The sequence below is a fragment of the Channa argus genome, chromosome 11, assembly GCF_033026475.1.
Source record: "Channa argus isolate prfri chromosome 11, Channa argus male v1.0, whole genome shotgun sequence".
In the NCBI taxonomy this organism is placed as follows: Eukaryota; Metazoa; Chordata; class Actinopteri; order Anabantiformes; family Channidae; genus Channa; species Channa argus.
In genome coordinates, this window is record NC_090207.1 from 1,241,973 (window position 1) to 1,815,950 (window position 573,978).

Consider the following 573,978-nt stretch of genomic DNA (forward strand, 5'->3'; position numbering starts at 1 on the left):
GTCACTTCCTTTTCTCAGTCTTTGGTGATGCTCAGTGGCTTTAAGTCGAGGCTGAGATGCTACAATCATCACATTAACCTGGATTTTACTGTAAGTTCTGTTTTCTGTGCAAAGAAACAGGCTGAGATGATGTTAATCACTTAAACACAAATAACACATTTTATACTAAAAGGCTTTGGTAGGTATCTGTTTTAACTCAGACTACAGATGTATAATGTGGGATCAGTGTGTTGTGGTTGAATCACTGAAAACCAGGAAGATGCAGCTGGAGACTGACAGCTTCCTTCAGCAGGTCTTTACTCTCCTCCACACTTCAGACTCTTCACTTCCTCGTTACATTCTCTCACATGACCTGTAGAAACCAGTCGGGAACTAGAATCACTTAGTCTGAGCTGGATGCAATTTAGAAACACAGAAGTAGATTGAGTTAAATATAAAAACTCTAAAGTGGCTAAATTTTTTAGACTTGTAAATAAATAATTACATTATTTTTACAGTTTTACATCAAAACTGTAAATATTTTAAGCAAATTAGCTTTGTAAATTAACAAATTCCCAATTGAGCATTTTATGTCACATTAACAACAAGTGTTTTTCTCATTTTCATTAAAACAAACAAACAAAATAAACAAAACAACAAAAAGTGCTCCAGTCACAATACCAGAGTATAGTTAACTGTATAATTAGGACCCAAAGGAGGAGACGGCAACAAGGTTGAATGTTTGAGGGTTTATTAACTAAAAAGCCAAACAAGTGAAAATCACTGCTTGAGGACGGCAGGAAAACACAGTAAGAAATAAACAAAGAAAAACAGAACATGAACTTCAACACGCTGGAGGGAGAAGATCAACTAAATTATAACTGTGCTGGGGAAGCGAGTGAACTAAGTAACTAGGGGGAGCAAACAGGGGAAACAACCCAACAAACTAAATATAAGACGCAGACTGACAGATGGGCAAATAACTAAGCCAACATGCAGGAATTACTAAGGAACCCAAAACACTGAAACAGCCTCCTGCCTGGCAGCTCCAACCTCAGCATCCTTCTACTGATATATTCACAGTTTCTCCTCTGAACATGTCCAAACCACCTCAATCTATCCAACAGTTTATAACTGTTGAACAAAATAAATAAACAAAAGTTTTATTGACTTGATTTTTTATTTTTGTTGCTCAAAAGCCAAAGAAAAACAAAAAGGAAAAATGTACAGTGATGATTAATGGCTTGTATTGAAACAAGTTGTAAGTGTAGAGAACGGTAAAGGGAAGTCAATGGTAGCGAACTCTTCTGTTAATGTAATAACTGAGGAGTAAGACAGTGGTTTGTTTGTTTTCTCTCTCAAAAGAACCTTCAGTCTAAACCGCACTGAAAACTGTTTGACACAGAAACGTGTAGAGAGAGATTATTTTCTTTTTATCTTCATGTGTGGATGAGGCCAAAGTCCCATTTCTTTAGTTTGGTGTCCTGACACACCTGGTCTCGTCTCTGCTTTCACTGTGTTTTTACTGTGGAGTTTGTTGGAGGGAAATGAAGCAAAGCTTGCGGTAAGTAAACTTTACCAGAGAAATAAAAAAATACACAATACAACAGATCTGTGTAGCAGGTCTGGATCTTTACTAACTGCTGAGTTTTAGAACTTGTGGTGGTCGTTGTTTGAAAGTATCAGAACCTCTCTGACGTTAATTAAATCTCAAAACATATTTTTTCCTCAATCCTCAGATGCGTCGACAATAACTGAAAAAAAAGCTGCTCTTGATTCACATAAGTAACAAACATATAAGAACTATGACGGAACGAAGGTCAAAGAGAAGAGCGGAAAGCTCAGGTGAGTGAACGGCCACTTAAATATTCTGTCATTTTACTTTTAACACTTTGTAGATGAGCAATAATAGAAATAATAATAAAATAACTAATTGTCACAAAGTTTAAAGATGCTGAACCAGAATATGAACAATTCATTTTAGTTCTAAATGCCACACACACACACACACACACACACACACACACACACACACACACACACACACACACACACACACCATTTAAGGTGCTCATCTGACCCCTAAGGAGAAAATTGACCTTCAGTTACAACCAAACTCATTTCTTTTTCAAATTATTCCTCCAAAGCTTCTGACCAGTTGCTTTAAGTACAACAGTGAACCTCATGTCGGAGCCGAACGGTCTCCAGAGGATTTCACTTCTATTAGACAGTTTGAATGTTTTACTGCATTACTGATTAACAGTTCATGTTTTACTGCAATAAAACTAACTGACAGGTTAAAGGTCTGATTTATTGAATTATGACTGTGTCACAGGCAGATTTAGTCACATTACATCTGAAGTTTCTTCTCTCAGGTTTTTCTCCAATATTGTGAAGAATTTCAGGGTTTAGCTCTGTCATCAGAATTGCAATTGCAAACTCTTGTCACCAACAATTTCTTTTTAGAAATACAGCATTTGATGCTCAGGTTAACTGTTTGAAAAAAGAAAGACAGTGTCTATAAAAACTGTCCTCCCACCCCCTTTTAAGTTTCATTTTGCCTGGAGACTGAGCCATGTGGAAGCTGGTCCCACTGTACATATGTCAGAACAAGCCCCTAAAAATGATTTTAAATAGTGAGGCCAGAACATTAGAACCACCTCTTCTCCATAATGCACAGAGAGAATTGTCACCCTCCTGAATGTTTCCACTTAAAAACAGAGACATTATAACATCACTTTGCTGATAAAGCTTCTCACTTTATGCCTTTAATTGGTTTTTGTGCCCTTTCAGTGTTGGCTGATGCACAGCCCAGGAAACGTAGGAGCAGTTTTGGATTCCTGCCACCTAGCAGTGAGTTAACTAAACCACATCAGTTTTTTTTCCCTCACACAAATCTAGATCTTCTGTATTTCATGGGTGATGTTCCACACAAACTTAATAAAACAACTAACAAGTGATTAAGCTTTTCATTAGGTGCTTTTTCCACTTACCCATATCAGGAATTTAGGAGAACTATGAAATGTCATCTGTCTCTCAATGATATTAGGTAAATGGAATTTTGTTTGTGCTACTCATGGAATCACTTTCTAATTTAGTTTTTAATTTCAGTGTCTGAGCTGAGGGTTGTTCTGCTGGGGAACAGCTGGTCTGAGAGGAGCTCAGTGGGGAACTTCATCCTGGGAGAAAGTAAGTTCAACTCTGAGGAAGAACCAGAGTTTCTGACAGTCAGAGGACAAATAAAGGAGAAAGAAATTGTTCTCATCAACACCCCAGATCTGCTGCATCCCACTATTTCTAAACGCAGACTAAAAATTCATGTAGAAAACTGTGTGAGACTCTCTGCTCCTGGACCTCATGTGTTCCTGCTGGTTCTACAACCTGAAGTCTTCACTGCGGAACAAAAACTGAAGCTCTGCAGCATCCTTCAGCTCTTTGGTGACCAGTCATTTGATCGTTCACTGGTTCTGCTGTCAAAACCCAGAAGGAAGGGTTCAGGTTCCATTGATAAGTATATTCAACATCCACCTTTAAAAGACCTGATCAGAAATTGCAGATACAGATACTTAAAGAAAGAAAACCTCGAACGTGGAGAACTGTTAACACAATTGGGTCAAACTGCAGATGAGAACAGTGGACAACATCTCAGCACCCCAACAATAAACCTGGTTCTGTGTGGGAGGAAAAGAGCACGGAAGACCTCAGCAGCCAAGGCCATTTTAGGTCAGACAGAGCTTCATTCAGCCTCCAACTCATCAGAGTGTGTTAAAAATCAGGGAGAGGTGTGTGGACGTTGGGTTTCCCTGGTGGAGCTGCCTGCCTTGTATGGAAAACCTCAGGAGACAGTGATGGAGGAATCATTCAGGTGTATCTCCCTCTGTGATCCTGAGGGGGTCCATGCCTTCATCCTGGTCTTACCTGTGGGTCCCCTCACTGATGAAGACAAGGGAGAGTTACAGACCATCCAGAACACATTCAGCTCTCGAGTCAATGACTTCACCATGATTCTGTTCACTGTGGATTCAGATCCTACAGCTCCAGCTGTTGTTAACTTTCTACAGAGAAACACGGAGATCCAGGAGCTCTGTCAGAGCTATGGAGGAAGATCTGTTGTTCTCAACATCAGGGACAAGAAGCAGGTCTCCGAGGTGTTGGACACTTTGGAAAAGATCAAAGTTGAAGGATCCAGATGCTTCACTAAGGACATGTTCACCACGGCTCAGATGGAGGAGGTCACAAGACTGAAAGCTGAACTAAAGGATCTAAAAGATGGGATAGCTTGTCTCAGGATGGTGCTGATTGGACGAACTGGCAGTGGGAAGAGTGCAACTGGTAACACAATTCTGGGCAAACAACATTTTACCTCTAAAGCCTCCTCAAAGTCTGTGACCAGGATTTGTGAAAAAGCTTCAAGAGAAGTTGATGGTCAGACTGTTGTTGTTGTCGACACCCCTGGTTTGTTTGACACGACTCTGTCCAATGATGATGTTCAACAGGAGCTTGTGAAATGCATCAGCTTGTTGTCTCCTGGTCCTCATGTGATCTTGCTGGTTCTGCAGATTGGTAGATTTACACCCGAAGAAAAAGAGACTGTGGAACTGATCAAGAAATACTTTGGTAAGAACTCAGGAGACTTCATCATCATCGTCTTCACCAGAGGAGATGATCTCACCCAGTCCATTGAAAGTTACATAGAAAACAGTGATGATGTTCTGAGAGAACTGATAAATGATTGTGGAGGAAGATACCAGGTTTTCAATAATAAGAATAAAACAGATCACAGACAAGTCAGAGACTTGCTGACAAAGTCTAATAGAATGGTGAAGGAAAATGGAGGCAGCTGCTACACCAGCAAGATGTTCCAAGAGGCTGAGGCAGCGATAGAAAAGGAAGTGGAGAAGATCCTGAAAGAGAAGGAAGAAGAGATGAGGAGGAAGGAGGAAGATTTAAAAAGAAAATATGAGGGTGAAATGGAAGCAATGAAAAGAGAAATAACAGAACAGAGAGCAGAAATTGAACAGAAGAGGAAACAAGAGGAGAACAACAGAAAACAATTGGAGAAAAAGTATATGAAAAACCTGAACAACATAAAAAAGAAATATGAGAAGCAAGTCAGAAAACAAGCTGAAGAGTTTAACGACTTCAGAGAGAAATACACTAAAGACTTTGCAGCACTGGTAGAGAAACACATGGAGGAAATGCGGGACATGAAGCAACAACACAAAAGACAAATGCAGGAGAAACACAGCCCAAAGAATGAAGAAAAACGTCACACAGACAAACACCTCAAAGAAGAAATTGATCAGTTGAGAAAAAGGCATGATGAAGAAATCAACGATTTAAAAAAGAAATACAATAGCAGTTGTATCATCTGCTGATGTCCCCACTGACTGAACGTCTGTGCAGTTCGAATGTTTGAAGCAAGTTTCACCGACTCTGAACACATTTGACATGTGATCAGTCCCCAAAGAGACGACAGCTGCTGCACTGAGACTTGGACAGACCACCAGGAAGTGAAGTTTATCTTTGGAGAAAGACTGACACTGGCTAAATCTAAATAATGAGAATTATTAATTTATTTTTTTAAAATTCATTTTAAACCGTTTTTTATTGTAAATAGAACAAAGACACATCAAATGGCCTCATCTCATAAAGCTCCAAATGTTTTTAGTTAAAGAACCGGACTCTTTTACTGCTGAGCCAGGCCGTGGTAATATGTGCAAAATGTGCTTTGACATTGTGTTGCTGACCTTCCCTTCCCGCTTTTGAACTGCACGCCAACATAAATCAGATGATCCTTCTCCTCTTTAGCACGGAGGATGATTCATTGATCTAAAGAGTTTACAGCATTTGACAGAGTGATGAACCTTATCCCATCCATCTATATTTAGTCACTTTGATCCAAAGCGACTTACATGTGTCGTACAAAGCGAGTGAAAAAATCCAAGTCGAGGATAAAACATTAAAAGTAAAGTGATTTGAGAGCAAATACAGAATGAGGTGTAAGTGCAACAGGTACTGTAGACCTGGATCAGGGAGCTCAGGTAAGGGGGGGCTGCTGGGTTGATCACTCTGTAGGTGAAAACTTGAGTATTTGTTGTTGTACAATAGAAAACTTCCTGAAATTAATAAAATATTGTTTGACATATTTCACTGTGGGCTGTTTGGTGATTTCTTAAGGTATTGAAAGATTTTCTTTCTACCAGCTTAAGCTGTAAATGACATCAGACCTGTACAGGAACCAAACTCTGCCTCAGCTACAGTAGCATCATTGGTTTAGCTCCACCTTGAGGACACACGTTACATTTACACGTTACAAACTTGAATTCACAAAGCTTAGTACTGGACCTGACCTATTACCTGCAGTAACCCGGAAATCAAATTTGCAAGTAACCTGTCTCATTAATGTAAACCGTGTGATCTGACCCACACCCAAGCCATATGCTAACTTTAAACACTTTTACAGTGTTGTAATTTCTCCGTTTTTAGGGTGAAACTGTCAGAAAGGTGACAATTCTACTATGTGTTTAATAATGAGGTCACAGTGGGTGGTGGAGTCGTACTTTAGTGCATTATAAGAAGAGGTGGTTCTAAAGTTTTGGCCACCACAACAGGAGGTTTCACAGCAGTAGGCTGTTGTTAATTTTAGAATTTGCATTGCAGACTGGTGAGGAGCAGGACAGATTGTTGGAAGTGTACGTTAAAGACATTATGATGAAGTTTTAATACAAGCACAGCTGTAAACATGGTGTCTTCCTGTTACTAAGCTTAAAGAAAACAGCGTGTCTGTGCTGAAGCTACGTTAACGGCCCCTCAGCTACATTTGAAAACAAAAATGCCTCAGTTATTAGACAATTTCAACAACAGGATACAAATCCAGTTTACGGATCATTTCAATTGTTGCATTGCTCCACCTTTAGTGGCTGTGGCTCATGTAGCTGCAGCTGTAGCACATCAGAACATGCATTATTGTGGATTATTAAATATCAGATCTCTCTCTTCTAAATCTCTGTTAGTAAATGACTTGATAAATGATCATCAAATTGATTTATTTTGTCTCACTGAAACCTGGTTGCAGCAGGAAGAATATGTCAGTTTAAATGAGTCATATTAATGATCATGTTCCTAGAAGCACAGGCCGAGGTGGAGGAGTTGCAGCAATCTTCCCTTCTAGCTTATCAATAATTCCTAGACCTAAACATAGTTATAACTCATTTGAAAGTCTTACTCTTAGCCTTTCACACCCAAACTGGAAAACTCAAAAACCACTATTATTTGTTATCGTGTACCGTCCTCCAGTCCCTTACTCAGAGTTTTTGATTGAATTTTCTGATTTTCTATCTGATTTAGTGCTTAGTACAGATAAAGTCATTATAGTGGGTGACTTTAACATTCATGTAGATGCTGACAGTAACTGCCTGAGCACTGTGTTTAATTCATTATTAGATTCAATTGGTTTTTCCCAAAATGTAAATAAACCCACTCACTGTTTTAGTCACACGTTAGACCTTGTCCTTACGTATGGAATTGAAGCGGATAATTTAACCATATTTCCTCACAACTCTCTTCTGTCTGACCATTTTTTAATAACATTTGAATTTACAATAACGGACTATACAGCAGTTAGGGACAAATTCCACTATAGCAGATGCTTAAGTGAAAAAGCTGTCAACAAATTTAAAGAAATTATTTCTTCATCATTTGCTTCACCATATGTTAATACAATGGAAAGTAGTCTCCTTAATGTTTCTCCTGCACAAGTAGATTATCTTGTTGACAATTCTGCAGCCTCACTACGTACAATACTCGATAGTGTTGCCCCTCTAAAAAAGAAGGCAGTAAACCAGAAGAGGTGATCTCCATGGTATAGTTCACAAACACGCAACTTAAAACAGGAAACACGAAAGTTAGAAAGGAAGTGGTGTTCCAGAAAGTTAGAAGAATCTCATTTAGCCTGGAAAAATAGTTTAAAAACGTACAAAAAAGCTCCGTGATGCCAGAACAGCATATTATTCATCATTAATAGAAGAAAACAAGAACAACTCCCGGTTTCTGTTCAGCACTGTAGCCAGGCTGACTAAGAGCCATAGTTCTGTTGAGCCTACTATTCCCTTAACTCTGAGCAGCAATGACTTCATGACTTTCTTTATGAATAAAATTGTAACTATTAGAGAAATAAGGAATGAAGCTTTACCCTTAATAGATACGTTCGTATTAGATATCATTAATCTATCTTTAGAAGCAGGCTATGTACCACAGGCCTATGAGGTAGCTGTAATTAAACCACTACTTAAAAAACCCTGTCTTGACCGAGGTGTTTTAGCCAATTACAGACCAATATCTAATCTCCCATTAGAGTGGGAGCAGCTGAAAGAAAAATATGAACCAAAAGAAAATTGAAGATCAAATCAGAAAAGAACGGTTGGAGAGAGGAAGAGTTAGAGGAAAAACACAAGGCTCAAATGAAGGAGATAAAGAAGAAGTATGAAGAGGAGGCTAGAAAGGAAGCCGAAGAAATCAGTGAGTTCAGACAGAAATACATCAGGAACTTTGCAGGTCTGATGGAGGTGCTGCAAACTGCTGGATGAGCTCTCAAATGACAAAGACACAAATTTAAAAGAAGAGCTCAAACAAAAAGACGAGCAATTTAGAGAAATGAAGGAGTTAAAAAAAGCACAGGAGCAGGAAGTCGTTGATTTAAGAGCGAAATACAACAATAAATGTTTCATCCTCTGAAAAAGCTGCCATCATTATTTCTAACAAACCACAACACTGACAGATGTGTGTTTTCTTCACATGCAAATAATAATTCAAAAATAATACTAATCATTTTAATGATCTTATTGGTTATGCAACTTGACAAACAATGAAATGTGTTTGTAGTTTCTGTCTGTGTCATTTGTTCTTTTTTATTTACCTTCTAGAACCTTCTAGAGCAGCAGCACTGGGTCATGTTGTTGTAACTTTACATTTACATCCAGGAAACTTTATCGATTCGAACTTTGTACCCAGGGGAGAAAACTGCAGACATCATAAGAAAGATGTAAATAGACTGAATTGTATTTGTTAATTGAACAGAAGATAACTGCAGCATGTTGGACCAACACAACATGTCAAATTTAACCACAGTGGCAGGATCATCAAACTCATCGATCACAAGAACAATTAAAGACATTTGGTGTTGTTAATAGCTGGATGAACCAGGAGGGTTAGAGGTAGTTTAATCCCGCAGACCTCTCAAATGTCTGTTTCTACCTGTCCAGTCATTTTGAACCTTCACCTGGAGACAGCACAGGCACCTGCAGCTAAACAGGTGAGTAAACCGTTTGGTGTAACTGACTGCTGACTGCAGTGTGAGCAGCTCCACTGTGTGATTTACAGGATTGAGCTTCTTGCATTGTTGTTTTGACCAAACCATCAGGTGGTAAAGTTGAGGTGGCTGACTGTCGTCTGCTGCCCTGATAACATCGTGTGACATAACTTCACTGGTTTGACTCAGCTTCCCCGTCCTGCCCTTGAAGGTGGGGGTCTCCAGCAGCTTGTGATGAGTGATGAGTCAGCATTGCCACAGTAACACAGAGTAGCCAGCTGTGGTCTTGAAGGACAGTGAAGATAAAATAGAAGTGTAAATAGTAGCAGAGCACATGGACCATGTTCACAGGTCACAGGTAATGAATCAAATTTACCTCCACAGCATTAAAAAGCTTCTCCAGCTTGTAAAGTCATGAAATGCTAAAAAGCAGACAGAAAATGTGTATTAGGAGCCACAGTGTTAATGATGAGTCCTTAATATTTCAATAACTGAATGAAAAGGTGTTAATACTGATCTTATAGGATATTAGTTATAAATGGCTGAGGCTTCCTCCGGGGATCAGCTTTCTTCTCATACACTCCACTCCACCTAAGATGGTGATGCAGGAATAGTAACAGCAGCTCTCCCCGTCCTGGACTGAGGATCAGTGTTACATGTGCGATAACTCCACTGAGTTACGTACAACTAAAGTACAACTAAATTAACTTAGACCTCAATAATAAACACACAGAATTATCACCTTCCTGACAGTTTCAGCCTAAACACTGAGAAAATAGAACATTGTAAAAGTAGAATTGAAGGCAGAGCTGCTGTATGAGATTGTATTAGACTGTACAGGTGTACCTAATAAAGTGGTCAGTGAGTGTATATTGTTATTGTGCTAAACTTAAAATGCATTTGTATGTTGTAAAGTTAACTAATTAGTATTTACAGTGTGTCGTACAGTTTACAGAGAAATGAATGAAGAGTTTTTAGTGTCAGTCTAACAGAACCATGCAGCCTATGACTTTCTGTGGAGGTGGCAGAAATATCAAACTCAGTGATCAAGTAAAAGTATTTCCCTGAAAGAGTATTCTACTACTAGAAGGTCTAAATCATGTATTTCCATGAATTATTCAAAAGTTTGATCCAGATTTGCTACATGTGTCTCATAAATAATGTTTCTGTAGAAATCACATGTTCAGGTTTTGTTATGTTTAGTTCTTGTAAAGTTTGAAGGAGAGCACCACTTCAAAAACCTGATTTTTAAAAATTAGTTGCTGTAAAAAAATAAAATCAGTAATATTCATGCTTCTCTCCACCAGGAGGCAGAAAGAAGGTTCTGCTTCATCTATTAATTGGAGTTTTTCCTGTTCATCATCGTCTCAGTGCTGCTCAGTTGGATTTGTGAAGTGTTCTCTATAATTCTTGGCCTCAGTTTGTAAAGGGCCTTGAAATGAAGTTATTTAAATGGCACCAAATCACAGCAAAATAATTTTAATTTCAGCTGATTTGAACCACTGTATCTACTAAGACCTGCTTCCTCCCCAATAACAGATCAGCAGTTAGTACTTCATTAGATTCTCTTATAACTCTGCAAAGTTACTAAAGGGTCAGAAACAAGAAGTGGAGAGAAAGTACAATACACTGCCCCTGTAGTGCGTTGTATTAAAATAAGAAAATAATGGAAATATTCCAGTAGGGTTGTTAACAAGTACCACAAAAAAGCTAAGTACAGTAGACAACTGGAGATGTCCACAAGACCCCAATGTCACTAAACAAGAAAACCTCATAGAAACTTGTTGGGGGTTTAATCAACTGTGGTTCACAGTATAAAATATGACAGTGAGTATTTAAACATTAAATGAATAGTTGTAAAGTTCAGTGGATTCTTTTACTCTAATTCTCTATAGGCCTGTTTAAAGCTCTGTTATAGGACATATATCACATTATCTACTACTGAACAAACTATTTTCAGACACAAGTTGAGCTGCTGATAACATCAGTCGACACCAGGGCAGAATGAAATGTTGATAGTTTGGATTCTTTAGTTCTTCACGGGCTCTTTTCCTTATTCATTTTAAACTTTACTCCACCGATGACAAGAGGAGAAATATCAGAGGAACTTCAGCTGAACTGAGGGTAAAAAATAAAAAACTATATAAAGCTGAATAATCTGTGAGTGTTGTAGATCAGTAAAAATGTAACAGGGTGAGACTGATGTAAAAGAAAAAAGTAATTATCATGTTATCATCTTTAACAAGGTGTTAAGTTGTAAGTTTTACAGAGGTAACGTGTCACCAGGCAGCATAACTTTACCTCCTTCACCTTCTGTCATGTCTTTTTGGTCTCGTGTTTCCAGCAAAGTGACAGGATGGCGACTGCAGCATCAGGTGAGTCCACTCACATTTTACTACGATAAAAAGATCATTTGTGTTCACTTTTTGTTACTATGTGCTTCAGCAGCATAGGAACTGTTGAATCAGTTTTACAGCTCTGCTATTTTACTGCACAGTCTTGTTCTCATGTTTGTGCAGAACATTTACAGTTTTCATATTTCTATGACCTGATTGTACTGTTTAACCTGACTCGTGTCCTAGAAACACTTTAAGATTGTTTGTCGTTTGCTTGTGTTGGATTCTGAAAAGTTTTTCCAGGTCACTTTCAGGTGTGATTTTAAAAATAGCTGCATGAGACATTGGAATGAGGACAGAGTTACTGTTGTTGTTTGTCCTTCCTGGTTCCTTCATTGTGATTTCTTGTAACTGCTAACCGGAAAGTTCAGAGAGTTGACACTACAGTTGTTCAAATTCATTTTTTTCTCATTAATATACACTCAGTCCCACATAATGACAAAGAGAAAACAGAATTTTATAAATGTCTGTAAATTTATAAAAAAGGAAAAAACTTAATAAAAAATAAAAATGAATTTAAGTGATTGTAGTATCAGGCTGAAACATAAGAGAATTGAAAAAAGAAGAGGGTCTGAAGACTTCCTGAATGCACCGTAGCTGCACAGTAAAGGCAGCTCCACTTTAAACTGTATAAAAGTAAGTAAAATAAATATGTTTTTTTGTGCATATTTCTGTTTTACAGATGATCCAGAGGTGCGAAGACAAAGCAGCAGCTTTCATTTACTGCCACCTTGCAGTGAGTCAACGTGAACTCTAAGATTATTATTAATATAATAATAAAATTAGTAGTATTAGCATTATTATTATTATTATTATTATTATTATTTTGTTATTTCATTAAAAACTAAACTAAGTACAGAACAGACATTTTGAAGTTAAATGTTAATGAAATTCTAAGTTAATTAATGTACATTTACATTAAGTCTGTTTCTAAATCTTTAATCTTGTCAGTGTCTGAGCTGAGGGTTGTTCTGCTGGGGAACAGCTGGTCTGAGAGGAGCTCAGTGGGGAACTTCATCCTGGGACAGACTGTGTTTGACCCAGAGGACAAAACAGTCTGTTATGTCAAAGTCAGAGGACAGTTAAAGGGGAGAGACATTGTTCTTATCAACACCCCAGATGTGCTGCTTCCTGAAATTTCTGAAGATAGACTGACACAATATGTAGAAACCTGTTTGAGACTCTCTGCTCCTGGACCACATGTGTTCCTGTTGGTTCTACAGCCTGAAGACTTCAATGAAGAACAAAAACTAAAGCTCTGCAGACTCCTTCAACTCTTCAGCAATCGATCGATTGATCGTTTACTGGTTCTGATTTCAACACCCCGAGAGGACGAGAAGCAACATCCACCCGTACAAGACCTGATCAAAAGGTGCAATTACAGATACTTGAGGCAGAAGAACCTTGAACCTGAAGAGCTGTTATGGCACTTGAGTCAAACTGTACTGAACTGTGAAGAATATGCAGAGCTGTCAATGTTGCATCAGACTGCAAAAGATAACAGACAACATCTGATCTGTGATCAGAAACCAGGTCTAAGCACAGCACTGAAGTCTGAACCCATCAAACCAGCAGTAAACATGGTTCTGTGTGGCAGGAGAGGAGCAGTGAAAACCTCAGCAGCCAAAGCCATTTTAGGTCAGACAGAGCTTCATTCAGCCTCCAACTCATCAGAGTGTGTTAAAAATCAGGGAGAGGTGTGTGGACGTTGGGTTTCCCTGGTGGAGCTGCCTGCCTTGTATGGAAAACCTCAGGAGACAGTGATGGAGGAATCATTCAGGTGTATCTCCCTCTGTGATCCTGAGGGGGTCCATGCCTTCATCCTGGTCCTACCTGTGGGTCCCCTCACTGATGAAGACAAGGGAGAGTTACAGACCATCCAGAACACATTCAGCTCTCGAGTCAATGACTTCACCATGATTCTGTTCACTGTGGACTCAGATCCTACAGCTCCAGCTGTTGTTAACTTTCTACAGGGAAACAAGGAGATCCAGGAGCTCTGTCAGAGCTGTGGAGGAAGATCTGTTGTTCTCAACGTCAGGGACAAACAGCAGGTCTCTGAAGTGTTAGACACTGTGGAAAAGATCAGAGTTGAAGGATCCAGATGCTTCACTAAGGACACGTTCACCAAGGCTCAGATGGAGGAGGTCACAAGACTGAAAGCTGAACTAAGGGATTTAACATGTCTCAGGATGGTGCTGATGGGACGAACTGGTTGTGGGAAAAGTGCCACAGGAAACACAATTCTTGGTAAAGAACATTTCAAGTCTAAAGTCAGCCCAAAGTCTGTGACTACGATGTGTCACAAAGCAACAGGAGAAGTTGATGGTCAGACTGTTGTTGTTGTCGACACTCCTGGTTTATTTGACACAAAACTGTCCAACGATGAAGTTCAACAGGAGCTTGTTAAATGCATCAGCTTGTTGTCTCCTGGTCCTCACGTGTTCTTACTGGTTCTGCAGATCGGTCGATTTACACAAGAAGAAAAAGAGACTGTGGAACTGATCAAGAAATACTTTGGTAAGAACTCAGGAGACTTCATCATCATCGTCTTCACCAGAGGAGATGATCTACAAGATCAAACGTTTCAGAGTTACATAGAAGATGACAGGGACGAGGTTTTGGAAAAACTGATAAATGACTGTGGAGGAAGATGCCAGCTCTTCAATAATAATAATAAGACAGATCGAACACAAGTCAGAGAGTTACTGTCAAAAACCAAGAAAATGTTAAAGGAAAATGGAGGAAACTGCTTCACCAGCAAGATGTTCCAACAGACTGAGGCAGTTATAGAGAAGGAAGTGGAGAAGATCCTGAAAGAGAAGGATGAAGAGAAGGATGAAAAGATGAGGAGGAGGATGGAGGAAGAGCTTCAGATAAAACACGTGAAAGAAATAGCACCAATGAAAGAAAGAATAGAGGAGGAGACAGTCAAACTACTGAAAGACAATGAAGAAAACATCAGCAAAAAGGAGAAATTGAGGAAGAAATTCAGCAAAAAGAGTGGAATAAAAATGTTGCGGAAGTTACGTCAGAATAAGATGAAAAACAAACAAAAAGGAGAAAAATGTAAAAATCTCTTTTACGCACTCAGAAAAAAGCACAGAAACATTGAGAACCTGAGGAAAAAGCATCAAGAAGAAAAACAAAATCTAATTAAAACGCAGAAAAACAGATGTATCATCCTCTGAACTGAGTAATGTTGATAAATTGAACACAGTCCACCTGTCTAACACTGGTAATCATTAAAACTGGGTGTCTAAGTTTTTCCATATCAGATCCTTCTCTGCAGCCAGGAGCCTGGATCTTTACAGACTGATGACTGGGTGACTCATGTTCATTCGTGTCCAGTTCGGCAAAGAAATTTCACTGACAGTGTTTTCTCACAACACAAAATCATCCATTTGACCATTTTTTCACGATGCAGGATTTTTCTGGACAGTGATCACAGTACAACTCCAATATATGCCTGAAATGAGAAGCAGCTTGGAGAAAGATTTTGCGAAAACACCAGTTCTAATGTTTTGACTTGTCATTCACATTTATGGTGCACAAATGTGTACATGTACACGTACAATGCTGTAAATGTACAAAGATTTCTGTTGTACTAAGTGATACTGGTTCAGGGAGTCTGAAATAATGTATGACTGCTGTTGCTGTTATTGTCATTTTTCAAAGTAAAAATGAGGTGTGCTGCTGGATTTTGGATCATTGTGCAAGTTAGTAGCCCTGTTAACAGGGCATTGCTGTAATCGAGATGAGATATGACCAGCACAATGTCTTGGGTTCCATAATCAGAAAGGTAGCGTCTGATCTTTCTGGACACATATTGTTTATTGTTTGTTTAACTCCAGTGTAACAGTGTAAAGTTCATATTCTACAAATTCTCCTTTTTGGCATATTTGATTTACTGGTTTGGGTTGGCAAGGAAAGGCTTGTTAGGGAGTGGTGTAATCTGGGCCTGCATGACTGAGGGCTGGGATTAGTGTGGTTGCAGGTCGTTGAAGAAGAGTGGAGAGGATAAGGTCCAGAGAACAGGTGGTAGGATAGTTGGGGAGGAGGAGTGTGGATGCGTCGTCCTCGGTCAAAGTAGAAAATGAGGAGAGTGATGCCCTTAGATGAAGTTACCAGGATATCTCCATTTGGAGGAGAGGTTTGGGAGCTGATGGTTCCACCTTGTTAACAAAGAAGCTGGTATAGTCATTGGCAGTGAGAGAGGTGGGCAAGGGAGGTGGAGCGGGTAGAAGAATCCTGTGAAAGTGAAGAACAGCTTCCTGGTGTCAGTTTGTACTGGTAGTATTCAAAGTTTGCCTGCGTGAAGCTGTAGGTCAGTAAGAGCAGATGGAGTCTTGGATTTGCTTCTCAGCACTCCTGAGCATGGTGCATTGCTCATGGATCTGGTCAGTGAGCCAGGTGATTAGGAGCTGAGGGACAAGCTGTGTGGGAAGGCTCCTTCTGAAAGTCTTTAGTACGTTCAGCTCCAAGTTGTTTTAACTGCACCACAGGGCCAGCGGATCAACCTCCCATCAGTATGCAGCCTCGTCATCAACTCAGATGATAACAGCTGCATTGTCTGTAACTTTTAGGCCTTAGACAGTCAAGTCACTGGAGGTGCAGTAGTTTGTGTAGAGGACACATTCTTAAGAAGGACCAGTACTCATTTACCATGTACAGGATGTAACTTTTCCTGCTGTGTCCTGTTGGTGAGGAAGCTGGTGATGTACTGACAGGATTTCTGGAATGACAGTGTTGAATGCAGAGCTAAAATCTACAAGTAAAAGCCATTAAATGTCCCACGGCTGTCAGGGATGTGATGCAGTCTCCCCTTGCAGTTTCCCTGTTGGCAAACTGCAAGGGGACCTTTCAGATGCAAGGGGGCTGGAGACTTCCCTTCTATTTTTGTCCTTCTGTGGAAGAGCTGACTTCCCAGAAAGGGCCATAATACATTTCTGCGCGTATTGGCTAGTGTTCGGTAGAATGCTTTAGATCAGCATCTTTAAACTAGGGACACAACAAAGATGAGCAAAGACAGTCAAAGACTGGACAGTTCACACATAAAAACTGCTTCCACCAACTATCACAGATTTCTAATCTGAAAGAGGCCAACATCTGACAACCGGTCGGGAACGACTGGACGTCATGAAGATACACACTCCCTCCAAATCCTTTCTTGCGTGTTTTTGTGCAAAAAACAAATATGGTGACAACCAGAAACTTTGACTTTTTAACGTAACAATGTGTAAAAAGACCAAAAGATGTCATCAGTCACCAATAATGCTTGCATATGTTAAAAATGTTAAAAAGAATCTTTGTGAGAACAACTGACAGAGACTGGGTCTGTCTGCTGACTGTCGGGGCCGACTAGGCCAGACTGGCACTGACCAGGACCAACTAGGTCTAAACAGTCCTCACGTCCAAATCACATTCACGATCGGCCAAACAGTCGTCAAGCGTGTGGCCCAACATGGCCCAGAAGAATGAGGTAAATAGTGGGTTCTGGGGCTGCAAGTCACAAATACATTTATTGCTTCACAAATTGCATGAACATAGAACCTAAAATGGAAAAAGAATAGATGTCAAAGTTAGTAAAGATGGTAAATATTAATCCTGCAGTTTAGCACCTTAACTGTCATTGTGAGCATGTTAACAAAAACACTGACTAAGACAAACTTTGTTCTAAAAAAAGTTTTACTCCATTTACACAAAGCTTTGATTATTATACACCTGCATTACATAACCAGCTGCCTATTTATTAGTTTTTTGTTTTTATTTTTGTGCACTGTCAGAAGCTGGTGAGAAACATCATTTCAGCCTGTGAATTTTATAAATACCATTTGTGTGAAATGACAAACAATCTTGAATCTTGAAGTTGCTGTCAGAGTACAAAACATCTGTGCCAAGTTCCGGCTGGAAGTCCCAAAGTCAAATTTGGACACACCTCCAAAACGTGGTTAAGAATGATGAGGCTAAGATCCTGTGGGACCTCCAGATACAGCCTGACAAACTGGTACTGTCCTACCAACCAACCAGCGACAGAGTATTCGTTATTTTTGTCATGTGAATGGAAAAACAGGAGGAAAAGGGGAAAAAATCCTCAAGAATCCTGCAAGTTTTGCAGCTAAATAAGCCACAGAATTCGGAATATATTCAATGCCACGAAGTTGGAGACGTCTGTTAACGGAGAAATCATCTCCAGGTGAGTGTTTCAGATCCAGCACTTTATTATAATAGTATTCACTAACTCACTAACTCACATTAACACAGATTGGTGTCAGAGACTGAGACATGTAACAACACAATAAAAATTATGACTTTTAATATTTGAATTCTGTTGTCAAGTGCAGATTAATCTCAAAAGATATTTTTTCGTCACTTTATAAAATTGTTTTTTATATCAACGTATATTTTTTATATCAAAGTTTTATAGCCTCCTAATGTAGATATGTGAAAAACAACAAAGGCTAAGAATTACATATAAGCCATATCATAACCATATATTTACCTTTAGAGATAATGTGTCTCATAGATACAGATACTCTGTTTATTCAATCCTGAGAAACAAGCACCTGGGGAGTTTGCATCAGTAAACCTGCACAGGTAAAAACCAGGGCTTGTTGTGTATGAAAATGAAATACATGTTTGCATGTGAATAAGTAAAATAAGTTCATTATTAAACATATTCTACTCTAATTGTTCTTACTTTAGGTTCCCAGAATGCAGCAGTTGGGGTTTAGTTGAATTGGAGAGAAATTTCCAGCAGTGCGACATTATGGCCTTGTATTATATACTTACTAATATACATTATTAAATTCGAATCTTCTAAAATTTTAAAAATCATAGTGTTTTTACAGATTTTTCTAGTCAGGTCATTGTCAGTGTTGGGTTATACTTTACTCCTCCATTACTTATTATATTACTTTTCTGAAGCATCAGGGCTTGAAAGAGAGTCAGAGAAATATAACATCACATATGCAGTTATAGGCTTCATTAAGTCTTTGTTGCAGCTGCTATCGATGATTAAAATCCAGTTTTAGTTGTTTCTCCATTGAATGGCTGCAGCCAGTCTCCACGGCCACAGAGACTCATCTCTGTTGGGCTGCATCTCCACAAGCTTTGGTCAGATTTAAAATCAGTCTTTGCTGTGGTGACAAAAATGTTTAGGTAGGTGTAACTGTTACTTGTTAATATTACTGAAATTGAATTTGTAACACCAGAAAGTTTTTTTCCCACATTATTACTGGAAATTGTCCACAGCAATTCACTTTTCTTTCCAGCTACAAGCAAATTTAGCCTTAGCTGTCAGCATTTCATCTAATGGTTCTGGAGATGATGCTTCCAATCAACAATCTCACCTCTTTCACACTATTGCAGTTATTATCCAGAGGCTTCACAGGACAAGTTGATGACCAGCTTCGTAGTCGGGTTATGGGAAAGTTGTGTTCAGTGAAACCAGATAACCCCAAATTCAACTTGCTTATGAAGCCGTCCACACTTCAAATGACTATTTTTATGTGGGTTCTTTATTTCTTAAAGGTGCTACATTTTCTTCCCCCTGATGGACAGTGACCAACGTTGAACAAATTAGCAACCCCCCCCCCCCCCCCTCCCCCCCTCCCCCCCCAAAAAAACACCAAATACACAACAGAAGCGCAGCAAAACAGCAGGATGACAACCCTCAAAAAAAGAATGACACAAATTGACTTTGCCCTCTGCTGTTAAAACTCAGCAACTGCACCAAAACCACCACCCACAAAATCAAGTTGACAGGATATAGGTGATTTTCACCACTTGGTTACAGTTATTTAGCCAATACTAACTGGTAAATAAATAGAATATGATAGAAAATGATAGAAAAAAATAGAAAGTAATAGAAAATATGGTTTACATTTCTGTATCTTTATAATTACAGATAATCAGCTGCCACTGAAATGCACCAACAGCTTTGACTTCCTGCCACCTTCTACTGAGTCATACTGAGCTGTGAGTTCACTATATTTGAAAAGATAAAAGGGAACACAAATTACTTTGTCTCTAACTCTGAAATTCTATTTGAGTTAAACAATAAATGGAAAATTGCACGTTGGTACTGAGTCACACTTTCAATTTCCTTTCTTTTTACTTCCTGCTAAACACCTGAATATCTTCCACTAAAGACTCCTGTATTAATAAAACAAAGCTTGTCTAACAGTACATGTTAATCCTCCTCGCAGAGGACATTTCTATACTGCACATGGAGGTGTCAGGACACATATTTCATGGGAATAGTAACAAACACCTTGTGTCATATTGTTCACGTCTTTGCTCCTTGCATGTATTTCTGAAACAATCTCAATACAAGTTACAACTAGTCAGTCTCTGAATCCCACAGACCAAAAGTACTTATTTAGTTAACTCCTCTGACAAGAGCTAACACGGAGGTTTTAGGTCAAAGTTTCAGGGGGTCCACATGATGGTGCCGACCTTACAAAACAAAACCAGCCATTTAAGCCTCTGTAATATGCTGTTAAAGGACATTCCAGTAATTTAAAATCATCTCATATTAAGCTTTACTCCACCGATGACAAGAGATGGAATATCAGAGGACCTTCAGCTGAACTGAGGGTAAATAATAAGAAACTATATAAAGCTGAATAATCTGTGAGTGTTGTAGGTCAGTAAAAATGTAACAGGGTGAGACTGATGTAAAAGAAAAAGTAATTATTGAGGTCAGTGTCAGATTAGTAACCTGCAGCAAGAAAAAAAAAACTCATGTTGACCATTTTGTCTATTTTTCAGTTTAATCTGATTAAACCATCAGAAAAAGTTTTGTGTTTATATCAATATTTAATTTGACATTTTAGATTCCAGTAGTTAAACTGAAAACCCAGTCAGGGATTAGTAACCAATCAGATGCTCACAGAGGTAACGTGTCACCAGGCAGCATAACTTTACCTCCTTCACCTTCTGTCATGTCTTTTTGGTCTCGTGTTTCCAGCAAAGTGACAGGATGGCGACTGCAGCATCAGGTGAGTCCACTCACATTTTACTACGATAAAAAGATCATTTGTGTTCACTTTTTGTTACTATGTGCTTCAGCAGCATAGGAACTGTTGAATCAGTTTTACAGCTCTGCTATTTTACTGCACAGTCTTGTTCTCATGTTTGTGCAGAAACATAATTTCTGTTTAGCATTAGAGACTGATTTTAACTAGAGCAGTGGTTTGCCAGCGTCTTCTCTCATAGGTCAAAATGATTCTTGAGCAAGACAGTGAACCCAGAGTTAGATGCTCCCAGTGGATCATGACACATATGATTATATGTGTGAATATCTGTATAAGTGCAGAACATTTACAGTTTTCATATTTCTATGACCTGATTGTACTGTTTAACCTGACTCGGGTCCTAGAAACACTTTAAGATTGTTTGTCGTTTGCTTGTGTTGGATTCTGAAAAGTTTTTCCAGGTCACTTTCAGGTGTGATTTTAAAAATAGCTGCATGAGACATTGGAATGAGGACAGAGTTACTGTTGTTGTTTGTCCTTCCTGGTTCCTTCATTGTGATTTCTTGTAACTGCAAACCGGAAAGTTCAGAGAGTTGACACTACAGTTGTTCAAATTCATTTTTTTCTCATTAATATACACTCAGTCCCACATAATGACAAAGAGAAAATGGAATTTTATAAATGTCTGTAAATTTATAAAAAAGGAAAAAAACTGACAGTATTCAGACCCTTTGCAACAACACTTGACATTTAGCTCAGGTCCCCCCCCCATTTCTCTTGGTCATTGCGGAGATGTTTCTTCTTCATCTTCCAACATGACAACAATGGAAAGCACACAGGGGTCTGACAACTTCCTGAATGCACTGTAGATGATGTGCAATGAGCACATTAATAAACACATGCTGTGCATATTTCTGTTTTACAGATGATCTGGAGGTGCAACAACACAGCAGCAGCTTTCATTTACTGCCACCTTTCAGTGAGTCAATGTGATTATACTGCAGTTTAAAAGATTTAAGATAGTTTTTATTATTATTATTATTATTATAGTATTTCATTAAAAACTAAACTAAGTACAGAACAGACATTTTGAAGTTAAATGTTAATGAAATTCTAAGTTAATTAATGTACATTTACATTAAGTCTGTTTCTAAATCTTTAATCTTGTCAGTGTCTGAGCTGAGGGTTGTTCTGCTGGGGAACAGCTGGTCTGAGAGGAGCTCAGTGGGGAACTTCATCCTGGGACAGACTGTGTTCGACCCAGAGGACAAAACAGTCTGTTATGTCAAAGTCAGAGGACAGTTAAAGGGCAAAGACATTGTTCTTATCAACACCCCAGATGTGCTGCTTCCTGAAATTTCTGAAGATAGACTGACACAATATGTAGAAACCTGTTTGAGACTCTCTGCTCCTGGACCACATGTGTTCCTGTGGGTTGTACAGCCTGAAGACTTCAGTGAAGAACAAAAACTAAAGCTCTATAGACTCCTTCAACTCTTCAGCAATCGATCGATTGATCGTTTACTGGTTCTGATTTCAACACCCAAAGAGGACGAGAAGCAACATCCACCGGTACAAGACCTGATCAAAAGGTGCAATTACAGATACTTAAGGCAGAAGAACCTTGAACCTGAAGAGCTGTTATGGCACTTGAGTCAAACTGTACTGAACTGTGAAGAATATGCAGAGCTGTCAATGTTGCATCAGACTGCAAAAGATAACAGACAACATCTGATCTGTGATCAGAAACCAGGTCTAAGCACAGCACTGAAGTCTGAACCCATCAAACCAGCCTTAAACATGGTTCTGTGTGGGAGGAGAGGAGCAGTCAAGACTTCAATAGTCAACATCATTCTAGGACAAACAAAGGTTGGTCATCCAGCCAACTCATCAGAGTGTGTTAAAAATCAGGGAGAGGTGTGTGGACGTTGGGTTTCCCTGGTGGAGCTGCCTGCCTTGTATGGAAAACCTCAGGAGACAGTGATGGAGGAATCATTCAGGTGTATCTCCCTCTGTGATCCTGAGGGGGTCCATGCCTTCATCCTGGTCCTACCTGTGGGTCCCCTCACTGATGAAGACAAGGGAGAGTTACAGACCATCCAGAACACATTCGGCTCTCGAGTCAATGACTTCACCACGATTCTGTTCACTGTGGACTCAGATCCCACAGCTCCAGCTGTTGTTAACTTTCTACAGGGAAACAAGGAGATCCAGGATCTCTGTCAGAGCTGTGGAGGAAGATCTGTTGTTCTCAACGTCAGGGACAAGCTGCAGGTCTTGGACACTGTGGAAAAGTTCAGAGTTGAAGGATCCAGATGCTTCACTAAGGACATGTTTACCAAGGCTCAGATGGAGACAGTAAAAAAACTTACTGCTGAACTGGAGACAGTGAATCAGAAAAATCAGCTTGGAGGTGATGATGAAAACCAAAGCAGAGACTGTCTCAGGATGGTGCTAATTGGACGAACTGGTTGTGGGAAAAGTGCAACTGGAAACACAATTCTTGGTAAAGAACATTTCAAGTCTAAAGTCAGCCCAAAGTCTGTGACTACGATGTGCCACAAAGCAACAGGAGAAGTTGATGGTCAGACTGTTGTTGTTGTCGACACTCCTGGTTTATTTGACACAAAACTGTCCAACGATGAAGTTCAACAGGAGCTTGTGAAATGCATCAGCTTGTTGTCTCCTGGTCCTCACGTGTTCTTACTGGTTCTGCAGATCGGTCGATTTACACAAGAAGAAAAAGAGACTGTGGAACTGATCAAGAAATACTTTGGTAAGAACTCAGGAGACTTCATCATCATCGTCTTCACCAGAGGAGATGATCTACAAGATCACACGTTTCAGAGTTACATAGAAGATGACAGCGACGAGGTTTTGAAAAAACTAATAAATGACTGTGGAGGAAGATACCAGCTCTTCAATAATAATAATAAGACAGATCGAAAACAAGTCAGAGAGTTACTGTCAAAAACCAAGAAAATGTTAAAGGAAAATGGAGGAAACTGCTTCACCAGCAAGATGTTCCAACAGTCTGAGGCAGTGATAGAGAAGGAAGTGGAGAAGATCCTGAAGGAGAAGGATGAAGAGATGAGGAGGATGGAAGAAGAGCTTCAGATAAAACACATGAAAGAAATAGAAGCAATGAAAGAAACAATCGCGGAGACAGTCAAACAACTGAAAGACAATGATGAAAACAAAGAGCATAAGCAGGAACAGGAAAAGAAAAGAGAGGATGATGAAAAGAGGAAAAAGCAGGAAGACATTCAGCTACAGAGGTGGGATTATAAAGTTGGAGATCTGGAGACAGAAATGAAATCAGAATCTGATGAAAAACTAGCAAACGACAGAAAGCTGCAGCAGAGTAGTGATGAGATGAGAAAGGAACGAGGGAAGAATTTCTCCAAGCGCAAAGAAAGATGTCCACCAGAAACAATGGAGATCATGAAGAGAAGGCACGAAGAAGAAACAAATGAATTTAAAGGAAAACACAGAAACAAATGCATCATCCTCTGACCTCCACTGACAGTCCACCTGAAATTATGAAATGAACGGCCCTCATTCACTAACAGGGTTTAGTTACAGTACAGCTGCAGCTTATGCTTAAAATGAAAAGCAGCTGGGAGAAAGATTTTCCAAAATCATCAGCAGTTCTAATGTTTTTGTTTTCCAGCTGCACAGGAACAGCTAAGATACTGCACAGGACCCTCAAAAAGCCCCCACAGAAGGGCATAGTGGCGAATTTATATATATATATCTACATACACACGTACACTGTTATAACTGCTCTTCCTGTTATTGTCATTTTTAGTCCTCTTAAATATTTTAGCACATTTATTGCTGCAATGTGGTTGTAACACACACACACACACACACACACACACACACACTAACTTTGACTCTGAAGCTGTAGTTTCTGTCCTGTCTTCAACCTGAATAAACATTTTAATAAAAACCTGACTCCTGTGTTGTGACACTGTACAGAAACAGCCACAGTCACACTTGAAACACAAAGTTAATTGACACTGAAAACAGAACAATAATTTTACCATGAAGTTTGTTTAGCAGCTGAAGTACTTGACCTTTGCCAGCAGATGGAGTTTCCCCATGCCGTTCACTGTAAATAGCAGGTGGTACAATTATCAGAATGAAAAAAAAAAAAAAATCTGTCAATGACCTATTCTATCCAATTACTTCCACCAGCTTAACATGAAATAATTAGAAGTAGTAGAGCAAGAAGAGCATTTTATTACACACAACAACTAGAACGTTTTAACTTTCTGTGTCACTGTGATGTTGACAGAATCTGAATCTGATTTATTGGCCAAGTGTGTTTACTGCTGGTCGTTGGCGGCTCATAAGGACATGTTCAATAGCAGCCAAATACTCCTGAAGTCCACTGTCCTCACAGTCCTGAGCACGTTCAGCTTCATGAGGTCTTGGATGCACCACCTGATTAACCTCCTGTCGTCGCGTCAGCTTAGATGAGGCAACTTTTTCTTTGGCAAGAAAAAGTTTGGACACACCCACATCGCATTTCTGTTTTCTTTTGGTGGTTATATTCAATCCAATATTTGTAAATATTTGGATGCATCACAAAACATGAACAATTAATTTTTTAAGCACATTTGATCACAGAATAATGCTCAAATCAAACTCTCATGTTAAACTTTACTTTCACCCTTTTGAGCAAAAACTTCCTGATGAATCTGTGACTTTCCACTGAGCAGTTTCTGCAGCTATTCAGGTTTGATTTCCTCGCAGTTCTTCTGCAGAACCTCCCAAAGCTCTGCTCTGCTGGTTGGGGAGTGTTCCTAAAGTCTTCGGTCCATGAGGTTCAGATCTGAGGATTGAGCTGCCAACACAAAGAGTTTTCCAGCAGCTACTTTCTTCTACTGATCATTTTTACACAACCACGAAGAACGACTGAGGTCTTCGTCCTCCTGGAAAAATTCCCAGTCAGTCACTGCCCAGGGTTTGTTCTTGGCACCTCTGCCCACGAGGCTGAATTCCAATTCAGGAGGACACTCATGAGGACTTGTCTCCTGGGACAGATGTGCATCTTCTGTCCTATTTGGATCCAGTTGCAGCATCTCTGGAGACTTATTTCTTTAAAAGATGCACACTATCATTTCTTGGCTTTATCTCATGGAGAATAATGTACAGACTGATGAGTTTCTGAGAAAAGCTGAAAAGGGCTTTTTGGGGCATTTTAGTTTTAATTTACACTAAAAATGACAGGTCATTGGTTTACTGGACATGAAGTTATTTTAAGGAGTTTTGACACCTGGGAGGAACATGCATGAATAATTTAGGAGCATCCACACTCAAATTTCTTTAACACTGATTTATTTAACATGCAAACTTGATTTGACCATTATTTCTTCTCAATTATGCTTAAACGTCAACTGTTCCCAAACCTTTTCTTGTCAGTGAGTGAATATATCACAGTGACAATGAATATTATAAGTAGCCTCTTTAAAATAACTGATTAGCAGTTTAAAAAAAAAAAAAAAGTCAAAGAAACAAGACGTCAGCACGGACTTGAACATGGCCAAAAGTTGCAGCTCTGTAGTTTAACATTTACAGAAGTTAATTTACTGATTTGGCTCAAAATTATTTTTGTGTTCACTTCGAAACTCTGCTGCTCAAAACAAACCAAAAGTTTATCCACCGGCTTAGAAACATGTTTTACATTTTCTGACAGAAGTTTTTTCCATCTTGAATTCATTAATTATGGCTCATGACGGTTAAATTCGATGTTCAGAGGGCAGAGATGAGCAGGGAGAAAGCTGCATTAATCCTCCTCATTTCCTGCCTCATTTATCTCTGCATTCCTGAAACAAACCAAAATGTAACTGTGACACGATGTCGACTGTCATCTCCGTGCTGCAGGTTTCAAGTCCGTGCACGTTGATTTCCATGACAAAGATGTAGAGACACGGAGGATTCCCACAGACTCTGGTCTCCACCCAGTCAGGACGTTCCTCCTGTTCCTCACCTTTTTTGGTCTTTGTGCTGCTGCATGTTAACCAGTTTCAGAGTGAGCCTGTGGTTTTGGCAGACACTCCTCCGGCTCCGTGAACAGGCCTGAACCAGCCAGAGAATGTGGACAATGTCGGCTGTGCCTGACTGCAGGGCGACGGTCACGGGTCAGAACGCCGAGGAAAACCGGCTGCTCTGAATCCAAAAACAAATAAAAACCATGGACTGATGTGAAAATTATTTACACTGTAAATCTAATTTTCCTGCAAATCATTGAACAGTTTTCAAACTCTTCACTTTAAATAGTGTGTGTGTGTGTGTGTGTGTGTGTGTGTGTTACCCTGATCCTTCACTAAAGTACAAACACTGCATTTAAAAGCAAAATACTCAATAAAGGTTCAGAATAAATGTCACTGTGCAGACTTGGATATGATTTTATTTTATTGAGGTATTTTATCACTGTAGCTGGTCGAGGTGGAGTCTACTACTACTACTACTACTACACTTTACACGTTGTTGGTCTGCACAGTCTCTGGTTCCTACATTCGAGGAAATGCAGCTGCAGTTACATCCATATAAGGACAGAAGCAGAACATTCACACACAGACAATGTGCTCAGAGATTCACTTTTGCAAGGAAATTTAAATATGTAAAGTCATTTCTGAGCCGCATTTTGATTTAATGCACTTTTCTCTGGTCTGATTAAATGCAGAGCTTCTAAATCTCTGTCCCACTTCAGCTGCTTGTAGCAAAATCTGTCTCCTGCATCCTTCAGCTTAATGTAAAGACAGTAAAACCTGCAGCAGAGCAGGACGTCAGTGGCTCCAACTTCCTCCTCTGCTGCAGGTTTGTCCATTGGTGGAATCTCAGCTGCAGTGGAGTCCATACAAGGACAGAAGGGAAGACACTTCAGTCTGACACACAGAGGGCGTAGTCGCACCTGGTGAGCAACGCCTCCACAAACCTGACGAAGACGCTCTGTCCTGACATCCGTCCTGCCTAATGATTGGTCGCATGGCAAAGGAAAAAAGTTAAAAAGGTGTAAACTTCCCACAACCAAAAAAAAAATAAAAATACTTTTTAGTGCAACACAAGTTGAGAAAGACCTAAAATAAATTCTAAACACATTTGTGCAGGTTCAGGTTGTGAACACAATAACAGGAACAATCACATGCATCAGTTCACATTCTGTTAAGCAACAATTGTTTTGGTGTGTGTGTGTGTGTGTGTGTGTGTGTGTGTGTGTGTGTGTGTGCTAATGTACAAACTGACAACATTACTATATAGTGTAAAACACACAAGCAACACTGAAGAACAGATAACTTTATATTCATCGTCCTTTATAGCTCGATTAGAGGAATACACACACACACACACACACACACACACACACGGTGTGTTTAGTGATCTTTGTCCAGCTTCGTTATCAGTTTCCTTATTATGTCACAATGTGTCAACACGCTGAGAGACAACAGAGACAAAAGTTGAGTCTGAGGAAACGTGTCCTATCAGCAGGAAAGAAACCAGTCAAGGGACAGATGTCCAACACAGGTCTAACAAATTATCTGTGCTTGAGGGTGATGAGGAGAACAGGTTCAGAGGGTAAAGATGATGAAGATCCAGTCACCAGACCACAACACAAGAGCTGCTCAGACTCAACACAAAATCTCTGCTAAAGACGGCAGGTTAACGTTGCACTGATCTGCACGACGATAAAGACTGAAACCTTTTTCGATTTTAGAACAGCTTCACGAAACACCTTGTCCTCAGCATCAAGCCTTTACAGGAGTGAGCAAATATTTAATGGCTTCAACTTTGCTCGTGCAAACTGACACCGTCGGTCTGGATTTGCAGGATTTACCAGCAGCTTGAAACCAGCACCAAACCACAAACATTAACTTTCAACACACAACATTCACTGCTGACAGCAACAAGAACCAATTTACATTTAAATTGTCTCCCACACAAACTCAGTGACATTTCTGCCGAACATTTGTGAAGAAAAAGCAGAAAATGAGAGAAAAACAAATTAGGAACAAGTTTGATGACAGATGCAAAATGAGACTTGTGATCTCATGAATAAAGAGATTTTTTTTGTGGTAACCTTGTGTTGTTCATGTGAATCTTTGGCAGTAAAGACGAGCATGTAGCCAATGAGAAGCAAAAATGTAATTTACACGAAAAAAGGAAGAAACAACATCGGTCAGTTTGATGTGATGCCACAGGCAGAGACAGCAACTTCCACCTCCCGGCAGAATTTGAATCAGCTTGAAATGAGGGAAGTGAGCGTTTGGCCGACACATCCACGCTTCACTGCACCGTTACCCACGGCAGAGCACAGACAGACCTTTAAATCTGGAGGATTTTTAAAAACTGATCCTGACTCACTGCTCAAACAATTAAAAGTTAAAAATCCTGGTGAGTCACTCTCTCAGTTTGTCTTCACTGATTATTATTGTTTTTATTGCCTTGAAGTCTTCACAGGGGAGGAACAATCAGTGTGTCGACATTAAACTGATTTTTTTAAAGTCAGTTCGGTTAATTCAGTTAAATCTCTAAAGTGCAGCACAGCAAACACCTGGAGCATCACGGGCTGTGGTTGGAGGACAGGAAGGGACGTCTCCTTACCTTCACTCTCAGTGGGCAGCTGAACACATGGAGACGCTGAAGCTCCAGCAACTGCTTCAGTCTGAAGGAAAAAACAGAGAAATGTGGTTTAGTTAGGTCCATGTTTAAGTCTTTGGTCTGTGACAGATCCATGAAATGTTCATCAAAACGTGCTTCAAATGTTAAAAATATTTACTGTCAAACAGAGAAAAGCTGGAAACACAAATATCAGATGGTTTTTATTCATTTTCTGTTCAAATACTTTATAATTCACATTGTCCTGAAAGCTGAGACCATTACTGCACAAACTGGGTCCTAATAAAACGTTTGGCCTCAGTTTCTTCTTTCTTCACTGTAAACTGCTCATGATGCACTAAATGTAGAATGAATCTGTCTGTGATATTCTCACTGGTATTTAACATTTTACGCCAAAAAAAAAACGTTTAGAACAATAAGAACAAAAGCCGGGTAAATGCTGCAAATCTTTAACGCATGAAGGAACAAAGCTGCAAGAGTTTTGATCCAAATACATAATACAATAACAGCATTAGAAGTTTTCTTTTTTGTCCTTTCAGCTTTATCCCATGAGTTCAGAGTCGCCACAGTGGATCATTGTCCGCATGTGGGACAGTTTTTACACCGGATGCTCTTCCTGACACACCCCTCCCCAATTTCTACAGGACTTGGACCAGGATGGCGATGGGAAAGGGCAGTTGGAGGTTCGGTGTCTTTCTTGCCCAGTCACACTGAGACACATGGCCAGGACCAGGGATTGAGCCACTGACCCTGTGGTCGGTGGACGACTGCCTTACCAACTGAAAAAGTTTAAATTAAAATGTCATTTTTTTAAGAGACACAATAGAGAAATTAACTTAAAGTCAACACACCTGGTCATGAATCCATAGACGTGGAAATAAAGTCAATAGGACTAAAAGTGAGGACATTTTGATTCACCTGAATGTGACACCAAGTTTCAGCTGTTTAAATTTATTGTAGATGTAGAGGCAAACGTACTCGTTGGTGGTCCAACAATTATTCACTCTAGAGGTCTAATAATTCCACAAACAGTGAGAAACCATGTAGCTCCACAGCTACACACTGGTAGCTCTCAGAAAAACTCCCCACAACCAACATCGTAATAATGACCAAACCTTCTAAGACACAGCAACCACAGAAAACCCAGAAGCACAACAAACACAGAGCAAACAGCCAATACACTAGATTTATTCATAATTGAGCTAATTTGGATCAATGTTGTGAAACTGAGATCAAAACGAACAAACCTACCAACATTCAGAAGCTGCTCTCACAACCAACATGAGCTTTATTTTATAAGAACTCAGGCTTTTAGTTTGAGAGAACGTAACCTCCAATGGCGCCATTTTAACCTGTACTCACCTTCCGGTTTGACGGACCAATCACAGCTCCCGCTTCTCAGGGAATCTGTGATTTCAATAAAAACGCTGCGGGGCTGTTTCTCCTTGCTCCCGCTCCCCCTCCCTGACGGATGCCTGCTCCGGCCAATCAGGAGGCGAGCTGCGACGACCTGCCGGCTCCTGCTCCCCTGCACCAATCAGAGCGCGCGCTCAGAGAACCTTACCTTTTATGGGCAACGCGAGGAGCCGCGGAGCGCGAATAAAACCGGCGCTTTGACCTGTCATGTTGCATTGATCAAGCTCAGCTGGGACATAGCCACACCTGCAAGACTTCAGCTCCGGACACGCGTAACTCACCTGAACAGGTAAGAGATGCTCTGCTCTTTTTGGCTGTTTTGTGTTAAATAGCTCGTGTCAGTATTTAAACTGTGATTTACTGTGTTTCACACCGAGTCCAGCAGCTGATGGCAGCAGGTTTAAAGGTTTTCCCTGTTAGATGTTGATGTGTCAGGTGGAAAACTTCCTTTTAAAATGTAGAAACAAAAAGAGACAAACTGTCATGTGAAGGTTTTCAGTGTTTTTAGGCAGAACTTTAACATTTTTAGCTGTTGGGAGAAATTTGTCAGGCACAAAGACAAACTCTAATCAGATTTGAGATCAGTTGGGGAAAAGACAGTTTTAGTCAGATCAAAGCTGTAAAAGTCCAATATTGGAACAGAAATGTCTCCACAAAGCAACTAATGACTTAAAATCCTCTAATTCTGAAGAAACTGTAAGAAGTTTCATCAGTAAACAGACTTTATTAAAGTGTTAATTAAATGTGGTAACTATATAGTTTGAAGCTGATTTAGTGTTTGAGTGAGTTGTGTCAGAGTGTGAAGGGCTGGTCCGTTCTGCATCAGACACTTCCTGTTTGTTCCCTCAACAAATAAAACCTCCAGTTTTTATACTTGAGTAAATTTGTCCCTCATTGGCCTGTGGCTGCAGTTCTATTGGCTCATCCTGCATGAGGCTGTTTTGAAGGGTGCAGTAGATGAAACATCGGGGGGGGGGGGGGGGGGGACTAGGGGAACCAGAGGCATGTTAATCCAGCAGAGTCTCCAGTTGTTAAACAGGAGTGGTTTCTGTCCTGTCTCAGCTTGTCTGAAGCCTTGAGGTCACAAGTAAAGTTGATCTGGTTGGACGACTTGAAGTGACACACCCAACAGAGAAACCAGGTTCTATCAAAACCAGAAAGAACGAAACTTTCTGCTTCACATTTTAAAATGACTAAACTCCCAACAGGGGGCGTGTTGGACAAACTGTTGGTGTGAAAATCAGTACAGATTAAAGTTTTCATTAACTTTATGGATAATGCACAATGTGAACTCCCCTTTAAAAAAAAGAGTGAGAAGAAAATCTTGGTAAACTTAGAGACTTTGGTTCTGATGGACCATAACACATCTCAAAACAATTGTTTCCTTTCAGACATGGATGATGAAATCGCTGCCCTCGTTGTTGACAACGGCTCCGGCATGTGCAAGGCTGGTTTCGCCGGAGACGATGCTCCCCGTGCCGTCTTCCCGTCCATCGTCGGCCGACCCAGACACCAGGTACCAATGTGACCCGTCTGTGTTAGAACCTCTGCTGTGTGGCAGATACATGCAGTGCTGTGACTGTACAGGTTTCTGTGTGCAGGGTGTGATGGTGGGAATGGGACAGAAGGACAGCTACGTGGGAGATGAAGCCCAGAGCAAGAGAGGCATCCTGACCCTGAAGTACCCCATCGAGCACGGTATCGTCACCAACTGGGACGATATGGAGAAGGTGAGTAAGGGGCCGTAAAGGGATTTTAAGTGTTAGACCCTTAAAGATGCAGTTTAATCACTGACCACATGCAGAAATGAGAAATTCAGCCTTAAACAATCAGAGTAATGGTGAATTTAATGAGTCACTTGGCGACTGTTAAACCAACATTTCTCCTGTCCTGCAGATCTGGCACCACACCTTCTACAATGAGCTCCGTGTGGCCCCTGAGGAGCACCCAGTGCTGCTGACTGAGGCTCCACTCAACCCCAAAGCCAACAGGGAGAAGATGACACAGGTGAGTTGGAACAAGTCATTCAAGCTGCATCAGTGAATCCTGTGAGCAGGGAAACTCAAAGGCACAGACACATGCAGCCTACTCTAACATATGAGACAGTTTTGAACCTCCTTTAAAGCTGATGCATCAGTTTATTTCTCCCAGTGGTCTTTTGATGCAAATTTCTTTAACAGATGGTTCCCTGAAGTACAAACCCTTTGTAAAACAGGTTTTAGGAACTGGTTGTCGTTATGGCCTTTGTGGCTCCACAGTGACCCATGTTCTGTCTTTGGTCTAGATCATGTTTGAGACCTTCAATACTCCGGCCATGTACGTTGCCATCCAGGCCGTCCTGTCACTGTACGCCTCCGGTCGTACCACAGGTGAGAACATGAATCTGCCTAAGATGTTAATACACTGAATTTATCACTAGTTGTCTTTTAGAGGCTGATTTTTAAATCTGAATCTATTCTATGTAGTGTTCACTAGAGAAACATCAGCCAAACACTTGTCTTCATGTTGAAACTGCTGCTCATCAAGTGTCTTTGCTGACCTGGATTTGTCCTGCAGGGATTGTGATGGACTCTGGTGACGGTGTGAGCCACACTGTGCCCATCTATGAGGGCTACGCTCTGCCTCACGCCATCCTCCGTCTGGACCTGGCTGGTAGAGACCTGACAGACTACCTGATGAAGATCCTCACGGAGAGAGGCTACAGCTTCACCACCACTGGTAATTCCCCCACTGACTTATTAATTGACTTAGTTTTAGGCTTTTAAACAAACTTCTGAACCTGTGAGTAAACTCCTGAAAGTTTGGCTTTAATTATTTTCTAAAACCTTTGAACACTGACCTCCAGCTGAGCGTGAGATCGTGCGTGACATCAAGGAGAAGCTCTGCTACGTGGCTCTGGACTTTGAGCAGGAGATGCACACTGCATCTTCCTCCTCCACCCTGGAGAAGAGCTACGAGCTTCCTGATGGACAAGTCATCACCATTGGCAACGAGAGGTTCCGCTGCCCCGAGGCGCTCTTCCAGCCCTCATACCTCGGTTTGTTACCTGAAATGTCAAGTTGTGGTTCTGCTCTTGGTTTTGCATAAGTCCATGTTAAAGTTGTATCTGACACTGAAATATCTCGCTGGCGCGCAGGAATGGAGTCGGCCGGAATCCACGAGACTACATATAACAGCATCATGAAGTGTGACGTCGACATCCGTAAAGACCTGTATGCCAACACTGTGCTGTCTGGTGGTACCACCATGTACCCAGGCATCGCTGACCGCATGCAGAAGGAGATCACATCCCTGGCCCCACCCACCATGAAAATCAAGGTACAGATGAAGCCCTGTAGATCTTTGAGTAAACAGTGTTTATCTGACTGGGTTTGATCAGACTTTACTGCCTCAGTGCACAAACTGAAAGTGATTTGGGTTTTGGTTTTAAAAAAAAAAACAAAACTGGCCCAGTTGCTTCTGTACATACAGACTCTCAGAATAAACTCTCAGGGAAAAATAATAAACTACTCCCTCTCTCCACCTGCAGATCATTGCTCCCCCAGAGAGGAAGTACTCTGTCTGGATCGGCGGCTCCATCCTGGCCTCCCTCTCCACCTTCCAGCAGATGTGGATCAGCAAACAGGAGTACGATGAGTCCGGCCCTGCCATCGTCCACCGCAAGTGCTTCTAAAATCGCCACCTCACCTTCTTCCCCTGCCCCGCTGGAGAAACTGTTCCATCCACTAGAAAGATCTGGTTTGTCGAACAGACTAGAAGATGTGAGATCCACAAACGAGTCAACCAACTGTTTCAGCTGAGCAGATCCTCAGCCACTTCCTGAACCTCCTATGAACATTTCTGAATGTTAGTATAACACTGCTCACAGCTTTTTATTTTATTTTTTCTCCTTCTGGTGATAAACTACTGACCCGGGCAAACAAACAGTATTATCACTACTCCTGTCTCCCTCTGTAACAGTCCAGTGCAACAAAGTGCACATTTTGATTTCACTGTCAGTCGAGCTGCATCAGTCTTCAGGAGTGTTTGTACATGTCAATAAAATGCCAACATTTGTTTACAGCTGCTGTGACGTCTCCTTTTACTAACTGCTTACTTCATATTTGTCTAATGTTTCAGCCTCCTTTTCTGCATTATGAAGAATCTTTCATTGCAGTTGTGTCCCCAGTTTGACAAAGACAAAATGTGTATAAACAGTCCTTGAAGCTGGATCTAAAGCTACTGTACATAACTTGAGGTATATATCTACTAAACACTTAACTGTGTAAAACTGCCGTCAAAGCTTCTGACCTGTTTGGCAACATTGCGGAGAAGTTAAATTCTAAAGCTGTGCACGTCACACTATGAGCTCCAAGAAACTAAAATGCTGTTCATGACACTTGACTAATGCAGAAAAGACGTTCAACAGCTTTTATGATGTACAATAGATGAATGGAGCAAGAACTTTAACAGGTGGACCTGGAGAAACTGTCCACAACTTGGACAGTACAGTGTGATCTGCAGTTTTGTCAGGTCTAATTTCTGAATGCACAGAAAAGCTGCTCAGTTACTGCTGCCACACACTGATCTCTACATGGAATTATACTCTAACCAGTCACAACATTAGAGCTGGTGGTCTGGGTGTTTCAAGGTATTTGAGTCATTACTGTATATAATGGTAAAACATTTAATGTAAAAACTAAGGGTCAAAGGTCACTGTTGGTAAAGGTGGAGCAGGTTTTTATACACTTTGTGCTGACAGCTGGTTAATGATACATCAGCATTTATTAGTTCATATTTACAGGTTAAAACCACCAGGTGGTATTAATGTTGTGGCTGATGAGTGTGTGATAACAGCACAAATACTGACTGAACTTTTTACTGCAGCTGCACAGTTAAAGTTAGTAAGTCATGAAACACTGGATGTCAGTTTCTGCAGAAGCAGCTCAGCTGGATGTGACCTGGTTTTTAAAATTGATGAATCCATCAGACACTGACCTGCTCTTCAAACACTATCATCCCTAAATTTCTAGTCCAAAACCTCTACAAACTGCATAAAAATCACTGAGCTCCATCATTAATCTTCACAGGAGACAAACCGTATTTTTAAGTGTGAGAAACTCTGATGCCTCCTGCTTTTTTCCTTCACCTCCTGTCTGCAGACACCAAATCAGACGGAGTTTTACTCCCTCTGATGTTTAAATATCAAACAGGAGCAGGAGTCATTGGACATGCACGTTCATTTCTAATCATGTTTTATCGAGTGTCAGCATAATGAAGATGTTGAACGGCTGTGGTTGTGCAGGTAAAGCTCACAGTGACCACATGCAACACAATCACCTCCTGATGGGATCATTCAACTTTGAGGACAATATTTGGTGAAGAGCAAACATGATTCTCACAGCAATGATCACTGACATCAGAATATAAGGAAGAATCTTTGTTCCAATGCTGCTGACAGCAGCTCTCAGGTCTTTACTGTCATCTCTTTACCTGCATCACTCACGTAAAGTTTGTAGCCGCTGTACATTACAGTACTGTACTGTACTGTAGCAAAATACTGCCTACTAGTAAAAGTGAGCAGCAGTAATAGTACTTGTACAAAGATGTAGTAAATCCTTAAGCCTCACAGTATATAAACATCAATGAGTTTTTCTTCTGATCACTGAGAAACAAACTCAATAAAAATTGTGCTCAAACCTAAAACAACTGAGAAACTTCAGATATTCTTATGGTTCTATGCTTAAAAGCATTTTTTTATTAAAATCGCAGATTAGTTTGGCTTTACATTTACTTCTCAGCAGTTACTTCTAATAAAAGCAGTTTTTTTTAGACATGTTCCTCGACCTTCGTGTAAACAGACTCTGCTGGTTAAATGTGAAAGCTTTAAACAAGACATGTGCACCAATATTAAATTAATCACTAATTTTTACAATGTGTCATGGTGTCATACAGCAGAAATAGAAAAGGTTCATTAAAGCCCAAATAACATGTAGTGTTTATCACATAAAGTAAACAAAAAACAACAAATAAACATTAACCACCAGAAAAAAAAAACAATTTCTCTATGAAATAAAACATCTTAAATGTTTGTTCTAGCTGACAACCTTTAAAATATAATTTCCTTATTTCTACAGATCATATCAAAGCACAATAATCCACAGGACTTTAATCAGCACAATCATAAAATCAGCAAACTGTGCATCACTTTATGAGACAATGCATCAATGTTTTTAGTTTTACTTATTTATAGTCCAGACTGTACAAGCTGAAATTATGAAAATGTGTATGAATAAATGTTTATGCAATTAAAACATCTTCCTGTGGTATAAGGAAAAAGGCACAAATCCTCTCTGTACACATTTGCTTACATGCAGCCTGGGAAATGTTGCATGTTCCAACATTACATTAACTGCAGTATTACAGTTTTACTGTTAGAGGGAAAGAAAAATCTCTGAATTTAAACTGCAAATTAATGCGCCTCAAAGAAAAATCAATTACAATTAAATCAAACTTGTCAAAGACATAATAGTTGACAGTGGTTTAGACAAACCCCACTCATTCAAAGACTGTTATTATAGTGATGTTAGCTTAGCTTAGCACAAAGACTGGAGCTGAAGGGAAAATTTTAGCCTAGTTTCATCAAAGTTGCAGGCACCTCACACATTTTATTTACTGCTGCAGCTGCATATCAATATGCTGCATATTTCGGTCTCTGTTACTCAGATTCATAACTTGGAACAAATAATTATGCATAAAAAGGTTTCTGACTTTTGATGAAAGTTCTGCAGATTTAAACGTGTAAAGAAAATGAGTTAGCACCCGGCCCACGCGTTACTTTTATACGCTGACTTTGTATTATATGCTCCTTTTATTAATAATAAATGCAGCTTGTTTACCAATCAAAATTCCATTATTGTTGTCCAAGGGCAGCTTTTTTACACGGTATTTACATCTAGATACATTAAAGCTTTTATATCACATCGCCCTAATTAAACTTTTGGTTGCAATAACTGCACAAATTCTGTGACTCAATGACACCAACTTATTGTTTTTTGTGCAGCCTCTCTGCTCTGTGGAGGATGTTGGTTTGTCTTCACAGTTCTCACGATGTTTCCATCATCACCTGCTGTTGATTCCCTCAGCTCATGTTGGTTTACATTTTGTAAACATTTAAAGTTCTCACAGAAAGTAAAAGCTCATATTCGGAGCCGTCCTTCATTTCCACCTTTGAATCTCAAACACAAACGTCTCCAGTGAACAGCAAACATAAATCCATTGGCCCTAATGTTCCAATACTTTTAACTATTTAGGCCAAGAGTGTAAAGTGCAGATGTAGAAATTCACCTGGAAAGTCTTTAAAGACAAAACTAAATAAAGTACAAGTCTTTGTCTTTACAATCCTCTGTAGTTTTCAGCGTAGACATAACTCATAATGAAGTGATATGATAGAAATAAGAGAAACAACAGCCCAAACAGAAAATACATCCACCTCCTCCTCTTCCTGTTGTAATCCTCCTGAATCTTTTGCTTACTGCTCTTCTCCTCCTCCAGGTTGCGTTTTAGCTCCTGATGGATTCGTTCCCATGTGTCCTTCTTTTCTTTATCCCAGGCCTCTCGATCTTTCTTCATCTCTTTTCTGTACAGCTCCAGCTTCTTCTCAGCATTTTGTCTTTGCTCTCTTTCTGACTGAACTATTTTCTCAGAAGCTTCTAGTTTCCTTCTCCAATCCTGTCGCAGAGTTTCTTCTACTTTTTTCCGTCTCTTTTCCGCTTCCTCTCGTTCTTTCTTTCTCTCCTCTCGCTCCTTGTTGATGGTTTCATCTTTTTCCTTCAGCTGTTTTTCTCTCTGTTTTCTCTCTCGTTCAGTTTCTGCTTCCAGTGTTTTCAAATCTTTCTCATATTTTCTCCTCAGGTCGTCCTCTTTTCTCTTCATCTCTTCTTCCTTTTCTTTCACAATCCTCTCTGCTCGTATTCGTACTGACTCCTCTGTGTTAGCAAACATGTCATAGTTGTAGAAGTTGCCTCCATTGTCCTTCACCATGCTCTCAATCTTTGTCAGCAGCTCATGGACTTGTGTGGACTTGTCTCTGTTATTGAAGACCTGATATCTTCCTCCACAGTCCTTTATCAGCTGTTTGACGAAGCCACCACAGTCTTCGATGTAACTCTCAAACGTCTGATCTTCCAGTTCATCTCCTCTGGTGAAGATAATGATGATGAAATCTTGAGATTTCTTTCCAAAGTGTTTTTTGATCAGTTCCACAGCGTCTTTATCCTCTTGTGTAAAGTTTCTGATCTGCAGCACCAGTAAGAAGACATGAGGTCCAGGAGACGACAAGCTGATGCAATTTTTAATCTCGTGTTCCAATTCATCCTCAGACAGAGTTGAATCAAACAACGAAGGAGTGTTGACCACAACAACAGGTCGTCCATCGATCTGTCCTGTTGCTCTCTCACAAGACCTGACTGGAGGCTTTGGGGTGATTCTGGGATTGAAATGCTTTGCACCTAAAATCGTGTTTCCTGTTGAATTCTTCCCACTGCCCGTCTTACCAATCAACACCATTCTGAGAGGTTCTCTGCTCAGATCTTCATCACCTCCCATCTTACTTTGCTGTTTCAGATCCTGCAGCTCAGCTTTAAGTCCTGCATTAGTGTTTTCATGCTCTAAAATCTTCTCCATCTGGGCCTTGGTGAAAATGTCCTTAGTGAAGCATCTGGATCCTTTAGGTCTGATCTTTTCCACAGTGTTCAACACCCCAGAGACCTGCAGCTCGTCCCTGATGCTGAGAACAACAGATCTTCCTCCACAGCTCTGACAGAGATCCTGGATCTCCTTGTTTCCCTGTAGAAAGTTAACAACAGCTGGAGCTGTAGGATCTGAGTCTACAGTGAACAGAATCATGGTGAAGTCATTGACTCGAGAGCTGAATGTGTTCTGGATGGTCTCTAACTCTGCCTTGTCTTCATCAGTGAGGGGACCCACAGGTAGGACCAGGATGAAGGCATGGACCCCCTCAGGATCACAGAGGGAGATACACCTGAATGATTCCTCCATCACCGTCTCCTGAGGTTTTCCATACAAGGCAGGCAGCTCCACCAGGGAAACCCAACGTCCACACACCTCTCCCTGATTTTTAACACACTCTGATGAGTTGGAGGCTGAATGAAGCTCTGTCTGACCTAAAATGGCCTTGGCTGCTGAGATCTTCATTTCTTCATCTCTCCCACACAGAACCAGGTTTAAAGTTGGTTTGATGGGTTCAGGCTTTGGTCTCATGATTAATCCTAAATCACCATCGTCAAACACATCACAGCTCTGATATTCTGTAAAGTTCTCTTTCAAAATTTGACTCAAGTGTGAGAACAGTTCCCGAAGTTCAAGGTTCTTCTTCTTCAAGTATTTGTATCTGCACAATTTAATCAGGTCTTGTAATGGTTGATGGTTCATATAGTTTTCACCTGAACTCTCCTCTCTGGGTGCTGATATCAGAACCAGTGACCGATCAAATGATTGATCACTAAAGAGCTGAAGGACTCTGCAGAGTCTCAGCTTTTGTTCCTCAGTGAATTCCTCAGGCTGTAGAACCAGCAGGAACAAATGAGGTCCAGAGTCAGATAGTCTCACACATTTTTCTACATGTTTTCTGAGTTTCTCATCAGAAATATCAGGAAGCAGCAGATCTGAGGTGTTGATGAGAATGATTTCTTTGTCCTTTAATGGTCTTCTGACACTCTGATGGTGGTCTGGTTCTTCCTTAATGTTAAACTCGGTTTCTCCCAGTATGAAGTTCCCCACTGAGCTCCTCTCAGACCAGCTGTTCCCCAGCAGAACAACTGTCAGCTCAGACACTGAAATGAGAGAAGAACCAGAACTAGAGAGATAATAATGAAACAGAACTACTTGGTGAACCTGGAGAAAAGCTGTCAGCCTTCTGGGACTTCAGCTCTTTCTTGGCAGCACAGCATTAGCAGTGCAGATTAGCAGCAGTAAGCACTAGATGAAATAATCAAAATGAAGTGAAAAAAAAATTATTACTGATGTGCTTATGTTTCCACGCACTTGTACCTCTGTGCTGTTTATGTTTTTCTAATACCACTGGAATTTAGTTAATAAATGTTTTTTTATTATATACCATGGGGAACTTGTATTTCTAGTTCGATTCTCTAAATAAAATGAAAGAAGTTCTTATATTTGGACAGCAGCTCACCTGTGGACAGATTCCAGCTGCACCTTTTTTAGCTTTAATTTATTTAAGCTCAGTGCTCAGACAACCTGTCCAAACATACTTAAAGCTAGTTTGGAAGAATTTGTACCAAACACCTAAATGCAGTCAAATCAGTAGAACTCACTGTTTGGGGGAAGCCATGTGTTGCTGCTGCTGTGGCGCAGAGGTCTCTGTTTGTTCTCGTCTGGAAGGAAACAGAAACGTAATCATGGAGTCAACTCAACATTTTAGATTCTTATATACTATTGAAACTTTTCTCAGTAGAGAAATAAGTCAAAAAATGATCAAGGACCAAAATAAAGTAGTAAACAATGGATGGTCCATTAACAGCAGGAATGGGTTGGACCTCTATAGCAAGAATAAGTCTAAAATAAATCTGCTTCAGAGAGATATCGCCACAATACCAAATGCTGTGGTTTTTGATTTGACTGCTGTAAATCTGACTCTACTTACCAGGTACGGAAGTAGCTGCCATGATGTTGCTGCACTGAATCCACCACAAGAAGCTCTGCCAGAACCCGGTAAGTCTCTAAAGGTCTACAAACAAGAGCAAAATGGTTCAAAATGTGTCTCCGGGAGACGTTTAAGAACCAGGAGCTGCTTTTGTGTCTGTTGTCGTCTCAGATAAGGACATGTTTCTTCAGACTGTCTGTGGTGCGTTTGAGCTTTAGGGTCCAACACCACTTGTTGTTCCATACATTCATTGTAGATTCAGATGTGATGCAGAAGCTGACTCTCATCAGGCTGCAACACTAATCGTGACTTGACTTTGTGCATGTTGTTTCCATGTCCAAGAGCTTCAGATGAACAGACATCTGAAGCTCTGCTGTCACAGTTTACCATGTGTAGACTAGTTGTGTGTGTAGTATGTTTGGTCCTGTGACTAGAGGGTGAAGTGATGAGTTCAATGAAATTAGGGTTATGCAGAAATTACATTTAGATTTTATCTGAGCAGTCAGTTATAAGATCTGATTTGATTCTTTGAGTTTTTTGTATGATTCGAGTGTTTCAGGACAGAGGGTCCTAATGAGACACAGCGGTGACTGATTTGATTTGATGATTGAATTGTTTTTGTCTTCATTTGTAGAAATGTAGGTTACTGCATTTTTGTAAACTGTGCTCAGGTTTGGCTTTCGGCAAAAGGAAGTTGATCTCCAAGAGTTTTCATATTGAAGAAAACAAATTAAGCACCAATATGTGGAGGAGTGATCATGACTCCAATCGGAATTAAAGCAACATTACAATAATAAGAAACATTTCAGAAAGCGTAAGCAGGTGACGGATCATGTTGAGACAGTAGGAAAGACTCAAACATTTTGTGTTTGTCATTCTCCAATTCTCTCTGTCTGTCACACATTCACAGACACACACACACACACACACACCTAAAGAGCAGCTTGTTGAGCCTGAGGTTTTCTCAATTTCTCATAATTCCAAAGTTTGGTTTTCACCTGTTTAAAATCATTAGCTTAGTAGTAAGAATTGTAGTAGCAGTAACAATACTGTCATCAGCAGTAACAGCAGCAGTACTATTTGCACACAAGAATAGTACTAGTAGTAGTAATTTGCTCTCAGCTGTTTACTTGCTGCTTCTCTCGGCAGTGAAACTCAGTTTAAATCTTAAAAGACTAAAGAGAGCATTGATCATTCTGCGCTTTATTTTCTGTTGGGAGGTTTCAAACTGTTGCACCCGCAGTGAAGAGGAGGCCTCCGTACTCTTTAAAGACCGTGAAGCCGGTTTGAATACGTCTGTGGACTCCTGACCCTATAATAACGGTTCTGATCATCTTCTCTGGGTTTAATCCACAGTTTGTATAAAGTTCAGTAAAGTTTACTCACCAGCTCATTTTTTTTCTGCGTCACAAATGCAAGAGAAACGGAGAAAGTGAAAGTAAAAAGTTTTAGCGTCGTTTGTGCAGCAGGTACAAAAAAAAAATACCTGCATTAGTATGAGTTTGAAAATATAAAATAGATATATTTTAAAAATAAAATCAAAATTAGACAACGACACGAACGTTTACGTGTTGTAAAAACGAAGCGTAATCTCAGAATAAAAGTTTCCGTCTTCTCTTCTTCTTCTGTGACGGTCGGTAACTTTTAGGCTCATTACCGCCACCTGCCGGACTGTGACGAGCGCATCAGGACAGAGGCAGGCAAAGAGAAGGACTTTCTCTGAAGTCTCTGTCCGATTTAAGGATTTAGTTCAAACACCAAATACAAGTTTTTCTTCTTCTTTCAGGGATACCAGTAAATTATGTTTAAAATTATTATTACACACAAACTGATACATGTCATACAAAAGTTCTTGTTGCTTGCAGTGTGTGTACAGTCCAGGTGTGTACCTGCCTATTGTGTGGAGTTTATGATTAAGATGTATGTGTCCTGTCCTCAGGTGAGTCCAGAGTCCTGCCCTGTATTCCACTAATACCAACCTGTCTTTGCCTCCTGAGACATCTTCCTGTGTTACATCATACTTAGTAATACTCACTGGACTTTATGCATACTGTATATTCATTGATGATAGTTTTGACTTCATCCGTACTGAAGAGAATTTAATAATTGCTTTGGCAATACGTCTACCTCTTTATTACCTTCAACACCTGCATGTGTAGGAGCCCAGAAGAAACACTTTGACTTCTATTATCTAGTCTACATATTAAACAAATGATTTCAAATACAACATAGTGTCTACATGAAGACTTTCCACACGTTATACTTTCATATGCTGAAGCAATTATGAGCCTTTGTTGTTGATTGACTTCTACTCACTGTAGTGTTAATGAAGTTCCTAGTAATTTGACTGAAAGATGATCTGTTCTGTCTGTGACTGTGCATTGTTTTAGTACCTGTTCGAATAACCTCAGAAATATTTATTTACAAAGCAAATAACTAGCATGACTAGCAATGGGCGGATTAAATCCTCATTTATGTGTCCAGTCTTCCAGTTTAACACTTTTATATTTTCTATATTACTTCACCTTATCCAGAGTGACCCATCATTAGCAAAATGACTTTACTTTCAACCTGCTCAAAAATATTCATCATGATGTCAAACACTGGACTGCAAACACTGCTCTGTGAGGTTCATACATATCTGTATTGTTCTGTCAAATAAATTATTAAAGCACACCACGTCTTTTTTACATAAAAAACACAACTTCTTTGTTGCTTTCTGACTCTAAACACAGTATTGAATCCATTCAGTTTCTTCCTTTACAGAATCCACTTTGATTAAATAAGAGGGGTTTTTTTTTGAGCCTGTGTCACCATCTGCTCCATCCTCTTCCTCAATTGAGATGTTAAAGCAACAGGTCTGAACAGTCTTTGCGTGGCTTAAATCGTTGTACATGAGGAGAAAACATGCCCCTCTCTAATGAAACATTTGATTTTTTTCTTTCTGAAAAACATGATCGACCTGTAGTTAAAACAGACTTTATGAGTTGATGTTAAAGCTTCACCTGCTGGACTCATAATGAAAACCTGCTTCAGATGCCACCTGCATCTTTCAGAGATGCAGACTGTGCTCAGTGGGTCTTTTGGAGGCTGTGGTTTGTCGTATTGTGAAGTAAACATCCTGCTGGGTGTCTGAATGTGTTGGTGAAGCTCTGTGGTCAGTGATAACTCTTTTCTAATGTAGGTTTATGTGTGTTTGTGCAAATCTGTTACATAAAACCACAAACACATTCTCACCAATGAAAATGATGTTTCCTGAACTCTCTATACACTATGTTTTAAAGACAATAATAATCTTTCTAATGATAAACATGATTTTTCCATCTGTAGCTTCAAACGCATATAAAAATATAGCAATTAAACAGTGAAAGCAGCTTTTAAATTAAAACAATAAAAATGTTTATAGTCCAGTTTGCTCCAGACTGTTGCAGACTTCAGTTCAATTACAAGTCTGTTGTGTGTTTTATCTGATCCCTGTAGTTTGTTATTAACTCAATACACAGATTATTGCTATACAGATCACACAGACCTACTTTGAATGGTTTTTCACAGGTGTTCACATTTTTTCTGAAAAACATTTTTAAGTACTATATATAAGTATATATACATACTGTATATATGTACATATATACATACACATATATACACACATATAAATACATATATAAAAATGCAGAGGCAATGGAAATAATCAATAATAATGAATAATTCATTACAGCCTATATACTCAATGAGTTTAGTTAGAGTTTATTTTTAACTTTCCACATGAACAAGATGGAATTCCAGATCGTTCATTAAGTAAAAGAACAAAAAACACCAACAACTTGCAAAAGCTGTTACTTAAAAAAAGAAAACAAAGAAAAAAAGATTAAAAGTAAATCAAGACCTGTACAGGGTGTAACCCACCACTAGGCCAAACTCAATTGAGACTGGCTTCAGGACCTTGATGACTTTAGGATCCGTGGGCATCAAGATTCAACTATTATAATTAATCTCTAGCAACATTTACATGTTGTGAATATACCATTTGGATGAATAAAGTATCTATCTAACCCGTGTATAAAACCAAAAATACTAAAAATGTCAAATAGTGAATGAATATGCATATAAAACTCATTTGTTACCTAATGGGTAAAACAATATTTGTTAAGGAAATCGATCCATAGCATTATCTTCTTTGCAGAAAAAAATACAAAATGCACATCACATGCACATTATGATGACCACACACACACACACACACACACACACACACAAATGTGATTCCAGATCAACTTTCCAGAAGCTGTGAATCCTGAGAGTCTGGTTGCATCACAAACTGAGCACACACTGAATAAACAGAGAGAAATGGCCGAAAAGGCTTTGGAGATCATGTGACTTCCCACAGCAGCAGCTCCACCACCATCCTACATCTATGTAGAAGATTTCTGTGAAAGCTGGTAGGTGTCCAGCGCTGTTGATCGTGTTTTGGTTCTTTGACAGGTCATTTGTTTCCTCTCTATTTGTGTCCCAGATCCGAACCTCTGCTGTTCGTAGCTGTGATTCTGACTAGTCAGCACAAATTGAGCAAAGTCTGGTAATGTCAACAGGATATGAATGATGCATGAGCCCTTTTTAGACGCTGTTACAGCGATGGCTTTCTGTTGTTGAGACAGTGGTGACGTTTGCCTTAATGTTCCTCATGGCTTCATTTAGGGACATCGCCTCAAGATTATTGTCATTTGTTTTAGTTTTAGTTGACAAAAGTTCTTAATAATCATCTACAGTTTAAGTACATTCAACATTCACATCTAACGTCATTGCTTTTATAGCACAACTATTGACTTATTGTATGTGTACGTAGGATCCAAACATTGTTAAAGGAAGTGAAAAGCATGAAAAAGATGGAGAAAAGCTGTACTCTGCTAGTTTATAAGTGACAAAGGTATAAACATAAAATCTCATTATGTCATAATTTTTCTGAAGCCTTTTGACTGCTATCAAGGATCCAGAGTGACTGATATGTAGTTTAAGTCAGAGAGAGTGGCTTTTCTTTAACAGTCCTGTGGATGAATCCAGACACAATACGTTACCGTTACAGCTGTTAGTTTCACATTAACCCTGGGTAACTCACACGTGTGCTTGCTAATGCTCGAACTTTCTGCCCCCCACAGTAAATGTCAAACTCCACCTATGGGCAAAAGCGCAGACCAACCATATTTATTCTGACCACAGAGAAACAGTCAGAAATGTGTGTTTAAGATTTGGCTGTTGATCAGAATAACAAAGGTTTACAGCATCCTTCTCATTCTGAATGAAAACTCCCTCCAGTTGGTCCAGACTGGATCAGCTGCCACATTTACATGACGCACTTTTATTCTAATTTAACGGGGCTTTGTTTCCCACTACTGCTCCAAGTAAATGCAGCTATTGATACCAGACTAGTGATATGACCGGAGTTCAAGTGCAGCATTAGACTGAATTCTTTGAAAGGTTGACTCTAATCCACTTGGTACTTAGTCTCAATGATCAAACTGATGAGAGTTTTACCATTTTTATTGATTGGTGACGTGACCTCACGCCGTCCTCTCATCTCTTCGGCAGCAGGCGTTTCCCTCCGTGTTCTCCTTCTCCCTCTTCATCTATTTCCCTTCAACTGTGACGTTAAGAGTTAACTTTATGATTGGTGCCTTGTGTTGTGTTGAAACTGTCACACAAATGTTAGTGCCTTCACAACTTTTATGAAAAAGTTGCCACGGTGGTCGTTCAGACATGAAGCCCCCATGTTCAGTTAGTAGAAAGCAGTGCATGTCTGAAAGGGGCTGCGGTAACCGTGGTAACTCTGCACAGTACATCGAGGCCAGAGACGTGGCTCTTCGTGCTTAGTGCGTAGAAATAAAAAAGCTCATGCGATGCTGCAGGATTTCTGCTCATCTGGGATCAAAAGTTTCTCTTTCATCTCATTGATTTCTTTTTCATGTTTTCACTGCAGCTCATCCAGTTCTTCCCTGTCAAGGTCTGTTTCTTGGGTCAGTTGCTGTTTAAACTCATTTCTCTCCTGTTTATGTTTCTTCTGTAGTTCATTTATTTTTCTCTCTGGCTTATTTTATTTTCTTCCACAAGGTTTCATTTGAACTCATTCAGTTTTTGTGGCTGTTGCTTCTGTAATTTATCCAACTCTTCCTTCTCATTTTGTTTCTCTTGGATCAAAAGCTTCATTTCTAATTCAAAAATTTCTTGTTGGTGTTTGATGGACAGATCGTTCCTCCTGATGGTCAGTTTTTCTTTGTCTGGGGTCAACGTTTCATTGTCCAAGCGTTTCATTTCTTGTTTGTGTTTTGTCTTTAAGTTCTCTCATTCTTCCTTTGCTTTTCTTAATGTCAGCCATTTCTTTTTGATGTGTTTCGGTTATTTTCCTTATTTTCCTCTTGTTTTCTTTCTTTTGGCTCAGAAGTAACACAATCAAATCGGCCATTTCCAGTTTATGTTTGTCCATAACTTGTTTCAGATTATTTTCTACGTGCGTTGACAGATTAGTAAACATCTTATATTCTTCCTCTTTGTCCTTCAATTCCTTCTCATGCTGTTGTTTCAGGCCCTTCACTCCCTCCATGTGTTTTTCTATCAGAGCTGCAAAGTCTTCCTCTGTTTTCTCTCTGAATCCATTGAACTCTTCAGCTTGTTTTCTGGCCTCCTCTTCATACTTCTTTTCCATGCTCTCTAGTTTTGTCAGGAAGATTTCCTCTAACTCTTTCCGCTCATTTTCTTGCTGTTCCTTTCTGATTTGATCGTCTTTTATCTGGTTTTCCTACTTTTCTCTTTTCTGATCATATTCCTGTTGCAATCTCCTAAGTCTTCTTTGCCCCTGTTCATCGTTGTTGTTCCATTTGTCCCACAGTTCTTTCTTACCTTCTCCCAGGCCTCCTGTTGCTGCCTCATCTCTTCTCTACTCTCCTCCAGCTCTCTGTGAGTGGTTTCCTTAGATTCTGACTCAGATCTTATTTTTTCCTCCAAAGCTTTAATTTTTTGCATCCATTCCTGGCACTGATTTTCTTCATGTTTCTTCCTATTTCTCTCATTTCCTGTTCCCTGTTTCTCTGCTCACGCTCCCTCTTTATATTTTCTTGCAGTTCCTCAAGTTGTTTTGCTCTCCCTTTACTCTCCTGTTCAATTTCTGCTGTCTGTTCTTCCATTTTTCTTTTCATGGCCTACATTGATTTTTTGTGTTCCCTTTTAAACTCCTCTCTCTCTTCATCTCTTCTTCTTTCTCCTTCAGGATTCTCTCCACTTCCTTCTGAATCGCTTCTTCAGCCTCTTGCAGCATCTCATTAGTGAAGGAGCTGCCTCCATTATTCTTCACCACGTCATCGATCTTTGTTATCAGATCAGTGACCTGTTTGCAGTTTTGTTTATCCCGGTTATTAAACACATGGTATCTTCCCCCACAGTCAGAGATCAGCTTCTTAAAGGAATCATCACATTTCTCTTTGATGTATTCTTCAACTGACAGTTCATCCTCTTCCAATGAATCTCCTCCAGTTAAAAGAACGATGCTGACGTTATCAGAATTCTTTCCAAAACCTTTCGTGATTAAGTTTAACGTGTCCTTCTCCTCTGGTGTAAATCTGCCAGTTTTCACCACCAACAGAAAGACATGTGGTCTTGGAGCCAGAAGACTGATCACAACTACAGGACGACCGTCAACTTCACTCTGTGCTTTCTGGGAGCGTTTGGTAACTGACTTCTGACTTGATTCAGCGTTAAACTCTCTTCTTCCTAGAATGGTGTTTCCTGAAGAAGTCTTTCAACTGCCAGTTTTCCCTATCAGCACAATCCTCAGACACTCTGCAGTCTTCTTCTCTTCATCACCTGTAAAACATCAACACTTGCAGTTATTCCCAGACACAGTGAAAAAGTCCCGTTTTGTATCTTGATACATGTCAAAAACAGTTTTTAGTGTTTTATATTGAAATTCTTTGTTAGAAGTATTTTCAGGATTGTGTAGGCCACAAACACATTCAGTTTGAGCTCTCCAGTCCAATACTTCCCATCACCGAGTGTGTACTGTTGAAGAAACGTGATTATATTATCATTTAAAACAACTTTACTATCCAACCACCATATATATGTACGATTATGGAAGCACTTATGGGAGGCCCTTTGATATCACTTCAGCATGTGAAAAAAAAATCCAATGCGTGGTTACAGATAGTAATCCATGAATGAACAACCACTGTTTGGTGGATGGAGTTTAACAAATGGTCTGTTTATTATTGTCATCCTCATCCTTTTCCCCTTGATGTAACACAGTAAATGAGGGTGAACTTACCGGTCTACTATACAGGTGACCCACAGTCTGCCTCCATTGCAGCATTACACACACCGATCAGCCACAATATTAAAGGACCTGGTGGTTTTAATATGAAGATGCTTTACTATGTGACCCATACACATACACAGTAAAATACACAGGTGGTAGAAGTGCACAAACTCTACATTTTAGACACTGATCTTCATCTCTAACTACAGAAACAGAGACATGTACACATTCATTAATTATTTCTTCTTCCTGCTTTGGACACTAGGAATTGCATCTTTCTGTATAATGTATAATGACAGAGAACCTCAAACACCAGTGTACATTTAAAATGTTCCTATAGACTGACAATTCATTTCCTGTACACGAACGTGACAAAATGAGTAATGGTCTTCCCAATTTGAACCTGGGTTTGGACAAAACCTCAGATTCAGATTATGTATATTAGTGCAAAATGATTCAGGCCTCGACACCACACTTTTATGAAGATGACAGTGTGTTAACCGGGTAAATTTGAAATGAACTTACCTGGTGCTGTAGTCACCACTCTGTGCTCTGCTGAAAACATCTGAGACTAATTCAACTGGAAGAAGCAATAAAACAAATTTGGATTTAATTCGTCATTTTAAGACACAGTTGCCAAAGTGTAGGGATTCAAAATAATGAAAGATAAATATGAAGAGGCACAAATCGATCCTATAAAATACTTTACAGCCTTCTTCAACCCACAGATGTCAGCAGACACTTAATCTCTTCTCTGGTGATGCGTTTACTGCTGCAGCCCCTGTGTGTTTTTGTTTCTCATTGCTTTAGTCTGGTTTTCAGATTGAGAGGTTTTATTCAGCCACATGATGATATTCCACCTAAAAGTCTCTGTTGTTGTCCTGCATGCTCAAGGATGAAATGTTGTCTTGTGAGGTTTGATTCCTTTTCGTCAATGAACACACAGAATGCTCCTAAGAACTTCTGTGATCATCTTGTTGCTTCTGTCAGTGGTAAAAGTAGAAGTTAAAAGAAAAAACATTTTCTATTTGCAAACTGCAGCCTGGCCTGTTTTTCGAGGTTTGCATCTTGAGCTGAAACTTCTGAGGCTGTGCTCACGAAGTCTTGTCTTGGTCTTGTCTTTCTTTACTTGCTGTGCAGTGATAGAAGTTTTACCTTTTTATCCTCCTTGGTTTACTAAGCTCAGAATAATGTAGTATTCAGGGTTTTTTGTTACATTTAATCGAACCTGTAGTGTTTTTGAAATTGCTACAACTTCTTCTAAAATATTGCCCACAACTGTGTGAAATAAATCTATTGAAACTTATTGTCAGAGTCACACAGAATCAATTTGATAAAACACTCAAACTGTATGATGTGACTTGTCAAACAACCATTTTGACTGCTGCCCATGTTTATGTTTAATATTTGCCCAATATTCAGCCAGAAGTCACTGTACATTTCCTTTATGTAAAAAGTTGCCAGATTTAGAACTTCTGCCATCAGCCAAACATGTTAGAACAAAAAGTTACATCATGAAAAGGATGTGGACACAATGACTGATGATCATTTTTATTCTGAAGTCACTTCACACACAGCTCCTGATTTATTACCATGACTGAAAAACTACATTTGGTCACTTTTATTTGCTCTTTTGTTTCCTAAACTACTCGACTGCTGAGTTTCTCACTGTGCCGTCTACAACAGTGAAAGTGAAAAAAAAAAAGATCAGCTGTGAATTTAGTCTGACAGCTTTTACAAATTAAAGAAAAGAAAACAGCAAAATGCATTTTATAGTGATTCTATGAGTGATATGGTTTTAATGCTTCAATTCCTTTAATGTTTGCTGCAATTTTATTTTAGTCATTGTGATATTATCATACATCACTTTTCTTTTCTTTTTTTTTGTCCTTTCGGTTTATCCTGTGAGTTCAGGGTCGCCACAGTGGAGCATTTGTTAATTTGACACAGTTTTTATGCCGGATGCTGTTCCTGACAAATCCCTCCCCAGTTTCTACTGGGCTTGGGACCGGCACTTCGACATGTGGTCAGGAAGAGGGGGGCGCGAACCTCCGACCTTATGGTCAGTAGATCACTGTATATGTAAAAATGAAATGAAATCTTTTATGACAAAGAATAATCATAAGAAGAAAACTGAGAAAAATAAAAGTAATAGAACAAGTGATGATGCACTGAGAATTTTGTCTCATCACTGCACATTTGAACACAGACTTCATCCTAATAACAGGAATTTATTTTAATTTTAGAACCAGGCAGAACCCAATTGAGGGAGCAAACCACATTTCCAGTGGCTTCTTGAATTTAACGTATTAAACTTGGTTTAAACACAACCTCCAACACTTCAAAGGAAACCTGCAGGTTTTATAGCTACAGATTTTTACCTGCTAAAGCTTGTTTTACTGATCACACACACGTCAGTGGCTGATGTCATACTATCACCTGCTGGACACAGATCATAAGTCAATGGCTCCATGTCCACAGCCTCTTCAGGACAACATGTGGATTGTTGCTGGCATTTAGTTCCCAGATCAGCATGGATGGTTTAACCTGTTCTGTTTGGAGCTAATAGAAACCAACAGGCAGGTAATGAATCAGGAGTGGCAGGATGTAATAGGTGAGTGGAGGAGAGTGCAGCCATGAAGATGAGGTGGCAGAGAAAGGTTGAATAAGTGGGGACGCTGGGAAGAGAAACCTAAGAACTGTCCATACACAAAGACAGGGACAGAAGACAGGCAGGATTCAGTGGAAACTGAGGTCAGGAAGAGGTTACGATTAAACAAAGGTTTAATCCATAATCACAAACTCTTAATCCAAAAGTCCCAAATTGATAATCCACAATCCAAGCGCAGTATCAAAGTCTACGATTACTTAGATTCAATTGAGGGACGGTCAGGTTTAGACGGAGGCCTTGGTCAGAGCAGAAATGGGTCAGAATCTTTAGAGGAAGGTCACAGGCTGGAGAGCTGAGTGCAGACGGCAACAGGCAGGTTGAATAGAGCACAGAACAGTTTGTGGTGAAATCTACTTCTCTTTAAATGTCACTTAATTATTTACTTTGTTCCTTTCAACTATTTAACTTTTGTTATTTCAACTTTTACTGCAACAGTTTTTTTCTTTCCTACTTTTTGTCATCTTGGTTCTTTCTCTTTTTGTCCATATTTATTTCTCATTGTCCTCTGCATTTGTTCAACGTTTTGCTGTTTGCTGCCACATTTGCAGCTTTGAATATGCAAACTTGTCCACACGCTTCTGAGTGATCTCCATCTTTCATGGAGCTTAACAGCTCTCCCACATAATTTCCTTAGAAATTGCCTTTTTTACTTTTCTTCTGGTGTTTGACTTAAAATTTGCAGTGAGCTATTACTTTTCTACAGGTTCCAGTTTTTTGTTTTGCTACTATTTAAGGTTTTAATTTACTCATTTAATTTTCTGTAACACCAACAGGAAGACATGTGGTCCTGGAGCCAGAAGACTGATACATTTTACCATCTCCTCATTAACCTGTTCATTAGACAATTTGTATCAAAGAAACCAGGAGGACGACCGTCAAATTCACTCTTTGCTTTCTGACAAAATTGGTGACTGATGTTTGACTGGATTCAGCTTTAAACTCTTTTTTTCCTAGAATGCTGTTTCCTGAAGAACTCTTTCCACAGCCAGTTTTCCCTGTCAGGACAAGAACTACAAAGCAAAGATTTTGAGCCAACTGAAAATGTGTAAACCTTCCGATACTCAAAGTTTCTGAGGAGAAAAAGGAAACTAAATGTACCGTAATTGTTCTGCCCACTAGAGGGCAAAGTGCATCATCCTGTAGGTACTTTTGAACTTTGTTTGCTTTTTGAGTTTGTCCCTTAATCATCCCAGTATAGAAAAACATGATACAGGTGATTCGATGTATGATTTTTATAGCTACACAGAAACTACATATGTGGGACACATTCAGATTTATCCCGCTGACCCGGGAATTGTAGAGAATGAGAGATAACAGTGAGACAATTAAATATAGAGATCAATTTTAACACTTCAAATGTGGAAGCTTACATAGAAAGAACATAGTATGGAGATAATCAACAAAGAGTGGCAGCAGTACTGGGATCAGGAAAAGAAGAGTAGACAATTGTACTCCATCCAAAACAGTGTTAGATCCACAAGGAGCAGGGGAGGAAAGAGAAAAGAGAAGGTGGCAAAGACCAAGATAGGAATAGGGCAAAGTAATAGAAATAGTGCTCTTCACTTAATAGGGAACCATCAGACTGGGCTTTGTGAAGAATGTCAGGAGTTAAAACGGTGGAGCAGGTAAACCTGAGCAAACCAAACCTGAGTTTAAAGCTGCAGCGGAAACAAACAACAACCAGAAAACACAGTGAACCTGTAGCAGTGTTGTCTGTGGGACAAACACATCATCTCATAAAATGCTACAGGAAAAGTTTTCTGCTGTGTGTTTTGGCTCTTGGGATCCTTTTAAATCTATGACTTCATTCAGAAGTTGCTGTATCAAGTCACTTATTTCTCGTTCTTGTTCTTTTAGCAACTTTTCCTTTTGATGGTTTCCCGTAGTCTTTATTAGATTTTCCTGTTCGGTCAGTAAATCTTTGATTTTTGTCAGATTTTCTCTCTTTTCAGTGACACATTTCACTAGGTCAGCGATTTCTTCTTTGTGTTTTTCTCTCATTTGGTTTTCATTGTGGGCTTTTAGCGCCTTCAAGATGTCGTACTCCTTGTCTTTGTCTTTCATTTGATTCTCGTGCTCTGTTTTCTGAGCAGCTAATTTCTTGGTGTGTTTCTCTCTGAATTCATTAAACTCTTCTGCTTGTTTTCTGGCCTCCTCTTCATGTGTCTTCTTCAGTTTCTCCAGTTCTTTCTCATATTTTTCCTTCATCTCTTTTCTCTCTTTTTCCTCTTGTTCTCGTCTGATACGATCTTCTTCTTTTCTTTTCTTTTCATAACGTTCTCTCTCCTTCTCATATTCTTCTTGGAGTCTTTTCAGTTTTGTTTTCTCCTCCTCTCGTCTCTCTTCATCTTCTTGATCTCGTTTTTTCCACCACTCTTTTTGTGTTTTCTCCCAGTTCTCTTGTTCTTTTCTCATATCTTCTCTACTCTGCACCAGCTTTTTATCAATTGTTTCCTTTTCTTCTGATTCTGATTTGATCTTTTCCTCCAAAGTTGCAAGTTTATTTTCCCACTTCTTTCGCTGATTTTCTTCCTGCTTTTTCCTGACTTTGTCTTCTTCTTCTCTCTCTTCCTGTTCTCTCTTTCTCTGTTCACGCTCCTTCTTTATCTTTTCCTCCTTTTCCTGAAGTTGTTTGTCTCTCAGTTTTCTCTCTGCTTCAATTTCTCTTGTCTGTTCTTCCATTCTTCTTTTCATCGCTTCCTTTTCTTCCTCATGTTTTTTCTCAAGTTCCTCCTTCTCTTTCTTCATCTCTTCTTCTTTCTCCTTCAGGATTCTCTCCACTTCTTTCTTTATTGCTGCTTCAGCCTCTTGCAGCATCTCATTAGTGTAACAGTTGCCTCCATTTTGCTTCACCATGGTGTCGATCTTTGTTATCAGCTCAGTCACTTGTGTGTGATTGTCATCATCATAGTTATTAAACACATGGTATCTGTCTCCACAGTCAGAGATCAGCTTCTTAAAAGAATCATCACAGTCCTCTTTAATATAATCCTCAATTGACCGTTTCTCACGTTTAAGTTTATCTCCTCCAGTTAAAAGAATGATGGTGAATTTTTCTGAATTCTTCCCAAAACCATCTTTAATGAGTTTTAACGTCTCCTTCTCCTCTGGTGTGAGTCGACCAATCTGTAACACCAACAGGAAGACATGTGGTCCTGGAGCCAGAAGACTGATACATTTAACCATCTCCTCATGAACCTCTTTAGGAGACAAAGTTGTATCAAATAAACCAGGAGTATCGACCACAGCAACAGGACGACTGTCAACTTCACTCTTTGCTTTCTGACAACGTTTGGTGACTGATGTTTGACTTGATTTGGCTTTAAATTCATCTCTTCCTAGAATGGTGTTTCCTGAAGAACTCTTTCCACAGCCAGTTTTCCCTATCAGCACAATCCTCAGACACTCTGGACTCTGCTTCTGTTCATCACCTGAAACATCAAGAGAAAGATTGTTGTTGCTGTGTAGCCTTTCACAGTAAAATGTACTGTGGGACATACAGTAGTTATAGAAAAGAATTAGCATCTTTCAAAACAGTCCCATTTTGTTGTGTAATGGCCTGAAATGGGAAAGAAAATCAGTTTTATTTCCTCAATTTAGGTTACAACAAACAGGTGAAAAACAAAAAATAGCAGCAAAAATTGATAGAAAATAAAAAACTGGAATTACTTGATTTGGTTAAGGATCACCCCCACATCCCCACTCCCAGAGGAGCACAGCTAATCTCAGGTAGGTGAACAGTAAGTCAGAAAACTGAAGATGGGACAGTATCAAATATTCACACATGAGAACACAAATGTCTTAGTGAAACACTACAGAGATTCCCAGAGTTTATCCTGCGACCCCCCAGTACAAAGTTCAGATTATGTGCGTCGAGCATCTGCTCTGTCCCAAATTATCAGGATTTATATATCAGGCATTTTTTTATGCTTCTGACATGGACCATCTCCCACTGTGTGTTACATGTGTGAAATGACAGCACCAGCCAAAGTCCAGATCTGATTTTCTAAATACTGTCCTATTGAAAATGAGGCCTGAAGGCTGGAGTCCACCAGTGCTCACAATCCAGTATTACCGAGCTTGAACAGTTCATTGAGGAAGAGTGTGCAAACTTTGTTTAGTCTAGATGTTCAAAGATGGTAGAACAGTACGCAAAAAGACTCAAGACTGTAATTAAAGCTGTGTAAATCTGCAAATCGGCTGCAGCTTTTTGTGTTTAGCAAATTCTCCACATGGTTCCTTAGTAATTTTCTTCCAATTCCAATTCAAACTGTGTCAACAAAATTTTGCTTTATAAGATGCTGCTGCATCTCTGATTAGTTTTTTTGTGTCATGTCTGTAGTTTTTCTTTGCTGCCAGTTGCATCTGCCATTCATTTGCCTCTAATCAGTTAAGAAAGTTAGTGCCACTTCAGGAAGCCGAAATACTGAAAAGACTGCTTCACTTTGGATTTGTTGTATGAGGAAAAGACAGATGCTTATCAGCAGCACATCTCACAGACAAATCATGACATCAACATCTCAATTTTTGTCCCACCTCTAAAACCCACTGCAACTATTGTAGAAAAATGAAATACTTACAAGTGATCATGCTTTTCTTTTTCAGACCTTCCAGTTCAGCCTGTTGTTGTATGATCTTCTCTATTTGGACATGTGCAAATGTTTCTGTTGTGTAGCTGCAGGGTTTGTCTTTCTGAAGTCTCATTTCAGCTACTGTGTCCAACACTTCAGGGACCTGCTTCTTGTCCCTGATGCTGAGAACAACAGATCTTCCTCCACAGCTCTGACAGAGATCCTGGATCTCCTTGTTTCTCTGTAGAAAGTTAACAACAGCTGGAGCTGTAGGATCTGAGTCCACAGTGAACAGAATCATGGTGAAGTCATTGACTCGAGAGCTGAATGTGTTCTGGATGGTCTGTAACTCTCCCTTGTCTTCATCAGTGAGGGGACCCACAGGTAGGACCAGGATGAAGGCATGGACCCCCTCAGGATCACAGAGGGAGATACACCTGAATGATTCCTCCATCACTGTCTCCTGAGGTTTTCCATACAAGGCAGGCAGCTCCACCAGGGAAACCCAACGTCCAAACACCTCTCCCTGATTTTTAACACACTCTGATGAGTTGGAGGCTGAATGAAGCTCTGTCTGACCTGAAATGGCCTTGGCTGCTGAGGTCTTTCCTGATCCTCTCCTCCCACACAGAACCAGGTTTAAAGCTGCTTTGGATCCTGTCACAGGATCAGTTTCTTGGTCTATTGTCAGATATCCTCCTCTGTTATCACTCACTGTATCTTCCATTTTTTGCATCAAGTCTTGCAGGTCAGTTTTTGAAAGATTCTTTTTATCAAGACTGATTCTGTGTTGCCTTTGTTTGCAGTCTTCCATGAGTTTTTTCACTGACTTATTCTCTCTCTCTTTGTCATGTGTGATGACCACTGAGTATTTAAAAGCATCTTCATTAAACAAACTCAGGATGAACTTCAGAGTTTTTCTGTTCTCCTCAGTAAATTCAGGTTTCACTATTAGCAGTAGAACATTTGGACCAGGAGGACAAAGAGAGACACCGTTCTTCATCACTTGTCCAATAGCTTCCACAGACAGACTGAAGACATCTGGAGTTTTAACTACTTTTAATGGTTTTCCTCTCCACTCTCCACTGGCAGCCTGACATTGTTTGCATGCAAAGACTTTAGGGACAGAAAACTCTTTTTTCCTCATGATGAAGTTCCCTAGTGCTGTTTTTTTGTCCTCACTTTTTCCAACCAGCACAATCCTGAGTCCATGTGCTGTAATTAGAGTTTGAAAATGGACTTTTGAAACTGTAATGATCATATTTTCTATTCATTCAACATGTTCCATTACATATGATTTTAGAAGAATCAATGGCAGTGATCAGAGAAGACTTTCATTGCCTTAGGTTGTTAAAAAATAATCCTTCAGGTCAATTTGAACCACACTGTTAGCTACAGACAGATCTGTTTAAACTGGTGCTTTGACATTTATTTGACCATTTACAAATTGATGACCACTGAATATTTAAAAACCTCTTTACAAATTTCAGAGAATTTTTGTTTGTCCCTGTTCCTCAGTGAAACCTTCTGATTGCGGTGCAGTACCACTAAATATTTAACAGCCTCTTCATGAAACAGTCTGGTAGAATTTTAGTGGTTTTTTCTGCTCCTCAGTGAACCAGAAAGTTCAACAACAAATCATATACAAATCACTCTCACTTGAGCTTTTGATAATGAATAAATTGCTCTCATCACTTTCCAAAAACTGTTTTTGTACTTACCAGCTGGATCCCAGCTCACATGATCTCCATTGTTCTCCTTCACTATTTTGTCCATGACTGATAACAACTGTTGATGTTCAAGGTTCTTGTGCCAGAACAACCTGTGTCTACATTTTCTGACTATGTCTCCTAATGGTGGATCAGTGGATCCTGAACTCTCCTCTCTGGGTGTTGATATCAGGACTAGTGAATGATCAAATGATCGATCACTAAAGTTTTTAAGAATTGACTGAAGCTTCTTAGTTTGTTCCTCAGTGAAGTCTTCAGGCTGTAGAACCAGCAGACACACATGAGGTCCAGGAGCAGATAAACTTGCACAGTTTTCTACATGTTTTGTCAGGTTGTGTAGGAACATGTCAGGATGCAGCAGATCTGGGGTGTTGATGAGAACAATGTGTTTGTCCTTCAACCGTCCTCTGACTCTCACACAGTCGTGTGGTTCTTCATCAGTGTTGAACTTAGCTTCTCCCAGGATGAAGTTCCCCACTGAGCTCCTCTCAGACCAGCTGTTCCCCAGCAGAACAACCCTCAGCTCAGACACTGGAATGATAATTATTTAAAATTATTTAATTCACAACAAAGTCATCTCAAGGCACTTTACAGAATAAAGTCAAGACTATTTCCTTAATGCCACCTTAATGTTGGTGGCTACTTTCCAATGTATTAACATATGATGAAGCAAATGATGAAAGAATCCTTTTAAATCAGCATCTGCTGTAGTGGAATTTTTCCCTAAATGCTGTTTATTCCTCCAAAACACAACACAATGTCAACTTGCCTAGATAAGCTCCAAAGTTACTGGAGTCACAGTTATTCCTTTTAGTATTGACTGGTGAAGAAAAAGGTGCTTTGGGTCACACAAGTAAAACATGACAAAGTCTGGGAGAAACCTTTGAAGAAGGTTTTTCACTGAGGTCAAAAACCATCCAAATCCAGCTTATGCACAAACATCAAGCACAAAGATCAGTGTTTGACCCTGTTCTCTTCCTACTCAGCAAGTTCCAGCTTTTACTCTGAGTTACAGAATCTCCAAGTACAGACTGAATGGCTACAAACACTCTTTTATTCCGATAATTTAATGTTTTTATACTTTTGTCAGAATCTGTTTTATAGCCAAGTAAACACACATACAAAGATTTGATCCACAAATCCAGAGCAGAAAAATACATGAAGCATAATAAATAAGTTGGACATAGTCTCTCTAAAGACTGTCCAGCTGTAAAAATCCTGATGAGGGAAGACAGTGGTTGATGAAAACATTGAAATGATCGTTTGAGTCACTTTCACTTTTGTCGTTGCAGCGATTGATCTGAATCTGTGAGTGTGTTTTGTTCTTTCTTTGCTCTGGGTTTTGGGTTTTTCTCAGGAATGAATCCTTTCTGAAGTCCACCCACCTTCCATGGATGTTTTCAGAAATAGACAATTATAAAATGTGTTTGACATTAACATAGAATGTACATCAAAGTTAATGCAGTAAAGCCCAGTCCTACAACATTATTTATAATGTAATAAAACATCAGGTCTCTATTAAATAAAAGTTATAAACTAATTCAAACTTAGTTATTGACTTAGTTATTTTTACTCACTGTGAGGTGGCAGGATTTCATAACTGCTGCTGCGTTGTAGAGGTTCATCATCTGTAACAATAAGCAAACAGAAATATACACAGTCATCCATTCTTTTATTTAATATTCATTTTTATCTGCCTGCTTGGGACATGAGAATATTAAGACCAGTGACATTTCAGTCAGAGGTCCTGGATGGTGTTTCAACACTAACAGAGACAAAACTCACAGCGTTCCATGAATCGAGTGATTTTAACCTATTTGTCTTTATGTTGTCAGCAATGTGTCCCATTCATATTGGTGAAAGCTCCTTAGTAGTTTTTTTATCTTTATATGCTTCTGATAGTTTTGCTGTCACATGCATATTTACACCTGAAAAATGTACTAATGCAGAACTATTCCTATAAAACACAGAAGTAAATCCAGAACTAAATACGTGTCCTTTTAACGTCACTTAGTTCATCTGTGTGATGTAAAGTGACTGTGGTGCAGCTGAAAAGCCTCTGCTTTGTTCTGGGTTCCAATTTTTCTGACATTTTGGCTCATTTTCATTTACAGACCTGATTAAAAGTACGAGGACTGAACTCACTTGATGCTGCAGACGCCATGATGTCACTGCTGGAAGCACCACAGACTAGTTCAGCTGGGGGAAAAGGAAAAGTAAAAAATGTTGTTCATCTATCATTCATACACAGACTCAGGTAAAACGTAGAAATTATTTAACTTTGTTAGTTTGATAGATTTCATTTGAGTTATTGAATATCTTAAATTGGACTTTTTTATTTGGACAGCAGATATTTAACACTTTATAGAAATATTATGTGAAACAGTGATAATGTAGTTTTAGAATTACAAAAATTATATTTTAAAAAAGTCTGACATTTATGACATCAAATACATTATTACAAGTTATTTTTACCTGGTTTTTACAGATATGTTATAGGAACATTGCTAAATTTTCTGTAAAATTAGGATTTTTATCACATTAAGTTACAATAATTTTATATTTAATATAAATGATCATAAATCTTTTAGGGAATTTTCTGTTATTTGCCTGGTTACAGTAACGTTAGACCACATGTCCTCTGTCTCTAACATGTCCTCTAAAAAACTAATCACCGCTGATTTTAACACCGATCTGAAATAAAACACTTTATGAGTGTGGAACCGAAACAACTGCGACTTTTTACCGTTTTCATTTCTGTTTAACCAGTTTACGTTTATTTGTAGTTTTCCTACATGTGAGCAGCTGTTTCTTTGCTCCTGAAATGTTCCGCGTTTCCTCCGTAACTTTCAGCTGAGTTGGTGAAGTTTGGCTGTACGATGTCACCAAATGAACCCGAACACCGACCTGAAGACAGAGACACCGAGGTCCCTCCGTTTATTTCATGTTTCTATGAGGGAAACAGCTGAGATTGTGTCTGCGCCATTAGTCCTGGACGAAAGTGCAAGTCAGAGAAAACGTGGTGGATCAAGTTACAGATTCCGAAACGATAAAGTCTTTTAATACATGTTTTAACTCTTTGTGTATTTTCATTCGTTCTGTGAAACTAAAATGACTTGTAGTTTTTTATTCTCCACTGGTCCTTGATTTGGTGAAGCTCTCTGCAATTTCTAACGGTACATGTCCAATGATCAACTCGGACATTGCAATGAGGCCACACACCAGCAAAGCAGAGACGTTAGTTCCTAAGACTTGGGAGTACGGACGTAACGTGCGCGGAGTAGTCGCTGGTTGGTCATGTGACATGACGTCGCGACTTCCATACTCTCAAGTCTTAGGAACTAACATCTACCAAATGGCTCAAATGGCTTCACTCATTTGTAAACTTGTATGAACATATTTCCAACCTTCTGATTACATGGTCTCTATATCACATTGAGTTTTAAATTAAACAAAATGTACTGAAACAGTTTCAACAAAAATACATGAATTTTTTATTTTTTTTGTCCTTTCAGTTTATCCCGTGAGTTCAGTGTCGCCACAGTGGATCAATGTCCGCATGTTGATTTGGCACAGTTTTTACGCTGGATGCCCTTCCTGACGCAACCCTCCCCAATTTCTACCGGGCTTGGACCAGCACTGCACAGCTAGGGAGGGGGATGGGCTGTTAGGGGTTCAGTGTCTTGCCCAGGGACACTTCGACATATAGCCAGGGCCGGGGATCGAACCACTCACCTTGTAGTCCGTGGAGAACTGCCTTTACCAACAAAAACACATGAAATAAAATAATAAAAATAGTCTTCTTCTTTTCCTTTTGGCTGTTGCCTTTCGGTGGTCTTCACAGCGAATCATCTGCCTCCAACTAAAATGTCCTCTGCATACTCTTCTCTCACACCAACTAACTTCATGTCCTCCCTCACTACATCCATAAATCTCCTCTTTGCTCTTCCTCTAGACCTCCTGCCTGGCAGCTCCAACCTCAGCATCCTTCTACTGATATATTCACAGTTTCTCCTCTGAACATGTCCAAACCACCTCAATCTGTCCTCTCTGACTTTATCTCCAAAACATCTAACATGAGCTGTCCCTCTGATGTCCTCATTCCTGATCCTGTCCATCCTCGTCCCTCCTAAAGAGAACCTCAACATCTTAAGCTCTGCTACCTCCAGTTCTGCCTCCTGTCTTTTCTTCAGTGCAACAGTCTCTAAGCCGAACAACATTGCTGGTCTCACCACCGTCTTCAACATCTTTCCTTTCATTCTCGCTGATTCTCTTTTATCACACAACACACCTGACACTCAGACGGGCTCAGAGCTGATCCTTGATGCAGACCCACCTCCACCTTGAACTCCTCTGTCACACCTACAGCACCTCACCACTGTCTTACAGCTCTCACACATGTCCTGCACCACTCTAACATACTTCTCTGCCACTCCAGACGTCCTCATACAATACCACAGCTCCTCTCTCGGCACCCTGTCATACGCTTTCTCTAAATCTACAAAGACACAATGCAACTCCCTCTGACCTTCTCTGTACTTCTCCATCAGCATCCTCAAAGCAAATACTGCATCTGTTGGACTCTTTGTAGGCATGAAACCATATTGCTGCTCACTATACAGACTGAATGAATATTGATAGGTGGACAAATATTTTAGACAACAGCATGAAGAATAATAACCATTAACTGGAACAATCAATGTGCCATCTTGTGTCCCGGCCCAACAGCAAATGTTGCCCAGTTCTTACTTTCAGTCTCAATTTCTTTCTGTTTTTCTGACAGATAATTCACTTCACTGCAGTTGTTTCCTGCATCAGTGGATTTGATGTAGCAGACACAGGCCTCGTTCTCATATTTATTAATCTGCTCGAGCTCTGAGGCATCATCCTTAACAAAGATGAAAAACAGGAAAAGGGTTTTGCTGCTTTTCTCAAACACTGGACAGGGGTTCATAGGACGGTCTCCATGATCGGCCTTTTTCAGCAGTTCTCTTTCTGGCTCCTACAAAAGATGAAATAATTAAAAATTGCATAGATGAAAATGAAAATAATACATTTACAAGTAACATAGTAATTAAACATTTGCATAGGATCATTACCTCAAATGTCACCGTTTTATCCTCGTTCACTGTTCCTCTCTTCATGACCAGAGCCAATGTGTGGGCATCATCTTTTGTTCTTCGCTTCTCTGCAAAGGCCAAAAGGATTTTTTCATCTCTGTCATAGACAAGAGCAGGAATCCTGTAGACATGCTTGTCTATGGGAATGAAGACAACTCTCTTTTCCAGTTCAGAATCAGATGAAGGTTTGTTGGACATAGTTGCTGTCTGTGTTTCAAATGATCAAGCAGTTGATCAGAAGGGAGAACAGGGAGTGAGATGGTGGCCCAAAGAAGGGGTGGTAGACCTGCTTTGTCCTGAGGTTGTGACATCTTCGTCCTTTCAGCTTATCTTATAAGTTCAGGGCTAACACAGTGGATCATTTTGTACAAATGTTAATTTGTCACAATTTTTACTTCCTGACAGATCCCTCCCCCATTTCTCCATCGCTATTATAAATGGGATTGGCAGCAGCTCACTGCCATTTTCAGTCTCCTCACTTGCTGCCTTTCCATTGCTGATCTACCCACCAAACCAGCGAACACTCGGGGAGGAGCCTATGCAGGTGGGGAGGCCTAGGTTCTTTGCCAGTGAACGGCAGCGCTGTCTTGACATGGGGTTGGATTACCTGATGTCTAGCTAATAGTTTACACGATCTTAGTTTTTGTTCTACAGACGCTAGTGACAGACCTAAAGAGCCTATTGATTTAACTAACAGTCCCAGCTGTTATCATGATCTGGCAGAGGTTTTCAGCAAGGCACGGACATTTACATTACATTACATTTAGTCATTTAGCAGACGCTTTTATCCAAAGCGACTTACAAGTGAGGTACAAGGCAGCAAAAATCTAAGTCAAGGAGAAGACACCAAAGCAAAGTCCTTTCAGAAAAGTGTTCACAGTTCACGAGATGCAAGTGCGAGAAAGAGCAGAAAGGGTTTTTTTTTTTTTTTGTAAGAGATTTAAGTGCATAGGAAGACGCGGAAGTGTTGTGTTTTCAGCAGTTTTTTGAATATTGGGAGAGAATCAGCTGAGCGTGCAGAGTTTGGTAGCTCGTTCTACCATCGTGGGATCATTGCGCTAAACAACTTCACTACCTCCCCACAGGCCATACGACTGTGCAATTGACTGCCTGCAGGTAGCACAATGCCCAGTGTCACCTCTACTGTCTCTGAAACCTTGTATTGACTATAGAGGTGTAAACACCATCACAGTTAAAAATAGGTGCCTGGATGACATCTTAATCTATTCTAGGAACTTCCTACAACAATTACAACGATTACCGGAATAACGATTCCTAGGGTTTGCTAACTTTGACCTCCGATTCATTCAGAACTGTAGCAAGGTGGAAGCCCCTTTGCATGCTTTCACCTCTCGCAACAGACATTTATCTGTCCAGAGGAGGCAGAGAGAGTATTTGGTCATCTCAAACAGCTCTTTACCACTGCCCCCATCCTGACTACCTGACACCAGGTAGTCAGGATGTCTGGTTTGCACTCTATCTGCCTTGTGCTGCTTTATTTTACTTCATTTTTATTTTTATTACTCTTTTACATGCCCTTATTGTATAGTTGTATTTTATATTGTATATTTGATCTGTATGCACGTTGGGTCTGAGAGTAACACAATTTTAATTCTCTGTGTATGTATGTACTGTACATGTGGAAGAACTGACAATAAAGCAGACTTGACCTGACCAAGAGGCAGTTAATTGTGGAGGTTGACGCCTCCAAGGTGAACTCCTGCACATTCTTCTCACGCTGTCTGACAGAGTTCAAGGAAGAGGAGAAACACATCCTCAACTACATCCTGTTCCTCATTAGAGAAGATCCTACTACCTGTCGTGCTAAGGTGGGGCCTGAGCAACGTTGGTGACAGATTGTGGTTTTCCACCAAGGACCGTCAGCTAAGAGTGGAGAACAAAAAACTGGCTCATCGGTTCATTGGCCAGCGTAAGATCAGCAAGGTGATCAACCCAGTTGTTGTCAAGTTGAGGTTGTTGGGCAGTATGTGGGTCCACCTGGTATTCCATGTTTGTCGTGTGAAGCCAGTAAGGAATCGCTGCTCCTCCTCCTGTTGAGTGACTCTTTGTTGATAGTGTTAACTTCCTCTTTGAGAATGAATTTTACTTATGGTAGTGTTTTCCTCCTACCTTCTGTTATGTTTTTAGTTAGGATTTGTATTATTTGTCCCCGGCACAGGTGCTGTGAGCCAGTTCTATTAAACTTTTGTCAATAAAACATTCTTGTTGTAACACTCTCGACACATGTTGGCTCCTGCTCTTGGGTCAGTTTTTATCAGCAATGTCAGTGCTTGTGTGGGTACTAGTGAAAAAACGCTCTGTTAAATTAACAGTCACACTCTGGCAGAAAGTCTCCATCATCAGCAGACAGAGGAAGACAGGGATCAGTGATGGGGACTGATTTCATGTTCATTCTTCCTAAACTTCAGCCAGTTCCATAAGATTAAAGAGACATCACTGAATCTATGTTGGTACTTTGCTGTTGTAGATATGATGAGTCCGTCTAATCCAACAGTAAATCCTCCTTCATGAAGGTGATAATGTTCAGTTTTTGTTCAGACTCAGAGGAGTTTATTCAGTTTTAAAGGCTGTTTGTTTGCTGTAAAACTGTAGTGCAGACAGGAGATGTTGTTATGTAGCCAGTCCTCACTCATGTACTTAATGTGGTGGACAAACTAATAGAAAAAACTGTTTCATAACATGCAGTTACCGCCAATACATCCTGTCAGTTTAGGTGGATGACCATTGTTATGCCCCTGGTCTAGGGGAACCTAGACATAACACGATGTGCGCCACCACTGCTTTCATTCCCAATCAAAACCAGACCAAGTTTTGTAATTTGTAGCTATTTTATTCACTTCGGACATGAGCAAGGCCCAAAACAACAAACAAAAACTCTAACACCATCTCTGTCTGACCTAAACAACCAAATAAATACAAACCAAATGACAGGGTGTCTAACCTGAACTCCTCACCCAAAACAGGAGAAAAGGTAGTAACAAAAAGGGCTTTTACTCCTACTGTGGCTACTTGATGCTCAATAATTTACAGTGAGTTCTATTTACAATTTTTACAGAAAATTCCAAATTACAAAAACAAAGTGCGGAGCTCCCTGTAAGTCCAGTAGTCGCGTACAAAATGCTGGGTTGGTTAGAAGTGGCAGATGTCGGGGCGCTGGGCTGCTGTCATCGGTTATAAATGGAGAAGGAACCTCCATCCTGTCCAATTAGGTGGCGACATGGAGTTTGAATGGACCAATGGACCACGTGTGGCTCAACCCCACCCCCTCAGACACACCCACATAAAAACACAGGAGGAGGAGAAAAAGACAACATAACAATAACACACGTAATGACTTGGGTCATAACATCCCCCCCCCCAAAAAAAAAAAAATCAAACATTTTCCCACAAGTAAATGTTTTATTCCGCATAGCACCGAGACAGAGCATCAGCCAATATATTGTCTGGACCCCTTTTATAATGAATTACAATATTGAAATCCTGGAGCAACAGAGACCAGCGCATGATACGGTTGTTGTTGTTCCGCATCTGAGTCAAAAACACGAGAGGGTTGTGGTCAGAGTAAACAATGGCGGGTATGGAACTGGAACCTAAATACACTTCAAAATGTTTTAGTGCCAGTAACAAAGCTAATGCCTCTTTTTCAATAGTGCTTTAATGGAGCTGGTGTTTTTTAAACTTTTTAGAAAAGTAGCAAATTGGATGGTCTATACCAGCATCATCCTCCTGCAGGAGCACTGCACCTGCGCCAAGAGCACTGGCATCCACCTGCAACTTAAACGGATGCGTAAAGTTTGGGGCGGCCAGCACAAGGGCCCTGCAGAGGAGAGCTTTGGCGGCTTGAAAAGCAGACTGACATTTCTCTGACCACTGGTACGGGGTTTTGGGGCTTACCAGGCTAGTCAATGGAGCAGCAACATCTGAAAAGTTTTTACAGAAGGCTCGGTAATATCCAGCCATCCCGAGGAAGCGGCGAAGCTCACGGCGCATCTCGGGAGCTGGGAAGTCAAGAATGGCCTGAACTTTAGCAGCGACAGGGGACACTTGGCCCTGTACTACTTGTTTGCCCAAATAGGTAACGACCGCTTTCCCAAACTCACATTTGGCCATTTTAAGAGTGAGGGAAGCAGCACGCAAGCGACTAAAAATTTCACTAAGGGTTTTCACGTGCTCAGATCAGGTTGCCGAATAGGCCACTATGTCATCTAAGTACACTTCACATGTGTTCACACCTGAAAGCACTGTATTCATCAGCCGCTCAAAAGTGTCTGGGGCATTTCTCAATCCAAATGGCAAAACTGTGTACTGGAGGAAATGTCTGGGGTGACAAAGGCACTAATTTCAGAGGCCCGTGGTGTTAACGGGACCTGCCAGTACCCTTTTAGGAGGTCCAGTTTGGGGACATATTTGGCAGAACCAACACGGTCAGTCATCCATACGTGGAAGCAGAAACGAGTCTCGTGATAGCGTTTACTTTGCGTTAATCATTACCAGGGTGTCTGGTCGGGTTTGGGAACAAGAAGAGAAGGTGAACTCCATGGACTATTACTGGGGACAGCAAAGCCAGGGTCAAGGAGGTATTTAACTTCTTGTTGCATCACTGTTCGTTTGGTGGGATGGACACAATACGCATGCTGTTTAATAGGTTGGTGTTCACCTACATCAATGTCATGGCTAATCACATGAGTTTGAGAGGGAATATCGTGGAATAAACCAGATTATTTTCGATTAGTTTTCTGATGTCAGATCTGGCTGGTTCGGGTAGGTGTGCCAAATATACCTTAAGGTTACTCAGGATTTCTGTGTTTGGAAGGCGTGCACAGGAAGCTGAGCTATGTCTGTCATTTAAGCCATCATCTCTAGGATTGTATGGTGCTTGTGGGACAGACAAAGCGGAGACAGAGACAACAGGAACTATGGCAAAAGAAATTACACCTTCCCGTTCAACATACTTTTTAATCATGTTAATATGGCACACTCGAGTTTTTTTCTCGCGGTCATGGGTTTGAATTACGTTATCTTTTTCTTTTCCTTTGGGCTGTTCCCTTTCAGGAGTCGCCACAGCGAATCATGTGCCTCCATCTAACTCTGTCCTCTGCATCCTCTTCTCTCACACCAACTAACTTCATGTCCTCTCTCACTACATCCATAAATCTCCTCTTTGCTCTTCCTCTAGACCTCCTGCCTGGCAGCTCCAACCTCAGCATCCTTCTACTGATATATTCACAGTTTCTCCTCTGAACATGTCCAAACCACCTCAATCTGGTCTCTCTGACTTTATGTCCAACACATCTAACATGATCTGTCCCTCTGATGTACTCATTCCTGATCCTGTCCATCCTCTTCCCTCCCAAAGAGAACCTCAACATCTTAAGCTCTGCTACCTCCAGCTCTGTCTCCTGTCTTTTCTTCAGTGCCACTGTCTCTAAGCCGAACAACATCTCTGGTCTCACCACCGTCTTGAACATCTTTCCTTTCATTCTCGCTGATTCTCTTTTATCACACAACACACCAGACACTTTTCTCCACCCATTCCAACCTGCCTGCACTCGCCTCTCCACCTCTTTTCCACACTCACCGTTGCTCTGAACCATTGACCCTAAGTACTTAAAGTCCTGCACCTTCTTCACCTCTGCTCCCTGTAACCTCACCATTCCACCTGGGTCCCTCTCATTGACACACATGTATTCTGTCTTGCTGCGGTTAAGCTTCATTCCTCTGTTTTCCAGAGCAGACCTCCACCTCTAGATTTTCCTCCAACTGCTCCCTGCTCTCACTAAAGATCACAATTTCATCTGCAAACACCATAGTCGATGGAGATTCCTGTCTAACCTCATCTGTCAGCCTGTCCATCACCAGAGCAAACAAGAAGGGGCTCAGAGCTGATCCTTGATGCAGACCCACCTGCACCTTGAACTCCTCTGTCACACCTACAGCACACCTCACCACTGTCTTACAGCTCTCATACATGTCCTGCACCACTCTAACATACTTCTCTGCCACTCCAGACGTCCTCATACAATACCACAGCTCCTCTCTCGGCACCCTGTCATACACTTTCTCTAAATCTACAAAGACACAATGCAACTCCCTCTGACCTTCTCTGTACTTCTCCATCAGCATCCTCAAAGCAAATACTGCATCTGTTGTTCTCTTTCTAGGCATGAAACCATATTGCTGCTCACAAATGCTCACCTCTGTCCTTAGCCGAGCTTCCACTACTCTTTCCCACAACTTCATTGTGTGACTCATCAGCTTTAATCCTCTGTAGTTGCCACAGCTCTGCTCATCTCCCTTGTTCTTAACAATGGGCACCAGTACACTTCTCCTCCAGTCCTCAGCATCCTCTCACTCTCCAAGATCTTGTTAAACAAACTAGTGAGAAACTCTACTGCCACCTCTCCTAGACACTTCCATACCTCTACAGGTTTGTCATCAGGACCAACTGCCTTTCCACTCTTCATCCTCTTCAACGTCCTCCTCACTTCACTCTTACTAATCTTTGCTACTTCCTGCTCCACACCTGTCACCTCTTCTACTCTTCGTTCCCTTTCATTTTCCTCGTTCATCAACTCTTCAAAGTTCTCCTTCCATCTTCCCATCACACTCCTGGCACCTGTCAATACATTTCCATCCTTATCTTTAATCACACTAACCTGCTGCACATCCTTTCCATCTCTATCTCTTTAGTGTCCAACCTAGAATACAAGTCCTTATATGCTCCTGTCCTCTTCATCTTCCTCACCACCAGAGTCATTTTACACACCACCATCCTGTATCGTCTGACTACAATCTCCCCTACCAACACTTTACAGTCACTGATCTCTTTCAGATTACAACGTCTACACAACATGTCTTCCACCTGAGTGTTTCTACCTCCGCTCTTGTACGTCACCCTATGTTCCTGCCTCTTCTGGAAGAAAATGTTCACTACAGCCATTTCCATCCTCTTTGCAAAGTCTGCCACCATCTGTCCTTCTGTGTTCCTGTCCTGAAGACCAAACCTGCCCATAACAGTCTCATCACCTCTGTTCCCTTCACAAACATTATGCTCTGCATCACTTCATCTAACTCACTCCAGAATTTCTCCTTCTCTTCTAACTCACATCCTACCTGTGGGGCATAACCACTCACAACGTTGAACATCACCCCTTCAACTTCCAGCTTCAGACTCATCAACCTGTCTGACACTCTTTTCACCTCTAGAACATTCCTCACCAACTCTTCCTTCAGTATAACTCCTACTCCATTTCTCTTCCTATCTGAGCCATGGTAGAACAACTTGAACCCTGCTCCTAAGCTTCTAGCTTCTCTCTCTGCCTACGAACACACCTTCCTCCTCTTCTTCTTCGTCTTCGACCAACAGTAGTCCAATTTCCACCGGTACCCTGTAGGTCAACAGCACCGGTCGCGGTCGTTGTTAACCCGGCCCCGACCGATACGGTATGGAAGTCTTTGTCACGATTCGCATGTTTGATTTGGCATGTGTTTTACATCGGATGCCCTTCCTGCCACAACCCTCTGCATTTATCCAGACTTGGGACTGGCACAAGAAGACACTGGCTTGTGCCCCCTTGCGGTTGCATTATGTTTGAATTACATTATCTGTTTCACTAAGTTTACGGTCAATCACATAGGGACCAGAAAACTTAGCCTGAAAGCCAGAACCAGCAATGGGCAGTAGAACTAACACACGGTCACCTGGGTGAAAAACCTGCGCAAATTTGCCTTCATCTTGGTCTGAGCAGCTGAAACCGATTCACGAGCTACATCACAGGCCTGATGTAGTCTCTCTCTAAACAAACTAACATAATCCAGAATGTTCGTTTCTGGACTTGGCTTCTCTGAGAACCATTTCTCACAGAACAAACGCAATGGGCCGCGCACAGTATGGCCAAAAACTAAATCGGATGGGCTAAAACCCAAAGACTCCTGAGGAGTTTCCCGCACAGCGAATAGCAGCAGCGGTAGCCCCTCATCCCACTCACGGTTAGACTCAGTCCAGAACTTCCGAATCATGCTTTTCAACGTTTGGTGAAATCTTTCTAATGCGCCCTGACTCTCTGGATGATACGCGCTGGATTTTTGGTGCTTAATATTGAGCTCGGTCATAGCTTGTGCAAATACTTTAGACATGAAGTTTGATCCTTGGTCACTCTGAATATGCTTTGGGAGGCCGAATGTTGAGAAAAACTTGACCAGAGCTCTCACGATAGGACGAGCTTTCAACGAGCGTAGTGGCACAGCCTCAGGAAAACGCGTCGCCGCACACATTATTGTCAGGATGTATTGATTGCCGGATTTTGTTTTTGGTAATGGACCAACACAATCTACAATGACATGTTCAAATGGTTCTCCAAGAACAGGGATCGGTCGTAACGGAGCGGCAGGGATTAACTGATTGGGTTTACCAGCCATTTGGCAGGTGTGGCAAGAACGGCAGAATTTCACAACATCGGATTTAAGTCCAGGCCAGAAAAAGTAACGAAGGACACGATTATAAGTTTTTTTATGCCTAAGTGGCCGGACATGTTATGATCATGTGCTAGACTCAGAACTTGGAGACGAAAAGGCTGAGGGACAACAATTTGACACACGGAGTCATGTGTGGAACCAGAGCTCGGAAACCAGCGGCGCATTAGAAAACCATCATCTAACAAGTAACACACAAACTTTTCACATGTGACATTTTTGATTTGGGACACACAGTGAGACAACGTTGGATCCGATTGCTGCGCTCTAATTAACTGATCTGTGTCTACTGAGAGAGACAGCATCTTATCATCAGGCTGTAAATCAATGCAAACAGATTCATTGGAGTTTTTACACGCTGATGACAAACTTGTAGGATCAGAGTTGCTCATGAACGAGTCACTGAGATCCACCAAGTTTCCAAACTTTCGTGCTTGCGCACGGGTTACAGCGCACACGGGAAACACAGGGGGCGAGTTTAGCGCAGTAGGATCAGACTCTCACACATCAGTGCTCGGAATTTCAGTAACTTCCAGAGATGGAAAAACTTTTCCACCCGCCAAATCATTTCCGAGTATAAGATCTATTCCTGCAATCGGTAACTGATCTCGCACAGCAATTTTACACGTGCCCTTCACGAAATCGGAAGACAGCTGAACAAAATGCAAAGGCGCACGCATTACTGACATTTTCACTCCCCGCGCCAAAAATATCTGACCCGCAGTAAGACTGAGCTGAGAAGGGCAACACATCCCCACGAATCAGGGACTGTTTTGCACCGGTATCTCTCAAATAGTGATGTGCACTTGACTTTTCTCTCCCACCAGAGAAACAAAACCATGAGAGACAAAAGGTTCAAAATCTTCATCAATGTTGTTATTTCTCGGCTCCACTGAAGGTGTGGAGAGCGGCCTGCTTTATATTAGCGCTATGGGGGATGGAGATTTGGAAATTTTGGAGTCTGAAGCATCTATGCGGGAACGATGAACGCTTGTCTGAGATTTTATTTTTCTTTCAGAATAAGCCAAATCACGACCAACTGGGGAAGTGAAAACATTTTTATGGGTTAACGCAAACTCGTCTGCTAAGACAGCAGCCGCAGAAAGAGAATGCTGGATTGCGTACAGAATGTTGGGTTGGTTAGAAGTGGCAGAGGTCGGGGCGCTGGACTGCTGCCATCTGTTATAAATGGAGAAGGGACCTCCATCCTGTCCAATCAGGTGGCGACATTGAGTTTGAATGGACCAATGGACCACGTGTGGCTCAACCCCACCCCCCTCAGACACACCCACACAAAAACACACCCACACAAAAACACACCCACACAAAACACGCCCACACAAAAACACAGGAGGAGGAGAAAAAGACAACATAACAATAACACACATAGTGGTATCAGAGTAAAGGGGGCTGAATACAAATACACAACACACTTTTCAGATATTAATTTGATAAAACCATTGATCATTTTCCTTTCACTTTGTGTTGGTCTATAACATAAAATCCCAATAAAATACATTTACATTTGTGGTTGTAACTTGACACAATGTGGAAAATGTTAAGGGGTATAAATACTTTCACTGTAAAAATGGAGAGAGACCACCACCAAACAGTTCACTCTGGTGCAGACAGCCACTAAGTTTCATCCTGTGAAGCCCTAAAAGCAAACAGTAATGTGAGACACATCTGACTGCATGTTCAGGGGAAAATCAGAGTTTACTTAATATGTGACAATAAAGTTTTAGCAACTACGAGCAGAAAACAAAGCTTTAACATTATGCTGCTATTTAAACTGAGACTCTCTTCTTGCTGTAAAACTTGACTAAAGTCGTAGGAGCTGTAGACCTGAATGTTTCGTTATCTGCTGAGCTACTTCTGCTAGATGCACAACTGAAGCATTTACATTTGAACTTACTGTGTTAAGTCATCAGCAGTCTGCACTGCTGCCTCACTATTTAAGGTAGTGCAACTTTTTTGTAACTAAGAAATAAATTACTTAAGGTGAAAATTCAAAATACAATTTATTTCAAGGGTTTCTGCTGTTAAATTATGTGAAAAAAGCCAGAGGAAGAATGCAGTTCCATGTGAGTACTATGAAGTGACAGAAAGGGATTCTGGGACTCTGCAGCAGAAAGACACTGTGGATAATGTTGTGAGCAGACTTACAGGGAAGAGTGCAGAACCAGACAGGCAAGTGCTGCCCTCTACTGGAGAGAACTGGTAACAAATGGAAATGGTTGCCAGGGAAGGTGGAGGACCAGATAAAACAGGGAGGTGAACAGGTGGAGCATCTCAGAGGTCCAGGACTACAGGTGAGTCATAGATTTGGCAGAATACAGAAGAGCCAAACCCAGAGGACTGGGTCTGCTGTCACCTGGATCTGTGCGTTGTCCAGACCACTTGAAGTTTAATATCTTTTGTGTACTTGTCTGTTTCTATCTAAGACATTTGTCACATTAAGAGCATTAAATAAGTCCAGAGTGGCAATAATTAGGTAGAACACAGAGGCTTAGCCCCAGGTAATGTCCAAAGCTGTGTAAAGTGAGTCCACAAAGGTCCAATTAGGACACAGAGACTGGATTCAGAGTGACAGTGTCAGAGATACAAACAAAAGACAAGAAAATCTATTACAAATATAAATAGACAAAGAAATAATTTACCAAATTTAGTGAAGAGCAAAAATCACAGCACCACTTACATTTACTCCTGTAGAGTTTGATTAACTCCACTCATCCATCATTCAGAGGGAATCACACTGCTGACTAAAGGAAAATTGGGCGTAGGGCTGAAGGAGGTAAATGAAAGATGCTTGTTGTTGTTTAGCACCAGATCCTCCTGATGTCATCACCAAACTTTTAAACATCTCACAAACTACTACTGCTCATTTTAAGGAATCAGAGACTCTGGCTGGTCTGCAGTGGTTTAGCTACATAGACATTTCGAGCCATCGGGTGCAAATGCTGCTTCTTCTGTTTTGCAGACTGTGGGACACACAAAGAAGAAAACGGAGTAAAATCTGCTGGGAGCAACAAAGGTCCTGACTTGGTTCCGGAACCGTATTAATTCCCTTCACAGTACGATACTGATGACAGTGATCACAGGAAGACGCCTGTTTGCCAGGAATCTGTGACTTTGCTAGTTCACTTATTTCTTTTCAGGATAAAACTGAATAAAGACTCTTGTTACAACAAACATCTGTGCTTCAGTCTTCAGACTGCACTGATGCTCTGTGTGACTGTTGGTCTGCAGGTTTCTCTGCTAAGAAATAAACTACAAAAAACACTGATCTCTTATTGGGTTTTATTTCAACTCTCACCACAGATAAAATGCATCTTTTACATTACAAAACATGTGATGATCATCACTTAGCATCAAACAGGATTTTTAAGCCACATGTGAAGTTAACATCTCACATCCGACAGTTTGTTCACATCCCATAACACTCAATGCTACACCTGCATGTTTGTAGGCCATAAGGTTCAAGAGTTAAATTATTTCCTGTGGAGAAAAGTGGAATTCATGTCCAAAGTCAAAGCCAAGATGACTGTAATGGCAGTAAACACAGCAGCTTGGAGCTGTGAATCCACTGGCTCAATCAAATCCTCCACAAAAGTCCAGTTACAGTCCAACAGTTCACTGAGTGATTTTCTGTTAAGGGAAACATTTCCATTTATCTGAAAGCTGAAGATATTTTGGGACCATGTGGAGGCATATATCATCTACTCCTCTGGACTTCATTGATATCAAAACTTACTTGGTTACTGCACATTACAATAAAAACACACAGTCACAAAAAACATAAAAACATGTAAATAATAAGCAACATTTCAGGAAGAGAGTGGACTTTCCAAATCAACCATATATGTAAAATGAAGAAGAACAAAACTGTTCACTCTGATTAAAAACAGCAAAAAGAGGATGATCACAGACTCAAAGATTGTCTGTGATCAACTTTCCACAGAAACAGTCTCTATTGAATCAGGACTCAGTCTAATCAGTGTGAAACAGAGCTCATGTTAAAAACACTACAAGAGATGAAAGAGATTTAAAAATGTCTGAAAACTGATCTGAAATGAAAAGAACAAGTTTTTTCAGTAGAAACAAACTTAAAGCTACATGAACATTTTCTGCCCAGTTTATTTCAGATTAATATGACTATGATTAATATGAACTCCCTAAGAATCCAAACCACCACATCACCAAATTACACCTGTCAGTCAATGGAATTATGTTTTAACATGATTCACTTTTGGAATCATTTAGAAAATAATCCCTTCAAAGTTTCCCAAACACCTCTGTGTTCTTTTGGAAGGTTTTGCATCAATTCACTCATTTCTGTTTCATGCGTTTCCTCCAGTTGTTTTCTCTCCTCCTCATTTTTCATGTTCTTCATTTCCTCTTCCTGTTTTTCCAATAAAGCACAGATTTGTTTCAGATTTTCACTCTTTGTAGACACAGATTTATAGAAGCTCATCGTACGTTCTTTCATTGCCTTTAAGATGTTGTACTGCTCATCTTTGTCTTTCATCTGTTTCTCGTGCTCTGTTTTCTGAGCTGCAAATTCTTCTGTGAGTTTTTGTTTGAATTCATTAAACTCTTCAGCTTGTTTTCTGGCCTCCTCTTCATGTGTCTTCTTCAGTTTCTCCAGTTCTTTCTCATATTTTTCTTTCATGTCTTTTCTCTCTTTTTCCTCTTGTTGTCGTCTGATACAATCTTCTTCTTTTCTTTTCTTTTCATAACTTTCTCTCTCCTTCTCATATTCTTCTTGGAGTCTTTTCAGTTTTGTTTTCTCCTCCGCTTGTCTCTTTTCATCTTCTTGATCTCGTTTTTTCCACCACTCTTTTTGTGTTTTCTCCCAGTTCTCTCGGTCTTTTCTCATATCTTCTCTACTCTGCACCAGCTTTTTATCAATCGTTTCCTTTTCCTCTGATTCTGATTTGATCTTTTCCTCCAAAGCTGCAAGTTTATTTTCCCACTCCTGTCGCTGATTTTCTTCCTGCTTTTTCCTGACTTTGTCTTCTTCTTCTCTCTCTTCCTGTTCTCTCTTTCTCTGTTCACGCTCCTTCTTTATCTTTTCCTCCTTTTCCTGAAGTTGTTGTTCTCTCAGTTTTCTCTCTGCTTCAATTAACTTTGTCTGTTCTTCCATTCTTCTTTTCATCGCTTCCTTTTCTTCCTCATGTTTTTTCTCAAGTTCCTCCTTCTCTTTCTTCATCTCTTCTTCTTTCTCCTTCAGGATTCTCTCCACTTCTTTGTTTATTGCTGCTTCAGCCTCTTGCAACATCTCATTCGTGTAACAGTTGCCTCCATTTTCCTTCACCATAGTGTCGATCTTTGTTATCAGCTCAGTCACTTGTGTGTGATTGTCTTCATCATAGTTATTAAACACATGGTATCTGTCTCCACAGTCAGAGATCAGCTTCTTAAAAGAATCATCACAGTCCTCTTTGATATAATCCTCAATCGACCGGTTCTCATGTTTCAGTGTATCTCCTCTTGTAAAAAGAATGATGGTGAATTTTTCTGAATTCTTCCCAAAACCATCTTTAATGAGTTTTAACGTCTCCTTCTCCTCTTGTGTGAATCTTCCAATCTGTAACACCAACAGGAAGACATGTGGTCCTGGAGCCAGAAGACTGATACATTTCACCATCTCCTCATTAACTTCTTCCTGAGACAATTCTGTATCAAACAAACCAGGAGTATCGACCACAACAACAGGACAAGAGTTAACTTCACTCTTTGCTTTCTGACAACGTTTGGTGACTGATGTTTGACTTGATTTGGCCATAAACTCTCTTCTTCCTAGAATGGTGTTTCCTGAAGAACTCTTTCCACAGCCAGTTTTCCCTATCATCACAATCCTCAGACACTCTGGACTCTGTTCATCACCTGAAACATAAAGAGAAAGATGTTGTTGCTGTGTAGCCTTAACAGTAAAATGTACAGTGGGACATACAGTGAGTATAGAAAATAATCATTAATTTTGTTGTTTCATGGCCTGAAATGAAAAAAAAAATCCAGCTTTATTTTCTCAATTTAGGTTACAACAAACAAGTGAAAAACAAAAAAATAGTACTAAAAATTGATAGAAAAAAAAACTGGAATTACTTGATTTGGTTAAGGATCAACCCCACATCCCCACTCCCAGAGGAGCACAGCTAATCTCAAGCAGGTGAACAGTAACTCATTCAACTCTTCTGGATCATCTGTGATCAGGTGTGATGATTTAGTTCAGAAAAAAGAAGCTATTTCCAGTAAAGTGTCATATGTGAGAATGAAAGAAAAGACCAGAAATGTTGTTCGGCTTAGAGACAGTGGGACTGAAGAGGCAGAGCTGGAGGTAGCAGAGCTTAAGATGTTGAGGTTCTCTTTGGGAGAGACGAGGATGGACAGGATCAGGAATGAGGACATCAGAGGGACAGATCATGTTAGATGTTTTGGAGATAAAGTCAGAGAGGCCAGATTGAGGTGGTTTGGACATGTTCAGAGGAAAAACTGTGAATATATCGGTAGAAGGATGCTGAGGTTGGAGCTGCCAGGCAGGAGGACAGTTTAAGACTTGATTCAACTTTGCCAAAGGGCACCTGGAAGATTCTGAGGCTAAATGGAAAACAGTGCTATGGTCATATGAGAAAATTGATCTCTTTGGCCTCAATGTCGAATGGTACATGTGAACAGAAGTTACCATCCAAAGAACTCCATACCTACAGTAATGCATTGAGGTGGTAGCAGGAAAACCTGCTGCCCTCTGTCAGAAAGCTGAAGATGGGACAGTATCAAATATTCACACACAAGAACACAAATGTCTTAGTGAAACACTCCAGAGATTCCCAGAGTTTATCCTGCGAGCCTCCAGTACAAAGTCCAGATTATGTGCGTGGAGCATCTGCTCTGTCCCAAATTATCAGGACGATTTAAAGTAGAGCAAATGGGAACGTTGAAAACTTGTTTCTCAGTTGACTGCCACTGCATCATGACAGAGGGGATGATCCTTTTCTAAATCAAGTTATTCCAGTTTTTTTTTTTCATTAACTTTCAAAAATGTTGCTTTTTCCCCACTTTCACTTGTATGTTTTACATTGATTTATATAATAGACATGTACAGCATGATGGTTGCAATGGTTAATGCTGCCAGCTCACAGCTACAAGATGCCGTGTTGAAATCTGCAAACCAGCTGCAGCCTTTTGTGTGGACTTTGCAGGCTCTATACTGAAAAGACTGTTACACGTTGGATTTGTTGTATGATTAGGAAAAGACAGATGCTTAGCGGCAGCACATCTTACAGACAAATCATGACATCAACATCTCAATTTTCGTCAGGACAAGCACCAAGCTAGGACAGGAGTTATACTCAACTAGTAAGTACTGTTTGAAATTTGTTCGTTGGTTTCAGAGGTAGCTGAGTTTCTGTCATTTTTCTTGAGTCTGCTGATTTAGTCTGGTTGTTTGTAATAGTTAAGAACTGTAGGTAGAAAGTTTTGCTCTTCTGGTGAAGTGGATATTTGGTCTGTTGTTGGTGGTAGTTTCAGCTTAGTAATCACAGAGCGTTCACACCTTTGACCTAACAAAGGCACAAATTAGGTTGGTTTCAACGAGGGGGCGGATTCAGCTTTTATTAAGACCATATATAAGGAACCTGTTGGGCTGGAGCGTCAGCGTAAGTGTCAGCCTTTGTTCAGCCCTCCTTGTGTAGACCAACGGTGTAAAGACAAGCGAGTCTACCTGCGCGAGTCCACCGAGGGAGGACACTACGTAGTTCATTTCAAACTTCTTCTACTTCTATTTCTCTACTTTGCTTCACATTAACCCTTTCTACTCCGAAAAGCCTTTTCTTTGTTTTACTATGTGTTTTCAGCAGATCCCTGTTCTCCGCCGCAGACGTAGGACATGGCGCCCTACTAGGGGACGACATGTTTCTCACCTGCGCACTCTCACCCAGACCACTTTGCCACCAGCCTCTTTTTCTCTTGCCCTGTGGAACTGCCAGTCTGCAGTGAACAAGGCCGACTTCATTCCAGCTTTTGCTACACAGTCAGCTGTTCACCTGCCTGGGGGTCGGGACTGGACTTCTCATCAATGACACCTGGAAGTTTTCCTCGACAGCACCATTCAGCAATTTGTCTTCTCTGGATTATCATGCCGTTAGGATCACAGCACCGATTATAGTCCAGGTGATTGTGATATATCGACCACCGGGCCAGCTGGGGAACTTCTGCGATGAACTGGACATGTTGCTGTCCCACTTCCCGGAAGATCGCACTCCTCTCATCATCATGGGAGACCTGAACATTCACCTGGACAAACCACAGGCGGCTGATGTGTTCCCACAAAGCTGGCAACAACCTCGACGTCATCCTCATCCGGAACTGCACCACAGACAACATCTTGGTCACTCCTCTGCATGTATCAGATCATTTCTTCATTCAACTCACAGTCTTTATCAGTAGACCTTCGCAGTCTCCCACCACACTTGTAACATTCCGACGGAACGTCAGGTCTCACAACCCGGATCGATTCTCCTCGCTGGTCTCTGCAACTCTGCCCCCAACACAGGACCTCTGCATCTGCAATGCAGATGCAGCCACAGACAGTCTTTGCAATACAATTTCCTCATGTCTGGATTGTCTCTGTCCCATGTCTTCGAGACTCGCCAGTCTCTCACCTTCTAATCCGTGGCTCACTGACGGGATCCGTGAACAACGCACCACGCTCAGGAGTGCTGAGAGGAAGTGGCGCAAATCCAAGACTCCATCTTCCCTTGCTGAGTATCAGAATCTCCTTGGACCTTTTTCTCACAGTGTCACCGGGGCAAAGATCAATTACTACCAGGAGAAGCTCAGCAACACCATGGACACCAGAAAGCTGTTCTCCACTTTCAAATCACTCATCTACCCACCTTCACCTCCTCCATCTACCTCTCTCACTGCTGACAACTTTGCCGACTTTTTTACCAACAAGGTGGCAGCCATCAGCCATCAGCCACAGATGACATCCATCTAACCTCTTCCATCACTGCATTGCTCTCATCATTTGCAATTCTGACTGAGGGTGACGCGTCCACCCTCCTCCTCTCTAATCATCCGACCACCTGCACTCTGGATCCAATCCCTTCCACTCTTCTTCGAGCAGTTGCACCTGCACTAATGCCAGCTATTACAAAAGTCATCAACACATCTCTCAAAACAGGGACTTTTCCAACCTCTTTCAACCAGGCCTTGATTACCCCACTGCTCAAGAAGCCTTCTCTTGATCCCTCTGTAGTGGAGAATTACAGACCTGTCTCCCTCCTTCCTTTTCTGGCCAAGACTATGGAACGATCAGTCTTCAACCAACTGTCAGACTTCCTTTCCAAGAACAACCTCCTCGATGTCAACCAGTCTGGCTTCAACAGGGATCACTCCACAGAAACAACACTCCTGACTGTTGTGGAATATCTTCGAGCTGCAAAAGCCAAAGGTCAATCATCTGTCTTAATTCTACTTGATCTATCATCAGCCTTTGACACTGTGAACCATCAGATACTCTACTCCACACTCTCTGACTTGGGCATCTCTGGATCAGCTCTAGACTGTCTTTGTTCTTACCTAACGGAACGAACCTTCAAGGTATCCTGGCGGGGGCATCTTTCTAACTCTCATAGCCTCTGTACCGGTGTGCCGCAGGGCTCAATTCTTGGTCCTCTCCTCTTTTCTATCTATATTTCATCCCTAGGTGACATCATTCACTCACATGGTCTTTCCTATCACTGCTACGCTGATGACAGATAGCTCTTCCTGTCCTTTCTACCGGACGCCTCCACTGTCTCATCACGCATTTCTGACTGTCTCTCAGACATCTCAGCCTGGATGGGTGAGAGACACCTTCAACTCAACCTCTCCAAGACCGAAGTCCTTGTCTTCCCAGCCAGACCTTCGACACAACACAACATCAGCATCAACATTGGATCTACAGTGATTGTCCCCACTAATTCGGCCAAAAATCTGTGGGTCATCATCGACAACCAACTGAGCTTTAAGGACCACATCTCCTCAGTCTCTAGGGCAGCAGATTTGCTCTTTACAACATCAGGAAGATCAGACCCTACATCACGGAATATACAACCCAACTCATTGTACAGGCGCTGGTCACATTTCATCTTGATTACTGCAACGCTTTGTTGATGTGTTACCAGTATCCACCATCAAACCCTTACAGATGATCCAAAATGCAGCAGCTCGCCTCATTTTTAATCAGCCAAAAAAGACCCATGTCACACCACTTTTTAGATCTCTACACTGGCTTCATGTAGCTGCTCGCATCAGGTTCAAAGTTCTGTCTCTTGCTCACAGGGTGGTTAACTCGACAGCTCCCGCTTCCCTCAACTCACTCATTCAAGTCTACAATCCTTCTCGCCCGCTGCGGTCTGCCAACGAACAACGTCTGGTGGTCCCAGCACCGCATAGAAGACACCAAGCAAAACTGTTTAGCGCAATGATCCCACGATGGTGGAACGAGCTACCAAACGCTGCACGCTCAGCTGACTCTCTCCCAATATTCAAAAAAACTGCTGAAAAATGAATTCTTCCGCATCTTCCTATGCACTTAAATCTCTTTAAAAAAAAAAAAACTTTCGGCTCTCTGGCACTTGTATCTCGTAAACTGTGAACACTGTGAATGTTTTCTCCTTGACTTAGATTTTTGCTGCCTTGTACCTCACTTGTAAGTCGCTTTGGATAAAAGCGTCTGCTAAATTACTAAATGTAAATGTAAATGTAAATGTCCCACCTCTAAAACCCACTGCAACTGCTGAAACAAAAATGATTTACTTACCATGGATCATGCTTTTCTTTTTCAGACCTTCCAGTTCAGCCTGTTGTTGTAAGATTTTCTGTATTTGGACATGTGCAAATGTTTCTGTTGTAAAGCCGGTTGGTTTACTCTCACATGTTGTCATGTTTTCAGCAACCTGCAACACCTCAGAGACCTGCTTCTTGTCCCTGATGTCGAGAACAACAGATCTTCCTCCACAGCTCTGACAGAGATCCTGGATCTCCTTGTTTCTCTGTAAAAAGTTAACAACACCTGGAGCTGTAGGATCTGAGTCCACAGTGAACAGAATCATGGTGAAGTCATTGACTCGAGAGCTGAATGTGTTCTGGATGGTCTGTAACTCTCCCTTGTCTTCATCAGTGAGGGGACCCACAGGTAGGACCAGGATGAAGGCATGGACCCCCTCAGGATCACAGAGGGAGATACACCTGAATGATTCCTCCATCACTGTCTCCTGAGGTTTTCCATACAAGGCAGGCAGCTCCACCAGGGAAACCCAACGTCCACACACCTCTCCCTGATTTTTAACACACTCTGATGAGTTGGAGGCTGAATGAAGCTCTGTCTGACCTAAAATGGCCTTGGCTGCTGAGGTCTTCATTTCTTCATCTCTCCCACACAGAACCAGGTTTAAAGCTGGTTTGGATCCTGTCAAAGGATCAGTTTCTTGGTCTATTGTCAGATATCCTCCTCTGTTGTCACTCACTGTATCTTCCATTTTTTGCATCAAGTCTTGCAGGTCAGTTTTTGAAAGGTCCTTTTTATCAAGACTGATTCTGTGTTGCCTTTGTTTGCAGTCTTCAATGAGTTTTTTCACTGACTTATTCTCTCTCTCTTCGTCATGTGTGATGACCACTGAGTATTTAAAAGCATCTTGATCAAACAAACTCAGGATGATCTTCAGAGTGTTTCTGTTTTTTTCAGTAAAATCAGAAGGTTTCACTATCAGCAGCAGAACATTTGGTCCAGGAGGACAAAGAGAGACACAGTTCTTCATCTCTTCTCGCACTGCTTCCACAGACAGACTGAAGACATCTGGAGTTTTCACTACTGTTAATGGTTTTCCTCTCCACTCTCCACTGGCAGCCTGACATTGTTTCCATGCAAAGACTTTAGGGACAGAAAACTCTTTTTTCCTCATGATGAAGTTCCCTAGTGCTGTTTTTTTGTCCTCACTTTTTCCAACCAGCACAATCCTGAGTCCGTGTGCTGTAATTAAAAAATAAATAAATACATAGATGAGTTTGAAAATGGACTTTTGAAACTGTAATGATCATATTTTCTATTCATTCAACATGTTCCATTACATATGATTTTAGAAGAATCAATGGCAGTGATCAGAGAAGACTTTCATTGCCTCAGGTTGTTAAAAAATCATCCTTCAGGTCAATTTGAACCACACTGTTAGCTACAGACAGATCTGTTTAAACTGGTGCTTTGACATTTATTTGACCATTTACAAATTGTTGAGTCTCTTTCTTTACCACACATGATATCAATTTACTTATCTAACATCATTTTATTTTACCAGGTTAAAGTTTTGTGAATCATCTTTAGACAATAAAAATGCTATTTACTGTTTCTACCGAAACACATTCATCTGCCATTTACTGTAATATTGCAGTATTAGTAATTATCTGCTTCATTTTGATGGCATTTATCAATTGTCCATTTCTAGGTTTTGCAGTGGTTCTTTTTTTATTTTATTCACCTAAAAGCACAGTTGGGAAGTTACAAACTACAAGTATTTCATGATTGTACTTCATACAACTTTATAACAGAAATTTCTGTCCTTTCTGTTCCTTACATTTTTGAAACAGGCTTGTTCCTTTACTTTTAATGCACTTGAGGGAAAATGTTTTGTTTAAATCACTGTGCAGCTGTAATGACTAGAAGCATTGTAAGTTTAGCTTAGCTATCCTCACATGTTACATGTTTGTAACTTATTTAAAGAGTTGGATCTCTGTGATTGACAGCATCCTGCAGCCCTCTCACATAGTTTCCCTACAATGACTTGATGCAGCATGTGGATCCTGGGTTCGTGTGTTTGCGCCTGCCTCTGCATGCGTACAGACAAAGGCTGTTTTAGGGGTGGCCAGGGGGGCCCATTAAAGTCTTCGTCCTTTGTGACGATGACCACTCAGTATTTAAAAACCTCTTGACAAAAGATACTCTGGAGGAATTTCAGAGGATTTTGTTTGTCTCTGTTCCTCAGTGAAACCTTCTGATTTCACTATCAGCAGCAGACCATTTAGTCCAAGAGGACAAAGACACACACTACAACATATTTTAGCTGGTCAGTTTGCTGAAGCAGCTCCTGAAATAATACAGTTTTTAAATAATTTCAATTATTTTTAAAAATGTATCCCTGTATTCCGTCCAAAAATTGGTTTAAACTGAAAAACCTTTTTAAAAAGGATAATGAAATCTCCTATAGTTTATCTGGAAAAAGGATAAATCAAAGCCTTCCCCGGGTGGGTGGTAGTGGTGCTGGTGCAGTACTACTGAACATTTAACAGCCTCTTGATGAAACACACTCTGGTAGAATTTCAGTGGTTTTCTCTGCTCCTCAGTGAACCAGAAAGTTCAACTACAAATCATATACAAATCACTCTCACTGCAGCTTTTCTACACAATGACACTTGGATTAGAACTAAATATTCAGTGTTGATAATGATTAAATTGCTCTCATCACTTTCCAAAAACTATTTCTGTACTTACCAGCTGGATCCAAGTTGAACTCTCTTACTTGACCAACAGGTGAAACAGAAGCTGCATCTTCAAAGACTTCCCAGCTCACATGATCTCCATTGTTCTCTTTCACTATTTTGTCTATGACCGATAACAAGTGTTGATGTTCAAGGTTCTTGTGCCAAAACAACCTGTGTCTACATTTTCTGACTATGTCTCCTAATGGTGGATCAGTGGATCCTGAACTCTCCTCTCTGGGTGTTGATATCAGGACTGTTGAATGATCAAATGATCGATCACTAAAGTTTTCAAGAATTGACTGAAGCTTCTTAGTTTTTTCCTCAGTGAAGTCTTCAGGCTGTAGAACCAGCAGAAACACATGAGGTCCAGGAGCAGAGAGATGTTTAATGTTTTCTACATGTTCTGTCAGGCCGTGTAGGGACATGTCAGGATGCAGCAAATCTGGGGTGTTGATGAGAAGGATTTCTTTCTCCTTTAACCCTCCTCTGACTCTCACACAGTCGTGTGGTTCTTCATCAGTGTTGAACTTAGCTTCTCCCAGTATGAAGTTCCCCACTGAGCTCCTCTCAGACCAGCTGTTCCCCAGCAGAACAACCCTCAGCTCAGACACTGTAATGATAATTATTTAAATAGTAATTGAAATAGCAATAGCAGCTGTTTCTGTGCAGTTTACTATCAATTAACTTTTGTCCCATGTAAAAATCCCTTTTCCATAATAAATCAATCCACTGTACTTTAGACAAAAAACATTTGTTTGTATTCAATTCAATGTAACTTTATTTATATAGCACCAATTCACAACAAAGTCATCTCAAGGCACTTTACAGAATAAAGTCAAGACTATTTACCTTAATTCTGATTAGCAATGACTTCATGACCTTCTTTATGAATAAAATTGTAGCTATTGGAGAAAAAAATTCACCAGATCCTCCCCCCAAATATTACAGATAGATCTTCATGTATGATATACATATTAATACTAAAAGGAATAACTGACTTCAGTAACTTTGGAGCTTATCTAGGCAAGTTGACATTGTGTTGTGTTTTGGAGGAATTTACAATAACGGACTAAACAGCAGTTAGGGGAAAAATTCCACTACAGCAGATGCTTAAGTTAAACGGGGCAACTGTAGCTCAGTTGGCAAGTCGTCCTCAGACCACAGGGTGAGTTTTTGTCATCATTTGCTTCACCATATAGTAGTCATGAAATCATTTCTTTAACTTTGTTTTGCTTTTGTTTTGTTTGTTTTTTTAGTTTATGTTTAGTTTATGTTTTTTTTTATGTTTTTTTTTTAGTTTATCTCAAGAGTTCAGTGTCACCACAGCAGATCAATGTCTGCATGTTGATTTCGCAGAGTTTTTACACCGGATGTCTTTCCTGACACAACCTTCCCCAATTTCTACTGGGCTCGGACCGGCACTGCACAGCTGGGGAGGGGTTGCTGTTAGGGGTTCAGCGTCTTAAACAAGGACGCTTGGACATATAGCCGGGTCCGGGGATCGAACCCCTCAAGGTGGAATTTTTCCACTAACTGCTCTTTAGGCCGTTATTGTAAATTCCTCCAAAACACAACACAATGTCAACTTGCCTAGATAAGCTCCAAAGTTACTGGAGTCACAGTTATTCCTTTTAGTATTGACCAGTGAAGAAAAAGGTGCTTTGGGTCACACAAGTGAAACATTAGTTATGACAAAGTCTGGGAGAAACCTTTTGAAGAAGGTTTTTCACTGAGGTCAAAAACCATCCAAATCCAGCTTATGCACAAACATCAAGCACAAAGATCAGTGTTTGACCCTGTTCTCTTCCTACTCAGCAAGTTCCAGCTTTTACTCTGAGTTACAGAATCTCCAAGTACAGACTGAATGGCTACAAACACTCTTTTATTCCGTCCTGCATCAGCATCAATGACATCATCTAATGTGAAATACCATTGGCCACAGGTCCTTGAAAAGGTCCCAACCCACTCAGCCTTCATGTATTTTATTGCTGTGCTGCCAGTGTAGCTGATGTGCAGTCTGCAGTTTGATGTTCTGTGTAATATACTATACTATGATTAGGACTATACTTTTATTTATCTAGTAGTGCTGCTATTTCAGCTGTGGGTTTGTAACTGCTCTGCTGTTAATGCAGCATTGTTATTTTCACCATCTGTACTGTCTGTTATGTTGCTGAGCCCACAACAAATTTCACTAAGGAGACAAATAAAGTACATCACTATCACTTATTTTCACTGGAATGATAATTTAATGTTTTTATACTTTTGTCAGAATCTGTTTTATAGCCAAGTAAACACACATACAAAGATTTGATCCACAAATCCAGAGCAGAAAAATACATGAAGCATAATAAATAAGTTGGACATAGTCTCTCTAAAGACTGTCCAGCTGTAAAAATCCTGATGAGGGAAGACAGTGGTTGATGAAAACATTGACATGATCATTTGAGTCACTTTCACTTTTGTCGTTGCAGCGATTGATCTGAATCTGTGAGTGTGTTTTGTTCTTTTTTTGCTCTGGGTTTCTGGTTTTCCTCAAGAATGAATCCTTTCTGAAGTCCACCCACCTTCCATGGATGTTTTCAGAAATAGACAATTATAAAATGTGTTTGACATTAACATAGAATGTACATCAAAGTTAATGCAGTAAAGCTCAGTCATACAACATTATTTATAATGTAATAAAACATCAGGTCCCTATTAAATAAAATAATGACTTAGAAACTAATTCAAACTTAGTTATTGACTTAGTTATTTTTACTCACTGTAAGGTGGCAGGAATTCATTACTGCTGCTGCGTTGTAGAGGTTCATCATCTGTAACAATAGGCAAACAGAAATATACACAGTCATCCATTCTTTTATTTAATATTCATTTTTATTCCACAGCCAGTTTTCCCTATCAGCACAATCCTCAGACACTCTGGACTCTGCTTCTGTTCATCACCTGAAACATCAAGAGAAAGATTGTTGTTGCTGTGTAGCCTTTCACAGTAAAATGTACTGTGGGACATACAGTAGTTATAGAAAAGAATTAGCATCTTTCAAAACAGTCCCATTTTGTTGTGTAATGGCCTGAAATGGGAAAGAAAATCAGTTTTATTTCCTCAATTTAGGTTACAACAAACAGGTGAAAAACAAAAAATAGCAGCAAAAATTGATAGAAAATAAAAAACTGGAATTACTTGATTTGGTTAAGGATCACCCCCACATCCCCACTCCCAGAGGAGCACAGCTAATCTCAGGTAGGTGAACAGTAAGTCAGAAAACTGAAGATGGGACAGTATCAAATATTCACACATGAGAACACAAATGTCTTAGTGAAACACTACAGAGATTCCCAGAGTTTATCCTGCGACCCCCCAGTACAAAGTTCAGATTATGTGCGTCGAGCATCTGCTCTGTCCCAAATTATCAGGATTTATATATCAGGCATTTTTTTATGCTTCTGACATGGACCATCTCCCACTGTGTGTTACATGTGTGAAATGACAGCACCAGCCAAAGTCCAGATCTGATTTTCTAAATACTGTCCTATTGAAAATGAGGCCTGAAGGCTGGAGTCCACCAGTGCTCACAATCCAGTATTACCGAGCTTGAACAGTTCATTGAGGAAGAGTGTGCAAACTTTGTTTAGTCTAGATGTTCAAAGATGGTAGAACAGTACGCAAAAAGACTCAAGACTGTAATTAAAGCTGTGTAAATCTGCAAATCGGCTGCAGCTTTTTGTGTTTAGCAAATTCTCCACATGGTTCCTTAGTAATTTTCTTCCAATTCTAATTCAAACTGTGTCCACAAACTTTTGCTTTATAAGATGCTGCTGCATCTCTGATTAGTTTTTTGTGCCATGTCTGTAGTTTTTCTTTGCTGCCAGTTGCATCTGCCATTCATTTGCCTCTAATCAGTTAAGAAAGTTAGTGCCACTTCAGGAAGCCGAAATACTGAAAAGACTGCTTCACTTTGGATTTGTTGTATGAGGAAAAGACAGATGCTTATCAGCAGCACATCTCACAGACAAATCATGACATCAACATCTCAATTTTTGTCCCACCTCTAAAACCCACTGCATCTACTGAAAGAAAAAGGATTTACTTACAAGTGATCGCGCTTTTCTTTTTCAGACCTTCCAGTTCAGCCTGTTGTTGTAAGATTTTCTGTATTTGGACATGTGCAAATGTTTCTGTTGTAAAGCCGGTTGGTTTACTCTCACATGTTGTCATGTTTTCAGCAACCTGCAACACCTCAGAGACCTGCTTCTTGTCCCTGATGCTGAGAACAACAGATCTTCCTCCACAGCTCTGACAGAGATCCTGGATCTCCTTGTTTCTCTGTAGAAAGTTAACAACAGCTGGAGCTGTAGGATCTGAGTCCACAGTGAACAGAATCATGGTGAAGTCATTGACTCGAGAGCTGAATGTGTTCTGGATGGTCTGTAACTCTCCCTTGTCTTCATCAGTGAGGGGACCCACAGGTAGGACCAGGATGAAGGCATGGACCCCCTCAGGATCACAGAGGGAGATACACCTGAATGATTCCTCCATCACTGTCTCCTGAGGTTTTCCATACAAGGCAGGCAGCTCCACCAGGGAAACCCAACGTCCACACACCTCTCCCTGATTTTTAACACACTCTGATGAGTTGGAGGCTGAATGAAGCTCTGTCTGACCTAAAATGGCTTTGGCAGCTGAGATCTTCACTGATCCTCTCCTCCCACACAGAACCAGGTTTAAAGCTGGTTTGGAGCCTGTAACAGGATCAGTTTCTTGGTCTATTGTCAGATATCCTCCTCTGTTATCACTCACTGTATCTTCCATTTTTTGCATCAAGTCTTGCAGGTCAGTTTTTGAAAGATCCTTTTTATCAAGATTGATTCTGTGTTGCCTTTGTTTGCAGTCTTCAATGATTTTTCTCACTGACTTATTCTCTCTCTCTTCGTCATGTGTGATGACCACTGAGCATTTAAAAGCATCTTGATCAAACAAACTCAGGATGAACTTCAGAGTGTTTCTGTTCTGCTCAGTGAAATCAGAAGGTTTCACTAACAGCAGCAGAACATTTGGTCCAGGAGGACAAAGAGAGACACAGTTCTTCATCACTTGTCCAATAGCCTCCTCAGACAGACTGAAGACATCTGGAGTTTTCACTACTGTTAATGGTTTTCCTCTCCACTCTCCACTGGCAGCCTGACATTGTTTGCATGCAAAGACTTTAGGGACAGAAAACTCTTTTTTCCTCATGATGAAGTTCCCTAGTGCTGTTTTTTTGTCCTCACTTTTTCCAACCAGCACAATCCTGAGTCCATGTGCTGTAATTAAAAAATAAATAAATAGATGAGGTTTGAAAATGGACTTTTGAAACTATAATGATCATATTGTCTATTCATTCAACATGTTCCATAACATATGATTTTAGAAGAATCAATGGCAGTGATCAGAGAAGACTTTCATTGCCTCAGGTTGTTAAAAAATCATCCTTCAGGTCAATTTGAACCACACTGTTAGCTACAGACAGATCTGTTTAAACTGGTGCTTTGACATTTATTTGACCATTTACAAATTGTTGAGTCTCTTTCTTTACTACTCATGATATCAATTTACATTATCATCTAAAGTCTTACTATTAAAGTCTTCGTCCTTTGTGACGATGACCACTGAATATTTAACAGCCTCTTGACAAAAGATACTCTGGAGGAATTTCAGAGGATTTTGTTTGTCTCTGTTCCTCAGTGAAACCTTCTGATTTCAGTATCAGCAGCAGACCATTTGGTCCAAGAGGACAAAGACACACACTACAACATATTTTAGCTGGTCAGTTTGCTGAAGCAGCTCCTGAAATAATACAGTTTTTAAATAATTTCAATTATTTTTAAAAATGTATCCCTGTATTCCGTCCAAAAATTGGTTTAAACTGAAAAACCTTTTTAAAAAGGATAATGAAATCTCCTATAGTTTATCTGGAAAAAGGATAAATCAAAGCCTTCCCCGGGTGGGTGGTAGTGGTGCTGGTGCAGTACTACTGAACATTTAACAGCCTCTTGATGAAACACACTCTGGTAGAATTTCAGTGGTTTTCTCTGCTCCTCAGTGAACCAGAAAGTTCAACTACAAATCATATACAAATCACTCTCACTGCAGCTTTTCTACACAATGACACTTGGATTAGAACTAAATATTCAGTGTTGATAATGATTAAATTGCTCTCATCACTTTCCAAAAACTGTTTCTGTACTTACCAGCAGGTGAAACAGAAGCTGCATCTTCAAAGACTTCACAGCTCACATGATCTCCATTGTTCTCCTTCAGTATTTTGTCTATGACCGATAACAAGTGTTGATGTTCAAGGTTCTTGTGCCAAAACAACCTGTGTCTACATTTTCTGACTATGTCTCCTAATGGTGGATCAGTGGATCCTGAACTCTCCTCTCTGGGTGTTGATATCAGGACTGTTGAATGATCAAATGATCGATCACTAAAGTTTTCAAGAATTGACTGAAGCTTCTTAGTTTTTTCCTCAGTGAAGTCTTCAGGCTGTAGAACCAGCAGAAACACATGAGGTCCAGGAGCAGAGAGATGTTTAATGTTTTCTACATGTTCTGTCAGGCCGTGTAGGGACATGTCAGGATGCAGCAAATCTGGGGTGTTGATGAGAAGGATTTCTTTCTCCTTTAACCCTCCTCTGACTCTCACACAGTCGTGTGGTTCTTCATCAGTGTTGAACTTAGCTTCTCCCAGTATGAAGTTCCCCACTGAGCTCCTCTCAGACCAGCTGTTCCCCAGCAGAACAACCCTCAGCTCAGACACTGTAATGATAATTATTTAAATAGTAATTGAAATGGCATAAATAGTATAATAAAATTTCTGTACAGTTTACTATCAATTAACTTTTGTCCCAATGACTTCATGACTTTCTTTATGAATAAAAATGAAGATGAATTGAATTGAAGAATTCACCAGATCCTCCCCCCAAATATTACAGATAGATCTTCATGTATGATATACATATTAACATCTGTTAATATCTGTGCCACAGTGATGTGACAACAAGCTGAGGCTGCTTTGTTCACATTTGATATATCCACAGTCACAGGTCTCACACTTTCTCTCTCTCATACAAACACACATCATAGCAGCTTTGTGCTGGTTGCCTCTGTCTTTGCTGTGTGTTCTAGCAGCAGACAAATCTTACAGTACATGGACCAACACAACAGTTGGTGTTTGTCAGTACTAGTTCACCAGCTTGGTGTGTCATGGTCCTTATATGAGACAGGTGCAGGTTTGTTAAAGTGAAGCACAAACTGAATGCTAAACAACATTCCTACAGTATGTGCAGGGTTTCTGTTTAAATATTAACAAGCAACAGGAACTTTAGGAAGATTTAGAAGGATCTGGTGAATTCGTTCTCTAATAGCTACAATTTTATTTATAAAGAAAGTCATGAAGTCAGTGCTGCTCAGAGTTAAGGGAAAACTAGGCTCAACAGAACTATGGCTCTTAGTCAGCCTGGCTACAGTGCTGAACAGAAACCGGGGGTTGTTCTTGTTTTCTTCTATTAATGAGGAATAATATGTTGTTCTGGCATCACTGAGAGCTTTTTTGTACATTTTTAAACTATTTTTCCAGGCTAAATGAGATTCTTCTAAATTTCTGAAACGCCACTTCCTTTCTAACTTTCGTGTTTCCTGTTTTAAGTTGCGTGTTTGTGAACTATACCATGGAGATCAGCTCTTCTGGTTTACTGCCTTCTTTTTCAGAGGGGCAACACTATCGAGTATTGTACGTAGTGAGGCTGCAGAATTATCAACAAGATAATCTACTTGTGCAGGAGAAACATTGAGGAGACTACTTTCCATTGTATTAACATATGGTGAAGCAAATGATGAAAAAATAATTTCTTTAAATTTGTTCACAGCATTTTCAGATAAGCAACTGCTGTAGTGGAATTTTTCCCTAAATGCTGTTTAGTCTGTTATTGTAAATTCCTCCAAAACACAACACAATGTCAACTTGCCTAGATAAGCTCCAAAGTTACTGAAGTCAGTCAGCTGTGGGTTTGTAACTGCTCTGTCTGTTAATGCTGCTGCCTGTTTCTTATGATGTTGCATTGTTATTTTCACCATCTGTACTGTCTGTTATGTTGATGAGCCCACAACAAATTTCACTAAGGAGACAAATAAAGTACATCACTATCACTTATTTTCACTGGAATGATAATTTAATGTTTTTATACTTTTGTCAGAATCTGTTTTATAGCCAAGTAAACACACATACAAAGATTTGATCCACAAATCCAGAGCAGAAAAATACATGAAGCATAATAAATAAGTTGGACATAGTCTTTCTAAAGACTGTCCAGCTGTAAAAATCCTGATGAGGGAAGACAGTGGTTGATGAAAACATTGAAATGATCGTTTGAGTCACTTTCACTTTTGTCGTTGCAGCGATTGATCTGAATCTGTGAGTGTGTTTTGTTCTTTCTTTGCTCTGGGTTTTGGGTTTTTCTCAGGAATGAATCCTTTCTGAAGTCCACCCACCTTCCATGGATGTTTTCAGAAATAGACAATTATAAAATGTGTTTGACATTATCATAGAATGTACATCAAAGTTAATGCAGTAAAGCCCAGTCCTACAACATTATTTATAATGTAATAAAACATCAGGTCTCTATTAAATAAAAGTTATAAACTAATTCAAACTTAGTTATTGACTTAGTTATTTTTACTCACTGTGAGGTGGCAGGATTTCATAACTGCTGCTGCGTTGTAGAGGTTCATCATCTGTAACAATAAGCAAACAGAAATATACACAGTCATCCATTCTTTTATTTAATATTCATTTTTATCTGCCTGCTTGGGACATGAGAATATTAAGACCAGTGACATTTCAGTCAGAGGTCCTGGATGGTGTTTGAAAGCTGAAAAGCCTCTGCTTTGTTCTGGGTTCCAATTTTTCTGACATTTTGGCTCATTTTCATTTACAGACCTGATTAAAAGTACGAGGACTGAACTCACTTGATGCTGCAGACGCCATGATGTCACTGCTGGAAGCACCACAGACTAGTTCAGCTGGGGGAAAAGGAAAAGTAAAAAATGTTGTTCATCTATCATTCATACACAGACTCAGGTAAAACGTAGAAATTATTTAACTTTGTTAGTTTGATAGATTTCATTTGAGTTATTGAATATCTTAAATTGGACTTTTTTATTTGGACAGCAGATATTTAACACTTTATAGAAATATTATGTGAAACAGTGATAATGTAGTTTTAGAATTACAAAAATTTTATTTTAAAAAAGTCTGACATTTATGACATCAAATACATTATTATAAGTTATTTTTACCTGGTTTTTACAGATATGTTATAGGAACATTGCTAAATTTTATGTAAAATTAGGATTTTTATCACATTAAGTTACAATAATTTTATATTTAATATAAATGATCATAAATCTTTTAGGGAATTTTCTGTTATTTGCCTGGTTACAGTAACGTTAGACCACATGTCCTCTGTCTCTAACATGTCCTCTAAAAAACTAATCACCGCTGATTTTAACACCGATCTGAAATAAAACACTTTATGAGTGTGGAACCGAAACAACCTGCGACTTTTTACCGTTTTCATTTCTGTTTAACCAGTTTAAGTTTATTTATAGTTTTCCTACATGTGAGCAGCTGTTTCTTTGCTCCTGAAATGTTCCGCGTTTCCTCCGTAACTTTCAGCTGAGTTGGTGAAGTTTGGCTGTACGATGTCACCAAATGAACCCGAACACCGACCTGAAGACAGAGACACCGAGGTCCCTCCGTTTATTTCATGTTTCTATGAGGGAAACAGCTGAGATTGTGTCTGCGCCATTAGTCCTGGACGAAAGTGCAAGTCAGAGAAAACGTGGTGGATCAAGTTACAGATTCCGAAACGATAAAGTCTTTTAATACATGTTTTAACTCTTTGTGTATTTTCATTCGTTCTGTGAAACTAAAATGACTTGTAGTTTTTTATTCTCCACTGGTCCTTGATTTGGTGAAGCTCTCTGCAATTTCTAACGGTACATGTCCAATGATCAACTCGGACATTGCAATGACGCCACACACCAGCAAAGCAGAGACGTTAGTTCCTAAGACTTGGGAGTACGGACGTAACGTGCGCGGAGTAGTCGCTGGTTGGTCATGTGATATGACGTCGCGACTTCCATACTCTCAAGTCTTAGGAACTAACATCTACCAAATGGCTCAAATGGCTTCACTCAGACATAAACTTGTATGAACATATTTCCAACATTCTGATTACATGGTCTCTATATCACATTGAGTTTTAAATTAAACAAAATGTACCGAAACAGTTTCAACAAATATACATGAAATAAAATGGTAAAAATAGTCTTCTTCTTTTCCTTTGGGCTCCATCTAACTCTGTCCTCTGCATCCTCTTCTCTCACACCAACTAACTTCATGTCCTCTCTCACTACATCCATAAATCTCCTCTTTGCTCTTCCTCTAGACCTCCTGCCTGGCAGTTCTCTTCTCTGTACTTCTCCATCAGCATCCTCAAAGCAAATACTGCATCTGTTGCTCTCTTTCTAGGCATGAAACCATATTGCTGCTCACAAATGTTCACCTCTGTCCTTAGCCGAGCTTCCACTACTCTTTCCCACAACTTCATTGTGTGACTCATCAGCTTTATTCCTCTGTAGTTGCCACAAGATCTTGTTAAACAAACTAGTCAGAAACTCTACTGCCACCTCTCCTAGACACTTCCATACCTCCACAGGTTTGTCATCAGGACCAACTGCCTTTCCACTCTTCATCCTCTTCAACGTCCTCCTCACTTCACTCTTACTAATCTTTGCTACTTCCTGCTCCACACCAGTCACCTCTTCTACTCTTCGTTCCCTTTCATTTTCCTCGTTCATCAAATCTTCAAAGTTCTCATTCCATCTTCCCATCACACTCCTGGCACCTGTCAATACATTTCCATCTTTATCTTTAATCACACTAACCTGCTGCACATCTTTCAATCTCTACCTCTTTGTCTGGCCAACCTGTACAAGTCCACCTCCCTCTTTAGTGTCCAACCTAACATACAAGTCCTTATATGCTCCTTTCCTCTTCATCTTCCTCACCACCAGCATCATTTTACACATCACCATCCTGTGTTGTCTGGCTACACTCTCCCGTACCAATACTTTACAGTCACTGATCTATTTCAGATTACAACGTCTACACAAGGTGTCGTCCACCTGAGTGCTTCTACCTCCGCTCTTATACGTCACCATATGTTCCTGCCTCTTCTGGAAGAAAGTGTTCACTACAGCCATTTCCATCCTCTTTGCAAAGTCAACCACCATCTGACCTTCTGTGTTTCTGTCCTGAAGACCAAACCTGCCCATAACAGTCTCATCACCTCTGTTCCCTTCACAAACATTATGCTCTGCATCACTTCATCTAACTCACTCCAGAATTTCTCCTTCTTTTCTAACTCACATCCTACCTGTGGCGCAAAACCACTAAGAACATTGAACATCACACCTTCAATTTCCATCTTCAGACTCATCAACCTGGCGGATCAATACCAAAAAATCGATATTTCGATTTTGACCGCCAATTTTTAAATATCGATCCTCAAGTTAAAAGATCGATAATTTTCTGTTTATTTATTAATATTTTCTCTGCAGTCATATCCGAATGTTTTCTGCTCCTTCTACATCAATTTGTATATTATTTGTGATGCACCGCATAGGAACTACTTTTCCTTCCGCCGATCCGCCCCATGATCCACAATCTTGAACTAAACTTCTTCGACACTTGCTCGGCCGGCTGGTGGCTCCGCCTCCAAACACAGGCAGCATTTCGGACCGAAATGTATCATTTGTATTCACGGACTATTTCGCTGTGAACGTTCTGTTTCGACAGAGTTTTAGAACTAGGCAAAGTGTGTCTAATCCATAATTGGTTTTAAACAAAGGGAAGGAAATACAGATGGGTATATAAGACATACGTGTAGATGAGGGCGAGTCATGGATATCAAGTGACATAAACTGTTCACCTGATAAAGAAAGTGTCATGCTGTTGTCATGGAGATAAGTCAGAACGTTTTATTTGAAATAATGAAAATGTTAAAAATGCCAATAGGTTGAACAATGATTTTGTTGTCGTTTTAATGTTTTTAATTATTCCCTGTAAGGGCTCACGTGATTGTGTTTCATCGTAATCAGATGACAGAACACTCTGGATATCGGATCGGATCGATATCGCGATACTAGCCAAGGTATTACTTGGTATCAGATCGAATCTGAAATCACTGGTATCGCCCATCACTACTGTCTGATACTCTAATCACCTCTAGAACGTTCCTCACAAACTCCTCTTTCAGTATAACTCCTACTCCATTTCTCTTCCTATCTGACCCATGGTAGAACAACTTGAACCCTGCTCCTAAGCTTCTAGCCTTGTTACCTTTCCACCTGGTCTCCTGGACACACAGTATGTCCACCTTCCTTCTCTGCATCCTGTCAATCAGCTCACTAGCCTTCACTGTCAAAGTCCCAACACTCAAAGTCCCTACTGTTAGTCCTACAGTCTTGGTTATCTTCTTCTCTCTGCCTACAAACACACCTTCCTCCTCTCCTCATTCGACCAACAGTAGTCCAATTTCCACTGGTACCCTGTAGGTCATTGTTAACCCGGGCCCTGACCGATCTGGTATGGAAGTCATTGTCATGATTCGCATTTTTAATTTGGCATGTGTTTTACGTCAGATGCCCGTCCTGATACAACCCTCTGCATTTATCCAGACTTTCGACTGTCACAAGAAGACACTGGCCTCTGCCCCCTTGTGGTTGCATTAGCAACAGAACAGAACAAACTAATATAAAAAGGGAAAATGTATTATTTGTTAGGCTATGATATTAAAACAGTTCATTAGTTAGTGTAATAGGTTTAAGCATTAGGACTCAGAAGCACAGACACAAGGGAAAGGTTAAGAAAGTTTATTCATAATAGAAATAGAACAATGGTGATGGAGAATGGCTGGGGAGTCTGATTGCAGGTTGCATTAAACTGAGTGAGGAGGGGAGTCTGAGCAGTGAGAACAAAAGATTCTGCTGATTATAATAGATTTCTTCAGAGGGGCAAAATGCAGATGGTCAAAAAGGGGCTTAGTTGTAGCCGGAGAGAGCAGGAGAAGCACATATGGTGCAGTTGGAGGAACAAGTGAGTGGTAGCGAGCCAGATGAAATGGGGGAAGCCAGAGGAAGGTTAAATGTAGATGAGCAGATTAGTAGAGAAGAGAAGGATGATGGCTTACCAGGGATGAGAGGCAGGCAGACAAACACGCCTAAAACCCAGTAGTCAAATATTCCAAGGTTTAAACAACAATCCAGAGTTAGTAAATAGTAGGGAACTTACTATACTGAGTAGTTGGGGAAGGAATCTGGAAGGATGGATAACAGACAGGCAGACAAACTATCAGAGAGGATGAACACGCTTTGGTAGATTTGGAGCAGTGCAAATAAGTTACAATAGCAATTCCCTCCATGGCACGACCCACACTTTTGCAATTAACTTCACTTTAGCAACACACACACACATTAAGCAGACACAATAAAATACATGTCCCGAGGTTTTATTCTGCTCCTGCCGGTATAAGCTCACACCAATGAATGTGAGGGTTTATTCCCAGAGTTCCTTGCTCCTTGCAGCTGAAGAGCAGGTATATTCAGATTTTATCCTACCGCTCAAGCAGGATTTCCTCAGTTCACTGTCCATCCAAGGCAAGTCAAATGCTGTCCACCTCAGTGTTCATCACTAGAGATCCATCTTTAAATGAAGTCCTCACAAAAATCATACATCAAAAAAACCTGACCTGCATAGCAGTCAGAAAGAATCATTGATGCATCTTAAAATTAAACTGTGCATTTCTTTTCCGTATAATTAATTTCCACGAGAGAAACAAATAAATAATTTAAAAAATAAATCCAGAAAAAATGTAGTTCTCTTACCAAAAGAACCAAGATAAGAACTCATCTGAAGCCTCACAATGGCAGCAACATGGCACCAAGGACCAGCTACAGCCAAAGAACTGATATGAGTGCATTGATCCTTTCACCAATCATGGCATGTGCATACACAGAATAATGCTCAAATCATATTCACATATAGCAGCATTCCGGTGAGACAGTTACATGGTTTCTTGTAGACCAGGGGAAAATCAAAACTGTTGCTCTAGCTTAATGGTGTCTGCCATTAACCTTCAGCTACCATGAATTTGCTTCCAAACAAGCCATCACTCACCTAGAAGAGTCCCAGCACAGCCACCACCTTTTCTCGTCACGATATGAGAAGCTTGGCCACGTTTTCACAGCCAAAAACAAATAATACAATTCTCTCCACATTTTAAATTAAAGTACACAAAATGTTACAGTTAAGACACTGAACTAAAGCTGATCTCTAAAGTTTTTATTAGAAGTACAATTAGTAGTAAGTGTAATCTGACCAACATTTCAATAGTAATGAAATAATTAAGGACATTTTGGAAGTGTGCTCTTGTAAAATGGACACTGTAAGGTACTAGTTTTGGGGTTGGACCCAATTGACAAGTCTACTCAGTTTAAATAAGGTTTATTATAAAATATAATAGTTAAAACAGGATGGAGATGTAGCAAGTCCTCTGACTCGCTAGATGTTGCTGAACTCCAGTCTATGAGAGGACACGAAGATGAGCATCTTGACAGGGACTTGTGGGACATGGTGTCTGAACATGAAAACAAAGACTTGCTAGAGTCAGTGGGGAGACGAGCGGAGTCTAGAGCAGAAGCAAGGTTCTTGTAGGGAAGAGTGGAGTCTGGTCCTGGCAGAGTAGATACACTAGAGATGCGGTGAGGTTGAGTAACTTGAAGATAGGGTAGGGAAATGGTGGGAGGAGGAACCACTGTGGAAGATGTAGTGGATCCATAACAGAAGCAGGCCTGGTAGTGAGCGTGTGGAACGTAGCCGTGGTGAATCTCCAATCCCTGATAGTGAAGAGAACTCCAAAATCCCTTTAGTGGTAAAGTGCAACAGTCTCATAGCTCTGGATTCCAGAAATGTCTTACATGACACAAACATCGTTCTTAACATGACAATTCTTACTGTGGATATTTAGGTGAAGTCCTTGATACAGGTAACTTGAACATATGATGGATTCTTGTCTGAGTTCCGTATTAGCGTAGTAGTAGATAATCACATAACTTGGTAAAAACGTAACATGGCAGGATCAAAACGTAGACATGAGGTGGTAAATCTTCACCTTATAATCATGTGGTTACAGGGGCTTGTGAAAAACTTGATCCCTCGTGGGCAGATAACAGTTCTCATAATCCTGGTCATTCATTAGGTTCATCAGGAGTGTTACTCACATAAGGTCAAAACCGTGACAGCAAAGCTGATTTAGATAAACGCTGGAAAGCTGCGGTGAGAAAGCAGATGATCTGGCAGCTTGGTGAGGAAACTGAGAAGGTGTATAAACAGAGAGGTGAGAGTAGGTGAAACTAATGACCGGTGATTAGTTAAGTGGAGAAAAACATGATGGGACCAGGAACAGGAAGTGGCTGCAAAATAAAAGTCTTGAAGGGGGAAGTTAAGTTGGTGAACCCTGACAGACACATCATTATAAAATATAAAATTTACATAAAACCACCTTAAAATGTTTTTGTTTCAAGGAAACAAATATTCACAGAAATGCAGATAAATTAATAGTAGAGAAGCTCTAAGTCAGACTTCACCTCTTTGTATAATGTTCGAGACCCAACTGCTGAATGGAGCAGAAAACAGTGAAAACACTTTATTAATGTGGTTCACTGGTAAAGAAACAGTACACACCATTAAAGATTCATGAGAGTTATGACTGAATTTGATGTCTCTAGTTATAAACCCTTTGACATGTAATAAACTTTATTCAATTCTAACAACATTAGCTCATGTCTCCCCAGACACTGTTTATGCTCCACAGATTTGTTAATTGCTATGATCCCATAATTATATTTTAAGAGTAGTTCTTTTTCTTCATCTATCCGTGTCTGCACAGCCTCCTTGGTTCTTCCTCGTGCACTGGGTTGAAGAGGACAACACATTACAATGAAATCCAACATAACACATATTCATTTGAACTTCCATAGAATCAACTGTAATAATGACACAGTCACAGTCCATATTTCCTTAATGATTAAACTTAATCAAACATTTCTTTAATCAATATGTCAAAGTCAACCTCCATCAAATATTAAAAATGAGTCAGTGTTTATATCCACATGTTGTATTATTGCACAACTTACAGTAGAAAATCATAGAACAAATAAACCGAATCTATAACTCGTGAGCACCTGTCTTCTCCTAAACTCTGCAGATCACACACTAATCTAATAAATCAGTGATGAGTTCTGTTTGCTGAATAACTGTAGAAAGACACTGACTGATGTGAACCTGCCTTTACCAATGTCTCAAAGCTTCAGAGAAGAATTTACTATCCCAGCAGAAAACATTCCTGGGTGCTGAAGAAAAAACTTCATATGTCCATGTGGAGAAACCAAATAGCTAAGGAAAGACCTCATGTTACTGGCAGAGACTTGCAGGACACAGTGAAGACAAGAACAACAGAATCAGCAAAGACTGTACAATAAATCACACAAGTGACTTCATGCTGTAAAACTTTGCTGCACTTTATTGCTGAGCAGGAAGCACAGATTGACCTGAAACATACAGCCCACAAGTTTATTCTTTGTCTTTTCTGAACAAGTCCAGTTTTCTAACACTTGTACATCAACTACTGTACCGTCGTGTTTAATCACTGCTGAGCTAAGCTGCTGCTGTCTCCATTGTAAATACTTGTCCCGTACTTGACTCCAGATTTCAAGTCTGAACTCCCAAGTTTGAAAGTGTGGACTTGCTGTACTCTGTACTGAGAAATGTCTTCAGTGAGCAGGATTTAGTACTTTGGGCACATTTGTGTCCCTCTACATTTAATGAGTGGGATTCACAGTTTGAGCACTTCTCCATCACACACACACAATAATTCATCAGTCAAATAGTCAAAGTGTGTCAGTGTGTGTCCTCGTCGACAAGTGAAGATGAACTCTGCTTCATCCAGCTGTGTTTTATTACTACAAAACTTTGTTCCTCCTCAGATGACAACAGCAGCTTCTCATAACTCTAGGGTTTGACAAAGCTGTGGACAACATTCAGTGTCTGTGCGACACCGTCCATTAGCTTGTCTCTGTGGGGGAATATTGGTGATTTCAGTAAAAGGAGGCTTTGACAGCAGCATTTAGATGGAAAAATACTGATGGAGCTCAAGGAGCCATCTCCAAAGTTAGAAGAAGAATTTTCTGATCCAGCAGAAAACAGTTCTGGGTGTGGAAGCAAAAGCTCAATTTGTCCAAGGAGGAAATCACATCTGGCAAAAGCAAAATAGCTAAAGAAAGACCTCATGTTACTGGCAGAGACTTGCGGGAGGACGTCGTTTCAGACATTCTAAAGACCTGAATTCTGAGATTTTCCTCACAAGTGAGGGGCAATAATCCCATTTCTGAGCTGAGGAAAAGAGGACAAAACATGAGACACTAGAACCCAGGTGATGGAAAGCTCCAGGTTAAAGGGGGGTGAGGTCCTGTGCTGCAGGTCATTTTGACTGTGGGACACTGTGACGCACTGTGTGCTCACGTTGTGTCTTCATATTAATGTCAAAACTTTAGATACAAATATGAACCTGATGGGGACAGGAGACAAAACATGAGACAACTAGGAATTTTGGTGATGATAAAGTTGGATGTCCTGCACATGTACCAGGAAAGGTCTGACCCTGTCCCTCATGTCCGTCCCTCACAAGCTCTGTCTTCCTAATAACACGACTCTGTCGTTAGTCACCACTGTTCAATTCCTGAGAAAGCTCAGTCAGCAGGAACTGTTGTTCTTCTCTGTTTTCACTCACATTTCCTCTGATTTCTTCTAACTGGGGGGGACGTCCACGTATTCACACGGCACAGATCATTGTGGGTCTTATATGCGACAGAAGTGCAAACAGCTTGTCAGCAACACTGATGGAAAGAGCTGCAGCAGATAAACTGAACAATCTCTTTTGTGTAGTAAAAGTAAAGAAATGCATTCTCCAAAATACACACAAATACTGCAGTAAAGTCCAAATACCTCAGAATTGCACTCAAGTACAGTTTAGTACAGTTCAGTGGGACTTTTGGACTGTTTGGGGAAACAGACTGGAACACAGTGAAACACAGTGAAACACAGTAACTGTTCATTTGAGTTGAGTTTTATTTTTGCTTCATGATGATTTGATGTTTAAAAAGATGAAGCTCCACTTGTCAGTGCAGGTCAGAACAGCTTCACTTCACACAAACTTCATTCAGCTTATTGTTGTAGGTTTTTTCCTGCTGCCTGTGTTGGTGGCAGAATTCTTTGTTAATATTGGAAAAGTTCAGGTGGAAAATCTCTTTCATTATTTACTCTGTGTCATCGTAGCAGCATTCAAACATACAAACAGAAAAAAAGGAGTAAAAACCAAAGTGACACATCTGGGCTTTAAATCAGAGATGAAAAATCTCCACTTTTATTAATAAACACTTGATTATTATACAAATCACATTGAGATAATTCTACAAGAAAACTACTGACAGTCAACATGGTTTCTCATAACCATGAATACAGTCAATTTCTAAATGAGTTTTTACAGTGATTACAGTAAAATTATTGAGTGTAAATGCTGTTAAAGTACATATCAGATGTTAGTACAGTAAATGTTCAAATTTGATTATAAACATCTGTAGATTAAATGTATTTGTACTTGGTTATTAATTATAATGGATAGAACTATAAATGATGAATCATTAGTATTAAACCGCACATTATTTTACTTTAAAGTATCATGAGGACGATAACACAAACAAAAACATCACATCCAGTGAAGATGATGTAGATTTACTCTTTAATATGTTTCTTAATGTCGTTGTAGCTGAAAACCTTCACAGCTATCTGCTCTATTTCACTCTTCTCTCCACACTCCATCAAACAAGCAAACCAGCCATCATCCATGTAGACCAGGTCTGAGTAACCACTGGGTCCACGGTTGATGATCCAGGGTTTGCTCCATGTAGTTGAATCATGTGGGGATTCATTCAGATAAACTCCTAAATCTTTCCTGCACGTATCAGTTGGGTGACTGTAGAGCAGCCACTTTGGCTTTTGGTCCTGACCTTCATCTGGAGGTGGAAAGGAAACCACACTTCCCTGACAACCTGTGCATGTTTCCACCAGTTTTTTAGCAGAAAGGGGCTTAAACTCATTTCCACCATCCTGACTGACAGCTTCAACTCGATAACCTCCTGCAGTACGAGCGTTGCAGTAGATAACACTTTTGTCTCCATCATCAAAAAACTCTGCCATCTCACATTCACCTGAGTTTGTCTGAAGCTTTCTACCAAACTTCCATGTGTTTCCCTGATCCTCACTATACAGACTGAGTGCATACTGAGTGGGGCTACAACATTTACTGTAACACCACGAGTCACAGCAAGAATAACCATGAACTGGAACAATCAACGTACCATCGTGTGCTTGAAGACCATGTCCGGGTCCAACAGCAAATGTGGCCCAGGTCTTCATTTGTTTCTGGATTTCTTCCTGATTTTCAGACAGATGAATCACTTCACTCCAGCTTTTCCCTGCATCAGTGGACTTGATGTAGCAGAGACGAGCCTTGTTGTCGTAGTGTCTTATCTGCCTGTGCTCTGAGACGTCACCTTCAACAAAGATGAAAAACAGGAAAAGGGTTTTGCTGCTTTTCTCAAACACTGGACAGGGGTTCATAGGACGGTCTCCATGATCGGCCTTTTTCAGCAGTTCTATTTCTGGCTCCTAGAAAAGATGAAATAATTAAAAATTGCATGGATGAAAATGAAAATAATACATTTACGAGTAACATAGTAATTAAACATTTGCATAGGATCATTACCTCAAATGTCACCGTTTTATCCTCGTTCACTGTTCCTCTCTTCATGACCAGAGCCAATGTGTGGGCATCATCTTTTGTTCTTCGCTTCTCTGCAAAGGCCAAAAGGATTTTTTCATCTCTGTCGTAGACAAGAGCAGGAATCCTGTAGACATGCTTGTCTATGGGAATGAAGACAACTCTCTTTTCCAGTTCAGAATCAGATGAAGGTTTGTTGGACATAGTTGCTGTCTGTGTTTCAAATGATCAAGCAGTTGATAAGAAGGGAGAACAGACAGGTTCCTCATCAACGATGCTTAAATGTTGCCTCCTGGGGTTTTTATAGAGCCAGACTGGTTGTGAGGGAGGAGGAGTTAATGCACAAAGCAAAAATGATCTAATGTTTGGAGATAAACCTCTTTACAGTTCCTGAGAAACTTCCTGATATCCTGCCACCTGAAAAGCCATCTGTTTGTGATAACAGCTGGACTTACAGATGCTCTCTGCCTTGGAATTTGGATGTGTGCTAGTAGTTACATGTACATTGCAAATTATAATAAAGGTGAATAAGTACTGTAAACCATCATTTCTGTATGTTTCTCTAAATTAACTGTTTCAGAAGCCTTTGCACATTTAAAACCTTTGGTTACTGCTTTTACTGCTCACACAAACAACAAATGATGGTTTACTGGAGAAAAGCAGTGAAGAAGAGTGGGGCATCAAGGGGTGAGATGGTGGCCCAAAGGAGGGGTGGTAGACCTGCTCTGTTCTGAGGTTGTGACATGTTCGTATAGGTTCTTGGCTTCAGTTTCTTGTATGTCAAATAGCGGGTGCTGGTAACCATAGACAGTCTGGAAGCGGATCAACCCTGTGGCCTAGGATGAAAGGGAGTTATGGGCCTACTCAATCCAGACCACATTAATGGCCCACAGGGTCCTGGGAGCAGAGGAGGCATAGCCCTCTCTCTAGATCCTGATGTTATCTCTCTCACTGAGCTTTAGACTGTGGGTGGAAACTTGAGGACAAATTAATGGAGATGCTGAGCAAAATTAGGCTTTAAACTGGGAATTGGGATCTGAGACGATGCTGATTAGACAAGCAGGTGGAGCTGGGATTTTAAGGTTTAAAAAGTAGACAAGCTCTAAATCAGACTTCAGTTAATTAGATAATGTTAGAATCCACCTGCTGGATAGAACAGGAAAACTCTGAAAATACACACATTTACATTTAGTCATTTAGCATTTAGAGGCTTTTTTCCAAAGCGACACACAAGTGAGATACAAGGCAGCAAAACTCTAAGTCAAGGAGAAAACATCAAATCAAAGAGCTATGACAAAAGTCTTACATATTAAGATATTTCTGATTTACCAGTTGCAGGAAAAACATTTTAACTCACGTTACAAAAATATTTTCCTTCAAACAAAATAAATCCTCCATCTCTATGTAACCAGGTCTCTTATTATTTTTGTTGTAATTACACAAAGAGTCTTATGAGTCATTTCTGAAGGTCACGACCTCCAAGTGTTTGTAATTCTTCTTCTATTGTGCCCCTTATAAGTTCTGGAGACCCCTTCACTTCTCCTATTTTGGTTTAATCCCCCTGAGGAAATGGTGAATGTCAGTGGGAGGGAGACTGAAACTAACTCAGCTGAGTTACAATAATCCACTGCCACATTAGTCCCATGGCAGGACAGCACTGATTTATTTTAGCCAACGTTAATGAAGCAAACTCTAAAGCTGCTAACTCACATTTATCTGATCCTAGCTGAGCTAGCAGCAGGACAAACAAGAAACTTGCTAAAAACTCATCCACCCTGTATCACACACAGATGTCTTACCTTCATCCTGCCAATTCAATTCAACAATTCCCCCTGAACAAGCCCTAGGCACCAGTGGAGAGGAAATACCCCCTTAAAACCTCCTGTTAACCTCCAGCAGAACCAGGCTCAGGGTGGGCGGCCTCTGCCTTGACCGGTTGGGATGAGTGGAAAGTGAAGAGAGAAAAGAGCAACAACAAGACATCGTGCAGGTTGGTAGGAGCAGTGTCACGTTCTAAAGGTTTTTAAAGGAAAGTATCAACTGAAAATATGCAGAGAGAAGGAGACTCAAACCCTGACTCCTACAAAATCCCCTTCTTAAATAATAATCCACTACGTTCTGATCTGCATGCAGAGAGGACAAAGATCACTTTCTGGGTTGGGAGAAAAATAGACGGGCGTCCTCGGAAACACAGCTGCTGGGGAGAGAAGTAACAAAGTAACAAACAGAAACTCAGAGAAAAAACTCAAAATCACAGCAAACAGACGACTCGAACTAGAATTTACTTCACAGATTTTTAGGCCAGAGAGACGCGAAAGACGGTCTGGCAGAGAGGGACAGGTGAAGGGAGCATATAAAGGGGACGCAACAGGTGGATGGAGTGAGGCTGATTGGGGACCAGGAGACAGAGAAGAGAACAGAGTAGAGAGGAGAGAGAGCTGATCACCAGGGCAACAAGAATCAGCCTCACAGCTGTGACAACCAGTGTTTCCAGGTCTGTCCATCATGTCTGACGATCAAAAAACAGTGTTTTACATTAGGTAATGATTAGTTTAGACATTATATGGTAATGGTGCAGGAAGGGAGAGCGGTCGTCCACCAATGTTGCAGTTGTTGGTTTGATCCCAGCTCCTCCAGTAACATGTCAAAGTGTCCTTGAGCAAGAGACTGAACCCAACTTAGTTGCTCCCGGTGAGCGTTGGCCAGCTGCATAGCAGCTCCCCCATCAGTGTGTGTGTGTGTGTGTGTGTAACTGCTGTTAGAAGCAGGTATAATGTTTAAGTTTATATAATTGTTTTAGGTACGATTACATATAATTTGTACGGAAAAGGAGAAATTTATATGATTAAGAATATTTGTTTTCGTTCTTAAGTCATTTGTATAGTGTTTCCCAAGCGGAACCAATGTTCGCCAGTCCAGGTAAAGACAGGTTATTATTGAGTGCGACATCATTATGTTACACGTGTGATGCCGAGTTGTCGTGTTCAGCTGAAGATAATGTTTTAAGTTACGTTGCTGTAAAATGTTTCCAAGGTCTAAGACAGAGCAAGACTTGTTAAGCTGAAGTTATATTCTCCCCGTATGTTAATGCGGCCAATGAGGTACGTGAATCTTGTCATTGTTTATATTGTACCGACTGTTACCAACTTGGTTTAATTAGCGATACGACATGTAAAGGAACGTAACAACTGTTATTTACCTATATTTATTTAAGAATAATCCTTATAAAGTGATATTGTACAGTTTGAAATAAGTTTATTAAGCTATTTGTGTTGTATTTTATTTTCTGTTTATGTCAAAGAAAGATTGTAATTTATATGTGTGTTTTATTTATATTTGAACTTTATTTAGTTCTCACGGCATAATGAACATCTTTGGAAATAAATGCCAGTGAAAAGAGATCGCCTTGTGTCCGTGATTAACTGGATGGGAGTAACAGTGTGTGTGTGTGTGTGTGTGTGTGTGAATAAGAAGCAGTGTAAAGCGTTTTGAGAGTCAATAGGTAGAAAAGTGCTAATTGCAGAACATTTACCATTCACACCTCTTGCTCCACAGTCGCCACTAACAACCCAAATATTCACTTCTGATTGTTGTCAGTTATCATTCTGACAGTTTTACAGGTGTTGTGATCAGCTCATGGCATAAAGCTGATACCTACATATCTATAACTTTATTCAATCCTAACAACATTAGCTCATGTCTCCACATACACTGGTCGTGCATTACAGATTTGTTCATTGCTATGATCCCATAGTTATATTTTTATAAGACTAGGACTTAACTTCTGCTTAAATGTGGGACAGAAAGTTCCTTGTTGATGTGGGAAACAACAACACAAAATATCTCAGTCAGGCTCCATGAGACAGACATATTGTTACAGGCCGACTTGATGTGTTCAATTAATGGAATGATATTACTGCAGCTTTTATTAATAGTAATACTACTAATAATTTCACTTCAAAAACACTACAGTTGTTTATTCTATATTGTTATTATTTGCTGACATTACTGACTTTCATGTTCCATGTTCTAGAGAAGCTGTGTTTACAAGTTTGTCTTCCTGATAATTAGACCCTCAGTCACTTCTCTCATTACTGCTGTAGAGTTTCCTAGATCACACAGATGGACAGCAGATTTCTGTGGGGACCAGTCCACGTATTTACATGGTGCAGATGATTTTGGATCTTATCTTTTATATAACAAAATGGAAGGTACTTCAAACTATTTCATTACATTTTCATACAGTTTGTTTCATCATTAAATCCTGATTTTATATTTTAACGTGTCTTTTGGCAGATTTGTCTTCCTCTTTATCCAACTTCATTCCAGTTAATGTTGAGGGGGCGGCTGTAGCTCAGTTGGTAAGGGCAGTCATCCACGGACCACAAGGTGAGTAGTTCGATTCCCGGCCCCTGGCTATATGTCAAAGTGTCTCTGGGCAAGACACTGAACCCCTAACAGCCCATTCCCCTCCCCAGCTGTGCAGTGCTGGTCCAAGCCCGGTAGAAATTTGGGAGGGTTGCGTCAAGAAGGGCATGCGGTGTAAAAACTGTGCCAAATCAACATGTGGATAATGATTCGCTGTGGCGACACTGAACTCACGGGATAAACCGAAAGGACAAAAAAAAAAAAATTCCAGTTAATGTTGAATTTCCACAGAACACACATGTTTCCTGCTTCTGGGAGATTTGTAATTTGTTATTGGAACATTCTGGACTGAGTTCATTCACTTTAAACATTCATGTTGTTTAAAGTGGCTCATTACATACAGAGAGTCTGTGTTTAATGATGATCAACGCTTGAGCACAAACGCTGAGCGGGTCAGAACCGAACCAGCAGCAATGTGGAAGGACAGAGGGGAAGAAGAGCTCAGCACAGCACAGCTCTGTGTTTCCCTTTCACTCCATCTAATATCTTATTCTGAGTCCCAGGTTTCGGCCTCTGTATCGTCACCTGAGATGAGTGATGAGTTCTGTTTGCTGAATAACTGTAGAAACACACTGACTGATGTGAACCTGCCTTTATGTCTCAAAGCTTCAGAGAAGAATTTACTATCCCAGCAGAAAACATTCCTGGGTGCTGAAGAAAAAACTTCATATGTCCATGTGAAGAAACCAAATAGCTAAAGACTTGTGGGAGGACGTCATTCCAGACATTCTAAAGACCTGAATTCTGAGATTTTCCTCACAAGTGAGGGGCAATAATCCCATTTCTGAGCTGAGGAAAAGAGGACAAAACATGAGACACTAGAACCCAGGTGATGGAAAGCTCCAGGTTAAAGGTGGGTGAGGTCCTGTGCTGCAGGTCATTCTGACTGTGGGACACTGTGACACAGTGTGTGCTCACGTTGTGTCTTCATATTAATGTCAAAACTTTAGATACAAATATGAACGTGATGGGGACAGGAGACAAAACATGAGACAACTACGACAACAATCCTGGTCATTCATTAGGTTCATCAGGAGTGTTACTCACATAAGGTCAAAACCGTGACAGCAAAGCTGATTTAGATAAACGCTGGAAAGCTGCGGTGAGAAAGCAGATGATCTGGCAGCTTGGTGAGGAAACTGAGAAGGTGTATAAACAGAGAGGTGAGAGTAGGTGAAACTAATGACCGGTGATTAGTTAAGTGGAGAAAAACATGATGGGACCAGGAACAGGAAGTGGCTGCAAAATAAAAGTCTTGAAGGGGGAAGTTAAGTTGGTGAACCCTGACAGACACATCATCATAAAATATAAAATTTACATAAAACCACCTTAAAATGTTTTTGTTTCAAGGAAACAAATATTCACAGAAATGCAGATAAATTAATAGTAGAGAAGCTCTAAGTCAGACTTCACCTCTTTGTATAATGTTCGAGACCCAACTGCTGAATGGAGCAGAAAACAGTGAAAACACTTTATTAATGTGGTTCACTGGTAAAGAAACAGTACACACCATTAAAGATTCATGAGAGTTATGACTGAATTTGATGTCTCTAGTTATAAACCCTTTGACATGTAATAAACTTTATTCAATTCTAACAACATTAGCTCATGTCTCCCCAGACACTGTTTATGCTCCACAGATTTGTTAATTGCTATGATCCCATAATTATATTTTAAGAGTAGTTCTTTTTCTTCATCTATCCGTGTCTGCACAGCCTCCTTGGTTCTTCCTCGTGCACTGGGTTGAAGAGGACAACACATTACAATGAAATCCAACATAACACATATTCATTTGAACTTCCATAGAATCAACTGTAATAATGACACAGTCACAGTCCATATTTCCTTAATGATTAAACTTAATCAAACATTTCTTTAATCAATATGTCAAAGTCAACCTCCATCAAATATTAAAAATGAGTCAGTGTTTATATCCACATGTTGTATTATTGCACAACTTACAGTAGAAAATCATAGAACAAATAAACCGAATCTATAACTCGTGAGCACCTGTCTTCTCCTAAACTCTGCAGATCACACACTAATCTAATAAATCAGTGATGAGTTCTGTTTGCTGAATAACTGTAGAAAGACACTGACTGATGTGAACCTGCCTTTACCAATGTCTCAAAGCTTCAGAGAAGAATTTACTATCCCAGCAGAAAACATTCCTGGGTGCTGAAGAAAAAACTTCATATGTCCATGTGGAGAAACCAAATAGCTAAGGAAAGACCTCATGTTACTGGCAGAGACTTGCAGGACACAGTGAAGACAAGAACAACAGAATCAGCAAAGACTGTACAATAAATCACACAAGTGACTTCATGCTGTAAAACTTTGCTGCACTTTATTGCTGAGCAGGAAGCACAGATTGACCTGAAACATACAGCCCACAAGTTTATTCTTTGTCTTTTCTGAACAAGTCCAGTTTTCTAACACTTGTACATCAACTACTGTACCGTCGTGTTTAATCACTGCTGAGCTAAGCTGCTGCTGTCTCCATTGTAAATACTTGTCCCGTACTTGACTCCAGATTTCAAGTCTGAACTCCCAAGTTTGAAAGTGTGGACTTGCTGTACTCTGTACTGAGAAATGTCTTCAGTGAGCAGGATTTAGTACTTTGGGCACATTTGTGTCCCTCTACATTTAATGAGTGGGATTCACAGTTTGAGCACTTCTCCATCACACACACACAATAATTCATCAGTCAAATAGTCAAAGTGTGTCAGTGTGTGTCCTCGTCGACAAGTGAAGATGAACTCTGCTTCATCCAGCTGTGTTTTATTACTACAAAACTTTGTTCCTCCTCAGATGACAACAGCAGCTTCTCATAACTCTAGGGTTTGACAAAGCTGTGGACAACATTCAGTGTCTGTGCGACACCGTCCATTAGCTTGTCTCTGTGGGGGAATATTGGTGATTTCAGTAAAAGGAGGCTTTGACAGCAGCATTTAGATGGAAAAATACTGATGGAGCTCAAGGAGCCATCTCCAAAGTTAGAAGAAGAATTTTCTGATCCAGCAGAAAACAGTTCTGGGTGTGGAAGCAAAAGCTCAATTTGTCCAAGGAGGAAATCACATCTGGCAAAAGCAAAATAGCTAAAGAAAGACCTCATGTTACTGGCAGAGACTTGCGGGAGGACGTCGTTTCAGACATTCTAAAGACCTGAATTCTGAGATTTTCCTCACAAGTGAGGGGCAATAATCCCATTTCTGAGCTGAGGAAAAGAGGCCAAAACATGAGACACTAGAACCCAGGTGATGGAAAGCTCCAGGTTAAAGGGGGGTGAGGTCCTGTGCTGCAGGTCATTTTGACTGTGGGACACTGTGACGCACTGTGTGCTCACGTTGTGTCTTCATATTAATGTCAAAACTTTAGATACAAATATGAACCTGATGGGGACAGGAGACAAAACATGAGACAACTAGGAATTTTGGTGATGATAAAGTTGGATGTCCTGCACATGTACCAGGAAAGGTCTGACCCTGTCCCTCATGTCCGTCCCTCACAAGCTCTGTCTTCCTAATAACACGACTCTGTCGTTAGTCACCACTGTTCAATTCCTGAGAAAGCTCAGTCAGCAGGAACTGTTGTTCTTCTCTGTTTTCACTCACATTTCCTCTGATTTCTTCTAACTGGGGGGGACGTCCACGTATTCACACGGCACAGATCATTGTGGGTCTTATATGCGACAGAAGTGCAAACAGCTTGTCAGCAACACTGATGGAAAGAGCTGCAGCAGATAAACTGAACAATCTCTTTTGTGTAGTAAAAGTAAAGAAATGCATTCTCCAAAATACACACAAATACTGCAGTAAAGTCCAAATACCTCAGAATTGCACTCAAGTACAGTTTAGTACAGTTCAGTGGGACTTTTGGACTGTTTGGGGAAACAGACTGGAACACAGTGAAACACAGTGAAACACAGTAACTGTTCATTTGAGTTGAGTTTTATTTTTGCTTCATGATGATTTGATGTTTAAAAAGATGAAGCTCCACTTGTCAGTGCAGGTCAGAACAGCTTCACTTCACACAAACTTCATTCAGCTTATTGTTGTAGGTTTTTTCCTGCTGCCTGTGTTGGTGGCAGAATTCTTTGTTAATATTGGAAAAGTTCAGGTGGAAAATCTCTTTCATTATTTACTCTGTGTCATCGTAGCAGCATTCAAACATACAAACAGAAAAAAAGGAGTAAAAACCAAAGTGACACATCTGGGCTTTAAATCAGAGATGAAAAATCTCCACTTTTATTAATAAACACTTGATTATTATACAAATCACATTGAGATAATTCTACAAGAAAACTACTGACAGTCAACATGGTTTCTCATAACCATGAATACAGTCAATTTCTAAATGAGTTTTTACAGTGATTACAGTAAAATTATTGAGTGTAAATGCTGTTAAAGTACATATCAGATGTTAGTACAGTAAATGTTCAAATTTGATTATAAACATCTGTAGATTAAATGTATTTGTACTTGGTTATTAATTATAATGGATAGAACTATAAATGATGAATCATTAGTATTAAACCGCACATTATTTTACTTTAAAGTATCATGAGGACGATAACACAAACAAAAACATCACATCCAGTGAAGATGATGTAGATTTACTCTTTAATATGTTTCTTAATGTCGTTGTAGCTGAAAACCTTCACAGCTATCTGCTCTATTTCACTCTTCTCTCCACACTCCATCAAACAAGCAAACCAGCCATCATCCATGTAGACCAGGTCTGAGTAACCACTGGGTCCACGGTTGATGATCCAGGGTTTGCTCCATGTAGTTGAATCATGTGGGGATTCATTCAGATAAACTCCTAAATCTTTCCTGCACGTATCAGTTGGGTGACTGTAGAGCAGCCACTTTGGCTTTTGGTCCTGACCTTCATCTGGAGGTGGAAAGGAAACCACACTTCCCTGACAACCTGTGCATGTTTCCACCAGTTTTTTAGCAGAAAGGGGCTTAAACTCATTTCCACCATCCTGACTGACAGCTTCAACTCGATAACCTCCTGCAGTACGAGCGTTGCAGTAGATAACACTTTTGTCTCCATCATCAAAAAACTCTGCCATCTCACATTCACCTGAGTTTGTCTGAAGCTTTCTACCAAACTTCCATGTGTTTCCCTGATCCTCACTATACAGACTGAGTGCATACTGAGTGGGGCTACAACATTTACTGTAACACCACGAGTCACAGCAAGAATAACCATGAACTGGAACAATCAACGTACCATCGTGTGCTTGAAGACCATGTCCGGGTCCAACAGCAAATGTGGCCCAGGTCTTCATTTGTTTCTGGATTTCTTCCTGATTTTCAGACAGATGAATCACTTCACTCCAGCTTTTCCCTGCATCAGTGGACTTGATGTAGCAGAGACGAGCCTTGTTGTCGTAGTGTCTTATCTGCCTGTGCTCTGAGACGTCACCTTCAACAAAGATGAAAAACAGGAAAAGGGTTTTGCTGCTTTTCTCAAACACTGGACAGGGGTTCATAGGACGGTCTCCATGATCGGCCTTTTTCAGCAGTTCTATTTCTGGCTCCTAGAAAAGATGAAATAATTAAAAATTGCATGGATGAAAATGAAAATAATACATTTACGAGTAACATAGTAATTAAACATTTGCATAGGATCATTACCTCAAATGTCACCGTTTTATCCTCGTTCACTGTTCCTCTCTTCATGACCAGAGCCAATGTGTGGGCATCATCTTTTGTTCTTCGCTTCTCTGCAAAGGCCAAAAGGATTTTTTCATCTCTGTCGTAGACAAGAGCAGGAATCCTGTAGACATGCTTGTCTATGGGAATGAAGACAACTCTCTTTTCCAGTTCAGAATCAGATGAAGGTTTGTTGGACATAGTTGCTGTCTGTGTTTCAAATGATCAAGCAGTTGATAAGAAGGGAGAACAGACAGGTTCCTCATCAACGATGCTTAAATGTTGCCTCCTGGGGTTTTTATAGAGCCAGACTGGTTGTGAGGGAGGAGGAGTTAATGCACAAAGCAAAAATGATCTAATGTTTGGAGATAAACCTCTTTACAGTTCCTGAGAAACTTCCTGATATCCTGCCACCTGAAAAGCCATCTGTTTGTGATAACAGCTGGACTTACAGATGCTCTCTGCCTTGGAATTTGGATGTGTGCTAGTAGTTACATGTACATTGCAAATTATAATAAAGGTGAATAAGTACTGTAAACCATCATTTCTGTATGTTTCTCTAAATTAACTGTTTCAGAAGCCTTTGCACATTTAAAACCTTTGGTTACTGCTTTTACTGCTCACACAAACAACAAATGATGGTTTACTGGAGAAAAGCAGTGAAGAAGAGTGGGGCATCAAGGGGTGAGATGGTGGCCCAAAGGAGGGGTGGTAGACCTGCTCTGTTCTGAGGTTGTGACATGTTCGTATAGGTTCTTGGCTTCAGTTTCTTGTATGTCAAATAGCGGGTGCTGGTAACCATAGACAGTCTGGAAGCGGATCAACCCTGTGGCCTAGGATGAAAGGGAGTTATGGGCCTACTCAATCCAGACCACATTAATGGCCCACAGGGTCCTGGGAGCAGAGGAGGCATAGCCCTCTCTCTAGATCCTGATGTTATCTCTCTCACTGAGCTTTAGACTGTGGGTGGAAACTTGAGGACAAATTAATGGAGATGCTGAGCAAAATTAGGCTTTAAACTGGGAATTGGGATCTGAGACGATGCTGATTAGACAAGCAGGTGGAGCTGGGATTTTAAGGTTTAAAAAGTAGACAAGCTCTAAATCAGACTTCAGTTAATTAGATAATGTTAGAATCCACCTGCTGGATAGAACAGGAAAACTCTGAAAATACACACATTTACATTTAGTCATTTAGCATTTAGAGGCTTTTTTCCAAAGCGACACACAAGTGAGATACAAGGCAGCAAAACTCTAAGTCAAGGAGAAAACATCAAATCAAAGAGCTATGACAAAAGTCTTACATATTAAGATATTTCTGATTTACCAGTTGCAGGAAAAACATTTTAACTCACGTTACAAAAATATTTTCCTTCAAACAAAATAAATCCTCCATCTCTATGTAACCAGGTCTCTTATTATTTTTGTTGTAATTACACAAAGAGTCTTATGAGTCATTTCTGAAGGTCACGACCTCCAAGTGTTTGTAATTCTTCTTCTATTGTGCCCCTTATAAGTTCTGGAGACCCCTTCACTTCTCCTATTTTGGTTTAATCCCCCTGAGGAAATGGTGAATGTCAGTGGGAGGGAGACTGAAACTAACTCAGCTGAGTTACAATAATCCACTGCCACATTAGTCCCATGGCAGGACAGCACTGATTTATTTTAGCCAACGTTAATGAAGCAAACTCTAAAGCTGCTAACTCACATTTATCTGATCCTAGCTGAGCTAGCAGCAGGACAAACAAGAAACTTGCTAAAAACTCATCCACCCTGTATCACACACAGATGTCTTACCTTCATCCTGCCAATTCAATTCAACAATTCCCCCTGAACAAGCCCTAGGCACCAGTGGAGAGGAAATACCCCCTTAAAACCTCCTGTTAACCTCCAGCAGAACCAGGCTCAGGGTGGGCGGCCTCTGCCTTGACCGGTTGGGATGAGTGGAAAGTGAAGAGAGAAAAGAGCAACAACAAGACATCGTGCAGGTTGGTAGGAGCAGTGTCACGTTCTAAAGGTTTTTAAAGGAAAGTATCAACTGAAAATATGCAGAGAGAAGGAGACTCAAACCCTGACTCCTACAAAATCCCCTTCTTAAATAATAATCCACTACGTTCTGATCTGCATGCAGAGAGGACAAAGATCACTTTCTGGGTTGGGAGAAAAATAGACGGGCGTCCTCGGAAACACAGCTGCTGGGGAGAGAAGTAACAAAGTAACAAACAGAAACTCAGAGAAAAAACTCAAAATCACAGCAAACAGACGACTCGAACTAGAATTTACTTCACAGATTTTTAGGCCAGAGAGACGCGAAAGACGGTCTGGCAGAGAGGGACAGGTGAAGGGAGCATATAAAGGGGACGCAACAGGTGGATGGAGTGAGGCTGATTGGGGACCAGGAGACAGAGAAGAGAACAGAGTAGAGAGGAGAGAGAGCTGATCACCAGGGCAACAAGAATCAGCCTCACAGCTGTGACAACCAGTGTTTCCAGGTCTGTCCATCATGTCTGACGATCAAAAAACAGTGTTTTACATTAGGTAATGATTAGTTTAGACATTATATGGTAATGGTGCAGGAAGGGAGAGCGGTCGTCCACCAATGTTGCAGTTGTTGGTTTGATCCCAGCTCCTCCAGTAACATGTCAAAGTGTCCTTGAGCAAGAGACTGAACCCAACTTAGTTGCTCCCGGTGAGCGTTGGCCAGCTGCATAGCAGCTCCCCCATCAGTGTGTGTGTGTGTGTGTGTGTAACTGCTGTTAGAAGCAGGTATAATGTTTAAGTTTATATAATTGTTTTAGGTACGATTACATATAATTTGTACGGAAAAGGAGAAATTTATATGATTAAGAATATTTGTTTTCGTTCTTAAGTCATTTGTATAGTGTTTCCCAAGCGGAACCAATGTTCGCCAGTCCAGGTAAAGACAGGTTATTATTGAGTGCGACATCATTATGTTACACGTGTGATGCCGAGTTGTCGTGTTCAGCTGAAGATAATGTTTTAAGTTACGTTGCTGTAAAATGTTTCCAAGGTCTAAGACAGAGCAAGACTTGTTAAGCTGAAGTTATATTCTCCCCGTATGTTAATGCGGCCAATGAGGTACGTGAATCTTGTCATTGTTTATATTGTACCGACTGTTACCAACTTGGTTTAATTAGCGATACGACATGTAAAGGAACGTAACAACTGTTATTTACCTATATTTATTTAAGAATAATCCTTATAAAGTGATATTGTACAGTTTGAAATAAGTTTATTAAGCTATTTGTGTTGTATTTTATTTTCTGTTTATGTCAAAGAAAGATTGTAATTTATATGTGTGTTTTATTTATATTTGAACTTTATTTAGTTCTCACGGCATAATGAACATCTTTGGAAATAAATGCCAGTGAAAAGAGATCGCCTTGTGTCCGTGATTAACTGGATGGGAGTAACAGTGTGTGTGTGTGTGTGTGTGTGTGTGAATAAGAAGCAGTGTAAAGCGTTTTGAGAGTCAATAGGTAGAAAAGTGCTAATTGCAGAACATTTACCATTCACACCTCTTGCTCCACAGTCGCCACTAACAACCCAAATATTCACTTCTGATTGTTGTCAGTTATCATTCTGACAGTTTTACAGGTGTTGTGATCAGCTCATGGCATAAAGCTGATACCTACATATCTATAACTTTATTCAATCCTAACAACATTAGCTCATGTCTCCACATACACTGGTCGTGCATTACAGATTTGTTCATTGCTATGATCCCATAGTTATATTTTTATAAGACTAGGACTTAACTTCTGCTTAAATGTGGGACAGAAAGTTCCTTGTTGATGTGGGAAACAACAACACAAAATATCTCAGTCAGGCTCCATGAGACAGACATATTGTTACAGGCCGACTTGATGTGTTCAATTAATGGAATGATATTACTGCAGCTTTTATTAATAGTAATACTACTAATAATTTCACTTCAAAAACACTACAGTTGTTTATTCTATATTGTTATTATTTGCTGACATTACTGACTTTCATGTTCCATGTTCTAGAGAAGCTGTGTTTACAAGTTTGTCTTCCTGATAATTAGACCCTCAGTCACTTCTCTCATTACTGCTGTAGAGTTTCCTAGATCACACAGATGGACAGCAGATTTCTGTGGGGACCAGTCCACGTATTTACATGGTGCAGATGATTTTGGATCTTATCTTTTATATAACAAAATGGAAGGTACTTCAAACTATTTCATTACATTTTCATACAGTTTGTTTCATCATTAAATCCTGATTTTATATTTTAACGTGTCTTTTGGCAGATTTGTCTTCCTCTTTATCCAACTTCATTCCAGTTAATGTTGAGGGGGCGGCTGTAGCTCAGTTGGTAAGGGCAGTCATCCACGGACCACAAGGTGAGTAGTTCGATTCCCGGCCCCTGGCTATATGTCAAAGTGTCTCTGGGCAAGACACTGAACCCCTAACAGCCCATTCCCCTCCCCAGCTGTGCAGTGCTGGTCCAAGCCCGGTAGAAATTTGGGAGGGTTGCGTCAAGAAGGGCATGCGGTGTAAAAACTGTGCCAAATCAACATGTGGATAATGATTCGCTGTGGCGACACTGAACTCACGGGATAAACCGAAAGGACAAAAAAAAAAAAATTCCAGTTAATGTTGAATTTCCACAGAACACACATGTTTCCTGCTTCTGGGAGATTTGTAATTTGTTATTGGAACATTCTGGACTGAGTTCATTCACTTTAAACATTCATGTTGTTTAAAGTGGCTCATTACATACAGAGAGTCTGTGTTTAATGATGATCAACGCTTGAGCACAAACGCTGAGCGGGTCAGAACCGAACCAGCAGCAATGTGGAAGGACAGAGGGGAAGAAGAGCTCAGCACAGCACAGCTCTGTGTTTCCCTTTCACTCCATCTAATATCTTATTCTGAGTCCCAGGTTTCGGCCTCTGTATCGTCACCTGAGATGAGTGATGAGTTCTGTTTGCTGAATAACTGTAGAAACACACTGACTGATGTGAACCTGCCTTTATGTCTCAAAGCTTCAGAGAAGAATTTACTATCCCAGCAGAAAACATTCCTGGGTGCTGAAGAAAAAACTTCATATGTCCATGTGAAGAAACCAAATAGCTAAAGACTTGTGGGAGGACGTCATTCCAGACATTCTAAAGACCTGAATTCTGAGATTTTCCTCACAAGTGAGGGGCAATAATCCCATTTCTGAGCTGAGGAAAAGAGGACAAAACATGAGACACTAGAACCCAGGTGATGGAAAGCTCCAGGTTAAAGGTGGGTGAGGTCCTGTGCTGCAGGTCATTCTGACTGTGGGACACTGTGACACAGTGTGTGCTCACGTTGTGTCTTCATATTAATGTCAAAACTTTAGATACAAATATGAACGTGATGGGGACAGGAGACAAAACATGAGACAACTACGACAACAATCCTGGTCATTCATTAGGTTCATCAGGAGTGTTACTCACATAAGGTCAAAACCGTGACAGCAAAGCTGATTTAGATAAACGCTGGAAAGCTGCGGTGAGAAAGCAGATGATCTGGCAGCTTGGTGAGGAAACTGAGAAGGTGTATAAACAGAGAGGTGAGAGTAGGTGAAACTAATGACCGGTGATTAGTTAAGTGGAGAAAAACATGATGGGACCAGGAACAGGAAGTGGCTGCAAAATAAAAGTCTTGAAGGGGGAAGTTAAGTTGGTGAACCCTGACAGACACATCATTATAAAATATAAAATTTACATAAAACCACCTTAAAATGTTTTTGTTTCAAGGAAACAAATATTCACAGAAATGCAGATAAATTAATAGTAGAGAAGCTCTAAGTCAGACTTCACCTCTTTGTATAATGTTCGAGACCCAACTGCTGAATGGAGCAGAAAACAGTGAAAACACTTTATTAATGTGGTTCACTGGTAAAGAAACAGTACACACCATTAAAGATTCATGAGAGTTATGACTGAATTTGATGTCTCTAGTTATAAACCCTTTGACATGTAATAAACTTTATTCAATTCTAACAACATTAGCTCATGTCTCCCCAGACACTGTTTATGCTCCACAGATTTGTTAATTGCTATGATCCCATAATTATATTTTAAGAGTAGTTCTTTTTCTTCATCTATCCGTGTCTGCACAGCCTCCTTGGTTCTTCCTCGTGCACTGGGTTGAAGAGGACAACACATTACAATGAAATCCAACATAACACATATTCATTTGAACTTCCATAGAATCAACTGTAATAATGACACAGTCACAGTCCATATTTCCTTAATGATTAAACTTAATCAAACATTTCTTTAATCAATATGTCAAAGTCAACCTCCATCAAATATTAAAAATGAGTCAGTGTTTATATCCACATGTTGTATTATTGCACAACTTACAGTAGAAAATCATAGAACAAATAAACCGAATCTATAACTCGTGAGCACCTGTCTTCTCCTAAACTCTGCAGATCACACACTAATCTAATAAATCAGTGATGAGTTCTGTTTGCTGAATAACTGTAGAAAGACACTGACTGATGTGAACCTGCCTTTACCAATGTCTCAAAGCTTCAGAGAAGAATTTACTATCCCAGCAGAAAACATTCCTGGGTGCTGAAGAAAAAACTTCATATGTCCATGTGGAGAAACCAAATAGCTAAGGAAAGACCTCATGTTACTGGCAGAGACTTGCAGGACACAGTGAAGACAAGAACAACAGAATCAGCAAAGACTGTACAATAAATCACACAAGTGACTTCATGCTGTAAAACTTTGCTGCACTTTATTGCTGAGCAGGAAGCACAGATTGACCTGAAACATACAGCCCACAAGTTTATTCTTTGTCTTTTCTGAACAAGTCCAGTTTTCTAACACTTGTACATCAACTACTGTACCGTCGTGTTTAATCACTGCTGAGCTAAGCTGCTGCTGTCTCCATTGTAAATACTTGTCCCGTACTTGACTCCAGATTTCAAGTCTGAACTCCCAAGTTTGAAAGTGTGGACTTGCTGTACTCTGTACTGAGAAATGTCTTCAGTGAGCAGGATTTAGTACTTTGGGCACATTTGTGTCCCTCTACATTTAATGAGTGGGATTCACAGTTTGAGCACTTCTCCATCACACACACACAATAATTCATCAGTCAAATAGTCAAAGTGTGTCAGTGTGTGTCCTCGTCGACAAGTGAAGATGAACTCTGCTTCATCCAGCTGTGTTTTATTACTACAAAACTTTGTTCCTCCTCAGATGACAACAGCAGCTTCTCATAACTCTAGGGTTTGACAAAGCTGTGGACAACATTCAGTGTCTGTGCGACACCGTCCATTAGCTTGTCTCTGTGGGGGAATATTGGTGATTTCAGTAAAAGGAGGCTTTGACAGCAGCATTTAGATGGAAAAATACTGATGGAGCTCAAGGAGCCATCTCCAAAGTTAGAAGAAGAATTTTCTGATCCAGCAGAAAACAGTTCTGGGTGTGGAAGCAAAAGCTCAATTTGTCCAAGGAGGAAATCACATCTGGCAAAAGCAAAATAGCTAAAGAAAGACCTCATGTTACTGGCAGAGACTTGCGGGAGGACGTCGTTTCAGACATTCTAAAGACCTGAATTCTGAGATTTTCCTCACAAGTGAGGGGCAATAATCCCATTTCTGAGCTGAGGAAAAGAGGACAAAACATGAGACACTAGAACCCAGGTGATGGAAAGCTCCAGGTTAAAGGGGGGTGAGGTCCTGTGCTGCAGGTCATTTTGACTGTGGGACACTGTGACGCACTGTGTGCTCACGTTGTGTCTTCATATTAATGTCAAAACTTTAGATACAAATATGAACCTGATGGGGACAGGAGACAAAACATGAGACAACTAGGAATTTTGGTGATGATAAAGTTGGATGTCCTGCACATGTACCAGGAAAGGTCTGACCCTGTCCCTCATGTCCGTCCCTCACAAGCTCTGTCTTCCTAATAACACGACTCTGTCGTTAGTCACCACTGTTCAATTCCTGAGAAAGCTCAGTCAGCAGGAACTGTTGTTCTTCTCTGTTTTCACTCACATTTCCTCTGATTTCTTCTAACTGGGGGGGACGTCCACGTATTCACACGGCACAGATCATTGTGGGTCTTATATGCGACAGAAGTGCAAACAGCTTGTCAGCAACACTGATGGAAAGAGCTGCAGCAGATAAACTGAACAATCTCTTTTGTGTAGTAAAAGTAAAGAAATGCATTCTCCAAAATACACACAAATACTGCAGTAAAGTCCAAATACCTCAGAATTGCACTCAAGTACAGTTTAGTACAGTTCAGTGGGACTTTTGGACTGTTTGGGGAAACAGACTGGAACACAGTGAAACACAGTGAAACACAGTAACTGTTCATTTGAGTTGAGTTTTATTTTTGCTTCATGATGATTTGATGTTTAAAAAGATGAAGCTCCACTTGTCAGTGCAGGTCAGAACAGCTTCACTTCACACAAACTTCATTCAGCTTATTGTTGTAGGTTTTTTCCTGCTGCCTGTGTTGGTGGCAGAATTCTTTGTTAATATTGGAAAAGTTCAGGTGGAAAATCTCTTTCATTATTTACTCTGTGTCATCGTAGCAGCATTCAAACATACAAACAGAAAAAAAGGAGTAAAAACCAAAGTGACACATCTGGGCTTTAAATCAGAGATGAAAAATCTCCACTTTTATTAATAAACACTTGATTATTATACAAATCACATTGAGATAATTCTACAAGAAAACTACTGACAGTCAACATGGTTTCTCATAACCATGAATACAGTCAATTTCTAAATGAGTTTTTACAGTGATTACAGTAAAATTATTGAGTGTAAATGCTGTTAAAGTACATATCAGATGTTAGTACAGTAAATGTTCAAATTTGATTATAAACATCTGTAGATTAAATGTATTTGTACTTGGTTATTAATTATAATGGATAGAACTATAAATGATGAATCATTAGTATTAAACCGCACATTATTTTACTTTAAAGTATCATGAGGACGATAACACAAACAAAAACATCACATCCAGTGAAGATGCTGTAGATTTACTCTTTAATATGTTTCTTAATGTCGTTGTAGCTGAAAACCTTCACAGCTATCTGCTCTATTTCACTCTTCTCTCCACACTCCATCAAACAAGCAAACCAGCCATCATCCATGTAGACCAGGTCTGAGTAACCACTGGGTCCACGGTTGATGATCCAGGGTTTGCTCCATGTAGTTGAATCATGTGGGGATTCATTCAGATAAACTCCTAAATCTTTCCTGCACGTATCAGTTGGGTGACTGTAGAGCAGCCACTTTGGCTTTTGGTCCTGACCTTCATCTGGAGGTGGAAAGGAAACCACACTTCCCTGACAACCTGTGCATGTTTCCACCAGTTTTTTAGCAGAAAGGGGCTTAAACTCATTTCCACCATCCTGACTGACAGCTTCAACTCGATAACCTCCTGCAGTACGAGCGTTGCAGTAGATAACACTTTTGTCTCCATCATCAAAAAACTCTGCCATCTCACATTCACCTGAGTTTGTCTGAAGCTTTCTACCAAACTTCCATGTGTTTCCCTGATCCTCACTATACAGACTGAGTGCATACTGAGTGGGGCTACAACATTTACTGTAACACCACGAGTCACAGCAAGAATAACCATGAACTGGAACAATCAACGTACCATCGTGTGCTTGAAGACCATGTCCGGGTCCAACAGCAAATGTGGCCCAGGTCTTCATTTGTTTCTGGATTTCTTCCTGATTTTCAGACAGATGAATCACTTCACTCCAGCTTTTCCCTGCATCAGTGGACTTGATGTAGCAGAGACGAGCCTTGTTGTCGTAGTGTCTTATCTGCCTGTGCTCTGAGACGTCACCTTCAACAAAGATGAAAAACAGGAAAAGGGTTTTGCTGCTTTTCTCAAACACTGGACAGGGGTTCATAGGACGGTCTCCATGATCGGCCTTTTTCAGCAGTTCTATTTCTGGCTCCTAGAAAAGATGAAATAATTAAAAATTGCATGGATGAAAATGAAAATAATACATTTACGAGTAACATAGTAATTAAACATTTGCATAGGATCATTACCTCAAATGTCACCGTTTTATCCTCGTTCACTGTTCCTCTCTTCATGACCAGAGCCAATGTGTGGGCATCATCTTTTGTTCTTCGCTTCTCTGCAAAGGCCAAAAGGATTTTTTCATCTCTGTCGTAGACAAGAGCAGGAATCCTGTAGACATGCTTGTCTATGGGAATGAAGACAACTCTCTTTTCCAGTTCAGAATCAGATGAAGGTTTGTTGGACATAGTTGCTGTCTGTGTTTCAAATGATCAAGCAGTTGATAAGAAGGGAGAACAGACAGGTTCCTCATCAACGATGCTTAAATGTTGCCTCCTGGGGTTTTTATAGAGCCAGACTGGTTGTGAGGGAGGAGGAGTTAATGCACAAAGCAAAAATGATCTAATGTTTGGAGATAAACCTCTTTACAGTTCCTGAGAAACTTCCTGATATCCTGCCACCTGAAAAGCCATCTGTTTGTGATAACAGCTGGACTTACAGATGCTCTCTGCCTTGGAATTTGGATGTGTGCTAGTAGTTACATGTACATTGCAAATTATAATAAAGGTGAATAAGTACTGTAAACCATCATTTCTGTATGTTTCTCTAAATTAACTGTTTCAGAAGCCTTTGCACATTTAAAACCTTTGGTTACTGCTTTTACTGCTCACACAAACAACAAATGATGGTTTACTGGAGAAAAGCAGTGAAGAAGAGTGGGGCATCAAGGGGTGAGATGGTGGCCCAAAGGAGGGGTGGTAGACCTGCTCTGTTCTGAGGTTGTGACATGTTCGTATAGGTTCTTGGCTTCAGTTTCTTGTATGTCAAATAGCGGGTGCTGGTAACCATAGACAGTCTGGAAGCGGATCAACCCTGTGGCCTAGGATGAAAGGGAGTTATGGGCCTACTCAATCCAGACCACATTAATGGCCCACAGGGTCCTGGGAGCAGAGGAGGCATAGCCCTCTCTCTAGATCCTGATGTTATCTCTCTCACTGAGCTTTAGACTGTGGGTGGAAACTTGAGGACAAATTAATGGAGATGCTGAGCAAAATTAGGCTTTAAACTGGGAATTGGGATCTGAGACGATGCTGATTAGACAAGCAGGTGGAGCTGGGATTTTAAGGTTTAAAAAGTAGACAAGCTCTAAATCAGACTTCAGTTAATTAGATAATGTTAGAATCCACCTGCTGGATAGAACAGGAAAACTCTGAAAATACACACATTTACATTTAGTCATTTAGCATTTAGAGGCTTTTTTCCAAAGCGACACACAAGTGAGATACAAGGCAGCAAAACTCTAAGTCAAGGAGAAAACATCAAATCAAAGAGCTATGACAAAAGTCTTACATATTAAGATATTTCTGATTTACCAGTTGCAGGAAAAACATTTTAACTCACGTTACAAAAATATTTTCCTTCAAACAAAATAAATCCTCCATCTCTATGTAACCAGGTCTCTTATTATTTTTGTTGTAATTACACAAAGAGTCTTATGAGTCATTTCTGAAGGTCACGACCTCCAAGTGTTTGTAATTCTTCTTCTATTGTGCCCCTTATAAGTTCTGGAGACCCCTTCACTTCTCCTATTTTGGTTTAATCCCCCTGAGGAAATGGTGAATGTCAGTGGGAGGGAGACTGAAACTAACTCAGCTGAGTTACAATAATCCACTGCCACATTAGTCCCATGGCAGGACAGCACTGATTTATTTTAGCCAACGTTAATGAAGCAAACTCTAAAGCTGCTAACTCACATTTATCTGATCCTAGCTGAGCTAGCAGCAGGACAAACAAGAAACTTGCTAAAAACTCATCCACCCTGTATCACACACAGATGTCTTACCTTCATCCTGCCAATTCAATTCAACAATTCCCCCTGAACAAGCCCTAGGCACCAGTGGAGAGGAAATACCCCCTTAAAACCTCCTGTTAACCTCCAGCAGAACCAGGCTCAGGGTGGGCGGCCTCTGCCTTGACCGGTTGGGATGAGTGGAAAGTGAAGAGAGAAAAGAGCAACAACAAGACATCGTGCAGGTTGGTAGGAGCAGTGTCACGTTCTAAAGGTTTTTAAAGGAAAGTATCAACTGAAAATATGCAGAGAGAAGGAGACTCAAACCCTGACTCCTACAAAATCCCCTTCTTAAATAATAATCCACTACGTTCTGATCTGCATGCAGAGAGGACAAAGATCACTTTCTGGGTTGGGAGAAAAATAGACGGGCGTCCTCGGAAACACAGCTGCTGGGGAGAGAAGTAACAAAGTAACAAACAGAAACTCAGAGAAAAAACTCAAAATCACAGCAAACAGACGACTCGAACTAGAATTTACTTCACAGATTTTTAGGCCAGAGAGACGCGAAAGACGGTCTGGCAGAGAGGGACAGGTGAACGGAGCATATAAAGGGGACGCAACAGGTGGATGGAGTGAGGCTGATTGGGGACCAGGAGACAGAGAAGAGAACAGAGTAGAGAGGAGAGAGAGCTGATCACCAGGGCAACAAGAATCAGCCTCACAGCTGTGACAACCAGTGTTTCCAGGTCTGTTTATCATGTCTGACGATCAAAAAACAGTGTTTTACATTAGGTAATGATTAGTTTAGACATTATATGGTAATGGTGCAGGAAGGGAGAGCGGTCGTCCACCAATGTTGCAGTTGTTGGTTTGATCCCAGCTCCTCCAGTAACATGTCAAAGTGTCCTTGAGCAAGAGACTGAACCCAACTTAGTTGCTCCCGGTGAGTGTTGGCCAGCTGCATAGCAGCTCCTACATCAGTGTGTGTGTGTGTGTGTGTGTGTGTGTGTGTGTGTGTGGGTGAATAAGAAGCAGTGTAAAGCGTTTTAAGAGTCAATAGGTAGAAAAGTGCTAAGTGCAGAACAATTACCATTCACACCTCTTGCTCCACAGTCGCCACTAACAACCCAAATATTCACTTCTGATTGTTGTCAGTTATCATTCTGACAGTTTTACAGGTGTTGTGATCAGCTCATGGCATAAAGCTGATACCTACATATCTATAACTTTATTCAATCCTAACAACATTAGCTCATGTCTCCACATACACTGGTCGTGCATTACAGATTTGTTCATTGCTATGATCCCATAGTTATATTTTTATAAGACTAGGACTTAACTTCTGCTTAAATGTGGGACAGAAAGTTCCTTGTTGATGTGGGAAACAACAACACAAAATATCTCAGTCAGGCTCCATGAGACAGACATATTGTTACAGGCCGACTTGATGTGTTAAATTAATGGAATGATATTACTGCAGCTTTTATTAATAGTAATACTACTAATAATTTCACTTCAAAAACACTACAGTTGTTTATTCTATATTGTTATTATTTGCTGACATTACTGACTTTCATGTTCCATGTTCTAGAGAAGCTGTGTTTACAAGTTTGTCTTCCTGATAATTAGACCCTCAGTCACTTCTCTCATTACTGCTGTAGAGTTTCCTAGATCACACAGATGGACAGCAGATGTCTGTGGGGACCAGTCCACGTATTTACATGGTGCAGATGATTTTGGATCTTATCTTTTATATAACAAAATGGAAAGTACTTCAAACTATTTCATTACATTTTCATACAGTTTGTTTCATCATTAAATCCTGACTTTATATTTTAACGTGTCTTTTGGCAGATTTGTCTTCCTCTTTATCCAACTTCATTCCAGTTAATGTTGAGGGGGCGGCTGTAGCTCAGTTGGTAAGGGCAGTCATCCACGGACCACAAGGTGAGTAGTTCGATTCCCGGCCCCTGGCTATATGTCAAAGTGTCTCTGGGCAAGACACTGAACCCCTAACAGCCCATTCCCCTCCCCAGCTGTGCAGTGCTGGTCCAAGCCCGGTAGAAATTTGGGAGGGTTGCGTCAAGAAGGGCATGCGGTGTAAAAACTGTGCCAAATCAACATGTGGATAATGATTCGCTGTGGCGACACTGAACTCACGGGACAAACCGAAAGGACAAAAAAAAAAAAAATTCCAGTTAATGTTGAATTTCCACAGAACACACATGTTTCCTGCTTCTGGGAGATTTGTAATTTGTTATTGGAACATTCTGGACTGAGTTCATTCACTTTAAACATTCATGTTGTTTAAAGTGGCTCATTACATACAGAGAGTCTGTGTTTAATGATGATCAACGCTTGAGCACAAACGCTGAGCGGGTCAGAACCGAACCAGCAGCAATGTGGAAGGACAGAGGGGAAGAAGAGCTCAGCACAGCACAGCTCTGTGTTTCCCTTTCACTCCATCTAATATCTTATTCTGAGTCCCAGGTTTGGGCCTCTGTATCGTCACCTGAGATGAGTGATGAGTTCTGTTTGCTGAATAACTGTAGAAACACACTGACTGATGTGAACCTGCCTTTATGTCTCAAAGATTCAGAGAAGAATTTACTATCCCAGCAGAAAACATTCCTGGGTGCTGAAGAAAAAGCTTCATATGTCCATGTGAAGAAACCAAATAGCTAAAGAAAGACCTCATGTTACTGGCAGAGACTTGCGGGAGGACGTCATTCCAGACATTCTAAAGACCTGAATTCTGAGATTTTCCTCACAAGTGAGGGGCAATAATCCCATTTCTGAGCTGAGGAAAAGAGGACAAAACATGAGACACTAGAACCCAGGTGATGGAAAGCTCCAGGTTAAAGGGGGGTGAGGTCCTGTGCTGCAGGTCATTCTGACTGTGGGACACTGTGACGCACTGTGTGCTCACGTTGTGTCTTCATATTAATGTCAAAACTTTAGATACAAATATGAACCTGATGGGGACAGGAGACAAAACATGAGACAACTACGAATTTTGGTGATGATAAAGTTGGATGTCCTGCACATGTACCAGGAAAGGTCTGACCCTGTCCCTCAGTTCCGTCTTTCACAAGCTCTGTCTTCCTAATAACACGACTCTGTCGTTAGTCACCAGTGTTCAATTCCTGAGAAAGCTCAGTCAGCAGGAACTGTTGTTCTTCTCTGTTTTCACTCACATTTCCTCTGATTTCTTCTAACTGGGGGGGACGTCCACGTATTCACACGGCACAGATCATTGTGGGTCTTATATGCGACAGAAGTGCAAACAGCTTGTCAGCAACACTGATGGAAAGAGCTGCAGCAGATAAACTGAACAATCTCTTTTGTGTAGTAAAAGTAAAGAAATGCATTCTCCAAAATACACACAAATACTGCAGTAAAGTCCAAATACCTCAGAATTGCACTCAAGTACAGTTTAGTACAGTTCAGTGGGACTTTTGGACTGTTTGGGGAAACAGACTGGAACACAGTGAAACACAGTAACTGTTCATTTGAGTTGAGTTTTATTTTTGCTTCATGATGATTTGATGTTTAAAAAGATGAAGCTCCACTTGTCAGTGCAGGTCAGAACAGCTTCACTTCACACAAACTTCATTCAGCTTATTGTTGTAGGTTTTTTCCTGCTGCCTGTGTTGGTGGCAGAATTCTTTGTTAATATTGGAAAAGTTCAGGTGGAAAATCTCTTTCATTATTTACTCTGTGTCATCGTAGCAGCATTCAAACATACAAACAGAAAAAAAGGAGTAAAAACCAAAGTGACACATCTGGGCTTTAAGTCAGAGATGAAAAATCTCCACTTTATTAATAAACACTTGATTATTGTACAAATCACATTGAGATGATTCTACAAGAAAACTACTGACAGTCAACATGGTTTCTCATAATCATGAATACAGTCAATTTCTAAATGAGTTTTTACAGTGATTACAGTAAAATTATTGAGTGTAAATGCTGTTAAAGTACATATCAGATGTTAGTACAGTAAAAGTTGACATTTAATTATAAACATCTGTAGATTAAATGTATTTGTACTTGGTTATTAATTATATGGATAGAACTATAAATGATGAATCATTAGTATTAAACAGCAGATTATTTTACTTTAAAGTATCATGAGGACGATAACACAAACAAAAACATCACATCCAGTGAAGATGCTGTAGATTTACTCCTTAATATGTTTCTTAATGTCGTTGTAGCTGAAAACCTTCACAGCTATCTGCTCTATTTCACTCTTCTCTCCACACTCCATCAGACAAGCAAACCAACCATCATCCATGTAGACCAGGTCTGAGTAACCACTGGGTCCACGGTTGATGATCCAGGGTTTGCTCCATGTAGTTGAATCATGTGGGGATTCATTCAGATAAACTCCTAAATCTTTCCTGCACGTATCAGTTGGGTGACTGTAGAGCAGCCACTTTGGCTTTTGGTCCTGACCTTCATCTGGAGGTGGAAAGGAAACCACACTTCCCTGACAACCTCCTCTTGTTTCCACCAGTTTTTTAGCAGAAACAAGGGGCTTGAATTCATTTCCACCATCCTGACTGACAGCTTCAACTCGATAACCTCCTGCAGTACGAGCGTTGCAGTAGATAACACTTTTGTCTCCATCATCAAAAAACTCTGCCATCTCACATTCACCTGAGTTTGTCTGAAGCTTTCTACCAAACTTCCATGTGTTTCCCTGATCCTCACTATACAGACTGAGTGCATACTGAGTGGGGCTACAACATTCACTGCAACACCACGAGCAACAATTTTTCAGACTGAAACATAGAGATGTGAAAAAACAACACCAACTCCGACAACAGCATGAAGAATAATAACCATTAACTGGAACAATCAATTTTTCACCATCATGTGTTTGAAGACCATGTCCCGGCCCAACAGCAAATGTTGCCCAGTTCTTACTTTCAGTCTCAATTTCTTTCTGTTTTTCTGACAGATGAGTCACACCACTCCAGCTTTTGCCTGCATCAGTGGATTTGATGTAGCAGATACAGGCCTTGTTCTCGTATTTATTAATCTGCTCGAGCTCTGAGGCATCATCCTTAACAAAGATGAAAAACAGGAAAAGGGCGTTGCTGCTCTTCTCAAACACCGGACAGGGGTTCATAGGACGTGGTCCACAATGCGCCTTTTTCACCACTTCTATTTCTGGCTCCTAGAAAAGTTGTTATTCATAGGTGTGTTCAGAATTGATAACAAAGACTATATAGATGAAGAAGGAAATAATATATTCACAGGTTTAAGATGAAATAATAAAAAACTGCTTGATAAAAATGAAAATATACAGTATTTAGAAGTAACATATTAATTTAAAAATTGCATAGGATCATTACCTCAAATGTCACCGTTTTATCCTCGTTCACTGTTCCTCTCTTCATGACCAGAGCAAATGTGTGGGCATCATCTTTTGTTCTTCGCTTCTCTGCAAAGACCAAAAGGATTTTTTCATTTCTGTCGTAGAAAAGAGCAGGAATCCTGTAGACAGGTTTCTCCTCCATAATGAAGACAGTTGTCCTTTTTCTCTTCAGTTCAAGCTCAGATGAAGGATTTGTGGCCATAGTTACTCTCTGTGTGTAAAATGATCAGTTTATAGGAACAGAGAACAGACAGATTCTTCATCCAAGATCCTCGAAGTTTGTCTGCAGAAGTTTTTATAGATCCAAACTGTGTAAGAGGGAGGAGGAGGAGTTATTGCACAAAGTGAAACTCAGTTTGAGAGCTGAGAACACTTCTTTTTTTCTTTTTTCTATTTTCCTTTTCATAAGACACAGATAATCCAAGAAATCAAAAAGATTCACGTCCACTTCTAATAGGAACAGAGTTTAATGCACAGTACTATTAATAGCAGTAGTACTTGATGGTATTACTTTTTGTACTTTATTTGAAAACAAACTCCAGTTACCACAGTCCAGAAAAAAAGGTTTGGTCAAAACCCTGACTTGAGTTCAGAAATTGGTCACAGTAACTTGGTGGGTGAAGCCGAATCTGCTCAGCAGATTTGGTTCAATAAACCCTGTGTAGGCGTTTGGCAAGCTGCAAACATATGTCTTGTGATGCTTAAATGCTATGATGAAACTGAGGGGGAATCAGTGTACATACTCTAACTCACATATACAATTGTTTGCAACATGCAAGGAGTGAACCTTTTTCACAGTGTTAAATCCAAGGCAGATCTTTTCCCATGGCAGTGAATAAATGCCCTAAGCCTGCTGGAACCTGTGTGTCCTACTCGGATCAGCAACAGGTGCTCTGTTGTTGTTGGAATATTCTGGACTGAGTTTCATATAAAACATTCATGTTGTTTAAAGTGGGTCATAGTCTGTGTTTAATGATGATCAACACTTGAGCACAAACGCTGAGCAGGTCAGAACCGAACCAGCAGCAATGTGGAAGGACAGAGGGGAAGAAGAGCTCAGCACAGCACAGCTCTGTGTTTCCCTTTCACTCCATCTAATATCTTATTCTGAGTCCCAGGTTTCGGTCCAGAGACACATGTGGGGGCTGCTCTGCAGGATACTGCTCACTGTGGAGGGGCAGAGGTTGATGCCATCAGACAAAACTCTGTTCCATAACAAGAGCATTTGTGAAGTCAGAGGACAAAAAGGGGACAGACGTCTGAGCAGCACCTGGTTTCTATCTGTGCACAAAGCCCATAGATTCCTACTGACGATCGATGTGGATTATTAGAACGTGAACACACTCATTTTAACTACTTTGAAACTGTGTACAGATCAAACATGAACCAGGTTCTGTTGCATTTTAGTGATGTGCAGTTGATGAATAACAGCTACTTTTATTATTTGATTTGATTTTTCTTGTTACTAGTTTCAGAGGAGGCTCTGTTGTATTTGTTAAAAACTGAAGTTATTTTTGAAGCATAAATTTCCAAACAACAAAGCAGCTCTAACAATTCCTTTAATTTGTCACAAACCTGGTTTTATTCACACGGTGTAAATACTGCATCTTTTCATTCTTACATTACAAAGTACAATATCAGATGTTAGTACAGTAAATGTTTAAAATTGTTAGAGCAAAAACCAAAATGAAATTGTAAACATCTGTAAATGAAATGTATTTAAACTTGGCTATTAATTATAATGGATGGAACTTAGTATAGCTGACTATAAATCATGAATCATTGGTATTAACAGGTTATTTTACTGTAAAGTCTCATATGAGGACAAAAAAACAGAAAGAAACAACAGCCACAGACAAATACTTCAAATCCAGGGTGTAACTTAAGAAAAACAAAATGTTTTTTTATGTAAAACTGGGTGGAGGCAATTTCTCAGAAGATGGATCATGGACAACATGATGTCACCTCCTCCTTCTCTATACCTTGCTTGACTTCATGGTAGCTGAAAACCTTCACAGCTATCTGCTCTATTTCACTCTTCTCTCCACACTCCATCAGACAAGCAAACCAGCGATCATCCATGTAGACCAGGTCTGAGTAAACACTGGGTCCACGGTTGATGATCCAGGGTTTGCTCCATGTAGTTGAATCATGTGGGGATTCATTCAGATAAACTCCTAAATCTTTCCTGCACGTATCAGTTGGGTGACTGTAGAGCAGCCACTTTGGCTTTTGGTCCTGACCTTCATCTGGAGGTGGAAAGGAAACCACACTTCCCTGACAACCTCCTCTGGTTTCCACCAGTTTTTCAGCAGAAACAAGGGGCTTGAATTCATTTCCACCATCCTGACTGACAGCTTCAACTCGATAACCTCCTGCAGTACGAGCGTTGCAGTAGATAACACTTTTGTCTCCATCATCAAAAAACTCTGCCATCTCACATTCACCTGAGTTTGTCTGAAGCTTTCTACCAAACTTCCATGTGTTTCCCTGATCCTCACTATACAGACTGAGTGCATACTGAGTGGGGCTACAACATTTACTGTAACACCACGAGTCACAGCAAGAATAACCATGAACTGGAACAATCAACGTACCATCGTGTGCTTGAAGACCATGTCCGGGTCCAACAGCAAATGTGGCCCAGGTCTTCATTTGTTTCTGGATTTCTTCCTGATTTTCAGACAGATGAATCACTTCACTCCAGCTTTTCCCTGCATCAGTGGACTTGATGTAGCAGAGACGAGCCTTGTTGTCGTAGTGTCTTATCTGCCTGTGCTCTGAGACGTCACCTTCAACAAAGATGAAAAACAGGAAAAGGGTTTTGCTGCTTTTCTCAAACACTGGACAGGGGTTCATAGGACGGTCTCCATGATCGGCCTTTTTCAGCAGTTCTATTTCTGGCTCCTAGAAAAGATGAAATAATTAAAAATTGCATGGATGAAAATGAAAATAATATATTTACAAGTAACATAGTAATTAAACATTTGCATAGGATCATTACCTCAAATGTCACTGTTTTATCCTCGTTCACTGTTCCTCTCTTCATGACCAGAGCCAATGTGTGGGCATCATCTTTTGTTCTTCGCTTCTCTGCAAAGGCCAAAAGGATTTTTTCATCTCTGTCGTAGACAAGAGCAGGAATCCTGTAGACATGCTTGTCTATGGGAATGAAGACAACTCTCTTTTCCAGTTCAGAATCAGATGAAGGTTTGTTGGACATAGTTGCTGTCTGTGTTTCAAATGATCAAGCAGTTGATAAGAAGGGAGAACAGACAGGTTCCTCATCAACGATGCTTAAATGTTGCCTCCTGGGTTTTTTATAGAGCCAGACTGGTTGTGAGGGAGGAGGAGTTAATGCACAAAATAAAACTAATCTAATGTTTGGAGATAAACCTCTTTACAGTTCCTGAGAAACTTCCTGATATCCTGCCACCTGAAAAGCCATCTGTTTGTGATAACAGCTGGACTTACAGATGCTCTCTGCCTTGGAATTTGGATGTGTGCTAGTAGTTACATGTACATTGCAAATTATAATCAAGGTGAATAAGTACTGTAAACCATCATCTCTGTATGTTTCTCTAAATTAACTGTTTTGAAGCCTTTGCACATTTAAAACCTTTGGTTACTGCTTTTACTGCTCACACACACAACAAATGATGGTTTACTGGAGAAAAGCAGTGAAGAAGAGTGGGGCATGAAGGGGTGAGATGGTGGCCCAAAGGAGGGGTGGTAGACCTGCTCTGTCCTGAGGTTGTGACATGTTCGTATAGGTGCTTGGCTTCAGTTTCTTGTATGTCAAATAGCGGGTGCTGGTAACCATAGACAGTCTGGAAGCGGATCAACCCTGTGGCATAGGATGAAAGGGAGTTATGGGCCTACTCAATCCAGACCACATTAATGGCCCACAGGGTCCTGGGAGCAGAGGAGGCATAGCCCTCTCTCTAGATTCTGATTTTATCTCTCACACTGAGCTTTAGACTGTGGGTGGAAACTTGAGGACAAATTAATGGAGATGCTGAGCAAAATTAGGCTTTAAACTGGGAATTGGGATCTGAGACGATGCTGATTAGACAAGCAGGTGGAGCTGGGATTTTAAGGTTTAAAAAGTAGACAAGCTCTAAATCAGACTTCAGTTAATTAGATAATGTTAGAATCCACCTGCTGGATAGAACAGGAAAACTCTGAAAATACACACATTTACATTTAGTCATTTAGCATTTAGAGGCTTTTTTCCAAAGCGACACACAAGTGAGATACAAGGCAGCAAAACTCTAAGTCAAGGAGAAAACATCAAAGCAAAGAGCTATGACAAAAGTCTTACATATTAAGATATTTCTGATTTACCAGTTGCAGGAAAAACATTTTAACTTATGTTACAAAAATATTTTCCTTCAAACAAAATAAATCCTCCATCTCTATGTAACCAGGTCTTGTTGTAATTACACAAAGAGTCTTATGAGTCATTTCTGAAGGTCAGGACCTCCAAGTGTTTGTAATTCTTCTTCTATTGTGCCCCTTATAAGTTCTGGAGACCCCTTCAATTCAATTCAATTCAATTCAACTTTATTTATATAGCGCCAATTTACAACAAAGTCATCTCAAGGCACTTTACAGAATAAAGTCCAGACTACACAAGTATGTAGAAGCAACCCAACAAATCCCCCTTGAACAAGCCCTAGGCAACAGTGGAGAGGAAAAACTCCCTTTAATGGGAGAAACCTCCAGCAGAACCAGGCTCAGGGTGGGCGGCCATCTGCCTTGACCGGTTGGGGTGAGTGGAAAGTGGAGAAAGAAAAGAAAAGAGCAACGAAAAGCAACAACAAAACAAAAAGCAACAACAAAACAACAAGAAAAGCAACAACAAAACAACAAAAAAGCAACAACAAAACAACAAGAAAAGCAACAACAAAACAACAAAAAAGCAACAACAAAGCATCGTACAGGTTGTAGGATATAGAATTAATGGTATACAGTGGTGACAAGTAAATGTATAGAGAAAAGCTAGTTCAGGTTGAGTGAGCAGTTTAACTATAAGCTTTATCAAAAAGGAAGGTTTTAAGCCTAGTCTTAAAAGTAGAGAGGGTGTCTGCTCCCCGCATTTTGGATTGGAAGCTGGTTCCACAGGAGAGGAGCTTGATAGCTAAAGGCTCTGCCTCCCATTCTACTTTTGCAAACTCTGGGGACCACAAGTAGGCCTGTATTTTGGGATCGAAGTGGTCTAATCGGGCGATACAGAACTATGAGATCTTTTAAATATGATGGAGCTTGACCATTAAGAGCTTTGTATGTAAGGAGGAGGGTTTTGAACTCTATTCTAGATTTTATGGGACGCCAATGAAGAGAAGCTAGTGAAGGTGAAATATGATCTCTCTTTCCTAATCCAGTCAGCACTCTTGCTGCAGCATTTTGGATTAATTGAAGGCTTTTTAGGGAGTTACTAGGACACCCCAGAAGTAGGGAATTACAGTAGTCCAACCTAGAAGTAACAAATGCATGGACCAGTTTTTCGGCATCACTTTGAGACAGGATGCTTCTAATTTTAGCAATGTTCCGTAGGTGGAAGAAGGCTGTTCTAGAGATTTGTCTTATATGTGACGTAAATGCCAAATCCTGGTCAAAAACTTCTCCTCTTTTGGTTTAATCCCCCTGAGGAAATGGTGAATGTCAGTGGGAGGGAGACTGAAACTAACTCAGCTGAGTTACAATAATCCACTGCCACATTAGTCCCATGGCAGGACAGCACTGATTTATTTTAGCCAACGTTAATGAAGCAAACTCTAAAGCTGCTAACTCACATGTATCTGATGCTAGCTGAACTAGCAGAAGGACAAACAAGAAACTTGCTAAAAACTCATCCACCCTGTATCACACACAGATGTCTTAACTTTATCCTGTCAATTCAATTTAACAATTCCCCCTGAACAAGCCCTAGGCACCAGTGGAGAGGAAAAACTCCCTTAAAACCTCCTTTTAACCTCCAGCAGAACCAGGCTCAGGGTGGGCGGCCTCTGCCTTGACCGGTTGGGATGAGTGGAAAGTGAAGAGAGAAAAGAGCAACAACAAGACATCGTGCAGGTTGATAGGAGCAGTGTCACGTTCTAAAGGTTTTTAAAGGAAAGTATCAACTGAAAATATGCAGAGAGAAGGAGACTCAAACCCTGACTCCTACAAAATCCCCTTCTTAAATAATAATCCACTACGTTCTGATTTGCATGCAGAGAGGACAAAGATCACTTTCTGGGTTGGGAGAAAAATAGACGGGCGTCCTCAGAAACACAGCTGCTGGGGAGAGAAGTAACAAAGTAACAAACAGAAACTCAGAGAAAAAACTCAAAATCACAGAAAACAGACGACTCGAACTAGAATTTACTTCACAGATTTTTAGGCCAGAGAGACGCGAAAGACGATCGGGCAGAGAGGGACAGGTGAAGGGAGCATATTAGAATCAGAATCAGAATGAACTTTATTGCCAGGCATGTTTACACATACTAGGAATTTGTTTTGATGACAAAGCTTCACAGTGCAACAGAATGACAGTGACAATACAAGAACAAATACAATACAATACAATACAATACAATAATATAATATAATATAATATAATATATAATATACAATATAAAGATAAATGCAAAAAGCTAAACAAAATGTAAAATTGACAAATGTGAACACAGTAGTAATGTGTGCAACTTGAAAAGTAAATGAGTGTGAATTTTAATTAGCTTATGTGCAATAGTGTTATGTGTTCTGTGATGGTTAAGTGTTCATGAGGGTGATTGCCTGAGGGAAGAAACTGTTCCTGTGTCTGGTCGTTCTGGTACTCAGGGCTCTGTAGCGTCAACCAGAAGGCAACAGTTCAAACAGAGAGTGTGCTGGATGTGAGGGGTCCAGAGTGATCTTCTTTGCCCTTTTCCTCACTCTGGATAAGTACAGTTCTTGGAGACTGGGGAGGGCTATACCAATGATTCGCTCAGCAGTCCGGACTACCCTCCGTAGTCTTCTGAGATCAGACTGGGTAGCTGAGCTGAACCAGACAGATATAGCAGTGCAGAGGACGGACTCTATGATTGCAGAGTAAAACTGTTTCAGCAGCTCCTGTGGAAGGTTGAACTTCTTCAGCTGGCGAAGAAAGTACAACCTCTGCTGGGCCTTTTTCACAATGGAGTCAATGTGAATGTCCCACTTCAGGTCCTGGGAGATTGTGGTGCCCAGGAACCTGAATGACTCCACTGCAGTCACAGTGCTGTCCATGATGGTGAGTGGGGGGAGAGCAGGGGGGGTTCTCCTGAAGTCTACGATCATCTCCACTGTCTTGAGCGTGTTGAGCTCCAGGTTGTTAAGGCCGCACCAGACGGCCAGCTGTTCCACCTCCAGTCTGTAAGCCGACTCGTCACCGTCCTGGATGAGGCCGATCAGTGTGGTGTCGTCCGCAAACTTCAGGAGCTTGACAGAGGGGTGTTTAGAGGTGCAGTCGTTGGTGTACAGGGAGAAGAGCAGTGGGGAGAGAACACAGCCTTGAGGGGTGCCGGTGCTGATGGTGCGAGTGCTGGATGAGAGTTTACCCAGCCTCACTAGCTGCTGTCTGTCTGTCAGGAAGCTGGTGATCCACTGACAGACAGAGGAGGGCACGGAGAGCTGAGTAAGTTTGAGCTGGAGGAGTGATGGGATAATGGTGTTAAAAGCAGAGCTGAAGTCCACAAACAGGATCCTCACATAAGTCCCTGATCTGTCCAGATGCTGTAGAACATAATGTAGTCCCATGTTCACCGCATCGTTCACAGACCGATTTGCTCGGTAAGCAAACTGCAGGGGGTCCAGTAAGGGTCCAGTGATGTCCTTCAGATAAGCCAAAACCAGTCTTTCAAATGACTTCATGACCACAGACGTCAGAGCCACGGGTCTGTAGTCATTAAATCCAGTGATTTTGGGTTTCTTTGGGGCCGGAAAAATGGTGGAGCGTTTAAAGCAAGCTGGGACTTCACACAGCTCCATTGATCTATTGAAAATCCGTGTGAAGATGGGGGTCAGCTGTTCAGAACAGGTTTTCAGACAGGCTGATGACACACCGTCTGGGCCTGGTGCTTTACTTCTTTTGTTCTTTCTGAAGACCTGACGCACATCATCTTCACTGAACTGAATTTCAGGTGTGGGGGGGACGGGGGTTACCGGAGGTGTGAATGATGATCTTTCAAACCTGCAGTAGAACTCGTTCAGATCGTCTGCCAGTTGTTGATTCTCCACAGAATCAACAACTGTCTGTCCAGACGGAGGATGAGTTGCTAGAGGAGAACTGTTTCCGAAGTTTATCAGAATAATTCCTTTTCGCTACTCTGATCTCCTTTTCCAGTGTGTATTTGGCCTGTTTGTACAAGACCCTGTCCCCATTTCTGCGAGCATCTTCTTTGGCCTGACGGAGCTGGCTGAGTTTTGCAGTGAACCATGGCTTGTTGTTGCCCGTTGGACAGAGTGATATGCATCTTTTATTGCAGTGTAACAGTGATCCAATGTGTTACTGTCTCTGGTGGGACATGTGACATGCTGTCTGTATTTTGGCAGTTCACGTGAGAGAATTGCTTTATTAAAGTCCCCGGGAATGATTAAAACAGAGTCCGGGTGTTGTTGCTCGCTCTCTGTGATCATATCAGCGAGTAACTGTAAAGCAGAACTCACGTGCGCTTGCGGAGGGATATAAACACTGACTAGAATGAACGAGCAGAACTCCCGCGGTGAATAGAACGGCTTACAGTTAATGAAGAGTGTTTCAAGATCGGAACAGCACATCTTCTTTAACACAGTCACATCTGAACACCACCTGTCGTTAATGTAGAAGCACGTCCCACCGCCGCGCGATTTCCCAGTTGATTCAGCGTCGCGATCAGATCTTAACAGCTGAAAGCCCGGCAGACTTAACACGCTGTCCGGAATGGCGTCGTTCAGCCAGGTCTCCGTGAAGCACAAAACAGCCGAGTTGAAGAAGTCCTTATTTGTCCGGGAGAGCAGAAGAAGTTCGTCGGTTTTGTTGGGAAGAGAGCGAAGATTCGCCAGGTGGATGCTAGGCAGTGGCGTTCTCAGTCCGCGCTGTCGGAGCTTCACGAGAGCGCCAGCGCGCTTCCCCCGTCTGCGCGTCCTGGAGCGCCTATACAGCGCAGCCGCTCCACCGACCACAACATTGAGCAAAACGTCTGAATACTCGAAATCTGGTAAAAGATTTTGTGGAGTGTGCTGCCTGATGATCAGCAGTTCGTCCTTGGTAAAACTGATCATGTTAGAGTAGCAAAAAACAGGAAAAACAAAACAAAACAAAAACAGTACAAACACTGGAGAGCTAAGCACCGTAGCTGCCATTCGCGGCGCCATCTCAATACTTATCATCAGGTGGATGGAGTGAGGGTGATTGGGGACCAGGAGACAGAGAAGAGAACAGAGTAGAGAGGAGAGAGAGCTGATCACCAGGGCAACAAGAATCAGCCTCACAGCTGTGACAACCAGTGTTTCCAGGTCTGTCCATCATGTCTGACGATCAAAAAACAGTGTTTTACATTAGGTAATGATTAGTTTAGACATTATGTGGTAATGGTGCAGGAAGGTAGAGCGGTCGTCCACCAATGTTGCAGTTGTTGGTTTGATCCCAGCTCCTCCAGTAACATGTCAAAGTGTCCTTGAGCAAGAGACTGAACCCAACTTAGTTGCTCCCGGTGAGCGTTGGCCAGCTGCATAGCAGCTCCTACATCTGTGTGTGTGTGTGTGTGTGTGTGTGTGTGTGTGTGTGTGTGTGTGTGTGTGGGTGAATAAGAAGCAGTGTAAAGCGTTTTGAGTGTCAATAGGTAGAAAAGTGCTAAGTGCAGAACATTTACCATTCACACCTCTTGCTCCACAGTCGCCACTAACATCCAAAATATTCACTTCTGATTGTTGTCAGTTATCATTCAGACAGTTTTACAGGTGTTGTGATCAGCTCATGGCATAAAGCTGATACCTACATATCTATAACTTTATTCAATCCTAACAACATTAGCTCATGTCTCCACATACACTGGTCGTGCATTACAGATTTGTTCATTGCTATGATCCCATAGTTATATTTTTATAAGACTAGGACTTAACTTCTGCTTAAATGTGGGACAGAAAGTTCCTTGTTGATGTGGGAAACAGCAACACAAAATATCTCAGTCAGGCTCCATGAGACAGACATATTGTTACAGGCCGACTTGATGTGTTAAATTAATGGAATGATATTACTGCAGCTTTTATTAATAGTAATACTACTAATAATTTCACTTCAAAAACACTACAGTTGTTTATTCTATATTGTTATTATTTGCTGACATTACTGACTTTCATGTTCCATGTTCTAGAGAAGCTGTGTTTACAAGTTTGTCTTCCTGATAATTAGACCCTCAGTCACTTCTCTCATTACTGCTGTAGAGTTTCCTAGATCACACAGATGGACAGCAGATGTCTGTGGGGACCAGTCCACGTATTTACATGGTGCAGATGATTTTGGATCTTATCTTTTATATAACAAAATGGAAAGTACTTCAAACTATTTCATTACATTTTCATACAGTTTGTTTCATCATTAAATCCTGATTTTATATTTTAACGTGTTTTTTGGCAGATTTGTCTTCCTCTTTATCCAACTTCATTCCAGTTAATGTTGAGGGGGCCGCTGTAGCTCAGTTGGTAAGGGCAGTCATCCACGGACCACAAGGTGAGTAGTTCGATTCCCGGCCCCTGGCTATATGTCAAAGTGTCTCTGGGCAAGACACTGAACCCCTAACAGCCCATTCCCCTCCCCAGCTGTGCAGTGCTGGTCCAAGCCTGGTAGAAATTTGGGAGGGTTGCGTCAGGAAGGGCATCCGGTGTAAAAACTGTGCCAAATCAACATGTGGATAATGATCCGCTGTGGCAACACTGAACTCACAGGATAAGCCGAAAGGACAAAAAAAAAAAAAAAATTCCAGTTAATGTTGAATTTCCACAGAACACACATGTTTCCTGCTTCTGGGAGATTTGTAATTTGTTATTGGAACATTCTGGACTGAGTTCATTCACTTTAAACATTCATGTTGTTTAAAGTGGCTCATTACATACAGAGAGTCTGTGTTTAATGATGATCAACGCTTGAGCACAAACGCTGAGCAGGTCAGAACCGAACCAGCAGCAATGTGGAAGGACAGAGGGGAAGAAGAGCTCAGCACAGCACAGCTCTGTGTTTCCCTTTCACTCCATCTAATATCTTATTATGAGTCCCAGGTTTCGGTCCAGAGACACATGTGGGGGCTGCTCTGCAGGATACTGCTCACTGTGGAGGGGCAGAGGTTGATGCCATCAGACAAAACTCTGTTCCATAACAAGAGCATTTGTGAAGTCAGAGGACAAAAAGGGGACAGACGTCTGAGCAGCACCTGGTTTCTATCTGTGCACAAAGCCCATAGATTCCTACTGACGCTCTATGTGGATTATTAGAACGTGAACACACTCATTTTAACTACTTTGAAACTGTGTGCAGATCAAACATGAACCAGGTTTTGTTGCATTTTAGTGATGTGCAGTTGATGAATAACAGCTACTTTTATTATTTGATTTGATTTTTCTTGTTACTAGTTTCAGAGGAGGCTCTGTTGTATTTGTTAAAAACTAAAGTTATTTTTGAAGCATAAATTTCCAAACAACAAAGCAGCTCTAACAATTCCTTTAATTTGTCACAAACCTGGTTTTATTCACACGGTGTAAATACTGCATCTTTTCATTCTTACATTACAAAGTACAATATCAGATGTTAGTACAGTAAATGTTTAAAATTGTTAGAGCAAAAACCAAAATGAAATTGTAAACATCTGTAAATGAAATGTATTTAAACTTGGCTATTAATTATAATGGATGGAACTTAGTATAGCTGACTATAAATCATGAATCATTGGTATTAACAGGTTATTTTACTGTAAAGTCTCATATGAGGACAAAAAAACAGAAAGAAACAACAGCCACAGACAAATACTTCAAATCCAGGGTGTAACTTAAGAAAAACAAAATGTTTTTTTATGTAAAACTGGGTGGAGGCAATTTCTCAGAAGATGGATCATGGACAACATGATGTCACCTCCTCCTTCTCTATACCTTGCTTGACTTCATGGTAGCTGAAAACCTTCACAGCTATCTGCTCTATTTCACTCTTCTCTCCACACTCCATCAGACAAGCAAACCAGCCATCATCCATGTAGACCAGGTCTGAGTAACCACTGGGTCCACGGTTGATGATCCAGGGTTTGCTCCATGTAGTTGAATCATGTGGGGATTCATTCAGATAAACTCCTAAATCTTTCCTGCACGTATCAGTTGGGTGACTGTAGAGCAGCCACTTTGGCTTTTGGTCCTGACCTTCATCTGGAGGTGGAAAGGAAACCACACTTCCCTGACAACCTGTGCATGTTTCCACCAGTTTATCAGCAGAAACAAGGGGCTTAAACTCATTTCCACCATCCTGACTGACAGCTTCAACTCGATAACTTCCTACAGTACGAGCGTTGCAGTAGATAACACTTTTGTCTCCATCATCAAAAAACTCTGCCATCTGACATTCACCTGAGTTTGTCTGAAGCATTTTGCCAAACTTCCATATTTTTCCCTGATCCTTACTATACAGACTGAATGCATATTGATAGGTGAAATAACAACACCAACTCCGACAACAGCATGAAGAATAATAACCATGAACTGGAACAATCAACGTACCATCGTGTGCTTGAAGACCATGTCCGGGTCCAACAGCAAATGTGGCCCAGGTCTTACTTTCAGTCTCAATTTCTTTCTGTTTTTCTGACAGATAATTCACTTCACTCCAGCTGTTTCCTGCATCAGTGGACTCGATGTAGCAGAGACGAGCCTTGTTGTCGTAGTTTTTTATCTGCTTTTTCTCTGAGACGTCGCCTTCAACAAAGATGAAAAACAGTAAAAGGCTTTTGCTGTTTTTCTCAAACACTGGACAGGGGTTCATAGGACGGTCTCCATGATCGGCCTTTTTCACCAGTTCTCTTTCTGGCTCCTAGAAAAGATGAAATAATAAAAAATTGGATGGATGAAAATGAAAATAATATATTTACAAGTAACATAGTAATTAAACATTTGCATAGGATCATTACCTCAAATTCCCATACTTTCTCCTTGTTCTCTTTTCCTCTCTTCATGACCAGAGCAAATGTGTGGGCATCATCTTTTGTTTTTCGCTTCTCAGCAAAGGCCAAAAGGATTTTTTTTTCTCTGTGGTAGAAAAGAGCAGGAATCCTGTAGACACGACCCTCTTTCTCATTGGATTCAAAGATAGTCTTCAGTTCAGGATCAGATGGTTTGTTGGCCATAGTTGCTGTCTGTGTGTCAAACAGACAGGTTCGTCATCAACGACGCTTAAATGTTGCCTGCTGGGGTTTTTATAGTGCCAGACTGGGTGTGAGGGAGGAGAAGTTAATGCACAAAATAAAACTAATCTAATGTTTGGAGATAAACCTCTTTACAAGTGAGCCATTGATGCACAGCTGAAATATGCAAAACCATGTTGGAAGATGTGAGAAAATGAAAGGAAAGAGAATAGGAGGAGAAACTTCCTGATATCCTGCCACCTGAAAGGACTTCCGTTTGTGATAACAGCTGGACTTACAGATGCTCTCTGCCTTAGAATTTGGATCTGTGCTGATAGTGACATGTACATTGCAAATTATAATAAAGGTGCATAAGTACTGTAAACCATCATCTCTGTATGTTTCCCTTAAATGAACTGTTTCAGAAGCCTTTGCACATTTAAAACCTTTGGAATCAACAGATCCACGAAACCACACTTTTTAACATTACTGCTCACACACACAACAAATGATGGTTTACTGGAGAAAAGCAGTGAAGAAGAGTGGGGCATGAAGGGGTGAGATGGTGGCCCAAAGGAGGGGTGGTAGACCTGCTCTGTCCTGAGGTTGTGACATGTTCGTATAGGTGCTTGGCTTCAGTTTCTTGTATGTCAAATAGCGGGTGCTGGTAACCATAGACAGTCTGGAAGGGGATCAACCCTGTGGCATAGGATGAAAGGGCGTTATGGGCCTACTCAATCCAGACCACATTAATGGCCCACAGGGTCCTGGGAGCAGAGGAGGCATAGCCCTCTCTCTAGATCCTGATGTTATCTCTCTCACTGAGCTTTAGACTGTGGGTGGAAACTTGAGGACAAATTAATGGAGATGCTGAGCAACTTGCAGAATTCTGCCCAAAATTAGGCTTTAAGCTGGGGATGGGATCTGAGACGATGTTGCAGGGGAGGCTGTGAAGGCTGAAAAATGTGCTGGATCATGTTCTTGGCATTTTGTTTGACGGTGGGAAGGTTGGGGACTGGAAGCAACTGTGCTATCTGGGAAAACCTGTGTTTCCTGAGGGAGGAGGTAAACCTGTCACAAAGCCTAGACAGAGATTTGACCAGGGTGTCTAGAGAGTGGGCAAAGGATGAAGGAGTCCACGCAGAGGTTTCTGGAGGGGGGGGTTGCTTCAGAACAAGTTGGGCAAGCACACAAGTGTCTGATTTCATAAGCCACCGGAAGCATTGTTCAACCACAAATAGACTGCAGTAGATACCAGGATGACAGGACAAGTGATAGCTATGGCACCATTGCAGGACCCTGATGAAAAGATGATCTGGAAACTATAGATTAGACAAGCAGGTGGAGCTGGGGTTTTGCCTGGAGAACTTCCTCCTCAATGTCGATTCCTATCACATGTAGGAGGCAAGATCATTTCTGGAGTCTCCTCTTCTTCAGGGAGATGAAAATTATGCACCAAGGCATCAGACTTGCTATTGTTGGAGTGGGAACAGTAGGACAGGAAGATGTAAAAGAGTTAAAAACAAAAGGCCCATCAGGCCTCTCTCTCTAGGCCTGTTTCTTATGAATGGACCAGTCTCTCACCTCTACCTTGACTGGATCCATCTTGATGAAATAAACCACTATGTTTAAAGTGGTTTGTATATCGATATGTACAATATGTAGCATATGGGAGAAAACATGTGGACTATAGAAACTAACTCCCATTCAGAAGATAAAGGTTCAGCTAGGACGCAATGATACCAATAACACAAAACACTCAGGTAAAGTTTGTGTTTCCATAAACTATTAAGCTCAAATACATAAACAAAAACTTTTCAGATTTTTTTCTTCGTTAGATCTCAGACATTCCGATAAATCCAACAATTTTACTTACGTTTATTTTAATCTAAATTCTGGAGGACAGACGGTTTCACGTCACTTAAAGACTGATTCAGATGAAGGTTTGAGGTCGCTTGCTATCAAAGGTCTGGAGGCTTGAGCCAGTCCAGGTAGACCCAAAAAAACACCCCCTGACCTATAGAGGTCACAATTGTTTCCTCTGGCCACCCTCCCTTGTAATATGTGAGGAAATGAAAGGAGAGAGGACACGAGGAGTCACTTTGCAAGGGAAATGAGACGTCTGTCCTTTGGACCTGTCATTTGAAAGGACTTCTGTAATAACAGCTGGACCTACAGGTAATCTCTGCCTAACAATTTGGATGTGTACATTACAAATTATGATAAAGGTGCAAAGTTACTGCAAACCATCATCTGCATGTTTCCCTTCAATGAACTGAAGCCTTTGCACATTTAAAACCATTGAGATTAATATTGTCAACAGATCCATGAAACCACAGTTTGTAACGTTACTGCTCAGTTACTACTGTTACAGTTTTGTAACTGCAAGGTTTCTATTTAGATTGTTTTAAACATATCTTCCTCCATAGCTCTAAGTAGATCCTGGATGTCTCTGTCTCTCCTAATATACTCAACAATAGTCGGAGCTGTAGGATCTGAGTCCACAGTGAACAGAATCATGGTGAATTCAGTGACTTGAGAGCTGAATGTGTTCTGGAAGGTCTCTAACTCTCCCTTGTCTTCATCAGTGAGGGGACCCACAGGTAGGACCAGGATGAAGGCATGGACCCCCTCAGGATCACAGAGGGAGATACACCTGAATGATTCCTCCATCACTGTCTCCTGAGGTTTTCCATACAAGGCAGGCAGCTCCACCAGGGAAACCCAACGTCCACACACCTCTCCCTGATTTTTAACACACTCTGATGAGTTGGAGGCTGAATGAAGCTCTGTCTGACCTAAAATGGCCTTGGCTGCTGAGGTCTTTAGTAATCCTCTATGTAACCCACTCGAGTAATACACCTCCTTCTAAGTTTGAAAGGAGCCAAGCGTCAGTGCAACAATCACCAAACATGAGACATCAATGAATTTGCCAACTGGAACTCTAGTTTAACTTATATACATATACAACAATACAATGACAAAATATATTTACAGAAAATAAAATTGGGCCCTTTAACCAAAAAACAATAGTCCTTAATAGTGTTTTTTCAATTAGTGATCACTTTGTTAAATTTAGAATGTTTTCCTTTTGGAGGTTTTCCAAAGTAGTCTTCTACTAAAATCAAGTCAAAGTCTGTGAATTAGTCTGTTGGTAGATTTCAGTATAAAGTCTGACCTGTCAGTTCTGATGGATCACTCTTTTCTGGGTTGCACCCTGGTGGGGTGTTCAACTGTGTATTGCTCCACTGACTGGAACAATCCCACCATACGCAGACCACTCATCCAACTATGCAGCGGCCGTGAGGATGCTGGGTTCCTGAAGATCCAATGGGAGGCTCATCTATGGAATCTCTAGGTCTTCTTTGCTGGAATTTCCAGATGGTTCTCACTCCAATAAAAAAAACTTGACCGAGACAAAAGAAGTTTTCGTTAACCCGATGACAACGGGGCTCCTGACATTCAGCAGCTTCTAAATGAAAACTCCCCTCTTTCCGTTTCCTTTTTTAGGATTTTCGGACTCCAATTGTTCCCTTTATATAAATATCATTAACACTTCCCCAACTCAACAAAGTACGTGAGCCATGCTCGCTTCTCTCTCTCGTGCCTGCGCTTTCTCTCGTGTGTGCCCTCTCTCGGACGGAAACTGCACTGTAAAACTTCCGGTCATAAAAATAAATTAACTTGCCTATATAAATTTTGATGGTAACATAAACTAAGAACAAACATCAACATGAAGTTGATTTTTGAATGAACATTTTGTTCTACCTATTTATATTTTAACCCTACCTGTGCAACCGGGTTACACCTACTCCCACACAGAACCAGGTTTAAAGCTGGTTTGATGGGTTCAGGATTTGGTCTCATGATTAATCCTAAATCACCATCGTCAAACACATCACAGCTCTGATATTCTGTAAAGTTCTCTTTCACAATTTAACTCAAGTGTGATAACAGCTCTCGAAGTTCAAGGTTCTTCCTCTTCAAGTATTTGTATCTGCACATTTTCATCAGGTCTTGTAATGGTTGATGGTTCATGTAGTTTTCACCTGAAGTCTCCTCTCTGGGTGTTGATACCAGAACCAGTGAACGATCAAATGATCGATGACTAAAGAGCTAAAGGACTCTGCAGAATCTCAGTTTGCTCCAACTAGACAGCTGCTTTCTGGTTGATCAGCTGCAAGTGTGTCACTTCCTTTTCTCAGTCTTTGGTGATGCTCAGTGGCTTTAAGTCGAGGCTGAGATGCTACAATCATCACATTAACCTGGATTTTACTGTAAGTTCTGTTTTCTGTGCAAAGAAACAGGCTGAGATGATGTTAATCACTTAAACACAAATAACACATTTTATACTAAAAGGCTTTGGTAGGTATCTGTTTTAACTCAGACTACAGATGTATAATGTGGGATCAGTGTGTTGTGGTTGAATCACTGAAAACCAGGAAGATGCAGCTGGAGACTGACAGCTTCCTTCAGCAGGTCTTTACTCTCTTCCACACTTCAGACTCTTCACTTCCTCGTTACATTCTCTCACATGACCTGTAGAAACCAGTTGGGAACTAGAATCACTTAGTCTGAGCTGGATGCAATTAAGAAACACAGAAGTAGATTGAGTTAAATATAAAAACTCTAAAGTGGCTAATTTGTTAGACTTGTAAATATGTAAATATATAAACAGTGTAACTGTTTATATATTTACATTATAATTATATTTTGTTTTTATCAAATAAGGTTTTTTGTAAATTAATGCAACCGTGCAACCATGACTTTCACACAGAATCTGACTTCCATACCGGATCATTCGGTGCCCAAGTTAACAACCACCGCCACCGGTGCTGTTGACCTATAGGATACTGGTGGAAATTTGACTACTGTTAGTCGAAGACGAAGAAGGAGAGGAGGAAGGTGTGTTCGTAGGCAGAGAGAGGAAAGCTAAGAATGTAGGAATGACAGTAGAGACTTTGAGTGTTGGGACTATGACAGGGAAGGATAGAGAGTTGATTGACATGATGCAGAGAAGGAAGGTGGACATGTTTGTGAAGAACGTTCTAGAGGTGAAAAGAGTATCAGACAGGTTGATGAGTCTGAAGCTGGAAATTGAAGGCGTAATGTTCAGTGTTGTTAGTGGTTATGCCCCACAGGTAGGATGTTAGTTAGAAGAGAAGGAGAAATGATGCTGAGGTTGGAGCTGCCAGGCAGGAGGTCTAGAGGAAGAGCAAAGAGGAGATTTATGGATGTAGTGAGAGAGGACATGAAGTTAGTTGGTGTGAGACAAGAGGATGCAGAGGACAGAGTTAGATGGAGGCACATGATTCACTGTGGAGACCCCTGATAGGGAACAGCCCAAAGGAAAAGTAGAAGTATCAGCATTTATTGTTTTAAAGTTAATAACTGTATTTAAAATAGAATACGTGGAAGAATTCTGAATTGCTAGTCTATTTAAAAATATGTCACTAAATTATTATCATAAGTTATTTAAAAAAACACTCAATGCAGAAAAATGTCTGCAGTTCACATTTTAATATTGTATCATTATTATCTGTACTTTAATGCAAAAAGCAAGGTTTTACTTTTGTAGTTGGCTGATGGAGCTCCCTGATTTTTATTCAACTATCACTAATAATTATTTTCATTATAGCTCTTGTACCAATTCTATTTACAGTAGCTGATGATTTCTTACTTGCCAAACAAACATTTAACCGAGCAACATTTATTAATGATGATGCCTGTACTTTCAGCAATAAGTCTGTTTGCTGGCACATAGTGACCAGATTGTCAAAAACCACCCACTACTACTGTGCTGTAATTTCCAGGTGTGTTAATATTCTTGGCTAAGCTGTGACACAGATCAAGCCAGTCCGGTTTTCCTGTAATTGATTTAAGTAGAAATATAACAGATTAGGAAAGATAAGTTTACAAGATATGGATTGAATATTGGGAAATATTAATATCAAAATCAAATATTGGAAAACAAAAACATTGATATTGTTGTATTAAAAAACAAACAAAATAACTAGGTAACATCATTCTGTAGTTTTGGTCTTTTAGTACCAGTTAGGAACCATCCATCACTTATCCCATTTGCGTCACAGGGGGCTGGAGCTTATCTCAACTTTCATCGGGCGAGAGGCAGGGTCCATCCTGGGCAGGTCGCCAGTCTCTCTCAGGGCCACAGAGACATATGCATACAGACAACCATGGACACTCACATTCACCCCTACGGGCAATTTTAGATTCAACAGTTAATCTAACATGCATGACTTTAAACTGTGGGAGGAAACCTACGCAAGTACGGGGAGATCATGCAAACTCCACACAGAAAGGCTACAACCATTAGGCAATCAGGAACCATTCCAATCATATTGTGATCAACTCCATCATTTTTGTATGAGAAATGTATTTATAACTACCTGGCATCAAGGGTGGAGGGGATAAAATATCTCAGTTGAACACAGTGGGTAATTCTGTCTTTAATTCCATCAGACTTAAACCAGCAGGGTAAAAGTCTGATGGTCAGCATTGTTGACACCTTACGCCTGATTTAATCTCCAGGTAATTGTTTTTAGACACAGTGCAAAAATCTACCTAAAATAATAAACTTTAAAAACAATGAATACAACACATGATAAGAACAAAATGTGACAATTAAATCCCATTGTATCACCTCCTGCTGGTAGGATGACTTTAGGAGAATCATAGATTTACTGTCTAAAGTAGTTTTATAGCAATTAAGAGTGAAACAAGTGTTCATTTTGCAAAAAACAAACACAAAACATCTGAATACATGGAAATGCAGTAATTAATAAACACTAAATTATAAACAACTGCAAACAAAGCAATACTTCTAAAATTACATGACAAACGCAAATCTACTGTAGCTGAATTTATGCCATTGGTACGGTGTAATTACCTGCCAGAAATATCTTTTGTAAAATGTATTTGCTCATGAAAAAAGGCAACCGAGCAATTACAATTAGTTACATATTTAGGTAGGGATCTACTATCAGTCCTGTCGTTTTAAAATGTTCAATAGCAGATATATTTTGGTTGTTAGCATTTAATTAACCCCAGAACTAGATGCTGTATTATGTGAACCAATAAGAGGCTTATTCTGTTATATTAATATATTTGTATGCAAATGATAAAAGATAGTTACAATTAAAGGGGCTAACCATTACTAAAGAATACAAACAGTAGATCAGACTGGGTTTTCAGGCCAATATCTTATGCGATTGAACAAAACCCTTCCTCCTCTGGTGTCAAAAGTTTTTCTTTCAGATCTTTCATTTCTTTGTTGTGTTTTTTCCGTAGTTCATCTATTTCTTCCTTCTGCTCGACCTCATCTTGTTTCATCAGTAAGTCCTTCATCTCTTTATCATGTTCCTTCTGTAATTCGTCTATTTTTTCTTTCTGTATTTTGTTATTTCGTTTTAAAATTTTCTGTCTGAGTTCATCCATTTGTTGTTTCTGATGATTCTGTAATTTGTCAATTTGTTCCTTACAATTTTTTTTATACTGTTTCACAACATTTTGTTTTAAATTATTAATTTCTGTGTTTTGTCTGATTTCTAACTCAGACCCTTTTATTTGCTGCTCGAGGGTCAGATCTTCCTTCTCAAAGTTTTTCTTTTCTTGACTGTGTTTTTGTTTTAATTTATCCATTTGTTCCTTCTCTTCTTTTTTGTTTTGGGTTACAAGATCTTTTTCAAGATTAACCATCTCTATTTTATGTCTTTCCTTCAGTGCTGTCATTTCCTTCCTATATTCTTTCTTTTGGGAAAGAAGTAGCAGTACCAAGTCAGTCAGTTCTCCTTTATGTTTGTCCTGCAGTTCGTCTATTTCCTGTTTTAGATTTTTTTCTGTGTGTGCTGACAGATCAGTTAACCTTTCGTATTCCTTCTGCTTCTCCTGCATGTTTTCGTCATGCTGTTCCTTCAGACTCCTCACTTCTCCCATGTGTTTTTCAATCAGAGCTGCGTAGTCCTTTTCTGATTTATTTTTGAAGTCATTGTATTTTTCAGCTTGCTTTCTGGCCTCTTCTTCATATTTATTTGTTATCTCTTCCAAATGAGTCTTATAATTTTCCTCTAATGCTTTTCGCTCAGTCTCCTCTTTCTCAATTCTATCTCTGTGTTCCTTTCCTTTTTTTTCATATTTTTCCTTTGCTTGCTCGTAATCATCTTGAAGTTTTCTAAGTATTGACTGTTCCTCGAGTCGTCTCTGTTCAGCCACTTTAAGTTGCTCTTCCCATGACTTGCTTTTTTCCCTCTCCCAGGCCTCTTTTTGCTTCATGGTTTCTTTAATCTGCACCAACTGGTTGTCAATTGTTTCCTTTGACTCTGACTCAAATTTTATTTGAGCCTCCAAATCTTTGATTTTTTGTTTCCACTCTTCACGTTCAATTTCTTCCTCTTGTTTCTTTCTCCTAACTTCATCATCTCTAATTTTCTGTTCTCTCTTTCTCTGTTCACGCTCCTTCTTTATATTTTCCTCCTTTTCCTGAAGCTGGGTTACTCTCAGTTTTCTCTCCTGTTCAAGTTTTGCTTCCTGCTCTTCAATTTTTCTATTACTTTTTTGTATTTCTTCTTCATGTTTATTTTTTAGTTCCTCCCTCTCTCTCTTCATCTCTTCCTCCTTCTCCATCAGGATTCTCTTCATTTCTTTCTTTATTGCAGCTTCAGCCTCTTGCAGCATCTCATTGGTGAAGTAGCCGCCTCCATTTTTCCTCATCATTGTATCGATCTTTGATATCAGCTCAGGGACTTGTGTGCGATTGTGTTTATCTTTGTTATTAAACACATGGTATCTTCCTCCACAGTCAGTGATCAGCTTCTTAAAGGAATCATCACATTTCGTTTTAATGTATTCTTCCATTGACAAATTAGCATCCTCCACATCATCTCCTCCAGTTAAAAGAATAATGGTGAACTTTTCAGAATTTTTCCCAAACGTTTTTTTGATTAAGTTCAACGTCTCCTTCTCCTCTGGAGTGAATCTGCCAATTTTTACCACCAATAGAAAGACATGTGGTCCTGGAGCCAGAAGACTGATACATTTCACCATTTCTTCATTAACCTCTTCATGGGACAAAGTTGAATCAAAAAGACCAGGGGTATCAACCACAACAACGGGACGACCATCAACCTTGCCAGTTGCTTTGCAACAACATCTGGTGACTGACGTTTGGCTTGGTTCAGCTTTAAAATCCTTTGCTCCTAGAATAGTGTTTCCTGAAGAACTCTTTCCATTTCCAGTCTTGCCTATCAAAACAATCCTCAGACACTTTGAGCTTTGTTCTTCATCATTACCTGTGGAATAACAACAACTTAAGTTACCTCAAATGGAATGGAATACGTAGTAAGACAGTGCCCAGTGACTGTTTTATAACAGAAATTTTTTTAAATATTATTTAATTTATATTCCACAATAAGAATTTAAAGTACTTACAGAAACCAATTTGGTTTGTTTTCATGTCATTAAGTTCAGCCTGTAGTTTGATTATTTGTTTATCTCGTTCTGTGATCTTTTCAACTTGAGCATGTACAAACATTCCAATTGTGAAGCACCACAGTTTTTCTTTGTAGATTCTCAGTATCGTATCCAACATCTTTGGGACCTCTTGTCTTTCCCTGATGTTGAGAACAACAGATCTTCCTCCACAGCTCTGACAGAGATCCTGGATCTCCTTGTTTCCCTGTAGAAAGTTAACAACAGCTGGAGCTGTAGGATCTGAGTCCACAGTGAACAGAATCACGGTGAAGTCATTGACTCGAGAGCTGAATGTGTTCTGGAAGGTCTTTAACTCTCCCTTGTCTTCATGAGTGAGGGGACCCACAGGTAGGACCAGGATGAAGGCATGGACCCCCTCAGGATCACAGAGGGAGATACACCTGAATGATTCCTCCATCACTGTCTCCTGAGGTTTTCCATACAAGGCAGGCAGCTCCACCAGGGAAACCCAACGTCCACACACCTCTCCCTGATTTTTAACACACTCTGATGAGTTGGAGGCTGAATGAAGCTCTGTCTGACCTAAAATGGCCTTGGCTGCTGAGGTCTTCACTGATCCTCTCCTCCCACACAGAACCAGGTTTAAAGCTGGTTTGATGGGTTCAGGATTTGGTCTCAGGGTGTCTTCAGTGAAGGTGAGGAAGGTTCCTTTGTTTCCATGTACAATGTACTCAATCTTCTCCATTAACTGCTCATGGTGACTGTCAGACATGTTGTAGTTTCTTCCTCCACATTCTTCAAGCAGCTGATTCACAGTGGAATCTGCTTTCTTATCGTCTGTCATTATGATCATTGAGTATTTAAAGGCATCTTGACCAAACAAACTCAGGATAAACTGCAGTTTTTGTTTGTCCTCTCTATTAAACTCAGATGGTTTCACTAACAGCAGCAGGACATTTGGTCCTGGTGGACAAAGATTCATGCATGTTTCCACCTCTTGTCTCAGGGTCTCCTCAGACAGACGGAACATGTCTGGGGTTTTTACCACTGTTAGAAGTTTCCCTCTCCACTCTGAACAGTGTTTGACTGATTTCATACTGTCTTTTCTTGATGAATGAAAAACTTTTTGTCCAATGATGAAGTTACCAAGTTTTATCTTTTTGTCTTCACTTTTCCCCAACAGCACAATCCTGAGTGCAGAGACTACAACACAAAAACAGAGAAAAAACCATTATTACTATTTGTGGATGGTGACTACAAGTTATTTATGTCACTGATCATGTGACAGAGTAAAACACACAGAATTTAAACATATGGTAAAGATAATTTTCCATTGTTCAAATAGTTTACAAATACTTTAACCCTATTAGAAGACAAAAACATTAATTACAGAGCTGCACATCTGTCATGGTGTTTTACTGCATGAGATAATAATGTGTAAGTTTTCTCACAGTTAAAACCAGTTCTTGGAGAATCAATTTTCAGACTTTGCAGACCTGTAAAACATAAGAATGAACCAAAGTAATTTTTAACTCTTCTTCAAACTTCCTTAAACATCATTGTTTTCACAAACATAATTTTAAACCTACCAACATATCTAACATGATCCAAGTTGACATTAACTGCTCTTTCTTGTTTCAGCTTTCCATCACCACTGGGTAAATCAGATTTTGGGGCCTTAAATTCTTCACAGTCCACATGATCTCCATCATTCTCCTTCACAATTAGACCCATGAATGTTATCAATTGTTGAGGCTCAAGGTTCTTCTGCCACAACAACTTGTGTTTACATTTTCTCAGAAAGTTTCCTAACTGTGGATTCTCATTAGATTTGTGTATAAAAGCTGAACTCTCCTCTTCCTCTTTGGAAGCTGTTATCAGTAACAGTGAATGATTAAATGATGGATCACCAAAGAGTTCAAGAACTGATTGTAGCCTCTTAGCGTGTTCATCAGTAAAGTCTTCAGGCTGTAGAACCAGCAGGAACACATGAGGTCCAGGAGAAGAGAGTCTCACACAGTTTTCTATATGTTTTGACTGTTGGTGTTCATCAATGTCAGGATGCAGCAGATCTGGGGTGTTGATAAGAACAATGTGTTTGTCCTTCCGCTGTCCACAGACTCTCAGACAGCAGACTGGTTCTTCCTCAGTGATGAACTTAGTCTGTCCTAGTATCAAGTTCCCCACTGAGCTCCTCTCAGACCAGCTGTTTCCCAGCAGCACAACCCTCAGCTCAGACACTGAAAAAAAAATATTGATATGCTTAATGCTAAATACATATACAAGATATCATTTTTAAAAATAGTTTTAACCTAAATATTATATTTTGTGAATTCCTTCTACCTTACAAAAAAATTATTTCAGATCAACTAAATAATTCTGTTCAGTTTGACTCACTGTCAGGTGGAAGTATTTCATGGTTGCTGCTGTGTTTTTTGGGTTGTTGTTGTTCTGTGACTGTAAGAACACAAACAGAATTACATTGATTTCTTAGGACACCAGTAATTACATCAATCAGCTGTGCAAAAATGACTGGTGTCTTTACAAATAACTATAATTTGATGAACTTTAATAATAACTTTCTGAAGATGATACTGATTCAGAAAGCTCTGAAATGACTAGAACTCAAATTATATCACAAATGTATTACAGTTTTGAACAGGTTCACTCTGAAGTCACATTTTTAACACACAGGCTGCAACAGACACATTGTGTTTTTAAAATGTTCTTTTGGAAACATTAAAAACATGCAAAAAACGCTCAAAACTTTTATACTTGTTAGACAGCAGACAAAATATATATCTCAATATCTCATGGTTCTAGAGAGAACAACCATGCTGTTCTGCATTTCTTTCAGATGACCTGTTGAAATACTGTAAAAAACTTTTCTTGATTCATTCCTGTGTGCAGGTTTTTCTGCATCCAACTGTCTTTGACATGCAGGACAGTGAACATCTAGAAACATGCAGAAACAGACACCTGGAGAAAAAGGGAATTAACTTGAATAAAATGGAATCATGGGATCATAGTAATTAACAAATACGCAACCACAAGGCGACATAAACCAGTCTTTTTGTGCCAGTCCCAAGTTTGGAGGGTTTTGTCAGGAAGGTCATCAGATATAAAACATACCAAATTACTTCCATACTGGATCGGTCAGAGACCACCACCGGTGCTGTTGACAGGATGCCGGTGGAAACTGAGCAAGTGTTGTTCGATGAAGGAGAGGAGGAAGGTGTGTTCATAGGCAGAGAGAGAAGAGGAAAGCTAAGAATGTAGGACTGACAGTAGGGACTTCGAATGTTAGAAAGTTGACTTACATGATGCACAGAAGGAAGGTGGACATACTGTGTGTCCAGGAGACCAGGTGGAAAGGTAGCAAGGCTAGAAGCTTAGGAGCAGCGTTCAAGTTTTTTTAACAATGGGTCAGATAGGAAGAGAAAGGGAGTAGGAGTTATCCTGAAAGAGGAGTTTGTGAGGAATGTTCTCAATGTTGTTTGATGTTTTGAGGTGAAAGAGAGAGTGCTGATTGGAGCAGATCTTAATGGACATGTAAGTGAACAGAGGTGATGAGACTGTGATGGGCAGGTTTGGTCTTCAGGACAGGAACGCAGAAGGACAGATGGTGGTTGACTTTGCAAAGTGGATGGAAATGGCTGTAGTGAACACTTTCTTCCAGAAGAGGCAGGAACATAGGGTGACGTACAAGAGCGGAGGTAGAAGCACTCAGGTGGACGACATCTTGTGTAGAAGACGTAATCTGAAAGAGATCAGTGACTCTAAAGTATTGGTGGTTTGGAGGTGCTTCCAGATGACTGGCCAACTACAACTAATGTGATCAGGGAGACAGGTAGGAGGGGACTCGGTGTGTCATCTGGAAAGAGGAAAGTGGAAAAGGAGACTTGGTGGTGGAACGAGGAAGTTCAGGAGTGTATACAGAGAAAGAAGTTAGCTAAGAAGAAGTGGGACACTGAGAACTGAAAAGAGTAGACAGGAGTACAGGGAGATACAGCGTAAGGTGAAGGTAGAGGTGGCAAAGGTCACACACAGAGCATATGAGGACTTGTATGTTAGGTTGGACACTAAAGAGGGAGAGGTGGATTTGTACAGGTTGGTGAGACAAAGAGATAGAGATGGGAAGGATGTGCAGCAGGTTAGTGTGATTAAAGATAAGGATGGAAATGTATTGACAGGTGCCAGGAGTGTGATGGGAAGATGGAAGGAGAACTTTGAAGAGTTGATGAACGAGGAAAATGAAAGGGAACGAAGAGTAGAAGAGGTGACTGGTGTGGAGCAGGAAGTAGCAAAGATTAGTAAGAGTGAAGTGAGGAGGACGTTGAAGAGGATGAAGAGTGGAAAGGCAGATAGTCCTGATGACAAACCTGTGGAGGTATGGAAGTGTCTAGGAGAGGTGGCAGTAGAGTTTCTGACTAGTTTGTTTAACAAGATCTTGGAGAGTGAGAGGATGCTGAGGCGTGGAGGAGAAGTGTACTTATGCCAATTTTTAAGAACAAGGGAGATGTGCAGAGCTGTGGCAACTACAGAGGAATAAAGCTGATGAGCCAAACAATGAAGTTGTGGGAAAGAGTAGTGCAAGCTCGGCTAAGGGCAGAGGTGAGCATTTGTGAGCAGCAATATGGTTTCATGCCTAGAAAGAGTCCAACAGATGCAGTATTTGCTTTGAGGATGCTGATGGAGAAGTACAGAGAAGGTCAGAGGGAGTTGCATTGTGTCTTCGTAGATTTAGAGAAAGCGTATGACAGGGTGCAGAGAGAGGAGCTGTGGTATTGTATGAGGACGTCTGGAGCGGCAGAGAAGTATGTTAGAGTGGTGCAGGACATGTATGAGAGCTGTAAGGCAGTGGTGAGGTGTGCTGTAGGTGTGACAGAGGAGTTCAAGGTGGAGGTGGGTCTGCATCAAGGATCAGCTTTGAGCCCCTTCTTGTTTGCTCTGGTGATGGACAGACTGACAGATGAGGTTAGACAAGAATCTCCCTGGACTATGATGTTTGCAGATGACATTGTTATTTGTAGTGAGAGCAGGGAGCAGGTGGAGGAAAATCTAGAGAGGTGGAGGTCTGCTCTGGAAAACAGAGGAATGAAGCTTAGCCGCAGTAAGACAGAATACATGTGTGTCAATGAGAGGGACCCAGGTGGAACGATGAGGTTACAGGGAGCAGAGGTGAAGAAGGTGCAGGACTTTAAGTACTTAGGGTCAACGGTTCAGAGCAACGGAGAATGTGGAAAAGAGGTGAAGAGGCGAGTGCAAGCAGGTTGGAACGGGTGGAGAAAAGTGTCAGGTGTGTTGTGTGATAAAAGATTATGAGCAAGAATGAAAGGAAAGATGTTCAAGACGGTGGTGAGACCAGAGATGTTGTTCGGCTTAGAGACAGTGGCACTGAAGAAAAGACAGGAGGCAGAGCTGGAGGTAGCAGAGCTTAAGATGTTGAGGTTCTCTTTGGGAGTGACGAGGATGGACAGGATCAGGAATGAGGACATCAGAGGGACAGCTCATGTTAGATGTTTTGGAGATAAAGTCAGAGAGGACAGATTGAGGTGGTTTGGACATGTTCAGAGGAGAAACTGTGAATATATTGATAGAAGGATGATGAGGTTGGAGCTGCCAGGCAGGAGGTCTAGAGGAAGAACAAAGAGGAGATTTATGGATGTAGTGAGGGAGGACATGAAGTTAGTTGGTGTGAGAGAAGAGGATGCAGAGGACAGAGTTAGATGGAGGAAAATGATTCACTGTGGAGACACATGAAAGGGAACAACTGAAAGGAAAAGTGTAATAGAGTAGTTACCAAATCTGTGGTGGATAAACAGTGTATTTGTATTTGTATTTGGAGAGATTTGAGCTAATGTTTTTAGGATTGAATAAAGTTATAGATGCTGATGGATAATAATATGATCTGTAATGCTGAGGCTGTATGGTACAGTAACTGATCACATGGTGGATGTGCATATTTGGAGTGTAAAAGTGTGAAGTAAGCATTACCTATTGTAGGACATTTAGTAAGAAGAGTAAAAAACTCAGACATGCTTCCTTCTACTGCACGGAGATACTGTGTTGGTCTGCATCAAGAATTTCACCCAGAAGAGCTCTGTGCCAGCAGGCAATGCAGCCAGCTGCTTGGGACCCGAGGCCAGTAGGGGTCCTTGATGTCTGACAAAAGTTACTGATTGTGTACAAAGTTTCTAGTTTCAAACTTCTAGTCACAGACCTCCCTAAGACTCAGACTGTCACTCATTGCAAGTAGTGCTGTTGTAAACACACATGTCTAATGAAGCAATGAAAACCATCTGGTGAAAATGAAGAGGAGTCATTTTTCTGGGAGAGAAAAAAAGAAGAACAAAAGAAAGAGAGTAGGATAGCGATAAGTGGATCAGTGGAGATCTTAACAATTAAACATAATAAAATAAACAGCATTATCTAATTGCTGCTAGTGTAGCTGTAATTGTGGTGAAGAGACAGTGAACAGAACTTCTACTGGTGTCACATTGTTTCTTTTGTTTAATGTGATATTTAACATGAGTTAACTCAGCTAACTAAGTTAGCAGAGCAGCTTTAAGCTATGAATGCTAAGTTATAAAATTTAGATGTAAAGAAATTTGTATTGTACTGTATTATAAATCACTACAGTATATTACTGTAAGTAATACTATGTGGAGTGTGGTAACCTTAAGCATAGTGGTTTTAGGTTGCATACATTTTTTCCTAGGACCCCAACAGACTCTAGGATCCACACTGCTGAGACCAACAAAAGATCCCAGAATCGACAGATGAGACTCTTTCAACAGCCAATTTTTAGATTTTGCAACCAGCCTCATTCTCCAAACACTTAGTAGAATAATAGACAAGTTAAGGCAAGAATAGTGATATCTGACTGATTGTTGTATCTTTTAAATACTTTTGTTTGCTGTTAGCTTTTGCATCTGCTAAATAAAGTACAACTGCAGTTAAAGTGAAAGTTTACATGTTTTAATTAGGAACTAAGAGTTTTAAGGGTCATAGCCTCTACAATTAGTGGAAAAGTGGGTGATGTTGGCTCTACTCTCCTAAGCAGTAAAAGTATATTTACAGCTTAAAAATATTCCAGCAACAACAACAACTGTTACTGTCAGGAAGAAGCTCAGTTAACCAGTGTGACTCATTAGTATCTGTAGTTTCAGGCTCATGCAGGCGACAGTCAAAAGGCAGCAGAGAAACATTAGGATGAAGGCCGTGAACAGCTGGATGAATATTCCCACCTCAGCCTAAACAGAAACTTGTTGTGTTTGATCTCGGGCAGGCTGCTGTAGACCACTTTATATAATATTTGATAGTGAAGCACCATAAGAACCATAGCTAGAAAGTTTTGGTTTCTGGTGAATGTGATTTGTTGTTTCAGCTTAGGAATCACTGAGCATTTAAAGCTCTGAACTAACAAAGGCACAAATATTAGTTTGCTTTTAACAAGGCGGCGACTTCAGCTGCACTGAGTTAATAAGTTACTTAAAGAAGCTAATGTGCTGAAGCATCAGTGTCAGTGTCAGTGCTTGTCTTCAGCTCTCCTGGACCTGAGAGTCTACCAACACTAAAAATACATTCATTAATAAATGTTTGACAATCTGGCACTTGTATATCATGGAAATAAAATATTTCTTTTCTTAATATTTTGCTTTAATGTCTTTTCTGCTTTTTGATGCTTTGTACTTCACCTGTAAGTCACTTTGGATAAAAGCCTCAACCAAATTAAATCTGAAAACAAACAAAGCAACATTTTTTTACGTGGACCACTGTTATTTATGGTCCTGCATTCAATTTACAATTAATCTCTGACTCTCTGACCACGATCAAAACAGTCAGTTTAAAATTCATGTGTGTTAAAATTAGAACTGAGCATTAAAACCCTGTAATATGAATCTCATCTTACTGATCTGCACTTACCAACAGCTTCTGTAGGATCCAGTTGAAAACTGCATCCTTCCGCTTTTTTCAGACTTTCCTCATCACCAGCTGCTGCATCTTCAAACACATCACAGATCACATGTCCATTGTTCTCTTTAACAATTTGACCCATGCACGTTAACAGCTCTCGATATTCAAGGTTTTTCCTTTTCAGGCGTCTGTATCCACACATTGTGATCATGTGTTTTAAGGGTTGGACGGGTTCATCTCTTTTCTTAACGACTGAACTCTCCTCTCTGAGTGCTGATATCAGAACCAGTGAATGATCAAATGATCGATCACTAAAGAGTTGAAGGAGTCTGCAGAGTCTCAGTTTGTGTTCATCAGTGAAGTCTTCAGGCTGTAGAACCAGCAGGAACACATGAGGTCCAGGAGCAGAGAGACTCACACACTTTTCTATATGTTTTGACTGCTGGTGTTCAACAATGTCAGGATGCAGCAGATCTGGGGTGTTGATGAGAACAATGTGTTTGTCCTTCAGCTGTCCACTGACTCTCAGACAGTCCTCTGGTTCTTTCTCAGTGTCAAACACAGTCTCTCCCAGTATGAAGTTCCTCACTGAGCTCCTCTCAGACCAGCTGTTCCCCAGCAGAACAACCCTCAGCTCAGACACTGAAATCAAAACAATGAATTAAAAAAAAAACTTTTTTAATGTTTAGAAGTAAACATAATGATATTTTTGTGTATAAAGCCAATGAGGAAGTCACAGTTTTTAGGGTCAGTTTATCAGCCGTTATCATCTTGAAATTTCACCAGTTAGTTTCCACAGATTGACTTCATACCATCCACATATAAACACTGAGATTCTAGATGTTAAAATACAGAAAACTTCATCTGGTTTAACTCACAATCAGGTGGCAGATGGGGAAAGCTGCTGCTGTGCTTCAGTGGTTGTGTATCAACTGTCTCTGTGACGATAAAGAACAGTGATTCATTCATTCATATGAAATCTTTAATATAAAAAAAACAGTTTCTGGAAGATAATGATGCTGTTGAGTATTCTGTATTTTTAAAGTATCAAGAAAAAGTGATGTAATGAAAACTCTAGATTTCTGACATCATTTAACATCAAATGGGATCAAATGAGGATGGACGTGTGGTTTAGAACTACCCTGATTTATAAAACAGTGGAGTGTTTGCTGCTCTTCATAGAGGGGTGATGATGGCAGGACACCATGAAGGAAGTTTGCCAAAGACCAAACACCACCATGACAGTCGACAACACTACTGGGAAAATCTACTTTTCCATTAACATCATGAGTGTTCAGGTAATCAACTGTTATTGCGTTGATTATTTAACCTCAAAAAATAATTTGAATGTGTAGAGAGACGGACCTGACAGCTTTAATAAACCACTGATTCTGGTGTTTACCACCAACATTAACATACACTATCAGAACATGCTAATTTGTGATCATTCAAATGGTTCAAGGAGACGCTGTGTTACAGGAGCCAGACTATTAAACTCAGATTTCACTCACCTGGTTCTGCAGTCGCCATAATGTGTCTCTACTGGAGACCAACAGCTGGTCCAAGAGAAAAGTGCAAAATATTATTTATTGCCTTAATGTGACACCAGGATGATTCTTAACACAGAGACAGAACCAGTGTAGTAAATGCAATTTGTTTTACATCATGATCATCATCATAAACATAACATAGCAGCACTTTGATTTATTTTTACAACAATTACAATTTGTTTAGTCCTTGTTTGACCTGTACGTCTTCTGTAACTTGCTGTACATTTTTATTTAGAGCCTTAATTAAAGTCCCAATACAGAACTTAGGTGGCAAGTAACTGGGTCGTGTCACTAAAAACTGTTCACCTGGCAAAAAGGTTCCAACAGTTCTCACATCTGAGGATCCCAGGGTCTGAGAGACAAAGTCATCAAGTCATCACTGCAGAAAAAAAGAACTACCTGATAAAAGCTTTATTTTAGTGTAGTCAGTTTTTTTGTTTTGCTAAATGCACATTTTGACATAACGCAGCCTTTTTTTAACAGATGAGAATGTTGGTTAGTAAAAAACATGCAACATGCAAACTGCACACAGAAAAGCTGTAACTGGCCTGGGATTTGAACCAGGGACCTTCTAGCTGTGAGACTGCAGAGCTAAGCACTTCACCACACTGCTGCCTTGGACAATGTCTCACATAGTTAAAAACTTTACACAGACTCTTATTCTAGGGAATTGTCCTTCTGTCCCGTATTGACTCACAATGAGTTATACTCATATTGGAAAAGCATATTATTGTTTCTCCAAAGATTTGAGAAGATGAACCTAATCCGCTCATATCCATCGTTGGAGTAACAAGCCCTTTATCATCAGGGTGAACACTAACGGCTCCTGTCACTTGTCCTGAGGACAGATTTGTTCACATTGGCAGTATGAGAAACAGTTATTAGGATTTACTGAACCAGATACTGAGATAAGATCACACTGACTCTTTACATGGACATAAGTCACCAGGTTACTCAGAGAAACCAGCTTTCTCAGATCATTTTACATGCAGGTAATGAACTGTTATGGATTTCTCCTCCACCTCGGACTGATGTTGGAAGCACAACAGGTGCTGTGTGTGTCAGTGCAGAGAGAGACAGCAGAGCTACACAGTGAGAATTGTATAAATAATACAGTTCTTAGTTATGTAGGCTTCTGCAGACCACACGTGTTAGTGTCAGTCAGACCTTGGGGGGATTTAAAAACGAGGCAGCATCACTCCTGTTCTAATGACTTCTCCTTTCATTCACCACTACAACCCACTGCTCTGTATTTTGTCCTGCTGACTTGAAACTGGCTTCATCAGATTCAAATCTCTGACTGTCACCTACAGAGTAGTTGACTCAACAGCACCTTCCTACCTGGACTTTCTCATCCAGGTCCACAGTCCCTGTCTCCCTCTGACTGTCTGATGGTCCCCCCAATTAATCGTTTAATTCAAAATAGACATTGACAGACCCTCTGTGTTACCTGCCAACACCTACTTTCAGAGAATTAGGCCTTAACATTGACTGACTGCAATTCCGGATCCCACCACACATCTGGTTTTATTTTAGCAATGAACAAAAGTTACTGAGTAGAAAACGCAGAAGTGTTGGAAAAAACACAAAGTCGTTTCCTAACAAATTGTTACAGGATCAGATTCCTACTTAAAGAAAATACTGTATTTCTCTGACTTTTGTCACCGGAAACCACCAAACGTAACGTTACACTGTCACAGACAAATCGGTGAACTCACTACTGAAATCACTGAATAAACTGAGGCTGATCGCGATGAGTTTTCATTTACTGTGCAGTTAAACAGTTAACTTACCAAAGCCACCGATGAACTGATAGTTTAATCAGTTTTTTTCGTCTTTAACTAGTTTTGTTCGCGTTAAATCACCGGCTGAATTTCTAGCTGCGTCACAGAGCAACGATCAAAGTGAAAGTGTTTAAGAAGAAACTTCTAGATGCGGAAGCCCGCAGCGATCAGAACAGAACAAAGTCTCATAACTCTCATACTATAAACACGGAAAACTGAAGGTAGATTTAATATTTGAGCCTTTGTTAATGTAAAAAAAAACTGTTCTGTACTTGTTACAGTAATTGTGTTACCAAAAAATTAAATAAAAACATTTATTAAATATTTCACATTTTTACCTTAATTCTTCCTCAGAAATGAAAGTACACATGCAATTTTACAGCTGAAACACTGAAGCAAAGCTTTATTATTAAAAGTGAAATGAATGAATTAATAAAGCTAACTTTAGATGTGCATTTACATCAAATATCAAATGAGACAAGTATTAACAGAGATGAAAATGAATAAAAAAATAAAACAAAGCAAATTTGAAGTAGAGAAGCTCTATTAATCCAAAGATACAGAAAAAACATTTTCATCGATGATAGTCAAAGTCCTTCTGAGTGGAGCAGATTGTATTTCTACATTTATATATTGTACTTTCTTTGTACAGCAGAGTACTTGTAAAGATATAAATAAGACCTTAATCAATTTTGTTTGGAAAAATAAAAGGCATCGCCTGAAAAAGGCAATTATTTTATATTATAACTAGAAATTACAACAAATGCTTAACTTATTTTCATATCCAGAAGTCAAAGTTTTCAAAAGCCTTCACATCCTTTGAATCATTTATTAAAATTGATCACATATTAACCATTAGACTGATGCAAAATAAAACAATCTCACCAAACAATTACAAAATCTTAACTTGATCTTTCTACAACACGACTGATCCCCTCAATGTATTCAGTTCTTTGTTTCTCTTTGTACTTTTTATTTTGTCTCTAGATATGTAGACATGTACAATGCTTGTAATTAAGTTTCATAGATGTCTATCTTTTGTTTACCAAATTGTTTTAAGGTTTAAAAAGTAGACAAGCTCTAAATCAGACTTCAGTTAATTAGAACCTACCTGCTGGACAGAACAGGAAAACTGTGAAAATACACAAGAGGTTCAGTAGTTTGAGATGTGAACCACTTCCTCATACAGAGTCTGGTCTGCAGCTAGAAACAAGCTGTGAGCTCTGTTGTGTTTGTTCAGTTTCTAACATTTAACAAGATTCCACAGTGAAACACTTTATTAATGTGGTTCACTGGTAAAGAAACAGAACAGACCATTAAAGATTCATCAGTTATGACTTAACTGATGAATTACAAATTTTATTTAACATGTAATAAAACAAAGACACATCACAACATTCATTTTTATTATTTATTCATTTAGCTGATGAATAATTGAAATTATATTAATGTTTCGGTGATGAGATATCACTGAGATATTTGGGATTTATCAGTTGCAAGAAAAACATTTTGCTTCAAACTAAATAAATCCTCCATCTCTATGTAACCAGGTCACTGATTTATTTTAGCCAACGTAACGAAGCAAACTTTAAAGCTGCTAACTCACATGTATCTGATCCTAGCTGAACTAGTAGCAGGACAAACAAGAAACTTGCTAAAAACTCATCCACCCTGTATCACACACAGATGTCTTAACTTTATCCTTTCAATTCAATTCAACAATTCCCCCTGAACAAGTCCTAGGCACCAGTGGAGAGGAAAAACTCCCTTAAAACCTCCTTTTAACCTCCAGCAGAACCAGGCTCAGGGTGGGCAGCCTCTGTGATTCAGGACGGAAGAGGGAGGTGGAGGTGGGAGGGAAGCATTAGGAAGCTCTGAGGAGGAAAACAGACAGAGGAGAATAATAATCAATGCACGGGGAGATTTGAGCGGATTAGATCTTACAAGTTTTGGAAGAGAGGTGGCGATGCTGCGGTGTAGGTGACGGAGAGCAGGGGAGCCAGCAGACCGGTGGGGAGGAGTGCAACTGAAAGCCGGCTGGAAAAAACCAAGAAGACAATAAGGACAAAAGCCCCGAACAAAGTACAACTAAAGGACAAAGCAACAAATAAAGGAAAGTATCAACTGAAAATATGCAGAGAGAAGGAGACTCAAACCCTGACTCCTACAAAATCCCCTTCTTAAATAATAATCCCCTACGTTCTGATCTGCATGCAGAGAGGACAAAGATCACTTTCTGGGTTGGGAGAAAAATAGACGGGCGTCCTCGGAAACACAGCTGCTGGGGAGAGAAGTAACAAAGTAACAAACAGAAAAGTAACAAAAAAAAACTCAAAATCACAGAAAACAGACGACTCAAACTAGAATTGACTTCACAGATTTTTAGGCCAGAGAGACGCGAAAGACGATCGGGCAGAGACATTAGGTAATGATTAGTTTAGACATTATATGGTAATGGTGCAGGAAGGTAGAGCGGTCGTCCACCAATGTTGCAGTTGTTGGTTTGATCCCTGGCTCCTCCGGTCACATGTCAAAGTGTCCTTGAGCAAGAGACTGAACCCAACTTAGTTGCTCCCGGTGAGCGTTGGCCAGCTGCATAGCAGCTCCCCCATCAGTGTGTGTGTGTGTGTGTGTGTGTGTGTGTGTGTGTGTGGGTGGGTGAATAAGAAGCATTGTAAAGCGTTTTGAGAGTCAATAGGTAGAAAAGTGCTAAGTGCAGAACATTTACCATTAACACCTCTTGCTCCACAGTCGCCACTAACACCCCAAATATTCACTTCTGATTGTTGTCAGTTATCATTCAGACAGTTTTACAGGTGTTGTGATCAGCTCATGGCATAAAGCTGATACCTACATATCTATAACTTTATTCAATCCTAACAACATTAGCTCATGTCTCCACATACACTGGTCGTGCATTACAGATTTGTTCATTGCTATGATCCCATAGTTATATTTTTATAAGACTAGGACTTAACTTCTGCTTAAATGTGGGACAGAAAGTTCCTTGTTGATGTAGGAAACAACAACACAAAATATCTCAGTCAGGCTCCATGAGACAGACATATTGTTACAGGCCGACTTGATGTGTTAAATTAATGGAATGATATTACTGCAGCTTTTATTAATAGTAATACTACTAATAATTTCACTTCAAAAACACTACAGTTGTTTATTCTATATTGTTATTATTTGCTGACATTACTGACTTTCATGTTCCATGTTCTAGAGAAGCTGTGTTTGCAACTTTGTCTTCCTGATAATTAGACCCTCAGTCACTTCTCTCATTACTGCTGTAGAGTTTCCTAGATCACACAGATGGACAGCAGATGTCTGTGGGGACCAGTCCACGTATTTACATGGTGCAGATGATTTTGGATCTTATTTTTTCAGAGATGAGCAAACAGCTTATTTGCAGCAATGATGAAGTGAACTGCACCAAATAAAGAATGTGTGAGTATTCGAATGTGAAACCTCAAAAGCAGAAGTTCTGTCAGAGACGAAGCCAGAGACGACCTGCACAAACACTGTGAAGATGATAATTCCTAGAACTTAAAAAAACTTGTCCAAGAACGAATTCACTTTCTATTGATGAATGACTGTATCACTGTTTCAGAACTTTTTATTCAATAAACACTTTGCTTAAAAAGAACAATATGTAGAATCAACCTCCTCTATTGGTTTAATCAAATGATATTTTAAGTATATTGGTCAATTTTCAGATCACAGATGTGCTTGGTGTATTTTCACATGAACTTAATTTGTTTTGTAGTTTATACTTTCATATATTTTTCTTCTCTAGTTCTAGTTTCCTTTATCCTTTTTGCTATGTGCATTAGTTTGCAAGTTTTTTGTTTTATTGGCTTCATTTAGTGTGATTTCATATCAACTTCTCAATCATCTATAAAGCACTTTGAATTACATTAACTTGTATCAAAAGTTGCAGTATAAATAAACCTGATTACACAAAGTAAATTCATCTAATTTTATGCTGTTAAACACAGAAATAAACAAGTTTATTCCAGATTTGTTCTGTAAATGTTTAAAGGTGAAAATTATGGCAAATGGAGCTGTCGATGCTGCCAAGTGGTTAATACATCATAATTTATTAGCTGATGATATTTTTAAAAAAAATCTACATCTGCAGAAATAACTAGTAACAGAAGCTGAAAAATACATTTAGTGCAGTAAAAGTAACAAAATGGAAAGAACTTTAAACTATTTAATTAAATTTTCATACAGTTTGTTTCATCATTAAATCCTATATTTTATATTTTAACGTGTTACTTGTCTTCCTCTTTAACCAACTTCATTCCAGTTGAATTTCCACAGAAAACAGGAAGAAAATGTTTCCTGCTTCCATTGTTCTGGGAGATTTCTAACTCTGTTGTTGTTGGAACATTCTGGACTAAGTTTGATATAAAACATTCATGTTGTTTAAATTGGCTCATTACATACAGAGAGTCTGTGTTTAATGATGATCAACGCTTGAGCACAAACGCTGAGCGGGTCAGAACCGAACCAGCAGCAATGTGAAAGGACAGAGGGGAAGAAGAGCTCAGCACAGCACAGCTCTGTGTTTCCCTTTCACTCCATCTAATATCTTATTCTGAGTCCCAGGTTTGGGCCTCAGTATCGTCACCTTTCTGTCCCCAACAAACACTCATTTCCACCATTACTCACACAGCAGATTAAAACAAATAATATTTTCTTAAAACTGTTTGCAGATCAAACATGAACCAGGTTTTGTTGCTTTTTAGTGATGTGCAGTTGATGAATAACAGCTACTTTTATTATTTGATTTGATTTTTCTTGTTACTAGTTTCAGAGGAGGCTCTGTTGTATTTGTTAAAAACTGAAGTTATTTTTGAAGCATAAATTTCCAAACAACAAAGCAGCTCTAACAATTCCTTTAATTTGTCACAAACCTGGTTTTATTCACACGGTGTAAATACTGCATCTTTTCATTCTTACATTACAAAGTACAATATCAGATGTTAGTACAGTAAATGTTTAAAATTGTTAGAGCAAAAACCAAAATGAAATTGTAAACATCTGTAAATTAAATGTATTTAAACTTGGTTATTAATTGTAATGGATGGAACTTAGTATAGCTGACTATAAATCATGAATCATTGGTATTAACAGGTTATTTTACTATAAAGTCTCATATGAGCACAAAAAAACAGAAAGAAACAACAGCCACAGACAAATACTTCAAATCCAGAGTGTAACTTAAGAAAAACAAAATGTTTTTTTATGTAAAACTGGGTGGAGGCAATTTCACAGGTGAATCCTCCAGTCTGAGCATAAAAAGTAGATCCTTTAGGTTTGTGTGCAGGGTCCCTGTGGACCTGCCATGGCAACACTTTCCAGAGTCATGACAGATAGAGAGGGGGAGATTCTCACAAGATGGTGCATGATGGACAACATGATGTCACCTCCTCCTTCTCTATACCTTGCTTGACTTCATGGTAGCTGAAAACCTTCACAGCTATCTGCTCTATTTCACTCTTCTCTCCACACTCCATCAGACAAGCAAACCAACCATCATCCATGTAGACCAGGTCTGAGTAACCACTGGGTCCACGGTTGATGATCCTGTGTTCACTCCATGTAGTTGAATCCTGTGGGGATTCATTCAGATAAACTCCTAAATCTTTCCTGGAATCTGGATCAGTTGGGTGACTGTAGAGCAGCCACTTCGGCTTTTGGTCCTGACCTTCATCTGGAGGTGGAAAGGAAACCACACTTCCCTGGCAACCTCCTCTTGTTTCCACCAGTTTTTTAGCAGAAAGGGGCTTAAACTCATTTCCACCATCCTGACTGACAGCTTCAACTCGATAACCTCCTGCAGTACGAGCGTTGCAGTAGATAACACTGTTGTCTTTATCATCAAAAAACTCTGCCATCTCACATTCACCTGAGTTTGTCTGAAGCTTTCTACCAAACTTCCATGTGTTTCCCTGATCCTCACTATACAGACTGAGTGCATACTGAGTGGGGCTACAACATTTACTGTAACAACACGAGTGACAATTTTCCAGGCAGCGTGCACATCGACAGGTGAAAAAACGACACCGATACCGACAACGGCATGAAGAATAAAAACCATGAACGGGAACAATCAATTTGCCACCATGTGTTTGACGAACATGTGTTTGAAGACCATGTCCCGGCCCAACAGCAAATGTGGCCCAGTCCTTCATTTTATCCAGATACTCAGACACATGAATCACTTCACTCCAGCTTTTTCCTGCATCAGGGGATTTGATGTAGCAGAGATGAGCCTTGTTGTTGTAGTGTTCTACCTGCCACTGTTCCCTGACTAAATCTTTAACAAAGATGAAAAACAGGAAAAGAGTTTTGCTTATTTTGTCATAGACTGGACAAGGGTTCATAGGACGTGGTCCACAATTTGCCTTTTTCACCAGTTCTCTTTCTGGATCCTAGAAAAGATGAAATAATAAAAACTTAACTCACAGTAACATACTAGTAACATACTAATTAAACATTTGCATAGGATCATTACCTCAAATGTCACCGTTTTATCCTCGTTCACTGTTCCTCTCTTCATGACCAGAGCCAATGTGTGGGCATCATCTTTTGTTCTTCGCTTCTCAGCAAAAGCCAAAAGGATTTTTTTTTCTCTGTCGTAGAAAAGAGCAGGAATCCTGTAGACACGATCCTCTTTCTCATTGGATTCAAAGATAGTCGTCCTTTTCCTCATCAGTTCAGTATCACATGAAGGTTTGTTGGCCATAGTTGCTGTGTGTGTGTCAAACAGGCAGGTTTCTTATCAAAGATCCTCCAATGTTGCCTTCTGGGTTTTTATAGAGCCAGACTGGGTGTGAGGGAGGAGTTTGAGGATAAACCTCCCTACAAATGAGTCCGTGGTGCACAACTGAAATATGCAAAATCATGCTGAAAGATTTGAGGAAGATGAGGAAAAGATGTGAGGAAATGAAGTGAGACGTCCTTCCCTTGGACCTGTCACCTGAAAGAACTTCTGTTTGTGATAACAGCAGGACCTACAGGTGATCTCTGCCTTAGAATTTAGATGTGAACTGATGTGTAAACTGCAATTTATAATAAAGGTGAACAGTTACTGCAAACAATCATCACTGTATGTTTCCCTGTTTCAGAAGCCTTTGCACATTTAAAACCTTTGTCACCAGATCCATCAGACCACAGTTTGATGGATCATGTTACTGCTCAGACACACAATAAATGACGGCTCTGCAGCATTAGAGAATAGGACGTCTTTTGTCCAGTTGTGTCGGTGAGAAGATTACTAGAGAAAAGTAGGCAGCAGGAGTGGGGGGTGAGGAGTTGAGATGGTGGTCAGAAGGAGCAATGGAAAAGTAGTCTGTCATTAGGGTCCTCTGAATGCAGTGTTCAAAGGTGAAAATCTATATTTGTAATTAATAAAGAACAAGGTCAAAGATGAAGCTGTGTTTCCTTGTGACTTGCTGTGGAACAACGATGGCTAATGTGCTAAAGGTGGAGCTGCTAATACATCATAATTTATTAGCTGATGATATTTTTAAAAAGAATCGTAAAAGTAACAAAATGGAAAGAACTTTAAACTATTTAATTAAATTTTCATACAGTTTGTTTCATCATTAAATCCTATATTTTATATTTTAACGTGTTACTTGTCTTCCTCTTTAACCAACTTCATTCCAGTTAATGTTGAATCTCCACAGAAAACAGGAAGAAAATGTTTCCTGCTTCCTTTGTTCTGGGAGATTTCTAACTCTGTTGTTGTTGGAATATTCTGGACTGAGTTTCATATAAAACATTCATGTTGTTTAAAGTGGGTCATTACATACAGAGAGTCTGTGTTTAACGATGATCAACACTTGAGCACAAACGCTGAGCGGGTCAGAACCGAACCAGCAGCAATGTGAAAGGACAGAGGGGAAGAAGAGCTCAGCACAGCACAGCTCTGTGTTTCCCTTTCACTCCATCTAATATCTTATTCTGAGTCCCAGGTTTCGGGGCAGAGACACATGTGGGGGCTGCTCTGCAGGACACTGCTCACTGTGGAGGGGCAGAGGTTGATGCCATCAGACAAAACTCTGTTCCATAACAAGAGCATTTGTGAAGTCAGAGGACAAAAAGGGGACAGACGTCTGAGCAGCACCTGGTTTCTATCTGTGCACAAAGCCCATAGATTCCTACTGACGCTCTATGTGGATTATTAGAACGTGAACACACTCATTTCCACTACTTTGAAACTGTGTGCAGATCAAACATGAACCAGGTTTTGTTGCATTTTAGTGATGTGCAGTTGATGAATAACAGCTACTTTTATTATTTGATTTGATTTTTCTTATTAGTATTTTCAGAGGAGGCTCTGTTGTATTTGATAAAAAAATATTTCAGATAAATTCCTATGTTCCAAAAACACATATCAGGCAAATCAGGGATCCTGTCACTAATCTAATAACACAGTGATAAGTTCTGTTTGCTCAATAACTGTAGAAAGACACTGACTGATGTGAACCTGCCTTTACCAATGTCTCAAAGCTTCAGAGAAGAATTTACTATCCCAGCAGAAAACATTCCTGGGTGCTGAAGAAAAAACTTCATATGTCCATGTGGAGAAACCAAATAGCTAAGGAAAGACCTCATGTTACTGGCAGAGACTTGCAGGACACAGTGAAGACAAGAACAACAGAATCAGCAAAGACTGTACAATAAATCACACAAGTGACTTCATGCTGTAAAACTTTGCTGCACTTTATTGCTGAGCAGGAAGCACAGATTGACCTGAAACAGTCAAAGACAGAGGACAGGCCCTTTTAATAAGTTTACTGAGGACACTTTGGTGACTTGTGTGGACTTATGGTAGCCAGGTATCCAGCCAGTGATCTTAGCAGAGAGTTTGAGCCAAGCTCAGAGCTGGTTACAGTTCCTCCTCGTTCTGCTGTTGCACCACTTTATCGAGTGGTGTCCAGTTTGTCCAAATCCTTTCTGTTTGTAAATGTGACCGTGAGGACCGTTCATTCATATCAGCAGGCTGCAGCCCAGCTTCTGAGAGGATCTGAGGAATAACGTCCACCATCATCCCAGGGGACAACAGTGCTGAGCTAAGCTGCTGCTGTCTCCATTGTAAATACTTGTCCCGTCCTTGAGTCCAGATTTCAATTCTGAACTCCCAAGTTTGAAAGTGTGGACTTGCTGTACTCTGTACTGAGAAATGTCTTCAGTGAGCAGGATTTAGTACTTTGGGCACATTTGTGTCCCTCTACACTTAATGAGTGGGATTCACAGTTTGAGCATTTCTCCATCACACACACACACAGTAATCCATCAGTCAAGTAGTCAAAGTGTGTCAGTGTGTGTCCTCGTCGACAAGTGAAGATGAACTCTGCTTCATCCAGCTGTGTTTTATTACTACACAACTTTGTTCCTCCTCAGATGACAACAGCAGCTTCTCATAACTCTGGGTTTGACAAAGCTGTGGACAACATTCAGTGTCTGTGCCACACCGTCCATTAGCTTGTCTCTGTGGGGGAATATTGGTGATTTCAGTAAAAGGAGGCTTTGACAGCAGCATTTAGATGGAAAAATACTGATGGAGCTCAAGGAACCATCTCCAAAGTTAGAAGAAGAATTTTCTGATCCAGCAGAAAACAGTTCTGGGTGTGGAAGCAAAAGCTCAATTTGTCCAAGAAGGAAATCACATGTGCCAAAAGCAAAATAGTTAAAGAAAGACCTCATGTTACTGGCAGAGACTTGTGGGAGGACGTCGTTCCAGACATTCTAAAGACCTGAATTCTGAGATTTTCCTCACAAGTGAGGGGCAATAATCCCATTTCTGAGCTGAGGAAAAGAGGCCAAAACATGAGACACTAGAACCCAGGTGATGGAAAGCTCCAGGTTAAAGGGGGGTGAGGTCCTGTGCTGCAGGTCATTCTGACTGTGGGACACTGTGACGCAGTGTGTGCTCACGTTGTGTCTTCATATTAATGTCAAAACTTTAGAAACAAATATGAACCTGATGGGGACAGGAGACAAAACATGAGACAACTAGGAATTTTGGTGATGATAAAGTTGGATGTCCTGCACATGTACCAGGAAAGGTCTGACCCTGTCCCCCATGTCCGTCTTTCACAAGCTCTGTCTTCCTAATAACACGACCCTGTCGTTAGTCGCCACTGTTCAATTCCTGAGAAAGCTCAGTCAGCAGGAACTGTTGTTCTTCTCTGTTTTCACTCACATTTCCTCTGATTTCTTCTAACTGGGGGGGACGTCCACGTATTCACACGGCACAGATCATTGTGGGTCTTATATGCGACAGAAGTGCAAACAGCTTGTCAGCAACACTGATGGAAAGAGCTGCAGCAGATAAACTGAACAATCTCTTTTGTGTAGTAAAAGTAAAGAAATGCATTCTCCAAAATACACACAAATACATCAGTAAAGTCCAAATACCTCAGAATTGCACTCAAGTACAGTTTAGTACAGTTCAGTGGGACTTTTGGACTGTTTGGGGAAACAGACTGGAACACAGTGAAACACAGTAACTGTTCATTTGAGTTGAGTTTTATTTTTGCTTCATGATGATTTGATGTTTAAAAAGATGAAGCTCCACTTGTCAGTGCAGGTCAGAACAGCTTCACTTCACACAAACTTCATTCAGCTTATTGTTGTAGGTTTTTTCCTGCTGCCTGTGTTGGTGGCAGAATTCTTTGTTAATATTGGAAAAGTTCAGGTGGAAAATCTCTTTCATTATTTACTCTGTGTCATCGTAGCAGCATTCAAACATACAAACAGAAAAAAAGGAGTAAAAACCAAAGTGACACATCTGGGCTTTAAGTCAGAGATGAAAAATCTCCACTTTATTAATAAACACTTGATTATTGTACAAATCACATTGAGATGATTCTACAAGAAAACTACTGACAGTCAACATGGTTTCTCATAACCATGAATACAGTCAATTTCTAAATGAGTTTTTATAGTGATTACAGTAAAATTATTGAGTGTAAATGCTGTTAAAGTACATATCAGATGTTAGTACAGTAAATGTTCAAATTTGATTATAAACATCTGTAGATTAAATGTATTTTTACTTGGTTATTAATTATAATGGATAGAACTATAAATGATGAATAATTAGTATTAAACAGCAGATTATTTTACTTTAAAGTATCATGAGGACGATAACACAAACAAAAACATCACATCCAGTGAAGATGCTGTAGATTTACTCTTTAATATGTTTCTTAATGTCGTTGTAGCTGAAAACCTTCACAGCTATCTGCTCTATTTCACTCTTCTCTCCACACTCCATCAGACAAGCAAACCAACCATCATCCATGTAGACCAGGTCTGAGTAACCACTGGGTCCACGGTTGATGATCCAGGGTTTGCTCCATGTAGTTGAATCATGTGGGGATTCATTCAGATAAACTCCTAAATCTTTCCTGCACGTATCAGTTGGGTGACTGTAGAGCAGCCACTTTGGCTTTTGGTCCTGACCTTCATCTGGAGGTGGAAAGGAAACCACACTTCCCTGACAACCTGTGCATGTTTCCACCAGTTTTTTAGCAGAAAGGGGCTTGAATTCATTTCCACCATCCTGACTGACAGCTTCAACTCGATAACCTCCTGCAGTACGAGCGTTGCAGTAGATAACACTTTTGTCTCCATCATCAAAAAACTCTGCCATCTCACATTCACCTGAGTTTGTCTGAAGCTTTCTACCAAACTTCCATGTGTTTCCCTGATCCTCACTATACAGACTGAGTGCATACTGAGTGGGGCTACAACATTTACTGTAACACCACGAGTCACAGCAAGAATAACCATGAACTGGAACAATCAACGTACCATCGTGTGCTTGAAGACCATGTCCGGGTCCAACAGCAAATGTGGCCCAGGTCTTCATTTGTTTCTGGATTTCTTCCTGATTTTCAGACAGATGAATCACTTCACTCCAGCTTTTCCCTGCATCAGTGGACTTGATGTAGCAGAGACGAGCCTTGTTGTCGTAGTGTCTTATCTGCCTGTGCTCTGAGACGTCACCTTCAACAAAGATGAAAAACAGGAAAAGGGTTTTGCTGCTTTTCTCAAACACTGGACAGGGGTTCATAGGACGGTCTCCATGATCGGCCTTTTTCAGCAGTTCTATTTCTGGCTCCTAGAAAAGATGAAATAATTAAAAATTGCATGGATGAAAATGAAAATAATATATTTACAAGTAACATAGTAATTAAACATTTGCATAGGATCATTACCTCAAATGTCACTGTTTTATCCTCGTTCACTGTTCCTCTCTTCATGACCAGAGCCAATGTGTGGGCATCATCTTTTGTTCTTCGCTTCTCTGCAAAGGCCAAAAGGATTTTTTCATCTCTGTCGTAGACAAGAGCAGGAATCCTGTAGACATGCTTGTCTATGGGAATGAAGACAACTCTCTTTTCCAGTTCAGAATCAGATGAAGGTTTGTTGGACATAGTTGCTGTCTGTGTTTCAAATGATCAAGCAGTTGATCAGAAGGGAGAACAGACAGGTTCCTCATCAACGACGCTTAAATGTTGCCTGCTGGGGTTTTTATAGAGCCAGACTGGGTGTGAGGGAGGAGGAGTTAATGCACAAAATAAAACTAATCTAATGTTTGGAGATAAACCTCTTTAAAATTGACCCTTTGATGCACAGCTGAAATATGCAAAATCATGTTGAAAGATGTGAGAAAATGAAAGGACAGAGAGAAAAGGAGGAGAAACTTTGTAAGGGAAATGAGACATCCTGCCACCTGAAAGGACTTCAGTTTGTGATAACAGCTGGACTTACAGATGCTCTCTGCATTAGAATTTGGATGTGTGCTGATAGTGACATGTACATTGCAAATTATAATAAAGGTGCATAAGTATTGTAAACCATCATGTCTGTATGTTTCCCTTAAATGAACTGTTTCAGAACATAGGGCCCATCAGGCCTCTCTCTCTAGGCCTCTTTCTTATGAATGCACCAGTCTCTCACCTCTACCTTGACTGGATCCATCTTGATGAAATAAACCACTATGTTTAAAGTGGTTTGTATATCGATATGTACAATATGTAGCATATGGGACAAAACATGGAAAATATTGATTTAGATGAGATACGTGTGGACTATAGAAACTAACTCCCATTCAGAAGATAAAGGTTCAGCTAGGACGCAATGATACCAATAACACAAAACACTCAGGTAAAGTTTGTGTTTCCATAAACTATTAAGCTCAAATACATAAACAAAAACTTTTCAGATTTTTTTCTTCGTTAGATCTCAGACATTCCGATAAATCCAACAATTTTACTTACGTTTATTTTAATCTAAATTCTGGAGGACAGACGGTTTCACGTCACTTAAAGACTGATTCAGATGAAGGTTTGAGGTCGCTTGCTATCAAAGGTCTGGAGGCTTGAGCCAGTCCAGGTAGACCCAAAAAAACACCCCCTGACCTATAGAGGTCACAATTGTTTCCTCTGGCCACCCTCCCTTGTAATATGTGAGGAAATGAAAGGAGAGAGGACACGAGGAGTCACTTTGCAAGGGAAATGAGACGTCTGTCCTTTGGACCTGTCATTTGAAAGGACTTCTGTAATAACAGCTGGACCTACAGGTAATCTCTGCCTTACAATTTGGATGTGTACATTAAAAATTATGATAAAGGTGCAAAGTTACTGCAAACCATCATCTGCATGTTTCCCTTCAATGAACTGCAGCCTTTGCACATTTAAAACCATTGAGATTAATATTGTCAACAGATCCATGAAACCACAGATTGTAACGTTACTGCTCAGTCACAGAAACAAGGACGACATCTGGACACAAGGCTTTATATTGTATATTACATATGTTATTATATTAGAATCTGCATTTATTGACAATGATGAATGCAGTGAACTACAGGGAAACACTTGATTTATCTGGTGCAGCGATGAAGAAACAGAACAGACCATCACACATTCATCTAGGTTATGTTGTAAGTTAATGTTATCAGGTGTAAAACATCAAACAAATCTATTCTAAAAATTCAATTTCTCTAACATTATTTTTATCATTTTGATTTTTCTCAGACGTTCGAAGGCTTTGTGCATTTTAAATGTTCTATATGTTGCAATATTTACACTTAACATGTAAATGACCAAGATGTTCTGACTAGTGAAGCCGAAAAAAAGCCCTAAAGAACATAGACCTGACTTTCTAAACAGGATATTGTAGAGTCAGAGAGAGATTTAGTGATTAAAACACTAATTTATCACTGGCTGGAAACAACTGAAAAACTTGTTCTGTTAGATCTCTAATGGTCTGTAACTCTCCCTTGTCTTCATCAGTGAGGGGACCCACAGGTAGGACCAGGATGAAGGCATGGACCCCCTCAGGATCACAGAGGGAGATACACCTGAATGATTCCTCCATCACTGTCTCCTGAGGTTTTCCATACAAGGCAGGCAGCTCCACCAGGGAAACCCAACGTCCACACACCTCTCCCTGATTTTTAACACACTCTGATGAGTTGGAGGCTGAATGAAGCTCTGTCTGACCTAAAATGGTCCTGGCTGCTGAAGACTTTGCAGTTCCCCTTCTCCCAAATAGAACCAGGTTTAAAGCTGGTTTCATTCAGGCTTTGGTTTTAGTGGAGGTGAGGAAGGTTTCATTTATTTGTATGTAGAATATTCTCAGTCTGCTCCATTAGCACTTTACGATCATTGTTAAAAACCCTGAACTTTGTCCTTTCACAGTCTTTAGTCACATGAGTCACAGTAGAACATTTTCCCTCAGTGTTTTTATGACCATTAAGTATTTAAAAGCCCCTTGAGCGAAAAAAATCAGGATGAACTTCAGTCTTCTTCTATTCTCTTCAGTAGAATCTGAAGATTTTACTAACAAAAGCAGAACATTTGGTCGTAGTGAAAAAAGGTCTACACAGCTCTTCATCTGTGTCTGGAGTTGTAATTTCCTCTCCACTCTCCACAGGTGGCCACACATTGTGTGATTGAAGTGGGTTTGTTGAAATCAAGACGTTGATCTCCAGTAATAAAATCTTAAGCTTTGTCTTTTGGTCTTCACCTTTTCCTACCAGCACAAACCTGAGTGCAAACACTGTATGTAACACAAGAGAAACATTGTTTGTCACTTCAGTTCTACAAGTTCCAAATGTAAAACAGATAAAATCATTATTTGAATGTTAAAGTAACTTTCTAAGCAACAATATCTGAGATTTGGGAACCAAGCTAGTTGTAGCATGAGACCCAAAATCAATCCACCTGGGGTCGTCTCATAGATACATGCTGGCTGTTATTCTTCTATGTCAGCATGTAATGTATAACATTTGGTTTGACTCTGAAATCACCCACACTGCTAGTTTTGGAATCAAGAGGAACTAACACATAACGGTATTAAAACCTCATATTTTGGCTACTTACCCTGACGTCAACTGTTGTCCTTGTTTCTTGTAGTTTGTTTACTCACCAAACTCACCTGTTTGTAGGTGGTGCGTTCAGGAACCTTTTCCTTTAGTATTAAATTACAATCCGGCCAAACATGGACCCAAGAAATCCAGGCAGCTTTGTAATGAAGTTGAGGGTCCAGGCCGACGAATTACATGAACAAAAACTTTAGGAACTGACTGCCCAGTTACAGTGTCTGTCACTCCAGAACATTCTTTCCCCGTCACATCAGTGCTGCCACTCTGACTCCATTTTCCTCAGAGCCCAGTTTGCCACCATCATGTTTTGCCTCCTTACACAATGTTATTTCATTTTTGCATTGACACTGAGCAGATCTGAATGACAAACATCATCTCACGGCTAAAAACAAGTGTCCTCTTCATCTTATTTCATCTTCTTTTAAACTACTACAAGAAGCTAAGCATATGTAATATGAACTACTTTTAACACGTTTTATTGCCCCCAGTGGCCATTATGTGTATCTTCAGTCCTGTCTAAAGTCCTGGTTCCATGCTGACTCTGTGCCCTCCTGGGGTTCATAGTCTCTGCAGATATTGTTTCCATCAACCCAGAAAAGACCTAAACTCTCCTAGAATGACAAAGCCCAGACGTCCACAAACATCTCCAAAGCTTCATGGGATTCACCAACATCTGCCGGTGCTTCATCAGGGGATACAGCTCTGTGGCAGCACCTCTAGAGCAATATGTTTTCCAGCTGAACTCAAAAGGTTGGTTTTGCTTTCCTGAAACTCAAGCAAGGTTTCATTACAGCACCAATCCTCACCACCCTGGACTCCATGCAGCAGTTTGTGATTGAAGCGGATGCTTTGGAGTCTTGGGTAGATGCCATATTTTCACAAAGCTCTGATAATAACCAACTAGACCCCTGTGCTTTCTTTTCTTGTACTGGCAATGAAGTTGGCATTGGAGGAATGTGGCACTGGATGCAGGGGAGTAAACAACCCTTTACAATCTGTAAATGGTAACTGTCCTATGAATCTGGAAGGGGCCACTCCTCTCAGCTTCCCTGCTACCCAGGAGTCATTTGGACTTTGGCCATAGAAAAGCAAAGGTTCCGTTGGGCCACTCTGGTGGTGGATGATCAGGTGTCGCAGTAACGTCCTTATATGTGCACAACACAACCCCCCTCACCATGCTCCTTCTGGTAATGTGCTTATTCTGCCAGTTATCATCACAGTAGTAGATTGATCATCCAAATTAGCCAGTTTAACCTCTCAGTCTAAACTACTGACAAAGCAGACAATCAAAACTTGGCTCCAGCATGTTTGTGATATTCATATTCATATCCACCTATAGGTGTTTCTGATAGAGGTTAGTCAGTCTGTCCTCAGCCATAATCCGCTGGACAGACACAGCACATTAACGACGAGTTAGAGGAAACACTGCACTGCATTGTACATAGTATGTGCCCACAATACTCTACCAAGGCTTAAACCATCCATTTACCCTTTATCTTAACCTCTTTTCCCTTTCAGGAAGGGGACTGGAGCCTACCCCAGCTGACATGGACGAGACATGGGTCCAGTCTGGACAGGTCTCCAGTCTGTCAGGTCAACAAAATGACTTCAGGTTAGTGCTGCTAAAGGTGGATCTGACCATCAACATTTTTGATCCATGTTCTACAAACTCAAAAGATGTGGTCTAAAGCAGCAGCTCAATGTCTTTTAGTTTCAAAATTACAAATCAATAAACATCACAAGCACATGATTTTTGCAGACTTAAAAAAATCTCACTGTAATCATTCTATGATGGAGACAAAAAAAAAAAACTAACTATATGCACACATTAAATACATAAACATATATCTGAGAGGTGCAGTGGCTCCCAGCTCAGCTAAAACGTGGCAGTAGAAGCAATGTGGAAGCAGATGAATAGAATGGATTTCTCCTGGTGAGACAACTGCTGTCCACATGGTCCTGGAATGATTAACTTGTAATAAAAAACATCACGACACCTGCGTGATAACGTTGAGTCCAACCTAAGGAAGAGCGGATGATGGTGATCGTAAATTCTTCATTTCATACATGAGATGGTGCCTTTCAAACTGCATTAGTACATCAACACTGCAGTTCACCCTTCTTAAACATGTGGAGCTGTGGTCACATCACAGAGCAGTTACATACATGACCAAGATCATAGATGTGTGGATTCTGCAGATCAGTTTCCCTGAGATGTGATGTTCTAGACAGATTCCTAATGCTGTTATTATTGCAATATATTAAGCTGTAAAATCCTTGTATGACATGATTGTAGTTCATTATTTCGTTGTATTTTAGGAACCTGCTCCATTTGATTGTGCACAGTAACAACCACATGTAATCGTGTTTCAAACATACAAATAAAACCTTCTTTAAATGACAAACAAAAGCTGTTGTGAATGTTTTATAGTGACGTCGATTTGATGATGAAACACATCATTAACACACTGAAAGCTGCAGGTAATAATTTAAGGAGTCTGTTATTTTCCACTGAAAACAAAAGTAGTATTGCAGTACCAGTAGTAATGTTTAAATGTCTACTATCTGCTAATTCAAAAAACAAAGCAGCTGTTATTTGTTGTAAAACTGTGTTTTATTCTTTGAATCTTGCAAACAGCGTAAATGCTGCATCTTTGAAATCCCACATTAGGACAGTGTGAAAGGTGAGAACATGAAAATACAAAATGCTCATGGACTTTACAGCGGAAACCAAAATGAAATAAAAATCAAAACAGTGGGAAACTAGAAGCATCTGTAGATTAAATGTATTTGTACTTGGTTATTAATTATAATGGATAGAACTATAAATGATGAATCATTAGTATTAAACAGCAGATTATTTTACTTAAAAGTATCATGAGGACGATAACAAACAAAAACATCACATCCAGTGAAGATGATGTAGATTTACTCTTTAATATGTTTCTTGATTTCATCACAGCTGAAAACCTTCAGGGTTATCTGCTCATATAACTTCTTCTCTCCACACTCCATCAGACAAGCAAACCAGCCATCATCCATGTAGACCAGGTCTGAGTAACCACTGGGTCCACGGTTGATGATCCAGGGTTTGCTCCATGTAGTTGAATCATGTGGGGATTCATTCAGATAAACTCCTAAATCTTTCCTGCACGTATCAGTTGGGTGACTGTAGAGCAGCCACTTTGGCTTTTGGTCCTGACCTTCATCTGGAGGTGGAAAGGAAACCACACTTCCCTGACAACCTGTGCATGTTTCCACCAGTTTTTTAGCAGAAAGGGGCTTAAACTCATTTCCACCATCCTGACTGACAGCTTCAACTCGATAACCTCCTGCAGTACGAGCGTTGCAGTAGATAACACTTTTGTCTCCATCATCAAAAAACTCTGCCATCTCACATTCACCTGAGTTTGTCTGAAGCTTTCTACCAAACTTCCATGTGTTTCCCTGATCCTCACTATACAGACTGAGTGCATACTGAGTGGGGCTACAACATTTACTGTAACACCACGAGTCACAGCAAGAATAACCATGAACTGGAACAATCAACGTACCATCGTGTGCTTGAAGACCATGTCCGGGTCCAACAGCAAATGTGGCCCAGGTCTTCATTTGTTTCTGGATTTCTTCCTGATTTTCAGACAGATGAATCACTTCACTCCAGCTTTTCCCTGCATCAGTGGACTTGATGTAGCAGAGACGAGCCTTGTTGTCGTAGTGTCTTATCTGCCTGTGCTCTGAGACGTCACCTTCAACAAAGATGAAAAACAGGAAAAGGGTTTTGCTGCTTTTCTCAAACACTGGACAGGGGTTCATAGGACGGTCTCCATGATCGGCCTTTTTCAGCAGTTCTATTTCTGGCTCCTAGAAAAGATGTTATTCAGAGGTTAGTCAGTGAAATAATAACATTACAGATAAAGGTGAAAACCTACATTTGTTGGATAATTACCTCAAATGTGACATTTACACTGGTTCCATCCTTGTTCACTGTTCCTCTCTTCATGACCAGAGCCAGTGAGTGAGCATCATCTTCTGTCTTTCTCTTCTCTGCAAAGGCCAAAAGGATTTTTTCATCTCTGTCGTAGACAAGAGCAGGAATCCTGTAGACACACTTCTTTTCCTCGTTGGAAGTAAAGACAGTCGTCTTTTCCATCTCCAGTTTAAGGTCACGTGGAGGATCGTTGTCCATAGTTATGGTCTGTGTGTAAAATAATCAGAACAAACAGGTTCCTCTAAGATTATAAAAGTTTAATGCTGGAGTTTTTATAGAGGGAGGAGTTAAACTCTGAATGCTGAAGAACTGAAAGGTTCCTTGAAATAATATTAAAATCAAATAAAAGCTAAAGATGCCTAAATGATTCAGTGTTGTATCTGTATTTTTGTTGATTGAGAAGCCAGAAATACCAGGTTTTACAGTAAAATCAGAGGATTAGATGAACAGAAAGAAAATGTAAATCTGACACATATAACTGACTTTATACCTTATATTTAACAAGCTGATTGATTCAAATACTGAAACAATTTGATTAAAGATTCATATTTTTCGCAGCTTAAAACATTGACATGACATACATGACACATAATGCATAATAAAATACAGGCAGTTGTTGTTAATAAGTAATAATAATAATAAAGTAACCGGGGTAACAGTCTCTGCCGGGAGGAGCCGTTAACAGCTGCACAGTGTAAATGTAACTCACCGCTGGTTCAAAGTCCGAGTCACAGTTTAGTTCATCAGACGAAGACGCTCAGAGTCACGGAGTCTTCTTCTGCTTTTCTTCCTCGTCGCTGTTCTTCTTCTTTTCTGTTTTTTTAAGACGGCAACAAAGAAAAACTGTGCACAGCGCCGCCTACTGGATCTGTGTGTAGATCATCACACAACGGTGGTTTATTTTTCCCTGTTTGCTCTTTATTACATTTTAATATAAACGTGCATGCAGATGTGTTCTTAAATACAAAGAGCAAAAACAGAAATAAAAACCAAATAAATAAGCAAATAAACATGGAGAATCATATTGTTAAAATCTAAAATGTTGCCCATGTAGCTGTTTAGCCTTTAGGTTTTTATATTAATAAGTGTTGACTTAACCAGAAACATGGTGAATATTGGCTTAGATGTTAAGAATTTATATTAATGAATACAAAACGAGCCAGTAAAATGAAAGACTGACAATAAGAGAAGTGTCATTATAACTTGTGTCAGAGAATGTTTTGTTTTTTAAATTCATATTTGAGGCAGTTTTTTTAGATCAGTCCAACTTTTCTAAAATAAGTGAAAGAATTACAAAAAACACACTAATCCACCCGCTTTCCTCTAGTTTGTGTTACACGACCAACAGTTTCTTTCTACTCACCATCACTCAGATGATCGATTCAGTGTTGTGGATTATCATCAGACAGTACAGTAACTGCTCAGCTGATGTATGAGAATTACTGCCTCACATTTAGAGTCAGAAGCTTCACTTTTACTTCATAAGTCACTTTTTCTTATAATTTTCAGGATGTAAAAATGTTCTTCAGTTGAACTCACAGAAAGTTGAAAATTCAGCTGCCACCAGTGAAAAACAAAGAAAAAGACTTCAAATTCTTTTTGGTTTGATAAGTAATGTTGAGTACGGAGTCAATCACAATAAAAACAGTGGTGGTCTTCAGGACCCACAACAGGTAAAGACAAAATATCAGCTTTGACTGTAACAAACAGTCAAAGGACCTAAATACTTTTTTACATTCATTCAGCTCAGTGCTCTGAAAAAACACATAATGGAACATTTTAAAAGAAGTAACTTTTACTTTAACTAGTATGAAGGTATGAAACTTTATTCAGCAGATGCAACGGATCTTATCTTAAAACTGTCACGAGTATTGAAAGGTTCCAATTGCTGCTTCCAATTTGAGTTTAGTTCTAAGTTGTAAAAAGTACCAAGATGTGTAAAACTAAAAGTGTAAAATAAACCTTTGAATAAGTTTGAGTGACCTTCAGTTGTTGTCTTATTATATATTAGAACTGTCCAAAGTTGTAATATTTATAAAATATCACATTTGTGAGAAGATATTAACAATGAGTTCTTTGCTTAAACGTGTTACCACTGCTAAGAGGTGGCTGCAGCTCCGTTGGTGGAGCACTTGCCCATAAAACACTGGTTAGGAGGTTTGATTCCTGGTCCCTTGTGGCTACATATTAACGTGTCCTTGGACGAGACACTGAAGCCCACCTCTCTGGCCTGGTACTGTACGTTTGTGCTTGGACTCGTGGATTCATAAAGATCTTTTGTGGTTTCACCCATAACATGAAACTAGTGACTGTGGGCGACGGTTCGGTTGCATTGAGGGGTAGCGGAGTCTGTTCTCTCTGAAATATTTAATATATTTGATTTGTATGAGTGAGAACTTCAAGAAGTTACAAACACAATCGAATCATCCAAGAGGCATTTGATCTCTGACGTCGTTGAAAACACAGAAATGCTGTATTTGTAAAAATAAAATGAGAAATGAGTGTGTGTGTGTTTTAAATACTAATGGGTACAAAGAGTGAACTACACTAGGTAAAAAGCAACGTATGTATTGATTTTTTTGTTATAATGATGTGAAAAAAAGAAAAGAGGCTCATACAAGAGATTTATGCGATAGCGACTGAAATATCATTATGATCAATAACTCAATATGACTGTATGTATATGTCACCGAATAAGAAATAAAAAGAGATGGTAAAAGATTATTGGTATATTTGTTTTTTTCTGAAGCGAATGGAACATTTCTACACCTTTTGGTTTTTAGTTTAAATGATGACTAACAGTCTTTGTTAAAACCCATCACTGGACCTTACAATCCCTGTTCAGTCTTAAAATACTTAAAAACAGTATTTAAACATCATAAAATACTATATAATTTTTAACCTTGCACTATGTTTTAAAACCCAACAGCATCTGGTGAGTCCATGCAGCTTCATCACACAGAGATGAATTATTTACTTTCACACTGTTGAGGTTTGTTATGATGTTTAGTTTTCCAGTCTGGTTAACAGCAAGTTAATGTGAAAGGCAATGTGCTGAATTAGAAAGGAATTAATTATTCAACAAGCATTAAATCATCCATCTATTATCTGTAACTATCCTGTGCAGCATCAGGGACTTTGCTGTCATAGGGAGAGAGGTGGGGTCCACCCTGGACAGGTCTCAAGTCTGTCTGAAGACCAACACAGAGAGACACACAAACAGACAAACATTCATACTAATATTTACACCTAAAATCACCAGTGAACCTAACATGCATGTTTTTGGACTGTTCAATTCAATTCAACTCAACTTTATTTATATAGCACCAATTCACAACAAAGTCATCTCAAGGCACTTTACAGCATAAAGTCAAGATTATAAAGATGTATAAACAGAACCCAACAATTCCCCCTTGAACAAGCACTAGGCAACAGTGGAGAGGAAAAACTCCCTTTAACAAAATAAAAACCTCCAGCAGAACCAGGCTCAGGGTGGACGACCATCTGCCTTGACCAGTTGGAGTGAGTGGAAAGTGGAGGGAGAAAAGAACAGAGCAACAAAAGCAACAGCTGGTTCCAAAGAAGAGGAGCTTGATAGCTAAAGGCTCTGCCTCCATTCTACTTTCTACTTCACTTAGACATAAACTTGTATGAACATATTCCCAAGCGCCAGGAAACAAATATTCTGATTACATGGTCTTTATATCACATTGAGTTTTAAATTAAACAAACTTACTGAAAGAGTTTCAACAAAAACACATCAAATAAAATGATAAGAACCCTGTTTATCACGGAAATGACTTATTGTTTGACTAAATTAAGGAGGAAAAAAGACCTGTAGTGAGTTCAAATCCCTGAGCTTTGGTGGGTTTCCTAATGTTACGCAGGTTGATAACGCTGACGCCGGTGGTACCGCTGATGTAATGATGGACTAAAACACATGCCTGTTAAACATGGACGGCATATCTTAGACACAGTGTCTCATGGACTGGACAGGGGGAGCTTGTTGTTGACAGGGAGCTTTTGAAGGGGTCGCACATATACGATGTGGTAAAAAGCGTCACACAGCCTCAGGGTGTGTCTGATGACAAAACACCTCTGAGGTGGGATTAGTTTTTACAGGTCATGGTTGCTCTCAACGTGCCTTTCTCATGGATCCATTTTTAATTACCTGAAGATATTTTTATTGATTGATTTATTTGTATACATGTATATATATATATGTTTGGGACAAAATATTGTAATTTATTATTTCTTATCTACTAGTGTTTGTACAGAATTTATTGATTTGTTTGTATTTTTACAAATTTGTCTCTTTTTTTTTACCACATTGTTTATTATGAACTAATCCTAACATACTAGTATTTTAATTTATTATTTCTCACCTAATAGTGTTTATTTACAGAATTTTTATGTTATCTGATATATGTACTTTGTATTTATTCTGATTTTAGACCTGTAACTATTGTGTCATAACATTTTGTATAAATGTATAATGTTTGAATTAAAGAGTCTGTATTTACACATCATATTTGTGTTTACTTTATTATCACCAAAATTCTACAGTTTCAATCAAACTAATGTAACAATAACAAGGTTGGATACTAAACATTGTTATTATGACATAAAACTGGTGATAACAGAGTAAACAGACATAATCCTATTGATGACAAACACCAAGCTGTATTTTGTTGACAAATTTACAAACCACGGCATCATCACAACTCAGATTCGACCCATATTTGTCCTTTTTTAGTAAAACAGACTCCAGGCCAGTGTTGTCTGGATATTTCAGAAGGATGGATACTAACAACCAACATGGCAGGTAACCTGCATATTTATTCCCACTTAAGTGGTTGGATGGAAAGAAAACCAAGAAATCAGTCTGTCTCCTATTCGTTTAAAAATACTCGTCAGCTCTACATTATTCATGATGTCTAATAGAGTCCATCAAAATCTGTCTTCATTCAGACACTTCCAGAATTGAGTCGTACACAGAATATGACAAAATGGTAAATGTGCGAGGCAGCGTCTGTGTATAACGATCTTCCAGTCTGATATTTCCACTTGACCTGTGCATCCCTCATCTGGATCCATGTTAAAAGATTAAAAACCATGACGTGATGTCACCAGAGATCGGTCTTTTAGGTGTCTCCCTGTTGTCTGTATTAGCTGATAGTACTCCCAAACGCACTGACCCCTATGAAACAGCAGCTAAAAAGGTTTGGGGGTGTGTGGCATCCCCTCGGCACAAAGACTCAGAAATTCCACATCACAATGTAGAAAATGAATTCATTGTATTAGCTCCCTGTGAAAGCTTTGTTGTCAACAAATGCAACTATGTCAAATTTAGGTGTTGGACCTTTGTATTTTCTTGGTTACTCAGTTCTAAGTTCTAAAGTTCTAACTTACACTCTCTTATTACTGGCTGTGAATCAGCGCCAGTGTATATATTTCAGAAGATGTCGTAACCTTTCGGCCCAGATCCTGTTGGGTAACCTGCCTTTTTTTCAGCCAACGTTCTTCTCAGCAGTCTTTGCTGCTTTACTAGAGTTTTCACAGGTTTTGGCTTAATTTTAAATAAGTGTGTGGTCATCTGTTTCCATATTGTGCACTGCTGCCCATAAATCCGTGTAACTCTCCACCTGCTTGATTTAGATATCTCCCATTGTCTTGAGTGTATGGATTATACACCATGTCAACTCTCTTATCTAATCAGTGTATAATTCAGAAATATCGCATTTTGACAGTCGAAAGTGGAGTTTAACGATTACTTTCCCGTACGTAAACGATATATGATATTTGATTCTGATCTTTTTTCAAAGAAATTTCGTTAACATCAAACATGTGGCCAATCATAACTCAGAGTGGGCGTCCTACGAGTGTCCTCACATATGTTTATACTCCTTAGGAGGAGGACATGACTGTCTCCTACTAACTGATAATCTGCGATATCGCTGTAAATAAATATGTTATATTCACCTCGTGGATGTCTGAGGGCTGAGGAGCTGCTTGAATCCTGGTTTGAACCCTAATATCTGTGCTAGTTTTCCTTTGAATATGAACGTTAGACCATCTACTCCACAAAGTAGACATGATTTGTAATAATGTTATACAGCATAAACATTCTGGCTGTAGAAGGCTTCTTAATAACGTGGGCCTTCAATTCCTACAGTATTTTGAGGATGGTCTTGTTTTTATATCCCTGTCTCATTGTCGTAGATATTTAGAACTGCATCCCTATGTGAAACACTGTTCCAAACCCTAGGAAACTGTACCTCAGTGAGCCCCACCTAGTGGACTATGGGTCTAGTGAGCTTTGTCCTGTAATTCCATATTTTATGGTTTGAGTATATTTGTGACGAGACGTTGCTAAATAAAGAGCAAAGTCCTTACAGTGTCTCCTACTCTGTACTTAAAATAGATACAGCTCTGGGACATCGTTTTGTTTCACAGACATCAGATTCATTACTCTTATTAACATTTACGGTCAATGATCAATCTGTGGTGACAATGGTTATAGGACTTGAAAAGATCCTGGATAACATCTACATATCACTGTGGATTAACAGAAGAAAAATATCTTTGAAAAATGAGGAATATTAAAAGACTTTTATTCTGGAATGCATTTGTTACAGAAAGCTTTGATTTATCCTTATTAATACATGTCAGCAGAAACCTCATGTCCGTTTCCTCAGAAAAAGCAGCCATGTCGACCAAATGTGCTTGAAACTGTTTGTCTGTCCCACTAACCAAAATCCCATTTCTTGGAAAACGTTTGGCTGCCTTGGCTGTGCAGAGTGTAAACATCCCATTTCAATAAATACTTTTTCATTTCTGAGAGCAATGATTGCACCTCTTTGATTGTTCTCGCAGCATTATACAGTTTATATATACTCCCAAGGCCTCCGGAGTGGGACGGGTCATAATAGATTTTTTGCAGTGAGCTTTCCATGATGGCTTCAGGAACACAAATGACCCCTTACTCCTTTTTTTTATTTTACATCTGCTTTATTTATTAGCACAGTGCATATTCAGACATTCTGATGTGAGCAGAGCCCACAACAACAAAAATCAAAAAGAAAAACGTTACCTAACCAAACCAAATACACAAAGTAAAAGACAGAACGCATAACCTGAACCCAACGTAGCCTAAATTCATCTACCAAAATAAAAGAGCTTCTCACTCTTACTGTGGCTACCTGCTACCTGGTGCTCAACATTTACAGTCAATTATATGCAAACTTATTTACACACTTAACAACATTAAATCACAGTCTTTCTCACAGAGTCCAGCACTGACTGCTGGGTTGGTTGGAAGTGGCAGAGGTGGAGAGAGACAGCTGCTGTCATCTGGGGTCTATGAAACTCTGTGGTGCCGTCTTGTCCAATCAGGTGGTGGCATTAATCCAAAGGGCCCAAACCATGGACACCACCTGTGGCCCATCCGTCACACACAGCCACACAAAACACACAATACGAACAATGTAGAGAGCAGCTGACAGTTAATAAGAACAGAAACTATCCTGCTGTCAGTGTTACATGATGAGTTGGGATCATTACATGATGATGACCAAGATTTCAGACAGCGAATCCTAATCAGAGAATCAAACATTGGCTCTTGCAATGTTTCAAATCTCTTTTTTGCTGTTTATGCTGTTTATTCAACTCTTCTGCTTCTTTTCTCGCTTGGTTCTCATATGACTTCTTCAAATTCCTAATGTCTGTCTTATATTTTTCCTTCATGTCTTTTCTCTCTTTTTCCTCTTGTTCTCGTCTGATACGATCTTCTAATTTTTTTTTCTTTTCATAACTTTCTCTCTCCTTCTCATATTCTTCTTGGAGTCTTTTCAGTTTTGTTTTCTCCTCCTCTCGTCTCTCTTCATCTTCTTGATCTCGTTTTTTCCACCACTCTTTTTGTGTTTTCTTCCAGTTCTCTCTGTCTTTTATCATATCTTCTCTACTCTGCACCAGCTTTTTATCAATCGTTTCCTTTTCCTCTGATTCTGATTTGATCTTTTCCTCCAAAGCTGCAAGTTTATTTTCCCACTCCTGTCGCTGATTTTCTTCCTGCTTTTTCCTGACTTTGTCTTCTTCTTCTCTCTCTTCCTGTTCTCTCTTTCTCTGTTCACGCTCCTTCTTTATCTTTTCCTCCTTTTCCTGAAGTTTTTTGTCTGTCAGTTTTCTCTCTGCTTTAATTAACCTTGTCTGTTCTTCCATTCTTCTTTTCATTGCTTGTATTTGTTCTTCATGTTTTCTTTCAATCTCTTTTCTCTCTCTCTTCATCTCTTCTTCTTTCTCCTTCAGGATTCTCTTGACTTGTTTCTTTATTGCTGCTTCAGCCTCTTGCAGCATCTCATTAGTGTAAAAGTTGCCTCCATTTTGCTTCACCATGGTGTCGATCTTTGTTATCAGCTCAGTCACTTGTGTGTGATTGTGTTTATCATAGTTATTAAACACATGGTATCTGTCTCCACAGTCAGAAATCAGCTTCTTAAAGGAATCATCACATTTTCTTTGGATGTATTCTTCAACTGACAGTTCATCATGCTCGAGTGAATCTCCTCTTGTAAAAAGAATGATGGTGAATCTTTCAGAATTTTTCCCAAAGCTTTTCTTGATTAAGTTTAACGTCTCCTTCTCCTCTGGTGTGAATCTTCCAATCTGTAACACCAACAGGAAGACATGTGGTCCTGGAGCCAGAAGACTGATACATTTCACCATCTCCTCATTAACTTCTTCATGGGACAAAGTTGAGTCAAACAAACCAGGAGTATCGACCACAGCAACAGGACGACCTTCAACTTCACTCTTTGCTTTCTGACAAAATTTGGTGACTGATGTTTGACTTGATTCAGCTGTAAACTCTTTTCTTCCTAGAATGGTGTTTCCTGAAGAACTCTTTCCACAGCCAGTTTTCCCTATCAGCACAATCCTCAGACACTCTGGACTCTGCTTCTGTTCATCATCTGAAACAACAAAGGAAATTAAGTTACCACAAATAATCTAATTGGTGTTTCTTTGCAGGTGTTTCTTGCATTATTGCTGTACTCACCCACAATTGTGTTCTTCTTTTTTAATTCATCTAATTCAGCCTGTAACCGGGTAATGTCTTTCTCAAGTTCAAATATCTTATTGTTTTGTGCATGTACAAAGGTTTCTTTGGTATAGCAATGAGGTATACACTCAAAGGATTGTATTTTTTCCACAGTGTCCAACACCTCAGAAACCTGCTTCTTGTCCCTGATGCTGAGAACAACAGATCTTCCTCCACAGCTCTGACAGAGATCCTGGATCTCCGTGTTTCCCTGTAGAAAGTTAACAACAGCTGGAGCTGTAGGATCTGAGTCCACAGTGAACAGAATCATGGTGAAGTCATTGACTCGAGAGCTGAATGTGTTCTGGATGGTTTCTAACTCTCCCTTGTCTTCATCAGTGAGGGGACCCACAGGTAGGACCAGGATGAAGGCATGGACCCCCTCAGGATCACAGAGGGAGATACACCTGAATGATTCCTCCATCACTGTCTCCTGAGGTTTTCCATACAAGGCAGGCAGCTCCACCAGGGAAACCCAACGTCCACACACCTCTCCCTGATTTTTAACACACTCTGATGAGTTGGAGGCTGAATGAAGCTCTGTCTGACCTAAAATGGCCTTGGCTGCTGAGGTCTTTCCTGATCCTCTCCTCCCACACAGAACCAGGTTCAGAGGAGGTTTCACTCTCAGAGGATCACCCTCTTCTTTAAGTGTTAAATATCCTCCTCTGTTGTCACTCACTAAAATTTCCATTGTTTGCATCAAGTCTTGTAGGTCAGTTTTTGAAAGATCCTTTTTATCAAGACTGATTCTGTGTTGCCTTTGTTTGCAGTCTTCAATGAGTTTTCTCACTGACTTATTCTCTCTCTCTTCATCATGTGTGATGACCACTGAGTATTTAAAAGCATCTTGATCAAACAAACTCAGGATGAACTTCAAAGTTTTTCTGTTTTTTTCAGTAAAATCAGAAGGTTTCACTATCAGCAGCAGAACATTTGGTCCAGGAGGACAAAGAAAGACACAGTTCTTCATCTCTTCTCTCACTGCTTCCACAGACAGACTGAAGACATCTGGAGATTTCACTACTGTTAATGCTTTTCCTCCACATTCTCCACTGGCAGCTGGACATTGTTTTGATCCAGACGATCTTGAATTATAAGTCTCTCTTTTTCCTGTCAAGAAGTTTCCCATTGCTGTGTTGTCATTGCTTTTTCCAAAGAGCACAATCCTGAGCTGGTGAGCTGTGATAAAGAAATAAATAAAGATTTGAAAATTAACTTAATAACTGAATTGCATTATATTTTTTATGTTGTATGTTCCATGTTCCATCAGATATTTTTTTACAAGAATTAATAGCATTTTGAACTTTACCTAACAGCAGAGGTACAAATATTATACTTCAGGTATCTGTATCTCACTTGACTTTTTATTCTGTCTGTCTGAGATTCTGCAACTTGAGTTACTTTTCTCACCGTGTTTCCCCATAATGACTCAATGCATTACGTTTTGTGTGTGTGTGTGTGTGTCCACATTTGTGTGAATACGGTGAATGGAAGTTCTAGAAGGTGGCCAAAGGGGCTTATTACAGTCGGCCTCCCCCAAGTTTCCTTTATGATAATGATCACTGAATATTTAAAAGCCTCTTGATGAAACAGACAGGAAAAATAAAATGTTTGTATTTGGTTGGTCACTTTGCTGCAGCAGAATTAATACACTTTATAAATAATTCAAATAATTTTTTAAAGGGATAATGAGGGGTCGTTAAGTTTCTCTGGACAAAGGATAAATCAAAGTCTTCCCAGGTTGGGTGGTTGTGTTGCAGACACTGAAAACTGATTTACACATTGGAGCCAAAGTTAATGTTACACGGTTTAATAATATTTGAATTGTATCATGATATGAGGTCTTTGCACAGAAACAGCTGATAGAAATGTTCTTTTTACTTACTGCTACTAGCAACTTTTGGTACATCTGCTCAAATGTAATGTGATATTGTTGTATACAAATCACTCTCACTGCAGATTTGTGACACAATGACACTTGGATTAGAACTAAATATTCAGTGTTGATAATGTATAAATTGCTCTCATCACTTTCCAAAAAACTGTTTCTGTACTTACCAGCAGGTGAAAGAAAAGCTTCCCAGCTCACATGATCTCCATTGTTCCCCTTCACTATTTTGTCCATGACTGATAACAAATGTTGATGTTCAAGGTTCTTGTGCCACAATAACCTGTGTCTACATCTTCTGACTATGTCTCCTAATGGTGGATGCTCCAAATATTTGTTAGTGGATCCTGAACTCTCCTCTCTGGGTGTTGATATCAGGACTAGTGAATGATCAAATGATCGATCACTAAAGTTTTCAAGAATTGACTGAAGCTTCTTAGTTTGTTCCTCAGTGAAGTCTTCAGGCTGTAGAACCAGCAGAAACACATGAGGTCCAGGATCAGAGAGATGTTTAATGTTTTCTACATGTTCTGTCAGGTCGTGTAGGGACATGTCAGGATGCAGCAGATCTGGGGTGTTGATAAGAAGGATTTCTTTCTCCTTCAACCCTCCTTCCTCTCTAGGACAGTGATCTGGTTCTTCTTCAGTGTTGAACTTAGTCTCTCCCAGTATGAAGTTCCCCACTGAGCTCCTCTCAGACCAGCTGTTCCCCATCAGAACAACCCTCAGCTCAGACACTGTAAAGATAATTATTTAAATAGTTATTTGACAGTGAATCTAATTTCAGTTAGTAAATTGTACAGTAACTTTATTCTACTATCAATTAACTCTTGTCCCAGTCTAAAGTGATCATGTAAAAATCTCTGTTCCATGATAAATTATTTAACTGTACTTTTGACAAAAACACAAAAGACAACACATTGCCAAAGCTCCCCAGTTACAGGAGCCACAGTCACCCCTTTCAATACAGACTGCTGAAAAACTGTGAAAGTAACTTAGGTTTTATGGCACTGAGAACTCATTATTTCTGTGGCTCATTATTTCTGTGCATTCTGATTTTATTTCTTCCCATTTATCAGTGGTCCACGTTTTCTTTTTTAATGCCCTATGGTACAAATAGTGCACAATGTGATGAACATGAGTAGATAGAAAACAGAAAAAGCTCACAGCCTAACCAGCTTGAATAAGTGTGAAACACATAAGCTTCAACATTCAATTTATGTCTATGAGTTGTTATTACCACCTATACTCATCAATGTTAATATAGAGGAGGAGAACATTTCTGACTTAGTTGAGTGTAATTACACTGATTACATTTACATTTAGTCATTTAGCAGACGCTTTTATCCAAAGTGACTTACAAGTGACGTACAAGGCAGCAAAAATCTAAGTCAAGGAGAAAACATCAAAGCAAAGTCCTGTCAGAAAAGTGTTCACAGTTCACGAGATGCAAGTGTGAGAAAGAACAGAAAGGTTGTTTTTTTTTTTAAATAGATTTAAGTGCATAGGAAGATGAGGAAGAGTTCTGTTTTCAGCAGTTTATTGAATATTGGGAGTGAGTTTGCTGAGTGTGCAGAGTTTGGTAGCTCGTTCCACCGATGTGGGATCGTTGCGCTAAAAAGTTTTGCTTGGTGTCTTCTGTGTGGTGCTGGGACCACCAGACGTTGTTCATTGGCAGACCGCAGCGGGCGGGAAGGATTGTATGAATGAGTGAATGAATGAGTGAGTTGAGGTAAGCAGGAGCTCTCGAGTTAACCACCCTGTGAGCAAGAGACAGAGGTTTGAACCTGATGCGAGCAGCTACAGGAAGCCAGTGTAGAGATCTAAAAAGTGGTGTGACATGAGTCCTTTTTGCCTGATTAAAAATGAGGCGAGCTGCTGCGTTTTGGATCATCTGCAAGGGTTTGATTGTGGATACTGGTAACCCCATCAACAAAGCGTTGCAGTAATCAAGACGAGATGTGACCAGCGCCTGTACAATGAGTTGGGTTGTATATTCCGTGATGTAGGGTCTGATCTTCCTGATGTTGTAGAGAGCAAATCTGCTGCCCTAGAGACTGAGGAGTTGTGGTCCCTAAAGCTCAGTTGGTCGTCGATGATGACCCCCAGATTTTTGGCCGATTTAATGGAGACAATCACTGTAGATCCAATGTTGATGCTGATGTTGTGTTGTGTCGAAGGTCTCGCTGGAAAGAAAAGGACTTCGGTCTTGGAGAGGTTGAGCTGAAAGTGCCTCTCACCCATCCAGGCTGAGATGTCTGAGAGACAGGCAGAAATGTGCGATGAGACAGTGGAGTCGTCTGGTGGAAAGGACAGGAAGAGCTGTGTGTCATCAGCGTAGCAGTGATAGGAAAGACCATGTGAGTGAATGATGGCACCCAGGGATGAAGTATAGATAGAAAAGAGGAGAGGACCAAGAACTGAGCCCTGCGGCACACCGGTACAGAGGCTATGAGAGTGAGAAAGATGCCCTCCGAACGTTGAAGGTTCGTCCAGTTAGGTAAGAACAAAGCCAGTCTAGAGCTGATCCAGAGATGCCCAAGTCAGAGAGTGTGGACAAGAGGATCTGATGGTTCACAGTGTCAAAGGCTGACGATAGATCAAGTAGAATTAAGACAGAAGACTGACCTGCGGCTTTTGCAGCTCGAAGATATTCCACAACAGTCAGGAGTGTTGTTTCTGTGGAGTGACCCCTCTTGAAGCCAGACTGGTTGACATCGAGGAGGTTGTTCTTGGAAAGGAAGTCTGAGAGTTGGTTGAAGACTGCTCGTTCCATAGTCTTGGCCAGAAAAGGAAGGAGGGAGACAGGTCTGTACTTCTCCACTACAGAGGGATCAAGAGAAGGCTTCTTGAGCAGTGGGGTAATCAAGGCCTGCTTGAAAGAGGTTGGAAAAGTCCCTGTTTTGAGAGATGTGTTGATGACTTGTGTAATAGCTGGCATTAGTGCAGGTGCAACTGCCTGAAGAAGAGTGGAAGGGATTGGATCAAGAGAGCAGGTGGTCGGATGGTTAGAGAGGAGCGCCACTTCCTCTCAGCACTCTTGAGCGTGGTGCGTTGTTCACGGATCCAGTCGGTGAGCCACGGATTAGAAGCAGAGGGACGAGCGGGTCTTGAAGACATGGGACAGAGACAATCCAGACACGATGAAAGTGTATTCCAGAGGCTGTCTGTGGCTGCATCTGCATCGAGGATGGAGAGGTCCTGTGTTGGGGGCAGAGTTGCGGAGAATCGATCCGGGTTGTGAGACCTGAGGTTACGCCGGAATGTTACAAGTGTGGTGGGAGACTGCGAAGGTCTACGGATAAAGACTGTTAGCTGAATGAAGAAATGATCCGATACATGCAGAGGAGTGACCAAGATGTTGTCTGTGGTGCAGTTCCGGGTGAGGATGAGGTCGAGGTTGTTGCCAGCTTTGTGGGTCGGAGGAGTGGAGACCAGACTCAGGTCAAAAGTGTTTAGAAGAGCAAACACGTCAGCCGCCTGTTGTTTTTCCAGGTGGATGTTCAGGTCTCCCATGACGACAAGAGGAGTGCCATCTTCCGGTAAGTGGGACAGTTCCTCAGCTGACCGGTGGTTGATATATCACAATCACCTGGACTATAATCGGTGCTGTGATTCTAACGGCATGATATTCCAGAGATGACAGATTGTTAAATTGTGCTGTTGGGGAAAACTTCCAGGTATCATTGATGAGAAGTCCAGTCCCACCCCCCCGACCTGATGAGCGAGGAATGTGAGAGAAGGAAAAATTGGTGGAGAGTGCAGCCGGGGTGGTCGTGTTCTGTGGCATGATCCAGGTTTCTGTAAGTGCAAGCAGGTGAACAGCTGAGTGTGTAGCAGAAGCTGGAATGAAGTCGGCCTTGTTCACTGCAGACTGGCAGTTCTACAGGGCAAGAGAAAAAGAGGCTGGTGACAAAGTGGTCTGTGTGAGACTGCGCAGGTGAGAAATAGGTCGTCTTCTAGTAGGACGCCATGTCCTGTGTCTGCGGAGGAGAACAGGGATCTGCTGAAAACACATGGTAAAACAAAGAAAAAAGGCTTTCAGGAGTAGAAAGGGTTAATGTGAAGCAAAGTAGAGAAACAGAAGAAGTTAAAGAAGTTAGATGGTGTCTCCTCCAAGATCCATAGACAGCCATTAATCCCCGAACCAAGATATAAAAAAACTGGATGGATGAAGACTGGTGAAAAATGATATGTAATAGATTGTGTGATATTAAGCAGGTCATCTCTGGTGTAACTGGGTTATAGTGACCCAATACACAGAAAATACAGAAAAACAGACAAAGTGCTAGAGAGTGTTGGACCAAGGCGTCCGTCCGAGGCGCCATTCTAGAAGATATTCATGTGACACATATTTCATTGTGTGGCAGTAAATGTGACAAAGCTGAGTTTCAAATACTGATGGGTAAATAATGTTACATGTAATGCTATTATTTCAATATGTAATGATCTTCTGAAAGTTTGAACTTACTCTTAGGAGGCAGGATTTGAATGCTGCTCCTGTTTCTCCTGGAGACTAGAATAGTAGAAATAGAAACATGTTCAGTCATTTGTGTCAGTTCTTCATGACATTTGTAATGAGTCCTAAATGTTGTTGAGGTTCAGGGAAATGAAGCAAAGTTCCATCAGGACAATCATCCTCTCTTTCACTTCCAAACTCACTCAGCTGACACAGGGAGCTTCACTTCTATTAACCAATCAGGTTCTGCCATGGTCCCAGTGAGCCAATCATCCCAGAGCTGTGGAACTTGAAATGTGTTCATCTCTGTGCTGTCAGCTGTCATGTCAGTGTTGGACTGAACCAACCCTCATCACAGATTAACTACTAAAGTGCATCTTAAGGAGGAAGAAGCTAATTGTCTTTGTGCATCATCAGAAAGGCAAAAGGAAAAACTAGCAGGCTCTGAAGCTCACATTTACTGGAAAGGAAGGAGCAACAACTGGAGCTTTACAACTTGACTTCATTGTGGAACAGGAAATGTTTCCTGTGGTGTCAAACACTGATACTAGAACCACTTTGATCTGAATTAGAATTCATCAGACTGAACAAGACATTGAAGAAAAGCCTGTTTCTGAGGGTCCATCCAGTTACTTTGAGGAAATAATGTGTTGATGACAACAATCACAGCACATTACATGGAATTCTATTCTTCTATTCTGGAATTATCTTCTGACACTTTGAACTTACTGGGAGGAGTCTGGATGTTGGACACTGTGGGCTTCCTCGGGGCTCTAACTGTAGAAATGGAAACATGTACAGTCACACAAAGTATTACACAAAATACTAATGTTCAGTGTAGCAGCTCTGTATTATTTAGTTCTTGTTGGATCAGATTTTCAAAGTATTTTCGTAGTTTTCTTCTTTGTTCATTTTCTTTTAGTTTATAAAGATTATTTGGCAAATGTCAAAAAATAACTTCATCTACAGGATCTAACAGCTCACATTGTCCTAAAGAAAGAGGAGAACATGATGCTGTTGGAATGATACATGTTTGCTAATGTATATAATGTACAACATCTACTCAGAATGTGCTAAATCTCATCTTTAAAATAAACTGCATCAGAAAGTCATATATTCTAATAACAGACATTTTGATAAAAGACAATGAAAATGTTTCTCATGCTGTATTTAATAGAATAATCTAGTTATTTGTGAGGATAAAGTATGAAACATTTCTCCATCTGAAGGCAGCAGGTCACATGACCGAGTGCTCACAGTCTAACCAGCTTCAATCAGTCTGGAACCAATCAGCTTCAAAAATCAATTTATGTCTGTGAAATAGTAAAGATAACATTCCAATAATATCCACTGTCAACTGTCCAGTAAGCATCAAAAGTTTCAGCGTAGTCCAACATGAGTTGTTATTATTAATGTTAATATTAAGGAGAATGTTTCTGACTCAGCTCAATGGAACTTACGTGATTCTCTGTCCTCTTCTCTGTTAGGATCCTCATCAGCCACTGTAGGAATAAACACAATATAAATGTTGGAGCTGTTTGTTGTTAGATTCAAAAATTTTAAAGCATTTTCCTCAGTTATGTATCTTAAGCTGTATTTAATAGAATAATGCAGTTTTTTGAAAATGAAGAAAACAGACCCTGATGAGCTGATAACCTTTGATTTCTAACACAGTCTAGAGACGCTGTCCTACAACAATCTAGAGAATCAGGCTTGGAGACAGATTAACTACTAAACTGCAGCTTAAGGAGGAAGAAGCTAATTGTCTTTGTGCATCATCAGAAAGACAAAAGGAAAAACCAGCAGGATTTGTCCTTTAACTCACATATAAAACAAATCTCTAGAACAGCCTTCTTCCACCTATGGAACATAACCAAAATTAGGAGCATCCTGTCTCAAAGTGATGCCGAAAAACTGGTCCATGCATTTGTTACTTCTAGGTTGGACTACTGTAATTCCCTACTTTCAGGATGCCCCAGTAACTAAACAGCCTGCAATTAATCCAAAATGCTGCAGCAAGAGTGCTGACTGGAACTAGCAAGAGAGATCATATCTCACCTTCACTAGCTTCTCTCCATTGGCTTCCCATTAAATCTAGAATAGAATTTAAAACCCTCCTCCTTACATACAAAGCTCTTAGTGGTCAAGCTCCATCATACTTAAAAGATCTGCTGGTAGTGTATCGCCCGATTCGACCACTTCGATCCCAGAATACAGGCCTACTTGTGGTTCCCAGAGTTTGCAAAAGTAGAATGGGAGGCAGATCCTTTAGCTATCAAGCTCCTCTTCTTTGGAACCAGCTTCTAATCCAGATTCGGGGGGCAGCCTCTCTTATTTTAAGACTAGGCTTAAAATCTTCCTTTTTGATAAAGCGTAAAGTTAAAACTGCTCAGTCAACCTGAACTAGCTTCTACTTAAGATGCTATAGGTTTAGAGTGTTGGGGGACTCATGCAAGTGCAATGAGCTCCTCTCCTCTTTCTCTCTATAAATTTTTTTGTCTTCTCTCTCCCGTAGTTGTCTTTGTCCTTCTCTGTCCCTTTCTGCAGGTGTCCCCGGGCTTTAAAGCTGTGTGTTTTTCAGTGTGCAGCTACTGGTCCTACCAACCTTCCCCGATGTCTTTTTGTTGCTTTTTGTTCCCCTTTTCTTTTCGCTCTTCACTTTCCACTCGCCCGTTCAAGGCAGATGGTCGTCCACCCTGAGCCATGTTCTGCTGGAGGTTTTTATTTCGTTAAAGGGAATTTTTCCTCTTCACTGTTGTCTAGGGCTTGTTCAAGGGGAGATTGTTGGTTCTCTCTATACATCTTTATAGTCTTGACTTTATTCAGTCAAGTGCCATGAAATGACTTTGTTGTAAATTTGTGTTATATAAATAAAGATGAATTGAATTGAAGCTCACATTTACTGGAAAGGAAGGAGCAACAACTGGAGCTTTACAACTTGACTTCATTGTGGAACAGGAAATGTTTCCTGTGGTGTCAAACACTGATACTAGAACCACTTTGATCTGAATTAGAATTCATCAGACTGAACAAGACATTGAAGAAAAGCCTGTTTCTGAGGGTCCATGCAGTTACTTTGAGGAAATAATGTGTTGATGACAACAATCACAGCACATTACATGGAATTCTATTCTTCTATTCTGGAATTATCTTCAGACACTTTGAACTTACTGGTAGGAGGCAGTGAATCCAAGCTGCTGCGCCTTTTGGAGCCTAGAATAGTAGAAATGGAAACATGTTCAGTCATTTGTGTCAGTTCTTCATGACATTTGTAATGAGACCTAAATGTTGTTGAGGTTCAGGGAAATGAAGCAAAGTTCCATCAGGACAATCATCCTCTCTTTCACTTCCAAACTCACTCAGCTGACACAGAGAGCTTCACTTCTATTAACCAATCACATCTCATTTCTTTTAAATGAAGTCTAATCTCCAAAGAAACTGATCACCAGCCTCCTCTCACTTCTATCATACACACTATGACAAGAAGACAAATTCAGCACTTTCTAAACTGACAGTATCTTTTCTTGTGACCCTCCTGATTAAACGAATTATGTTAAATAAAAAAACATTGATTCTTTTCTTGAATTTCTGTTTCTAGCACAGTCACTCTCCAGCCTGCTACTGTATTTTTGGGTTTTCTGGTACCCAGCGACTGCCTGCCCGCACACTCTGACCTGCCTCACAATATGCATATGACGATAAACTTCATGAATCTTGAATCAGTTACGGGTGATTGATGACCATAAATGCATTAGGTACATGTAAAACCTCTCCTGTGAATCTATATTTGTTATGCACAGTAATGAAATTCAAAAACCTTTAACCTAGATTTTTGTGACCTAGTGAGAATTTGATAAGCTTAGTGTCATGGTGTGTGGCAACTGTAACCTAGGAAACCTGTGTAGCAGTAAGCTGTCAAACTTCAACCGCACACTGTAGCAGCATAAATATGTTATATAAAATGAGCATGTTACACAGAGAAAGCTGAAAAGTCTTGATGGACAATTGAAAACATGTAAATCCAAGCAGACACTGTGACTTATCAGCCGTCTGTGTTCTCTCACACTACACATCAACTCACAACAGCAGACGAGTCAGTCGCATCATTTACCATGTGGTGGTTTAGCTACAACATGTAAAATACCACAACAACATCAAAACCAGCTCCTTCCTGTTTATTCTTCCATGGAGGACATGGGACCATGGAGCTGCTCAGGCTGCAGCCACCTGCTTGGTAATGTGGTCGTGTGGTTGCTAAAGCTGCAGTTCGGTCTCTTTCTAACGTCGTTCATTAACAACTGGACTGCGGCTAAAATTGTGTTGAATTGCTACAGTTTCTGCCGAGTTTTATACAGTGATCCGCTTATTTCCACAGCTTCTAATGCAGCTTAACAAAAGCCCAAAATAGCTCCCAGACAGAGTGGGAGTCACTGTGACACCCACAACTGTTGGAATACGCCCACATTGGGCAGGTGTTAATGTCAAGCCCTGCTTATAGTCTCCTGCTGGATGTTTTTTTGTTAAAATGAATTGATGATATAACGTTTGGCAGGAATATTTTGTGGCCAGACATTTGAGTCAGAGGCCCTGAATGGTATTTCAGCACAGATAGAATTCACAGGGTTCCATGAATCCACCAGTTTTACTTGTTCTACCTTCATATTGGTGGAAGCTGCATTTGTTTGGTCCCTGATCTTTAGAGCTTTTCTGATTTGATGAGGCCAATTTCATGATGGGTAACTGTTAAAATGCCTGTTTGATCTCCTTCAATCCCTCATCTCAAACCCATTTGCTGTCATTCCTTGTGTTTGTAATGATTATTTTGGCCCTGATTTCTTTCAGCATACTCACGTTCTGGGAGAACGTTCCACCAAACGGAGACAGTTGTAGCAACCAAGTCTTGCTGTCACATGCACACATGCACCTGAATAATGTATTAATGCAGAATTAATTCATTTAAAATCCAAATAAACATGGAACTATTCTTTGAATGTCACTTAGTTCATCTCTGTGACTTAAAGCGACTGTGGTCCAGCTGAAAAGCCTCCGCTTTGTTCTGCCACCGTTCTGGGTTCCACTATTTCGAGCATTTTGGCCGTTCACTCGAGGACTGAACTCACTTGATGCTGCAGACGCCATGATGTCACTGCTGGAAACACCACAGACTAGTTCAGCTGGGAGAAAAGGAAAAGTAAAAAATGTTGTTCATCTATCATTCATACACAGACTCAGGTAAAACGTAGAAATTACTTAATTTTGTTAGTTTGATAGATTTAATTTGACAGTTATTGAATATCTTAAATTGGACTTTTTTTCATTTGGACAGCAGATATTTAACACTTTATAGAAATATTATGTGAAACAGTGATAATGTAGTTTTAGAATTACAAAAATTACATTTTAACAAAGTCTGACATTTATGACATCAAATACATTATTACAAGTTATTTTACCTGTTTTTACAGATATGTTATAGGAACTTTGCTAAATTTTCTGTAAAATTAGGATTTTATCACATTAAGTTACAATATTTTTTATATTTAATATAAATGATCATAAATCTTTTAGGGAATTTTCTGTTATTTGCCTGGTTACAGTAACGTTAGACCACATGTCCTCTGTCTCTAACATGTCCTCTAAAAAACTAATCACCGCTGATTTTAACACCGATCTGAAATAAAACACTTTATGAGTGTGGAACCGAAACAACCTGCGACTTTTTACCGTTTTCATTTCTGTTTAACCAGTTTAAGTTTATTTATAGTTTTCCTACATGTGAGCAGCTGTTTCTTTGCTCCTGAAATGTTCCGCGTTTCCTCCGTAACTTTCAGCTGAGTTGGTGAAGTTTGGCTGTACGATGTCACCAAATGAACCCGAACACCGACCTGAAGACAGAGACACCGAGGTCCCTCCGTTTATTTCATGTTTCTATGAGGGAAACAGCTGAGATTGTGTCTGCGCCATTAGTCCTGGACGAAAGTGCAAGTCAGAGAAAACGTGGTGGATCAAGTTACAGATTCCGAAACGATAAAGTCTTTTAATACATGTTTTAACTCTTTGTGTATTTTCATTCGTTCTGTGAAACTAAAATGACTTGTAGTTTTTTATTCTCCACTGGTCCTTGATTTGGTGAAGCTCTCTGCAATTTCTAACGGTACATGTCCAATGATCAACTCGGACATTGCAATGACGCCACACACCAGCAAAGCAGAGACGTTAGTTCCTAAGACTTGGGAGTACGGACGTAACGTGCGCGGAGTAGTCGCTGGTTGGTCATGTGACATGACGTCGCGACTTCCATACTCTCAAGTCTTAGGAACTAACATCTACCAAATGGCTCAAATGGCTTCACTCAGACATAAACTTGTATGAACATATTTCCAACATTCTGATTACATGGTCTCTATATCACATTGAGTTTTAAATTAAACAAAATGTACTGAAACAGTTTAAACAAAAACACATAAAATAAAATGATAAAAACCCTCTTTATCACAGAAATTACTTATTGTTTGACTAAATTAAGGAGGAAAAAAGACCTGTGGTGGATTCAGACCCCTGAGCTTTGTTTCACTGATTTTCAGACCAAACCACAACATCAAGACAAATGTAATAAAGGAGACCTGGTCTGTGTGTGAATGTTGTAAAATAAAATGAATGAATAATTCTAATTATTCCTGAATGCTGGTTGTTACACCTCATTCATTTTGCTGCCTGACTATTCAACACTTCCTTCTGACTGATCAGGTAGAAACATTTAACTCCAGGTTGCAGCCTCCATTTAGTGGTTGTGAGTGGCCCTTCAAACCCTGGAAAGACTCTTTGTCAGAGTATTATTGAAAATGCTTCACCCATCATTTCAGAGGATATAAATAATTTTGTACATACAGACTCTTTCTGTGCTTCTCCCCACACAGCAGAAACATGTACTAATTATAGATGATTTAATGAATGATGTCAGCAACAATGTAGAAGTACAAAATGTTTTCATGAAATATGTTCGTCATAGAAATCTGAGCTGTTTGTACCTGGTTCAGAATCTTTTTTTTTCAGGGTAAATCACATCAGTTTAAACACAAACTATCTAATGTTATTTAAAAATCAAATATCTAATCACATTATTGGTTAGACAGATGTTCCCTGGTAATAGCAAAAGTTTCCAGGATGCTTTTAATGACGCTACAAGTCCTGCCTACATAGACTTTAAAGCTAAGACACCTGATCATCTGCGTCTGAACAGAAGAAAAAAAACCATTAATCAGAGCAGAGGCCATTCCTTTCATCACCAGTCTCATTACACGTAGCTGAGTGTCTTTATTACTCTGAAGTAATGGAACATGCTCAGAAAATGGATTTGATCCCGCAGCAGCAGCTAGATGCTTTAAAACAGCATCACCAGAATCAATCACCAGAATTCTAACCCTGCCTGAGACCAATTTGTATGAAAAGGCTAAAAAGCACGCAGGTGTTTTACAGCGATACTTGTCACTGGTGAAACAGAGTGATCGTGAAAAAGGTATTATCACCTTAACACTATCTGATGGTAATGGTGAAAACAGCGGCGGTGTGTTTCTTTTGTCAAGCAGGTTGAAAATGCTGACGCTGGTGGTGGAATTTTCCGTTCTCATCCATCCCCAACACTCAGGTTAGACGGTTCATAACACGGATCAAAATAGCTGATTGTCAAACACCTTCTAAAATGTCTTTGAGAGAATATAATCCTGCATTAAGTCATAGCCCCAAACGTAAAAAGAAGAAAACTGTATGGATACATATTTAATTACATGAAGATATTGATTTATTTTTATTTAATAATATCATGCCTCTTTTCAACATTTGTTTACTTGTTGTTTACTTTGACGAATCTATTGGGACAGAGTTTGGCAGCTCGTTCCACCATCGTGGGATCATTGCGCTAAACAGTTTTGCTTGGTGTCTTCTGTGTGGTGCTGGGACCACCAGACGTCGTTCGTTGGCAGACCAGGTGAGAAGGACTGTAGACTTGAATGAGTGAGTTGAGGTCAGCAGGAGCTGTCGAGTTAACCACCCTGTGAGCAAGAGACAGAGCTTTGAACCTGATGCGAGCAGCTACATGAAGCCAGTGTAGAGATCTAAAAAGTGGTGTGACATGGGTCTTTTTTGCATTTACATTTACATTTAGTCATTTAGCAGACGTTTTTATCCAAAGTGACTTACAAGTGAGGTACAAGGCAGCAAAAATCTAAGTCAAGGAGAAAACATCAAAGCAAAGTCCTATCAGAAAAGTGTTCACAGTTCACGAGATACAAGTGCAAGAGAGCAGAAAGTTGTTTTTTTTTGTTTGTTTTTTTTTAAAGATTTTTTTGGCTGATTAAAAATGAGGCGAGCTGCTGCATTTTGGATCATCTGCAAGGGTTTGATGGTGGATATCAGTAACCCCATCAACAAAGCGTTGCAGTCATCAAGACGAAATGTGACCAGCGCCTGTACAATGAGTTGGGTTGTATATTCCGTGATGTAGGGTCTGATCTTCCTGATGTTGTAAAGAGCAAATCTGCTGCTCTAGAGACTGAGGAAGTGTGGTCCTTTGACTTTGTCATATTTTTGTCAAACACATGTCGTATTTTGTTGAGAAATTTACAAACCATGACATTATTACAAATCAGATTTGATGTATATTTGTCTATGAAGTCCTGATAAGACATAAGAATCTGTGCATATGATACAGAAAAAACATGGTGTGTTAACTTAACGCAGTGGAATCATTATTCTGCACTTGCTTTGTACAATAAAACACGTTCTATTTGAGAAATCTGTTAATAGTTGGTATCAAAAGCTATCAAAAAAAATTATTTTAATTTTTTCTATTTATTTTTTTATTTTATAAATAGTCATTGTTTAGTAAAATACACTCCTAGCCATTGTCCTCTGGGCGTGTCAGAAGGGTGAGTGTTAACAACCAACATGGCTCGTCGGTTCAACGGTATTCATGATGTCTGATGACATATGATGAAAGTCATATGAATGCTGTAGGGGAGTTCCACTTCCACACATTGCTCTGAAGAGGCCTCCTGCTGATCCTCCTGCTGCTGGTCAGCAGCTACATTATACACAGGTGCAGAAGTTGGTGGTGTTGGTGTGTTGAGAACAACTGCTTCTTCATCTTCTGCAAAAGCACTTCATGCTGCCTCCTCATCACAGATGTAGGTATCTATAAATGATACATATATGACAGATAAAACTGTACACACATTTTGGTCAACACACACACATCCTGCATACTTTACAGTAAAACGTTAGTGGGACTTCAAGCATGGGCCCTCCGAGGCAGATGTGTTTGCTCGTTCCGATCTTAAATGTCGGATTATTTTTCTTTTTTGGTGAAGCAAGAGGGCAGGGCTCTATGCTAGGCTTATAGCTCGTGCCAGCCGACCACCGCTACCTAACCTCCTGCTAGCGAATGTGCGGTCTCTGGAAAACAAACTGGACGAACCAGGATTACAACTCAACGGGAAATCGGAGAGTGCTGCACCCTGATTTTCACCAATACCTGGTTCTCAGACAGGTGTGGGAAGTGTTTAAGTGTGAGAATGCAGGTGTTGACTTTTGACAGGAACCTTCTCAGTTCCCGTGGACAGACTCCACCCACATTGAGTGGCAACTCAGATGTGTATTTGGGGACGAAAACCGCTTAATTCCAACAATGTTTTATGTGGGTCAAGAGAATGCCTCTGTCTGTGTGTGTGTGTGTGTGTGTGTGTGTGTGAGTGTGAGACAGTGGTGTATTATGTCTCATAGCAAAGAAACAAACAGTATTTGATCTTTCTGACTGTTTTTAGCTTCCATTTTGTCGCCGGGTCAAATTGACCCGAACAGCACCTTTGTAATAGAAACATGTAGGGGGGTTACAAATGTGTGAACTGAACCATTTTTATTTTATATGTTGATTACACTAAATAAGACAAGCAGGAGAAGTTTCAAAGTGAAAAAATACTTTTAAGTATTTTTTTTAGATTTTTATTTTTTTTAGATTTTTAAACTCTAAAACAGTCAATTTGACCCTGGACATAACAGGAGGGTTAACTTGCCTTACAGTTTTTGCCACAACAATATAGGCACTTAAAGGAGGAGTTCCCTTACGGTACAATGTAGAAAGACTTGATTGGAAGAACCCCTGAGCACTGACTGTAACTGACAGGTGAAATGGTCACATGAACCACCACGTGCACAACCACACGGAGACGGGTTAGTCCATCTAACGGTCAGCGGACACGCCCATCGTTGTTGGGGTGGGGAACAAACAGACACGGCATAAAACACGCACGTCAGTTTGCTGCCAGATATATACTACTATAGATATATAGTCGTCCACGGACCAATGGATCAGTGGTTCGATCCCCGGTCCAGGCTATATGTCAAAGTGTCTCTGGGCAAGACACTGAACACCTAACACCTCATGTCACATGACCGAGTGCACACAGTCTAACCAGCTTCAATCAGTCTGGAACCAATCAGCTTCAACAATCAATTTATGTCTGTGAAATAGTAAAGATCACATTCCAATAATATCCACTGTCAACTGTCCAGTAAGCATCAAAAGTTTCAGTGTAGTCCAACATGAGTTATTATTATTAATGTTAATATTAAGGAGAACGTTTCTGACTCAGCTCAATGGAATTTACCAAAATATTCCATGAAGCTGCTGCTGGACTCCACAGTCACTGTAAGAATATACAAAGTATAAATGTTCAGTGCAGGAGCTGTTTGTTATTTGGTTTGTTGTTAGATTAGTTTTTTATAGAGAATTTTTCTTAGTTTTCTTGTTTGTTCATTTTTCTTGTAGTTCATGTAGATTATTTAAGCTAAAGCCAAACAGTACCTTCAATGTTGGAATCTGACACCACAGTAATTATTGACAAGAAGTCAGAACATAATTACATTTAAATTATTTCTGGATGAACAAACTTTCAGATTTCACTTCAGAAAAATGCTCTAATGTTCCATAGTATTTACAACATCCACAAAAAATTTACTTAATCTAATGTTTAAAATGAAGTACACTGCTAAAAAAGTCATATATTCTAATAACTGACACATCAGATCACAATCCCACATTAGTTGTAAGAAAATTGTGAAAGGGTCCAGACATTTAAATAAAAGAAAATGAAATGTTTCTCATGTTGTATTTAATAGAATAATCTAGTTATTTGAAAAATGAATAAAACATAATAAATCAAACCATTAAACTCAAAAAACCTTATGGTGACACAACTGACATAAGTCAATTTGAAACTGAACAAAGTTATATTCCTGAAAGAAACAGAAAAGAGACCCTGACGAGCTGATAACCTTTGATTTTTAACACAGTCTAGAGACGCTGTCCTACAACAATCTAGAGAATCAGACTTGGAGACAGATTAACTACTAAAGTGCAGCTTAAGGAGGAAGAAGCTAATTGTCTTTGTGCATCATCAGAAAGGCAAAAGGAAAAACTAGCAGGCTCTGAAGCTCACATTTACTGGAAAGGAAGGAGCAACAACTGGAGCTTTACAACTTGACTTCATTGTGGAACAGGAAATGTTTCCTGTGGTGCCAAACACTGATACTAGAACCACTTTGATCTGAATTAGAATTCATCAGACTGAACAAGACATTGAAGAAAAGCCTGTTTCTGAGGGTCCATCCAGTTACTTTGAGGAAATAATGTGTTGATGACAACAATCACAGCACATTACATGGAATTCTATTCTTCTATTCTGGAATTATCTTCTGACACTTTGAACTTACTGGGAGGAGGCTGTGAATCCAAGCTCTTGCTGCACTTCCTGGATCCTAGAACTGTAGAAATGGAAACATGTTCAGTTACACAAAGTATTACACAAAATACTAATGTTCAGTGTAGCAGCTGTGTATTATTTAGTTTATGTTGGATTTGATTTTTAAGTATTTTCTTAGTTTTCTTGTTTGTTCATTTTTCTTTTAGTTTATGCAGATTATTTGGCAAATGGCAAAAAGTAACTTCATCAACGGGATCTAACAGCTCACATTGTCCTAAAGAAAGAGGAGAACATGATGCTGTTGGAATGATACATGTTTGCTAATGTATATAATGTACAACATCTACTCAGAATGTGCTAAATCTCATCTTTAGAATAAACTGCATCACAAAGTCATATATTCTAATAACAGACATTTTGATAAAAGACAATGAAAATGTTTCTCATGCTGCATTTAATAGAATAATCTAGTTATTTGTGAGGACAAAGCATGAAACATTTCTCCATCTGAAGGCAGCAGGTCACATGACCGAGTGCTCACAGTCTAACCAGCTTCAATCAGTCTGGAACCAATCAGCTTCAACAATCTTATCATCTCTTTAAAAAACGTACATTTTTCGTCCCACGTCTTCTGTCATCTTCAGCCACTGCAGGAATACACACAATGTAAATGTAGGAGCTGTTTGTTGTTAGATTCAAATTTTTTAAAGCATTTTCATTAGTTTTGTATCTCAAATCATATTTAATAGAATAATCTAGTTTTCCAAAATGAAGAAAACAGACCCTGACAATGAAAGCATTTGATTTTTAACACAGTCTAGAGACGCTGTCCTACAACAATCTAGAGAATCAGGCTTGGAGACAGATTAACTACTAAAGTGCAGCTTAAGGAGGAAGAAGCTAATTGTCTTTGTGCATCATCAGAAAGGCAAAAGGAAAAACTAGCAGGCTCTGAAGCTCACATTTACTGGAAAGGAAGGAGCAACAACTGGAGCTTTACAACTTGACTTCATTGTGGAACAGGAAATGTTTCCTGTGGTGTCAAACACTGATACTAGAACCACTTTGATCTGAATTAGAATTCATCAGACTGAACAAGACATTGAAGAAAAGCCTGTTTCTGAGGGTCCATCCAGTTACTTTGAGGAAAGAATGTGTTGATGACAACAATCACAGCACATTATATGGAATTCTATTCTTCTATTCTGGAATTATCTTCAGACACTTTGAACTTACTGGTAGGAGGCAGGATGTCCAAGCTGCTGCGCCTTTTGGAGCCTAGAATAGTAGAAATGGAAACATGTTCAGTCATTTGTGTCAGTTCTTCATGTTATTTGTAATGAGTCCTAAATGTTGTTGAGGTCACTGTGTCAGGTTACAGCCACAGGTATAAAAGGGGACAGTTCACCTGACATGCTTATATCAGATCAGGGGGCAAAAAGCAATAAATAGCAACTACATCAGTATCTGTGAATGTGTTGTTATATTTCTGGATGTCGACGCTAAGACAGTAGAAATTCAGCTCCTTCAGAAAAAAAACAGCAAAGAACTTGTAGTTTCTTTAATGTGTCTTTTTTCATTTGTTATCATCTGGAAACTTTCAAATGTACTTTTAAACTTGTTACATATTTTAGTGAAAAGTTTACTCTTAGCATCCACAAAACTCTGTAATTGTGAATATAATGTCTACAGGTGCAGAGGAGAATGTTTCTGATTCACTTCAGTGAAACTTACGTTGCTGTGGCCCATTGCTGGGATTGACAGGCTCTGCAAGATATAATACAGACAATGTATATTCATTCACAAGAAAGTCTTATGTCCTATGTCCCAGGATTGCTGGTGTTTATGACCTGCATTAACAATTAATTCCTTTACAATTAAATCCTTTACAGAACATAAGAGTATTATCAATTAAGCCTGAACCAAATCAACTTCCATCAGCATCTGGAGGACACACTGAGTAGTGATGAAACAAAAATGGTAAATTTAGCTCCTTCAGATACAAACCAGCAAAAAACTTTCAAATGTACTTTTAAGCTTATTAAATATTTTAGTGAAAAGTTTACTCTTAGCATCCACAAAACTCTGTAATTGTAAATATAATGTCTACATGTTCATGCAGATGAGAATGTTTCTGATTCACTTCAGTGAAACTTACGTTGCTGTGGCTCTTTTCTGGGACGGACAGGCTCTGCAAGTGATAATACAGACAATGTATATTCATTCATTCACATGAAAGTTTTATTTCTTATGTCTATAAATTGCTGGTGTTTATGACCTGCATTAACAATATTAAAGCCTTCACATATTATAAAAGTATTATCATTTAAACCTGAACCAAATCAACTTGTATCAGGAGCTGGACGACACACTGAGTAGTGATTAAACAAAAAGGGTAAATTCAGCTCCTTCAGAAAAAAACAGCAAAGAAGTCATGGTTTCTTTAAGGTGAGAATGTTTCTGATTCACTTCAGTGAAACTTACGTTGCTGTGGCTCTTTTCTGGGAGGGACAGGCTCTGCAAGTGATAATACAGACAATGTATATTATTGATTCACATTTAAGTTTTATCTCCTATGTCCATTAATTGCTGGTGTCTATGACCTGCATTAACATTTCCTTCAGCCTGAAGTACCAGGACACACCAAGCTGTCTGTTGGCCTTTTACCTTTTTAATCACATCCATCCTCAGTTAGAAGTAGTTTTAACCATCTGTGCCACAGTGATGTGACAACAAGCTGAGGCTGCTTTGTTCACATTTGATATATCCACAGTCACAGGTCTCACACTTTCTCTCTCTCATACAAACACACATCGTAGCAGCTTTGTGCTGGTTGCCTCTGTCTTTGCTGTGTGTTCTAACAGCAGACAAATCTTACAGTACATGGACCAACACAACAGTTGGTGTTTGTCAGTACTAGTTCACCAGCTTGGTGTGTCATGGTCCTTATATGAGACAGGTGCAGGTTTGTTAAAGAAGCTACTTAGACAATAATGAGCAGTGAAGAACAAACTGAATGCTAAACAACATTAGGGAAGGACAGTACTCTTAGTAGGAGCCTGTGATTTTTGTTTGGGCAATAACGTTGTCATCACTGCAAAGACCATTTTTGTCTAAATCTTCTTCATTTGAACTTTGGAACATTGAGTCCCCTTTATTTCTCTGAGTTCATGACACTGTAAATAATGACAATTGTATGAAGAACTCGTGTTCTAGTTCAGGAAACCAAAGAACTGACCAATACCAGCAGATACATACTTTAATTTATACACTGATGAACATGCTGATTTGTCAGGAAAATAACAAATATGACACTTAATAGAATGTGTAATGTCACAATGTGAGAAGACAGTTTGTTATTCAGTCTAATAAAATCTGACTGGACTCACCAGATTGTGAATTACCCATGTTGTCACTGTCATAACTGATTTGCTGCTGTGTTTAAAAACCTGGAGAGAAAAGTGGAAAATGTTAATATGAGTGAAGGTTCATTCATCCCGGTTTGGTCATCTGAAGGTTGACTCATGTCACTTTTTTGGCACATAAGTGCATGTAAACATACTGATTCACCACTCTTAACATTCTTCATTCCTTCATATAACTTCACACAGCCTTCTCTCAAACCATCGATCTTCTCTTTCCAAAACGTGGACATTGATCCAAACAAGTGTCCTTTGTCCTTCACTTGTAAGTTAAAGCTGCATTGGGAATTTGGAAGTCACACTTTAGAACAAAATCTAGTTTTACATGTTTTTTTTTTTTTTAAATAAAGCTCTGGGAATCTGAAACCAGATGTCATTGCTAACTTTTATAAATTTTAAGAGTTAATGGATTTGAAGCCTATGCTACAGTATAATCCTCCATCACTGCAATTTCTGCTTTTTGATATCGTGTGGCACTTTTCTCCAAATGAAATATAAATTTAACTGATTGATGGCTTCACTTGCTTTATAACAAATTGGTAAAGATGCAGGGTAAATGTACCTTGGCAAACTTTCAATTTTGGTTAAACAGATGTCTCCAAACATTGATAAATCTCTTTGTGTCCAAATTTTAAGTTTGAACTTGAATTCTTCAATCTTATTCCATACGTTTAGGTTTTTACTTGCAGTCATGTTTTTGTTTATAGATTAGATTAGATTTTATTACATTCGATTCTTAGGGTCTACTCTTTTTACTATTTATATAAATGATTTGTCTTTAAACGCCTGCAGTTTTCTGAAACAGGATCTGAAACTGTCCACTTTGGTCTCACTGGGCAATTTAAAATTTTTACTGAAAGAATTAGAGACTCCATACATAAATACCTGCTCCTGTTCATAATGATTTATCTATTATTTTTTTGTTAAGGATGGTTTATATATTTAAAGTAACTTTTGATACTGTACAATTTTATAAATATGTGATGTATATTTATGTTGTACAGTTCCACTGACTCATATTAATTGCATTGTTTTTTGTGAAACTGGTCTCTCTTGAAAATGAGACATGAATAAAACATAAATAAAGAAATATAAAACATATATAGACATATATACAAATACTCGATAGTGTTGCCCCTCTAAAAAAAGAAGGCAGTAAACCAGAAGAGGTGATCTCCATGGTACAGGAAAAACAGTACAAATGTACAAAAAAGCTCGGTGATGCCAGAACAGCATATTAATAGAAGAAAACATGAAGAACCCCTGGTTTCTGTTCAGCACTGTAGCCAGGCTGACTAAGAGCCATAGTTCTGTTGAGCCTAGTTTTCCCTTAACTCTGAGCAGCAATGACTTCATGACCTTTATGAATAAAATTGTAGCTGTTAGAGAAAGAATTCACCAGAACCTCCCCCCAAATATTACAGATAGATCTTCATGTACAGCAGTGCTAGAATCATCGATAAGGCCTCAATCCCTGTTAGACTGCTTTTCAGCCATAGATCTGTCTGAGCTAACTTCAGTTATTACCTCATCTAAACCAACAACCTGTCTGCTAGACCCTATTCCAACTAAGCTGCTCAAGGAAGCTTTACCCTTAATAGATACATTCATATTAGATATCATCAATCTATCTTTAGAAACAGGCTATGTACCAAGACTTTCAGTCAGGATTTAGAGTTCATCATAGTACAGAAACAGCACTGGTAAAAGTCACCAACGATCTTCTCATGGCCTCAGATAATGGACTCATCTCTATACTTGTTCTGTTAGATCTTAGTGCTGCATTCGATACCATTGATCACAACATTTTATTACAGAGACTGGACCATGAAATTGGGATTAAAGGAACTGAACTAGGTTGGTTTAAATCTTATCTATCTGATAGATTTCAATGTGTTCATGTTAATGATGAATCCTCCATGCACACAAAGGTTAGCTATGGAGTTCCACAAGGCTCTGTGTTAGGACCAATACTTTTTACTTTATATATGTCTCCTTTAGGCAACATTATTAGAAAACACTCCATAAATTTCCACTGCTATGCTGATGATACCCAGCTATATTTATCTATGCAAACAGATGAAAATAATCAGTTAATAACGCTTCAAGACTACAAGACATAAAGGCCTGGATGTCCCACAATTTTTTATTTCTAAAGTCAGACAAAACTGAAGTCAAAGTATTTGGGCCCAAAAATCTCAGAAATATTATTTTCAACCATATTGTTACTCTAGATGGCATAAGTCTGGCCTCCAGTATTACTGCAAGGAACCTTGGAGTTATTTTTGATCAGGATCTGTCCTTGAACTCACATATAAAACAAATCTCTAGAACAGCCTTCTTCCACCTACGGAACATTGCCAAAATTAGGAGCTTCATGTCTCAAAGTGATGCCAAAAAACTGGTCCATGCATTTGTTACTTCTAGGTTGGACTACTGTGATTACCTACTTTCAGGATGCCCCAGTAACTAAAGAGCCTGCAATTAATCCAAAATGCTGCAGCAAGAGCGCTGACTGGAACTAGCAAGAGAGATCATATTTCACCTTCACTAGCTTCTCTCCATTGGCTTCCCATTAAATCTAGAATAGAATTTAAAACCCTGCTATAAAGCTCTGAATGGTCAGGCTCCATCATATATAGAAGATCTCATAGCACCATATCATCCCAGTAGACCACTTCGATCTCAGAATGCAGGCCTACTTGTGGTTCCCAGAATTTCCAAAGGTAGAATGGGAGGCTTAGACTGCTGGGGGACCCACCCCCCGATGCACTGAGGTCCTTTCCTCCTCTTTACCATCTCTCCTCTCCTCTCCTCCCGCAATTTTCACCACTGTATGTCATTAACTCTGTGTGTTCTCTCCCGTAGTTGTCTTTGTCCTCCTCTGTCCCCCTCTCTCTGTCCCTTTCTGCAGGTGTCCCCCGGCTTTGAAGGTGTGTGTCTTCCAGCGTGCAGCTACTGGTCCTACCAATCTGCCCGTTTTGTTGTTGCTTTTTGTTGCTCTGTTCTTTTCTCTCTCCCCTTTCCACTCACCCCAACCGGTCGAGGCAGATGGTCGTCCACCCTGAGCCTGGTTCTGCTGGAGGTTTCTTCCGTTAAAGGGAGTTTTTCCTCTCCACTGTTGCCTATGGCTTGCTTAAGGGGGAATTGTTGGGTTCTCTTTATACATCTTTTTTATCTTGACTTTATTCTGTAAAGTGCCCTGAGATGACTTTGTTGTGAATTGGTGCTATATAAATAAAGTTTAATTGAATTGAATATATTTTGTACAAGTGTAGAAATAGAATTACACCATCATCTCTATAAGGTCACTATAATAAATCAAATCCTGTATTTAAAAGATGTTATGAATTGAGTGACCCTTTAGAAATCCTGATTGGGTTTAGCTAATTATTTTAGTAATTGTTTAAAGCGATTATTGAAATGCAACCGCAAGGGGGCACGAGCCAGTGTCTTCTTGTGCCAGTCCCAAGTCTGGATAAATGCAGAGGGTTGTGGCAGGAAGGGCATCCGACGTAAAACACATGCCAAACCAAACATGCGAATCGTGACAAAGACTTCCATACCGGATCGGTCGGGGCCCGGGTTAACAACGACCGCCACCGGTGCTGTTGACCTACAGGGTACCGGTGGAAATTGGACTACTGTTGGTCGAAGACGAAGAAGAAGAGGAGGAAGGTGTGTTCGTAGGCAGAGAGAGAAGAGGAAAGCTAAGAATGTAGGACTGACAGTAGGGACTTTGAATGTTGGTACTATGACAGGGAAGGCTAGAGAGTTGATCGACATGATGCAGAGAAGGAAGGTGGACATACTGTGTGTCCAGGAGACCAGGTGGAAAGGTAGCAAGGCTAGAAGCTTAGGAGCAGGGTTTAAGTTGTTTTACCATGGGTCAGATAGGAAGAGAAATGGAGTAGGAGTTATATTGAAAGAGGATTTTGTGAGGAATGTTCTAGAGGTGAAAAGAGTATCAGACAGGTTGATGAGTCTGAAGCTGGAAGTTGAAGGGGTGATGTTCAATGTTGTGAGTGGTTTTGCCCCACAGGTAGGATGTGAGTTAGAAGAGAAGGAGAAATTCTGGAGTGAGTTAGATGAAGTGATGCAGAGCATAATGTTTGTGAAGGGAACAGAGGTGATGAGACTGTTATGGGCAGGTTTGGTCTTCAGGACAGGAACGCAGAAGGTCAGATGGTGGTTGACTTTGCAAAGAGGATGGAAATGGCTGTAGTAAACACTTTCTTTCAGAAGAGGCAGGAACATAGGGTGACGTACAAGAGCGGAGGGAGAAGCACTCAGGTAGACTACATCTTGTGTAGACGTTGTAATCTGAAAGAGATCAGTGACTGTAAAGCATTGGTAGGGGAGAGTGTAGCCAGACAACACAGGATGGTGGTGTGTAAAATGATACTGGTGGTGAGGAAGATAAGGAGGACTAAGGCAGAGCAGAGGACAAAGTGGTGGAAGTTGAAAAAGGAAGAATGTCGTTTAGTTTTCAGGGAGGAGCTGAGACAGACTCTGGGTGGTTTGGAGGTGCTTCCAGATGACTGGACTACTACAGCTAATTTGATCAGGGAGACAGGTAGGAGGGTACTCGGTGTGTCATCTGGAAAAAGGAAAGCGGACAAGGAGACTTGGTGGTGGAACGAGGAAGTTCAGGAGTGTATACAGAGAAAGAGGTTAGCTAAGAAGAAATGGGACACTGAGAGGACTGAAGAGAGTAGACAGGAGTACAGGGAGATACAGCGTAAGGTGAAGATAGAGGTGGCAAAGGCCAAACAAAGAGCATATGAGGACTTGTATGTTAGGTTGGACACTAAAGAGGGAGAGGTGGATTTGTACAGGTTGGCCAGACAAAGAGATAGAGATGGAAAGGATGTGCAGCAGGTTAGTGTGATTAAAGATAAGGATGGAAATGTATTGACAGGTGCCAGGAGTGTGATGGAAAGATGGAAGGAGAACTTTGAAGAGTTGATGAACGAGGAAAATGAAAGGGAACGAAGAGTAGAAGAGGTGACTGGTGTGGAGCAGGAAGTAGCAAAGATTAGTAAGAGTGAAGTGAGGAGGACATTGAAGAGGATGAAGAGCGGAAAGGCAGTTGGTCCTGATGACATACCTGTGGAGGTATGGAAGTGTCTAGGAGAGGTGGCAGTAGAGTTTTTGACTAGTTTGTTTAACAAGATCTTGGAGAGTGAGAGGATGCCAGAGGACTGGAGGAAAAGTGTACTGGTACCAATTTTTAAGAACAAGGGAGATGTGCAGAGCTGTGGCAACTACAGAGGAATAAAGCTGATGAGTCACACAATGAAGTTGTGGGAAAGAGTAGTGGAAGCTCGGCTAAGGGCAGAGGTGAACATTTGTGAGCAGCAATATGGTTTCATGCCTAGAAAGAGTACAACAGATGCAGTATTTGCTTTGAGGACGCTGATGGAGAAGTACAGAGAGGGTCATATGGAGTTGCATTGTGTCTTCGTAGATTTAGAAAAAGCGTATGACAGGGTGCCGAGAGAGGAGCTGTGGTATTGTATGAGGACGTCTGGAGTGGCAGAGAAGTATGTTAGAGTGGTGCAGGACATGTATGAGAGCTGTAAGACAGTGGTGAGGTGCTGTAGGTGTGACAGAGGAGTTCAAGGTGGAGGTGGGTCTGCATCAAGGATCGGCTTTGAGCCCCTTCTTGTTTGCTCTGGTGATGGACAGGCTGACAGATGAGGTTAGACAAGAATCTCCCTGGACTATGATGTTTGCAGATGACATTGTTATTTGTAGTGAGAGCAGGGAGCAGGTGGAGGAAAATCTAGAGAGGTGGAGGTCTGCTCTGGAAAACAGAGGAATGAAGCTTAGCCGCAGCAAGACAGAATACATGTGTGAAGGGTGAAGAGGCGAGTGCAGGCAGGTTGGAACGGGTGGAGAAAAGTGTCAGGTGTGTTGTGTGATAAAAGAGTATCAGCGAGAATGAAAGGAAAGGTGTTCAAGACGGTGGTGAGACCAGAGATGTTGTTCGGCTTAGAGACAGTGGCACTGAAGAAAAGACAGGAGGCAGAGCTGGAGGTAGCAGAGCTTAAGATGTTGAGGTTCTCTTTGGGAGTGACGAGGATGGACAGGATCAGGAATGAGGACATCAGAGGGACAGCTCATGTTAGATGTTTTGGAGATAAAGTCAGAGAGGCCAGATTGAGGTGGTTTGGACACGTTCAGAGGAGAAACTGTGAATATATCGGTAGAAGGATGCTGAGGTTGGAGCTGCCAGGCAGGAGGTCTAGAGGAAGACCAAAGAGGAGATTTATGGATGTAGTGAGGGAGGACATGAAGTTAGTTGGTGTGAGAGAAGAGGATGCAGAGGACAGAGTTAGATGGAGGCACATGATTCGCTGTGGCGACCCCTGAAAGGGAGCAGCCGAAAGGAAAAGAAGAAGTTTAAAGCGATTATTGAAGCTGTGAGCGAATATTTTATAATCCTTGTTTAATGTTTAAATAGGATTAGGATTATAAATTTACAGTATTTGCCTTATTTGAGAATAAGAATAACATAACTTAATCATGGTCACTAGACAAATTTAGTTATTAATAGATTTGTAATAAATACATAGGTTTGTAATAAAATTTTTCCTATTCAGAGCCAGAAATGTTTATAAAAATTGAATCTTAGACCATCAGGACCTGGACTTTTGTCTAATGCCAGTTTCATCAATTTCTTTAGTCAAATCCGAATCACAGAAATATAAATATCATAATATATTTGGGGAATGTGGGGAGAGAGTATTGCAAATGAGTTAGAGGAGGAGTAAAGACTTTTTTAAAAACGCAATGATTTCTTTGGCTGTCGTTTTGAGGTCCACTGCAATTTTTCTCATTAATATCGAGTATGTTTATTTGATTTCTTTCTTGTCTTCTTTTTTCAGTCTGTGGAAATATGTCGTTACATTCTCCTTCCTCAATCCATTTAGCACTTGATCGTATGTATGCATCCTTTGATTTTCTTAAATATCATCCAAATTTTTTTTGTAAGGTTAATTTAATTGTCATTTTTTAGAGTTGAGTTGAGTTTACTACAGCTATTACTAATTTCGCAAGTAATTTTAGTTTCTTCCCTGTTATCTACAGATGTAGCCATTAAAAGTGTCATGGCTTTTGTGTGCGGTATGGGAATGCAGGGTGTTTAATTCAGAAAAAGGCTCAAAAATTTATCGTTTTAGTCCCCAGGTGTCAAAAAGTGTCATCCCCAGTCCACAGTACTGAATTCTTATGTCTGTGGATGCATTAATAAATTCTTGGTGAAAAATACATTTAAATTTGATCTATCACACAGCTGTTGTCATAAACCTGTGTTTATGTTGACTTTTTGAGATGAAGTGATGGACATAAGATTTCCTATCAGAGAGTCTGATTCAGCTTTCCTGTCAAGTGACATGTATGACAAGTCTTAATATAGGTGGCAACATCACGTTTAGGACGGGGCCAAAAGAAGTAACACAAAATATGAGTGTAAGTTTTATTCACTCCCAAATGGCCCGTTTGGTCATGAGAACACTTCAACACTTCATTGCGGTACTTAGCTGGAACCACAATTTGGACCACAGGATCACCAAGGCCATTAGGGCTCGGCGGTACCCACTTACGGACCAATAGTTGATCCTGCAAAAAATACCCACAGACAGCACTTCGGGCTTCCTCACCGGAACGTACTTGCCCAAATAACTCACTCAAAGAAGCATCAAGTCGCCGCTCACTCATTAACTGCTGCTGGGAAACAGAAAAAGAATCTGGTAAATGCAACTCAGAACCCAAACCACACTCTTCTTCACATAGCGAAGAACTTGTATGTGCTTTAGCCATGGCTCTTGTGACAGCACAAGATGTAAAAACATTAGGAAACTCTTGTTCAGTTACCCAGATCTCTCAAACACATAGGTGGTCATTTGATTGATGAAGACCTACCAGGCCAAACCCGGTTGCCAGCCAAATCATTCCCTAGAATCACATTTATTGGCAGTGCTGGACAAACACCAATGTGAACATCACTGTCCACAAGGCAACAGGACAGGTTGACTTTATACAAAGGAACACACGAGTAGCTAAACCTATTTCTTGTACTAACACATAATCACCAGTATCCGTTACGTCAGAAAAAGGCAGCACAGACTGAGCTGTAGGTTTTACAGGTTTAGCACCTGCACGATTACCTCTGTTTTTCAACATAAGACAGTTTGTCTTCCAATGTCCCATATCATGGCAATAGTTACACTTTGAACCACGATTCGTTTTGGTTGTCTCAGACCAAAAAGCCTTAGTTGATTGACATGCAGGTTTATGACTAGCATTAAAACCTGAAGCAAAATGATCACATTTTCCCTTATGTGCCAGCACATACTCATCTGCTAGAGTCGCTGCGTCAGAGGCAGCTTTCATGCCACGCTCAGCAACATGAGTAGAAATCTCAGGCGGAAGAGAATTTTTAAACTGCTCCAGCACCATCAGATCATACCAGTCTTTAGAAGTAGTCACCTCTAAAGCAGAGCACCATCTATAAAAATGTTTAGACAAGTCCCTTGCAAATTCGACATGTGATTGTTTATCAGACTTTCTCCAGGATCTAAATCACTGCAAATAAGCCTCTGGTACAAACTACAACAACCACCTCCCACAGTTGTCAATGAGCTCATCACTATCAGACTATTTATAACCCAGATTCAAAAAAAGATGGGACTGTGTGTAAAATATAATTAAAAACAGAATGCAATACGTTACAAATCTTAACCCATATTTTATTCACAATAAAATGCAAACAACATATCAGATGTTGAAAGTGAGATCAATTTCATGGAAAATATTAGCCCATTTTGAATTTGATGGCAGTAACACCCATCAACATTCTTCATGTCTCATTCTTGTCTGATGCAGGATTTTAGCTTCAACAGTCCTGGGCCTTTGTTGCTGGATTTTTGGTTTTATTAGTGAAAAGTCTGCACTGCAGACAGGCCAGTTCAGCACCCAGACTCTTCTCCTGTGAAGTCATGCTGTTGTGATAGATGCAGTATGTGGTTTAGCATTGTCTTGCTGAAATATACAAGGTCTTCCCTGAAAGAGACGTTGTCTGTATGGGAGCATCTCTTGCTCTGGAAGCTCTATGTACTTTTCAGCGTTGATGGTGTCTTTCCAGATGTGTCAGCTCCTCACAACATAGGCACCAATGCACCCCCACACCATCAGAGATGCAGGCTTTTGAACTGTCCACTGATAACAAGCTGGACTATTTTACATTTTGATTAATCTGATCACAGAACAGTTCTCCACTTTGCCTCAGACCATTTTAAATGAGCTTTGGCCCAGAGAACACAATTCTGCAGCATTTCTGGATCGTGTTCACATGTGGCCTCTTTGCATGATACAGCTTTAACTTACATTTGTGCATTATACAGTGAACTGTGTTCACAGACAGTGATTTCTGGAAGTGTTTCTGAGCACATGCAGTGATGTCCAGTAGAGAATCAGGCCTGTTTTTAATGCAGTGCTGCTTGAGGGCCCAAAGGTCACATGCATCCAGTTGTCTGTATGGAAGCCGCTCCACATTTCCCTTCTTCACTATAGCAATGACAGCCTGGCAGATGAGGCAAACGCACTTCTAAAATGACACAGTGAAAAAAAGTCCACCTCCCACTCCGTATGGAAGTGTCCAGCTCCCCCACTCATTTTTAAACCCTTTAAGTTTAAAAAAAATAAATTGGAGGCTCTCGCTAGCTTGCTAGAGTTTTGCAGCACTAGGCACCGTTGTATCCATGCGCATGCGCGGTGACCCATGTGTCACAAAAGGTCAGATGTCAGACTGGCTGCCCTGTACGTCAATCAAGTGACAAATTTCAAAGTGAGGACAGATGATGGGCTGATGTCTACTTTGTTAATTCCATGCGATCTACCCACACTACCTTTGCGATCGACTGGTCGATGCATTGGGCACCCCTGCTGTAGATGGTGGGATCTTCAAAGTCTTGGCAATTGTATGTTGAGGAACATTTTTCTGAAATTGTTCCACAATTTTTAGATGCAGTTAGTCGCAAATTGAACCTCTGTCCATCTTTACATTAGAGAGGCTCTGCCTCTCTGAAATACTCCTTTTATACCCAGTCATGTTACTGACCTGTTGCCAATTAAACTAATTAGTTGTCAAATGCTCCTTCAAAATTTGTTTCTGATTTGTGGCAATTAGTTTTTTTTAGCCTTTTGTTGCCTCTGTTCCAAGTTTTTTGAGATGTGTTGCTGCCATCAAATTTAAAACGAATTAATATTTTCCATGAAAAGGTCAAATGTCTTAGTTTCAACATTTAATATGTTGTTTATGTTCTATTGTGAATAAAATATGGTTTGATGAGTTTTGCAAATCATTGACGTGTGTTTTTATTTATGTTTTACATTGTCCTAACTTTTTCTTTTCATTGGGGTTGTAGATTTTAGTTTCATTGAACAGTGAACATCGTGAATGATCTTATCACGGTGTGTAGATTTGTTAGATCAGCTGTTAATAAAAACAACCGGCTTTTTGTAAGAGTGCAGAGAGGGAGAACAGAGACATCATCACCATGGAGTGATGTCGTTTTTACATCAAAGTCCGACCACATTTGAATAAAACTAACACAAAATGGCCTGTATGAGTCCAACTTTTAAAAATTCACAATTGGTGCAGTTAATGAAGCCGCTGCTTCTTTTCTTGCTCCTTTTCTCACTGTTCCGTTTCCTCCGTCTGTCAGTTATTATTCTTATTCTTATTTCCACATACAGTGCGTCCAATGTGTAGTTTGGCGTGGTTTAATAGTTTCTTATTTAAAACCAATTAATAACGAAAACTAATCTAAGCTGTTTATACAGAATCATCTCTCTTTTAATGATCATGTGTTAGTAACTATCCAGTCACAGGAGAGGTGGCGGAGTCAAAGTCCAAAGCCTTTTCCAGGTGAGATGGACATGAACACAGATTTAAAGAATTTAAAAATCCTGTCCTGTCTCAGTGTAGGACATATATAATAATAACAGGCTCAATATTAAAGTTCCCACTGTTCTGTGTGGATCATGAGCTCTGCAGCAGTGTGTCAGTGTTTCTGCTTTGTTTCATGGCAAATTCCCCAAAACAAACTTCTCTACAAAGTTACTGGGTGGGTAACCATGGAGATTTGAATGATGATTTCAATTAAATATGAATGAAAAACCCAAAACCTCTGCAGCAGTCGGGTTGGTTCTACTTTTACAGAGCGATCAATTCCACAGCGCTGCTCCGTTGTACAGACACTTACACTGTTTGTGTAACCACACAGTCAAATTATTCAGCTGTTGTACCAGTAAACTGTTTAAGCTGTGGTTTATCTTCTGTTTTCTCATCACACTTTTCTTGTTTAGGATGAATATAATGAGAGTAAAACATTGCTAAGACAATTTACAATAATAATAATAATAATAATAATAATAATAATAATAATAATTTGCCTCATTTTTTTTATGGGGAGAGACTTTTAAAAAAATTAAAGTGCACATATGAGTCTCAAGTCTCCTATATAAAGCACTAAAAGCAGGCATCATGTCTGAACAGTAATTAACTGTGTGATCAGATTAACAACAGATTCAGGTTCTTTGAAACTTTGTTTGGAAAAAGTTTGCTGTTCTCCTCTTGAATAATACTTGATATATATCTTCTACTCCAGTATCTTGTTCGTGTACAAATACTGTACTACTAGTACAATACATTGTGGTAGGGACTACGATGTGCTCATGCACCTGGAGCTGTGTAAACTGAGCTCCACCTACAGACCATAAACTGTAATAACATGCCATCATGTGGGACAAGAGACGAGCAATCGCTGTAAGAGTGACGAACTCACACGGCAGAGACTGAAACTTTCCCTGGCTACATCTGTAGTGCTTTTAGTTTCATGGATAAGCATCTTTTATTATTCCCATTTCTTTGTAAAGGATGAAAAATCAATATCTTTTAGTTTTTCTAATATAGTTAGCTTTACTCCTTTGCAGAACTTGTGAATTTCCAATAACCTTTATTGTGTCTACATTTTCGGGGGTTTTAAATTGCAAACAATAAAGCTGCGATCTATGAATGGAACAGGTGATATAGATGTGTTAAAGTGGTTGGATACAAGATGAGAGACCAACCAATAGTCAATCCTAGATTTTATGGCGCCATCTGGTTTACGCCAGGAGAATTGTTCACAGTGTGGGTTAAGTTCTCTCCAGTGAGATTTAGATTATTGCAAATTGATTATTGCTGATATTGTTGTAACCATACACATTTCCTAAGATTATAAATAAGTCATTTTAATAAGTTGGTCATTCTTGCAAAGCAATACCGATAACAGGACATTCATTCACAGCTGAAGTCTTCCTTCATTGAGGTTCGGTTGTTTAGAACTAACACTTCAGATTATTTTGTCACTACTACTGTACATTTGTGTTTAAGTGTAATCATCAGTACTGAGCTAAGCTGCTGCTGTAACAATACTGTTGCCCCAATTGTAAATAGTTACAAAGTCCGACTTTGAGGACTCTGTATTGAGAGACGCCCATACAGTCCTGAGAGCTCGTACTGACACCGTTTCCTGGTTTTCTGCATAAATTGGTCAAGAAATGTGATGATGTTCACCAAAATCAAATATAAACAAGCACAAGATTTATTATCTGATGAAACACATTTATCTTTCATGTCGTACAGACTGTACAAAAAAGGATGATCCAAATGAAAAAAGAAACTTTTGTTTAAAATCCTTTTTTCTTTAACATAAAAGTAATGTACAATTACTTAATCATGTATTAATATGTTAGAACTTGTTTCATTTTGCCTGAATAAGTAATCAGCTGCACACCTGGTATTTATTTGCTGCTTTTTCTACACCTAAAGTAAAATAATCCTAAAAACTGCCCCCTTGTCCTTTCATAGAGTAACTCTTCTCCTATTTTTGTTGAATATTAGTGGGTCTCCTGGTCACCTGAATGTGTTGCACTACAACTATTCTGCTTCTCTCATTGACTGCTGCTCCTGTGAGCTTGGTCTGCTCCCATCTACAGAAGTCCTACATACACACACTGTGTCATCTGTGTTCATCTAAAGATGAATTTGTTAGGAAAAGACAATGTGATGCTATAATGATGAAACAGAATAGGCCAGTGTCTTTTTGTGTCTGGATAAATGCAGAGGGTTGTGTCAGGAAGGTCATCTGAAACACATGCCAAATTAAACATGCGAATCATGACTTCCACAATGAATCAGACATCCATACCAGATCAGTTGCGGCACAGGTTAAAAATGACCACCACCAGTTCTGCTGACCTACAGGGTGCTGGTGGAAATTGGGCTACTGTGGGTCAAAGGAGGAGAGGAGGGAGGTGTGTTCATAGGAAGGGAGAGAAGAGGAAAGTCAAGAAAATAGGACTGACAATAGGGACTTTGAATGTTGGGACTATGACAGGGAAGGATAGAGAGTTGATTTTGATGATGCAGAGAAGGAAGGTGGAAGGAGGACTGATGAGCCAAACAATGAAGTTGTGGGAAAGACTAGTTGAAGCTCGGCTAAGGGCAGAGGTGAACATTTGTGAGCAGCAATATGGTTTCATGCCTAGAAAGACTCCAACAGATGCAGTATTTGCAGGGTTACTGGGAGCAGAGGTGAAGAAGGTGCAGGACTTTAAGTACTTAGGGTCAGCGGTTCAGAGCAACGGAGTGTGTGGAAAAGAGGTGAAGAGGCGAGTGCAGGCAGGTTGGAACGGGTGGAGAAAAGTGTCAGGTGTGTTGTGTGATAAAAGAGTATCAGCTACAATGAAAGGAAAGATGTTCAAGACGGTGGTGAGACCAGAGATGATGTTCGGCTTAGAGACAGTGGCACTGAAGAAAAGACAGGAGGCAGAGCTGGAGGTAGCAGAGCTTAAGATGTTGAGGTTCTCTTTGAGAGTGATGGATGGACAGGATCAGGAATGAGGACATCAGAGGGACAGCTCATGTTAGATGTTTTGGAGATAAAGTCAGAGAGGACAGATTGAGGTGGTTTGGACATGTTCAGAGGAGAAACTGTTAATATATCTGTAGAAGGATGCTGAGGTTGGAGCTGCCAGGCAGGAGGTCTAGAGGAAGACCAAAGAGGAGATTTATGGATGTAGCAAGAGAGGACATAAACTTAGTTGGTGTGAGTGAAGAGGATGCAGAGGACAGAGTTAGATGGAGGCACATGATTCGCTGTGGAGACTCCTGAAAGGGAACAGCCCAAAGAAGAATTGTGATCAATCAAGTGATTTATGTAGTTAATCATGATTCGTTATAAATTAATCATATTTTATCTGAACAGAATTTACTGTAAAGGTACATTTTACAAGTTTTAATACTCTTGTCAACATAGGAGTAGATAGATGGTACTAACTTTGTGTACCTAATGAACTGACAAAAAAAAAATCATTAATTCAAAATACAAACTAAATAAATTCATCCTAACAATAATCAATGGGTGCAAGTGGCATTAAAGGGAAGTTGGCAGGAATATTTTGTGGCCAAACATTTCATTAAAAAAAAAAAAGAAAAAAAAAATGGTATTTCAACGTTAAAATTCAGATGGTTTCTGTTTTTGGTGAAAGCTCCTTTGCATAAGTTTTTCCACTTCTCTTTATCTTTTTGATTTGATTCTGACTCAATGTCACCACCTGATTGGACAGGATGCAGCGTCCTTCTCCATTTATAACCGATGACAGCAGCCCAGCGCCCCGACCTCTGCCACTTCTAACCAACCCAGCATTCTGTACGCGACTACTGGACTTACAGGGAGCTCCGCACTTTGTTTTTGTAATTTGGAATTTTCTGTAAAAATTGTAAATAGAACTCACTGTAAATTATTGAGCATCAAGTAGCCACAGTAGGAGTGAGAAGCCCTTTTTGTTACTACCTTTTCTCCTGTTTTGGGTGAGGAGTTCAGGTTAGACACCCTGTCATTTGTTTTGCATTTATTTGGTTGTTTAGGTCAGACAGGGATGGTGTTAGAGTTTTTGTTTGTTGTTTTGGGCCTTGCTCACGTTCGAAGTGAATAAAATAGCTACATATTACAACACTTGGTCTGGTTTTGATTGGGAATGAAAGCAGTGGTGGCACACATCGTGTTATGTCTAGGTTCCCCTAGACCAGGGGCATAACATGATTTGGGGGCTCGTCCGTCCTAATTTAAGTCACTTCGTTTCATTTTTGGCGTAGGTATTAGCTCGGTAGTTGTTTTGTCTGTTTGGAAGTTTTTTCTTTTGTGGTTGTGGCAACATGGAGTTTAAATTGGAGGAGTTCACAACTAATCCGACCAGAGACAAGTTGGACAGATGTCGGAAAGCTGATTTGGCTCTGATAGCTGATTTTTTGATGTGCGTTTGCCTTTAAATGCTAAAAAAGAGGAACTGAAACGGCTCCTCATAGCAAAACTCATGGAAAGGTTTTTTTTTGTTAAGCCGACGCCCTTCGGGGAAGTTGAGCTGGGTGACTTAGCTGGTGCTCCTGCCCCGCTCCAAGACCTACCACTTCATCCTGGTATGACCGTGGAGGAATTAAAATTAACCCTGCGGATAAGGGAGGTGGAGGTGAGAAACCGGGAGTTGGAGGTGGAGGCCATGCTGCTAAAGGTGAAGAGTCTGGAGATAGAGCGGGGAGCCGCTGTACCTGCCAGTCCTGCATCTCTGTCCCCCTCATCTGGCCGTGAAGATGGATTTGACGTGAGTAGGCACATCGCATTTGTTCCGCCGTTTAGAGAATCAGAGGTTGATTCATATTTCAATGCATTTGAACGTATAGGGGCTACGTTAAAGTGGCCAAAGACTGTGTGGCCTCTGCTGCTTCAATGTAAATTTGTGGGCAAAGCCCAGGAAGTATGTACTTCTTTGTCTATTGAAGACAGTTTAGACTATGACAAAGTAAAAGCTACTGTTCTATGTGCATATTAACTGGTTACAGTCCTACAGACAGAGATTTAGAAAATGTGAAATAACTTCCACACAGACACACGTAGAGTTTGCGTTCTGTTTGACAAATGGTGTCAGGCTAAAGGTTAAATCCTTGGATGATCTGCGTGAACTCCTTTTGTTGGAAGAGTTTAAAAATCGGCTACCTGACAAAATTGTGGTTTATCTAAATGAACAAAAAGTCACTTCTCTTTCTGCGGCTGCTGACTTAGCAGACGAGTTTGCGTTAACCCATAAAAATGTTTTCACTTCCCCAGTTCGTCGTGATTTGGCTTATTCTGAAAGAAAAATAAAATCTCCGACAAACGTTCATCGTTCCCGCATAGATGCTTCAGACTCCAAAATTACAAAATCTCCATCACCCATAGCGCTAATACAAAGCAGGCCGCTCTCCACACCTTCAGTGGAGCCGAGAAATAACAACATTGATGAAGATTTTGAACCTTTTGTCTCTCATGGTTTTGTTTCTCTGGTGGGAGAGAAAATTTTGAGAGATACCGGTGCAAAACAGTCCCTGATTCGTGGGGATGTGTTACCCTTCTCAGCTCAGTCTTACTGCGGTTCAGATATTTTGGCGTGGGGAGTGAAAATGTCAGTAATGCGTGCGCCTTTGCATTTTGTTCAGCTGTCTTCCGATTTCGTGAAGGGCACGTGTAAAATTGCTGTGCGAGATCAGTTACCGATTGCAGGAATAGATCTTATACTCGGAAATGATTTGGCGGGTGGAAAAGTTTTTCCATCTCTGGAAGTTACTGAAATTCCGAGCACTGATGTGTGTGAGTCTGATCCTACTGCGCTAAACTCGCCCCCTGTGTTTCCCGTGTGCGCTGTAACCCGTGCGCAAGCACGAAAGTTTGGAAACTTGGTGGATCTCAGTGACTCGTTCATGAGCAACTCTGATCCTACAAGTTTGTCATCAGAGTGTAAAAACTCTAATGAATCTGTTTGTATTGATTTACAGCCTGATGATAAGATGCTGTCTCTCTCAGTAGACACAGATCAGTTAATTAGAGCGCAGCAATCGGATCCAACGTTGTCTCACTGTGTGTCCCAAATCAAAAATGTCACATGTAAAAGGTTGTGTCTTACTTGCTAGATGATGGTTTTTCTAATGCGCCGCTGGTTTCCGAGCTCTGGTTCCACACATGACTCCGTGTGTCAAATTGTTGTCCCTCAGCCTTTTCGTCTCCAAGTTCTGAGTCTAGCACATGATCATAACATGTCCGGCCACTTAGGCATAAAAAAAACTTATAATCGTGTCCTTTGTCATTTCTTCTGGCCTGGACTTAAATCCGATGTTGTGAAATTCTGCCTTTCTTGCCACACCTGCCAAATGTCTGGTAAACCCAATCAGTTAATCCCTGCCGCTCCGTTACGACCGATCCCTGTTCTTGGAGAAACATTTGAACATGTCATTGTAGATTGTGTTGGTCCATTACCAAAAACAAAATCCGGCAATCAATACATCCTGACAATAATGTGTGCGGCGACGCGTTTTCCTGAGGCTGTGCCACTACGCTCGTTGAAGGCTCGTGCCATCGTGAGAGCTCTGGTCAAGTTCTTCTCAACATTCGGCCTCCCAAAGCATATTCAGAGTGACCAAGGATCAAACTTCATGTCTAAAGTATTTGCGCAAGTTATGACCGAGCTCGGTATTAAGCACCGCAAATCCAGCGCGTATCATCCAGAGAGTCAGGGCGCATTAGAAAGATTTCACCAAACGTTGAAAAGCATGATTCGGAAGTTCTGCACTGAGTCTAACCGTGAGTGGGATGAGGGGCTACCGCTGCTGCTATTCGCTGTGCGGGAAACCCGTCAGGAGTCTTTGGGTTTTAGCCCATCCGATTTAGTTTTTGGCCATACTGTGCGCGGCCCATTGCGTTTGCTCCGTGAGAAATGGCTCTCAGAGAAGCCAAGTCCAGAAACGAACATTCTGGATTATGTTAGTTTGTTTAGAGAGAGACTACATCAGGCCTGTGATGTAGCTCATGAATCGCTTTCAGCTGCTCAGACCAAGATGAAGGCAAATTATGATAGAAAGTCCGTTGCGCTGATTTTTTACTCAGGTGACCGTGTGTTAGTTCTACTGCCCATTGCTGGTTCTGGCTTTCAAGCTAAGTTTTCTGGTCCCTATGTGATTGACCGTAAACTTAGTGAAACAGATTAATTCAAACCCCTGACCGCAAGAAAAAAACTCGAGTGTGCCATATTAACATGATTAAAAAGTATGTTGAACGGGAAGGTGTACTTTCTTTTGCCATAGTTCCTGTTGTCTCTGTCTCCGCTTTGTCTGTCCCACAAGCACCATACAATCCTAGAGATGATGGCTTAAATGACAGACATAGCTCAGCTTCCTGTGCACGCCTTCCAAACACAGAAATCCTGAGTAACCTTAAGGTATATTTGGCAGACCTACCCGAACCAGCCAGATCTGACATTAGAAAACTAATCGAAAATAATCTGGCTTTATTCCACGATATTCCCTCTCAAACTCATGTGATTAGCCATGACATTGATGTAGGTGAACACAAACCTATTAAACAGCATGCGTATCGTGTCCATCCCACCAAACGAATGCAACAAGAAGTTAAATACCTCCTTGACCCTGGCTTTGCTGTCCCCAGTAATAGTCCATGGAGTTCACCTTCTCTTCTTGTTCCCAAACCAGACCAGACGCCCCGGTTCTGTAATGATTACCGCAAAGTAAATGCTATCACGAAACCAGACTCGTTTCCGCTTCCACGTATGGATGACTGTGTAGACCGTGTTGGTTCTGCCAAGTATGTCACCAAACTGGACCTCCTAAAAGGGTACTGGCAGGTCCCGTTAACACCACGTGCCTCTGAAATTAGTGCCTTTGTCACCCCAGACCATTTCCTCCAGTATACAGTTTTGCCATTTGGATTGATAAATGCCCCAGACACTTTTGAGCGGCTGATGAATACAGTGCTTTCAGGTGTGAACACATGTGAAGTATACTTAGATGACATAGTGGCCTATTCGGAAACCTGATCTGAGCACGTGAAAACCCTTAGTGAAATTTTTAGTCGCTTGCGTGCTGCTTCCCTCACTCTTAAAATGGCCAAATGTGAGTTTGGGAAAACGGTTGTTACCTATTTGGGCAAACAAGTAGGACAGGCCCAAGTGTCCCCTGTTGCTGCTAAAGTTCAGGCCATTCTTGACTTCCCAGCTCCCCAGACGCGCCGTGAGCTCCGCCGCTTTCTCGGGATGGCTGGATATTACCGAGCCTTCTGTAAAAACTTCTCAGACGTCGCTGCTCCATTAACTAGCCTGGTAAGCCCCAAAACCCCGTACCAGTGGTCAGAGAAATGTCAGTCTGCTTTTCAAGCCGCCAAAGCTCTCCTCTGCAGTGCCCTTGTGCTCGCCGCCCCAAACTTTACGCATCCGTTTAAGTTGGAGGTGGATGCCAGTGCTCTCGGCGCAGGTGCAGTGCTCCTGCAGGAGGATGATGCTGGTATAGACCATCCAATTTGCTACTTTTCTAAAAAGTTTAAAAAACACCAGCTCCATTACAGCACTATTGAAAAAGAGGCATTAGCTTTGTTACTGGCCCTACAACATTTTGAAGTGTATTTAGGTTCCAGTTCCATACCCACCGTTGTTTACTCTGACCACAACCCTCTCGTATTTCTGACTCAGATGCGGAACAACAACAACCGTCTCATGTGCTGGTCTCTGTTGCTCCAGGATTTCAATATTGTAATTCACTGTAAAAGGGGTCCAGACAATATATTGGCTGATGCTCTGTCTAGGTGCTAGGTAGAATGAAACATTTACCCATGGGAAAATGTTTGATTTTTTCTGGAGGGGGGGTGTTATGACCGAAGTCATTACGTGTGTTATTGTTATGTTGTCTTTTTCTCCTCCTCCTGTGTTTTGTGTGGGTGTGTTTTTATGTGGGTGTGTTTTGTGTGGGTGTGTTTTTATGTGGGTGTGTCTGAGGGGGTGGGGTTGAGCCACAGGTGGTCCATAGGTCCATTCAAACTCAATGTCACCACCTGATTGGACAGGATGCAGCGTCCTTCTCCATTTATAACCGATGCCAGCAGCCCAGCGCCCCGACCTCTGCCACTTCTAACCAACCCAGCATTCTGTACGCGACTACTGGACTTACAGGGAGCTCCGCACTTTGTTTTGTTTGGAATTTTCTGTAAAAATTGTAAATAGAACTCACTGTAAATTATTGAGCACCAAGTAGCCACAGTAGGAGTGAGAAGCCCTTTTTGTTATTGCGTTTTCTCCTGTTTTGGGCTAGGAGTTCAGGTTAGACACCCTGTCATTTGTTTTGCATTTATTTGGTTGTTAAGGTCAGACAGGGATGGTGTTAGAGTTTTTGTTTGTTGTTTTGGGCCTTGCTCACGTCCGAAGTGAATAAAATAGCTACATATTACAACACTTGGTCTGGTTTTGATTGGGAATGAAAGCAGTGGTGGCGCACATCGTGTTATGTCTAGGTTCCCCTAGACCAGGGGCATAACACCCCCCATCTTAAACCCATTTGCTGTCATTCTTTGTATTACTGTGTGTTTCAGTAAGTCTCAGCTGAACTTTGGAATGAGGGATGTTTGGTTTGGTACTGGTTTCTTGCAGCATTCTCACATTCTAGGTTAAAGTTCATATAGTGTTTGTTCTGAACAGACCAAGTTTTGCTGTCAGTTACATATATGCATCTGAATAATGTAATAATGCAGACGTATTAATTTAAAACCTAAATATAAATCCAGAAATAAATATGGAACTATTCTTTGAATGTCAGTTAGTTCATCTCTGTGATGTAAAGTGACTGTGGTACAGCTGAAAATCCTCTGCTTTGTTCCAGTTTTTCTAACACTTTGGCTCATTTTCACTCACAGACCTGATTAAAAGTACGAGGACTGAACTCACCTGATGCTGCAGACGCCATGATGTCACTGCTGGAAACACCACAGACTAGTTCAGCTGGGAGAAAGGGAAAAGTGAAAAATGTTGTTCATCTATTACAAACTGTCTCATTCACTCATACAGACTCCGAAAAAACTTGGAAATTACTTAATTATGATCAATTATTGTCTCACATCTGTCACTGTTTCAGAAATGTGTCACCAATGATCCTCTAACATATAAAACATCAAAATAATCATAGACAAAAATATCAATTTCAGCATAAAGTTATACAGCTCAGTTACTGTGGTAGAGTGAAACTTCTCATGCTGGTTGGCACTTTGATTTTATTTAACAGCTCCTAAATCTTCCATATTGTAACGGCCAGCTAGAGGACTAGTGTGGGGGCTGGCACAGTGAGCCCTGAGGGACTAATGGGTAGTGAGGCATCCTGTGTGTTTTAAAGTGTTGTTATACGTGGTGTGTGTGTTGGCACAGTTAGGGAGAGTGCTGGGTAAAGGAGTGGCGATCACGGTGTCCGTTGTTGAGAGTTATTCCAAAGTAAAGCGCAGCTATCTTTGGTGACAGGCATAGCTGTAAAAAGGGAAGAGCTGTTTGTCTGTTTTTTTCTGTCAACCAGCTCGAGACACTTCGTCGTGCGGTGTACGGGACACAAGAGCTCTCTCTTCCGCCTGCCATTTTGGGTAGTTCGTTCCCGTGTTAGCCCGCTAGCGCCTAGGCTAGCCGTTTAGCTTAGCTTTAGCTTCTACCACAGTTAACTCCCATAAGCCGTGGGTCGCTACAATGTGCTGTGACAAAGACGTCTCTAGTTTTCATTTTTTATTTCACAAACATATATTTAAACCTTTATAATTTTAACACTTCTGACTGTGATAGGATGGACTCCAGAGAACTCTCCTAAAATACTGTCCACAGTAACGTTCGATCAGAGCTCCTCCAACTCTTCTTTATGGAAAATCACAGCTGATTTTAACACCGATCTGAAATTAAACCGTTAACACTTTGTGTGTGAAACCAGAAGACGGAAATAAAATCCGCTTATTTCATGTTTCTATGTGGGAAACTTTGAAATAATTCACTCGACAGCTGAAATTATTCCTGCACCATTAGTCCTGAGACAAAAGTGCAAGTCAGAAAACGTGGTGGATCAAGTTACAGATTTCAAAACTCTAAAATGTTTTAATACATGATTTAACTATTGTGAAACTAAACCGAGTTGTAATGTTTCAGAATTTACTTACGCCTCGATTTTGTATAACTCTCTGTAATTTCTTCCGCCTGCCATTTTGGGTAGTTCGTTCCCGTGTTAGCCCGCTAGCGCCTAGGCTAGCCGTTTAAACTAACTTTACAGTTAGATATATTATCATCTTTTAGAAGGTTATGCTAAATTTGTAAGACTATTTCACAATACTCTAACGGTACATCTCTAGTGATGAACGCAGAAATTGCAACGTCACCACAGAATACCAGGGTACAGACGTAAGTTCCTACGACGAGAGAAGTACGAACGTCCTGACGTAACCCTGATCTGCATGCGCTGTTTGGTCATGTGACATGACGTCGCGACTTCCGTACTCTCAAGTCTTAGGAACTAACATCTACCAAATGGCTCAAATGGCTTCACTCAGACATAAACTTGTATGAACATATTTCCAAGCGTCAGGAAACAAACATTCTGATTACATGGTCTCTATATAACATTGATTTTTCGTATAGTTTTAAATTAAACACAACGTATACTGAAACAGTTACAACAAAATCATATCAAATAAAATGATAAAAACCCTCTTTATCTCAGAAATGACTTATTGTTTGGCTAAATTAAGGAGAAAAAAAGACCTGTGGTGGATTCAAACCCCTGAGCTTTGTTTCACTGATTTTAAGACCAAACCACAACATCAAGACAAATGTAATAAAGGAGACCTGGTCTGTGTGTTAATGTTGTAAAATAAAATGAATGAATAATCCTAATTATTCCTGAATGCTGTTTGTCACACCTCATTCATGTAAAACAGGGTGGCCAAAACATTACAACCACCTCTTCTTATATCTTCACCACCTCGTCTTATATGACTCCACTACCCACTTTGACCTCAATAATAAACCTGCAGTAGAATTATCACCTTTCTGACAGTTCCGACCTAAAAAGTGAGAAATTAAAACCTTGTATATGCAGAATTCAAGGCGGAGCTGCTGTATCTGATTGTATTTCATTTTTTGCAAAGCAGCAAAAGTTATACATGAAAATGATGTAATCTAAGAATCTAAGTTTGCGTTAGCACAGTATCACTTCCATAAAGAACTTTTTTCCAAGAAAACTGAGGAAACACAACATTCCCACAAGTCATGAAAAGTAGTTCTGAATAAGTTGTATACTGCTCAGAAATCCTTTCTTTTCTTCCTTGATTCATATGGTCAGTTTTTAAAATATGATGTTGTGCATCATTCTGTTGCCAGTGTCAGCTTATGTTTTTTTTTTTAATCCATGAGCACATGATAGTGTTTTTACAGGATTTGATTGTCAGCACAAGATTTAATAGAACATTATCAAGAGCTTATCAGCCCATACTTGTACTTCATTAAGAAGCTTTCTAACTTCCAGACATGTGATAGAGAGCTGACATCTAGTGGCTGTAGTGAATAATTACTAAATAGAAGGACACATTTGTAATAAAAGAGAAAGTGAAAATCTGCATTTGGAGGTGGTTTACGTGGGTGGATGTTGGAGACCGTAGTTTGTTTTCCTACTTCAAACTGAGTAGATTTGTTTGCACTTCAGTTTTTTTACAGTTGTTTTCCTAAATCGATCCCTGACGTTGTTGTACCTAAACCTAAAGTAAACTCATCAAATTACTGCCATAACCTAGAGAGATTGTGGGTCTGTGTTTATTTTGTCTATTGATAAGAACCTACTGAACCACTGAATGGTGTGATTCTTACAATATCAGGTGGTTTTGAAAACCATGTCAAAATTTCTGTGCTATAATTGTTATTGTTAAGAAAATCAACGTACCATCAACTGCAACGATATTAAATGTTGGGCTTGTTACTAAAACACAATGTAATATGTTACTCATTAATTGTTACTCTGTTCAAAATGCATATTGCTTTACTTATTACTCCCTGTCAAAAGTAGTTCATTACATTTTTATTGAAATTTGATTAGATTACTTATAAAAGTAATATTATTACATTAATGCCTGGCTAGTAACATGTTACAGCCCAACATTGATTAATGATGTCTTAGACACTTACATTTAAATTCTGATGTCATCAAAAAGAATTCTGCACTTATCAACAGATCCAGCAGAGTCCACATTGACAAGAGCTGCACTGGGACAAGAGCTGTGTTTCATGGTTAAACGATCACAGCTCACATGCTTTCCATTGTTCCTCTCTACAATTTTGTTCAAGCTTTTCCGCGGCTCAGACATTTCAAGGACGTTCTGCCTCAGTGATTTGTAGTTAGATCTTTTTATCAAGTCGTCAACATGTGAACAGTTTATATACATATTCTGTAAACCTGAACCCTCCTGTCTGGGCTTTGATATGAGTGTCAGTGAATGATCAAATGTTTGAGAGCTGAAAAGCTGAAGGACTCTGCAGAGCCTCAGTTTTTGTTCCTCAGTGAAGTCTTCAAGCTGTAGAACCAGCAGGAACACATGAGGTCCAGGAGCAGAGAGTGTCACACAGTTTTCTACATATTCTCTCAATTTGTATTCAGAGATGTTGGGATGAAGCAGACCTGGGGTGTGGATGAGAACAATTTCTCTGTCCTTCAACTGTCCTCTGACTGTCAGAATCTTTGGTTCTTCCTCAATGTTGAACTTAGTTTCTCCCAGTATGAAGTTCCCCACTGAACACCTCTCAGACCAGCTGTTCCCCAGCAGAACAACCCTCAGCTCCAAGTCAGTTACTTGGAACATGAAATGTAAAACAAGAGAACAGAAATAAGGCCACAGAAACTACAATGGAATCTCAGATAAATGTGTGTTGTGTTACTTTGTTCTGCACACACAGTGTGAGTTCACATGACTGTGAACAGAAGAATTTATTTCCTTCTCGTTAGTTTTGAGGGAAATGCCTCTCAGGTCACAGAAGAACTCTGTTTAAATGTCGGGTCTCGATGATCAACAGCTTGTTACATATATGACAATGAGGCTTTTCAGGTTAGTTCAGTTTTGACACAGGTGCAAGGATTATAAAAACTCCAGACAGGAATGTCTTCAAAAACATTTTAATCTGATTTGGATCTTATCCAGATCAACATTTCAGTGTTAACTGCTCTAACTTATACAGTAAAAGCACCAAGGGGCTTCAAAGCTTATTAATGGAAGTTTGGGGTGTTGATGAGAACAATGTGTTTGTTCTTTATCTGTCCTCTGACTGTCAGAATCTTTGGTTCTTCCTCAGTGTTGAACTTATTCTCTCCCAGTATGAAGTTCCACACTGAGCTCCTCTCTTTCTCAGCAGAACAACCCTCAGCTTAGACACTAAAATGGTAAAAACAAGTGAAAACACTTGAAAGGTGAAGAAAAAACATATTTTCACATTAAGTGTGAGATTTGCTTCTAAATATGTTTTAACAGAATAGAACTACTTCTAATTTTTATAACTATATGTATTTAGTTAACGTTTTTTAAGGTTTTTGTAGACTCTATATAATAAACACTGCTATGCTCCGTCTTGTAAAACTCACTGTGAGGTGGCAGGAAATTAAAGCTGTCTTTGCGTCTCATGGGTAACAAATCATCTGTAAATGATAAAGAGAATTATAGTTAAAAAGCCTCTTGTTTGTTTTATGTTTGATTTCTTTCTAAATGAGCACTAAGCCTTTCACATTAACAAGCTGTTATCCAGACTGGAACACTAAATAATTGACAGGTAAAGTTTATGTGTGTGATAAAGCCTGAATGGACTCACCAGATGCTGCTGCCATAGTGTCTGAGGAATTCACCTGCAAGAGCCGTAGACTGTAGATAGGGTTAGAAAATAGGACCAGATTAAAAGTTATAAAAAAGGGATTAAAAGTAATTAAGATTAATATTAAAAGAGGTCATTGTTTCCTCAGTCACAACTATATGTCGAAGTGTCTCTGGGCAACACACTGAACCCATAACAGCCCTTTCCAGTGTAAAAACTGTGCCAAATCAACATGCGGACAATGATCCGCTGAGGCAACACTGAACTCACGGGATAAGCTGAAAGGACAATTAAAAAAACAGGCTACATGAACACCAGCATTTTAAACTAATAAATTCACTGGTTTGATTGATTCTCAACAAATAAACCTGATTACCACTGAAACCTATTTTTGAAAAACAGTAAATGATTAGTACCAGGACAACACACTCAGTGTTAAATATCAGAATTTAGAATTTGATGCCAGAGAAGGTTTTTATAGTTTTGCATTTTTCAATACGTTTTTATCTTGATGTTATTTTTGGATTCAATGTTCATTTATTTTCAGTTAGTTTCATCAGTAGTTTCAATAGTTTTAGTTTAGATTTTAGGTTTAGTTGATAAAAGTTGTGAAGGACCAGTGTGGTGTGAAAATACTGTAAAAACACAGTGAGAAACTAAAAGTTTAGATAAACTCAGAGCTGTTTTTGCTTTTTTTTTCCATTTCAGATGAAGTGTAGCATTAAAATGACTGAAAGCTTCTATGTCACATAACCTGGTTGACTTGTCCCACTGTATTGACTGGAGCTTCTTACTGTGCTGATCATGGTCTCAGAGCCTGCTGCTGCTTTCTTTCTGCATCTTGTGTGAATGTTTTCCCTTGGTGAAATATTAACTTTAATATTTGTCAGGTTTAGATTTGATTTCTTCACCACAGACACTGTTACCTGAAATCCGAGAGACAAAACTCCCAGCAGGTACCAAGTGATCTTCAATGGAAAAGAATAATCATTATTTTTTTGTCTCTTTATTTTTCTTTAGTTTTAGTTTTTTATTTTCTGAGGGTAAATTATTTTATTCAAGTTTACAAAAATGTTTCTATGCTATTAGTTTTTGAGTTAGTTTATGTTTTTACGTTAACAATAACCCTGATGCCAGCTTCACATTTAAAAGTGTTGAGACAGGAGCAGGTAATTCCAAATTTCTAATGGTCTTTTTATATCCAGTCATGGTCCTGACATGTTGCCAATTGTTATAGGGTTTTATTATTATTAGTTCTGAAACATTACACTAAGTGATTTAACAAAAAAAAAGTCTCTTGTCTCAATTCCTTAAATGTGTTGCTGGCAGATATAATATAGAACATATATCACTAAAACATCAAACCCTCAGGGAGCTTCTCCCCTTTTACACAGACATTACTTACGCAGTACTACAGTTCTACTTTCAGCCTCAACGTCAAATTGGTACAGTAACATTTATACAGAGCAGCTGAATGTGAAAATGCTTCAGTTATACTGATAGTATCATGGGGACGGGGTGACTGTCAATCATCTGTTTGCTGCAGTGTCAGCAGTGTTTTTTTGGTTTGTTTTTTCATTCTTTTTAACAATGAGAGGTTTATTAAATTATTAAAAATTATTTCTTCTTCATCTTTAGTGCCCCTCTAGCTCTCACCCACACATAAACATCTCCTTTTAGACAGAATTACAGCAAAGAAGATGACATCTGTTTTCAGTCAAAAATATATGTTGTATTGGGCAAAAACTGCTCATGTTCATTTGTTTTATTTAAGCAGAGTGAATTTTAAATGCACTAAGTGCTGTAATGAGCAACCTGCCTACTGTTTTCAGTATGTTCTCACTTTTCACTATCTGATTAAATAATCTGCGATGAGCTGGAGCAGCTTAGTACATGTTTGAGGCATCAACACCAAGTTGTAAAACTAGTCAGACAGGTTAGTGTGATACATTTCTGCAGTACAGAGTGGAGTCGAAAACTAAAACACTACCTGTGTATTAAATTAGTACTTCAATGATTTTGCAAAGTGCAACAAATATTATTTTAATAAACACAAATAAAACAAACAAACCCACAGATCAATAGTGGGACAATTACTGGATAATTATGTAATTAGTGGCCTAATAACTAGCAGTGTCTTTATTTTCCAGCTCAGTAAAGTGGGTAGATAGGACACACACAAAAAAAACACTCACCTGATGATGATAAATGCTCATTTATTGGTGTCAGTTTGGAGCTAAATGATCAGTTCTACTGATGAAGTCAGTACAGAAAGACCACAGTCGCTCTGCCTCTAAGTATTTAGTCTTAGGTGCTTTTAATTCCCAGCTGGGTCTCAACTAGCAAAACTAGTTCAGGTAGAATATGAAGTGGGTGTGGACAGAGAAACCAGGCTGTTGGGTAAAGGGTTTAGATCTCATTTTACAGAACGTAAAGGGTAAAACCTCCACACTAATAACCAACGTTATATTAGAATGACTGAAAACCAGTAATTAAAGCAAAAGATAGTTTTTATAGAGTGAAGAATTAGCAGAAAGAGATTTTATACACTGTTACAAAGAACAGAAATTTAGTACTTTGTTGCTTTTCCTTCATTATTTATAATTTTTACAGTTGAGTTTATCGTCTTTCTTGGGTTTAAACTTCTGTGACTTGGAACAAGAAATGTAAAACAAGAGAACAGAAATAAGGCGACAGAAACTACAATGGAATCTCAGATAAATGTGTGTTGTGTTACTTTACATGACTGTGAACAGAAGAATTTATTTCCTTCTCGTTAGTTTTGAGGGAAATGCCTCTCAGGTCACAGAAGAACTCTGTTTAAATGTCGGGTCTCGATGATCAACAGCTTGTTACATATATGACAATGAGGCTTTTCAGGTTAGTTCAGTTTTGACACTGGTGCAATGTTTTTAAAAACTCAAGACAGGAATGTCTTCAAAAACATTTTAATCTGATTTGGATCTTATCCAGATCAACATTTCAGTGTTAACTGCTCTAACTTATACAGTAAAAGCACCAAGGGGCTTCAAAGCTTAGTGATGGACGTTTATAGCTCAGTGGGAGGTTTGAGTTTGACCCCAACTGAACAAAAACAAGTTCAATGTTCATAGTCACCAGTAAACCTGAAAAATTACACAATATACAATACTTACAAAAAGTTAGTGAGTTTCGACTTTGGCACCTAAAATGCACTATAACCTTTACAGGTGAACTTAATTTGACCTTCTGAAACCTTTGAATGCACATGTCCAACTGTTCAATCCCTTTTTGTAACGAACTTCAATATTAAAATCCTGGAGCAACAAAGACCAGCGGATGAGATGCTTGTTGTTAAGTCAAGTCTGCTTTACTGTCAGTTCTTCCACATCTACAGTACAAACATACAGAGAATTGAAATTGTGTTACTCTCAGACCCATGGTGCTTACAGATCAAATATACAATATAAAATACAACTATACAATAAGGGCATGTAAAAGAGTAATAAAAATAAAATAAAAATTAAGTAAAATTAAGTAAAATAAAGCAGCACAAGGCAGATAGAGTGCAAACCAGCGAAGTGAACAAACAGTGCAGATAAAAAGGTTTTAGTGCAAAAAAAGCTGATACAGTCTGATTAAAGTGACAGTTTAGACTGACTGAAGTGGTAGTCGAATGATGTCACTTCTATCTTGAATGAGGTTCATTGTTCTGAGGTGCCTGAGGCAGAAGAGGGAAGGGAGGGGCAACTGGTAACGGGTGAGTGGGATCACCTGCCGGCTTTGCAGGTGAAACAGGTTTCATAAATGTCCTGGAGGGAGGGGAGAGAGACACCGATGATCTTCTCAGCTGCCCTCACTATGCCTTGTAGAGTCTTCCGGCAGGAGGCGTTGCAGGCCCCATAACCACACAGTGATGCAGCTCGTTAGAATGCTCTCGATGGTGCCTCTGTTGTTCTGCATCTGAGTCAGAAACACGAGGAGGTTGTGGTCAGAGTAAACAGCTGGCGTTGGACTGGAACCTAAATACACTTCAAAATGTTGTAACGCCAGTAACAAGGCTGATGCCTCTTTTTCCATAGTGATGTAATGGAGCTGGTGTTTTTTGAACTTTTTGGAAAAGTAGCAAATTGGATAGTTTATGCCAGCATCATCCTCCTGCAGGGACCACTGCACCCAAGAGCACTGGCATCCACCTCCAGCTTAAATAGATGCGTAAAATTTGGGGCAGCAAGCACAGAGGCACTGCAGAGGAGAGCTTTGGTGGCCTCAAAGGCAGACTGACATCTCTCTGACCACTGATACGGGTTTTTATAGCTTACTAAGCTCTTCAATGGAGCAACGACGTCACGACTTTTTTCTGTCATATTGAGAGAAAACACCATAATTCCACCACTAGGGGGCACAATCCAGTGTATTCTTTTGCCAGTCCCAAGTCTGGATAAATGCAGAGGGTTATGTCAGGAAGAACATGTGAAATCAAATGTGCGAATCATGACTTCCACACCAGATCTGTCACAGCCCGGGTTAACAACAACCGTCACTGGTACTGTTCACCGGAGGGAGGAGTGTGTCCAGTTTGGGAACATCAGAATCTGGTCTCTGCTTTTTGTAGATGATGTGGTTCTCTTGGCTTCATCAGACCATGACCTGGGATGCAGGTTAGCACCTCCAAATTTGAGGCCATGGTTCTCTCCTGGAAAATGGTGGATTTCACCCATCTGGTTGTCATTATCCAAAGTGAATTTAAAAGTGAGTTTAAGTATCTTGTTCACGAGTGAGTGAATGTCAATACCTGAAGTTTACTCCCACATCATCATCTTAATAGTCTGTGACACTGCAGCTGATGTTAGTCCTCAGGAGTCGACCTGGGCCAAAGCTGACGTTAGCCAGTGTTAGTGGTTAGCATTTGCTAACATTAACCTGTTATTTATGATAAACTCACAAAGGGTATTTAAGTTTTACTGAAGTTTTTATTGATATCATTACTTAACATTAATTTCCAGTTATTTGTTTTGACTTTCCATATTCTGGTTATAAATTACTGGATTTAACTCTGGTCGACGGACGTGACTCAGCTAATGCTAAAAGCCAAAAGCGAACACGCTCTGTAAGGTCATCATAGTAATTTGGGGTCCACACACAGTGTTTGATAAGTTAAGAGTTTGGATCTGTCTTTAAAACACAGTGACAAACAGCCCGGGGCCAAGTCAGATGTTTGGAACAGTATCTCCTCAAAAATCTGTTTGCTGCCAACTGTACATACAACTTTACTAATGGCTGTTGAAACGAGAAGTGATTGCTTCTGCATTATTAGTCCTTTTTACATCTAATATCAAAAACCACTTTTGCTTCTTGTTTATGACTATTTGGAATTAAAATATGGGTTCAGAAAAGATAAAGTTGAGTATTTGACATTTCTAACACTGCTGGTGGTTTTATTAAGTCAAAGATGTATTTTTGTGCATTGCGTTTTAATGTATGTGGTAGAAATAGGGGTGTAAATATGCTGTGGTATTGTTTATAAAAATATATAGAAAATATAATATATAATATTATATATAATATTATATATATTTATTAAGTGGGTCTGCTCACCTTTTATAGGTTAACAAGCGGAGCAGTTTTACTACATTTACATTTACATTTACATTTAGTCATTTAGTCGCTTGTAAGTCGCTTTTATCCAAAGTGACTTACAAGTGAGGAACAAGGCAGCAAGAATCTAAGTCAAGGAGAAAACATCAAAGCAAAGAGCTATGAGAAAAGTGTTCACAGTTCACGAGATGCAAGTGCGAGAAAGCGCAGAAAGGATTTTTTTATTTGTTTTTTTAAGAGATTTAAGTGCATAGAAAGAGGAAGAGTTCTGTTTTCAGCAGTTTTTTGAATATTGGGAGAGAGTCAGCTGAGCGTGCAGAGTTTGGTAGCTCGTTCCACCATCGTGGGATCATTGCGCTAAACAGTTTTGCTTGGTGTCTTCTATGCGGTGCTGGGACCAGACACCGTTCGTTGGCAGATCGCAGCGGGCGAGAAGGATTGTAGACTTGAATGAGTGAGTTGAGGTAAGAGGGAGCTGTCGAGTTAACCACCCTGTGAGCAAGAGACAGAGCTTTGAACCTGATGTGAGCAGCTACAGGAAGCCAGTGTAGAGATCTAAAAAGTGGTGTGACATGGGTCTTTTTTGGCTGATTAAAAATTAGGCGAGCTGCTGCGTTTTGGATCATCTGCAAGGGTTTGATGGTGGATATCGGTAACCCCATCAACAAAGTGTTGCAGTAATCAAGACGAGATGTGACCAGCGCCTGTACAATGAGTTGGGTTGTATATTCCGTGATGTAGGGTCAGATCTTCCTGATGTTGTAGAGGGCGAATCTGCTGCTCTAGAGACTGAGGAGATGTGGTCCTTAAAGCTCAGTTGGTCGTCAATGATGACCCCCAGATTTTTGGCCGATTTAGTGGGAACAATCACTGTAGATCCAATGTTGATGCTGATGTTGTGTTGTGTCGAAGGTCTGGCTGGGAAGACAAGGACTTCGGTCTTGGAGAGGTTGAGCTTAAGGTGTCTCTCACTCATCCAGGCTGAGATGTTTGAGACACAGGCAGAAATTACTACCTGTTGTAAGGTGTGTTGTATAAAAATATACAGTGTAGGTTTTTTCCTTATGGACACTGTAACAGTACTTTGCTTGTTTGCAGTCAAAGCACTGACTGTAGTATTGTTGTATATTATGATGAGTGTGGTACATTGTTTTTAGGTTTGAGGTTGTTTACGATATGGTTGTTATTTAGGTCTTCATTTTTGTTCCTAGTACTGCAGCAGGTTGTGGTCTCCACCCATTGGTGTGTTGCAACGCTTCTTCCTACTTTTGTTCCATCCATCAGAACACATTTATTCAAATGGGTGAAAACTCCAAGTTTCTTGGATCACACAGAAGAAAATGCAGAACCTTTTTTTAGATTAATGACTGAAGTGTTAAATGTCACCATCTGAGTCCTTAAAATCAGGTTTTCCTCTTTGGTGGTTGTGGTTTCTTTCAGCTTTGCAGTACATCATAACCCTTCAGCCTGACGTAACAGTGACATCCTCAGGTAAAGTTTGTCAGAGTCTGGGCTGTTTCCAGCTCAGACTAATTGTTGGTTATCACCAAATTTACCTGAACAGAAACTCACCTGATGGGGCGGCTGTAGCTCAGTTTGTAAGGCAGTCCTCCATGGACCACAGGACCAGTGGTTCGATCCCCGCTTCTGGCTACATGTCAAAGTGTCCTTGGGCAAGACACTGAACCCCAAGATGCTCCCATTGGGTCATGTAAGCACCTTACATGGCAGCTACTGCCATCTGTGTGAATGGGAATCAACATTGTAAAGTGCTATATAAGTGGCCATTTACCTGAGAATCATTGCTGTCAGTCTCTGTGATCTGTCCTTCACTAGATCTGTCCTGCTCCACATCATCCTGAGCCCATTTTGATAGTGAAAGTCTGACAAAAAGCTGCTGCACATTTCATTTCTTTCACTTTTCATCAGGGCGTTGGTCAAACCCTGAACTGCTCCTGTTGTAATGAGATTTGCGTTGCAGTGAAACCTGCTTTTTCTCTTCCCCGTGAACTAAGCACATTTATAAGTTGCTTCTAAATTATTTCCCATTTTTAATCTTTATCATATCACTTTTCTCGATGTGCAGTTCGATTTCCTTTTAATCACTTGTTGACTGCAATGTTTTCTGTAATAACCGTGAATTTGGGAAGAGAAATAGTCAGTAACAAGCTTTAATTTGTCCCATGATTTATGAAAAGTTAAGAACACAGTGAGGTCAGATATATTTCTCACTTATGGGAGAAACATTATTTGTTCAAAAGCTGTAATAGGTTTATTGTGGGTCACAACTATAACAGGTTTATCCCATGAGTTCAGTGTTGCCACAGCGGATCATTGTCCGCATGTTGATTTGGCAGTTTTTAGGCTGGATGCTCTTCCTGATGGAACCCTCCCCAACTTCTGACAGGCTTGGACCAGCACTGCACAGCTATGACGCTATTATGAAGTTGTAAGATAATAAGGCTTGTGGCATGTGATACTATAATTTCAAAGCATTTCAAACCATGGACTAAAAATTCTGTCTCCATTGTCAGTTTTATTAGCATCTGTAATTATAGATGAATATGGCAGCCTGAAGAATTATAGGTTAGACCTGGTCAGCTTTTTGTCCAAAGTACTGCAGAAACCTCTGCTGAATAGAGAAAATGCCCTAATACAGTTTGTTTCTAACACTGACAATCAAACAGAGTAATGAGGTTTATTGTTTGCCTTAAAGGAAATTTTAGATTTTTATTTGAGAAAATTTCACAGTTTGAATGTGTTTTATTGATATTTCTAAAGCTTGTAAATAATTCCTTAAAGTTGGTGAAGGTTCTTAGTTATCCAGGTTTCATTATCTGGATGTTGAGTCATGTAAACTGGACTGAAAAAAGTTACATACAGAAAACAAAAGGGCAAATTTTCATAATAAAACAATGTGAATAAGATTTAAAATAGCAGGAAAATAGAATCTCAATGTGTCTAGTCTGCAGAAAATGCCCTAAAATACAGAAAGTCCTCAATGTTACAGGTTAGAAAATTAATTTAAAAATGAATTATCATTGGAGAAACATGAGCAAATTAAACATTTCCACACGTAATGAATCCAGTGCAAAGACTCGAGTAGGCAGAGAGGGAGAAATATATATCAGCAATGTTTTACTGCAGTTTTATTGTATATCATCATCATCATCTACTTGCTGTGTGGTGTGTGTGTTCAGTATTACTGCTGGATTTCTTCAGGACAAATATTTCACCAAATTCAGAATATTTGTATGTTTTAAGAAAAGTAAACAGAATTAACCAATTTTATTACATTTACTTTACTCTCAAATCTGAATTTCATATTCTTATAAACTCAGTAGTGATCAGTCTGTGCTTGAGAAAATCTTTCATTTTCTGTATCAATATCCTGCTATGTTAATAAGAGGATTAAAGAAATGTCAGATTAGTTCAAATGTGAGTCATTCGAGATGAAATGCATTTGAATTTTGAACTCATGTCATTAAATAAATTCAAATTTTAATCTCCCAAAAACCCAAAAACAATCTAAACATCTCATAGAGGGCGACACCCGTGTGATTTGTCAGCTTCACTTGCAAGTTTCTGTATCAACTCACTTATTTCTCGATCATGAGTTTTCTCCATCTCCTCTCGTTCCTTCTCATTATGCACACGTTCTTTTTGTTGGTCGTGTCTTTTCAGTAAGCGACTAATAGTTTTGATGTTGTCTCTCCGTTTGGAGAAACATTTAACTAAGTTAATCATTTCTGTCTGATGTCTTTTGTTTTGCTCAGTCATCTCCTTCTTGAACTCATTGATTTTCTCTGCTTCTTTTCGGGCTTGTTCTTCATGCATCGCCTTCACTTACATGATGTTTCTCTCACATTTTTCCTCCAACTCTTTTAGCTTTTTTTCCTCCTCTTCTCTTCGGATTCTGTCCTCTTCTCTTCTCGTGTTTTCATTTTGTTCCTTTTGCTGCTCAAATTCATCTTTTAGCTTTTTAATAATAGTTTGCTTATCTTGTCGTCTTTTCTCGAGCTCTTTGCTGATATGTTCCTCCAGTTGTTTGTCTCTCAGTTTTCTCTCCTGATCAATTTCTGCTTCCTGTTCTTCCATTCTTCTTTTCACCGCTTGCATTTCTTCATTATATTTTCGTTTAAGTTCCTCCATCTCCCATCCCATCTCTTTTTCTCTGTTTTTCAAGATCCTCTCTTTTTCCTGCTTTATCGCTTCCTCAGCCTCTTGCAGCATCTCATTAGTGTAACAGTTGCCTCCATTTTGCTTCAGCATGGTGTCGATCTTTGTTATCAGCTCAGTCACTTGTGTGTGATTGTGTTCATCATAGTTATCAAACACATGGTATCTTGCTCCACAGTCATTGATTAGTTTCTTAAAGGAATAATCACACCCCTCTCTGATGTAATCCTCCATTGATCGCTCCTCGTGTTTCAGTGAATCTCCTCTTGTAAAAAGAATGATGGTGAACTTTTGTGAATTCTTCTCAAAGTTTTTCTGGATGAGTTTTAACGTCTCCTTCTCCTCTGGTGTGAGGCGACCAATCTGTAACACCAACAGGAAGACATGTGGTCCTGGAGCCAGAAGACTGATGCAACTTATCATCTCCTCAACAATCTGTTCTTGGGAAAAAGTTGAATCAAACAAACCAGGAGTATCGACCACAGCAACAGCATGACCGTCCACTTCACTCTGTGCTTTCTGACAACTCTTGGTGACTGAAAGCTGCAGCCCTAAACACCTTCTTCCCCAGAATGGTGTTTCCTGAAGAACTCTTTCCATTGCCAGTTTTCCCGAGCAGCACAATCCTCAGACACTCTGGACTCTGCTTCTCATAATCATCTACAACATCAAAAAGAAAGGCAGTTAATTATAGTGACAGAAGAAGTTGTACTGACAAGTCGCTTACATCTAGGAGAAGTAAGAAACACTAGGCCTTGTGCAGTACCAGCTAAAGTCAGGTGCAAAGGTTAAAACACCCTCTGAATTCAGTTTTTGTGTAGAAACATTATAAAAATCATCTGATCATAGTGTGAATTAATTTTAATGTACAACCACTGGAGAGTAAAGGCAAAGACACTTATCTCCTATAGATAAATATGGCACAAACATCTGCTTGGACTCACTTATGAGCTTGGATTTTGTTGCTGAAAGGTCTGTGTCCATCCCATGATGGGTGGAAGAGATACATTTCTCTGTGAATACAATATCACACTACTTCTATATGAGATTGTCATTTATAAACTTACAGGTGATGTTGCTTTTTTTCAGTATTTGAAGTTCTGCTTGTTGCATCTTGATACATTTCTCTTGTTGTATGATCTTCTCCATTTGGACATGTGCAAATGTTTCTGTTGTGTAGCACCACAGTGTGGACTTTCTGGGACTCATTTGATCCACAATGACTAAAATCTCAACGATGTTCTGTTTGTCCTTCATGTTGAGAACGGCACATCTTCCTCCACAACTCTGCAGCAGCCCCTGGATGTCTCTGTCTGTTCTAATGAAATCAACAGCTGGAGCTGTAGGATCTGAGTCCACAGTGAACAGAATCATGGTGAAGTCATTGACTTGAGAGCTGAATGTGTTCTGGATGGTCTGTAACTCTCCCTTGTCTTCATGAGTGAGGGGACCCACAGGTAGGACCAGGATGAAGGCATGGACCCCCTCAGGATCACAGAGGGAGATACACCTGAATGATTCCTCCATCACTGTCTCCTGAGGTTTTCCATACAAGGCAGGCAGCTCCACCAGGGAAACCCAACGTCCACACACCTCTCCCTGATTTTTAACACACTCTGATGAGTTGGAGGCTGAATGAAGCTCTGTCTGACCTAAAATGGCTTTGGCTGCTGAGGTTTTCACTGATCCTCTCCCCCCACACAGAACCAGGTTCAGAAGAGATTTTATGGGTTCAGACTTTTGTCTTTTGGACACTTCAGGGAAGGTACAGACATTTTGTTTGTTCTCACACACAATGTTCTCAATCTTCTCCATTAACAGCTGGTGATCTTTTTTGACCATGTTGTAATATCTTCCTCCACAGACTCTAAGGAGCTGACTAACAGAGAAACTTGTTTCAATCCCCTCTTCTGTGCCTATAACCATTGAGTATTTTAAAGTATCTTGACCAAACCAGCTCAGGATGACCATCAGTCTGTCTTTGTCCACCTTTGTAAAATCCGGCTTCACTAACAGCAGCAGAACATTTGGTCCTGGAGGACAAAGACTCACACAGCTCTTCACCTCGTCTCTCAGTGCCTCTTCAGACAAACTGAAGACATCAGCTGTCTTCACAACCGTTAAACTGTGTCCTTTCCACTGTCCATGGATGGCCACACACTGTTTGATTTGGGTATGTTTCTGGAAATCAAAACCTCGATTTGCAGTGATAAAATTGCACAGTTTTGTTGATTCTTCAATTCTTCCCAGCAGCACAATCCTGAGTGCAGATGCTGCAATACAACATGGATATTAGTCCAAAGTTTTACAAAGTATATCGAATAAGCTCAATTCAGGGCCCACACTACCCAAACTGACTAATTTAAATCTTGAACTGAATCTGTTGGTACTTTGGCTTTTTTATTTTAGTCATAAATATCTAAAACAATACGTTGAAATGGTTCTGAACACACCACGTCCTTAATGTCATTATTATGGCAATATTTCAGTATTTTAAGATATCAGCATATGGAAAATGTATATTAAAAATTGTAATTAAATATAGCAATTCTCATACTGTAAATATGTTTGATGTACATATGAAATTTAAATCGGTATTTAATTAATTTGTTTTGCAAAATTAAATTCAGTTAAGATGACAAATATTTTATATTTTATAACCTAGTATAAGAAAATAACTGAATATAAAATATTGAATTATTAACCAGCTCTAGTGGCTCATGGTTTGTGTGATAAATTTTGACTGATGCCATATTCTACATCAGTTCATGTGTCATGATACATTTTGTTTCATGTGCTTGTAAATGTTTACCACATTCTTGGTGCTTGAGACAACTGAGCCTCGAGAAGCCATATTAAACATTTTTACACTGAATGACATTAAAAATGTTTATCACACGATATGAAACTCTCTTTACTTACATTGTTTAATGGTACTTTTCACTGGTAATGGGACATGTGATGCACCTGGTTTAAACACTATAAAAAAAAAAGTTAGGATAAAATATAATATTTTTTGTTATTTAATTTAATTTTTAATTTATATAATCTTTTGTGTTTTTTGTGTAAACTACATGCTGATGATCATTTCGAACAAATTCACTTACAACTGTCGAAATACATTTTTGTAGTTTCCATGGAAGATCTTTGTTCTATAAAGACATAACAAAAAGAAATGAAATAAGTGCTAAGAATTCAATTTTTTCTTGTTGGAATGTTTAGTTGTAACTTCACTGTTGGGATGTTGAGTAATCAAATATAGCAAGACTGAAATTTCTGAAACAAGAGCTAAATCTTTAATCTTTAACTTCAGCAACCAGCCTGTTCTCATTCCTCAGCGTCACATGCTGACGTTTACTCAGATCTTTTAGTTTAGGTCAGTAGAAACCCAGACGCTTTAATATTTGACACCTAAAGCAATGATGTAGTATCTAAAATGAAAAAGCTTGAGAACATTCAAAAGTAACACCAACGGTAGCTGTGGCGTAGATATGATCTGCTAAAGAACGTAAACAGAGACATGATTTGATGCCTTAAAATTTTATTAGTTATTAACTGTTTTAGCCCAATTCATTTTTACACATTTACCACGTACCAGGAGCTGGGTCAGGATCCAAGTCAGCAGTTTCCTGTTTTTCCCACTGAGAGTGACTTGTTCCATCACTGGGTAAAACTGACTTTGTGTTTGGAATCAAATCACAGCTCAGATACTTCCCATTGTTGTCTTTTACAATCTGATCTAAGCATGTTAACAGCTCCTGACATTCAAGGTTCTTCTGCCACAGGAACTTGTGTTGACATATTTTGACCATGTCTCTTAAGGGCGGATGGTTGAAAACCTTCTCCAAGAAATCAGAGTCCTCGTCTTTGGGTGTTGATATCAGAACAAGTGAATGATCAAATGATCGATCACTGAAGAGTTGAAGGACTCTGCAGAGCCTCAGTTTTTGTTCCTCAGTGAAGTCTTCAGACTGTAGGACCAGCAGGAACACATGAGGTCCAGGATCAGAGAGACTCACATAGTTTTCTACATATTTTCTCAGTTCGTTGTCAGAGAAGTTGGAAGGTGGCAGATCTGCGGTGCTGATGAAAACCATTTCATTCTCTGGCAAAAACCCAGTGACTCTCAGACGGACTGGTTCTTCTGTTTTGCTCACAGTCTTTCCCAGTATTAGGTCCCGTGCTAGTTTTCTCTCAGCAAAGCTGTTTCCCAGCAAAATAACCCTCAGCTGAGACACTGAAAGGAAAACGGTGAATAATGAGAACATAATAATCATGCATCTCAGACGTTTTACTTGGAGGGGATGTCTGTCCCAATGAAAACAAAAATTCAATACAAATGTTCTTAAATCTTTGAACCATTTCCAAATACCAAACTGCCTTGCTTAGACGTACAGTTAGGTAATTGTTTGTCAGTGATGAACTTTTGGATTTATACGCCAATAAAATGGATTTGAAAATCAGAAAACTGAATTAATCATAAATTTGGAGCTAGTTTTAATAATTTTATACACTGCTATTTCGTTTGTAAAGTTTCTCTTACATCACCCTACTAAATACATACAAACATTTCATGTTATTAATCTGCCAAGAAACTGGGGGCGGCAGTGGCTCAGTTGGTAGAGTGGCTGCCTACCAACCATAGGGTCAGATATTCGTGCCCTGCTCCTCCTGACCACATGCCGAAGTGTCCCTGGGCAAGAACCCATCCCCATTCCCAGCCCCCAGCACTGGGGATGGTTGCGCCAGGAAGGGCATCCAGTGTAAAAACTGTGCCGAATCAAAATGTGGACAAACGACCGGCTGTGGCGACACTGAACTCACAGGATAAGCTGAAAGGACAAAAAATAAAAATTCTGCCAAGTAAGCATCCTATAACTATTTAATATTTGTACATTTCTGTACAAAATAGGTACAAGTACCTCAAAAAAGCACTTGAGTAATTGTAGGATATTTATACCTCCCATCTCTGCTGAGGTTACTGAATGTTTGTCTAAATCCTGCCAATGCCTTCCAGCTACAAAAGGGTCCCACAGATATAATTTCTGTTCGCGTGGACATAAAGTTTTACTTAAAGTTGTTTAAATAACAATAGAAATTATTATATTAAAACAGAGTTGAGCAAGAGGTTAAAGGGTCATGTTAAGAACATGTTCATCAGAACAAAAAAAACTCTACATCAGACTCTCTGATGTAGAGGCTGTTTAAATACAATAATCACCAAGGTAACAAGTGCCCAGTGGAGAGCACTTCCAATTTTATTATTTTGCTCCACATTGCTGTCCATGAGGCAACGACACTGCAAAACACTGAACAGGCATGATATCAATGACAGGACACCACAAAGGAAGACACTGGTCTCCAAAAACAACAGTGCAGCGTTCCTGAAGTTTGACATGTATGGTGTAAAAAGAGAACTGGTTACCAACACAAAATGATCATCTCAGCGTCATGATTTGGGGCTGCTTTGCTGCCTCTGGACCATGTGCCATTGTGGAGGAGAAAATGAATTTCCAAGCTTATCAAATTATCCTACAGGATAATGTCAGGGTGACTGTCTGAAGCTGAGAAGAAGCTGGGTGGAGGGGCCCCGTCAGAGCCCAACCTCAACCTAATAGAGACACTGCAAATGCAGGTGAGGTTCCCTCCATGTTTCCTCTGCGTCCATACAGTCATTCTGTGTAATGAAGCACCAGCTTCAGTCTTCAGCAGCTGCCTAATTAAATGTCCACCTCCTCCCTTGATACTGACAATGCATTTCACTATTATATTAAACTGAGATAAAAAGTAAAATCTGGGATTTCAATTAGTTCATCAGTCGACACTGTGACTGTAATGAACGTAAGGTTTGTAAATGTGATACACACTGAAGCATGTTCTCATCCTTCTCAAGTGTTAATCAACAACACAACGTTTCTAATATTAAATTAGGATTTTCTGTGACTTGTTCTTTGATGTTTCACTCTCTCCTGAGCATCATTATGGGTGAACATGGTTTTCTGTGCCACTGAACTTAAAGCCTTAAAGCTAAACTTGATATAATCTGCTCTGGCAGCTCTCTGTACACAGCTGTTCATTTTCATCATTAATTCAGGTACATTTAACTTACCTGCTGGATTTGTGCTGCGCCAAGAGTCAAATGATCAAATGAAGTGAAAGTAAAGAATCAGCTCAACTTGTTTAGGTGTGTTTCAAGCTACAGTGAGAAAAAATCAGCTGCATGACACCAATCATTTAACAGTGAAATCATTTTGTTCATAAAATCTGGAAGAAAAGAAACAGGACAGAAACAGTTCTTACAGTCTTATGACACTGTTCTTTATATTACTGTCTTTCAGTCTGTTTGGTGAGAACATTGGTTTTGATGGTGTGGTTAACTTAGGTTAATGTGCCTTGTCCTTCAAACTTATGATTTCTTCAGTTTGTATTTAGATGTGTTTCTTGTTAGTGAGGCAGCATCCACACAGGTCTGCACCTCACTGTGTGCATTCTCAAAAAGAAATTACAAGGTAGAACGTTGTACAATATGATGCCAGACAAGCTGCTTCAGAGCTGTGTAGGGTTTTGTCTACAGTAAAAGACAACACCTGTATTAAAGCTGAAGTATGGACAAGTTATGTAGAGGGACAGAAGGTTACTCATTTAGTTTTAATGCCGTCTCCAGTTTACTATTTATATTTATACAAATGCTACTAAATCATATGGTTTAAAAGTTGAAATGAGTAGAGCAAACATTTAAAGTTTAAGAATATGATTTTAAATGACCCCCTAGGTTCAGCATAACATAACAGGCTTTTACTGTAATTATATAGAAGAGATTATTGTAAGAACTTAACCCACTGCTCCTCCGGTAATAAAGTACAGTATTAGTAGCTACTGACCATTTTGTTTTGCTTCAAACTGTTGGAAGTAATAACATGATTAAAAAACCTGATTATTCTGAGGCAGGTCCTGACACATTTTGATAAATCCAACATCCACAACTAGGGCTGCACCTAATAATTATATTTTTGTTGATAAATGTATCGAATATTTTTTCAATTAATTGATTCATCTATAGATTTTCCTTTTAGCCCTTTTTTTTCAATATCATTATTAATTTACTCAAAATAAAAATTTGAATTCATCAATCATTTATATTTCCATTTTTCTTCAATCATCTTCTCTTTAAACAAACAAATATGACAAAGTATGTACTGCAGCGCATACTTGAACAATTAGTGCATAAACTGCAGAACATCCGGCTCTTTATAACTTCAAGCTTCAGGTTAATGTAAACTAACGTGTTCGTATCAGTTAGTGATTAACCAACAAGCTTGTTGTGGTAAAATTGTCACTTTTCTGCAAGTTTCCGATCGTTTAACTAGTTTTTTGGCCATTTTCTCTTATAGATCTTTAATTTACGCCGATACCTGAACGAGCACTAATGTTGTCCAGTCGAGTTAAAGATTAACTTTGACTTTACCTGAGCTGTCTGCTCCCTCTCTGCTGCAGACAGGGACACGTCCTCGCTCAGACTCAGAAAAAAAGAAGCTGCTCCACAAGATTATTTTCTTATTTACTAATCTCAGTCTCAGTGACACGTTTTTTGCCAACTGTCATAATAATGACTGTTATAATATGGATTTTCCTATTAACAAGTAGTGTAAAGCGTTATAAATAAAATTTCAGTAATATTACAGTTACTTCCTCTAAAATAGCTCTTTACAACGATACTTTTGTACTTAAAGTAACAAAGCACAACAAAGCAAAGATTAATTTAAAATCTGACAGTCAACAGTTCATAGTTGTCACACATGCAGATTATTAGCAGCACGGTGAAAAGTATAACTGGCTAGAAGATGAAAGTTCCTATGTTCAGCAGCTAGAAATATTTCCATTACTTTGATATTGTCAAACAACAGGTCATAACAGCAAAGATGAGCCCTCTGTGGCAGCAGAGAATGGCTGTAGCCAAATAAGTAAAACTGGATTTTATTCATTGACAGCAGCTACAACAAGAAATAAAGAACTGACAAAGTGTTTTGCTGCATATGTGATGAAGGAGTGTTTCATCAGTCATTTCAAGTAATGACTTTCATTCTGACCTCGACCCTTCAAAAGAAGTAATATAACTGTTGGGATCGCTAACTTAACTTCCTCGTTCAGGCTTTTATTTTGAAGTCACTTCCTGTTGTCCCATATCATCCCAGGAGACCACTTCAATGTCAGAATGCAGGCCTACTTGTGGTTCCCAGAATTTCCAAAGGTAGAATGGGAGGCAGAGCCTTTAGCTATCAAGCTCCTCTCCTGTGGAACCAGCTCCCAGTTCAGATTCAGGAAGCAATTCAATTCAATTTCAATTCAACTTTATTTATATAGCACCAGTTCACAACAAAGTCATCTCAAGGCACTTTACAGAATAAAGTCAAGATTATAAAGATGTATAGAGAGAAGCCAACAAATCCCCCTTGAGCAAACACGAGGCCACAGTGTAGAGAAAATGGGAGAAACCTCCAGCAGAACCAGGCTCAGGTTGGGCAGCCATCTGCCTTGACCAGTTGGGGTAAGTGGTAGTGGTAGATGGTGGGACTTATCATAATGTGAACTACTTGATATTTTATCAGTATAAACTCTATTAGTGTCATTAATGTTTTTCATGTAGAGACATTATGAGCGGCAGGTCCCCCTGATGTAAGTTTAGTCCTCTGTCCATAATAAATCAAACTTTTACTGTTTATAACTTTCCCCTGTCGTATTTTATTTTTAAAGTTTTAACTTATTCATTCAAAGCCTTTTATTTTTAACAAGGAAGATTTTTTTAGTTTAGCTTCTCTCCTGATTGCAGTAGTTAGGACTTTAACTATGGGATCAGGAAAATGTTTGATTCGGCAGCAAAGTGGTTACATATCACTGTATCTGACTGTATCACAGGTCAGTGACTCGAGAGCTGAATTTGTTCTGGATGGTCTCTAACTCTCCCTTGTCCTCATCAGTGAGGGGACCCACGGGTAGGACCAGGATGAAGGCATGGTATTTAAAATCATCTTGATCAAACAAACTCAGGATGAACTTCAGAGTTTTTCTGTTCTCCTCAGTAAATTTAGGTTTCACTATCAGCAGCAGAACATTTGGACTAGTAGGACAAAGAGAGACACTGTTCTTCATCACTTGTCCAATAGCTTCAACAGACAGAGTGAAGACATCTGGAGTTTTCACCCCAGTTAATGGTTTTTCTCCACATTCTCCATGTGAAGACATTTTTTACATCTTGGGACATAAAATTCTTTTTCCTGTGATGAAGTTTCTCAGTGCCGTTTTGTCCTTTTTTCAAACAACATGCTAGAAAAAAAATAAATCAATAAGATTTGACTTGTAAGACTGTAATGATCATATTTCCATTGCACTATTCACTCACCATGTTCAGTTAAGTAGTATTTTATAAGAATTGTCAGTGATCAGAGATAACTGTCAGAATCAACAACTTCACTTCCTCCTTCAAGACTTTTAATTTGCAGCCACTTCCTGTTCCTGTCACGTTTTTCTCTGCTTAACTAATCACTGTTAACCAGTTTCACCTACTCTCACCTCTCTGTTTATTTACCTCCTCAGTTCTCTTACCAAGCTGCTAGATCATCTGCTATATCGCCGCAGCTTTCCAGCTTTCATCTAAATCATCTTTGCTATCTACGTTTTTGACCTGACTCTGCTGCTACTTTGGTTATGTGAGTAATGATGATGAACCTAATGAATGACCAGGATTATGGGAACTGTTATCTGCCCACGAGGGATCAAGTTTTTCACAAGCCCCTGTAACCACATGATTATAAGGTGAAGATTTACCACCTCATGTCTACGTTTTGATCCTGCCATGTTACGTTTTTACCAAGTTATGTGATTATCTACTACTACGCTAATACGGAACTCAGACAAGAATCCATCATATGTTCAAGTTACCTGTATCAAGGACTAAACCGAGTAAATATCCACAGTAAGAATTGTCATGTTAAGAACAATGTTTGTGTCATGTAAGAGATTTCTGGAATCCAGAGCTATGAGACTGTTGCACTTTACCACTAAAGGGATTTTGGAGTTCTCTTCACTGTCAGGGATTGGAGATTCACCACGGCTACGTTCCACACGCTCACTACCAGGCCTGCTTCTGTTATGGATCCACTACATCTTCCACAGTGGTTCCTCCTCCGACTATTTTCCTACCATATCTTCAAGTTACTCAACCTCACCGCATCTCTAGTGTATCTACTCTGCCAGGACCAGACTCCACTCTTCCCTACAAGAACCTTGCTTCTCCTCTAGACTCCGCTCGTCTCCCCACTGACTCTAGCAAGTCTTTGTTTTCATGTTCAGACACCATGTCCCACAAGTCCCTGTCAAGATGCTCATCTTCGTGTCCTCTCATAGACTGGAGTTCAGCAACATCTAGTGAATCACATCTCCATCCTGTTTGCCAACTATTATATTTTATAATAAAAATTATTTAAACTGAGTAGTTGTGTCAAAAGGGTCCAACCCTAAAACTAGTACCTTACATAACTCAGATGCCTTAGGTTGTTCTGTTTTTCTCCCTTTGAACCACAATGATGCTACAGACACATCTGTTTAAAACACTGTTTACCAATTGTGTCTCCCTTCACTTATGTAGTTAACTCTCATTATATTCTAGTTTTAAGTCTCATGAATTGTCTTTAGACAGTTAAAATGTTCTCTGCTGTCTCTACAGAGGCAGCATATTCATTCTCCACTGACTGTAATAGAGCAGTATTAGTATTATTGTAACTGTTCGATTTCATTACATGGTGTTTGACTAATAACTAACATTTGTTTATACCTTGTTTATTTATGCAGCTTAAACAACTTCATTGACAAAATATTTAAAAGCCTCTTGACAAAACAAACTCCGGAGGAAATTCAGTGTCCTTTCTGCTCAGGTTCAGGTGGACAAAGAGACATTTGGGTCATTTTGCTGCAGCAGCTCATAAACTAATACACTTTAAATAATGCAATTCATTCTTTAAAATTTTTCTGTCCAAAAATAGAATAATTAATAACAATAATTAACTTTAAATTAAAGTTTTCCCAGGTGGACACTGAAAACTAATTTGCACATTGGAGGTGATCTTACTCGAGAATCTGAGGGTCCAACAAATACTTTTTGTTGGACCCTCCGGAGATCATTGTATGATTAACATTTATTGTATTTGCTTCTCAACTTGCCGATGCAGATCAATTGTACACAAGTTTAAGTACAGTAATCTCACAAACATGTTGAGTACATGTTTGTCAAAGTATGGCTGAACTCACTGAACTCTGTAAGAAACCATGTGCCTCCACAGCTACACACTCCTCTACCTTGCTGCTGTCATGTCTGCTCCCTTCAGTAGGTTGAGCTGAACAGCATCTCTTGTAGCAAACCCATTGCATTGTTCCCTTCACCACTGGACAAACTTAAAAAATAAACTACAAAGGCAACTATCAAAGCTACACGGTGTCACTAATGACATCATCAGTACATAGACATAACACAACACGCAATACAGTACAGTTAACAATAAATAATGCATAAAACAAATGAAACCCTTGGTTGGCTCATACAGGAGGCAAGTTAATGCTCAATATTTTCATTGTATTTTTTAAAACTCAGTTACAGTTTAATAATCTTTGTATCATGATGTGAGCTCACGTGAGCTTTGCACCGAAACAGCTGATAGAAATGTTCTCTTACTTACTGCTACTAACAACTTTTGGTACATCTGCTCAAATGTAATGTGATATTATTGTATACAAATCACTCTCACTGCAGATTTGTGACACAATGACACTAAGATTAGAACTAAATATTCAGTGTTGATAATGAATAAATTGCTCTCATCACTTTCCAAAAACTGTTTCTGTACTTACCAGCAAGTGAAAGAGAAGCTTCCCAGCTCACATAATCTCCATTGTTCTCCTTCACTATTTTGTCCATGACTGATAACAACTGTTGATGTTCAAGGTTCTTGTGCCACAACAACCTGTGTCTACATTTTTTGACTATTTCTCCTAATGGTGGATGCTCCAAATATTTGTTAGTGGATCCTGAACTCTCCTCTCTGGGTGTTGATATCAGGACTAGTGAATGATCAAATGATCGATCACTAAAGTTTTCAAGAATTGACTGAAGCCTCTTAGTTTGTTCCTCAGTGAAGTCTTCAGGCTGTAGAACCAGCAGAAACACATGAGGTCCAGGACCAGAGAGATGTTTAATGTCTTGTAGGGACATGTCAGGATGCAACATGTTTGGAATGTTGATGAGAAGGATTATTTTCTTCTTTAAACATCCTCTGACTCTCACACAGCCGTCTGCTTCTTCAGTGTTGAACTTTTTCTCCCAGTATGAAGTTCCCCACTGAGCTCCTCTCAGACCAGCTGTTCCCCAGCAGAACAACCCTCAGCTCCGACTTTAGAAAGATAATTATTGATTAAGCAGTAAATCTTAGTTAGTAAATTGTACAGTAACTTTATTACACTATGAATTAAGTCCTGTCATGTAACAATCACCATAATCAATAATTTAACTATGCTTTTGACAACAAAAAACATGTCCTTTTATTGCAGTCCTCCAAAAGGACTGGTTAAAAAAGATGTCTGGTCGTTGGGTAAAAACTGTGAAGGTCCACAGAGAACAATTCATTCATTCATTCTTCCTGTTATATCTGCCTGTTTGGGACATGAGAATATTCAGACCAGTGAGTGACACCAACATTAAACCATGTGTACATCTGATTTTAAGATTTTAACGGGCTGCACATGAGGATTGTTTTTTTAATGATCAATCTCAATTATTTTCCCATTCAGCTCTTTATTATTTTTCAATGACTATAGAATATTATAACATAATAATAAAATAACATAAAATAACAATTTACATTTAGTCATTTCACAGACACTTTTATCCAAAGCGACTTATAATTGATGAACAAAGCACCAAAAATCTAATACAACGAGAAAGCATCAAAGCAAAGTGTTGTCAGTGTTTGAGATGTAAGTGCAGGAAAGAACAGAAAGGATTTTTAAAATATAGATTTAAGTGCATAGGAAGATGCAGACGAGTTCTGTTTTCAGCAGTGTTTTGAATATTGGGAGTGAGTTTGTAGCTTGTTCCACCTTCATGGAATCATTGAGCTGAGGAGTTTTGCTTGGTGTCTTTTGCGTGGTGCTGAGACCAGACGTCGTCCGTTGGCAGGGAACAGTGGGTGGGAGGGATTGTAGACCTGAATAAGAGGGAGGTAGTGTGGCTCAACTGTGGCCACACAGCATTTATATAGTCTATTATTTAGTGTTTGGGGTCTCAGATGCTACATGTGTTAAAAGCGGAACAAAGCTTCGCTGACTTGACTCTCTTCAAAGGGGGACTGAAGTAAATCTAAATGTGAGTAAAAATGAATTAATTTTGCATTAAACTTTAAAGGCTTCTTTCCTATTAAATGCTGAATGTTTAAATAAAGTAGCCTGTAATTCTGACATGATTCTGACCCAATAGTTATTAAGTTACAGGATATGTTATTTACTGATACCAGTAATTTTGTGTTACAGCTAAATCAGAGCAACATAAATTCAATTATTTCATCATTTTTTTTTCTGTATTTATTTGATTTAATGAACGAAAAGCTTTTTTTAACCTGCTGTTTGGTTTTACTAACAGACACTTTATAGCTGAAGCAAAGCACAGTTATTATCATTACTGATAAAATAGTAAAGAAATATTCCTAAATGTTGCTGTGGTGAAATATACACATCATTATATATTGTTCACATGATTTATTAACAGAAAATGAACAGAAAAGCAGTAATTAAAAACAGGCACATTAGGATTATTGAAGCTCAAAGTCAGACTTCATACACATTCATACACAATGCCAGTACAAGGAGCAGAAAATCAATTTGATCCAATTAAAATAACATCACCTGATCTAAAGGTGACTTTGGCCTCAGTGGGTTTTATAATCTGCACTGATAAAGTCACATTTACATTTAGTCATTTGTCAGACGCTGATATATTTATAATTATATATATATTCATTTATAAGTGAAGTATAGGCAGCAAAATCTATGTCAAGGAGAAAACATTTCTTTTTTCAATTTAAGTGCATAGGAGGTTGTGAAACAGTTCTGGTTTCAGCTGTTTTTTGAATATTGGCAGTGAGTTTGCTGAGTGTGCAGAGTTTGGGAGCTTGTTTCACCTTCGTGGGATCACTGAGCTGAAGAGTTCTGGAGTCATCTGTGTGGTGAAGGAACCATCACACATTGTTCATTGGCAAAGCTGAGGTAAGCAGGAGCTGTTAAGTTGACCCCTTAGAAGGAAACAGTCAGAGCTTTGAATCTGATGCAGGCAGCTACAGGAAGCAGATCTGAACAGTGGTGGAATGTGCTTCCCTCTATGGCTGATTAAAAATGATGCGCTGCTGCATTTTAGATCATGTTGAGGGTGTGACTGTGCTGCCGGTCGCCCTGTCAGCAGGTCACTGCAGTAGATGAGATATGACCAGTGTATGGACAGTGAGTTGGGTTTAAGATGGAAGACTGAGCTGCAGCTGTTGCAGCCTGTAGGGATTCCACAACCATCAGGAGTGTTGTTTCTGTGGAGCGAGCAGTCAAGAATCCAGACTGGTTGACATCAAGGACGGTGATCTGCGAGACAGAGTTGATTGAAGACTATTGGTTCAAGGGTCTTGACTATAAATAGAAGATAGGAGAGACAGGTCTGGAACTGTCAAAAAGGGAGGAGGCGATAGAAGGCTTCCTAAACTGGACTAATCTGTATTCAGTTGTTTCCTTTGTTATGCTGTAAGAAAAAGACACAAGCAGAATCTAATGTTCACCAGTGAGTTTGTTGGGTTCTGACAACCACAACAGCGCTGTTTAAACCTGGAAATACAGTTCAACAACAGTGAAATAACACACAAGTGTCGACTTTTGTCTTATAAGTATAGGCCAGTGAGAAATATCATCACATAATGATAATATAGCGTTGCATTGTTTCCTTGACCACTGGTCCACAAACGTTAAAGGTAAACTACAAAGGCAACTTTCAAAGCTATATGGTGTCACTAATGACATCATCACTACATAGACACATCACAAACATACATTACATTACACACACAGGCAAACATTACATTTAATGTTAGAAATAATTATTAAATTACTTTGAACAAACCCTAACAGAGTTGATAATATCATACATGTAACCACTGAAACTATGAAGTGTTTGAGTCGTGGTTTGAACAGCATCTTATCGGCTCCTGTCCAGACAGAGTGGGAGAACAACAGCAGGCAGAAATTGAGGCTGGTCAGGCCTTTGAGTCCAGATCCTGGTGGAGCTAATGGGGTGTGTGAAGCTGCTGTCAGCCGGGGCAAACGTTGAGCTGCCTCGGACTTCGGTGGCTGACTTTTGGTGGTTTTGGTGACGCTGATAAACCTGAATGTAACTTTTGCTCAGTAACGAGGAAAAAGTTGCTGACTGAAGGCAAAAGTGATCAGGAGAGGTTTTCCTCAGTCACAAAGACAGAATGAGTGGAAAGTCCCAACTGGCCAATCAGGCATTGAGTCAAACACTAATACACCTACAACAGGTATCTGTTAGGTATCTACATCAGAAACAACCCACAAACTGAATAATGTGTGATTTTACGACAGGTGGACAATAACAGGAGCTGAGTGATTGTTGTTGACTCATCATTGATCCAGATGTTTTATGATAATACAAAAGTCAACATGACAGTAAAAGTTAGTATCATAATAAGCTATTTAGAAGTAAAAGTATCATTGCAGTAAAGTAAAGTAAAAGTTACTGCATGTAAAATGGTCTTTGAGTAACAAACTTAAATTCAGAAATTAAATATTACTGCAGATACAAAGCATTTGAAGTTTCTTATTGGCTGAGGTGGGAACAACAATCGAGTGTAAAAAAACTGAAAGCATAGACCCTGAACCCCAAGTTGCACCCGTGGGTCAGGTGAGCACCTGACATGGCAGCAACCACCATCATCATGTGAATGTGAATCACTGAATGAGAAGCAACATTGTAAAGAGCTTTGCACCATTTACCATTTAGTCTGCTTCCAGTTCCCACTGACAAAATATGTCTACAAAGTCCATTTTGTGGCTGTTCCAGAACTTGTGATCATATCACATGATCGTGCTCAGCTGTTTGAGTTATCACAGAGCATTAAAGGACTTGTTGTTTGTGATAAGATTAATTTTTAAATGATGGTTTCCAGGTTTCCAGGTCCCTGTTGTGCAGGTAGAAACAGGCTCTGAGCTCTGTTGTGTTTGACTTCACAATTACCAACAGACCACACAGAACTACAAGGAAACACTTTATTCATTTGGTGCAATGATGAACACGGATCAAATACAGAACAACCACCATTAACATTAAACAAGAAGAGAAATCAGGGCATCCAAGTCCAAAACTAACACCAGCACGATTTTCGATTTTACTTCAGAAAACATAGTAAAACAGACAAATAGTCAATTTCAAAAATACACATCAACACAAATTCTGCTGTGTCTCGTGTTGAACTAAAGGGAAACATCAGGTCAGTAGATACTGACCAATCAAAAATTTTATAGATATATTTACAATATTTACAACATTTACTGATGCCATCTTTTGTATTTACTTAGTCACATAGACTGTGTCAAATATTATTATCTGAACTACTCTTAAATTATGGACTTTACTGGTAAAGATTTTCTCAAATTTCTTCAGTTTTTCTGTTGAATGTCATTAACACACTGAAAACTTTGGTTAGTTATTTATTACATCACTGAATTAGTGTAAGTGTAGCCCGTCTACTTGAGTTTAGGTGCATGAGGGGCCCTGAGTTCTTTTACTTAGCTCTAAACACAATTTTGATTACTTGAATATTTTTTATAGTCTTGATTTTCACCTGTAAAAGCAGATTATTACTAACTTCAAATACACTAGTTTACTCACCCTTTAAGAAACTTTAGAACTGGGATATCTATCTGAAGTTATTGGAGCAATAACATCAACACAACATAACACAACCAAATATATATATATGTGTGTGTGTGTATATATATGCACATATATGTGTATTGTATTTGTATGAAGACTTTCAGTCAAGATTTAGAGTTCATCATAGTACAGGAACAGTACTGGTAAAAGTCACCAACAATCTTCTCATGGATAATGGACTCATCTCTATACTTGTTCTGTTAGATCTTAGTGCCGCATTTGATACCATTGATCATAACATTTTATTACAGAGACTGGAACATGAAATTGGAATTACAGGAACTGCACTAGGTTGGTTTAAATCCTATCTGTCTGATAGATTTCAATTTGTTCATGTTAATGATGAATCCTCCATGCACACAAAGGTTAGCTATGGAGTTCCACAAGGCTCTGTGTTAGGACCAATACTTTTTACTTTATATATGTCTCCTTTAGGCAACATTATTAGAAAACACTCCATAAATTTCCACTGTTAAGCTGATGATACCCAGCTATATTTATCTATGGAACCAGATGAAAATAATCAGTTAATAAAGCTTCAAGCATGCCTACAAGACATAAAGGCCTGGATGTCCCACAATTTTTTACTTTTAAACTCAGACAAAACTGAAGTCATAGTATTTGGGCCCAAAAATCTCAGAAATGTGATGTCCAACCATAATGTTACTCTAGATGGCATAAGTCTGACCTCCAGTACTACTGCAAGGAACCTTGGAGTTATTTTTGATCAGGATCTATCCTTTAAGTCACATATAAAACAAATCTCTAGAACAGCCTTCTTCCACCTACGGAACATTGCCAAAATTAGGAGCATACTGTCTCAAAGTGATGCCGAAAAACTGGTCCATGCATTTGTTACTTCTAGGTTGGACTACTGTAATTCCCTACTTTCAGGATGCCCCAGTAACTCCCTAAAGAGCCTGCAATTAATCCAAAATGCTGCAGCAAGAGTGCTGACTGGAACTAGCAAGAGAGATCATATTTCACCTTCACTAGCTTCTCTCCATTGGCTTCCCATTAAATGTAGAATAGAATATAAAACCCTGCTTCTTACATATAAAGCTCTGAATGGTCAGGCTCCATCATATATAGAAGACCTCATAGCACCATATCATCCCAGTAGACCACTTCGATTTTAGAATACAGGCCTACTTGTGGTTCCCAGAATTTCCAAAGGTAGAATGGGAGGCAGAGCCTTTAGCTATCAAGCTCCTCTCCTGTGGAACCAGCTCCCAGTTCAGATTCAGGAAGCAGACACCCTCTCTACTAAATCTAGGCTTAAAACCTTCCTCTTTAATAAAGCATATAGTTAGTTATAGTTATGCTGCCATAGGCTTAGACTGCTGGGGGACCCACCCCCCAATGCACTGAGCTCCTTTCCTCCTCTTGACCCTCTCTCCTCTCCTCTCACCCTACAATTGTCACCACGGTCTGACATTAACTCTGTGTGTTCTCTCCCGTAGTTGTCTTTGTCCTTCTCTGTCTCCCTCCCTCTGTCCCTTTCTGCAGGTGTCCCCCGGCTTTGAAGCTCTGTGTCTTCCAGCGTGCAGCTACTGGTCCTACCAATCTGCACGATGTTGTGTTGTTGCTTTTTGTTGCTCTGTTCTTTTCTCTCTCCCCTTTCCACTCACCCCAACCGGTCGAGGCAGATGGTCGTCCACCCTGAGCCTGGTTCTGCTGGAGGTTTCTTCCGTTAAAGGGAGTTTTTCCTCTCCACTGTTGCCTCTGTCTTGCTCCAGAGGGAATTGTTGGGTTCTCTCTATACATCTTTATAATCTTTATTCTTTATTCTGTAAAGTGAATTGGCGCTATATAAATAAAGTTGAATTGAATTGAATTGAATTGAAATATATATATATATACACATATATACATATATGTATACACACACACACACAAAATAACTTAAAATGTTTACATTCTTTATTCCCAAATAAAATATATTCTCAAATGTATGGCACAGTATCAGAGCAAAAAATAAATTTACCCTTCAGGGCTCTTTAACCTGAGTCACAGATGTTTTAACTGTCCTTTTATCAAAAACTCAATCAATTAATAAAACCAAAAATAGTTGCAGGCCTTAGGAGTTAAAAAACGAGTTAGAGCTGTAGAGCCTGTCCAAAGGTGTCTCTGTCCTCCAAACCAGCAACAGTTCAACACGACACGTGTAGCTGAGTTAGCTTGGTTAGCTAGCTGCCTCCCTCGGTTGACACTGTTATTGCTCCTCATCGGATTAATGAGCAGGTCCTCTCCTGATAAACACTTCTTATTTCTAGCTGAAATACTTACTCCATCAGAAAATAAACTATACACTTGGAGATTATCGAGCTGACAATCTAAAACTGTTACTACAGGTTACTAGCGCACAGCTTCAAACTTTTCCCTTCACAATTACCTCGTTAACATCCTCACGCTCTCTACTGATCACGTTCTCATCGCATGTTCACATTCACTTCCGTTAACAAAATAAAATCCTACGTTATCAACTCAAAAAGATCCGACATACAACAAAACATTTTAAACATTTTAACACATGAATTCAACATTTTATATCAGAAACGTTTTACAACAAATATAACAAAATATACAATTTGACCCAGTTTACCTATTTATCTGTGCATTTGTAAATAATTATTTATCTAACAAAGCTTGTTTATTTATCTATTTAAATCACTTATTAATATATTTAAAATATTTAAATTTATCACTGGGCTACATAAGCAGCCAACACTTCATTATTCATTATTAATACACCAAAGATCTTCTTTAATTAAGTGATTGATCATCATATAATCATCATCATCATCATGAAAACTCCCATTATTTTTTCCCACAGCTCAAGTATGTTACTGAAATGTGACAGGACAGTTTGTGACTGTATGTTTGTTTTAAATGCTGAAGTGGCTTAAATTCTTTAAATCAGATTCATATCCAGTCTCTCACCATACGACCACTTGGTTTTTGTTTTTTATGTCTGATATCTGTGTGCATATCTCCTGCCGTCATCAATCACTGTCCAGAAAAAGAAAAGAAAGAAATTTCAGGTTTGTTCAACATTTATGGACAAATTCCTGTTCACACTAAGCTGGAAGAAACAGAGCTGAGCAGGTTTTGAGCAAACTGCACAGTTTGACTGTTTCACAAATGATGATGTTATTATAATTGTAAGCACATGGCTCATATTTTATCTAATTATGTAGTTTAGGAAGCTGGATAATTTATCACAAACAATGTGAACTCAAAAAACATTAATCTGGCAAAAAATTGAAATTAGCAAAAAAAGTTGAATTTCTAATGCATTTAACATACAAAGAGACATGAGACAAGGAGTAATGTGGCTGAACATCCTGGTTCTAGTGAACAAAACCTTAGTGTGTTTCTGTTAACTCAGGAGCAAAGGACAAATTACTGCTACAAGATAAACCCACAAACATTTCCACTCATGTTTTCTCACTATTTTAGAATTTCTGTGGCTCATTATTTCTGCGGCTCATTATTTCTGCGGCTCATTATTTCTGTGCATTCTGATTTTATTTCCAGCTTTCTTCCCATTTATCAATGGTCCATGTTTTCTTTTTTAATACTGCACAATATGATGTTACAACACGAGTAGAATCTTCTTTTCCTTTCGGCTGTTCCCTTTCAGGGGTCTCCACAGCGAATCATCTGCCTCCATCTAACCCTGTCCTCTGAATCCTCCTCTCTCACTACATCCATAAATCTCCTCTTTGGTCTTCCTCTAGACCTCCTGCCTGGCAGCTCCAACCTCAGCATCCTTCTACTGATATATTCACAGTTTCTCCTCTGAACATGTCCAAACCACCTCAATCTGGCCTCTCTGACTTTATCGCCAACACATCTAACATGAGCTGTCCCTCTGATGTCCTCATTCCTGATCCTGTCCATCCTCGTCCCTCCCAAAGAGAACCTCAACATCTTAAGCTCTGCTACCTCCAGCTCTGCCTCCTGTCTTTTCTTCAGTGCCACTGTCTCTAAGCCGAACAACATCTCTGGTCTCACCACCGTCTTGAACATCTTTCCTTTCATTCTTGCTCATAATCTTTTATCACACAACACACCTGACACTTTTCTCCACCCGTTCCAACCTGCCTGCACTCGCCTCTCCACCTCTTTTCCACACTCACCGTTGCTCTGAACCATTGACCCTAAGTACTTAAAGTCCTGCACCTTCTTCACCTCTGCTCCCTGTAACCTCACCATTCCACCTGGGTCCCTCTCATTGACACACATGTATTCTGTCTTACTGCGGCTAAGTTTCATTCCTCTGTTTTCCAGAGCAGACCTCCACCTCTCTAGATTTTCCTCCAACTGCTCCCTGCTCTCACTACAGATCACAATTTCATCTGCAAACACCATAGTCGATGGAGATTCCTGTCTAACCTCATCTGTCATCCTGTCCAACACCAGAGCAAACAAGAAGGGGCTCAGAGCTGATCCTTGATGCAGACCCACCTCCACCTTGAACTCCTCTGTCACACCTACAGCACCTCACCACGGTCTTACAGCTCTCATACATGTCCTGCACCACTCTAACATACTTCTCTGCCGCTCCAGACGTCCTCATACAATACCACAGCTCCTCTCTCTGCACCCTGTCATACACTTTCTCTAAATCTATGAAGACACAATGCAACTCCCTCTGACCTTCTCTGTACTTCTCCATCAGCATCCTCAAAGCAAATACTGCATCTGTTGTTCTCTTTCTAGGCATGAAACCATATTGCTGCTCACAAATGTTCACCTCTGCCCTTAGCCGAGCTTCCACTACTCTTTCCCACAACTTCATTGTGTGGCTCATCAGCTTTAATCCTCTGTAGTTGCCACAGCTCTGCTCATCTCCCTTGTTCTTAAAAATTGGCACCAGTACACTTCTCCTCCAGTCCTCAGCATCCTCTCACTCTCCAAGATCTTGTTAAACAAACTAGTCAGAAACTCTACTGCCACCTCTCCTAGACACTTCCATACCTCCACAGGTTTGTCATCAGGACCAACTGCCTTTCCACTCTTCATCCTCTTCAATGTCCTCCTCACTTCACTCTTACTAATCTTTGCTACTTCCTGCTCCACACCAGTCACCTCTTCTACTCTTCGTTCCCTTTCATTTTCCTCGTTCATCAACTCTTCAAAGTTCTCCTTCCATCTTCCCATCACACTACTGGCACCTGTCAATACATTTCCATCCTTATCTTTAATCACACTAACCTGCTGCACATCCTTTCCATCTCTATCTCTTTGTCTGGCCAACCTGTACAAATCCACCTCTCCCTCTTTAGTGTCCAACCTAACATACAAGTCCTCATATGCTCTTTGTTTGGCCTTTGCCACCTCTATCTTCACCTTACGCTGTATCTCCCTGTACTCCTGTCTACTCTCTTCAGTCCTCTCAGTGTCCCACTTCTTCTTAGCTAACCTCTTTCTCTGTATACACTCCTGAACTTCCTCGTTCCACCACCAAGTCTCCTCGTCCACTTTCCTCTTTCCAGATGACACACCGAGTACCCTCCTACCTGTCTCCCTGATCACATTAGCTGTAGTAGTCCAGTCATGTGGAAGCACCTCCAAACCACCCAGAGTCTGTCTCAGCTCCTCCCTGAAAACTACACAACATTCTTCCTTTTTCAACTTCCACCACTTCGCCTCTGCTCTGCCTTTGTCCTCTTCATCTTCCTCACCACCAGCATCATTTTACACACCACCATCCTGTGTTGTCTGGCTACACTCTCCCCTACCAATACTTTACAGTCACTGGTGTCTTTCAGATTACAGCGTCTACACAAGATGTAGTCTACCTGAGTGCTTCTACCTCCGCTCTTGTACGTCACCCTATGTTCCTGCCTCTTCTGAAAGAAAGTGTTTACTACAGACATTTCCATCCTCTTTGCAAAGTCAACCACCATCTGACCTTCTGTGTTCCTGTCCTGAAGACCAAACCTGCCCATAACAGTCTCATCACCTCTGTTCCCTTCACAAACATTATGCTCTGCATCACTTCATCTAACTCAATCCAGAATTTCTCTTTCTCTTCTAACTCACATCCTACCTGTGGGGCAAAACCAGTCACAACATTGAACATCACCTCTTCAACTTCCAGCTTCAGACTCATCAACCTTTCTGATTCTCTTTTCACCTCTAGAACATTCCTCACAAAATCCTCTTTCAGGATAACTCCTACTCCATTTCTCTTCCTATCTGACCCATGGTAGAACAACTTGAACCCTGCTCCTAAGCTTCTAGTTCTGCTACTTTTCCACCTGGTCTCCTGGACACACAGTATGTCCACCTTCCTTCTCTGCATCATGTCAATCAACTCTCTAGCCTTCTCTGTCAGTGTCCCAACATTCAAAGTCCCTACTGACAGTCCTACATTCTTACGTTTCCTCTTCTCTCTCTGCCTACGAACACACCTTCCTCCTCTTCATCTTCGTCTTTGACCAACAGTAGTCCAATTTCCACGGGTACCCTGTAGGTCAACAGCACCGGTGGCGGTAGTTGTTAACCTGGGCCCCGACCGATCCGGTATGGAAGTCATTGTCACGATTCGCATGTTTGATTTGGCATGTGTTTTACGTCGGATGCCCTTCGTGACACAACCCTCTGCATTTATCCAGACTTGGGCGTTGCACAAGAAGACACTGGCTTGTGCCCCCTTGCGGTTGCATTGTTACAACACAAGTAGAAGGAAAAGAGAAAAAGCTCACAGATCCTAACCAGCTTCAATCAGTCTGGAACCATTCAGTTCAACCATCAATTTATGTCTATGAAGTAGTAAAGATAACATCCCAATTATATCCACTATCAACTAGAAACTAGTGAAATTTTAAGTCAAAATTAACATTTTCATGACAGTAAAACATCAGTTGTTATTACCACCTACACTTATCAATGTTACAACAGAGAAGAACATTTCTGACTCAGCTCAGTGTAACTTACACTAACTTTCCTCGTTGCTGCTGTCAGACTCCTCATCATCCCCTGTAGGAATATACAAAACATAAATGTTTAGTGCAGGAGCTGTGTATTTTTTAATTTCTTGTTGGATCAGATTTTCAAAGTATATTCCTTATTTTTTTTGTTTGTTCATTTTTCTCTTAGTTTATGCAGATTATTTGGCAAATGTCAAAAAGTAACTTCATCTACAGGATCTAACAGCTCACATTGTCCTAAAGAAAGAGGAGAACATGGTGCTGTTGGAATGATACATGTTTGCTAATGTATATAATGTGCAACATCTACTCAGAATGTGCTAAATCTAATCTTTAACATAAACTGCATCAGAAAGTCATATATTCTAATAAGAGACATTTTGATATAAGACAATGAAAATGTTTCTCATGCTGTATTTAATAGAATAATCTAGTTATTTGTGAGGACAAAGCATGAAACATTTCTCCATCTGAAGGCAGCAGGTCACATGACCGAGTGCTCACAGTCTAACCAGCTTCAATCAGTCTGGAACCAGTGAGCTTCAACAACCAATTTATGTCTGTGAAATAGTGAAGATAACATTCCAATAATATCCACTGTCAACTGTCCAGTAAGCATCAAACGTTTCAGCGTAGTCCAACATGAGTTGTTATTATTAATGTTAATATTAAGGAGAATGTTTCTGACTCAGCTCAATGGAACTTACGTGATTCTCTGTCCTCTTCTCTGTTAGGATCCTCATCAGCCACTGTAGGAATAAACACAATATAAATGTTGGAGCTGTTTGTTGTTAGATTCAAAAATTTTAAAGCATTTTCCTTAGTTATGTATCTTAAGCTGTATTTAATAGAATAATGCAGTTTTTTGAAAATGAAGAAAACAGACCCTGATGAGCTGATAACCTTTGATTTCTAACACAGTCTAGAGACGCTGTCCTACAACAATCTAGAGAATCAGGCTTGGAGACAGATTAACTACTAAACTGCAGCTTAAGGAGGAAGAAGCTAATTGTCTTTGTGCATCATCAGAAAGACAAAAGGAAAAACCAGCAGGATTTGTCCTTTAACTCACATATAAAACAAATCTCTAGAACAACCTTCTTCCACCTATGGAACATAACCAAAATTAGGAGGATCCTGTCTCAAAGTGATGCCGAAAAACCGGTCCATGCATTTGTTACCTCTAGGTTGGACTACTGTAATTCCCTACAGGATGCCCCAGTAACTAAAGAGCCTGCAATTAATCCAAAATGCTGCAGCAAGAGTGCTGACTGGAACTAGCAAGAGAGATCATATTTCACCTTCACTAGCTTCTCTCCATTGGCTTCCCATTAAATCTAGAATAGAATTTAAAACCCTCCTCCTTACATACAAAGCTCTTAGTGGTCAAGCTCCATCATACTTAAAAGATCTGCTGGTAGTGTATCGCCCGATTCGACCACTTCGATCCCAGAATACAGGCCTACTTGTGGTTCCCAGAGTTTGCAAAAGTAGAATGGGAGGCAGATCCTTTAGCTATCAAGCTCCTCTTCTTTGGAACCAGCTTCTAATCCAGATTCGGGGGGCAGCCTCTCTTATTTTAAGACTAGGCTTAAAATCTTCCTTTTTGATAAAGCGTAAAGTTAAAACTGCTCAGTCAACCTGAACTAGCTTCTACTTAAGATGCTATAGGTTTAGAGTGTTGGGGGACTCATGCAAGTGCAATGAGCTCCTCTCCTCTTTCTCTCTATAAATTCTTTTGTCTTCTCTCTCCCGTAGTTGTCTTTGTCCTTCTCTGTCCCTTTCTGCAGGTGTCCCCGGGCTTTAAAGCTGTGTGTTTTTCAGTGTGCAGCTACTGGTCCTACCAACCTTCCCCGATGTCTTTTTGTTGCTTTTTGTTCCCCTTTTCTTTTCGCTCTTCACTTTCCACTCGCCCGTTCAAGGCAGATGGTCGTCCACCCTGAGCCATGTTCTGCTGGAGGTTTTTATTTCGTTAAAGGGAATTTTTCCTCTTCACTGTTGTCTAGGGCTTGTTCAAGGGGAGATTGTTGGTTCTCTCTATACATCTTTATAGTCTTGACTTTATTCAGTCAAGTGCCATGAAATGACTTTGTTGTAAATTTGTGTTATATAAATAAAGATGAATTGAATTGAAGCTCACATTTACTGGAAAGGAAGGAGCAACAACTGGAGCTTTACAACTTGACTTCATTGTGGAACAGGAAATGTTTCCTGTGGTGTCAAACACTGATACTAGAACCACTTTGATCTGAATTAGAATTCATCAGACTGAACAAGACATTGAAGAAAAGCCTGTTTCTGAGGGTCCATGCAGTTACTTTGAGGAAATAATGTGTTGATGACAACAATCACAGCACATTACATGGAATTCTATTCTTCTATTCTGGAATTATCTTCAGACACTTTGAACTTACTGGGAGGAGGCTGTGAATCCAAGCTCTTGCTGCACTTCCTGGATCCTAGAACTGTAGAAATGGAAACATGTTCAGTCATTTGTGTCAGTTCTTCATGTCATTTGTAATGAGTTCTAATTCTATTCTTCTATTATGTAATTATCTTCTGACTTAGGAACTTACTGGTAGAAGTCGTGGATGCAAAACCGTTCCACAACCATCTGGAGACTAGAATAGCAGAAATGGAAACATGTACAGTTACACAAAGTATTACACAAAATACTAATGTTCAGTGTAGCAGCTGTGTATTATTTAGTTTGTTGTTGGATCAGATTTTCAAAGTATTTTCATAGTTTTCTTGTTTGTTCATTTTTCTTTTAGTCTATGCAGATTATTTGCTGTATTTAATAGAATAATCTAGTTATTTGTGAGGACAAAGCATGAAACATTTCTCCATCTGAAGGCAGCAGGTCACATGACCGAGTGCTCACAGTCTAACCAGCTTCAATCAGTCTTGAACCAATTAGCTAATGGAATTTCAGTAGATTGGGACATTTCCAGTGGTGTCAAACACTGATACTAGAACCACTTTGATCTGAATTAGAATTCATCAGACTGAACAAGACATTGAAGAAAAGCCTGTTTCTGAGGGTCCATCCAGTTACTTTGAGGAAATAATGTGTTGATGACAACAATCACAGCACATTACATGGAATTATATTCTTCTATTCTGGAATTATCTTCTGACACTTTGAACTTACTGGTAGGAGGCAGGAATTCAAAGCTGCTGCTTCTCCTGAGCATCCTGGATCCTAGAATTGTAGAAATGGAAACATGTACAGTCATTTGTGTCAGTTCTTCATGACATTTGTAGTCCTAAATGTTGTTGAGGTTCAGGGAAATGAAGAAAAGTTCCATCAGGACAATCATCCTCTCTTTCACTTCCAAACTCACTCAGCTGACACAGGGAGCTTCACTTCTATTAACCAATCAGGTTCTGCCCTGGTCCCAGTGAGCCAGTCATCCCAGAGCTGTTAAACTGACTCTAAACTGACAGTATGTTTTCTTGTGACCCTCCTGATTAAACTAACTAGCACAGTCACTAATGACAGCAGATTGGAGCAGTTGTTAAAGTGGCCCAATACACACCAGTACACAGTAGCAGCACTTCTCACAGGCTGCCAGAACTGACTTTGACCTGTCTGCTGAGATCTGAATTCTCTGAGCAGGAGTGAACACAGCTAAAGTGAAAAACCCTGGATTAACTATGTCTTTTCCTACTTGTAAAATTTGGCTTTGAATGGGACGTGTTTGGATGTGTTTTTAATGTTTTCATTACTTTTGATACAAATTAATTACAGACTCTATATTTATAGTACTACTGTAATTTGTCAAGAGAACCTGTTAATTACACCTTTTCTAGTTAAATTCTATAACTACAACAACAAAGCAGCTACATCCTCAAAGCTAATCATCACTGAGTAACACAAATGCTTTGTTTAAACTGCATTTCTGATTTTTACTTTCCACTCTGTAACTAAAAGTTATTCAGCTATGGAGTAAAATTACAATTTAGACTGGATGGTAATATCATATTCTCTTTCACTGTTATATGGATGACACCCAGCTCTACATCTCCACCAAACCTAATTCTACCCTCCCTCCCACTTCCCTCACTAACTGCCTCCATGATATAAATCCTGGCTCACATGCAACTTTCTCAAATTAAAAAAACAGCTTTCAAATTTCTATTGACAGTTCCTCTATCTCCCCCTCCCCAGCGTGGCAGTGGCTCAGCATCCCTGGCAAATTGTCCAACTCCAGTCACTGAGGTGCCAGCTCAAAGCCTTCAGGAGGGTTGTGTCAGGGAAGGCAAATGAGAAATTATGCCAACATTTGTTTCTAAAGACAAATTAGGAAGTGGCTGAACATTTGCATGTTTAAAATTGGACTAAACGTACTGCAGCTGCCATGTTGTCACTCTGCTGGAACCTTCAGAAACCAGTTTAGCTGGATGGGTGAGAGGAATAAAAAGGATTGAGGCTTCTTCCTTCTAAACTCTCTTACTGCCTCATAATGTAGTCTGACACAGACGTGATTAACTAAGAGTCTTAGAAGTTAGTGTCTTTGAACAGGAACTGGATCCTGGTCCTCTGATCTCTGTCACAAGAGACAAATGGAAAACTAAACATGAGGATACAATTAAAGCTCACTGTGTTTGACAGTTTAATACATTTCATTTGATCGTTCTTGAAAATGTAAAACATGTTGTGATCTTTATCATTTGTCATATATTTCTATATGAAAAAGGCAGAGAAAAAAATGCAGGACACAATTGGGTGTAAGCGTTTTTTAGGAATCGGTGGAATCTCCTGACATAAACAGCTTTGCATTAAACACACAAACCTCTACATATAAAACAGTTTAATCTCAAACTCTGTCAGTCAAACAAAAGGTGAGATTGAGATTTTTCAGTTTAAACATCAAGTTAAACAGTATTCTCTCGATTAAACTAAGTTTTAGTCTCTAGCAAACGATCATTTCCACCTCAAATCGTTGATTTTACTTGTTCATATTCACCTGAAATCACAGTAATTCACCTTAGTTGTGTCCATTTAAAGATTGAATGAACAGGAAGTTTTTACCGTGTAGGTGAAGTTAACACCTAATAAAACACTCACCTGTGTCAGCGATGATCAAAAATCACCTTTTCATTGTGTTCGTCTGCATTTAAATCATCAGTTCCTCTGATCGATCCATGTTCCCGACTGACCACACGCAACTTGTTTTTTTTCTTTATTTTACTCTTTTCTGTGGGTTTTTACTCAGCACCTGAAATATGTCCTGTGCTACAGTAAAGAAAGCGAAAGAGACAGTGCAGGAGTCGGGTCTGACTGGTTATTTTGATGACAAACATAATGTACTTCATGTTGTCTAGTCAAACAGGTCAAACAAGTATTTTACTGCACCACCTCACGGTAACCACCAGCCTTATTTGTTTTTCAAGTTAGGAGACACAAACCAGCAGTTAAAGGAAAATGTTAAAAGTCACTCAAAAACACCAATAACACATTTTCATGGAAGTAGTATCAACTTTAAAATTCCCAAGCTGACGATGAAAATACATCCGTTGGCGAGTGTGTGCAAACAGAATCTGTGACTAAAAAATGCAGGTTTATCACCAGTTATTGTCTTTAAATCTTCATACTGTGGAACCACCTCAACAGCCTGAACATAGATGCAGGAGAAGCAGGTGAAGGTTTCTTTTGAAAAATCAATGGTCATTTCTAGTTTTTGACACATTAACGTTTAAAAAACGTTTGCACCGTTCAATAAAATCATCACCATTAGGCCAAAATCACCATCAATGTCAATGCAACTTGACTGGTTTGTGGAGACATACAACCACAACCCATACGTCTAGTTTTTTAAAGTCTGTTTACTTGGGTGTTTTTATTCGGGTTAGTGTCACTTCACCAATAACTGTGACCTCACATCTGTTCCTTCTGTTTGTTCCATTCTTAGCTTGATATCAGAGCAATGCCTTTAAGAAATCTCTGTCAAATTTTACACAGACATCCAACAGCAATCAGGGATGAACGGAGTGGATGTTAAGGATTAAAGGTCAAACGTCAGCGTCACTGAAACTTGACTGGTTCATGCAGGTGTCCAACTGCAACGCTGCATTTCTACTTCTTGTAAGTTGACATGGGGTTTTATCTGGATTGACCCTCACTGTTCCTGCACAGAAAGTGGCTTTAATGTGTCATCTTACGTCTATGGCTGCTGCTGCCACTGCCCATGTTCTCTCAGACGGGGCTTCTGGTTCATAGCAAGTGAAATAAACTTGTTTTCTTCCTTCTGCGTCTAAAGAAAACGAATCTAAATCATATTATATTTTCTGTAACTGTCACCTCTGTCTAAAAACAACCCCAGTCATCAAACGGTTACCGGACAAACACGGTTCTCGATCTCAAAAATAACCCGTAATTTCTACGTTAATGTGCAGTTGTTTCATCAACTTGCATTTGCTACCTGTATATTATTATTGTCATGTTTGCTGGGGGAAACTAGAAGAACAAACTGATCACAGAAAAACCAGAGATCTCTTAAAGCAGGGGCATGAATGGCACCGACCAATCACAGTGGAGTATCTGGCTCCGGGGGCGGGGCGATCGGCCAGGCTTCACGCAAGCAGACAAACATTGCACAACTATGGAGGCGTCTGTGTAACATCACAGAACCGTCATAGAATTATTACTTCTTACTGTGTTTGACTTCAAGCTGGACGAAGCCAATGTTACCGGCGTTAACACCGATGTTCCGTTGACGATGTCACCGAGGGGAGTGAACCTCCGATGGGGCCACTCAACCAGTTCCCGTCCGTCGTCCCGCTTCGGAGTCAGGCTGGAGCCTCATCGGGTTTTTACCCGCCTCTGTTATATAGTTAACATCGGTGTTGTCACTCATGTGGTTATTACAGAAAGTAAAAGCCAGTAAATGACGCCTCCGTGGCTGCATCATATAATGTTCAGAAGAACTGTTCATGTTCACCTTCAGAAGAAACCACTGAAGTTAAAGAACTGTTAGTAATGACAGTTGAGAAGATCAGATCTTTTTTAACAAAGCTTTTTTTATGGAATATCTGATGCAGCCCAGCCTCACACAGACTCTGCCTCCTGCGGCCCCCCGGGAATTTGAGTTTGAGACCCCTGTCTTAAAGAAACAGTTTTTCTCCCTGACTTATAGTGAAATAATTGCTATAATACTTCTCATTGTCTGTCATACTGCAAACATGAAAAAACTAAATTAAGGGCTTTATAAATATTTGAGATGAAATAGTTTTTTAAGGAGCATTTTGTAAAACATGGAGGGTAAAATTCTTTACTTTGTAAACTTTAAAAAATACATAAAGTAGCCAACAATGTTCCTATTTATTCAGTGACCAAACACAAAACAAACTCAAGTAATATTTTAATATAAATACAATATGTTTAGAATATACAGTAATATGTTAATTCAATGTCTGTGTCAACTCTGTGTCACAGTCAGATATTTCATATTTTATCTCACTTCTCATAAGGGTGATTTAATAAATGAACTGAGAAAAATCTCTAAGACATTTTTCTTTGCTAATCTGCTCTTTGTTTAAACAGAAAAAGAGGTGAAATAAACCAAACAGATCTGACGTAGAGAAGCTGTGAACCAGACCTCAGCTCATCTGGTAATGTTTGAGCGCCACCTGCTGAACAACACAGGTGCAGTGGATCACAGCACATCTCTCTCAGTTTAGACAAAAATATGGTGAAAATAACATCAACATTTAAAATGTAATGCAGCATGTTGAAGGGACCTATGGTCATATTATTTTCTTCATACCTCCAGGTTTGTTTCCTGGTGTGGACTTCAGCAGCTATCCAGCAGAATGTAATGAAGGTCACAATACATTTCTTAGGTTCAATGCATATGATCATCAAAGCAGGTCTATGAGCAGCTGCAGCCATAAAGTGATGAACACATTAATGCATCAACAATTGTAATTCAATAACAGTTATCATTTTGAAAGCCTGACTTGTTACAGATCATTTGTAAATTGTAGTAGTTATCACATAAGTAAACGATTGAAGTACTTCATCCACCACTGGTTATTTTGTACCACCACCAGCTGTTACTTCGACACTGTACTGGTTATACAGTAGTATAAGTGAAAACTTCATGTGAGTCATGGTCTCTGGCCTGAGTGATTAAAGACTGAGTCTCATGATCAGGTGATAACACACTTGTTTTTGTATTTCTTCTTTAAGTTGTTCATTTCCTCTTCATGCTTGTTCTGCAGGTCCTTCACTTCTTCCTTTAGACTTTCTTCTTTGTGACTAGAGAGCTCATGTAGTAAACTATACTCCCTATTGTGATCAGCTCGCTCCTGCATTAATATCTCAAATGTTTGTCTCAGATCCATTAGTTCCTCATCATACTTTTCTATCATTGCTTCAAAATCTCTGGTGTATTTCTCTCTGAATTCATTCAGTTCTTCTGCTTGATTTCTGGCCTCCTCCTCATTTTTCTCTTTCATTTCCTGAAGTTGTTTCTTGTAGTTGTTCTCTAACAAGTTTCTTTCTTTTTCCTCCTGTTGTATTCTGATCAAATATTCCTTTATTTTCCTTTGATATTTCTCTCTCTTGTTCATATTCTTCCTTCAGCCCTTGAATTCTCAGTTTTTCCTGCTCTCGTCTCTGTATATTTTCCATAAACCGGTTTTTCCACCACTTTTCTCTTTCCTTTTCCCAGGATTCTCTCTCTTTTCTCAGTTCTTCTCTATTGTTCACCAGTTCTCTGCTCAGTTCCTCTGTTGACTGTGATTCCAATATTTGTTTTTCCAAAGCTTCAACTTTTTGTTCCCACTCTTGTTGCTGAACATCTTCTTGTTGTTTCCTCTTTCTTTCTTCCTCTTCTCTGTTTTCCTGTTCTCTCTCTCTCTCCTCACGCTGTTTGTTAATGTAATCCTCCTTTTCATATAACTGATTCTCAATCATCTTTCTCTCTGATTCAAATTGAAACATTTGTTCTTCCATTTTTCTTATTACTTTTTGCATTTCTTCTTCATGTTTCCTTTCCAGCTCCTGTCTCTCTCTCTTCATCTCTTCTTCCTTCTCCTTCAGTATCCTCTCCACATTCTTCTGAATCGCTTCTTCAGCCTCTTGGAACATCTCACTCGTGTAGCAGCTGCCTCCATTTTTCTTCACCATGACATCAATTTTGTTCAGCAGCTCACTGACTTGTGTGCGGTTTGTCTGATCTTTGTTGTTGAAGACATGGTATCTCCCTCCACAGTCATCTATCAGATGTTTTACAAAGTCAGCACAATCTTCTTCTATGTAGCTTTTGATTGATCTACCCTCTAGATCATCTCCTCTGGTGAATGTGACAATGATGAAGTCCCCTGACTTCTTGCCAAATATCTTCTTGATCATTTTCACGGCTATTTTTTCTTCCTCTGTAAATCGACCGATCTGCAGCACCAGTAGAAACACATGAGGTCCAGGAGACAACATGCTGATGCATTTCACAAGCTCCTCTTGAACTTCATCATTGGCGAGGGTTGTGTCAAACAAACCTGGTGTGTCGACAACAACAACAGGTCGTCCATCGATCTCACCTGAAGCTTTCTGGCAAATCCTGGTCACTGACCTTTGGCTGGCTCTGGACTGAAATGGTTTTTTGCCTAAAATGGTGTTTGCAGTTGCACTTTTCCCACTGCCAGTCTTCCCAATCAGCACCATCCTAAGTGGCTCTGTCCTCTGCTTTTCATTAGCCCTGCTAGTGTCACTGCTGTACTTCACATTCTGTAATGCAGCTCTAATTCTTGTGAGCTTTTCCATCTGAACCTTAGTAAACATGTCCTTAGTGAAGCATCTGGATCTTAGAACACTGAACGTTTCCACAGCATCCAGTATCACAGGGATCTGGTTCATGTCCTGGAGGTTGATGACATCACATCTTCCTCCATATCTCTGAATTAGGTCTTGGATGCTTCTATTTCTTCTTATATAATCAACAACAGCTGGAGCTGTAGGATCTGAGTCCACAGTGAACAGAATCATGGTGAAGTCAGTGACTTGAGAGCTGAATGTGTTCTGGAAGGTCTCTAACTCTCCCTTGTCTTCATCAGTGAGGGGACCCACAGGTAGGACCAGGATGAAGCCATGGACCCCCTCAGGATCACAGAGGGAGATACACCTGAATGATTCCTCCATCACTGTCTCCTGAGGTTTTCCATACAAGGCAGGCAGCTCCACCAGGGAAACCCAACGTCCACACACCTCTCCCTGATTTTTAACACACTCTGATGAGTTGGAGGCTGAATGAAGCTCTGTCTGACCTAAAATGGCTTTGGCTGCTGAGGTCTTCACTGATCCTCTCCTCCCACACAGAACCAGGTTTAAAGCTGGTTTGATGGGTTCAGGATTTGTATTTAAGGTCTCTTCAGTGAAGGTGAGGAACTTTCCTTTGTTTCCATGTACAATTCTCTCAATCTTCTCCATTAACTGTTCATGGTTGTAGTCATATATGCTGTGGTGTCTTCCTCCACATTCTGTAAGAAGCTCATTGACGGAGAAACTTGTTTCGTTTCCCTCGTGTGTGGTTATGACCATTGAGTATTTAAAAGCATCCTGACCAAAAAAACTCAGAATGAACTTCAGTGTTTTTCTGTTTTTTTCAGTGAAATCAGAAGGTTTCACTAACAGCAGCAGAACATTTGGTCCAGGAGAACACAGACTCACACAGTTCTTCATCTCTTCTCTCACTGCTTCCACAGACAGACTGAAGACGTCTGAAGTTTTAACTACTGTTAATGGTTTTCCTCTCCAATCTCCAGTCTCATGTTGCTTAGGCAGAGAAAATCGTGTAAAGTCATGACCTTTTTTCTTCATAATAAAATTACAAATCTTTGTCTTTTTGTAATGACTCTTTCCAAACAGCACAATCCTGAGTCCACATTCTGTAAAGCAACAAAGCACAGTGTAAGTACAGTGTCTCTCTGTGCTGTTTTTCCCATTAAAATGTTTAAAAATGCAAAATTGCATTCATGAAAAAGGGCACCATCTTTCATTCTTACTTGATTCATATGCTCATTATGTTCAAAACCAAAAGTTCTATTTTTAAATATATTGATGACATATTGTTATTTGTTATTGTATATGGTTATTGCTCAGTTGGTCTTTTTTTGAGCTATGACACTGAGCCCTGTGTTCAGCTTTGTTATGGCAAAAAATATGTGTTTTGAACCTATTCAACACATATGACTACAGGTAATTAACTTTGAGTGGAATCCTTCTATAGAGATGTGAGTGTTTGCAGTGACTAAAACTCACTGTTACAAGCTGCTGCCTAAATGGAAAAAACACTCTTCTAGATTTCAGACACACTATAGATTTTCAATTAAATATTGCTTATGGCTACAAACTTTTAACTTCTAACTTTAACTATAATGAAAATTCCAATAACATCATTTGAATTTGAGTTGTTACATAATTGAATATTTTCCTGCACTTACCAACTGGTCCAGCACAGTCCAAGTTGGCAGGAGCTGCTCTTCTGTGCTTCATGCATGGATGATAACAGGTCACATGCTTTCCGTGATTTTTCTCCACGATATCATTCAAGCTTTTCAGCAATTCGAAAGCTGAAAGGTGTTTCTGGCGTAATGACCTATATCGGCATCTTCTAATCATGTCCTGTACAGGTGGGGTGCGTATATATATTTCCTGTACACCCAACCTCCCTTTCCTGGGTGTTGGTATCAGTATCAGTGAATGATCAAATGACTGATCACCGAACAGCTGAAGGACTCTGCAGAGCCTCAGCTTTTGTTCTTCAGTGAAGCCATACGGCTCAAGAACCAACAGGAACACATGAGGTCCGGGATCAGAAAGACTTGCACAGTTTTCAATAAACTCTTTCTGTTTGTGCACAGAGATGTTGGGATGAAGCAGATCTGGGGTGTTGATGAGAACTAATTGTTTCTCCCCAAACTGTTTACTGACTCTCACACAGTGGTTTGCTTCTTCTTCAGTGTTAAACTCGGTTTCTCCCAGTATGAAGTTCCCCACAGAACACTTGTCTGACCAGTTGTTCCCCAGCAGAACAACCCTCAGCTCAGAAACTGAAATTAAAACAATAAATAAAAATCCTACAAATGTGAACAAAAATCCTTCATCAAAAATCAAATTAATGCAGGAAGTAATAAAACTGTCACTTAGTTTTTTCATACTGTAGTTTAAGTTTTGTAGAACTTAAAATTAAATGGTATATTTGTTTCTAAATTATTATGATGTTCTTTTATAGCATCTAATTGAATTAATAATCTGATTAATTATATTAAATAAAAAAATAATGCTATTGCTTACAAAACTCACAGTAAGGTGGCAAGTATTCATAGCTGCTCCTGCGCATTAGGGGTCTATCATCTGTGCCTGTAAGGAGAAAAAATACAATTAAAATAAATTGTCTTATTATGTTTCAATTTTTAAGTGTTGACACATTTAAAGGGATCCTGTATCTATGCCCTACTGATTCAGACTGAATGATGTTTGTCCGATTAGTTATCCAGAACAGAGTGGGGGGTCTTTAACTGTGCATTACAGGTTCCAATACCAAACACAAAGTTAGAAGGAATGGACATAGTACAGGTTCTTCAATTCCTTACAATTATTTAAATACATTATTTATACAGGCTAAAATACAATGTTAATTTACACAATACTGCTAAAATAGTAATTCAAATTTTTTAATAATTTAAAAATGTTTAAATAATTGGCTTCAAATTCATTGGACAGTAAGAAACTCTTTTCTTCATCTACACTATCTACACAGTAAAATGCTGCTGTTTTACTGATAACATTAAATTATCTTATATATTAAAAATTATATAAAAAATATATAATATAATATATATAATATAGTTGCAATACAGAAATCACAGTTACCAGCTACCTTAAAAATGTACTTTTTTAAAAAAGAACTTTTTTCAGTAACGCTTGAGGGTATTATAAAATATAATTATAAAATAATAGACTCCAGTACGACTCCACCATCCATTATGACCTCAGTAATAAACGTTATCACCTTTGTGTTTAAATTTAAAAACTAAACTGAAAAAAAATGTCACCTTGGAAAAGTAACATTCATGGCAGAGCTGTTGCTTTGAATTATTAGATTGTGGATGGTTAAACTTAAGGTTTTGGCTGATTGGTGTGTATTATTTTAAAAGAGTTTTGCATGAGGCCCACACCAATCAGAGAATTGTACCGACTTCTGCTTGACTTGTCAGTTTTATATATTCTTATTTATTGTCATTTTCAAATGGCAGACCAAGGTGTAGTTGATTTATTTTGAGTGCCATGCTACCACCAGTTTAATCATCAAAAGCTGCATATTGCAGCTTTATCGTCTTCTGGTAATAGTTGTTTGGGGATAACTGCACATATCTCATCCAAACAGAAGCAAACACCTGGATGTTATATAGATGATAAACCATTTTTTCAGAACAAGTGAAAATACTGCAATGTAATACAAATCTATGAAATACAGCAAAGCGTGAATAGACTCACCAGATGCTGCTGCCATATTGTCAATCTGCTCGAGACCTTCCAGAAGGTAATTCAGCTGCAGTAGCTACTGACTGTTGGGTTAAAGAAAGGGTTAAAAATTAAAGATGTGTTTGTTTAGACATTTTGTACGATTGCAGAAAAGTCCAGCTCCAAAATGAAAGATGATTATTTTCCCTTACTGTAGAAAAACAACCGGCACAGTGATTTTAAGTGTCTCCTGAACAACTGCTGTTAACTACAAAGTAAACCTGATCATGGTTTATTACAACCATGTCTCTGAAGATTCTAAGCAAACACACAAGCAGCTAGCAGCTAGTGTACTTACTTTAGAGTCTTGTAGACATTTTACTTATCACTTTGCTCAGTTCAGATTGACTGGGGAGGCCTATGGACTTAACCTCTGTAGAGTCACTAGCAACTTGAGAGTAACGGTCATGTTTGGGCTGGTGTTAATTACCCAACCCTGGTCCTCAGGGACCTCTGCCCTGCTTTTTTCTATTCCTGCACTAACCACTGGATCAGTTGTGTTTAGCCAATCATCTCAGATGAAGGTGGGTTGGAGGAAACAGCCAATCGGTATCTTCCAACTTTGGAACGACTGAAAAACACCTGATCCAGGTAATACACTGGGGTAGGAATATGAACTAATACAAAAGCTACAGATTTATGAGATATATAAATATGCGCGACAGATGGCAGCTTTAACTCTTATACTGTCATTTCCCTCATATCTGCACATTACTCAGCACACACATTGTAAGTGGACTCACCAGATGCTGCAGACACAGACTCAGGCATAGTGTCACTCTGCTTAACAGCTGGTTCTGATAAATTAAATTAGTAATCATCAGTTATCAATCCATCAGCAGGGGACTGTGATTTCCAGTGGTTCTCAGAGGCATCAGTCTAAAAAACAAAGCCACAAACACGAACTATGGTCAATCACACAATACAATAATGCACAGACATGATCAGAGACCAGCTCACCCACAGGTTCAGGCGTGTGAAATATTTCTGGAGTGCAGTTAGGTAAAAGATTACAGGAGTTTAAGAAGACTATGGCCACTGGAACACACATAAGAAGACATGTCCTTACAGCTGTCCTATGTAGATTAATGTCGGATATTTCCTGCTGAAGAATTTATTAAGTGAACTGTGAACCCTAGATATATATGAAAGTGCCTGAGTGTTTGGATGTTGTGGGCTGACATTACAAACATACATTTACATTCAAATGACAATATAATGGGCAGAAAAGCCCAAATTGGTCCATTAAAGTCTCTATAATTTCCAATTTCACATTTTAAACTATTCAAACCTGTCTGCTCAACAACAGGTGATTACATTCAAATGAATAAAAGCTATTGTTTCATCACATTTTCATACAGAGTCAACAGCACATTTGATCCAAAATTTACCTAAAAGTCCTCTTCCTGTTAAGGTTAATCATATTAATAATGCCGTGTTTCTTCTTCTTATCATTATAGCTAATTAAGCAAAGGGTTTATCTGTGTTATTCATCTTTACTCTGGACCTTGGACTCAAAGAGAGTGGAACAAAGATCTACTGATCTGAGATTGATAAAGTAATTACTTTGTCTAAATCAAAAAAATTTAAAAGAAGACTTTTCAAAAGCAAACCCAACATATCACTGGATTTTAAGGAAGATGTTTCAAAATAAAGAGCAAGAAATGCTGCATATACCCTGCAGGCTGTTTCATTGTAATTTATTAGACATGCACAGATCATATCTGAGGTGACTGTTGCTGCTATTCTTGACTGTAGATCCTTGATACTGTTTGTACCTGACTAGAATTCATACAATTATTGTTTTAAAATATTCTAATAAAGCTTGTTACTAATTGTTTGTTTTTTGGTACAATTTCCATTAGCAACAAGCACTGAACCATCTGCTCACCAGACTTGAAGGGCACTTCACAAAGATAATTATCAGTCCTTTTTCAATTAACTTTTTAAAGTAAAGGTCTTTACAGCAGTATTTGCTCACATTTATTAAATAGGTTTTTCACTTACCTTTTACAACGGCTTCATTCTTTCACCGTGAACAGAAATGAAAGCACCACCTGTCCAACCTTTGCTCAGTTGAGTGGGCAGGACTTTGCACAGGTGATATGACTATTTCATTAATTAAAGAGCCGAGTCAATGTTTAACATGTAACAAACTCACTCAAAGAAATCTGATGGTAAATTAATATTTTCAATAATTACTGTACAGCAAGAAACTAATTGGTCAGTTCAAGTGATTGGTCAGAACCAAATCACATGAAAACCACAATGGTCCATGTGTCAGGCAACTTCTATTCCATGGATTAATAAGGAACAACTCCAGTTTCTATTAAGTGGTGGGGATCCAGTCTGGATTTCTATGTATCTGCTCAGTTCCACAACATTGTGCAAGCAGGTTGGAACGGGTGGAGAAAAGGTGTGTTGTGTGATAAAAGAGTATCAGCGAGAATGAAAGGAAAGATGTTCAAGACGGTGGTGAGACCAGAGATGTTGTTCGGCTTAGAGACGGTGGCACTGAAGAAAAGACAGGAGGCAGAGCTGGAGGTAGCAGAGCTTAAGATGCTGAGGTTCTCTTTGGGAGTGATGCATGGACAGGATCAGGAATGAGGACATCAGAGGGACAGATCATGTTAGATGTTTTGGAGATAAAGTCAGAGAGGCCAGATTGAGGTGGTTTGGACATGTTCAGAGGAGAAACTGTGAATATATCAGTAGAAGGATGCTGAGGTTGGAGCTGCCAGGCAGGAGGTCTAGAGGAAGACCAAAGAGGAGATTTATGGATGTAGTGAGGGAGGACATGAAGTTAGTTGGTGTGAGTGAAGAGGATGCAGAGGACAGAGTTAGATGGAGACACGATTCACTGTGGAGACTCCAGAAAGGGAACAGCCCAAAGGAAAAGAAGAAGATCCAAACCTGAGTTATATTGGACACATACAATCACCAGCCAGTACATGTGTTCAACTGCTCATTAACACAAATATCTAATCATTTAATCCAACACAGCACCGTTGGGATGTGGTGTAATGGGAGGTTGACATCATGTGCAGCAACTGTTTGATTCTATTATGTCTAAATGAACTGAAATCTTTGAATGTTTCCAGCACCTTGTTCATTCTATGCCCTGAAGTATTAAGTTAGTTCTAAAGTAAAAGGGGGTCCAACCAAGATCTAGCAGGGTTTACCTAAAAAAAGTGTCTGAAAAGCCTAAATGAAAAAAACAAACAAACAATAAAACTGTGGCACAGTGGGAACAATGTATCATCATTTCAAACAGCATGGCCTTAAAAATAAAGATTTGCTCTACACACACTTGCTAAGTGGTGCATATTTCATATCCCCTCCTTTGTTAGTTTGCTTGGTAAATGTGGCTTTAATCCAGAATAAAATGACAAAGTGAGATGTTCATTTAGGACCGAGGCGGCGCTTTGATCCTAGTGGGCCTGTTAGCACCAGGTGCTAATTAGCTAACGTTAGCTGAGCTAAAGGTGAAATTAACGTTACCGTGAGCCTGAAGTTACGGTGTCTGTTCACTGACTGAACCCACAGCTTATAGTCCAGTGAGGGCGGTGAACGGAGTCTCTCTGTCCTAATCAGCATCACTTTGTTCAGGTGTGTAACTCTCACCTGCCACCGGGGACACGTGTTTCACCTGTTTCCTCGTTTTTACTCAGCTGTTCAAAATGGGCCGCTGCCGCCAAACTGGCACAAAGCCGAGCTCCACAGACAGACACAGCAGTCGGGTTTTGAACCTGAACTACGGGAGAGTCTGTGTGAGAAAGCTGCCTGATGATGGAGCCGTGAGGCCCGACGGAGGACGTCATTTCCCGGTGGTGGTGCAGAGGTTGGTGCACGCGAACCAAACTGCATTTGAAAGTCTGATAGTTTTACGTTTGCTCTTTGAGTGCGACGGTAAATGGCCAATAAAACGCTTTATATCAGACTGTTTCGAAGCTTGAAGGTCTTAAGGTAAAATCGGCATCGATGGTTCCAAGCAAAGCGACGCTTAACACCGGAGTTAAGAGTAAAGCTGTTTCACACAAACGTGTTCACTGGTGCTGTGTTTTTTTTTTTTGTTTTTTTGTTTTTTTAAATCAATTATAAGGTATTTTCCTAATGTTGGAAACTATTGTATTTTTGCATGTTTAGTGGTTTTTTATTCTTATGGCCTACAATTTATCGGGTTCCCCTTTAATTCCTCTGATCACAGAAAATACCACTTCTATGTATTGAACCATTTACAATTGTCCTAAATGGTAATTTAGTCCTTTTTTTTTACATGTTCTTAAAACCCTTAGAAAACAATGGAAAACTAACAAGGTTTCTTGTTCATAGCAGTTTCCCCCTTCACTTCTTGTTCCTCAGCTAATTGATCAGTGAATCATCTCAGCTTTGTTGCTTAACTCCCGGTGATGCACAGGTGGCAGCTGCAGTGATCCTGAAATGTGCCTCTGACTGCACAGCAAAACTACACAACATGACAGGAACTGTCAGTCAAGTGGACAGATTTCAGATCAAAGGCCCAAAATCCAGAAGAGTGTGGTGGTTAAGCTTGCAGAGGAAAATGATGCTGCATTTATGTCAGAGGAGCTGAGGTGATTCCTGCTGAAGTCTGTCGGCGTCAGAACGGCAGCCCGGCTTGTTTTGCATGTTATTTGCCTTTTTGAATAAAACGGACAATGCAAATTTTAACTCTGACGCCGGCTAGCATGGAACATGAGTCCAGCTGTGTAACAGTGTTGTTCACTGAGACACAGAGCAGCATCTAGTTTTACGTAAACTTATGCAAACTAGAGGAGATGTGTCCTCTACAGAGAGATTGCAGATCACCAGAGAGAAAATGAGTTATGAAGAACTACAGTCCTTTCTAACACTGGAGGTAGGTTGTTTTTGTCTTTAAAGAACTTAAAAAAATTAATTTATATTTTAAGGTTTGCAGTGACTGCAGAAGGAAAATACTCCAGATGTTTTTGTGAGTTCTACCTGCTGAGTTTGGTGCCTTTTAGAGAACCGTGGGGTCTGGAGTGTAAAATGAATTTAAGTCCTGCTCATCTTAAACATTTTGAAAAGCCGGATTTGTTTTTCAATGAACAGAAAAGCAAAATGGGTTTTTTTTTCACGCTTTATCTACAACATGTTAGTTTCTCTATTTGACTTTTTGTACAGATGTGCAGTTAAGGTCAGTTATTTTTCATGTCTGACGTGTTTCTTCCAACATAGCGTGTGCTGTTGGTTTTTGATGTTCAGTTTCTAATGATGGGAGAAGAGATGCACAAAATGAAATGTACCAAATTCCACTAACCCAATCTGTTGAGTCTGCAGTGAAATTTAGAACTAACACTAACCATAAGTTTTGAGTGACTCAAACTGATCTAGAGTCCAGAATCTAGACTCTAGATGGAGCCAATTGGAAGATGCTGTACATAGCCAAATGTATGTGGAAACCCCTAATTGCAGCCACGTGCGATGGCAGAATGTGATTTCTGCACTGTGTTAACAGTGTTTGAAGAACTGAACATATTTAAGACAACTGCTACCATACAGCTGTAAACATGGGTATTGAAAATGCAGAGTAATGTCCATGTACTCTCTAATGCTCAAGTTATGAATTGGTAAAAGAAGTTGGCAGTAGTTTGACATATTTAGAAAACGAACAGAGAAATTGTTTGGCTCATTAATTGCTATGAAAATCATTCCGGTTAATGTTTGGTTAGCTGATGCAACATTTTAGGGCTGTTTGTGTTTACTGCTGGAAACTTTTAATCTGTGGTCCAGTCGTACAAATCCTCCACCTGTTGAAGCAGAAGTAACAACCGGTTCATGCAAAGATGCAAGAACTGTTTCCTGTAATGTGTATGATGCAGCACAAAAAGTTAACTGGGCTTTGACCAAACGGTGAAAATTGAAAGAAGGGTCTTTCTTTCTTTCCAGAGTGACTTACTGGACAGTAAGTGGTTTGGTGTCTTGTCAAAGGACACCTCAACATGTGGACTAGAGGAGTTAGAGGACTGAACCACTGATCGGGCAGGACCCAGTGTATCCGCTGAGTCACAGCTGATCCCAGCGTATAAGCAGACAGAACCGTGTTGGCTTGCTGTGTACTGATGCTGTATTTTTTTTCCTTCTCCTGTAGAGTTTTGAGGAGGAAGTCTTCAGTCTGAAGACTGAGGCTGAACCAGGATCATCCTCCCCCCTTGGCGTGTGTTAGCCCTTCACTGACACTTCCTGTCATCATTCTTTTCTCTCCATCCTCCTCCATCCAAGATGAACCCCTATGGAAATACAAGCCTGAACCCACGTGACGTTGCACCTCGTGGATCTGAACCAGGTCCAGCTCTGTTTTCTGTTCCTGGCCCTTGTGACAATTCCAATAATCCAAACTTGTCCAGTTTACCCTCTCCTCCAGTTATCCAGACAGGTCAAAGTTCTGTTTTAAACTCTTCTCCCTGTGAGGCCACCTCAAACAAAGATGGAGATCAGAACCTGGTCCCACCGCCAGTCTTGGAACGCTCCACTTTACCCCTTCCAGCATCAGACTTTGGTTTTAATCTTAGATCTGGGACTCAGACCAATCTAGCTCCAGTCTCACCTCTGTCCCTGTCTCCACCTCCAGTTCCTGCTTCCACACCAAACCCATACCCTGCCGTCGACGCCACTCCGTCCTTCCAAGTCTCCGTCATTATCCCACCCCCTTACCCCTCAGACTCTCTCCCTCCTCCTATCACATCTCAGTGCTCTGAGGAATCCTGTCCAGACCTGGAGTGCTCAATCTGTTTCAGCCAGTTCAACAATATATTCCGCTGTCCCAAGATGCTTCACTGCAAGCACACCTTCTGCCTGGAGTGCCTGGCCCGCATCAACGTCAAGTCGGCCGAGCCCAGCACCATTCTGTGCCCGCTGTGCCGCGGCCTTACACCCCTGCCCAACCTCGGCCTGCCCAAACTCACCACGGACTCAACTGTATTGTCGTACCTGCCTGCTGCCATGCAGAGGGTCTACAGCATCCGCTTCATCCGCAACAAAGGGAAGCTGGAGGTCAAAAGGTCAGGAATCTACGGTAACATTTGAGGAGTAGGGATTAATATGGTTTTTGAACTTTTAAATGGTTCACACTATTTTAGAGGTTGAATCTTGTGCGTTATGCCCGTTAAAGTATTTTAATTTGGCTGCATCTTACAGTCTTATGGCAAGTCACACAAACACAAACACAAACACAAGCCTTCGTGTGCTTCTGTGTCAGCGTGGCAGTTTCCTTGCTGCTCTTCCACAAATGTCGTTTTTGAGTCTTTTTCACAGTAGAGTTATGATCAGAGGTGAGAGAGGCTTGGAGATGGAGCTCTGTAGGCTGTGGGGTTTCTGCACTGAAGTGAGGTGTTCTCATACCTAAATGTAAGGAGCAGCCCAGCATAAAAAAAAAAAAATTTTTTTTTTTAAAATCTTGTGTTGTCTACAAGATCAACCAAGTGCTAAACTACAGCCTTCACAAATGCCACATAGGAATAAATATTAAGGCGAAGTAATTTATTGCTGCAGACTTGGTTTCATGCTAAAGATTTCTCTGGAAAAAAACTATCATTGACTGACCAGGTGCCATAAGTGTATCGGTGCTTGTTAACGTGCATTTAGTGAGAAGCCTCGATAAAGAGAATGTTATGTTTCTTCCTGTGATGCAGGAAGTTTCTCTAACACTTCAACAAATGTGTTTTTCGCATTCAGGCCATCTGAAAATCAACAGCGGTGGGGTCAGAGGTCGTTTATGTCTCTGAGGTCAATGAACCGCTCTCTGGATGTGGGGCTTCCCAGTCCGGCCCACAGGCCTCGTCAGGGCGAGGCGAGCGGAGTGGGTGGAGCTTTGTTCAGACTGACGGGCAGGCCGGCTTGCCGAGCCTTCCTCCTGACGTCCGTGGTGCTGATGATGGTGCTACTGATGGGCATCATCGTCTTCATCACCTTCAAAAATAAGTGAGTGACATCACAGCACGTCTTGTGTCCTTGGTACACAGGGAATTTGTCTAATAGCACCAAGTGTTTCGCTACCTCTGCTAGAAGATGAAACTCATCCAGTGCAATTAAAAAGCCACTTTAAATTCATTGGCATCCAAAGATCTGACCTGAACACCAACTTACAAGCTGAGGAGCAGGGCACTTTAATCTGCTTCATCTTGTGGCAAACGACTCAAATAAACCACCCAGATGCCTGAAAACAGACCTTCCCTTCTAAGCCACCGACTGACATTCATGTTATGGCTGAGGGGAGTTGAATCGAGGAAACTGAGGAGCAGTGACCTTAAATCTGCTGCACAACTTTCACCTGTGCCAAAAGCTGTAAATAATCACAAAGCTGTCAGTACATAAGAGGTGGGGGAAACAGGACTCAGGACCTCAAACTCACTTGAAGGGGAGGGAGTGAGGGAGGGGGGGGGGGGGGGGCTCAGATGGCTGAGCTGAGTCATTGAAATGGTAGCGAGGGTGATGCCGTGTAAGTATCAAACAGTTTAGAATAAGAGGTCAAAGTCTGAGATGAAAATCTAACATGGAACATTTGATTCTATTTGATTTTGCACTTTAAAGACAGAATTCTCCAGACCAAATGATGCATGTTAGACTCTGTTGTTTACACTGGAGTCATTTTCCTCTTGTTGGAACAGCAGTTCCGCACTCGCTTCTAACCAAATGCTCGGAATGGGGATCATGCAAATGGGCTGAGCCACAGTTTGTCTGATGCAGAGATCACTGAAATACTGATACATGACCGAGGCTTCGATGTGTAACTGATCTGGCTGCAGTACAGCTGGAGAGGATCAGTTCAGCCAAATCAAAAGGACATTGTCCACCTTCTCTCCATAACGATGGTTTTGTTTATCCAGGTTTTCAGATGTGTCTGAGGTCAGTGAAAACATCAGTGTCTGTCCATAACTAGTTCTCAACTCTCTAGTATGTGTAATATTTTTATTTACACGACAGAATAAATTCCTTATCCTTTTATTGTGCTGGTGTGGAGGCAGGAATCTCAGACTTCCATTGTATGTGGAAAAACAAAGTAGAGCAGCATGTATAGTTCTAGTGAAGTGAGCCTTAATTAAAACTGCCCAAAATGTAGGATTTTGTTCATAGTGGTCTAAAGAGCATCAGCCTTTCCGCTTGTCTGTGGCAACTACAATATGCTCTCAATGTGCTGCACTGGCAGCCGAGTCCTGTTCAGTATGTAACTGGATCATGTTGTCACTGACCAGCCAGGAGATCAGTGACAGATTTGTATCAGAAAATGGGAAAATTCCCACTTGTGCTCAGATCCAATAACAGAACTAACAACGAGCAAAAATGTTTTGGAAGCACTTTGACTTGCAAATCAAGCTTACGGTCACCTGAAATCAGAAACGTCTCACTGAATGTCCCAAAACTTCCATGGAAGATGAACATTTTAAAGTCATTTGTATATGTTCATCAAAATGACTATTTGAAAAGGAAATATTTATTATTGCAAAGACTTCTATTTCAGTACTGTCAGGATTAAGTTTTTTTTGTTTTTAAATGTACTGTTGTTTTAAGGCTCTGACCTGTTTTACTGTGCAAACAAAAATAAAACATTTTATGTATTTAATGGTTTTAGCAAAGCTTGCACTTCCACCATGTTGCTTCATGGTCAACTTAAATAAAATTATTTTGAATTGTAATGATCATGTGTGGGTTTTTTTTTTTTTTTTTTTTTTTTTTTTTTTTTAAGTTGAGTTGAATATAATTTAATTTCTGAAACTTCTGGTGGTTTTTAATATAAAATGTTAAGAAATCCTCTGGACATTTTGTGCCATTCTGTTTGTTTTCAAGCCATTTTAGCTGTGTTGAATAAATATAGGTCAAATTTGCCAGATGAGATTTATTTTTAAAAGTTGAGCATTGTCGTGTCAGTTCCTCTAAAATTGCTAAGCTACACAATTTATCCTAACAGCAAAAGAATTTCCATTGAAAAATGCCCATTTTGATCCCACATTTATTTTAAGAAACATTTATTTGTCATTAGGATCAAATATGTGGTTAGGGGCTGATTTGAAAGAACATCTCTAAAAACCAGTGAGAACAAACGTGGGTTTTTAAACTCTGTGTAAAGCAGAGTTTTTGAAGACCAGTTTTAATGGTTTGCAACCTGATGGTGACTGGATCAACACAGATACTTGGCAGAAACATCAGGCATCCACAAATTTAGTTATTTTAACTTTAATCAATTTCTCATGTGGTTTTTAGCAGCGCGTTTTTAGAATTTGCCTTCATACTAACGGAATATACTTGATGCAACGTCTCCCTCTGCAGGTACAGAACCAACCAGTGGTTAAAACTTTAGCTCAGGGGTCTCGAACTCAAATTCCCTGGGGGCCACAGGAGGCAGAGTCTGGGTGAGGCTGGGCTGCATCAGGTATTCCATAAAAAACAGCTTTGATTAAAAAAATAAAATAAATAAAAAATCTAATCTTCTCAAACATTGCTAACAATTCTTTAACTTTAATGAGGTTTTCTGAACATGAACGGTTCTTCCGAACGTGGCTTCTCTTGCCTACTTCTTGCTGCCAGGTCTCTGGCAGCGCTTCCTCTCACATAGCTGACCCACATTTGTGTGACAGGTAGACACTAGGACTCAGGTAGGGGTGGTGGCAATAGAGGAACAGCAGCCAATGAGAGAAACGGCAAACTGACTAAGAGAGAAATGTGAAGCAGGTGTGGGAAGTTGGCTGCTGCTCATTCTGCTGTGACTGTTGAGATGTTTCTGCTCATGGTTTTAGTAAGTTACATTTATATTTGTGTTTTGTATTTTGATGTATCTAGTGGAAGCAGGTACTTAAATGCCCTGAGGTATTGTTTTATAATTTAAGTGGGTCTGCCATAACTTTTATAGGTTAACAAGTGGAGCAGTCTTATCACCTGGTGTATGGTGTTTATATAAAAATATAAAATGTATGTTTGTTTCCTTACACATTTTGTAACAGTGCTTTGTTTGGTTGCAGGCATTGCACTGACTGCCGTTTATTTTAGTAATGTTGTATGTTGTGGTTTCAATTTGTTATGTTGGTTTTGGATTTGGTTGAGTTTTGACTTTTCTTTTGTTTCTAGTACTACGGTGGGGTGGGTCCTCCGCCTCTGGGTATGGCTGGTATATTGGGAGTTCACTCACCATTATATTGCATGTCCTGTGTTTGCATGGCTTGTTGTCTTTTTATTTAATATGGTTTCGGCTTGTTGTGTGGTTACTTCACATTTAGGATACTCACAGCCCCCTGCCAGTGGGTGGCTCGTCTCCCGGCCGTAGTATGATTTTGTCTTATTCTTTTCCATTTAATTTTAGGATTTTGATATTGTTTTGTTTTTATTAAATAGCCGTTATGGCAGTTAACCCACACCGACTGTTGTGGCCTCTTTATTGAAGCCTCTGTGCCTGGCTTGTGTATTTAATTTTGATTGTGTATCTTAGGATGCTCAAGGTCACATTTGGCTTGAGGGAAGAAGCAGTTGAGACCCTCAGTATGGCTTGAAGATGATCGTCAGTAAGTCTGGACCTGTACTTGGACTTATTGACGTTATAGAAAAACTTTCTGCACAAATATGTGCTCCCAAAAAGTCACAGGCTCAGGGGAGCTGGGGGTCAGTTCTCTCAAAAGCTTGTCTGCTTTTCCACTCACCTCCCTGAACTTGGCTTTGAGGTCAGAGTTGCACTGCAGGTCATTCAGCTCCATTTGAAGCACAGGAGGAGGATCTTGCACATTAAAGAAGGGGTCATGTCTTTCATGATGACATGAACATCTTAACATTTGTAGATGGTAGAATATATCAGGGGAAAAAAGGCGACGGCTACCGGCTGTTGATTATCAGCTGGGACAGTGGGAACCATTATTTATTTATAATATAAAACAATAGGATGAAGCCACGGACGCGTTATTTACTGGTTTTTACTTTATATAATAACCACATAGATTCAGCGGTGAGTCGTAGCCAACACCGATGTTCCTTTAACTATATAACAGGCGGGTAAGAACCCGATGAGGCTCCAGCCTGACTCCGCAGCTGGACGGCGAACGGGAACTGGTTGAGTGGCCCCATCGGAGGTTCACTCCCCTCGGTGACATCGTCAACGGAACATCGGTGTTGGTCGGTAACATTGACTTCGTCCAGCTCGAGGTCAAACATGTTTATTTCACAAACAGTAACAAGTAGTAATTCTATGACGGCTATGTGATGTTACACTGGCGCCTCCATAGTTGTGCAATGTTTCTCTGCTTGCGTCAAGACTGGACCGCTGGCCCCGCCCCCGGAGCCAGATACTCCACTGTGATTGGTGAGTTCGTTCAGCTCCAGCTTCCGCACACAACGCGGTAAAGTGCCATTTATATAAAACATTAAACTTTCATATCGTACTCCGGGCCACAATTGGTGGCAGTGTGAGACCCCTGCTTTACATAAACCAAAATCGGATTGTCCTCACAGGGCTTTACAATTCATACATTATATTCTATACAAGGTGTGACATCCGCTGTAAACGAATAGTGACCGACGCTCCTGAAATACTAGTGTGTTGACATCATGCTGGTGTGTGTGAGGTCATTGTACTGATGACATGATTCCTCCTGAATTCCCTTCATTGTTGCACCTTCATCCACCCAGCAGGTGGAGCTGCAGCATCAAGAAATGAAGTGAGGTGTATGCGTGTACAGTAGAAGATGTTGGAGACACAGTTCTAAAAAAGGACCACAATAATCTGCTATATCCAATGACATGAGATTTGTTGAGCCATAATGCTGTTTGTGGAAGATGTAGGAACACATTAGGAAATATCCAGCACGGTACAGATCGTAGACACAACATGGACAGAAACAGGATGTAAAAAAAAAGTGACCAGACCTTCTCTGTGGGAACGACCTGGTTGGAAAAGATTCTCTGCACAAAAATGCTGGACAAATTAATTTCCTGTTAAATAACAAATAATAAACAGTTTTAGCACAACAGAAACTGGGAAACAGTTCAATAAAGGCCTTGTTTACACAGAGGTTATGTTTATGAGTAATAAAGTTTTTCCTCAGTGGTTGAGTTGCTTAGCTGGAGTTTTCTTCTTTAAAATTTTCTGATAATTAGAAAAATAAACCAGGATGATGTGGAGTTTCATTGAATCACCAGTGTGGGCTGAAGCTTTGGTCTTTGGTCATAAACTAAATTATTAAAACAATAAAATGTTGATGTGATGCTGATACTAGTGGAAAAGTTGGACCAGAATTTTCTACAATTCTCCCTGTGAGAAACATGAACGGGAATTGATTAATGCAACAGAAACTTCAAATGCAACCAGCAGGAGGGAAGGTCAGAGGTTATCAAAGTCATTCTGACACATACTGGGTACGAACCCTTTCAACAGTGCATCAGGTCGCTGAGGTTTAAGTCGTGCTTCTAGCACGGCAAAAGAACATTCCAGTGTGTTTCTCATAAATGTGGCAGCCTGCACGACCACCCTTCATCATTCCATTTAAAAGACATTTTTACATAAATCCTTTAAAACACTTGCCTCTGCAGATTCTTTAAAACCCTCTGTTTATGATTTGATTTAATTAGGTGTGATTGTAATGTCTGATCATAGATCTATGAAACTGTATAAGCAGATATTGGGGTATTACTGATGGTTCACAGACAGTTTCCTAATCCTTCACATACTGTAGCTTTTTACATGTTCTGATTAGGTTTTCTTGCTATAGTGTTTAGTCCAGTTGGCTTCATAACTTTCAGGTGACTTTGTTTGGTTGTGAGCTGCCGTGTGACTGTGGACAGATGTAAAGCTGATCAGCCGAACCCTGAGCGGCACATCGGGAGAGATGTGAAGGTCCTGCAGCATCCTCATCTTATAACAACAGGGAATCAAATGTTCAAATGTGTTATCAGAAATAACCTTGAAAAAGTAAAAGATTGGAAACACTGAAACAATGTTGTCTTATCAGATCTCAGAGAGGTGACATTGTTGGCTCACGCTGACTCTGCTTTGATATCCGCACGGCCTTTAAGACACAGTGTGGGTGTGGGTGTGTTAATAGGTGGCTTTGTGTATGATAGCGGTGGACACACCTTAACACAGTGATAAACAAGCCTGTTTCCATGGAGACCAACCATGTGAGCCACCGCTGAATCCCACCCATTTTTAGTTGTCAAATCGTGACTAGATCTGTCCTCCGTTCTCAAAGACTGACTACACCCAGGTTAAACACTCTGTTGCCCCGCTGGCAATCAGCTGCTACATGCCCCGTCCCCACCCTCAGCTATGCAACAGACCACACCTGCCACATCAACCCAAACATGACAGATGTGTAGCAGAGGAGCAGCGGAGGTCATTGCAGCATCCCTGCAGTCTGATATAACTTTAATCAATCCAGTCGACGTGGTAGAGGATGATCCTCAACATACTGGCTTCACTAATCCACTTTTGTTAAAGAACAGTTTCAAACCCTAAAAGTTGAAGTAAGGGAGATGAAGAGTCAGAGCAGAAGTGCAAAACTTGACATAAGGACAATGCAGAGGGGAAGAGAATAAAAATGTTAGGTTTAGGCACAAACACAAACCTGCTAAGGTTGAGGAAAGATTGTAGTTTGTCTCTTTCCTGCTGACTGTGTGTGTGTCTCTCAAGGAAAAATACGGAAGCCCACTGCTCTAGTGACAAATCAGTCTGGAGTCAAGGGAAGTCAGGTGTGTGGCATTATGAGGGTGAATGGGTGAAAGACATATTTCTCTTAATTGTACTCAGTTTGATGAGGATCCACCAAATCTTACCAAGAGGTTAAAAAACTCCCAATATTTTACTTTATTGTGCCCAAACTGAATCATACTTCTACAGTACAGCAGTGATTTATTTGTCCCTCTGTGATGTGAAACTCACAGCTGTGTTGACAGTGCTGTGTTACTGCACTAAACCGGAAAACACAACTCGTGCAACTGCAGTGATTTTAAGTCACAGATTAACGTGTTTCTTCTGACAGAGCTGTCAGATCAGGAAACACTTCTTTGTGTTATTCTAGACTAAGTGGACAAGCTGCATTTGGCGTCATTGAATTGAGAGGCCAAGTTTAGACGTGATATCAGCGCATGGGACATTATTGAGCGTTTTATTCTGTACTGGAGTGTGTGAGGCCTGATGGAAAATAACTGATGCAGCATTTGACCCCGACATCTCAAACTGGTCCACAGAAGAACAAGACAACAGCCCACGTAGAGTCTGTGACACACTTTGTTACTGAGCACAGCTTTGTCTCAGCTGCCTCGTCTCTGCAATCAGGTTGTGTAATGAGACAGACAGAGAGAATGAAATGCAGGTGTGTGTGTGTGTGTGTGTGTGTGTGTGTGTGTGTGTGTGTGTGTAAATGGCAGAGCTTGTTGTTGTTCAGCAGAGCACATACAGTAACAAGGACTCGACCTTTTGACTTTGAATGAACAGTGAACTCCCACACATTGTTAATTACTTCTTCAGTTCAAACTCAATTTCATCTGATGAAGGTCAAATAAGTGCGTGTGTGGGATGTTCTGGCTCGTTACCTGCAACTTCCAAACTTTTTCTCCGTATTTAAAAATTGCACTATTTTTTAATTCTAAAAAAACTTGAAAATTTATGGATTCTGTGCTGAGTTTTAATATGTTACAGTAACTCTGTTTAGGTGATACTGCTGCAGTCTGAAGCCACAGAGATGGTTGTTTTCTGTCCGTAGGGGACAGAGACAGAGAGAACAGAGGACGGTTTCTTTACTTCACTGACCTCATTCAGAACACTCTCATTCATCAGTCCAGGACACACACACACACACACACACACATTTGTGTGATAGAAAGCCTATTGTTGTCAAAGCAGGAGGGAACATCAACAGAGTCTCATGATGCTTTGCCAGTTTCCCAGCATGCCATTCTCTGTGGGGGCACGTAGGCTGCGAGGAACAGTTGGTGGACGGTCAGTCTGATGCCACTGATCAGAGGTCCACAGAGGAGACAACTGCTCTCGTTAACTTCACGCCAAGTCTGCATTCTCTCTAATTATTTCCAAGCACACACAGTATAATTAGATCCTGAACTAATTCTTCGACATCTCAGCATCATTGGATCGAGCAAAAGACTCTTGGAAATGTAGACTTCACTAACATTATGCTGTAGATTCACAAATACATCTTTACTTTAACAGTTCATTCATCATGTAAACCTTCTCATGTGGTTCACGTATCACAACATTTGTAAATGCATTTTTAGAAGTAAATTTGAACAGTGGGTATAAAAGTTATTTAAGTTCCCTGAATAACCTAGTAACCCGTGAACATGTTGACTTGTAGCTCCATCTCCATGTCTAACTACTGTGTACAAACAGCGACTCACAGCTTTGTAAGAACACTGAGAGCAAAAAAGAATAAAAGAAAACCGTCAAACGCTGTGTGTGTCAACCTGATACTAAAACATAGCTGGCTTCAATTCTACACTAATGTGTTGGACCACTAGAGAGCAGATGAACTCCAGAAGACTCTGACTGTGACATACATCTGACTTATTATCACTTTGTCAGGTTGTTCTAACATGTTCGCAAGCGGCCACCAAAAACCAAACCACGACTAGGAGGAAGAAAAAGGCCAAAAGGCTCAGGACACCTGCTGTGATGGTGAAATCCTCAATGGTTTTCTTACTAGCAGTTGGCTGGTCACGATGACATCATTTCGATTGATATTGACTTGAAATTGCTAAGTGATGACAAGTAAACGTGACGATGATAATGATAATAATCTCAGTTTCTCAGATAAACTGTTTGAGCAGCTGCTGAAAACAAAAGGACTTCCTGCAGGAAAACCACTGATGAGCCACAGCTCGTTGGAAACTGATTTCATTTTGTTGGATGTCATATGTGTCGTGGACTTTAATAAAAGTTGTCAAATGTCTCACAGCTTCCTGAGTCTGTGTGTGTGTGTGTACATCCACGTCTAGCTGTATCAGCTGGACATTCCAGGCTCGCTCCAACTTCCTCTTTCAACAGAATCTACACATTCACTCATTGATATTTGGCTGCAGCTGGACTGTGTTTTATCAGCACAAAACACACACACACACACACACTGCAGTTGACCATGTGTTGTGATTTCCAGTTTAGTCCAGTCACACTGCACTGACCGTCTGTTTAGAGTCACCTGGGGATTTTCTCACACAATCCAATGTGTTTTACATCACACAGCATGACAGTGGGACAAATACACCACTGCTGTCCTTTATCGAGCAAACATGCTAAAAACTCTCAGGTTCCAGGGTCTTTGTTTACACATCGAAATGCTCCTGGTTTTAAAGCCTTGGTCAGACAAAACACATTTCAGTTTGGACTCTGTGAATGTGAAATGGATTTTATCACTATTTTCCATTATTATATAGATCTGCAACCTGCAGAGAATTCACAATGTTCAAATCACTAATTGACTTTAAACACAAGCAAGATTAAAGCAACTCTAGTTTTTATTGTGAAGAAGACAGTGATGGAAATCATCCATTTCTTACTGTTGACTGAATTTGGTTCAGACGTCTACAGAGACGGGGGCTCGTGCCTCTGCATCTTCCTGCTGGGTGTCAACCTGAGAGACCGACACAGTAACACAAGAAACAAATGTTTATTACATGAAATTTATAGTCTGGACGCTTTTCGGACTCCAGTAAAATCCTGTGGAATTTATGAGTCTAATATCAGTTTGTGAAGACAATGAGTGATAAGACAATAATACGGTGGGAAAACTGCTCCTGCACAAAGTCTATGCTCCGACAAACCTGTTGAGAGGCCTCCGAAAAAAAGCTGCTTTGTGTTATCTTCTGCATCGAGATATGAGGCCGAGGTCTCCTGGAATATAACGCGCCATGAGGAACAACGGGTCTGTGGCGAAGTCCTGGGACTCTGCTCTGTGGGGGACACAGAGGACGATGAAAAAAGGAGCAGACTGTTATGGTTCTTTGTGTCGGGTTTGTCACTGGGCTCAGTTGGTACAAGGATACTTTACTGAAGCTCAGCTAAAGGTCACAGTTTAAGTTACAGCTACATAAATCACAGTAAAAACAAGAAAACCATTTCACTTAAAGGTGATCAGTCTGCAGAGAGGCAGCATGTTCTGGGGAACAGGAGTCACGACTCGGTAAAACTAACAAACATAATCAAGAGGAAAGTGAATCCAGTGCCTTTCAGCTTTGGGCACAGAAGTCAGCGGGTCTTGTTCCTGACTGCTGGTCTCAGAGACTGTTGCCTGGGGGACGCTGATCTCCAGAGTCTCCAGCAGCTTCTGCATCTTTTTGACCGGCAGCTTCTCTGGGCCCTGCAGAGGACGGAGAATGTCAGCGCTTGAATGAGTCGACATTAAGTTCAGGTGCCACCAAACAGGCTCCGTTGTGATAACTGAGAATTCCCACAGAGACCAGCTCCTAATAACTAATATTCGGGGTGAAACCTTTTTATTTCTGTATTTAGGATGTTTAAATATTGTAGTTAAGGTTTTTGGATTGTTTTTAAATCTTTGAGGACGTGAACATTTCTCGTACCAGTGCTTACTTAAGCAGCAGAAGGTAAACGGGGTGTTTGCTGACTCTGGACTAAAACAAGCAAAAAGCAGAACCAGTTACCAATGAGTCATCGTTCCTCTCTGGCATACAGCTCAAAAATATTCTGGTATTTCTGATTTTATAAAATCACGGAGCCCTGCGTGTCTAAAGCCTGCTCCTGTTACCATGAGGATGTGTCTGAGAGTGGCGGCTGCCTTCTTCACGCTGCTCTCCAGCTTCTTCCTCCTGCCGCTCTCCTCCCTAAGCTCAGACCGAACATGATCTGCTTCGACAGTTTTTGCGTAACACTTCTCTGACATGGAGGCCAGGCACAGTCTGAGAACACACACAGACAGAAGCCGTCATAAAGTCAAAGCCATTAAGGGGTAAAGCTCAGCAGTTCCAATCCAGATGCCCCTTAATGGAAGTTATGCTCTTTCATGCAGCATAATGTGTCATTAGCTGTCGGATTATTAATGTCTGTTCTAACACATAACCACACATAACAAATGAACACTGGAACTGACAAGAGACAAAAAGTCAACCTGAGAGCATCTTCCTCAGCCAGCACACACTCGTGCTGGATTCTACAGTTCTTTACATTGTCCACCAGCGACTGGTACTTGTTTTTCAGCTGCTCCATCTCCTGAGGAAATGGGAAAAAACAGGAAGATGTGGTAAAAGAGGTTGTGTTGCTCATTTTTTACGTACATACCTCTGAAAAAGCTGGGTGCTTTCCTTCCGTATGACACGGTTACAATGACAACGCTTTCTGTCCCTGAATGACATGTGCGCTTCACGTTTTGAATAAGGACGTTAAAACTGGGTGAAGAGTAAACGTCTGCTGTGGTGAGGAGGCGATAATCAAGATCAAGTGGAATCAAGTTTCATTAAATGCATCTAAGCAACTGAGAAGAACTGTAGAGACACTTGAACCTTAAGTACTGTGATGAAGTAATACAGTGACCTACAGCAGGTAGACCACAGAGTGGGGGTCTAGCTCACTGGTAGAGCATTTGGCTGCAGAGTAAGAGGTTCAAATCCAGATGCTCACTTAATCACAGCTATGTCCCTCTCTCTCACTCCTCTTACCTTCTCATTGGTGAACATCTCCAACTGAACTCTGTGGAGTTTGTCCCTCAGCTCATCCTCCTCAAGGCACATCGCACTCTCTCTGTCTTGGAGCAATTCTTTCTGCTTCAACAGTTCCAATGTCTCCTCCGTCAGATTCTGGATCTTCTCTGTCTCCTCGCTGATCTTAGTTCTCACCTCATGAAGCATCTCAGAGATCTTCACCTCAACACACTTTTTCTCTTCGTTCTGCATCTCAAGTATCCTGATGTTAAGGGAGAAGAAAATGCTGAGGTGGAATATCTACAGTTTGCTGATCTTTGAAAACACGAGTAGGACCAACAGAAGTTACTTTGCTTTCTCCAGCCCTGCTTCGGTCATCAGGCTCTGGGCAGCAGCTTCATACTCTTCCTGCTGATGGAGAAACTGCTTCTCCAGAGACTCCATGCTTGGTAGCTGCTGGATCTGCTCCATCAGGTGCTCCTTCTTCTCCTCCTGCTCCTCCAGTGTGGTACCTGAAGGAGCAGGAGCCAACAATTTCATATGTAGTTGCATCTAAAATGTGCTTCATACCAAGTGCTTGGAGCACAGTTATCCATGTATTTCTGCTGACACTAAGAATCTAGTGTGAAGACAAATTATTCTCTATTTAACACAGAGACTAGCGGTGAGCAGTAACAGTGAGCACGAAGGCTGAAACAGGAGCCCACTGCCCAAAATGACACATTTGGTTTGCAAAATGTTCTCACGCGAACAAAGCATCCAACAACAGCTGGTTTCCCCGTCAACAAACTATCACATTCTGTCAAATGGAGATGAAATCTTGACATCTGCATATGTTTGTAAGATGCCAAAAAAAAAAAAAGAATTAGGACAAAGTGATTAAATCAAAAAGAAATCAGTTCATCAGAGAATCCCTTACAAAATAGAACATTTGTCCAACTGTCTCACCCAGTGTCGTCTTCACTATGTTCAGTTTATCGATCTCCTCCTGCAGCTTCTGGATCTCCTGGCTGTGCTGCTGCTTCACCAGCTCCCTGTCCTGTTTGTCAGTCTCCTGCTGTTTCTCCAGCAGCACAGTCAACTCATCCACCTGCTTCTCCAGTGCAGCGGCCGTGTGTTTCAGGTACTCTGTGATGTCCTTCTTGTCCTCCTCCAGGGCGATCTTCAGAGAGACAAAGTTCTTGTTCTCCTTCTCCAGCTCGTCACATCTGAGCTGACACCTGCAGGATGAAGAGGGACATGAGAAAATACAATGAAATCGTTACTATTTAATCCAGAGTTGTAAACCCTGCTACAAACCCAGACATTGTCTGTCGTGGTAAATGTGAAACCCAATGTGTGCAGACATTTAAAGAAGCAGATCTCAATTAAAGGATTTGGTCCAACTGTTAGTTTCAAAGATCGAAAAAGTGCGGAGGAGTGTAGGAGAACGAACTCAAACAAATCCTCACGTTGTGACTGAGCTGCATCCGTTAAGATTTTCTGGTGTTTTGGAGGCAAAACAATAATGAAAAAGTATTAAAAACTTTAATAACAAGGATATTTTTGGGATGTTGCTCTGGCTGCAAAACAGCACTTTACTTGCCAATTTACTGTATAGCACCAACATTATACTTTTAAACTTAGTTAAGTTATTTCTCTCCCCAACAACAGCCAAAGCTGCAGTTATTGTTCTTATGATATAAATCAGTTTCTTCATTTTTTACATGTACCACTAAGGCAGTGCTAACTAACGTTAGCTGTTAGCTCTTAGGAGGCACAAAGTGGTGCTAATGCTAACACAGCTAATTACACTAAGTGACGTTAATTAATCAACGCTAACGACTAAAATGAAAACATATATCTGCATTTATAAAGCATATAGCCTTTTAACAAGCCTGTTAGCATGTTAGCATGTTAGCCAGCCTTACCGTTCCAGCTGCTCATCCAGATGTCTAATCTGTGTCAAATAAATTGACTTTTCTTTGTCGCCTGAACTGAGCTTTTCCGCCATACTGTCTATTTGTCCTGTAGGATTTATACTTTTATCTCCACCTTTCAACAGCAGAGCTTAAATAAAGTTATAAACTCTACTTCAGAATATAATGTTGTATGCTGTTGCTAGGGAATGATGCCTTCAAGAACTGCTCGTAAAGTTTTATTCTTCAAACGTCAACTGAACATCACTAATATTGTGTTTCTGAATTATTTTCACTTTGAATGAAACTTTGCACATGTATTTTCTTTTTTTCTTTTTTTATTTCACTTTCCTATCTGGTATTTTCCAATCTCTACATTTTACACAATTTATTATTATTATCACATTATTATTTCTAATTGATAATGCAGTTCTTTCGAGAACTAAATCCATGGAGACATGGAGGTTTACTGCTGAAGAATTTGAAGCTTTATTGCCAAAGGTGAGTGAAGTTGTGGGAAGGTTATGTGAAGATTTAATGTTTTAATCTGAATCAGTCAGCACATTTTTGTCTTGCCCAAGGATAAGTATCTGTCTCACACACACACACACACACACACACACACACACACAGCTCTATTAATACCTGCACATACAAACAGAGGTGTTCCCTCTTTCTGTCTGTTGCCACAAAACCAAAATGTTTCTCTAATTACTGTGTTCACTCTCACGCAGACAGACACACACACACAAAGACAGATGTAGAATTCTTTCACAAAAAGTTCCCCTCTTTTACCGATTTATGAAACATCAACAACTGAAATCATTAACTTAGAGATTGGGAAGTTAACATCATGCTATTTTGAATTTTTGTTCACCATCTCCGAATGTCACTACACTGGGTCAGTGCTGTGGAGCCACATTGCTCCTCTGATGACCTACTGTAGCTCTACAGTTGGTCATCAGAGGAAAAAGCTTTTTAGCCAAACAAAACTTAAGATATGCTGGTAACTATGAAACCACCGTACTAGGCTGAGCTCATACCTCGGAAGATGACGCTCCGTTCTCCCACGGTTAACAAAGTGAACAAAGTTACATATTATGTGTGGGAAGACAGTCATAATACTTTTTGTCCTGTTGAAGTTAAAAAAAAGAATCAAATCATTTTTATGTATAAAGCCTTTAACTGCACATTAGCACTTTAAAAACAACATCCAGTTTAACAAAGTACTGTACAGACACAAAGTAAATTCATATATAAATAAAAGTATAACAAGAAATAAAATAAATACTTTTTAGGCAATAGTTTGAAAAGCTTTCAAATCTGACAAACACGTGGTGCAGTGGTTAGCTCACTGCTAGAAGGTTGCTGGTTCACCGTGGCCTTTCTGTGTGGAGTTTGCATGTTCTCCCCGTGCTTACGTGGGAGTGTGAGTGGGTTTCTGTCTGTGTGTGTCCCTCTCTGATTCTGACCCTGATAGACTCTTGACCTGTAGCACCTCTCACGCGATAACAGCTGGGATGGGGTCCAGCCCCCCACAGCCCAGATCAGATAAGTGATGACAGATAATGCATGATGATGGATTTCAGGTGTAACAACAGCTGAGTTGTCGTGAGATTAGACAAAACGACAAACTCTGCCTTGTTAAATCTGTGCTCGGTTTGCTGATTGTGATCATTTTGTGCCACAAAATAAAATTATAAGAGAAATTTGAAGCAGCCTGGTTCATATAACAAGAAGTGAAATGTTTGGAATCATTGCGAGTTGAACCTGAGTTCACCTGTGCCACGATGCCTTCAGGTACAGTCTGTTATGTGCATAGCTGAGGTTTCTCCTCTGAACTCTGTCATAACCTGTGTGGTGTCCCGCACGCTACCTCCACCTCCCACAAATATTCAGCCTGAGGCTGCAGTACTGTACCTTAGCTGTCTCTGTCTGCTTTTCTTGGCTCTATTTCTGTCCTCAGCGTCAGCCCACCAGAGTTTAGCGTGGGAGACCGATGCCTTTTAAACACGAATAATGTGCTCGTTGCATGAAAAGTGAGAGGAATCTGTTTCCACAGCAGGAAGGGATTAAGCACAGGGATGAAGGGGAAAGTTAGCGTGTGCAGGCAGATGAGCTGGGATGTTTGACTCTCACCACAGAGAATCCCCAAAAACAAGTTTCCATTTAAACTAAAACTTTATTTCCATAATGAATCAAAATTACCACAGGAGCCTGAAGCCATCATCAGTTCATCATCACATCATCATCTGAATTTTCAGCTGCTGCTGTTGTCACATAATCATTCATTCTGTACATTTACAGTGGATTTTTTTTTATTTATAACAAGAAGGATTTGATCAAAAGATGTTGGGATGCACAAGGACACAGGGTCGAATCCCACCTAAACAGGTGCGGCATCAGAGGCCACCTTGGTGCGGGTCCCCACCCTGGATAAAATGGGTGGGTTACGGGGTGAAGCAGAAAAAATAACAGCACATAAACCTTCATGCTCCAAAAGGTAAATTTAAGAAAATGTAATTCAAGATCAAATGAATAAAAGCTTTCAAACTTTAATTTATGTCTCTTTACTACTAAAATCCTGCTGAACAATGTGACATCTGAGCTCATCCTCACACCAGACACAACAGAAACAAAACCAAGAAGAAGCAGTGACGGTGCAGCCAGTGATCTGCAGCTGATTATTTGACAGCAAAGCTCAGCACAAAGGTTCAACCAACCAACCAAACACAGCATATGTTCCGTTAGGAAACATGTCATCACAAAGTGACTGAATAATACTCATGGTGACTGAACTTTAATTTAGCTGGGAGCTATTTTGATCATTTGAGGTGTTTTCGTATTATAAATACTTTGGCTGCATTAAAAATACAAACTGCGGGGGTTTGTGTTCTGGTTGCAGCAGCAACAGATCAACAGAACCTGAGAACAGACCATGACCTGCTGCAGGCCCCGGGCTGCAGGTAGAGCAGGGGAGAGGCCTTTAAAATAGCTCCCTTCATCAAAGTATTGACAGGCAGCGTGCACAATCAGCTGTTTGTTTGCAGTCGTCATGGTAACCTGCAATTAGCCACGTAAACACACCGAGCTTTAATTTAATGACTTCAATCATCCTCATCTTCCTCCTCCTCACACCCTGCAGAGCTGATGCAGGAAACTCCGTAAACCAGGCAGCAAACACGAGGCTGCTGTTACAGTACCTTTCACTTTCTGTTACTGTTATGAAAAAACATTTAAAGACCCTTAATAGGTTTTTAATGAACATTTTTAAGAAATGTTTGCATATTTGAGGTAGAGATGGTGTTAAAGGAAGCTGAAGATGAAGCTGATTATTTAGTTCTAATGATAAAAATGTCTCATAGTGAAGACATGAGTCTCAGTAACTTCCTAAAGCAGCAGCTTACGGGATCAAACGTTGCTCAAATGAGAGGAAATGTTTTAATTGAGACGATGCGTTAATTCACATTTGGTCTCCGGTGAGTTTTAGTGGCAGCAGGATGCTGAATGTGTTGTGATGATTGATTGGTTGGTTGGTTGAGAAACATCCTCCGACTGCTCCCAGTCGTCCTAACTTTGCACAGTGAATGCTGCATGCATGAGACGTCATGTGGACTGAAGATGATTCATAGCATTTGGGGGATTTTGTTTCTTCTATCGTAACTAAGCCTCTGGAAAGAAAAACATGTCAATCAGTGCAGATGTGTTTTTAATAGTTTTTGGACACAGTGAAGCTCAGCAGCACAGAGTATTAGTTACCATCACACACACACACACACACACACACACACACACACACACACGCCTGTTTTTATTTGCAGACATTCCCTGTTTTCAGTCACTGAACCTCAGCTGCAGAGTTAATAACTGTGGATCACAGAGCACTGAGGTGTCTGCTCAGCAACACATCACACTGTGAGACACCAGCTAGTGTCTCTAAACACAACCAAGGACTTCCTGAGTCCCTGTGCTGTCATATTCAGACCTGATGAAGCAACATAACTGCGGCTGTTTACAGCAGCAACAACACGAAGCAGTGGGACATTGGGAGCCTTGGCGTGAGCCCAGTCTCCTTTCAGACAGCTGCTGAATTCAGCTGCAGAAACACACAGAACAGGTTCAAACTGGACGCTGGCTCCACATCAGCCCTTGAACTGGCTTGATGGCAAACAGGTGTCTGACCACGAGCTCTGTGTCTCTGTCTCGTTGTCAGCCCGTGTCCTCTCGTCCAAAGGCTGTTACTCTCTTGCCCATGAAAGTGGCTCCGTAGCCGAGTTTCCATTCAAATGTAGGGCAAATATTTTAGAAGCAGAGAGACTGTTAAAGTCATTTCAATGGAAATTCAGCAGAGCTTTGACTCCATAGAGTCTCAGTGTCTTTATCATCTTAATTCAGTGTTTTCACTACCTGTAAACAGACAACACATACAACATTGTGTTTAGTTTTTACTTTCATAATATTCTATAGCACATTTCCTACAAGAAGAGCTGGACATCTCTAACATCCAGAAAAGCAGGAGCTGTGGAGGTGATGACCCTGTAGGCGAGAGACAGAGCTTTCAACCTGAGGAAGGCAGCTACAGGAAGCCAGTGTAGAGATCAGAAGAGTCGTAGGGTTTGATTGTGGATACCAGTAACCACACTAACAAAGCGTTGCAGTAATCAAGATGAGACCTCAGAGTGAACGCAAGTGTCTAAGCACGTGACATGAAAATCTATATTTCCAACCTGTGGTCCAAAGAACAAGTTAAACTAAGCACCTGTGTCACGTTAAACTCGTGTCCTCGGCTGCTTTGTGCTTCTGTTGTTCAATCCTCCACTTCATTGTTCAGCAAGGTCACTCTTTTGTTCACACACCGTGTGAAACTGTGTCAGGCACAAGACTGTGACGCTTTTACGTGTTCACACCAGAAATAGCTTCAGTGTGGGTGGGGGGCAAACTGCCTTACCAACTGAGCGACAGCCGGAATAACTGACAGAACAGTATTAACTAGGCAATCAGTCATATTATTAAATACAGCATCATGTCTCAGTTTTTCATTCTATCATTCTACTCTCTGTTTACTGTTGAAGTCAGAGTAGAAGTGGAGTCGAGCTGGAGTTTATTAGAAGAAGAGGTGGTTCTGATGCTTTGGCCACCTCCTTCATTTTAAATCAGGTTTCCATGTTCATCCCATCTTTGCCATAAACATGCCTGCATGGATGTAATGAGCTGGTTAGAGACATGGTTCCCTGGACAGATGGCCAAGAATGATGGTCGGGGCAGTGATAGGGTTCCTCTAATCTTCTGACACAAGGTGTCTCGTTTATGAACATTGGGAAATCAGCTCACTGAGAAAAACTGGTTGCTTAGGTTCTGAAAATCTGAGGACCCCTCTGGGGTTTTCTACTTGGGAAAATACCAAACATCTTCAAAAGAATTTCTGTCCAGTCTGTATTAAACAGCACTACCTGAGAAGCCGGCGTGTCAGAGCGTTTCTGATCAGCTCTGGTGAAACATCTGTTGAAGCCAGTTCAGGTGGATTTGAAATGACGAAATGAGCGATCAACACAAGTACGAGGTGCTGTGTCATCATGCTTCTACGGAGACGTTTGAACACATCTGAGGTCATTTCGCTCTCCTCTTACTAATGCGTGGATCATTTTCTCTGGATTTCACAGGTTGCTTCCTTCTGTTTTTGGCACCAAGGGGACAGAATACCGATGTGCTGGTTCATAGCTGTCAAGAGGAAAAGGCTCGGCCGCGGCTGCAAGAAACAAGACGTGAAGGCACGTTGGAGCTTGAAAGTCACAGTTATTACAGCTTAATAATACAGATAAATATTTCACATCAACTACCACCCTGTTGAAAGAATTCAGCCGCACCAGGAGGGGTCTGATGGCAAATCCCACTGGTATCCACGTTGTGGTTTTGGTCCCATTCCTGTTGTCTGAAGCACTTAACCTCATTCAGGAATTCACAATAAGGTGAACTATTTCATCAGTAAAATAGTTCCATCCTCCCACATACAATACATGTGAGGCTGAGGATAAAACCCGATGGTACGATCCTCGCAGTAGAAGAACCTTTCAAAATAAGATTCCCTGTACTTGGATACTCGGACCATCAAAGTTCGTGGTATTGTCTCCTTCTTGTGAAGTTAGTACGACTGCAACCTGTATGTGAACAAAGTACTATGTGACACCATGAACGTGTACTGTTTGTTAAGGTACAATGTTACTGCTCTTAAGCAACAATCACATCTGAAGTTTAAATCTGTTTAACACATCTACAACGAAAAAAAAAAGATACTGTAGAAATTCATCCAGCTCACCATAAACATTTACACATAGGACGTCTGTCCACCAATAAAGAGGAGTTTAATGTCTTTGCAGCACATTTGGATGGAGACGTGTTTGTGGGTCTGATGATGTGGGAGCTGAACAAAGACACACAGCTGTTGGTCACAGGGTTTCGTGTCTGTACCTGCTGGTCCAGTAAGTGTTTCAGATCTAATCTAAGGCTGCAGGCCGCCATATATGGCTCTACAGATGTCACTTCCTGTCCATCAGTCCACCGGTAAAATTTGGTCCAAAATGTCTGAATGTTTGTAAAGTTTGCACATGTGCACTTTATGTTTCCTGTTGCAGTTTAACTTGTGTTTAGCTGGAAACTGTGTGTGTGTTGTGTGTAGCACCATGGTCGTCTCACTGTCGTCTCACTGACGTCTCACTGTGGACTGTACACACTGTCTAAAAGCCTCTTGACCTCTTGTTCCGCTGAGCTCTGCTGATCCTTTAGCTTTTCGCTCAGCGCCTGCTTCAAGTCAAAGGTAAAATGATCCTGCAGGTCAAATCCAATGGACCATGTATCTGAAATTGTTACTAACATTAACTTTAGCATCCAACCAAGACGAGATCATTTCCGTCGTGGTTACGTTTGTGTTCGATGCTCTGTTTGTTTTCTACTCTGTTCACTGACTGTGGGTGTGGACGGACTAAATACATGATTGAACCTTCATAAAAACTTGAACCTTGTGTTCCTTTGGCCAGGGCCTGCATGTTCGACACTCCCTCGGTGAATCACAGCGAGAGCAGGCTGAGTCTGCGGGTATTGACTGCACGGCCTTTAAACTTGGAGCGGGGGGAGGGTTCAAACATGGGAACTGCACGAGAGTCAGGATGTAATGAAGCGGACAGATAGACGGCATTTCCAGCAGCTCCAGTGTGCGGACACATTTAGTGCAGCACGTACTTGACGGACACAGTTCAACATCCAGTTTGTGTCCGCACGTGAAACGTCTTCTTCTCCGGTGGTTTACAGTATCAGTGAACCAACGTGCAAATTGTTTATTTTAGTTTACTTTCTTATTCTGGCTTCAGATGAGCAAATTCTAGCGTGGGTGGCTTTTGTTTGAGCCACACTCTCCTGCAGGGCATCTGATGGAGATCTGATGACATTCATGTCACAAACGTAATAAAAATAGACAGTAAAATAAATATCAGACCTAGCAAAGACTGAGTTTTTGTAATGAGTTTACACAGGTTGAGGTGACTGTTGGCCACGTCCAGGCAAGAGGTTGAGTAAGGGCAGAAGAATTGCAAAGCGGGTTGGGTGAAACCTTTTGTTTCCTGTCACTTTCTCATCAATTCCCAGTTTAGTCACAGCACACAATAAAGGATTAATGACACCTGAGTCATGTTCAGGGTGAACTTCAAATGTATTTGTGATGCAACACCTCAGCTAGAATGAAAATAATGTTCCTGTGCAACTGTAAACGTATCACTTGTGTAAATTATGATTTGTGGATGATTATGTTCCAGTGCGAAGAGTTTGTTGAACGTATGCTGGTTTACGTTTAGCTACAAAACACTTGTATGTGTCCAAAGTCACACTTCAGTCCTGATTTTTACATCAGCAACAACAATAGTTATATACAGTAACTAGACCTGAGGTTATTTTCCCTTCATATTCCTGTGGAGACTCTACAGCCCATGTTTTTCTCACTTCTCCATCCAGGATCTTTCATTTTTTGGTCCTTTTCAGCAAAAGTTGCTCTGTTTATTATCTCACCGCCATATTGGTTTGGGAAAGAAAACAATTGTTTTAGTTCTAGTTTGGGTAGCACATGTGATGCCATAAAATGCCATAAAAAACGGTGCCAAATCAACATGCGGACAATGATCCGCTTTGGCGACTCTGAACTCACTAGATAAGCTGAAAAAAAAACAAAGAAAATGTATATAAATTTAACTTCCCTACATCAAAATATCTCCATATGAATATCTCCACAATATGCTCACACTGTGGAGATTGTAATCATGGTCAATCTGCTTTTCCACAGCTCCCCCAGCTGACATCATCTGAACTCACAATGATGAAAGACTCCTTCAGGTGATGTCATCTGAAGTTTTTCAGCTAGAGGCAGGAAAATATTTGAATACAGGGAAGTCAGAGATAAGTTTAAAAGGATTAATGTTCATTTGCAAACTAAACTAAAGCCATAAAGAGCAAGTTGAAAATAATGTGATAAGATGTATGTGTAGACACATGCAGACAGACCCACCATCATCATCGCTGGTTAAAAGTGCTGAGGTTTCTCTGAAACACATGGAGATGTTTTATGAAGCTGATGAGGAACCAAAAAGCTGTGCAGATTGAAACCCAAACATACGTGTAAAGACATCCCCAGACCAGGCTTCCCAGGGTTTGTCATGTAGAGACAAAGTAAAGAGCTGTGTCCATGCTGAGGAAGGCAAATCTGCCGACACACGTTATTGTAGTTTTTAATTTGTCATTTTATTTTTAAACATTATGTGCCACACCCCACCTTCAGCTTCACCTTGATTCAACTTCAGGAGCTGAGGTGAAGGTGAGAAAAAAAGCACAGAAATAATCCACTATTCTACAGCAGCGTTTGTGTGTCCAAGTACAGTTTACTGGAACCCGTGTGTCACCACAAATGACTGTAGGCCGCATGCTGTAATATGATAATCATATAGTGTGCAGAGTGCATGCAGCGCAGAGAGACAGACTTTAAGACATTCCAGAAGGTTCTGTGAGAGTTTCTGTGGTGGAAGCCTGTGGAGAGGAGAGGGGAAAAAATGAAGTGCCCACGTGAGGAGAGGAAACTAGGAGAGGAGACTAGGAGAGGAGAGCACGGGATGCTCTGCCTGGTCCTACAAACATCTGCAGAGCGTTTCACAACTGATGCTCACGTTTTAATTCCCTGTCCACATCCACCAACGCAGTTGTGTTTTAAATGTTACCGTGGCCCTTGAACGTTCGGCGCACTTCCAGGATGAGTCAGTGCATTCGTCAGGAACTACTTCAGCGGCAGAGTAATCCACGTTTGGTGCTCTCTTGAGACAGTGGTCTGCTGATGTGGCAGCGCAAGCCTCTATGACACATTTCATAGTTGATCAGCCAAAAAAATCACAGTTTCCTAAACTTGTAGTATCTTTGTTTGTGGCGCTGCTGTGTTTTCCCCTCGGTTTGGTTTGGTTTGACATAAACTACAGAAAATCCAAACAAACCATAAACACATCACACCACAGCTCAGATCTCTGCTCTGCACAGAGCACATGGTTCTTTGTTGAATTCAATGGAACTTCTTGACATTGACATTGACTTCTAATCTTTTTGGTTCTGAAATAAAGAACCATGTCTGTGGTGCAGCTGCAGCAGGGAGTTCCCTGCAGCACTTGAACATGATGTGGACAGAATAGGAGGTGGAGGATTTTTCCTGTGGGGGACAAGTAGTTTGCGTGCAGCTTAAAATAATTTTTTAACTCATAACAAGAAGAATTCCAGAGGTGGGCGGGGTCTACCTGGCCACGGGCAAGCTGACAACACCTACTCTGAACGTATTTAAACAGTCTGGCTGCTGAGCTTGAACCAGATGGGTGATGGAGATAGAGCTTCAGAAAGCAGCAAAGAACTGACAGTAAGAACAGAAGATAAAAGACAGACGTGGTGCCAGGCAGAGGACTGAGGGAGTGAGAAAGCAGAGACAGCGAGAGACAAAGGGCTCAAAGAGGAGCAGGAGACTAGGAGCAGCATTCTGCAGCAGATCAGACTGCAGAGCTGTGATCGAGTAGAAAATCTGCCACAGCAGGAGGAGAGTTTGTTTGACAGACTAGTAACAGAAGATCGTCAGGCTTTGGTCATGGCTTCATCGTCCTCCTGCAGACCCCATCCTGTGGCTCTGGGGCCTCCAGAGGCACCCAGCACCTTCACCACCTGCCTCTCCTCGTCCTTGTCCTCCTATTCGTCCTCTTCCCTGCATCCTTCTCCCCGGCTCCGGCGCCCCCGTCGGGTCCTGTATCCAGCCTGTCAGAGCAGGAGACCCCTGCTGAGGGAGGCCCCAGACCAGGCCCTGCGCTGGCTGCTGCTCCTCTCTGCACTCGTCTTCCTGCAGATCTACAGCGAGGACACGAACATCTGCACAGGTCAGTTTGCTCGTGTGGACACCCGAAGCCTTTGTGGTGAGACATGTTGCTTGATTTGCATGTTGGTTGTGGACACTGACTGTAAGAATTCAATTCTTTTAATTTGCTGTTAAGTTTTCAGTAATGCAGGATGAGGCCACAGAGAATGTTCTGTCTTTATTTCTGTCCAGAGTTGGGTCTGAAGAATCTTTCTTTTGTGTGCAGAGCTGCAGAACCAGTGCGCGGACCCGTGTCAGAGCCAGGCAGATGACGGGAGCCTGTCTACAACACGGGGCTGGACCGGGGAGGAGCCCTGGAGGGTCCACACTGTGGGTGCAGTGGCAGAGAACCAGCTGGAGTGTGTGGTGTCCTGATGGAGTATAGATGGAGAATAAAGACAAGAAAAACTGCAGACTGAAAGTGGGGGTGACGTCACTACGTCAGTGTTTTAATCTCGGCTTGAGACTAAAACTCGTGGGAGGTTTTCTTTGAATAAACAACTTTATCAATGGTTGCACAAATATTTGGGTTGAATCAAGCCTCTGTCTGCTGACTTTGTGCAGTTTGATGATGTTTCAGGACATGAGTCCATTCAGCACAATCATCATGTCACATCTGTAGGGATGACGATGTCCTCTGTCTTCGTAAAGACTGTGTTTGTAAAATCAATAGGTTTGCAGGATGTTAATATCACATTTCATTAAATATGTTTGATATCTGAACAATTTGTGTTATATTTTAAAAGTCTAATAAAGAAGTTACTAAAGTGTTTGTGTGTGTGTGTGTGTGTGTGATACTTTATTACTTCTGTCCAAATACATTTCAGCATGAAATATGATGCAGTTTATTACACTGTGCTGGTTTTTACAGATAGTATTAAAGCTACTACACTGATTGTACACACACATGTAGTTTTGCAGTATGTGAACATTACAGAGTCCAACATGAATTAGCTGCTGTATTTCCAAACTAACGCATCTTTAATAAAACACACACAAAAACCACATCAAAGTTCTACTTTGATGCTTGAAGCACATTTTACTGCAGTACTTTTACGCTGCACTGATGCTTTTACACGCTTCACCACTGGTGTGCAGCAAAATCTTTGCTGAATTTTGAATTTGAATGAACTGCTGTCTTTCTGGTTTAACCTGCTCTGTGCTCCGAAACCTGAAACTCCTCCGTCATCCACCAACCAACACACAGAATTCCCAGAATTTTTCCTCAGGCAGTCTGGGAAAGTGTGAGCGTGTGTGTGTGTGTGTGTTGGGGGGGTGTAAGGGTCATGTAACCGAGGCAGTGACTCAGAAAGAGAAGGTAATCCCTCATTCAACCCACCAAGTCTGAGGCTGCCAGAAAAAATATGTGAGTGGCTGGTGTCACTGTGAGAAAGTGTGTGTGTCTGCTCGAGTCCTACTGTGTGTGTGTGTGTGTGTGTGTGTGTGTGTGTGTGTGTGTGTGCAACACCAGCTAATAAAGATCGAATCCAAGTGTGGTCACAAAAATGTTTAAATGTTAAATTAGCAGAAAAAAATGCCTGAAAGTGTTTGTTGGTCCGAATGAAAATGAAGATTTAGCAGAACCAGTGTGAGCAGTATTCACTGTAGCCACGAATACCCCAAAGTACATGGACCGGTATTCAAGAGTTCACACAAGACCAGAGCTTAAATCAGAGTTAAACACACGTGTGACTTTAATATCAAACATCAAAATCAAATCAGAACCTTATTGTATGTTTGTGTTTTCCACCATAATGGTGGACGCTGATGGAGACACGTGTCAGGGAGCTCGTAGCTGCTGCCTCCAGGGCAAAATGAGCTCAACGTGAAGTCTCTGCTGTGTCTGAGGGTTCAGTCATGGGGAGTTGTGTGTCTGAGCTCATTGTGTGGTTCATGTGGTGACAACACAAACATCGCGTCACTGTTTCGAGCTGCCGCTGAAGGTAAATGTTGAGTGTCCGTGGTTCCACGGAACAAATGCGCCAACAAAATACACATCGGTGCATTTAATCCAGCACTTTTAGTCCATTTTAAAGCTACTTTTATAATATTTCTATTTTGTGTTCAACTGCCCTGCATTCAATTGACATTAACATTGATTTCGTTGTTTCCCAACTTGTAGTATCTTTGTTTAGTGCAACAGTTTGTGGCTCTGCTGTGTTTTCACCTCGGTTTGGTTTGGTTTGACATAAACTATAGAAAATCCAAACAAACCATAAAGAAGTCACAGGACAAGGATCGTGTCATGGGGCAGGAGGACTGAGGTTCCTCATGAAAAGTAGATCCTGCAGCTAAGGAGCCTGATGATGTCATGAGAGTTGGTGCAGTCACAGTGTTGATCATGCAGTTCAACGTCTGCTAGATTTGGACGAGCGACATCTTACTGAAGGTTTGTAAAGCAGCATTAAATACACTCATTGTTCACGGGATTAACGAGCAGACAAACATTCATCCACATTTAATCTGATGTCAACACACATCAGCTGGTGTCATCATCGCATTTGATGGTCTTCGGTGCGACAGAGCCATATAGAGACAAACACACACACACAGATGGTGACATTAAGTCGGTGACACCTGAAGTGACTAAAATTCCAAGTGTGTGAGGAAGAAGAAGAAGAAGACGTCACGTCACCGCAGAGCAGGATGACAGTTTGATGAGCAGGATTGTTGGTTTCTATCTAAGCGTGTGCGTGTGTGTGTGTGTGTGTGTGTGTGTGTGTGTGTGTGTGTGTGTGCGCGTAATGTGAAATTGGCAACACTCAGGACACATACTCACTGTAGGTGTGTACAGGAATGAGTGTGCGGTTCCCAAAAAGCTGCTTCACATGAGGAGAAGAAAGATTTGAAGCTGCTTTGAAGTTTTTCTAAACCCTGTTTGTTTGTTCATTCGATATCAGAGCAAACTTTCACATGGACGACGTGAAATAATGCTGCAGTTGTAAATTGAAACTGGGAGTTTACTGTATCGTTTACATGGCTTTGATCCCTCCCCAGGAATCTGTGCACTGGTTTCTCTCAGTAGTTTTACTGTGAGGCTGTTGCATTAAGGAACGTCAGGAATGTTCTGCAGCATCGTGGGTTTGCTTCGGTTCCTTTCAAAGTAAAGGCACGAGTATCATTTTTAAATATTCACCATTGGTTCACTGTTTGTGGAAACAGTGTCCCCATGAAGGGACGCAGGGGTTTTTGCACCAGGCACCAAAACCACGTGCAGTTTGACACGTTTTTTGCCCTTAAACCCTCAGAAATGCAGGACTGAGACTGTGTGAACACAGCGGGTCTGTTAGCTGCTGATTTGTCACATCACTCACATCATTTGACTTGTTTTAGCAAAGGCTTGTTTCACACGGGGCCGAGTCCCAGCTGGAAGGTCCCCGCTGCGAGTCCACTGCCCGGCTGCAGCCTTTCTGTCAGGAGTTTGCATCGTCTCGTGCTTCCAGTTTCCTCCCACAGTCCACACACATGCATGTTGTCCATAAATTGTCCATAGGTGTGAATGTGAATGAGAATGGTTGTCTGTCTGTGAATGTCTCGCTGTGTTGGAGACCTGTCCACCTCTCACTCAATGACAGCTGGGATAGACTCCAGCCCCCGGAGACCCTGAACAGGACCAGTGGTTAGAGACATGTCAAACTTTTCTGTGGCAGGTGACTGCGTTGTGTTTACTGACCCTGTGTTATGGTTCCTATTTTACAGGAGGACAGTCTCATGTTGATATGATCGTCCTCCATCGAGTATGACACCCAAATATTTTGCACCTTGACGTCCAGGCTGAATGGAAGTCTGGTCATAGAGTTTTGAGACAGACATCAGAAGAGATGGAGAAGTGTCCTGTCTGAACACAATTTCCTGCTTTTTAAGCAACAGAGACTTTTTTTTTATGACCAGACTAAAGTGAGACGGTGAGGACGTGCTGCTTTGCTGCACGGCACCATGTGGAAACGTCTGGAAGCCTTGTTTCCACTGAAGTTCATTGCACAGACATTGTCTCTTAAAGGTTAAAATTAACAGCCACACCTGGAAGCAGCTATTGTCTGCAGCTATTTTTACCTCTTCTCTGGAATCACACCTTTTGTCAGTCAGCACCAACAGGGAGCCTCTTGCATTTCACCTTTACCTGCCCGGGTTTAACAATCGCTGGCAGGAGGCCCGACTGAGCTCCTTTATGGAATCTTCCTCAGGGTGTGGCTTCCAGATCTGCAGCGGATAAATGAACCCAGCGAATCTTGTTTTCATTTGTGGCTGAAAGTCTTCCTCACGAGGAAGAAAGCAGCTTCGTACGAGCACGTTTTCTGAAATGTTAGTGCTACATGTCAGGATGGTGTGGTGTTGCCCACAGTAAATGCAAATTAAAGGAAAAACAAAACTTCCTCCTTTTCTTCCTGGTTTGTGTTTGTCTGTACATGGATGAAATTTCCCTGCACGTTCTGATCTTATAAGCTGTCACAGACATGGAAAGAGTTTTCATAGGATCCGGGTACTTTTTTTAGAAGAAGCCATTTTTAGCTTTGCCACTTCGTTACTAATTTGTTGAGCAAAAAGTGGCATTTTTGTTACATTTCGTCGCTCTGTGATTGACACTCTGCGTTTTGGCTAATTCGGCTTTTAATTTCAATACTTTAAGGAAAATATAAATCATGTACTTACTTTTATTTCAGTAGAAATTTCAGTGGGTACTTATACTTTCACAGTACATTATTGTTTGCTTGTTTGTACTTTTACTTAAGTACAGTTCCACCGGAGAAGGTCAACAACAAAGCAAGGACATTGGACATGAAGTGAAAAAGTCTCATAACGAGGTGGACAGGATGGTGGATGGTACAACAAGACACAGGACTGTCCCACAGGAGACCAGGGTTTGACTGTAGCATGAGACATCATGCACTTCAATGATGATCGGAACACAATGTGGTGCATGTGGTTGCTATAGTAACAATGTTGGAAACGTGCCTTTTAGTTAAAACGACTTATAAGATAAAGTCTGTCCTTTTATTCTTTACTCACTGTCATGATCCCACACACTTCCTGTCCTTAGACTTTTATTTTGTGGCCCCTTCTCCCCACTTCCTGTGCTTTACCTTCGTTGTCCCTTATTGTTTGCACCTGTTCCCTTCACTTTTTAAGCCCAGTCTTCCCCTCACTTCTCTGCCAGATCCTTCCTTGTTTACACTTTAAACTCTTTGAAAAACCTGGCTCTTGTAATCCAGACTTTGCATTCAGGTATCTGCAGCTTTTGGTCTGAGGTTTGATGAGTTTTCTGGTTTTTAGTTTGCTCCTGTTTGTTCATTTTGTTTTTTAGTGATTTGTCTCGTGTCCTATTTAGTTTGTGTTCTCGTTTATTAGTTTCCTTTGTCGTATCCCATGTTCATTCTGATCTAGTAGTTCATGCTTCTTCCGTGTCTTTTAATTGGTGGTTTCCTGTTTGTTAGTTTGTTAGATTTCCCCGTGAGTTCACCTGCTTCAGTATTTTATGTTTAATCTATTTTTTTCCCCCTGTGTGATCATTTAGGTTTTATTTTTTCATGTCTGAGCCTTATTTATCTCTGAGCCTTTGTTGTATTACTTTAGGTAAATTCTGTTCCTCTCTTGTTCTGTTATCATTTTGTTTTCTATGAAGTAAACTGCCCTCGTGTTCTGATCCTGTGGATAGTTTGTCTAGTCTTGTTCTGAACCGGTTTCTCGTACCCTCCTGTTAGGAGCGATTTCCTTTTGCCTTAAGTTTTCTGTCATTAAAATCCTTTTGTTATTTTCAGTCACTCGCACCGTCTCATCTCCTGGTTCCTCCATTAACCAAAACCCTGACACTTAATTCTAAGTGTTTAAGCTTTTCTTCAGACCGTGATGCTCAGAGCTGCCCAACACTAAACCTTCAGTGTCATTCAATAATGAGTTGCCTGTTTGTGGAAATTCACAGTAAACTAAGGAAACAAAGCTTCTTTCCTTTGGTGTATTTTAGTACCTGGGAGGTTCATTTACATTTACTTTTTCCATTATTGTGGTCAAACCTTTGTTTATGACATTCTGCAAAGGTTTATTCATATCAGAGGCTGTTTCTGATCTGTTTGTGTGCAGCATTTTTACAGTTATAGTCAGTCTGTATGTTTAGGTTCTTTCTAAATATTAGTCTTTAGTGTAAATGAGTCCGGTTTCCCACGCAGGATTCATGGTGTATAACCCATAAACACAAAACCATGTATCACGCTGACCGTGATGTCTCAGGTGCATCCACACAACATGATGTGGATCGTGACTTTTATATGACTCAAACTTTAACCCCCAGCAGAAGCAGGCTCAGGGTTGGCAGCCATCTGCCTTATGGAAAGTGAAGAGAGAAAAGAAAAGAAACTTTTTTGTTTTTTTTCTTTAATGGATCCAAAACACTTTGTAGTTGCTTCTCATTCACAAAACCAGTAACAACAGCTGACACACAACGTGCCGACCTGAACCACTGGTGGAATAGTGAGACCTCTCCACCTTTTGAGCCACTGATGCCCCTGTTCAGTGCTGGTATGAGCAGAGAGTCTCTTCCCCTGTGTCAGTTTTATTAACTCTGAACTAAGGCTGTTAAATCTGGATGCGGGTGAGGACCCCAGACTTTCTGAACATTAGTCAGTGCCTCTGAGGGCTGATTCCAAGCCCAGTAAAAGTGGGGAGGGTTGCGTCAGCAAGGGCACCCGGGGTGAAAACCTGTGCCAAATCAACGTGTGACCACAGGATCCAGTGTGGTAACCGGAGCTGAGGGGTTAAGCAGAACGAGGAGAAAAATGGAAAGTAAAAACTGCAGCAGGTCTAATCTTGATCAAGCACCTGGTTCCTGATTCAAAACCATCAGCAACAGTTTGAACTCTGCTAAAAAATATGATTCAAACCATTTCTAAACACACTGAAAGTAATAATTTACTAAGACACATTGATTTGATGTGATTTGACTAAAATCACAAAGAACATGATGCTGGCTCCACAGGCTCCTGTCAGATGTAGTGAGATGTTTCCTAAACCTGGACAGAGGACACATGACACCGACATCAACATGTGAAAGTGTGTTGGTCAAACCGTCATGAACTCAGAGACCTGGGTTTTTCCTGCGTCGATCTTTCTGTTACAGGAAGTGGGAAAAAACAAAGTAGTGACACAGCAGCATGACATGAAATCTCCCGTGTGATTTCCTCTGTGAGACGAGCTTATCACGCTGTGATGCTGACGTACACCAGTGGTCAGCAATTACTCACAGAAGCTCTCTGGACCGTTCAGCTCCCCTCTGTGAACCTCTACAGCCCTCAAACCAGAAGAAGCTGGGATTGGTCAGGGGGTCCTCCCTCCTCCTCTCCGAACTGTGGTCCAATCAGACTGAGGTGGAAAATGACGAAAAGAATGAGAAAACACTTTTCTCAGAGGAGGTGAGAACCCTGAATCATGTGCTGTCCAAAGTTAACACTTTAGGGGACGGAGAGGCTCCACACACACACACACACACACACACACACACACACACACACACACACACACACACACACACACACACACACACACACACGCTGAGGTCATTGCTTGCTGAATGCCAGTCCATCCTGCACGTAGGCCTGTTTACACTGAGAGATGCCAGCAATGAGTCTGCACAGACAATCAAAAGCATCTTTGATCAGAATTGACAAGCTGTGACCCCCCCCTCCCCCCTCCCTCTTCACATGGTCACTGTGACAACATGCAGCAACGGCCAGGAAAACTGTGCACTCATTAAAGCAGCTAGCAGGAGCAGACAGAGTGACTGTAAAGGAAAAACACATGAAACAGAGCTGGCTTTGCTCTGCTGCCAGACGCTTCAGCTCTTACAGTAAAAATGGAGCAGGATCCTGGTGTGGAGGCTCTGGAGGGCAGACGACATGCAGAGCTGTGATGTCACGTTCACAGACGTGAAATTTAGCCTGTTAATTAGTGAGCTGGCTCCGCTCACTTACTGTTAGTCTGGAAATAAACACTCCAACTGAAGTGAGTCATGGAGTGAAGCATTTCAGCTCAGCTGTTCGTCCTCTGGTCCTGACATCTGTACAACAGTTGTGCTGTGATACACACTACAAAGTCATCAAATGCATGTTTCCAAAGTAAAACTTTACTCTAATTTTCTCATTTCAAAACTCTTTTGAATTTGAAATGTTTCACGAGTTCTGTTGAACTGTTAAACTTAACCTTTTGTGTCATGTGGACATTTCAACCTTCATTGATTTGAAATAGTTGTGGTAACTTAATAAAATGGACTCATTAACTTGATTTTGTTCGACCTTGAGTTCACTGCCAGACATGTTCTGAATTTCTATTATTAAATGTTTTATAGCCTGTGGTTGTAGTGGACTGATGGACAAACTAACACAGGGCTCGTTGTATTTAGCCTGTAAACCATCTTTGTGTGTTAGAGCTTTTTCTTCTATGGAGCAACTTTATGAGCAGTCAACTTAAAAATATTTCTTTAAAATGTGAGTAATTAAGTGGACGTGAGATAAAAATGCATGTATTTGTAGCAGAAATGATCCTTCCCTCTTGTTACTCCCACTTAATGTCACCAGACTTTGTCATCATTTAATTTAAGCCACGTCTGAGCCACGTACGTACAGTAACAACCACTTTCTAACCTGCTGCCTTCTGTCTCAAAGGCATCAAACTTGGGGCAGAAGGTTTATTTTATTTTTTGAGAGAGAGAATAAAAACCCTTCATAGCAGACGCCCTGATTAAATAACCAACGTGTTTGTGTTTGGTTTGACTATGGCATCATTTTATGAGAAAGAGGAAGTAAACACAAGCGCTTCATTGTTTGAAGAAGTGTTTGCAGAGGGAACCTCACAGTTTTTTTCCATTATCAGGCATCACTGTAGCTTCAGTTTGAAATGCAAATGCAAAGAGGGATCCCCAACCAAATGAAGGTGGTGTGTGGTTTGGATAACAAGATAAGTAGCTTGAGAGAATTTAAAGCTTTAATAATGAGCAATAAAAGGCTCAACTCACTTCCCAAAAATCAAGTTCTCAATAACGTGAATTATTCCATTTAGGATGAAGTCCTGAAGTGGAAAGTTAGGATCTGGGCTGGAGTCAAATCTCCAGGAAGTGGAGGAAGAGGAAGTCAGTGTAAAGTCCACTGAAGTGATGTGTGATGTGCACAGTGTGTATTGAGACCCACAGCCGGCTCACAAAAAGGCGTCAAAACCTCGGTCACACCTTTTTAGTGTCACTGTCCAGCCCGAGAGTGTGCGTGTGGGTGATGTCATGCTCGCAGCATCCTCGCCATGCGGCAGGTTCACATGCTTCTGATTCATTCTGCGAAAGCTCACAATGAAACATAACCAACAGAAATATGTGTCAGGTATGTTAAACATGCAGCGTGTGAACACGAGGCAGCAAAGCTCAGAAGAAGAAGGAAGATGGTTAAATGAGGCAGCTGACAGCTTCCCAGCGTAACTATGATGCAACGGGATATTGAGCATTTTTGTAAATGTACATTAATGCTTTTAAACTTCCCTCTGACTTCACTGTATTCAAACATTTCTGTGCTTCCTGCTGAAAAACTCCTAAAAACCACATTTATCAGAGGAGTTTTTCATCATCAGGAGTTCAGAGGACGTCATCTGTGGGAGCTCCAGAGGAGAAGGTGGACCGTGATTACAAACTCCACAGTGTGAGCAACTACATGACAGAATCTGAATGGGAGGTTCCTCCAAGTGATGTCATGTGGAGGCGTTTTTTAGCTGGAAGTACAGCAATATTTTGATACAGGGAGGTCAAAGGGACATTTCATGGCATTTATGTCCATGTACTACTCTAACTGTCCTTTAAGGGTTTTATCTTTCCTCATTGGACGGTGTGGAAAAACATGTTTCCGTCCTGAAACAACACTTTCCCATTTACAGCAGCTATGATATAATATCATGGATTATGGGAAAAGGGTCCCGTGGGTTTAGACATGTAAACCCCCCTCAGTTACACCAAAATACTCCAAAGAGGCCGGTGTCTTATGTTTGATCAGTTTTTAGCTGGTTGTGGTGATCTTTCATTATTTCTACTAATTATGTAATTTTGTTCACGTTTTTCTCTTCTTTTTTTTTTTGTGGTTTTTGGAAACATGCGTATTTACTTTAGTTTGTCTCGTGTGTCTTTTTGGTCTTTTTTTGTGTCTCTTTGTGTTTTGTTGCCTTGTTCCAGGGAATCTTAGTTTTCATTACTCATCTTTATTATTCACGGATTAATTTAAAACCATCTTAAAGAATCTATAAGTTCAAGTAAATGGTTCGACAGCCGCTGGAGCTGCTGCATCTGAATTCCTAACTAAGATGAAAGATTCTGTGTGGGGTGGCCGGACCTTTACCCCCCACTGCCCCCCTCTGGTGCATGAAAGCATGTAAGTCGTTGACCTCCCAAGAAACTTTGGATGATGGAGGATTGTGGTTACTTCAATTGAAACGTTGCCTTTTAGGTGTAACTGTGCGTGGAACCATCATGGTTATGATCAACTAAAAGCATCATTGGGTTTGAAAACTCAAACATATGGAGCACGTTTGGAAAAGGTTGCGGTTGCGGTGAAAGGAATATCCTGCAGGGATTCCCAGAAATGTGACCACAGTGACTCTGTCGTCTTTGTACTCACAACCTCCACTGTCGAGACCCAAGCAAACAAAAGCTAACGCACATTTCTGACGTTACTTCCCACCAGAGATTTTTTTAAAAAGCTCCGGCATAATAATCATCACACTTCTAGAGGCAGTTTTAGCCCTTAAAGCTTTAGTCAGTTGTGTTCAGGTGTCCTGTAAAATACAAAACCCCCCTTGCTGCCCAAAGTCTGCAGGAAAAACATTCCAAGAAAAAGGAGGAAATAGCTGAGGCAACAAGCCTCTGATTCATTCCATCGCTCCATCTATGTTTCGGCTTCCGTATCGATCACTCCATTCATGTGAAAACCACACATTCGTCTGCTTCACTTAGGAGAAGCGCATTGTGTTATGTCACGTATGCCAGCAAGAATGAAGCTGCCTGTGTAATCCAGCTGTGGAGGCGGAGGGGGCGGATTAAAGGGATTCCCACTAAAGTCGGAACTGCTTTGATTGAAGCGGCTGATATGTTCTTAAAAAATACCTTCCAGCAGGGACGGTGATCCCACATGTCACACACAATATTCAGTGCACTTTCCTGATGCCTGGAGCCGAGTGTGGATGAGTGAACGGGCCTACGTGGGCCCGAGGGATCAGACTAGGTTACTGTTCACAATGTTTGTCTGACAGAGCTCAGATAAAAGAGAGATGAACAACCGTTAGAAAATGATGCAAAGGGCCACGAAAGTGAGGAACAATGACCCTGAACTATCGGAAAGAGGCACAAATTAATACCCAACATGTAAAAACTAGACACAAAGTGTCCACAAATATACACAGAAGGAACAAAAAACTAATATATAAAATCACGAGAGTCGGTCCCGTCTGTGCCCAGGTGTCCCACACATACTCCATCCACGTCCACAGACGATTTCCAACTGATATCATCACCTCCAACATCCATCAGATTATGAATGAACATCCATAATGTGCTTAGAAAACAACAGCACTGCTTAGAACCCAGATGCAGGCAGCACACGAGCTGTTAAGGGTTTTAGCTGCTCACTGCTGCAGGTTTAACATTTAAAAACAAAGAGACTTTGGTTCACGTTTCAAGCAAAGTGACAAAAACATCAAGTTTGCATCACCTCATGTTGAAATGGCAAAAAAGGAGAAGCCAGAGATTTTCTCCCATTTCAGAATAAGCTGATGCAAAGTTTTACACGCAGCTGTAAGCTGAGCATTTCATGAATTCCACAGTCATATGACACAAGAGTTCAGGCAGAGAAGCAGCTGGAGTGAAGCCCGACAGGCTGGTGCAGAGTCTGCAGAGATTCCAGGGAAGCACAGAGTGAAGTATTACTGGCTGTGTTAAAGCTTTTTACTTACTGTAATATAACGGTTCTAAACGGTGGAATTTATTAAAGCATACACACTTTTTTCAAATGAGCTTTTAGCTCATACCGTGCTTGAAAACTGCAGTACTAAATGTAGTAAACTGTAATGAGGTTAGGAAATAAGTAAATTGCGAGTACTCTTACTTACAGTGCTACAGTACTACACAGGAACAGTCTTTCAGCTAATATCAAACATCCTGTTACTTCACACTGTCAAGGACCAAAATGCCCAAATGACAAGAGTCACATGTTAGAAAACCACCGCCCTCCCACCACCCTCCCCCTCCCCCGGCTCTGTGTACATTTTCCTGATATTTTTAGAAACAGTTCAAGCCGCAGTTTTTCCGTGTCATGGTTTCTCTTCTACGTCCTTCCTGCTGTGTTGGTGTATAAACGAAGATGGAATGTTGGAAAGTTGATTACTGGAAATTGAAAGGAATTTTCTTGCAGACAATCAGAGTGAATCAAACACTTGTTGCAATGAAAAGATGTAAACACGACACACAGATACTAGTACTACTACACCAACACAGTACTTGTACTTTACTGTACACACAGTACTTCAGTGTGTCTTTCTTCCATTTGGTTCCAAAAGTGTGTTGGAGTCGACGTCAGGTGGAACCAAAAAAGGTGGTGTTTCATTTTTAAGTCGTGTTCAAATGTTTGAGTTCAAGTTCTTTCAAGAATTTTAATCAAATCTTCAGTAATCTGTGTGTGTGTGTGTGTGTGTGTGTGTGTGTGTGTGTGTGTGTGTGTGTGTGTGTGTGTGTGTCAGTCCATATTAAGGACGTTTTAACATGAAATACCCAAGTTACACAGGTCAACGAGTATTTTGGTATTTTCTCAACATTTTTGTCATCCTCTTCATGACACATCAGCATCATTCATTCATTCATTCACTCATTTGTATTTTTCAGCGTTTATCTAACTCCTGAGAGGAAGTCACACACACACACACACACACACACACAGTTTACAGTGAACTCAAGTTGTTCCCAATAAGTGGCACTTCAGAAAATGCTGTAAACATCATGTGTGGAGGATTTTATTCGAACCACGTGCGCAGCAACATGACCCAGGATCAGTGTTCGGATTCCCCCCGTGTTTTGGTCCTTTTACTACACTTCCCGTTTGATTAATGTGCACTTTGTTCCTTGTGACCTATGATCCCAGCGCTGGGGATTCACCTGTTCAGGCTTGACCCTGAGCCGCTGCCACAGAAATATACCAACCTTTCGGTTCTTTTCTCCCTTGAGTAACACAGTGAAACAGGGAGTGGCCTCCTGCGAATGGGCGTCACTGAAGAAACCTGACATGCAACGTAACATATAAAATGTGAGCGTCGCGCTGCTGCGGACACATCTGACTTACGGAGAGTTCCAGCACCGTGGCACAGAGAAACTCCGCAGAAAACGACAACATGTACGCACGGACAAACAGTGTGACCCAAACTGTCCACAGGGAGAGCTTCGCCTTCCCCAGTGTGTCGGCCCGCAGCACGGAGCCCGAGGTCTTCACCTTCGACCAGATTCCCGTTCACGCCTCCGCCGTGCGCTCCTTCGTGCCCATCCGGCCGAAGAAGCGCTGCGTCCGGGTCATGTATCCCGCTAAAGTCCGCATGCATCTCCCCCCACCGGAGAAGAGCAAGGCCAAGCGCTGGCTGGTGGTCCTGTGCCTGGTGGTGATGTGGCAGATCTACACCGAGGAGCCGTGCGCCGAGGCGCCGCTGAGCAGCGCCGAGAGCTCCATGGGCAGCTACCACGGCTTCCCCTTCCAGTCCGCCGAGGAGCTTGCAGCCATCGGCACCGGCTCCGACCTCCTGTCGGCCGCGCTGAGCACCTGCGAGGACCGCAGATCGTCCAGCGACCAAGTGATCCCCAAAACCACCTGCTCCAAGCCCGGCGAGAACGCAGACACCGCTCGCTCGTTCGAGCAGAGCGCCAGTAACAGCTACATGGTGGCTCTGCTGGTTTACCACAGACTTGGCAGCGACAAATAAACCTCCCGGGACTGGTTTACCTGTAAACCGCCCGAGTTGGGGGGCTCCTGGGACTGAAACGAAATGAGAGCTGGAGTTGATCCTAAGAAGCATGTGGAGAGCAGCGGTGCGTCCTGCGCGACGCGGCCGTGGGGGGCGGAAACTCCATGCCCCTTCCTCATCCTGCAGCACAGAGTCTGCAGTGGGACATTGGACAGAAAGAACGAACTGTGAACTGAAAAAAGAAAAAACTTGAAGTCGAGGAAACGTGAACTGATCTTTAGCCTGTAACTGCACTAAATGCAGGTTTTCCAAGCTCAGTAGTGTCATGGAAAACTGTCGCTGCTGTAGCTCAAACTGACACTGTGTGTTGTCTAAATGTCTTATTTAGTTATTTATTCTGTTATTTGCTATTTATTTAATATTCTTTTTAATAAAACACTTGTAAAATAAGTCTCTGTTTGCAGCCTCCTCACTTTGTTCCATATTGTCATGAAACATTTAGCAGAACTGAGCATCGCTTGGATGAAGATGCCTGCATCACTTTATTTACACTGTCACAATTGAGGGAAAAGCACTAAACCATTTCAATGCTCTTTTCCAAAAAGAATCCTTTGTTATATGCAGGTTACATTTTTCCGGCAGCGAGTTTTCAGCTCACTGTTTATTTGGGTCGTTCATCTGATAGCAGATTCCTGTCTTTAATTTCCCTTCATATAAACAGAAGCGGACTCTGTCCATCCCTGCAGCAGGTTCCTCACGTTCCAATCCACTAATATGAGCCTCACACATCTGAGGGTTTTTCTTTTCTTTTTTTCAGACTGAGGGGAAAACTTTCCTCAGCAGATTCACTTTCTAACATTTAAGTCTGAGCCATCAAAGTTCAACTGAGTGCAGCTGCTGCAGCCTCGCGTTACATCACGGCTGCAGACTGTTGTTCTAATGAATAACACACGGCTCCTCATTTTTGTCCAATATCATTCATCCTCTGCAGATGAGGGGGGGCCGGCAAAGACCTGTCATACTGATGTTTCTAGACACGAGTTGAAGCCCTTTGCTGCACATCCACGTGTTCATGTGGGTTGTGCAGAAGGCGTCGTGTCCAAAAAGTAAGAAAACTTCATGCAAAAAGCAAACAATGATCATAAATAAGTGATTACAACATGAATGAAAATCCACTGCCAAAGATAATTTACATGAGAAAGCTTTGTATTCACTGCACTGATCCATTCTTGTTCCATACGTCAGCTATTGTGTGGAGGTTTGGAGAAACGCATAAAAAAACTCTAATCAACTTTTTATTTTACAGAAGAAAACTGTGGGAATTTTTAATAGATGCTCTTGTTGAGAAACCTTAAACCATCTGTTTCTCAAATCACAGTTAAGAAATTCGATGAGCTAGTAGATGTTGGATTTGCTCAGAGATTATTTATCAGAGCCAGAGCAAAATTTGAAGCAGATGTGTTTCGCTCAGAGAATATGCAACAAATTGTTGAGTGAAAAACTGGCTTCCTGTTAGTTGTTTGAGTAACGTTGCTTAAGAACTACTAGATATTTTCATTTCCTAAGGGGCATGGGCAGAAATCTCTGCCTTCATCAGAGCACTGACTGTAAATTGTAGAGAGATGCAATGATATGCAAGTAAATTCTTATGAACTGAAATGACAAAAATGAGAAAATCATTAATAATATCAGTCGTTAGCTTGCTCTGGTATAATGGCAGTTTCTGCACATAGTAACATAAACCAATCATCAGCTAAAGAGCCTCGTCGATGGGCGCGTCGAGATTAGTTCAGACATGTCTGATTCGAGTACGAGACACAGAGAGCGTTGGTGAATATTCTCAGCCCCAGATTTTCTTTGTTTACTCTGCAGTCACGTGTCCACATCAGCGAACACACAGGCTGAAACACGTGTCGAAAAGTGTGTGAAATCGGTAAAAGAGTGTAAGTAGATCTGTGACAGAAGACTTCTGACGGGCTGAGAAAGTGATGATGAAAGTCAAGTGGATCCTAGCGTCATTAAACACATCTCACTAAATTGAGGGAAAAACGTGTCATGTCCTCAGTTTTTATTAAAAAAAAGCCTTAACATTAAGTCAGAAACAGCAGTGAAAGGACAGAGACACTGATCGAGTAACGGAACAGAGGGAGGAGTCGTGGTTTTAGTTCAGACCGTTTCATGTCTGATCTCTGACCTTTCTGAAGCTAAAGGTAAGTTGGTAAGTCTACATAAAAGGACCCACATGAAGTCCTGATGTGGGTCAGTCCACGACTGCGGACACTCAAAGAAAACCTGCAGAGACCAGCTTTGACCTTCTCTGCCACAGTCTGACACAATGTGATGTCGTCATTCAGTCCACAGCTGAACATCAATCCTGCTTCCTGGTTCAGACTGGGATCCAGTTCTCCTGTCTAATGAGTCTAATCACCAACACACGTCCAACTCGTCTCACCTTTATTAAGTGTCTGCTGCTGAGTAGTTTCTAAATCTTTCACCAAGTGAACCAGCTTCTCCCAAACCCAGAAACCAACAGAAGCTACAAATGAGTTGAAAATACTGCTGCTGTCTACTGTGAAACTAAAACGTGAACATTTACCTGTTTAATCAACTGTTTAATCAGCTTCGCAGTGGTTTTTATTCACAGCTGTTTCAGTCTTTTCCTGTTTTGAGAACACGGAGGCATCATGAATCATAACTACTGCCTGGTTACTGCAAATCACAGGCGGGAGAATTTCTGTCCTTGCAGGATTTGTTTAACTGCAGTGGACTGATGACGAATTTCTCCAGAAACCGTTTAGTGCTTGTATCTGCACTTGGTATCGGTGCTCAAATACTAGTACTTGTTCTCCGTGTGGAAAAAACTTGCTATCTGGGCAGGTGCAGTGAATATGAAGTGTGTGTGTATGATTTCATCAAAACAGTTTGAGGCATAAATGAAAGTTACACGATCACCGATGGTCAGAACATCACAGACCAAGACACTGAATCAGTCAGATGTCATGTAGAAGACACTGGTGTGATGTAAAAGTTCTCTGTGCAGCTTTAATTTCATTCCACAAGAAAGTTGAAATGTTTTTTCCCTCCTGTCTCAGTTTGACAGCTCTATCCTGTAACAGTGACGTCAGACAAACACAGTTTAGTCCAAACTGCAGCTCGTATCTGAAGCACCGATAACACGGTGATTAAACAGCGGCGCCTGGGAACCTCTTAACCCTGGAGGAGGATTTCAGCGTTAACTCCTTTCATGAGAAAGCTTAAAATATAAAGACCTTTTATTTGATGACATTTTTGTTTGTGTGATCTTTAACACAAATGCTTTGAACCGCTGGTTCCAGGAAGGAAGAAAACTTCCATTTATTTAGCTGAAGGTGAAATGCTACTTTCTGAAGGAGAAACTTTCCCGGAGGCCATTTGTCTACACGGTCACATTTGCCCCCTTCACACTGAGTAATTATTAGTCCTGTGTGGTCATAGATGTGCTCAGTATTCAGTCATTGTCTTTTCATTTGACTTATTATTGACTTGATAATTGTAATAACTAATTATCAATTTTTATGAGCCTGAGAGTGTGCTGAGATTCAAACTGACCTCCTGACACCAGAAAGTATCTGGAGGTGATTCTGCAGCTCCACAAATGTTCTTCTCTTTCACCTTGTGATCTAATTCCCATCTTTCAGTCCGATTCTTAATAATGTTTATCAGCCACAAACGCACAGAATCAGCTGAAATTCGAGCTCCGTGTCAACAAAGACAACAGCAACATTTGTGCAACAGTCAAGTAAAAAACAAACTGCCGAACGCTCTGTTTGGCTTAAACTGAAGCTTCTCCACCTCTGCGCTCGTCCATGATCATTTATACTGGACAGCGAGGTGATGTGAGCGGCTGCAGTTTAGAAATGAATCCGAGCACATGTCATACGCGACAATATGAGAATATGACTTTTGTTTGTTAAAGAAATTCAGTTGGGCCATTTGAGCTGTGATTCAGACGCAGACTGTGTCATGAATTCCTGTGGGTAAAGGAATCACCAGCAAGTGTAAAATAAAGAGGAAGTGGCCTGAACGGCCTTTATACAAAGTCACTTTAACCATTTTATGCTTTGACTTCAGGCTCCTGAACATATACACGTACATTTATGAGCGGCAACATTTCTGCTCATGGATCTTTCCTGTGGAAATAAATCAGCATGTGCAGCAAAACTTTAAGGGGAAACGCAGGTTGAAATATTGTATTTACAAAATAGTTGCACAATGCTACGCTGTGATGTCAGCTGTGAGCAATCGCTTGCATAACATCCAGTGAGTCCTGGTCCCTGTTGCGGGGATGAGATCATCTGGAAGATGTGTTGACACTGTTTCTGAATCCTCGGGGTGTCGTTCTGTCACCGCAGCTGCCGGAGCTTCGCGCTCTTGTATTGGCCGTGAAGCCTGTGACTAACAGGTTGTATCTGTGGACGTCTGCCACAGTGTGATAACACCACACAGCTCAACAACATTATGGCTCCGACCTGAGCACGCACACACACACACACACACACACACACACACACACACACACACAGTGTTTTTATATTAGAACTGACTTGTAAGCGACAGCAGTTGTGACCTCATCCACCAGCTGCGGGGGGGAAGCGAAGCTGTGGTCTCCCACTGCCCACACACACACACACACACACACACGTGTAGTAGTAATAACAACGGAAACACTTGGCTGAGCTTCTTCGCGTGACAGTTACTCCAAACAGTCTCCATTAATAAACACACACACACACACACACACACTGGGGACACCATGAGTTAGGACCAGTTCTTCACCTGTCATGTTGTGTGTCAGACACTTTGGTTGGTGTTTGGCGTCATGTTGCTAAGCTTCGCTGCAGGTCGACACTCGTTCAGCATCTATGTTGTATCATCAGCTAGTCAAAAGGCAGATGTGTTGGCAGGTTGTACAGCAGCACTGTGTGCATGCAGCGGCTCAGTCAGTGGGAAAATAAACTCACTAACTTCTCACTAAGGCTGGAGTCATGATCTGGTACTTTACCTGTGCTTACTCAGCACTTTCATCTAAACTGAGGCGGGAAATCAGAGTCTTCTCTGAGGCTTTTGTTCAGGGAGCAGGTTGTTTGAGGTACTTTGGAGGGTGGATGCTGTTCAAACCAGGCCACTAATGTTAGAGTCAGAGAAAGATGGTGGATTTGTGACTCTGCTTGTTTCTTCCAACTATCCCTGCACAACTTTTAACCTCCGGCTTCTGACTGATCGAACACACTGGATCCAGGTGATCAGCAGTGCAGAGAAAGTCATTAGATAATACATAAAGCAGGACCCTCAATAACCCAACCAGGTGATACGTCAAACCAGAAATCGCTTTAATTATGTGTAGTGAGACAAGTGGAGGTTTTACTGCAACACTGAGTATTTCACCAGAGAATTTAATATTTTATTGCTAGATCCGATATTTTGTCAGACAAAAATATACATTTTTTGATAATATTTTATTGATATGTTCAGTAACAGAGTGCAACATCTGGTTTGTGCTTTGGTCGTACAGGAATGTCAGTTTTAGGAGACTGGGATGATCGTGAACCTCAGGTGAGAACATGTGACTTTGAGAGAAAGAGATGCTAAAATTACATCGTATGTATTATGTGGAGGAGGAGGAGGAGGAGGAGGAGGAGGGACAGCGGTCACACTACAGACATTGACTCCACTGTCTCATGTGTGGGAAGGTTCAGATAAGAAATTCCTTTGGTTAAGTTCAGAGAAAAATGAATTGTTTCAAAGTAACGTTCTGTCAGAAGTCGCTGTTGGTGTGTTTCACTTTGTGTTTCTGTAACCAAAACCCAGTGTGTGAGTCTAAACACAACCAGTAACGTGTGACCTTCACATTTTCCGTTTATTTCTGCCAACACTGATTGTTCAACAATTAGAAGAAAATTTCTTTGACTGAACAAATATGTTCATTTAACAGCCAAATAAAAGCCTCTGTGTCACAAAACCCTTTTGTTTGTTGCTGCAACAGCCCTTATTTTAGCTTTTTTTTAATCGCACTTTCTTCCACTTTTAGCCACTTTGCCTTAATAGAGCTGTCAGCAGGAAACAGGTGAGCTGCAGGCAAAACAAAGGTCCGAAGAGCTGAAGAGTCGACCTGCAGAGGAAGGAAAAGGTCATGGAGGAACAAGGTCAACTGGGTTATTTCTTGGAGAGTAAGTTCAGAGAAGAAGGGAAAGGTCTGTGTCTTTCCACACCTCCTTTATCTCTCCTCCTTCCCTGTCGTACTTTCCATACCAAGACAATGAGTCACTGTTGGCAGGAAGCTTCAAGATTCTCTCTGGTCTAAACCGGAGAGGGGAGGAAGGGAGGGGACGCGGGAGGCCCCAAGCCTAAACCTGACAGGGAATGAGAAGGAGGGAAGGGTAAAAGGAAGGAGCGTCTCAGCTGGGAGATTCCTGAGCTGCATCACACAGGAAGCAAAATTACTTCTTGAGGCAAAGGGTTTTTTCACAACAGCAGAGAAAAAGCAGAAGAGGAAGATCAGTTCCTGCTTTACAGTAATTGTTAGAGGTTAAAAGTGTGATGGAGAAAAAGTTGACATTCGATCCAAAGACAACATGCGTTTCATTGAGTAACTTATAGGAAAGTTAAAAGTTCCTCAGAGCAGCTTGTCAGATGATCAATGAAGCTTCATTACTCGTTATTGATTTATACATGAGTTGTAAATTAAACAACTGTGAGGTTGCCAGGTTGGGGAAAAGACTCTTCCATCTTCAGTTCATCAGGGAGACGTCTGCAGCACATCTGGACCACAAGTCATTTCTAAACATATTACCAACATATTACTATTATTTACGACAGGGTTGTTGTAGTGTCACTATTTATTAACTCACACACTCACACACACACACACAAAGCTGGTAATGAGAGCAGCTTTTCGTCATCGTGGTGTTTGAGTAAAGACTGTGTGTCAAATAAAATGTGTTGGTAATGTTTTATATGTTGGATTCAGTTCAGTGCAGGGCTGCAGTTAGAAATCAATAATTTCTACAGAACCATTTGCTAAAGTCATAAAGCATTATGTCATGTTTCTACACTAACTCATAAAATCTGCACGAAGCTCCAAAATCAACACTTTAGAAAAGGCTTCCGTCCAGACGGTGAATATGTCCATTACGTTCAGGGTCTAAATCCTCAATGAGTCGAACTTTTTGAGAAAGTCGTTTTCCAACTAGTCCTGAGTTGCAGCACATCAGGAAATGATGACATGAATCATTGTTGGAATTGTGAGGTCGTGACTAACGATAGAAGAACAGCGTCATGTGTCATGTCTGAACCTAGTTTTAATCCACACAGATCTGCAACCGTTTTTGCCTAATTTCTGTCACTTGTTTGTCGTTTGCTGTTGGTTTGTGGACATTTGACGTCCGCCTGTTGGACTTGTTGAGTCTGTCTTTAGTTGTATCGGCGCAGTTTCAGGACTTGTGGCTCAGTTTTGGCCATTTGTGAATCCTCCAACTGAGAAATGGGCTCTGAGGCCCAGGAGCCTGGTCACTAATCCGATTTCTGTTGCACATTGTAGCTTTAAGTGAGCAGCACTTTTCAGTTTGTCCGTGTGTGGCTGCTCATCCAGTGCATCGTGGGAAATAAATGACAGTTCCTGAACAGTGACCTGCACAGTGGATATGTACATGTGTTCCTGACTTACACAACAGCCCATTATGCTTAATGGTTGTGCAGCCGCTCCTTCGGTGACTTCTTTTTAAAGCTTGTGGTGACACAGTGCCTCAGAGCTGCAGAAATCCAGGATTAGAAAAGAATCTCAGGTATCTTTGTTCAGGAAACACCCACCGGGCCCGGCCGGGTGGAGCTGCATTCAGGTGCTAAATTACACATCCGGTCACATAGAAGTCAGACTGTTCTTTATCCCAGTCGGAGCTTTTTCCCACGCCGCCCACCGCCGCTGGAAAACCACCCCTGTAACGGGCCAATGGAAGAAGTGGCAGCATTAAAACGGGGAGACCGTTAACATGCTGCACATACCGGACGAGGCCCAGGCACGAGAACCCGCTCAGAGTGAGACGGCAGCATTTCTGAAATAGCAGACGAAGTTGCAGTGTCACTGCTGGCTACATACCTGAACAGGTAACAGGTAACGGGAGACAGAGAAAACCTCTGCATCTCTCTGCTCATGGACAGTAAACTCTGAATACATAAAGAAATCATTAAATCAATAGCGATGGAAAACTTCTGCATACAGTCGATTAAGTTTCTCCATTTTCGGCTTCTTTGTTTCTCAACTTTTCAAATTCAAAATGTTACTTTTACCTCACAGCAACATTAAGGTGATGAACACAATAATCCCATAAAATAATATTCACTGACTCTGAGTCATTTTCCATTAAAAATCCTTTTACATAAATATTTTTTGAGCTTATGTTTTGGACTTTTGGACTTTTCTCATCATTTGTACAGTACACTGTCCTACTGAAGGGAACTTTTTTCTTACTTTTATTTTTTTCTGCCCTTTTTCATTTTTCCCAGACTTTTGTTCTCATTCTCAGTAATGTTTCTGACTTTCTATAGAAAACCCTGCTTTACTTGAGTCAGAAACGACTAAACCTACTGTGTGTTAACACAACCAACGTACTCATCACTGTATGAAAACAATATTTCCTGGATTGAACAAACCCGACACCACTAAAAATCATCATCACACACAACCTGCATTTCCCTACAAACCTTTGTGATAAATCATTCAAAGAGCTTTTGAAATCAGCGCGTCATAAAATACTCTACAGAATGTTACCTAACCTTCAATCAGTGCAGGTTAAAGACGCACCTCAGCCGCTCCCACACACACACACACACACACACACACACACACACACACACACAGAGGAATTCGCACTAATCTGCTGTGATGAAACAGCGTTTTGAAACAACAATGAACACAAAACTTGTTTTTTCACCACCTTAGCATCTGTTTGCTAAGCCTGAACAAAGAGAAGCAGCTCAGATTTAAAATAAAGAATCTTTTTAAAAAAGTAAAATCCCCCAAATTTACTTCCCGGTTTACAACTGTGAAAAGTTTTGGCAACAAGAAGTTGTGAAATAAAGTTGCCCGTCCTCATTTCTGAAGCCTTATTTACATATTTTCATTGATTGTGTGTTTGTTGTGTTGAACTCTTCATGTCGATATTTCTACTGAACCCAAAGCGACAGAGATGTTTGAATAGAACCAGTCAATTTAGTTCAACTATTATCATAAAGTGGAATAGAGCTAAACAATTTTTCAAAGGTCACAGTGAACGTTTCCCTTTGTAAAGACAGAGTATCAGCGTTTTCTTATTTAAAGCGATATTTACATTTACATTTAGTCATTTGTCAGACGCTTTAATCCTGAGCGACAAGTGAGATACAAGGCAGCAAGAATCGAAATCAAAGAGCAAACATCAAGCAAAGTCTGATCAGAATCACGTGTCTCCATCTAACTCTGTCCTCTGCATACTCTTCTCTCACACCAACTAACTTCATGTCCTCCCTCACTACATCCATAAATCTCCTCTTTGTTCTTCCTCTAGACCTCCTGCCTGGCAGCTCCCACCTCAGCATCCTTCTACTGATATATTCACACTTTCTCCTCTGAACATGTCCAAACCACCTCAATCTGGCCTCTCTGACTTTATCGCCAACACATCTAACATGATCTGTCCCTCTGATGTCCTCATTCCTGATCCTGTCCATCCTCGTCACTCCCAAAGAGAACCTCAACATCTTAAGCTCTGCTACCTCCAGCTCTGCCTCCTGTCTTTTCTTCAGTGCAACAGTCTCTAAGCCGAACAACATTGCTGGTCTCACCACCGTCTTCAACATCTTTCCTTTCATTCTCGCTGATTCTCTTTTATCACACAACACACCTGACACTCAGACGGGCTCAGAGCTGATCCTTGATGCAGACCCACCTCCACCTTGAACTCCTCTGTCACACCTACAGTACCTCACCACGGTCTTACAGCTCTCACACATGTCCTGCACCACTCTAACATACTTCTCTGCCACTCCAGACGTCCTCATACAATACCACAGCTCCTCTCTCGGCACCCTGTCATACGCTTTCTCTAAATCTACAAAGACACAATGCAACTCCCTATGACCTTCTCTGTACTTCTCCATCAGCATCCTCAAAGCAAATACTGCATCTGTTGATCCTGCTGTGTCTCTTCCTGTGAGTCTGTCTGTCTTTTCCTTCTTCGTTTTGTCCTGATTTGTTTCACCTGTTCGTCAGTCCTTTTATGTTTGTTAGTACTCAATCTGCCTTTGTCACAAGTTTGTATCCTGCCTGATCCCTGTCTGGCCTCTGTCAAGGTTTTGGTCTATGGTTTGGTCTTTCCTTGTGTGGTTTTGTGTTCCTAGTTATGTGGTTTGGTTCTCCTTTGTGTTTGCATTAGTTTATTGGTTTATTTATTTAATTTACTCTGTTCCCTGTATTAGTTACAACTGTTAACGTCCCTCTAGTTTAGTTTGTTTAGGTTTTATTCCCATCTGTTTGTTCCTGTTTAGTTCATTTGTCCCTATTAGTTTACCCTCTTGTGTGTCTGAACTAGTCACACTCTTGTCTGGTCCCTGGATGTTCCTTACGTTGTATTTGTCTTGTATGTGTGAACCTCGTTGTTGGTGTAGCTGTACTGTCTGTCGTCCTCCCTGTTCATGTATAATCTGTCATTTTTCCGTCTTTAGTTCTGTAAAGTTTATTAATAAACGCCCTTTTCCTTACACCTCCTCTCGCCGTCTCCTTACTTTGGTCCTTGTAAATTACTTATACAAACCGTAACAAGTCCTCAGCATCCTCTCACTCTCCTAGATCTTGTTAAACAAACTAGTCAGAAACTCTACTGCCACCTCTCCTAGACACTTCCATACCTCCACAGGTTTGTCATCATTATGTCAACACTAACAACATTGAACATCACGTCTTCAATTTCCAGCTTCAGACTCATCAACCTGTCTGATTCTCTTTTCACCTCTAGAACGTTCCTCACCAACTCCTCTTTCAGGATAACGCCTACTCTGTTTCTCTTTCTATCTGACCCATGGTAGAACAACTTGAACCCTGCTCCTAAGCTTCTAGCCTTGCTGCCTTTCCACCTGGTCTCCTGGACACAAAGAATGTCCACCTTCCTTCTCTGCATCATGTCAACCAGCTCACTAACCTTCACTGTCATTGTCCAAACATTCAAAGTCCCTACTGTCAGTCCTACATTCTTAGCTTTCCTCTTCTCTCTCTACCTATGGACACAGCTTCCTCTTCTCCTTCTTCGACCAACAGTAGTCCAATTTCCACCGGTACCCTGTAGGTCAACAGCACTGGTGGTGGTGGTTGTTAACTTGGGCCCCGACCGATCCGGTATGGAAGTCTTTGTCACGACTCGCATGTTTGATTAGTCATGTGTTTTATGTCGGATGCCCTTCCAGACACAACCCTCTGTATTAATCCAGACTTGGGACTGACACAAGAAGACACTGGCTTGTGTTCCCTTCTGGTTGCATTGTTTCTTCATTCAAAATGTATTTCTTAAAACACTGACTGGCTACTTACTACACCACGTAAACCTAAAATCACGTCTCATCGATGTCTCCAGAAAACTGCAAAACGAGAGGATGAGGAAAAGGAAAAGAGAGAAAGAAATAGACTGAATAAGACTGAATAAGTGACTGATGTTCTGGTTTTCCTGCTCTTGTCCCAGTAATCACAATAGAAATTTGAATCAGAAAGAAAATATTATTTTGTGGTTAGTACACAGAAACCGGAGATTACATCATAGTTTCAGCATCGCACTGAGGTTAGTGTGGATCTTACTGTGATTTTGCTGTAACACGTCCACATCTGTACATGAGAACATGGTCAAAGTAGGACTGGCTTTCAGGATAATTACGTGGAAATGAAGTTGTTGCAAAAGTACCAAATCCTGCTCATTGGGGGTTTGAGACATTTATTAAACTGATCTCACATCTGTCGCATTCATGACATCCTCTGACTACTGCATCAGAAAAATGACGGTCTGTGAGCTAATGTCTGATTGGACAGAAGTTGACACACAGGCCGACTTTCTGTAAACGTGATGCAGTTTATAGCTTTCTGACAAACTACCTGCAGCCTCAATAAATCATTTCTTCCTGTTGAGAAGTGAGACTTGAGATAAGTGACAGGAATGTTGGCAGAGACTCAGGCCGATGATGAGACAAGTGCAGTCAAATGAGCTCACGCCCTCCTTCAAAAAGGACGCGTCAGGGGAAACAGTCGTCGGTCTGCAAGTTCCCAAGACCAAATCACAGCGTTTAGTTTATTATTTTCATTTAATGACACCGAGGAAAGTGAAACCTAAGTTTCCTTTGGATACTGTACGAGTCTACTGTCTAATAATTTGTGGAATTTGTTCTAATATTTGCTTTTTTCTTACTTTTGCAACTTTATTCTGACTTTGTCTTTTTTGCTGTCACAGGTCAATGTTGTGGAACCACAACTTTTTCTTTTTTGTTTTTTCATGTGAAACCTGTAAAAACAACTCCTTCAAATTACAACATTCTGAAAAATTCCAGCTTTAATTCACATAATTACATTTTTATTTAAATCGCTTTTTTCACTTTTATTTCGTTTTTCTTTTCATTTCTAATAATTTTTTCTGTTTTGTTTTTTTAAGACTTTTCTCCAAGTCTTTCTTTATCATATGAAAACTGGGATTCTTGTCATATTTGAAATTAAACTATTTAACAAATTATTTCTATAACTTTAATTATGGTGCACAGTGAATCCATTGACATAAAAAGAAAGTTAAACTTCAGCTTGATGCACTACAGTAAACTGACAGAGGCAACTGTAAAATGTAAGAAACCAGGAGAGAAACAAGCCGAAACACATCTGAGGCTCAGCTCACTGGTCTTGTTTGCAGAAAATCCAGTTTGAATTCATTGCCGAAAGCAACAGTTTCAGCAGATCTGATAATGGCCTTTTCATGTGTGAGCTGGAAGTTTCGCTCAAGGTTTCTTCCTGAAGTTATCTCAGGCATGTCCCCGTCCGACCTCTGCACACAAACAAGCCCGGTCCTGCAGCAGAGCAGTCCTTAACATGGTGCATGGAGTCAGACACGGAAAAGCAGCCTGGTGTTTGTGGTGGAGGCAGGGATGGAGAACAAGTGGGATACTTGAGAAAAAGTGCAAATCTCGAAGAGCAGGAGATACATGAAATATCATTTCAAATTGTCAAAGTACTAAATGCATTCTCCAAAATGTGCATCATCACTACGAAACTGGGCATCAATCTGACTGACTGAGCTGCCTCAGAGTCAAATGAACCACCGAACATTTACTGTAAACTACTTCTAAAACCTACTTCTGTTGAAGTGAAAGCAAGTGGAAAAGCTGCACTGGCTCCTCTGGGCAAACCTGAGAGTGAAGCAGCAGCAGCTCCACTCAAAACACATTCCACAGAAATTATACCAAAACTGAACAAGTGTCAAAACCCCCCCGGGAAGTGGTCTGATGAACCTGTTTGATGAGGAAGTGTTTGTGGGAATAATGATAACAGAGGAAACAGTCAAACTCAGTTTCTCCTTCCTGATTACAGCAGCAGCCTCCTCCAGGCTGAATAATGACCTCTATCAGGAGACGCTGGGACGAGTGGAGACTCATTTTTAAGCACAAACACTGGAGAAACGTGGGGTTTTTTTGCTCTAAAGCTCAACATTGTTTTTCGATGCGGTGAACAGAAAACAGAAAAGCTCACTGAGGTCAGTTTTCACCCAAAAGTTCTGCTGTCATCCGCATGATGATGCAGATAGTTTGGCTTTTAATTGTACATGTTTCAATATGTCTTCATGCAGAAACACAGTGGGACTTCATACATGAGGACATTCATCTTGTCTCTGCTCAGTGAATCGCATCTTTGTGAGAAGAAGTGAAACGGGCACATGAACTGTCCGACTGCAGCCAGCTGGACTCAGTTCATCTGTTAAATAACCTGATATTGAACCAGGTCATCTCAGCCTGACGTCCTGCAGGTTTTAACTCTAAACACGGCACCACAGGACAATGGGAGCAGATCTGCATCATAATCATCTGGTTAATCTTTTTAACAGATAACAATCCCATTTGAAAGCTGCAGTGAGAGAGTGTTTGACATTTGTTTCTGCATAAAACATATTCATCCACTTTAATTGTTATTTAAACTTGTAAAATTGAAATTCTTGATCCTAAACAAGCTGAGGAAAATGGCAAGTTTGAACATTTACAGTTCCCACGAGCAAACAACCCCTTCCAATAAAGACCAAGATCAAGAGCAAGTGTGTAAAGTCCAGTCTGACAAAGACGTCTGCTGGTTTTTAGTGGCTTTATGTACAGGAGTCCCACAGGGCTCCGCTCTCGATCCCAAGCTTTTCCTCATCCACTCACTTGACTTTTCCTATTATCTCTGTGATGACAGCACACAGAATGACACTAACCCATCTTTAACTCTGTCTCTCAAAGACAGAAGCTCTTGTCCTTCCAGTCAGACCTTAAAATTACCAACAACACGGCATCAGCTTTATGTTCGGATGTTCACTAATCTCTCAGGCAGCAGATTCGCCCTCTACAACATCCGAGAGATCAGACCTTACCTCCCTGAAAATGGAACCCGACTCACTGCGCAGCAACAGCCCGCAGACAGAACATCATCCAACGCCAACAGATCCTCCAAACTGCAGCAACATGAGTCGTTTCTGATTATCGCAACAGGACACACATTGCCCAACTCTTTAGCTCTTTGCACTGGCATCAAATACATCTCACAAATGGTTAAATGTCAATTCATTGTCGCAGATGCACAATGCTGTTTTTTAAGAAGTTAAATGGTTTGTGCCCTTCATTCAAAAATTAGAGTTTCACTTGAGCTACAGTAGAAAAGGATTTTAGATGTATGAATGAATGTGTTTTTCTCCTCTAATAAAAACTTCATTGCTTTTGCATCAGATAAAGACATGATTCAAGAGGATTTTAGGGAATTTGTGGCACTTGGACAACAATTTAAGGCAGCAAAGGACATAAAGTAGCAGTAAATAAAGTGAATAAAGCCTTTTTTCCTGTTTGGTGTAATTGTAATTCAAACTCAGTCAAACAGTGTAAACAAATCCAGTTTCGTGGACTCAGTGTATTTAACCTGAGTGCTTCCTGTGTGTGGACGGCAGAGCGTTGTCAGGACATTGACTTTTAAGTTTGTTTAAAATCCTGAACATGAGCAGAAGGAGAAGGAGGAAAGTGATGATGAAACGAGTGAGTGATGCTGAGCGTGTTGTTTACAGTGAGTGGAGGATGGAGCTGCTGCTACAGACACATTTGGGAAAGTTTACATGTGTGAGTCAGAGCTGGAAATGTTTAGCTGGTGAGAAGATTATTTGATTTTTCCTGCAGGATGCTCGTCCTTGACTGTGCGTATTTGGTTCATGTTATTGTTGGATTAACTGTCGGACTAATTAAATCCAATATGATTCTCATCACAATCCTTCTTATTTTTTTCACTATTGAGCAAACATCTTTTTACTAAAGTCCGATTTCCCATTTTCAACAGATGTAACAGCAACCTGAAGGTAGAAATATGAAACACCAGCAGCTGTTTTTAATGCCCCAGTGATGATGCTGCTGCTGATGATGATGACGAAATCCTGGAAATCTTTATTTTTCTAAACAATATTATGGAGGTATTTTGAAAACAATTGTCTAAACATTGGTTTATTGTGTGAACACATCCCACAGCAGCACGGCAGCAGATTGAGATCAGCTCTTTAAAATGAAATGAAGCAGCAGCCACATGAAACACACCGAGTGTTTATGCTCATTTCACACTCTCGCTTTGGCAGGTTTGTGTCGGACTCACAGACTTCCAACATTCACTGGTGGTAACACACTCAACAAAAATCAACTTGAGTAGATTTTACACTTCACGTTGTCGATTACAGCTGTAATTTACTGTCAAAGGAAGAAGTGAAGTTACTGCATTTAAATGAATGTGAGAAACCTGTGATAATAATCTTCCACAGCAAATGCAGAGATCAGAAAACCGTCTTTGCACATTCTGAGACTACAACACATCATCTGTTCACTTAGTTTGTAAAGGTGTTTGTCTTTAATCTGTGGGATTAAGTTTTCATTTTCAAAGATCATAAAGGTTGTGTTATGGCATTAACAGAGCTGCTGCAGCTCACTCACTCCTTATGATATGTAGCATCAAACCAGGTGTCTGTGTGCACATGTCACTGCACATGCAGTTGGAGGAAACGTGGACTTATTAAAACCTAAAGGGGAAAATGTAATTATTCACTCAGAGAATGAAGCCGATTGAGTTTCTTTTGTTGTGTATTTATTGTGTGTTACATGACACTGGCTGTGTGAACAGAGCGACCGGCATCACATCTAGTGAAAACAGAAAAAAGAAACTCACTCACTTTGTTGGTTTTTTCACCTGCTTTTCATACTGATGACGGTTTTTCAGGCAATTTTATATCAAGTAGCAAATAAGTCAAATTGGATCCAACCAACTAGTCTATTCACCTTTTCTTAGGTCATTAGTTGTAATGTGACTTTTTTCCTGGCGTCTGTAAAAACAGACAAAATGCTTCATTCCAAATTTTACTTTTGAGCAGCTCTGACCATGTTGCCAGATTTGTGCTCAGTACTCGATTATTCACACAATTGTGTCTCAAAAACAAAACTTCTCAATGTTTCGAAAAATTAAATTGCTTAATAATTAAAGTCGAGTCCTTTCTGGGCATTTGTGTCAAGTCTTAAATACCAAGTTAAGGATGAGTGTTTTATCAACGTTTCTCAAGAAAGTTTTAATTTCTCCAAAATTGTGACTCTAGTTTAACGTCATGTGAGTGAAGACCTGCACCTCTGGTTGTAATAGGGATTGAGTGCCCCCCCCCCCCCCTTCCATCAGCCACAGCTGTGCTCTTTGTTTAGTGCTAATGTGCTAAGAGGGGAGGGGGACACACTGATAGAAACAAATGAAGAACAAAGACAAACAGCTCCCTCTGCTGGATGATTTAGGGAACAGGAAATATTGAAATAATGATCACGTTGTGTTTGAGCAGGAAACAGAATGAGATGATAATAAAAATCAGTAGCATGTAACATCTGAAGAGAAAACTTAATCTTGACCCGTTTGTCTCTGATGGAGGGACAGCGGGACGCGGAAGGACACAGAATGGACACGTTTAGTTTGTTTGACTTTTCTGTGAAGCTCTGCTGCCCCCTGTTGTCTCAAACCATGTACACACGCGCGCGCGCACACACACACGCACACCAGGCTGATGAAGATGATGGGGGTGGAGATTAGCTGAGAAACTTATATGCGAGTATTTTCACGTGCACATTTAGAAGACACTTTCACTTTGCTGTTGATTTTTGAATTTACCAGTATGATGATGATGTTTTCTCATAAATGTAAATTAAACAATGTGCACAAGTACAGCTGAGATGATTTCTCCTTCATCAACAACACAAAGAGGTTATTGTGCAACTATGTTCATGGAGATAAATTTAGTAAGAGTTGAAGTTTGGTGTCATCTGTCCAGTTTTTTACAAAGGAATCAACAAACAGATTGTCAGTACAGAAAAGACGAATTTCTTTCAGGATACATGTCATTTGCAAAAAAAACGTCAAACAATGAAATAGAAGTTTTTAAAAAATGTTGACATAAAAATTAGTTACAGTTTTCAAGTTTAGAACAATGAACATTTTTAAGTTGTAACTAAACTTCTACGTTACAACTAACATAATAAATATTTTTCATAATAGACATTATAGTCTAAGGATTTGTCTGTGATTTAAAGTCGGATCGGGCCATTTTTAAAGGTTTATCTTAATCGTTTTATTTTTGGAAATATGTCATTAAAAATCCATATAAACGTCCATAATCTCTTCAGAAGATATTTAAATATACAATTAAATATTTCAAATAATTAGCAGAAATGTTGAAATGTCCGACAGTAAAAACCAGGAAACACTTTCTAAAGCTGAAGTCTCGTCTCTGTCCTGGACATTTCCTACAGGTTCTCAGATGTCGGACGCTCAGGGCTCATGTTGCCTTCCTCGTCTTCCTCGTCCTCCTCTTCCTCCTCCTCTTTTCGGAAACGGGATGTGATGTAAATACACAGCAAGGTTTTTTTGTTCGTCTCTCTTTGGAGTGTGTTCAGTGCTTCTCCTTCTTCAGGAAAAGTAGAAGAAAAAGAAGTGAAAATCCAAAAAAGGACCGCGGTGGTTTTCTCCACCAGGATCCCGTCAGCTCCTCCGTCCGACCCAACAACGAACCAGAGCTGCCGGACCGGACTTTGGAACAAACAAACCAACAGGGGGGAGGGATAAAAAAAGAAAAAAGGAAAAGACAAGAAACGGGTCGAACCGGGGAGAAGGAAGCTCGCTGCTGTTGTGGACCCGGAGGAAAAGTGCGGACAGGTAAGAGCCGATCTGACGCTTTGTGTGTCTCTGCAGACCGGGACAGGACAGCGAAGCCGGGCTGGACACTTGCGGGTCCATGACAGCAGAGCAGAGACGGAGGCCTGCATGTGGCATCTGAGATCTTTGTGAACCCAGATGAAACACAGGCCTCAGTAAAGTCTGAGAACAGGCGAAAAGGGGACAGAAAGATGAAGGAAAGACAGATGAGACAGATGTGCAGATGTGTGGACATGTATGTAAAGTGGGTAGGAAACACTATCAACATAAGCAGACAAAGGAAAAGGCTGAATTATGTGTTATATAATAAGCCAGCACACTGCAACACGGTAGGTGACTTTAGGAAAAGCTGAGGAGCGAAACCACCGAGCAAACATGCAACAAGTGACAGGACAAACTATGTGTTAAAGAGAACATCATTTCCTGGGAGCTCACAGGACAAACTATGAGCACAAATGGACGCACAGTGACCCCACAGTGGAGAAGCTGTTAAACTGTGGAGGGTGTTTGATTGACAGCACGACAACGTTCAACATGAAGTAAAAAACACCTTTTTCATATCTTGTCCACTGCGGGGGTCTGGTGGACACCTCAGAGACACACATGGACAGTCAAATGTATTTCAAAAGCCAAGTGTCAACATGACGTCACCTGTTGGCATTTTGTTTCACTTTTAGTCCTGGGAGGGGTCCGGTTTAGAAGCGTGGGGGCTTTTACCATCATCGCTGTTACTACAGCAACATGACCGACAGCAACCTCGTCTGTTTTTCTTTCCCTTCCTTATCTTCACTTTCCCTGGCAGCTCTTAAAGCAGTTTGTCTGTGAACTGATCAGAAGCAAAACCAACCAAACGAAACATGAGTTTGCTTTAAGTGAAATGGTGATGAACAGCACTTGTCTGCTCGTCCTGCTGGAGCCGGGGAGTCAACATGAGCTCAGACCCAAAGATTCCCCTTGGTAATCGCAGTGAACGCCCTCGGCCTCTGATCACTGTGTCTCTACATCTGCACAAATCCACACCTTTGTTACCGTGGTGACAGATGTGTAGTAGCTGATGTGATTCTATGATTCTGGTCAGTGTGTGTAGTGAGTCCTGCAGCCTGGCATCAGGCCGCAGCCTCCTGCAGATGCAGTAAAAAGCTGATTTATTGTCTCCTGCTCCGACTGAGGGAGCAGCCTGGAGCTACACATTTTCTCTTGGCTCGAGCTGTGAGAGCTGTTCACACACAACAAACCTGAGAGTGGGGGCTCAGACACGCTTCATTCAGCGAACGGCGTAACGCCGCGTTCGCACCGTGCTGTGACAGAGGAGAAGCGGCGTGTAACCAGGAGCAGGTTTAGATTCTCCACGAGCTCACAGCTGTTTCCAATGTTACCGACCCATTAAACGAGCTCGTCTCCTAAAGACGTGTTTCTGTGTAGGAACTAAACTACAAATGCGACTCGATGTTTTGTGTTAACATTACAACATCACTGTTAGGAGAATAATATCATTTTGTTCAGAGGCCGTGTTGCCTTAAACCAGTTTTTGTGGGCACATTATGATGCTTCTGCGGAGCAGCTTGCACGTCCCAGTCGGCCAGAAGGTGCAGATTACTGATATGTATCATGTATCCACGTGATGAAATAACCCAAACCACAGTCCTTTCCTAAAACTAACCAAGTCATTTTGTACCTAAACCTCGTGAATTGTGACCATGACAACAGCCTGCTACAGTCCAATAGAACGGCCCTGCTGGCTACATCTATTCCACCCGACTCCTCTTTTAGTGCTCTCAGGCTCTTTGAGGACTCAGAGTTCACAACATGACATCAGGCCGTCTGTGCTGTAGGAGCTTCGGCACGACTCAGCACTCTTGCTTTCCAATAAAAGATGGTCCCAGTATCTCCAGCAGGAAGTGCATTAGATCCAGATCTTCTCTAAAATGTATCCAGCTCAACCCGGAGCCAATAAAGTGATTTGTCTGCGGGTTTTAAGCCAAAGATGAAACAGTTTTTTGGGACTAGATGTTGGCAGCAGACACAGCACCTCTTCCTCCTCTTACCAGTCTCCCATCATGCCTTTTTCATTTAAGCCCCGTTTCAGACGCACTGGAAAACACTCTGTGGAAACGTGTGAGCAGAAAGTGGCTGCGGTTGGACCAGAGGCAGCAGATTGAACACAGTGTAAATCAGCGTTTGTCGTGTTGTAAGATCATTTAGAAACATTTGCTCCCACAATTTGCTTTTCGGCCCAGTATGAAGACACCATGTAACACAATTTCCTAATTAAGTTGGCGACACGGTGAGTTTTACAAATATATGACGCCATCGTCATAAAAATACTGTGAGCGATTTGCTTGTGTTTGAGGGTCGGTAACGTAGCAAATGCTAAGCTCCTGGTCTCAGGGTGGCTTCACTGTTTGCACACATCTGTGAAAAGTGGTCGTCAGTGCAGTTTCACAGAGCCCCCAGAGGTCACGCACCCCCTCCCCTCCACCGAACACTGACGGGGGTCTGATGCCCTGCAGAGCTGTGTATTTGTGTGTTGTTCCATGAGCATGTAGGTGCATGCGTGTGCACTTTGAATACATGCTTCGTCTGTGTCCTGTGCTTGTGGCACTGCGAGGACATTTTAGTGTCCTTACAGCTATAGAGAGACAGACGTGTGTTTGAGTTGAGATATTCTTGTCTCTCGGGCTCGTATTCAGCGCGGAGCAGCAGAGTCGAGTTACTGGAAACAGTTCAATCTAAAAATGTCAAGCAGAGAAAAGTAAATGCTGCAGGAAGAAGATGGGACGAGATGAAAAATGTGACCTAGCAAAGTCTCAAAGTGTTGTTTTAAGTGTAACAGAGCTGGATGACTTCAGAAATCCTCTCCTCAGCTTCGTGACACGGCTCATTCAGGTGTGTTTGATAGCGTTCGTGTTGGCAGCCGTGTTGTTTGTCAGTCCAAAGCTTTGCATGTTAAGTCAAGCACTTCCCACATTCTTCGGATGCTTTCAGCTCAGTTTAGGAGAACCATCTGCCAGCTCGGGCCTCGTAATCGTCACCTGCTCCGAGGTTACACCGAGTGCTGCACGAGCAAAAGATGAAGCTCGGCTGTAAACGTCCAGCTGGGCTTTAACCAGCTCCAGCAGTTCTGCTCCATACCAGCAGCGCTGACATGTCAGCCTGAGAAAACAGCTGTATAACAGCTTGTGCAGCTCAGTCGCGACCTAGAATTCATCAAACCAGTGTTTACAGCCCAAAATGCATCAACACAGTGGGTCAACACACTCTGTGGTGAACTAAACGTCACGTGGCTCCTGTCTTTTTGGTAAAAATGCAGCAGGAAGTGAAGGTTTTGCTGGGTTTTTTTTGTAAGGTTGACACCATCACTCACAGCACTTAAACTTTAAGCTTCGTGACGTTTTTCACAGTGGAGCTGTCGACACGTCCGACAGCGGTGCCCACTCACTTCGTGTGAGGCTCAGCGTTGTAACCAATCGGAGAAGGCCAAACCTTGCGTGTCGCATGCTAACACACACCAGTACCTAAAGGTTCTCTGTGAGTGTCAGTCAAATGCAGCTAGTAGCTTTAACATTTAGCTGCGGGGAAAAACACAGTAAACTCCTGTGATTCGGCTTCTGGTGCTAATAATGTCCAACAATATTCAAACCATTGTGGTTTTATTTATTTTACAGTTTCCTGTTTCCAGCCAGCTGGGAGTCTTCGCAAACACAGTGGTGGTGTGTCATTACAGGCATCTGGACCAGTGTGTGTGTGTGTGTGTATCATGTTGCATAATCGGTGAGAAATGCTTCGCTCGTAATGAAAACATGTCTGTTTTACAAGGCCCAGGGTCTGTGTTGGTGCATTTACAGGTGAGATGGACGAACTACATCAAATCTGTAGGATTATTCATGTTGTGTCTCCATTAACTACCCATGGATGACTCACTGAGAGACAGTTGGACACATTCTAATTCTCACAGACGCTTCACTGTTTTCTTCAAGACTGTCGAGACGTTGGTGACTGTCCGTCGGTCTAGTTTTGTGGTGTGTCTCACACTGTCCGCGGGAGCCAGACCCCCACTGGTTGTCGGCTTAAATGAGACGAAGGCAAAAATGACTAGTCTCGCGGCCTCGTCAGCATCGCTGCTCTCGGCTCTTTGCTCAAAAGCCACTAAAAAAGTTGCATAACAAATTAAAAAAAACAGTGGGAGAGAAATGGGCCTGCAGGATACTGGACATGGGTATGTTGGACACTTGGTGAAACAGACACACATGGTCCACATGGGCATCGGACACGAAACGCAGCGCAGCAGTTCGTAATGGGTGGAAAGTCGTGTTTTTCTCGTGTCCTCGAGGTCGACGGTAGAAATAAATGAGCGGTGGCACAAACGAATGCATGCGGGTGAATGTCCAACATATTTTGGAGTCCTCACTGTGGTTTGACTGATGTTGGGTCAGGCCAGTTCGAGCCATCGCAGCTTCTGATATTTCTATTGTGCTGCTGCTGCTCCGTTTTGTTCTCAGTGAACTGTCTCATTCAACCCTCAGCCAGAAAGAGCGAGAGACATGCAGATTCCTGTGTTTAACAGCGAGTGAGAGACTTGGACGGAGGCATGTGGATTCCTGTGTGTTTGAGAGAGCGAGAGACATGGACACAGACACAGGGAGAGAGAGAGCTCTGGGTTGCGTTGAATGTTTGGAATTTTGAGGCCTTTGGCTCCAGTTCGCTCTGACGAAGGAGGGGGCAGAGAAAGGAGGAGGGGCGAGGGAGGAGATAGGGAGGAAAAAAAGGAGATGAGGAAGGAGACAAAGGATGGAGCAAAAGCAAAGCCGAGAAAGTTATGAAAACATAAATCTGTATTTTCCAGGCTGCAGCTACTCATTGATTTGACTTTTTCCTTCTGCTGCTTGGTGTAATTATTAAAAAATGATGAGCAGAGAGCTGAACTTTTCGATAGAGGCGCCTTTATTGAATGAGCTCAATCAGACAGAAAATATTCCAAAATGCACAGTAAATGAGGAAAAGCGACGTCGAAGGACCAAAAACAGGGAAAACATCTGCTGAAACCAGCACCGGGCGCATTAGCCTCCGCAGGTCGGTGGAGGTGGAAAACTGTTGTAAGACAATCGATGAGGCCAAAAATGAGGCGTCATGTTAAAAACGCGGTCTTCATGGTTCAGCTGCGGGTTTCAGCAGCTCGTCACGTGACTTTTTTTAGCACCGTGTCCACACACAAGCAGCTGTGATGCGTCTGAAACCTCCATCCTGGTGAGACTGCAAACGCTTGAGAGATTTACACATTTACTGTAGAAGGTGAAACAGATGCAGAACAGAGAAAAACCGAATCAGCTGAGTGAGTCTCCAGCTTCGTTCACGCTTAAAGCGTCAAACGTGCACATTTAAAGTCACAAAGGTCCTAAAGGTTGTAGTGAAGCATCGGAGGGTCGCGTCCTTAGGCTGGAAACGACAAATGGGTCAAGAGCTTTTAGTTGTTTATGTCTCTCGGTCTCTCGGTCTCACTCTTCTTGTGTTCATCATTTTATTTTTATTTTATTATATTATTTTTGCCATGGAGATGAGCAACAGAGCAGGAATCTGAGCTGCAGCCAACACATTACATAAATTGCTCCCTTTCTGTCTCCCTGGTCCGGCTGAAGTGAATGAACTCACTTCCTGAAGGCAGAAACCAGCTCGTCTTCACCGTATCTTCCTCAGTCTGTTTCCAGCTGGAGAAGAGTCGGCGTGTGACGCGTTGGCAGCATTTAGACCAACGCCAGCTTCAAACACGAAGGCTGGTGATTTCTGAGTTTGTCTCAGAGAAGTGTGTCGTTAGTGGCTGACTTTCCCTGCGGTTCATAGGGGCTTCAGGTCACGGTACAGTTACTGTATATACCCACTAAATATTACTACGAGTAGAAAGTACCCAAAGGCAGGATCAGACTTAGGGCCCGATACTGGTTTCAAAGTCACTGCAGGATCCATTTGGGCTCTGATGGCTGCTTCCATCTTGGATCCAGTGCTCGAATGTCAGAAACGGCTTGTTCCTAATGCTAAAGAAGCCGTCCCCTCACTTTTTCATCTTTATTTTTCGGGTGGTGCTGCAACAACATGTGAATTTGTTTCTACAGTTTCTGAGTTCTGGAAAAAGCTTGACGTTCCTCTGCCTGTTCTGTGTGTTGTTTCTTCTTATCTTCAATTTCTTCCTTATCACTTTTCAGCCTCTCCCTGCTGTTTGTTCTCAGCCCTGTTCTTCCTCTCTTTGTCTTTGTCCTGCTCCAGTCAGTTTCCCCTCTCTCCCTCCCTGTGTCCACCCCCCCTCACACTGTCTCTCTCTCTTCTGTCCAGCTGTTTTCTCCAGAGACATGATTGTCCAGGATAAAGGAGGAAAATAGGGACGGTGATTTAGTGTATGGGGGGGAGGGGGGGGGGGGATTTCACAATGTTATTGGTGGTGAAGTAGAGCAGATTGTAAATGCTGGACAAAAACACCAACCCACTCACACACTCAGAGGTTATGCAACACACACACACACACACACACACACACACACACAGTTGTAAATGCCATTAACCATCTTGTTGTGTAAACCAGTGACAGTCGACTTTCTACAAACAGTTTTTAGCTTTGATTTAAAATGAAAGAGCCACAGTTGTGTGTGTTTGTGTGGACGGACTGTGTCCACCTCATCAGGGACATTGCTGCTAACCTGAGCTAACCACCATAGCATAACTTGACTTAATGTTTTCCTATCACTTTTTGTAAAAAGTTCATAGTTTTTCTTTCCGGGGGGGTGTGAGCTTCCAGGCGATGCAGCTCTGTTTCAATAAGCAAAGGCATCTCAGACTTTGGACATAAATTCTCCTTCCATTAAAATACAACGGAGGCGCATGGAATGAAAAATTGCACTTGAGTAATTCATTATTTGCATCTGTCTCCAGAAACCGTGTCCTGTGTTTTCATTCAGGGGACGAGTCGTCTTTAAAGAGAACTTACTCTACCAGCAGCGTCACATTGTCCATTGTTTTTATTTCCAGAAGCATAAAGACGGGAAGTGAATCAAACAACACTTGGCTGGTTTCAGCTGCTCGGAACCTTCTACCAGCAGTTGGACGGAATAAAACCGTCTTTGAATAAATTAAATTAGTTCTACAATGTTCCCGTCACCTCCTCGCACAGATTCCTCCTAAACCTCTGTCTCTCTCTCTCAGAGATGTAGCGTATGTGTCGGTGTGATCGGCGGACCATCATGCACCTCTTCCTGCTGCTGATCCTTCAAGCCACAGCAGCCTTTGGACAGATCGACCCAGGTACACACACACACACACACACACACACACAAGACTTCTGCATTTAAACCAGCCTGTTTTTTACATGAATGCAGCATTTAAGCTGGTCTGACAATTAAACTGGCAACATTGTGTGTGTGTGTGTGTGTGTGTGTGTGTGTGTGTTTTGCAGCCCACTGTCGCTCTGCCTTGGGCATGGGGGATAAAAGGATTAAAGATGAAGCCATCACAGCTTCCAGCCAGTGGTACGAGACCACAGGACCACAGTATGCCAGGTGAGATAACGACAGATGTTGAGTTCGTGCTTCATTTTCCTCTCTTGTTATTTTGAACGTTTGTGTTTTTCTCTCTGCAGACAGCGATTCGCACTTGTAACTGTGCATTTGTTTGCAGGTTGAATCTTGAGGAGGGGGACGGTGCCTGGTGTCCTAAAGGACAGCTGGAGCCTTCTGACAGCCAGTACCTGCAGGTCTGTGCCAAGTCTCTGCTTTAAAAAAGTAAACGTGTTGAGACGTGACCTGCTCCTGTAGGAGCTTTCAGTTACAGCCTGTAAGGAGTCATCATCACACGTGTAGACGTGCAAAGACAAGTCTGATCGAAGGCAAAGCATCCAGAGCCTACTGAGTGGGGGGTTAAATTAAGATCTGCAGTCAGAGTAAGATCAGTGGCTAAACGCCCCAGACACAACGAAACCTTCAGCTAATAACGATACACAGTTTATGAATCACTAGGCAGGAGCTCAGAGTTGATTATGGATTTATTATGCATTTGTAGAGAGGCAGGTGCATCTGTTCACCTAGACAAATAGGTCGTAAGCAAAGGTACAACCCGAAGCAAAGCTGCTGATTTTAAGGTTGGCCCACTATCTTCTGATGAACCCAGCCAGTGGTTTTTGGTTCTTGGTGTGTGACGTGGTCTAACAGAACCCTAATGGGTGATTTGTTAGGTGGACCTGGGCAGTCTGACCTTCCTGACGGTGGTCGGGACTCAGGGACGATACGCCAGAAACTCCGGGAACGAGTTCGCCCGAGCTTATCGCCTCAACTACAGCAGTGACGGCGGGCTGTGGAAGTCCTGGAGGGACCGGCTTGGAAACACGGTGAGTAGCCCCTGGGGGAGGAGGGGGGGCTGCAGAGAGAGTGGAAGAAAATGTGAGGAGGAAACGTGTGATGAGAGGTGGGTCAGAAGGAGAACGAGCTTGATTCTTTCTTCACTCCTATCAGAGGAAGTGACTTCTACACAGCAGCTTCCTGTTGGCCGTCGAGCTCCGACTGGCTGCATAGTTTACACAGCAGGTCATGTTTTTATCCCTGAACACTTTCCGCTCACATTTCTGCTGTTTGCCTTCACAGCCAAACACAAATGCTCAACATTGTCTTTTATTGGACTGGAGCAACATAAAAGCTCAAAGTTCACTTTTTACCATCAGGTGACTCAATAAGATGAATTTCTACGTAAACTGGCTGCAGTGCAGTGCACAGAGCCATAGGGGCCGAACGGGCACAGGTGCACAGGCCTAAGGTGTCCGGGCACCTGGAGAGACACAAAGCAGCTAAAATGAATCACTATGCTGCTAAAACACAGACAAAAAAACTTCAAAACACTCATTTTGTGGCCGTTGATCTCAGAACAACAGGAGGTTTGAAAACTTAAAACCTCTTTAACCTGGTTTTTGATTCGCGTGTTTCGTCCTTATTTATTTGCATTTACATATCTTTCACTTTCTTTTATTCTCTTCTGTGAATGTTCTCATGGTTTATTCATCATTGTTTTTATGTTTTTAATCACTATTTTTATTTCAATGTGTGTTTTTATCATTTTTCATTGATTCATGTGCATTAGTTTCATTGTCCTATAGTCTCATTCTTTCGTGTCTTCTTGTCCCCGTTTGCTGTTTGCTGTCACTCTCTTGGTATTTTATTGTCTTTGCCTGATACACTTTTCTTTAACTTTTCAATCTTCTCTAAAGCACTTTACATTCATTACATTCATCTTTGCTGTCTGAATAAGGTTTTGGTTGATCGATTGATTTGGTTTTGTTCCCAGGTGATCGAGGGGAACAAAGACGCCTACACGTCTGTCATCAAAGACATCCACCCTCCCATCATCACTCGCTACATCCGGCTGATGCCGGTCACCAAGCCGTTCACCACTGTGTGCATGAGAGTGGAGCTGTATGGCTGTTTGTGGGATGGTAGGACACACACAAACACACACACACTAGAGGTTGTTGATTCGTTATAGATTTCAACTTTTATCACTTCCCAGAAATGTTCACTCCCCCTCAGGGTCGAGTAAACTTCTCAGAAACCTCCTTAATCTGAAAAGTCAACACCGAACCTTAAAAGGATGTTGAACAACTGTTGTTATCTGCTGTGCAGTCACATTTAATCACACCAACAAATGCACAAAGCCCATTTGATAAGACATATTTTAGACAAAAATGGATTTGTGATTTACTCTAATGGTCCTGCACTGATAAAACATGAGACAAATATTCAGCATTTGTCTGAGTGTTGTTGTAAACTAAGTGATGGAGCTTTGGATGTGTGAATTTTCACTGTCACTCTCACATGTTTCTGTCGTAATCAGGTTCTAAACTGCTACGATTGTTTGTGTACTGTTATAGAAACACAGTAAACTCTGAGAAATAGTTCAGTACATGTTGTATATAGCATTTCTCTTTTTAATAAGACTGGAGCTGATTGTCACATACTTCCTCAACACTTTTTACATTTAGGATTTGATCATTTTTTTTTACTAAATAATTGTTTGTTTAAATCCTTTTATGTAGTTTTAGGATCGTGTTTTAGGTCATATTCATGCAGACAGGGACAATTCAAAAGGGTTCACAAACTTTAAACCCGCAGTAGTAACATAGTTTGAGGCTGAGCGTGTGAGCAGAGACGGTAAAGCAGGTCGTACTGATGCTCTTCCTCCTGCAGACGGTCTGATCTCCTACAGCGCTCCGGAGGGTCAGCCCATGACGCAGCCGGGTTATCCTTTCGCCAGCTTCAACGATTCCACCTACGATGGAGTGCACGAGAAGAGGCGAGTCATTCATCCCATTTCAACACACTGCTTCCTGTTTGCATTGCTCTTTTGATCGACGGCCCTCTCCCCAACAGGAAGCTGTCCGGCGGCCTGGGTCAGCTGACGGACGGCGTGATCGGCCTGGACGACTTCCTCCTGACTCGTCAGTACAACGTGTGGCCGGGTTACGACTACCTGGGCTGGAGGAACGACTCGCTGGGATCTCAGGGATACGTAGAGATGGAGTTTGTGTTCGACAAGCAGAGGAACTTCACCTCCATGAAGGTTTACAGTTTGTTTGACGTCTTCAGAGCTGCAGCTTAAATGCAGCCTGAGGAGATTTGACCTCTGGTACTTTTTGTGTGGGAGACAATCCAGGAAGTCTAGTTTGAAATAGGGCACAGTGGTGCAGTGGTGTTGTTGCTCTGTATTTATTTGCTTTCAGACATAGTATTATTGTCCATTGTTTGCTAGTTGTGTAGGGGTGTAACGGTACAATGACGGAAATGCAGCACGTCCAGGTTTTGCTCTTCCGCCTCCTGCAGGAAGCATGAGTCAGCGCTGTGAAACTGTGCAACAGCAGCACATTTATTCAGCTTCTATTTAACCACGTGGATCCCGTGAATCCTAGTTACCTGGAATTGTAAACTCAGTAAGGGGGAAGTTTGGATTTACTTGACACACGGCGTCTCCTCTGTCCAGGTTCACAGTAATAACATGTTCTCCCGCGGTGTGAAGATCTTCTCCTCCGTCTCCTGCTGGTTTAAGCCTCGACTCATCGCTGCCTGGGAGCCGGAGCCCGTGACGTTCGTGACGGTGCTGGACGACAGGAACCCGAGCGCCCGCTACGTCACTGTGCCACTGAACCGCCGGACGGCCAAATCCATCCGCTGTCGCTTTGTCTTCGCCGACGTCTGGATGATGTTTAGTGAGGTCTCCTTTCAGTCAGGTAACACACACACACACACACACACACACACAAACATTTCACTAAAAGCGAAAGCATCATTGACTCTTTCTATTTGTCCTCCAGTGGACACCATAGTCCCAACCCTACTGGTGCCGTCCCCTGCAGCCAATGAAGAGACCACTGGCACAACCTCACTAAAGACAAGTATGACCTTTGACCTTTTTTATTTTATATTTAAAATAAGATGGACTCAAATCCAAGTGTGTTAACTCTAATAAACTACAAACTAAGAATTAAACTCCTTTTACAGTCTAACAATATTAGAAATATAGCAATAAATGCTGTGAGACATTCATGTACTGTACTAAAAGAACGAGCCTTCTGCCTACTGGTCCAGGGCCCTGAGAGCTCATGAAGCATTTTCTTGCTCGAAAGCTGCAAAATGACAACAATTGGGTGAATAAATTAAAAAAACAGGACAACGGAATAATGTGTGATTGTGGAACAAGAGGAAGACCTTCAAATGACTAAAGGGAAATGTGGTTTGAATTTGCTAAAACATGATACGGGAGGAACTCAAATTCATTATTGATATAAAATATGAATATAAGTAACTCAAATCAGTGACCAAATGTAAAAAATATAAAAAACCTACGTGTAGAGAGTGGGAGCAGTATGAAGGCTTAGTGGGAGACAAAGTGGCTGCACATCTGGCTGGAAAGTAATCAATGCTACGCTGGGAAAATCAAGAAAGGCAAGAAAAGTGTTTTTTCAAACACATGAAATGATTTCAGGCCTTTGTTTTTCCCAGCATAGCTTTAATCCCTTTCCAGCCAGATGCGTCAGTTCTTTCTCAGAAACCACTTTGCTCAGAGCCGCTCATCAACTCATTATCGTTACGTTTTTATCGGTAATGTCCTCGTCTTCTCTGCAGCTGTCAGTCCTTCACCCAGCGGGCCACCAGAGGATGTCAGCACGCCCATTCTGATTGGCTGCCTGGTGACCATCATACTGCTGTTGGTCGTCATCATCTTCCTCATCCTGTGGTGCCAGTGCGTCTGTAAGGTGCTGGAGAAGGTGAGCAGAGACCAAAACGGTGGAGCTTTTGTTGGAAATTAAAAAAAATTCTCCTAAAATGATTTAACAGTAATTCAATAAAATCTCACTAAACAAAGATGAAACAGACATAACACACAGTAGCTCTCTGTGCTTCACTAATTGTATTTTGTGGCACCATATGTCAAATCTGAAGCTTAGTTTGTTTTTTTCCTTTTAGAGAAATAAAACGACAGGCTCCAAAAAAGTCTTAGATTCTTAAAAAATGCCTTAGAAAACCAGATAAGGAGCAAAATAACACAGAGATCAATAATCCAGAGACACTAAACTGCTTATTGCTTAAGGATGAAAGAAGCATCTTCATCTCGTCTCCTCCTCCTCCTTCAGGCTCCACGTAGGATACTTGACGAAGATGTCACAGTTCGATTGTCATCCTGCAGCGACACCATCATCCTCCAAACCCCCCCTGTGCCCCCCCGCTCTGGACACACCCCAGGTGGTGCACACACTAATGCATTTCTTTTATTTGTGCATAACACACCGAGAAGGCTGAGGGTGCGTTTGATTAGCGTGACATGGACTGTTTCTCTAGAGACACTGTTTCATTAAAGTGAAGGTTTGAATAACGTATTTTGCAAATAAACCCAGAAGTGATGTTTTCATTCCTGCACACACCGTTTTTGTTGACTGAACATAAAGAGGTCTCACATTCCCACAAGAAAGTCACTGTAAAAATTAGTTTGACCTTCTCTTCAAAGGAAATGCTGTGTGACAAACTTGTATTTTCTTTACATTTAGCTCTTCTCTCCTCAGTAAAAACATTTGACCGCACATAGTCAGTCATTAAAGGTCGTAACCCAGCATCAGCCTTAATGCCCTGCCACAGCATAAATATGGGAAACAGGCCACTGACACAAAGGACACCAAACCTAGACAGGACTACAGTGTATCAGAGATGAAGAGTTTGCAGGTGCCACTTTAAAGGTTTTGGAGGAAGTATATGAATACACTTTCTCTCTGGACTCCTGTGGGTGGTTTGGTGAATTAATCGTGTTGTTTTTTCTCCTAGGCCCTGTCAACACTGACCCTCACTATGAGAGAGTTTTCCTGTTGGACCCACAGTACCAGAACCCGGCGGTGCTGAGAAACAAGCTGCCAGAGCTATCACAGAGCGCCGAGGCCTCGGGTAAACACACCGGGAAACTTTTTTACTTCCTTAAGTCAGTGTGTCCGATTAGGTGATTGTAACCGAGGAGAAAAACAGTGGGCTAAACGTTGATACAGAAGACTTTTGTGATCGAGAAGGTTAACAGCAAATGGGATCTGGAGCAGTTTGTAAGACCCTGGCTCTAAGAAGGACTCATCATGAAACAGGAGTGATGTTGCCTTAGCTCCACAAAGTGTTGCAGCATGAGTAGCAGCAATATCATTAGCCATCTTTCCTCAATTGCTTCTTCAGTGTGTTTTTGTAGATGACTTGGACCTGGAAAACTGGTTTTCATATTCTTCTTATTCTGTGTGGTGTTTAGTTGGTGGTGGAGCAGTTAGTTGTCCTACCTCCTGATCCACCTCTAGCTGTTGAATCTAATGCTGTAGATTGTGAGGTTTGAAAGGAGCCAGTGCAGGTGGTTCAGATCCTAGAGTCGCCCCAGAACTCAGGATCCCAAGGAGGAGCTGAGAAGCAGAGGGGAGAGGGACATTTTAACTACCTGCTGCCACCTCAGCCCAGGTTTGGACAAATGGAATCGATGACTGAATTAGACCCAGTTTGGCCACATTTTGTTTCAAAACCTTTTGTCCCACAGGGGTCTCGTTGTGTTCAAGTTTTTATGACCATGTGTGGAGGTTCAGTTATAGTTAACGAAAAAGTTAATGGAACCTTGATGTCTGGCATAGTTTCCAGTTTTCCATGCAAAGTAATGTTGTGTTGTGTTTGCTGTCAGAGAAAACTGCCGTTCTCTGCCCCCTGCTGGAAAATCCTTCAACTTCACACATCTGCTACAGGAAAAACCTCAATCCTCCGCTAATCATCTCTCTACCTGTCACTATTTGCTTTTCTTCAAGCACATGTTGCACAGGCTGTTTGTCTTTTCTCCTTTTTCCATATTTTCTTGTTCAAATTCATATGCACGCTCCTTTACTCCGCACCTGTTCTCTCCTGTTTTCCCTCCTCTTCTTTCTTTTTCCAGCTCTCCTTCTCAGTAATCCTCTCTTCGACGTCCTCCTGCTGACTTCCTGTCACATGGCATCAGGCTGGTTGCGTGGTAAGAGCTGAAAGGTGTGACATCAGTAAAACACCAGATGCATTTGCATTTCTGAGCATACAGTACATAAAGTTCTTTCATTGCAATGTTCTAAGATGATGAAGAAGAACCACCTTTATAGTCATTGAGCACACATTTACAATGAAATTCTTTCTCTGCATTTAACCCATCCCTCTGGGTGGAACAGTGGGCACGGAGCTGGCACTGACTCGCTCAGGGACACACCTAGGCGGGGATTTGATCCTGCAGACTTCTGCATGCCGTCATGCTGCTCTACCCATTGAGCTACCAGGCCACAGACCAGCCAGTGACGCTTTGTATATCATAAAATCCAGTTCTTCATTTAGATTTGTTTGTGGATTTTTCCTCTCCCGTATAGACTGTTATATTGTTAGGAGGATCAGGCTGAAGGAGGAAGCCTTTTGGCAGTTTTTTGCGGATACATTGATAACTGTGTACAACAAGGTTGATTAGCAGAAGAGAAATGTGCCTTTAGGACTACAGATCTGTGTCCTGATTCCTTAAGAACCACATTTTTAAAAATCACATTAAAAGACTTTATTTCGGCTTAAATTCCCAGATGAAAAAACTCAGCAACACTAGTCGACTTCTTCCAACATGTTGCGGCACAGTGTGGTACCCCGATGGCACCATCATCTCCAAATTTAATGAAATCACTTTTGTCTCCATCAGCATGTGGAGGAGGGTACGCTGAGCCAGACATCACCCAGTGCACGCCACACCAGTGTTTCCATAGCAACGCGCCACACTATGCTGAGACGGACATTGTGCGGCTGCAGGGCGTCACCGGCAGCAACATGTACGCCGTCCCCGCCCTCACTGTGGACTCTCTGACCAGGAAGGACATCTCTGCTGCTGAGTTCCCGCGGCAGCAGCTAATCTTCAGGGAGAAGCTGGGGGAGGGGCAGTTTGGAGAGGTGAGCGGCGAAGGGAGCGCAGGAAAGTCCATGAAACGTTTGTGAAAATAACACAGTGGACGGAGGTTTCTGAAAAGATCTTATTCTTTATCACCTGTAGGTCCATCTGTGTGAGGCCGAGGGACTCACAGAATTCCTTGGAGAGGGGTCGCCCCTCCCTGAGAGTGACGGCCACTCAGTGCTGGTGGCTGTTAAACAGCTGAGGGCCGATGCCACTAGCCAAGCCAGGTATTTCTTATGACTCCTCTTATCACTGGGATAATTATACCAATCCACAGTAAAACAGGTAATGAACTATATGGAAACAGCTTCGTTTACCATTTCATATGAAGCCTGAACAGGTTTTCTCTCTTTCTGTCCGTCCATCCATCAGGAATGACTTCCTGAAGGAAATAAAGATCATGTCTCGTCTAAACGGCCCTAACATCATCCGGCTGCTGTGCGTGTGCGTGTCGTCCGACCCGCTCTGCATGGTGACTGAGTACATGGAGAACGGCGACCTCAACATGTTCCTGTCGCAGCGGGAGATCGAAAGCACGCTGACCCATGCCAACAACATCCCTTCTGTCAGGTTAATGCCCCAAACACACTGTTTACATCAGTCATCAGCCACTATTCAATTCAAGTCATGTAGTTTAAGATGTAATCTCATCCTTCTCCAAACAATCCCTCTTCTCTTTCCGCTCCCATCCTGCAGTCTGTCCGACCTTCTCCACATGTCGGTGCAGATTGCGTCTGGGATGAAGTACCTTGCATCTCTGAACTTCGTGCATCGGGACCTGGCCACCAGAAACTGCCTGCTGGATCGCCGCCTCACCATCAAAATTGCTGACTTTGGGATGAGCCGAAACCTGTATAGCAGCGACTACTACCGCATCCAAGGCCGGGCAGTGCTGCCCATACGGTGGATGGCCTGGGAGAGCATCCTGCTGGTAAGGGGCTGGGTTAATGTAATGTAAATGTACAAAAATAAGGTGACTGCCCAATTTCATCTGAATGATGACTTCCCGCTTCATGCTTTAATGTTTCCTATGAATGATTTAACCATTACACACCTAGCTCCTAGTTTAAAGGAGATTTCTACAGCTGTAACGTTTTAGCATATCACATAAAAAGTGCATAGCAACCTAGAAAGTGATAAAGCTCCAACTCTTGGGCTGTGCAGTATGATGCCATCTCTTGGAACGGGACCCAATTTGTTGGGTCACCTTGGGTCCAGTTGCTCGCATCAGATTCTCATTTAGTTTTTGTTTTAAATGCACAGATGTTCAGGTTTGTGCAATGCAGTGAAGAGCAGTTTATTGATTAACATTTTAGATTGAAGTAAACTACAAACACCAAAATGAGTGTTATGTTTGGCTGATAGGTCATTAAAGCTAACAAAAAACATCCAATACAATCTAATAATTCTCCATTTTCCTGCATTTTCATATCGTTTCTTTGTCTCCAGGGTAAATTCACCACAGCCAGTGACGTTTGGGCGTTCGGTGTAACCCTGTGGGAGATCTTCACCCTGTGTAAGGAGCAGCCTTACAGCCTGCTGTCTGATGAACAGGTCATCGAGAACACTGGCGAGTTCTTCAGGAACCAGGGCAGACAGGTGAGACGAATTAAACACACTCACACTAGGAGAGAGGAGACAGGACAAATGAGGGGAGGGTGGTTTCAGTGCAGCTCTAGTTATTCCTGTAAGAACAAATGTATGCAGCACCGCACCACCCATAAGTTAGCAACTATATTTAAGCAAATGAGACTGATGTTTGGAAATTTAGTCAACATTGTAATCTGAAAGAGATCAGTGACTGTAAAGTGTTGGTAGGGGAGAGTGTAGCCAGACAACACAGGATGGTGGTGTGTAAAATGGCTCTGGTGGTGGTGGAAGATGAAGAGGACGAAGTGGTGGAAGTTGAAAAAGGAAGAATGTCGTGTAGTTTTCAGGGAGGAACTGAGACAGATTCTGGGTGGTCAGAAAGTGCTTCCAGATGACTGGACCACTACAGCTAATGTGATCAGGGAGACAGGTAGGAGGGTACTAAGCTAAGAAGAAGTGGGACACTGAGAGGACTGAAGAGAGTAGACAGGAGTACAGGGAGATGCATTGTAAGGTGAAGATATAGGTGGCAAAGGCCAAACAAAGAGCATATGAGGACTTGTATGCTAGGTTGGACACTAAAGAGGGAGAGGTGGATTTGTACAGGTTGGCCAGACAAAGAGATAGAAATGGGAGGGATGTGCAGCAGGTTAGTGTGATTAAAGATAAGGATGGAAATGTATTGACAGGTGCCAGGAGTGTGATGGGAAGATGGAAGGAGAACTTGGAAGAGTTGATGAATGGGTTAGGCAATATAGTTTCATGCCTAGAGTCCAACAGATCCAGTATTTGCTTTAATGATGCTGATGGAGAAGTACAGAGAAGGTCAGAGGGAGTTGCATTGTGTCTTTGTAGATTTAGAGAAAGCGTATGACAGGGTGCAGAGAGAGGAGCTGTTATTGTAGGAGTCTGGAGTGGCAGAGAAGTATGTTAGAGTATGTTAAGAATCCATCGACTATGATGTTTGCAGATGACATTGTGATTTGTAGTGAGGGCAGAAAGCAGGTGGAGGTCTGCTCTGTCGCTGAGGCGACGCCTGAAAGGGAACAGCCCAATGGAAATGAAAGTTGGGAAAATTACTCACAGATTCTTACGATAGCAGCTACAACTTGTAAATTATCACAGTTATTCAACTCACCCAACTCTCCAGAGGTAAAATACCTGAGTAACAGTCATAAATTTATTAGTCACTTGTACCAGGCAGTGCTCATCCACAAGGGGGCACTGTTATTTCACTGTACAGGCAGGTCTGCACATGTCAAACCGCACCGTTTCTAGGTCAGGAAAGAAACTGCAGCAGCAGTTTAGACCACCAGCTGATTTGTACGAGCCTTTCAAGTTGGTTATGTTATAAATTAATAATATGATCACCATAGCTAAATCATCTCTACTCACATTTGGTTAGTTGTCAGTCTGCAGCCTAATAAAAACATAACGTGTTGTTTGCATTTTTAGCAAATGTACATTCTATGTATTTATACTACATACTCATTGTATGTACATATATTTTTAATAGTTGTTGGAAAACAATAAAGGTCTATGGCGCCAACAAACAAGTGAGTCCAAGCTTCAGGTTGACAACTAAGCAGACGTTTTCAGAGAACATTCAGAGTTGGCTTTAGCATCTGTATGGTGATGAATTTAGGAAATGGCCAAAGTTATCCATTATCTCAAAGAGATTTCCCACATAAAAGGCAATATCTCTGGCTTCGCTGCATCAGTTTGATCATCTTTTGAATAACCAACAGTGTTTTAGGATGCAGTGCTACACGGGAAGTTAAACCGCATGCGAGTCCTCAATCTTCAGAAGTAGTAGTTGAATTTTGAAATTCTGTTTCAAGTCCGTTTTTATGCTGTCTCCACTGTATTACCCCCCCAGATCTTCCTCTATTCCCCTCCACTGTGCCCTCCCTCTCTCTTTGAGCTGATGATGCGTTGCTGGCGTCGTGACATCCCCGATCGACCCACCTTCGAGGGACTTTACCAAGCCCTGAGGCCCCAGGTGAACAGTGAGCAGAGGCCCCCAGGATGTAGACTAGGGCGGGGGTTCCCTTGAGGGAGGGTTTTCCATCTCTGGACTGCTTTAGGACAGCACCGACACATGAGGACAGAGGACTGGGATTGAGAAAACTGGCAGAGCTGTGGTCAGAAGGTTGGTTAGCCTCATGGTGACAGCACCGTGCTTTTCCATGAGACAAGATGGAGATGGAGAGACAAAAAGCTGGTCAACTCAGAGGAGAAACATTTTATGAGATTCAACCCTTTCAGTTAGTAGTGAACAAAGATTTCTAAGCGTCTAAGTTTTTTTTTTTAATCATTTCCTCTTTCCCAGTTTCATCCATCTCTTTAACATTTTTTGACCAAAACATCTTCTTTTCATGTTTTTATGGTGCCAAAGGTGCCTCAAATGTCATTTGTTTCCTTTCCTTGGCTGATAAAGATGCCAGAGACTGGACAAATGCAGCACTCTAGGTAGTTTCTCCTGTCCCTGTGGTTTTTATTATTATTGTAAAGCACTGTGTATGTGTCTCTCAGTTATTTGTGTTCAAATATTAACCCACACTGGAGCTCGGGTTAGGGTCAAATTCTAGAGTAGGATTTTATTTTAAGATTTTATTTGTCTTGGTTTAACGTATTTTTCTTGTTCTGGTCTCGTTTTGTGGATATGAATGTTGTTCAGCTGACGCTCACTTAAATGTGCCCAGAGGCTGCGTAGAAACCTGTGTGGTTCACAGACTGGAAGCCAGTCAGTGGGTAACTGTGGGTAATTTGGGAAGGAATCACGATTAGAGGGACACTGAAACCAAACGCGAATAAGGCTCGCTGACCGTAATCACATTGCAGACCAACACACCTGCAAATTTGTGCACGTGGTTATTCAGCAACACGGGTACAACAACCCTGATAATTCCAAGACACTTTACCAATGTCTGTGTGTACACTGTGGCCTACAAATGTGTGTATGCTAAGTGTGTATACAAAATGATGAAGTCAGCATTTCCACTATTAGAATGGTGAAATGAGGTGTCCTGGTTATGAGTTTATCATTATCCCCAAAATCCAAATTGGTGGCATACTAAGGGTTGTTGTTGGTTGGCTGTTGTCCCGCTTGACCATTGGGTCTTTCATTGTGTTAGGATCTTACCATTTGTGCTGAGGTGTGTGAAAAGCCATTAACTGCTTCGGGTGGGGCTTCAGGACTGCACTGTATGTGGTGTTGTTGACCACGGCCACATTCTGGCCTGAGAAGGCCGATGGTTTGAAAGAAGAGTAAATGAAGCCATCTACATCAAACTGGAATGACCATCACTTAACAGTGGAGGTGGTCACTTCAGATACTCTTGCATTAGACTAAGCAAGCGGGCACAGCGATGCCTCTCATATCTACCATTAGGAGCATTTGGAGGTTGTGCATGTCCTTCGAAATGTCCGCTGCACTCTGGCACATGACCACTGAAGCTGGATCTCAGCAACTCTGAATCCCCCCAACATTAGCAGAAAATGTTGAAATGAAACTGATGGAGCTTGTTTTGTTGGACCTTAATCAATTCCATTTGGCATCAAATAGCATTTTTGGGTTGTTCAGTTTAAGACCGAAACGAGGCCTTTGTAGTAACTCAAACGTGGATAGAAGTTAAGTTTCAGATGCCAGCTTTGTTTAATTCCATAAACTAAAATTCATCTAACATTTGCCTCGTTTCACAATGTCATGATAAGGCTTAGTGGTATTTTTACAGCAGCCCATCAGACCACATCACGGTAAGATCGTGGAGCTAAAACATAACATCTACGTTAAATTTTCAGGCTGTATGTAGCAGAACTACGTTCTGGAGCGGGACCCTCTGAGCTGAAGGCCACTGAGACCTTAGGGACAACATGGAAGTATTATAGGAACTAGATGCTGGATAATAACAATCATGGCCACAACAAAGACAAGGTTTTCAGGTTGCCGGTTTGCTTTGTGCCCATGCACATGAGCATGTCAGCATTTACAAATACAAATCTTCCACTGATTAAAATTCATAACAGAGACAGAGATAAAACAGATCTTGAGGGGCTGTTCCGTATCCACTTCTCCTGATACATCTAGGGTTAATAATTCCAATTGCGTTAAGCAGCCAATTACTGGTGCACCGTCGCCCTCAACAACATTAATGTAAAAAAAATAACGATTTATTTTAATGGCATTAGAGGCTGCAAGTAATGGCCTGTCCAGTCCTTCTGGGAATTCATACAGATTTTTAGTTTTTACTGCATAGCATTAGTTAGTCTTGTTTACAGAACCAATGCAGGATGAATGCAGCTCAGCACAAAATGAAAACATGGCTGTGGACTTTACTTCCTGCTGTTTGTTTAGATGGGTAAGTTGTGGAGAAGGAAGTCGTGAAGATGGTGACGATTGCTACATGTATGAGGCTCATACAAGTAAAGGCGATTTGTCAACGTGGCAACTGGATTCAAAATGTTGAATACGGGCCTATGATAAAATGTTTTGTTTTCAACAATAAAACATTTTTTTTTACGTCTCCTCGTTTTAACATCTGGAAATGCAGACCCTGATTTTATTCAAATGTATTACAGTGAGTGGACACAATTCACTGTTAGATTTTAATCTTTTTATGGGATTTTTTTAAATAAAACAAAAATATCATATATGATGAAAATCACCAGCCTGTAAGTTTACTTTTTAAAGGGCCACAAACACCAATCTATACTTTAAATGGCAAAAGTTGACATAATAAAGCCATTGTTGCTCTTCTGTTAGAGATCAAGCTAGTTGTTAGCTAGCTTGCTAAGTGGCTAACTGAGGCTAGTTTAGAGAGACAAAACAAATGCTTTTAGTACAGTTTGTTCAAAAGAAGTTTTACAGAATTATTCAAGCATTTTAAAAAAAAACATGAAAAGAACAAAAACTTCCTGAAAGAAAGCTACTGGGACGGCCTAGTGGCTATGTGGCTAGCATTAGCCGTTAGCTCATCAACTAGCCGTGCTCGTTTTCTCTTTGTCACCAAGTTTTAATGCCACTGCATTCATGCATGGACGTGCAGCATCTTGGTGGAGTGGAGAAGCACTTTTTCATTTTTTAAAAACTTTAAGACATTATTTTATTTCCAATTCTTTTATCGCTCAAGTTGCTCAGTGAATCACAGCACATCAAATCCTCCATTAGAATAAACACTTTAAATTGTAAAATAGTTCAAGTAGCCTACGAATCACCTTACCTGAGAGGAGGGTTGGGGTTTAGTTGTTACAGTAGTGTTTGGTTATATGTACTGTATCTTAACACTGCTGTGTGCGTGTGCGTCTGCGTGTTTGTGTGCGCGCGTGGGTGTGTGTGGCTGACTAGTTTCGGGAAGTGAAAGTTTTCCACATTCCTTTGAGAACTGGGAGCTAGTTGGGATTAAAGTGGTTAAACAAAGGAGCTTTGTCATTATGGAATTAAATGAGAAGATTTTTTTCTAAGAAAGAAAGTAGGAGGAAGGAAGGAAGGAAGGAAACCACTAAACTCAATCTCCCAGAGTCCTTTGCTACAGTGAGCCTGTGTACTTTGTTCTGGTTCCATTAGTGAGATATAGACAAGTCTGTTAGTTTGATAGTGTACAGTTTATTAAATATTAGTGTGTGAATGCAGATTAGGTGTGATAATTGTTATTGATAATTAATTATCTTTCAGAATTTATAGCTTTTTCTCTGATTCTTTGTATTCTTGAAAGGTGTTGGCTTTTTTTGCTTTTGTTTTCCTGCTGTGTTCACATCACTTCCTCATCCACACTGTTTCATCTCCAGTCTCATCTTCATTATTGTTTCACACATATATTGTACATAGACTAGTAGCTGTGTATATTAATATATTGGGAGATGGGGACTTTGACTTCTGTCGTCCCAAGTCATTTTCACTTTGTAGCCTCTCTTGTCTTTGTCTCAGATGTCTTATAATAAACAATAAAATTTCTCAAACAGAAGAGTCAAGTAGTCTCATTAATCTTCCTTTTCAAATTATTTATGTTTTCATTAACATATTCAACTTACTGATACTACTCGCGCCAACATTCCATTTGATGAAATGATTCAGCCACAAAAACATGGTTTCTTCGGTTTCTTGATCCTGACTGATAAGACACTGTGTGTTTGGTGTGGAAATGATGAGGACATGAATGGATTTACTGAACAGCCCCACATGTCTGGGAGGTCGGCGAGGCCCATGGGCGCGATCCTCTGAAGTTACTGATCATATTTCTTGTTTTAAAAAAAATCAAATGAGCAAGAAAAGATGTACAACAACCACAAAAAGTTGGAAAACAACCTAAAATTCATTAACCATGACCTGAAACTATGCAAAAGAAGAGTAAATGTCCAAAAGCACATATAAAATATCCAGACTGACACAAAGCATCCACAAAAATAGACATTACATGACCACTGACGCACGACACAAAGCATCCACAAACTTAAAAAGGTCCAAAATGAAAGAATGGGAGGCCAATGTACTAAGTGTTTCCAGGAGCTGATTTTCTCTTAATCTGTCCAGGGTGAGGATTAGGTTAAAATGTGAAATCCGTATAAATCTGTGGGAGTCTGTGTGATGAAAACCACCACCTGTTTAAACTATCGCACCTCACTACGCTTCAGTCTAGAGAGAACTGGGCCGTTAAACAACATGTGCACCAGCTGTGTGCATGTGCGGCAAAGCAGGAGGGGGAAGCAGAGACACACAACCCCCCTACCCCCCCAAACTGGTTCCCGACTGGTTCCTGGAGCCTCAAGTCTTACAATGGCATCACTCGCTGACAATGAAAATCTTAGTTTGGCTCTGGATATTCAGAGACTCAACATTTGAGGAAGCATTTCTGCTTTTCTTTCTTAAAAAATGATAATGTTTGTGTTCCAGGGTTCACACTGAGTGGTTTTTGTTACCTGCAGCACTGGTAATAAAATAAGTAAATGCTGCAGTGACATTTGTGTCCATCTGATGAATGTTTGTGTCCCTACAAACTCCTGAGAAAATGACCAGTGTCTTCACCAGCTGGTCACCGAGCTTGTTCAGTGACATAAGCTGCAGCTGATGATGATGATGCTGTTGGTGCTCCAGACTCAACAGGAATAACATAATGTAAAAACAGAACTATGCACTAAAAGACCCTGAGAAGAAGGATGTGCACTTCAACCGGTCTTGATTTGGAGAAGGCCTGTCAACATCTTTTGAAATTCGAGTTGAATATTTAGGTCAGAGTCTGGTTTACTTAAATTTAACCCATTTATTATAGTGCCGGAATGTCAGACGTGTAATTTTTTTATTATGCTTTAATGATGATCGTAACACAGCATGGCGCACGTGGTTACTATAGTAAGGAAGTACGTGTGTGCCAATGTCACTGTTTGTAGCGTTTTGTTAATCTTACCTTGTTTTTACCTTGTTTTGCCTAACGCGAAACCCATATTGTCTTTTAACATAACCTTACTCTGAAGTTGTTTTCCCCTAACTCTGTTTTTGTCTGAATATAAAGTCTGTCCCATGCCATCAATGGTGACGCTTCACAACGTTGTTAAATGTGTGAATAGAGCAGCAAGGAACCTGTAGGATTTACAGTGGGTGTGTTCATGACTTTTTCTAATGTGTCCGGTGCTGCTTTTGTGTAAAACACTCATGTCTGCAGCATATGTTTTGTGTCAGGTACCTTTTGCTGAAATCAAGCGGATTTTTCTCTCTATGTGAGAACACGTCTGCCTCAGAAATCTCCTGCTATGTCCTAATAACTTCATAAGTCAATTCTTTGGATATTGTCTGAAGTTCATATGTGAAATTGGCTAGAATTGATGCAAAACGGTAATTTGCACGTATCTATTTTGTTTTTTTCAAATATTTATTTTTGGATTATCATTTTCTTAAAAGAAGGTACAGTATATCAGATGCCACTTGACATAGCTTCTCTTCACCACTGTTAGAATCACACTCACTGTAATTATCGTCAGTGGAAACAAAGCTAAATTTGACAGACTGAGAAAAAAACCAAAAGCAGAGGTTTGCTTGCAGACGTGACCACAGGTTTCATAATGGTGGTTCAACATTGCTTCACAGCCAAAAGGAAGCTTCCAGGGGACAAACAATTGTTCTGGTTCTATTCTGATAGAAGTAAAAAAAAAAAACAGTTAATGCAGCTTCAGGTATGAAAAACAAATTCCTCTTGGTTGGTTGGATCAGGAGTCTGAGAGCAAGCAGCACAATGTGTTTGGGGCAGTGAAAAAGTGTGAAGGTTGACACAAGGCTTGGCGAGGTGACAACAGCTCTTATAAAAGTGTTTGTCCACTTGTGTGATGCTAGAGTAGGCCCAGCCAAACCCAACCTGGCTGTAATTGTTGGTGCTGCTCTGCACACTGTTGTCCTCCTGACTGTGTGAGGAGGTTTGGTCAAGGTTTGGATTATTTTTATCTTTTCGATGCGAGGTCTGTCACGTTCACAGGAGCATTCTGGGGAAGTCAACGAAACATTTTTGGACAATTTCATTGACACTCAGCATGTCCAGATCGGAGCGAAATCAAAGACGTGAAGTTTCATGAAGAGTTTTCAAGCAAGCCAAGGCTACAAATGCTTATATTGGTTGTTTTGATTGATTTGTCTGAGAATATTAATTGACTTTTGTTAATTGTTCAGTTAATTGACAATCTTAATAACCGAAGGAAAATAGATACAAATGCTTTATTAGTTCAAGTAGATTAAACATTTAATGTCCCGTCTTAGGAAACTGCAGCCGTGCAGCAGTGAATAACAGAAGAAAAAACACACATTAAAACTTCAGAAGAAATTATTGAGCAGGGCTCAAATGTTGTGCTCTTTACATCATGATCATTTGGATTATTAATTGATTTAAAAACTAAATCATCAGGGTGCTCAAATAGATAGTGTCTTCACATAAAAATGGCCTTGGTTAATTATTTTTGTGGTTAATAATTATGGCTGCTCGTGCACCAGAACTTCAACATGGTTATGTGCATTCAAGAAAATCATTATTTGGCTCAAAATAATTAATACCTCATATTGTGGAACAGTTAAGGATAGAAATCACAGTGATTCACGCTAGAATTTTAAACTCTGTCCCCTGTGGGAAAGTTCAATGTTTTCTGATCCTGACTCACTTTCTCTAAACTATGTGACAAAATCTTATCTGGCTGCTAAAGGTCACTCTCTTCCCTTTGCTGGGCCCTGTGTTCTGCTCTGGTTGAGTCATTGTTTGCAAATTAATTGTTGAGTTAATCTGATGGGTTCTGTTTTCATAACTTCTATGTTTGGTTTTTCGGATGTTTTCGGGGTTCGGGGGCTGTTGGAAGTAGCGATGGCTCGTATGATGTCGACGCTTCGCATCTTGCGTCAGGAAATCCCGGAAGTGTTTAGTAAAGCGCATATGAACGCTTGATTCTTTTAGGACGGGTGACGTCACTGATGACGCTCGAAGCTCGCGGCTTCAGGAAGTGATTGGAGTATTGGCGCGATTTATGAACATATATGTACCGCAATGGATCCGCTCACACTTTGCTGGTTTGTTTGTGAAAGGAGGCAGCATTTTATTCTACTTCTGCCTATTATGATGGAGCCTGTGACTTCTCCCCATAAGGTGGGTTCACTTTCAGTGTCCTTCCTGTGTCTTGTGTTTATTGTGTTTTTCCAGTCTTTTCTTTTAAGCTAAGGTGAAGTGTTGTGTGCTAAAGAATCGGGTTCAACAAAACCTCATCCGTGCTGAAGCATTTTTGAGGTTTGCAAAAAATAAGGGGAATCGCCTCTGCAACAGTTTGAAAAAAAAAAGTTAGTCTCACGAATCATTCAGAGGTTGACATTGAATTATTCATTGATAAAAATTTGAAAAGTCATATTGTTTTCCATTGCATTGACATGTTACATACCCAGAATACATTAAGGGGCTTTTCCCTTATTTACTTTCAGCCAAAGGAGACTTCAGTCAGGTTTGCATCCTTGGGCCCTGTCAGCACTGTGAGGCCGGGTGCTACTAAGTTAAGGTAGGACAGGTAGTATGGAGCTGAAGGAGATGAAATACACCATATTAAAAACGATAAATGGGTAGATTCCACCTGTGCATTTCATTTAAGTTGGTTTTGCCTCCGTGACATTTTGGTAATAAAACCTAGTAGCATCTGGACAACCACAAACATTAGCCTAGTTTAGCATGAGAACCACACAGCTCCATCATAAGACGTCTTGCTTTAACCATGCACACATGGATTCAAGTCAGGTCACGTGTCTCACGTGTCTTAGTTCCTGAATGCAGGTATGGTGTTCATTAAGTCTCCAACACCTTTTTTATTGGCTGGACCACGGGACGGGTTTTGTGTGGACTTCAACGTGCAGTCTCAAACTAATGTAAAGGTTTTAGGGCGTCATTGTCAATCTCCTGTTTCTTCTATCGTCAAACTAAAGGTGGTGATGGTTGTGTTGGCAGTGCTGTTGTGTTTGGGGTTTCTACGGCTCTTTAACCATCCTGTGAGCACGAGGCCCTTCCAGGCGTCGGGTCTCATTATGAAGCTGTATAAACCACTCAGAACACACCTGTTTCCCATTGGAAACAGCAGCGTCTCCTACCTGGTGTTCTCCAGAAGGAAGTGCAGATGCTGCAATAAAGGCAGTTTGCTTTTGATCTTCGCACCAAGGTCATAAAGAATGAGCTCTTGTTTAGCTTAATCATTCTTTCCTCTAATGGCGAAGGAATCGGTTAAAGGGCATCCACGTGTTTTCTGCTATTTGAGGGAAATTCTAACATCCAAAACAGATGAGAGCATCCTAATGTGGTCCATGGCTGAATTCATCTATTTGAGTTACTTCATGTTTTGGTTATTATTGCTCATGGGTGGCACATTAGTGCAGTGGTTGCTTCACAGCAAGAAAGTTGTAGGTTCAAACCTGATGGTTGTGGTTTACCTCCCACATTTATCTAAAATCATGCAAGTGCAATTTATTATTGCTTTAACATATCCAACCATACGTCTCAGTGTCAGCATGGAAGCTCCTGTCTCTGAGGCTGCATTCAGTTCTGATTTCTTTGGTTTGTGTAGAAGGTTCACATTTTGTTTGTATCCAGCTCCGTGTTCCTACCAATGGCAGAAGCTTCTTCATAAGCATCTAGAAAATTCAACCCTGTCTCTGTTGTTGTGAATGATTACAGACCTTTTTTAAAAGAGAAAAATTTAATCTGACCCTCGTCACAGCCAGAGATGAATCAGATCTAGAACTATATGAGAAAGTAGTCCAGATTTAAATCATATGAGGTTTTGTTTCGGCCACTTTTGCATCAGAAGGTGTGTGGCAGGTCTCTTTGTAAAGGACAGCAGGCCTCTACAAAGTATTACATTAAACATGAATTGAGAATAAATAAAACAATAAAAATAAAGTCACTAATAATTATTTGGGGGCAGCACGGTTGGGGATCGGTTGCACATTTGCGCCCCAGCCATGGCCTTTCTGTGTGGTATTTGCATGTTCCCCCAGTGCTTGGGTGGGTTTGTTCTGGGTGTTCAGGCTTCCTCCCACAGGCCCACATTAGGTTAATTGGGGGCCCGTAGCTGTCATTGGTTGTCTGTCTGTGTATGTCTCTGTGTTGGTCCTGGGAAAGACTGTTGACCTGTCGAGGGTGTAACCCACCTCTTGTCCCATGACAGCTGGGATAGGCTCCAGTCCTCCACGACCCAATTAGGAAAAGTGTTAGGATGGAAAAAAACAACAACCGTGTTTTGAGCTGCAGTTCATCTACAGGCCACTAGATGCTGACACTGAGAAAACGTTTAACCTGCCCAGGATGTGAATATATCAGAAGCTAGTATCGCATTTTTAAGTGTGGTCAAGATTTAAAAAGGCAGTTAACATCTTTTGTAACCAAGGTTTGAAGCTGGAGATTGGACTGGAACCAGAGACTGTATCCAGAAAATTCTATTCATTCCTAATTAATTAATATTAGTTAATGGGATTAGGTGATTACACTGTTAATTTAAGAGAATTAGGACAGTTTAATGTATGACGTAGATTATCTGTGCTGTAAAAGCAGTTTCACTCATGAAGTGACTTATAGGAATATAAACACTTAATATGGCTTGATTTGAAATGTGTGTTTGTGTGTGAGGGAGAGACAGACGTGCAGCATGTGGGTGGCAGATCGTGCAAGTGCTTGAGTTTTTTTCTTCTTTTTTTTTGGTAAGCATCCTCAGGGCTCCTCAGGGGGGTGGGGGTTGTTTCTCTTATAAAACCCAATGAAAGTCATTTGAAAACAGGTGTGTGTTTGTGTGTGTGATCACTGGATTGCAGCTTTTTGACTGAATAAAAACTGAAATAAATAAAGTTGATTTATTAAATAAGCTTTCATCCTCTCAAACAGATTGTTCTCTGTGAAATAAATGACAGTTGTGACTATGAGCCTTCAGTTTGTCTTTCACACAGGAGACCGGGGTTCAAGTCCAGTGTCTTATTGTAGTTGCAACAGTCCCCTGAAATTAGTACCTCAACCTAACAGGAAGTAGGTAAAAATGACGCCTTTGGGCCTTAAAGTTGGAAGATTTGTTGCACAGATGTCCAGTGTGGCCCCTTTAGATGTAGTCTTGAGTGAGAATTCAGTATCTTTGGTTCTCTGCATGAAATATGAGGGCAGCTCTGGCCACAGAGATAATTAGACTGAGACAGGGAGTTATGCCAAAGCATCACTTTAATTACACCTCATCCTGTGGAGCAAAAACAATAGTTCCGAACTAAGAAGATTTTAGAAAGAAAAGTGCTACTTTAGTGCAGGTTTTCCTAGTAAAGCCTGCTGCAGTTAAAGTGCCGTCACACTTCAGGCATTTAGACGCTTCTGTCCAAAGCAACTTACAAATAAGTAGACAGCAGGACCAACTCTTGGGTTAAGTGTCTTCTCCAGGGACACTTCAGCAAGTAGTCTGGAGGACATGAGACTCAAACCACAGACCTCTACCAAGTTACTTCTGATTTGCTCCCTTCTGCAGCCTCATTTAACCTTTTGGAATCCAACCAGCTGCAGACTGTATTTTATCACAGTGCATTTAAAGCCGTCTCCTCGTTGGTGCTTGGACATCTACTGAAATTCACCTGCGAGACATCACCTATTTTAAAATCCCGAGGAATCACCTCACAGGATGTGACGTTCACGCTGTGCTGTTGTCTCGGTGTCACTTACCAAAAATGCAGCCTCAGCAAATGTTGGTGTTTCGGCGCTTGTTGCTGCACTTTGGGTTTGGCTGCACTGTAAACTATCATTGTGTGAGGCCTGAAAAAATGCACAATAGGAGCTCTGCTAAAAAGCAATGCTGCCCAAGAGGGAGAACTGCACAACGTGTGAACCCAGTGGGGAAACCGGTCCTGCTTCTGGAGCTTGGTGCTCAGGGAAAAACTTTCCTTCCACAAAGAAGTGAAGAGAGTAAATCCTGCTTCCTATGGTTCCTGATTATTGCTTTAAATGCTCTTTTCTGAATTTCCTCTCAGATGCTAAACAGCCTCTGCGTGAATACATTTTGATAAATCCCTGAGGGTCCAGGTCACATCAAATAAGAATTAAAGGTGACCACCATTAGACTTCTGTGCTACAGCTTGAAAAACTCCTCCTCTTCCTCAGCCCACTCAGCCCCCTCCTCCCCCATCCCCCCCCCTCACCCTCTCTGTCCCTCTTTCGGCAGCGGAGAGACGAAGGTCCAACAGCTCCAACACCTGAGAAACTCTCCAGAGCCTCTGTGTGTGTGGAAATTGACTCTTTAACCATGAAGGAACTCTCCCCTGAAGCCTTGCTGCTGTCTTTTACGCATTTATGTTTCCTCTGTAGTTTTCTGGATGAAGCGCGCGCTCAGGAGGCAACTGGAGATGAGAGCGAGGCGCACAGGAGGGGGTTGACATGGCAACATAACGGGCAGGTTTTCAGCATCCGAAACAATGCTGCTCAGCACCAGTCGCCCACCGGGAGGGCAACCGGGTCCCGTAGCAGCGGAAACCCAGTGGTCGTGATCACGAGTGGGAACGACACGGTCTCCCGTGCGTCCCGGGGCTCCCTGCGGGTCCCCGCCAGCAGCAGCTCCGTGGATTTACGCGCGAGGATGCGTCAGCGGCGACCGTCCGACAGTGACTCTTCCTCGGACAGACGGGAGGACACGATGGCCGGGGATGATCCGTATAATCCATACAAGGCCTCCAACTATTATCCCTATTATAACTACTACAACTCGTACTACAGACCCAGACCCAGGACCACTCAGCATAACGGATACGGCACCAGTTACCACCAGAACGGTATGAAAACACCATTCCAGCTTCCTGTGATGCTCGATAGCTTGTAAAACGTTAAATGAACGTGTCTTCATTTACAGAGAAGCCTTTTGGAGTATTGGAAGTGAACTGCGTAATGTGCCTGTAATGTTGATCGTTTTTTGGTCCATTAAACTTTAAAAGGTCATGAACGTCTGTCTCCCTGCTGGTTTTATCTCCTCATTTTTCATGCACCTCACTTTCTATAAATGTATAAATGTAGAAAGAGGCTTCAGCTGTGTTGTAACTCTGACAGACTGAATGATGAGGCCTCTTTTATTTAGATGATTCAAAAACTCTCTGTGTGAAAAGCAGAGTTCCACTGAATTTTATCCTTAATTTTTTGGATGTTTGTCCTCTGCGTGGGCCCTGATTGAGCTATGGGAGCAGGTTTTATTTGAAATTTGAACACCCCCAAGTCTTGACGTCACACTGATGGACACATGCAGTACAGTACAGGAGGACATTTCTAAACTTACACAGCCGAAAATTGAAAGGTACTTCCTAAAGCTGTGGGCTTCATCAGAGTCAACGCGATCACAAAGCCAAAAGAAAAAGCAAAGGTTGAGCATCTCTCTTCTCGTGCACGATGGACAGGTGTCATGGTTACTCCACTCAAACAAGGCTACATGCTCAAATACATGACTACAAGGTCTAAACTAATTCTTATCACTGCTTTATTTGTCTGTGACATTGTTTATAGTCACACAATCACAAAGGTAGAGACCCTGAACCAAGACAGAACCAACAGTTTGTTTTTAAAAAGTTGCACAGTTTTTTTTTTTTTTTTTTTTTTTTTTTTTTTTTTTTTTAAGAACTGTCCAAACCAGCAGGGGGCAGCAGTGTGTTTTCAAAATGTTGAACACTGATCCAACTCATATGGTGGTTAATTGTATAAGTTCTAGTGTTCAAATAGTGAGAGTTTACCTCACAAATGCTGAGTCTGAATCTACTGTGTGCTGACTGCAGGTCTCCCTGATCTGGTTCCTGACCCCTACTACATCCAGATCGCCACCTACGTTCAGAGGCTGCCCATGTACAACCTCCGCTGTGCTGCTGAGGAGAACTGTCTGGCCTCGTAAGAAAACGCACCACCTCCTGCAGGTTTTAGTCCTTAGTCTGAAAAAGTCAGTAGGAGGGTCTGACAATATGCTTAGGGAAGAAATGGCAGACAAAAACTATTCACTTGAGTCATTGTGTCTTCTGTAAGTGGAAGCTGAAATCAGCTGTAAGAAGTTTCACTTTGCACCAATATGGCTGAAAGTCTCGAGCAGAGAAACTGTTGATATGAGGCAACACGATGACCATTTAAATTAAGCCTTAGTTACTGCATTTAAGTGAAAAAAAGAAACGTTAATTCCAAAATTAAATTCATTTCCAACAACCTTTTACTTTTAAACAGTTTCTGCTATAGAAACACATCACTGCTGTTTGCTCATGACTTATTTTGTCCAAATGTGTGGACAATGCAGTCAAGCAAGGACGGACTGATGTACAGGACATTTTCATGACCCTGGCAAACACAGAAGAGCCTAAAGCCTGTGATGTATCGGTCTCTGAGCCGAATGCTCAATTTATCCTGCAGGAAATTATAGCTCTCATCTGTGGAACCTTTTATCATGTGTCCCGGGAAAAAAAAGTTTGTCCTCGCTGACGTTAGCTTCTTACGGATCCCAAAATCCCACTGCCAACCTTCTTCTCTCCTCCCCCAGTTCCTCTGCTTACACCCATGATTACGACACCAGAGTTCTGTTGCGGTTTCCGCAGAAGGTGAAGAACCAGGGAACAGGCGACTTCCTCCCCAGCAAACCTCGATACGCCTGGGAGTGGCACAGCTGTCACAAGTAGGTGTCTGGTAGAAGGATGTTAAATCTGATGGAGGTGGTTTCGAAACTGATGGCGGCGTCGTTCTTGTTCAGTCACTTCCACAGCATGGACGAGTTCAGCCTGTACGAGCTGCTGGACGTCCATTCTCAGAGACAGGTGGCTGAGGGACACAAGGCCAGTTTCTGTCTGGAGGACACTTCCTGTGACCCGGGCTACTACCGCCGCTACGCCTGCACCTCACATACTCAGGTACGTACACACACACACAGGTCATTCAGGCTGGTCAGGAGTTTAGAAAAATGAACAAATTGACTGAAACCTTTTCAAATACTAATAGTAAGGTAACAAGCATGTGCACATATTGTGTGTTTGTGTTCAGGGTTTGAGTCCAGGCTGTTACGACACCTACAACGCCGACATCGACTGTCAGTGGATCGACATCACCGACGTCTCACCAGGAAAATATATCCTCAAGGTTTAAAATCCTGCTGACCTATAAATTCTGGATTTTCATCCTTTGTTATAATATGTTTGCATGTAGCCTGGAGGTCTGGTGGTGATCTGTGTGTCACTCATGGAAACATCAAATGGGAATGAATCCACTGCTAAAAATAGTCCCCAACAAATGCATCAATTCCTCCTGTTTGAGACCAGTGTGATAAATAAGGACGGTGGACAGCTGTTAGGAAATTACGTTTAATGCATGAATTACTTTAATTAATGCATCAGGTGTTTTTGGAAGTTTATATGAGAGACAAGTAAAAGTGCCACAGTATCATTCACACCTCGGTTGTAGTAAGGTGCGTTGTCCCAACAGGTGACTGTAAACCCCAGACAGCAAGTTCCAGAATCCAACTTCAACAACAACATCGTTCGTTGTGAAGTCCAGTACACCGGCACCGCCGCCCACGTCTCCGGCTGCTCCATGACGGCGTAAGAAACCCACTTCTTCTTCTACACTTAGGGATTATCAAAATATGTCTACTTCCAGCTGAAAGTGCCTCCAGATGACATCACTTGGAGGAATCTTCAGGTTATATTATGTCCTCTCATTGCTCCTATTATGGAAGTTGTAATCGTGGCCAACCTGCTTTTCCAGAGCTCCACAGCTGAAATTATCTGAACTCCTAATGATGAAAAACCCCTCTGGGTGATGTCATCTGGAGGAATTATTCAGCTAAAAGCAGAAAAATATTTTAATATAGCGCAGTCAGAGGAAAGCTTAAAAGTATTAATGTACATTTGCACCCTAAACTAAAGCCATTCGAAGAATCAATATAAAAAGTCAGTGGTTCAAACTTTTCATGAAGATGAGATGTGTCAATCGGTGCAGCTCACTGATTTCCTGACAACACTGGAGGTCACAGACGAAGTTGTTTCTTTAAATATGTTATATCTTAAATTAAGGGGAGTTTTCTTTATGTGACACCACTGACTTGTTCAAATCCCAGTTAAGTCTTGTCTTGTTCCCATTTCATGCAGCTACTGAATTTCTGCAGAGGTGAATTCTGCAGAATGGACTTGAAGATGAACACAAAGGGAGAAAACGTGCGATACCCAGAAGAATAATGGGATGTGTTCCTAATATTCTGCACATAATTTGGAAACCCAAAAATGATGGAGTGTGTACCTAATGAAGACCCCGGTGGGTGGATGTGTGAGTGGTAATGAGGATGTAAAGTGGTTCACTTGCTCCCTTACTCGAGCATTTGCATTCGTTTGCTGTATTTTGTTTAGTTTTTTTTTCTTACCCATTTACTTTGCGGATTTGAAGTCAACATAACAAACAGAAAAAAGCCAGAGAAGCTACTGTTGACCAAGCAGGTGTGATTTTATTTTCGTTTTTAATTTTTTTGTTTAATGAAACATAGTTATCAAGGTCAAAGGTTTTAAATGTTATTTTCTGATCTTAATCTTTTTTCTAAGCTGACAAATCGGCTTTCTCATCATCACACAATCAGATCTTTGTGATCAGAAATGCGTTTCATTTCCCTGCATGTTCTCTTTAGAATAAACGTGATTTCTAGCTATATTCTTAATTTAATTAGTTTTAAGGTTTAGTAAGTATCAGCTTTGTGTTTAACTTCCTGTAAGGTATAGTGTGTACACAGAGTACACGGTGTGTGTACTTGACGTGTCTGCACAGCTGTATATAGACGAGCTCTAGCTGCATTACTGCTTCATACCACATTAATAAAGTTGGCTTGAATGGAAATGGTGTCGTTGTGGAGTCACTGCAGGTTCAAATATGCTTTAATTCCATCTGCTTTTAAAAGCTTTCAATTTCTGTATAAATATTGGAAATGCTACATATATTAGACGAGATGTGTGTTGATGTCCACCTGTGAGCATGTCAGGCCTCCGCTCGACCTGAAATGACGACACTTGTAGCTCGTTAGTCGCGTCAGCAGGATCCATCCATCACAGTGGCAGCGGGTTCAACAAAGTAGTCCAGACGTCTCAGTCCTCAGCAGCTTTTTGCAGCTCCTTTGGCAGAGCCCCAGGCCATTTCCAGGTGTTTCCATCTCTCCAGTGTGTCCTGGGTCTCCCCCATCTCCAAAGAAAGGTGCCCAGGAGACATCCCCATGAGACGCCTGGTCCCACACAGAGCAGTCTGGTGCAACATGTGCAGTACTGCTGATGCTCCGTTTTACCCGTTTTACAGCAAGAACACGAGATACTTGGACCTCACTGTGGATTTGGAGAAGACACGTGGGCAGTGCCTGTTGTGCCTTCTCGGCCCCACAGGAGGTGAAGAAAATCTGGATCCTAAGGTGTCAACGTGTCCTCTGCGAACTTGATCAGAGAACACTGGAAGATCTACTTTACGGTGCTTATGAGACAGGCTCAGAGCATTTCACAAAACATTTCCTGTTTCTCTTAAACAGAATCACTTTTCGCTAAATCATTTACCCCTGGAAGGTTTTATAGCTTTATATTTAAGTCAAGATGTGTGTGATCTAAACCATGGTGATGGATCAGATGGCTCGTATGACAGTAGCTTTTTGTGGGGCGGGAAAAAGTTGGACAGCCTCTTTCCAAATGTCCTATGTTGACAATTGGACTTGTTGAGCCCAGATCAAGCTGTGGTTTGTAAAGCAGTGGTCAGAAAGGTAATAAGTGGATATTCTGGACTGTTTGTCCATTAATCTATCAATTATTTTCCCATTAAGCTCTTTTATTGTTCAATTAATATAAGGATTAAATTACTACAGATAAAAATTGTAATTCATCAATAACCTATTTTAATATTTTAGTAAGTCACGTTCCCTTTAAACAAACAAGTATAAAGTCTCCACAACAGACGTTATTCCCCAAACAAAAGCTACGTCTGTGTTTTACCGAGCTCCATTCAGCTTGAACGAATGGGATTCTATCGACCTTTAGCAATTCAACAGCAAAATAAGTCAAACAATTAGCAGAGCTTCATGTCGTGTGTCTGCTTCAAATCCTCTCCTAACTGAAAATGGACAGAAAGTGAAGCAGCTGCTGCTGAGCCTCCAGCTCCATGCAGGATGGCCTCTGTGTGTTCTACACAGCTAGGAGGACAAATGGACAGAGAAGTCAAGGAGACAGTTGTAGACTTTAAATGTGACAAGTATTCTAATATTAAAATCATATTGAGATCAACCAGAAACTCATAACTGAACTGTGGGGAACTAATTGAGCCTCATTTGAACAAACACTATATAAAGATTCATATTTCTCATAGTAATGAGCAACTTATATTTTGAGTTGGCCAATCAGAGGCAGAGTACAGGTCCTAGCAGGTGTAGCTCAGGTGAACTGAGGACTGACACCAGCAGAGCTGGTGACCAGTAGCTGAGAATGCAGAGAGGGACATTTGAAGAGACACCAGAAAACCATGGCAATATGACATGCAGCTGATTTAGCTTCCACCCAATCAAAAATAATTCAAACTGAATTAAAGGTTGAATTGTAACTTTTAACACTGAAGTGTCAGTTGCATAATATTAAAATGCAGTTGATTCAGCTTTCATTTAAAGATTTTCTGAAATGAAAGAATGTTCTTGATTATGTGTGAGTTTGCAGTTCAGTTAATGTTGTTCCTTATTCCGTCATTTGACGTACAGAATGAATAGAAACCAAACTCAGGCTCAGTGTTACGGCCTAAACTCAAACAGACTTTGGCAGAGAAAATACAAACTATTGTCACATTATGGACGATGTCTCCCTGCGGAGCCTTTTGTGCAGTTCAGGTATGAGATTCATATACGATTCGATGTGTGCATGTTTCCAACACTCCTGGAAAAACAGTGTTTAATTATGTGGAAGTAATTTTTGACTGTGTCAAAGAGACAGAACATTTTTTTAGGTTTTGCTTTGTTGTCCACACAGACATGATGCAGTGGCAGCCATTTTGTTTTCCGTGCAGCTCTACAGTAAAATGCAGAGTCACCAACAGAAACCAGGCCTTTTCTTTCTCTGCTGCACTTGATACATATAGACCTCAGCTGCTGGAGTTGTACTAAACATGGAAAACTGAACTTTTTGGTGAAAAGAAGGAAGATTTGCTGCCATGTGTTGAAGGTAAAATAAGTTTAATGCATTAGCATCACTGAACATGAATGACAGCCTTGTTTACAGCAGAGACAGCAGAGACAGCAGGGGGCAGCAACAGATGCTTAAGGAAACTACCTACAGGAAGTAAAACTGCCTTTTCCAGTGTTCCCTCACACACACGGCCTGGCATTAGGAATAGGTACACAGCGCTCCACCCGAGTCACAACCTCTCCAACCTGGACCTTGTTATACGTCCCTGTGATGGACGCCTGTCTGATCTCCCCGTTCTTGTAGGTGCGTCTCACTTGTGCGGTGAAGGGGATGTCGGCCTTGTACTTGTATCCCACCATTTTGACCGTGCAGGTGCTGTTTGGTGGGACTTTGAGCTGCACAGACACAGAGTGATCAATCGACTCCACCTCCGTGGTTCCTTTGGAGAACTGCTGCGTTTTCTCGGTGCTGAACTCAATACCTGCTGAGATATCAATACCTGATGAGACAATATTAGGGATTTGGGCAGTGATGGTGGTCTTGACACCCTCTGTGATGGAAAAGCTGGAGTCCCACCTCTGCTGCACTTCGGTTTTCTTTGTCAGTGTAACGGTTTTTACCACTTCCTGGCAGCCATTGTTGGTGGTAGTGGATTTCCGCATGGTCTCTGGAGGATATTGAACGATTTTAGCAGTCTTGTACTTGACATTAGATATTTGTTCACTTTGTACGTCTTTGTTAACAGTCAGGACCTGGTAATACTTGTACCAGTACTCTTTACCTGTATAGGGAAGGAAGAATGCTGCATGCTTTGGAACCACCTTCCCAAGTCCGTACTTATTTTTGCCTACAAACGTGTTCAACCAAGAGCAGGTGTTAATGGAATTCAAAGGCACACAACCATATGAACCAGCTTTCCACTCCAGAAGCTCAAGCTGATCTTTGTTTACTAGAATCTCAAATGAAGAACCAAGTTCTTCTTTTCCACCATAGGCGTAGCGACAATAAGACCCCAAGCTGGGGTTGTAGAAGCCGGCTGAACACCCATAGTTACAGACGTAGTCTGTCCGACCCTCATACTCATTGTAAATTGAAACGGCTCCATTTGGTAATGAACCAGGCCACGTCACCCACTGAAGGTTCGTGTTTGTCAGAGTGAAGAAGGACGAACGGTACTGGACTTTCTTGAAGTTGGAATGATTCAGATTGGCCAACGTTGTGTCATTGACAGGGACTTGGTGGATCCCGTTCTCTAGATCTGGGTTCAGAACAGAGACTGTAAAATAAGGAAAAGGGACAGTTTGAAAATGCTGTTTTACAGTCAGTGATTCTTTACAGGCCGTAATTAGGAACCACGTGATCATCGTTTCATTATCATGTTGCTGTTTGTCACTTGTTGGTATTTTTGTCAAATTTTTCCACGACAAGCTTTTAGTTCCCTTCACTAATTAAACCTAAGAAGCATAAAAGAGATGTGTTTTTACCGTTTTGAAGCTGTGAAGTGTCGGGTACGATTTCCTGCGGAGCAGCCGAGGTCACAGCCAGAAGGGGCAACAGCAGCAACAACACGGAAAACCTCATCTGGAGATGAAACCACGACAAACACAATGATTTCAGGGACCACATGTCGATGGTTTGAGGTCAGTAGTTTCTCCTCATGCATGTGATGTGTAGAGACATACAACATGTGTAGGAAGAAAATTGAACTTAAAACACTAAAGCACTTAGTCTGTAAAATGTATGTGAATACAGCATGTTAGACCTTGTAAAATCCTAAAGATACAGTTGATGTAAACTGTCTGAACAAACATTCACTTTCACAAACCAGTAAACCTCCGTTCTGCCATCAGGTCCACTGTTGGGGTTTGTTAATTGTTTCCAACATTAAATATAATGTTTGTCTGTGTGTGTAATGTAACGTATGTAGTGATGATGTCATTAGTGACAACATATGGCTTTGATAGTTTGCCTTTGATAGATGACTTTGTAATTTACCTTCAAAGTTTGTGGACCAGTGGTCAAGGAAACAATGCAACGCTATATTATCATTATGTGATGAATTGCATTTTTCATTGTCCTATTACTTATAAAGAGTTGTTATTCTGCATTGAACTCTGTTTCCAATAAATAGTGTGGACATGGAAGAGCCCGGTGGAGTTGGCTGAGTTCGGGTGAAGTGTTAAGTCACTAAGACCCCGCCGGGCTCCCCTTGTGCAAGTAAAAGACAAAAGTCGACTCTTGTGTGTTATTTCACTGTTGATGAGCAGATTTCCAGGTGTAATCAGAGCTGTTGTGGTTGTTAGAACCCAACATCCACAGTGTTTGTGAAGAGCTTACTGTTGAATGAAACACATGCACAGCAACCCTCTGCAGCCCATTTGACTTATTTACACAAATGTAGTTTGTAAATGTTTAGTTTCATTTTCTTTTCATTTACATTTTACATAATGGCCCAATTTTCTATCATAATTTTTGTATCATAATTTTTTGTATAATAATTTGCCTTTTACCAGTTTCTCACTGTTACAAAGTTTGTTGTACTATTTCCAATCTAACATAGCGTTTAATGATTTGCTAATTATTAAATGATTTTGTTTTTATAGATTTGACAAAGTAGCCCGTTGTGCATGCAAAGAAGAACCCAGACTACTTTGAACATGACTGTGGTTTTTATTAACATGTTCCCTCGTGTTGTTTGTAGCCGAGCGGAGCTGCTGGCAGGGACGATTCCGACCTTTCACACTCTGCACTTGCACCATTGCTCTTTGTTGTAGGACATGATGCTCTTTTGCAGGCAGCTTCCTGTAAAACAGTCACTTGAGGTTGAAGCAGGACAAGGTGAGAAAAACAAATCAAAATATCAAACTGCCCACAAAGTTTCAGTTTCGACATCTGATATGCTGTTTGTGTTCTACTGTGAGTAAAATACGTTTTGATGACATTTGCAAATCGTTCAGATTTTATTTACATTTACACATCGTTGCATCATTTTGGGATTTTTGGGTTGTACTTTACATGTGGCTGGTTAATTGTATAGTACAGGACACAAAATGAATCCAAATTTCTGCCTGACGGTGAGTAAAGGCCCAAGGAGCTGCTGGTAAAAGGTCAAAAGGTCATAGCAGACGCTCTGTGTTTGCCTCCTGCACTGTGGCAGTGGGACAGAGACAGCTGAGTGTCCTCTGCTGGGCCCTTCAGGCTCCGCTCATTCCAGCTGAGTGAGCTGCTGATCGGGGTGTTGGGATCGATGGCTGCACGGGCTCAGAGTGACAGCGATCAGGCAAACGGCTCATTAAAGGCTGAGACTGTTTTAATAAGATGCTGATACTGTATCTGTCACACACACACACACACACACAGACAAAGCTGCTCCTCATGTTGGTGTTTTTGTTTTAATAGCATTTTAGCATTAGAAGAACAGGCCAAGTCCATAATTATTGACTGTCTACACTCTGCAGCCCACAAGTCTTTTGATCTTGGGGTATTTTGCATCCGATGTTGCCCCCAGCAGGCAAAATGCATGTTCAGTTAGATTCAAACGGGAGCAAACAGTTACGGAGCTGCTGTAACCCTGCAGGGTGTTGGGAGCACGTCACACCCGACGTCTGCAGACAACAATGATGCATGATTTGTTGCTTTGCTTTACTCTGGGGTCACACAGTTGCATTTGCTCCACTGTGGGGGCAACTTTGAGGACACTTTTGCTGCATTTGGCTCTTCAGGATCATCATGTACTGTTCACATGTTGGTGTGTGGTGATTTGTGGCTGCTGTGCATTGATTCATTTCTTTCAGATATTTGTTATGTAAAGCTTGTGTCTCTGCAACATGTGCAAACATGTTCCATAATTAATCATGTTGGAAGCTGCTTTATGAACAGGAGAAAACTAAGGCTTAGTGTGAGCAGAGGCTCAACACATTAATACTGTAAAACAAAAGGCAAAAATGTTAATGAAAAGACAAAGTCTGTGATCTGAATGTCCTCTGTGCTTCATATACATGTATGAGAACAACTTGAGTTTCTACACAATGAAATGAAAAATCCCAACATTCAAATCAGAGACGCACAAGAGGCGAATGCATAAATGATGAGTGTGTCTCCAACAATAAGAAACACACTGTACATCTAACGCAATGATTCATCCTCTTTACAGCAGATGCGTTACGGTTCCTGCTGTGCACAGCTGAGACAGCAGGGGGCAGCAACAGATGCTTTTTAAATCAGTGAACACAGACTTGAAGCATTAGCAGACCTCATGAATTTATTCCTCCGTCATGTCAGAGGGGAAAAGAATCAACAGAAAAGCAGCATGGATGTCGGTTGTGTGCTTTATTTTATAAATGCAGCGGAAATTTGGAACAAACAACAATAATGATTGATGACTTAGTGACTTAGATTAAATGATTAAATGTAAATAATGAAAATCGGTAACAAAGCTTTAGCTTGTGTAATTACTCACAGCTAGGAAACTACCTACATGAAGTAAAACTGCCTTTTCCAGTGTTCCCTCACACACACGGCCTGGCATTAGGAATAGGTACACAGCGCTCCACCCGAGTCACAACCTCTCCAACCTGGACCTTGTTATACGTCCCAGTGATGGACGCCTCTCTGATCTCCCCGTTCTTGAAGGTGCGTTTCAAATGTGCGGTGAAGGGGATGTTGGCCTTGTACTTGTATCCCACCATTTTGACTGTACAGGTGCTGTTTGGTGGGACTTTGAGCTGCACAGACACAGAGTGATCAATCGACTCCACCACTGTGGTTCCTTTGGAGAACTGCTGCGTTTTCTCGGTGCTGAACTCAATACCTGCTGAGATATCAATACCTGATGAGATAATATTAGGGATTTGGGCACTGATGGTGGTCTTAACACCCACTGCGATGATAAAGCTGGAGTCCCACCTCTGCTCCACTTCGGTTTTCTTTGTCAGTGTAACGGTTTTTACCACTTCCTGGCAGCCATTGTTGGTGGTAGTGGATTTCCGCATGGTCTCTGGAGGATATTGAACGATTTTAGCAGTCTCGTACTTGACATTAGATATGTGATCGTTTCGTACGTCTTTGTTAACAGTCAGGACCTGGTACTTCTTGTACCGGTACTCTTTACCTTTATAGGGAAGGAAGAATGCTTTATCCTGTGGAACCACCTTCCCAAGTCCGTACTTATTCTTGCCTACAAACGTGTTCGACCCAGGGCAGGTGTTAATGGAATTCAAAGGCACAGAACCATATGAATCATCTTTCCACTCCAGAAGCTCAAGCTGATCTTTGTTTACAAGAATCTGAAATGAAGAACCAAGTTTTTCTTTTTTGCCATAGGCGTAGCGACAATAAGACCCCAAGCTGGGGTTGTAGAAGCCGGCTGAACACTCATAGTTACAGACGTAGTCTGTCCGACCCTCATACTCATTGTAAATTGAAACAACTCCATTTGGTAATGAACCAGGCCATGTCACCCACTGAAGGTTTGTGTTTGTCAGAGTGAAGAAGGACGAACGGTACTGGACTTTCTTGAAGTTGGAATGATTCAGATTGGCCAACGTTGTGTCATTGACAGGGACTTGGTGGATCCCGTTCTCTAGATCTGGGTTCAGAACAGAGACTGTAAAATAAGGAAAAGGGACAGTTTGAAAATGCTGTTTTACAGTCAGTGATTCTTTACAGGCCGTAATTAGGAGCCACGTGATCATCGTTTCATTATCATGTTGCTGTTTGTCACTTGTTGGTATTTTTGTCAAATTTTTCCACGACAAGCTTTTAGTTCCCTTCGCTCATTAAACCTAAGAAGCATAAAAGAGATGTGTTTTTACCGTTTTGAAGCTGTGAAGTGTCGGGTACGATTTCCTGCGGAGCGGCCGAGGTCACAGCCAGAAGGGGCAACAGCAGCAACAACACGGAAAACCTCATCTGGAGATGAAACCACGACAAACACAATGATTTCAGGGACCACATGTCGATGGTTTGAGGTCAGTAGTTTCTCCTCATGCATGTGATGTGTAGAGACATACAACATGTGTAGGAAGAAAATTGAACTTAAAACACTAAAGCACTTAGTCTGTAAAATATAAAGGATTTCAGCAATTGAACTGAAAAAAGTGTCACCGGATCAAATTCTTATTGGAACAATCAGCAGCCTTCTGCTCAGGGCAAAGTTCCTCGAGCTAAATTCCGTTTTGCACCACAATTTGTGTAGAGCATCAATCTTTTAGTCTAATCCCGAAGTGTTTATTAAGAATGTGTCCTTTTTTCTGACCTTTGATAATTCATACGACTTCTAAATGTCCAATGTTTGCAGATTTTATGATATTTTAATTTGGAAAAATACTTTAGATCCAGAGAAACCTGATCTAATTTCTATGAAAATACAGCTGTTCTGTTTTGCATGTTCTGTCCTTTAAAAGCTTTAAAATATTAAAAACACTTAAAAATTAAAGTTAAAAATACAATGAACAGTACTTACGCTTGTTGTCATGAATCTATGAATCTGCCTCTACTGTCCGTCCAGGTTTTATACTGTGGCTGGTTTATGGCTGAAGCATAAAAACACATACTCCCACTTTGCTCCGACCTTCATCGGTTTTAAAAAATGACTAATTTGGGATTAATCATAAAAGATAAGATATAAAGACCTTGTAAAATCCTAAAGATACAGTTGATGTAAACTGTCTGTTTGCACCCTGAACAAACATTGACTTTCACAAAGCTGTAAACCTTTCTGCCATCAGGTCCACAGTGTTTGTGAAGAGGTTACTTTTTAATGAAACACATGCACAGCAACCCTCATCAGCCCATTTGACTTATTTACACAAATGTAGTTTGAATGACAATCCAGAGTTGAGCCTAGGATGCAGAGATCCAGTCCTACACGTCTCTCTGCAGTGTCCTTACAACCGTCACCCCCCCACAACTCCCACATACCTATAGAGACTGTGTCTGTTCCCCGACCTAAATTACATAAAGTAAATATGAAAACAAGAGGAGTTAATCATGATAACTTAATAAAAGTTAAGACTACTCTTATGTGGAAATGTGGATTATTAAATATCAGATCTCTCTCTTCTAAATCTCTGTTAGTAAATGACTTAATAACTGATCATCAATTCGATTTATTTTGTCTCACTGAAACTTGGTTGCAGCAGGAAGAATATGTCAGTTTAGATGAGTCATATTAATGATCATGTTCCTAGAAGCACAGGCCGAGGTGGAGGAGTTGCAGCAATCTTCCATTGTAGCTTATCAATAATTCCTAGACCTAAACATAGTTATAACTCATTTTAGAGCCTTACTCTTAGCCTTTCACACCCAAACTGGAAAACTCAAAAACCACTATTATTTGTTATCGTGTACCGTCCTCCAGTCCCTTATTCAGAGTTTTTGATAGAATTTTCTGATTTTCTATCTGATTTAGTGCTTAGTACAGATAAAGTCATTATAGTGGGTGACTTTAACATTCATGTAGATGCTGACAGTAACTGTCTGAGCACTGCGTTTAATTCATTATTAGATTTAATTGGTTTTTCCCAAAATGTAAATAAACCCACTCACTGTTTTAGTCACACGTTAGACCTTGTTGTTACGTATGGAATTGAAGCGGATAATTTAACCATATTTCCTCACAACTCTCTTCTGTCTGACCATTTTTTAATAACATTTGAATTTACAATAACGGACTATACAGCAGTTAGGGACAAATTCCACTATAGCAGATGCTTAAGTGAAAAAGCTGTCAACAAATTTAAAGAAATGATTTCTTCATCATTTGCTTCACCATATGTTAACACAATGGAAAGTAGTCTCCTTAATGTTACTCCTGCACAAGTAGATTATCTTGTTGACAATTCTGCAGCCTCACTACGTACAATACTCGATAGTGTTGCCCCTCTAAAAAAGAAGGCAGTAAACCAGAAGAGGTGATCTCCATGGTATAGTTCACAAACACGCAACTTAAAACAGGAAACACGAAAGTTGGAAAGGAAGTGGTTCCAGAAATTTAGAAGAATCTCATTTAGCCTGGAAAAATAGTTTAAAAATGTACAAAAAAGCTCTGTGATGCCAGAACAACATATTATTCATCATTAATAGAAGAAAACAAGAACAACCCCCGGTTTCTGTTCAGCACTGTAGCCAGGCTGACTAAGAGCCATAGTTCTGTTGAGCCTAGTTTTCCCTTAACTCTGAGCAGCACTGACTTCATGACTTTCTTTATAAATAAAATTGTAGCTATTAGAGAAAGAATTCACCAGATCCTCCCCCCAAATATTACAGATAGATCTTCATGTACAGCAGTGCTAGAGTCATCAATAAGGCCCCAATCCCTGTTAGACTGCTTTTTACCCATAGAGCTGTCTGAGCTAACTTCAATTATTACCTCATCTAAACCAACAACCTGTCTGCTAGACCCTATTCCAACTAAGCTGCTCAAGGAAGCTTTACCCTTAATAGATACGTTCATATTAGATATCATCAATCTATCTTTAGAAACAGGCTACGTACCAAGACTTTTAGTCAGGATTTAGAGTTCATCATAGTACAGAAACAGCACTGGTAAAAGTCACCAACAATCTTCTCATGGCCTCAGATAATGGACTCATCTCTATACTTGTTCTGTTAGATCTTAGTGCTGCATTTGATACCATTGATCATAACATTTTATTACAGAGACTGGAACATGAAATTGGGATTAAAGGAACCGAACTAGGTTGGTTTAAATCTTATCTATCTGATAGATTTCAATTTGTTCATGTTAATGATGAATCCTCCATGCACACAAAGGTTAGCTATGCAGTTCCACAAGGCTCTGTGTTAGGACCAATACTTTTTACTTTATATATGTCTCCTTTAGGCAACATTATTAGAAAACACTCCATACATTTCCACTGTTATGCTGATGATACCCAGCTATATTTATCTATGGAACCAGATGAAAAAAAAATCAGTTAATCAAGCTTCAAGCCTACAAGACATAAAGGCCTGGATGTCCCACAATTTTTTACTTCTAAACTCAGACAAAACTGAAGTCATAGTATTTGGGCCCAAAAGTCTCAGAGATATGATGTCCAACCATATTGTTACTCTAGATGGCATAAGTCTGGCCTACAGTACTACTGCAAGGAACCTTGGAGTTATTTTGGACCAGAATTTGTCACTTTACCTCACATATAAGACAAATCTCTAGAACAGCTTTCTTTCACCTACGGAACATTGCTAATATTAGGAGCATCCTGTCTCAAAGTGATGCCGAAAAACTGGTCCATGCATTTGTTACCTCTAGGTTGGACTACTGTAATTCCCTACTTTCAGGATGCCCCAGTAACTAAAGAGCCTGCAATTAATCCAAAATGCTGCAGCAAGAGTGCTGACTGGAACTAGCAAGAGAGATCATATTTCACCTTCACTAGCTTCTCTCCATTGGCTTCCTATTAAATTTAGAATAGAATTTAAAACCCTGCTTCTTACATATAAAGCTCTGAATGGTCAGGCTCCATCATATATAGAAGATCTCATAGCACCATATCATCCCAATAGACCACTTCGCTCTCAGAATGCAGGCCTACTTGTGGTTCCCAGAATTTCCAAAAGTAGAATGGGAGGTAGAGCCTTTAGCTATCAAGCTCCTCTCTTGTGGAACCAGCTCCCAGTTCAGATTCGGGAAGCAGACACCCTCTCTACTTTTAAGTCTAGGCTTAAAACCTTCCTCTTTAATAAAGCATATAGTTAGTTATAGTTATGCTGCTATAGGCTTAGACTGCTGGGGGACCCACCCCCCAATGCACTGAGCTCCTTTCCTCCTCTTGACCATCTCTCCTCTCCTCTCACCCCACAATTGTGACCACTGTATGACATTAACTCTGTGTGTTCTCTCCCATAGTTGTCTTTGTCTTCTCTGTCTCCCTCTCTCTGTCCCTTTCTGCAGGTGTCCCCGGCTTTGAAGCTGTGTGTCTTCCAGTGTGCAGCTACTGGTTCTACCAACCTGCCCGATGTTTTGTTGTTGCTTTTTGTTGCTCTTTTCTTTTCTCTCTTCACTTTCCACTCACCCCAACCGGTCGAGGCAGATGGTCGTCCCCCCTGAGCCTGGTTCTGCTGGAGGTTTATTCGGTTAAAGGGAGTTTTTACTCTCCACTGTTGCCTATGGCTTGTTCAAGGGGGAATTGTTGGGTTCTCTCTATACATCTTTATAATCTTGACTTTATTCTGTAAAGTGCCCTGAGATGACTTTGTTGTGAATTGGCGCAATATAAATAAAGTTGAATTGAATTGAATTGAATTGAACCCCCAACAGCCCATTCTCCTCCCCAGCTGTGCAGTTCCATTCCAAACCTGGTAGAAATTAGGGAGGGTTGCGTCAGGAAGGGGACTGGCGTAAAAACTGTGCCAAATCAACCACTGACCCTGTGTTCTGTGGACTACATGCACACTTTTGAGCTGGGGCCGTGCATCTGCTTTCATTAGGAGTCAGGATAATGAATGTTAGAAGTGTTTCTTTGAAATGACATGCACATTCCAGTCAGCCCAGTTTATGTGCATGATTTTATGGACTCTTTTGAAAAAGGAGGATGGCGCCTGATTGATGAACAGCTAACAATGATTAAAAGACCCGTCCCCTCAAAGCTCAGCGTCGGTCGAGACTAAATGTAATATGCAAACTGTATAAAATGCATTTTTGCAGGTTTGACATCTACTGGCCTCGTAACAAAAAGAGCAGTCCCGGTCCACAGACCCCACCTGGTCAAAGACCTCCCGTATTCACCCACATGCACCCACATGTCTATAGTCATCTGTTCCTTTGTAAAAGATGGTCTTACTGAGATCTGTCTCTGTCTCATCACCTTTGCAGTTCAATTAACCTCTGGAGATTAAACCCGTTTCTTTGCAGAATCCTGGGTACTTGGAACAGGTTTAGACTCACTTCTGAGGCACTGAACCATATGAAAACCTCAAAGTTCTCTTTGTTCAAAGGTTCTCAAAACCCATTTTTGCATTAGGTCAGAATGTGGGAAACAGCGTAGGGTCTGTTAACTTATTAAAGTAAACACAGAACAAGGAAGCACATGACTGAAACTAGTAGACTGATAAAGTCCCAACATGTTTCCTGCTCGTCATGTGTCCTGCTGTTGAAATAATTTGAGTGGCACATTCTGGGAATCAAACCCACACATCCTTCACTGTTCCTGTGATTTAAAGATGCTGCAATAGCATCAAATCAGTTTGTTGTTTTCCCACAAGACCCGTGATCTGCTAACAGCTAGTTTTCATCATTGCTATTAAATCCAATTGTAAACTTTTTCCCACTATTCTACAGAAAAATCAAAGATCGTCTTTTTACCCTTTTATTTTCTGAAACTATGTGAACTTTGCAGGAAAAAACATGAACAAGTGCCCAAAATGAAATAGAACTTAGTTTCTGCTCCTTGTTTTTAGACTTGTTGTACTGTTGTTTTGTCTCTTTGTGGCCGTTTAGCGTTGGTCGAAAGTTAAAGCTGTGGTTCACAGAGAGGCAGCAGGGGGCAGCAGCACACTGACGTTTGGTCAGAAAAGCTCCAGTCAGAGTTTGGAGCTTTAGATTTTCACAGCAGCTTGACTGAGATGCTGGATCTCAAGGCCATTTCAGTGTAGGAGGATGCAAACTTGATGATAATCATGCACATTCATCATCTGAACTAACAGCATTGGTCATGGAAACAAAGTTATAGTAAAATAATGCAAATTAAATTGCTGCAAACGTTTGCATCTTCTTTGACAAATGTATTAAACCTTAACTTTAATTTGTGATTAGAACATTTTGTTCCAGCTGAATATTATGCTGATGAGAAATAAATGTTGATATTTCAAAATAAAGGGATGCAAACATTTGCACCCAACTGTATCTTAGTCTTTGTCTCTCTCACACACACACACACACACACACACACACACACACACACACACACACACACACCATCATCCTCTTTCCTTCACCGTCTTTTTGCTTTTAGAAAACATCACATCAAAGTCCACTTTCTGCTTTCTCTGCTTGGTTCCTACTGAAGATTTATAACACACTGTAAACATTTCGCTCCATTTTAAAAATGTGTGTGTGTGTTTGGGATAATGAAGCATCGTGTCTCTTTGCAGCAGTGTGACACTGATGTGTTTAAGTTCCTGTGGCCCAGCTTTGAAAACAAAAGGCAGTAAATGATTAATGAAATGAGATTAGAAATCAAAATATCAAACTGCCTACAAAGTTTCAGTTTCGACATCTGATATGCTGTTTGTGGTTTATTGTGAATAAAATATGTTTTACACATTTACACATCGTCCCATCATTTTGGGATTTTTGGGTTGTACTTTACATGTGGCTGGTTAATTGTATAGTACAGGACACAAAATGAATCCAAATTTCTGCCTGACGGTGAGTAAAGGCCCATCAGCCATAGACTTTAGAGCAAAGGGTGAAGTAGAGACGAGTGAACCTGGTTGATGGGAGGTGTTAGGTGGTGATGGACTGTTTACTTGCCTCTCTACAGCATTAGACTGTTAGACAACATTAGGTCTTAAATGATTAGGTTCTGTCTCTTTAGGACACACTGCTGATGCAATGAGAGCAGAATGCTGATTTAAATGCTTTGCAAAAGGTCAAAAGGTCAAAAGGTCATAGCAGACGCTCTGTGTTTGCCTCCTGCACTGTGGCAGTGGGACAGAGACAGCTGAGTGTCCTCTGCTGGGCCCTTCAGGCTCCGCTCATTCCAGCTGAGTGAGCTGCTGATCGGGGTGTTGGGATCGATGGCTGCACAGGCTCAGAGTGACAGGGATCAGGCAAACGGCTCATTAAAGGCTGAGACTGTATCTGTCACACACACACACACACACACACACACACAAAGCTGCTCCTCATGTTGGTGTTTTTGTTTTAATAGCATTTTATCATTAGAAGAACAGGCCAAGTCCATAATTGTTGTCTGTCTACACTCTGCAGCCCACAAGTCTTTTGATCTTGGGGTATTTTGCATCCGATGTTGCCCCCAGCAGGCAAAATGCATGTTCAGTTAGATTCAAACGGGAGCAAACAGTTACGGAGCTGCTGTAACCCTGCAGGGTGTTGGGAGCACGTCACACCCGACGTCTGCAGACAACAATGATGCATGATTTGTTGCTTTGCTTTACTCTGGGGTCACACAGTTGCATTTGCTCCACTGTGGGGGCAACTTTGAGGACACTTTTGCTGCATTTGGCTCTTCAGGATCATCATGTACTGTTCACATGTTGGTGTGTGGTGATTTGTGGCTGCTGTGCATTGATTCATTTCTTTCAGATGTTTGTTATGTAAAGCTTGTGTCTCTGCAACATGTGCAAACATGTTCCATAATTAATCATGTTGGAAGCTGCTTTATGAACAGGAGAAAACTAAGGCTTAGTGTGAGCAGAGGCAAAGTCTGTGATCTGAATGTCCTCTGTGCTTCATATACATGTATGAGAACAACTTGAGTTTCTACACAATGAAATGAAAAATCCCAACATTCAAATCAGAGACGCACAAGAGGCGAATGCATAAATGATGAGTGTGTCTCCAACAATAAGAAACACACTGTACATCTAACGCAATGATTCATCCTCTTTACAGCAGATGCGTTACGGTTCCTGCTGTGCACAGCTGAGACAGCAGGGGGCAGCAACAGATGCTTTTTAAATCAGTGAACACAGACTTGAAGCATTAGCAGACCTCATGAATTTATTCCTCCGTCATGTCAGAGGGGAAAAGAATCAACAGAAAAGCAGCATGGATGTCGGTTGTGTGCTTTATTTTATAAATGCAGCGGAAATTTGGAACAAACAACAATAATGATTGATGACTTAGTGACTTAGATTAAATGATTAAATGTAAATAATGAAAATCGGTAACAAAGCTTTAGCTTGTGTAATTACTCACAGCTAGGAAACTACCTACATGAAGTAAAACTGCCTTTTCCAGTGTTCCCTCACACACACGGCCTGGCATTAGGAATAGGTACACAGCGCTCCACCCGAGTCACAACCTCTCCAACCTGGACCTTGTTATACGTCCCAGTGATGGACGCCTCTCTGATCTCCCCGTTCTTGAAGGTGCGTTTCAAATGTGCGGTGAAGGGGATGTTGGCCTTGTACTTGTATCCCACCATTTTGACTGTACAGGTGCTGTTTGGTGGGACTTTGAGCTGCACAGACACAGAGTGATCAATCGACTCCACCACTGTGGTTCCTTTGGAGAACTGCTGCGTTTTCTCGGTGCTGAACTCAATACCTGCTGAGATATCAATACCTGATGAGATAATATTAGGGATTTGGGCACTGATGGTGGTCTTAACACCCACTGCGATGATAAAGCTGGAGTCCCACCTCTGCTCCACTTCGGTTTTCTTTGTCAGTGTAACGGTTTTTACCACTTCCTGGCAGCCATTGTTGGTGGTAGTGGATTTCCGCATGGTCTCTGGAGGATATTGAACGATTTTAGCAGTCTCGTACTTGACATTAGATATGTGATCGTTTCGTACGTCTTTGTTAACAGTCAGGACCTGGTACTTCTTGTACCGGTACTCTTTACCTTTATAGGGAAGGAAGAATGCTTTATCCTGTGGAACCACCTTCCCAAGTCCGTACTTATTCTTGCCTACAAACGTGTTCGACCCAGGGCAGGTGTTAATGGAATTCAAAGGCACAGAACCATATGAATCATCTTTCCACTCCAGAAGCTCAAGCTGATCTTTGTTTACAAGAATCTGAAATGAAGAACCAAGTTTTTCTTTTTTGCCATAGGCGTAGCGACAATAAGACCCCAAGCTGGGGTTGTAGAAGCCGGCTGAACACTCATAGTTACAGACGTAGTCTGTCCGACCCTCATACTCATTGTAAATTGAAACAACTCCATTTGGTAATGAACCAGGCCATGTCACCCACTGAAGGTTTGTGTTTGTCAGAGTGAAGAAGGACGAACGGTACTGGACTTTCTTGAAGTTGGAATGATTCAGATTGGCCAACGTTGTGTCATTGACAGGGACTTGGTGGATCCCGTTCTCTAGATCTGGGTTCAGAACAGAGACTGTAAAATAAGGAAAAGGGACAGTTTGAAAATGCTGTTTTACAGTCAGTGATTCTTTACAGGCCGTAATTAGGAGCCACGTGATCATCGTTTCATTATCATGTTGCTGTTTGTCACTTGTTGGTATTTTTGTCAAATTTTTCCACGACAAGCTTTTAGTTCCCTTCGCTCATTAAACCTAAGAAGCATAAAAGAGATGTGTTTTTACCGTTTTGAAGCTGTGAAGTGTCGGGTACGATTTCCTGCGGAGCGGCCGAGGTCACAGCCAGAAGGGGCAACAGCAGCAACAACACGGAAAACCTCATCTGGAGATGAAACCACGACAAACACAATGATTTCAGGGACCACATGTCGATGGTTTGAGGTCAGTAGTTTCTCCTCATGCATGTGATGTGTAGAGACATACAACATGTGTAGGAAGAAAATTGAACTTAAAACACTAAAGCACTTAGTCTGTAAAATATAAAGGATTTCAGCAATTGAACTGAAAAAAGTGTCACCGGATCAAATTCTTATTGGAACAATCAGCAGCCTTCTGCTCAGGGCAAAGTTCCTCGAGCTAAATTCCGTTTTGCACCACAATTTGTGTAGAGCATCAATCTTTTAGTCTAATCCCGAAGTGTTTATTAAGAATGTGTCCTTTTTTCTGACCTTTGATAATTCATACGACTTCTAAATGTCCAATGTTTGCAGATTTTATGATATTTTAATTTGGAAAAATACTTTAGATCCAGAGAAACCTGATCTAATTTCTATGAAAATACAGCTGTTCTGTTTTGCATGTTCTGTCCTTTAAAAGCTTTAAAATATTAAAAACACTTAAAAATTAAAGTTAAAAATACAATGAACAGTACTTACGCTTGTTGTCATGAATCTATGAATCTGCCTCTACTGTCCGTCCAGGTTTTATACTGTGGCTGGTTTATGGCTGAAGCATAAAAACACATACTCCCACTTTGCTCCGACCTTCATCGGTTTTAAAAAATGACTAATTTGGGATTAATCATAAAAGATAAGATATAAAGACCTTGTAAAATCCTAAAGATACAGTTGATGTAAACTGTCTGTTTGCACCCTGAACAAACATTGACTTTCACAAAGCTGTAAACCTTTCTGCCATCAGGTCCACAGTGTTTGTGAAGAGGTTACTTTTTAATGAAACACATGCACAGCAACCCTCATCAGCCCATTTGACTTATTTACACAAATGTAGTTTGAATGACAATCCAGAGTTGAGCCTAGGATGCAGAGATCCAGTCCTACACGTCTCTCTGCAGTGTCCTTACAACCGTCACCCCCCCACAACTCCCACATACCTATAGAGACTGTGTCTGTTCCCCGACCTAAATTACATAAAGTAAATATGAAAACAAGAGGAGTTAATCATGATAACTTAATAAAAGTTAAGACTACTCTTATGTGGAAATGTGGATTATTAAATATCAGATCTCTCTCTTCTAAATCTCTGTTAGTAAATGACTTAATAACTGATCATCAATTCGATTTATTTTGTCTCACTGAAACTTGGTTGCAGCAGGAAGAATATGTCAGTTTAGATGAGTCATATTAATGATCATGTTCCTAGAAGCACAGGCCGAGGTGGAGGAGTTGCAGCAATCTTCCATTGTAGCTTATCAATAATTCCTAGACCTAAACATAGTTATAACTCATTTTAGAGCCTTACTCTTAGCCTTTCACACCCAAACTGGAAAACTCAAAAACCACTATTATTTGTTATCGTGTACCGTCCTCCAGTCCCTTATTCAGAGTTTTTGATAGAATTTTCTGATTTTCTATCTGATTTAGTGCTTAGTACAGATAAAGTCATTATAGTGGGTGACTTTAACATTCATGTAGATGCTGACAGTAACTGTCTGAGCACTGCGTTTAATTCATTATTAGATTTAATTGGTTTTTCCCAAAATGTAAATAAACCCACTCACTGTTTTAGTCACACGTTAGACCTTGTCCTTACGTATGGAATTGAAGCGGATAATTTAACCATATTTCCTCACAACTCTCTTCTGTCTGACCATTTTTTAATAACATTTGAATTTACAATAACGGACTATACAGCAGTTAGGGACAAATTCCACTATAGCAGATGCTTAAGTGAAAAAGCTGTCAACAAATTTAAAGAAATGATTTCTTCATCATTTGCTTCACCATATGTTAACACAATGGAAAGTAGTCTCCTTAATGTTACTCCTGCACAAGTAGATTATCTTGTTGACAATTCTGCAGCCTCACTACGTACAATACTCGATAGTGTTGCCCCTCTAAAAAAGAAGGCAGTAAACCAGAAGAGGTGATCTCCATGGTATAGTTCACAAACACGCAACTTAAAACAGGAAACACGAAAGTTGGAAAGGAAGTGGTTCCAGAAATTTAGAAGAATCTCATTTAGCCTGGAAAAATAGTTTAAAAATGTACAAAAAAGCTCTGTGATGCCAGAACAACATATTATTCATCATTAATAGAAGAAAACAAGAACAACCCCCGGTTTCTGTTCAGCACTGTAGCCAGGCTGACTAAGAGCCATAGTTCTGTTGAGCCTAGTTTTCCCTTAACTCTGAGCAGCAATGACTTCATGACCTTCTTTATGAATAAAATTGTAGCTATTAGAGAAAGAATTCACCAGATCCTCCCCCCAAATATTACAGATAGATCTTCATGTACAGCAGTGCTAGAGTCATCAATAAGGCCCCAATCCCTGTTAGACTGCTTTTTACCCATAGAGCTGTCTGAGCTAACTTCAGTTATTACCTCATCTAAACAAGCTCAAGGAAGCTTTACCCTTAATAGATACGTTCATATTAGATATCATCAATCTATCTTTAGAAACAGGCTACGTACCAAGACTTTTAGTCAGGATTTAGAGTTCATCATAGTACAGAAACAGCACTGGTAAAAGTCACCAACAATCTTCTCATGGCCTCAGATAATGGACTCATCTCTATACTTGTTCTGTTAGATCTTAGTGCTGCATTTGATACCATTGATCATAACATTTTATTACAGAGACTGGAACATGAAATTGGGATTAAAGGAACCGAACTAGGTTGGTTTAAATCTTATCTATCTGATAGATTTCAATTTGTTCATGTTAATGATGAATCCTCCATGCACACAAAGGTTAGCTATGCAGTTCCACAAGGCTCTGTGTTAGGACCAATACTTTTTACTTTATATATGTCTCCTTTAGGCAACATTATTAGAAAACACTCCATACATTTCCACTGTTATGCTGATGATACCCAGCTATATTTATCTATGGAACCAGATGAAAAAAAAATCAGTTAATCAAGCTTCAAGCCTACAAGACATAAAGGCCTGGATGTCCCACAATTTTTTACTTCTAAACTCAGACAAAACTGAAGTCATAGTATTTGGGCCCAAAAGTCTCAGAGATATGATGTCCAACCATATTGTTACTCTAGATGGCATAAGTCTGGCCTACAGTACTACTGCAAGGAACCTTGGAGTTATTTTGGACCAGAATTTGTCACTTTACCTCACATATAAGACAAATCTCTAGAACAGCTTTCTTTCACCTACGGAACATTGCTAATATTAGGAGCATCCTGTCTCAAAGTGATGCCGAAAAACTGGTCCATGCATTTGTTACCTCTAGGTTGGACTACTGTAATTCCCTACTTTCAGGATGCCCCAGTAACTAAAGAGCCTGCAATTAATCCAAAATGCTGCAGCAAGAGTGCTGACTGGAACTAGCAAGAGAGATCATATTTCACCTTCACTAGCTTCTCTCCATTGGCTTCCTATTAAATTTAGAATAGAATTTAAAACCCTGCTTCTTACATATAAAGCTCTGAATGGTCAGGCTCCATCATATATAGAAGATCTCATAGCACCATATCATCCCAATAGACCACTTCGCTCTCAGAATGCAGGCCTACTTGTGGTTCCCAGAATTTCCAAAAGTAGAATGGGAGGTAGAGCCTTTAGCTATCAAGCTCCTCTCTTGTGGAACCAGCTCCCAGTTCAGATTCGGGAAGCAGACACCCTCTCTACTTTTAAGTCTAGGCTTAAAACCTTCCTCTTTAATAAAGCATATAGTTAGTTATAGTTATGCTGCTATAGGCTTAGACTGCTGGGGGACCCACCCCCCAATGCACTGAGCTCCTTTCCTCCTCTTGACCATCTCTCCTCTCCTCTCACCCCACAATTGTGACCACTGTATGACATTAACTCTGTGTGTTCTCTCCCATAGTTGTCTTTGTCTTCTCTGTCTCCCTCTCTCTGTCCCTTTCTGCAGGTGTCCCCGGCTTTGAAGCTGTGTGTCTTCCAGTGTGCAGCTACTGGTTCTACCAACCTGCCCGATGTTTTGTTGTTGCTTTTTGTTGCTCTTTTCTTTTCTCTCTTCACTTTCCACTCACCCCAACCGGTCGAGGCAGATGGTCGTCCCCCCTGAGCCTGGTTCTGCTGGAGGTTTATTCGGTTAAAGGGAGTTTTTACTCTCCACTGTTGCCTATGGCTTGTTCAAGGGGGAATTGTTGGGTTCTCTCTATACATCTTTATAATCTTGACTTTATTCTGTAAAGTGCCCTGAGATGACTTTGTTGTGAATTGGCGCAATATAAATAAAGTTGAATTGAATTGAATTGAATTGAACCCCCAACAGCCCATTCTCCTCCCCAGCTGTGCAGTTCCATTCCAAACCTGGTAGAAATTAGGGAGGGTTGCGTCAGGAAGGGGACTGGCGTAAAAACTGTGCCAAATCAACCACTGACCCTGTGTTCTATGGACTACATGCACACTCTTGAGCTGGGGCCGTGCATCTGCTTTCATTAGGAGTCAGGATAATGAATGTTAGAAGTGTTTCTTTGAAATGACATGCACATTCCAGTCAGCCCAGTTTATGTGCATGATTTTATGGACTCTTTTGAAAAAGGAGGATGGCACCTGATTGATGAACAGCTAACAATGATTAAAAGACCTGTCCCCTCAAAGCTCAGCATTGGTCGAGACTAAATGTAATATGCAAACTGTATAAAATGCATTTTTGCAGGTTTGACATCTACTGGCCTCCATGGACACCTCGTCATGGCAGTCACGGTCCACAGACCCCACCTGGTCAAAGACCTCCCGTATTCACCCACATGCACCCACATGTCTATAGTCATCTGTTCCTTTGTAAAAGATGGTCTTACTGAGATCTGTCTCTGTCTCATCACCTTTGCAGTTCAATTAACCTCTGGAGATTAAACCCGTTTCTTTGCAGAATCCTGGGTACTTGGAACAGGTTTAGACTCACTTCTGAGGCACTGAACCATATGAAAACCTCAAAGTTCTCTTTGTTCACAGGTTCTCAAAACCCATTTTTGCATTAGGTCAGAATGTGGGAAACAGCGTAGGGTCTGTTAACTTATTAAAGTAAACACAGAACAAGGAAGCACATGACTGAAACTAGTAGACTGATAAAGTCCCAACATGTTTCCTGCTGTAGAAATAATTTGAGTGGCACATTCTGGGAATCAAACCCACACATCCTTCACTGTTCCTGTGATTTAAAGATGCTGCAATAGCATCAAATCAGTTTGTTGTTTTCCCACAAGACCCGTGATCTGCTAACAGCTAGTTTTCATCATTGCTATTAAATCCAATTGTAAACTTTTTCCCACTATTCTACAGAAAAATCAAAGATCGTCTTTTTACCCTTTTATTTTCTGAAACTATGTGAACTTTGCAGGAAAAAACATGAACAAGTGCCCAAAATGAAATAGAACTTAGTTTCTGCTCCTTGTTTTTAGACTTGTTGTACTGTTGTTTTGTCTCTTTGTGGCCGTTTAGCGTTGGTCGAAAGTTAAAGCTGTGGTTCACAGAGAGGCAGCAGGGGGCAGCAGCACACTGACGTTTGGTCAGAAAAGCTCCAGTCAGAGTTTGGAGCTTTAGATTTTCACAGCAGCTTGACTGAGATGCTGGATCTCAAGGCCATTTCAGTGTAGGAGGATGCAAACTTGATGATAATCATGCACATTCATCATCTGAACTAACAGCATTGGTCATGGAAACAAAGTTATAGTAAAATAATGCAAATTAAATTGCTGCAAACGTTTGCATCTTCTTTGACAAATGTATTAAACCTTAACTTTAATTTGTGATTAGAACATTTTGTTCCAGCTGAATATTATGCTGATGAGAAATAAATGTTGATATTTCAAAATAAAGGGATGCAAACATTTGCACCCAACTGTATCTTAGTCTTTGTCTCTCACACACACACACACACACACACACACACACACACACACACACACACACACACACACCATCATCCTCTTTCCTTCACCGTCTTTTTGCTTTTAGAAAACATCACATCAAAGTCCACTTTCTGCTTTCTCTGCTTGGTTCCTACTGAAGATCTATAACACACTGTAAACATTTCGCTCCATTTTAAAAATGTGTGTGTGTGTTTGGGATAATGAAGCATCGTGTCTCTTTGCAGCAGTGTGACACTGATGTGTTTAAGTTCCTGTGGCCCAGCTTTGAAAACAAAAGGCAGTAAATGATTAATGAAATGAGATTAGAAATCAAAATATCAAACTGCCTACAAAGTTTCAGTTTCGACATCTGATATGCTGTTTGTGTCCTATTGTGAACAAAATATGTTTTACACATTTACACATCGTCCCATCATTTTGGGATTTTTGGGTTGTACTTTACATGTGGCTGGTTAATTGTATAGTACAGGACACAAAATGAATCCAAATTTCTGCCTGACGGTGAGTAAAGGCCCATCAGCCATAGACTTTAGAGCAAAGGGTGAAGTAGAGACGAGTGAACCTGGTTGATGGGAGGTGTTAGGTGGTGATGGACTGTTTACTTGCCTCTCTACAGCATTAGACTGTTAGACAACATTAGGTCTTAAATGATTAGGTTCTGTCTCTTTAGGACACACTGCTGATGCAATGAGAGCAGGATGCTGATTTAAATGCTTTGCAAAAGGTCAAAAGGTCAAAAGGTCATAGCAGACGCTCTGTGTTTGCCTCCTGCACTGTGGCAGTGGGACAGAGACAGCTGAGTGTCCTCTGCTGGGCCCTTCAGGCTCCGCTCATTCCAGCTGAGTGAGCTGCTGATCGGGGTGTTGGGATCGATGGCTGCACGGGCTCAGAGTGACAGGGATCAGGCAAACGGCTCATTAAAGGCTGAGACTGTATCTGTCACACACACACACACACACACACACACACACACACACACACAAAGCTGCTCCTCATGTTGGTGTTTTTGTTTTAATAGCATTTTATCATTAGAAGAACAGGCCAAGTCCATAATTGTTGTCTGTCTACACTCTGCAGCCCACAAGTCTTTTGATCTTGGGGTATTTTGCATCCGATGTTGCCCCCAGCAGGCAAAATGCATGTTCAGTTAGATTCAAACGGGAGCAAACAGTTACGGAGCTGCTGTAACCCTGCAGGGTGTTGGGAGCACGTCACACCCGACGTCTGCAGACAACAATGATGCATGATTTGTTGCTTTGCTTTACTCTGGGGTCACACAGTTGCATTTGCTCCACTGTGGGGGCAACTTTGAGGACACTTTTGCTGCATTTGGCTCTTCAGGATCATCATGTACTGTTCACATGTTGGTGTGTGGTGATTTGTGGCTGCTGTGCATTGATTCATTTCTTTCAGATGTTTGTTATGTAAAGCTTGTGTCTCTGCAACATGTGCAAACATGTTCCATAATTAATCATGTTGGAAGCTGCTTTATGAACAGGAGAAAACTAAGGCTTAGTGTGAGCAGAGGCTCAACACATTAATACTGTAAAACAAAAGGCAAAAATGTTAATGAAAAGACAAAGTCTGTGATCTGAATGTCCTCTGTGCTTCATATACATGTATGAGAACAACTTGAGTTTCTACACAATGAAATGAAAAATCCCAACATTCAAATCAGAGACGCACAAGAGGCGAATGCATAAATGATGAGTGTGTCTCCAACAATAAGAAACACACTGTACATCTAACGCAATGATTCATCCTCTTTACAGCAGATGCGTTACGTTTCCTGCTGTGCACAGCTGAGCGAGGTGCGTTTGTGCCCGTGCACACGCCCTGCTGAGCAAACGGGCCAACGAGAGCTCATCGCCATATCAGAGGAGCCGAGCTGTCGTGCCGACCATGAAAAATGCATAAGCTTTATCTTTGAGCACATTAGCATCTTGGAGCCTCATCTTACCTGGCATCTCCCAGCAGCTGCCTCACTGTGTGTCTGTGTGCACACAGTGCGACTGATACCGGAGCCTCATCAGTAACCACAGTGTCCTGTTAGTCCTGTCAAACTGAGGCTGAGATGCACCTTTCCCTGCTCAGCCTGAATTACAAGCTGCTTTCTTGGAAAGATGGGACGAGAAAGAAAAGTCTTCTGTGATTCTGAAAGAGCTAAAGCTAATATTCTGGAGCTTGGATGGATTATCGAACAGGCCCAGGGTCAAATGGGTCAGAGCAACAAAAAAAACACAAAGGTCTAAACACAAACAAAATGAAGAACATGCAAAAGAAGGTTCTTTAATTACCACACGTTTTTAAGTCTAAGTTTACCTGTGACAAATATGCACACAGATAAAAAATAATCAGGAAGGTGGCAAATACTTTTTCATCTGTCCAGTGCCCAAGTGAACGTTCGTGCCTGATTTGGGGAAACTCCCTGGGATGGATTTGACCTTTGACCTCCAAAATGCCATCAGTTCATCCTTAAGTCCTGGTGGACGATTGGGGCAAATTTGAAGAAAGTCCTTTGAGGCGTTTCTGAGGAAGCGCACACAGAAAAACTACGACTCAAAGAGACGTTAAGCTGAAAGAACATCGGTGGTTTAGAAGCTGCTTCTCTGCCACCAGCAGCCTAAATTTAAGCAGCTCCACCTGCTCTGATTACTGTGGGTTTCTGAGCATCTTCTTTGCTGCCACGTCTCCCTGCCCGGCCCCCCTGCGTCCTCAGTGACCCGTCCACCTCCTGAGCGTAATGAATGCTGACCCGCTGTCCCCTCCAGGTCTAATGTGCCCACGCTTTTCTCTGCCTGCCCTCTGATTCATCTGCTCCCCTCACGCTGACGGCTGATGTCGCTGCCTATGCTAAAAGCCTGAACCATATGCTAATGAGGGGGAGTGAATATTCATGAGGGTGTTGGAGAACGTTCAGGACGACAGGTGGGAGCCTCAAAGTCGTTGCAGGAAGGTGCGACAAAACTTTGTGACTGTTCTGTCTAAACTTGGTGACCTGAGGCAGCTAATGAGGCTGCAGACTCACACACACACACACACACACACACACACACACAAATGAACACATCCACAATCTTTCTCTAACACTAACATCAGGGCTTTTCCTGCCTGAACCAGACACAGGACCCTGGAATCGATCTCAGGTCATTTGCTTGACAATCCCACCACCGTCCCCGTCCCCCACCTCACTCAGTGAAAGTCCACTTTGTGTCTTTCACTAAACATGTTGCAATGGAACATAATGATTAACTTATTGCGTTTGCTACAAAAATGCAGCTCGTGTGCAGCAGAGATTTATGAGAATATAGTTTTGCAGACATTTGGTCTGATGTTGATGGAATTTTCCAACTGGTTTGAATTTAAGTTCACTTGACAGTAAACATTTTGTTGTTGTTGCTGATGTTTCCACATTGTTTGATAAAGAGAGAAATGCAAATGAGATTCAAATTAAGAAAAGTTCAAGTAGAAAATAGTGACGTGGATCTAGTTTAGAGTTTCACTTAATTTAAAGTATTTTCCCTTTTTTGTACAGCTGCATGTGAAACATGAGTGGATTTCAAAAAGGAGCTCAGACAGTGTTCACTCATTTCTCTGAACAACCTGCAGCTCATCAGCTTAGCAATCACACACACACACACACACACACACCTCTGTGATCTGACAGAAGTCGTTAGGTCAAACACAGAAATGCTGCATCTAGACTCACATTACACATTCATAGAGTTTAAGACGTGAGGTAAAATCAAGGAGGAAAGATCGAGTTTATCTGGATTAATTATTGTTAGAAATTATTACTAAATGATGATTTATTCCCATACGACAGCAGTCAGGGAAGTTTTCTGAGCAGCTTCATTACAGTATAAAAGAATAAGAAATACGACCAATGAGAGGGTTCAGCCACCTGTGACACATTTAAGTGTCACTGTCCTGCTCTTTGTTGTCTCCATGAACAGGGTCAGAGACACCCGTCCCACATTAGTCACAGGACCATGGACACTTGGACATATGTGCATAAAGGTTGAACACACTTTTTAACACTACAAGAACAGATAACAGGAGAAAGACAGTCACACTAAGTGTGGACACACGTGAACTAAGAGTTTGGAGGCAGAACATCAGTGTTTCTTTGGGCATCAATGGAATCTTGGTTTGATTCTCTTGGCTTGACGCTGAATCTAGATGCTGTATTTCTATGTTGACCCTGACGACTTGAGCAGCGCCACCTGGTTCTCAGTGACCTGCAGGTATTTGTACGAGCTGTGCTGTGCAGCCTGTAAACCTGCAGAGGACGTCTTTGTTCAAATGTTGTTGAACAAGTGAAGGTCTCGTCTCTGAGCACGTCTCACTGCAACAAGACATTTGGTTTGAGCGTGTCCTACAGAAAAGCCGATAACATTGACGCTGTCCACGCGCTTCAGTGGACACGAGCTGGAACTTTCCTTAATAAAAGCTTTTTTCTCAAAGTGGGGTCAGAGCATCGGTCGGTGGGGGGGGGGGGCATCAAAGTGCAGTCTGTGTTTCATTATTAATAAAACTGTTGGTTGTTCTGTGCACTGCTGGAGGCCGAACCACAGAAACCTGCTGATTGTCTCTTTTTCAGACGGGGACGGCAAATATTAACACTATGTTTGTTTGTGTCGAATAATTTTCCATTTACTCTCCTGTTCAGTCTCACTTTGCACAGTGTGATACAAAATCAGACATAACAATGATCTTTTTGAGAAACACGTCGTTTTGTTAGTGAAACGTCTCTGCTTCATTCTGAAAACTAGATGCAGCAGCACACATCTGTATCTGTTGTCCTGCATTGGAGCTTATTGGGCCTTCAGAAAACTCTAAGTATGACATCATCACTTCCTCTGCAACGTTTCAAAGATTCTATGGATAAAGTCAAAATATAATTTCCAACACAGATCAGTAGCTTTTGATTTCAAAAGTTATTTCATAATGAAAAGACTGAAATAAGTTGGACGTGTATAAAACTGGACTCTTATTAACACGTTCTCTCATCCAGGAGATTTAAACAACCACTGTTAAGGTTCAGGAAACCAGCTGCTTCAGGTTGAGTTTGTCTGATAATTATGAAGTGAAAAGAAACTTGTTCGTGCTTCTTTCCTTCAGGGCTCACGTGTGTCTGCACCACGAGTGAGAACAAGTGACACAAAGGAATCAAAAGCAAAAAGCAAAAGCCTCAAAATGTGACCGAGCTAAGAGGTGAAGCCTGCTGTGCTGCTGTGTCTGTAGAAATCACATTACGCACCTTCAAGCAGTGGAAACCGACCAACAGAGTGAGAACAGAAGACAAGAGGAAGACAGGCTCTTTCCTGTGTTTTGTCTGGTCGAGGATCAGAAGGGCGTCTGAACGGATCCAGGTTCCCACCTCCGCCGTCCGAGCCGCCCGATGACGCAGGCTGAGCGGCCGCCTGACATCACAAGGCGTAACATGAGGATAACTCGATGTATTTTCCTAACACTGAGGTTTGGTGGGAAAGCCAGGATAACACAAACATCCCATTTCCTTCACCTGCCGGGGTTTAAGGAGATCCAGCTGAGCCTCGTCGCTCACCGCAGCCCGAGGGCCTCGGCGGCTCAGCGTGGAAAGCAGCTCTGATGAAACGATAATAAAGCTGCCGGCTGCCAGAGGCCCCCTCCCTGTCCTCCCTCAGACACGTCGGAGGCTCTTCTCAGAATCCATAGACTAAATACCAGAGGAAACCGTAGACACCTGTACGCTGACGGGTGGGATCAGAGCAGGAAGTCTGCTGCTCGGACGCTGCCACAGCTGGAGGAGCCACTTTAGTTTAGCACCAACCCGGGTTAGAGGTGGGGGCAGCTAGTGCGGTTCAGTCCAACGGAACTAAAGGTGACGGGGATCAGCTCTGTGGCAGATCTCAGCTGAGGAAGGAGGTTCAGTGTAGGTCTGCTCACTGAGAGAGCACCTACGTGCTCTGACCAGTGACTCACACTGATGCCCAGTGATGTTCAATCATGAGTTTATCTATGACGTTTGCTTCAGAACAGACTCTTACACATCCAGTTCTTCCCTTTGTGATCACTGTTTCTCAGGTAAAGTGTGGTTCTTGGCCCGTTCTGGGGTCTAACTGAAGCGCTGAGGTCAAACCCTCCCCCTCAAACTGAAATGGTGGCAGCTCGTTGTTCACAGCTTGATGGAGACTCCGTGGGCGTTGCAGCATCCCGACGTTTGATGTGTGTTTCCACTGTGCCGACACTGGGAGACGCTCTTTACAGAACCTGCTGGTTCTTCGAGCTACAGGCAGAAGTTGGAAACAGTTTTCATCTCCTCGTGCACCTTCCCCCCTTCATGCTTCATGCTTAGTTGGGGCTGATTCACTGTGACTGAAGAGGACTCATCTCTGCTAAAAACAGCCTTTTTTTAATGAGGGATGGCGATTTGTCACAGATGAGGCTCCACACTGAAGCTCCATGTACTGTACGGATACTGTGATAGTTTTCCGTCCTTTTGTTTGGATTAATCGTAACATGAAGTGATTTCTGTCACACAAACGTCCAGCTTTTGTTAAACTGTGAAGCTCATGGCCTTTTATTCTTTGAGCACGTCACAGTGCTTCAGAGCAAAAACACTGGCTGCTCTGCTGAAATGAGCCAAAGTGTTTCTCTTAATGTGAGTGGAGCCACAGCTAAAGTAAAGACAGCAACATGGAGACTTTCAGGAAAGCGTTGGTCTTTGGGCTGCTCATCAGAGACTGTCAGCTTCTGTGCTGGAGGCAGCAGCTCCTCCCTCTGAAGGACGACTCGTCCTCTCAGCCACCTGAACCCTGAGGACAAAAGGTTTATGGCTCCACAGCAACCAGGACCTGAGCCCTGCAGATCAATAGCTGCTCCAGTCTATCAAGGTGGATCACACAGGAACTCAACTGTTATTGATGTGGTTCCAAGAATGATTTCTTTTTTTTCTGCAATTATTTTTCTTGCATAGATTATGTTTAAAATCGTTAAACAGCACAAAACAGGTCAGAATGTATCAGGACTCTTTCATTGACCTTCAGTCCTGTCTGGATTCAGCTGCACCCGCGTTCAGTGTCCAGCTCGTGTCCAGCTCTCTGACTCCAGACGCCGGCCCACATTCTGCAGTAACTGACCCCATTAAAAAAAGACCAGTCCACCTCCTTCTTTGTCTTATGTGGAGTGAATAGACAGACTGGTAAACCCCCTCCTACAGTGCCCAGGACCCCCATTCTGAACCAGTAATAGCTGTTTTGTGGCTTTTTTAACTATTTTTCATTTTTTTGTGTTTGTCTCTTTAATCTCTTTTGGTTTTTTGGTTACTGGGGCATCCTGAACGTGGGGAATCACAGGAGATTTTTAGGCCCAAATACTATGACTTCAGTTTTGTCTAATGATTTTCAACCTTATCATAACCTAAAGTACTTTACAGTTTGGGGGGTGCAGGCCTGACCCCATAAAAACTGACATATGACCCACGTGACAAAGGACTAACTAGCTCCAGTCTGTTGACATCACAAACAAGTACCACACTGAGTCTACAGCTGTGCGTGTTAGCATGTTATCGTAGCATTAAACCCAGAAGAAGCTGCAGGAATGTTTAGTTTTGGAGATTTCACAGACATGGGGACGCAAGCTGATTTCTACAGAGGGATCCAGACCTTTTCTAAAAGGACCTGAAGTGAACTATTCAGACAGTTATTTTATAAAAAAGTTTTCACTACTCTCTGCAAAGGATTTAAAGTGAAACAGTGTCAGGCTTTGCCTCATCAGTGCCGACCTGTTACCTGACCCCACCCCAGGTGTAAGCAGATCCCTCAACCTGACCTGTGAATGAATGCTAAGTGGATGAGACCCTGGGACCCTGATGTTCTTCTCTTGATTGAGGGGCACCGCAGACAAGTGGGTGTTTCAGAGAACTGTGTTTAATATGTCACTGTGAAAAAGATCATCTTATCTGTGCTACTAGGTTGTGCGAGACTGTGCATCATATGGAACAGTGTCACATCCTGTGTTGGTTTGTGATGGTTTTGGAAAGCGACAACGTTGTGCAAATAAGACCAGAAACTGGCTTTAGTTTTCTGTTTTGGTCGGATCAAGTGACTTAATTTGGAGGATCTGTTGTGTTCATATGTCTCACTGATGCACGATGCCAATTTTTCAGACTTTAACCACAACATCGGTTTCATCTCAACTCAAATCATCTTTAGCCTACAACCGTTAAAGGGTTGAGTTTTCTTACTCTAAACAAAACACTGCTTAAAGTCAGAGTGAAGTTCTGCCGTTTGGGTCCAGATTTGGTGCATAGATTTTCTTCTTTCTGGTGCACAGAGCTGCATTGTCCTCAGGGACCCGAAGAAGAGAGGAGCAATAACCTCTAATGTCTCCGGTCATCAATAATAAAGGCAATACAGTGAAATCTCAGCCTACTTTAACGCTTAAATAATTCACACAATAAAATCTTTTCTTCCTCAGCTCCCCATTAAACTGCTCCTGGTGCAGTGGAAGAGAAGAGATGGTTCACAAAAGTCACTTCACCATATTTCGCCCAGTGAGACATGTCCTACAAACAGCTGCAGAAAACCCTTTTACTTTTTCCTTTACATGTAGAGTTTGTTCATGCAGCCTGTAGGGAGCCATTTATTGAACCGGCTTTTTAGTGCAGTGGTGTCCAATGATGGTTCGTGTTATTTCCTTCACAAAGCCAGAAGTTCTGCCACAAAACGCATCCAACACAAGGCCTTTTAACTAGGACACGTTCTGTCTTTCATCTGTATTTTCACATCAGCTCTGGTGGAATTTTGCAGATGATTCATGACTCAATAAAGGCTCAAAATAAGATTTCTAAAAGCGGGATTTGAAGTGACCTTCGGGTATTTGCGCGCTGCTGTGACGCACAGTCCCATCGCGTCAGGTCAGCATCACAAATGAACGCGCTGCAGGCAGGATGAGACCGGATCCGCTGCACAGAAGCTTTTCTCCTCACAACTACTCGTCTAGATCTGTTTTCTAAGTTCCGGGAGGAACTCTTTCCAAGAAGAGCCGCGGATTTTATAGGACTGGATCTGCAGACTGTTGTGGAGCAGAGAGATGCGCTTAGATTTTTAGGAAAATACCGAGAAAAACTGTGAGAACGCGACTCTTTGTTGATAAAGTTTTACCACATTTTCTCTTAAACCTTCTCCAAGTGGAGCCACGGGTTGTGAGAATTACGGAAGAAATCCAAAGACCCTTGTGTCCTCTGGCCCCTCACTGATGCACCGAAGCACAGCGGAGGGGAAACGTTGCTGTTGAGTGACACATACAGGTTGGGTTACACCTGTCCCCGCTGAACTCGACCCACCTCCCCCTCACATCTGATGAGCTTGGCGCCTCGAGCTGCAGGTGCCGCGAGAGACGCAGGAGACCGAAATACTGATGCGATGGGTGAGATGCTGAACTGCTTATTGTAGAAAGTCGAGGCGCGACTGTGCGTAAAATGGTTAAGATTTACGCACAGCGTTATTGCCCTGATACAGCGTTTTAAAAAGTTCTCATTTGTCTGAGTAAAGATTATAAAGAAACGTTTATCACGTTTACGCACGCAAATCAGGAAGCGTAAAGATGTGATTTCAGGGATGAATCACTGTGAGGCTCTTAATGCAAGTTCAGTGTGTGTGTGTGTGTGTGTGTGTGTGCGCCCATGCATGAATCAACACTCTTAAAGCCTGAGGGAGGCAGGAGGCAGCTGAAAGTTAATTTTACAATAAGAACCTGCTCAGATTAAAGCAGCAGCATCTGTGCGTAAACGCGTATAAGTCGAAAAATCCCAGATTCTCTGCAAACAGGAAGTCAGTGATCAAATTGGAATCATTTGTTTGTCCTGTGTCGGTGACTGCACTGTTTAAAAATCTGGATCATATTTTTGCACCAATTGTCCTTCAGTTTAATCTCATTGTAGCTAGTTTGAAAAGCTTTTCAGTGTCAACAGGAGAAACGCATAATTTAATGTTCAGAAAGCAGGAAAAGTTCAATATGAGTCTAAAAATTCCGAATATTCTTAAACATGAACATACACATGTTGGAGTATTTTAACACTCCTGTTCCCAGACCATCGAAAACTGACAATTTTGGAATAAGAACAAGTTGAAATCGTCCTGAAGCTGCAGCCCTGAGCCAGCACAGAGGTTACAGTCACATTGTCCATCTACTGTGACGACGAGTAACACAATCTTCCAGTTATTGATGCAGATTCACATCAGGGTGAAGAGCAGTGGCAGCTCCAGTCAGGACCTGCATCACTGACAGACGATCCTCAGGATGCAAAGAACAAAACTCAAAAACAAATCTCTTTCAAACCTGTTTAAAGACTTGTCTCAGTCCCGTTTAGGCCTCTAGAGGACGAGCAGTTGTCCCTCAGTAAACGCTGATGGACAAAGGTTGGATGTCGACCTTTGAGCTTCTGTCGGTATGATGATTTGTGTCCGATGCCGACGGTGTGGGTGTAAATGACTCCCTGGCTCTAAGGGACGCTAGTGTCCTGGGCCCTGTTGCTATGGAAACACAATGTAATAGCCAGTGATGAGAGGAGCAGGTTGAAGCAGCATTGAATCACATATCTGTGTGTGTGTGGCTTCAAGTACAAACATGCACTTCTTCAGCAGGGCCAGTGTGTGTGTGTGTGTGTGTGTGCTCGTGTGTGTGTGTTTGTGTGTGTGTATTATAGCACCCAAGATAAAAACGGCAAAGTGAGGACTTATATAAAAAGATTTATTAACGAATGAAAAACAACTGAAACTGAAACTGAACTGAAAAGGGAGGACAGGCAAACGCACACTAACAAAAGAAAACTTATTGTAACACTGCCAATGATCAGTGAGGTCCACTGTCCACTGAACATAATGGACAAGGACAGACACATAACCACGCAGCACATTAAGAGGAGCCTGACAAGATAAATGAGTATCTAAACAGAAGACTGACTGACAGGGACTAACAGAGAACCAAACCTGAACGCTGATGTTTAAAAACCGAGACCAACTAACAGGGACACAATGGAACCAGGGTCCAACAAACAGGAGTACAAGCAAAACCAAATGGTTCAGTGTCCCGTTAAAGCAAAGTAAAACAAAGACACAAAGTCCAGGATCTTGACACATCACAGAGCTCCAGTAAACCCTTGTTCCTATTTGACTTCAGATCGTTCAAAGCTCATCAGGATCCCAACAGGAGTTTCACGTGTGTGTTGCTGCTGTTATAAAACCCTTGCAGACCTCATCTTCTCGGCACATGCAGTGAAACGTATCACAGTCATGCATTTACAAGCAGGAAGTACTTGAAAAAAACTGTATTGCAATTTTTAGGTACTTACATTTTCAAATTGGCAACATTTGAGTTACGGTGGCGGAGTGGTTAGTGCTGCCACCTCGCAGATAGAAGGTTGCAGGTTTGTAAGTACTCAAAAACTTAAGTAAAAGTATAAACATACAAATGTAATAAAATTTACTGTAAAAATATAAGTACCTATAAGAATAAACTTAAATATAAGAATTTCAGCTCTAGTTAAAATAAGTACATGATTTGTATTCCACATAAAGTATTAAAAGTAAAAGTACTAACAGACATAAACGATGGGTTAAAGAACTGATGCTCTTTTCAGTTTTATTTCTAAACTACACTGTGAGTACTGCTGTCAAAAATTAAATGTACTTAAGTAGTACTTACTTGTACTTTGCATGGTTCTGTTATAGCTCTCACAGCAGACGTTCACACTGTTTCACGCTGTGGTTGTAAAAATGCACGTGAGACTGACTCTACAGCAGACGGTGAAGTCTCGGCTTCATCCTGTGCATTTCCTGCTTAGAAACGACAGCTTTTACTTTGACAAACATCACACGCATTGCTGCACATGGTGACATTAAAAATACACCTGCAGGCTCAACGTCAGCACCTGCATTTGTCATTGGATAATTACTGCAGTGATTCTTCAGCCCTACACTCAGAGAAATTAAATGTTAACCGCTCCCACGAAAACTGGGTGAATAAATAGTAAAATTAATGGCGAATTAATGCAACAACATGTTAAGTTAACGTAACTCCCCTTGATTAATTCAATACGACCTCATGTTTAAGAACTTGGCACCATTATGTTCAGTGAACTTAAGGGATGTTGCATTAACCTGACACAGTTATGTTCAGTTTAATGAACAGCAACCAGCGTGTTGAGGATGATTTCATCCAGAACACGTGAGTCATTCGTCACACATTACATTTTTGCCATATCCCATCAATAAAGTTACCAGGATGGTGAACATGAATCCAAACATTAGATTTTAATGTAGAAAACCTAAATTAGGTCAAATGTGCAGCACCTAAAGTGCAAAACTACTAATAATTACCAATAATTGGTTTTTAAGTTCCATAAACATTTTCTTGGATTTAGGAAATGAGTAACGTGATTCTGTCAGATGTTGTAAAGCTCACATGGCACAGAACTGAAAGCATGTTGGGACACTTCGTACTTGGTCTGAGGCTTCAGTGCGTTTTTTGTTGAAATCCCAATAAAAACCACCATGTAATGCAAACAACATCCATAGTTCAGGTCTTTGATGGACAGTGACTGACGCACTGAGCAGCTGAACAATGGAACAACCAGGTTTTTCGGCCCATAGACGTTTCCTCTCCCCTGATGTTGCAGCCATTTTCTAAGATGATTCATCAGGTTCAAACTGTGAAAATGGGCGACAACACTTTCACGCAGAGGTTGATCGTGTGCTGGAGACGACTTTCCGTGCAGCTCCACATACGTCACAGCGTGACTCTCCACACAGGAAGCAAAAGAAGGATGAAATGTGATGATGGTGCCTTCACTGCCTGCTGTCTGGTGCTTTACTATCCTCCAGTTTTAAAGTGCATGAATATCAGCCGCTCATCATTTAAATTCATAAAGCTCCATTAAAGGACGAGGAACATGCTGTCATTTATCCTCCCACTTAATCCCGCACTTAATTCTGCTTTGGCAGCAGATATGTTGCATTAAACATGAAGGGAAGGTGAATAATAAGATCACGTGTCTCTATCTTATGTAACTTAAAAGAGTTCAGAAACCGACGTCCTCACGTGTCACACGTGATGACGAGTGAGACACATTTCTGCAGCTTTCATTCATCTGTCAAACACTTTGACTTGTGGGAAGTTGCCATATGAATAAAGTTCATTCCGTTCTGCAGGACACTAAGGGAATTGAACCTTCCACTGTCTGTATTTTCAGTGTCCGTCTCAGATGCTCCACAAATCTGCTTAGAAATAATAGAAATGGGACTTGGGAATGGGAACTGGAATCAACGTTTTCATCACTTCTGCCTCCCTCGTTGGTCTTTGTGTCGCTTTTCAAAGCTGCTAAATGTAGAAATGTGTTCTGTTGCCCCAGGATTTGTTTTACAAAAGCAGGGCAAAGCCCAAATCCTCTGTTCGTTGTTTCCTTCTAACCTCTGCTTCCTCTTCCCTCCACCCTGACCTTCCATCCTCACTCCTCATCGTTTCTCTTCTTTTCTGTATTTCTCTGACGTTCTCCCTCCTCTTATTTTCCTCCTCCTCATTTCACATCCTTTCACTCTAAACTCCTTGTCCTCCTCGTCCTCGTCCTCCTCCTCCTCCTCCCTGCAGGCTGTTGATGGAGAGCTTTTCGAATGTCAGCCGGGACAGTGGTCATCGCAGGAGGAATTCTGGCTACAGTCATCTTACTGACCATCGTCGCTGTGCTGTGTTTATGTAGGTTACAGGTAGGACACTTTTACTACACAGCCACTTCAATGCACGTACATCATGTACAGCAAATCAAAGAGGTGCGTTTCCATCAGATTCAACCTTTTTCGTTTCCTCCTAAACCGACAGAAAATAAAATGCAAATGTAATAAGTAAAACTCCATGTTGCAAAACTATTTACAGAACAAGACAGATGAATAATTTCATCGTCTTTGCCATCACTCTCCTCTTTCAAACAAAAGACAACTGGGCACCTTCTACATTCATAAATCGCTTCGTAAGAATCCTCAGAAAACCGAAAACAGCTTTAGGTTTGGGACAAAAACTCCAGGTGAAAGTTACAGTTCAATTAAATTACATCAAACTAAAAAGCTCTGGTGACAGCGTTACACACCTGCTTCCTTCCTTTTGGCGTCGTGTTCCCTGGATTTATCCAACACATATGCTGAGCCATGACGTGGTAACTTACCAATGATCACGATGTTACTTTATGTCTTATTATCAACACAATCGATATGACACAAACTACTGTTACTACTGTGAGAACCTTTGTCACCTTATTACTGTGCTCACATATTCCATAACTGCCACCTTAATAAAAAGGTGGCTGACTACATTAATACAGAGGTATCACCATCATTGCCTTATAATTACACAGATATTTCAGAGCACGTTCTCAGAACAACAGGGTTAGTTACAGTATGTTAAAAGATGAACTACAGAAAATCAGGACGTTACATTTTGTCCTGTGTCCTATGTCTTGTTGGTCCACCGTGACAAACCTCCCTATGAGGACCTTCGGCTGTAAACACAACATCATTGATTTAGCCGTCAAACTTTAAAGCAGCTTACATTGTACTTGGCTGACAGCCCCGTGAATCTCTTCCTTTGTCCCCCCCCCCAGTATTACTGCTGTAAGAGGGAGGAGTCAGAGAAGGGGGAAGAGGAGGAACCAGAGCTAACCAGCATGTCACCATCCCGCCCCCTGGCTCTGTGTGCTCCTCCTTCGCCTACGACCCCGGAGCACTACAGCGACGACCCGGAGATGTACCCCCCCACCTTCCTCACGGAGGCCAACGGGCCTGCCAGCTACTCGCCCACGCCACCGCCACGCAGGTGCCAGCGCTCCCATCCCTTCTGCCCATCCTGCACCCGCTGCACGCTGCCCTTCTACCTGCAGCACCCAGAGAGGCTGTGCAACGGCGGGCGCAGGGTCAGCTACCGGACTGTGCAGCAGCAGGACCTGGACCTCCCCGTGGACCTGGAGAGCTTCTACCAGAAGCTTAACCTGATCCGCTCTGTCGCCATGAAGGAGGTGGTCACCCACAGCATCAGCACTGATGTGTAGGAGCAGGCAGGCTGGGGGCAGCGCCGCCTGCTGGCCTGGAGCAAGAGCTGATTTGTACCAACTGTTCTGACTCTGCAACACAGAGTTATCTGAGTACTGTGATGTGGAGCAGCTTTAATACTGTGCTGTACACGACATGATGTAACTCTACTCTGAGCGGCAATTTCTGAACCTGCACGTTTTTCCAACTGACTTGAAGGGACTTAGATGCCAGTTTGTCACAGTTTAGTTGCTAAATGTGAGATCAGCAGCAGTACTGCACATGTACATACTGTGTATTTCCCACATAACTGTGGAAAACCTGCATACGGATGTTCACACATGACTTTTTGCTGCAACAGTTTACACCTCAGAAGAACCAAACTGAATCTTCAAAGACCTTTGTGGAGTTTATCTGTGCAGCTTGAAGCTTCTGGACGTTTTTACCTATTCTGTGTAGGATCCTAACAGTCAAATCATCTGGAGACACCTGTGCAACACAAGCTGAAAAGTGGCAATGAGGCACATTTAGGCTGCTCCGACAACCACCAATATATCTGAAGCAGAAAAACACCTGTGCAGGTGTGTGTGTTGCTCTGAAGCTTTCAGACCAACACAGGTTGTTTAACAGAAACTCTCTGAGCCTGGCAGGTGCTAATGTGGTGGGCGAGTACATTTCAAAGTTGTTCATGACATTAAAATGTGAATCTCTGTTCAGGAAGGTGAACTTGAACCTGTGCACTGGTGAGTTGTCCCACAAATTCTGTCAGGGTCCGTATGTGTTGATTTTTCGTCAGAGTTTTAATTGTTGACAAATCTGAACGCTCGATATCATAAACGATTTTTGGTATAAAGTAGGAATTAGTTTAACAGTAGGGGATGAAACCAGGAATATAAATTTTTGCAGTAAAAAAGATCAAAGTTTCCATGCAAACATCACATGTGTGTTCACTTGTGTAGATGTATCTGCACTGGGCTGAGATGTGTGTGTGTGTGTGAGTCTGACAGTGGGGGTCAGTCTGTGAGTGTTGCAGTGTGTGAATTCACGTCCCGGTGCAGAAAGGGCTTTTCTGAAACACTGAACCCTGTCTGCTAGTTTAATGTTGATCCAGTGCAGGAGACCACAGGCATTTTAAAAAAAGCTGAGATGGGAAGTAACCGATGGCACCTTCAGACGTTTCTTTCCGATGGAACGAATAAGCAGAGATAATAACACGATAACGAGTGATTTCCCCCTGATACATCATGACTTAGCTCAGGCTCCTGCAGGAATTTGCCTTCCCAGAGGAACCTGTCACAGTTAAGCAAGTGCACAACCTGCAGCGGTGAACTGTGAAACACCGCGTTCAAAAGGCAAGAGCACGTCTCGCAGGCCAAATGCAGCAGTCACCACTGCTGAGCTGAGTCACTGAGCACGAGCAGCTACTGGTGTTAGGCAGCAGACACACAACCTGCAGCTGCACATCATAACAATTACAGAAAGTATCTTCATCCACACTGATTACAAACTACTATTATTAACTATTAGAAATGTGTGAGTCTGGAGTTCACTACTCTGCTCTGCTGTTCAGGAAGCATGAACATTCAGACCACATAGATTAATTCTACTCCGTCACACAGGCCCCACATATGCAAAATTAAATGGCTGATTGATGACTTTTTTCTTCCTGCCTGGACACAAAAGTATCATCAGTCTACAAACCTGCAAGGTGAATCTCTGAGACACTGTTCTGCTCCAGCAGATCGATGAAGGCTCAGATGAGAATCCGTTCAGTGTGTTTTCTGGGGGAGGAAACTTCAGGTTCTGTCATTTATTTGGATAAGTTGCTGTGGAAGAACGAGATAAGAACCACTTTTATTTTTCAGTGATTGCAGACGTTGAGTCTCGAGGCTGAAACTTTTACATCTGTTTATTTTCTGCTTCAGTAGTTAAGGAGCTGCAGCTGCTCCCATGTTGACAAGCAGGGGGCATCAGCTGCTGCTGGTAAAGCTCCGTGTGTGTGTGTGTGTGTGTGTGTGTGTGTGTGTGTAATGCTTTCTGGGAGAACAGTGACATGGACCAGCAGAGTAGAGAGCAGCATAAATGTGAACTGATTCACATCATCAGCACCAACAAGCTGAGACAAAACTACCTTCATTCAAGCTTCCCAGTGGAAATTAAGGACAAAACACTTGGAAATTTCAACAACCGGGCTGAAGTGAAAAAGAGAAGGTCCTCAGTGAGTACTGGGCTTATGCACAGAGACTGGAAAAAGAATCTGCAAAGAATGAAATAATAAATGCAAAAAAGTGAGCTTCACAAGAATCTGGACGTCTCCTATTTATCCCAACAAGAATCAGCATTATATCTGGTGCATATCAGAGGATTTATGATGTCCAGTGTGCAAGAACATAAACTGAATTATTTGCTTTATATAGTATATGGTGTCCACATACATGTAGTGTAGCACACATGGAATATGGCCTCATGCCATATTGTGAATATCTGGACTCAGTATTTTGATAGAATATGACCAAATCTGTGTTATGTCAGTGATCTTTGACATTCAAACATTTATGGGGGAATGTGAAGGACAAACATCACAGCAAGTGATATTTTGACTTTGACATTTAACTGATGAAAAGCTCCAGTGCATCTAAATGTTTGTTGAGGTTGTGCCACTCAGACGTGTCCTGATGGTTGGATGGTTGTGGAGCCACATCGAGGACTTTTGTTGCATGTCACTCTCGCTGTCAAATAAAGAGGCATCAATTCTTCTCTGAGCTTTTTCTTTCTTCAGTTGTTTTTCTAACATTGAGGTAAAAGTCGGTTAAATCATTGCCGCACAGTTATAAGCACAAACGAAACAAATCAAACTTGAATCATCGTACGCTTCATATTGAGCACGATTTAAACATTCACAGTGCGGCCTGGTAAAAACAAAAGCCATGCGTCAGTCCTCAGTTTGACAACCTGTTTATAGGTGGAGAGAATTTAGTTCTGCGGCCAAGATAGGATGTATCTAAAAGGCAGAATGAGGTAAAAGACCATCCAGAGCTGAGGGGATAAATGAATCACCGGAGCTGGTTAACATCTCCGTTCATGAGTCTACCATATGGTTCTCAGGGCAGGACACTGAGGAAGCCTGTGCTCTCCAACAAGCCATCAGTGCCCAGCCACTGAAGTTCACCAAAGAGCACCTGCACACTCCACAACTCTACTGAGAAAATGTCGCGTGTACTGATGAAACACAGGTTGACTTTGTTTCGGCTCGTGAAGGAAACTTTCCGACTGCAAACATTGTCCAAAGTGTGAAGTATGGTGGACGCTGCATTGTGGTTCGGGGTTTTGCTGCCTCGAAGGTCAGTGATGCCGTCTACAGGCTGAAAGTCAGTGTGATGCAAACACTGAAGTAAGTCTACTCTGGATGACTTTGAAAACTACAATGTGCCTTTTGGAGACAAAGCCCAGACTCCGAAGTGATGCTGTGGAAGGAGCTGTTCACCCCAGACATCCTGAAGCTGCTCAGTGAGGACGAATGGTCCAAAATTCCTCCTGAACACTGAGCAGATCTTCTGCACTTAATTAAATCCAAGGGTTCACTTACTTCTCCCACCGCCACTGTGCTCACTCGAAAGAGGAATTGTTTGGGTGTGACTTGCAAAGCACATGTGACTGTGATCGAGATCAGATCAGGTTTTATGAGCGATTCAAGCTGCAGCACATTATTTAAAGATTCATATAAAGCAAACAGAGACACAAACTGTTCATCTGAACTGTTATTTAATTGAAATACAAGTCAGTACCATTGGCTTTTCAGTTTATCATCGACAGTACACAATCTCCATACTTATGTTTTGTACAAAGAGGTATCAGTTATATAAAACACAGTACGCAATAGTTAAAAATGAGACATACATGTACACGTCTGAATACATTTCAACCATACTTCAAGTGTCAGGAATCGTTCTGCCTGTGTTCTGTCTCATACGCACAGAGCAGGACTGGCATCAGTTGACCCGATGCGTAACCTTAGGCTGGCATCAGGAGCGTCACGATAAATGAACATGTGCTATGACTAATAAATATGCTTCCACGCCCCGAAGGCGTGCCGGCACAGCGCCAAGCGCCACGGAATGGAAGTACTGGAAAACCTTTTGCTTCCTGTTGGGCCGTGCCAGACACCAAAGTGAAGCACAATTAAATAAGATTTAATAAACACTATTCCATAGTCTAATCATGCAGTATATTCAGTTGAGAAATAACTTAATAGATCTTTTCTCTGCGGCGGTGGACACACCAACAATGGAGAAACATTTCACCCAGTGGAGCTGTGTGTCTGGCTGATGTGTTTTAATCAATTAGGGGAAACGGTGGAGGTCTACAGCGAGAAGATGGAGCTAAACCCGGCCGCAGGCTGAGACACTTCACGCGTATCAGCGTCTGCGAGGGAGCTGTTGAAAATATGATAACTTTGGAAAATGACTGTAGTCGTCCTTTAATAGCTGGGGTGGGGGAGGCTGCGGTGTCCCGGACTAGGAGGGTGGAGGTCGTACAGCGCGGCAGGAGTGGCAGCAGGCCTTGCTGTAGTACCAGTGGCTGCACAGGTTCACCTTCAGAGCCAGCAGGCAGTTGGTGGAGGGACGATCCTGGCAGCTTTCATCTGGGACAGTTAACACACAAACCAGACACCAGTGTTTTTGATAGCTCACAAAATATCTTATTGCATGTAATGATCTAAGGGGAGAAGTCATTTAAAAAGCAAACAAAGGAGAAAGATGGTTTTCGTTTTCGGTTCTAAATGTTAAAGCATAGTGTTGTTTTCATTTCTCTGATAAAACGTGACCAGTAACATCATAGCACGGATTCATCTCAGATGACTGGGATTTTAGGAAAAGGGAGGAAAAAAAACACATTTGTAGGCTGATTATTTTAGTTGTCTTGAGTAGATTAGATACAGTGTGTAGATCCTGATGTGTGTGCACACGTATACATGCACTACAGGCTGTGACTGAGCTCTGTGGAACATGGTACCATGTAAAGATTGTTTTAAATGTTAAAACCTTGTTAAAATGTAAGAGAGAAAAGCCAAATGTACGAGGAAATGCCCTTCCAAAAATTACAGCCGTGTGTGTGTGTGTGTGTGTGTGTGTGTGTGTGTGTGTGTGCGTAGTTTGTAAAAACAAGAGTGAAACTTGTGTGCATTTCCAAAAGATGAATAAATAATTACACACAATAAAATGATGTGTAATGAAAATGAAAAGGTAAACGTCCTGTGTGCTCATTGCTGAGCTACTGAAACAGTGGACTGTGGACACGACGTCATGAATCCAGCTTCAAGCTAAAGCTGTGCTTGAGGTGCATTCAGGAACAGTACAGAGTCAAAAAAAAAACAATATTGGAATTTTGATCAATATTCCAATATTTAGCCACATACAGATTCTGATTTATGGCTATATGTAAACCTGTTTGTGAATTCTGTGTGTGTGTGTGTCACCTGGGGGCTCGGTGGGGCAGGCCTGCAGGGTGCAGGTCTGTTTGGCCACCGGTTTGGTGAGGGGGTCACAGCCTCGGACCAGCTCTCTGCCCTGGTAGCACTTCACGTCCCTCATCCTCACTCCCACACCACACGTCTTGGTGCACTGAGGACACACAGGCACAGAAGACAGGTCATTGTCCACCACTGAAGAACTGGGGGACGCTTGACATCACTGAGGCTCTTCCTCTACACACACTGAGAGACCTCACCTCAGACCAGGGGGTTGTGTACCATTTGAAGCACGGCCTCTCGAAGCAGGTGTTTTCCTCCTCGGGCTTCTCGCTGGCTCCACACGCCTCCTCATCCAAGATCTGGAACTTTCCTCCACTGATGCCCACACACATGACGATCCTCCGCTTCACACCTCGACCACAGGTGGTGTTGCACTAGAGATCAAAATGTAACATTTGTGCAGATAATAACTATTTTTTTCCTTTTTCTTGGTAATATCAATCATTTCGTTATTGCTTTTTGGGAAAAGCGTTGGATTTTATGTCTAATATTTATTTAATATTTCTCTGTGAGTTGGTGTTTATATGGCACTGAATGTCTATTAAAACCTTACGTTTCTGAAGCATTTGAAACAGGCACCGAAAGATTTTACTACTTCATGGTGGCTGAATACTTCTTACAGACATTACATTTTTATTTGTAATATTCATTTTAATTAGCCCATTATCTCTTTAAAATTTTTTTTTTAAGTTTTATCCTTGTGTGAAAAATCAAGGGGGCCTGGTGGCTCAGTGGGTCGAGCGCCAGGTTGGGATGCAGAAGGCCGTGGGATCGAATCCTATCCCACCCGGTGTGGCCCCGCCCAGCCCCCCAACCTGATGCCCCGAGCTCCACTGTGGGGAAGCTGCTGATCTTTGATCTCATGTGAAATCACGAGTTCACTTGAGTAGTGATTTATTCATTTATTATCAACTACTAGCACCAAAGTTTGCTAACGAGGTCTCACCTTCTCCCAGTCTTGGCTCAGCCAGTGTGGAGCACAGTCCCTCTCCCCACACGGGTGGATGGCCAGCGGCTTGTTCTCCGCAGAGCACTGGTTCTCGGGAACCACACGGCCCTCGGGAGCCTTACAGTACACGTGACGCACCATCTTGCCCTGGCCGCACATCCCCGAGCACTGCAGCAACAAGGGCTGGAGGTCAGAGTCCGTTTTATCCGTGTGGTTTACTGTTACAGTACATTCATTAGACAAATCAGTGGATCTCGTGGTTATGAAATACTGGTACAACTCCTCCTGCATAAGGTGACACCTGTAGGCTTCACTTATATGAACTTGCTCTCATTCTCTCTCTATGAACATTTCCAGCTTTTGGTTTGTTTTTAGCTTTTCCGCATTTGACAACATGCTAACACGTCCTGTACCACACACTCCAGTAATAATAGTGTTTTACAATACAAACTCATTGCTACTGGCATTAAACTGTGTTGTTGCTCCTCATTTGTTGCGAAGCTTTGAGCCTGTTTGAAATCCTAAATATTATCGGCCTAACTTTGGCTGCTGCTTTGGGGGCTGTGTTGTGCGGAGAGCTCTTCGTTCATGTTTCTCAGTTTTGTCCAAGATTCCTCTCGAAAGTTGTAAATTAGACCTGGAAGTTTCCAGACTCTGGCTTTGAATGGAACATTAGAAACTGCATATGTCTGTGCAACACGATAAGAACCGTAAATTCACACATATCAAGGAAAGACAGCTGGCATAAGTGAAACGCCCACAAGTTAAAGTCAATCCTGGCAGCACGTCCTACTCATGTGTACCGACCTGCAGTGCTGAGTCTATGGACAGTAAAGACACTCACAGGTCCCCACTCGGACACAGTCCAGTGGCGTTCACAGGGTGGACCCGTGCAGTTTTTAATGCTTGGCGGTTTGGTCATGGGGTCACACGTTCTGGCCTCATCAGAGCAGCGGACATCGCGGCTCACCTGGGCTTTACGTCCACATTTAGCAGGACACTGAGAAATACAGAAGAACAGCTTTATGGAGGGACGTGCTGCTGCTTAGAAAATACAAAAAGACAGACAGACATTCAGTAAATGGGGGGATATGGTTGTGGTCTTCCTTCCATTTATTTAAATCTCTGCTTTAACCTGAAAACAAATTCTCCACGTGACATCGTCCAAGTCCACATGATGCAATCAAAAGGAGATCGTAGCTGCAGGTTGAAACAAAACAACAATCTCCATAGTGTGACGAGTGACAATATCTGGGCTGAAAACTCCTTTGGATGACGTCATCTGGAGTATTTCTGAAAATCTGAAAATATCTGGAGGTGTTTTAATAGAGAGAAGTTAGACAAACGGTTCGTGCATTCATATGTCTCTCTACTCCAGATGACATCATCCAATGGCTGCGTAAATGACGTGTGGATCCAAAAGGATCCGTGAGTTGTACATTTCAACAATATTTGTGTGTTTCACAAACCATATTGGCCCCGAGTGATGTTTTTGTTTTTTGGTGTCTAAGTGTCTCTGGAGAATCCATTAGTGACCACAACCAGACCACACGACTGCAGCAGCAGACGGCTGCTGCAAATGTGCCTGACAGGAGCAAGAGACAGATGTTTGCCCTGCAGGAAAGCTTTCTCTGAACAATGGAGCTTTGCTAGCGAATCCATTACAAGGAAAAAAAAAACAGTGAAAAAAATGAAAACTGAGGGTTTGTGCTGGGTAAACAGTCACAGGCATCTCGAACCTCAGTCCACTCGGCCACCTCCCACTGTGGGCCGCAGGTGGGGCTCTTACAGGCCCGTCTCTCCACAGGTCTCTCCAGGTCAGCCATGGTGCAGAGGTCGCTGTAAACCGAGCTGTCCAGGCCTGGAGACAGCATCTTCCAGCAGCGAACCTGACGGAACTGAAAACCCTCCCCACAGGTCCTTGAGCACTCGCTCCAGCTGCTCGCCTCCCACCTGAAAGACGAAGTGGTGAAGATACAGGTTGTGTCTGATTTTTTTTCTAAAGGGAACAAATATGCACCGATTAGACGTTTGAATCACTCTGGATGATAAAACGCAGGTTGGACCTGGGCTGACATTCTCTGCCAATACAGAAGTCGTGGACCGGCTCCGGTCTAGTCAGAGCGTCACAGTACATGTCGTGCACCTCGATGCCGTCGTAACGAACACAGGAGACAAAGGACTTTGAGACTCCTGGATTGGGAGCAAGAATAAATACAAAATAAATATGAAGGAAAAGTTAAGGTTTGAAACATCAACATGGCTGGTTAAACTTTGTTTAACGTGCAGTTTATCATAATGAAACATAATACAGTCAATGTGTATGTTTGTGTTCGAAATTCATAATTTATCATAATCTTCAGTGTGTGTGTGTGTGTGTGTGTGTGTCTTGTACCTATGGAGCAGGTCATGCTGCAGGGCTCCTGGGAGGAGAGTTTCCAGCGATACATGTCAGCTGGACTCAGTTTCAGGTTTTTCTGATGGAGCCTCTGATTCCCCCTGATGCACACACACACACACACACACACACGCACACACATAGAAACAGTATTGGATGCATGTTTCACAATGCGTGATACGGGAGCAGCTTAAAGTTTGTGTAGAAGTGTTTGTATTTTTTCCCAGAATCCCAGTTGAAGGCAGCTCCTGTTCTCTACGTAAACGCGAGACATAAAGCTTTCAGAGCGTCACACAGACGTTCGGTGAAATACTCACTTCAGGACATCTGAGGATACCCAGCACAACCTCGCAGGCCGCAGACGACCACAGTGTGACAGCTGATTCACAGCCTGCTTCCCAGCACATGCACTTTTTTCATCCCATCACATAAAAGTCATGTGCACATTCTTGTCATAACACTGGTCGTTCCCTCCGTCTCCGCCAGATGTTCACACTTTGAGTTATACCTCGCCGGCATCCCTCCATATCAGCCAGACTGATTCCTGCACATTATTTTCTCCCCAGAGGTGACTACAGTCTGACAGCACACTTTCCCCCTTTGCATCATATTTTTCACTTTTCCTGCAAATATTTTGACTCATTTGTTTCAATGTGTGGCTGTATTTCCCCCCCCTCCCAATCCTACAATCCACCCCCACCCCCCGCTCTTGTTGTGCTCGTTTTCTACCCTGTGTCATTGTGTGTTTTATAACCTCGGGCTGCTGAACTAGTGAAGCCGTGTTTAGACACAGAGCAACAAAGTCACACGAATTCTAAACATGACCGATGTCAAATCTGTCTGTTACTGAACTGTCTGACAGCACAACTCCCCAGTGAGCTACTTGTCCATCTACCTGCTACATTATGAGTGTGTGTCCCTGTTTGCCTGATTACCTGCTGCTCTGCAAACATAACCTTCTGTTTGTCCACCTGTCAGACACATATCCTGCTCTGAAAGTCTGGCACCAGGCAGAGACCAGAAATCTCCCTCTTCCCCTTTTTGCATTTCCAAGTCCGTACCTCCCAGCCTGCTCAGCCCTGTCTGCCTCACTGTTTCACTTTGCTACATCCTTCCCAGACCTGCTGCCTGCTCTGCTTTCTGCCTGGCTTACTGCCTGTCTGTCTACCTTCTGTCTGATTCTTTGTCCCTTAGCTTGTCCCACTTTTCCACCTTCGTACTGCTTGCTTTCCTGTGTTGCTACGCTGTCTGTCTAGCTCCGTGTCTCACAGTCACTTCCTGTGGCTGCGTCTCTCTCTCAGGAAGTCGTGCTGCACAGCCTGCTTCTCATACAACCTACAGAATATTTCCTTCCACCAGCAGGAGACCCAGGGGCTTGACGGTGTCTGAAAACCGAGTCCCAGCCCTGTTCACATGCGTTTCTGTGAGAGCTGTGATGTGATGTACCTCATACACTCACCTTTGACCTGATTCACGTTGGATTACCTGGTTCTGTTGGAGCGGCTGGATGTCCTCCCAGCCCCCAGCATTGTTCTGTTCTGGTAGAAAAAGTCTCCGCTTTCATTGCGTTTGCGGCCCAGAGTAAACTCCAGCGTCTCGTTCAGTCCAAAAAGCCCGTCTTGGTCAGGGTTGCTCAGGTCCACCTCCGCTGGGCCCATCTCAGATAAAAACAAAGTGTTTCCCTCTGTCAGCAGCTGGTTGGTCGAGATGTTAATGAGCAGCTCGTCGGGACTGATTCGACCGTCCAGCAGGACCCTCCAGATGAGGTTAGGGGAGTCTGGTCCTGTATCCAGGGGTCCACCAGCAGGTGCAGGGTTGGCAGTGCTGCCTGCGTGGCTGCTGTTTCCTTATGATGGATGAAAGTGAGAGGACTCAGCAAACTAAAACAATTCACACATTCAGTTTGGACTAAATGAACCAATTGAGCAAATAATTTGTTCTGAAAATTCCCACCCGTGCTGCTAAAGGAGGACAGCACCATTCTCTGCATCACTGCTTTGGGTTTCTGACAGCTGAACATATCTGAACACACCCCGTTCTGTCTTTGTGAATGTTATAATGTTCACTCCTTGATTAGAGACAGTCAGAGACGTGTGGGTGAAAATTACAGCAATTTTGGTGAATATCACATTCAGAACAACTTAACTTTGAATTCTACAAGGACTAAGGCTGAATTAGTTGGGTTACATGTGCAGCTAATATAACAATATCTGAACACTGAATATTTATTTCAATCAGTGAAATAAACGCATTGATTCAAGCCAAGCATTGTATTACATAGTGGTGATTCATCATTGAAGTTACTACAGTTATCTGCTGGTGAAGTAGACCTGTGCTGGTCTGCGTTGTTTTTTAAAATGAGAATTACAGTAAAGTTCAAAAATAGCGAGTAAATGAAAAACATCAGAAAAAAGAGGGAAATAATTTCAGTCTAATCTGTACTATCATGGCAGCCTGCGTATAAAGTGCACGGTGAGCCTTTCAACCACCTCTTCATCTCATCTCACCACCCGACGCAGAGGCGTAATGGCCTGGACAGTCAGCTGAGCGAGCTGAGAGCCTGCAGAGAGGCCATTATCGCTCGTGTTTGTCATGCAGCCACTTTTAAAAGGAGAAAACACCACAAAAACTCTGAATTTTTCATCTGCTCTTAATCCTCTTTGTGTGTCTGCATCATAAATAATGCAGAGCTCCAAAGGGCCACTCACATAGTGAGTGAGATAGAGAATCATCTGAAAAATCTGACCTATTTTATCTGATCAGCCATAGGACCAACTTCAGATTTGTTCTTATTTTCCTTCCTTTCCGTTTTTTTTTTTTTCCTCAGAGCTCAGCCAATGCAGTATATTTGCAAAAACACAACTATCATTTCATTGTTTTTGCACCATGACCCTGAACAACATAATAAAAATCATGCTTGTGTATGAGTTTATGTGAAAAAAGCAAAATCAATATGGATCTAACTACAGTATCATTCATTTTAAGCCATGAAATGCAGTACAATTACTTTTCTCTGTAATTAGCAGTGAGCGTCATTGTGTGTCCTGGTATTATATTAGTATTACGGTGTTAACCAGGGCCCAGATGTGTAATACACCAAAGATATTTGCATCCTAACTCTCTACCTGTAAATTGTGGGGCAGCGGCTCCATCCTGATCACAGTCAATGGCTGCTGTCTCTTCATACACCTCATTGGTCTCTTGGCCCTTCTGCCTGTCTGGGCCTCCTGGCTCCATTTGGCCCTGAGGGGCCGCTTGGTCATAGATACTGCCGTTAGGGGCCAGAAGACCCCCAACCTCCACAGAAACCTCCCCAGCTGAGGTGTCTGATCCCGTGTAGACAGGGGGGGGTGGGATGGGAGGCAGGGAATCCCGGAGGACGGTGTATTCGTAGGTGATGTACGGGGTGCGACCGTTCTGGTTCCACACCTGAGTGACGAGAGGAGAGCGAGTCAAATCAAGGAGGCGTTACCCTGTAAAGGTTTCAGATCAGTACAAAATGTAGAAGCAATGTGAGCATATGTTGTATTAGGATGATGTTTCCAAAGACAGTGTCAATCGTAGTCATAGGACTTGATGACGTGATTTATAAAACACTTCTTGTACTCGACTGCTTACATGGATTATTGACTTAAGAGTCATGATAATATTTAAGACCACATTTATGAAAAAGAAGTTCTTGGAGGCCAGATTTACGACCCTTAACATGATGTTCATGTTGTTTCCGTAAGCGTCAGGGACAATCTGATCCCTAACATGACAATAAATCCAGATACACTGCAGAGTTCTGTTATTCTGATGATGAAATCTCATTGTGAACCGAAATGAAATGGAGTCAGAGTGAGCGTCTGCAAGGATCTCTGTGTTCCAGAGCCCCGCAGAGAAATTTATTGAAAGTGTCCTGTAACATGGACACTGTTTGGGATACTTGTCCACTGCCAGAGCACAGGGCCTGTACTCAATCAACCACAGAGCTACTTACTGCAATACGACTGCATTGCATTATAAAAGGAGGTGATACACAAAGTTTGAGCAGCTCATCGCTGCACTCATACATGAGGATGCTGTCAGAAAATATTTGCACCAAGAAACGGCAAAACTGCCTCTTTAGCTGTCTCAGTTTTTAGCCTTAAAGCCAAAGGATTTATTTCCAGTCGTCTACACATGTGCAGAGTTCACTATCTTATGTAAGTGATGCGTCCAATGAGTCATAAAAACACACTATAATGCACCAAAAGCATCATCAGAGGTGCAGTGATGTAAACAAGTTACATTCTGAAATTCCCTTTAACGTCAGCCAAACTCTTGTCCCCGCAGTGATTATTGTGAAAGAGCGGACAGAGGTGGATAAATGGAGAGTAAGGAGTGTTATGTACCAGAATGTTGATGGCCTGATCAATGGGGCCTTTGGCAACAATGTACTCGATCCCGGTCTCGTACACATCCATAGGTCGGCGGTACTTGAAGACCGTACCTGCTGCATGGAAATTCTGGGGGCTGTCCACCTTGTACGCACCATTAAAGAAGAAGTTGCCCGCCTGGTCGGTCACAGCTGGGGAACGTGAAAAAAAAAAAAACTCAAATAGGTCAATCAGAGACATTTCTATTAAAGACTTGAAGAAAAAAAAAAGAAGCACCCACCTAGAACATCCGCTGACTTCTTCCTTTCAATGATCTGGATGTCCCATGATCCCTCAGGTATTTGAGTAATAAAAGAGTAACCTAGATGACAAGAAACAGGAAACACAAGTTTATTTAATCACCAGAACAGACTTCACTCTTCCTAAAAGACTTAGTGAATTTTATTTCACCCCACCCAGAGTCGAGGCCCCACGGCGGAAGTTTCCAGTGACTCTGCTGCAGCTGCTGCCGTCCCCCTGACAGACCCCACACTTGTCCAAGGTGTTGGAGGAGAACAGAACCCCGTCACATCCGATTGGCTGAGCAGCAGAGCGGGAAGTGGAAACAGAGAGAGTGAAAACTTAATCACGGAGTTTAAAGATGGATGATCCAGTCTTTGGTGTTTAGTACAGAAAACACCTGTGCAGGTTGATGTCCAGTGAGTAACTAAAATGCCAGTGCTAATATTTGGAGAATTTGTGCATTGGAAATGTTGATGCACTGGGACAAACATTCGTGGCTTGTTAACACGTTGTTTTAAATATGAGCCAGCTGCAGCTTTTGATATTGTCTTTGTTTGTCAGAAAACGTATTTCAGACTTTAGCAGCCATCTTTCCGGAGCTGGACACTGAAAGTACAACGAAACAAGTAAATAGGAAGCTGCACTCACCTCACACTTACCGTCCACGCAGACGCCGCGGTAGCTGCTGTACTTGCAGGATGTGCCGTCGCGTGCGGTCACCATCAGCTGCCTCTGACCGTCCGCTGTGGTGCAGTGGAGATCGCAGGGGTTGCTGGAGATGTGAACGTAGTCATCTGGAGGGAGGATAGAGAGGGTCAAAGATTTTACTTGCTGATTACACACAGGCCATTTCATGTTACAACTCTGCACAGTCGGTATAGTGAGTGGGACGCGCACACATTTTTATATTTATACATTCTTAAACGAAGGGCAAGTTGAAGCTCAGATGCTCAGAGAGAAAGGACCTAAGTCACTTCTGATCTATTTAATAGGGTGAAGAGACGCTGCCATGTGGTTTCATGGGTGGTTTTACCAGGATAAAGAGGTTTCCACTGGTAGTTCTTCCCATTGTAAAGCTGGGAGTTGAAGGACCAGCACTGTTCCTCTCTGAAGCTTCTCCCAGTGGGAGGACAGTCCTGCAGTGTAGACAGAGAGAACGGATCATTCCAAGAGGTCTGTCTCACACTTGTTAAGCCTCGGTACAAAGAAATGTGACTTTAAGTGACTGTTTCTGAGAATTAAGGATCAGTTTGAGTCCTGCCTGGAAGATGCCCTCAGTCCTTCCCAGTCTGCAGTCAGACGTGCTGTGTTTGTTTTAGGAGCTAAAACAAAGTGATGAGAACTTAACTGGAGGTCTGTGACTTACCTTAGTGTTGCAGAGATGATACTTCTTTGCGGTTCCAGTACAGGTCATGTTGTCCTTCCCAGCAACAACTTTCTTTCTTTGGACCGAAAACAAACATTTGAAGAAATAGCAAATAAGCCTCCATATAAACGACACTGAAACACTTCTGGCTGTCAGGTTCCAATTAATAGCAGCTCATATCCTTCAGTAGAAGGTGGATAAGGATGATTGTGTAGCTTTGAACTGAGGCACATTTGGACTGGATCATCATTTGTGTGTACAGTGTGTGAGACTTCACAGGTCGGCTGTAGTGTGCAAACCTAAGATACTGCTCACAAACTCTGCAGCACAGAGAATCCCGAAGCGAACGACAACGACTGAATGTTTGAGCTGCTGTGTTACATTACGCACAACTTATTGACTGACCTCTGTTTGAGGCAGTGTCTCTCCTGTGACATCACTCCCCCTCCACATGTACGAGTGCATGCCGTCCACTTGGCCCACTCCCCCCACCAGTATGTGGTCACCTCCAGCTCCTCCTCCAGACTGTTGGACGCCACGCCCTCCTCCTACATGGCATGCACACACACACACACGCACACGCACATCATGTTAATCGTATTATAATTGGGAGAAGCAGGGCAACAAAATCAGCCAACGTCTTCAGACAAACTGAACCTTTTCAGCTCATCCAGTGAATAACAGAAGATGACTGTTACTATCTCATTTATATCTTTCTCTATAGCTGAGCCCTTTTCAATTGCAATTTTGTGTGAAGGGGTCAATTACATAATGGATGGTTTTGTTTGATTTATGATATGGTACAGTTCTGAGTAATGTCCCACTGCTCACCCACATTACCAAGTTCTTCTGGGCCACATTCCACCAGGAACTGAGCGATGGATGGAACAGAATGTGGCTGCAGTACATCACTGAGCTCTGAGGGCAGTTTTTACATGATCCTTAGCCTGTAAGACCAGGCCTGTTCTGCTTAAAGCAGATTATATTCGATAAGCAGCATTGGGTCGTAAGGTGATATCTGCAGCATTTCCATTAATACAAGCAAAGAGAACATTTGCTGTGTAAAATCTAAGTAAAGATAGTGCAATTTTAAAAAACATTTTATTTAATTGGAAACACAACAAAAACAACAGACCACATGTTGAAAACTATTTGCTTCTTTTAAATTTGGTGTCAGCGATGTGTCCAGGGGAGAGTTTACCACTGACGAGACCAATGACCCCAATCTTAAGCTTTTTTGGCTTCATCACTGATGGCTGCATGTCTCTGGATTCTCTGAATGTTTTAATGATAATCTGAAGCATAAATCATTAAATTATGATTAAATCATCAAGGCCATCAAGGACTCAGTATTTCCCAGAGTGTTGAACCTCACACCTTACTTCTAAAACACACTTCTCTGGGATGCTCTTTTTTTACCAAATCACCATTCGGACCTTTTGGCAATTCACGTCCTTAACTGTGAGAAGTTGTCTCTGTCCCAACTTTTTTCAGAATTTCCGGCATCACATTAAACAAAATTAAAAATAAAATAAAAAAGAATCAGTCTTCAGTTTCCACATTGAATATGCTGTTGTTTTAGTATTTCTAAACCAAAAATATGTTTTAATTATTTGCAAACCATTGCATTCTATGTTTGTTTACATTTTACACAGTGTCTTTTTTAGGGATGCGGTTTGTGTTAGTAACAGAAAACCGCATCAGCAGTAGTAATATGCTTAGTAGCACACTGATTTGGATGTGTTGAACGGCTGCATCAGTGACTGAACAGAGGGGGCCAGTATCCATCTCGTCACAGTGTTTATCAGTGGGGATCCAACGTGTGGAGACGTTCAGCATTTCACACATTCCTGATGTGCAGGGGCAGCATTATTCCAGCCGATGGCTGCGTCCCTTCATTCAGACAGATTCATCAGAGTGACCGCTGGAATGTGCACTGAGCTCATTGTAAAGGTGTGAGACGGAGCAGCTGTGAGCGAGGGCGAGAGACACTGGAAATACCAGACAGACAGCGTAAGTGAGAGAGAGAGAGACAGGGAGAGTAAATAAAGTAAACGATCGGTGCGCATCAGAGATCAGAGAGGCCGGTGTATTTAAACTTAAAGAAGTGAATGACAATCAAATCAGTGCAGCCTCAGCAGTGCGGCGCTGTACTAGATCCCTGTGCTGGAGACTGAACTGAGCTTAAAGGCAGAGCTTTTTAATCTGGAACGGTCTCTGTTCCAAACCTTATCTAAGGTCATTAGCTTTGGGTAGTGATGGAGAAATGAGCTTGTGTCTGTTGGGAGCTTCCTGTAAAGGAACCTCTCCTTCACGCAGACAAAAGCCAAGTTGAGGATGTCTCTTGGGTTCCTTCCTTTGGAGGACATCTGAGCAAAACCAACACACAGGTTAGAGATCCCAGGGTTGACCCAGAACAAGCTGGAGGCTTTGTATGTCTCTGATAGATTCTGAGGGGAGTCCCTCAGAATCCCCCCAGCAGGAGGTAGAAAATGCTGCTGGGCAGTGAGACATCGGGACAAACTTGCTTACACTGCTGCTAACGTGACCCGGCTTCAGAGACGCAGCAGAAAATGGATGATGGAAAGTGGAAGGAGGGAGAAGCAGCACTGGAGCCTTTTTTGTCGTCCTACTCATCTAACTGAACATTCATTCCTGCTGTATGTCCTTTCATCAGAATCCTGTGAAAATGCGCTTTTAGTCAGATTTAATTCCCACCTCTGACAACAAGCTTGCTAAAAGCAGCTATTGCTATGTGCAGATGGTGTTTCGCTGCTGCACATTTAGTTATGAACTATAGTCACTATATGAACTATGTTAAGTTAAACATTGAGTCAGTGTCCTTCTCTCAAGTGTTCTGTGCGTCATGTACCTGCAGCCCTTTGGTGGACAGGTTCCCAACAGACACTGCCAGTGTCAGGAAGCCCAGCAGGACCACACCTGTCTCCCCACACTGCTCCCATGTCCACACCCTCATCCTGGTTAATGTGAGAGGGAGAAAAAAAAAAAAGAAAGACAGGTTAAAAAGCAAATATCTGGTGGCTGAAGAAACAATTCAGCGACTGAAAGTTTCCCATCGCTGCACAAGCTTGAACCTCCAACAGTTTCTGGCCTTTGTGCAATATGCACTTACTCGATTTCTGGCATGAAAAGCACCAAAACAAGACAATTTACTGTTACCCAGATTTACAAATAATTTTTTCTTTGTGTTTAGTCCTAATTTTCCTCTCCGGTTTTAAAGGCAAATAAATGCCAGAAATCAGCAACGTTACAGATGCTCAACATTCCGATCGACATCACCAAACAGAGCTGCCAACCTTAAGATTAATGGAGGCTCTTTGAGCCAGAAACCTGTCTGTGTTTCAAGATGGAAGCACCCAGTGATGAGTGATGCTGAAGGGTATGAAGGGAAATATCATGACCACTAATGAGTTCTTGCAGCATTACAACCCACGCGTCCAGGCACTTATGTGAATTGTGGATGAAAGCATATTGCGCAGACATGTGGGTGTTTTTCTTCTCCCTCTCCAAATTGAGGCTTCTCAGCTTCCAAACCCACAGAAGAGCCTGAAGCTGGATTTTCTTTTTTCTTTTTTGACACCACGAGAACACATTGTGGTTGTAATATTTCCTTTTTGACTCTCCAGTGAAATCCCGTGCCACTGAGAACATCTGTGGTAGCTTAGGCGGGATACCTGTAGCACAGCTTCTGCCTTTTCCCTTCGCAGAGAGAGGAGGGTGTTTGACAGTAAATCTCATCGCTGTTGATCCAAGATTCACGAGCACACGACTGTAATTGCAGAGACAATTTCCACAAGCTGAAAGTGGACTGACACCCAACACTTAATGAGGTGCAGAAAGCAGAGTTGCTGCGCGTGTTGACTTTAAAATAGACAGATAGAATTTTTTTCTGGAACATTTCATCTATTGTATTTTAAAACATAAAGATCTTACATTGTTTGATCAGATTTCAAATTTGACATGACAAATCAATGAATACAAAACACACACCGCACACTTGGTGCCACTTCCAGACGTAGTTTAACATTTTGGGAAACTGTCGTCACTTAAATGTCACGTTAAGTTAGTCAAACACATTTACCGTAGCCTCCCAAAAGAGATTCTTCCTCTAACGGGATCCCGAATGCACTTAGATAAACCTGATCAGTAAAAGGATTTCTGGATCAAGGGACCAGGGTAACGTCAAGTGTAACCCAGCACTGTCAGGTCGGGTCCCAGCATGTCTGACAAATGCTAGCGAAACAACAGCACAGCGAGCGAAAGGGCATTTTCTCAGACAATGTGCGCTGGCGCCAAAACCAGCTCGCTGGCTGCAGGTATCTGAATGTGCTGGCAGTCTGCGGCGGGCTGGCGCTGGCAGGTGGAGGGTGACACAGACAGGCTGTTGAGAGGCCACAGGTGTTGGAGACGGGAGTTGGACAGCGGAGGGGCCCGTGTAAAAGTTAAACAAGCCCCAATGTGCTGGAAGGACGAAGGCAAGTTTCCTAAGACTTAACACAGGTAGGCCTTTGTTTTGCTCTGCTATATGAAGGTGGACAGCTGCTTCAGACTATAAGGAAAAGTAGATGTCTGCATGTAAAGGCCCACATGAACAGACACACAGGAAAAGGAGGTGAATTAAAGACTTCTGCAGTTATATACACAAGTTTGACTCAATGAAGCCTTTGATTGGGTGAAGAACGTCTGCAGATTGGAGGCTCTCAACAGTTGGTGTCTTGCCTTTATGTGAAGGCTTGAATTGGTTTTCATAGGAGAAATATCATCCTTACAAATGTCTCAGATCATTTCTATTGTCAGTGTCTGCGTCCAATATGTCCAAAATGCTCGGTAACAAAAAACAATGTCAGGTTTCTAAATAACTGTATTTAAAAATGTGGGTCTTTAACATTGGCCCTCAGTGAATCACACATGGGCGATGGACGATGACAAGCAATGTAAACGTGCACAAGTTGTGAAAAAACACACAAAGTGTAACTTGAACGTGGATCCAACGACAACGGACGCACTTGTCAGAATCACATCTAGCACCGTATACAGATCTGGACCAGACCTGATTAAGAAAATTCTGATTTGGTTTGTGGACGGACGCCTTTGTGAAAAAGATCCAATTTATGTCACTGTAGCTGTTTTATGAGTAAAGCCACAGACGCATTTTAATGCCCCTTTAACACTTTCACTTTTTGTTTTTGTCAGAAATTACTACCACGAACTGATCTTCATTCCTCAGTGACAAAGCAAATATATATTATTCGAAGAATTCCTTTTAGAAATTATACGATGACTTGAGCCAAAATTGAAGGGAAACACTCTTGGTTACAGTGTCTGAATCAGCAAACGAGAAATAGGCTGAATGATTCTTGGAGACTCTCACACAGACAGACAGACAGACACAGAACTTCTAGGAAAGGGCTCATAGTACATCCCGTGTCCTCAGGTCCAGTTAGGCAGCCTAGTTAAAATAAGCAAACAGCTCGTCTCGCCCTGTTTGTAGTCTGGCTTCCTCTGGCACTAAATATTGGTGACAGGTGTCTTAAAGAAGGCGCAGCAGCACCTGGACTCCATTATCCAACCAGACACAGCTGGAGCCCGGCCATTTGCCAAACACACACACACACACAGGAGATGGACACTTGGACGCAGCTACACATGTGTATACACTGAGCCAGTGGCGTGACTGAGCACACACACACACACACTCAATGCCACTGAGCATGCACAGGCTCAAGCTTGAGCCGTGTGCACATACAGGTATTTGGACACTCTGGCATGAATGTGGACGCTCGTACACAGTCGTATAGATTCTCGTGCTGCACCGGTTGTTCACACACATTTGCTTCGCCTCCTGGCTTCTTAGACACATTTGTATGACAATACTTGAGATAAACAATAAAATTCTTTTCTAATCCTCACAGCTGCCTGAACCTTAACCAAAGCCTTAATTACCCGGATTTTATGAAAAAGGCCAAAAAACCTCTGCCATATCTTTAGTTTGCAGTTTTGTAGACCAGCTTCATTTTGCCATTTGGCTGAAACTTTACTTAGCAACAATGTCCTCACTTTGCCTAAAAACTTTATTACATTTCAACAGTGTCTTCTTTGGTCAACGAGTCCCATTTTTTCCTCAGACTCTTCATCCTCACGTTCCCACAGTAACCTCACCACAGACAACTTGGTCCTCACAGAGTTAGAAGTATAAAAGCACTCACATACCGTAGACTCATACACCCACAGAAAACACACACAAATCTCCAAAAGTCTGTAGTTTTACATCTCATTTTCCTTATAGGTTTCTTCATCTCTCTCTCTCTCTAACACACACACACACAAATTGAAATCGGCCTGATGCCACTTGCACGTCCACACTGGGCCTTCTTTATTCCTGTCCAAGCCAGCCAGGCAGGGCAAGTGCAGAGGACAAAAGTAAACACATCATCCTCCCTCAACCCTGTACCATCTCCACCCTGACGGCCCCCCGGGGCCCCTCGCCTCGCTGTCTTGTTTTTGTAGCGCTGGCAGCCCCAGCAGACAGTCTGCAGTAGTCTGTCCCCTGGGAGGCTGGGTTGGAGCGCAGTGGTCAGACTGATATATCAGACCAGTGCTCAACGTTTGCCAGGCCCTTCTGGCCACCTGCAGTATGAATATCATAGAAATGAAATAGTTTTGAAAAGCTCACCTTGTGCTCTGACAGCTTGCGATAGGTGTTTATGAGCTGCAAACCCATAAACGCAGTCAGAGACAGTGTAGCTCACGCTGAGCAGCAAGCACACTGCTCAGCATAAAGCATATTATGTTAGGAAGACGAGACTCTGTGGACACTCACTTGTTATAGCAGCACAGGAGCAGGCACAGAGGAGGTGCACAGTTTCCCTTCTAATCATCTTGTTCAGTCTGCTGGCTTCACCAGGCAGGTTTTACCTCCCAGCACAGAACCACAAAGAACAGTAAGGACTGAGATGTGCTCAGTAGCAACAAAGTTCTTCTAAAGTTGAGCGGTTTGCATTGTCATTTTTTTCAAGAGGCTTCTCTGTTGTTTGACCACACTGTCCACTTCCTTTCCCAGGATGGTGGCAGGTCCTGCAGGCTTCTTCTTTGACGGTAAGCTAATACGTACAGTTTCCTGAATTATGGCAGTGTGGTTCATCACCATATGAGAAACATTAACTATCTAATAGAAAAGACTGTGGTCACTAAGTTAATCTGCACTTCACTCTATACTATCAGTGGGAAAATGCACTTTCTGCAGCACGTAGAGGTGGATGGTGTTGACTTGAGACATCAAAGAACATTGGTGCTTTTTGTTGCTCGGTTCTTTTCTCTCTCCACTTTCCACTCACCCCAACCGGTCGAGGCAGATGGTCGTCCACCCTGAGCCTGGTTCTGCTGGAGGTTTCTTCCGTTAAAGGGAGTTTTTCCTCTCCACTGTTGTCTATGGCTTGTTCCAGGGGGAATTGTTGGGTTCTCTTTATATATCTTTATAATCTTGACTTTATTCTGTAAAGTGCCCTGAGATGACTTTGTTGTGAATTGGCGCAATATAAATAAAGTTGAATTGAATGGAATTGAATGGGACTCTCAGACTCGCTGCCCTGCTTCTCCAAGTGGGAGTATGCTTGGTGATTTAAGAAGATGTCTTGGGAAATATGCAAACTAAACAGAGTCCAGGACAAATGTGACCTGGAACCTCGAGTGCTTGAGGACCAGCCCCTTAAATGTCTTCCTGACTTGTGCTACAGATATATTAGCAATACAGGAACAGCTCTCTATTGGTATCTGGACAACATGGGAAGCTCTCTATAAGTTAGGCACTTTTTCCAGGCTCAGATTATCAACAGAGAGCCGTGCAGTCCTCATAACCACCTGCTGTAATTGAGTGAATTTACACCATTCAGCCACAACATTAACACCACACGGTGGTTTTAATATAAAAATAGTTGATGGTTTCTATAAAAACTATTTTGAACTAATGCTGAAATGCTGATGTATCATTATGGGGTAACCACCTGTCAGCAAATAAAGTGGTTAAAGCTCCACTTTTACCAAAAACTGACCTTTGACCCTAATCTTTTTATTAATTACTGTACATGTTTGGCCATAAATACAATGTGGAATATGGTGGAATACGCTTTCTTTTGGACTCTAAGTAAAATGTAGATAATCTGCTTAGTAAAAAACTTTCTATACACAGTTTACCACGTTTTGCTGCGTAAGCCAACTTTGCCAGTAGGCTGGAAACCCACTCTATCTACTGAGCCACCCACCCACCTCAATGGAATCTCAAACTTTAATTGGCACATGCTGCGTCCATAGGCAAGTCTCAGTGTGTATGGGCACCAAAGTACACAGGTAATGCAAGTAAAAGCAAAGAGGCAACAAATGTTCAACATCTGCTAAAGCGCGTCCAACGGGACCAACGTCACTAACACTAACGTTTCTAACGCGAAACGTTTCTAACCAAGAAGAAAGAAGTCCAGTCGACATGATTCAATCCTCAGATAACCAAAGCTGGATGCCTGAGAATCTTCACTGACAAGACCAACAACCGATGTTCCAGAGCTTTAAACCAAATCACAGTAACATGCTGCTAACAGAAACTCACGATAACATTTTCGGTGGAGAGCTGTTTAGATGGTTAAGATCATTTTGTTGATCTGATTTAATTTTTTCAGTATGTGTGACATGAAAATGTGGTGTGACATAATAGTGATCAGACATATCCCAGTGTCTCACTGTCTGCTTTCCAAAGCCCATCTCACTTAAACTCGGGGAGTGTGGGGTGGTTGTGCATATCTGGATGTCAGCGGGCAGCCTCAACTCTTCTGACCTTCGCTCGATGAGGCAAACTCTCCTTTTTCCTCAGTGGAGGTCCCTTCTTACGTACACATGGAAAGTGGGAAATCTTCCTAAATGTCGCCTAAATGGAGACTCATCAGTTAGACCGACATTGATATGGGAAAAGAGAATGATGAGAATAAGAGAAAGAGGAAGAAATGCTCATTTGAAGGATGAGTAAGTTGAGGAGAGATCAACAGAGGTCAGCTGCCCCTGGGGCAAAGAGAGGCTGGTCTAGATTGCTCACACTTGAACTCTAACCCATTTATTGACTTGTTTTTTATGGCTCTTTCCCAAGAACATGACCAGGCTCAGTTCATCTCAGTTCATTACTTTCGAGCAAGTTCTGCGAAGGCAAGTGAGCCCATTAGTGGTTTGTCTGACCACCAGAATTCTTGGAGCAAGTCTCTACAGTTTAATAGCACGATGGTAAAGCACACGATGCTGCCACCCTTAAAAATGCAGAGACATTTATGCATTTACAAGCTGCACAATGTCTGCTGTCTTCATACATGTATGGAAGATAAACTGAGGTTAATTTCTGCATTATTATAGCATTTTATGTGAGCGGTAGTTTCAAACAAGGCTTAACGTGTGAAAAGCACTAACTGCATGAAGGTAAATTTCAGAATAAAGAAAAAAACAATTTCAAATACATCATCACCAAACAAGTGTATTTGGCTACATGTAGGCGTCATTGGGGTAATTGTGAACACTACCAACACATGGAAGTGGTTCAAGTTCCTTTGTGATGTTTCTGCAGATGTTTCCTTTCTCCGTCTGCAACAAACAAACTGCCATTACCAAAATCCAATGTTGTCTATCAATCCGTGCAACCAGATAAATGTACATCCACTTTAAAGAATACAGACGATGAGTTCTTCAGTGCTTAAAAACATTACATTTACAATTGAAATGGGAGTTCAGCCAACCGCTGACTTCTTTAGCTGCATCACTGTGCACAAAGCCAAAAATCAGACTCAACTTAGCAGGATGTAAACGTCAAATCCATCTAAATAAAGCAAAGTTATTTTAAAAAGGCACAATTCCAACGCGTGGTGCCATAGGGTGACACGACTCACGTCTGCTGCCCACCCACGTGGCATTTATTTAATACTTAATGATCGAGAGCAGAGTCTCAGTTATTAGCAGTTGAAGCAGCACCTCCCCAGAACTACTTGATAAAAAAATGAACAAATAAACTGACACTTGAGCATTTTTAATGCTGTTTAATACGAAACAAACTTTCACTCTCCAACTTACATTTATTGTAGTTATTCCCTTAACGTCTGCAGGATGTCTGCAAATCATCATGTAAGTAGAGCGGCATCCTCAGATGGAGGAAAATGAGCCCTAATGTTTGATACCTGAGCCTTTATCACAAACTCATCATCTGCAGTGACTCCTGCATTGTATACTAACACAAAATGTGCTTGACATAGGCATCAGAAGCCATTTTGTGCAAGTAGATGACTTTTTGTTACGTAGAAAGTTTTGAAATTGGAACAGGCAGGACATGGGGAGATTTTATCCTTAATTCTCTGCAGCAGTTTCAAAGCCACAAAAACCAGAATCTGCAGTTTGATAAGTAGCATTGGCATAAATGCTGGTCTCTAACTCACCAGTTTACACATTCATACACACACATCTTCCAACAGCTGACAAGTTTCTCTGGGCATACACACACACACACACACACATGCATGCCTGCATAAACACACACACTTCTCTGAAAGAGAGTCAGCATTATTTTGTGGATTTGTTTTGGTCTGGTGCAAAACACAAGTCCCACCGGCTCTGAGGTACCTCATAAACACACACACACACACACACACACACGCAGAGCAGATGCCAACTACATCAGCACATGCAGACATGCAAACAGCCAACACACACGCGTGATTACACACAAGAACATGCACATACACTGACGCACAGAATACACAATGAGGCAAACAAACTTAAAACAACTTCTGCAAACTCTGCCACAATAAACACAGCATGCACGCACACACACACACACACACAAACTAGAGGTTTCAAATATTTACACACTCACCTCGCCTGCAGCAGTCCAAGGGCGTCTCGGTCTGTATTGAGGATGACGCTCAGTGTGTGTGTGTATGTGTGTATGTGTGTGTATAGCGTGCCGGCAACAGCAGTGGTGTGTTGTGGTGTGGTGGTGAGTGCTGCTGTTGCTGTGGAGTGAAGAAGGAGAGACAGAGAGAGGGGGAAAGAAAGACTGGAAGGGAGGGAGGGAGGTAAGGTGTGCTGTCCCTGCATCCCTGTTCCTCCTTCTCCTCCTCCTTCTCCTCCTCAGTCAGCAGGAGCAGCAGAGTGGCAGCAGAGGGAGGAGGAGGGGGGAGGATCAGAGGGGTTAGAGAAAAGCAGGAGAAACCCTGGCTGGCTGCTCTGCTTTCATTCTCTCTGACTGTTTTTTTCTCTAAATCAGCCTTTGGTTTATTAGCATCTCAACTGAAGCATGTGTGGACGTAAAAAAAGAATCTACTCACATTTAACTCTGCATTGTTTCTATTATATTCAGATTCACCTTTATTCTGTCAGCCTCAATGTTTCCTTATCAAGCCCAAAGAGGAGCGAGTATCAAGCTAACAGACAAACAAATAGATGGAGACACAGACTGAGTGGAGACTGAAATGAACTCATATTTCCCACAGTGGTCTCCTCCCCTGGGTCCTATGACTCCATACTGAACTGAAAATTCCGTTTCCGGAAACTATATATGTTTTTAGGAAGATAATGACATCTTCTTTAATGACAGTATGAATATAGTTCACACACAAAAAGCTTCATGATTTATACTATTCTATAATAAGAATAATAGGCCAGTTTTAACAGTGAACGTTAATTATTCCTTCCGTTTCAAAGTTGTGTCGTGTGTGTCATGGACATGATTGAACATGATCGTGAAAGTACTTTGTTACTGTCCTTAAATTGGAAAACTCAAGTTTAGGACTAAAATGTCTCCAGAAAAAGTGTGAAACCTTCAGCTGCTGCCATTAGAGAAGCTGGATGGTATAATTACATCATTTCTGTCTATAGACACATTAAACCACGCTGCCACCTGACCTCTGACCCTGCAGCCCCTCACAGTTTAGATGAATGTGAGCTCAGCCTGCATCTCCTGTAGACACAGATACAGACAGTGAGAAATACTGTAGCATTATCAGGGATATATGTTCATCATATGAAGTTGTTATGAGTAAAGTCATCTCAAACATGGAGCAGACACAGAGCTGAAACCAGATTCCTGTATCGCTGTAATAAGTAATGACCCTGAACATCTGAATATTTGACCAATCGATCTAAGGAGCCTGATACGACTGTCAATCTGACAGATGAAACGTTACAAAGAAGTTTGACAAACATGATTCCGTTCCAGGCACTGAAGGTCTGATTTTAGATAAATCTGCTTTAGAAGGGCTAAAGTGCTTTTCAGTAGCTCTATCATCCTGCTACCTGAGCATATTTACCTGCTTTATGCTCGATTACAGCAACATGATGTCTCATCTGTCTCTTCCTCATCATTGATTGAGGAGTTGATTCACCACTAATGCATAAAAAAAATATCGGCTGGATTCCTGTTTATACCATTTACCTGAGTAACATTAATTCCATATGATCAAATTTAAACCTGTTGATGTTCAGATTCTCTCAGTCTCGTTTTGTTTTTCTCATCTAACTGAAGACATTTTTGTACCAGCTGTCCCCTGCTCTCACAGTTTCGGGGGTTTAGAGCATGTGTCGGGGTGGGGGTGGTGTGGGGAAACGTCACCCAAGGCAAAAAGAAGAAAATTTCAGCTCTATTGCCTGGTCTGGAAAAGTGTAAGCAGGTGCTGCAAATGAAAATATGGATCAGTAGTCGGGGGAAACCCACCTGTAACTGTAACATTAAATTTACCTGCAGTGGGGTCAACTCCTCAGGAAATTATCTGACTATGTAGCTTCTGCATTATTCATTCTTTTTTTTTTTCTGTTTTTTTTTTTTTTTTTTTGGCCATGCACAATTTAAACGCTGTGCATTTTCCCTTAAGCTGGGTGTCCTGACTTAACGACTTCTCAGGCCCAGACTGAGGTGTGCACCACAAAACATCCATCATTTTATCAGTACTATATACAGTACATACCTGATGTAAATGATGCTCTGTCTTTCAGATAGTTTCTTAAAGAAGCCACCAAAGAGCTAATAGTATAAAAGTTTGTCAGTAGTTTGGAAATGTAGGCGGAACTCATTTGTGTTTTCTGGGTTAAGTTTTGTACCATGATCTGATTTTCCAGTTCAGGGGAACTAGTCCTTTAAGTGCGGGCAAACTGGGATTGTCCTTCTTCGAAACGCACTGGGATACACAGACAAAGCCAAAACAGATGGGAGGATGGCGATTCAGACGGAGGAATGAGGAAAAAAAGGAGTGAATGATGAAAGGAGGATGAGCAGACGTCTGAGGACCACCATGTCTGCCCACCATGTCGTCTTCCTCTCTTTCTACTCATCAGTCTGTCTCGCTCCCTCCTGCGTTATTACAATTTCTCCTCTTATGCTTTTCTCCATCTTCTGCTGTTATTTCTCACCCCTCCCTCTCTTCCCCTTTCCACTTTCTTCACTTCTCTGTTTCTACAGCTGTCTCTGCAGCTTTGCACTGTTGCACTTGTTCTTTCTGTTACTCTCTTGCCTCTTCTTTCTTGTAAATTTTTACCATATGTAAAATGGATGAGGTGATAACAGAGTACTTCTTTAAGGACACAGGTGTGTTTTAATAATCATGGTTCTACAGATTCATTGACACAAGGCGACCACTGTCCACCTGAGTGTCCTTGTGTCTTTCACTATGTTCACTCCTCCTCCATCCATTTCACTTTTTCTTCTCAGTCTGCTGCTGGTGTGTCTGTTAGCTACATTACCCACCGCTCTGCTCCATCGGCAGATTCATAAGCTGATAGACGCACTTGAGAGAGGCCTACCAACACCGACTTAAGCCCACCATCCTCCACACACACATATAGAGAAAATGTTTTGCACATGGCTTCACAACAGTCCCATGGGTGTGTATTTACAGTGTACAGAGTCTGGAGTCATTAGGGCTGGTGCACGTAGACGAAGGAGCAATTAAAGAGGTGTAAATGCAACCGCAGAAAGGAAAAGGGAAATGAAAGAAAAAGTTTCAGCTTTCTCCAAAATGTGTGAAACAACCTTCTTTCCTCAAAACATTAGATGAAAATGGAGATAAATTAACACTCGACAAACTGAGTTTGGGGCAATGGATGATTTTGATTCCTGACGTGTGCCAGCTCTCTGGAAAAGCAAAATGTTATCACATTTGGATCTTGTCTATATTTGCTTTGTGCTCACTGGACCAATTCATACACATTACTGCGACTGTGGCGCAGGAAGGTCGAGCGGTCGTCCACCAATCCTGCAGTTGTTGGTTTGGTTCATGGCTCCTCTGGTCACATGTCGAAGTGTCCTGTTAAGACACTGAACCCCATCTGAGTTGCTCCCAGTGACCGTTGTGCAGCTTCATAGCAGCTCCACCATCGCTGTGTGAGTGTGAGTGTGAATGGGTGAATAGGAAGCAGTGAAAGTGTTTTGATACACAATGTGGCCAATGTGAACCCTGTATATTGGAGTTCATTATTACTCCAAAATGACCTTCTCTTATCCAATAGAGACAGAAAAACAAACAAAAAGATTGAAGTTTTTATAAACCTAAATAAAATTAAGCCTAAATCACCTAAGCTTTTTTTTTTTTTATGTGTAGGAACAAGGAAATGCATCAGTTCCACTAAAAGGTGTCGGTGAAGGTTTTCATTGATCCAGGCACAGTTAGATTCCAGTAAAAGGAAAACAAGGAATTTACAAATGCATTTCCTGTGTGCTGCATTGTTGCACTTATAAAACATGTTCCAGATACAGATAACTCACCAGGGGCGAGGGTCCCGAGCCCAGTTATTAAAAAATGAATGGGAGGGTTGCGGCAGGAAGGGCATCTGACTGAAAAACTCGCTGTGGCGAGCCCTGAAGGAACAAGCTGAAAGCCGTTGTTCCTGATGAACTAATCTTAAATGGTATTGCTAATATGTGAGTCCTCGTTAGTTTCACTTTGTTATGACTGTGGGAAAGCTTGTTTAATTGAAGTGATATTGGTCAACATAATCCCTTCATCCTTGGGTCTATGTGGATATTTGTTCCAATTATGAAGAAATCAGGTGTTCCTGAAAAGTTGCATTCACGAGAAATAAATGTGAGGAGGATGTTATTTGCATTAGGCTACATGTAAAAACTCTCATCCCTTACTGCACTGTGGACAGCTGTTTTGGGTCTGAAGCTACAGCAACCAGAGAAGAGCTTAGAAGGCTTAGCTTTTAATACATGTTTGATGAAAGGCTAGAGGGGCAAACGTCTCAGAAAGAGGAACTGCAAGTAAAAATATAATTTCCTGCTAATTAAGTTCCCCTAAATTGTTAAAATGGGAGAGTTTGATTTATTGACGCTGAAATGAGAATAATGACAACATCAAACAACAACAACAAAAATACACAGTCGGGATGAACATTAACTAAGAAGGTGACATTATCCTCAACTGCACTGAGTGACTAGCTGAAACATAAGCACTGCCCCCCAATTATTTGTGAAAGAAGGACCAGAAGGTCAGAGGTCATGACTATTTATTACTGAATCAAAAGGAAGTCCTGTGTTTTTTCAGATGCATCCAGGAAGTCTGCTCTACATTCTCACAGTAACCAGCCGTGTTTAGACTCAGGGTTCCTGAGGAGAAAGTCACCACAGGCCATGAACAGGAAGAACTGACGGTCCCTCGCATTGCACTGCCACAAAAGCCCAAATAAAGAAGACAGTTCAGTGGTGAAACTAGAAGCTGCACTACAGGAGCCTTTCAGGTAAAAGCTGACTAATACGCTGCAGATTAAATTTTTAGTCGACTAAATATTGTCAGGTGGGTCACTAACGACCCTTGTACACCACAACATTAGCACCGCTGGGTGGTGTAATGTGGCTGACTGGTGCTCACCTCTGCAGACACAACACAGACACAGCACAGTTTAAACTTAACTGCATGTGCAGCCACTACGAACACTGATGTCATTGGCCAAGTCCATGTTGGAGGATAATAGCAAAGATGGTAAACTGCCACCTCGGCAGGAAGCAGTGGATGCTGGCATTCGGGGAAAGGTTAGGGTTGGGCTAAAGTGTAAGACGCAGGAGCCTTCTAAACAGACTAACGACAAACGTTTGACAACTTCAGGATGAAGTTAACAGTCCACCAGTCACATGTCTCACACTTGATATTAGGGCCTTAAGCCTTGTTCCCTCTCTTCTACTTTCCCATGGTACGTTCCCAAGTCGACCACCAGGCCTTGGACCTGGGCTTTGGGACGGGGTCATGTCAATCATTTCATTCAGACACTCTCCATTGTATCAGGTTAAGTCACTGTACCAAATTGCTTTACACCAGTAGATGGTTAGGATGTAGAGATGGGCGGATGATATGGAAGCTTTGAAACTTGTTTCATTTGAATGAAGCACGCTGCCATTGCACATTTGGTACAATGTAGCTTGTCATGTGATAAATAAAATCACATGACGGATGATGTCCGAAGCTTCTTATGTCACCAACACTTCAGAATCCTACATCGAGTTTAAAGGTTTTATAAGTTAAATTAGGAACAAGAGTGGTATAAGCATAAAGACATAAATACATGAATATTTTTAGTTGGTACAAAGTACCAAAGTAAAAGTATTATTTAATGGATGTTATTCTGTCATCAGATTATGACGAATCAATTAAATCGGATCATGAAAGAAAGTTTTTACAAATTTTTATAATTTTAATTTAAATACATTTTGTTTTAAAGTTCATTTAGTGCTTCCCAGATGTCCCTACACTTCCTTTGTGAGAGGCTTCTAAACGCCGGATCAATTTTCGGCACAAAAACGAGTGAAATCCTCACAGCTTTCCGAGGCTGTATCTGCTCATCACTAGTAAGATGTACGTTCCCACAGGAATTACCAAGCCCTTTGCTGGATACAGCAGGAAATCAGGGGTTACTAGGAGGTCATTCAAACAAAGTCTTCTTATGCTACAGGCAGGTCAGTTTTAGACAAAAACACAAAGGTTGCACATGCATTTATGACACAACAGAAGTTCCCGGCAGAGGGCGTGGTGAGGCTTCAGCAGCGTGTTCCCAAAGGCATCAGTTCTGCGAGTTTGTTTCCAGCCCCAGCAGCTCGGGTTACCAAAACACTCCAAGAATCTGAGGCGTGGGGTGAAACCCCTTAGCAATACTGCACCCTTTGTGTCGCTGCCTCAAGCCCCCTGAGCAGGTGTAACAGCTGAGAGGACAGCGGAGGAGGGCAACTGCTGCCCCATCACCATCACGGGATCATTTGACATCAGACGCAATCTTCTGTGGGAACAACACATATAGAGGGAAACAAAGTCGGCCTTAGTCTACATTATATTCTGTCAGGTCAAGTAGGGTCCTGTCGTATGGCCGCAGACCTCAGGTCAGAATGTGAACATGTCTGAAACCCAAGTTAGTAATCCCAATCCAATCCCACGTTCGGTCATCTTAGCTGAAAACTGCAGTGTAGTGAAGGAAAAATGACAGTTGACTATGTGGAATGTTTTTACTGTGTCACCATCAATGTCAGTGCCACTGTTTGCACTGACCTTTGGTCCCTTTTGAATGAGGCACTGAAAAACAACATCACACCAGAAACAATGGGATCAGGGATTTATTGTTTGCCTCCCTCAGCTGTTGTATTAGACAGATATTGTGAAAACACTGTACTGTAGAAATGGAGCTGAGGTTTTGACTTTTGATTATGGACTTTATGGTGGATTGGTTGGGACAGTGTTTAGATCCACAACGACATAAGTCAGACTGGATGTAGCCTGTATTGAGTCAGTAGCTGTCAACAATCTGTGACTCTAGATGAGATTATGGCAGTAAAATTGAGATATTTCTCTGTGTCTTGCTCTCAAAGCCATAGTGGCAGCGACTGGTGTATCACACTCAAGACGTTTTTTCACCACCAAACCCAGTGTTGGGTGACTGACTTTAATGGAAATAATTTGGCAGTGGGGTTGAACGCCGCATTACACAGCCACAATAAACCATGTGCATAACCGGATCCCATCTGCTGACTGGTGCTACTGCTTCAAATCTACTCTGCAAAAAACTGTTGTTATATCCAAATCAAGCAACATGTGCTTTTATCGTCTGGCAGGGGTCATACGTAGTGCCAGCTCCTGCCAACAGATGCAATATTTCTATGTGGAAATAACCCTGGCTGAGCAGGCACAGAGAAGAGCCTGCCACAAAATCTAATCCAACAGGAAGAGACAAAAACTACATACTGGCTCCGAACAGCACTGAGCAAACTTGCCATCTGTATTTTTCTTCTACTCTCACCTCACTGATATAAAACATTACAGACTGACCTCAAATCATTTCTAAAGAATTAAACTGAAGCCATATTTTTTCTGCTTTTCAGGGGGAAAAAAAAGACACTAATGCACATGTGCAGTGGGCCACACAACAGTGAGAAAGCCTCTTTGGTTTAATCTGGGCAACATGCTGAAAAACTGCACCCGTTTCTCGCGATGCCTCCTGCTAAAATTTTGTGACAGCAAATTCTGTGCAAAACCTGTTTATTGCCACAAACAGGTAAACCGGCGAATCAGAATAAGCTAGCAGCTGGTGTCTAATCCTGGCTCGAAATACTTCATTCACATGCTTCAGTATGGTGTTATGGCACGCTGGTCCTTGCCCTAACCCCGCTACACTTGTATGCAAACAGCTGCTTGGTGATGACACTGCACATACAGGCCCGTGTGGACCTGCAGCCTGGGGGACTTTTAAACTTTAAAGGGCCAAACTAGACAGCTGGGTGTGTTCATGCTCGGTGGAAACGTGAATGCTTGCTGTATGTGGCTTCTGAAGCTCATCTGCTCACTACTAGAGTCACTGGTTACACACTAAGGAGGACTAAGCGACCTGAGGACGTCTACCTTCCCAGCTGATTTCTCATTTTAAGTAATTAGCACTGAGCTTATATGTGATCTATTGAATGACAAAGACGGAGGAACCTCTGAAGCCTGGTACATTCTCTCATCTACGAGCCTTCACAGTTTCTTTACGAATCGCAGTTGCTGTCCTTCCACCATGGGTGCATTTATTGCCAAGATGCTGCTTCCTACAGTGAGCAGCCTGGTGTTCCTGCCCACGGCCAGCGTAGCTGCCAAGAGGGGCTTCCACATGGAGGCTATGGTCTACTTCTTCACCATGTTCTTCACTGCAGTAAGACTGTGCTCGTGCTTTGATGTGATAACACTGAAAATGTGTTGTTTGTGCAGTTTAAGTGAAATCTTAGTGATCATGTTTCTGGTTGGGATTTAAAGGTTTTACATTTTTGTCACGGGCTTTGTTTTCTTGTTTTTTCAACTGGTGGCCTATTCACCAGCTTGGCCTTAAAAAATATTCATATTTTCAATCAGAAGTGGAGATTTATTAGCATTAGATCTGTTATCAAATTCAACTCTGGAACTGGGTCGGACATTAAAACAGCCACTGAGCCACTGTTAACTAACATTTTCTTAGTGTGCAACATATTGTGCTGTTATTAAATTGCTGGTTTCCTGATTAGGGTGTTTGACCTGACTGTCTTCCTGTAGATCTATCATGCATGTGATGGACCAGGTCTCTCCATCCTTTGTTTCATGAGATATGATGTTCTGGAGTACTTCAGTGTTTACGGCACAGCTCTCTCCATGTGGGTCACACTTATTGGTAAGTCCTGGTTTACACACCACCGACCTTATGTGACAGTATGTGTTGTTGTCTGTTAATGACATATGTCTTTGCTCATCAATGACATATGATGAAAAAGAGGGTTTGTTTTATTGGTCTGCTGCATGAGTTTGCTTAAGAACAACACACGCTTTTTTCAAACAGCACATTAGGATTTAACAGCTTCACTTCCTGAGCACAAACTTATAAACAGCCAGCTCCACCTGCCACAGTTGTTGATAACACAGGCTGTGTCTTTGGGCTCTGCTCACATTTGCTCAGACACGCCTGCTATCATTTTTTCATAAAATCACACACACACACACACACACACACATTTGGTCTTCTGTCTAAGCCCCTGAGGTTTTGCAACACTCCTCAGGGGAGTGTTGTGCTGTGGAGGCCCAAATGCTCCAACAGCTGAATGGACTAATTGATCCACCCTCTTTGTAGGAAGTTATACTAATGGTGATTGGCTGAGAAGCAAACCCAATCTTGCCTCAACAACTCTCTGTTGCTTCCGGGTCCATATATTCTGGGAGAAAGTTTTGAAAACTCATGTTTCACATGCAGTATGTGTCTCCTTGTCCCAGCTCTGGGCGACTTCGATGAACCCCAACGCTCCACTATGACCATGTTTGGAGTGTTGACCATCGCTGTGAGGATCTACCAGGATCGCTGGGGATATGGAATATATTCTGGGCCAATTGGATCAGCAGTTTTCATCATTACTGTCAAATGGGTGAGTCAACCCTGATTGGCATTTCATTGTGTTTGGTGACTTTTGGTGAGTTGATGTTGGTGAGATGATAGCAAAAAGTACTAAAGTGGGGAAAAAGTGGCATTACAGTGACTTTACTAAGACGTTCCTCCAAAGTGTATTAAAAAATGAGAAGAAAACTGGTTTGGGGGTTGCAGAGAGGCCTAAGTTCCATTAAAGGAGCTGCAGGAATTTCTGGGAACTACATAAAACAACAATCTCCCATTTTCTTTATATGTTTGAGTTGCGGGGTATGAAGGCAAGACAGAAGCCTTTTCTGGGAAAGACGACATCCAAGCCCAGCTACATTTTTCAAAAACCTACATCAAGTCGGATGAAATCATGTGGGAAAATGTCTTATTGTCTGATGGCAATATGGCCAAAAAGGTCAATCCCAGGATTCAACTTTTTGGCCATATTTCCAAAAAGTATGTTTGGCACAAGAACATCACCAAAAGAACATCATGCCCAGGTCCACACCCTCTAATGTGCATATTTATTCAACCAATTATTTTATTATTTTCCCCCCTAAATGATTAGTTTGATTTTTGATTGAATTACACACATTATAGGTCACATTAGTGGAAAAATTCTGAGGTGCTATATCATGGTTTGATTTTTTACATCTAAATAAGGTGGCATCTACCTGGGCGTGTGGACTTTTCATAGCTTTCATAGAGACTGCATGTTGTCTGTCCTCTCTACCATATTTGTTCTTCTGTTTCTCCAGCCTTCTTTACTTTTCTGAATTGTTTGTGTATCTGACTTATGAATAGCTACAGAAGATGAAGCAGCTGAAGGCAGTGTATCCAGAGAAGACGGTGTACACACAGCAGGTCGGTCCCGGCTGCTGCTTTGGTGCTCTTGCTCTAATGCTCCGCTTCTACTTTCAGGTAATTGTTGTCAAAATAAAATGAATCCATCGGTTCGTTTAATAAGTTTTTAAATGTCAATAATAAATCACATGATGTATTCATTTTTATTTTAAGCATGTTAAGTTGACTCTGTGAAGCTTCGTCTTTTATTAAAATACTTTGTCTTCACTTCACGGCAGGAGTGGGATTATGCCTATGTCCACAGCTTCTACCATCTGTCCCTGGCTGTGTCTTTCATCCTTCTGCTGCCAAAGAAGAACCGCTATGCAGGGACAGGACAAAACGCCGCTAAACTTAGCTGCTTCACTCTCTGTTGCTGCGTATGTTACATTTATTTAATCTAAAAAAATGAAATGAAAGCTAACGCTGCAGAGGGGGGAGAAGATTTCAAGGATTACGTTTCATGTCCCACATACAAAGAGTAAAGGAAATTAGGGGTGAAGTGAACCTGTGGTAAAGCCGTACCATTCATTTTGCGTTGAGCTCAAATGACCTTTGTGTTTTCCTAATCCTGTTTCCTACTTATTTCCTCTCCAGACCATGTCCCCTGCTACTTCCAAAGAAAAGACAGACAAGACGAAGAAAAAGTCTTCACGGTCCGTGTGGACAATCCCTCTTGAGAAGACGTGGACACGTGGCCGGAGCACCCCGACCCTTCCTCTCTATAACCCCCCACCCTCGACACCTGTCAAAGGGACCAGCATCAGCAAGCTCAAGGAGATGAACGGCTGGAAGTGACCCAAAAACTGTCAGTCAGTCCAACACAGGAGGACCTGATCCTGAGGAACAGGCGTGGCCCGTGGTCAGCTATGATTGAGAAATATGAAAATCACCAAATAACTGTCAAGCAAATGCTGATAAACTTGTATGTGGCTGGAAAGATAATCTACTTCAGGAGGAAAGCAACCATCATGTGGATATTCCCTTATACTCCGAAAACATCGGTTTTGGCTGGTAGAACATTTAAGGTCAGCAGCTACTTTAGGAATCCAGCAGCCACTGTAGCCAGCAGGTAAAGGAGTAAGAGGAGTAAGAGGAGTAATCTAGTGTGGCCATAAAATGCACAGAAGGACAAGAAGAAAAGGCAAATCAAGTCTACACTTCTCTAAAAGACCTGGTAAAGCCACAGCTGTCTTAAGTACTTGTCCAAAGCTGAGGACAGGTAATACGCATTGAAGAACACACACAGTCCGAAGAGGGAGACGGTGGCTGGGACAAGCCAGTAAAACTGACTGGAAAATTTACGGGAAGAACAAACAGGCAGATGGTTTATCTCTCCAAAATATATAAATTGTCTTTAGAAATGTTCCTCAGGGGAGACCCTTCGTCTGCTTGTGTCTGTCTGTCCACACCCCTCCTCCTTGTTCTCCACTCTGCCTCTCTGAGGGAAAGAAACCACTCGGCTGAATTTGGTTATGAGAATTACAAGACTGTAAAGCACATTTTATCGTTTTTATTATGTTCCCCAAGCCAAATGTGTCATGTGGAGCATCAGACACCGGACCAAGGAGAAGCAACGGCCCAGACTTCTTTCTCTAACTCGACTGAAACATCTTTATGTGTTTCTGGATCAGGAGACGCACGACTCTGTCTGTTAAGTCTGGTCCACTGACAAAGCAATTTTGGCAATGATTTCGTCCCCAATGTGCATTTTTCAGACTGAGTGAAAGCTGTTGCTAATTAATATATTGTTATTTATTGCAGTCCAATGATGTACATTCAGCGATGTGTGTGTTTGTTTTTGATCCCTTCATGATGGTTTGCAAATAAAAGGTTGTTGGAAAATGTTTTCAGGACGTCTTTGGAGATGGGTTGGAACTGAACAGCCCCCGTCATCAAAGGCATTATTGTAATGCAGCGATATGTACTTTGCAGAAGACGACGGACAAAAACCCTGACTGGCACATAATTCAAGGCCCACTCCAGTCTAGCAACACTAATCCAATTCCAAACCCACGTATCCCATTCCACTTTCACTTCACAGGAGGACATGGAGCTGTGGGCCCGTGCACGTCACCTGCCCAGAACCCTACCCAAAGACTACAAACGTGTTCTGCATATCTTAGACATAACATCTCTGGTCAAAACTTGAATGAACCTCCCGTCCACCAGGGAATGTTTTGAGCACGGGCCAAGCCGCCAGCTCCTGTGCCCAGAGAAAAGTGTTTTTGTCTGGGGCTCAGAAACCTAGCTGGCGGGGCCACCAGCACCTCCCGGCTGGCTGCGCCTCCCAGCCCTGACAGGACGGTAACTCGAGCCTTTTATTGCACAAGTGTGAAACACTTTTCAGCTCCTTTATGACCACTGTCTATCCCACACCTCTCTACTGAGGGGCTTAAGCCCACACACATTCAGGACAGTATTACCACATTCTACTATCTGTTAATTTACCTAACACTTCACAAAAGCGAACACTAAATACAATTTGAATCCCATCTCTAAATTGAAGCCTTAACCTTGAAAGACCTTTTCTTAGGACTTGTAGAATTTCCTCACGCCATTTTCTACAATATGTCACATGTTCAGGAAAGGAAATTTCAAATATGCTCCATCAGTTTGCATTAGAGTCAGTTAAATACCGGCGTGCAGAGTGAAAGGACTGTGACAGACTCTGCTATGCTTGGTATGTGTGTGTTTTAGCTATGTGGTGTGGGTACTTTCTGTGGTGAGACAGCAGCCTGTGTGCCATAGGTCCTTTCTCTGTGTGTCAGCTGTTGCCACAGCTGCTGTTAATGTTGTGAGGTCAGTTGCCTCTCGGAGAAAGCAACAGAGCTGCAGCCAACACATCCTCACTGATCACCAGTAATCCACTACATACAAGACATACAACCACCTGCCAGGCTTAATACATCTGCTGCACAGAACTGGGAATTAGACATTAGGCATTATCCCTTTTCCTTTGGTGCTGTTACACGGACATTAGTGGTTAGAATCCCACAACCAGTCAGTCTTTATCTACTACAAACTCAGTCTTAACTCAAGGTCCACTGACTTCCTAAATGTTCCAGAAAAACTTAATAAATGTATCTTGGGTTAACATTATTTTTGTCAGACCACAAACACACACTTTGTGGACCCATAGTTCCCTTTTCCATGATGCAGATTTTCTTTTTTCATTTATTGATGGGTTTATCTTCTGCTGAGATTCATAATTTGTGTGAGAATTGTACATTTATTACAGTACATCAGCAACATATCGTAAGTGCTTGACATCCAGCCATGTCTGACCCCCAGCGTGCACATACACCTTTCACACCGCAAAATCCAGGAGGACGCATCTAATGATTTTTGAAACTCCTAGATCCGTATTTAGGCAGGATTAGGGGTCCCATCCAACCACTTCTGCCACTTTTAATGTAAGTAAACCATGAATCCCTTTGGGAAGAGATAGAAGTTAAGAATTTGTTACCTCACTATATTGTGTCTCGTAACCAACCACCATTACCACACTTTTTGTCCTGCCTTAATACTTACAGCCTTTTGAAACAATTTTACTTCAGGCATGGGCAAACACTGCAGTACACAGCTAGTCTGAGCAGGCTTAGATCCTCAGAGCAGGATCAGGCAAGGTTATTTTTACTACATAAATCGGTTTGATTGGACATTGTCCTGCAAGACACAAAGCAATACAAATACTTGAATTATCAGAAATTATCTGTGAAAGCATTACCCTTTGACATTAGACAGTGACAAAGATTTCTTCTGCAACAGATCCTAACGGGTTAATGTCCATGAGTTCAGACACTACTTGGCTTTGTAGAACCGCTTATTAAGGATGGAATTTAATTAGTGTCTATGGTCAAACTGTTCTATTCATATCAGAGACAGCACAAACTAGCAGGAGTGCAAGAACAGCTTGACTGATATTGTGAAAAAGTGACACTCCTGGGGTATTTGGGTGATTCTGATGTTTAGCAGCATTGTGTGGAAGCAGACAGCAGACTGAAGGGCCTGTGAACACTGATCAGCAGACGTCAGCCTGCGACAGCTGTGTGATTGAGCTGAACTTGAACTGGTTGACTGAATTGAGCAAAGTAGTCAAATCAGCTGAACAATAGAGATAAAAATTTGTAATGGAAGTTACACATCTATGGAAAAACAGAAGACGTTACAAATCACATATACTAGTTGAGTAGCCTAAGGAATTTCATCAAAGTAAAAAATGCTCCTCTGCTGCCGCCTATTGGACCACAAAAAATGTTATCCTTAGTATAAATTAAGTTTTAGAAATGTGTTGCCACTGCTGATTCGGAGTCAGCCATCTGCTGTACGGTTCGTTCTTGTGGTTAAAGAGTTCCGTTCAAAGTCATCTTAAGGTTTAAGACAAATGTGGATAAAGAACACAGCACTGAGATGTAGATGCAGCACAGAAAACCTTACATTTATATTTAGTAATTTAGCAGATGCTTCTATTCAAAGCGACTTACAACTGAGGTACAAGCAGCAAGAATCTACATCAAATAAACTAATAATAAGCCCAGTGTGATCCCTCTTTCACTTCTGAGACGTGGAATCCAATCCCAAATCTCCTGGTGTTGTATGACTTCCCTTCATGTCTACAGGTGGCCTGGTCCTGTTCCACTGTGTGCTTGGGGATGGTGAGTGTGGCCCAGTGTGGTGCACAGCTGAACATTCGCGGAGAAACGACAGAGCGGCTTTCTTTATCTGCCACGGTCAAATGGCTGCAGTTTAGCATAATGGCAATGTGTGACATAATTTGTAATAATGTACAAATACTGTCAGCATCTTGCGAACAGTAGATAACTTTGCCTTAGTCTTTATCTTTATGTTACAGGTTTCTCACATTATCATCTATGAGGCACAAGTATATTTCATTTGATTAGTGAAATCAACACGAGTCTGTAACTTTTATCATGGTAATATTCCCAAAGGGCTACATTGTTTTAAATGTTTTTACATGAATGTCGAGACAACTGTTAATAAATCTGCTTATAAATATATAGTTTTACGTTTTTCTATATAGCATTAGTTTTTACTTTACATACACATTTATATACACTCAACATTTTAAAATGAATTTCACTGATAACTTTACCCCAAACAGTATGGCTTGTGATCCGTCGTGAGTCTCCAGTCAATACCTGCAGAAGGTCCTTCACAATTATCTGCATCTCCTGTTGGTTTTTACACGTCAGGTCCTTCCCGGCTTCAGATGAGTCTTGTGAGTGGGCCGCGATCTTCTGATCAGTCAAAGTCATTTTTTGGAGCTTCTCGTTTAGGCTAAGATCACACGACAACAGAACACACCTGCCTCTCAGTACCCTACTGTTGTGCAAACGTGTGCAAAGTGCTAATGTAGAAGAACAAGGCACAATTGTTTCCTTATGCAATGACAGTGAGCTGAGTATCATTAAAACTAATCTAATTTACATTTTGTCAGCATCAGGTTTGTGGCTCTAAATATAGTATTTTTTGTGTTTACTGCTGATTCAGAGCAGGGAGGTACTTCCTGTAGCACCACCTGCCATTGGTCATGATAGTAAATTAAAAGGATCTCAAATTGTCTCTGAAAAGATGTTTTTTCACTCGTAGCAAATCTGTCGTCATGTCATGTTAGCTGCTCTACAGTCAGTGTAAAGCAGCCTTCTTGTGGATTTTTGTGTTACTAACCGTTGCTGATCAGAGGAGGAGTTGAAGGCCTCAATGGAGTCCATTAGCTGAACTCTGGCTGCTTGTCCTGCTGGACTGGACAAAACCTCAGACATGCTGCATCCAGGGAACAGACTCATGAGCATGGGAGGCAACTACACACAAACAAACACACACAATATTTAATACATTTTACTCCCACAACCTTTCTAATTCTAAAATTTTATGTTTTCTTAGAGGATCTTCAGTGTAACATGTGTGTATCAGACCGACGTACATGCAGAACAACATTTAAATCATGTAAACACAAGTTAATCTGAAATAAACTTCTAAATAAATCAATAAATGAAACTGAATCGGTCTCTGCTCTGAAACAGCTTTTCTTTTCTCTTTAAACCCCTCCACGTTGTACACAGCCCTTCAGGTAGTCACCATTATCAAACTACAATAAACTACAATTTCCATTCAAAAATAGATAAATAGATAAATAAATGTTGCATTGTGTAGGTTTAACTAAATTTCACAGATTACTATATTCACAATATTTAGAAAAGAAAGTGTGAAATGTGATAACTGACACCAAACTAAGGCTACAGAGAAGCTCTGACCTCCTCATTGGTGGGATCCAGGATCAGAGTGCAGATAAAGTCCTGTCTGGCTCCTTCCAAGTTTAGGACCTTTCGGGAGGCCTTCGACCTGTTCTCATAGTACTGACTGGCTGTGGGGTTGTAATGAATGGCCTGAGAAAACATGTCAGCTGCCTCATGGAAACGCCTGCAGTTAGAGATACACATGCACACTCAAACTTGTTCTGGTTGTTTCCATGAATGTAGTCTTATATTAGATATTTTGGATCAATTGTTTTCAGAATTTGTAAAAGGACAGATAAGGTTGGTTTAGTAGATCTATAATTATTCATATTATTATCATTTCTTGTGTACTGTATGTGTGTATTGATATCCACAAAATTAAATATATTTAAATCTTGTTTGGTTTTGATGGACCTACTGAAAGCGAATGATACTGGGATCCACAGAAATATATTTATTAATCAGTGGGATTTTACACATTTAGTGTGGTGTAGGTCCTACTTAATCAACGTGAACACATTCAGTGTATACGTCGTTCTGTTCATGTTTGTTTATGTGCGTGTCCTAGTGTGTTTTTGCATAGTTCTGACCCGGCCTGAAAACAGACTGAGCCCATTGTGTTGTGGAGGACAGCAAGGCGAAGCCGGACTGCGGGGTCCTCAGGCTGCATCTCCTCTGCCTGCTGGTAGTCAGCTAGAGCATAAGACCAGTCACCCTGCTTAAAGAAGCAGTCTGAGACATCAAAGCACACACACACACCTGTGATTAAGCATTTAGTTCACAGAAATTCATAGATTTGATTCTAATAAGTCCTACTTCCATTTCCTGTTGCTTATAACCAGTTGCTTTTAAATATTGTCACCTTAAAAAAAGAACTATGAAAAGAACTATGAAAAATTGATCACAATATTCTCAGATCCCCAGTTGATTTCCTAAAGTGTCTTGTTTTATAAAGTCTGGTTACAATATGCAGATGCTGCATTTTACTGAGGTTGAAGAAGCTCTTCCTGTTCAACGCCTAAAAACTGTTAAACAGGTTTGTCAGGTTGCACCAGTTTGACTGCAAGTCGACAATCCTGTGCCACAAACACTAATATGTACATCATACCTGGTTAATGAACACTCTTTTTACTACATAACTACAATGTTACACTAGTTGTTTTCTATGTGCAGAGACTTAAATTTCTCAATATCCATCCTCCCATTTATTTTTCCTCCACCAAGTTGGGTTGTGGTGATGCTGTTGAATCATTATGCATTAACCACCTGTGAACAAATAAATTGGTTAAAATCGGCTCCACTAGTGACCTTCGACCCATATTTTTATTAATTACTGTACATGCTTTGCCACAATTACCATAATCGGTATTGTTAAAAACATTGTGTTCTTAGTGGAGGACCTTTACTTTTGTACTTTAGTAAGTAAAATGTAGATGATATGCTTAGTATTATTACTTGAGGAAAAGATTTGGGATATTTTTAGGCCACTACTTGCACTTTTAAGTCGTCATACTGACCCTTGTACTCCATAACATTATTAAGAGCACCACTGTCACTGTTGTGGCTGAGTGGCGTATAATCTCTGTAGCGTTCCCACGATGCCCCCTGGCTTTTTTGGAGACAAAGGAGCTATAGCTATAGTCTGAGCTCCCTCCATAGGTCAGACATTAATTTATCTCTGAGGCTGAGATGGGCTACTACCCAGAGATGGCAGCTTCAATATATGTACATACTGTACATTTACTTTGTGTGCAGAATAAAAAAATGTAATAAAAATATGTAGACACACACACTCTCCTAAAGACCAGAGGTCCATACCCTCACCTCCTCGGTTCAAATACAGGCCTGTCTGGCCTTTCTCCTCCTCGATGGCCTTGTTAAGAAGCAGAATTGCCTCAGCGTAGAGACCTCTACCGAAGCACTGAACTGCAAAATCATTGTAGGTAAGAACCAGCTGAAACTCCACCTCCTCTTGCAAAGATCCATGATCATTCCTCTCATCTCTGTCCTCGGCCTGACCTCTGACCCCCCTGGCCTTTTCACTCAGCTCCACAGCCTGGACCAAATCCTCAATGGCTGCAGTGAAATCTTTCAGTTGTCGATACAAAGTCCCTCTGATGGACAAAGAATTGAATTTGATGAATGTAATCAAAGTAAACAGAAACATTCTGAACATTTAATTTTAGTCACCTGAACAGGTAGAGACGTCCATCCTCTGGGCAGTTCTCCAGAGCAATATTGATCATGCAGAGAGCTTCAGGCAGCTGGCCGGTCAAAGCTCGGTCCACAGCTCTTTGTCTGGCCTCTTCACTGGCTTCCTGCAGCTGCAGCAGCAGTGCTCCTGCCTCTGGGCACGTCGGTTTCAACGCCACGGCTGACTTCACATCTTGGTAACACCGTGAGGTCTGGATAGCAGAGAAAAGCAGATGTTAAGTGTTGGTTTACAGCCGGTAAAGTACAATCAAGCACAATCAAGAAACTAACAATAATCACATTACAGCAGCTAAAAAACAAACTACATAACCTACTCAGCTATTGTAGAAAGAAATAAGAAAATTCAACACTACAACAATCCACTCTGCTCCTGAAATGCTCCCAGTGGCACATGGTGCCCTGCACAAAATGAAACAAGATCTGCCTCTGGTGGAATTATGGGATAAAAGCATTGTAACCTGGTTGAGTTTTTTGTGCAGCCGAGCTCTGAGGACGTAAAGGTCAGAGGAGGGACTGTCTGATGCCATCCACTCATTCACTATCTTCAGACATTCAGTATGGTGACCTACAGCTGTCAAACAGGTCAGCCTGGGACACCAATTGGGATGCAAAATACATTATTAACAACGTATGGGATTTAGAAAAAAAAACTAGTAGGGAACTATAAGAATCATTTTTGCTAGAAACTTGTTAGTAAACCTAAGCAGAAATGCACAACTTTAATTAGAATCTTTGCAGCTTCCTGACCGTCTGACTGCATAGGCCCTGCAGCCAGGCTTCACATCAGCAGCTTTGCTGAAAACCTCTAAAGCATCTTTGTAAAGGCCCCGGTCAAACAAACACTGGCCCTGAGGACAACGGAAAGCAGAAAAATCTTCATTATTTTATATGTAGACATTTGAGTGTTTTATCAGGGCAAGTTTAATGACATGGACATGTGTGATCATGTTTCTTCTCTTGTTCACTGCTCTGTTAACACGTTACGTAGAAAATATACAAAATGTACTGGACTTTCTTTGCAAAACATTTCACTCTATTTTTCCACAAACACATAAATAATCTCTTTAAATTGTACTAAAGAACGTAACGTATCTGAAAAGTTATAATCAACAATATAAACAACCTCCTATGTCCACATAAAAATAAAAGAAAAACTATCAATTTGCAGACAAAGGAAAAAAATAAGACCAGACACAAAAAACATGCAAACATACACATCAAATGAAGCTGAACAAATATAATCTCCAGTCCACGTTATATGTGAAACTTTAGAGTCATTGTAATCAGGTTGTGATAAGGGAGTTAATCCATAAAAACTATGAAAATTTGTATCATGTCTATTATTTTTCAATCACAGAAATGTTTTAACACCTGGGAATGTACTGGTAGTGGATTTTATTCAACTCTGAGTTTCTCTGTCTACTATTGTGTTTTTATTTCAAGTTTCTCCCCAGTTTCTCCCCAGTTCCTCCCCAGAGAGAATAGAGGAGAGCTGAGGAGATTGTTACTTGGACATAGTAGGTGAAGGCCAAGCGATCTTTGAAGGCTCCAGGCTCCAGGAGCCAGGCCCGTTTATAGCATTCTGCTGCTGACTGGAAGTCACAGAGCTGTAGGTAGGCTTCTCCCTGGATCGCATGCAGCTGAATCTAAAAGCCATAACAACAGAAAATACACTCTGTCTGAGAAAAAGGAACAACTTAGGGGTTATCAAAACAGCTCAACAGCGGACCACCCAGCCCATTACCCAGTAATGTGCAAAAAATATTGTAGCAGAGTGGTCACAGATGAGGTGGCTGAGTGGCTAAGGCGATGGACTGCTATTCCATTGTGCTCTGCACAGGTGGGTTCAAATCCCATTCTTGTCATTTTTCTAGCACGTTAATAGAGCAAATGTATTAAAATGTTATAGGAAGAAAAGGTTACAATTGTCTCCTAGAATTATCATAAACGATACCACACATGTAAAAAAAAACATTCACTGCACATGTGGCTTATGAAGATTAATTTCATTTTTACACTCTTCAACTTTCATTATTAGGAGAGAGGAAAGTAAAATACGGTGGAGAATGTGGGTATCAATCAAACTACTTTCTCATGCAAAGCAAACGATCCACTATTTGAACCAATTCCCCTGCAAATGCACTAATCTCCATGTTATTTACTTAATACAAGAAATACACTGTTGATATTTAATTACAGTAGATTAAGCTTGACTGCCACAAGGAGGAGATGCAAACTACGTCTTCCAGAGAGAAAACTAAAGTACCAAAGAGAATGTAGGTATCGACTCCACTACATACAGGCTAAGAGAGAAGACTATACGATTTACCATTCATTCGCACAACCTCCTAACAGACAAGGTGGCCGAGTGGTTAAGGCGATGGACTGCTAATCCATTGTGCTCTGCACGCATGGGTTCAAATCCCATCCTTGTTGTTGTTTATGTATTTGTAACATAGCAGCATACAAGAGTAAAACCTTTTCTATGACAGAATAGTGTCTGAAGGAATCCTTGTATATAAATGTGCTTCACAGCTGCTTGTTGATGCGGACTAAAAGTGAACTTAATCGAAGAAATCAAACCGTTGGAATGTGAGTACAGTAGACTGAGATTGCCTTGACACATGATCCTGTCTTAGTAAAATTGGAGAACAATTTCCATTTGCTCCACATTTAATTAGGATTAGAGTTTTGTGCTTCAACTTGAATAAAGACACTGTGTTGCTAAAGACTCTTAATCTGTTTACTAAATCATCAGAGTTGGAGAGCGAACTTCCCCAATTGGTTAACTCATTCCTCCTTTTCTGTACTCCAGACACAATATTTCACATTCTTATCAATTGTGCTCTGCACATGTGAGTATTTACTTTTTTTTTTTTTTTTTTACATATTCTTCCACTAATTCCTACTCTGCTGCATTCACCACTTTCTGTGTCTCATGTAGACAAAATAGTGTCCGCAAAGAATTCTTGTGCATGAAAGCTGAGCATCGGTCTCAAGTCTGATTGCTTATGCAGACTAAGGACAAACTTCATGGAAGAAATTACCATGGTGACATGTGAGCACAGCAGACTAAACTTTACTGTGATAGGGAGAGGATTCGAACCACCCCGTACAGAACACAACGAGGACCTCTGTGTTTTTACATGAGCTTGTCTGTAGGTTTCAATGTGCTGAGTCAGTCCTGTCCAAACTTGTCCAGTCCATTACGAGTTCTACTTCTAAAATTACATCTTCTAATTCAATGTTTCACTCAACCCAAAAGTAACTGCTGCACTCTGCAATAAGCTTCTTGCGGTCCACAAGGAGCCTAACAGCCTAAAAAAAGGAAGCTTAAGAAAAACTATATTTCCCATGATGCATTTAGCTTAGCCAGTCAGTGTTTTATTAACTTGAAAGGTCACAGGACTAGAAGACAAAGACACTGATGGCATTGAGAGATATGGGCAGCACGGTGGCAGAGTGGTTAGCACTCTTGCCTCACAGCAAGGTTTGCTGCATTTAATCTTAATGTGTTTGTCTTTAAAACAACAGTTATTACAACATGTAGTTTAGAAGCAGCTCATTTATTAAAGTTTGTCTTATTCTACAAAATTGGTCTATTTAACTTAAAAAGTCACATCTTAGTTTTATCCAACATTGACAACTGGAGCATAAATCAGTAAAATAGCAAAACTGTTTTCACACGGATAACTTGTGTCCTAGTTACCTGTTCTGGCTGTAATGTGATAGCTTTGGAGAAGCAGATCACAGCCTTGTCATAGTGAGACTTTTCCATGGCCTCTTTTCCATTTGTGAAGCTGCAAAAATATATCATAAACACTAATTAACCATAAAAAATAAAAAGAAACACAGACAGACTTTCACATGCCAAATTTATTACATATATTCGGAACAAAACCTTCCTATTTGCTGGTACTTCAGAGGGTCCTAAGGCAAAAATACAATATGAATTTCAATATTTCAATTATGATTCTTACTGTTCTGCAACTTTTCTCTGAATTATGTGGCTGCCCCGTAGGTCTGGTTTTTCATGGCATTTCTCTCCTTGTGCCACAAAGATTTTACTGGAGCCAAAGAGCTGCTTCAAGGGGCTTTTTCTCTCGGCCTCATCCGGCTCCTCTTTTGACACAGCACTTGGAAATAAGTTATGCTCTTTCGCCTGCTGGAACACAATCCATTGACAAAGGTAAAACATTTCTACTCTACACGTCAACCTGAGCAAAGCCAACCTATAAAACTAGACCCACTGAAAATTAGCACATTAAATGCTTGCGTGAGTTTCCTCCCACAGTCCAAAGACATGACTCTAAGTTAATTGGAATTGCCATAGGTGTGAATTTGAGTGTGAATGGTTGTCTGTCTCTGTATGTCTCTCAGTGTTGGGCCTAAGACAGACTGGAGACGGAGTACTGTGTCTCTCACTCAGTGACAGCTGGAACAGACTCCTGCCACTTGCAACCCTGATCAGGATGAGAGGTTAAGATGATGGATGGATATTTAAATGTTTCCAATCAAACTGCTGAAACCCATTCTTAATCCCCATTAGGAATTATAGCATTATTGGTGTTGGCTTCTCAACTATTCATTTTTTATGCCTTTCTATGTCTCATGTTGTAATGAGCTGAAGAGCTAAAAACATCACATTGAAATTGGCCTAGAATGTGAAGACTAGAACGTGAAATTTCTATAATGTATGCCAACAGAACTAGCATATTATACTATTGTTATAACTGTATGTATAACTCATATTGTTTTTAAATGTTAAAGCAAACAAAATGTAAACAAGTAAAACACTAAAAATAAATTAAGCAACATACATTGAAGCATGCGCTTCTAATCTAGCTAGCTATTAACTGCTGATTTGTAAATGAGATATTAATGTGAATTGTTTCAGGGTTAAAACCACCTGTCGTTTGGGGAAATGTCCATAATAAAATCCATCATTGTGTTAAATAGATTAGTGTTCGAACCAGGCCGACGTTAGTGTAAAGTTACGTTACGTCGAATACTTGTTCGTTAGCTGTTAGCTGCTGTTGAGCTGTTAGTTAGCTAACGTTAACATTTGCGGTTTACTAGCGAACTAACTTTGTGCCGCCAGCGAGCTGTAACGAATTTCCAGCTAACGTTACTGTTTTATTTGAGCCAACTCTGTTTAGTTTTTTACCGTTTGTGCATTGCTCCCCTCCGAAGTGTCCATCGTGTAACTTAGGTGTAACGCAATACATTGACGTTAGCTTAGTAACTTTTTTGCTACATCGCGTTAAATCTGCGAGTCGCCATGGAAACAACTTCTGCCGTTGCCCCTCCCACTTTCTCCGACATTGTTTCGATCCCACCCGGAAATTCCTCCACATTTGTAGTATTTTAACTATTTTTATATAGTTTGATGTCAACTCTGACTATGAAACTTACAACTTTGCACCACCAAAACCTTTGTTTTTGCGCACCACTTTTTGTTGTGAAGCGGTTTATCACGTCCTACAAAAAGCCGTGACCAGTTTTAAAACTCAAAGTTAAGACTGTGACGTTAATGAATTAGCTGACGGCCAAAGTACTTCTGCCTTAACGGTTACACGAAGACCTTTATTTTGAAAGCGACACACCAGGAAATACCAGGCACGCTGCAATCAGCTGACTGAAATGTTGACAAGGCAAAGGTGGCTGCTGGGTGGAAGAAGCACCAGCCCTCGCTAACAAGTTGATGATGAACACTCTAACTCTTTAAATGTGTAAGTTTGGCTCCATGTCTGTCTTTGGTATCGTGCCGGTGCTTTATTCCGTTTCCGTCTTCCTGAAGCTGCGCGGATGCTAGTGTGCACAGCCATTGTTGTTTGTCTTCAGAGAGTTTGACTTGACTTGTGGTCCATGCAAGAGAAAAAACCCCACAGAACATTACTACTACTACTTTTGTCAGCATGGACATCCAGGGCGAGAGGAGAAGGCTGCTGGACGCAGAGGGGGGAGATGAGGATCTCACGGGACTCTTGTCTGAACAGGATGCCTACCTCAGGTCAGTAAACCGACAGATACACAATCCGTGTACTGCATTTTCAAGAACAAAGATCGTTTGTAAAAAGACCATTCCAGAGGTTGGCGTGTCCTACCCACTTTACTACAAATAACGCAGACTACTTTTAATCACTATTAGGCAAACAATGCACTGAGTGTAATTTGTCTGAGGGAATCAATCAGCACAATTTAGCAATAATTTAAAATGAAAGCAAGTTTCTAAACAGGACCCTGCGCACTATTAGAGCCAAAGTCAATCATTTCTATCACTCAGTGTTCACAAAAAGTCTAGTTACTTAGTTACATTCCTCTTTCACAGTATGATATGACATCAAATTTGGGCAGCTCCTGTTGGTCATACACATCCATTTAACTTCGTTGCTCCTTAACTGAGGAGTTTTAATGTGTAATCATGGCCTTTATCTCCCTAATTCTGTTCCTCTTTCTTGCCACAGCAAAGTGAAGAACAGGAACTTGTACCTGGCTACGTTAGCTTCTGTTCTGGGTCCAATGAGCTTCGGGTTTGTGTTGGGCTACAGTTCTCCAGCCATCCCTGAGCTCACCAAGATTGCTGACCCTCGGCTGCGGCTGGATGACGTCCAGGGCTCCTGGTTTGGGGTACGATGCCGACTTTGATGATTTCCTATCATATGTCTCCAAGCAAAGACATCATGCAATCATGCAATCATGCTGGGTTCACCTGAGTTCAAAACCCATTTATATTATAAAGCAAGATGTTATATTGCTTACTACTTTTAATAACTTTTTATCTTGCGGAATATGCTTCACAGTACATAGGCTCAAAGTTCAGACGCAGCCAATGTTGCGTTACTGACACCTTCATTTTAACAAAACAAGAACAAGTGTGTCAGAAAATACTGTTTCCTCTTTGATGAAACATCAGGGTACCAAGATGTGGACATAAAACTAAAGAAGTTGACTTTTAGGATGCATTCAAGTGAGATGCATCTATTCATAGAACTTAAGTTGTGTGGTCCACTCATTGTCACTTCTCTCTTTCTAGTCATAAAATATGTCAAATTGTTAGGTGCATACTGTATGTAGAAGAATATAAATGTAAAAAAATCATTTATCATTGTAGTTCTTACTTCTAAATAGGTTGCTCCAGTACAGATGGAAATGCAATTATACAATAGTCACGTGTGTTTTGGTTTTTCAGTCCATCGTGACACTGGGAGCGGCGGCAGGCGGCCTGCTGGGCGGCTGGATGGTGGACAAGATCGGCAGAAAGCTCAGTCTGATGTTCTGCTCGCTGCCGTTCGTCTTTGGCTTCACCGTCATCATCGCAGCGCAGAATGTGTGGATGCTTTACATCGGCAGGGCGCTCACCGGCCTCGCCAGCGGAGTCACGTCGCTGGTTGTCCCGGTGAGAAGCACCTGGCCGTCATGACGTTCATACCAGACCAAATTATTGCTTTCTTGGTTGGATTTCTCTGAAACATCAGTTTACAAGCAACTATTTTCTTTTTGATGATTTGTTGGTCTTTAAATTCAAATTTGCTAGATAAATTTCTTTTGACTGTAACAATTTGAAACAAAATATACTTTTTGAAAATCAAGTAATGATATACACTATGGATTCTTTTCTATGGATAAAATGTACTGTAAGTTTCCCTTGTGTAATTTTCTTTCCTCTCTTCACACAGCTGTATATCTCTGAGATGGCACACGAACGGGTCCGTGGGACGTTAGGCTCCTGTGTGCAGCTCATGGTAGTGCTAGGCATCTTGGGAGCTTATGTTGGAGGTATTTAAGTTGTTTTTACTGTTTTTTTTGGGGGGGGGATGCTGGTCTCTACACCTGAATGTGCCACAGGAAATCACCACTCTATGAAATTAAACTCCCACACACTGCCTTTCGTGTACTGTAGCATTTCTATATTCATACTGTTTTACGTGTGTGTAACTATTGCAGTACAAGCGAGAAAGTGTAAAAGAGTTGTGTCCTTTTATAGTGTTTTTGACATCTTTAAATCTCATGTAAATTATTATAAATCCAAGTTCATGAAACTCACTCATAGTTCAAATAATAACATTCATCAATACCAAACCTAAGACAGACACAAGGATGTAAATACATAAATTAGCCAGGATAAAATCATCCTAAATTTAACTGAACTAGAACTCAGCATCACAGAAAATCACCTTCCTCTGAGGTTTATTTTGCAGCTGTGTCGAGCATGAAAACTCAACACTCCAGCTTTTAGTGTTGTCAATCAAACGTCTCACAATTTAAATCAGCTGCTGCACTTAACAAGCTGCAAATCCTTAGCAGGTTTTCATTATTTAACTTCCAACTTTACAACATCCACCACTATGACAGCAGCTGTTTAACATGTCGCTGGTTATTGTGTGCACTGATTCCCATTGTCACAGCTTATGACATGTTTAAAGTGCTTCTTCTAAGGTTGCAGTACTGTTTTAAAGCTCAGGGATCAAAGGTGGTGAGGAAGAGATGAGCAAACCCTGGCCATCATGTGATACGATCATCCTCTAAAGCCTCTTCGACAGCAGCTTCATACTGATCTCGTTAACTTAATGCCATTCACATTTTTCTTATAGAAGCTGTCATGTGGGCTGAATTGTTTTGTGCTGTTCTGCGTCCTCAGCAGTCGTAAATCCGTTCAGTTGGTTGTTGTTCTTCTGTATAGTGTCTGAATGTGTGCAAGGTTCAGGGCAACTTATGATGTACAGTAACAGGTTATAAATGAAGTTAGAATAATTAGTCAATCAGAAGCCGAGAAAGGTTTATTTTTATAGCACTTTTCTAAATCTGGGTTACTTCATCATAAATTATCACAAAAAGGCCAAAACTGCACCATAAAAGAACAAGTAAATGCCTCAGTCGGTGCCCGTTTTAAATGCATCTGAACACCAATGAGTAATAGAAAAGCAGTGAAGTTAGGAGCAACCTATGTCCAACTCAGTGTTTTATTCTACACCTGTGGACATGAAGCAGCATCTGGTTGAATGACCTGGTGTAGGAAGATGCAAGAGCTCTGATTATGGCTTATGGAAATGGTGGCGGGCCGCTTTTAGACTAAATGACCAATCAGTGAATTGTCATGATAACACTCAATCCAAATACCTGCGTGAACTCACCCCGCAGGTCTCCTTGTGGACTGGCGCTGGCTGGCGATCTGCGGCTCCATCCCACCAGCGCTGCTGCTGGTGAGCATGTGTTTCATGCCAGAGACGCCGCGGTTCCTCCTGTCAAAGGGCAAGAGGCACGAGGCCGAGGCAGCGCTGCGGTTCCTGCGAGGACCAGACGCCCCCATTGAATGGGAGCGCAGCCGGATCGAGAGCGCCTTCGACGAGCAGGTGAGCCTGTGCTTTGTGCCTTAGCTTAGAACAAAGGAGGAGAGTGAAGTCACCACAGTGGGTGCTGCAAAATCCAGAGGCTGCAAGATTTAAGATACAGATGCAGTGACAACAGCACCTTCATCATCAATACGAATGCTGGAAAGGCTGTTTGGGTCTGAATATCTAGCTGCAGCCCCACACTGAACTGATCCTAACCCTTGTGACTGTGCTCTTTCTGTTTTCTCTCAGGGCTCTAGTTTCCAAATGTCTGACCTGAAGGACCCGGGCATCTACAAGCCTCTGGTGATCGGGATCATGCTGATGATCTTTCAGCAGATGTCAGGGATCAATGCCATCATGTTCTACGCTGAAAGTATATTTGAACAAGCACATTTTAAGGTAAAGAGGCTGAAACCTGTTTATTCAGCTCTACACTGAGTTACTCCTGTTCACTTTGACACAGATGCCACAACAATTTCAAATTATGCCTTGTTTATTTCACCTGCTGGTGGAATTCTGGATTTATTCTTAGATGCTCAGTGAAGAGCTAAAATCACATTTGGTGATTATTTTTTTTATCTATCAAAACTTTATTTATAAAGGCCATTCCTGTACAGATTAATGAAATTCAAAGGGCTTTACAGATGATTGATAGTTGAAGAAAGGTGCTCGCAGCAAATACAATAAAAGATAAAGAATCAAACCAGTGATATTGATAATGCTTTTAAACAAAAGCGTATCTGTTTTTTTTAGGAGAGTGACCTGGCTTCAGTGATCGTGGGTCTGATTCAGGTGTTCTTCACAGCAGTAGCAGCGCTGATCATGGACAAGGCTGGAAGAAAAGTCCTTCTCATCATCTCAGGTCATTCTCAACAAATAATACAAGTTTCAATATTCAAAAATCAATTTTGATGGCCGTCTGACAACCAAGCATTTGGCCCAGGTGCGGCTCGCTTCCTGTTTATCTCTCCTCTTACTCGGATGGTGGTGTTGGGGTTTGGGGATCTTTCAACGCCTCAGGCCTCACTTTAGCTCCTGCTTCGTTATGACAAATTTGAACTTCTTTCCTGAATAATTTTAAAGGTGTTGCCATGGCGATCAGCACCAACGCATTCGGTGTTTACTTCTTCCTGATCTCCAAAATGCACAGCCCCACCTCGCTTAGCCTCATGCTGGACGTCCAGATGGAGGCTGGTGAAGAACCCCACACAGACCTGTCCTGGCTGGCTCTGGCCAGCATGGCCATCTTCATCACAGGTGAGACTCCGGGTCACAGACAGCTGTCTGACGGATGTTTCTATTTAAATTACCACCTGGGGTAAAGAGAATGACTAAAGATGGCAGAGTTGCAGTGAAATAACTGTAAATTTTCAAATGATTTCCGTGTGCACTTTATTTTGAATCAGCATATTGTGAAATGCATTTAATCAGCACAATTATTCAGTCATCATTTATAAAAACTACACCGGTGATTAACAGTTGTTGCTGTGTTCAGGTTTTGCTCTGGGTTGGGGTCCGATCCCGTGGCTGGTCATGTCCGAGATTTTCCCAGTAAAAGTGAGGGGGTTTGCCAGCGCTGTCTGCGTCCTCACCAACTGGACCATGGCCTTTGTTATCACCAAATCCTTCCAAGATATGATGGTGAGAGCTCAGCAGAACAACAGTTCAATATTTTGGGTGGATAAACATTTGTTTTAGTGAAATGGATGATTGTCTGTGGTGGTTGTCCTCTAACCATTTTCTCCTCTAACCATGTTTTTTAACACATTTTTAGTAACAAAATAATGTGTTGAGTAAGTGCAAGTATTTACCTTGTGGCAACAGATTGGTTGGATAAATGCTGTCTTCCAGCTTGTTTGTTGTTTAAGAACTTCTAGATGTCTTTATTTATTGTCATAATTACCTGGAACAACGGAATATAATGACGTCATATGTGTAGGCAGTTACACTGGGGGGTAGGGTTAGAAATAAGGTAAGTTACAGTATTAAAGAAATGATCAACAGTACAATTGAATCTCCAGTGCAGTGAAAGATGGGTAGGCCTAAGGTGGGCTGTCCTGCTGCCTGTGTGTGTTGGTCTTGTATCTGAAACTACGTCACTGACCTCTATCTCTAACATACTGTACCTGTGACCGGTTCCAGAATTTTCTAAGCAGCGCTGGAACTTTCTGGCTCTTCTCCGCCGTGTGCACCCTCGGCGTCATCTTCACCATGGCCTGCATCCCAGAAACCAAGGGCAAGACACTGGAGCAGATTGAAGCTACTTTCAGAGGGACATCTGGTCCATGAAGCTCTCTGATCCACCCCCACAGTCCAAACAAATATCTCACGCCAAAAACTGAAAATGTTTTAGCTAAGCCAGTAAAGCAATGAAGCTGATTGAAACACTAGATCTAAATCTCCCTCAAAAGGGTCAGTTTTTGTTCAAACTGGGTGTTTATTTATTTGAATCAGTGTTGGCTTTTTACTGAGAGACATTTCTGATATTTTGCCCATTCCATTTGCAGTGGAAATGTTAAGTCCCTTTTACTTTGAACAATCCTCAACACGATAAAGTTTGCAAAAATTGAAGAGGCATGACACTAGTGAAGTGGGACTAAACTGGTAACAGGATGTAAATGATCCTAAACCCTTCATCATTAAAGCATTTTCTTAATCAAGTTGAATGTGTTTACATAGCTAGTTTTAATCCAAACGGTCTTGATAACACTTGTGACCACTTGATAGGATGCTGTGGAGGAGATGAACCAGCATCTTCTGAAGTACTGAAAAACCCAGTGTCCTGCTGTTACAGTACCACACTGCTCCCTGCAGGTCTCACTGCTGTTACTCACCCTGAGATTCACAGGTCAACCTGTCCAATCAACAGCAGTCTTTCCCTTTTTCGTCCAGACTCTCAGCATGTGTTAGTTCCACTTCTGATTAAAACGCGTCTTATTGCTCATGTATAACCCATGTTTCACCCTGTGAGATGTTGAATTACCAGGTTAAAGAGTTTTCTCTTCATTCTATTTTCATCAGTTGTATAAAAATAATCTTTTGCAGAAACTGAAATGTACAAATTGTGAGGAATTAATGCATCATGCCATGACATTAAGTTTGTTGACTGCTCATTAGAGAAATGAAGTAGAACTCAGAGATGTTTTCAGAAATCCATTCTCAGTAGAATTTATAAGAACTCGGGTGGGTTTTCATAATTATTTTCTTATAGAATTATCTTGTAAAGGAAATGTATCGTTGCGCTTTAACACACTTGAGATGGTGATGGATTTTGTACTTATTAAGATGTGACTTGTCTGAAGAAAAAAGATCAGCTGCCTCTGTCTGTCTTTTGTTTTTTGGTTTCCTTTGACCTTAAGTGAACCTATGAACTTGATAACGTGTTCCGCTTTTTCAAGCGTTTGCTTGGGGCGGGATGTTTGTAAGATCATTTAATAATTCAATCTGTACGAAATGAAATTAAGCTCTTTGTCCCAGTTTTTCCACTCTGAAACCAAACGGTATCCTGAACTGTGTCTATGAATAAATCACTGTTCCTTTGAGTGTCACGTTCTGCAGCAATGATTCAAGCATTTTCACTTCCTTTATTATTTGAATTTTAAAAAGTTGAGGGGAGAGAAAGACGTTTTTCATCAAGCTGACAGTAGCTTCTTTATAAAGTTTAATTCCAGGTTTTAAGTGGTTGTATGGTGCCATAAAACCATAAGTCCAGGACTTCACTTAACCCTCACATTTGCAGATACATTATGTGTAACCTAGGCCCATCTCACTCAAATAAATACACTAAAATGTTTCAGTGTACAGATAGTTGATATTAAAAACTGCACAGTAGCCTACAATGGTCCAAATGGAAGATCACTCTCACGCAAAGGGGGCAGCTGCCCATGTGCCCCCAAACCCTAGGTTTACTCCATATAATTTGTATCAACATAATTAGATCATCTTTACATTAGTAACACTGAAAGTAAAACATTAACTGCGATTCCTTCTTCACGTTTTGCCCTTTTCTTATAGATGGACCAATAGAGGGTGTCAAAATGCAGTTTTCACACTTGAACTGGTTTAACTAGGATTGACTTCCTCTTTTTTTCTTTATGAGACCAACAGTTACAAAAGCAAATGTGTCAGATATTTATTAGATTATTATTTACTTAATGACTTAAATGAATAATTATTCAAATTGATGCCATTTAAAATTCTATCAAATTAATTATAAACTACCCTGTCATCCTTTAATGTAAATTGAAATACACATTTTAAATCAACTTACAGATTGTCCAAAATAAGAGGATTTGGTATTTTTGATTACAATAACAAAAATACATTTAATTAAAAGTTATTAAGTACATATACAATAATATCAGAGTGTACTACAGACCAATTTACGCAGAGTCAAATCATTTATTATTTTAAATTTGTAATCATAATGCTAATGCTTATCAAGCAAAATTTTGAAACATCTTCTAAGGTCTATCTAGGTTTACACCCTTTTTATTTAAATACATGGAAGGATGAGAAGAAATTGTGCAATTAATTTTATTTAATGAACACAATAGGGAGGCGTCTGCACCACGTCACACAATAATACATACATGGCTTAATGGAAATAATCAGCTAGGGGGATAAATTATTTCCTCTTTTTGACGCAAAACAAGTCTTCAGACTTTATATACCCTTTGTAAAATGTACAATTAAATTTCCCTTGAAGAAAAAAATAAAAAACGTTTTTTTCTTTCTAAATTTGCATTTATATATTTGAAATTGAGCCCCCCGCATTTAAATGTCATGTCTTTTCATTTTTTATTTGCAGTTTAAATTTTGAGTTTGCGTACTACAACGTGTATGATGTTTCAAAATAAAATCCGTATCAGGTAACTTTTAAATAAAAGTGATAAATCGGTTCCTTTTTTGTTATTTAGTTTGTATGATTAAAGTCAACAGAATTAACTTATGACATTAAATACATGAAAGCAAATTGCCGCCTTTTCTTTCTCCTGCATCTTTTAAAAGTCCAGCCCTGCAGAACTATTTTGACAGCCGCTCCACACGCGCTTCCTGTCCGCGGTCAAAAATAACAGAAACACTTCCTGCACAGCCCTGGTGCCACTTCGATTGTCGCCCGGGTTCGCCTTCTGTCTGCTGCTCGCCTCGGAGACGGTGGGATGCTGCTGCGGAGATGGAGTTGAATCACAAAAATCGAGAAGTGTTGGACGGAGTTTGAGACAAAGCGAGTGTGCTTGACGTTCGTTCTCCAGCTTGAACTGCTCACTCGATGGATATTTGTTGAGGGCATTTCTTTTAAAAACTGTGTTGAAAATGAAGCTGCTGAAGCCGAGTTGGGTGAGCCACAACGGTAAGCTTGTGCAGGAATCTCTTGGACCAAGTTCGGCTTTTGTTGTCGGAGGGGGGTGAATTGATAAGGAGGCAGGATGGTGCTGGTGGTCGACACTTAGTTGACTTGTTTGTCATTTATTAGTCACCCGTAAACTTAACTCAATTCAACGATTGAGCACACACACGAGGCGTTTTAGTTGCTGCCAGCATCACTAGTCTCCGTGCATTACTATAACGATATTAATGTTTGCTAACCTTAGCTAGCTAGCCTGTTAACCCCAGCTAGCTCTGGTGCCCTCACGTTAGCTAACTTATCTCCCAAATGCACTGTGTCGAAGTCTCAAAGTGATTTGTTGTTTGCTGTTTACATGTGCAGTGGGACACGTTTAGCCCGCACGTATTATATTTGGCACAGTGAACAAGCTTGACATGGAGCCTAAAAGTGCCCAAACATATCAAAGCTGTCAATTTAGGAAGTTAACCGTTGGGGGTTGGCCTGGATTTAGGTCGCAGCTAAAGGTTATGGCCACTACATTAGTTTGTTCCTAATACTGCGTTAGTCATATAGTCTTTGATACATGCTGCATGTGCCAGAAAACCAAACGAGCAAGTGAACTATTAAAGCCATTTTTACCTTCAACAAAGGCCTTTAACTTGCATGATTTAGGAAAGACAAGAATCTACATTCTCTTCTGAAAATCACTAACTAGTATGTTTTACGGGTGTAACTACCCATTCTTTCCATTCTACTTTGAGCTGGTTTAATTTAGTGGATTTATGATATTGAGTAATCATTTGATCTGTAGGGTCTTTTTTAGTAAGAGAGAAACGCAGGATGCAAAACAAAATGACAACAAGTCTGATTTGATTTTGATTTGAAACCTATTATTGTAACTATTATTATAGTCATTTTGACATTTTTCTGTTAATCAAAGTATCTTAAATGTGAGGCACTATGAATCGTCCCTTCATCCACTCTTTAATGTTTAAAATACTTTCTCAGTCAGATTTTTAGGGGTTCTTCTAAACATAATCCAACCAAACTTATTTTGATAAAATAAAAAAATGATTAACAAATCTAATAATCATCGATTGGTTAATAATTAAAAATAACTAAGTAAGTACTTTCATGATGCTTTGGGTAAAAGCGTCTGCTAAATGACTAAATGAAGACTAATCATGTCGGCATCAAAACCATTAATTAAATCAAAATGACATGAGTTAAGAGAATTGGTATTTGCCAATTAGAAAGACCTTCTCAATTATGTGTATTGTTAACAGATTTTCATTTTTTATGCAATGTTTTTCATTGTGTTCTTTGGACATTCCTCTCATATTTATTGTTTGTACTCTGACACCTCTTGTTTGGCAGCACTGCTACTTGCAGTATATTTGGTTACTAATTACATACAGAGATAGAAAGTAAAGGAATTTAAAAATTTTTATTTGACGTTAAAAATCTGATCAGTTGTAAGTATATTGCACAGTATCTGCAATTCCATGTCTTTATGATTTAACTTATATGATTAAATGTTTTACAGGCAAACCCATATTTTCAGTTGACATTCATCCTGATGGGACAAAATTTGCAACCGGTGGCCAAGGTAAGATGTTATATCATATAGAGAACACTGTTATTACACCATGAACTCACATTTGTCGTTATAGGATCCACATTTAGTGTCATTGTTAGCTCTCAAGAACATGTTCAATACTGAACAAATGCAGGTGGTTTTAGATTTGTGATGTTGGGTCTGTTTTTAGGAGAGGATTCTGGAAAGGTGATGATCTGGAACATGGCTCCGGTCCTCAGAGAGGAGGATGAGAAGAATGAAAATATTCCCAAAATGCTTTGCCAGATGGACAATCACCTAGGTAACCAGCCTTTGTTTTGATGTTCACTCTAAGAACCCTGGTAAATGTTAATTCATAGATCTGACCCGTTTCCCTGTACGTCAATAAATAAACAGAATGAACAGCCAGGGTGGATGCATGGTGGATGCATGGTGGATGCATGGTGGATGCATGGTCTTGCACAGCAGGTGGGATTATGCAACATGCACTGCATCAAAATTGCACACGGTTAGAGCTACACTAACTAATGAATTGTTGTTGGGGCAAGAAGCTGGTTCTGACATTAAGTGTAAGGAAGCTACTGCAAAAGTGGCCTCTGGTGGAAAAAATCAATAAACAGGCTGCAAAAAAGCAATTCTGTAGTTCACTCATATAGCAGATAGCTGCAGTTTCTGATTTAAGTCAGCACCTACTATTAGAGACTCAATTTGTTTATTTGAGAGTTTGAAAAGTCTGAAGAAAAGACCTGAAGGAAACTTTTTATTACTTTCAAACTGCACATTTAAAATGGCATGGAAGTTAGAATACAGCTGAATTGTATTCTTCAAGAAAGTAAAAGAATATCTTTGGATCCCCCAGTGTGTAAAACATGAAAACATGCCTACATACACACCATCACATAGCAACAGTTCGGTATTTGGACCTTGATCACAGCACCTGGACTTTATTGTTGGTTCAAAATGTTTCACTACTCATCCAAGTAGCTTCTTCAGTCTGAGCAAAGTTGATTTAAGGAGTCTCACATATGGGCCTTAGTTTGTACATTTGTAAAGGAAAAATGTCTGGTTGCTGTCACTCAACTTCCAGATGTAACCTAGATGAATTAGAATCTTCACAGAATTATGGTAAAGTTATATAATAAAAGAGAATGCAAAATATCAGAGGAGCCCGGTTAAGAAAGATTTAAACCACATCTCTAAAACATTCCCTGTGGAATCTAACATTATTAACAAATAATTAAATCTACCTTTTTTTGTATAATTGTCCAATTACTTATACCACTAACAGTAATGCTTGTTCTAGTTTTTGAAAGTCTAAGAAACCAGGTGTGAGACATGAAAAGCACTGAGGCACTAAAGCATCCTACTCTTTGGTCCTTGCTGGCACTGATCTGTGTTATTTCTTTACAACTAGCCGTCCTGTCGGCACAGCAGCACACAGTGACCACAAGCTAAGCCATTTCAGACACCACCCACAATAACTGATGTCTTGACTTTATATGAACATTTAAGCTCGCTCTCTCTTTTTCTCACATACGATACAATTTAATAAGAACAAACGAGAGACAGTTGCTTGTCAAGATGGTGCCCATGTCGTTGTAGCTTCCTCCTGTCACAGTCGGCTTATTTTTGTTGCTTTAGGGTTAATATTTACATGCACTTTTTTTTTTAACTGTATTCTATGATTTTATTACTGTCACTGTGGAAGGAGGGATTGCAAATAAGGATTTTAAGAATGTAACTATTATGTTCATCTTGTGCATATGACAATAAATGTCTTGAATCTTGAAACCAATGCTAAACCTGAATATACTTTTGAAATATTGAAAATAAAATCAGAATAATTTTTCGTAATGTAAAATAAAAACAAAATGAATTCAAAACCACATCAATATAATTTCTATTATAAAAATATGAATTATAGTGCAGCCGCAAGAAAATAAAATTGCTGTATTTGTAAATTGACACACTCTAAAACTAATGGCTACTTTTTTACTTGTATAGACCCTGACGACACATTTTCTTTGTCGCGTCATCAACTTAAATCATGGATTTAGCCTTCGACCTTAGCGTTCGATGGTCTGAGCTTCTGTGACATTTTAAGCTGCAAATAAGTAGTTAACAGGTGCATAGATAAAAGGGAAACACTCAGCGATTGCTGCCCTTCTCTGGGACAGAATAAAGTAACATGTAAACAGATATACTTTGTCAGCCGCCCAGATATATTGTATAGTTAAAATATCTGTTCTGCTAAATGAGTTACTTCAAACCATCCTTTGACTGAATGTTTCATCTTCTGTATATTCCCACCGTAGCATTGACCTCATCACTGTCTGGCACTGACTGATTCTCATCTGCCAACTTTGTGTTTTTCTGCGAGTCTGAACAATGAGGCAGATACTGCTCCTCTGTTCTACGGAAGTCAGGCACCAACTGTCCTTGATTTCTGACTGCTCCCACTTATTTTATCAGCAGCTTTAAATAGCAGAACGAGCTCTACAACTTCTCCATGTACACCCACGGCCTGAACCGCTTCTGTTAATAGGAGCAAATGCTGTGTGCCAAGCTGGATTCTGAATAAATAGGTGCTGGTTGAAATCCTTAAGCCCTCACGTCTGCTGCCGAGTGTCCTGCAGCACATGAGTGTGTTTGTAATGTGATGAAGTTCCCTAGAGAAACAGATTAAAATAACTTCTGTCCTGCAGTACTGCTGACAAAACCCCGACTAAAAGTACAAGCAGTCACTTTTTAATAATAGGAACAGCCTGTACCCCAGGTACTATTAATGGCCACGGTCTCAGACGACCTCCTCAGCAAAAGTCCATATGATTTGCATCTGTAACGTGTTTTCTGAAGTGTGTGTTTGTCTTTGCAGCCTGTGTTAACTGTGTGCGCTGGTCCAACAATGGGCTGTACCTGGCATCAGGAGGAGATGACAAGCTGGTTATGGTGTGGAAGAGAGCTGCGTATGTATACACACACACACACACACACATACACACACGATATGCTAATAAAGCTGATGCAGCTTTGATTGTTGTCTAGATGATTTAGAAAGTAACTTTCTGCGATTTTCTTGACTATTTTCAGCCACAGTAGGAGTTCTAACATGAAATATTTAAACTTTGTGCTGTTTGTTCTTTTTTTTTTGGGTGTGTTTATCTGCAGTTTTATCGGTCCGAGCACAGTGTTCGGGTCGAGCAGTAAGCTGGCCAACGTTGAGCAGTGGAGGTGTGTCACCATTCTGAGAAACCACACTGGAGGTAAGTTAAAGATATGCAGTAACGTGTGACAGTTGTAGTTGTAGTTGTACATTGAGACACATTTGACCACATCACAGACATAGATCATAAAGATGGAGTTTTCTGTTGGCAGTGGTTTGCAGCTAAGTTCCTTTGCTGCTCCCTAAAATCTCATACTATCAGCAAAATTGTGGGCTGTTTAGTTTAGCCACAGATTTGACACATCAAGCTGGTTCACCTGCCAGCAAAGCCTGTTTGGATCCTGCATTACAGTCTGGCAGCATTATAATGACAGAAGAAATGTGAACCAACCAGAATTGCTAAAGAAATTCTTTAGGTCAGTGGTCAATAGCACAGTGTGGTGTAGGTTTTGACCCACTGAGACTTGTATCCAGACCGCAGTTTTTTATGTTAAGTCTTATTTTGACTTGATCTTTTAACTCTACTCCCGAGTCTTGGGATCCAGCGTTAAGTAAAAGCAGGTGCTTTTTCAAATTTTAGTTGAAACAAAGTGCTTAAAGACAAGTTGACAAATAGAATTTTATCTCCCGGCGACAAACAGCAGCCACATTAAAAATGCTTTGCTAAGGATGTAAGAAGTTACGTCAGATGAAATTTCGGCAACATCTGCATCAAAAAAACTAAAACAAAACAGAAAGACTCACGCTCAGGCTTATTCTGTAATATTTATTTTCTTACCTTTGCTTTTTAGTTGAATTTTATTAATTTAAAGCTCAAGAAAATCCACTGGTAAGAAGTTCAATAAATGCATGATGATGAACTCAATGGATGTAGAGGATTGGGATTGCAGTTTTGTAGAAATTAATCATTTTTTGCCATAATTGAGCAGCTATAATCTTAGTACACCAACAAATGTGTCTGCAAATGCGTTTTCAACTACATTAAATTCAGCAGTGTGTTACTTTCATGTTCATTAGCTAGTTTGGTCGAACGTTGCAGCATGGCTTCAGAAGCTTCGGCTTCAGAAGAAATACAGGTGACTGTTCCACATCGTCCTTTTTACTCTTTTAAACTCGTGATTGAAGTCCATATTTTCTTTGTAGATGTGATGGACGTGGCTTGGTCCCCTCATGACATATGGTTGGCGTCCTGCAGCGTTGACAACACCATTGTTATCTGGAATGCTCGTAAATTTCCAGGTAGGAGACGCCAAACCCAGATATCACCTCATATCTGCAAAAGCAATGTGTGAATCAGGCCATAGATGCTTCCAGAGAATTTAGTTTTTATCTTTTATAACGTATCATTTGCAATCATAAAAGGACACTTTGGACAAGAACCTATTACACAAGATCTGTTGGAACTTGTTGATGGAGTAAAAGATGTGTTTCCCGCTTGTCGGCTTCTCATCCACGCCCCTTTGTTTTGTTTGCGTGTCTCCAGAGATGGTGACATGTCTGCGAGGACACACTGGGCTGGTTAAAGGTCTGACGTGGGATCCAGTGGGGAAATACATTGCATCCCAGGCTGACGACCACAGCCTCAAAGTGTGGAGGACTGTGGACTGGCAAATGGAGGCCAACATCACCAAACCCTTCAGTGAGGTATGAAAGCCCAGTGACTGTTGTAGTGATGCTGAGGGAATAATAGGTACATTACATTATGTTTAGTAATAGATACAATACATTGCAATTGTATTATTATTTGAACAGAAGAATCTGAATTTCTTGTGTTTCCACTCACTGACGTTTGTGTGTTTTCCATGCTCAGTTTTACCAACAGGGGTTTTAATAATCGTCTCTCTTCTCTCTGTCTGCATCTTCAGTGTGGTGGGACGACCCACGTCCTACGTCTGTCCTGGTCTCCCGATGGCCAGTATCTGGTGTCGGCTCACGCTATGAACAACTCGGGGCCCACTGCTCAGATTGTGGAGAGGGACGGGTGGAAGACTAATATGGATTTTGTGGGTCACCGCAAAGCTGTCACTGTTGTGGTGAGAACATTTTAGCCACACGCTCAAACTTTAAAGCTGCGTTACATCAACCAAATTCAATCTAAATTCTGATGTCTTCGGTTTTCATTTCTGAAGAAATTCAACCCAAAAATCTTCAAGAAGAAGCAGAAGAACGGCAGCTCTCCCAAGCCCAGTTGTCCGTACTGCTGCTGCGCTGTGGGCAGCAAAGACAGATCTCTCTCTGTCTGGGTCAGTTCACAGTTCATTTTGTTTTCTACTTTCATGTACAGTAGGTACTAGGGATGCAGGTCCCTCTGTTAAGTTTTCATGGCTCACTTTTGTTGTTCATGATGTTTGTCTCAGTAAATGTCTTTAGCATAATAGAGTGAATAGTAGCAGGAACTAACGTCTCACAGATTGTCTGGTTTTCTGAGGGAGGATGATTAATGTCAGATCACATAGTAAATAACAACTCAGTGGAAACGTCCTGATCTGCTGTTAAAACAACTGTTTATGTTGAGTAGCATATGAGGGGACCTGGACAATATTAACATTACCTGTTGGCTTCCCCCCTCCAGCTGACTTCACTAAAGCGCCCCCTGGTGGTCATCCATGATCTTTTTGATAAATCAATAATGGACATTTCCTGGTGAGTAAAAAGGAGGTTTCAGTGCAAATGAACCTAGTTGCAGACTAATAACCTCAGCAGGAAGCAGTCGACATTAGCCGGACGTTGTTAATCTAAGCAGAAGACGAACCTGAAGATGGTTTGCATTATGGAAAGACATTGATCGAGACAGTACTATCCAGTGATAAGCGATTAAAATGGTGAATGTGAGGATGGAAATTATAAAGTTTAATGTGTGTGTGTCAGGACTCTGACAGGGCTGGGGATGTTGGTGTGCTCGATGGACGGCACTGTGGCCTACCTGGACTTTTCCCTGGATGAACTGGGAGACCCACTGAGTGAGGAGGAGAAGGTAAGGAACACACTAAAAGTCTGAATGGAGATGAGTTACCTCAAATAATCAAAGCAATTTCCTTCCAGACAAATACTAGATTCTGAATCTTTCTCCTCTTTCGTTCCTTCTAAGTCTCAAACTGAAGTTTGCCGCGTTTGTTTTTCTCATTTTGTTCAAAATCTGGTCAAAACAGCCATAAGCCAAGTTTCATGTCTGGCATCGAAAAGATCAACTGCTTTCGGCTTGTTCCTCCAAGGGTCCCCACAGCAAAACGTTGATTTAGGGCTCGGGAGTGGCACCATGGTGGCCCTTGGTAGCTGGGTGGGGCCACACCTGGTGGTGTGGGATTCGAACCTGTGGCCTTCTGAATCCCAGCCCAATGCTCTACCACTGATCCACCAGGCCCCCAAGTTTGACTTCTAGCATCAGGTTGTTAAAATAAATGTCACGAGACACGTGATGCGTTTACAAGTCGTGATTGGTAGATGCCAACATCCGTTTTTACAAACTGTCGTTTTAAGAATCTGTCTACAGTCCAAACCTTTTTTTCCCAAAGCTTTTTTCTGTGTATTTAGTTTGATCAGGAACATCAAGAACATAAATCAGACCACTTCTCTTTTTGTCTTTTGATATACAGAACAGTATCCACCAGAACATTTATGGTAAAAGTCTGGCTATAACCAGCACAGAGGCTCAGCTCTCCACCACCATCATTGAGAACCCAGAGATGCTCAAATACCAACAGGAGCGACAGAACTCAGCCCAGGCCAATTCAGGACCAGGCAGCGCTGGGCCTGAATCCTCAGCCCCCAAACTCAACAGTGTGATGAATGGAGAGTCTCTGGAGGACATCAGGAAGGTGGGAAACTTGCATCTAACATCTAAGCCGCTAAGCAATATTAGTGAATCTTAATTTGTGTTAGTGAAATGTATCTATGAATGTATTTATTTATCTAAATGAGCTGATTTCTATATATGCGAGATACCTTTGTGAATAAAGGCTTTCTTGCTTGAAAAATATTTAGATTGCAAATATTGACTCGTCACAGTTTCCTCACAAGGTATGAAACATTCAGTATGCATGATAAGACAGCAAGAGATATTAAAATATTATTTACTGTAGAATATATGCAGCATACGTTTATTTTTTTCAAAAGACTATAGTTTTTAAGTTATATTGGGTCCTGAATTTCCTGCATTTGTTATTTTGTCATTTTGCAGAACCTTCTGAAGAAACAGGTGGAGACAAGAACTGCGGATGGCAGAAGACGCATCACGCCGCTGTGTATCGCTCAGTTGGACACGGGGTATGAAAATACACTCATGATGCTTCCTGTTACAGTGCAGTGTGTCCTCGTTCCCCTCACACGTTAGTGCCTCCACTACGATGCAAGGACGGAGGAATCAGTGCTACATGTTTTATAGAAAGGAAAAGTGGCCTTTCCTCTGACTCATCTAAGAACAAGTTCCACGGGTGTGGAAAGAGCTCTGTGCCTTTTAGTTTGCATTTGTCGTCGTGATTTGTTGGCCTGTATGTTTGAATAAAGTCTGCTTCAGGAGCAGAGAAACAGACAGATGAGATTGAAAGAAGCAATGAAAAGTAAATGACTTCTTTCTGTCTGTTTGTATTTTGTCATTCATATGTCAGTGTGTGGGAAAATTGTAATGAGGCTGTAGAACTGATGACGTGTGCTCCAGATTCTATTTGGAGCGTGTGAGGAAAAAAATTCAACCACTAAAACTGCACATAAAGGCACCAAACAACACATAAGAGCCACTCTGATTATTCTAAATAATAATGGAGGTCTCCACTGACACCTTCATTTGCAAGTTCATGTTTACTCTCTCTCTGCAGGGATTTCTCCCCTGCTCTGTTCAACAGTGTTCCCATCCTGCCCTCCGGCTCCTCTATGTCCAGCCAGCTCACCCCCCAGCTCAGCTCCGACTCCAGCCCAGGACAGCCCTCTTCTCTGGGGCTTAGGCCCAATCACGACCCCATGCTCACCTCTCCTCCACCCAGTAGCACCTCGAAAGGCCTAGAGGACAACAAGGACGGGTATGATGATCAGCTGGGCAGCTTTTACTCACATCGGTTTCTCATCACAGCTGTCATGTCCAAGCTGTACCTGCACTCGATGATGCACATTGTAGTTTTAGTCCTTTTGTAGCAGGTTAGGAAACTCTTGTCCCATCCTTCCTTTCTCTAAGTGTTTGCTTTTTGGTTGTTCCAGAGTGAAGTCCACTCTGCTGCTCACTTCTGCCACCAAGATCGAGCCCATGAAAGCTTTGGACTCTAGGTTCACAGAGAGATCCAAGGCTACACCAGGGGTCCCGGCCGCCATCGCCTCCACTGCTGGACTCACACCGTTAGACAGGTGATTTTCTCAGTTCACGTGAATGGGTTCTGTGAAACTAGAACAGTCCATAAAATGGTCTCTTCATTCAGCAGGCCGAAAGACACCGTCTCCACCATGAAAGAGGTAAAAACCAAAGAAGAGACCAGCAGCGACAGTGAGGACAAGATGGCCGCCATCAACAAGAACTTGTCATTCGGCAAGAGGAAACCTGACCTGCTAATGGATGGAGGAGAGGTCGTGGAGAAGAGGAAGAAGGGACGACCGAGGAAAGACAAGATGGCCGCACCCATTGCCCAGCCATTTACTCAGGTAAAGATGGGGAAAATTGAAGAGAAGTATTTTATATTTAAATGTGTTTCTTTCATGTGGCTATAATATTGTGTTAGAAGTTTTCAAAGTGATTGTAAGAATGTGCACCACAGAAAAATACATGAGTTATGTATTGCTTTTCTTCCTGTCAGGTCACTCCTCCCACAGAGCGCGAGCCCAGCAGGGTGGCAGCTCCTGCAGCTCATGTCGCTGTCCTTAGACTAGCTACACCAAGTACACAGAAGTCCTTCAGTCTACAGGTAACACACTGCGACTCCATGTGAGTGTGATCTGTTGTTGGTTCCGTGTGGGTTGAGGATGCATCACTTTTAATGTTGGTGGATGTTGGCAGCTTGTTTGCAAACAGCTTAATACTGTTTCCTGTTTTTAATTTGAAAATGTGTGTGTAGGTCAGCATGGAGCCGTCGGTGTTCGTGGAGGTGGAGAACGAGGTGTCCGTTGTTGCGGGTTCAAAGCTCAGTCAGCTGCGATGCTCAAGAGACAGACGAGACTGGAGCACGCTCCTGCCCAGCTCGGTGGTCACCGCTGCAGGGAGCAGGTAGGGGGCTCCACTCAGACACTGCTTGTTTTTCTGCTCTACCTCAGTCACTTGTCGTACTTTCACATATAACATGTAGTTAAGACATTTGTGTAAGTAAATGAATGTAACAGTACAGGCTCAGTTTTTCCTGCTCTTCCTTGCCACAGTGAAGTCCTTGCTGTCGCCTGTGAGGACAGGATGTTGTCAGTATTCTCTTCCTGTGGGCGGCGGCTCCTTCCGGCCATTCAGCTGAGCACAGCGGTATCTGCTCTGCACTGCTCAGCCCACTTTGTCATGGTTCTGACTGCTGGAGCAACATTGTCCGTCTGGTCAGTTTTTTCTCTCTCTAAAATGATTTGGATGTATTAGGGATGTTTCCCGTGTTTCCGAGAGTGTTTGTAGACTCATCTCTGTTTCAGTGATGGGGGGCTCCATCATAAACGAGCAGTTTAAAGCTGTTTATGTTACAGAACATTTGTTAATGTGATTCTTACTATATTTATGTGCAGGGATGTTCACAAACAGAAGGCTCTGGTGAAGAATGAGTCTCTGCTGACCATTTTATCTGGTGAGAAACTGCAGCATCTCATTACACAACAAAATCAAGCTTTGGGACATACACACATCAGCCTTCTTTAGCAGACTGAGGTCTTATTGGACTACGACTCTAAATAATCTTCTTTAATAAACTGATTTAAGTGGAGCTTTGAATAGGTATAGCTTTGTGCTTCAGACAGAACCTGGTGAGTTGTTTCATTTGCTAAGCCTGACTCAACTCCTTCCTGACCAAAGGTGTGTAGAAATGTCCATAACTGATATCCGTCTCACTGATGGAACGTAAAAGTGTTTTTTTAATGTAACTTGAAATATGATCCGAGTTTTAATGTGTCTCTTTAGTTCCTTATCCTCACGTGAAGCTGGTTAAAAATGTCCCCAAAAACATGTTGTTTGTCTCAGCAGGTGCTGACACCACAGTTTCTCAGTCTCTGCTGACTCAGCAGGGGGTCCCTGTCATTGGACTGTCCAATGGGAAGTCCTACTGCTTCAGTTCCTCCCTGGAGACTTGGTGAGTTTTGTTGTCATTTTTGGGTATTTGTCTTACCGAGTTCTAATATTGAATATTGAAGAGTAACAGTACGTTTGCGTCAGTAGTAACTGCTGCTGTCTACACTATGTTGTGTTTGTCCGTAACTTTTTTTTTTACTTCCTGTCCCTAAAAGTTCATAAACTCAAAGTGAAGACAACGCTGTTCTTCACTTGTTCCATTTCAAATAAATATATGCTCTGCATTTGCTACAGGCCAACTTTGCAGCTGTGTCATAAATGTAAAACTTTTACTCACTAAATAAACATGAGTGCAGCTGAAAAAGCTTTTTTTCAATAAAAAAACAAATCTTGTAGTTATTGTAGTGCAAAAACACTGAGTTCCTGTATAAACTCAAAGAATCCTGCCTGGTCTCTCTCAGGACTCTGATAGCAGATAAAGGTGACTCTCTGGTCCAATGTGCTGACTTCAGGAGCTGCCTTCCTACCCAGGATGCACCTGTGTCCTCAGGCCCACTGGCTGTCATGCAAGGACGCAACCTCAAGTATGACATTAATATTTTATCACGCCCTCTTACTCCAAATAAAAGTTACAGAAGCATGTAGTAAATTCTCTGTGTGGTCCCTGCAGTGCTGGTCGCTTGGCATCCCGCCTCTCCTCCACCCCCCACAACCTGCAGCAGAGCATGACGTTGGCCTTCCTGGAGAATCAGCTGGCGTCTGCTCTCACTCTGCAGTCAGCGCAGGAGTATCGCTACTGGCTGCTCATCTACGCCCGTTTCCTCGTTAACGAAGGTACCAAACCCTCGCTGTCTGACGGTTTCACCCACAGATGTAGTGTCACGTTTGCTTTGCTAGAGCGGTGAGAGAAAACAGTGGCTTATGAACACATACGATTGTGTGTGATTCCCCACAGGCTCGGAGTATCGACTCAGAGAGCTGTGTAAGGAGCTGCTGGGCCCCGTCCACAAATCAGCATCTACAGCCTGGGAGCCCACCACTCTGGTACGAGAACAACTCTGTCTGCTGGTTGAGATGCTTTTATTCCGTTTGACGAACGTTACTTTTCTCCTACATCTGTGTCTCTGCCTTCTTATGGTTAATGTGATTATTGCTGCTACCGAAACGATGAGATAATAATAATTAATATGAACAACTGAATTACACTTCAAGTGCCTGCGTTCTATAAAGATTGTTCTTCAACATGAATCTGCTGATATCGAGTTCAATCTGGTGCCTTCAAAAAAAAATAGGAAAAAGCTCCAAAACACAAGAAACTGCCTAAAATAAAATCCACCAATATGACTGAGTTATTACATTTTCAGTGATTTAAAAAACAGAAGAGCAAAAAGTCCTCAGGGTGGAGACAAAACGACTTGAATATTAAACGATCCCCATTCAAACTGAAGAACAGTCCAAGTTATATGAGACAGATGCTCCACTGGGAGACATGTTGCTTCAGTACAAAGCACTTAGTCAGGACATTTAACATACAGTATGTTTTGGAATCAACATAACTTTGCAGAGATTGTGCACGTGCACGGTTGACACTTATTCAGGCCATTGTGAACATTGTGAATGCTGATTTGATTCAGCGCATTTGAGGAAACATTGTCCTGAGGGCGTTTTCGCACCAAGACACGTGTCAGAGGAGCTGTGTGTTCAGCTGAGGTGTTTTTAACCGTCTTTGGTTAAACGGTCTAATACAACACAAACGAAATGGCTACTCACGGTTTCAGACTGACAGACACTGAGGACTCATTATTGCTGGCTTTAGTGTCTGATTGTTGAAAATACGGTTAGTTTAGAAGTTTTCCTTTAAACTTGTTGTTGGCCTCCTGATCAGTTAATGTGCATCAAGAAATCAGCCCCCTGTTAAAGCCGCTTCCTCCCTGTATCTGTGTGTTCATTTATTGGCCCATCTCACTGGGATCTCGCAGTAAATGTACCACATTCCCTTGCTGGCGTTCGTGCTGCTAACCGTTTGTTGTCTGTGTTCAGGGTCTCCATAAACGGGAGCTACTGCGGGAGGTTTTACCCGTCATCGGTGAAAACCTGCTATTCCAGAGACTGTTCACAGAATACCAGGACCAGCTGGAGTTGTTGCGCAACAAATAGCACCCAGACTGACACAGATAGACCCGGATTCATCGTGAATCCACTTTGGTTCGTCCCAGCTCGGCTCAGTTTGGGGTAAACTGAGTGATTTGATCAACTTGGGAAGCTTGGAACACTTCTGGCTCCGACCTGAATAACGTGTCCTTGGTGTTTTTTCTGGGAGAAAACAGCCAGTCCAGAGCTGACGCTCAATGGGACACTGGGGTGCTTACTGTTTTTTTTTTTTCCCTCCCTAATCCCGATTTCAGTTTGAACTACAGTCTTTTGTCTTTGTTCCTGTTAAACGTTAGTTCTCTGACCTACGCACCGCTCTCCTGCCCTCCTAATCATGGACTTAACGAGAGCGATGGTGATGTTGGAGAATCGGTTTCCCTCCTCGGAGAGAGAGAGAGCACATGAAAGAGAAATATGAATGGGAGTGCATCTAAAGGAGCAATACATTTCTACCAAAGTGAAATAACCACATGCGTATTTACAAGACACAAGAGGAAGTTCAGCCACCTCCCTGAAGGCTGACGGCGTTTTTTAAGTACAGTAGCCAATGTTGTATGTGAGGTCACAGCCAACACAAATATTAACGTTAAGACGTCGGAGATAATTAAGTGATTCTAACCCATGAAATCATTCATACAAAGGTCACAGAGCACATAAAGATGCTCACATGCTAAAAAAAAAATGTCTAAGACCCAGTGTCAGACCTCTGAAGCACCCCCACATCGAACTTTTTGTTTTTTTTACAGAAATCACAGAACATGGACATAATGTCAAATAAATAAAGGAAAAAAATAAAACTGTCTAATTATCTATTTATGATGATGCAAGAAAGAAATCGCTGTTGGTTAATCACCATCTATGAAACACGTGAGCACAAGCTGTTGATGCTGGAAGCTGTTTTGTAACCACTTAGTGAGAAAGAATCGTTGCCTTAACTTCATCAACGCCTCTGAAGTGTTGTCTGCATCGGTCACCCAGGCTGAAAACACACAGACAGCAGAAACCAAGGTTTTGGCTGTAAACCACTTAATCTCTAGACGTTCACTACACTTGCATCCAAACTGATCAATTGTAAATATCAGCTGCTATGAGAAGTGTCCCAAACATGCTTCTTCTGTCGTGCTTCATTATCTCAAGGTGCATCGTGAAGATTATTCACACGCATTATAATTTGTCTAACACTACTAACCTTGCTCATGGTAATAAAACAAAAATGCTTCAGGACGTCTGGGACACGTGAGCATCGTATTGTTCTTTAAATCGTGCACGTGTAAATAAGCTGGTGCACAATTTGCAGCAAACAACTGAACATGGTCCTGTAAAGGCTCAAATCGCTTTCTGCTGCAACTGTTTGTTTTGTATCCAGGCCAGAACCACTGCTGACGAAGCGTCTTCAGCCTAAAGAGGCTAAAGGGTTATTGGTTTGTGTTTTTCATCCATTATCGTCACATTAGAGAAGGTTTCAACGGTAAAAACGCATGAATAAGCTTCACATACAGAAACCAGACTTGTGTTTGTGCACAGCAGCAGCAGCAGTGCAGTCTTCCCCTCGTGTGGCTACGGAAATGTGCTCAGAAAAGTTCATTTACTGCTGAATTTCACTGCACAGAAGAGTTTTTGTACAGAAATTTCTCTTTCATTTCTTTCTCCTTTTTTTTTTTTTTTGCTGTAAGTCATTTTTAAATGTTTGTATGAGGCTTTATTGTTTTTGATGCATTTTCTACAAGAAAACAAAATGAGCAGAGAGCAGCTGAAATTTGATTTTGAAAGAAATTAAAAATGAACAAGGAACAAATGGGTTTGACTAATTTCCTGGTGTCACCCTGTGTGTGTGTGTGTGTCTGTTCATGTCTTTACTATTTTTTTTTTTTTTTTTTAGGACTGATTGTGTTTCAATGGCGCCATGCGGACATTTTGACTGCTCCTCAGAACTAAGAGTTTTCATCTTTTTTTTTTTTTTAGGGTTTAGATTTGTGCTTTTCCTTCACACTGAGGAGGTGATGATGATGGTGACATGTGCTGCACTGTATGATTGTAATCTGGTATCATATTTGCATTGCACACCTCCTGTTTTGCAGATGTTAACGTTTCTGTCTTGCTGCTACATGGCTAAAAGTAGAGTGGAACACTTGCACCCTGCATATTTTCATTATTAGGTCATTTCTGTTTCACCAGAAGTCACTAGAACTGACCATTTCTGAAGAAATTTAATTTTTGACATTTAGCCGATGGGTGTTACTCGCAGGCATGAAGCAATTTCCTGTGTTGACCTTCTATCTTTCACATGCATTACAGAGATAGAACAGGGTAACACCTTGTCTGAACACCATCAACTTGGCTCAGATGTAAAATGGTGCATCGACAAAACTGATTAACTATTTTTTTTTTTTTAATTTAGAATGAAGATTTTTGCCAGTTAACATGGATGTTTTATGTTTTAAGCTGCCCCTTGCCATCCTAACAACGATGAGTCTCCTCGGTGTGTCTTCTCACGGTGAGTAGCCCCCACATCTTTTACAATAAAAGCCATATGTTGTGTTATTGTAATATTTCTAAATTTACAATAGTCCTACTTTAATTGCTCTTGTTGAATTATTTACACAGTTAAAGTTGCAAGAAAAGGTCTGTGGGTTTCTGGCAAGCGATGCCATTACAGACCTCTAGTGTGTGTCGAGTCATTATTTAATGTTTTGTGCGTTTCTTTGCAGTTCAGCCACAGATTTTTCTGTTTTTCTGAGGGCTTCAACTTTCTCCTTAAGTCAACATTTAGCTAGTGTGTCAGTTTACATCTGGGTCTTCATCCCGTCGCCCAGCTTATCAGTAACTGCAAAACATTCCACTAAAGTTGGTGATACATCTCCATTTCTGTGCGAATTTGGTACAGAAGTTGTGAAACGGATCAAGTTAACGTTTGGTGTCATTTGTGAAAGTCACACGCTCTGTTTCTGTGTGTGTTGTGAATCAGAAGTGAAGGTGTATAACTCCAATCTGATGCTGTGTGAAGAGGACAACAAAGTGTGTGTCACTAAACTGAAAGATTGTGACCTTCGACCACCTTCATCTGTACAGAGTGAGCGTGCACACACACACACACACACACACACACCATCACTGTAGAGGTGTATCCACGTACTGTGTGGCTTTTATTTTTGTCTGAATATTTAAAGTAAAGTCTTTAATTTAAGATCATCTAACGTAAGTTTCATCAGCTACATTTAGATAATAATGGATTGTTTGCGGAAGATCTGTGTGATTGATGCCGTGAACTATATGCTGTAAATAAGCAGCATTTAAAGGAATCGGCTGCAGGTTTTCCATGTTTTTGTTGTGTGAATCCAGAAGCTGACTTCATGCATCTGTGTCATGGAGCTTTGTTGTTGATGTTGTTGTTGTTGTTGTGGTTGTGGTTGAGTGACACACATCGATGGGTGTTTCCTTCCTCACAAAAATGTATTTGGTGGTGTAAGAACAAGCCGCTATTTGCGCACCGTGCAGTGAGTTTTCACAGAAAGGACATGATGGATGTTTGCAGTCTGTGGAAATACTTTTCGGAAGAAAAACGTGTTTGTCATTGCGGCCGTGATGTGGTTTCATTAGTTCTTGAAAAACAGAAGAGCTCTGTGTCCAGATGAATAGGAACAACAAAAATATAAAGAAATCTCGACTTTATACTTTTTAGTCTTTTTCTTTTCGGATAATCCGAAAAGGACCAACTGGGCTCTGACAGACGCAGGTCCTCTCTCCCTTAGGAACATAGGACTTAAAGAGACACAGCACTATTCAGTAAGCCATCAAATAAATGTGGTGCAGTAAGAAGTAAAGTTATTTCACACTGAATGTGGTGAAGTGGACGTTTGAAGCAGTGCAAACGGAAATACAGAACTTACACTGAGCAAATGTACGTTCCACCTTTAAAAGGACATCAAGACTCAAAGAATCATTTAGATGATTTTACATCTGGGTCCCCGGTTTGCACCCCCAGCCCACCGTGGCCTTACTCTGCCTGGGTGGGTTTCCTCCTGTAGTCCAAAGACATGCATGGTAGGTTAATGAGTGCGAATGCTTGTCTGTCTGCGTTGGCTCTGAGACAGACTGGAGAACTGTCCAGGCTGCACAGCTGCTGCACTGACAAGAGGTGGGGCGTGTTTTAAGTCCGATCTTCTGCTTGTTTTCGTGCAGACCCCCTGAACATGTCCTGTTATCATGAGAGCTTCGGGTCTCGGAAAGTTGTGACATGTGCTTGGAGCCAGGAGACAGACGGCCACACAGAGTCTGACGTCTCTCTCGTCTTCAGCAGGTGGACACTGACTGTTTGTACCACTGTACATGTTCACAAGCTACTTCATGGTAAAAGTATTGGAGCTGATGCCTCGGTCTTTCTTCTACAGGAGCCAACCAATCTACTCCTGTAATGCTGTCCTCACCATGTCTTCCATCCTCAACATAACAGTCAGGGTCAAAAACTACGACATGGACACTGAGATCTGGTCCAGGCTTCATGAAGTGTTTCTTTCTGACATAGGTGAGTGACTCAGAGATGAGAGTGTTGTTGACTGATGATTTTTCCACTACCCGCTAATGACAGTCCCCGTCCCCCCCACTGTCTCTTCTCTGCAGTCAGACCCTCCGCACCTCATCTGACTGTCCGTGGCTCCACTCACAACTCTGTTGTTGTGTCTTGGGAAAGCGGTGATTACAGAAGCTGTCGACTTCGCTACAGAGCCAGCGACACTGAGTCATGGTCTGAGGTTAGTGTCACATCCACGTAAAAGTATAGCAGCAGTCATAGTCATGTTTCTCAAGATTATTTGATAAAAAAAGGTTTAATATTTACTGACATGTCGTAACAACGAGGATTATATACAGTAACTAGAATGTTACCCACAGGTACCTTTGATAGTTATTGTGAGTTATTTTCCCTTCATATTCCTGTGGAGACTCTCCCGTCCATGTTGTCCATGCTTCTCCATCCAGGGTCTAACAAAAGAACAAAACACTGCTACAAACACTGCTACATATGTTTGGGCAGAAGGTCACACTGAAGAACACACAGAAGGACACACAGAAGGACACACAGGGTCTGTTTAAAAAAGTGGTGAAAAAGCACCAACTTCAACTTCCCCATCAGGTTCAGTCGTGCAGCCGTGTACTACAACACAGTTCACATATTTCAGCCGCTGATACTGAAACGGCAAAAAAAATTACTACATTCGGGGTTTTTTTATTTCAAACGTGTCCTGTGCAAAGGGACATTTAGTCGTGGAGCAGATGCTTTTCTCCAAACTTACAAGTCGGCGCACACACACCATGAGCGGCGATGACCTCGATAAAGGCTACAGGCCAAAACGCATTGGTCCCATGATAAAGTTTTTCACAATCCTGCACGTGTTGCCGGTGGTTCGATCTTTTCAGTTTGTGTCCCCACGGCAGGTGAGATTTATTCACAGACACTTAAACAAGACATCAAACCACCAAACCACCAACACCGCTATCAGTGGAAGACACACTTTCAACCCACAAAACCGCTCATTGATCAGCATCAGCATCAACAAGATCGGCATCGATCTACGAACAAAAGTGCATCGCAAAAATAAGCAGAGTAAAATGTTTTGACTTTTAAGGCAACATTACCACCAACTGTAGTAGGATGTGGTTTTTGTCCCCGTGTCATATGTCAAGCAATTTATATTTGGCCCTTTAACCCAAAACCCTAAATGCTATGTCCACCGCCACAGTGCGACTGTGTAGAACACACACAGATTGAAAGTGCACATATCTCCTGAGCCTTTTTTTAATCTTCTTTCACTGCACAGTTTTTCTAGGCTGAAGTTGTTCTTTGCTGCCCTCAGACCAAATGTAAGGATGTAGAAATTGGTTTTAAAGGAGGTTAATGGTCACAGTTCTGAAGGAACTCTTTTGCTTTGCTGTTTCTGTGTCCAGCCTCCTGATATAGATCCACCTCACATGACGAACTACACCATCAAAGACCTGCTGCCGTTTAACGACTACATAGCTGCTGTGAGCTGCAGTGAAGGGTCCAACATCTGGAGTGACTGGAGCTCTGAAGTCATAGCGAAGACGCTGGAGAGAGGTAGCAGACGGTTTACATTCCGAACACTGGACTGGACACTGGCACCACCGTCCATAAACCAGTGACCTGTACTCAACCAAGGCCAAAAACAGAGGCACCGTCAGCCGCTCACTTTTAATTTTGAGCTTTTGTCTTTGCCAGTGCCCTGGAAGTCTCCAGATGTGTGTTACAGAGTGGACGACGCTAGCGAATCCAGTGGACGACTTCTCCTTCATCTCATGTGGAAGGTCAGATCTGCCGTGCATCCAGTGGCCTCCCTCTTCAGCATATAAAGCATTAGTAAAAGAACCACAGTCTCCAGATTCTAAAGTGTCTGGTTACAAACCCCCTCAGACTCTGGACTCCGGCGATGCCAAAGGTCGCGTCCTCGGATACCAGGTGAGCTACAGGCCAGTGAAGGAGCAGCAGCTGCAGGACGAATTCATTCTTTACGTCACAGAGGTGTCAGCGTCCCTAGAAGTGAAGGGGGGGGAGTGGAACGTCACAGTTAGAGCCTTCAACATGGCCGGCTATGGACCTGCTGCTCAGCTCACCATTGACACACAGAGACGCAACTGTAAGTGTTTATTGTCCCTTTCATGTGCACAAAGACTCAGACATTAGACAGACGGTCGAACCGCTGCGATGGGGAGGGGCTTTTCAAATGTTGCAGGACCTCTGTGGTGTGACCTTGTGTGATCACTTCAGCACAACACCTGCTCCCGCAGCACGTCCTCTCATTTAAAACCTAAATGACCCAAACGGCTGCTGTGATTTACCTGTTCGGTCTCTTGCTCGTCGGCTTTGGCGTTTGCTTCGGCCTTGGCCACTGTCGCTACGGTCGGCAGCGCCCGCTGTTGAACTGTCCTCGTCCACTCGTCTGTCTTCTGCGGGGCGGTGGAGGGCAGGTCTCTCCATTTAAAGCCTGCACGGACACGTCTCTTACTCTTGTAGCTTTAAAAAGAAAATCATTTGAATCACAGGAAGTGAAAAGTTCCATTCTGGTTAAACTGCGATTTAAAAACGATTAATCGTGCAGCGTATTAGAAATGGCTGTAGCTCACAAGCTGCAGGGTCAGCAGTTCGATACCTGGCTCCTCCTGGCTACATCTTGAAGTGTTTGTTATTGTCTTACTAATGATTTAATAAGATAGATGTGACTTTCTGGAGGAGGATTTTCCACAACCTGGCAACCCAGGGCTAAAACCAATCTATAAATCATTGTTAAATACATTAAAGTTGCATTATATACATATTTAAAACTTTAGTGTCAGCAGATTATTACTTCAAAACAGATGGGACTGTTTTTTAATGAGGCTCAACCTTCTGACCCCCCCAGGCAATTTCAGTTCTTACTGTTTTTGCACCTTGTTTATGATCGTGATTTGATAATGACTAAAACCCGAAGCGCTGTGAAGAGCGTGTTGGAGTGCAGCAGATGGTAGAAGAGCAAAGCAGAGCAGGGGGAGGGGGGGGGGGGAGTTCTGGCTTAGTTTCATTTCTGGTCTAGTTTAACTTGCATGTTGTCGCATAGTTTAACTGATAAGAGACATCTCATTATAAACCTTTTTAAACGTAAACTTTATTTTCTGGGTTATGGCCTGGTGATGTGTTGATGTCCCACCAAACAGCTGACATCAGTTTTAGTCTTAACACAGACACACACACAAAGTTTTTGTTTTTTCAGTTTAAGATGATCAAACTTCAGTTTCTAATCTGATATGATCAACTTCAAATCTTGTGCTCTCTACTTGTGCAACATCCTGTGTGTGTTTTCGTTCCTATCCTTATCACAGCAGAGCAGCAATATGATGTTCAGATAAAACTCTGCGCGAAGCAAAATGTTCTTCTAAGAAAAAGCGTGTCTCCAAGAATTGTTTTTAATTGATGATGAAAGAATAAAACCGATTATGTTGTGTTGGTGATGCATGAAAATGCAGGCGATCATTTTAATCCCTAATTATCCTTTTTTTTCCTGCAGATATACCCCCAGTCACAAACATGTGGGTTTCCAGTTCTTCCAAAGACCTCGTGGTCAAATGGAAGATCCCACCTGTCCCACCTGTCAGTCATTTTAATGTTCAGTGGCACGGTGAGGCGAATGCGTCCACCAGCGGCTGGTCCACAGTGGATGGCTCCACCGCCTCTGTTCCCATACAAGGTGCAGCAAAACATCATCACTTCCCGATTCACTTTCCGAGTTACTAGACTGATTTAGAAACTGTGGGAGAACACATTTAGTAAGACATCCCTGTTTTTGGGAACACAAGTCCACATTATTAGTGGGTAGAACCAGGCTCAGGGTGGGCGGCCATCTGGAGTCTGATCGTTCAGAGCTTTATATGTAAGAAGCAGGGTTTTAAATTCTATTCTACATTTAATGGGAAGCCAATGGAGAGAAGCTAGTGAAGGTGAAATATGATCTCTCTTGCTAGTTCCAGTCAGCACTCTGGCTGCAGCATTTTGGATTAATTGCAGGCTCTTTAGTTACTGGGGCATCCTGAAAGTAGGGAATTACAGTAGTCCAACCTAGAGGAAACAAATGCATGGACCAGTTTTTCGGCATCACTTTGAGACAGGATGCTCCTAATTTTGGCAATGTTCCGTAGGTGGAAGAAGGCTGTTCTAGAGATTTGTTTATATGTGAGTTAAAGGACAAATCCTGATCAAAAATAACTCCAAGGTTCCTTGCAGTAGTACTGGAGGCCAGACTTATGCCATCTAGGGTAACAATATGGTTGGACATCATATCTCTGAGAGTTTTGGGCCCAAATACTATGACTTCAGTTTTGTCTGAGTTTAAAAGTAAAAAATTGTGGTACATCCAGGCCTTTATGTCTTGTAGGCTTGAAGCTTGATTAACTGATTTATTTTTTTTTCATCTGGTTCCATAGATAGATAGAGCTGGGTATCATCAACATAGCAGTAAATTTATGGAGTGTTTTCTAATAATGTTGCCTAAAGGAGACATATATAAAGTAAAAAGTATTGGTCCTAACACAGAGCCTTGTGGAACTCCATAGCTAGCCTTTGTGTGCATGGAGGATTCATCATTAACATGAACAAATTGAAATCTATCAGATAGATCAGATTTAAACCAACCTAGTTCAGTTCCTTTAATCCCAATTTCATGTTCCAGTCTCTGTAAAAAAATGTTATGATCAATGGTATCAAATGCAGCACTAAGATCTAACAGAACAAGTGTAGAGATAAGTCCATTATCTGAGGCCATGAGAAGATCGTTGGTGACTTTTACCAGTGCTGTTTCTGTACTATGATGAACTCTAAATCCTGACTGAAAATTTGGTACATAGCCTGTTTCTAAAGATAGATTGATGATATCTAATATGAATGTATCTATTAAGGGTAAAGCTTCCTTGAGCAGTTGGAACCTGTCTAGCAGACAGGCTGTTGGTTTTGTTGAGGTAATAGTTGAGGTTGGCTCAGTCAGTTAGCTAAAATCCTGACTTTAATCCTACAGAAATCCTGTGAAACAGGTAGCTCATCCGGAAACCAACCAGCATCTTTGAGCTGATAAAAAGCGAAAGTTTCAAATTGTTTAGCTGAAGCTCTCACTTATGGTGTGTTCACAGTTGCCGCCGACGACGGCAAGTCGTACCTGATCAGTGTGGTTCCAGTCTACAAGCAACAGTGTGGATCTGCTCGGTCGCTACCTGCCAGTCTGAAGCAGGGAGGTAAGCAGTTACTGCAGGACGATTCCATTCTCAAGTCACTAAACACATGATAGAAGAGCTACAGTGGTGCGTTTGTGTTTTCTCAGCTCTGATGGAGCCGCACAACCTGCATGTGATCAAAGTTACCATGACAACGGTGACTGTGGGGTGGGCGTGGCTAAGGAAGGTCGAAAATAAAAGGGTGGAGAGATACAGCGTGATGCTGAAAGGCTCACAGAGTCAAAGTAGGTTTACTGTGTTTAATTAGCAGTGAACGTCAAAAGCGAAGTTTTTAAAAAAAAAAATTCCCTCATTTCTGCAAAACTTTTGATGTAAAAGATGATCAGATTTCCTAAACCTCTGGTATCATCAATTCATTTGGATGAGTGACGATGTTGTGAGTGTGGGAGGCCCTGATCTCCACAACACAGATCTATCAGGTCATGGCAGAGCTGTTGCTGCATTTCCAATGACTTTTCTCTGTCCAGCTCAGACTTTGTGGCCGGACCAATGGCAGCACACGTTTTTCAACCTGATCCCCAGCACTGAATATGCCCTTCACCTGTTGGCGGACAATGATACCACAATCATCCTCCCAGTCAGAACAGATTTTGGTGAGTTTCCTCTGAGGAAAAACTCTCAATCCACAGTGTCATTTAATAATGTCAGTGTGTAGAAAACATTGAAACCAGTGAATATCAGGAGAAGCCACGTTAACAAATCTCACATCATGAAATGAGCATAAATTACAACCTGAAATGCTGAATATAAAAATTTCAAACAATAATCAACACTTTTTGAACTAAAACACAAATAATTATACTGTTGTATATAAATATTATATTTATTATAATGTAGCAGATATGAATCCTGTAACCATCAGTCCATTCAGTCTGATGAGTAAACAGTTACGTGACGTTCATCTAAGTCCATTATAATGTGCTGTAAACACGAAGCGCATCTGCATTTTCATAATTTATATTATCTTAAGAATAAAACTGTTGTTGGTGTTTTGGTCTTTTTAGCCTTATTTGAACTTTGTCACGATGCTGAGAAATGACATCTGAAAATCATTCCAATAGGATAAATGATGTTTCCACTGCAGGTTCACAGATGTTTATGAAAAAGTCAGATTTTTGTTTCCCACCAACTTCAGGTGGAGAAAAAAAATCCCTTCAGAAAAGCCACAAATGGATTTTTGATTTCTTCTCAGACAAAGTCCCAGTGGTGGCTACAGCGATACCTCTGCTGCTGTTGGCTGTGGCTGTGTTCATCGTCTCCATCCTGTCCAGGACTGTGTGAGTTAACACACACACATTTATAAAGCTTGCTGATTGTTGTTTTTTCTTTTAAAAAAGCTGCTAAAATCTGATTCATTATAAATTACAAATTACTGATACTAACTTTTACTGAGCAGGTACAAGTCGCACATCTCCAGCCCTCAGGGAAGCATGATAGGTCAGTGGCTGATGGACCCAAAACGCCAGGTAATCACACTCTTCATACGACATATAACATCCTCTTTCCTTCGACTCTTGAGCTGCATAAGGAAAAACTTTACGGGAAAAAAGTGGACGTCAAAATGGAGGCGTCTCTCTTCCAGAACGGGCAGATGTGCAAATAGATGTGTGTAGAAAACAGAGAGGGTAGATCGACATTACACATCTCTTAAACTCTGGGTTTTTCTCCTTATATTTAATTCGAAGGAAGATGAAGATGATGCACAGCTCACCTTAACAGAAAATAGCACTTAATAGCCAAAAGTATTTATAAGTAAGATCACGTCAGCGGCCTCGGATCTTCGTCTACAGCCGGGAGCCTCGTTATATTCTTTCCAGTTAGAAATCACTGTCTGCGACTTTCTTCATGTCCTGTCAAATTTTATGTTGCCAAACCCATTTCAACACAAAATCACATTCCACCTTTATCAGCGTGAGATACAGAGATAAAGTTAAATCTTGTGAGACAAATCTTTGTTAACTTTGTGACCAACACTAATGTCCATTAAAGCTACAATGTGCAACTGAAGTTAGGAGGGCGACTTCACTCATTTTTAAATTCTAACCAGTGACTCGGGTTTGTGCTCCAAGCTGGAAAACTGGAGGCATTTTACAGCTAGAAGCAAACAGAGATTTATATTTAGGGAAAGCAGACAAACATTTTACAGTGTTCGTATCAATTTACAACACAGACCAGAGCCATAGATGAAAACCTGTCCTCCTCCTCCTCTGTGCTCTGCACAGCCCTGATCAAAGCTGAAAACACTGAATTGCTCTCCAGTTGGTCAGTGGAGTCAAACTCCCCTAAAAACGTGTGTCTTCCAAAGCAGCTTTGCACGACGACATAACTTTGAAAGCACAACTCTGCTACGTGCAGAGAAAGTTGCATGCTGCGGTTTAAACCCAACACTGTTTATTATTCACTTGAACAGAATTCTACGGACACAAACATCCTGGATATCAAGGACTTCGAGGAAGCGGAGGTGCTCGGGGTAAAAGGTGCCATATCGTTCAGGCCAAACACTCGGGTTCCATCAGAAGAGGACCTGCATGAAGGCAGCTCTCTGTTGGAGCTCATCTTCAAACTATCAGACATCAGGGTGGACACTGAGTATGTCCTCAGTAGTCCCCTAACCACAGAGCATCAACCCCAGCCTCAGACCAGCCTTCCTCAGAAAGAAGAGCGTAGTCTGCTCGACTGTGACGCGTCACAACAGGCAGAGGATGCGCTGAAGTGTTTTATCCACCAACTCTTTGCCAACACTGACAGAAGCTGTGTTGATCAGATGATCTGTGAGGGAGATTATGTGGTGAACTCTTACACTAGGGCCGAATCAGTAAGTGAACAGACTGATGGTTGTGCTCTGATCTGTGAGGCTGATTATATAGCAAACAGCTGCTTTACGGCAAAAACGCTACGTGAAATTGGGGCCAGTGAGGAAAGCACTGCACTTTAGGTCAGCGACAGGCGGGAATGCATTTTTAAAAGTACCTCAAAACTGTGCATTTCTTGAATGAATACACGTTACTCGCCAGCTCAACCAGGAGTCTGCTTCTGAGCTTTGGGATATAACACGCACCTTCCATAAATGTGGAAATGTATATATGTGATACAAACTTGCACTGGACAAGTTCCTAATATTATGCAATTTAAGCTCAATTTACAGATGTCAGTCAGTGGCCACTTGTCATTATTAACTTTATTTAGTGAGATTTTAAGTATTTACATTTGACATGTTTGAAATTATGCTTTCACATTAAAATGTTGCTTTAACAGGCTGTATTGTTGAGTTTAATGATGTCAACTATCAAACTGGGTCAATAAAATCTGTATGTGATCTAACAACTTACAGTGTAAAGCTTCACTTTTGCACGGTGGCCTCTGACGCGACGCACGAGCCAGAACGAGCGTCACCTGCCCGCTGCTTCGCTCTAACGATGGGGAAGCCACGCGCTAAAGGTCAGAGGTTAGAGTTCATGCCGATCCAGTGTTTGATCAGCTGGTGGGCGATGGTCTGTCTGGGTGGGACCGTCAAGCCTTTCTGGACTCCTCTGAACACGGAGTCAATCACCTGAACAAATAAAGACAAGGCACCTTCTTTAGCTACTAATACGTCGTTTTTGCCTTAATCTCAATATTGTAAGAGCTGTTTTCTCCGGCTCTGCATCATCTCCCACACATCACTACCACGTTATCAACACTCCTGATTCGTACCATGTGTCTGTGGATTTGCTATTGTTATCACTGGTAGTTACATGTGTTGTGGCTTGTAATTATTACAACAAATTCATTCAGCGCTGACACCAATTCATTTTATTGATATTAGTGATGGTTATATTTGTACTTGTTGCCGTGGAAACCACTGAGCCTCCTCGATCTCGTTCTCATCCACTCTGATGTCAGTCGATAAGGCGACGGCGAGGCAGCCAATCATGAGGTTGGAGGGCATCGGCCAGGGCTGACAGGACACGTACTGAACCGGTCCGACCTTCACGCCGCTCTCCTCCTCCACCTCCCGTCTCACCGCGTCCTCGATCGTCTCCCCTGCAGGGACAAGCCCAAGACCCACTTTAGCGTGAAATATCAGTCTGTCAGACATCTGGGTGGGATTAGGGACCTCGCTACACTTGTACAGTATATTTAAAGTACAGTACGAGCTAGTTACCAGGCTCTATGAATCCAGCCAGACAGGAGAACATGTTGACCGGGAAGATCTTCTTCCTTCCCAGTAAACACTGGTTTCCATCAGGGTGGATCACCAGCATGATGACCACTGGATCTGACGGCACACAAACCAGACAGACGGTTTATTAAGTTTCAGTCCAGCCAATATTAAAATACTATTTCAGGAAGTTGCTTAATACCACTGAACTGTGTTATCTGTACTGTAATCGTGATCTGCTGTGTAAAATGTCAACCAGCAGCGAAACCGCTCAAACTTCACAGAGTTGAACAACCAGTACATTTATCACTTATGTCGTCGTTAAAATATGTGGCTGCAGGCTAAGAGAATTACTTTAAATGTCAGTTAATTGATTATGAACTGAACAATCACGTCAGCTCTGATTAGTTGTAACCATTGTAGATAAAAGCTTCGTACCGACTCGGGGGTAACAGGTGTTGTGAACCCCCTGCAGACTCCTGCAGGTGGAGTTCAGGCAGCTCCTCTTGTATCCTCCCTCCTCCGGTTTGGTGCTGCTGCCGCACGTCGGACAGAAGCTGTAGCGGCTGTGCCAGGCCAACACCGACCGAGCCTGAGCCACCACACCTGGAGGAGCAGGATATCAAATGCAGATCACTGAGATGAGATTCTGCTGCACTTCAGACAGAAGAGCGATGCCTCTGGGAACAACGGCAACAAAAGAAGAAAAACAATCTTCCTCACCAGCCTCTTCCTCGCTGAGTTTCAGCAGGTCTCTGTTGGGCGTCTTTGGGAAGAAGCAGTTCTTTTCTCTGCTGCGTTTAAGAAGTTCAGCTGCTTCTTCATCTGTGCTGATGGCAAACCAAGCGGGAGGCTCCCGGCCAACCTCCCCCATCTGAGAGGAGGAGAGGGAGGAAGAAGAGGGCGGCTTTTTCCTTTTCTCCACTCCGAGGAAGACGAGCACAGTCGTTGCCTTCTCAACGAGGTCCTTAACTGCCTCATATCTGAAGTGACACAGCTTGGCCTCACCCTGTAAAATTAAGCATCGCAGCTTATGAGACAACTCATAGGTAAAAACGTCTCTGTAATAATCTTCCCTTAGTTTCCTTTTTCAATTCTCCTGGAATCTTCTAGGTGCTCTTTGTCTGGCGTTCAGAAATTAGCTCCCCCTGTGAATGAGTGATGTAAATCAGTTTTTACGCCGCCGCTGCACAGCTGGGGGTGGGGACGGGCTGCCGGGGCTTCGGTGTCCTGCCCAGAGACACTTTGACCACATTAAACTTACGAATGTAATTTGTCCAAGGCTGCATAGATTCAGAGCCAATGTTGATGATGCTCCAGGTCAAGTCTTCCCCAAATGGATTTCACACGTAGGTTTATTAATGATGAATACAAGATTCTTTCCACATACCATCTTTTCTGACCACTTCCTCGGCTACGCTGTCGGAACCCGGATTCAAAGGGCAACTTGCAGGTCATTTTTTTCAATGCTTATTTATCATTACTTGAAAATTATTTTAAAAGTAGATGCATGATTTTATTTTTTTTTTTTATAAGGGCAGATATTCAGAGAATTTGAACACTGCTCCTGTGCATGAAGTTATGCCACAGGAGGGAATTTAGTTTTTTTTAATACTTTTTCCATTTAGCATTTCACTGTTAACGTCAAGATGAGTTGTGCACGTTGGATTATTTAAATGAGAGCGTAACGAGGCTGAAAGGACTTCACTGAAGAGGATTCCTGTTAAATGGAGTTTACACGGAAACGTTGGTGCCATCCAGGACTGAGGGTAGATTTATCATTTAGCCATTTGTGATAAAAACACTGTGAAATGGAGGTTTGTCATGTCGATAAATCAGAAGCTCCAAATTAAATCAGCCACCTACCGCTGTCTCATCATCGTCCTGGGAGCTGCTGACCATTGGGCAGAGGTTTGAGAACAGGAGGTACACGGTTTCTGGATCGCTCTGTTTCTCCTCCAACCAGACCTTGTCGGTCCTCTTGCAGCTCAGCCGCTCCAGCGTCTCCCTGCTGAAGTAGTTCTCCTGCTGTCTTAGGTCGCAGCCTGGCAGGACCTGCCGGGATCCGTCGTCCGTTTGGCTCAGCAGGTGTGAGATGTGTCTGTGGCCCCAGAACTTGGCAATATCGTAGGCGGTCTGTGAGGAACTGTTCACTGAGAACTTGTCGCAGCTTTAACGTTGAAAACAGAAAGAAGGATAAAGGTTACAGAAGAAGTGAGTCCATCTCTCCAGGGACTGGAGGGAGAACAGGTTGTTCAACTGCAATTAAAATTAAATTAAAAAAGTGGCCATGAAATTATCAGATGCTCCAACTCTGAAAACTATATGCAAGTTACTACTATATTTACATTATTACAGTTTGCTAGTTCCTACTCTGTTCTGCTAAAACCTACAGAGTCGCCACTTTTTTGGGCGTTGGGTTCCTCACAGCCTTGTTCCGACTCCACCTGTTCTCCCAGTGCTTGTGAGCGTTTCCTCCCACAGTCCAAAGGGATGCGTCTAGATACAGTGATTCATTGGTGACTAAAATGTCTCTAGGTGTGAATGAGTCTGCGTCCCTATACAGACAGACACACTGGGGACACCCAGACTTTTGCCCAATGACCCCAGTGACTGTTAACAGGACAAACACATATAAACGAGTTTATCCCGTTAAGGTTATTTCATCCTCATTATTTTGTGCAGCGTCTGTTGGCAGGAGAAAATAAAAGGCTGATGGAAAACAAGATGCCATGTTAACTTCATGAACAAGTAGGTGCGTTCAGCCAATCAGAAACTGGAAGAGACACATTTACCGTCTCCCACCACTCTACCCTGATCTTAGATGGCATCTTCCAGGCAATCAAACGCCTTTAGAGGAGGGGCCTCTAAAGCCCCGCCCAAAAACTAAAAACTAATAATATAAGAACTGCTTCACAAGGCAGTAAGTAAATACTGCATGTTGAGGCTGAGTGTCTGTTTGTTTGCCTTGGAGCTTTTCTGCCCCCTTGTGGCCGTAAACCAAATCATGCAGCTTTAAAGTGACACTTAACCCAAGAAGAACCAATTTGAATGCATTTGTTTGCCAATGTGTCTGCTCTCTGTACCCGTGTGCCAGCAGCGCCTCCACCACGTGGTAGTGTCCGTTGCGAGCGGCCAGCATCAGCGCCGTCCAGCCGCTGCATCCTGCTTGGTTGAGGAGCGAGGGGATGTGGGTCAGCAGCGCGGACACCTGGCTCAGGTCTCCTCTGGCTGCAGCATCTAAAAACTTCTCCAGCATCTCATCCTTCGCAAGCAGTTGGAGACTTGTCATCGCTGCCCGGAGAAAACAGAGCTTTGAATAAGTACTTATATTTGTAGTAGAGTAGTTACAGGCAAGTACTTGTATTTGTTTTCATTAATGAACTTGTCAGGTGGAGGCTACTGGGCTCCACCTCCCTCTCTATTGGCGCAGCTGTCCAGCTGTCCATCAAAGGCTCTTACAAAAAACGCCATGTGCATGAAACACCTGGAAAACTTGGGGATGAACGTCACCACAGGTGTCATGAAATAAGTGGAGCAGAGTTACATTAACGTTACAAGTGCTGCACAAGCTCGACCGTGACAATCCTACGAGTACTCTGTAACTGCAGTATTACTGTAGGTGCACGTGCTCCCTGTCCACGTAGGGTCACGTGAGCGTAAAACCGACGCAAGCGTATTCTGGACCTCGCTACCTGCTCTGGTTCTGGAGAGAAAACCGAGCCTGCGGTGAGTAACTAGCGTAACAGTTACCGTTACAACCGCTTGCTTGTTACGTCACGAGGACCGAAGCAGAAAGAGTAAAGACACAATTTAAGGGGCAGCGCGACGTGAGTCTCACCTGCAGCTCGGTACCGTTTTACTGTGACACAGGAAGTGGTTTGTCCGAGCTGCCTTCGGGTACTGACTTCCTCTGTCGTATTTCTGTGTGACGGCCACCGATCAGGCATAACATTATGACCACGTGTGCAATTGAATGCAACCCAAGAGCAGCAGCAGCTCCGCCATGAATTATACTTTAACAAGGTTATGATTTCTTATGCATTATGTAAAGAGGTGGTTCTTATGTTTCGGCCCCCTCATTCATTTTGAATCGGGTGGCCAAAAAAACAAAAACCACACCAGTACAACTCCACTACCCACTTTGACCTCAATAACAAACAATAGAATTATCACCTGCCAGTTTCAACCTAAAAGCTGGGAAATTCTAACCTTGTAAAAGTAGTTTGTGGCAGAGACACTGGATTTGATTAGATTAGACTCCTCTCAGGCTGAATTTGTAACTATGGTAACTGTGCACGACAAGATGGTGACGATGCCTTAAAATGGTTACATGGTGAATAACAAATATTATCCCAAAGAGACAAAGATGGACTAATGACACGTAATGGTGGAACAGTGGAATTCGTGGCTGGTTTGTGTCTCCGTTTCCCTGGCTGGGCACAAAGGCCTTTTTGCCAAAGTTTGTGCATGGAAAGACAATTTATGATGCAGTGCGACAATTTTGTCTGCGATATAAATTCACTATGTTGTGTCAAAGTAGAAATTGAAAAACAGTGAAATGTTTTAAAGAGAAGGATTTTAACCTTTAACACTAAAATCTAATTAAAGTTGTGAGCAACAGCAAACTGAGGAATCAAAGGGGTTAACGAGGGAGGACAGAGGACACAGCTCTGCTCTAAATTTTTAAGTTATTTGGTTGAAAATGTAATTGACAAATTGTCTGTTTTGGTAGATTCTGTTCATTCAGACTTTAAACAGACCAAATGAGTGTGTGTGACACTTGAAGGGGTAAGAAGTCCTGTCTCCCCATAGGACATGTTACCAAGTCAGACATGTCAAATCAAATCACTTTATCATTTAAAAGTGTTTTTTCATACATGTTCACTAATAATAAGTCAGTCTCCTTACTGTGATGGAACAACAACCTCTTAATGAAATAAGCCACAGAAATATAGCACAAAATGTATTTTACTTCTCCAAAGAAAATTGTGATACCTGTGGACACAAAGTCGGACCCATGTGTACAGGTAAGTCATTTTGTGTCACTTCCTGTGTGTTCTGTGCCCGTTTTTACTGCTGTCGAGTTCATTTCCTGTATCTTTTAACTGGTTCTTTCAAAAGAAAAAAAAAAAAAATCTAAACACTATTGTCAAAGAGCGGCCACCTCTGAATTTTGTCTTCAGTTCAACTACAGAGAGATTACTGTTCCTGGACGTAAATGACCCCAATCTGCAAACACCTCTCTACCGATTCACGATGATCCAACCAAACACCGTTACATACATGTTTGTAGTGGACTGATCAGCCATAACGTTATGACCTGTGTAATTTAATGCAATCCAATACAGCAGCTGCCATGAATTCTACTTTACATTTACTTTTCCATAAGACTGCTAAACTGCTTCTACACAGGAGAAGGAGTCTTCCAGTTATGACAAAATGAAAACTTTTTAATTTATGAGCCCATGTTCTAAAAATCCAACACTACAGAAAAGTGAGCGTAGCTGTTGTAGTATTTGGCACCAGCTTGACGTTAGCTCAGCTTTTAGTCTGCACTGATGAAATGTCCATTCAGGGAAGGACTTTGAATTTCTTGACTTACCTTAGTTAAAAAAAAAGCCAAACTACATTTTAATGCATTGTGTTGACTTCTTGCTGTCGTAAAGTTTTTTTTTTCTACACCGTTTACCGTCTGAATTCAAACTCAGCTTTCAAAATTAAAAAAAAGGCACAATTTAAACAGTTTACAACTGGACTATAGCCTACAGCACATGGTCAATGTTTCACGCCACTAAAGAAAGTGAGGTCCAGTCCACAGATAGAAAAAAATATTTATTTTTATCTTTAAGTCAACTGGGCTTCATCAGTTGAAGTCTGAAAGGACAAAGAACAGTGTTGAACTAAGCATATTACACTGATAAGGCATCTACATCTCAGTTCAGCCTGTAACTACAACTATTTAACACCGATTGTCTAGACCTTAAAAAGTGCCACGAAAACCCTGCTTCATGAACCAAAACTCATCAGTTGAAACTGAATCAGAATGATAACCTACCTTGGATGCATCTGGTCCCCCGTTAGGGTAGGAAGAGTGATGAATACCAGTGGTCCTCCTGGGCACCTGGGATGGGTCCCCGGGAGAGTACTTGCGATAGTGGGGATGGAGTCGATAGACGGGGGGCTGAGAGCCTGGCATCGGGAACTGGGGATGAAACTTGGCCATATCAGGTTGAGATTTGTCAGCCACAGGATGAGAGTGGAGCACCAGGGGTTGACCCACATAGCCTAGCAGTGGGGACTGAGGCAGGTAGCTGAGTGCCTGGGGCTGAGGGTATGGGGCCTGAAACTCAATGTGGTGATATGGTTTCACATTTTGGTAGTATTTTGGAATGTGGTGCCAGTAATTATGCATTTGGCCATGTGGCTGGAATTGAAGTTGCGGCTGCGGCGGCCTGGGTTGCGGCTGGGGCTGGGGTTCGGGCTGAGGCAGCTGTGGCTGGGGTTCGGGCTGAGGATGGGGCAGTGGCAGCTGGGGCTGAGGATGGGTCAGTGGCAGCTGGGGCTGAGGATGGGGCTGAGGTTCAGGCTGAGGCGGCTGTGGCTGAGGTTCGGGCTGAGGATGGAGCAGTGGCAGCTGTGGCTGCAACTGAACATAAGGAGCCTGAAAGTTTGACTGAAAGGCAGTAATATCTGGTTTTAAATTTGGGTAATATGTAGGATTGCGGTACCAATAGCTATGTAGTTGGGCATGTTGTTGAGGAAGAGGGTGCAGCTGCAGCCGGGGCCAGGGCCGGTGCTGCAGCTGGGATTCTGGCAGGGAACGGAGTTGCGGTTGCAGCTGAGGCCAGGGTTGGAGCCTGGTCCAGGGTTGGGGCCGGGGCCAGGGCCGCGGCTGGGATTCTGGCGGCGACCATGTTTGGAACCAGGGCCAGGGTTGGGGCCAGGATTCCGGCTGAGATTCTTGCGGGGGCCAGTTCTGCGGCAGGGATTCTGGCGGGGGCCGGGGCCAAGATTCCGGCTGCGGCTGAGATTCTTGCGGCGACCATGTTTGGAACCAGGGCCAGGGTTGGGGCCAGGATTCCGGCTGAGATTCTTGCGGGGGCCGGTTCTGCGGCTGGGATTCTGGCGGTGGCCGGGGCCTGGATTCTGGCTGGGGTTGGGATAGCGATTGCAACTGTAACAGCATTGTGGGCTGGGTTTGCTGCTGGGGCTGCAGTTGGGATTCTGGCTGTGGCTGAGGTTGGGGCCGCATCCAGGGACGGGGCCAATGCCTACGTGCGTGGGGCATTGGCTGAGGCCAAGACTGATCACTGGAATCCTTTTGAAGTTTACTAGCATCAGGATTTCCAAAGTCATGGTAGGAAGCTGAAAACAAATACAACATTGTTCACTTTCAGATCCAGGATCTGGAGACATTTACAGTCAATCATTTTAGGTCAAGTCAAGTGGTTGAAACATATACTGAAACATAACCCTGCAGTTTAACAGCTTTGAACGAGACTTTACTACAAGCTTACATTGCACATTTGCTTGAAGTTCTCCAACCAAGAGAAGCCATAACAGCACCACTCTAGAAAGGAAAGCCACATTTGGACAGCAGTCTTAGTGGTACTCAAACAACAAAAAAAACTTTCTGAAGGACACACAATCACTTGAAAGTACCGTGACAGGAATCCCATGGCTGGAGCCAGGTGGGACCAGATGCAAGCTGAGACAACTCTGTCTGGCTGCCACAGTCTTCGAATGACACAACCGTTTTCCTTCCGCAGAGTCACGCGATTCCATGACTTTATCTTCCTCTGACAACCAATGAAAGCTGTTGTTTCTTAAGTGGCAGATTGAAAACAGGTGGATTTAATGGGGCTGGAGTTGCACCAGCTGCACCGGCCCCAAACACAGGAGATCGTCTAAGCGTTTAGGATGCAAATTTGTGGTCAAATGAACATTTAGAACAGATAAAAACTTCTGTTTTGCCCTTTCTGTGTCTTGCTCAGCTTTTTTAGCATTTTGCACATAGTCCTTTATAATAAGTGACTGTAAATCAATTAGCTTTTATTTTGATTTATTCCAGTGAACTGTAGCAACAAGTTAGACTTTGTCCAAATCCTTGGCTTTGGTGTCATCTAGTGGCCCAGAGCAGCAGCACAAAGCCATGTCTCATACTGTATATCCTGTGTTGGAATAAGCCAGAGCTTGTGGAATGTGCAGAAGATGCAGCATTTTATCTTTACTGTACTTTGGAAAACCGGACATATACGAACATCTGATCTGCCAGCTTTGTAAGTTCAAACAAACGGAACAGGAAATGCATTTTGCTCTAAATGGTCCTACATTTTGAGAAGGAAATGTCTGTTCTTAGATAATGATTGGCCTCTAAGAAAAACTGATCATGTGTTATGTATCGATCATGCACTGTGTATATTCATTTCACGGGAAGCTTTTGTGCGTCTCTCAAGTAAACTCAAGTCCGATGTATGACATGAAAATCAATTTTAAGATTTCATACTGTCTATTATAGATGTTTGTCATTCAATTTATAATTTATAGCTGCATTATATTACCATCTTGATCACCAATAAGTTGTGACTAAAAATGTTCATGTATGACAGGAAATGACAAGACAATATTAAAACTTTCCTTGTACTTTCTACAGTAGATTGAATTAATAAGGACGTGGGATTAAAAACCACATTTGGGTTGATGTACCTCAGTGAATTCCAATTCACAGTAATGATGATTCTCTCTGCAGCACTTAATTCAGTTCAGTCAAAGTATTATAATAAAATATGTGTAGCAACGGATGATTATGCTTAGTATAAAGTAACGCGTGCAAAAAGGAAAAAAGGAAATCGAGACTGAAAATGAAACAAAGTTCAGAAAGCAACTTCATAACCATGTAAAGTGAACTGAAACTCTCCAACTGAAGCCTGAAAAAAACATTGTCTCACGTTTTACATTTCACTGTGCAGGATTTTCGTACTTATCAAACATTTGCGGAAACGAAACTATTGCGGGTTGTGTTTTTTGGTCGGATGCCTTATAATATTTAAGCGTACAAACAAAGCTCTGGGGCTTCTGGAAAGGAGATTCCTATGATTTTGGACATAGCGTGGCAGACGTGATGCCAGAAGGTGTTTTCTTTTCCACATGACTGTGCAGTGTAAGAAGGAGACTTCTTCTAAGCCCCATCTAAAACACAATGCTGATATTTCAGACCCTGTGGCCTCAGGCAGAGCTTTTCCTGTTAATCAGACCACAGCCTGAGGCTAAAGGGACGTCCTTTACCATCACAGTTAAGACTGGCTCCGCTCAGCCGACGCCTTCCTCAGAACCTGCATTATCTCAAACCATCCTGTTGAATCCACTCCGCTGGATGCAGGGTTAAACTGGGAAGGAGGATGAAAACCAGTATTAGGGCTGGAGCGGCGATCAGGGCACCGGGGGCCTGGATCAGGAGGTTCACACTTACTGTCGCATATCAACAACTGCCATCTTTAAAAATGCATTTGATCACAGACATGAGTTACTGTGAGAGGCAGGGGCCTAGTGTGTGTGTGTGTGTGTGTGTGTGTGTGTGTGTGTGTGTGTGTGTGTGTGAGTGTGTGTGTGTGTGTGTTTAGCAGTAACCTTGAATGCTCTTCGGAGAGAGAAAAACATTAGACGGCCAGCAGATGGCGCTGAGTGACAAAGGGACCTTTAAGTATGAAAGTCATGTGAGTTCTAGATCAATCTGTGATCATAAAAAAAATAATAATTCAATCAATAATTGGAGACTATCGGAGAAGCTGTGCCGAGATAAAGTCACTGCACATTGATGTGAGAATTGAGCCTCATTTCACCAAAAGAAAGCACAAAGTTTCCCACTTTGTCACAGCAGCAGCCTGTTGTGCATCAGTTCCACTGAACCCATAAGCTCGTAAACACAGGCAGCACGGACCTTCAAAACCAACCAATCAGAAAATAGTCCTGGTGGCCAAGACGCAGTGAAGTACACAAACCCAGTACTCAGTACTTACACAGGTGAAAATGTGGGAAAGAATCGTCCGGGAGGCTAATTTGTTAAATTCTGAATCCACATCTGCACAAAGTCATAGGCTCAAAGGTTGTGGTGGAGTAAAATGAATAACAGTACTTGAGTAAATGGGCCTGTGGTATTTTGGGGCAGTACAGCTGTTTGTCCTGTGGATACGGTAACACGTTATTCATTCCATCATCTGTCAGTGGAATGAGCAACTTGGATTACTTCACATTTGTGCCCTCTCCCCTCTCCCCTCCCCTCCCCTTCCAACCCCCCCCCCCCCCTGAGCTGGGTGAGATAATCCAGTGTGGGACCGAGCTGTGACCTCAGGCTGACGTGCCGCTCCGGCCCAGCCCATCCTGCGATGCTCTCTCTGTCTCTCTCTCTCTCTCTCTCTCTCTCTCTCTCTCTCTCTCTCGCGCGCGCGCGCGCGCTCTGTCTCTGTCTCCCAGACGATACCACGTCCCCGCACGTCCTGGACTAACGGCCCAGCAGCTCGGTTTTTACTGCGCCCACACAAGGATTTTACCGGCGAGTGAGCGTCTGCCGACAAAGCAACGACAAGGTGAGTGCGCAACGTTTGAGGTGAGAGGTGGAAGCGACGGAGGAGGACGGAGGAGGGGAAACATGACGGGAGGGGGGCAGCCTGCTCGTAATTCACCTTTTTCACTGTTTGATCGTTTGCTCGGTGGCCTGATGGCGCCTGCTCGGTTTCTGTGTTTGGATCACATCCTCATCCTCATCTTCTTCGCGCTGCGGCCCGTTTGTGCCGCGGGAAACGTGGTGGATTGTGGGTTAAATGACGGGGTTTAGACTATAGCAAACATGTGCTGGTGGTTCAGGAGAAACCGAACATGGGTGTCACAGCAGCGGCCTGCGTCCCCCCCCCGTCCCCCCCCCGGTTTTCACCATATTGATGCCACAGTGAAAGACACACGAGAGTTACATCAGCGTCAGGTTCAGGGGAATGACACATGGAACTTCCGCTACAAAATAAAAGCTTGGATGAATTGGGAGAATATTTTATGCTGCACAGATTGTTAAGCCTGTTGCTTTCATCAGGAGAAATTCAAAAGGTTTCTGAAAGATGAAATACTTAATAACTTCACTGTACTGCATATTACATCATTGTATCCCGTTAGTGAGGCTTAATGGCAACAAGCAGAGAATTTGATCCGTTTCACGTAAAACTTTGGCCAGAGGATGGATTTTATTAAAATGATGGGGCTAAATGAGGTTGTATTAAGTTATAGCTCGTACTCACTGAACTTAAAACACACCATAGTCACTTTCAGGTGTTCGTTTAGGTTCGTGTTGAGTTTAACAAATGCAGCGTGTTGGTCGGTTTAAAACAATTCCCATCACGTGTGCGCTGGCCGGCTTTTGTTTTGAAGGCGTGTGGCTGTTCTTCCTGGTGTGTGCTGGTGGTTTTAGCTGCTTGTTGTCTAGAGGTTCTTCCAGTGCGGTACTGTGTGCTGGGGATGCAGATTAGTCCAGTGCCCTAAACAGCTTTGATTTAAAAAAAAAAAAAAAAAAGGTCGAGTCATGTCTCCTGGACTAACCTGTAAATAATTCATAATAAATCGACATTTCTGTAAAAAACAAACAAACAAACAAAACTGTTGATAATGTGATGTTCAGGCTTGGACTGTCTTCTTACTTAGTAGTTTAGTCTTATTATTATTAATTTAAGTAATTATTCAGTTATTAACAATAATTATAAATATTAATATTAATTGTAGTAAGAAAACCTCAGGAGCAGGCAGAGCACAGCTTTTATCCTGTTATGTAAAGTAGTTTTCTACCTTCCTCTCTGAGTCGGAGATGTTTACAGGCTGAATCAGCCTCATCCCTACACATCATCAGTATCACCTGGCTCTTACCTTCCAGACTCGCTGCAGGCAGACGGGGCAGGGTCTGTGGAAATCTCACTCCGGATGTCGTTTGTTGTTGTTGTTCGCAGTAAAAGCAGCAGCAGTAGTACAAGTACGAGCTTGGCTCTTCATCTTTCTGAACTTGACTTGCTGTTAAGTACCTGACATTACTTTTCACATTTGTTGTTGAGTTGAACTGAAAAAAAATGAGCAGAACGAGATGCAAAGGGACTCAGAAATGATGAACAATGGCCTGGAACTATCCAAAAAACAGACACATTGATGACAGACATCTGTTGAGGAAAATCACATTTTCCTCAATAGATGTAAACTTCACAAACAGATGTAAAACAAAGGCCTCTCTGTGCCCACATTTTTCACATAGTTCGTCCAAGAACATAAATCTACTGTCCTTAAAACCTAAATCTAAGCTTCCATTCTGCTGCAGTCAATGACTGATTGTAGAAAGCTGTGGATGGAAGAAGATCGGGAGGTCACCACATTCCCCAAATCCAAATCAAAGGGAGTTTAACAAGTCGTGTAGTGTTTTCACGTTCCTGCAGCTTGTTCTCCAGTTGTGTCCTGAATGTGTCTGCACCGCCAGCCTAAGCGAGACGGGACGTGAGATTCCTGAGCTCATCATCGGGGTGTTTGCAAGTTTAAAGTCTAAGCATTGTCATTTAGTTTTTTTTCCTTTTTAAATCGGTGTGTCGGGCGACGTGCCCGCCCTCAGTGCTCAGCTGCTCTTCCCCATCTTGGAATGTGCCTCGTTGTGTTATGTAACTGAGGCCCTGCAGAGGCTGGACATGCACAGTGTGTGTTTAATGTGTGTTATTCAGTTTGTCATGTCAGTGACACAGACTTGTAGATACACACTGTGCAGATATATGCAAGTCTTATTGTGTTTTACATAGTTTCTGCAGCCGTAGATAAAGTGCCACCTAAACGCTTTGCTTGGGTTATTTTACCAGATTTAGTTTCAGCAACATAATTATTTTGAGACCTTTTGAAGTCCTGCCAACATCCTGAAAATGCTCCAGTATTGAGGTCCTGCAAAGTCCACGAGACAAACATCCACAACAAACTGTGTTTCTGTAACGTGGATCTGGGACCAACTCATTCCCACTGTCATTAATGCCAGAAATATCTGCAGCCTTGACATTTAGTCAAGTGTTTTGCTAAACTGGAACTAATTGTATGAAATATATCAGGGTCTTTACCGGTGGCTGTGACCTCGTGTCAGATTCGTACTGTAGCTTCAGTGTAACTACTGCTGCATCACTACATGTCAGATTCAAATACGTAGAGCTGCACCAAATGATAACTTTCATTATGGACTGATCTACAGATTATTTTCACAATTAGTTGCACTGTCTATAAAATGTCCAAAAGCAATGAAAACTGTCTTCATATGTGTTGTTTTGTCTGAACAACAGTCCGAATCCTAATAATATTCAGTTTGCAACGACATATTTCAAAAGCTTGAAGCAGAAAACGTCCTACATCACTCAGGGGTGAAAATGAAAAGACATTTATTCACCTTGATGAAAACTTTAGGCCCACATTACTTATTTTTCATATGCAGATACATTTCGCTGCAAACACACTTGCACTTCCGTAAACTTTGACACACTGCGTTTTTCTTTGTGGCGTTTCTGCACTGACTTTTTCATTCCACTGCCGACTGTGTGATTCTGAGCCAAAGCAAATGCACTTGGCTGCAGTTGTGAAACAGCTGTGTGCACCTGCACTGCACACACACACACACTTTGGGCCTGTAGCTTCCTATGGCTGTTCTGTTCCTTTTCATGGCTCTCGGGCCTGCGGATCTTCGCTGATTTAAAGGTGTGTGCTTTTTGCTGAAGCAGATGAACTTTGTATTTCGTGCTCATCTGTCTGACAGAGCACCAAAGCTGCAGGGACTCTGTAAGTGTACACTGGACATGCTCACTGTGCGGTTGTGTGATTGCATAAGGACTCTGGCAGCTCACCTGCTAAATTGGGAAGAAACATAGCAGGGTGAGAGAAACACACACAGCAAACGCACTGAAGATAACTGGAAATCATTCAGAGCTCAGGCTGAACTGGATGCATCAGTGGTTCCTGAGTATTTGGCTCTGCAGACTGCTCAGTTTCACAGTTAATCACAGAAACATTCAGCTCCATGAAGAGAGTATAGAAGGCAGGACAAGTCCCACATGATGACGGGCCTGTCCTTTTGACATTGGGACTTACTTTGGACTAATCAAAAACTACAGAATTATTATCTGGTCACATTCCATTCATGTCGGCTGGTTCCACCTCTTGAATCCTGGCACAGCTAAATGGAACAGGGCAGTCATCAGGGTTACAGCAGTGCTGGTTCATATATTTAGCTTACAACACTTGTGTGTCTGTTTGCTGGGGGGGGGGGGGCAGTGCTTTTTATGATGTGGCTCATGGTAAAATACCAGAGTCAGTATTAAATAAATGAGACCTGAACAGTCAGTAAGTTTAAATGTATGATTTACTGACATATGTTAACATACAGTACTAGATGTTTTCTTTACAGTGAGGAGTTTTCATTAGTAATCAGATGACATTTCTGGAAAAACATCTTTATTACAAGACAAACATTTGGCTGCTGTATAAGAAATGCATGGTCAAACTTTGAAAGTAGCGATAAGAGTAAATATTTTATATAAAAATTGTTGTGACATGAAATCTTGCAACTGGCTCATGCAAAGTGCCACCAGCTCTGCGCAGAAGGTTCACCAACCTGGGGGTGGCAGTGGCTCGGTCGGTAGATCAGGGTCGGAGGTTTACGCCCGGCTCTTCCTGTGTCCCTGGGCAAGACACCGAACCCCAACCTGCCCGTCTCCGTCTCAAGCTGTGGGCAGAATCCTGTGGGAAACACTGGGGACGGTCGTGTCACGAAGGGCATTTGGTGTAGAAATGTGTCAAATCCACATGCGGACAAATGATTCGCTGTGGTGACCCTGAACTCACGGGATAAACACAGAGCCAAAAATATATAAATATAATAATAATAATAATAATTGTAGCCTAATTTGCAACTTTTTTAAAAAAAGTCAGAATTATGGGATTAAATGCCCAAAATTTGCTATAAATTATCAATGAAAGTTCTCTTCAGAAACAGACAGAGTCCTGGTGTCTTTTATTAGCTATATCATAATATTGATTTCTGTTATTTGACATGTATCTCACTCCTTAAATTAATATTAAATCTAATCAAAACACAGAAAGCAAAATCTCATCTTCAGAGAAAAATTATAGTTAAACAGAACTGATGTTTAGATTTATACACATGTCCTGATAAGTGGTTTCTCTCCAAGAACAACTTCTGTGCTTTGTTGTTATTATTATTATTATTATTATTTAAAGTAGACGTTGGAAATGATTTTACACTAATCCTTTGACATGCGGTTCGCTGGATTATACACTAATAGCATTTATTTGCCCTTGAGCAACGTGTTTAATCTCCAGTTGCGTTTGTTGTTGCACAGGAGTTGCTGTCAAAGTGCTAAGAATGAGGACATTTAGAGGTAGAGCATCAGGATTTCGCTTGTCCTGGGCATTTTATTGCAACCACCTGCACTAAATCACTGTGGGATTGTGGGGTGGTCTGCCTGAAACCATCTGCAGTCCCTCTGTTCTTCCAGAGAGAGATGGAAAGTGAGAGCGAGACGGATGATTAGAGAGACAGAAGTGGGTAAAGGAAAGACATATTACACTGCAGTGGATGGAGGAGGGTGTGGGAGGAAAGAGTGGAAAGGCTGATGGCTCCAAAGACGCCGCTTGGATCTGAACCAAAGTAAGAAGAGAAGAACGAGAAAGATGGAGTCAGCACAGAATGAGACTCCTGAGGACAGGAGAAGAAACCGGTATTAGTCTGAGTTTGTAAGTGCAGCTGTGCTAATTCATTCCTGTGGGGAAGTTTGTCCACTACGGAAAGATCCGATGAAAGTTTATCTTTCCTTTGTGTGTGACAGAAGCCACAAATACACAAGGTTACAGCAGCTTCCCAAAGTTAAACTTAGCATACAAGCCTCATGTTAACAGCTGCTCAAAGCTGCAGTTGAGACGTGACAGTCGTAAAAACGGGACACCACAGTAGAATGGAGCCGTTTTTTAAAGGTTCCAAATGTCTGCTGTGAAACAAGATTTATTTTGTTCTGCCAACATGTTTCAACAAGATGTAAATTCCTGAAACACAAAATATGGTTTTCTGCTTTAGTGGACACCTGTCATGTCAATCAGTCAAGATACAGGAATCCAGTATTGGGATAATCAGTCCACATATTGAACTTGGAAGGATTATATAGTCCTCTATAGTCTGAAGTGTTTCTCCACAATTAAACTCTTCCAAATCGCAATATAAGATGCATTTTTAAAAATGATGTTAGTAGCTAGTTTCTTGTTACTGCAGATTTCATCGCGTATGCAGATGACACTGCACCGTTTCTAATGGAAACTCAGCCAATCGGTTGTAAATGTCCTGTCTGACACATGGTGTGTTCTCCTGCTGTGACTGGATGTCTGTTAACGCTGTAATACCTGTCTGTCTGTCAGTAGTGGCGACACGCTGGGCGACTGTTATGCAAGAGTCTCTAAGCTCTTCAGGCAGAGAAACAGGAGCAGGAGAAAAACTGTCGCCAAGTCTGCAGGGATCAAGGTCATGTGTTCAAGACAACGGTAGTTCAAGGGATTAACTTTGTACAGTACTTTTTGTGCTCGCGTTGCAGCATCTCTGATGCCGAACCCAAAGCAGGTGGACAGTTTCCTGTTTAGCTGCTATTTTCTGTGATTACAACAACGTCATCTGTTTGACGTATGTGTTACTGTCAGAAAAGAAGCCACACTTTGCTTCTGTATGTTATGCGAGATTTTCAAAGTAATACGTACCTTTACAAACAAACAGCTTATTGTTCTCTGGAGGAAATGTGTCCTCCTCTAATTTTGTGCCATAAATCAATCTGCACTTTTCCCACCAGCGCTGAGATCAGAGGTTAGCGATCGATGCTTTGATTCCTCTAATGACTCAACATCATTGTGCTAATTCATTGACCGTAAAATACTTTCAATACAGCAGATTTAAAGAAGCAGATTCTATTCTACTAAATCCAGTGCAGCTGCAGTGATGATCTTGTACTGCACCTCAATCAATCAATCAATTATTTATATAGCATCTTTTGTACAGATGATGCAATTCAAGGAGCTTTACAGACGACTGAAAGATGAAAAAGGTGCACAAGCAAAAACAATACAAGACAAAGGGTCAAAACCATGATAACAGTGTCCATAAAACATATTAAAAATAAATATAAAGAGGGAAGTTGACAACAAGGGAGAAGATACAGGGAATAAGACATGAAAGTGTGTAACTATAAGACAGTGAGACCAATGCACACACAGAAGATCAGTTAATAAGATTTAAGATAAAAATAAGTTCAAATTTATAATCAATGGAAAATGTTAAGAAGACAATAAATCATAAAACATAAAGAGAAGGCAGAGTGATGATAAAGCCGTCAGATTTAGCCCAACTGCATCAACATCTGTTCACACCAGCATATTCAGAGCTCAGTTTACCAACGTTTTAAGTAAAAAAAAACAACTGCTTTCATCTCTTTGAAAAGAAAAGGAAAAAATTCCAAATTCTCTCAGAGCAAATAGAATCATTGCAGCACAGATTTAAAGACTTTGAATTTGAAAATACAAACAGCCCTGACTGTGTCCTCTGTGGTTTAACTTCAGAGTTTATTTGGCTTTATTGAATAATTATTAATGACTGATTCATGTTTGGGCTATTTCATATTTCTCATATGACCCCACTTATTGGGGAATAGTGTATATTATTAATTAGTAACACTATTTGAATCATGTTTTGTCGTGAGTTTATGAAGAGTGAAAATAATGATAATCTGAAACTAACTAACCCACTTTTTGTCTCAGAGCTGAAACCGACAAGGACGGAATGTTATATTATGAATATCGTACGTGTTTATGGACATAGTAGCACACACTGTTTAGATGAATAGAGCACTTGTCTTTTTTGACAAATGATCCAGCAGTTGGACGTTTCCACCCTGAGCACGGGGCTCAGTTCATCGGGACGTGAAGTCATTTCCTGGTCGTTTCCTATTTACCTTCTTCTTCTGTGTAGATTTTTGACATATTGCGTCCTCCCGGCGAGACAAACAGCCACTGCTTAACAAATTGTGACTTGTTGAGCTGTAGGCAGCGATGCAGTGATGTGGGACGACTCAAAAATTCAGAGAAAATGTCCAAACCAATCAGTGTCAACATTCCTTCTCTTTAGCTCTTCCACTGTTTTGGTCTGGTTTTATTGGACGCTGCTGCAAGATGGTGAATGTGTGAGACAAACAAGAGCTCTTTCATTCAGGGACGGACACACACACACATAACCGTACAGCTACAGACAGGGTCACTCGAGTTGAGGGGAAAAACGAGTGACAGTGACCGTGTTGTTTCCTTCCACCAGCTCAGAATCATCACCGTCGAGATCAGGACGGGAAAAGGCAACACCAACGAGCAGAAAGTACGGTGGCCCTGAGAGCTCACAGCACTGCAAACAGACAAAACACGAGCAAATAAAAAAAAAAAAAACTTCGACGACTTTGACCACATGGGCGCAGCATTAAGAAACACGTTGTGTTCGACACAACACAAATGGCTTCGGGAGCAACTTAAAATACATTCACAAATCTAAACGGCCGTATTTCTAGTGTCATAGCAACGACACTAAAAAGTGCGTGTGTGTAGTTTATACAAAAGCTCCTTCAGCAGTATTTAAATGGCTGCTAGTAACAGGAGCAGTCAAAGAAATTGTAATCAGGGACCAACACACACCTAAGAAACCTGGTCACTGCAAATCTGCCTACACGTGCAGCAGCAGAGCAGCCGGATTTGTCCTCATTTTGGAGCCTGGCTCACACATTTTAGCCACAGAAAACGCAGCTGTGCTTGTCTGAATTTAAAAAATGTGGACGATTCCTTAGACGTTTTTACACTTCTACGAGGAACTTTGTGTTCAGAGTTCTGTAGGACTTCAGGCAGGCTGTGTTTCAGAAATGAGGCGGCGTCGCCCCCTTAAGATCTTTACTTTCATTCATTCTTTCACTGTCTTTCACTCCGAGTTCTCCGACAGAAACCCAGTTATATTTCCTTCCCCCAGTTACAGAAACCAGCTTTCCTGTTTACAGGACACTTAAGACATCAGCCACCATGTTACTTTGGGTCCATGTAAACACACAGGCTCTGACCTGTTTAAGTCTTTTTAAGTGAACATCTACTTATCAACCAAATATTTGATGAATTCGAACCCAAATGCCAGAATAATCCATTTAGAAAAGGTCCAGACTGCACTGTATTTGGAGGCTCATCAGGCTCAAGGTTGGCTGTTAAAGGAAGGATACATCCCAATTAACAAGAGGGATGGTGGACAAACGTCCACAGCTACGTCGTGATGGGACAGTAAAAACCTGGTTTCACCTTTGTCCTTTGGAATTTATCAGCTTTCACAGCTTCATTGCTAACAATTGCAGTCACGAACTCTCAGAGCAAATCCATCATCTCCTCTGTCCGTGTTGTCGGTCATGGTGTGCCCCCCCCCCCCCCCCCCCCTCCCTCTTAGGCTCAGACTTATTCCTGGAAGTACAGCCCCAGATGATATGAGAGAGAGGACATCCTTTGTTGGTCCTTTTCCTCAGTGTGTCAGAAATAGGTCGGCCTCCCTCCCTGCTCTCTGAAGCCACTGCACGCAGGAATGTGGCTTTTTCCCAGAAAAATCCAGCAAAGTTGTGTTTGTGCTTAATTGTTTTTGTTTTTTTTACAGTAGCCCTTAGGAAATCCCAGGTCATTGAGAGAAAATCTTTTATTTTCTTTCATTTGAGTCTGTTCTGTTCGAATTAAGAGCCACAAACCTGAGATCACAGAGACTGTTGGAAGCAGGCTTAGGACAAGTTGTCTGTGTATATACATGTATGTTTTTTAGGGATGGCTCCATGCAGACCCCAGTATCAGGCATCAGGCCAAGTCCTTGCTTTCCTTGATCACATCCTGAATCTGTGCTTTGTTCGTCTTTTATCCTGTAGTGTTTTGTTCTTCACGCGAAAGTTGCTTCATTCTTGGCAGAAGAACGCGTAAGAATTTCTGTTCCCGCAGGATTGAATTAAACGATTTTACCGTCAGTTTAGTACTCAAATGTAAGTACTTGTACTCAGTCTGGGATAAAGTGATATTTCTTGCATTTTAATCATGTTTTCTAATAACTGATACTTTCCGAACAGTTTCTAATATACCAACAGTTTTAAAAGTGTTGATGCTCACATGCACCCAGGCTTTTTGCTGCATGGATAAAATAGACTGAGGCTACAGGCTACAGGCATTTCTGTGTGTCTCTCCTCTGGTTGCCATGGTTACCTCACTCTGTTTTTAATGCATTCACCAGTTTTCCTCCCTGTTTTCGTCTCCCATGGTTGCTTCCTCTCGCAGCGCAGCTCCGTCTGACTGGCTGCCGTCGTAGCTGGGCTGTCTGATGTTGTGTGGGGAATGGAATTCGATTGGCCGGACTCAGCCTCTTTGTTCTAGTTTTAACGCGCTATCTGATGGGATCCGCTGTAATCTGGTAATAACACAGCGACACAAACAAAGTCAGCGGTGGTGTTGGTGCTGATCTAAAGGCACCAGCAACAAACTGATTTTGTGTTGTTTCACGTTCAGATGTTTGTTGTATGTACATGCTTTGTTATACAAAAGCTCCAGTACTGAGCTGCATCCTGCAAGAAGACAGACAGTTCCTCTGGCTGTGGTTGTCCCGGCACAGAGCTTAATGGCAGCCTATTGAATGGTCCCATTCACAACTCTCCCTGTGTGTTCTTGAATACACAAATAGTCTTGCAGCCTGTTTACATCTGTCCTGTGCACCGCTCATGTAATGGACCACTCTGAGCCCAGCAGTTACACGGTGCCACAAAGCAGCAGGGATGGACATATTATGAATCTGACACTGCAGAGTTTGCATCATGTGCCAGGACCAAAAATCTCTGTCAATTGGTTAATACATAACCTAGAAAAATGTCTGAATTTGCATCTTTTTTCCAAACAACAAGGCCAAGAAAATCTTTTGAGAAGTTGGACTCAAAACACCATCAGAGTAGCTGTGGGTTAATTTTCAGTTTCTCCTTTGCTGTGCTACAATTATGAAACAATTTTTCCAAAATAATTTTAGTAGGAGAACAGAGTTTCCTGAGTAACTGTTGATATTTGTGGAATCTGTTTGATGGGGTGACGTCATAGTGTACTTTGTTAGTTTGTGAGAGCAGGAGCTGGATAATAGAGGCAGATTCCCAGCTTCAGTGATGGAGTCGGTGCAGGGTTGGGTGATATTTTGACCGCATGTACGTTGGGTTTTTAAAAATGCATCTTGGATGATCAGATCATCAGCAGACAGCACAGAGATGGTCTGAGACGTATTTGACCGTTTAGCGTTTGCAGAGGATGTTACAGGAAGATCTGTCGTCAATGCAGCACATGCTGGTTGTTATGGTGAGAAAAACCAAAGTATGTGTCCACAAGTTTGTGAAGCTTTTTTTGTAGCCTGACAGTCAACGGATTGACATAAAAACCTTTTAGCGGAAATAGCGATGTAGTCTGCTGGACACCTTGGAGACATATATATGGACAAGTGTGAAGGGTGAAGACTCGGGTTGTCCACTTGTGTCCAGTTCACTGAAATGCTTTTTATAATGCGTTTGTTTTTGAGGCTGCACAAGTGTAGAACTTTCTGTGAGACGGTTTGTCCGCTTTTTTCCGTTGATATCTTTTGTGTTAATGCGCTTGTGTGTTGGTTTTCTCCATCATGTCCACCCAACACATACGGTCTCCTCTGAACATACATTACGCAACTGAGGTGTTTGACCCTGCAGCTAATCTCTTAAACCCATTTCAGTTTCCTTCATCAGGCGTTAACGCTGCCTACGCTGTGAGTGTGAAGCACTAAGCTGAGCTTATAAATGTCACTTTCCACTTACGAGAACTGTCAGACCTCGAAAAGGTATTTGGACGTAATATTTCTTGCGTCTTATTTGTAAATAAGTTATGTGCTACACAGAGGTGCCTGTTAACGCATATGTGAAAATTACATTTCTACTGACTGAGACTTTGATTTGCAGTCTGCCGTTTTCTTTTGTGGCCCTTTGCTCTTATGTAAGGAGACGATCTCTGACTTCCTCCATGTCCGGTTGTTTAAGCAGTAGAGGTGGAATATCAAGCTGCTTCTCAGATCGTTCGATTAAACTTTTGACATTTGGTCACTGACAGTATGAACCTTTGTTTGGTGGGTTGATCTGATATGCTTGCTCCTCTTCTACCTTCTGCTACGCTCTGCACAGACATTATCAAACTGTAGCTTTAACTTAACATGTAACAAATAGTCTTTAATATATATTATAATTCCAGGAGATCATCCACAATGTATCTTCATTTGCAATTATATTCAGCACAATAGTGAAGTGCAGCAAAGCTTCAGACTTGAGGAGCTTTTTAAATGTTAAATCTTACATACAGTCCCTCTAGTCTCGTTCACGATATGCTTGATGTCACACGGCTGATATGATAAAGCCTGTAGCAGCTGCTCCCCCAGTGCAGCATGAAATGCATGCACACATTTATTCAAATAGTTTTAATGTTGTGACTAACGGTGATTAGACCTTTCTTGAAAATGCAGTGACTGAAACACAGCTATGCATGAGCTCCACTTTGGACCGAGGTGAAGCTGAAGCCACCCTGACAGCAAATAGCAGTTCCCACCGTGCTAACACTCAGCTACAGACCTGCAGTGTCTTTATTTAGCAGTAAGGACGGTTCACCTGCTTGGAACTGAGCTCATCGGTCTGATCAGTGTTTGCAGTTGTCGGCTTCTCTCTCTCTTTCCTGCTCTTTTTAATCTTACTTTCTAATTCATAAATCTTCACCCACCTTTCTCTTTAGTCACAACCACACGTGCATTGAAAGATTAAAAAAAAATCGAGCTTTTAATCAGCCTACTTTACTTTATCTGGGATTATGTTTTACTAAGTACATGTAACAGTGGGTCTTAGTTCGAACTCGCCTGGTAAAGGTCATGAGCCGGTGAACGGATCATTTAAGCTCACTGTCACTCGTAAACAAACAGCGAAGATTATCAGCATCTCCCACATGTTAAACTCTGCGATATCCAACGTGGGGCTGCAGTTCATTTTAGATGAGGCTGATAGGAAAACTGTGTGGTTCAGCTTGGTGTTACAAAAGAAATGAGACCCTGCAGCAATGCAGATGGTACGTTGAGGCTGCAGTGAGCTGTAGTAACCACCACATACATCGTATGGAAGTTTTCTGGATAATAATTCAATGATTAAAATGTGAAAAGCCTCATGTATTAGCAGGCAATGGGTGATTATCTGCAGTCAAGTTTACAAAGTGTCTGTGGTTCAGATCATACGGAGCTAAAACAGTTTCTTTACTTAAAACCAGCTGTTTGACGTAAACACACTTGTTAGACTGAGTGTATGAGTTGTAGTTAAGGCTGCACTTTGTCCTGTGTGTGTGTGTGTGTGTGTGTGTCTGCTGCAGGGTTTCATATGTGAATGCGGGTGAGATCATAGTCCTGGTTGAGAGTCAGCTGTTTGGTGTGTGTGTGTGTGTGTGTGTGTGTGTGTGTCTCGCTCACTGCTTCCACTTCGCATGGTGCTGAGTCACTCTGCTCACTGCACATATGACTTCATGATAATAGTTCTGTATTTTTACAGAACCAGTTTGAAAGAATCCTGTTTATACGTTAAAACAAATGAAGCCACGGAGCTTTGTGGTAATTGGCACTGATTTATTTCCATCCTGTCGTTGTCATGGTGGATACTGCTGTGTGATTTGTGTGATGTCTTTCTGGGAAAATAGCCCCAGTGAAGCTGCATTGTGCTGGGATACATTGTTTTAGGAGCTTGATCCTGATCAGGCTTAAAAGGAAAAACATTGTGGCCTCTGCTGTTTTGATGCGGACGCTTCACTTTAAAATGTCCTATCGAATTTACTCATTTCAAAATGCTCCTAATTACTTTTAGAGCTGGTTTGGGAACTGGTGCTTTTGTGTGGCCACGTATGAATCAGCCTTACTTGATTTGAACACACTCTTATAACAAACAACAATTAAAAATCATTGAGATGTCATCAGAAAAATGATTAATATAAACACGACAGAGCTAATTTGCTTCTGCCCTATCAGAGATGAAATGAGCTAATATCTTCTTATCGATCCATCTCTACTTCCTGTGCTCTTCCTATGTAGTCTCAGGAGCCAGTATGTGCTCGATCTCACAATGTTTTCCTCTGTTTGTGTCTTCATATCCTCCAGATGTATCACTCCGACCATGGTGTAGACTTCCCCGACCTCTCCTTCCAAATCCCTGGCCGCCCTGCAGAGCTGGCCCCAGCAATCAGAGCGTGAACACAGCCCTCAACACACCACACCTCTACCTTGTCCTTCACCCACACAGGGTCTGCTGCAGCTCCAGTGACGCTTTTCCTCCTGCTTAATCATGGACAGCCCCCCAAAACTCTCCGGCGAGACCTTGATTGTGCACCATATCCCTCTGGTGCACTGTCAGGTGTCCGCAGGGCGGCAGGGAAGCTGCGGGGGCTCACTGAAGAGGAGCAACCCATTCAGCCCACCAGAGAACCTGGGCTTGAGTCGTACAACTTCCCTCCCTGAGAGAGACGTCCTCCAGAGAGAGGCTCTGCTCTACAGCAGCCTTATCCAGACCTCCGGTGGCTCCTGTTCCTCCCACAGTGGAGGAAGGGAGAGAAAGGGTGGCGGGAGAGGAGGCAGCACAGCGAGTGATGATTCATCTTTTACCTCGAGCAATTCAGAGGACCAGCTGATTACAGCTCACACATTTCCAAGAGCCAAACCGAGAAACAGGAATCCACTGCGTCATAATCCCTTCCTACTGAATCCTGAGGATGATGAGGATGAAGAAGAGGAGGAGGATGATGATGGGGACAACCTCAGCGGTTACCTTGAGGACTCCTCTTTTCACCTCCACAGTGATACTAACACTGCCCTCGATGATGGGATGGCTCCTTTCCACCTACATGATCTTGGCTTCGCGTCTGAGCCATTTCTCTTGCACAGCTCAGTGGGAGGCAGCGGTCGGGAGTCCCTCAGGGGGGTAGGCTCTGATCTTTCCAGCCAGCTGAAGGACCTTGACATCTTAGGCCTGGACAGACAGCGCCGCCATGGAAGCAGTGGTTCCAACATGTCCATGGATTGTGCAGAGCAAGACTGGGGCGATGACAATGAAGATGAAGATCATCCTATGCGGTGCGAGCGAAGCACCAAGACTAATTGTTATTCATTAAACTCATCAAGCCAACACTGTTCCTGCTGCGCACTCTCACAGAACTACCCTCAGCACTTCCCTGAAGCCTTCTCAGAGTCCTTCTCTGAGTTCCAGCAAGGCTACGGCAGCGACTCCTCATGCAACAGCTCAGATGGCGTCCTAGTCAACTTCAGCGCCATTTACAACAAGATGAACAATGGTGTGCCAGAGAAACCACCAGTCTCTGGGAACACCAACCTAAACAGCTCCACTGACCAATCCTGCACCTCATCTGTTTCTGATCCACCAGGAAACCGGCGAGACTCAACCGGAGGGGCTTTCTATTTGGATCTTCACACCTCCCCAACTGAACCTCCCCTATCCCAGCAACAACCTTCCTGTCTTGCCAATACCTTCCCTTATATTCGTGAACCACACCTGTCCACCTCCTCTACCTGTTCCTGCTCCATGGAGCACCAGGGGGTGCTTGACCTTGATGCAAACTGCAACTCCTACCACCCCCTACATTCTGGGTCTACTGGGGACCTTGCTTCCTGTCTACAGAGCCAGGCCCGCCTGGTTGTTGCCACCCAAAACTACTACAAATTAGTCACCTGTGACCTTTCGTCCCAGTCGTCTCCCAGTCCTGCAGGCTCCTCCGCCAACAGCTGCTCTGATGAACACAGCAAGGGCAGTCCCACCCCGACGCAGCCAAGCGAGTATTTCCTGTTTAGACAACGAGCTGATGAGGAGGCTGTGGAAGAAGAAGAAGAAGATGAACAAGGAGATTCATCTAGGGTGAGTTAAAGATGGTACCCAATTAATTTAGAAGAAGTACAAGAAGATAGAAAATTATTCTGTGGGAAGCAGCATATTGTACATAAAACCACTGTTTCAGTGGAGCCCGGGAACAAAAAAAAGGACTTACAGAAGTCAAACTAAAAGAGTAGCAGCCGATATTCTGTAATAGGGGAAATGAAAAACATGAAGCCGAAAGGTCTTTGGAATAAAATGCTTAGCAGATTAATCACTGCTTTTGTTAAAAGGTAGAACTGGTGCTCAGCCAAATAAATAATTCAGATTATGATATAATACAAGCAAAAGGTTAGGATTACATAATAAAATACATGTTCTCTCTCCTAAATGTTTGATTCCAATTGTCAAAGAAAGGAACTTAAATAATCAGCAGAACGTGATGTAGTCAAATTACAGTAAACTCAACAAAGAAGAGAACAAACGTTTTGGCCTGATCATTGTGACCAATACCCAGAACTTAAAGTAGCCACAATACTGTCACTGACACTGGCTCATTTTAGACCACAGTCACTGTCTGGGGTCAACTGATATCATCATGTCTGGGGTTTATTTTTGCAGTTATTCAGTGCTGAATGGTATTAGGATCAGTCAGTGCCACTGTCCGAAGAACAGCTGGCTTGAAGGCAGTTTAGGACTTTAGTTTGTTTTGGACTCATCCTGTCACTGTTCCTTCTGTCTGTTGTTCCTTGTTTCATTCAGCGAGGTGATGATGATAAGGATGAGGAAGAGGAGAAGAAAAACAATCAGCAGGAAGCTGGGGAGGCTGAAGCTGTTGTTGCTACCGTGATTGAAGGCCAGGTGTACGTCAACGTCTCCCCTCCTGTGGGTGGACGAGGGGTTATCGGAAGTGGAGTCTCTTCAGGAACTCGTCCGCGATCTCGCAGCTACGACCGCAACTTGGACAAGTCTCCGTCTCATCGGCTCGGTTCTTTGGAGCGCATGTTGAGCTGCCCTGTGCGGCTTAGCGAGGGCGCCGCCCCTGCCCCGCCCCCTCCTCCTCGGGTCACCTCCTTTGCAGAGATCGCACGAAGTAAAAGAAGAATCGGAGGCGCGGGGGGGTCTCCATCATCAAAAGTGGCTGCAGACCCTTTCTCCTCCACTTACTCCACCCACTCCCACTCCTCAGTGGATTTCTCTCCGATCCCGGAGCAGAACTTGGAGGCCAACAGTCGAAGCCTGTCACCTGTTCCTTTCACCAGGTGTTACAGCCAAGGCAGCATAGAGCGACACCTGGAAGGGTCGAAGGAGACTCGGGCCAAGACTGAAGGTAAAAACAACCACGGTTTTAAGCTCCATTAATCACTTTGCTGTCATGAAACATCCAGCATTATGCGAGATTAGTGTTATATGAAGGTGTGTTTCTGAGTTTAAGATTCATTGTCCTTCTACATCCGAAGTAAAATATGCAACGGTTTAGTGGGTTCTTTTTATGGTACACTTCCATCTTTCTTGGTAGAATAGTTACTGATTAGTGGAGCTTCAAACCTATTTTTAGCTCTTAGTTGCTATCAGTGTCCCACCTGGCATCTGGCTGTGATGTGTGTACGGCTTTGGTTTCCGTGTGTATACAGTAAACAGTGCCTTGCAATATTAATAAATGTTTTATTAGGGTTTTATGTGATAAACCAACACAAAGAGGCTCATAATTGTGAAGTTAAAGTAAAAACGAGAAATGGTCTTCAAACTTTTTTACAACGCAATCTCTAGAAAGTGTAGTGTGACACAACTAACTAACCAACAGTGGAACCATTTTCTTCAGAAGTCACGTAATCAGTAAATAGAGTCCAACTGTGTGTAATTTAACGTCGGTATAATTAGAGCTCTTCTGTGAAGCCCTCAGAGGTTTGTTAGAGAACATTAGTGAACCAACAGCATCATGAAGTCCAAAGAGCAGACCAGGGATAAAGTTGTGGAGTAGTTTAAAGCAGTGTTAGGGTCTAAAAAACATCCAAAGCTCTGAACAATCTATCATGGCCGTCCACCTAAACTGACAGGCCGGACACGGAGAGTATTAATCAGAGAGGCAGCCAAGAGGCCCATGGTGACTCTGGAGGAGCTGCAGAGGTGGCAGAATCCGTCCACAGGACAACTATTAGTCTTTCCCTAAAAAATCTGGCCTTTGCGGAAGAGTGGCAAGAAGAAAGCCATTGTTAAAAGAAAGCCATAAGAAGTCCCCACAGCAAACATGTGGAAGAAGGTGCTCTGGTCACATCAGACCAACACTGAACTTTTTGGCGTAAATGCAAAACGCTGTGTCAGAGTTGATGGGAAGATGGATGGAGCCAAACACAGGGCAAACAAAAGAAAACAGATGTTCACCTTTCAGCAGGACAACGCCCCTAAACACACAGCCAGAGCGACAATGGAATGATTTAGATCAACGCGTGTGTTAGCATCACCCAGTCAAACTCCAGACGTGAATCCAAATGAAAATTGCTGTTCAGACGCTCTCATCCAATCTGCAATGGGCAAAAATCTAACTCTGCAAAAGACTTGCAGCTTTAATTGCAGCAAAACGTGGTTCTACAAAGTGTTGAGTCAGGGGGCTGAACACAAATGTACACCACACTTTTCAGATATTTAGTTATAAAAAAGTTTGAAAACCATTTATCAATTGTCTTTCACTTCACAAATATGTACCACTTTGTGTTGGTCTGTCACATAAAATCCCAATAAAATACATTTATGTTTGTGGTTGTAACATGACAAAATGTGGAAAATTTCAAGGGGTGTGAATACTTTTGCAAGGCGCTGTATAATACACTGCAGAGAGTTTGTCCTCAGATTTGGAAAGCAGGAAGTAGGCCAAACGTGTTCTGATTAACAATCATGTGAGAGAGGAGATAAAGGTGCAGGAGAACCTCCTGCTGAGTTCTACATCCACACACTGAGCTGCAGCTGTGTGTGTGTGTGTGTGTGTGTGTGTGTGTGTGTGTGTGTGTGTGCGACTGCCTCATCCTAAAAACAAACGACGATCAGAGAAAGTTGCAGAAGCTTCTTCATCCTCATGTTTGTGGTTTTTCCATGTAGTGATGAGACGGGTTCTGTCGTAGACTCCGGGTGTTGACGCTGACGTCTTTCAAGAGAAGCATTGTATTGGTTCTCAGCTCAGAAAGCTAAACGGACCGAGGATTGGCTGTCATGGCATTTTCTAACATCAATGTAAATGTGACAAATACCTGAAATTAACTAATTTTTAATTCTAATTCAGTTATGCAGTCGAGCGTAAGTCTTTCTCTGACCATCTGACCTCCAGACACTTCCAGGATACAGTAACAGTTCATCACACAGGTTAATTTTAGTTTCCTCTTCCTCTGACAGTCTGCATGAACGGGCATCACCATCAGCTTCTAAAGTTCTGTCCCAGCTGCCTGCTGTGTGTGTGTGTGTGTGTGTGGGGGGGGGGGGGGGGGGGGGGCTTGGAATTCTTGGAATTCCAGTTCCAGACAGTTCAAGTGAACAACACCAGGGAAGGAATGTCCCAGCTGTGCCCTGGCAAATTATTTAATATTCTTTTATAAGAAATTCAATTGCTATTCACCATCTCTGATGTTTAATTAAAGTTCTTTAACTAATTTACAAAAAACAGCTGAGAAATGCAAATCGGCTTCATCATCTTCAACATGCGCTTGTTGTTTGTGGCTATGAAGATGTTAATTTAAAAGCTCTATATTAAAATGCAACACACCCGTGTTAAAAAGCCTCCTTTAAACTCACGATGAGTTGTTTTCTTTCATGTTCACACCCGAGCATGAAAGGAGCTTGGTACCGTCTGTATGGATGTGCAGGAATGTAGGCCTGCAGTATGAATGCAGTCCTGGTTTCTCAGACGTGCACTGACTGGCTATTTAGACCAGTCCTTCAGAGTAGTTCAGTTCAATTCAACTTTATTTATATAGCACCAATTCACAACAAAGTCATCTCAAGGCACTTTACAAAATAAAGTCAAGCCTTTAAAGATGTATAGAAAAAACCCAACAATTCCCCCTTGATCAAGCCATAGGCAACAGTGGAGAGGAAAAACTCCCTTTAACGAAATAAAAAACCTCCAGCAGAACCAGGCTCAGGGTGGACGTCCATCTGCCTCGACCGGTTGGGGTGAGTGGAAAGTGGAGAGAGAAAAGAAAAGAGCAACAACAGCAACAACGAAACATCTGGGACCAGTAGCTGCACACTGGAAAACACACAGCTCCAAAGCCGGGGGACACCGGCAGAAAGGGACAGAGAGAAGGAGACAGAGAAGGACAAAGACAAACACACAGAGTTAATGTCATACAGTGGTGACATTTGTAGTTCACATCTCCACTGCCTCGAAGCAGGGAGTTTAATCCCGTCTTTATGGTTGGACGTCGGCTTTAAAAGTCATTTTAGTCGGGTGTAATATTTAATCACCTCTAATTGCTTTAAATGCTGACTGTGTGAATCTAGAAAACAAATATGAAAACCTTTTTAGAAGCACTGTCTCCACGCTCTGTGAGTCTGGCTCACAGTAGTAATGAAGCAAATCTCTAACAATTAGTATAATAAAAATTCTGTAGCTTTAAATGTTTGTTTATGCAGCAATTTGACTATTGTGACCTTTTTAAGGCTTCTGCAAATAAGTAACTTCACTATATCAGTTATCGCTGCTTCATATCATGAAATTCTTGATGGTTTCATGGAACGGTCAGGATAAAAATGCTCAAACACCGAATTAGGTGTTGGAATGGTCTCCAGTCTATCTCAACAAAGAGAGACATACACAGACAGACAACCGTCTGCAACCGTTACAGGCAATTTTGAGTCAACCGTTAAGCTAATGTGTGTTTGGACTGTGGGAGGAAGGTAGAGAACATGCAACCTCCACACAGAAAGGCCATAGCCGGCAGGTGGACTTGAACTTGGGACTTTCTAGCTGTGAGGCGGCAGTGCTAACCATTCTACCACTATGCCGCCAAAAGAAAGAGAGACATTTTTGGCTGGATCCCTTGTTTGGAGAAAACAAGTTATTCAAAGACCTCTGAGAAATAGTGAATGACAGATTGTTTGATCCCATAAAATAATGTACAGGATCAGTTATGGTACTTATGATTGTAAATGAAATCAAAATATCCCAATTCCTCCAGTTTTTTCCGCATCCACAAACTTGAGCTGCTAGAACTAGACTTATTACTTGCCGCCCTATTTAAAAGAAAGATCAAAGTCATTTGGGAAGCAGTTACCGGGGGCAACGAGACTAAGGACACAAAGATACCACGGTATCTAAGACATGGAGGAAACCAATGAAGAAATTAGAGGACAGTAGGTTTCCCGTAGCACCAAACGCGTCCTCCTCAGGCTCTGACACATGAAGATTTCAGATTAGAGGCTGTGCAGCATCTCCCAATATATTTATTATTCATCAGACAGCAGCCCGCAGCCTGCTAACGATGCTAACACGAAGCACAGGGCTGCAAAGGCAAAGCCTGAGCTGTGAAGGAGGAGAAGAGCCGAAGACAGAGACAGCTGGGAAAGAGCGAGAGGAGAAGGCGAGGACGGGAGGAGCGAGGCGTGGAGGCCGAGGCCGGGAAACAATGGCTGTTAGAGGGATGACGGAGCACTGGTTCTTTCCTCCATCCCCGGTGGGAGCTCAGGCCTGCTGGGCGTGTAGTATTCCTTCCCCCTCCTTCCTCCTGCCTTCTCCTCCCCCCCCTCATGTTTCTGCACTGACTCGTTGTCGCCCCCCTGTGGTCCAGACACAACACTGCACCCAGGTCAGGTGGCACCCGTGGGCGGGCCAGGGGGACAAGTAGGTTTGCGCAACACTGTCAACGTCACACGCAGTCCTGTCCATCATGCGCTGCATTGGATCTGAGAACACACACACTCAGAAAAACACAGCAGAGAAGAAGTGCAAAAAAAGGCTTCTCCTAGCTGGTGTCTCCCTCCTGACCGCAGTGCGTCCAGGTCGTGTGTGTGTGTGTGTGTGTCTGACTGTGGCATGTTCTCTGTGATAAGGCCTGTTGAGCTTTGTGAGTCGTGACTGGGCGATTTTTTTTTTTTTTTTTTTTTTTATTTTTTTTTTCCCTCTGCCTGTTTTTAGTTTCACTTCTGACCTTCATGTTTGTGTGGAAACAGGTTTGGATTCATGGATTGACTGATTAATCAACCAGAAACTAATCACATCGATTTAATAGTTTACTTACTTCCACCAGCTCGCAAACTGAGCCTTTGCTTTATGGCGTAAGATTAATACGTTTGGGTTTTGTGCTGCTGGTTGGACAAACTCAGCAACTTAAAGGTGTTGATTTTGGAAAAGAAGATGATTTAAAATATGATTTTCAAATATTATTATAAAATGAAAATGATTATAGTTAAATGAACTAAAATAACACTAGTATCTCTACCCTGCAATGCCAGGTCACCACAGCTCCCACTGGCCACTAGTAATATTAGGACTTTCACTAACGTGTTGCATAAGTGCAAGAATGTGTGTATTGTGTTGTGTACTTGACTTTCACTTTTGAACTACTAGATATGTTTATTTTCCTATTGTGAAGAGCATTCAAATGATAAATGTGTGGATGATGAACACTAACTTTAAATTGTGCAAAAAATACAATGAGGAATGTTACGTCAGTCTTTGTGAAATGTAATGCTAACCTCTGTTAGCATGGAAATGGTAAATCCTGTTATGTGGTAGCATCGAGCTAATGCTGACTATGTTAGGAAAGGCTTCCATTTTTTTCTGATAACTTCATTGGATATTCGGTTTTTTCTTGAAATCGTTGATTTTGTAGGTTTTTTGTGTTATGTTTTTCTTTTTGTTTCTGCCATTGGGCCCCACAGACTGGAGTACACAAAGTTTTTTACTTAGAGCTACAATAGACAACTTCAAAAGGCCATTTTCACCAGTAAAAGGAAAAAAAACAGAAGTTAATTCAATCATGATGACAAATGGAGAAACTTATACACTGAATGGCCAAAACATTAGAACTACCTCTTCTTATAATCCACTCCAGTACGACGCCACTGCCCACTTTGACCTCAATAATAAGCAGAGAGTAGATTTATCACCTTTCTCATATTTTTAACCTAATAACAGAAATTCTAACCTTGTAAAATTAGAATTTGTGGCAGAGCTGCAGTTTTGGATTGTATAAGATTGTACGGGTGGTTATAATGTTATATCTGATTGGTGAATATATCATAACATTAAAGACAAGTTTGGCCTCTTGTGTTTTACCAGGTGTCGCCCCATTTATTAGGAACACGTACATAGACGTAATGCATTCTAGTAGAACTAGTAGATAACTAACCCTTTCTTTCCCCCATTTGACGTCTCTGTCTTCTTTCCACCCTGCTGTCCTTCTCGTGTCCACCCAGGTGGTCTCTCCAGTTCCTCAGACAGCCGCCCGGCTGTGGTCCGCTACAGTAAAGACCAGAGGCCCACAACCCTCCCCATCCAGCCTTTCACTTTCCACCACCAGTTGTCCTCCAAACCCCCACAGCCCAAGCCCCTGTTGCCCCTGCTCACAGGCTACGTCTCTGGAATGCAGGCCCGCACCAGTTCTGGCTCTGGTTCTGGTTCTGGCTCTGGCTCTGGAGGTCCGGTGGGGGAGGAAAGTGAGGATGCAGCTGAAAATGTGCACAGGTCTCCAGAGGCTGTGGGCGCAGCAGCCCCTCCTCCTGGATCGGTTCGACCTTCACCTCTTGGGAGCTACTCCCCGGTTCGGCTCCAGGGGGTGCCCAGCTCTGGAACCTGCTCCACCTGCACCCCGAGCCCTCAGCCGGCACACAGCCGCTCCTGCCTGCTTTCAGCAGGCCTCAGCCCCCTGCGAACCTCACCAACAGGAAAGCACGGAGAGGGGTCGGCGCCAATGCCCTCTACACCTCCACCACCATCCCTGAGGGTGAAGAGGGGGATGGTGCCGCCGATGCTACCGGCAGCACAGGGACACTGTTTCCATCGTGGAGCTCTGCCCGGTCTACCAGCAATCCAGAACGACACTCTGAGCCCACTGGGCTGCTTGGACTCTGTGGAGGGAAGCAAAGGACCTGGAGCCAGATCACATAATGGTGGGTTCCAAAAAATTGGAGTGTGTTGTTGAAGCATGTTTTATTGGATGTGAGCACGAGAAAAGCAACTTTGCCAAAAAAACAAGTTAAGAACAGGCAGCGTTAGATTAGTTAGATTCTGATCCTCACCACAGCATCAGTGACACAGTTTCTGCAAATTCACATGAAGTATAAATACGAAAACACTTTTAACGGACAATACAGAGACGTCCTCTTCACTAAATTGCACAATGTATTATTATTATTTATTTATCTTATTTCTTTCATATATTTGTTATTATGTGTAACAGCTGCTGCAACACAGAAATGTCTGTGTGGGGATTAATAAAGTATCTGTTTAGCTAAAAGATCTGCACACGTACAACATGCAAAGAAGTTTTCTGAGAGTTTGAAATGGTTTTGAGGTCTCCCTGAACTTTTGCTTTTCATTCACATAATGGGGCAGAAATCAAACAGCCACAGCAACACAAAAGTCTCCTGCTTTCATCAGTCGTACCTCAACGTCAGGCAGAACTGTTAAAAATAAGACTTTTGCTGCTGGGTTTTCTGGGTCGTAGGCACATTGTCTTTCATCTCTCCTGTTTTTTTCCTTCTCTCTTGCTTCACTTTACATTCACTTTGTTGCAGCTGTCAGTGGCTTCAACAGGTTTACACTGAGCTGCCATTAACAGACTAGAAGCAGTGGCTTGCTGTTCTCCTGAGATAAAACATGGCTGCCGTCACCTTGTTAATGTGAACTTTAAAAAACCTTCTTACTTTTCTCTTTTCTTCTCTCCCTTCCTTCCTGCACACCTTTCCACTCACATTTCTTCCTTTTCTCTTTTCCCCAATTATTCCTCCCATCCATGTACTCAACATATCCTCACCTGACCACCTCCCCCCTCCATCCTAATCCTAACACCCCCCCCCTCCTGCCCCGAACAGCACACCACCTGTCCCCTCAGGCTCTCAAATGGAGGGAGTACCGTCGCCGAAACCCGCTGGGGGTGGAGAGGGTCTCTGGGCCCCACTCTGGCATAGGATCTGGCAACTTCGAACACAGAAGGGGTGGGGGGCCACGACCTGCCAGACGCAACGTATTCGATTTCCCTTCAGCGCCCTCCAGCCACGTGCTCGGACGGCTTAATGGTGCTAATCATAAACCTCTAACAAATACGCCCTTTGACGGTGTCCCTCAGTTGCATTTTTATGTTCCTAGGTTCCTAACAGCTTCTCGGTCTTTAAAGTGTCTGCGTCTCATTGGGTGTGTTTGTGCGTCTCTGCAGTGCGTCAGGCTGCAAAGCTGCAGCAGAGCTACGGCGACTTCCTGCCGGATTACTTCTCCCTGACCGAGAAACCGCCGGAGGAGTTCTGCCTCTCCCCCGACGCTTCGACTTCGTCCTCCTGCTCTTCCTTGCAGTCACACACAGTCTCTGTGGACCTGGCACAGAAGAGAGGTGAGGCCACGTGCATTTAAGTGCAGAACACTGGTCCCAGTTTAAGTTTTCCTGATTATGGATTCACTCACTAGTACAATGTACAGCAGCATTTTTTATTTAATCATTGATACCATCTCGTCTCGGGGATATTTCTGTGATTTTTAAAGAGTTGTTAATATTTAAACATCATTATGCACCATTATCCAAATGATCAATTTGTAAATTCATATTTTTTCTGAATATTTGAAAGAGTTTCAGAAGTTACCTGAAGTGCCCCATACTACAACTCAACTTATAGCTAATGCAGAATTACTGTAAGCTTCACCATCGACACAAGTAAACGTTGACGCAGGCCTTCGCTCGGAAACCTTCCCACGTTTCTTTTATATTTGCACGGTAGACGTACGTGTCCACAAGAGGGAAGTATTGCGTTTGACAAACCCATTTTGCTGAAAATGAAGAAATAGAATTTGACATGTAAACAACATTCAGCATCTGTAAAGGTAAACACAGATTTCAACCATAAAATAGACCTGATGATCTTTTCCAGACCCCTGCAGCAATGGTTCCTCAGCGTGATGATATGCTGAGGTGTGGTCTTCTGAACTGAAATCCACAGCAGCAAAGATCAGAAAATGAGGCCCTTGAGTTCCCTTGTTTTCATTGCTCAAAGTATTTTATAGACATAGAGAACTTTTATGTCCCGTCCTTTGTTGTTATTGAAAACCCCTATGAATATACGTAATTTGTGAAGCAATTTCAGTTTTCATTACCCAGATAATTTGTGTTGAACAAACACATCTGAAGACACTCGAGTGTATCGTTCTAATGAAATCACAGCCTTTAATCAAAACCCAATGAAAATAAAATTAAAACACTAAGGACTGAACAAAGCAGCAGTACAACAATAGAATATATAAAACAACATATATATGTATATATGAAATCAATACATATCTTTTTCTTTCGTGTTATTTTCCCATTTCAACCCCGACTCCCAACATTATCAAATCGGCACTTCTTTGCAAAACTGTATTAATATAAATTTATCATCCATAACGAATACGTTTAGTTGTTCTTAGTGCACAGTTTTAAGGACCTGTCTCTGCAGGAGTGAAATAGTTTTGAAAATGGTTTTGCTCGAATCAAGTGCCTCTCACTGACATAAGGCTACTTGACAGTGAGGAGAGTAATTCCAGGCCTCTTGATGCAGCAGGAAGATCATCCTTCATTTTCCTCCCAGACCAACATCCACATCTACTGAGACATTTGATTTATTGAGCATTTTCTTCCTTTTTTGTTCAGACACAAATTTATCTAACACATGCACAAGTAAGCAGCTATTTTATGCTATTTTAATTTTAATTGTTTTGTGTTGAGTATTTTTTTTTGTTTGTTTTTTGCTGAAATTAAATTGTGATCTTTCTAACTTTAGTTTCTTGATTCTTATTTCAGCATCAGGTTATTTTATCTTGTTTTCTGAACAGGCTGACAGCCGACATTTCCCCAAAAGGCTCCACTACTTGCTGTTTTAGTAAATGTAACTGTAAATTCAGGACAGGAACGCAGAAGGACAGATGGTGGTTGACTTTGCAAAGAGGATGGAAATGGCTGTAGTGAACACTTTCTTCCAGAAGAGGCAGGAACATATGGTGACGTATAAGAGAGGAGGTAGAAGCACTCAGGTGGACGGCACCTTGTGCAGATGTTGTGATCTGAAAGAGATCAGTGACTGTAAAGTATTGGTACGGGAGAGTGTAGCCAGACAACACAGGATGGTGGTGTGTGAAATGATGCTGTTGATGAGGAAGATGAAGAGGACAGGAGCATATAAGGACTTGTATGTTAGGTTGGACACTAAAGAGGGAGAGGTGGATTTGTACAGGTTGGCCAGACAAAGAGATAGAGATGGAATAGATGTGCAGCAGGTTAGGGTGATTAAAGATAAGGATGGAAATGTATTGACAGATGCCAGGAGTGTGATGGGAAGATGGAAGGAGAACTTTGAAGAGTTGATGAAGTCGCAAAGATTATTAAGAGTCCTGAAGTATGGAAGTGTCCAGGAGAGGTGGCAGTAGAGTTTCTGACTAGTTTGTTTAACAAGATCTTGGAGAGTGAGAGGATGCTGAGGTTGGAGCTGCCAGGCAGGAGGTGTAGAGGAAGAGCAAAGAGGAGATTTATGGATGTAGTGAGAGAGGACATGAAGTTAGTTGGTATTAGAGAAGATGATGCAGAGGACAGTGTTAGATGGAGGCACATGATTCACTGTGGAGACCCCTGATAGGGAACAGCCCAAAGGAAAAGAAGAAGAGTAAATTCACACAGATTTGCAGCACATGTTCAAAATTTAGATCTTTCTGCAGCTCACCTTCCTGCAGAGGAGTGTTAAAAAAATGAATTGAGTGCAGAAGAAGACATTTGCATCAAGTGACCTTCATTGCACAGCTACAAATGTTAATAGACTGTGTTTGTCTGACTCACTCCCATCAGGTTTGGTGAAAGCCGTGAACACAGCAGTGGATCTGATTGTGGCTCACTTCGGCACCAGTCGAGACCCAGATGTAAAGGTAGGAGATCAGAGGGAATCAGCAGCAAAAGCACAGTGGCTTCTGCCGGTTCAGGCTCACATCACATCATTTAAAAGCAAACAACCTTTTCTTCCCACTACAGCAGGAATAAGGTCATTAGATCAGAGGTTTTATCATTTGTTTAGACACTTGAGTCCAGTCTGAAGTCTCATTTTTAAATCAGTGAACACACAGGCTGAAACTGAAGCTCACTGCCCAAAATGACACTGTGTTTGCAAAATGCTCCGACACTAAAAAGACATCAATCATGCAACAAAAGCAGATTCTTACCTACAGTTTATGAATCAATATCCACGTCATGGTGATTTTCCTAGAGAGAACAAACCCTGCTGCTCTGTTTTGAGATGACCTGGTGAAATACTGTAAATAAAAAGAGAAGTTTCCATGATTCATTCTCGTGTGCTGGACTTTCTGTATTCCTGTTCCGACTGTTTTCCCTCATCTTCGATTCAGGTTTGTAAACAGCAGCACAGCAGATAATAATAAGGACCGATCTCTGATTGGAGAAGTTTGTGTAGGGGGTCGCACACAGATTCATCCAATAAAGTTTTGGGTCACTAAATGCTGCGTATTAACCTTTTGCAAAGACTGTGTGAAAGCAATGGAAATGCATGTAAAGGATTTTACAAGAGAAGACTTCTGCTGTGCTGACAAGGTGATGATGATCAAGTGGATCCCAGTTTAATTGAAGGCAGCTTAGCAACTAGCAACAAGAAATATTCTAAAACCATGTGGTCAAGTCATCTGGTGAATCACAGCGGCTTCACAGACAGATGGCGCTGAAACCGCAGTAAGAACAACATTTAGGACGTCGGCCACCACCTGACATCTTAACCACAGCACCACCAAACAAAAAAAGTGTGTGTGTGTGTGCACGATCTCTGTTCAGGTCCTGGAGTTTGTTGATCGCTCATTTGTCTTCCTTCCTAACAACATATCTCAGCTCAGTTCGACCATTGTGTCTTTTCCTTTATCTGCTGCTTCACTTGGTAAAGACTTTATTGGAGGATCTTCTGACACGTACTGTAGACAAGAACACTTTGCTCAGTGTTTCTCTGCATCCCTCCCAGGGTAAGCTGGGAAACAGCTGGGTGAGTCCCAACGTGGGTCACCTCATCCTGAAGTACCTGTGCCCGGCCCTGCATGAGGTGCTGCGGGACGGTCTGAAGGCCTACATGCTGGACCTGATCATCGGACAGCGTCGCTGTCAGCCCTGGACCCTCGTGGAGGCCTCCACGCAGCTGGGTGAGAACAGTGGGGGGTTTATTTGTGAGAGTAGATGTATCACAGTGGAGGGAGAACAATGAGGCTTTGCTACTTTATGCTCGACACAACATAGTTTTTGTTTATTCGTTTCCATCAGGTCCGTCGACACGTGTCCTCCACAGTTTGTTCACGAAGGTGAGCCAGTACTCGGAACTCACCAGCCACAGCATGAGGCTCAACGCCTTCATCTTCGGCCTGCTCAAGTGAGTCTCTTTCTCTCTGTTGTCCACATGGTTTCTTTTTGCGTTTAGAGTGCTGCCTGTTTATGGCTCTTTGTGGTGAGATCAGGTGACTGAGTGGGACAGCGAGAAACTCTGGTTTCTTTGCCGTGATAAAAACTCTCGGGGAGCTCTCACGGTGTGTTTTAGGGCTTTATCCACCTGCAGTATGAAAGTACATTTCGGTTTTCCATCATTTGGCTGAATCTGAGCAAAGCTAGAGCATCAATACCTGGTGGCCTGGTTCCTCTGGAAGCCCTTCATGCTCATGCTTTAACACAGCCTCCACCATGTCTGACAGATGCTGGGGTCAAACTTCAGATCTCTTTCTCTTCCCATCATTGTGCCACACGTGAGTCTTGGTTTTATCAGTCCAAAGAATCTTATTCCAGACCCAGGCAGGTTTTTAAGGTGTTTTGAAGTCTAATCCAGCATTTTGACCATCCCCCCTGCTTTTATAAATAAAAAGCAACTGAATTAAACAGTTTAATGGTCACTGGGAGAAAGCATCTCCTGTGCTGTTCTGTGGAGAACTTGACAGTGATCAGTCTCTGGCTGAAAGTGCTGCTCTCTGCAGCAGAGTGGGTGGGAGGGATGGTCCAGGATGGACAGGGGTTTGGACAACATGCAGAGGGTCCATTATTTATGAGCCACCAACAATGGGGGTGTGTCTAATAACAGCTGTAAGGCTGTAAGTCCTGATTGGTTAAAGCCACGATTTTGCCAAACTTCGCTCACATCTTGAGTGTTCCGTCTCAGATTCCATGTGGTGGTGTGTCCAAATGCCAAATGCCAAAAACGTATAGTTGTTCCAATATTAAATGCATGCTGAGGTCTCAGGTGTGCTAACTCCCCTATGATGCATTAAAATCAGGTTAAAAATAATTGGCTGGCTGGGGTCTAGTTTTCTACATTCTTATGTTTCCATTACAAACAGCGGCTGTAACATGTGACTGTGTTATGTATTAAGTAGTTTGTTCTGCCAGGTTGAACACTGTCAGTATGAAGTGAATCAGTGTCAGATGCTTTTTTTGATGCTGCAATTGACATAATTGACTCAAATTTGATTTCAGCCTGAAATCTCTGGAATTCTGGCTTAACCACCTCTACACACACGAAGGTAAGACTCAGTTGGCATCTTCAAACTGGTATTTGATATCCACAGATTCAAGTCATGTTTCTTCTGATTGTTCTGATCTTCTTCCTGTTTGGTTCTACTTTCTTCAGACATTATAGCCACACACTACAACCAGTGGGGTTTCCTTCCCCTGTCGCATGGGGCTTGCCAGCCTCTCTTCGAAGAGCTGCTGCTCTTGCTGCAGCCGCTATCGCTCCTCCCCTTTGATTTGGATCTTCTGTTCGAACCACATCTCCTCCAAAAGGGGCAGGAGCAACTGCGTCGCAAGGAGCAGCTGTGTTCTGCAGGCCAGAGTGAAGACCAGTCAGCTCGCTCCACCTTCCAGCTCATGAGAGGATGGAGCGCCAACTTGAGCGAGATGGTCAGGGACTCAAGTGCCGGGCTGAGACAGGAGGCAACTTGGCCCAGGACGGAAGGAGACAGGTCAACCAAAGATGAAGCGGGAGTAGAATTGAACTTGTGGAAAGAAGGCACAGCAACTGAGAGAGAGAAAGCCAAGCCTGTTAGCAGACAGACAGCAATGGAAGTAGGGTTTGCCAAGCTTTGTAAGGAAAGAGGGATGGATGGGCAGAGAATGAACGGTGTAGGACAAGACAGCCAAGGGGAAGGTGAGGATGAGCAGGGGAAGGACAGGAGGAAGGGAAAAGAGAAGGATGCAGGGGATGAGGGCCGTCAGCGGCAGGACAGACAGGCTGGCTGGTGGTATCAACTCATGCAGTCCTCCCAAGTCTACATCGACCAGTCTGCAAAGGGGTCAAAGTTCATCAAGGCAGAGAAGAGGAAGAAGTCATCAGAGAGACGACAGGGCCAGCTACCACCCACCAGAGAGGGGGTGGTGGAGGGGGCTGAGTCCAGCCAAGAGGGTGAAGGCTATAGAAGCAGGAAAAGCAGCGGTAGCTTCGGCAGAGAGTCGACTGGATCCAGGGGAAGGCCTTCCTGGATGGGCAGCCCGCCAGAATCGGTCTTCAGCCAAGAGAGAGCGTTCAAACCTCCGGAGTTCACAGGGACCAGAGCCCAAGCCGCAGGCCAGGAGGAGAGCCCCTCACAGGGACAGAGTTTACGCTGGGGCAGGATCTTTGGGTCCAGCGCTGGTTCGTCTTCCAGAGTGGAGGGAGCAGAGCAGAGGGTGAAAGCTCAAAAGAGCAGGTGAGTTTTCAGGATCAGCTATTCTCAGTAGAGTCTCATGCAAAATTACTAACCTGTGTGGTTCTGAAGGCTGATGCAGTTTATTCCTCCGGGTTCTGTGTTTGTCTCCTTCAGGCCCCCATCAGGTTGGCTTGGCCTGGACGGGTCCGTTCTTGACCTTGTGAGTCAGACTATTTTATCAGGGAGCGGGAAGAAGGCGGAGCCTGCAGCCACGCCCACTCACAACCAAAACACACCGCCGGAAACCAAACAGCGGCCTCCGTGGTAAGTAGATGGATGGTATCGCAGGAAGTCGTCCAGGTTTTATAATAGATTCTGGCTTCTTCTTAGTGAGTTGTCATTGAAATGGGAAGAGAATCACAGAAATACAGCAAATGTGCTGAGCTGAGCAGCTGGAACAAGGAAACTTTGGCATTTTTCTTTCTAAAGTCATTTGTTAAATTAAATGTTTCATGCAGAATCACCATGTTTGGTTAGTTGTCAGCCAGCAGCCTGGATCAGCGTGTTTGCTGCTGCCCAAAAACCTTTAGAAACTCATCAGCCAGACTTGCTGCTCCACTCGCTGACGTGGTTCTTTATTCTAACACGGAATAAAAGGCTGCAGAACTTGACCTACAGTAAACTTTCCTTTGATTTGACAGTTGATAGCTGCAGACTAGTTGACCGTCCCCTGACGCTTGGCTTGACTGTCTCTCCTTCTTCAGTCAGGTGCGAGCTCTGTGCCACCACATAGCCACCGAGCCCGGCCAGCTGAGCTTCAACAAGGGCGACATCCTGCAGGTCCTCAGCAAGGCCGACCCCGACTGGCTCTTCTGCTCCCTGGGCTCCTCGCGGGGCCTGGTCCCCATCGTCTACGTCACCCTCAGCAGCATGGAGGACAGCCAGGACGTCGCCGGGAAGTACTGAACCAAAGCCGCCACCAAGTGGACAGTGTTAGAGATGAAGAAGGTTCATCCCTGCAGTTTGCCTACTGTGCTGCAAACTGGCCCTGGCTGCTGTTTGAGTGGGAAAACTGTACTCGGAGAAGACGTTCTGTAGAAAACATTAGGAGGGAAGCATGCAGGCTCGAACACAAACATCCAGACAAAGTATGCATGCGTACACCCACAAACCAAAAGTCCAGACATGAAGCCAACCTCAAAGACTAGATAACGACGCCACTGTCCAGTCTGTAAATCGCCCTTCTCCTCTTTCAACAAAGCAACAGCAGGCTGCCGAGAGATTAGAATCTCCACTATATGATATTCTGCACAGTCCCCCAGTTGTAGCCCCCCGGGTCGGTTTTTTCGTGTCCTGTCGCTTCTGTAGTGCTGAGTGATCGTTTTAACCATAGAAGCCAGTGAATCCCTGTTTGCTGCTCCACCTGTGTGAGCAGAGAACCACGCTGAGGCGCGTTGGTTGGGAGTTGAAGGAATAGACGGACTGACAGGCTGCAGGCCTTTTATTGTGGTGGGGAGAGTCAGCAGTTAACAGTAAGTGCATGCAACCTCGCAAAAGCACCATTTCCTGCACCCCCCTCCCCTTCACTCCTACATGATCAAGCAACAAGTGGCTGATCTCTGAGCTGTAGCTGTGCATCTGATCTGTAAATGAACACACACACAGTCTTCTTGTTTTCTCCACGTTTCAGTTTGGCTGAGGAGAAGCGGTGAGATCTTTCTGAATGTGCGTTAGTTAAAGGGATAAATGATCATATTTATGTCTTAAAGTGCATTTAGAGCAGCTTCAAGGATGGAGGCCTAATATTTAATACACGTGTCCAACTTGTCCCCGGGGTCGTGGCGGCAGGGATCCGCGTACACTTCAAAGGAAGGAAAGATTTAAAGGGAAACCTCACACACACACACCCAGGTTGGACATTACAGCTACGCACAGCAAACCTAACCAGACACTCAATCCAAACATAACACACTATGAAATGGGAAAATTCATGTACGTGTATTTAAAAAAATGAATGCTTCTGTAGTAATATATCATTTTCCTTTTTTGCATTCATGTACAGTTTTTATTTTTGTGTATGATTGTATTTAATTTCAACAAAAATGATTAATTCCTTCTCACTGAAGTGTAAATATATTTAAATCCGTCTGCCATAGATTTCTATGTATGAATGTTATTGATGCGTTTTATGTTACATATAGGAAGCATCTAATTTGGTTTCAGTTCTAACAACCTGCTGACTATAATCCAAGTGAAGAACTCGGTGACGGGAGGATTTTCAGTCCTCCGGGCAGTTTGCCGTTCGTCCCGTTCGGAGACATAAGCCGGAGAGACTCGGAGGCTTTGGCATGTGATGAGGTGGAACATCGTGCTTTTTAGGACGCTACTCGTGTACGAGTGACATAAAAAAAGAGAGGAAGTGAGAAGCCGTGTGTCTTCTTTCTCTCTCGCTCTTGTGATTCCTCTGTGCTGCCTTTCTCTCCTCGGCTGTAAATACCTTCAGCATCAGTGACACCGCTCTCCTCTCTGCCCAGGCTATATGACGTGTACGTATGACATTATGAAACTACTATGGATGTTAAATAACAAAGTGCTCATGTGATCACAAATTTAAAAGGCTCCTGTGTGTCTCTTTTTTTTCTTTTTATTTATGAATCATGCAGCCTGTTGATGAAAGGGAACTGAGGGGTTGTACAGAGGTTTTGTACAAAATGACGGCTGTGCATGAGCAGACTGTCTGTAGGTTTCTGCAGGAGCATCATATCCTTTTTAAATCCAACTAAAACATTTGAAAACATTTAATTTTGAGCTAAATTTGCCTTTTTTTTGTGCTGTTACTCACTCAGTCTGACGAAGCCTTCAGCTGGTCAAAACTCAAAGAACTATTTAAAAATATGATCCCAGTATCCAGAACACAGGCAGATAATCAAGAATAATAGTCACAAAGTCAATAGTAGCAAATGCAGACACCACTTTAAGTGAGTAAGACATGGCCTCAGTCACTGAGGTCGGCCTCTTCTGGAAGCCAGTGAAGACCAACAACTGTGAGTAAATGGTAAAGTCACATTCTCATTCACCTTTTACTGAGCTGTAATTTGTTGCCCACTCAAACACATTATGAAGCAATAAAGTGTGTGACAGATCGAATTCAGTGGTTTAAGAGTGAGCAAGCAAGAAGACACTCATCATTTTCTTACTAAAAATAATTACAATTTCTACTAGGATGCTGGACAGTTTGACTGACTTCACCCTTTATAAGGTGACTGGGACAGGGACATCCAATAGTTGTCCCATTGTGAAGATCTCACATATGTCTTAATAGAGTTTATAATGATCTTAAGTTTGAACAGATGTTCAAAAATCAGTGTGAGGTGTTAAAATATAAGTTACGGCTTCTGCTGAAAAACATTCAACATAAATTCCAAAAGCCGTAAGTGTGGAAGCTGAGAGATAAAAAATTTGTGGATGATTTTTTTGAATATTTTTTCTGCAGCAGCCAGAAATTAGTACCAGAGCACAGGGCTGTTGGGTTTACAGGAAGTAGCTTCACCAGCTCCCCTGAATAATTATTTCCCACCAAATTTGGTAAAGTTTGGTAGAACAGATATTATTCAGCACTTTGTTTTACAGATTATCTGAATTCTAGAAGAACAACACGTACTGTGTGTTCTAATGTTTGTTGACTGGTGACAATGCTGATTTTCAGCCAGCAGATGGTGCCGATGTTTTTAAGATAACGGATCAGCTGCAAGTCCAGTCTCAAAGTTTTGAAAATAGTATCATAATATTTGTATAATTCCTAAAATGAAGTGCAGGGAATTAGATTTGTATGTACAATTATTTTCCAAAAGGGTCAAACGATGTAAAGGAATTTGAGCAACCAGACTGTGAAGTGGTGAAGATGCAGGGTGCAGGACGTCTTCATGTGGACTGAACTGAAGCTGCACTTATGAGGAATGAGACGCTGAACAACAGTAAGTGTCCTGCAGGACATGAAGCCTGAAGTCTCTTCCTGTGGGTGGGAAGCAAAAACAAACCCACTGCTCACAGAACAGCACGTTCAGCTTTACTAAACAGCCTTTAAACCCCGAGGACACGACTTTAATGATTTCTAATATCGATCCCAGAGGATTCAAAGCAGTCGAGCCGAGTTTTAACTACAGCTTTGTGCCGTATAAACCTGAAAACTATCTTTAGAGATCTGTATCTTTAAAGTGTCCCTAAACTAAGCGGCTGTCACTGGGTGGGGGCCCGGGACGCCTTGTCCACCTTGTCCACCTTGTCCACCTCCAGTTTGACTCATAGGGACCTACAGAGACAGACTAAGTCCCTATGTGACACAAACTGTGCAGGTTGTTCAAAAGAAGACAAAAAGGTCCGAATGAATAAAATGTGCTGGTTTTGAATGAAACGATAACTGCATCAGAGTGTTGGCAGCACCTCTGTCCCACCGAGACCTGCTTCAACATACACAATGTTCTACAGAATCCCAGTCAGTAAATCAGCTTCCACTGAACACAGAAGACATATTTTCCATGGAAATTCACAATGTGATTTAGCAATGAGGTGATGTGGCAACATGGGGAAGTTACCATAACAATTTTTATATATAATATAGACAAACATCATACTGACGTCAAAGAAACAAAGACAGTTCCTATAGAAGACAGTTGTCCTTCCTTATTATTTTCTCTGATTTTCTGACATTCTGATCCTGGATCCTTTTTGTGCACTTGAAATTGAGTTAACGAGGAATTTCAGCATTAATTTTGGCATGTGCCTCTGCCAAACATTTGATACGTGAAATATGATCCATTAAGTTTCCAGGAACTGTGCGGATTGAAAGGTGAATAGGCCTTTTAAAGGCTGGAGATTACCTGCAGGAACTAATCAGGGCAGTGATAATGAAGGTCAGGGGACAGGTTTAAATAAAAAAAAGATCCTAGAACTCGATCTGCTCAAGTTGGAATCCTGAGAGGAACATGGGGAAGTTTGTGTATTGATATCACTTGCTGACATGTTGACAGTTTGACATTTGCCTACAGAATCCACGTTCTCATTCTCATTACAGAAACACCTCGACAGAGATCAACGTCTCATTTACCATCTGGAAAGGTTTAAAGTTACTGTGAAAGGGCAGTTAAGCTGTCAACTCAGCAGTGTTCCAACAGCCACAAAGGCTCGGAATGAATGGACCCATTTAGGATCCAAAAGTAAAAAGAAATCCTGCATCTGTGGGTTCCAGACTGTAGACAGTCCGAGTAAGAAAACCTGCATCTTAATTTATGATTATGTTAAATAGTGCAAACAGTTTGAGGCTTTAAAAATTGTGGGTTTGTTAATAAAAATGAAAGTAATGTTTTAATGATTAACTGTGTGTGTGTGTGTGTGTGTGTGTGTGTGTGTGACAGAAACAGTCTCAGCCTTTAATGAGCCGTTTGCCTGATCCCTGTCACTCTGAGCCCGTGCAGCCATCGATCCCAACACCCCGATCAGCAGCTCACTCAGCTGGAATGAGCGGAGCCTGAAGGGCACAGCAGAGGACACTCAGCTGTCTCTGTCCCACTGCCACAGTGGACTCTTTTCTCTGCAGGAGGCAAACACAGAGCGTCTGCTATGACCTTTTGACCTTTTGCAAAGCATTTAAATCAGCAGCCTGCTCTCATTGCATCAGCAGTCTGTCCTAAAGAGACAGAACCTAATCATTTAAGACCTAATGTTGTCTAACAGTCTAATGCTGTAGAGAGGCAAGTAAACAGACCGTCACCACCTAACACCTCCCATCAACCAGGTTCACTCGTCTCTACTTCACCCTTTGCTCTGCAGCACATATCAAAAAAGTAAGAACAGGGTGATGTTACATTGTGCTGCATCACCTCTTCTCTTAGCAACTGTCTGTAAACATCTGGGAAGTGAGGAGACCAGTTATTGAAGTTTAGCAGAGCAATGTTGTCTGATGCTGCTCAACAGTCCTGGGCCTTTGTTGCCTGATTTTCCATTGATTGGTGAACCTCTGTCCAGAGACTGTGTCTCTCTGAGATGCTCCTGTTGTAGCCGCTCATGTTTCTGACCTGTTCCCAGTTCAGCTAATTAGTTAAGAGGAATCTTGAATCTTGTTATTGAGGTTCTGTATGCTTCTCACCTGAATTAAGTTATTTTAAACACTGCAGTGACTAATGTAGCATAGGGTCTGGTTGGCTCAGTGGTGGAGCATTGGGTTGGGATGCAGAAGGCCACGAGTTTGAATCCCGCCTCACCCAGCCAACTAGGGCAACCCTGGCGCTGGTCCCGAGCCCGGATTTTTAAAAAAAATGGCAGGTTTGCAGCTTGAAGGGCATCTGTTTTAAAAGCTCATGCCAACGTGCGGAACAAGCTCCGCTGTGGAGACCCCTGCCGGGACAAGCCCAAAGCCGTCGATCTTTGAGGGGATTATGTGCCCAATTTGTGCCAAATGTAGGATACAGTCTTAAAAATCTACAAGTGTTATTTATTTTTTATTATAAATTTAACCAGATGCCATTGGTTAAATTGATGTTCGGGAAGCTGAACAGTTGTCTTTGTTGTATTTCGACAGCCTGATTATCCAGTGAAGATCATGTTATAATGAGTTAAACTCTGCTTTATATCATGATGACACAAAGTTAATAAACAAAAGTTAAGAATCTAACTTTTTGCAGTGGTGGATTCCAAAATAAACTAGAAAAGGCAATTTCCAAGGAAATTACGTGGGAGAGCTGTTAAGTCGCCCGGTAGAGGCCGACCGCTCAGAAGCGGCTGAGAGCAGAGGCGTTTGTACGTTCAAAGCCGCAAACGCTGAAGAGAGATAAATACAAACAAAAAGAGAAAGAAGAAGATGACAAGAAAAGGAAAAAATCCAAAATCCCAGGAAAAGTTGAATTAAGAAAAGAAAAAAGTAGAAAGTAACAATGGAGGAAGTAAATAAGTAAAAAGTTGATATTTAAAGTGTAAAGAAGCAGAAAAAGAAGCAAAGTAAAAAGTTGCTATTGAAAGTGTAAAGAAAAAAGTAAGAAGTGAAAAAGCAACAACTTGATTAACAAAAGTGGAAAGAAGTAGTAAGAAACAAAGGAAAAGGTAAATATTCCCAAAGTTAAAAGAAACAAAGAAAGAAGCAAAGTAAAAAAGTTGCTATTAAAAGTGTAAAGGAAGAAGTGAAAAAGCAACAACTTGATTAACAAAAGTGGAAAGAAGTAGTAAGAAACAAAGGAAAAGGTAAATATTCCCAAAGTTAAAAGAAACAAAGAAAGAAGCAAAGTAAAAAAGTTGCTATTAAAGTGTAAAGAAAAAAGCTAGAAGTAACTACTTAGAAATGAAGGAACCATTTTAATGCTGAAAAACTGTTGAGAAAAAAAAGTTGAAAAGAGCTTTTAATTTGAAAGTGTGTTTCCTGTCTGTGTCTGTGTGGTAGTTTGTGTGTCCACTGTAGGGAGACTTCAAAACAAACTCATTTTAGCATTTAAATGCTAAATAATTAAAATAAGAATGATAAAAGGCTTTTATTTTGAAAGTGTGTTTCCTGTCTGTGTGTGTGTGTGTGTAGGGAAACTTCACCACAAAGTCATTTTAGCATTTAAATGCTAAAAAGTGGATAAAATATTATGAAAGGCTTTTATTTTGAAAGTGTGTTTCCTATCTGTGAGGGTGTGTGTGTAGGGAAACTTCACCACAAAGTCATTTTAGCATTTAAATGCTAAAAAGTGGATAACATATTATGAAAGGCTTTTATTTTGAAAGGGTATTTCCTGTCTGTGAGGGTGTGTGTCTGTGTGTGTCTCCACTGTGTATGTTGAGGGAGAAAAACTCAGGTAAAGTGTGTGGACACAGCTCTGAGGCTGATTACATGACGTCATGCAGCTGTGTCCGTTACCATGACAATGACTGCTGCCTGCTGAGTCATGTGAGCCAAATGCAAAGGCAGGGTGGGAAAGTACTGAGACTATGCCTCGCAAAATGCTCAAAATATGAAAAAGTATTAGTCCTATCGAAACAATTCAAAAACTGTGAGTGACAAAAGGCTTCAATGAACACACTGATGTACTTTATTTGAAGATACTCCATAAAATGAAGGCGTGGTGGCGATTTTAAAACAGCCCCCCGTTTGTGATTTGATTAGAATTTAAGAACCTCTGTTATAATGGGCTCCAATGGGAGTTTTGACGGCACTCTCTCTGCTTCTGGACACTTGGAGAAAGAACCGTCAGTCCTGTCACTATGAAAGTTACATTTACTGAAAGAAGACAAAAATACCTACATTCTGATGTATAGTTTGTTTATGTAAGATTAAAGTTGACTGAAGGAAAGAAGGAAAAGAAGGAAAAAAGTTGCTAAAAGTGGAAGCTGAAAAGTTAGAGTGCGTGTGATGTCACCCACTCTAGCTGCTCCAACATTCCGCAATACACACTAATGGAAAAGTTGAAAAAGCTCCAAAAGTTGCCTAAAACTAAAACTGCGATTATTCAAAAAGTATAAAAGATAGAAAGAAGCTGATCCACCCAGAAAAAGTTGAAAGGGACTAGACCCGTATAAACTTTAAATGAAGTTTCTACTCCAAAGTATGACGACACAAGAGGCAGATGAAAAGTGGCAAGTTGAAGGGAAATCTTAAGTGCCTTCCATTCATTTTCTATGGGAAATAAAGTTCATAAAAAGTGAAATATAATAAAAAGTATAAAAGTTATTAATGAGAAAAGTAATACCACCCCTGTCCTAAAAGGGACCTACGTTTAGGAAGTGGAACGAAGTTTCTACGACAAACCGTCTAGGACTAGATAGCGACCGAAAAACGGGCTATAATAATAATAATAATAACTAGAATGGGCATTTCCTGCAGAAAATGCGTGTGATTGCTGAAAGCCAGCCGCTGCACCTGCTGCAGCCATCGCCGAATCTGCAGCTCTGAAAGTTGTAGAAGCGACAGGCAACACTGTAACATGTGTAGTTTTTTAAAATATTAAACAACTAGTGAAAGCTCATGAAACAATGAAGAAGTTTTCAATTGTTATTCACCAACTCTCCAGCAGATGGCAGCCTGTCCAAAGGAATCAACTGTTGCCATCTTGCCCTCTCAACACTAATGAAGTTCTGAGGATAAAATACCAAAAAAAAAAAACACCCACAATAGCGCCCCCCAGTGGATAAACGTTTAACACGCGTGTTTAGGGCAGTGTCCTGCACATATTTGTAAAGTTTCATTCAAGTCAGTCATTGCATTAGCTTAAAAAAAAAGATCGAAACAGTTGCAGTACCGCGAACGGCCGCCAGGTGGCGCATGTGGTAGTACTAAAGGCCCTGTACAATATAGAAGTGAAATCAGAAAAAAAAAAACAATTTTTAGGAGTTAAAAAACGAGTTAAATAACTGACCACACGGTGGTGCTAGAGAGCCCACACTGTAACATGTGAAGCATTTCATCATGGGGCATCATGAGTCAAAGTTTCATAACAATATCACGTGTAGTTTCCGAGATACAGCCATGTGATGATTGCTCTCATAGACGGCAAAAAACTAATCATACAAATATTCATAATAATTATTGTACATCAGCTGTCAGCCCACAGAGTAATACATCAACTCTCCTAACTGTACTTAACATGTTACAGTTGGAACCATGTTTCTAGCTGTAAGCGTGTAGGAGTAGTAGCATGTCAAAACAACTAACATAAACATGCTGATAACTGACCACACGGTGGCGCTAGAGAGCCCACACTGTAACATGTGAAGCATTTCATCATGGGGCATCATGGGTCAAAGTTTCATAACAATATCACGCATAGTTTCCGAGATATAGCCGTGTGAAGATTGCTCTCATAGACGGCAATGCAAAATAAAAATCATACAAATATTCATAACAATTATTGTACATCAGCTGTCAGCCCACAGAGTAATACATCTACTCTCCTAACTGTACTTAACATATTACAGTTGGAACCATGTTTCTAGCTGTAAGCGTGTAGGACTAGTAGCATGTCAAAACAACTAACATATACAGGCTGATATCTGACCACACGGTGGCGCTATAGAGCCCACGCTGTAACATGTGAAGCACTTCATCATGGGACAGCATCCCACAAAGCTGCATCATGCTACCATGTGTAGTTTTTGAGATATTGCAGTTTAAACATCACTCCCATAGACTTTCCATTCAAAAAAAATATCATATTAATATTCATAATAATTACACTACATTAGCTGACAGCACATAGGGTAGTGAGCACACCTCTCCCAACCATGCTTAACATATTACAGTTGGAACCATGTTTGCAGCTTTTAGCATTCAGGACTTACAGCACGCCGAAAAACGGGCGGAAGAATACGGAATAATAATAATAATAATAATAATAATAATAAAATTAAATACTGGAAACAACAATAGTGTGATTGCTTTCAGCAATCACACTAATAATAATAATAATAATAATAATAAAGAAAAGGATCTCAATAGTGTGAGAGCTGTGCTTACAGCTCTCCCACTAAATAAAAAAAGAATTTAGTTAATTTTCAGTACCAACATAGGTAAAGGTGTCATCGACAAAGAATCACACCCACGAACAGGATTTAGGAAAAAACTTTATTTTGAGGACAGTAAACAATCACATAGATCCATAGAACCAATAAACTGGCACTGCCTGAGTTATCCAGTTGTTCAGGGTTAGCTTACTGAGCAACTACATTCACATTTGAATTAATTTTTACACTTACAGTTTTATAAAATACAAAAATATAAAAATCCTTCAATGTTCCATTTTTATTGCAACCAATCTGAATTATAGGTTCATAAACTACAAAGGTAAAATAGAGCAGACATTTCTTTCATTAAATGAATATATAGCAAACAAAGTTAGCAATATGTGCCTTCTTATATAATGGTATTTATTCACTCCTTTGATTCACCCCGTCGTGTCCGACACAGAGTTAGTTGCTGGTCAAAGGTCAATATCAGTTTACTCACGGGGAACTCCAACACAGTTCTGGCCCTGCGGACACACACAGACACACACGCTTAGAAGCCAAAGCCGAAGCAATCGTACTGTCACACGGAATAATCAGGTTAATTTGATAGAATAAATCTTTTCAAATTAAAAGCACGTGGATCACTGTGAAGAAATTAAATGGGAAAGAAGTTAGAAGAACTGCAGCTCATTGAGAATTAGGTTAAAATGTGAAGATAATGACATTTGACAGAAGCTTTTCATTGTTATTAAACCGAGATGACTTCACATTAATGCACAGATAAATAAAAATAAACACGTATCTTTTATTTATAGAAATAACTACGTCTGAGTGTTATTTCATGTGCCAAATTCAAAACTCCTTTAAAAATAGAAGCACAGTATTTGCCTGTCATGTCCTGTTGGAGGCGATGAGTCAGTGTGACTCTATCAAACTAAAATCTTTGGTGTTTATAAAACCTCATAAGTGAAAGAATTTGCGGTTGCAGGGTTTGTCTGGCAACACACTTGAAACCTAATGAGGCTTTAATTCTTGGTTCAAGCTTGTGGTTTATTCTGTATAAACAAATACATTTTATTTACATAAAATTGAAACTTTGTTTTAAAGATTGTTTTAAATTGCAACATTATTTTAGGTTTATTTGGTTTCAAACTAACATGGAATAGTCTAATATTTTAAGAAATATTTGCCATCTCATGAAGAGTTTTATGTGAAGCTCGGGAGCTGTGGGGAGAATTACTGTAGTTTAGATTAAAGGAGCCGAGCACAGCCTAGCTGGCTAATTAGCATGTAGCATCTTGTTTGTTTGGTCAAACACAAATTTAAACCAATGAAGACTCAACATAAAACTAATATGTAAGAATAGTTTTTATAAGATCGCAATAAAAGTAAGCTTTCGATGCGCTTCGGTGGATTTTTTTTCTCTCTCCACAAGGAAACTCGAGCATTTTAAAATGAACTATTTGACTTATTAACCAAAATCTTATGAAAAAAGTTTGTAAATTATATTAAAAGTTGAAAGTTACTGCTTGAAACGCACTATTTTAAACTCGTATGTCGTAGCAGCCATCTAACGTACTATGACACTTTAAAGTGCAGAGCAGTAGTGAAAGTGAAAGTCAGAGTAACGTGACTTACAGTGTAGGCTCTTTTCTTGCACTCCTTCTTTTGTTGAACCACATGGTTCTTCAGCCGTACGACCCACTGGCCTTTGGCGGGTGCACAGAGTTGCCTGTTCCGTCTGGTCACCAGACTGCAACACCAAACCATCAGAATTACATCGTGTTTTCAGCGCATCCACACACATGTGTGATGGGCTGCAGGCGGCCCCAGACTTACATGGTGGCGTCGATAGCACAACCCATTCCACTGATCTGCTCCCGGTAGTCCACAATGAGGCCTTTAGCAACTGGTTTGTCCATGACCGTCAAGCAGCAGTCGATGAGTTTCTGAGCAAAAGACACTGAAAGGCAAAGAAAACCAGGGCAGTTCAGCATGAAATCAAACTCTGTTCCACGTCCCCCCCTGCACACACTCTTCAGAATTGTATGATGTACTCTGTGAGGACGTATCAAGCACGAGGATGGACAGAGGGGCTGTGCGGTCGTGGTGTCAAACTTTCCTTACTCTTTTCCGTTTGCCAATATATGTCAGTATTGGAGCCCACAGTAACGGCGGCAGCTGTTTTTCATAAAGAAACTATTTTTTTTATGCCTACAGAGACTTTTATAAGCTCTTCACTGACAGTGATTCATAAAAACATTTGGGCCTTTACTGCTCATACTTTACAGAACTGTCTATATATTACACTATAAAACAAAAACCATTCAGCATGTGATCTGCTTTTAGGGTTTAGGGTTAAAAGCCAAAGCAAAGCACATAAAAAAAGTAAGAGCTAATCTAAAAACACTGCAAAGCACAAGTTTTCCATGCAAGTTAATGTGTGTGTGTGTGTGTGTGTGTGTAAACAAATGATGGGGTGTGACAGGATTTCATTTTCCACTCCATTAAACATTTGAGCAGTGAGGGTTTATAGCAGGAAAACAATAGATAACTTCACAGGATGAGGAAGTGTCCGGTTACACTGAATGTACGAGTAAAGCCTGAGGACCTCTGCTGTATTAACGCCTGAGCATATTTAACTTTTCCGTTATTGTGTTAAAATAGACAATAAAGCTGTTAGTTTTTTCCTGCAAGCGAAAATCTGTGGAAAATTTGTATCATCGTTGAGATGACACAGAAGTGTGTTGTTTTATTTGATCCTAAGTGCTGGTGAGTAGCACTGAGTGTTGTTTTAAGAGCTGGAAGTTCTCCGCTGACCTATTAGTCATTCTTGTTGTTGCTTAATGTTGTAGTATTACTACATCTGCTCTGCGCCGCATCCACGTTCATCCACCGCAGATACTACTGTGACTGACTGTGCAAACCTCTGCTTCCTTTTACAGCTCTTCCAAATGAATTACTTCAGATAAATCACATCCTGTTTTCTATCTAAGCTCTAAAACGCGGCTCACTTCACTTTATGGCTCACTCAGCAAGATGGGAGCAAAAACAGAAAAAGGTCTTGGCTCCTCACGAGCCGTAGGAGGATGGAGGAGACCCTCACCTGTGCAGAAGCCTGCGATCAACAGCACGCAGAAGAAGATCTTGGCATCACCCCTCACAGCCATGTCTGATTGCCGAGCTGGTGAAGTGGTCTCTCTGGAGGATGGTCAGCTGTCAACACCTACACAGGCAAAGGAAGTGAGGTGTCTGGCTCTGTGTGCTGCTCTTTAAATACTCCATTTGCTTTTTCACTTTCACTTTTTGTATTTCTCACTCCTCCTCTACACACACACACACACACACACACCCTGGATAACATCACCAAATGCAAAGCTTTGCCCCCCCCCCCCCCCACAAAGCAAGACCAAAAAAAAAAAAATCCCCTCTTCGTGTTAATTGTTTATCAACTTTGATTTCAGTTCCCAGCACTTGTCAGACGTCCTCGGCTCTTCTAAGGTACCAGGAACAGTCGGTTACACTCTGACTCAGGCCACACACTTCTCTAATCTTAATCAAACACCAGCTCCTAATAATTTAACCCTAAGGTAAGAAACATTTACTCTCACAGATTTGCCTCTGAGTCCTGCACAAATTTATAAAATTGTAACTTGAGATGTAGAAAACGCACACAAAAGGACCTTGATGTGCACGTACGTGCCTCATGAGTGCAACGTGAATATTTGATACTAACCGAACACTGTGCTTTGGCTCGACTCCCAGCGAAAACACAGTTCTCATGACACTCTGCAGCTGCAATACTCTCACGTTTGTATTGTTGGAGGTAGTGCTTGGACTCCAAAGTACTTTGGGAATATGTAGAGTGGCTCCCCTTCTTGTATATTTAGCATATGTGTTTTCACAAAGATTTATATCTTATTGGTTCCACGGGTCCTGAGGAGCTGAGAACCATAAAGAATTGCAAAAGAAGATTAATTTAACTCCATCCAATATAGTATTTACACCGTCTTAAAAATACCAATGTGGTAATAAGTAGAACATTTTCAAATTTCTGTGTCTCAACACAAAATCCTTGTTCTCTCTGAGGCACGGTAACAAAGATAATTGAAGATTAAAAAGTTTTATTTCAAGTTGGAACTAAACTAAGACCCTTTAATTAGACTTCTAATGCAAAAAGCTGTACAGTTTGTGCAACTTGTACTACAGCTCACAAATGCGACGGCTACGGTCCACGAGTTTCGGATAAACAGCGCTGTAAACACGATTTAAGATTCAAGATTCAAGATTCAAAGTGTTTTTTGTCATATGCGCAGATAAAACGCATGTTTCCCTGTACAATGAAATTCTTACTTTGCCCTCCACTCTGAATGTCACACAGTAAGTAAAATGAGAAAAAATAGAAATAAAATAAAATAAAAATAAGAGCAAACACAATAAGGCTCTTATTGTGTTTGCTCTTATTTTTATTTTATTTTATTTCTATTTTTTGTCAATTCTCATTTTGTGTGTTTCTCATTTTGTGTTTGTTGGACAAGACACTGATAAATGCAGCAGCTGTGCAGCCACAATTTACCCACAGGGATAAAAAGCAGGCTTTTCAATGTGTCAAAGAAAAAAAACAACAAAAAAAACCCATGAACACAGCTTTTAAGTTATTTGCAAATATGTTTTCCATAAAGGCTCAATGAATCTAGCTCAGAAAAGTTACTACCATCAGTCACTGACCCTAAACTTAACATAAAGGAAGCCCGTGACCAGAACCGTTCCTTGGAGAACGCCATCTGGAAAAGCAGAGAAACCCTGAAGATTTGGCGTTTGACCTTTTGCACACATTTTACATCTTCGCCTTGGAGGTTTTGCTAAATGTGCAACGCAGTAAACTGCCCACATTATGTTCACTGGTATCATAATTACCGAGTGAGGGAACAAAACGTAAGTGGGGTTTGTGTCCCGGGTGTTCTCTACTATCTATTCACTGTGCGTCTCTTTTTAATACTTTTTAATATTTAACGCCTCTGCAAAGAGTTATTTGACTAGAAAGAAACAGAAAACACAAAGCAGGAACAAACACAGACATATTTCCATGTAATTGACACCTCTGTAGAAAAAGCTCCGCTGAAACAGATACCAGCGTGACTGGATACACTTTGGGTGTCTGTAAAGAACTTTCTCTTCCCCACTTAGTGTATTGAGGAAGTTCACAGCATTTCGCTGAGCTGTGGTCTCTTTGTGTTTATTGAGCTGTGTGTGTCCACTGTGTGTGGCGAGTTCTCCTTCAGCCAATTTGACCTGAAGCTGCAAATTTATGCTGCTGGGAATCCCCAAGTAAAGAAAACAAAGAAAGAGAACACATGCACATGAAGTCAACACCAGCAAACGTCCTTATGCGTTTAGCAGTGTGAGCGACTTTATAACATGTTTGCAATGCAAGTAAATGCAGGAACAGAAGCAAAGTAGGCGAAACAGACACGACTGCATACAGCTCTATATTTGTGTGTTTGCATCCAGTGACACGCTGTCTCAGTGCCAGTGCAGCATTTAGAACAACAGATGATGTGAGCGCTTGCCAAATCTGTTTGCTGTGTTTACTGTGTGTCGGACTTTCCCCCGCGCTGAAGCACTTACGGGAAGGTGAAATCAAAGTTGACGAACACGAAGTTTCACCTCCAGAGGAAGAATTGGGCAAGAATCCAGACAGTAGTCTCTGTCCAAGGGCGATGTTCCGCTAAGTGTTGATGAATGAGCTTGTCATTGCACTGAAATACAGGGAAGGGCGTGAT

At 41.2% G+C, this 573,978-nt stretch overlaps 33 protein-coding genes, 2 long non-coding RNA genes, 1 other non-coding gene and 4 pseudogenes across 75 annotated transcripts in view; 17 read left to right on the forward strand and 23 right to left on the reverse strand.

The window, feature by feature from the left end:
* Positions 1-1,453: 1,453 nt before the first annotated feature.
* On the forward strand, positions 1,454-6,062 carry LOC137135783 (GTPase IMAP family member 8-like). Its single transcript, XM_067520358.1, has 4 exons — positions 1,454-1,543; positions 1,719-1,824; positions 2,773-2,832; positions 3,091-6,062. Exons 2-4 carry the CDS (start codon positions 1,785-1,787, stop codon positions 5,355-5,357), a joined length of 2,367 nt encoding a protein of 788 aa, XP_067376459.1. The 5' UTR covers positions 1,454-1,543; positions 1,719-1,784; the 3' UTR covers positions 5,358-6,062.
* Positions 6,063-11,372: 5,310 nt separating this feature from the next.
* Positions 11,373-15,386, forward strand: LOC137135788 (GTPase IMAP family member 8-like). Its single transcript, XM_067520364.1, has 4 exons — positions 11,373-11,413; positions 11,634-11,664; positions 12,368-12,421; positions 12,637-15,386. Exons 2-4 carry the CDS (start codon positions 11,646-11,648, stop codon positions 14,874-14,876), a joined length of 2,313 nt encoding a protein of 770 aa, XP_067376465.1. The 5' UTR covers positions 11,373-11,413; positions 11,634-11,645; the 3' UTR covers positions 14,877-15,386.
* A 5,013-nt stretch (positions 15,387-20,399) lies between these two features.
* On the forward strand, positions 20,400-24,625 carry LOC137135787 (GTPase IMAP family member 8-like). The gene is made up of 3 exons (XM_067520363.1): positions 20,400-20,690; positions 21,592-21,645; positions 21,838-24,625. Exons 1-3 carry the CDS (start codon positions 20,672-20,674, stop codon positions 24,180-24,182), a joined length of 2,418 nt encoding a protein of 805 aa, XP_067376464.1. The 5' UTR covers positions 20,400-20,671; the 3' UTR covers positions 24,183-24,625.
* Positions 24,626-30,855: 6,230 nt separating this feature from the next.
* Positions 30,856-34,772, forward strand: LOC137135789 (actin, cytoplasmic 3). The gene is made up of 9 exons (XM_067520365.1): positions 30,856-30,999; positions 32,102-32,226; positions 32,312-32,440; positions 32,607-32,717; positions 32,995-33,079; positions 33,267-33,428; positions 33,556-33,747; positions 33,847-34,028; positions 34,240-34,772. Exons 2-9 carry the CDS (start codon positions 32,104-32,106, stop codon positions 34,381-34,383), a joined length of 1,128 nt encoding a protein of 375 aa, XP_067376466.1. The 5' UTR covers positions 30,856-30,999; positions 32,102-32,103; the 3' UTR covers positions 34,384-34,772.
* Positions 34,773-37,574: 2,802 nt separating this feature from the next.
* On the reverse strand, positions 37,575-42,997 carry LOC137135786 (GTPase IMAP family member 8-like). The gene is made up of 4 exons (XM_067520362.1): positions 42,760-42,997; positions 41,374-41,457; positions 41,045-41,104; positions 37,575-40,543 (listed from the first exon to the last, which is right to left on the reverse strand). The coding sequence occupies exons 2-4, from the start codon at positions 41,393-41,395 to the stop codon at positions 38,085-38,087; spliced, it is 2,541 nt and encodes an 846-aa protein (XP_067376463.1). The 5' UTR covers positions 41,396-41,457; positions 42,760-42,997; the 3' UTR covers positions 37,575-38,084.
* A 2,831-nt stretch (positions 42,998-45,828) lies between these two features.
* On the reverse strand, positions 45,829-50,237 carry LOC137136158 (uncharacterized; annotated as a pseudogene).
* A 3,653-nt stretch (positions 50,238-53,890) lies between these two features.
* LOC137135790 (uncharacterized) lies at positions 53,891-245,347 on the reverse strand. 15 transcript variants are annotated; one of them, XM_067520370.1, is made up of 13 exons: positions 245,183-245,347; positions 243,914-243,955; positions 242,988-243,037; positions 242,764-242,817; positions 239,306-241,980; positions 238,068-238,121; positions 94,497-94,547; positions 92,007-92,573; positions 89,871-91,079; positions 88,541-88,591; positions 85,789-86,388; positions 56,924-58,129; positions 53,891-55,774 (listed from the first exon to the last, which is right to left on the reverse strand). In XM_067520370.1, exons 6-13 carry the CDS (start codon positions 238,084-238,086, stop codon positions 54,078-54,080), a joined length of 5,400 nt encoding a protein of 1,799 aa, XP_067376471.1. In that variant the 5' UTR covers positions 238,087-238,121; positions 239,306-241,980; positions 242,764-242,817; positions 242,988-243,037; positions 243,914-243,955; positions 245,183-245,347; the 3' UTR covers positions 53,891-54,077. The 15 variants fall into 15 exon arrangements, 13 of the variants coding, with proteins under 13 accessions (XP_067376471.1, XP_067376470.1, XP_067376477.1 ...); XM_067520369.1 differs by lacking the exon at positions 243,914-243,955; XM_067520376.1 differs by lacking the exons at positions 92,007-92,573; positions 243,914-243,955 and having other exon boundaries at positions 245,183-245,346.
* LOC137136771 (sialidase-3-like) lies at positions 104,326-106,033 on the reverse strand. The gene is made up of 2 exons (XM_067522458.1): positions 105,761-106,033; positions 104,326-105,663 (listed from the first exon to the last, which is right to left on the reverse strand). The coding sequence occupies exons 1-2, from the start codon at positions 105,977-105,979 to the stop codon at positions 104,728-104,730; spliced, it is 1,155 nt and encodes a 384-aa protein (XP_067378559.1). The 5' UTR covers positions 105,980-106,033; the 3' UTR covers positions 104,326-104,727.
* Positions 108,522-109,174, forward strand: LOC137136248 (uncharacterized). Its single transcript, XR_010915561.1, has 2 exons — positions 108,522-108,876; positions 109,127-109,174. It is a non-coding gene; the product is annotated as an uncharacterized lncRNA (long non-coding RNA).
* Positions 114,417-116,124, reverse strand: LOC137136770 (sialidase-3-like). Its single transcript, XM_067522457.1, has 2 exons — positions 115,852-116,124; positions 114,417-115,754 (listed from the first exon to the last, which is right to left on the reverse strand). Exons 1-2 carry the CDS (start codon positions 116,068-116,070, stop codon positions 114,819-114,821), a joined length of 1,155 nt encoding a protein of 384 aa, XP_067378558.1. The 5' UTR covers positions 116,071-116,124; the 3' UTR covers positions 114,417-114,818.
* On the forward strand, positions 118,613-119,265 carry LOC137136249 (uncharacterized). The gene is made up of 2 exons (XR_010915562.1): positions 118,613-118,967; positions 119,218-119,265. It is a non-coding gene; the product is annotated as an uncharacterized lncRNA (long non-coding RNA).
* Positions 124,508-126,215, reverse strand: LOC137136775 (sialidase-3-like). Its single transcript, XM_067522463.1, has 2 exons — positions 125,943-126,215; positions 124,508-125,845 (listed from the first exon to the last, which is right to left on the reverse strand). Exons 1-2 carry the CDS (start codon positions 126,159-126,161, stop codon positions 124,910-124,912), a joined length of 1,155 nt encoding a protein of 384 aa, XP_067378564.1. The 5' UTR covers positions 126,162-126,215; the 3' UTR covers positions 124,508-124,909.
* LOC137135796 (sialidase-3-like) lies at positions 131,472-133,384 on the reverse strand. Its single transcript, XM_067520384.1, has 2 exons — positions 133,072-133,384; positions 131,472-132,893 (listed from the first exon to the last, which is right to left on the reverse strand). Exons 1-2 carry the CDS (start codon positions 133,294-133,296, stop codon positions 131,892-131,894), a joined length of 1,227 nt encoding a protein of 408 aa, XP_067376485.1. The 5' UTR covers positions 133,297-133,384; the 3' UTR covers positions 131,472-131,891.
* Positions 134,667-136,371, reverse strand: LOC137135797 (sialidase-3-like). The gene is made up of 2 exons (XM_067520386.1): positions 136,099-136,371; positions 134,667-136,001 (listed from the first exon to the last, which is right to left on the reverse strand). Exons 1-2 carry the CDS (start codon positions 136,315-136,317, stop codon positions 135,039-135,041), a joined length of 1,182 nt encoding a protein of 393 aa, XP_067376487.1. The 5' UTR covers positions 136,318-136,371; the 3' UTR covers positions 134,667-135,038.
* LOC137135798 (sialidase-3-like) lies at positions 144,808-149,284 on the reverse strand. The gene is made up of 2 exons (XM_067520387.1): positions 146,240-149,284; positions 144,808-146,142 (listed from the first exon to the last, which is right to left on the reverse strand). Exons 1-2 carry the CDS (start codon positions 146,453-146,455, stop codon positions 145,180-145,182), a joined length of 1,179 nt encoding a protein of 392 aa, XP_067376488.1. The 5' UTR covers positions 146,456-149,284; the 3' UTR covers positions 144,808-145,179.
* Positions 172,052-173,972, reverse strand: LOC137135795 (sialidase-3-like). The gene is made up of 2 exons (XM_067520383.1): positions 173,689-173,972; positions 172,052-173,605 (listed from the first exon to the last, which is right to left on the reverse strand). Exons 1-2 carry the CDS (start codon positions 173,917-173,919, stop codon positions 172,562-172,564), a joined length of 1,275 nt encoding a protein of 424 aa, XP_067376484.1. The 5' UTR covers positions 173,920-173,972; the 3' UTR covers positions 172,052-172,561.
* LOC137135800 (sialidase-3-like) lies at positions 178,366-181,997 on the reverse strand. 2 transcript variants are annotated; one of them, XM_067520391.1, is made up of 3 exons: positions 179,411-181,997; positions 179,004-179,313; positions 178,366-178,658 (listed from the first exon to the last, which is right to left on the reverse strand). In XM_067520391.1, exons 1-3 carry the CDS (start codon positions 179,627-179,629, stop codon positions 178,378-178,380), a joined length of 810 nt encoding a protein of 269 aa, XP_067376492.1. In that variant the 5' UTR covers positions 179,630-181,997; the 3' UTR covers positions 178,366-178,377. The 2 variants fall into 2 exon arrangements, with proteins under 2 accessions (XP_067376492.1, XP_067376491.1); XM_067520390.1 differs by having other exon boundaries at positions 178,366-179,313; positions 179,411-180,117.
* LOC137135799 (sialidase-3-like) lies at positions 185,179-187,381 on the reverse strand. 2 transcript variants are annotated; one of them, XM_067520388.1, is made up of 3 exons: positions 187,287-187,381; positions 186,536-186,784; positions 185,179-186,450 (listed from the first exon to the last, which is right to left on the reverse strand). In XM_067520388.1, exons 2-3 carry the CDS (start codon positions 186,773-186,775, stop codon positions 185,515-185,517), a joined length of 1,176 nt encoding a protein of 391 aa, XP_067376489.1. In that variant the 5' UTR covers positions 186,776-186,784; positions 187,287-187,381; the 3' UTR covers positions 185,179-185,514. The 2 variants fall into 2 exon arrangements, with proteins under 2 accessions (XP_067376489.1, XP_067376490.1); XM_067520389.1 differs by lacking the exon at positions 187,287-187,381 and adding an exon at positions 187,226-187,254.
* Positions 193,567-280,487, reverse strand: LOC137135793 (GTPase IMAP family member 8-like). Of its 4 annotated transcripts, XM_067520381.1 has the most exons (10): positions 207,798-207,874; positions 207,145-207,198; positions 206,876-206,948; positions 205,196-205,237; positions 203,485-203,526; positions 202,754-202,801; positions 202,037-202,081; positions 197,736-198,302; positions 195,633-196,856; positions 193,567-195,546 (listed from the first exon to the last, which is right to left on the reverse strand). In XM_067520381.1, coding segments are annotated over exons 4-10 (3,297 nt in total). In that variant the 5' UTR covers positions 205,197-205,237; positions 206,876-206,948; positions 207,145-207,198; positions 207,798-207,874; the 3' UTR covers positions 193,567-194,176. The 4 variants fall into 4 exon arrangements, 3 of the variants coding, with proteins under 3 accessions (XP_067376482.1, XP_067376481.1, XP_067376483.1); XM_067520380.1 differs by lacking the exons at positions 206,876-206,948; positions 207,145-207,198; positions 207,798-207,874 and having other exon boundaries at positions 205,196-205,444; XR_010915501.1 differs by lacking the exons at positions 193,567-195,546; positions 195,633-196,856; positions 197,736-198,302; ... (5 more) ...; positions 207,145-207,198; positions 207,798-207,874 and adding exons at positions 269,089-272,781; positions 276,721-276,762; positions 277,421-279,178; positions 279,290-279,334; positions 279,868-280,487.
* LOC137136155 (GTPase IMAP family member 8-like) lies at positions 252,102-257,501 on the reverse strand (annotated as a pseudogene).
* LOC137136156 (GTPase IMAP family member 2-like) lies at positions 261,651-267,027 on the reverse strand (annotated as a pseudogene).
* Positions 280,488-284,656: 4,169 nt separating the features above from the next.
* LOC137135792 (GTPase IMAP family member 8-like) lies at positions 284,657-292,345 on the reverse strand (annotated as a pseudogene).
* A 2,650-nt stretch (positions 292,346-294,995) lies between these two features.
* LOC137136820 (uncharacterized) lies at positions 294,996-298,638 on the forward strand. Its single transcript, XM_067522547.1, has 3 exons — positions 294,996-295,120; positions 296,375-297,284; positions 297,958-298,638. Exons 2-3 carry the CDS (start codon positions 296,506-296,508, stop codon positions 298,205-298,207), a joined length of 1,029 nt encoding a protein of 342 aa, XP_067378648.1. The 5' UTR covers positions 294,996-295,120; positions 296,375-296,505; the 3' UTR covers positions 298,208-298,638.
* A 36,841-nt stretch (positions 298,639-335,479) lies between these two features.
* Positions 335,480-336,567, forward strand: ier3 (immediate early response 3). The gene has a single exon (XM_067522385.1). It carries the CDS (start codon positions 335,557-335,559, stop codon positions 336,133-336,135), a length of 579 nt encoding a protein of 192 aa, XP_067378486.1. The 5' UTR covers positions 335,480-335,556; the 3' UTR covers positions 336,136-336,567.
* Positions 336,568-354,294: 17,727 nt separating this feature from the next.
* ddr2l (discoidin domain receptor family, member 2, like) lies at positions 354,295-377,616 on the forward strand. Its single transcript, XM_067520746.1, has 19 exons — positions 354,295-354,598; positions 361,784-361,882; positions 362,034-362,136; positions 362,255-362,330; positions 362,808-362,960; positions 363,908-364,055; positions 364,807-364,916; positions 364,994-365,179; positions 365,597-365,843; positions 365,928-366,008; positions 366,739-366,881; positions 367,248-367,356; positions 367,930-368,046; positions 369,818-370,062; positions 370,163-370,290; positions 370,436-370,633; positions 370,760-370,994; positions 371,513-371,662; positions 373,533-377,616. The coding sequence occupies exons 2-19, from the start codon at positions 361,795-361,797 to the stop codon at positions 373,707-373,709; spliced, it is 2,694 nt and encodes an 897-aa protein (XP_067376847.1). The 5' UTR covers positions 354,295-354,598; positions 361,784-361,794; the 3' UTR covers positions 373,710-377,616.
* A 3,490-nt stretch (positions 377,617-381,106) lies between these two features.
* LOC137136777 (protein-lysine 6-oxidase-like) lies at positions 381,107-389,985 on the forward strand. Its single transcript, XM_067522465.1, has 9 exons — positions 381,107-381,261; positions 381,588-381,661; positions 385,474-385,934; positions 386,919-387,027; positions 387,662-387,793; positions 387,869-388,025; positions 388,156-388,251; positions 388,594-388,709; positions 389,259-389,985. The coding sequence occupies exons 1-9, from the start codon at positions 381,163-381,165 to the stop codon at positions 389,263-389,265; spliced, it is 1,251 nt and encodes a 416-aa protein (XP_067378566.1). The 5' UTR covers positions 381,107-381,162; the 3' UTR covers positions 389,266-389,985.
* A 2,446-nt stretch (positions 389,986-392,431) lies between these two features.
* Positions 392,432-393,965, reverse strand: LOC137136394 (natterin-3-like). Its single transcript, XM_067521708.1, has 2 exons — positions 393,776-393,965; positions 392,432-393,567 (listed from the first exon to the last, which is right to left on the reverse strand). Exons 1-2 carry the CDS (start codon positions 393,915-393,917, stop codon positions 392,471-392,473), a joined length of 1,239 nt encoding a protein of 412 aa, XP_067377809.1. The 5' UTR covers positions 393,918-393,965; the 3' UTR covers positions 392,432-392,470.
* A 2,583-nt stretch (positions 393,966-396,548) lies between these two features.
* On the reverse strand, positions 396,549-398,817 carry LOC137136295 (natterin-3-like). 2 transcript variants are annotated; one of them, XM_067521524.1, is made up of 4 exons: positions 398,755-398,817; positions 398,105-398,201; positions 397,402-397,896; positions 396,549-397,287 (listed from the first exon to the last, which is right to left on the reverse strand). In XM_067521524.1, exons 1-4 carry the CDS (start codon positions 398,764-398,766, stop codon positions 396,800-396,802), a joined length of 1,092 nt encoding a protein of 363 aa, XP_067377625.1. In that variant the 5' UTR covers positions 398,767-398,817; the 3' UTR covers positions 396,549-396,799. The 2 variants fall into 2 exon arrangements, with proteins under 2 accessions (XP_067377625.1, XP_067377624.1); XM_067521523.1 differs by having other exon boundaries at positions 396,552-397,896; positions 398,755-398,815.
* A 7,174-nt stretch (positions 398,818-405,991) lies between these two features.
* LOC137136297 (natterin-3-like) lies at positions 405,992-408,264 on the reverse strand. 2 transcript variants are annotated; one of them, XM_067521526.1, is made up of 4 exons: positions 408,202-408,264; positions 407,552-407,648; positions 406,849-407,343; positions 405,992-406,734 (listed from the first exon to the last, which is right to left on the reverse strand). In XM_067521526.1, exons 1-4 carry the CDS (start codon positions 408,211-408,213, stop codon positions 406,247-406,249), a joined length of 1,092 nt encoding a protein of 363 aa, XP_067377627.1. In that variant the 5' UTR covers positions 408,214-408,264; the 3' UTR covers positions 405,992-406,246. The 2 variants fall into 2 exon arrangements, with proteins under 2 accessions (XP_067377627.1, XP_067377626.1); XM_067521525.1 differs by having other exon boundaries at positions 405,994-407,343; positions 408,202-408,262.
* A 14,258-nt stretch (positions 408,265-422,522) lies between these two features.
* On the forward strand, positions 422,523-431,395 carry LOC137136708 (protein FAM163B). The gene is made up of 3 exons (XM_067522361.1): positions 422,523-422,999; positions 427,218-427,333; positions 428,221-431,395. The coding sequence occupies exons 2-3, from the start codon at positions 427,241-427,243 to the stop codon at positions 428,662-428,664; spliced, it is 537 nt and encodes a 178-aa protein (XP_067378462.1). The 5' UTR covers positions 422,523-422,999; positions 427,218-427,240; the 3' UTR covers positions 428,665-431,395.
* Positions 431,396-432,417: 1,022 nt separating this feature from the next.
* On the reverse strand, positions 432,418-454,780 carry adamtsl2 (ADAMTS-like 2). Its single transcript, XM_067522360.1, has 19 exons — positions 454,440-454,780; positions 446,403-446,508; positions 443,936-444,078; positions 443,531-443,606; positions 443,198-443,300; positions 442,813-442,958; positions 442,338-442,461; positions 442,163-442,243; positions 441,898-442,073; positions 440,647-440,950; positions 439,007-439,367; positions 437,519-437,622; positions 437,190-437,316; positions 436,863-437,076; positions 435,968-436,123; positions 435,121-435,291; positions 434,372-434,548; positions 434,121-434,265; positions 432,418-433,286 (listed from the first exon to the last, which is right to left on the reverse strand). Exons 1-19 carry the CDS (start codon positions 454,661-454,663, stop codon positions 433,159-433,161), a joined length of 3,066 nt encoding a protein of 1,021 aa, XP_067378461.1. The 5' UTR covers positions 454,664-454,780; the 3' UTR covers positions 432,418-433,158.
* Positions 454,781-461,471: 6,691 nt separating this feature from the next.
* mymk (myomaker, myoblast fusion factor) lies at positions 461,472-466,703 on the forward strand. Its single transcript, XM_067521649.1, has 6 exons — positions 461,472-462,721; positions 463,096-463,210; positions 463,804-463,952; positions 464,747-464,863; positions 465,025-465,165; positions 465,383-466,703. Exons 1-6 carry the CDS (start codon positions 462,587-462,589, stop codon positions 465,581-465,583), a joined length of 858 nt encoding a protein of 285 aa, XP_067377750.1. The 5' UTR covers positions 461,472-462,586; the 3' UTR covers positions 465,584-466,703.
* Positions 466,704-467,745: 1,042 nt separating this feature from the next.
* Positions 467,746-478,758, reverse strand: LOC137136357 (tetratricopeptide repeat protein 16). 7 transcript variants are annotated; one of them, XM_067521643.1, is made up of 13 exons: positions 478,427-478,758; positions 477,240-477,424; positions 476,969-477,059; positions 474,768-474,905; positions 474,007-474,107; positions 473,718-473,847; positions 473,236-473,450; positions 472,870-473,159; positions 471,636-471,738; positions 471,064-471,229; positions 470,477-470,610; positions 469,902-470,086; positions 467,746-469,510 (listed from the first exon to the last, which is right to left on the reverse strand). In XM_067521643.1, exons 1-13 carry the CDS (start codon positions 478,457-478,459, stop codon positions 469,311-469,313), a joined length of 1,971 nt encoding a protein of 656 aa, XP_067377744.1. In that variant the 5' UTR covers positions 478,460-478,758; the 3' UTR covers positions 467,746-469,310. The 7 variants fall into 7 exon arrangements, with proteins under 7 accessions (XP_067377744.1, XP_067377747.1, XP_067377743.1 ...); XM_067521646.1 differs by having other exon boundaries at positions 467,747-469,470; positions 469,948-470,086; positions 471,636-471,777; positions 478,427-478,753; XM_067521642.1 differs by having other exon boundaries at positions 467,748-469,510; positions 471,636-471,777; positions 477,240-477,421; positions 478,427-478,755.
* On the forward strand, positions 475,614-475,695 carry trnas-gcu (transfer RNA serine (anticodon GCU)). The gene has a single exon. It is a non-coding gene; the product is annotated as a tRNA-Ser (tRNA).
* Positions 478,759-478,870: 112 nt separating the features above from the next.
* slc2a8 (solute carrier family 2 member 8) lies at positions 478,871-486,136 on the forward strand. The gene is made up of 10 exons (XM_067521648.1): positions 478,871-479,272; positions 479,727-479,889; positions 480,452-480,658; positions 480,939-481,038; positions 482,401-482,612; positions 482,844-482,993; positions 483,348-483,456; positions 483,678-483,851; positions 484,090-484,235; positions 484,737-486,136. The coding sequence occupies exons 1-10, from the start codon at positions 479,178-479,180 to the stop codon at positions 484,881-484,883; spliced, it is 1,503 nt and encodes a 500-aa protein (XP_067377749.1). The 5' UTR covers positions 478,871-479,177; the 3' UTR covers positions 484,884-486,136.
* A 1,567-nt stretch (positions 486,137-487,703) lies between these two features.
* hira (histone cell cycle regulator a) lies at positions 487,704-502,653 on the forward strand. 4 transcript variants are annotated; one of them, XM_067522500.1, is made up of 25 exons: positions 487,704-487,947; positions 489,470-489,532; positions 489,693-489,803; positions 492,378-492,468; positions 492,671-492,765; positions 493,809-493,904; positions 494,149-494,309; positions 494,531-494,698; positions 494,795-494,908; positions 495,238-495,308; positions 495,534-495,639; positions 496,259-496,480; positions 496,843-496,928; positions 497,477-497,677; positions 497,853-497,996; positions 498,068-498,287; positions 498,440-498,547; positions 498,698-498,846; positions 498,996-499,157; positions 499,338-499,396; positions 499,786-499,894; positions 500,295-500,417; positions 500,504-500,667; positions 500,789-500,877; positions 501,874-502,653. In XM_067522500.1, exons 1-25 carry the CDS (start codon positions 487,911-487,913, stop codon positions 501,988-501,990), a joined length of 3,066 nt encoding a protein of 1,021 aa, XP_067378601.1. In that variant the 5' UTR covers positions 487,704-487,910; the 3' UTR covers positions 501,991-502,653. The 4 variants fall into 4 exon arrangements, with proteins under 4 accessions (XP_067378601.1, XP_067378603.1, XP_067378604.1 ...); XM_067522502.1 differs by having other exon boundaries at positions 499,789-499,894; XM_067522503.1 differs by having other exon boundaries at positions 498,071-498,287.
* A 139-nt stretch (positions 502,654-502,792) lies between these two features.
* LOC137136796 (interleukin-6 receptor subunit beta) lies at positions 502,793-515,073 on the forward strand. 4 transcript variants are annotated; one of them, XM_067522507.1, is made up of 16 exons: positions 502,793-504,291; positions 504,383-504,478; positions 504,950-505,054; positions 506,164-506,281; positions 506,373-506,506; positions 506,602-506,732; positions 507,925-508,075; positions 508,217-508,302; positions 508,409-508,631; positions 510,036-510,215; positions 511,648-511,749; positions 511,836-511,973; positions 512,217-512,342; positions 512,942-513,026; positions 513,146-513,215; positions 514,160-515,073. In XM_067522507.1, the coding sequence occupies exons 2-16, from the start codon at positions 504,406-504,408 to the stop codon at positions 514,682-514,684; spliced, it is 2,247 nt and encodes a 748-aa protein (XP_067378608.1). In that variant the 5' UTR covers positions 502,793-504,291; positions 504,383-504,405; the 3' UTR covers positions 514,685-515,073. The 4 variants fall into 4 exon arrangements, with proteins under 4 accessions (XP_067378608.1, XP_067378609.1, XP_067378607.1 ...); XM_067522508.1 differs by lacking the exon at positions 506,164-506,281 and having other exon boundaries at positions 502,793-504,478; XM_067522505.1 differs by lacking the exons at positions 502,793-504,291; positions 504,383-504,478 and having other exon boundaries at positions 504,500-505,054.
* nudt12 (nudix (nucleoside diphosphate linked moiety X)-type motif 12) lies at positions 514,908-528,554 on the reverse strand. 6 transcript variants are annotated; one of them, XM_067522512.1, is made up of 8 exons: positions 521,949-521,967; positions 518,977-519,184; positions 517,757-518,060; positions 516,614-516,899; positions 516,329-516,496; positions 515,894-516,007; positions 515,573-515,772; positions 514,908-515,299 (listed from the first exon to the last, which is right to left on the reverse strand). In XM_067522512.1, the coding sequence occupies exons 2-8, from the start codon at positions 519,180-519,182 to the stop codon at positions 515,189-515,191; spliced, it is 1,389 nt and encodes a 462-aa protein (XP_067378613.1). In that variant the 5' UTR covers positions 519,183-519,184; positions 521,949-521,967; the 3' UTR covers positions 514,908-515,188. The 6 variants fall into 6 exon arrangements, with proteins under 6 accessions (XP_067378613.1, XP_067378610.1, XP_067378611.1 ...); XM_067522509.1 differs by lacking the exon at positions 521,949-521,967 and adding an exon at positions 519,732-519,800; XM_067522510.1 differs by lacking the exon at positions 521,949-521,967 and adding an exon at positions 519,586-519,719.
* On the forward strand, positions 526,263-560,344 carry rusc2 (RUN and SH3 domain containing 2). Of its 2 annotated transcripts, XM_067522498.1 has the most exons (13): positions 526,263-526,476; positions 540,195-541,959; positions 542,677-543,244; positions 549,322-550,014; positions 550,939-551,142; positions 551,280-551,450; positions 553,923-553,999; positions 555,091-555,265; positions 555,384-555,489; positions 556,578-556,624; positions 556,732-557,788; positions 557,903-558,052; positions 558,493-560,344. In XM_067522498.1, the coding sequence occupies exons 2-13, from the start codon at positions 540,379-540,381 to the stop codon at positions 558,692-558,694; spliced, it is 5,031 nt and encodes a 1,676-aa protein (XP_067378599.1). In that variant the 5' UTR covers positions 526,263-526,476; positions 540,195-540,378; the 3' UTR covers positions 558,695-560,344. The 2 variants fall into 2 exon arrangements, with proteins under 2 accessions (XP_067378599.1, XP_067378600.1); XM_067522499.1 differs by lacking the exon at positions 550,939-551,142 and having other exon boundaries at positions 526,266-526,476.
* Positions 560,345-568,578: 8,234 nt separating this feature from the next.
* The window catches only part of LOC137136159 (uncharacterized), an 8,745-nt gene continuing 3,345 nt past the window's right edge, over positions 568,579-573,978 (reverse strand). The window contains exons 4-8 of the mRNA XM_067521289.1: positions 571,807-571,823; positions 571,302-571,396; positions 570,035-570,158; positions 569,834-569,948; positions 568,579-568,719 (exon numbers count right to left, since the gene is read on the reverse strand). Of these exons, the coding sequence (XP_067377390.1) occupies positions 568,687-568,719; positions 569,834-569,948; positions 570,035-570,158; positions 571,302-571,396; positions 571,807-571,823 (384 nt within the window). The 3' untranslated portion in view covers positions 568,579-568,686. The remainder of the gene's footprint in view (positions 568,720-569,833; positions 569,949-570,034; positions 570,159-571,301; positions 571,397-571,806; positions 571,824-573,978) is intronic.

Coding starts and splice junctions, on each gene's coding strand:
- LOC137135793 (XM_067520380.1), bottom strand. CDS start 205,271: ATGACTGAACATGTTTCCATTTCTACTATTCTAGGCTCCAAAAGGCGC. Junction 203,527..205,195: donor GGATTCACTGCCTCCTACCA/GTAAGTTCAAAG, acceptor TTATTCCTACAG/TGGCTGATGAGGATCCTAAC. Junction 195,547..195,632: donor AAAGAAGAACACAATTGTGG/GTGAGTACAGCA, acceptor TTGTTGTTTCAG/ATGATGAACAGAAGCAGAGT.
- LOC137135783 (XM_067520358.1), top strand. CDS start 1,785: ATGACGGAACGAAGGTCAAAGAGAAGAGCGGAAAGCTCAG. Junction 1,825..2,772: donor GAGAAGAGCGGAAAGCTCAG/GTGAGTGAACGG, acceptor GTGCCCTTTCAG/TGTTGGCTGATGCACAGCCC. Junction 2,833..3,090: donor TGGATTCCTGCCACCTAGCA/GTGAGTTAACTA, acceptor TTTTAATTTCAG/TGTCTGAGCTGAGGGTTGTT.
- hira (XM_067522500.1), top strand. CDS start 487,911: ATGAAGCTGCTGAAGCCGAGTTGGGTGAGCCACAACG. Junction 494,909..495,237: donor ACAGATCTCTCTCTGTCTGG/GTCAGTTCACAG, acceptor TCCCCCCTCCAG/CTGACTTCACTAAAGCGCCC. Junction 495,640..496,258: donor CACTGAGTGAGGAGGAGAAG/GTAAGGAACACA, acceptor TTTGATATACAG/AACAGTATCCACCAGAACAT.
- LOC137135800 (XM_067520390.1), bottom strand. CDS start 179,629: ATGTCCAACAAACCTTCATCTGATTCTGAACTGGAAAAGAGAGTTGTC. Junction 179,314..179,410: donor ATAAAACAGTGACATTTGAG/GTAATGATCCTA, acceptor CATCTTTTCTAG/GAGCCAGAAATAGAACTGCT.
- LOC137136708 (XM_067522361.1), top strand. CDS start 427,241: ATGTCAGCCGGGACAGTGGTCATCGCAGGAGGAATTCTGGCTACAGTC. Junction 427,334..428,220: donor TGTGTTTATGTAGGTTACAG/GTAGGACACTTT, acceptor CCCCCCCCCCAG/TATTACTGCTGTAAGAGGGA.
- LOC137136394 (XM_067521708.1), bottom strand. CDS start 393,917: ATGTGGTCCCTGAAATCATTGTGTTTGTCGTGGTTTCATCTCCAGATG. Junction 393,568..393,775: donor CACTTCACAGCTTCAAAACG/GTAAAAACACAT, acceptor CTTATTTTACAG/TCTCTGTTCTGAACCCAGAT.
- LOC137135790 (XM_067520366.1), bottom strand. Junction 92,574..164,700: donor TCCCCATCTGCCACCTGATT/GTGAGTTAAACC, acceptor TTATCATTACAG/TGTCTGAGCTGAGGGTTGTT. Junction 86,389..88,540: donor TGAATTCCTGCCACCTTACA/GTGAGTAAAAAT, acceptor TTATCATTACAG/TGTCTGAGCTGAGGGTTGTT.
- LOC137135798 (XM_067520387.1), bottom strand. CDS start 146,455: ATGGCCAACAAACCATCTGATCCTGAACTGAAGACTATCTTTGAATCC. Junction 146,143..146,239: donor AGAAAGTATGGGAATTTGAG/GTAATGATCCTA, acceptor CATCTTTTCTAG/GAGCCAGAAAGAGAACTGGT.
- ddr2l (XM_067520746.1), top strand. CDS start 361,795: ATGTGTCGGTGTGATCGGCGGACCATCATGCACCTCTTCCTGCTGCTG. Junction 367,357..367,929: donor CCGCTCTGGACACACCCCAG/GTGGTGCACACA, acceptor TTTTTCTCCTAG/GCCCTGTCAACACTGACCCT. Junction 371,663..373,532: donor TCAGGAACCAGGGCAGACAG/GTGAGACGAATT, acceptor TTACCCCCCCAG/ATCTTCCTCTATTCCCCTCC.
- rusc2 (XM_067522498.1), top strand. CDS start 540,379: ATGGACAGCCCCCCAAAACTCTCCGGCGAGACCTTGATTGTGCACCAT. Junction 541,960..542,676: donor AACAAGGAGATTCATCTAGG/GTGAGTTAAAGA, acceptor TGTTTCATTCAG/CGAGGTGATGATGATAAGGA. Junction 557,789..557,902: donor GTGAAAGCTCAAAAGAGCAG/GTGAGTTTTCAG, acceptor TGTCTCCTTCAG/GCCCCCATCAGGTTGGCTTG.
- LOC137136796 (XM_067522505.1), top strand. CDS start 504,670: ATGTTTTGTGCGTTTCTTTGCAGTTCAGCCACAGATTTTTCTGTTTTT. Junction 506,507..506,601: donor AGTGTTTCTTTCTGACATAG/GTGAGTGACTCA, acceptor TCTTCTCTGCAG/TCAGACCCTCCGCACCTCAT. Junction 510,216..511,647: donor CGCCTCTGTTCCCATACAAG/GTGCAGCAAAAC, acceptor GTGTGTTCACAG/TTGCCGCCGACGACGGCAAG.
- LOC137136771 (XM_067522458.1), bottom strand. CDS start 105,979: ATGTCCAACAAACCTTCATCTGATTCTGAACTGGAAAAGAGAGTTGTC. Junction 105,664..105,760: donor ATAAAACGGTGACATTTGAG/GTAATGATCCTA, acceptor CATCTTTTCTAG/GAGCCAGAAATAGAACTGCT.
- LOC137135786 (XM_067520362.1), bottom strand. CDS start 41,395: ATGGCAGCTACTTCCGTACCTG. Junction 41,105..41,373: donor GGCAGCTACTTCCGTACCTG/GTAAGTAGAGTC, acceptor GTTTCCTTCCAG/ACGAGAACAAACAGAGACCT. Junction 40,544..41,044: donor CACATGGCTTCCCCCAAACA/GTGAGTTCTACT, acceptor CTCTCATTTCAG/TGTCTGAGCTGACAGTTGTT.
- adamtsl2 (XM_067522360.1), bottom strand. CDS start 454,663: ATGCAGGGACAGCACACCTTACCTCCCTCCCTCCCTTCCAGTCTTTCT. Junction 443,607..443,935: donor AGACACTGCCTCAAACAGAG/GTCAGTCAATAA, acceptor TTCGGTCCAAAG/AAAGAAAGTTGTTGCTGGGA. Junction 440,951..441,897: donor ATCAGGCCATCAACATTCTG/GTACATAACACT, acceptor CTCGTCACTCAG/GTGTGGAACCAGAACGGTCG.
- LOC137136357 (XM_067521640.1), bottom strand. CDS start 478,459: ATGGACACTTCGGAGGGGAGCAATGCACAAACG. Junction 473,160..473,235: donor GGACGTCTCTACCTGTTCAG/GTGACTAAAATT, acceptor TTTGTCCATCAG/AGGGACTTTGTATCGACAAC. Junction 470,087..470,476: donor TCCTCCTCTGATCAGCAACG/GTTAGTAACACA, acceptor GTGTGATCTTAG/CCTAAACGAGAAGCTCCAAA.
- LOC137135799 (XM_067520388.1), bottom strand. CDS start 186,775: ATGGACAACGATCCTCCACGTGACCTTAAACTGGAGATGGAAAAGACG. Junction 186,451..186,535: donor GTGTAAATGTCACATTTGAG/GTAATTATCCAA, acceptor CATCTTTTCTAG/GAGCCAGAAATAGAACTGCT.
- LOC137135797 (XM_067520386.1), bottom strand. CDS start 136,317: ATGTCCAACAAACCTTCATCTGATTCTGAACTGGAAAAGAGAGTTGTC. Junction 136,002..136,098: donor ATAAAACAGTGACATTTGAG/GTAATGATCCTA, acceptor CATCTTTTCTAG/GAGCCAGAAATAGAACTGCT.
- mymk (XM_067521649.1), top strand. CDS start 462,587: ATGGGTGCATTTATTGCCAAGATGCTGCTTCCTACAGTGAGCAGCCTG. Junction 464,864..465,024: donor TGCTCCGCTTCTACTTTCAG/GTAATTGTTGTC, acceptor ACTTCACGGCAG/GAGTGGGATTATGCCTATGT. Junction 465,166..465,382: donor GCTTCACTCTCTGTTGCTGC/GTATGTTACATT, acceptor TTTCCTCTCCAG/ACCATGTCCCCTGCTACTTC.
- LOC137136820 (XM_067522547.1), top strand. CDS start 296,506: ATGAACCCCTATGGAAATACAAGCCTGAACCCACGTGACGTTGCACCT. Junction 297,285..297,957: donor GGGAAGCTGGAGGTCAAAAG/GTCAGGAATCTA, acceptor TTTCGCATTCAG/GCCATCTGAAAATCAACAGC.
- LOC137136297 (XM_067521525.1), bottom strand. Junction 407,344..407,551: donor CACTTCACAGCTTCAAAACG/GTAAAAACACAT, acceptor CTTATTTTACAG/TCTCTGTTCTGAACCCAGAT.
- LOC137136775 (XM_067522463.1), bottom strand. CDS start 126,161: ATGTCCAACAAACCTTCATCTGATTCTGAACTGGAAAAGAGAGTTGTC. Junction 125,846..125,942: donor ATAAAACGGTGACATTTGAG/GTAATGATCCTA, acceptor CATCTTTTCTAG/GAGCCAGAAATAGAACTGCT.
- LOC137135789 (XM_067520365.1), top strand. CDS start 32,104: ATGGATGATGAAATCGCTGCCCTCGTTGTTGACAACGGCTCCGGCATG. Junction 32,227..32,311: donor TCGGCCGACCCAGACACCAG/GTACCAATGTGA, acceptor TTCTGTGTGCAG/GGTGTGATGGTGGGAATGGG. Junction 33,429..33,555: donor CTACAGCTTCACCACCACTG/GTAATTCCCCCA, acceptor ACTGACCTCCAG/CTGAGCGTGAGATCGTGCGT.
- LOC137136295 (XM_067521523.1), bottom strand. Junction 397,897..398,104: donor CACTTCACAGCTTCAAAACG/GTAAAAACACAT, acceptor CTTATTTTACAG/TCTCTGTTCTGAACCCAGAT.
- ier3 (XM_067522385.1), top strand. CDS start 335,557: ATGTACGCACGGACAAACAGTGTGACCCAAACTGTCCACAGGGAGAGC.
- slc2a8 (XM_067521648.1), top strand. CDS start 479,178: ATGGACATCCAGGGCGAGAGGAGAAGGCTGCTGGACGCAGAGGGGGGA. Junction 480,659..480,938: donor TCACGTCGCTGGTTGTCCCG/GTGAGAAGCACC, acceptor CTCTTCACACAG/CTGTATATCTCTGAGATGGC. Junction 482,613..482,843: donor AGAGCGCCTTCGACGAGCAG/GTGAGCCTGTGC, acceptor GTTTTCTCTCAG/GGCTCTAGTTTCCAAATGTC.
- nudt12 (XM_067522512.1), bottom strand. CDS start 519,182: ATGACAAGTCTCCAACTGCTTGCGAAGGATGAGATGCTGGAGAAGTTT. Junction 516,900..517,756: donor AGGACGATGATGAGACAGCG/GTAGGTGGCTGA, acceptor TTAATTTTACAG/GGTGAGGCCAAGCTGTGTCA. Junction 515,773..515,893: donor GGCTGGATTCATAGAGCCTG/GTAACTAGCTCG, acceptor TTGTCCCTGCAG/GGGAGACGATCGAGGACGCG.
- LOC137135796 (XM_067520384.1), bottom strand. CDS start 133,296: ATGGCCACAAATCCTTCATCTGAGCTTGAACTGAAGAGAAAAAGGACA. Junction 132,894..133,071: donor ATAAAACGGTGACATTTGAG/GTAATGATCCTA, acceptor CAACTTTTCTAG/GAGCCAGAAATAGAAGTGGT.
- LOC137135795 (XM_067520383.1), bottom strand. CDS start 173,919: ATGGCCAACAAACCTTCATGTGATACTGAACTGATGAGGAAAAGGACG. Junction 173,606..173,688: donor ATAAAACGGTGACATTTGAG/GTAATGATCCTA, acceptor CATCTTTTCTAG/GATCCAGAAAGAGAACTGGT.
- LOC137136770 (XM_067522457.1), bottom strand. CDS start 116,070: ATGTCCAACAAACCTTCATCTGATTCTGAACTGGAAAAGAGAGTTGTC. Junction 115,755..115,851: donor ATAAAACGGTGACATTTGAG/GTAATGATCCTA, acceptor CATCTTTTCTAG/GAGCCAGAAATAGAACTGCT.
- LOC137135788 (XM_067520364.1), top strand. Junction 12,422..12,636: donor TCATTTACTGCCACCTTGCA/GTGAGTCAACGT, acceptor TAATCTTGTCAG/TGTCTGAGCTGAGGGTTGTT.
- LOC137136777 (XM_067522465.1), top strand. CDS start 381,163: ATGGATCCGCTCACACTTTGCTGGTTTGTTTGTGAAAGGAGGCAGCAT. Junction 385,935..386,918: donor CACCAGTTACCACCAGAACG/GTATGAAAACAC, acceptor TGCTGACTGCAG/GTCTCCCTGATCTGGTTCCT. Junction 387,794..387,868: donor GAGTGGCACAGCTGTCACAA/GTAGGTGTCTGG, acceptor GTTCTTGTTCAG/TCACTTCCACAGCATGGACG.
- LOC137135787 (XM_067520363.1), top strand. Junction 21,646..21,837: donor TCATTTACTGCCACCTTTCA/GTGAGTCAATGT, acceptor TAATCTTGTCAG/TGTCTGAGCTGAGGGTTGTT.